Source organism: Cervus canadensis, chromosome 1, assembly GCF_019320065.1.
Source record: "Cervus canadensis isolate Bull #8, Minnesota chromosome 1, ASM1932006v1, whole genome shotgun sequence".
Taxonomy (NCBI): domain Eukaryota; kingdom Metazoa; phylum Chordata; class Mammalia; order Artiodactyla; family Cervidae; genus Cervus; species Cervus canadensis.
In genome coordinates this window covers 2,728,748-3,305,463 of record NC_057386.1, presented here as the reverse complement: position 1 = coordinate 3,305,463, position 576,716 = coordinate 2,728,748, and the positions used below count along the sequence as shown (strand labels likewise).

Genomic DNA, 576,716 nt, shown 5'->3' with positions numbered 1-576,716 from the left:
TAACAAGTTCTCCTTTCTTATCCCTATTCAATAATATACTTGGACATTAGTTAATGTGTGAGTAGCTGAGAGCCAATACAAAATTGTGGTTCTCCAAAGGATAACTGAAGCTTCACCGCTTACATGACCAAACTCAAACAGACATTATGATTTTAATTCACTTTTCTGTTGTCCCAGGCTTGAGGTTTCACATATGCTAAGGTTTCTATAATAAGGCTTCCATTACGTAAGAACTGAAATATGCTTGGTGCTCTTTTTTTCATTCCCTTTGTCAACCACAGTCAGATTTTCCTATCAATTCCTAAAGCATCTGAATTCAGATAAAGTGCAATTCGTTTCCTTAAAAGGAGCTTCCGCTTTATTAAGCTATGATGCAGTCCTAGTGTTGTCTTCCAGACTAATGAGAAATTTAGAGATTCTATTAACTCATTGGAAAGACACATGCATTTAACTTTTTTTTTTTTCTTCAAACAAGAGAGTGTTGCATGAATGCTCAGTTACTAAGTTGTGTCTGACTCTTTGTGACCCCATGGACTGTAGCCCACCAGGCTCCTCCGTGCATGAGGTTTCCCAGGCAAGAACACTGGAGTGGGTTGCTATTTCTTCCTCCAGGGGACCGTCCCGACGCAGGGATCAAACCCTGCCTGCCACTCTTATTTGGCAGGCAGATTCTTTACCACTTGAGCCACCTGGGAAGCCCAAAGGGAATTGAAGCTGTACAACATTTTTAAGATACTCTTTGTAGCATACCCAGGAAAAAGACAGTAATAACCAGATGTGGTCATGCATGGGAAGCACCTGCAGAGTTAATGACATTTGGGCAGGGCTCGATAAACTAAATCTGTTATGATAAATCGTAACTGGGCTTGATCCTCTTCTTGGATTCTGAAACCTCAGGTGGAGCATATATATATATAGGTGACCCCTTTCTCTTCCTCAGATCACACTGAAATTCTTTGAGGATTTAAAGATATACAGGAAAGGTCCTATGCGGACAAATCTGTCATTAACCACTTTGAATTTCTTGTCACAAAATGTAGCTTTGGAGGCAAATTAAGTGAAAAAAAAAAAAAAATAGACAGTCATGTGAAACCTTCCAACATGGCTTTTAGCCATAGATTATCTTGTAGAATGGAAACCTGTGGTAAAGTAACATACATTTTGCTGGAGACGTAAGAGATTCAGGTTCAATCCCTGGGTCAGGATGATCCCCTGGAGGAGGGCATGGCAACCCACTCCAGTGTTCTTGCTTGGAGAATCCCATGAACAGAGGAACCTGGCGGGCTGCAGTCCACAGGGTCACAGAGAGTCAGACTCGACTGAAGCAACTTAGCAGGCAGGCATGCAACATACTTTTACCATACTAGCCATTTTAAAATGTACCGCGCGGTGGCACGAAGTTCATTCACGATGTTCAACCATCACCACCGTCTATCCGCGGATCTCTGGTCATCTTGCAAAACTGAAACCTGGTTCCCACCGGACGCTAACTCCCCGCCTCCTTCGCTCCATCTCCTCACAACACCACTCTTACTCTCTTTCTCTATGAATTTGACTATTCTAAGTACATCGTATAAGTGGGGAAATATAAGAGTCATCCTGTTGTGGACTGATTTATCAATTTCACTTAGCATAATGTCCTCCAGGTTTATTTATGTTGTATGTAATGTGCCTGAATTCACTTCCTCTTTAAGGCTGAATGGTACTCCACGGTATGCATAGACCAGATTTTGTCCCTACCTTTATTCATTGATGGAGATGAGTTGTTTTCATCTTTCAGCTATTGTCAATAATGCTGCTAAAGAAAACGGGTGTACAAATAGCTAGTCGAGATCCTGCTTTCAATTTTAATTCTTCTGTGTATACGCCCAGAAGTAGAATTGCTGGATCATAGGGTGATTCTGTTGTAATTTGCAGGTGAATTTCCAATACTAGTTTCTATAGCAGCTGCACTACACACACACACAGATACACACACACACACACAGCTCATGCATACTATGTATACCATATATTTTTTGATCGTACACTTAAGTCTTTGATTCATTTTGACTTTTATACGTGGTTTAAGGTCAGAACTTTTAAATCATGAATTTAAATTGACATCTGAAATCACTTAATTCACCATTGGATTTAAGTATCATTTGGTGTAATATTTGAACTAATCATTAAATTCCTTTTAAAATAATCATAGAATATTTTTTCAGGCTGGCCTATCTGCCACGTTTCCTTCAAAATTCCACTGAAGTGTTCCACTCTGGAAGAATTCCAAGACGCCTTCCTCCTCAACATATACTTATCTCAAGTGGTCTTAAATGACTCATTTCTGAGCTTTTCTTCTGTAGTCCCCATAATTGATGATACTTTTTATTCACTTTGCCTCCAAGAAACTGTTAATCCTTCAAGCACAAACTGTGTCCTGGTATTCCCACATTCCTAGGCTTTCCTGATGGCTCAGTTGATAAAGACTCCGCCTGCAATGCAGGAGACCCAAGTTCCATCCCTGGGTCAGGAAGACCCCCTGGGGAAGGAAATGGCAACCCACTCCAGGACTCTTGCCTGGGAAATGCCATAGACAGAGGGCCTGTAGCCTGGTGGGCTACAGTCCATGGAGTTGCAAATAGACACAACTGAGCAACTAAGAATAAGAATACTGGAGTGAGTTGCCCTGCCCTTCTCCAGGGGATCTTCCCAACCCAGGGACTGAACCCATGTATCTTTTGTCTTCTGCGTTGGCAGGCGGGTTCAAAGGGCAGGGCCACCCACTCCAGTATTCTTGCCTGGAGAATCCCCATGGATGAAGCAGCCTGGTGGGCTGCAGTTCATTAGGCTGCGAAGAGTCAGACAGGATGGAGCGACTACGCACAGCACAGGACAGGGCCACCTGGGAAGCCCCGCCAGAGTCACAATCACCCTTTTCATTCAAAGATGAATTTGTATATTGAAAACTTGGGGGTTGGGGCAGTGAGAAGTCATTTCCTTTGGAGTTTTTGATGAAAGAAATAGAGGAACACACGTAACATTCCCCCAAAATCACACAAACTATTTGGAATCACAACTTTGGGAAATTATCCCTGAATCAGGATCATGAGAAACTATACATGGAAGACACATACACAGTTATTCTAAGTTTGAAAATATATCCAATTAATATTTTGCAGTTTGCAAAATTTTCTCTATACACAAAAGTGAAAGTGTTAGTCATTCAGTTGTGTCCAACTCTTTGTGACCCTATGGACTGTAGTCTGCCAGTCCTCTGTCCATGGGATTCTCCAGGCAAAAATACTGGAGTGGGTGGCCATTTCCTTCTTCAGGGGGTCTTCCTGACCCAGGGATCAAACCCAGGCCTCTTGCATTGCAGGTGAGCTCTTTACCACCTGAGCCCCAGGGAAGCCCTCTCTACAGAGAGCAGTTCCTCGTCTTGTCCATCTTCTCTCAAGCCAGTCACCTTCTGTATACATGCAAGCTTCTTTAGAACCATCTGTCGCTCTTTCTAAGGAGCCAGCTCATTTGCTTAATACAAACTGATAAGATTTTTGAAAACACAGATACGGAGTCTCCCTAGCCTTCTAGACTGTTGAAAGCTAAAGTGTATCATAATATCCCAGTCTTCATTTTGCATTTTCTCTCTTTTAGTAGTCTTCCTTTGTGTGTATATGTATGTGTGTGTATTTTCCTGCCTCTGTCTTTTGCTTTTTGTAAATAAGATGTACAAGTTAAAAAACCCCAATTGGACTGAATCCAGCACTCATATTTCATCCAGAGTTTCGTATCCGACTACTTTAAGAGAAAAAAAATGTCAACAAGCTCTAAGCTCGCAATGACAAATGTGGACTTCATCTCGAATTCATGTATGGGTGACATTTGCATGCGGATTTCTTCGCTACCCTAATGGTTAGATTTCAAAGCACATCTTTCCTTTTATCTTCAGCTGAATGAGACATCAAAATAAGGGCCAGATAAAGGCGGAAGTCCTTTGTCTGAAACTGCCCAGGCCTGGCCAGCTGTGATGAAAACTGTCTGAAGTTTCACAGGCTTCTTGTCTGGCCTGAAAGCTGGCGTTTGCCTCTTTTATTTTGGAGGTTTTAAAGGAATAGTGCATCTTAGCACACAATGTCCTACGGGACAATGGGAGGCCTGTTCCTGGCGGCATCTGAACACAGAAGTTAGATTAAATCATTTATTAGATAATAAACCACCGATTACACAGGGAATACGTGCTGTCTTTCATTGTAATCGTGTTGATTTCTAAGGTCAGCCTGGCGTTTGGTGAAATCATGAGGGGAAGACTCAATGAGACTGTTTGCCCTCTCATTGGGGAATCTAACCCTTTATGTGTATTTGGTTTCCTAATGTCCCAGTTGAAGTGAGGCAATCAAGCGTTTTGTTCTAGTTTGTTTATTTTTAAATACATACCCTGTCTGTAGAAGCAGGCACACAGAGGATCATATCTGATGATAAGAGTGAGGGGCAAACAGACTAAACACAGTGCATTAAATTACATTTGGTCAATTTCGATTAGGAAATCAGGGTGCTTCACTCTGAGCAGCAAGTAGATTTTGCCGTTGCTGTTGTTTAGTTCCTCAGTCGTGCCCGGCTCTTTGCAAACCCATGCGCTGTAGCCCACCAGGCTCCTCTGTCCATGAGATTTCCCAGGCAAGAATGCTGAAGCAGGTTGCGATTTCCTCCTCCACGGGATCTTCCTGACCCAGGGATCCAACCCAGGGCGTCTCCTGCATTGGCAGGTGGATTCTTTAACACTGAGCCATCAGGGAAGCCCAATTCAATTAAAGAAAAATCAGACAGTTATGTCAGAGAATTGTATTGATAGCATTAAGATCACAAAGCATTCCCTTAGTTTTTCTATTCTTTTCACTTCAGGTAAAGAGCTCCTTAATTTGGGAGAGAGAATAAATATGCACAAATGTAAAAAAGTCCTCTAGTTCTCTGAGCCTATAGCATTATTTATATTGTTTAGTTATGGCCAACCTAGACAGCATATTAAAAAGCAGAGACATTACTTTGCCAACAAAGGTCCATCTAGTCAAAGCTATGGTTTTTCCAGTAGTCATGTATGGATTTGAGAGTTGGACTATAAAGAAAGCTGAGCACCAAAGAATTGATGGTTTTGAACTGTGGCATTGGCGAAGACTCTTGAGAGCCTGTTGGACTGCAAGGAGATCCAACCAGTCCATCCTAAAGGAAATCAGTCCTTTATATTCATTGAAAGGACTGACTCGGAAGCTGAAACTCCAATACTTTGGCCACCTGATTCGAAGAACTGACTCATTGGAAAAGACCCTGATGCTGGGAAAGATTGAAAATGGGAGGAGAAGGGGACGACAGAGGATGATATGGTTGGATGGCATCACCAACTCAATGGACATGAGTTTGGACAGGGAAGCTTGGCATGCTGCAGTCCACGGGGTCACAAAGAGTTGGACATGAATGAGTGACCAAACAGAACTGAACAGAAGTGTTCTCTTAGAGAAAAACAAAGGCTTTTTCCAGAATATCTTGTTTTACGAAATGGTATAAGCAGAGTACATATAACATTAAAAAGTTTCTTGAATCCAAAAACCGTCAGGGAAACTTGATAATTATACATACAAGCTTCAGAACTCTTGGGGATTCTAGCCCCTTAAGGGTTGTTGATAAAATCAGGTTGACTCAACTCCTCGGGCTCTTCTAACTTTTGCTTCATGCCTGGAAGTCTGATCTGCTGGCCTGGCCTCCAGGCCTGGGTCCTGCTCCTTGGGGTCTGCCCCCGCTCCTGCCCGTCACGCACCTCTCACACTCGGCCGCGCACCCTGCCAAGAGCCTCCTCTGTGCTTTTTCTCCTCCGCGCCGTCACCAGGACGGGCCGCAGCTGCAGCGTTCTTCAGATCCCCCTTCTGTCTGCGGCCAACCCGACCGTTCTCCAGTCCAGCTCAGTCGCCTGGTCTTCTGTCAAGTTTTCCACAATGCCCCTGTCCTCTCCGTTACGTTATCATAGACTTGAGTGTGGTTCTTCCACAGCAGTGACTTTCTGCTGCCCTCCGGGTAGATCTGGATTGTACGTGTCTTAACTATGAAAATGAACGTGCTTGTCACTCAGTCGTGTCCCACTCTTTGCCCTTCTGTCCCTGGGATTCTCCAGGCAGGAATAGTGGAATGGGTAGCCGTTCCCTTCTCCAAGGGATTTTCCCGACACGGATGGAAACTGCGTCTCCTGCATCAGCAGGCAGATTCTTCACCACTGCACCACCTGGAAAGCCCTTAACGCCTTATACCACTGCGGAAAATATCCACGCAAAGAATATTAGGAAATAACATGAATTCCATCTTCATCTCCATTCTGTGGTTCCCTGTGTGACGACTTTAACTCTATTGGAGAGGAAGACATCCCTGGGTTGAAACGGTAGTTTCATCTCTTACCACGGTATGCGTGCGTGTGTGCTAAGTCACTTCGGTCGTGTCCAACTCTTTGTGACTCTGTGGACTGTAGCCCTCCAGGCTCCTCTGTCCATGGGATTTCCCAGGCAGGAATACTGCAGTGGGTTGCCATTTCCTTCTCTAGGGGATCTTCCCCACGCTGGGATCAAACCTGTCTCTCCTGCCTTGGCAGACAGGTTCTTTACCACTGAGCCACCGGGAAGCCTACCACTGAATAACTTTGGGCAAATTAACTTCAGCCAGAAGTCTGCCTCGGTTGTCTCATCAGAGAAATGGGGATAAACATTTAAACCACCTTCTAGGGATTTTTGAGGATTAAATGATTAAAATTTTCTAAGTGCCGTGTTTAGCAACCGCTGTTGTGACTAGCATTATGGTTCCTTTTCTTAATCATCCAGCGATCAAGAATGTATCCAGATGCGATGTTCAGAGTGCAGAGTTCAATGGTCAGATACAAGACCTTTCACTCCTCGTTTGCTGGGCAAAACTTGTCTTCAGTTCTGCAGCCAAAGCACTGGGGGATGGACAGAGCTCCTAGCATGTTTTTATGGACAATTACAGTCCACCGTGGGCTGTGTTTTATTTATGGTTCTATGTGCCAAGCACTCAGCGTTGCACCTCCAGCCCCTGCTCCTCTTCTGCTCTCTCTTATTATGCATCTGGTTTTGGAGCTTCAGTTTCCAGAAGAACATGCAGAATGAATGGGCTGAGGAGGGAGTGAAGAGAGAAAGCCAGAGCCATCGGCTTCTCCTCCTGAGGCTGGGGGAGGGGGTGTGGATCCCGTTTGCGTTTTCCCATCACCTCTCCTTCTGTCCCACGCTCTGCTCAGATGACACAACTGGCCGATGCACTTGGGTCTGTCTGACTCCCACTTATTGAAAATTCCTTCCAGCTCAGGCCTCAGGTTGCCTGTCAGTCTTAGTTTATGAGGTCAGGCATTTAAATCTTTCCTGTCTTTACACCGTTCATTTTAGTGGGGGGTTGGGAGAAGCTTCGTCCAGGCCTTCTAGACAGAGGCCATTTTTAAACCAGAGACTTTGTTCACTGAATTGCCAACTTTGTTTGGCTCCTGCTTTCATTCAACCTAAAAATTTGGATGTGAACATTCTCCAGGAATAACTCCTCCTTAAGTAAATATGGTGTGTTATTGCATAAGAAGCCCATAGAATTTTAAACTAAGAATTCTAAGGTTTCCAGAACCTGGGTTACCCTCTCATGGAGTTTTCTTTTTTGGGGGGTAAGTTGTGACCACCCCCCAAATGAAAACAAACTCTAAGATGTCAAAGGTGATAGTTGGGTATTATTTTTGTTTAAGAATTTTGAATGTTATAGCTAGATGATTCTTGTAACACAAGGAATATTATTAAATATTTGCACATCTATGATTATATATTTTTTCTTTCCTTTTTTTTTCTTTTTTTTTGAGGAAGGGAGTGGGTCTATAGAGACAGAAAGATATATCTCCCTGACTGAAACATCAAAACTCCAAAATAGATATTCTGAACTTGTACAGTTTTTAGTTTCTGAATCTGTCATGAGTCAGGGACTCATTTTTGTGTGTGGCTGGCTGTTGTTTATGAAGAAGTTATATTTTGTGACATTTTGACTTTGCTGAGTGTTATTTGACAGTTTTCTTTGGAATGCTGTTTATATTGACCCTCTACTTATCAAGCTACCCAGGCAGCTTATAGAGAAAAAAAGCACACATTTGTGAAAAACACTCGTAAGTCAGTTAACCCTTAAAGAAAAGCAGACCCCCAGACAATTCCAATGTGCATGCTTGCTAAGTTGCTTCAGCTGTGTCTGACTCTTTGCAACCCTATGGACTGAAACCCAGCAGTCTCCTTTTTTCCATGGTTTCTCCAGGCAAGAATACTGGAGTGCGTGGCCATGCCCACCTCCAGGGGATCTTCTCGACCCAGCAGTCGAACCCGAGTCTTCTGTCTCCTGCATTGGCAGGCGGGTTCTTTACCACTAGTGCTGCCTGGGAAGCCCAATAATTCCAACACCTGCCATTGAAATAAATGGTAGCATATAGATTCCAGTCTCTAGAGCAGACTACTCGGTGGTTCTGGCTGCCAGTATTTCCCCAGCTGCAGACTGATAAAACCTGAGAAAATAGATTTGCTATTTGTTAAATCTGATGCTCGGAACCTCAGCCATTTTCAGGCAGACAAACAAATGCTGGTGGATCTGTGAGTCCAGCCAAATTCAGAGAGTAATTTAGAAGCATATATGAAAAACAACTGGGGATTTCCTCACAGCAGTGGCTGGGGCTCCATGCTTTCACTGTCGAGGGCCTGGGTTCATTCCTGCGTCCAGGAAGTATGATCCTACAAGCCACTTGGCGAGGCCCAAAAAGAAAGAAACAAACAAACAAACACGTATAAAGTTGACTGGAACCATCATCACTGGGCTTCCCTGGAGGCTCAGACAGTGAAGAACCCGCCTACAGTGCGGGAGACTTGGGATCAGCCCCTGGTCGGGAAGATCCCCTGGAGGAGGGAATGACAACCCACTCCAGTCTTCTTGCCTGGAGAATCCCATGGACAGAGGAGCCTGGCGGGCTACAATCTGTGGGATCTCAAACAGTTGGACACAACTCAGCACACACACACAAGTGCCTTGACTAAATTATTTAAATTCTTATTCCTTGATGTTATCATATCTTCTTAGACTTATTCTAATTTCCATGAGATAAGGCACAGCTTTGTAAATGTTTTTAGATGATATTTTGGCCTGCAAACTTTTTTTTGGGGGGTGGGGGAGGATGATGGTCATATTTTCCAAACTTAAAAAAAAAAAAAAAAGGCATATACAGTTTACATATTTGTCAACTGTATTTTTGGGAACAATAGGAAGGATTCCAAAACTGGAATTTGTTGGGAAGTCTATATAATGTACTCACCATAATTACAGGGTTGATCAAAGAGACCAGAGACCAGAACAATTAAATGACCAGCAGACTCATTAACTATCATATTATTTGCATTGGTTTCTGCTTAGAATCTGGCGATCAAAGTTATAGCTCCTGGAAAAAGTACTGTTTAAGGTGGATTCAATGTTAGAACAAAAATTAATTTTTTAAACAATTTTTGAGCTGTAGAAATACCTAAAACTCTTGCTCTTTCTTTTTTAAAATAATACATCTGATGAGACAGTTATCATGTCTCTACCATGTTTTACGTAATTAGCTAAGTACTAGAAGTTTGGTGATGGATAAAACAGACACCACTCTTTACCTAAAGAAGGCAGATCAAAATTCAGAATTCAAAATATGGTTTCTACTGAATGCGTGTTGCTTTACCATCATTATAATGTCAGAAAATTGTAAGTCAAGTCACTGTAAGTTGGGGGCCATCTATACATAATAACACAATGGAACAGTGTTTTTTTCCTATCTTGATCCAAAAAGCGAAACCGTTTCTCTTGTAAAATGGTGGGGGGAGGGGAATGGAAATTTTATGTGGCCCATAATAGTCTAGCAATGTCAATGTTATTCTATAGGAAACCAATACTAGCTAGATAAATTAGTACAGCAATTACATTTGAGTCTCTCACTGTTTCCATTTGTGTTTCTAGGATCGAGATGGCTCCATCTGGTATTTTTGTCATGGGGGTTGGGGGTTAATTTGTTTTTGTTTTTTTTCCCCCATGTGCCTCTTCTATAAGCCTGGGGAGGAGAATATTTCACCTAAGTGAGGACTAAAGTTCAAGTAGAGCAAAGTATAAGTCACAAACTATGCAGTGACTTAACTGATGAGTGAGGTAGTCTTTTCTAGTTCTACGCCAGAATAAGCTCAGAGTATTAAATCCTATGTAACAATGTTTTAACAGCTCCATCTCATAATAATAAAGCCAGGCCAAGAATGATGATGTGAGAGAATGTTCATCTCATATTTTATCATGAATATTTTAATTTCTATTAGAGCTCATCATGCAGAGTGCATAGTCAACTGAAAAGTGCAGATTATCAATGGAGCTCATTGAAGTTAATGATTTTCATTTACTTTCTGCGATGCTTGAATCAAAGTTGTTAATTATGAGTTAAGTTGGCCAAATTGTTTCCCCTCTTTTTTTTCCCCCATTTTCTGCTCTCTAGAATAAAAATAATCATGAATTAGGCAACAGATCAAGAAGGAAAATAGAGAAAGGACTTGGATATTTCAGAAAATATTGTTTAAGATGTTGAATAGCAAACAAATTATCATTGTAATTCTTTTTTTTTCGTCTTCTTAATTCTTGAGTGAATAGTAAATGTATCATAAACAGAAGCCCTCTTAAAATAGTGACAGTAAAATCAGAGATTAAAGTCAATAGAGCTTAGCTGTAATTTTTCAGGAGTTTATTTCCATCACTTTTTATGTTCCTGGTCTATGCCATATCAGATGCTTTCATTTTAGGTTAAATACATTTTTGTAATTTCCCACATAACCTGTTCCAAATAGTTATAGTGTATAGGTCTGGGTATCTCACTGCTTTCCTTAATTCCCTTTCAACTTTTCAAACAGTGTTTATAATTCATCACATTTTTTTTTCTGTTCCTTGTTTCTCCACTCCTTGGCTTTTAATGCCCCTTCCTTAGATGTCTCAGCCAAGAACTGCATCTTATTGACAGGGACGTAACTCTCATGAATCTAAGCTGGTTTTCCAGCCCATTAGTACCCTCCGCCAGGCAAGTGTTGGAGCGCTGGAAATGAGGAAGCAGAGCTTTGGTTTACATATGCTGACGTGAACAACTCAGTTGCACCCGTTATGAGAGCAACCACTCGGCTCCTGATGAGTGAACAGGCCATCCGGGAAGAAACAGAAACACAGAGAAATGGGCTCTCCGTGGGAGCAGGGCAGCAAGGTGCCGACAGCTTAATGAATGACTTGTCTGTTATGACAGGAGGACACCTTCCAATGCCAAGAGCAAATATTTGAGAGAATATGCAATGCAGGAAATGTACGTATGCTCTGTATATCAGACACTTAGGTTGCCTGTATCACTAACATATGGGCAGAGCTTGAGAAGTCTTGTTTTATGATGTGCAGCATCACCCTTGTCAGATACACTTTGAGATCCAGGGATTAATGGAACCTGACACTCAGGGTAAAATGGCAATTCTACTGGATGTACTGCAGGCGTGAGGACCTCGGGGAGAGGAGTTCAACCTGGAATGTTACCCCTATTTTTTACAGTTCTAACTCTGAGCTTATTTCTAATTTAATCACATATAGCTCCAGGCCTCATGTCAGATGCAACAGGTAACTAGATAATTTTGTGAAATGCCTTCAGGTTAAAATTAAGTAGAGAAACCATGACCGAGGAGCCAAACAATCAGACCAACAAGAGGTTTACCTCCTCTTTCTGAACTGAGAAACCGTCTACAGCATCACTGAAGGCAATGAAATGGATGAGCTATGTTAAAAAAAAAATAAGATGTGTATGGACTTACTTCAGAGTTATAACTCAGATAACTAAAACAAATATTTGTTTATCATTCATCAGTCAGCTACCTTGGTTGTGTTGGGTCTCAGTTTCAGCATGTGGACCTTTTGTTGTGGTGTGTGGGCTTCTCTCTAGTTGCGACACACGGGATCAGTAGTTGCAGCTCCTGGGCTTAGCTGACCCAAGGCATGTAGGATCTTAGCTTCCCAATCAGGGATCAAACTTGCATCCCGTGCAGTCCAAAGCAGACTCTTAAGCACTGGACTTCCAGGTAAGTCCCTCAGATAATTTTTAAATAAATCATCATAGATAGACGACTGTTTGATGCATAGGTTTTCAAATAGATTCTGACACACTCATTCACTGTAGCACTCTTGCTGGTGGATAGGTTTGTTCCCACAAAACACAGATATGGACACAAAGAATTATACTCTTCAACTGCAGAGACCACTCCAGGATTCTGGCCTGGAGAATTCCATGGACCACAGTCCGTGGGGTCGCAAAGAGTCGGACACGACTGAGTGACTTTCACTTTCACTTTTTTTTCGCTTTCACTGCAGAGACTGATGGCCATTTGAGAATCTAATATGTTGGAAGTGTATACACAGGGGGTTAGATCTTGTGATGTGTGTGTGTGTTTAATCACTCAGTCCTGTCTGACTCTTTGTGACCCTGTGGACTGCATAGCCTACCAGGCTCCTCTGTCCATGGGATTCTCCAGGCAAGAGTACTGGAGTGGGCTGCCATTCCGTCCTCCAGGGGATCTTCTCAACCTAGGGATTGAACCCAGGTCTTCTGCATTGCAGACGGATTCTTTACCCACTGAACCATCAGGGAAGCCCCAGCCTCTGTGACATTTTCTATTAAAATAGTGAATTAGGGGCTGGGCAACCTGTACGCCCACAAAACCTCGAGGTTTCCATCCTGGAAATTTCACGAATGCTGACTCGTTGGCCAGATCACAGCATGCAGACGTCTCCCTCTCGTCTCCTCACGTGTTCATTCCCACTGGCTACTCCCTGGATTCCCGGGTCAAGCCTCAGCACTGTGTGACCTCCTGCATGTGCTTGCTCATGGCCTACTTACTACCTTCTGAAACGCTCTGGCCCAAATCCTAAAAGGCAGAGAGAGTCTCCAGACTGCTGTTCTTGCGTTTCCATTCCTTCTCTGGCAACCCTCCCAACAACGTGGGCTACGCAGAGCCTTGCTGAGCCACAGAACAATTCTGCAGAAATAAAGGGTCCAAGCCGGTGACAACGCCCAGAAGTTGGCCGCACAGAGGGCTCCCCCATCGCTGTCCTGCTGGGTCTCCACATCTGATGCAGACGACTGGGCCAAGGGGCCAGCCGGGATCTGGCTCTCAGGTCATCAGAGCAGCATCACTCAGCCTCCCGAACTGATCCAATGAGCTCAGGGTTCGAAACGCTATGGAAACACGGCTGCTCTGACTTGTGGCAGAATAATGCGTCCCTGTAGTTCTGGCCAAGTGGTCTCCTAAAAGGTTTATTTTCCTTAGTCAGTGTTTTAATATGTGACTTAAGGAACGTGTGTGTAAAAGTGAGCACGTAAGTAAGCATAAAGGGGATTTTATGTGAGGCATCTGCTCCCGCCTTTCTCACGGTGACCCTCGTCTTTCTCCAAGACAGAGCCCTGCCATGCAGTACGTAGCACCGCCAGGCCGGCGCCCCGGGGACGCCGCCACGCTCTGTTCCCCGTGCTTCACCTGCACCTGAACACGGACAGTGGTTTATAAACTGTTGTTGTTTAGTCATGTCGTGGACCGTAGCCTGCTAGGCTCTTCTGTCCTCCACCGTCTCCCGGAGTTTTCTCAGACTCATGCCTATTGAGTTGATGGTGTTCTCTAACCATCTTATCCTCTGCCACCCTCTTCTCCTTTTGCCCGTTTATAAATACTGTGCCCTTAAATGAATTCCTTCCTTTCCACTCCCTCTGCTTTCATCCCAGGTCACATTTTCAGGATCAGCGATGTGTTCCACATTGTATACGGTGCTTCACCTAACTGTACTTAGAAACCCTGCCTGGAGAAAAATGTGCCGACAGTCTCTGTTCTTCTGCAGTTAAGTTGGATGAGGACTTAAGCAACACATACGTGTATATGCTCATATATATATGTGTGTGTGTGTGTGTGTGTACACACAGATCCTATGTCAGATGAGTGTGTAAGAGGATGGATCTCGCATGACTGAAATGTGCTGGCTTTAAAAATATGGCATCAGCTTGGACTTAGAATGGACTTGTAACGTGAGACACCCTGAAGCTGATCCCCTACAGTGCTCCCATCTGGGAAAAGCTGTAAGTTACTCTCTATGTTGTGCCTGCTTTGGTTTGTCTTTGAACATTCTGGAAAGACTTGTTAAAAAGAATATTTATGTTTGTGTGCCTGCTAAGTCACTTCGGTCATGTCCAGCTCATCAGGCCCCTCTGTCCATGGGGTTCTCCAGGCAAGAACACTGGAGTGGGCTATCATGCCCTCCTCGAGGGGATCTTCCCCACTCAGGGACTGAATCCGCATCTCTGTGTCTCCTGCACTGGCAGCTGGGTTCTTTACTGCTGGGGCCACCTGAGAAGCCACATTTAATCATGTGTGTGTGTGTGTGTGTGTGTATTTAATTGATAGAAACTTAAGCCAGAGGAGACGATTTGTTTTCCTGGTGGGAGTTTCTGAGCTTGATATATTCTGCCTCATCTTTGAAAACCCCGATGGTAAAAAGGTAAGACAGGCTTTGTTTTTTTTATTTTTGTATTGATTTTGATTTTTTTCCCCTTCCCACTAGCTTTTTTCCTTTTCAGAAAGACTATTTGGCCATTGATCAGTTTCCCCTGTTCTATCAGTTTCTGCTTTGATGCAGTGAGCCTTATACTATGGTTTCATTATAAAAAGGGGGCAAATAGATTTGTGAAAAGAGGGGGGCCGCCACCCACACACATCTCTGCCCATCACGGGGGTTCACACCCCAGATGGCTAGCAGGAGTAGAACACGGACTCCTACCCGGTATAAAACCACAGGTGACTTGGCAGGGCGCACTCTCTCAACTGTGGAACCTGATGTTCTACCACAGAAAGCAGCGAGGCCTCCTCTCTGCTTCCACTTCCTTCCGTTTCAAAGCTGGTTTGTGCCAAACGCACGCGGCAGAATCTCCAGCGCATCCCATGTTCAGCAGGTGACTTGAATGGCTTCTGTCATGAGTCATGAGCCTTCCTTTACCTCTGCCCTCCTTTACTCATGTCCCTATTGTGATACACGTGATTCCGCCTGTCGCATCAGGTTCCTTTTAACGCCACCACTCACCACCTCACATCCTACCCCTGCACTGCACAGCTAGGAACCCCTGGCCTGTCAGCCCCCTTCTCCCTGGATCTTGAAGCTCTTGGAGAAACAGACTCTTACTTTACTAACAGAAGCCAGACAATAGCGCCTCTCTCTTAGGCTCACTGTTCTTTCTGGCCTTGCAGGCCGTGGGGCTGAGAAGCTCTGTGCCCAGTGTCCTAGTCCTCGCTGGTCACCAGGCTGCCTGTGTGCCTGCCGTCACCCCTGCGTCCCAAATCCCCTAAACCCTCCCATCTTCCACAAGCCGGCTCTCTCCCCATGTCTCACTAGGTGTCCTGCCACTGGCTCGGGAACTTCAGCTTCCTGCCCTGACGCCCACAGAGTGAACAGCATCCGTGTCCCTTCTCTGAGCCCTTGCAGGGGGAGCCCTCCTGCCGCATCAGACAGGTGCGCGCATCCTTACTCTTCAGCCCCCTTCCTCCCGAGTTACAGACCTCAGGGGCCCGGCTCCATCCACAGAATGCCCGGTTCCCCCAACAGTCTCTCCTCTCCCTTGGCCCTTCGGCCTCTCTTGGCTTCTAAATAAATCAAACAACAAAGCACATAGTGAAACAAAATTTCTCTCACTCTCCGATCTGCAATAATTTGATCCAGAAACCTAGCATTCTGACTCCATTCCTCTGTTCTTTTAATCCATACCTTCAATTAATTATCCAGTTGTACAGACCAGTACTTCTCAAAGTGGTTACGACCCAACAGGGGACTATGCTCAGAAGCAGAAACCATTCTGTGGTTGGAGGTGTGGGCAGCCTGTCTGCCCTTCTAAGGGGCCCCCAGGGCCGCTGACACTGCTGCGCGTGGACCACCCTTCCTGCGGCAGGACTACAGGGGTCTCCAAAGTCCTTTGTGAGATCTCAAAGGCAAATTAAAAAAAAAAAAAAATGATTGTTTATCATTCAGTTCAGCTGCTCAGTCATGTCTAATTCTTCGCAATCCTATGGAATGCAGCACACCAGGCCTCCCTGTCTATCACCAACTCCCGGGTTTACTCAAATTCATGTCCATTGAGTTGGTGATGCCATCCAACCATCTCATCCTCTGTCGTCCCCTCTCCTTCTGCCTTCAATCTTTCCCAGCATCAGGGTCTTTTCAGAGGAAGTTCTCCACATCAGGTGGCCGAAGTATTGGAATTTCAGCTTCAGCATTAGTCCTTCCAACGAATATTCAGGACTGATTTCCTTTAGGATGGACTGGTTGGATCACCTTTATGTTCAAGGGACTCTTAAGAGTCTTCTCCAACACCACAGTTCAAAAGCATCAATTCTTCAGCGCTCAGCCTTCTTTATGGTTGAACTCTCACATCCATACATGACTCCTGGAAGAACCATAGCCTTAACTACATGGATCTTTGTTGGCAAAGTAATGTCTCTGCTTTTTAATATGCTGTCTACATTGGTCATAACTTTTCTTCCAAGGAGCAACTGTCTTTTAATTTCATGGGTGCAATCACCATCTGCAGTGATTTTGGAGCCCCTCAAAATAAAGTCTGTCACTGTTTCCTCTGTTTCCCCATCTATTTGCCATGAAGTGATGGGACAGGATGCCAAGATCTTAGTTTTCTGAATATTGAGTTTTAAGCCAACTTTTTGAGTCTCCTCTTTCACCTTCATCAAGAGGCTCTTTAGTTCTTCATAGTTTATATCCAATCAATTTGTTTGTTTACCATAGTTTATAGCCGATCAATCTCATCTGATTTGAGAGGACAATCTAATACTACCATTGATAATTCAGTCACTGTCTTGTATTGATCACGAGCAAGCTCTGTATTAGACTTATCTACTTATCTTATGACAGCCTTGCCTGGTGGCTCAGATGGTAAAAAATCTGCCTGCAAAAAAAAAAAAAAAAAAAAAATCTGCCTGCAATGCAGGAGGCCAGGATTCGATCCCTGGATCGAGATGATCCCCTGGAGCAGGAGATGACAGCACTTCCCGTATCCTCTCCTGGGAAATCCCTGGACAGAGGAACCTGGCAGGCTGCAGTCCACGGGGTCACAAAGAGCAGGATATAACTGAGCAGCTAACACTTTCACTTTTTCACTTCACCTACCTCACAGCATTGATCCTTACAATTCTTAAAAAAGTAGAGATGAGCAAACTTGAGTTTACAAAGATTAAAATAATAAAATAAAGGGGTTAAATAACTTGCTGTGGGCCAAACTGACAAAAATGAAAAAATGATTTTGAACATAATTATTGTAATAACAGTCTCTGCTTCTCAACATATTTTAAAATTTATTCTCCAACTCTCAGTTTTTTTTCTATACTGTTTTATGTGACAAAATAACTCTGTTGTCATTATACACAGAAAAATATTTTTAATTTCTTGACAGAATAGGAATGAGGAAACAGCATTTAATTAAGTAAGTGTGCTTATAAATGAAAATAAAATTTGGTTCTGAGGTCAGACTGGTTAGATTTGAATCATGGCTTTGCCTTCTAACATGTAACCGAGTTTCTTAATCTTTCAATTTTCTCATAAAAGACAGGGAAATAGTAAAATTTTTCTCTTTTGTAGCAAAGATAAAAAGAGATAAAACTTCTAAAATGCCTATAAAATAAACTAACACATGGCAAGTGATTAATGCAAGTCAGTGGTTATTATTATTATTATTTTGGGGAAAAAAAAAATTGTTCCTGGAATAGTGACTTTGATTACCCTACTGAGGCTGAAATACATGATTCAGCCAAATGATGTATCAATTTGGTTTGTTATTTCTGTCCACAGACCAAGTTTGCAAAATCCCCTGGTACTTGAAATTCTACAGACCAACTTCTCCCCCATCTCTAATCCTTTCCAAGAAGATAGAGCAGCTAATGAATTAGCTTGATCTATCTCCTTAAGCTTTACTGTCATCAGCAAATTACCCCTAAGAATATTATAAATGGACTTTACAAATTAGAAATCATGTCCTTAAATTACTTCCTTCCTTTCTCTATTCTCCTATTTCAGAAACTAGCAAATCTACAATCAATCAACTTAGCTCTGTCAGAGAAAATTTAATCCGGCATTTCTTATCCAGAACTGTGTACCAAAAACTCCTTCAGTGAGACGTGTAGTTTTGTAGTTTTGTTCGCTAGGATTAGCCAATGGCCATAACTATAATAGTTATTTAAAGAAAAGTAAAACTTGGTCATTCTACCATCAGAGGATTTGCAAGGTTAGGATTAGTGGGATTTTAAATTCCTGCGGTACTTGTTGATTTCATTTGGAGACCTGCCTGAACTGATGTAACTGACTAACATTTCTTTTTCTACCTCATTATATGAAGAAGATATGTATATGCACAACAACATTTTTAAATACTTAGACATGAAACTTGATAATAATTCTATCAACCAAAGCAAAAGGATGATTTCTTTATACTGACACATTGAAATAAACTCGTATTTTCTTTTGACAAACGACAGATTTGCAAAGCTGGGGTTGTCCCTGAAGATATGAAATAAGAAAGCTTAATCATTTTCATTGTGTCTCCCCCACTATTATGGAGGGGCAGTTGGTGCAGAAGCAGTAAACCTGTGTTTCTTTATAGGAACACCACTTCTGAATGAATGCCAGAATTTAGTTTTACTTCATTTTAGCTATCATCTACAATTTGGGATAAAAATCAACATAGCAAAGGAATGTATAATTACCATTGTCATTTTATTATAATGAAAATGTGGTTTGCATTACCATTTTGGCAGCGTACGTTTTGTTTATAGATTTCTTACTTCACTTAAGGCTGCCTACAGCAATATCTGCATAAGAAACATAGCTCTTAAGGCTATGCCATGGCCCCTGTCTGCTCCCTGGTTCAGATTTCAAATGTTTCTGCCCCTGTAAGTTTCCTCTGCATGAATACCATTACAAGTGGAGGCTAAATCTGCTTAAATACGGAGAGAAGAACACATACATATACTATATTCCTTTCCAAAAGCCCCTATAAAATAATTTAAGGGAATAGAGGAGAAAAAAACCCAAATCTCACAAAAATATGCAGAATGTGTCCTGAGAAAACAGTGTTACAATATCAGGGTATAAAAATAAGATAGGGTAGTAATAACTGACTGAGCAAGATCAAAAAAGCTGAATTCTAATTAGATATTGGAAAATCTATGAAGCAACCTCATGTATAGTACAGAAATCCCTCTGCCAGACCTGGAACCAGAGCAAAAGGAGTTCTTCTGATGAGAGTATGAAGTCATGAAGTGGTGTCTGAATCTCTTGTGACCTCATGGACTGTGCCAGGCTCCTCTGTCTATGGGATTCTCCAGGCAATACTGAAGCAGGCTGCCATTTCCTACTCCAGGGCAGCATCTTCCTGACCCAGGGATCAAACCCATATCTCTTGCCCTGGCAGGCGGGTGGGCTCTTTACCACTGTGACTCTTGGGAAGCCCCCCGGAAAACATGCTTTGGGCCAGATATGGTCCAGCCTTGGGCCTAGAGTGCCAGCTGATGGTATGGAAGGTCACAAATGACGTTTGCCTGCCACGACAACCAGTTCTTTAAGAATAAAAACAGCAGATGTCGTCTGCCTAAAAACTATATAGAGAGAAACTACAGGCACCTATCTGAAAATGCATAGAATCATAAAGAAACAGTCTCAAGGAGCGCTTGCATCCTAGGTGAGAGAGAGAGAGAAGTTGCTCAGTCGTGTCCAACTCTTTGCAACCCCATGGACTGTAGCCTACCAGGCTCCTCCGTCCATGGGATTTTCCAGGCAAGAGTACTGGAGTGGGGTGCCATTTCCTCCCACATCCTAGGTGAGCAGTTATCAAAAGTTGCTCCCTTCCTAGGGCCGCTGTCCATGACTAGGTAGAGGACTGTGCCTGCCAAAGGCAGAGGTCCCTTCTAGAGTGAGGAGAAACCAAAAGCCATTTTAGCAGTCAGGCAGGCTAGCTCGGAAGAAAGTTCACGGTAAGGTTTCCCCATTGATCGCGAACCCCACGAGGCAATTCATCTTCCTATTTACATACTGAATGAAGAGAGCCAAGCAAACATGTTGACCATTTTGTATTCAGATTCACCTCATGCATCTCAAACATCCAGGCTATTTAGGTAACCCTGCGTGGAGTCAACCTTTATCACAGCACAAGACACGTGTAAACCTGGCTTCCATCTGGACAGTGTTTTAAGTAATCACAAACTGCCATTCCCGGCATGGGTGGCTTTGAGACACCTGAATGTTGTCCATTCTGTAAAATCTCCAGATCTCTGCGTATCCCTGCTGGGAGGAGCAGCTCAATGAGAGACAGCAGAGGGAGGGGCCAGGAGTGAGGCCCCGGTACTTTTGAACTCCAGAGGCAACTCGGGAGAACGGTTGCTAGAGTCGCTTCTTATTGCACTCCGGTGGCTTTTCTGGGAGGAGACGGTGCAGCGGTCTCCTGCAGGAGACGGCGGACGTCTGGACGTGATCTTTCCCCGTTCAGGAAAGACCAGCTATCAGCAGTTGGCCGGCACTCGTGAGGGTGTAACGGAGGATGCGCTTCACCTCTCAAGTCTGCGGAGAGATTGTATACACACACGTATGTTCATATCCACATATATACACACATACACACATACAAACATATATATGTATATATATAGTCGCTCAATCGTGTCTAACTCTTTGCAGTCCAGTGGACACTAGCCCATCAGGCTCCTCTCTCCATGGGATTTTCCAGGCAAGAAAACTGGAGTGAGTTGCCATTCCATTCTCCAGGGGATCTTCCCAACCCAGGGATCCAACCCACATCTCCTGCATTGCAGGCAGATTCTTTATCATCTGAGCCACCAGGGAAGCCTATATAGAGGTCTAGATAGAAATACAGATAGGCTTTTTATTAAATATATATTTCTTTAGCTTGGTAAGTAGAAAAAGCTATTTAGTCATAGAGACAAACTGAGAACAAATCCATACTTACGTGCTGACAGCCATAAGCAATATTGAGATGGTCTCTTACTGTGTCTTCGTCCCACAGAGATTACAACAGTGATTGAAATTGCCCCTTGCTAGGACAAAACTGCAGGCTTCCCAGGTGGCTCAACAGTACAGAATCCTCCTGCCAATGCAGGAGACACAGGTTCGATCCCTGGGTCGGGGAGATTCCCCTGGAGGAGGAAGTGGCAGCCCACTCCAGCATTCTTGCCTGGAGAATCCCATGGACAGAGGAGCCTGGTGGGCTCCAGTCCATGGGGTCACAAAGAGTCTAACAGGACTTAGCAACTAAACAACAACAACAAGGAAAAACTGAGTGTTAGGCTTCTTCTCTTTTAATTAAAAAAAAATTTTTTTATAGTAGATCCTTATTTGTTATTAGTGTTAAATATGGCGGTGCATATATGTCAATCCCAAGGTCTCAATATATGCTTTTCCCCCTCTCCCTTCCCTGAAAATGTTTCTCCCTGATGAGAGCTTGTTGACTCTTAGATGCATTGGATGGTGTTTGCTACAGTTTGTAGGAATGGAATATGGTTTCTAAGGTATTGCGGGCCAGAAGCTGTTCCCTACTCGTTTATGAAAGAGCAGCTAGTTTTGACCTAGATATTGCTTCCCAAGGATGCCCACACCTGCTCCCCAAGGGAGAAGGCTGCTCTATCCGGGTGATGCTCAGCCGAGAGCTGGTCTTATCTTCACACCCACCATCCAGACCCTGCAAGACGAGGACCATCGACAGCGCTGGGCACTGGGAAAGCCAGCTTCCCCTTCCCGCTGATAACAGGGAGATGCATGAATCGGCCTTTTCAACCACCCGCATGGTGTCCAGCCAGGGCTTATCTTCAGCCTTAAGGAAGGAAAAGCTGGAGTTGGCTGAAAGCGCCACTTTCTTCTCTCCCCCCTTGATATCCTACAAGTCACCAGGGGAGCCGAATATTGTGAAATCCTGTCATGAAACTGCAGGCTGATAAACTGAAAAATAAAAACAGATGTGGCACCGGGAAGGCTTTAGGGCATTTGTTTCTTGCTTTGGACTGGTTCAAGGGCTGGGACTCTAACCCTACTCCCACTCGGAAGAATCTAATATATCCTCTGCTTCTGACAATCACAATCCTTGGATAACTCACATCTTTGGATAATCACTTCTCCCACACTAAAGTCGAAATAAAGTGATGGGAAAATTCAAAATAAAAACAATAAGTGACATTTATTGCATGTGTCTGTGCCAAGCACTCTGCAGGCAATATTTCATTTAAACAGAGAAGGGGCAGAAACCAAACACCGCAGAGCCAGGAGACTGGGGTCGGTCAGAGCCTCGCTCTCACTTGCTGGCTGAGAAGACTGAAGCAGGTTCCCTCACTCAGCTCTTTCTGTGCCTTCATCTATGCAGTGGGGGTGATATGTGTACGTCCCTCTTTAGGAGTTAGCGTTCACAAACCTCTTGGAATAGTGTCTGCACCAGCCTCCATAAATGTAAACTCTTAATCTTAACACTTTGCAGACAAAGGTCTGTATAGTTAAAGCTATGGTTTCTCCAGTAGTCTTGTACTGATGTGAGAGCTGGATCATCAAAAAGGCTGAGTGTCCAAGAATTGAAGCTTTTGAATTGTGGTGCTATAGAAGACTCTTGAAAGTCCCTTAAACAGGAAGGAGACCAAACCATTCAATCCTAAAGGAAATAAACCCTGAATTTTCATTGGAAGGATTGATGCTGAAACTGAAGCTCCAATTCTTTGGTCACCTGATGTGAAGAGCCAGCTCATTTGAAAATACCCTGATGCTGGGAAAGATTGAGGGCAGAAGTGGGTGACAGAGGATGAGATGGTTGGATGGTGTCACCTTATCAAGGGACATGAATTTGAGCAAACTCTGGGAGACAGTGAAGGACAAGGAAGTCTGGCGTACTGCAGCCCAAGCGGTCAGAAAGAGTTGGACACAACTTAGCAACTTTAACAAAAACAATCTTATTATAATGCAACAAAATAGGTAGTCTCATTAATCAATCCTCATGTTTCACAAGAAGAGCTGAATCTTGGTGACATTAAGCCATATATGTAGAACTCCAGTTACTGAGCATGACACCGTATAGAACTTTCAGGGCAAAACCAAAGGGAGACCCCGCCAACCCAGGAACATCACAGTGATTTCTATGTATGTGTGGATGAAGTAGATAAGCCAGACCCCGATCTCTGAATTTGCAGACCTAGACCTGATTCTACAGATTTCTCTCAACTTTCTACTGGCTCCACGAAGGCTCAACTGCTGTTATCATCTCATGATTTGAGGAAGGAAATGGGCTGACTTTGCTGCTCTCGGTACCCTGAGAGTAAAAGAAAAGCTCATCTCATGGACAGACTAACTCTGAGTCACCAGAGATTTATCACACAGGAGTCTCCTGGCTACAAGTTACTGAAGACCCAACTCACAGTGGATGAGCTATAAAGGGCTTGGTATCTCATGTGAGAAGAATTCCCAAGAGAGGATGTGTCCTCTGGCTGGGCGGCTCAGTAACTCAAGGACTTCCACGCTTTTACTCTACTACTCTTAGCATGCTGCTGCTGTTTACTCATGAAGTCATGTCCGACTCTTCACGATGGACTGTACCCACCCGTGTCCCCGTGTACCCACCTGTGTACCCTGTGTACCCTGTGTACCCACCTGTGTACCCGTCCTGTGTCCATGACGTCTCAGGCAAGAATACTGGAGTGGGTTGCTATTTCCTCCTCCAGGGGAGCCTTCTGACCTGGGATCAAAGCCACGTCTCCTGCACTGGCAGGCAGATTCTCTACCACTGAGGCCTGGGAAGTCCTCTCTGAGCATATTTGCCTTTAATCCTGGCCTTGTCTCCTTCATGTTATGATCGCGGGAACATCAGACTGATTTTTTTTTAATTGGGGTATAACTGCTTTAGAATGCTGTGTTAGCTTCTGCTGCACCATGAGATGAATCAGCCGTAAGTGTACATACATCCCTTCCCTCGCAGGCCTCCCTCCGACCTCCACTCCGACCCCCAGCCCACCGCTCGGTCATCACAGAGCGCCCAGTTGAGTTGAGCTCACTGTGCTATTCAGCATCTTCCCACTATCTGCTTCACACATGGTAATGCGTGCCTGTCCATCACGACCTCCCTCACAGACGGCTTAGACTTGCGACTCAGAAGACAGAGACCTAGGCAGCTTTCAGAGGGGACCTCTCTTTCTGTTTTCCTCCATCTTTGCACTCGTTAGGGATGGCAGAGTGGAAATTTGGGAGCAGCCTGGGTCCCATATGCAAGGGTATACCATTTTGACACTAAATTGCTCACTATTACGTAAAAGAAAATGAGATTTTTTTTTTAATCTCATTTACGCAACTACTCCTTTCCTTCTCTTCTACTTGCGTTGAAGTCGATACTGTGATGACCAGCTCCCTGCCAGTTTCCCCGGTAACTGACATTGGACACCGCAGCTGGGGTGATGGATCGAGGCTCACCAGCGTGTTCCCCTGACAAGGCGGTCACAGCTTTCATCACACTGACGCAGCTTCTAGCCCCTGCCTACCTTCCATCCGCGTCACATTCTGCTGTCCTGTACTGACCGCATCCCAGAAATCCCAGCCCTCTTTCTGTTTCCTGAAGGGACAAACAAAGGCACCATCAAAATCCTGTCCTCACTCTAGGACCGGAAGCTCCCTATTCTTTTGCACAGTCACCTTCCGGGACCCTCAGCTCACGCATGTGCTCAGAAGCTCAGTCGTCCTCTTTGCAACCCCATGGACTGCAGCCTGCCATGCTCCTCTGTCCATGGGATTCTCCAGGAAAGAATACTGGAGTGGGGCGCCAGGCCCCCCTCCAGGGGATCTTCCCGGCCCTGATGGAACCCACGTCTCTCATGTCTCTTGCATCAGGAGGAAGATTCTTTACCACTAGCGCCACCTGGGAAGTCCCAGGACCTTCAGCTCCCAGCTCCCAAGTGAGGCCTTTCCTGACCTTCCTTGCTAAAGAACACCTCATCACTTCTCATTGCCTTATTTTATTGGCTCAAGGCTCTTAATGGTATCTGAAATTTTGTCCCGTTATTTGATTACTTATTTATTTTATGCTTTCCATCATTAGAATGGAAGCGCCAGAAAAGTCAAGACCTTAAACACTTAGACGAGGTTTGTGAAAGCACAGCTTGATGTAGTTTGTATATTCTCCAGCTTTTAGCTTCATTTTCTGGATCTATTTTCATGCTATTCCATAAGCATTCAGATTGCTTGAGGCTGCGTGTTCATTGGAATCTTATTACATAAATGATTTTGTGTTCCTCTTTTAAGCGTTTGAAGGTTTCCAATAGACCATGCTTAAGTCACTGTAGTAATCAGAAAAGGGAATTTTAAAATAAAATCATAAAGAAACTTAGAAGGATTGGGGGGAAAGCAGCTAATTGGGAGAATAAACATCCAAAATGATGTCTAATTTGGTTGAAAATAACCAGGATCTACTGCCTGACGCTGGTAAAAGATTACTGAAGTTCTCGACTCCCGGCTTAATTTTGCAGTCTGACCTGAGGGAGACTGTTAAAGTTCTCGTAAGTTGGGGGGACACTTTCTAATAAACGCCTTGCGAATCTTAAGGTACCACAGTTTCAAGTCTCCAGCGCTGGAGAACTCTTCAGAATGTTTTCAGTTACCGTTCAAAATTAAAAACAGCTCCGCCTGTCATGCACTTGTTTTGTTTGAGTGCGAAAGCAGTCTCAATGAGAGCTCGCATGAAAGGCAAAATAATAATTTGGGACGTGCAAATGAAAAACCGGTTTTGTGTTTATCTGCATAATGATACTCTGTCCACTGTGCTGAGTTTTTTAATCTGTCTTTTCAAATGTCTTTAAAATGCCGTTTTAAGCATGCTTCCTTTCTGCGTTCACTCACTTGACAACTGCTTTGAGTCAACATGCTGTGTGGTTGGCAACACAGAAGTTAAAGCTTCAATATTTGGATGATGAGCGGATAAAGGGATGTTCAAAATAGAACCAGAAAAGTAGTTCCTTGGAAATTTTACATGCCCGCATTAAGTCATATGACTCTATAGATGTTTTCTGCCAGCTTTCTAGTGTTTCAAGCCTGTTTTCACTCTTATTATTTTTCCTCTAAGCAGATTTAACCTTGGAGACCAAATAATGATATCCTTCCTAAAAGGAAAAAAAAAAAAGTTTCCTCAAATTACTTCAGCGGACTTCCGCTGATGTTTTATTTTCAATAAACCTGGGGGCAAATAGCCACTTCTGAACTCTGCACTTTGCCCTGTGAGTTTCACAACCTGGCGGAAGGTCAGCACTAGAGTCAGTGTTAGCAAAAATGAAAATGATATGCACAAATTGTTATTTATACAAGTCCCTGATTTTGTTTACTGAGTTTAACATAAACTTTGTCTTTTGATTAAAAGCAAATGTTCAAGTTCTCTGTAGGGACCTGGTGTTCTAGGTGATTAAATTCTAAAAAAAAAAAAAAAAACTGCAAAGGGCAAGAATTAACTGAGAAAGGCAGATCCCTTGCAGGAATTCCTTTGGTATTCATGGTTTGGTATTAAATAGCAGAAGATAATGACTAGGCTCTGAATATGTGGAACAGAAAAGACAAGAGATCACCAAAGACGTGCTTTACTAATTAAGTTCTTCAGAAAAAGATATCATTCAAAGCAATTGGTATAGTATAGCCAAATTAATAAAAATGATCATCCTTTTGAGTTATTCTACTTCTTGAAATTTACCAAAATGAAATAATCAAAAAAGTAAATACAGATAATGCCTTTTCTGATTATGACACTGTATTCCTTACTGAAATAGCAGTATTAAAAGTAAAAAAAAAATTATAATAGGAAACTAAATGAATAATGATCATATTAATTTATTATAGAAAATAAACCCACTTAAAGTATTTTATAGAGTATTTCATTAACTGAGAAAATTGCCAATAAATTTCATGTATGTGAACAGAGCAAGCTGCCGAAACTATATATCCAATGTGACTGACCATTTATAAAATCTACAAATTACATGTAAATGAATATACATGAATTAATTGGCCTATTTATCTGGTGTTGCTTGTACAGATAATTTTCATTTTTCTTGCTCTGTGTTTTTATTTTAATTTTTTCTCAAAGAATATATGTTGCTTTTATAATGAAGCAATGATTGTTAAAACTGGAGCTTAGCTGTTTATATTTTTTTCTAGACACAAAAGGAAAACCTGTTGAATTTATCAAGATCTTACGTATTTTATTACGTCTAAAGAAGCATACAACAATGGATTCCACACTCTTTTGTTTCTTCCTGTTTGGAATTTCTCACTACTGAGAGAGAAAACTTTAACGACTAAATTAAAAAACTATTAATAAATACCTATGATATATTCAGCTTGACTGTAGATATGGCCAGGAAATTTTAGAAGTTAATAATTCTTGTCCTCGAGGAGTTTACTATCTTGCTGGGGAAAATAGACTTAACTATTTGAAGTATTTACAGAATAATTAATGGACAATTTGTGTGGTCCCAATCAACTGTGTGGTCAATTTCCTGAATTTTTCCTCTTCTCAGTTGAAGTTAAAGCTTAAGAGAGTGGCAGGGATCTTGTGGAATTAATAACAAGAACAAATACAGTGAAGCCACAATTAAGTTTATTACTTTGTATTGAGTGCAGCTCAAATTAAGTTCTTTAAAACACGGACATGAAATCTGTGCATCCTCTATTTGGTTTTAAATGTTAGGGAATTAAAAACATCTGATTACATCATTTAACACAAATTTAGGAATTCCAAAGAAAATAAAATACTAAATTAAATAAGAATCCAATCTCATACTAGAGCCAATTTAAGCACAACCCACTGTCAAATGTTTTGCGATTTATTTGTGTTCATGTTAGGAATATGGGGAATATTGACTCAGTGCAAAGAATGTCCTTTCTTAGTGATTCTTCTGTATTATGCCCTCGGTTCCTATGATTATATATTGTCTTCATGCAAGTTCTAACTTAAAAATGCAATGAGACAAAAATAAAAACAAAAAAACTGAATAATGGAAAACATAGACAAAATAAAAATCAGTGACAAAAGGCTCAATATCTGTAAGTAATTAAATATCACGTTGTTTCCTTGGAATTTAGCAGGCAAGAGATCATGTTTCACTCCATTAACTTGTTCTTTTTACTGCCCACTATTGGAAACAAAGAATGGAAACCAGTTCCCAGATTCACGTCTTGATAAACTCATGGGATCCTTACCAGTAAGATATTCTAACATCATCAATTTTTTTTTTTTATCAAAGATTGCATCATCTCTGGTAATAGTGGGGAAAGAATGTTTCAAAAATACAATGATGATAAAATGTAACTTGCACTTGACATAGAAATAAGGGTGGGTTGACCAGTCCTACTACTGGAATATAATAGAGAGTGATTGTCTTATGACAATTTCAGGATGAGCCATCACATTGTTATTTTGCATCAGATTTCAAAGGGAATGATAGTGCTCATACTTAGCCATCCGCTGTAAGTAGATAAGTGTCTTTATTACCTTAGTTGTCAGATTTTGCTATCAGTTTACATTTATGTAGTGAAGTTTCACTACCCCAATCTTAATGACAAGAAGAAAAGGGAAAGGTTTGGTTTTATGTTTCTATTTTTCTGTGCAATTAAAACCCTGCACTGGAGGCATCGACACTCCTCATGACCTTTACATCACCTCTGCTTACACAGAAGTCACTTCCTAGACAAAACCGTAAGTCAGTTGCAATATTAAAATTCATTTCATTTGCTTCAAATGAAATAGGCAACTAGATATACCCTCAAGTGACCTTAACGAGTCAATTAAGCATTAGGTGGCCGGGCTGTCCAGAGAAAAACTTTTCGTCTTCCTTTCTGAATGCCTCATTTTTATAACTCAGAATCCAACATGCCTTGCCTTCTAGAAACTGGCCCAAAAGATCTCCCATTGTCTAAAGAAGCTTCCATATTTTATTTTTATTCCACTTATCATTTCTCCAATGCCAGAATGAATTTTAGGGTAAGACATAAAAGAAAGAAAGAAAACAGAGCACTGGAAACAAACCTCATACAAGCAAGCTCCAAGGGAGTGCCGGGGAATGTGTACATATCACAAGGCCCCAACAAGTACTGTTTCCCAGCGTCGCCTGCCTCTCCATTACCAGTAAAGAGAGTTGCTTATAAAATAAACCACACACACAGACGGAACTCACAATTGTAACATTTAAATGATTATTTGCTTCTCTTTCTACCAGCTTGTAAAACATTATTTTCTTATTCTTCCTTAAATGGCCTGTGCTAATTACACACGGTGACCTCTGCCCTCCAAGTGCCTTCATTTACGGCCGCACATTCCTTTCCAGGGCAGCTCAGGGCCTGGTTTACAGGACGCGGCTACCAGGCCCTCCCCTCTCGGCTTCTGCTCCCCCAGGTCAGGAGCCCGACTCACCAACACAGCCCGGCCAAAGCATGTGTTTTTCAAAAGAGATACGTAATTCACTGGAATCCCAAGGAATAAATACAAAATTATATAACTGACACCTCCCTCTGAAATATCAAGCATATTAAGAAATACGTTCATGATGTGTTTCTTTCCTGAAACAGACTGAGGAGAAAGTAGCATTTTAACCTAGGAATAAACAGCTAAATTACCATTGTGGAGTCATTTCTTGAGGGCTCATGTACGTGACTTTGAGTTGACTTTTCTAAGCAGCTGGAAGTTGGAAGTTTACAAACTGTTTTGAAACGTCCAGCCTCAGTCTCTCGTGATTAGGAACTGGCAAGGAGATCAGAAGATAGATGTGAGATCCCCTATCAATCTAAATTCACCCGAGGAAAAGTTTTTAAGATGAGGTTGTACTTGCCCTGCATTTTATTCAGGTCTAATACAAAGCTGGAACTCAGTTATCATGCACTTGGCCAATCATTGAACTCATCACCACCTGATTTATAGTAAGTATCTGAATAGTAGGATCGATTTACACAAATTGACCTAACAAGTAAAAATCACTGGGGGCTTCCCAGGTGGCGCTAGGGGTAAAAATCCAGGAGAAACATCCAGTTCAGGAGATGCAAGAGAGGCATGCTAGACCCCTGTGTCGGGAAGATCCCCTGAAGAAGGAAATGGTAGCCCACTGAAATATTCTTGCCTGGGAAATCCCATGGACAGAGGAGCCTGGCAGACTACAGTCCACGGGGTCACAAAGAGTCAGGCATGACTGAGCACCCATTAAAACAGAGCTAACTCTACAACCGAATCATTTAGGAGCAAACTCAACATTTCCATGCACAGAGACATATACTTTAAACGATTATTATTGTTACTGAAAGTTCTGGTAGATGTACTCCAATTCTTTACTTACCGTGAGTGAAAGTATTTAAGGAAGTTGAACTTGTTAGTTAATTACTTATGACTTTTAATCCACTTCTAGTAGCTGGATATGTCTATAGTGACCATAAGTAAAAATTTCAGTTAGTTGCTAAATGATTAACATTTTTCTTTTCCACTGCAAACATGCCCGAGAAAGAAGCAAATTTAAAAGAAGGAAGAGGGATCCTTTTGTTCTCGTGTGTGGTGGGGGTGGAAGAGGTTCATCTCAGTCGTGTCTGACTCTTTGTGACCCCATGGACTGTAGCCCACCAGGCTCCTCTGTCCATAGGATTTCTCGGGCAAGAATACTGGAGTGGTTATCCATTCGCTTCTCCAGGGATCTTCCTGACCCAGGGATCAAACCTGGGTATCTTGGATTACAGACAGATGTTAACATGTAAAACTATGTAATGTCTGTCATTTTAATAAAATCTCTATTACATCCAATACCTCTGTTAAGAACACTAGAATGCAATAACTTACTTGAAGTCAAATTTGATTAATCAAACTGCTTTTTAGAAGAAAGAATACAATTCAAATTAAATCATTTTCAATTAAGAATGTCAATATCTAGATTTACACAAATGATAAAATAGAACTAAATAATCCATGTATAAAAGGGCCACTGGTTATTTCATTAAATCATAAATACTTAATATATTTAAGTATATATGTATACATGTGTGTGTTCATAGAAATAACTTATAAGAATTTGATTTACAAGTAATTCTTCCACAGAGAGCATTATAAACTTATCTAATATCTTCCCTGTGGTATTTGCCTTTGTGTTCAATGTTTTTTGTTTTTGTTTTTTTTCCGGCTGCACTGCACAGCTTCTGGGGTTTTAGTTTCCCGACTATCAATTCCCAAGGGATTGAACTTGGGCCCTTGGGAGTGAAAAACACCACGTCCTAACCACTGGACCACCAGGGAATTCCCAAATTAAGTGCTTTTTCCGAAGATAACATTTCAACATATGATGACTTCTCTCTACAGATGGAGGAATCTTTATTCCTCATCCCCTTGCATATGGTAAGGATGACAGGCGTTAAAATTCTGGGGTACTGTTCTTGGGATTGCTTGGGCTCTTTCTTCCCACCCGTGGACCAGCAATATGGACTCTCGGAAAAGAGGCCATTTACTTGCCCAGTTGTCAGCGCATCTGGAAGCCTTGTCAAAACAATATAATTTTACTTTGTAACTTTTTGACATTGGTATTTATTGCACCTGTCTGTGGGCATGATTTATGACCTGTCTGGTGAATACTTCTCCTCCAGTTGGAGTTTACAATATGAGATAAGTGAAGCATTTAAAGGTCCGTGTGTGCCTCGGGATGGGAAAGGGACACTCTGTATGCCTCGCTCCCTAACTCTCTGCTTCCCCCGATGTCACCATCACCCCCAAAACGGCCACCGTGCTACCCCGTCCACTCAGGCCTTCAGAGAAAGAAAGAGGAGACGGATGGCATGAGACTACATTTTCCACGACGCCTTTTGCTGGGGACTAGCGGCAAGAAAACTCACAGTCCGATGGAAAACATGTGCTTGCTGAAAAGGAGGGCCCGGTTATCTCGTGTCTTTGTCTTGGGGTCCTGGCTGGGACTCATCAGGGTTTCTATCGGTCACCAGAAAACACACTTCCCACTGGCAAAATTGCACTTCTTTTAAGAGCAGCCATTCTAATTAAGTAGCCCGCAATCAAGAAACATTTCTTGAGTGCCCCCTCTGGGTCTTGGTATTAGTTTATGATTGTTTAGCAATTCCCCTCAATCTCATAAAGTACGCCCTCCAGACATGTTTTTGTTCTATGGTTTCATAATAGAACGTAAGCCCTTCAATCTCTACTCCCCAAAGTTCATATGAATGTGATTTATTTGGGGAAAATGCTATAATTACTAATAAAATTTAACATTTTTTCCCCAAACATTTGAAATGGGTGGATAGAATCTATTTCTTTGTCTGCTCAGACCTGCAGCTTCTTTCTCTTCCCTGGATTCTAGGGGAAAGCGACATTATCTTAAAATAACGTTATATATAATTTATGTAATTGTACAAGTGTGAACTTTTTGCATTTAAAAATTAAGGGAAAATTGAAATTAAAAATATTTACATGATGCTTTAAAAGAAAATATACAATGCCGTAGGTAATTCTAAGTTAGTAATGCTTTGTGCAGGCTTCACAGGTGGTAAAGAATCTGCCTGGCACTGAAGGAGATGCAAGACAGGAGGGTTTGATCCCTGGGTTGGGAAGATCCCCTGGAGAAGGAAATGGCAACCGACTTCAGTATTCTTTGCCTGGAGAATCCCATGGGCAGAGGAGCCTGGCGGGCTACAGTCCATGGGGCCGCCTAGGGTTAGACACAACTGCGCACACACACACAATGCTTTTGTGCACTTCTGAGATTTACCTAAGGACTCACAATTGAGTGCAGATGAATGATTACAAGCTCATTCAGTTTGATTCCCAGGTTTTCTTCTGGAAACTTGCACAAAGACTACTTACCCTCTTCTTTTCGTGTAGTTGTATTTAATTCCCACGAAAATTTAGGCAACATCTTCCTTTTTAGAAGATCAGAGACTTTGTTTCTTGACAAATGCATATAAGACAGGGACACAATCACAAACTCTAAAACTTATGTCACCAAGATGGAGTTTATTCTAGTCATTCCACTGGCAGCTCTTGCAATTTCTTGCTCGTCCAGCCCCAATGCAGAGAACACTGAGAAGTCCCTTCCCCTTCCGTGGTACAGTTTCCTCCTTGAGCCTACTCACCCCTACCAAACTGGAGTCTGCCAGCGTGTTACCAAGTCAGTGACGTCAGAACTGGCAGGACATGAAATCGAGATTAGTAATGGCCCCATGACATCACCCTCTTGTTCCTATCAAACAGCTGGTTTCTGTATATTGTGCAATTTTAGATCATTATTCATGGCTTGGGTCAGGATAATTCAGGAAGCCAAAAAACTGCCAAGAAAAATTGACCTGGAACCAGTTCAAAGACTCAAAATTATTTTATTGATTAGATACCCGAGTTTACATCTTCCAGAAGGACACCGTGGACCATCAATACATGCTAATACCTGAGTCATTTTAGCATGCCCGATGTTTTGAACTTCAAAACAAGATCGTCTTTGAAGGGTTAACGGTAAAGGCGTGTGATCATAAGATGTCTCAGGAACTCGGTTGGGTACAGCTGAACAGGGGCCAGCAACTATGGACCAAGCAAGTGGTTTGTTTGAACTGGATGGTTATTTATTTTCACCTTATACTTGTTGACTTCATATCCGCCCTTCAGCTCAGCTCAGAGACAGTGAAGAGGTATGTTTTAAACAAGCCAGACAGGAAGTTATTTTGAGAGGCCTGGTCCAAGCATTATACCAGAACAAGAAGATAAAGCACAGATTTGGCTGGCTGGCTGAGAACACTGGGAAGAAAGTCATGTTTTAAACAAAATCAAATCTAAATGTGTTCAGAGAAAGAGACCACAAACTCATATATTCTTTCTCTAAGAAACTGGAGGAGTTTTATCCTCAAGTCTCAGCTATTTTTGGGAGATAAACCCCGTTACATTATCATGGCCACAGAGCAAATCTCTTGCACGGGTCATTGCAACTTTGTTCCTATAAAAAAAAAGAAAAATTAGTGCTATCCCCAAACTACTATAGACTCGTGCCAACCATGCTTCCTGTCTGTGTACTGTGCCAGTCTCTGATCGTGTTACTATCAGGCTCAAAGTTATCGACGCTTGTTGCCACCCACAGGAGTACACATTTTATAGTAAGAAAACACGATCTTGTTGTATTTTAAATCTCATTTCCGGGTCCTATTAGATGAAGACTGTGGTGGTATTAGAAACACGTGGGAGAAAAGCATGCAATTTCCTGCAGCAACGATGAAAATATACCTCCTATACTTGTGTGAAGGAAGCCCCAATCACAGATAATAATGGGTTCAGAAATGCCCAATTTTTACTGCCACACGCCACATCACCTTGTATAACTCTAACGGACTCCAGCCATAACATGCTGCCACCTGCTTTTGTCAAATAATCAAGCAGTTTAATCCCCTTGGTAGCTCATCACCTATACACCTGTGTGCCCCACACACCCAGGCACACACACAGCTATGTAAGCAATAGCACTGTCACACTGAACTGACTTCAGTTCCACAATGAAGTCTGAAAGAGAAGCACATTTTTTACACAGTGGTGGTGACTGCGGAGGGAGATATGTGTAGGCATTCTAGCAGCTTCTTCTGGTGCTTTTTCTTTTCAAAGGCTGACCCAGCTTCCAGGGGAATCGAGCATATGGTTAGGATTCAGTGTTCTTTTTTTCCCCCTTTTTTTTTCATTTACGGAAGAAAGGACACACTCTGAGCTGGTTTCATCCTCAGCAGGGCCTCTCTCCAAAACACGACTATCTCATTTACCGCTAGAAGCAACCCCAAGGCGTGTGTTTCCTGGGATGTTCTGTTCATCACTCTGGAGCATAGGTTTTGCATGTTTGTAACTGCCCTTCTTACATTTTAAAACAGCATTTTCTGGAAGGGGAAGCTTGTTCCTTCTGCGTGATTCCAAACGGACTGGGCCTTTGCCGTGCATGTCTGCTCTGCAGTGATTTGTAAACTCATGCAGCTGATGGCTCAGTAGTAAAGAACTGACCTGCCAACGCGGAGACAGAGGAGACGCGGATTTGATCCCTGGGTCAGGCAGATCCCCTGGAGAAGGAAATGGCTACCCACTCCAGTGTTCTTGCCTGGGAAATCCCATGGACAGAGAAGCCTGGCGGGCTACAGCCCGTGGGGTCACAAAACATTTGGACACAGCTGAGCACGCACGAGCTCACAGTGTGATTAATGCTGTTTTCTAATGTCCTTATTTCCCACTCACAGCAATACCATTTTCGGCCTCAAAACACAGTGAGTCCTGCATGGATCCTGATCTTTCTCCTTCGCTCCCGCAGAAATTACATCATGCAGGGTGCTGGAGACGCACTGGAGAGATGAAACATGCACTTTAAGTGGTGCCTTGGTTCGACAAATAAACAGACAAGAAAGAAAGAGAAGTGCACCAAAGAAATCTGTGTGGGAATGACTTCTTCAGGATCCCTTGCTTAAGATGCTCTGAAAAGGTAAAATTCTATGCCTTTGAGCGAACAGATAGCTGTGTTTACGTATAATGTTCACCAAGTACCAACTGATAAAGTCTTCTAGTGCCTGCTTGCTTCCTCATTTCGAAGCTTAAAAAAGAAAAGGCTAAATGGAGGCGTGTTTTATGTCACTGAATAAATAAATACAAACTGTATACTTTCCTTCCAGGAGCCGAAGAAAACGCCTTGCGTTTTGAAAAAAGCCTTGTTAGAAGCACTCATTCAAATGATCAAAGTTGACAAAAATTTTATTACAGAAGGAGTTTTCTCAGAGATATCCCACTTTTTCTTAGCATTTGAGCCAGCTTAACGTTATAAAGAGATCAGGAAACAAAAAAACCCCACAACCTAAACACCCGCAAAAGCCACCCCCCGCCCCGCCCCCACGACTACCAAATGCAGCCCAAACACTTCTGCAGCCCCCAGGAGCCTCCATACAATCAGGGTTCCTGAGATGTGCCAGACCCTCTCCCTCCTTTCCAGATGGTGGAGTCTGCTACCCTCACATTTGGCTTTTAGTGGACAAGCAAGGAAGCCTGCAAATAAAGCCTTGGAGCAAGCTAGGAAAACAAACAAAAGCCATCACGCCCTGGACGTGGAGGCCAGTGACAGGTATGATTGATCAGGTGTCAGCTGGAGGCTGTCATCACGAGGTTGAGGGGAACAGGCAGAGCCTGGCAGGTTTCACGGGCCTAAGATTATCACGGGGTATTAGGCAGGCAGTGTTCTCAGCAAACGGAGACAGGGAGGGACCGGGCTTGGCTTTGCCTTGCAGGGGAGCCTACCACGAGACTCTCCTCCCGCACTTGAAACTGGGCATGTTCTGTTTCTTCTTGGAAAGTTTTGCGGGAGGACTGTACTGCCGGCCACCCTGGCCTGTTGTCTACGTGCTCTTCTCCTAAGACAGACTGAATACGTTTCTGTCGCTAAAAGAAGTGTACGTGTTGGCATATGATAACTTCAGCAGCAAAACTGTCCGCGGGGAGGTAAACGCTAACAGATTCTAATTATGGAGTGGTTTCCTTGTTGTTTAGATGAGAATAGAGACCCTGTCAACGCTCCACGGGCTTCCTTGGTGCATTGTTGTCAGAATCAGCTGAGGACTTCCCTGGCGGCCCGTGGCTGAGAATCCGCCCGCCAGTGCAGGGGACGTGGGTTCGATCCCTGGTGCGGGAAGACCCCATGCACCAAGGAGCGACTCAGCCATGTGCCACAGCTACTGAACCGTGTTTAGAGTCTGTGCTCAACCGCGAGTGAGCCCCGCAAGGAGAGAAGCACGTGCCCTGCAGCAAAGCGCAGGCCCCACCCACCACCGCTGGAGAATGCCCACGCGCAGCAACAAAGACCCAGCGCAGACAACAGTAAAATAAAGTTTAAAATTTGGGGAAAAAAAGGCGAACTGAAATCATACCCTACTTACGTGTGTGTGTTAGTCACTCAGTCACGTTGGACTCTTTGTGACCCCATGGACTGTGGCCCACCAGGCTCCTCTGTCCATGGGATTCTCCAGGCAAGAATACTGGAGTGGGTTGCCATTTCCTTCTCCAGGAGATCTTCCTGACCCAGGGATCAAACCCGGGTCTCCTGCATTGCAGGCACATTCTTTACCATTTGGGCACCAGGGAAGTCCCTCATACCCTACTGACTTGACTTCAGCATGCCATGGATTATAATAAGATGTGTAGAAAGCTTTTGAATAAAGAGCATCCTTTTGCACACTAAGTAAGCATACTGATTTTGAGATTAATCCTATTATTTGAGAAATATTAAAATGTGGACGAAATTGCAGTCAAAGAAGTAGTGTAGATATGAAAACATTTTATAAACCACCAAGTGCTAGAAACATGCACTAAGCTGAATTCTAATTAAAATGTGTTAATGATACGGAGTTCATGATCCGAGCTGCAGTCAGCTCCCGGGCTTGTTTTTGCTGACTGTATACAGCTTCTCCATCTTTGGCTGCAAAGAATATAACCAATTTGATTTCGGTGTTTACCATCTGGTGATGTCCATGTGCAGAGTCTTCTCTTGAGTTGATGGAAGAGGGTGTTTGCTATGACCAGTGCGTTCTCTTGGCAAAACTCTCTTAGCCTTTGCCCTGCTTCATTCCGTACTCCAAGGCCAAATTTGCCTGTTACTCCAGGTGTTTCTTGACTTCCTACTTTTGCATTCCAGTCCCCTATAAGGAAAAGGACATCTTTTTTGGGTGTTAGTTTTAAAACGTCTTGTAGGTCTTCATACAACTGTTCAACTTCAGCTTCTTCAGCGTTACTGGTTGGGGCATAGGCTTGGATTACCGTGATGTTGAATGGTTTGCCTAGGAAATGAACAGAGATCATTCTGTCATTTTTGAGATTGCATCCAAGTACTGCATTTCGGACTCTTCTGTTGACCGTGATGGCTACTCCATTTCTTCTAAGGGGTTCCTGCCCACAGTAGCAGATATAAAGGTCATCTGAGATAGATTCACCCATTCCAGTCCATTTTAGTTTGCTGATTCCTAGAATGTCGATGTTCACTCTTGCCATCTCCTGTTTGACCACTTCCAGTTTGCCTTGATTCATAGACCTAACATTCCAGGTTCCTATGCAATATTGGTCTTTATACCATTGGACCTTGCTTCTATCACCAGTCACATCCACAACTGGGTACTGTTTTTGCTTTGGTTCCATCTCTTCATTCTTTCTGGAGTTATTTCTCCACTGATCTCCAGTAGCATATTGGGTGCTACTGACCTGGGGAGTTCCTCTTTCAGTATCCTATCTTTTTGTCTTTTCATACTGCCCATGAGTTCTCAAGGCAAAAATACTGAAGTGGTTTGCTATTCCCTTCTCCAGTGGACCACATTCTGTCAGACCTCTCCACCATGACCCGTCCGTCTTGGGTGGCCCCACACGCATGGCTTAGTTTCATTGAATTAGACAAGACTGTGGTCCGTGTGATAAGATTGGCTAGTTTTCTGTGATTATGGTTTTAGTGTGTCTGCCCTCTGATGCCCTCTCGCAACACCTACTGTCTTACTTGGGTTTCTCTTACCTCGGATGTGGGGTATCTCTTCACGGCTGCTCCAGCAAAGCACAACCTCTGCTTTGCTGGGAGAAATATCAATAACCTCAGATATGCAGATGACACCACCCTTATGGCAGAAAGTGAAGAGGAACTAAAAAGCCTCTTGATGAAAGTGAAAGAGGAGAGTGAAAAAGTTGGCTTAAAGCTCAACATTCAGAAAACTAAGATCATAGCATCTGGTCCCATCACTTCATGGGAAATAGATGGGGAAACAGTGGAAACAGTGTCAGACTTTATTTTTTTTGTTCTCCAAAATCACTGCAGATGGTGATTGAAGCCATGAAATTAAAAGACGCTTACTCCTTGGAAGGACAGTTATGACCAACCTAGATAGCATATTAAAAAGCAGAGACATTACTTTGCCAACAAAGTTCCGGCTAGTCAAGGCTATGGTTTTTCCAGTGGTCATGTATGGATGTGAGAGTTGGACTGTGAAGAAAGCTGAGCACCGAAGAATTGATGCTTTTGAACTGTGGTGTTGGAGAAGACTCTTCAGAGTCCCTTGGGCTGCAAGGAGATCCAACCAGTCCATCCTGAAGGAGATCAGTCCTGGGTGTTCATTGGAAGGACTGATGCTGAAGTTGAAACTCCAATATTTTGGCCACCTCATGGGAAGAGTTGACTCATTGGAAAAGACGCTGATGCTGGGAGGGATTGGGGGCAGGAGGAGAAGGGGACGACAGAGGATGAGATGGCTGGATGGCATCACCGACTCAATGGACACGGGTTTGGGTAAACTCCTAGAGTTGGTGATGGACAGGGAGGCCTGGCATGCTGCGATTCATGGGGCTGCAAAGAGTCGGACACGACTGAGTGACTGAACTGAAAGGGACTGAATGATATGGAATTAATATCCTGCTTGTTATAAAGGCAATAACTTTGAATTAACATAAAGCCTTCAACTACCCAGATAGAACTTGAATTCACATATACTAAAAATTAAATTAATGGAATAGAAATCTCTGCCAAATTGTATTTCATTTGAACACAAGAAAACATCAGTTTAACAAATAAATCCTGAAAACTTCAATCTGGTTCCATTTCACTCCAATAAACACATATTTTGTGAATAAGTTATAGAATTTGTGCTGTAATATTTGATCCTTGATACTGGTAATCACCCAATTTATATTTACAAATACAGCATTTGTTTCCAAATATTAAAAATCAAGAGGAGATATCAAATGACACAGCATGATTGGCAGAAATGTTGATTTTTATTTTGAAAAAATTGTAGCATTTTACAGGTTAACTGTATATGTAGACTCGGGGTATGAGATGAATTATTACAGACAAAAGAGGAGGATTTTTGAAAGCTGGAAGATCCCCTGGAGGAGGTCATGGCAACCCCCTCCAATATTCTTGCCTAGAGAATGCCATGGACAGAGGAGCCTGGCCGGCTACAGTCTACTCTGTCACAAAGAGTCAGACACAACTGAAGCGAATAAGTATGCATGCATATGCAAATGGAAAGAAAACAAGGGTAAAAGCAAAGGGTTCTTGGGTCACGTAGTTCAGAACCTGGGGCCTACATTTTTACTACTTGTTTTTATTAATTTTTGTTGCTATATCCATCATCATCTCTGATACCACATGTAGATAACCAAAGGCTGTGACATGACAATAATATATTAATAATATTATATGTCACATGTAATATAATAATATATGTCACATATAATAGTATATATTAGAGTCTAAAGATCCAGTTTGGAAGTCTTCATCAGAGGTTACATTCACATCAACTCTCTGCCTCTGAGCGATGAAGCGCAAGGACCACAGCTGTGCTCTGGAGCCCGGAGAGGCAGGTGCCGACCCGCGAGCGGCAGCTATCGAAGCCCGCGGGCCCTGGAGCCCGCAATCTGCAACAGGAGAGGCCAGGGCCCCGCAGCTCGAGGGCAGCCCCCGCCCAGCGCAACTAGAGGAAGTCCACGCAGAAGTGAAGACCCTGCACAGTCAAGAATAAACAAATAAAAAGTATTGAAAATATATCAGCTCTCTTCTTTAAAACCAGAGTCCTCAGGGATCAAATCTAACGACTAGCAAGGCCCAGGGGTCCTCAGACTTGGTGACCACTGACCATGACCATGTGCGGCTAAGAGAGAATAAAACAGAAGCTTTCCCGGAGATAATTTGTTGGAGCAGTCACATGTCATTTTCAATTTCACGTTGAATTGCAACTCTGCAACATACGCCCAGACGATGATGCATTTTTGGAAACGCCAGAAGACATTCCACAAGGAATGATTTCATACTTGATTGTCTTCAGGAAGCTAGAGTTAATGGTTGTTTAATAAGGATTATTTAAATGATGCCACTGACCCCCTTCTACTATTGCTAATTTCCTTCCTTTCCCCTCCCCCAACCCTCAGTGAATACTACTGCATTTTTAACCATTTAATTGTACTTGGAAAATAAGTTCAAAACATAATTTTCAAGCTTTCAATTCATACACTGTGAACTGGATTTTAGGTTCTAAAAACGATAAACTAGTTTATTGAAAACCTAATCCTTCTGGAGTGAAGAATAATAAAGGCTTTCACGCTTTTACTGACCAGGAACCAGGACTGAGAGGTTCTTTAAGGGGAAGGGGTGTTGCTGAAATGGACTGTGCCCCTGAATCCTGTCATCCACACACTCTACTGGAAGACCAATGCTGGTATTAGGCAGTACATGAGTGAACAAGATCCTTGTTTTTAAGACAAGGCATGGAGCAAAATATTGTCAAAATAGGCTTTTCCAAGGTGTATTTATTTTTATTTTTAATGGAACAAAATTATTCCCAGCTGTGCAACATTCTCACCGTGCCCATTACTTTTTAATGAATCTTACAATAAGATGACTAATTCTGCACACTTGGAGGCTCTGGGCTGATGTTGTTGATTAAGCAATTATATTAATCCACTTCTGCTTATTTTTTTGGAAGCCCGACGGTGAAGGTAATTTTTCCCCCTTTGGAATAATCTCTCTATAATTATTAGGCACGTGTGAAAGGAGTTTTACACATGTTTCTAAGGACTGCCCTTGTTATTAATAACCAAAGTTAAGCTGCAAACAACAATCAATCTGTCTTATTCCAACTGATAAAGTTCATGATATCTCTTGGTTTCTCTTCTCAGCTTCGCCTTTGACATCATTGCATTGGCATGAAGACATGATCACAATGTTTTCTATGGTATAGATTAAATAAAAACACTGTAGAAAGCAAGCCACTATTTGGCTTAGATAGCCAAGCATGCACAGCTCCTGTTAAAATGATGAAAAGGAAGAAATAAGAAAAATAAAGGTTCCAGAGTGTGCAGTGGAAAATGTTACAAGGAGTATGAGTTAGAGCAGGGAGGTCTGTGTAGGTTGCTGGTGATGAATGTGGGTCTCAGGACCATCAATTGATTGGATTTCTTTTTTAATATATATATTTAATTTTTATTTTGTATTGAAATATGACTGTTTCAGGCTCCTTAGTGCTCAGATAGTAAAGAACCCGCCTGCCAATGCAGGAAACATGAGATGTGGCTTCAGTCCCTGGGTTGGGAAGATCCCTTGGAGAAGGGAATGGCAACCCGCTCCAGTGTTCTTGCCCGCAGAAGCCCATGGACAGAGGAGCCTGGCGGGCTACAGTCCACGGGGTCATGAAGAGTCAGACACGACTGAGCGACTTACACTTTCACTTTCTTAGTTGTTTTACAGTATTGTGTTAGTTTTGGGTGTATAGCAAAGTGATTCATACATGTGTATTCTTTTTCAGATTCTTTTCCCATACAGGTTATTATAGAATGTTGAGCAAGGTTTTGATGAGATTTATTGATTAGGACAAGCAACAAAAGTGGCCTCAACCTCATGTGGAGAGTCTCTGGGTCCTGAGAAATTATCTCACAGTGGAGACGAACAGTGTCAGCATCTCACACTGCACAAGCAAATGGTGAGAATTATAGACCAATGGACTGAGACAATTGAATGATATGATGGTGATTTTAGCCCATGTTTTTCTTTTCTTTTTGTAGATGAGTTTTTGACTAAAAAATGGCAATCTGCTTGGTTTGAAATAATAAGTATACCAAGTAAGTCTGTAACATGAGTTTATTTCTTCTTACTTGATTCTTTTGGTGGTTCTCAGTTAATGTTATAGGATAAAATATGTTAATGTTTTAAAAAAGAATTGGCATATAGTTGCTTTGCAATGTTGTGTTAATTTCTGCTCTACAACTAAGTGAATGAGCCGTATGCACACATACACCCCCTCCCTCGGGGACCTCCCCCCCTCATCCCACCCCTCTGGGCCATCACGAAGCCCCGAGCCAAGCTCCCTGTGTCCTATAGCAGCTTCCCGATAGCCGTCTGTCTTACACGTGGTGGTGAATACATGTTGGTACATTCACTGCTCCTTCCATCCTCCCAACCTCTCCTGCCCACTTCACGTCCACGAGTCCATTCTCTACACCTGCATCTCTCTTCTGACCCTGCGAATAGGTTCATCTGTACCACTTCTCTATATTCGACACACACGCTTTAATACACGTTCTTTTTCTCTTTATGACATCCTTCTCTCTGTATGACAGTCTCCAGGTTCACCAGGGTCCCTGAGTGGATTCTTACCCTTTCTGAGGACAGAGCACACACTCCTGAACCACTCTTTGCTCTAGAGAAGATTCAGGACTCCTTTGGAGGGAAGTGTGGGGGAAGACGAAAACAGAGAGCCCTGCAGGTGTGGTGGCTGGAGGTCCCATTTCAGTGGAAAACGGAATGACAGCTATACCGGGAAAGGGAAGTGTGTTATTGAAGCAAAAGTACATTTGATGGTAGGTCATTTTTCCGAGGATTATCTGTTCATTTCATTCCCTTAAAAACCAGTGGTGAAGGATTTGAATTTTACTAGCTTCAAAGAACACACTTATCAAATTTGAAGTGAATTAAACTGCATAGGCATGAAATTATTAGCTCCTGTCTCTCTTGTATAATTTTTAATAATGTAAAATCAAATGTTACCTTGTATTATTTATATTACACACGTATGTCACTGCATGAATTAAACATTCAACAATACGTATTACAACATAGGACTTAAAACTCAAAATCATGCATGGTCCTAATTATTGGTGATTTACAGGTTGTTATGTAAAATTTATATATTTTGAAATTGCTTTTGGTGGCTTGGACTGAGCCCTCGTGACACAGCTTTGAGACCAAGCTCCATGGAGCACACATGGCTTTACAAGCTTTCTATTTTCCTTACAAGAAAATGTTGAGCTTATTTAGTCATTATGCTCCTTACATAAATACCTTCTTAACCGTCCTATAGCTATGAGGGCTTTAAAATCTGTCTTGTATAAATCTGGCCCATATTGGAAAATTTCTTATGTAGCCAGACTGATTTCTTTTGATATTATTGGTGTGTCTTTTCCTTATTCTTCAATACATTTTTCAAATTTGCATTTATCTGTTGACTGATTTATTTTTACTTATGAAATTATGATGCTGTGTTTGTATGCAATAATGGCATGCCTGTATACAAAAAAGAAAATGACGCTAATTTTAACTTGAAACTTCATAGACTAAACAGTGACTCTAAAACCAGGCGCAGGCCATGAAGCTTCTGTACCTTTGGCTGATTCTGTTAAAAACAGACTATTATTATATTCAAACGTTTTTTACACACTTGTGCAGCCAAACCCAAAGTAAAACATCTACGAATTCAAATCTGTCTTATGTTGCCTCATCCATAGATCATACAAGGGTGTGAGTGTGTGTGTGTGTGTGATGTAAATAAAAATACAAGAAAAATTACCCTTCTTAAAGACTTTGGATTTTATATTTTACATCTAACACTCAAGCTTGTTTGGCAGCTGAAAGCGTAATAGTTTTCTTTTTAAAAATAATTGTTAGGCATTTATTTATCTTTGGCTGTGTTGGGTCTTAGTTGCTCCGGGCTCTTCTCTCGTTGCAGGACGGAAGGGTGCTCTCCAGCTGGGATGCGCGGGCTTCCTGGGGCTGAGGCTTCTATTGCTGCGGAGCATGCGCTCTAGACTCACAGGCTTAGCTGCATGTGGGGTCTTAGCTCGCCGATCCGGGATCAGAACCCGCGTCCCCTGTATTGGCAAGCGGATCCTTAACCCCTGGACCATAAGCGAAGCCCCATCAGCGTGTTTCCTTTCCTCTCCCGCCGCAGTTCGCTTCGGACTCCCGATAGCTGGTTTTCCACACCCTACCGGTTCCGCAGCACCGGCCGGGGGTCCTGCGGTTGGACTCAGTTCCGATGCTCTCTCCCTGGCCTTGGTGTGAGAACCCGTAAGCTAAGCCTTGGGTCCTCCAAGCCACTTCAGACTGCTGTCAGAATCCGAATCATTTTCACCTATTATTTTTCGTTTCCTCCACGTTTCCGAGGTTGTTCAGCAAATGCTTTTCACTCTGGACTGGCTGATGACCTGCTGGCCTACTTCTGTTTTATGGCTACGAAATCAGACTTCGAAAATATTGGCATTTTAACTCCATGAAGATTATTTTATTGAATTCACTAGAAGCAGTATTTTGGCTTTTTTTTTTTTTTCCCCCGGTCTGTATTTTCAGGAAGGAAAGGTGAATTCCTAGGAGAATTAGGAAGCGAATTGTATTCCCTTCCTGAATGCAATTCAAAGAGCTTGTGAATCATTGCAGTCCTGTTAGAACCTGTGAAACCCCCACCAACCATGGGAAGGTGTTGAAGGGCTCGGAAAGGGGTGATGGACTTGAAAGGGTCCTCCCCATCTGGCAATTCCCCCAATGACCAACCTAAAAGCAGGCGGGGAAGGGCAGAAGGCTCGGGTGATACTTGGCCAGTAGGATTTTCCACCCACGTTCAGGAAATCAGGGAGACAGAAGGCAGGGAGCGGCAGCTGCTCGGCCAGGAGACTGGAAAACACTCTGCTTCCTCCGTTACTGCCTCACAATATCCGAGCACATCTCTTACTTTGTTTTTGTAAGGAAATAATTAAAGATACAGACTTTTTAAAGCATCGACCTGTCTCTTTTTACACATTAAAACAAACAAACAAAAAAACTCTCTTATGATACAATTATTTCAATTATTTCTTCTATTGCATTAGATAAAAATATCAATGTGGACAATAATGTGGAAATTGGTGTACCTTCCCACAGGGGGAATATTGATTGAAGTTTCTGCCAGCCTCATGGTGTGATTAGGAGATTTTTATTCATGTGGTTAAGAGGTCCAAGGCTACTTTACACCAGACTACACTTCTGAGGCCAATCTTAAGCTACATATACACATGGGAAAAAACATGAATTCTATAGTTTCCTTATCTCTGATCACTCCCCCCCCCTTCTTCTGTGTTTACTTTCAACACAGAAAATGCTGAGAATATTGAAAGGCCATATAATCTGTATCATAAATTTTTTATTAGGCATTTTGTTCTTTCTGGTGTTTGGTCAATCTCTATGAACGTAACTGCTTGTTGATTAGCAACTATTATGAGATACAACCATATAGCAAAGTGTTCCTCCTCAATATAGTCTCCAATTTTGACATAAACGGTGGGCACTGACAGTGTCAGACTAGTACACATAATGCCGGTCCATGCAGCTTTAGAGGAGAAAAATAAAAGTCTACAGATTTCACATAGAGATTAAATTTTACCTTAATTAGGAAAAAAAAACAGAAGTTTCACATTTTCTATGTTCATTTCCTTATAACCACTGATCTCAAAGAATACTAAAAATATGATGCTTTGGTTATATTTCCTTTCACAGAGGGGAGTTTTGCTTGCTTTGTTTTTCCTAAAGTATACTTTCAGTATAATATTATATATCAACCCATTATCTTAGGAAACAAGAATAAAATACATTTTCCCTAGTTTTATTTTTCTGGTGAGAAATCTACCGTCTTTCAAATGGTTATTTCTCTAAATGTAATTTTTCTTTTCATTTTCCCCTCCTCTGGCTTCTGTCACAATTTTTAGTAATTTTTATCAGTTTGATTATGATGTGTCTGTGTCAGGGTGTGGACTTTTTTTTTTTTTTAGCTAATTCTGTTTGAGATTTCCTGAGCCTCTGATTCTGAAAACTTACATCTTTCCCCAAATTTTCAGAGTATTCAGTCATTGGTTCTTCATTTGTCTGTGCCACATTCTTTCTAGAATGCTGAGGTCATGACTCAGACTTTGGGAATTATCCCCCAGATATCTGAGGCTCTGTTCATTTTTTTTTTCCAATATTTTTCTCTATTGTTCAGAATGGATAATTTCTATTGATACATATTCACATGTTCTTTCCACTGTTGTTTCCATTTTGCTATAGATTTTTAAATTTTTTTAATTTTTAATAACTTTACTTTTACATTCTAATTTTTTATGTGGTTCTTTTTAATATCTTCTGTATCCCTGCTTTTCATTCATTTCAAGAGCATTTTAATCTTACTTCCTAGAGCCTTTATTATGCTAGTTGTTATGAATTGTCTGATAATTCCAACATTAGCATCATCTGTTTATTCCCCTGCAAGTCATTGATATCTTCCTGGTTCTTCATGATAATATGAATGTGGATTGCATCTTTAACTTCTTAAATATTACAGTATGAACTTCTGGAACTTCTAGAAACCCTATGGATTGTTTTCACAGACAATCAGTTCAGTTAAGTTCATAACATAAGCAATGACTTATCTTTCAATAACCATTCAGTTTTTTAAGCCATATAGTACTATTCTGAAGTTTTCCATAAGTGTACTCACCAAAGAGAGATGAATATTTCTGATATTGTCCTAGATGTACCTTGTTGTATAGTTGTTCAGTTGCTAAGTCAACTTTACGACCCCAGGGACTATAGCCCGCCAGGCTCCTCTGTCCATGGGATTTTCCAGGCAAGAACGTTGGAGCGGGTTGCCATTTCCTCCTGCAGTGGATCTTTCTGTCCCCCAGATCGAACCTGTGTCTCCTTCATTAGCAGGCGGTTTCTTTACCACTGAGCCACCAGGGAAGCCCCCTAGAGGTCCCTAAGCCTCTATTAATGCCTTTCTTAGTTGATAATTTTTCTCTTTTTTCATGTTAAATAATAATTATTAATTGATCTTGGCTCATTTACTCTTTACTCTGTTATCCCCATCCTGCCATTGAGCCCATATACTGAATATTTTATTTTGATTATGTTGATTTTATGTGTAGCATCAATCATTTAGATGCAGAGCCCTGCTCCTGACTAGCCCACCGCTCATCCTCATCCCCAAGACAGAGCAAAAAGTGGAAGCAGTAACAGTGAGTACTGTCAGTCACAGACCCTCAGGGACAACGTGGCTATAAAAGGGCCTGTGTAGAGGTTTCCCTGGTGTTCCGGTGGTTACGAATCCGCCTGCCCAGGCTGGGGACAGGCGTTCGATCCCTGGCCCAGGAAGATGCCACGTGTCAGGGGCAACTAGGCCCCCAGCACCACAACGACTGAGCCACAGTGTGGCAAGTGCTGAAGGCCACGCACCATGAGCCCGCACCCCACAACAAGAGAGGCACCGCGCCAAGGAGCCTGCCCGCCCAGCTGGAGAGCGCCTCCCGCTCCCTGCAGCCGGAGAAAGCCCCACAGCCGTGAAGCCCCAGCGCAGCCGAGAGCAAACACACACGTGTCTGGGAAGAGTGAGAATCAGTGACGCTTTGTATCTAACAGATAGCTTTGCCAAGCGAAGACACCCACCTCCCACTGTAAAGTATGCTGTGCTGAATTTCACTGCCAGGAAGTGTCCCAAGTCCCTCCTGTGAGTCCAGCTTTATTTTGTGGGTATAGAGGTGAACAGCACAACAAGCAAGACCCTCATGGGGAAGACAACAGCAGACAAGCGTCACATGGTTGGAGTTGTTTCCTAAAGTCAGAAATGAAACCAAGAACCTAAGATGATGATAAAATCAGAAGTTAGTGAAAGAAGTCAAGTGAAGAGATTCAGAGAGATCCTTTTGAGAAAGTGACTACTGAGCAGAAATGCAAAGCGTGAAGACAAGCTATATTCTGTATCTTTCCATAAAACTGTCAAACTGATTGTTCGTACTAAATCTCGATCTATGAGTTCTTCTGGGATGAGGCATCAGAAAGAATCAGAGTGATCATTAAATCTCTATCTTTCTAAGAAACTCATGGGTTAAAAAAAGTAGGTGATTAATTTGCTCAGATCTTAACTACTAACTATTGTGGGTGTCTGTGTTCGCAGTGGTGGGGGGCAGGGAAGTTGTGGGACTAAAAGTCTATTAGTAAATAGTCATGTAAATAGGGCTTCCCTGGTGCCTCAGACAGTAAAGAATCCACCTGCAATGCAGGAGACCTGGGTTCCATCCCTGGGTCGGGAGGAGGGCATGGCTACCCACTCTAGTATTCTTGCCTGGAGAATCTCACGGACAGAGGAGTCTGGCAAGGTCCATGGGATCGCAAAGTGTCAGACATGATTGAATGACTAACACTTTCACAGTAAATAGCAGCTCACACCCCAAGGCTGTTCTTTCTTTTTCTCCTTCTGCTGCTCTGAAATCTGAAAACAAATGAACTATTTCTCACTGTTTGGAAAGGATTTATTTGTTGGCGTTTTATTTGCAGTAATCTGTATATTCTTATGAAACAGTATATTGTATATTTATTCATGTGATGTGTATGTAAGAATTCATGTTGTAACTCTCCTCTAGGAAAAAAAAAGCATGGACTGTACTAAAATATTTACACATAATTATACACACACAGAGACATACCTATTATTGCTAAGATCGAGTCAGTCCTTAGGTAAATCTATATTTAACTTTTCCAACAGGCCTCCACTATAATAAAATCGTCAAGCCATTTTTCCTTAACAATGACTGACTACAGCTATAAATCCCTAAACTGGTCAATAACCTATAACCCAGCACCTCTCGAAATGGAATGTAGGATGTTTTATGCTCCCCCTGAGAACAGCTTGCATATAACGTCCCCAGGAGCGTGCACGCCAGCCAGGACGCCTTTCTGGAGCAATCCCAGGGCACAATGGTGCAGGCTTCTTCCTTCTGTCCCCGCCTCCCCCACCTGCAATATCAGAGACGGCGCTCCTTGGAAGGCTTGAATCACACCCAACTTAACATATTAGGTGCTAGCTTAGCACACGCGGCACTAAACCACACCACAGCTCATTAACCTTTAGACTATAAAAAAGCAAAAAAAAAAAAAAAAAACCTTGCAAAAATGTCAGCTTAACTTTCCATTTCAAGAACAGGGTCCAGGGTTAACAAAGAAGAAAAATACATAGCATGCGATCCTGTGGTCATTATGAAGAATCATTTACTTCATAATTATTTGTTTAAAGTCTTAAGGTAAAACACTCTAAAAAATTAGCTTCTAATTGTATATTCCATTTCAAATGCATTAGACTGTGTTTTTCATAAATATTCTAGATTGACATATTCAGTGTAAAGTTAAATAAAAGATTTTTTTTACAATATACTGAAATCTTTCCCCAAAGAAAAGAAGGGCTGGAAACACCGTTTTTCCGCTCTTGCTCTGGTTTAGTTGCTCGGTCATGTTCGACTTTTGTGACCCCATGGACTGCAGCCCTCCAGGCTGCTCTGTCCATGGGATTTTCCAGGCAGGAATACTGGAGCGGGTTGCCATGCCCTCCTCCCGGGGATCTTCCAGACCCAAGTCTTCCTGTGTCTGCTGCACTGCAGGCGGACACTTCACTGGCTGAGCCATGGGGGAAGCCCAGCCCCTCGAAAATGAAAAAAGAAGCTTTGTATGTGAACAGCCACAGCATATACGTATACTGTCCCGGAAACGCAAAGATCGACGGGTAAGGTTCAAGCATCCGGGGGCTTGTTCCTTATCACTCGTGGCCTGTGCCAGCCGATGTGCAGACCGCAGACGGGAGGAGAAGGTCCCCCAGCAGAATGAAGTGCAGGTCGCAGGCTTTGACCAGCGGTGCCCTGAATGCCTTGACCACGAGCAGAAAGCCGAAACCTCAGGACAGGATGGCTCTGGGGGCTCTGATTTGCCAGGGATTTTCAGACATCTGGAAATATGAAAGCCGCCAGAAAGTCAGGGCTAATCACACTGGCTTAGACTATCTGTGTGTGTAGTATATATGTGATAATGTAATGATACATTATATTGTATTGTTAACACATTATATACAAGGTATACAATGTAATAATGGAACAAACATCATATTTTGTTAATACATTATATATAATTATATATTGTCATTATATAATTATATATTGTCATTATATTTTGTCATTAATATATGATATATAATGTAATAATATGTTATATTTTATTATAATGTAATATAATAATGTAATAATACATTATATTTTATTATTAATGCATTACATATAATGTAATAATGGACTCCCCACTAGCGATAAAGAATTGACCTACCAATGCAGGAGATGCAGGTTCAATCCCTGGGTGGGGAGGATCCCCCGGAGTAGGAAACAGCAACCCACTTCAGTATTCTTGTCTGGAAAATTTCGTGGGCATAGGAGCCAGGCAGACTAGAGTCCATGGGGTTGCAGAGTTGGACAGGACTGAGTGAGCACTCAATGTAATAATACATTATATTTTATTAGTAATGCATGATATATAATGTAATAATATAATTTATTACAGAGAGGGTGATCGACAGATACTACCACTACATCAGGCATGATGTTTATTCTTAAGGTTACAAAGAAAAAAATTTGCCACCAAAGGAAAAAGTTTGCCTCAAGTAATCATCAATATAGTTGGGAAAGTGATCATTAGAAGGATAGGCATGTATTATTATGACAGACTTAGATGCATGGTTAGGTAAGAGAAGTCTCAGAAAATAAAGCACCTGGAGAGAATCTTTTTAAAAGATCCAGTTGGTCAGATTCTTTCCCCCGCTTAGCACCCGCCATGAGGCAGACTCTAGGCTGAATGTGGAGGTTCAGTGATAAGAAGATCCACATAGTCCCTGCTCAGAGGACCCTAGCATCTCCTGAGGATGTGGCATCCTCAGTTACAGAAAACCCTGAACTGTGGACAGAGAGATGAACTCAAGGATGACTTCAGCATAGGGAAGGGCACGCCTGGGAAGGCTGGGCAGACTGCATAGTTTGGGGCTGATGGTAAACCCAAGGCAGGAAATGGAGAGCTACCCTGAATTCTTGAGAATCATTCTGTTACATGTGCATGTAGACCAGACCGAGGGTCAGGAGACCCTGGTTCTGTTTCAGGGGAGGGGTCTTGGGGAAGTCCGTGCAGCCTTAGGAGTTCAGGCATTAAAGGAGGGTATTTAAAGGGATTCATGGCTTTCACATCAAAGGCCTGTGCTTGGAAAGATATCCTCTCTCCAACTCAAGTTCACAGGTCTGGATAATTCTAAGAATTCATGCTAATCGTCATAATATTCCCATTCTCGTTTCACCGCAATGGTTTAGGAGTGGGCACATGGCCAAGGAGATGTCAGGTTTTTAGGGAGATTTTTTAGGAGACTTCTGAGATAGGATTTCTTAATTTGAAGGTGACACCTGTAGAGATCTATGTATTCGAGAAGGTATGTAGCCAGACTAGCTGATTGTGACAGACCTCTCAAAAGATGATCACTTGGGACTTCCCAGGTGGCTCAATAGGTAAAGAATCGGCCTGCCAATGCAGGAGATACAGGTTCAGTTCCTGAGTTGGGAAGATCCCACACGCTCTGGAGCAGCTAAGCTGTGCACCACAGCTCCTGGGCCTGTGCTCTGGAGCCCAGGAGCTGCAACTAATGAAGCCCGCACGCCCTAGACCTCACGGGCCGCAAGAGAAACCACTGCGATGAGAAACTCACGCATCAGAGTAAGTATCTCCATTCACTGCAGCGAGAGAAAAGCTCGCTTAGCAACAAAGACCCAGCACAATAAAAAATACACATTAAAAAAGAAAATACCGTCCTTGGGGCAACTGAATTGTGGACAGATTTTTATATAAAAGTATAAAAATCTGACCACTGTTGTTGAATTACTATTATAGAAGTAATCCAGCTCATTAAAAAAAAAAATGAAACCAGGAAATCAAATCGGTCCCTTGTTACTGCCTTCAATAACTTTGAGGTCTAGAAATAGAGTAAAATGCTTTCTCTTGCAAGAAGCAAAAGCTGCGCTGGCTTCCTTAAGCACAGAGGCATCAGGTACAAGATTAGAGGTTGAGCAATTGATGGGAAGTTAGAGAAACAGGCTTGGAAAACAGACTGGAAGGAAGCTACATCAGATGTTCAAGAAGCAGGAAGCTGTCCAAAGATCTTTTAGGAGAGACATTCTGGCAGGAATGCTGTGGCTACAGGGCACCAACCCCGATACTTCTGCACGTGAATTTTAACCTTGTCCTCCACTTTGTCTTCTTTGCTCAAGATTCAGATCCTGGACAAGAGAGTCGGACTGATTAAACCTTGAGATCCGGGGTTCACATGCTGCTCCCAGGGAGGCGGAAGCAGAGGGAGGCTCTGGTCCCTGCTGACACTGTAAAATGTGGAAGACGATGCCTGGTGTGCAGAAAAGTCAGTGTGTGTGTTTACTGCTCGGTTCAGTAAAGAAATATCTATAGATGGTACAGAACCTACTTGCACTGTGGGAGACCAGGGTTCAATCCCTGAGTCAGGAGGATCCCCGGGAAGAGGAAACAGCAACCCACTCCAGTATTCTTGGCTGGCAAATCTCCATGGACAGAGGAGCCTGGCAGGCTGCAGTCCATGGGGTTGCAAAGAGTGGGACATGACTGAGCAACTAACACTTGAAACACACTATAGGTGATATGTGATAATAATGTCCTTTATATATTTGTAAATCAAAAGGCAGTACATGATATAATTGAGACAACAGGAGAAATAGAAGGAACTCTACACCTACTGTGGCCGAAGTCTGCTCCACGTCTTATCATTTAAACTTAAATCTCAAAAATCTTCACGGAAGACACTCTTCTTACCTTTCAGACAACTCACAATTCAGGAGAGTAAGCACAGTCACTCACTTGGAATTAGTAAGGGTGGTGCTTGAAGTCTGTCTTAATGGTCACTAAACTCAGCTACTATGAGAACCCAGGAGGAAGAGATTAAGTGCCCTCATCAGGCCGGCTTAGGGGATGACCTTTCCTTTAGACCTTGAGAGTTGGGTAACTTCTGATCGTCACTATTAGGGATAGAGAATCCCAGAAAGAGGAAAGGGCAGGAGCAGGACTAGAGAGAGGTGTCCAGTTTGGCAGTATTGGGATAGGAAATTGGGAAGGCAGGTGAAATTCAAATCTTGGGACCCTGTGAAGGTCAACCTAAGAAAGAAATCTGGTCTTGAGTCTGACCATACTTGGGACTCATTAGATATTTCTGACCAGGGTGAGGAATAGTGTCAGAACTCTGTGCTTCAGGAGCATTAATTTTATACCATTTTATTAAATTATGTGTCACTATATGCTTTTCTTATTAAATGAACGTGGCTATGCTTTTCATTCTTTATAAAGGACACAAAACAGTGTCCTTCTTTATCTTGGGTATTCAAATAACCCTTGGGTGAAACTATTCCTGTCCATATAGATAGCCACCTTTAAACTTATATTGAGATAAAAACACTACACATCTAGTAATAGTTGCTTTTTTTGAATAGATAATATTTTATTTAAATTCAAATTGGTACTGGAACATATAAAAACTCTCAAAGGGTGCTCTGAGTTCAAGATGCATCCCAGTATTTCATGAAGAGTATCAGAAATGAAACCTAGGAACAACAAATGACTTCAACAATATCAAATTATAAATGTATGTCAAAGCCAATAAAAGTCAAATTTAGCTCTCCAGACTCCCGAGTCCCAACTCAGCCTTCCACATTCCACTGCACAATTGCTGTCTTCCCTCCTGCTGCTGTGGAACAAAAACAGACTCAAAGAAACTTCTGTAAGTGGTGAGCATCCAGTGAGTAAGAAATGCCTGTAATTTAAGAAGAATCCTTCTGATTTATCTGGCATTTTATGCACACAACCTTGGTAAAAGTTGACAAGGCCATACCATCTTATAAACATCCAAGCTGAGCTCTCTCCAAAGGCCAGATCTTGAAGCCTGACTTCTCAAATGTAAAACGGTCAGAAGATCAGTCACTCACCATTTAGAGACCTAATCCCAATGACAGATGAAAATCATGTGAAATTAGATGATTTTAATCTTCCTATATAGAAAGGGCAAGCGAAGATTTATTTTTGAACCATCCAACTTCTCTCTGAAAACACTCAGAATAAGAATAGAAGGCATATTAGGGCTTCTTTTAGAAATTATCTAGAAGATCAGTCACCATTATTTATAACACTTACTCCACTTTGATTTTTCTTTAACAACCAAAGGAGAAATCTAATCTTGCTTATTTTTTCTTCGCTTTAGCTAAATACATCGCATAGCTTTTTGAAAAGGGTTAAATAATTTCCTCCTCTTCTGGACATTTTTTTTTTCTTTTTGTGTGTGAGGTTCCCCACTACCCACAGCTCTGTCCAAAAGGAAATTAAAATGAAATACATCAGGCATGCTGGGACTTCACACTTCAGAGACTTACAAAGCAACATGGCCTGGTTAAATTGATTGTCACTTTAACTGCCCGCAGCTACTCTTCAGGAAGGGGGCTTACGGTTTTACTGTTCTTAACGGGACCATATCCCTTTTCCAACGGCTTAATTTAGGTTGTGCTGAAATTCCTATTAAAATCAAGAGTCATTAATATTTCATTAAAAATACCCATGATGTCAGAAGCGGCCATCGCAGGCCTGCCAAGTTACAAAGAAAACTCTCCTTTCCCCCTGGGGTTGTACTAACATCCTGATACCCAAACCTACATTTACATTTTTCCATCAACCTGAACAAAAAACAAAAATGAGAGAAGAAATATATCGGGTGACTGCCGTCGTCCGGTGCCTCCACTGTTTTGATGTCTTCAGATTGTGCCCTGAACTCCGGATGGTCAGATCATAAAACCTGACATCAAGGATGTAAAATTATCAACAAATCAGCAGGCTGACCATTTAGATATCTTACTTTTCCGCCAAAATTAAAGCATTTGACAAATAGATATGGGGTCTCTGTGTGTCAAAAGCACTGAGAAGATTTTAGTAAGAGTCCTAAAGTCAGAGTGCGTTGGAATCACAGACCTGCTAAAAGAAGGCACCTAGAAAGCTTCAATCACAGCTAAAACTCATTATTATACATCAGTCAATTACTCGTAGCCGACTCGCTGGAAAAGACCCTGATACTGGGAAAGATTGAAGGCAAAAAGAGGAGGTGGCAGGGGATGAGATGGTTAGATAACACCACCAACTCAACGGTCGTGAGTTTGAGCAAACTCCCGGAGATGTGACGGCCAGGGAAGCCTGGCGTGCGGCAGTCTGTGGGGTCACAAAGAGTCAGACACGACTTAGCAAACTGGATAGTCACAACAACCAATAAGTCTGTTTGCAGACTCTATTCTCTTTCATTCATCTCACTTTCCCAGAGCTAGTGGCAAAATAATTGGCTTAATGTAGTTTTATAATACATTGAGTCTGAAATCTATTTTAAAAAATTTATAGTGTTCGTTCTTGCTTCTAAAAAAAAAAAAATAAGCAAGTGATACAGGTTGTAGGAGTAGTATTAGTCCTCAGTCGTGTCCTTAATAGTCTTTGTGACCCCATGGACTCTAGCCCACCGGGTTCCTCTGTCCATGGCGCTCTCCAGGCAAGAATACTGGAGTAAGTTGCCATTTCCTTCTCCAGGGGATCTTCCCGACTCAGGGATAGAACCCAGGTCGACTTCATTGCAGGCAGATTCTTTACCATCTGACCCACCAGGGAAGCCCTCTTCTTTTCTAATAAGAAAATTTTATTTATATTGTTTACTTGATACTTTTGGATTCCTTTCCCATCTTTTAGGGTCAGGTGGTATATATTGGTCTATTTCAATTAATTTTTTCCACTGAATTCCATTTACACATCTTCAGACTCAGGTCTTTCACTCAAGGAGTGTATCTTACTCCCTATTTGATAATTGCTTCTAGATTTCTCTTCCTCTAGGACTCAGACCACCTCTCATTCTGTCTACCCTCTCTCCTATCTACAACGCTTACTTAATACAGCGGATTTAAGCCATTCTTGCACGGATTTTCTGCTGGGGCAGCCAAACCGCGTAGGAATGGAAGGAGTAAATGCACATTGTCAATACCACTTCAGCAACAGAAAGTGTATGACAGGAAAGCGTTTCCAGCAGCGGCGTTTATCTGTGCGCGCTTGGGGAAGCGGCCTCGCTGGGGACAGCTATCAACCGGCCGCGCTCTGCTCTGCTCGCCTTCACCCCCACACAACGTGTCTGCGGCTGATACCCTGCCCGAGCCGCTGCCTGAAATATCACTGACAAGCTCTGCCGGCCGAGGAGCGGCTCCTTTGTGCCCTGGACGCTCCGCCCGCTGTATCTCGTTCAGATTCTCCCGTGTTTCTGGTGTGCATGCAGAAGGAAACCCGGCTTGGAGCACTGGGTATCAATCCCCAGTCTTATCTGGGCCCGAAGTCTCAGATGCAACCTCCCTGCCTTTTGCATGTTAGGACTTTTACCAAGATGTCTCCCATTTAATTTCTCCTAAGCTGCTTTATTAGAAGGAAGCATTAGTGTCCGGCTTTAATCTCATCATGACTTTATTCAAAAAAAGAAAAAACTTGAGAAATTTTTAGCATGTGGACAGGATCTTATTTTCTACCTCTCTCCATAAAACAGGGTTTCTCTGCTTTAAAATCATTATTATAGTAAATAGCAACAATAAAGCAGGTTACTCCTGCTTTAATTGATATTATATATGTAATGTATATATGCATATATATAATATTAATGCATTTTAATGCATTGTGTGTGTGTGTGTGTGTGTATATATATATATATATATATATATATATATAATTTCATTGGATGTTTCAGTCTAGGATTTGAAACTGGCATCATTTAGACACTTTGCTCAAATTACCGACTTACAAAAAACTCTTGACCCTTGAAAGTATGGAGTAATCATTGTTTTTTAAATTAAGATTGTGTCTCAGACAAGAAAGAAGGGTTAGTTGGAAATAAATGTGTTTTTCAAAGGCCTTCCTACTGCATTTTTATTTTTAACTTTTGTACCATTTTAATTTCTAGTTTAGATCTTCAGGTACATGGCTCAGACTCTCCCTCCAGAGTTAAACCTTGGACGGCTCAGTTCTGTTCCAGGCTGCTGACTGACAGCTGAACCCTCCCCACGTGTCGCTCCGGGCGTCTGCTCTCCTGGGTGGGGAGGAGGGGGGTGCGCCCGAGCAACTCAGCCCGCGCCCTAGGGCCTGTGCTCCCAGCAAGAGAAGCCAGCGCGATGGAAGCCTGCCTATCACAGCTGGAGAGGAGGCCCCACTCGACGCAACTAGACAGAAGTCCATGCAGCAGTGAAGACCCAGCACAGCCAACAATAAATAAATAATTGTTTAAAAGAATAGTTAGCACATCTCAAGCAGAGAAGTAAAGAAAACCCAAGAATGACAGCTTTTCATTAGGTGTAGAGGGCGTTGGTGTGGACGAGAGAGAAGGGCGTGAAACGCTGATGGGGGAAGTGTCCAGGGTGTGTGTGATGGGGGCAGGGGGTGTAATAGTACGATGCTGGGATCTGTGCTTGAATGCTAAGAAAAACCAGTGACGGGTATCCAGCAGGTCTTTTGTAACAATGATAAATAGAAATATTAATAGATATGAAGAAATTGAAGCAGAGATAAAATTGTTAACTGTAAAAAATTAAAAATATTATATAAGTACTGAATTATATCTATAACATAATGTAAACACTGATAACAGATTAAACCCCCAAATTGTGATAATATTATATTGATATGATGTGAGAAGGAAAAACATGGGTGATATGCAACAAAGCCAAACTCTCATCTATTGTTACAGGAGCTTGATAATGCCTCAAATTGATAAAATGGCAACCCACTCCAGTGTTCTCGCCTAGAAATTCTTTGGACAGAGGAACCTGGTGGGCTGCAGTTCATGAGGTCACAAAGAGTTGGACACGACTGAGCTACTGAGAATGCATGCAAAATTGACAGATATGTATTAATACCAATTTACATGAATTATAAAATAGTATTACAGACAGAGAGACATTAATAGATAGGTAGGTGAGGGTAAACACCAAAAGAAATAGAAAATATTTGCCTCTTGGGAGCAAGATTCTAGGGGAAGATGCTGATTTTTCTTATAAGCATTTGGTGCTATGTTAGCTCTATGTGATCAATTAGATTCTTGTCATTTCTTCACCGCTTTATCACAATATCATCATATAACTGCAGAGCCTTCTGTTATGAAAGAGGAACTCTCCTTACCCCCTACTGGGGGGCCTGGACATGTGACCCTGTGGCTTGCTTTTGCCAATGGAATGATACCAAACATGAAACGTACACCACGGCTTAAAACACATGTTCATGGTCTGGCTTGCCCGTGTGTCTAAGATCCACCACGAGTAGAACGGGAAACCTGTGGGGTCAACATGAACACATCTGGCCATACAGAGCCAAACCCAGCTGGCTCCCTGTGTATACAGAGCCCACCTATGAGCAAGTCATGACTGGGAGCTGTTATAAGCCACTGAGAGATATGATTAGTGGGGTAAGCCTCTGAGAGCTTTGAAGCTGATTGATTAATCAAACATTAATAAATACTCTACACTTATGAAAGTGTTGGTCACTCAGTCATGTCTAACTCTTTGCAACCCCATGGAATGTAGCCCACCAGGCTCCTCTGTCCATGGGATTCTCCAGGCAAGAATACTGGAGTGGGTTGCCATTCCCTTCTCCCGGGGGTCTTCCCAACCCAGGGATGGATTGCATTGCAGGCAGATTCTTTACCATCTGAGCCACCACGGAAGCCGTTATGGTATGGTATTAATTTACAATGAGTAAATTATAAAAACAGATTCTAAACTAATTAAAATAATAGTAATAACAAAAAAGAACTCCGTGGGAAAGTAAGGATTCCATACACTGCCATCTCTCCCTCTCTACTACCTGCTTACTCTAAGATGGCAAAACCAGCATGAATTTTTCTCTGCCCAGGAGCAGCACAAGTGACTCAGAGTGAGCAGTCTGTTCATCACACCTTCCAAAAGGCTGGAATCAAGTAAAGAATCTACCTGCAATGTGGGAGACACAAGTTCAATCCCTGGATCCAGAAGACCCCCTGGAGAAGGAAATGGCAACTCCACTTGCCTGGAAAATTCCACGGACAGAGGAGCCTGGCTGACTGTAGTCCATGGGATCACAGAGAGCTGGACACAACCAAGCAACTAACACACACAAATCAGCAACCCATGCTTGGCCCCGTCTTCTCCTCCTTTTCAGAAAGCTACTGTTTTTCTGAGCCCTTGACCTTCACCTTCAAGTCTTCCTCAGTCCTTGCACTTGGGTGCGCCTCAGTTTCTCTGTTCCTGAAACACTGTTATCTGCTTTCATCCTGTGTTCCCCCTCCCAGTTCTGCTGTTGAAAGGTAAGTTGACGCGGTGAGCTCAGAGCAGCGTGAGATCACAGGGTTGACGGGGTCAAGGGAAGATTCATGGGCACAAATCAGAGCGGGAATGAGTGGGCTTAGAGGGGAAGATCAGCCTTGGATCCATAAAGCAGAGGACACACGGGGTTTTCTTTCTAGCTTGTGAAATAGAAAATCACTTTTAAGACCCCCAAAGGGAAATCAGTGGCTTCCTCCCCCATGGAGAAACTTTCCTGTCTTAATAGGAACAACATAAATAACACTTCTATTATAAGAAAGGACCAGACTCTTATTAAGACCCATAAATCAACAGTTATTTTATTTTCACAAAGCGACCTCCAGATGTAATGTTAAAGTGAAAGCATATTTTAAATGACCTATGGGTGGATATAATTTATATTTCTGTGTATAAATATGGTCCTCAGATATCTACTTACGTTTGAATAATTATTGGCGGGAATACACTATTTTGCTATGGATAAAAAACCAGCTATAATGGGTAAAATATGGGGCCTTAAATTGCTATCAATTCATGTGAGTATTGTACTTATTGTACTGGCATGTTGAAAAGCATGGGTCAGAGAGACCAGCGTCAAATTCTCCCCTGAAGTTCATGTAAATTGTATAATCATGTTTGTTTACCACTGTAAAATGTGTGTCTCCACAGGTGCCTAGCACATAGCTTGAGGTCACTGTTTGTTTAAAAAAATGAGTCAGTGAGTACTCTGGAGATAAGATCCCTGAAGTCGAGGAGGGAATTGCCTTCCCCAAGTTCAGACAATTTGCGGTACCCGAAGGGAGAGAAACCAGCCTGCCACCTCCCGAGTAAACGTTCTTTTCATCAGACTCAGCCAACAGCATGACTTTGTATGTTGGTGCCCAAGTAGTTGAAACCAAAATCAATGGACCCTGAGATATTCTTTCTTAGGACACTTACACCCTGGGAAAGTATGTCTCAGCAACATCTGAAATCAGGGTTTGTGTGTTTCTTGACCCCTCTTGCTCCCTTAGTTGCCTGCGTTTCTCCTTATGACAGCTTCATCCTTCCACCTGCAGAGGGATTACCTTTCTCCTTTCAGGGGAAATGATCACTTCTATTACCTCATCTGATAGTACTTGTGATCGTGAATTTTATGTGTCAACCTGCCCGAGCTAAGAGATGCTCAGATTTTTTAATTTATTTAATTGAAGCCTTCAGGTGTCTTTTTTTTTTTTTTCAGAATTTCTTTTGTTTTTTCATCTTCCTCCTTCCCTCTTTCTTTCTTTTTTATTGAGGTGTAGTTAATTTATAGGGCTTCCCTGGTGGCTTAGTGGTAACCAGTGTGACTGCCATGCAGGAGACATGGGTTCAATCTCAGGGTCAGGCAGATCCCTTGGAGAAGGAAATGGCAACCCACTCCAGTATTCTTGCCTGGGAAATTCCGTGGACAGAGGAGCCTGTTGGGCTACAGTCCACGGGGTCACAAAGAATCAAACACGAATTATCGACAAGACAGCAATAGCAACTAGTTACTTTAAAAAGTTGCATTAGTTTCAAGTTCAGATATTTGTTTAAACAGCATTTCTGAGTAAGTCTATGAGGAAGGTTCTAGATGAAATTCACATTTGAATAGATAGACTGAATAAAGTAGATAGCCCTCCCCAACATGGATGGTCTCATCCAATCCTTCAAAAGTCTGAACAGAACAAAAAAGGTTGAACAAAGGGAAATTCACTCTCTCTGCTTGACCGTCTTGGGGCGTCAGTCAGCGCGTCTCCAGACTTAGGTTCAGGTTGGAACTTTACCTTCAGCTCCCGTGGGTCTGCATCTTCCTGATTGAAGATCTTAGCACTTCTCAGCCTCCACAATCATGTGAATCAACAGCTCCTTCTAATAATTCTCACTTGATCTGTCTATCCATCTGTCTGTCTATATAACCATCTATGCTAATGGCTCTGCTTTTCTGAAGAGTCAAGATCAGTACAATATCCTGTTCTTTTGGAACTTTGTTCACCTGGAGGATAACTGTCTGATGACTGTTTTCTGCTGACAAAGAAAGCATCCCACTGGCCAGGTTTGGGCGGGGCGACCACCCCAGGACCACCAGCTGCTGCGGAAAGGCATGACCACAGGTTCTCTCCTGGCAGTGCCTGTGAAAGTCATGGGGGGCAGGAAGTGCCCATTTCTAGAAAAGGGGATTAGAAGACTCAGTTCTAAAGGGTTACTATAGTATGATGTTGCTTTTCGATCATCCATATTTTTTGGTGGGTATAGTGGTTCATACTCTCCAGGAGTTAATGCTGTCTATGGAATGCTCCTAGGAAAGATAGTCATTCCTGCTCCAGTTTTACTCAATATTTTAATTTTTTTCAAAATAAAAAGACCTATTTGCTTACCACCCAAAGGGATAAAAATAACATTTATTAACTGTAAAAACAAATCTTCAATTAAATTATGCAAAAGTAGCTGTAGGGCCAGCTTGATATTTCATTAGATAGTTTGTCTGACTTTCTCGTTTTTTTTTTTCTTGTTTATTTCATATCCCTGTTCATCACTAACCTTGCAATTTTCAATTGTAAGGAGAGGTTTTCATTGAAAAATACTCAAAAATCCACTTCAAAATGATTAAACTGTGGCCTTCATATATTCACATTGTATGTGCATGCTCCAGCATATCTGACTCTGCAGCCCCATGCCCTGGGCTCCTCTGCCCATGGAAGTTTCCAAGCAAGACTACTGGGGTGTGTTGCCATTTCCTTCTCCAGGGATCAAACCCTTGTCTTTTGCCTCTCCTGCAATGGCCAGCGGATTCTTTATCACTAGTGCCACCTGGGAATCCCTGAGGCTTCCAGGGCTGCCCTGGGGGCTCAGACAGTAAAGAACCCACCTGCCACTGCAGAAAACCCAGGTTCGATCCCTGGGTCGGGAAGATCCCTGGAGGAGGGCGTGGCTACCCGGGTACTCCAGTACTCTTGCCTGGAAAATCCCATGGACAGAGGAGCCTGGTGGGCTACAGTCCATGGGGTCTCAGACAGTGGGACACGACAGAGCAACTTTCACTTCACATGTCTTCAAATCACTCAAGACCCATGCCTGAACACTTTCTCAGCCTCCACATCATCCCAGGAATTTCCCAGAATGACCATGCCTTAAAAAATGAAAATATCACATCTCTTTAGGGAAGAGAAGAAATGTTAAGCCAGTCATTTGTCATAGTAAAAAGAAGAAACAAAAAGTATTTGTTTAAAGACTATATGTGTTATCTGTTTATGTTTACATGATCTAAAATAATCTAAGTGCAACATTGAGTATCTTCAAAAGAAAATGTCATAGACCTCTTTCCACACAAACAGGATAAGGTACATGCCTTATAACTGCAGATTCAAATGCTTAATTACCACCTAATTCCTGTAGACTAAAATAATGGCAGCATGGCCGGCACAGTTACTGCTGCAAGATTTAGAACATATTTTACTTTATGAATACGGTCGGGAGTTGTAAAACAGCATCCCCATAAATCAGTTTCTTTAGAAAGAAAGACTACATTTTATCCAGGCATTTTTAAGCCTCTGAATGCAAAGTGTTAGGGAAAAGTACATCCATTTATACCTACACTTACACATATTCCAGCAGGAAATATGCAGTGTGTGCGGAGTCAATCCTAGCAAATAAAGTTTATATTGATGTTCTGCCAGTCTGATCTTGTGTGGCAAAGTCAATTGAAGGGGGAAAGCTGAGTCTCCAGGGCTCATTAGCTTCCAGAAAATTCCCCATTCTCTCTTTCTCTGAATTTTCTCTAAGGAGCAGATCTCTCCGTGATCCAGCAAAAAAAATTAGGACATGAAGCGTATTCCGTTCCTCAGATGTGGGGTGAAGTGGTGTCAGACTCTTTTGTGACCCTCTGGATGGTAGCCCGCCAGGCTCCTTTGCTTCTGGGATTTCCCAGGAGAGAATACTGGAGCGGGTTGTCATTTCCTATTCCAGGGCATCTTCCCAACCCAGGGATCGAACCTGCATCTCTTGTGTCTCCTGCATTGGCAGGAAGACTACCACTAGTGCCACCTGGGAAACCCGTAGGAGGTGATTCTTAACCCTAAACTCTGCCTGACGCCACCCTCTTCCTAAAGACTTTACAACTGGATGTTCCAAAGCCGCAACATGTTATCCAAAAAAATTTATTATGCTTTTGCCTTGAACCTTTCTCCTCTTATATCTGTAAAAAGAAGTTGTTCCAGTGTGTTCTTACACGAACTCTAATGACACTAGGATTTTACATCAATATGATAAGAGTGCTCTGCCTCAGATCATTTTCACTGTCTTCTGGAATAACTCAGAAGGTCCATTTACATCTTTCTACACCCATCAAATTCTTAAGTCTCTTAAGTGGTTGCCAGCTGAGCTCAGAGGCCAGGCACACCCCTCCTTGGCTTGGAGCGCAGAGGTTCCATGCTATGGTGACAGCTGACAGAGTATTCATCAGGCTTGGTGGCAGCTCCAAATACTTTTTTACGTGTCTGCAGGACACCCAAACACACTTGCCAATGGAATTTTTAGAAAAAGTCTTCATCGTCCCAGTCAGTATGCAAATTTAACTCAATAACTATGTTAACTAGGCCATATGGATTTGCACAGAGGAAAATTTTCCATAGCAAAATATTTTACCCTGAAGCCCCAGTCTGCCATCTTACAAATATGTAAACAGGTATAAGAAGAAACTTGAGAACGTGTGAAATGTGAACTGAATGAAAAGTCTATCTTTTCCCGAAACCCAAAGGAAAACCACCCTATTATTTATTTACTCCATATTTTCACCAAAATGTATTTGAAACTGCTAATGGTGAGAATTAAGGTAATGAAAGCCATCTTTTATCATAATTGTTTTTTGGGCTATAATAAATCAAATGTGTTCAGAATAAGTGGGCTTTTAGTTTACTCCTAAATAATAACCATCAGACTGGAGATATTTAGTTCATCAAAAGGAAGAATGTTGAGAATGAATAACATCAACAGATACGTAACCAGGAACTGCATTGGAAGTAGAGGTAGAAAGAAGAGGCATAAAATAACTGTGTACACACACACACACACACACACACACGCTCACACATATGTGCACACACACATGTGCGCACACACCCACGCACGCACACACACACAGAGACACACTCATGCACACATGCACACGTGCACACACACATGGACACACATGCACACATGTGTGCACACACATGCACATATGTGCACACATGCACACAAGCACACACAGACACACACATGCACACACACAGACACACACCCATGCGCGCGCACACACACACACACAAAGTGCACACACACATGCACCCACGCGCACACACACACACTCATGCACAAGTGCGCACACACACATGCACACACACAGACGCACACACGTACACACAAACACACACATGCGCACACACATGGACACACACACAAACACACATGCACACATGTGTGCACGCAAACACATGCACGCACACATGCACACACATACACACACATGCGCTTGCACGCACACACACACACACACACACTTCAAAATATATGAAGCAAAAACTGATAGAAGAAAGAGAGAGAGCTATGATTATAACTGGAGACTTAATCATTCCTCTCTCAGGACTTAACAATAAATTAAACAGATCACCTACAAGGACATAGAAGACCTGAACAGCGTTATCATCCAACTTGACCTTAATTGGCATCTGGAGACCATTCTACCTGGTACACAGAATACACATTCAAATGCACAAGGATGATTCACCATGATAGGCTGCAGTTTTCACCAATAAACAAACTCAGCAGTTTGAAAGGGATACACACTACTATACATAAAGTAGATGATTCGCAAGGCCATACCATACAGCACAGGGAATTCTACTCAATACTCTGTAATAACTTACATGAGAGAAGAATCTGAAAAAGAATGGATATATGTATATGCAGATCAGCCCAAGCGGTGAAAGTGGTGAAGAGTTCGCCTGCCAATGCAGTTAGAAGCAAGAGACGTTGGTTTGATCCCATAGTTGGGAAGATCTCCTGGAAGAGAGCACAGCCACCCACTCCGGTATTATTGCCTGGAGAACCCCATGGACAGAGGAGTCTGGAGGGCTACAGTCCATAGTTTTGGAAAAAGTCTCACAGGACTGAGCATGCACACATCACCTCATGTATACGCAAAACTGAATTACTTTGCCTGAAACTAACACAGCATTGTAAATCAACTATATCCTGATATAAAATAAATTTTTTGAAGTGTTGAAATCATACAAAGCATGTTTTCTCCCCCTAACGCAATCCAACTAAAAATCAGTAAGCAGAAAGATATCTGGGAAATCCCAAAACAGGGAGTTAAATAACACACCTAAAGAACAGATAGATCAAAGGAAAATCAAAAGACTGCTGAATCTTTGACTTAGTGAAAATGGAAGGGAACACAGGCCATCCGTGGGAGGCAGTGGTAACAGGGCTGGACCTGCCTCTCTGGTTCCCAGGTTGAGCCTGGCATCACCTTAGCGCGGTGCCCTGTATGTTTTTGCCTTTCTGCCCTTTGATTTTTGTGGCAACTGCTCTGACATTCTCACACAAAAACTTAAAGGTGCAAGGAAGCTGAGACCCCAGAGAGAAACTCGTAAATACTGGAGGCCACAAATAGCAGACTCCGACCCCCAGGAAATAATGCCAAAGCAAATTGTACCCAATTCTTCAGAGGGTACCCCTGCAGGGTTGATACACAGTTGCCTGCAAATGGCGAGATGAGTAACATGTTTCAGAAACAGTGAGTCAGACAGAGACAAATACCATCATATGGTATCACTTATATGTGGGATCTAAAAAATAAAATAATATACAAATTGTTTACAAAACAGAGGCTCAGAGAACGAACTTACGGGTGCCGGCAGGATGGGAGTGGGGATAGATCCGGAACTTGGGATTGACATGCACACACTTCTGTATTTAAAATAAAATGTCTTGGATGAATTGAGAGATGGAGATTGACGTATATACACTATTGATACTATGTGTAAAGTATAAAACTGATGAGACCCTACTGAATAGCACAGGGAACTCAACTCAGTTCTCTGTGGTGATCTAAACTGGAAGGAAATCCAAAAAGAGGGGACGGATGAATAAGTGCGGCTGACTCACTTTGTGTACAGTAGACGCTAACACCATTGTAAAGCAACTAGACTCCAATAAAACTTTTTAAACCATAAAAAAATAGTAAATCTTACGGAGTACAAAAATAAAGTGACTCTCCATTAAAAACATGCACTAATTTTGAGGGAAGATGAAAACAAACCAAGAATTGGTTTTGTCTTGCCCCCCCCAAAAGAAATAATCCGTCTCCTTTTTTTTTTTTTTTTTTAATCATTTCCATGTTTCTAATCCCATTGATTGGGATCAGTTCCACAAATAAATATACAGGCAAGCCATCTCCTCAGGCTGTGTTCTTTGGAAGAACTCAGGATAAGCAAAGATTGTAAATGTTTTCCTTTTGATAATCCTCTCATATATTGTTATTCTTTGCCATTACAAATAATATTGTGGTGGACATCATTGTACATATGTCTTTGCCACACATACATGTATATGGTTGGGTTACTGAAACTAGTGTATGGGGGCTTACACATTTTAAATCTGGATCAATAATGCATATATTCCTTTCAACAGTTGTAACTATACTCTCACCAAAGTTCCAGAGGTTGCTTGTTATTTATTGTGAATGATCTTTCCTTCCAATACTTGTGTATATTCCTGGGCCACAAAGCAAAGTTCACTGTGTCATAACCCCAGGATTAGCTTGGTATCCACTGGAAATACATTCATAAATTCAGTGGCTGTGCAGAAATAAATGCTATTTCTGCAAAGAGAGCAGGAAGGATGCAAAATCCAAGTGTTCTAACCTTTAAGAATCCCATCAGAACAGAGCAGGCTAGTTAGTGAACGTGCACAGTTCAGGTAGTTGGCCAAATTATCTAGAAACTTTTTAAGTTTCCAATATTCATATAATTGGAACACTCATTCAGCAGTTCTGAACATAGCAAGTAATATAGCAAACAAGGAAAAATAGCTATGGAATTCTGTACTTTCTTAAGAGGTAGTCTCATTGTTCATCATCTGAATCTTTTTTTAAGAATTTATATGGGAACGTAGTAATATCGTAGTAGTATTTTCACAATATACTTGATGGGTGGGTAATTCCATAAGAAAAATAAAGGCCATAAATATTGAAATTTATGAAGGCGCAATTGCTTCAAACTTTTCTATTGCAGAAAAGTAGTTAAAACCTTAGTTGCTGACTTTCCCCCGGGATAAAATTTTTACTGGAAAGGTGGTTGGACTATGGAAACATTTCGCAGCTGCAGGTATAATACTCTGTCTGTTGTCAGACTCACCATTTCATTGGTTTATTTCTGGAGGATTATTTAGATGACTGTGGTCTTATATCCAAGCCCCAATGAAGGAAAGAAGAAGAAAAAAAAAGAAAGAAGAAGGAGCCTATGAAGTGTGCCTTCTCACGGCAGAATAGTGATTTGTTATGCATTTGTCTGAGTTAAATATAGCAGCTAGTCATCTTGCACAAGCCTATATTATATTCTGCTTGCTCAAAAAAGAAACATTTGTTTGGATAGTCGAAGTAGTCTCAATAAAAATCACAGCTCCCTTCTCCATGCCGACATTTATTTAAGGTAGATTTGCAGTGGTTTTGATACACATTTCTCTAATTAATCAATAGGAAATGAAAGTTGTTTGACTCTTTAAGGTCATCATCATTTACTCAGATTTGTTACAAGTTAACGATGCTGACTTTGCACATGACATTCCTTCCTGGGTAGCAATTATTTGGAAGGAGAAGGAGGCTGACTGTCCACTCCCCTGGGTTATTCATCAATTGGTGGGCTGAGGGCAAAAATTAATTAGGTATTACAAAAGCCCTCCTTCATTATATTAAACGGCTCACTGAAAGCAAATAACATTACCTGTATTAACTCTGAGAGTTCACAGATTAAATAAATTGAATTGAATTCATTGCAAGTGATTTTCAGGTCCCAAGCTGAGACCGCTATAATGTTCAAGGGCAATCAAGGAAGCCTAGGACTGCAATTTATGTTGCCATTTCTAGTTGCTCCAAACATCTGCTAGATCCCAAGGTCTTTTATGATTTGACTGAAAATAACATGTTGTCATCCATTTGCAACTGCTGTATGTGTGAGATCAAAGTTAAGAGAATCAGGTCATTTTTTTTTTTTTTTCTGAACAGAGAAAAGTTTATTGCTGGGCCAAGCAAGGGGAACAGGTGACTCATGCTAAAAAATACCCTGGGGTCTGTGAGAATCAGATATCAATGTATATTGATTGTTGCAAAATATTTGGTTATTTAAATCTCTGGTGGCAGAATCCAAAAGGCTTATTGAGTTCAGTAATAAGAATTCCGTGCAAGGTCATGTTTTAACCCTGCACTTATTTACTATATGTTTCAGGAGAGAGATAAAGGCTGTCACAGACTGAGCTGTCATACTTCTCCTTAGATACTGCATATTGCTTTTGCCTCACAAATTAAAAACAGCATGGAATGTGTTTATATCTAACACCATATCTGTACTAGTAATAAGAAAAATGATCACTTTTTCTAGTGTAAATTTGTGGAAAATTCAATAAAACTTTTAGTCAGCTACCCCATTTTCTGTTTTTTTTTAAGTAAATGTTTATGCATTTTGTTTATTATTATAGAAATTTATAAAACAGACTATCATCTTCATTATAGAAAATGTGAATTAATGAAGTAAACTTAAACCATTTATGACTCTACCATTTAAAGACCACTGCTGTGTACAAGCCTCTATACACTCACACACACACACATGCAGACTTAGCTTCTGCAAAATTTCATGTTTATTTAAATGTTGATTTCACATGATATAAAAAGATACTGGTTTATTTCTCTTATCAATATGTCATCACTCAAATAGTTTCAAAAATTATTTCATAATTAACTTAATTTCAAAACCTTCCTTTCTACATACTTCTGTTTTTACATTCCTAAAGTCAAATGAGCCTGCTAAGATGATAGATTTTGGTGCTATTCAGATACAAGCAAATGTTTATTTACTCTGTGACCATCTTCAATCTATAAATCTGTTAAGTCTTCTAGCCTCAGTTTTACACTTGCAGAATTGGGATCGCTCCCCCCTAAAAATGCCATCAGGAATCCTATTAATGTTGTACATAAGCATTTGACATTTTATCTGGAATGTGGCAATAAGTAAGCTGTTATTAATTGTATCTGTAATTTGCAACAGAAGTCATCCAAATGATTTGCAAGGTGTCAGCATTCAATGATAACAAGCTTCAAGGTCACAAAAAACTTCCCCTACCCCTTCTTGCAGGTATGAAAATCTACAGGGGAATAGGGACAAATCACAATTGGACTACACTGACAAACACACTTTAATTTTTACGCCTTTATAAACTCCCCCATGCTGAAGGAGGGAATGGCAACCCACTGCAGTATTCTTGCCTGGAGAAGCCCGTGGACAGAGGAGCCTGGTGAGCTACAGTCCTTCGGGTTTTGCACAGAGTCAGAGAAGACTGAAGCAACTTAGCAGGCACGCTTGCAAATCCCCCCCTCCCCGCTCCCATAAATATTTTCCTTTAATAAAAGTTTCATCTGTCTTTAAGCAGCCCACGATTTTTGTTGGTAATTCCTGGATTATCCACCTTTCCCAGTCTGATATATTCACCACTGAGAGCTGTCTCAACCCATAGCAAAATATAGTAGCCCCGGTTCATAGAGATGAAATTACATTATAATGCCATACATTATTTATATTATTTTATTTTATTTTGGAGTCTAGTCGATTTACAATGCTGTGTCTGTTTCCGGTGTTCAGCAAAGTGATTCAGTTATGTGTGTGTGTATATCTATGAACACAGATATATATATATCCATTCTTTTTTAGATTCTTTTCTCATATACGTTATTGCAGATTATTGAGTAGAGTTCCCTGTGCTACCCAGTAGGTCCTTGTGGATTGCCCATTTTACATATAGTAGTGAGTATATGTTAATGCCAAACTTCAAATTTATCTCTCTGCCCCTTTCCCCTTTGATAACCATAAATTTGTTTTCTAAGCCATGCCATACATTTTAAATGATGGCTTCTTAAAGACCTACAATCTAAATATGCTTAATTGCCATCTCTTTAAATAAACTATGACTGTTTTGTTCTATAAGTAATGCGTCTGACTATGAGATTTCTATCTCCAAAGAAGTAATGGGGAAAATTCTTTTAAAACTAATGGGGCAGCCCCAAACATTATATTTCTATTATTACCTGTGCTTGATTTTAAGGCAGAGATGCCACCAATTAGAAAGGTAAGTATTTTAAAAATATTCAGCCATTCTTTGTCCTAGTTATTTTGCTTCCTAGAAATAATCATGAATATGGACAGATAGATATTACCTGCTAGAATGCTCAACATACAAATTTTTATGTAATCAAAGATTTAGGCAACCTACATCTTCAACGTTAGTCATTCAAAAGTGTCCAACTCTTTGTGATCCCATGAACTGTAGCCCGCCAGGCTCCTCTGTCCACGAGTTTCCCCAGGCAAGAATACTGGAGTGGGTCGCCAAGCCCTTCTCCAGGGAATCTTCTGGATCCAGGGATTGAACCCAGGAGTCCTGCATTTCAGGCAGATTTTTTACCATATAAGCCCCCAGGAAAGCCCCACACCTTCAATGATACTGGACAAATTGTGTAATAGTTTATGGTTTTGTGGAATTTAGTAAATTAATGATACTATCAGAAACGATCTCACAAGAAAGGAATGACAATAAAAGTTGCAAAGCACAAAGTGCTTAAAGGCCCGATTTTGTAAAAACAGAAATGAAGATGCAAGTAAGTATCCAAGGAACTCATCTTTTATAATCTCCATTTTTAACATTTATGGTGATATTTAATTACTGGGCATAACTTTTATAATAAGTAACTGTGCTGTGCTAAATTTCTATAGTCATGTCTGATTTGCAATCAAGTGGACTGTAGCCCGCCAGGCTCCTCTGTCCATAGGATTCTCCAGGCAAGAATACTGGAGTGGGTTGCCATTTCCTTCTCCAGGGGATCCTCCTGACCCAGGAATCTGACCTCTTATGTTTTCTGCATTGACAGGTGGGTTCTTTAACACTAGCATCACCTGCATGGGGGTTATTTTCTTTTTCTTTTTTTTTGGGGGGGGGTGGTTATTTTCTTTAATGCACAAGGGTTTGTAAATTCAACTTAAAATTGCCAAATAATCTTTGTTTTCTTCGTAAGCACATTGTATGGACCTTTTCATTGTCAACGGTAATATTTATGGATGCCTTGGAATCTGTCTCTCCCTCATTTGCAAATGTGACAAGAATCGTAGGAGTTCAACACTCTTTTGCTAAGTGGATAAAGGACAGTCTCGTTCCATAGTGAAAACTTCCCTCCTTTGTATGATGAGCAGAACAATGACTCCCCCAAAATGCTTATGTGGAGTCCCAGATCCTGTGGGTATGTACCTGACGTGGCAAAGGGACTTCACGTATGTGATTAAGTTGAAGGCGTTGAGACGAGGAGATTCTTCTGGATTAAGTGGGCAGAGTGTAATCACTGTGGTCCTTACAGATTAAGAGGGAAGCAGGAGAGGGTAAAAGGAGATTTGATTATGGAAACAGAAGTCAGATCAACTGAGAGAGGCCACGATCCCTGGACAGTAAGCGGTATCTAATTGCTTAGAGAATGCAAGGAGCCTTCAGAAGGAGCGCAGCCTCACCAGCTCCTTGAATTTGGAACTTCTGACCTCCAGAACACAGAGAGAATCTATTAGTGTGGTTTTTAAGACACCAAGTTTGTGGCGGTTTGTTTCAGCAGCGAGAAAAAAAAAAAAATACACTCTGGAAGACAGAACATGCTTCTGAATTCCTGGGCCATTCCAGCGTAGAACTGGGTCACACATTCAGAAAGACCTGTCTGATTTCTTTCTCTTTAACTCTCCAGTGATGGTTTCAAGATAGTGCCTGAAACATAGGCATTCATCATCTCAGTGATTTTTTAAAAAGTCAAATATTGAATATTCTAACAAAGAAGCCATAGATATTTCCATCTACAAACCAGACTGAAAGAGACCCTGGGATTTCCCTGGTGGTCCGGTGGTTAAGAATCTGCCTGCCAATGCAGGGGACATGGGTTCCATCCCTGGTCAGGGAGGTAAGACCCTCCACACTGGAGCAGCTGAGCCCTTAGACCACAGAGGCTGAAGCCCTCACGCCCAGAGATTTTACTCCACAAGGAGAGAAGCCACTGCAATGGAAAGCTCAACACCGCAGCTAGAGAAAGGCCATGCGCAGCCACAAGACCCAGCGCAGTCAAAAATAAGTAAATACATTTTATAAAGAGAGGCTCTCGATCCCCAGAAGGAACGTGAGCAAGAAAGTAGCCCCCGACTCTGGGCCCACGGCCTCATCCCTTTCGGCCAGGGGCTCCCCGAGTCTTAGTCAGCTGTGTGCCAGCAGCTAAAAACATCTACCATCAGAGCAGGTGAAAATGTGGTCATAAGCTGTGTGATGACAGTTCCCACACACTGTGAGGAGCGGAGCGCCGCTCACGCATGTCTGCTGCACCCTGGGGGATGTTTGCTTTGTCTCTTGCTTCAGTAGAACTTGGCACAATTTCTAAATGGCACGCGATATGTCCTAGGATACCTCTCGTTTTTCTCTTTAATAACACAGTTCTAATGACCAATGGAAAGCATATTCAACGAAGAAATCTTGGGGAGAAAAACTAAAAGTCTTGTGGCAGAAATAAATAGCCTGTAATACAGTTAAAATTTTGCATTCTTTCTCTGCCTCCTCTGTCTCTCCTTTTCTTTCTTTTTCTCTTTATGCATATGGTTTTTCCAGCACTCATGTACGGATGTGAGAGTATGACCATAAAGAAGGTTGAATGTTGAAGAATTGATGCTTTCAAACTGTGGTGCTGGGGAAGACCCTTGAGAGTCCCTTGGACAGCAAGAAGATCAAACCAGTCAATCCTAAAGGAAGTCAACCCTGAATATGCACTGGAAGGACTGATGCTGAAGCACCAATACACTGGCCACCTGATGTGAAGAGCCGACTCTTTTGAAAAAGACCCTGATGCTGGGAAAGATTGAGGGCAGGAGGAGAAGAGGGTGACAAAGGATGAGATGGTTGATCACATCACTGATTCAGTGGACATGAATCTGAGCAAACTCCAGGAGACAGTGGAGGACAGAGGAGCCTGGAATGTTGCAGTTCATGGAGTCGCAAAGAGTCTGACATGAATAAGTGGCTGAACAACAACCCAAATGTTCACATAAAACAAAAAAATGAAAGGGCATTGTTATCTCTCTGCTCTGGGGGCACACTGTGCTCCATACAATTCTGAGTTCTATGATTATTATTTCATCTCTAAATGTGATCTGCTGAGTCTCTGGTTCTCCAACTCTTCCTTGGGTCAGAATCACCTGAAAACCTTGTTAAAATACACATTGCTGGACTCCAAACCTAAAGTTCCCAATTCAGTAGGTCTGGAAAAGGGCACCTAGAATCTGCACACTAACAAATTCCCAAGCGACGTGGTTATTGTTGATCCAGAGACCACATTTTGAAAATTGTGACTTTCTATAGAAGAATATTAGCTGACATTGGAAGATGTTTTATATGTAGGCTCTGTCTTCCATATCCAATTATTATTTATTTACTTGTTTTGAAATTTTTTCTTCTCAGTACATTTGGTGGAGAAGGCAATGGCAACCCACTCCAGTACTCTTGCCTGGAAAATCGCATGGACAGAGGAGCCTGGTAGGCTGCAGTCCACGGGGTCACTAAGAGTCGGACACGACTGAGCAACTTCACTTTCATGCATTGGAGAAGGAAATGGCAACCCACTCCAGTGTTCTTGCCTGGAGAATCCCAGGGACGGGGGAGCCTGGTGGGCTGCCGTCTGTGGGGTCACACAGAGTCGGACACGACTGAAGTGACTTAGCAGCAGCAGGATTATATACAATGTTTAGTAGGAACGGAAGAATGGTTCTTCTTCCAAAAAATTAAGGACGTACCATTTTTGCCCCAACTTTATAGCTGTTTCTGATATTGGTGACATATAAATAATTGAGATAATTTGGGTCAGAATCCCAATGAACTTTGCCTCTTTAAACTGAAATTCTATATATGGTGGTGATTATTTTTCAAAATTAAAAAAAAATTTGTTTAAAATTTTATTGGATATAGTTGACTTACAATGTTGTACTAGTTTCAGATGTACAGCAAAATGATTCAGTTATATATATTATATATATATATATATATTTCTTCTTTGTATCCTATACACATATTTCTTCTTTTTCAGATTCTTTTCCCATATAAGTTATTCCAAAATATTGAGGAGAGTTCCCTATGCTATACAGTAGGTCCTTCTCAAAATATTCTTTTAAATAAAAATTTTCAATGACATGTGTTTCCCAGGTAGTTCTTCAAACAGTTCTTTTTTGTTGTTGTTGTTAATTGAACATTTTCAAAAAATAGATTAACTGAGAGGACTGGCTGGCAGCCTTGGAACGTAGGAGTCTAAGCTGTGCTGGTTATACCACCCAAGTGTAAACAGGCGTTCTTGTCATGTGTTGGCATAGTGTTTGGGGCACCGACTTATTTCACTTTATTGAAATTTCTCTCATGAAGAATGCATGGGACAGCTTCTCTTCTTCCAGAACCTGACGCACTTATCTCTCTGGGTGCAGTGAAGATTTGTGTGTGAGCATATAGAAAGCCCTCTTACAGCCCACGTCAAGCTCAGAACAAGAATTATCCTCACTGCCCAAAGAAATGTAAGACAGGTATACTTGGCACCAGCATCCAGTTTCATCCTCAGCTGTTCCCACCGCATTCCTGCTCCCCTGTGCTCCCATCTGCTGTGATATGGACCGTTCTGTTGGCTGAAACCCAGACGGGAGAAACAGGAGCTTTTTATAAGGTCCTGGTCCCCGGTGGCTCAGACGGTGAAGAATCTACCTGCAGTGCAGAAGACGCGGGTTCAATCCTGGGTTTGGAAGATTCCCTAGAGAAGGTAACGGCTACCCACTCTAGTATTCTTGCCTGGAGAATCCTATGAATATAGGAGCCTGGCGGGCTATAGTCCATGGCAAACGCAACTCAGCGATTTAACACCAACATCGCCCGTAAATTCATCTATGCATTGTGAGTTTATCAATAGGGTATATCTTAGAATATCAGGAATATTCAATCAAGTCAGGTGAGCTGCTTAAAAATGCTCACCTTTACTGAGTGAAATAATTATGTGAAACTAAATCAAATTCCTGAGATCCACAGCATAGAGAATACTCTGATGGCAGGTGGCACTTCTGAAACTTGGCAACTATAACAAGTTGGTTAAAGGCAGTGAAAATGTGCAGCTACGATTCTAGGGCCTCAGTACAGAGGAAAACACGATATGCCAACCGAAACGCCAAATATATAGATTGTTGCTTAGTTACCAAGTCATGTCCCGCTGCTTTCTGACCCATGAACTATATTCCCCCAGGCCCCTCTGTCCATGGGATTTCCCAGGCAAGGATACGGGAGTGGGTTGCCATCGCCTTCTCCAGGGGATCTTCCCAACCCAGGGATCAAACTCTCATCTCCTGCTTGGCATAAGATTTACCAAGATAATAATAACAGAATTATTACTGCTTGACCTATTTTAGAGCAAACTCTAAATCAAGCATAATATCAGGGATAATATCAGTCAGGAAGATACTAGGTAAATAAAATTCCAGAGAGATGGCTGACTCTACTGTTATGAAACTAGAGAAACCTTAATTTTGAGTGTTCAATGAAAATTTAGATCACCTAATTTCCAGTCAGTTTGGCAAATTGAAGACCCATTAAACTGAGAGGAGGTCCTGGATGTTTTATATATAGTTTCAGTTTCAGTTCAGCTGCTCAGTCGTGTCCGACTCTTTGTGACCCCATGAACCGCAGCACTCCAAGCCTCCCTGTCCATCACCAACTCCCGGAGCTTACTCAAACTCATGTCCATCGAGTCAGTGATGCCATCCAACCATCTCATCCTCTGTCATCCCCTTCTCCTCCTGCCCTCAATCCCTCCCAGCATCAGGGTCTTTTTAAATGAGTCAGCTCTTCGAATCAAGTGGCCAAACTATTGGAGTTTCAGCCTCAACATCAGTCTTTCCAATGAATACCCAGGACTGATCTCCTTTAGGATGGACTGGTTGGATCTCCTTGAAGTCCAAGGGACTCTCAAGAGTCTTCTCCAACACCACAGTTCAAAAGCATCAATTCTTCGGCACTCAGTTTTCTTCACAGTCCAACTCTCACATCCATACATGACCACTGGAGAAACCATAGCCTTGACTAGACGGACCTCTGTTGGCAAAGTAATGTCTCTGCTTTTTAATATGCTGTCTAGGTTGATCATAACTTTCCTTCCAAGGAGTAAATGTCTTTTAATTTCATGGCTGCAATCACCATCTGCAGTGATTTTGGAACCCCAAAAATAAAGTCAGCCACTGTTTCCACTGTTTCCCCATCTATTTGCCATGAAGTGATGGGACCGGATGCCATGATCTTCGTTTTCTGAATGTTGAGCTTTAAGCCAACTTTTTCACTCTCCTCTTTCACTTTCATCAAGAGGCTCTTTAATTCTTCTTAACTTTCTGCCATAAGGGTGGTGCCATCTGCATATCTGAGGTTATTGATATTTCTCTCGGCAATCTTGATTCCAGCTTGTGCTTCTTCCAGCCCAGCGTTTCTCATGATGTACTCCGCATATAAGTTAAATAAGCAGGGTGACAATATACAGCCTTGACGTACTCCTTTTCCTATTTGGAACCAGTCTGTTGTTCCATGTCCAGTCCTAATTGTTGCTTCCTGACCTGCATACAGGTTTCTCAAGAGGCAGGTCAGGTGATCTGGTATTACCATCTCCTTCAGAATTTTCCACAGTTTATTATGACCCACATAGTCAAAGGCTTTCGTGTAGTCAATAAAGCAGAAATAGATGTTTTTCTGGAACTCTCTTGCTTTTTTGATGATCCAATGGATTTTGGCAATTTGATCTTTGGTTCCTCTGCCTTTTCTAAAACCAGCTTGAACATCTGGAAGTTCATGGTTCACGTATTGCTGAAGCCTGGTTTGGAGAATTTTGAGCATTACTTTACTATCATCAATCTGGACTTCTGAAGGATGGAAGATGAGACAATAAATGTTTTAGGAGGCAGAGTTTGTGGTGATCTGTTACAGCAGAAATAGAAAATTGAGTTTGAACAGTGATTTTTCCTTTTCTCTTTTTCTCATGGAAAAGAGATGCTCAGATAAAGGTAGCAACTCTTCCCACCCATCATGTCCACCACTTCCAACCCAAACACTTCTGTGTCCATCTCTAACATTGTCTCTACTCCACCATCACCTCTAAAATCAAAGGCTCTTGCATCATCTCTGATACGCCCTTAATACCTTCATCTCCCATAATTAGATCACCATAACCTCTTCCCTACCGTGTACACCAGCACCACTTCCCCCAGCATCCCCGCCTCTAATTATCTGTGCCAGGACCTCCACCATCCTCCCCCACAGCCTCATCTCCACTGCACCTCCACCACCCATTCCAGCACCAAAGCCATCATTATTTTCATTTCTAATCACGGCAACAACGCCATCTCCACCACCTCCATCACCACCATTTTTCAGCAACGATACTACCAGGAACTGCTGTGGTCTTCAACTCACTTTTACCTCTGCGTGGCTCTGAAAATAATGTCATGGCTTGCAAGTTGCTCTTTTATTATTTGATTGAAAGGAGCCTAATATCGACAAGCTTCTCCTCTCACCCTTTATCTTATGACATAAATATCAGGGAAATTGAGGAGAGGGTATACCCCTGTGAGTCATATTGTGTCATTTCTGAAAATCATGAGTGTGAAGAGTTTGACTTGAAAAATCGGATCCTCCTAACACCCTAATTCAGCCAGACATTAACGGAGAGCATGGAGAACAGACCGTGGACGCAGCAAGGGAAGGGGAGGGTGGGGTGGGTTGAGGCGTATATTCACTCTCACATGTAAAATAGAGAGCTAGTGGGAAGGTGTGTGTGATACAGGGAGCTCATGATGCCCTGGAGTTGGTGGGATCCGGGGCGAGGTGCGGGGGAGGCTCTGGAAGGAGGGGATATACATGTCCTTAAAGCCGATCCACGTTGTTGTATAACCAATCGGTTCCAAACGGCTGAACAGCAGAAACCAATGCAACATTGCAAAGCAAATATCCTCCAATTAAAAAGAAATTTTAGGATGTAGATTATGCAAATATAACCACGCCTACCATGTCAGCAGAGTCTTTTTATCCCACAGCCTTGCGTAGACTTGTACTGAGCGGTTCCTTGCCCAACAGTCCTGGTGACCAAATGTGAGCATTTCTGATGTTGTTGGCAAGGCTGAGTGGTTCAGCTGCTGGTCATGGAAATAAATGATGTTCACTGGACGAGGCTGGGATTAAGTCCACGATCTTATTCTCATAAATACAATGCGCTGACCAACTGTTGCTCATTCAAAGCCTCATCCAGATTCCCTTTGCCCACCACGATGGACTTGGCTGGAGACCTGTTTTCACGCTTGGTTAAGATGGTGAAGGTTGGCCAAGTCAGAGTCTCACCACTGACCTTAGCATCATGGCTTTTCCCTGCCCAAGGCGGTCATCCCCAGTAAAAATATTCAGAGACTCTTTTGTCATTTCACGCTGTTGGTCTACCCCTTATGAGGTAGTGTCTCCAAGGTCAGAATTAAACACATATTAAACTGAAAAGTACATCAGGTGGAATCCACATTGTGAAATCATCCCCTCGGTTAATAAATGTCTCCTGGAAGATTAATTCTGCTTTCTTTAGAGGCAAGACAGAAATAGATACTTTGTCTCTGCCACTGGTCTTTATACCATTTTAAAAAGTATAAACTCCTACTCTGACTCTTTCAGTTATTAAATACTTAATATAAACATATCAAAAGTTACATATGTAAATATAACATATATTTTTCCTTCCACACCAGGCAAAGCTTATAGACTTCCAACCACATGGACTACCAGTCTTTGGTTAAAAAAAAAAATACATTCCTGTGAATGCAAATATTTGGGATGTTAAATGTGAGTTGCAATTAGATTCACTTTGAATGGTTCTACACCCGGGAAGAAGCTTGTACTTGCCAGAAAATAACCTTCAAAAAAAGGTCCATGACTCTCTAAGGGAAATGGGGCCATCTGTCCATAAATACACCTATTATCCCTGTTTAAAAATAAATACCCTAAATACTGCTTTGCCGCAACTCAAATCCTATCATTAGCAAGCAATCCTTGTAAAGAGGCATTTCATTAAATTAATACATGTGAGAAGGCATTAGGTATGTACTATACTTTAGGGAGGAAAAAAATACATAAATAAATGAGTGGGGAGCGATATTTTGCATCACATGTTGTATATCCCAACATTTTTCCCAATGTGAAAATAACTTTTACCACTTGGCTGATGAAAAACTGGACCTAAGTAAACATGGCCAGACCCTAAACACTTGTGCTCAGCACACGGGTGGCAAAACCAAAAACAAAACAAATAGTGACTGCTTGAGTTTTAAAGAAAAGTGGCACATTGACTAAATCAGGAAAATGATTTTAAGCAAGGCAAACATATAAATAATAATTAGGCCTAATTGTGTAAGGAAATAGATAATTGGCTATAAATAGGCTTACCATTTTGAAAAAATAAAATAAAAAATACGATCAGGTATCAATGAACCCTTTACCTTTATTTCCATCTGAAAGTATTTGTCAGTCACATTGACTTTTTATTGTATCTTTCTCCTTATTTTTTGCCTGTCAGTGGATGGTTACTTTCAACACAAAATTTCAAGTTTTGTCATGGTAAACGTTCTTTTTTTTTTTTTTTTTTTTTTTGCTAAAAGATCTTTGATTATTTATTTCCCTAAAATTGCTTTTTCTTTCCTTCCTGAGGCTGTAATTAGCTAGACTGAAGTCCTCATGTACCAACTTTCACATCTTTCCTCTGTGATTACTGATCATTTAAAAAGTTTTCTACTCTCTGACCCATGCCTCTAAGTGATCTTTTCATTTGAATATTTATTTTCAAGAAGTGTGATTCATGTTTATTTGCAAAATCTATTTTTCTCTTTCTTACTTCTTCCATCCTGTTCTTGCATGTGGATTCAATTCATTATATCCCCTTGTAAATGTAACTGTATAAATTGTGTATTTTTAAAGTTTTAATCCAATCCCTGAATTGTATCCTTTTCCACTGAGTTATTCTTCACCTCTTTTTTTTTTTAATCTCTGTGTTTTAGGTGTTTAGGCTTTCTTCCAGTGTCTGATGAAAAGTACGTTTCGTTTCCATTAGAGGATAAAGCATTGAAAGCTGATTGGAAGGTCAGTGTCTGTGACGGGGACTTTATCAGCTGGTGGGTTTCATTCTAAGATGACTGCTGGGTTCTGCTGCATTGCTGTGCTCACTCACTTCAGACGTGTCCGACTCTTGTGACCCCCTGGACTGTAGCCCGCCAGGCTCCTCTGTGCATGGGATTCTCCAGGCTAGAATACTGGAGTGGGTTACCATGCCCTCCTCCCGGGGATCTTCCCAACCCAGGGATCCAACCTAGTCCCCGGTACTGCAAGCAAATCCTTTACAACTGAGCTGCCAGGGAAGCCCCTCTGCTGTTTCCTTGGGGACCTTCGAACAGTGGATTTGCTCCCTTTCTCTCTCTCTCTCCTCTCTCTCCCCTTCTCTTTCTCTCTCTGGCTCTCTCCCTCTCTCTGAGCGTGTGGGTAGGGCGTGCAGTGGGTGGGGAGCAGTTTCCTGGAAAGAACCCCACTTCCCCACCTGTGTTAGCACGTGCATACTCTTTTCTCACATGTGCTGGAGTTATGAGTCAGAAAGCGGCCAACAGTCTGACTGCGTGATGTGTGAACTTTCCCTTGACCTTCTTGTCTCGGGTTCATCACCCTGAACCAACCTTCCACAGTGGCTGTCCCCACAGTCTGCAGGTCTCTCATCTCGGTAGCTGGCTGTTTCTTATACACGTGCATAGGTGCTAAGTCAATTCAGTCGTGTCTGACTCTCTGCCCCTGTGGACTGTGGCCCTTCAGGCTCCCCTGGCCATGGGATTCTCCAGGGAAGAATACTGGAATGGGTTGCCATGCCCTCCTTCAGGGGATCTTCCAGACCCAGGGAAAGAACTGCTGTCTCTTATGTCTTTGGCATTGGCAGCCACCTGGGAAGCCTGTTTGTTACACATACTGCATGTAATTCTCCTTTTTTTTACCCTCTTGCTCTATCTACTTTGATATTTTGTGACTTCAATTTCTGAGTCTTTCTGCAGTGCTCTGACATGAATTAAATTGACCCTGATTCATAACCTGCAAACATCTCTAATTAGCACCTGCATTTCTGTTATTTTCCTTACCTACTGTCTGTGCAAAGCGCTCCTGATTGCTTGCTCATTGTAGATGTATGTATTAGTTATCTATTGCTGTGTAACAAAGGACCTTAAACTCAGCTGATGAAACATCATATCTCACAGGTTCTGAGGCTCAGGAACCTGGGAGAGGCTTCCTTGGGTGGTGCTAGCTTAGGGTCTCCCGTGAGACTGCTGTCAAGCTTTCATCTGGGGCTGCTGTCACCTAAAGACTCAAACAGGTTGAAAATCCATTCCAAGAGCACTCATGTAGCTGGTGGGTACACTCACTATTGGTCAGAAAGTTACAGAAGTCTTTCTGTTGGATTATTGATCAGAATGAGAGAAGAGAGAGAAAGAGCTAGGAGGTGGAGAGGATGGAGAGACAGAGAGGAAAGCAATGTTCTTTTATAACCTAATATCGTAGGTGACCAACCTGGACAGCATATTAACAAGCAGAGACATTACTTTGCCAACAAAGGTCGGTCTAGTCAAAGCTATGGTTTTTCCAGTAGTCATGTATGGATGTGAGAGTTGGACAATAAAGAAAGCTGAGCACTGAAGAATTGATGCTTTTGAACTGTGGTGTTGGAGAAGACTCTTGAGAGTCCCTTAGACTGCATGGAGGTCCAACCAGTCAATGCTAAGGGAAATCAGTCCTGAATATTCATTGGAAGGACTGATGATGAAGCTGAAACTCCAATACTTTGGCCACCTGATGAGAACTGACTCATCGGAAAAAGCCCTGATGCTGGGAAAGATTGAAGCTGGGAGGAGAAGGGGATGACAGAGGATGAGATGGTTGGATGGCATCACTGACTCAATGGACATGAGTTTGAGCAAGCTCTGGTAGTTGGTGATGGACAGGGAAGCCTGGCACGATGCAGTCCATGGGTCACAAAGAGTCAGACATGACTGAGCGACTGAACTGAGCTGGTCACAGGTCGTAGACTTCACTTTTGCCTTAAAGAAGGCTGAACATGGAAGAATTGATGCTTTCAAATTGTGGTGCCGAAGAAGACTCTTGAGAGTTTCTTGGACAGCAAGGAGTTCAGACCAGTCAATCCTAAAGGAAATCAACCCTGAATGTTCATCGGAAAGACAAATGCTGAAGCTCCAATACTTTGGCAACCTGATGCAAAAAGCCCACTCATTGGAAAAGACCCAGATGCTGGGAAGGATTGAAGACAAAAGGAGAAGGGGGCGACAGAGAATGAGATGGTTATATAGCATCACTCACTCAATGGATATGAACCTGAGCAAACTCCAGGAGACAGTGGAGGACAGAGGAGTCGGGCGTGCTGCAGCCCATGGGTCACAAAGAGTCAGACACGACTTAGCAATGGAACAAGAACAACAAACCGGTCACACAGACCATCCTTGGAGCAGCGTGGGGAGACTGCCCATGTTGTGAACACAGGAAGCAGGCGTCATTGCAGGAGACTATGTTGTTGCCTGAACTCCACAACTGATGTCGTTTTTATCCCTTTGCTCTTTTTTGTGCAGTTTTGTGGGTGAGAAATTATAAATGTGTGGTTCAACTGATCACAGGTAACCAAAAATAAACTAGTTTTTCAAAGCGGGAGATATTATGATGATTATGATTGAGGGAGATATGGAGGATGAGTCATTAGTGGGTAAAGCTGCCTCATTGCCTTGTTTTATATTTGGGTCCATCTCTGCAGATGATTGGACACGACTTAGCGACTAAACCTCCATCACCACCACCGCCTCCACAATGGAAAAGAAAAATTTTAAAAACCTTGAAATACCAAGCAGTCAAAAATATAACTGAATTTATTCCATCCCAATTGAATTACTCATAGAAATCTGACAGTTAGCGCTACAGCCTACCTGCTACCCTGAAACCCTGACTAACGGATGAAATTCTACCTGCAATTTCTATTAAAGGAATGCCGGGCATTCAAACCGAATTTTCTGGGACTCGCTGTTTTCTGCATTTTTTACTTTTTATGTTGTTAAGAAGAAAGCTTTGGCCAGAGGCAATGGTCTGGCATGAGAACCTGATCTACAGATGCTTTTCTCAATGGTATGAAGAGAATATGTTCTTAATAATGCAAACATTGCAAATTGATTGGGTAAGTCAGCCTTTTTTAAGGTTGGGACTAAGAATAATCGAAGGTATAATATTTGATGAAACCCATTTGTAACCATTTTGCTTTTAGCAGTGGATGGGTGACTAATGTAATAAATGCAAAATCTATATTTGGTTTTTATACAATCTTACCACAAGACAACTGCTATGCTATCAAACCATCAACCCTTACTCTTCAGTTCTCATGCATCACATTTCCATTGATTTTGAAGAGAAATCACATTCAGTGTGGGTTTCTGAATGGCAGAATATCTACAATGGCATTTTACAGCAAATAGCTTTCACTATTTTATGCTGCAGTTGGAGAGACATTTATAGAGAAAGTAACAGATCAACCTAATTCTTAGTGAAACTGATTTATGTGGTTGTCATGGGAGACTTTGTATTTATTTATAATATTGACATCTATCACTGCATGATTATCCCTGCATGAAAGATAAAAAGACAGATTCATTTGGCCCACTTCCACTCAACTTTATTATTATACTTTGTTGTTATTTAGCCGCTAAGTCATGTCTGACTCTTTTGTGACCCTATGGACTGTAGCCCGCCAGGCTCCTCTGTCCACGGGATTCTCCAGGCAAGAATACTGGAGTGGGCTGCCATGCCCTCCTCCAGGGGATCTTCTCAACCCAGGGATCAAACCCACATATGCTACACTGACAGGCAAATTCTTAACCACTGAGCCACAAGGGAAGCCCCATTATTATTATTATACCACTGTTTTTAATAAAATAGCAATTCATTCCATAGCTATATAATATTTTATAAATAGAAAGCATGCTTTATATACACAGGGATGTTATATCAATATAAATATTGACCTACATGAAATAGATGGGCTTCCCAAGTGGCGGTCGTGGTAAAGAATCTGCCTGCCAATGCAAGAGATGCAGTTTTGATCCCTGGGTCAGGAAGATCCCCTGGAGAAAGAGATGACTACCCACTCCAGTATTCTTACCTGGAGAATCCCATGGACTGAGGAATCTGGTGAACTACAGTCCATGGGTTCGCAGAGTTGGACACAACTGAGTGTCTGAGTACATGTGAAATAGATACAGACAGCTCACTCACTTATCTAGGTATAAAGAAGTTATCTAGATTGATAATGAATGCATTTCTTCCAGGTAATTCCTAATTGTCTGCAGTTGCTCATGACTTGCTAATATGATGACTTAAGTAGTTTTAAGAAAAAGGAAACTAACATAAAGAAAATGGAAACTAACATAAAGAAAGAAAGCCTGACATAAATAAATTGCTTTTCAGCTTTAAATTTCAAAATACAGTTTTAGCAGTGTCAGTCAGCTGAAAATGCTGATGATTTGCAAGAAAATGAATCTTGAAAGAGCAAAGTGTCTTTTAGTTACTCTACACACATCAAGGGCGACAGCTAGTATTGTCCTTGTGGTTATTTTGCTGACTTTCGTGGCCTTTTAAATAGATTTAGTAGAAACTGAGATCAAATCTTTGGCAGAAGACTCCAAAATATACTGAGAAACAGGACCTAGACCCTTGGCCATCCCTAATTAATGCCATAAAAGTAGCCCCACCAGCACCCTGAAGAGCTTCCATTTTAACTAAATTCTGGTAAGAATTAACCTATCACATTTCTTTTTTTTTATTTTTCTATTTTGTATCCAATCTTCACTGATAAATTGTTAAAAGCAAATTAGCTTTGTGGATAATCTGCAGCAGCATATTGTCAGAGGGGCCTCCCTCTTTCAGAGAGGTCCTCTCTTTAAGAGAGGATCTGTGCAAAGGATTTGGAGAGGAAGGGTTATGTCAGGTTACATGGCAGTTCTGTTTTTAAATTTTTTTGAGGATTCTCCCTACTGTTTTCCACAGTGGCTGTGCAACTCTATATTCACGTCCATTGCTCATGAAGGTCCCTTTTCTTCACACCCTTGTCAACATGACCATCTGACCCCAGGATTCCCACTTCTGGGTGCATCCCTGAAAGAAATGACATCAGTGTCTCAGAGAGACCCTGGCGCCCCATCTTATTGCCACGTTATTCACACCAGCCAAGATACAGAAACAATATGTGTTCATCAGTGAATAATGCATAAAGAAAGTAGGCCATATATGCATGATGGGATATTATTCAGTCATTAAAAATAAGGAAATCATGCCACTTCTAAAAACATGGATTACCTTGGAGGACAGACAAAGAAAGACAAAGACAAATACTACATGACATCATTTACATGTAGAATCTAAAAATATCAAAGTTTTTAGATGTTTGGACAGTGAATTGCCAGGGGCTTGGAAGTGGAGTGAAGGAAATAGGGAAAATGTTGGTCAAAAATCCAAACTTTCAGTTATAAAATGCATAAGTTCTGGGACTTTCCTGGTGGTCCAGTCATTAAGACTTCACCTCTCAATGCTGGGGGTATGGGTTCAATCCCTAGTTGGGAAGCTAAGTTCCCACATGCTTCATGGCCAAAACACCAAAACATAAAACAGAAGCAATATTGTAACAAATTCAATAAAGAGTTTTCAAATGGTCCACGTTAAAAAAAATCTTTAAAAAATGTACAAGTTCTAGAGATCCCATATGCACCATGGTGACTTCAGCTATTAATACTGTATTATATACCTGAAATTTGCTAAGAGGATAGCTCTTATGTTTTCACCACACACAAATGGGTAACTATTTGAGATGTTGAATGTGTTAATTACCTCAATCGTGGTAATCATTTCACAACACATACATACGTCAAACCATCATGCTGTACACCTTTGTTGTTATTTAGTCACTGAGTCACGTCCAACTCTTTTGCAACCCCATGGACTGTGGCCCACCAGGCTCCTCTGTCCATGGGATTCTCCAGGCAAGAATACTGGAGTGGGCTGCCATTTCCTTCTCCAGGGGAATTTCCCGACCCAGGGATCGAACCCATGTCTCCTGCACTGGCAGGCGGATTCTTTACCATCTGAGCCATCTGGGAAGCCTGCGGTACACCTTAGGTATATACAATTTTCATTTGTCCAGTATACCCCAATAAAGCTAGATAGAAAAGGGAGCATCTATTTACACAGATGGGGTGGGAAGGGGGACAGGGACCATTGAGGGGTGCTGAAACGTTTATGGATGAGCGACACTATTCAGGGGTTCCCATTTCCAAGCTTGAAAGGGCAAAGCAAGAGCAAGGCATTGCCTGTAACCTGGTGGGCACTGTAGCCCCAGCGGAAGGGCTATCCCTAAGGAGCTATGGCCGAGGTAGGGGACATAGACATGTATCATCAATATGGCAGCCCAGCAGAGAGCAGTCAGAGAAATAAACACACCTGTCTCTCTCTTTACACTCTTCTTCTCCCATCAGTGCTGCCCACTGACCGAACCCCACCCGAAGCTAAAGGTCCAAGGGACTCAGGTAAAGCCACGCTGTGAGATCGCATCCAGGTGCAGAAAGAGAGATAAGGGCAGAGCGTGGAGTCAAGTCGCAGAGAGAATCCCCAGCAGAGCAACTGGATTCTGGGTGTGGAAAATTCCTTCCTATTTTAAGAGTAAGAGCAGCTGAGAATTGCTCATTCACAAAGCCAGAAATAGACGACTCATTGAATAATTTCTAGGGCATGACAGTACCCACTCGGACTGGGATGCATTACTTGGCATTTTGTTTTGTGGCCTTTTAATGGATGGGTGTACCTCAGAAGGCTCGCATAAATTGCCTTTGGTCTGGGTGGTCAATGAAATGTCTAACCAGAGGTTGGCAAAACTCAGCATATTAGTTTCTGGAAAATGGACAGATTTTTAAATTATGCTCATTCAAAGTTTCAAATGTTTTTGCCTAATTTGTCAGTACGTCTTCAAAGACAGAAAAACATTGACAGACGCTCTATACTATCTTTTCCCCTCCAATTATTTAATCAGTATTTACAAATAAAGGGAAGCATCATATTTGAATACAAGCATTTATCAGAATGTGTATTTTTGTTTATTCACCTTTGTGCTTCAGTAGTCTTATATGAGGTAATTTTAATATCATCATAAAATCAAAGAATGCAACCTCATGCTAGTACAAGTTACATTTAAAGAACAAAATTTATGTTTTTGTGTGTCTCACTGATGATTAGGGTAGTTTTATGCCTAAATAGGTGAAGGAAAGATTAATAGTTCAAAAAGACAAACTAAAAGTAATTTAATTTTCTGCTTGGTTTCCTGAATGATAGTAATGTACCCACTATCTTTTACGGCAGTCCTTTTGTTTAAAAAAAAAACAAAAACAGAAACAAAAAATTCAGGGTCCGTCCCCGAGTTACATAAAATAGTGGTTAGATAGTAGAAAGCAATTATAGGTTAAGCATGTCAATCCATTATTTCACAAATATGTTACAGGTTCTGCTTTAACTTCTTTTAGGGACATGCCTTTGTTTTTGCTTGGTCATTCAGTCATATCTGACTCATTCTGCAACCCCATGGACTGTAGCGTGCCAAACTTCTCCATCCGTGGGATTCTCCAGGCAAGAATACTGAAGTGGGTTGTCATTTCCTTCTCCAGGGGATCTTCCAGACCCAGGGACTGAACCAAGGTCTCCTGCATTGCAGGTGGATTCTTTACCACTGAGCCACCTGGGAAGCCCAGAAACATGTCTAGCATCTCACTCATAGACCAAGCCCTGTTATAGCAAATGTTTATATTGCTGATACTTAAAGGCATATGATTTGAGCCATACAAAGTTTTGATATATGTAGTAACAAAATTTGACAAATAATTGTAGACCAGTAATTTTATCAATCCCCAGGAATTTTCCTGAGCTGATTGGTAGCTATGTTATCAGAATGTTGAGTTGTCTCCTGGCATTCAGCAGTAAGAGGCTGTGAAGTTCTGGATCATCCTTGTCATCTTGTTTCAAAGTTCCTCAGCCAATTTTAAGTTCTAGAATGCTGATTTGTATCCACAGCTAAACATAAAGCCTCTCCAATCCTCACATTATTCAACTTTTCTGTGCCACAATTTAAACAGTGAGAGCTGATGCCTACCCTACACACGTCGCATGTATGTGTCTACTAGTGATTTCTCCCTGTGATTTCAATCATTTTAATATCTTTTCTGTGAAAGAGCTAACTCAACACTGATTCTGTACTAAAATATAATACCTATGACAGTTTTGAAAAATATCTGAATGCCACAGAGATTTGTTTAAAATCCTATAAAAATAATTGCCTCTTATTAAAAACATTGAAGGAGTTTGACTGTTTGGGCAGAGATGAAGCAAGGGAGCTGAAATCCTGTAACAGGGTGAGGAGTCAATAAAATGTTATCTCAGACTAACAGAGTCTGGCAACTTCTCTTTTCTTTCTGCAAATTCTGTCTGTGGCGTTACTGCAATTAGGCCAAATAGATGTCCTCTGCAATAACATCACGATGGTACAACGTGACAGATGGCATGCTCCTGGGACCAGTGTCTGGGAAGGAGCATGAAATTTCAACTCTGTCTCCCTGTGTCTACTAAGGCTAAGGGCTCAATAGTCTTTATTCCTTTCTTCTTTCTTTCTTTTCTTTTTTTTTTTTTAAACATATGCCGCAATCACCCAGGTTGGCAAAACTTTTCTGTAAAGCGTCAGACTGTAAATATTTTTGGCTTTGCAGCCAGATGGTCCCTTTGGGGCCAGCACAAAGCAGATGCGTTGCCCTGCTGCTGCAGGGCAAAAGCTGCCATAGACAGTCCATAAATAAATAAGCCTAGAGCACTTTTTCAATAAAACTTTATTAAAAAAAAAACAGGAAAAGGATCAAAATGGCCTGGAGACTGTAGTTTGCCGTTGTTGGTACCTCATCACCCTTCTCCAAAGCGTTGAGAATAGAGAGAACTAGCTTTTTCACGGAGTTAAAAATTGTTCTTAACTGTCTTTGAAAAGTAAAGTAAGTAGAATATGACTATGTGCTTGTGCGAAGTCATTTCAGTCATATCGGACTCGTTGCAACCCCATGGACTGTAGCCTGCCAGGCTCCTCTGAGCATGGGGTTCCCCAGGCAAGAACACTGAAGTGGGCTGCTGTGCCCTCCCCTGTAACAGGGTGAGGAGTCAGTAAAATGTTATCTCAAACTAACAGAGTCTGGCAACTTCTCTTTTCTTTTTGCAAATTCTGTCTTCCCAAAGATCCTTCTCAGAGGACCTTCCCAACCTAGGGGTTGAACCCACCTCTCCTGTGTCTCCTGCATTGGCTGGTGGGTTCTTTACCACCAGCACGAACTGGGAAGCCCCGGATTATGACTGTGCAGGTGCATATAAGCTCGTAGAAAGAGGTCAGCAAAGGTGCTTCACCAGCATCTGCCTAGAGGGAGAAATTTTAGCAAAGCTTTCCAGCTGTATCCATGCGTGCTCCTGCTAAGCTTCACCAACATCCTTGCATGTTTTAAACATCGCCTTAGAGTTTCTGGGTGTCTTACATCTTAATAATCTCCCCTTATATAATTTTTTATCCTGTCCCAAATACTCATCCTGTTTGTATCATAGCAAAATAAGAAGACATTTAATTTAGGAAATCTTTACGGTTTTATACTTGGCCTTCACAATGTGTTTCCAACAATGCATGCTATGGTGTCTTAATATGAGAAATAATTAACTCCTATGCTAGTTTTACTCTTTTCTGATGGGTCTATTTTTCACGTATTTGAAAAGAGACTGGAAATGAAAAATCCCAATTCAACTGACCACAAATGTTATCATCTTGCGCTATCTGCAGAGTGTGTCTGAAATGTGATGCTCTCATGTGTGAGATGGGGATAATAAATTATTTTTCTGAAGTGCAAGTGAATTTTCATGTAAAGAGCTTAGAAAAGTTATTTGCATGCAGTAGGTTAAATAAATTGGGCTTCCCTGGTGATTCAGATGGTAAAGAATCCACCTGCCAATGCAGGAAACAGGGGTTTCCTGGGTCAGGAAGGTTCCCTGGAGAAGGAAATGGCAACCCATTCCAGTATTCTTGCCTGGAAAATCCCATGGACAGAGGAGCCTGGCAGGCTATAGTCCATGGGGTCACAAGAGTCGGAAGTGACTTACCAACTAAACCACCACCACTATCAACATATTGAATTAGCTAAAGAAAGATGGACATATCACCTGATGACATCACCACATGATATCATTTCATTCCGTATTCAGAAAAATATAAAGGAAGAAACATATGGCATCAAGCCCCTAGAGGATCAAATTCAATAGAAGTCATGTCAGGAAGAATCATAAACAAAATTAGGGACACAAATTAGTGGTAAGACTTAATTATGAGCAGGTAGCTGGTCCCTGATAGAACATACTAGTACATACTATGGGGGGTGAATGTTATAAGTCTTCCTTTGACTAACATGTCTATTAACTCAGAAACACCTAAAATGAAGACTTTCCATGTAGCAAATGTTCTCCCAGACCTTCACCGGCTCCTTGGAGCACTCCGCCCCTTCACCATCCTCAGAAACAAACAGAGCAGGTGACTCACGCCTTTCTCCGTGCCACGTGTGAATCACTGCCTTCGGCACTGCGGCCGGCCAGTCACAGCATGTTTGGATGAAAGTTTGGGCAGTGGCCGTCTGCACCACAGAGTGTCCCATTCACAATTTTGACAAGGAATTTCCTCTGGGGTTACTGGATTGTTTTGTCCTAATGCATTGCCGTTTACTTTTTTTTTTTTTTTTTTGGCATTTACGTTTTGTAGGTAATTTTGAGCTGGAGCGTCTTGAAACCATTTGATGGTGGAAGAAAATTGCTTGGAGCACTATGAAAATATCATTGAGACCATGTGGTTTTTTTTAAACTCTTTTGCACTGTACTCTGTTCCCCAATGATTTCCAGCTGTGTCCAGCCACTAAGCGTACCTTCACAGCCTGACTTTTGAGAATAAAAGAGTTGTGAAATGCCATTATTCGTTTATTTGTTCAAGCGAATGACGAATGTCAGATAGAGGTGGATTCAGTTCTACGCAGAGGTATCACCACTCCATCTCAGGCAACTGCATGCCTCCTTGTTTTTCCTGACAATATTTCTGACAAGAGTAGGAAGTAAAGCTAGGAGTAAGTCTTCATTCTTATCCCATTCATGGGCTCTTTGCAAATATAGATGAGAAAAAAAAAGGATGCTTTGTAAAAATGAAAGTCCATAGTTAAATAAGGTATATTAACCCCCTGGGGGTGTCCTTGCTTTTCCAAGCCATTAACACCATCAAGTTGCCAAGGATCTACATAATAAGTGGATTGCCTACCTGACCGACAATGTATATCTGTTCATCAGTCATTTATGTTGTTTGTCATTCCATCTACTTTCTTTTAAAGCATTCTAAAATTAGAGCATCTAGCCTATTTCATAGTGCATTGCACCCTTCTCCCCTCCATACCAGAACTGGCCAAACATAACCTGCATTCAATCAAATTCTGATACAGGGAACTTTGTTCAGGACACAGACGAAATGTACAAGTATCAGGAACACAGAATGGCTACCTGTGCCCAGGATTGGTGTTGAGAGTATTTAAGAACTGGTAGAGTGAGGGCAACAGCCAATCAGAAACAGATGCTCTGTCCAATCAGAATGGGCACCAGCCGCAACCACCGGCCCAACAGGTGCTTCCCAGCTGCCAGGCAGCCTTGCTGGTTCCCACAGGAGGTCTGCAGCTGCTGTCAGCCCGATGAGATTAGCAACGACAGAGAATATGTAATAATGTCCCTTCTCTGGGACTTGTTTTTGTCAACATCTCCTTGTATTTCATTTAGTTGTATTTTACCTAAAGATATGAAGGCATTCCTGTAAAACCAAGACCTTTTAATGTCTTAATTCTAAGAAGAATCTGAGTCATAAATGGATGCTGTGTGATATTCCGAGGGGAAAAGACATTCCCTATGCTCAACATGCAACAGGTTCAGGTATTTAAAGGAAGCATCGGGGGGTGGATCTTTAAAATGATCAGCTTCCCCTGGAATTCGGTCTTCAGAGTAGCTTCATCACTTTGTCTGAAGCTGGTTTCAAAAGCAATGCCTGTGTGCTCCGTCGTTTCGGTTAAGTCCGACTCTTTGGGACTCCATGGTCTGTAGCCCACCAGGCCCCTCTGGCCATGGAATTCTCCAGGCAAGAACGCTGGAGTGGGTTGCCATCTCTTTCTGCAGGGGATCTTCCCGACCCAGGGAACAAATGTGCGTCTCTTGCATTGGCAGGTGAATTCTCTACCACATGAGACACCTGGGAAGCCCCTTCAAATGCAACACAAACCTATAAAATGTAACAGTTAAAACTGCATTCTGAAGAGAGCCATAGATCATTTTAAAATTATCAACACTTCTGCGCAGCTCCAGTAGTGAAAATAATAGAGATCGATCCACATTAAAAAAAAAAAAAAGACCCACATTAAGTACGTGAGTACATGCACGCCGGTATTTATTTTTATCACACGAGTGAAGCCTACACATAATTCTGTATGTTATTTCTCTAAATTTAGTTTCAGTTTTAACAGAAAATTCTATATGATGCAGAAAATAGTATCCATTCCTGATGATAAATTTAGTAACCAGAAGTTGGCAGAATATTAATAGATGCTAGAAGTCCTTGCTCTCTGGCAACCACTAAAAACATGTTCTCCGTTATAAACATTTGAACAAGGTTTAAATTTGGTAGATTATTTATAAAATGAGAGCTTTCCAGACATTCCTCCCTGACAGCCTTGGAGAATGGTCATCTCTTCCATCTTCTGTATCCTTCGAGATGTATGATGTGCTATAAGCATGCCTCTTAGATGCCAGAAATGCTAGGAAAGCATACGCACATCTTCTTTCTGGTCGGGCAAGCCACAAATCATAGCCAAATGACCCCTTCATTTTCCTTTTTGCTTGTGCATCTCACAAATTTTATTCAGCATCTGCACTGAGTCAGAGAGTCTTAATGCTACTTCGATAAAGACAAACTCGACCCGTCTTCTAGAAACATGTACTCTAGTGTGTGTGCATGCTTAGTTGTGTCTGACTTTTGGGGAACCCCTAGACTGTAGCTGGCCAGGCTCCTCTGTTAATGGGATTTTTCCAGGCAGGAGTATTGGAGTGGGTTGCCATTTCCTTGTGAATTTCATGGATTGTGTCTTTGATTCACATGCCTTCGAATAGACCTTCCTAACTTCTCAAATCTGCATCTCTTTGCCACTCTCCTCTTAGTCTTGATTTAAAGATGAAAATTGCATCTATACAATTTTTTTATTTTATATTTAATTCACATAAAAATATACTCCAGGGAAAGTGTTCATGTTTACCATTCCAATATTTTCATGAGGATTTGATGATATGGGGGCATATTTCTAATCCTGGAATTCTAGCTGCTAAGAGCTTGGCTGTTAAGGCAGGAAGTGTGATAAGGAATTGTTATGATAGTTTATACTTGATATGTGTGTGTGTTCTCAGTCATGTCTGACTCTTTGTGACCCCAAGGACTGTAGTCCACCAGGCTTCTCTGTCCATGGGATTCTCCCAGCAAGAATACTGGAGTGGGTTGCCATTTCCTTCTCCAGAGGATCTTCCCCACCCAGGGATCAAGCCCCTGTCCCTTGCCTCTCCTGCACTGGCAGGCAGATTCTTTACCACAATGCCACCTGGAAGCTCTTATATACAATAAGTGTATATGTTTATACTCACACACATAAACTATGCTGTTATATAGTATGTATACATAGTATACATCACACCCATATATATATATGACCGACTATAATACAAAGTTGCTGTTTTAGCATTACAACCCAGAACTTACATCATGCAAAGGGATTTGAAAGCAATCACATTTTCCACATAGAATAAGTCCATTTATTCTATTTTATTTCAGAGCTCCCAACTGTTTAAAATAAAATTAAACACAGCAAAAATTGTGGTCAGATCCTCCATAGAGGCCTCTGATTCTTTTCTTTTGGGTTACGCTGCACAGTTTCAAGAAGCACTTTTCAAAAAATGGACAGAATGGAAACTTTTAACTCGGTGGAAGACAGACACAGAATATCTGAAGCACTCTAATTGTTTTTCTGGGAAATTTAGTAATTACAGAGAAGTTCTGCTTATTTTAGTGGCTTCTTATCACCACATGCAACTCACTTAATGATCACATTTTCTCCAGGGACCTCCATGACATCATCAAGCAGCCCCAGCATTTCCTGATACTTTAAAATTCTGTCCCAGTCCCTTTTCAGTATTGCCGAGGACTGTGGGTTCCTGGGAAAGTCTCACAAAGCTCCCTTATCTACATACATGTAGATACACGTTCTATACACACACAATATACAGCATTAAAAACATGTCATGTGGAGTAGAGCATAAAACATGTGTTTTCTATGTTGTTATTGTTTAGTCGCTCAGTCATGTCTGACTCTTTGTGATCTTGTGGACTGTAATCTGCCAAGCTCCAAAATCCGTGGGATTTTTCCAGGAGAGAATATTGGAGTGGGTAGCCATTTCGTCCTCCAGGGGATCTTCCCAACCCAGGGATCAAACCCACGTCTCCTGCCTTGCAGGTGGATTCTTTACCACTGAGCCACCAGGGAAGCCTGTGTTTTCTATATATATTTATGATTTGCAAAGCAGTAGTGCAGTGGGGTGAATTTTGGTCTTGTGAAATCACTGTAGGGTCTGGAAAGCCTGAGAGACGGCTTCTCCAGGGTGGGTGATGGGAATGGTGAGCATGCCCCCTAAAAATGACATCTAGCCCTCAACACTGCACTGTGCTTGGCAGAAGCCTGGCCTGAAACAAGACGACCATGCTGTGATGAGAAGACACATCACAGAAGCACTATTGACAATATCCACGATGGAGACAACCTAGACGTCCACACAAAGGGATGGGTGAAGAAGACGCGGCACATAAAACACAATGGCGCACTCCCCAGCCATCAAAAGGGATAGAACAAGGCCATCGGCAGCGACATGGATGAACCTAGGGATTATCACACCAAGTGAAGTTAGTCAGACAGAGAAAGACAAATAGGTGATATCACTCACATGGGGAATCTAAAAGAAAATAATACAAATACAAACTTACAAAACAGAAACAGGCTCACAGACTTTCAAAGTAAACTTTAAGGTTACCAATGGTGGGGGCGAAGGGTAAGTGAGGAGTTTGGGATGAACAGCTACACACTATTATATATGTAATAGATAATCAACAAGGACCTACTGCATAGCACGGGGAACTCTACTCAATGATCTGTAATAACCCACGTGGAAAAAGAAAAAGAATGGGTATACGGAAATATATAACCGAATCACCTTGCTGTATGCCTGAAACCAACACAACATTGTAAGTCAGCTCTAATATAAAATTAAAAATTAATGGCAACATAATTCTCCTAAGTGGCCACACAATTCTCCTAAAAGAAAAGGGGCAATGAGAGAGTCAATTCCCAGGCAGGTTGATAAGAGGTCCAGGTCCCCGAGGAGGAGAGAGGGCTCTGGAACTCTCCAGGAGGAGGAAAGGACAAATGTCTTTCTTTTCCCCCCTACATTCCTTAGTGGTAGTCACATAAAATGTTTTTTTCTTTAAGCCCGGAACTGATGATTACACAACAAACAACTCAGTTTAAACTCTGTACTAAGGATTATATCACAACAATGTATCCTACTTGAGGACAGTTTCTCCTTTCTGGAAACATTCTGGCTAACCCTGTTATCGTATCTTTTTTTCTTAGATAAATAAAGCTTATTTATTTCTGAATTCCATTCCATGTATAGCTTTATTTATTTATATTTTTTTCCCATTTATTTTTATTAGTTGGAGGCTAATTACTTTACAATATTGTAGTGGTTTTTGCCATACATTGACATGAATCAGCCATGGATTTACATGTGTTCCCCTTCCCGATCCCCTCTCCTGCCTAACCTTGTTATCTTAAAATGTAAATTATGGGAGTGGGTCTAGTAAGATCTTTACAACCTTGAGACATTCTTTTGATTTATTGTAATAACTAATTTTAAAAGTATATAACTCCCTTGCTTAGACTAGTGAGCGGGGCATTCTCCATCCCCCTTCTGAAGTCTGTGTCAGAAGCTTTCTCTGCCCCTTTTTCACTTTAATAAAACTCCCTAGTGAATGAATGAATGGGGAAGGAAAGACTGAATAAAGTCACTGAATCCATGAATGAATGCCTGTCTGAGTCGATGCAGATTTATCAGATGATCTGAGCAGGGAAGATACCCAGTCTCTGAATCTTAGAAAGTGTCCCTGGTCAGAAGTTTTCTAAATAATGATCTGTCATCTTTCTCTGGAGGCATTTGCACCAGCTAGTTCTGCCATTCAGAGTTTGATTCCAAGAGAATGGTATCTGTTACAATCAACTCTTGGCCCAAGGAGCGATGGATGAAGAGAGGTTTGGAAGCATGGGGAATGGAGAAACATTTTAAATACCTTTAAATCACAGAACATATTTGGGCACTTATTCCTTGACTTTGAAAGAATACCCGTAGATTCCCTTTAAGTAGATGAAAACTAAAAAGCAGGCATCAATTTCCTATCCACCTATCTGGGGATCTCCACTTCCCAGGGGCTCTTCCCAGGCTTTTACCTCCCTACCTGCCTGCCTGCGTGTATTTTCCCTCAAATGATGAGATGATGGACCCAGGACTCCATCCAGAAGCAACCTGGGGTGAGAGGTCCTTTGAGGTGGCAACTGAGGACCTTTGACCCCGGGGCACCATGCACCCCTAAGCCGAGCGTTAGTGATTTTTCTCATTTCCACTGAAAGTGCTGGCTCGCTTGCGCCGGGAATATCAAGTGTTACCACGACTGCCGCAGCTGCGATCCATTATTTCCAGTGGCAGTGGAAATCCATTGCGAGATCTCCCGGGAGATTGTGCAAAATGCGGTGGTGGGTTGGATATTAACCCTTGCCACCGCTGGAGCTAAGACTTCCGGCAAAGACCGAATTTTACTGGTCAGCTGCTGCCAAGTTTGAGAAAAAAAACAGACTTCATCCCAGGCAAGCTCCATTCTGAGATGGAGAGCCAGGGCCTCCTAATGCAAGGCCAGGCCCCTTGGAAGCCCTTTGTCTGCCTTTGACAGTTTCACACCCCACCGTGTCTGTTTCTTAGGAGTCTAGAAAGCTTTCTAGGAGGGGAAACCTCTGATGAGGAATGCAGCACAATTCTGACCAACCAAACGCCTCTTTCTTTTACAGTTCAATATGTACTTTAAAAAAAAAAGCTATATTACATTACCAGGCACACTTACATTTTATTCAATATTTCTACAGCTATTTTCCCCCCTTCCCTTAACTTGAAATGTCTATTATTTTGCTTTATTTATTTTGAGGGAAATTGGTATCCTAGACCCCTATCTACAGTATTCTGTGTGAATGATAAAAGTCTTGAAATGCACACAGAAATAACAAACGCAAAAATGATTCTGCTCAGACTATTTTTGTTCAATCGCTAAGTCATGTCCAACTCTTTGTGGCCCCATGGAGTGTGGCATGCCAGTCTTCCTTGTCCTTCACCATCTCCCAGAGTTTGTTCAAACTCATGTCCATTGAGTCAGTGATGCCATCTAGCCGTCTCATCCTCTGTTGTCCGCTTCTCCTCCTGCCCTCAATCTTTCCCAGCATCAGGGTCTTTTTCATTAAATTGGCTCTTTACATCAGCTTCAGCAACCTTTCTTCCAATGAATATTCAGGGTTGATTTCCTGTAGGACTGTCTGGTTTGATCTCCTTGCTCAGACTGTTCACAACGTTAAATAATTTCAGGCTTGTGATGCTCACATTATAATTCTATGAATTTATATGTCGGGTCATCCTGTTGGTTGAAGTTATATAATTCCATTTTCACATAATTTCTGCACTTTAATTACCAGACATTGCCATATGATCTGAAAAGTGGGCTCAAAGCAAGGGTTCTCAGCTTTGGCACTATGATTGGGGCTGGATAATTCTTTTTTGTTGACTATGAGGGCTACACCATTCCTTCTAAGGGATTCTTGCCCACAGGAGTAGATATAATGGTCATTTGAATTAAATTCACCCATTCTCATCCATTTTAGTTCACTGATTCCTAAGATGTCCATGCTCACTCTTGCCATCTCCTGCTTGACCATGTCCAATTTACCTTGATTCATGGACCTAACATTCCAGGTTCCTATGCAATGTTGTTCTTTACAACATCAGACTTTACTCTCAGCACCAGACACATCCACACCTGAGCAGCAGTTCCACTCTGGACGGCTGCTTCATTCTTTCTGGAGCTAGCAGTAAGTACCCTCCACTCTTCCTCAGTATCATACTGGACACCTTTTGACCTGGTTGACTCATCTTCTGGTGTCATATCTCTTTGCCTTTCCATACTGTTCATGGATTTCTCAAGGCAAGAATACTGGACTGGGTTGCCCTTCCCTCCTCCAGTGGACCTCGTTTTGTCAGAACTCTTCACTGTGACCCATCTGACTTGGGTGGCCCTGCACGGCGTGGCTCACAGCTTCATTGAGTTATGAAAGCCCTTTTGTCATGACAAGTCTGGGGTCCATGAAGAGGGTCATCCTGTTCACTGTAGGAGGCTTTGCAGCATCCTTGGCCTCCATCTACTCAAGGCCTGAGATACCCCTTCCCCCATCTTTGACAATCAAATATGTCTCCAGACATTGCCAACTGCCACTTGGGAGAAAACCATCCCAGGTTGCAAACCGCTGGTTTAGAAGAAATGGTTTGAAGGAAAGAGCATAACATATTTCTTTTAAAAATCTAGAAACAATATCCTTAGAGTCTAAGATATTCTACTCTCAGGATTTATTAAGTGATCACTGATCACAAATCCTAAACTGTTCTGGTTTCTGCCCAGTCTTCACTCTGCCCTTGTTTTCCCCTTTGGTGGACTTCAAAGAGAAAATCCTCAACCCCTTTCTTTGCCTATAGACTATTCAAATCTTCAGGAAAACTAGTGGTCAAGAACCTGCCAGCCAATGCAGGAGACATAAGAGATGTGGGTTCAATCCCTGGGTTGGGAACATCCCCTGGAGGAGGGCATGGCAACCCACTCCAGTATTCTTGCCTGAAGAATCCCATGGACGGAGGAGCCTGGAGGGCTATGATCCAAGCAATTGCAAAAAGTCGGACGCAAGGGAAGCAACTTATCACAGCACATCTCGCTCCATCTCAGGTCCCGGCCAAGGGCTGACTCCGTCTCAGACTCAGGCTTTCTTGCGCTCTGTTGTCCAGGGAAGAGGCACCAGGTGGGAGCAGGCAGAGAAGATGGATTACCCAGGAATCACCCGTAAATTGCCACCCCTTCCTCACGGGATGGAAGCAGAACAAAGCCATCCCAGGCATCTGGTCTACCCCGCAGTCTACAGCAAGAGAGCTGGTCCCTATTCTTGTCCATCAGAAAAGCATTCTCACACACTGACCATTTTTCTTAAAAAACAACATGTTTGCCAACAGTTTTATATATTAAGTATTACGAGAACAAAAATTTCATATTAAATCACAGTTAACTGCTTCTCTGTAAAGTAGTACACATTTCTCCCTTTGGAGAGAGGCTTTCATCTGAGATGCTTAATGCATTTAATGGATTGTAAGATATAAAAATCTCTCTTATCAGATGATACTAAACGGCAACTATTATCTCCTTTTTGATATCTCCTTTTTGAGGAGGGAAGAACAGAGACTGACAATTCCGATTTGAGGGAAAACTCATCTTGGCTCCATCCTACCCTCTGTCTCTACACGTCGCTTGCCCTTCAAGCTGAAGTCACTCTTAGCACCTAGCACCATTTCTACCCAATTTTAGATTTAGCCTGCTCTCAGACTAGAAGCCCTGAAACTGCTTTCTCAAAGATCCTGTATTCCCACAAGAACAGAACATTGTTAAACAGCAATTTCAGCTGAAAGTTAACAAGGTTTTAAGGTAGTTAAAAAACTGTGAAAGCCTGACTCCCAGTGTGAAATACAAAACCTGTGAAATTCAAATATGCAGGAACGCTTTCATTTACTCAGGGCTGTGATTAAGGCTGAAAATGTTTTCTTTGTTTAAAAAAGAAATCCATAGGCCAGAGTGTAAAGAAATGCAAGATTCTGCAAGTTGTTATTTATTCTTCTCAGGCTAATTATGAGATGAAAATAGTCCAGTGTATATATAGTTGGGGGTTTTCATTTGTATACCCTCTCTATATACTCTTTGTATTTCTGTGTGTGTATGTGTGTGTGTGTGTGTATATATATATGCTCATATACATGTGTATATATATGCATGTATATTATACTTATATAGGATATATTTATATATTAAGTATAGTTTAGGTAATCTCTTAGAAACGCACATGAAAAGGCTTCAGTGGGTTAAACACACATCACTTGGTGGTGGAGCGAGCAATGTGTCCATCAGAAAACAGGCTTCAGTCCTCCTCCGGCTGTGGGAACATGGTCTAGTAACTTTATCAATATTGTGATAAATATGTATCAACATGTCAGCCACTTCTAAGTTTTCTCATATATAATGTTAGAATATGAATGCCCTTATAACTTCTACTTTCTGCCCAAATTATAAAAAAAAAAATCCTTTTAAAACTGCAAGGCATGTAAAATACATAGAAATAGATATTTATAGAGATTAACTCTTCCCCTCCAGAAGAAGACTCTTCCTTCACATCAATATTTCATATTCCAGCTAGGTAAAATTTGTGTTGGATGTTGTTTAGTTGCTAACTTGTGTCCAACAATCAAACCCACGTCTCCTGCATGGGCAGGCAGATTCTTTACCACTGCCCCAGCTGGTAAGCCCAAGCTTTGTGTAACTAGCATTTAAAATTAGTTGCTAAAAGTATAATTCTGAATGATCTAATGAAGTATCCATCTGAACCACCAGGGAAGACAGCACACATATGTACTATATACATACTGTTTTTGAAATATATATATTGATATGTGTGAAAGATATATATTGACACATATGAAACGTATATGTAGATCATGTGCACACATATGGAAAAAAACGAGCACTCAGTGTATACCTGGGAGGTAGAATTACGGGTCATTTAAAAATTATTTTATATTGGTATTTATATTTTCTGAATATGGTCTGCAATCAATGGTTATTATTTTACAGTTGGAAAATAAATTGAAGCTTTTAAAAAATGCTATAATCTTCAAAATTATGAAGAAAAATATTTAATTACAACATAAAAATTTTGAGATTTGAGGTGCTAATTCCAGAACAGATTGAAGTATGAAAGTAATATATATATTTCTACCCCCAAGTGTGTTTTGAAGTGTTTAAATGAAAACTCAAGATGAAAATAAAAGGACACACACACAAGCAGGATCCTGGCAAACGCAGGGAATAAAGTGGAAAATGTCTTAAAACGGTTCTTAAGATCAGAAGTCTCAGTATATGATGTTTTCCCAAAGAGTTTAATTTCTTTTATAGATAAGCAAGCCATGGCAAAAATGTTTCATTTGCTACTTTAATAGATACAGTTTATTCAAAAATCCAGAACATTAAGGTATATGGAGACTCACACATGTAAAATTATGATTTCTATATCTATTTAGGGGAGGTAAAATATTTTCATTTTACCCTCACCTCATTGGCAAAAATAAGTAGATCTTTTCAGCTTTCAAAAATTGTGTAAATATTACATAAAAACATACAGCTGTCACTGAATCATATTGATAAAAAGCAATCCAATCATGTTTCTTTGAATTCTAGAGATAATAAACACAAATTGTCTCATTTGAAAGAGTTTTATTTGCTAACTAGCTTTTTGTTTAAGTGTAATTTTTATAGGATTAATGTTTAGGGGCTAAATTGCAGACTCTATGGGAATATTGCCCTTACTGGTCTCTAATTTTTTTTTTTTTTAATCACTAATGAATCCGAAAAGTAGAGGTGGGAGGAGGGGCCACATATGGCGTCAATACACTTTAATTAAGTGCAATAATTCCTCTTTTCCTGAGGTAGCTGTGCTAAGACACATTTCTCTTCGGAGATTTACATTCTGGGGTCTCTAGTTTTCAGGAGCGCCCTCGTGTTGATCTGTGGCATTCCACTGCCCTCTGTCGGATCACTGTGAAAGTTCCGCTGGACTGCCTTCGAAGACCAGAAATTTGGGTTCAGTTTCTTGGTTTTTGGAATTCCCAACTTTCAATATAAATCTTCTCACCATACGATATTTTGAAAAAATGTGGAGTTAAAGACTGATGAATTTCCTAACAGGCAGCTTCACTCAAAACGATATCTTGGAAAGCAGCTTCGATTTTTATCATTTTATGAGTAAATAGTACTTATAAAAGCTTCTGCCTACTGGGAATAAAACACTTTTCAAAAATGTCTTTGAAATAAGGCAAATGGAAAATATAATAATTTAGGAAAACTAATACCACAGTATTTTTAAAAAAAATTTTTAGCAAACATAGAGACTGAATTCTTTGAAAAATTACAATTTATTAAAATCTGCAGTTCATTTTTGAGTAGCTTTCAGTGATAAATTTCCCAACATTGACCCTTATTCCAGGAGGAACTTTGGAGATGAATGCCTTTGATCTGCACAGCAGATGTTGTTCTGCACGCTTCTGGTGCAAATCCTCCACAAATATACAACAAGAAGTGACCTGGAAAAGTCACCTCGGAGAGGAGGGAAGACGTGGCCAGAGGTGGACGCGAAAGGGCGCAGAGCTATCTGGCTGGAAGTATTGTTACTGATTGGATGTCAGTTTTTAATTCGTTGGATGGTGCTTTTCAGCCAAAATCTGAAAATCTCTCCTCCCTTTTCAACATCTGGTTTAGCCATTCCTGGAGAGACAAAACAGCCCTTTCTCTCTCATCCCATCTATTAAAATGTACCTAGGTCCTGAGACAGAAATGAATGACCGTGTCAGTACTGAATAGTTCCACTCCAGTATTCTGCTAGAAATAAGTCTAATGTCCTAAAACCAAAATATTACAGTAGGACACTCTTCGACAGTGCAATTGATGGAAAATTAACTTGGTTTCCTGCTATATCCCATGAAGTCATTTGTCACATCAAAATACATGAAATATTGTAATCAGTTCAATTTATTTATTTAAAGAACAAAATAAAAATTGAAGCCCCATATTTGATCCCATCATGGCTGTTAAATATTTTAATTTATAATAAACTATTTTAACCATTTTTCTGTAAAGTATTTTCAAACAGTACTTATCATATTAAATACATGAGGGGACCTGAGTTTGAATTTATTTATAGTGCTTAAATATTGCAATATAAGTTTAATCACTTATGATGACATGTATTTTAATTATAAAGACTTCTTTAAAAGCTTAGTCATTATATGCCTCTTTGTCTGTGTAAAATTTCCTAAAATATTTAAAACTCTTTCAATAATATGAAATCTTGGTTTGAAAAACTAGTTTCACATCTAGTGAAACTATTTTATTCCCCCATTTAACTGAAATACAACAAAGAAGAAAAGAGTGAGAATATATTTAGCAGAAATGTATTTACCTCTGTAAACTGTTAGTATACTTGAAGCTATACAAGAATAAAACTGACATATCATATACAAGTATTGTCATTGTTATAGGATAAAGATACTGACGTATTTAGTTTTAAAGAAAAGGCTAACTCCTAAGTTGTGAATTATAGTGTAGACTATTCTGTGTTGCTACAAGCATATGCCTTTCTTATATACAGTTAATGAGGTCGATATGTAAATTGAGACATTGTCAATAACATTATACAAGTGTAAAACTGTCTAACCTCATGTGTAATTTTAAATATTTATTATGACATAAAGATTGATAGTTACTACAAAGCTGATAAAACTGATTTAAATACAAAAATATTATTGTTCAAAAATGTGTGAGATCACAATTCATGAATATTCTAAAAATATTTTTACTGAAATTTACCTAAATCACGTTTGCTTAAAAATCCAACTTGCTGTCAAATGAGAAAGCATTTTATTCGGTGTCTGTTATAAAACAGAGTAAGAGAAAATCCACTGATAAAAGGTTTCCAAGATCTCTAATAATTATTAAAGAAAGAAAGAAGATAAATAAATCATATCTTTTTTCTATAACCTAGAAGTTGTCTTTGGGCAAATGTTTTTCTTTTTCTTTTTTCCCCTACATCTAACTTAGTAATCTATGAACTATAATGATATATTCGAACTATACAGTCAAGACTTCACAGCCTGGGGAGAAGCAGAAATGCCGGCATGTCTAACTTTTCACCGCTTGTAGAACGCTGCTTCATGTAACCTTGAATTTCTAAGAAATTTTGATCAAGCTGTGACTCAGAAGAGCTAGGTTAGAATGTAAGAGTTTTTAGTTTCTCCTCCTACTTTGTCATTCTCCTGTTCTAGAGATACATCTAAATATAATCCTAAGCTCCACCCTATGTGCTGAAGGTACTTGATAATAACTCATTGTCTACCATATTGCTGATCCAGTCCTTTTAGGAGCTCTAGGATATAAAAGTAGAGTGCTACCAATTCCTGTAAAAACTGGGGAATTTCTGTGCTGGGCTGTCCCTAAAGCTGATATAGGTCATTGTCTTTCTTGCCCTATTTGTCCATCTTGGTCTTATGGGTGCAGGAATTCTCAGTGTCAAAACTACATTAGTGCTATCTAGGTCCATGCTGTTTCCAATTAAAATTGAACCCAAACAGATCATGAGAAGGGCTTCCCTGGTAGCTCAGCAGTAAAGAATCTGCCTACAAAGCAGGAGACACAGGTTCAAGCCCTGGGTTGGGAAGACCCCTTGAAAAAGGAAATGGCAACCCACTCCAGTATTCTTGCCTGGGAAATCCGATGGACAGAGGAGCCTGGCAGTCTACAGTCTATGGAGTTGCAAGAGTCAGACATGGCTTGGTGACTAAGCCACCACCAGATAATGAGAACATAATACTAAAAATGTTCTTCCTTCATTTCAGTCAAGATAGATGATGATTTTTCTAGAGGAACTTTCTCAAACCAGTTCTTTTCAAGCCCACTGTATTCCAGATACTGCATTTGTCCCTTGATAAACATCATCTCATATGATCTTGTTAATAGTTCAGCAACTCATTATCATCAGTTCCATTTCACGCATGAAGAAACTGAGGTTTCAACGGAGGAGGTGACTTGCCAAGGAAAATACAGCAGTCTTGAGACACAGCCTTTTCCCACCATGACCTCTTCACTGCCTTTATCTTCTTCTATTTCTCCTATTTTCTCATCAAAATCTCTTCTCCCCCTCCCCATCAAAAAGCCTCAATGAATTATTTTACTGAGGAAAGTTTAGACTTTTCAGATAATGCTTATACCCCTTATATAGATACGAAATACAAATTTAGTAGGAAAAGAGTGTATTCTTAGAAGTAGGATCCTAAGAACAAATTTGTTAGGTCAGATTAAACATGGGTGCCTTCAAATTTATGTCCTCATTCAGCCCTATGTATTGACATCAGTGTCTCTGGATTATAAAGAAGTTATCATGAGTCTTGTCATCTTTCTTAACTCATGACATATCTACTGTTTAAAAAAATAAATAAATAAACCTCCTTATGAGCACCATATTCACCTATATTGCTCTGGCATCCTTAGAAATCTTAGCATCACCCTGAATCATTTCTGGATACTGAGGGTAAGTGAGTCGGGTATTTGAGCTACACATAACCACTAGTGAAATCACACATTTTTACCAGCTTCTCTTACAGCCCCAGGTGTGGTGAAGTTGCGGACTTAGAAATCTGATGGGAAGTATTTTCTTTTGAGCTACCCTAATGACTCAGCAGGTGAAGAATATGCCTGCAATGCAGGAGACGTGGGTTCAATCCCTGGGTCAGGAAGATCCCCTGGAGAAGGAAATGGCAACACACTCCAGTACTCTTGCCCAGACGGAGGAGCCCAGTGGGCTATCATCCATGGGGTTGCAACGAGTCGGCCACAGATGAGCACATATTCTTGTACACGGTGATATGGAGTCAGGGCTCTGGCTTCCTGTTTCAGGACAGCATCTTTTGTCCTTGGTGCTCCCTGCTAAGTTTGCGATGACCGGGGTTTACATTTCAGCCCCAAAGATGCCCCTCAGGTCTCTGATAGATTCCCCTGAAGCAGAGATGGAGGGCAATGCTTTCCACCCTCAAAACACATACCATTTATATAGTTAAATCTACATATCATGGCAGACTATCATTATGCCAACTTTAAGTTTTAAATTGGCCATTACTTGAGAGGGCAGGTAATTTTGTTTGTTGGGGAGGGTGGGCAGGGTGTGATGTCAAACAGCAAACTCAAATTTACAGGAGTTGGGTAGAGCTCATCCTAATATTTCACCTCCCTTTCTGCACAGGATATATTGAAGACCATTAACAGAATTTTTTTTAACCTAAAAAGTTTTTTTATTATAAAATATCTTCTTGTTGGTATATGGCAAAAAACCACCACAATATTGTAAAGTAATTATCCTCCAATTAAAATAATTGTAAAAAAAAGATAATCATAGCAGTGTTTTTCTTAAAAAAATAATGTGTGTATATATATATATATGTATATATATATATATGTGTATATATATATATATATATCTTCTTGGGACCTCCCTGGAGGTCCAGTGGTTAAGAATTGTCTTTCAATAGAGAGTGCAAGTTCAATCCCTGGTCAGGGAGCCCCATGTGCCTTGCAGTCAAAAACCAAAACAGGAAACAGAAGCAACGCTGTAACAATTCAATAAAGACTTTAAAAATGGTCAACAACAACAAAAAACCTTTTTAAAAAAATAAAATATCTTCTTACTGGATAATATCTCAAAAGTACTTATAATTTAACAATATGTTAGGCAGTTTATAAAACCATAATTATTTAGGATTCATTTGCTCTGTTTCATTCTTGACAATACCAGGTACTCAAAGTTACCACTTCTAACACGCAGCAGCCCTATTTTATTGTCCTATTGCTTCTAAACTATCTTTCTCTGTAAAGAAACGATAAAATTGAAGTTAAAATATTGTTTTCAGGCTCATAACTGCAAAAAAAAGAAAGCTTAATCTAATTTTACTATCAGTATCAGTGAAACACATGTATTGCTAGTACACTTTTTGGGCAAATATATTTTGTGCCTAATATTCCTTTTTGTCTAATTCCAACGCTGACAGACTCAATCGTTTGCTTGGGAGATTTCTTACGAATTTATATCACTGGTTACAAGTAGGACATAGACAGAAGCACAATGAGCAGAATAATCCGTCATCTTTACAAACAGAAGAGACGATTACTTTCAGAAAAGCTCTCCTGTGGTATTGACAACTTATTTCACATGTTCTACCACTGGTAGCTCAGAGGCAGCATATGTGAACAAGACACAGTAAATTATATTAAAGTCAGAAACTTTGAGATGCTTTTGTGAACCCTCAGGGAGATTAGCAAGACCCTGTCCGCTCCGAGGAGCACTACGCTTCATCAGAACCAGCTAACTTCTTTCCCCAAGATTGCTAAGCACACTTTACTGTTTATAAAGAAAGATTCTCAGACCAGGGAATCTCCTTTTCCAAGTGGTTGCCATGGTTTTATTGTGTTTGTTTTGTGTTTTCCTGGCACATGGGTTAAATTATCAGAGCGAAGAGGAAATGGAGATGGTAACAATCCAATAATGCTCTTCGGTGAAGAGCGTTTAACATTCAGAAACCATCGACATTTAATTTCTGCCTCATTAGAACCAGGAGAGCAGGGAGCTGATTTAGGAATGCTGCAGCTTGTTCTGAAACATCACGGTGTTTTTTTTTTTTTGAAACAGAAGGTAGTAATCAATGAGAAGTATTCAGTGTGGTTCAGTTCCTATAATACTTTCCTGGTGTTAGTCTAACCACTATTGCTTTGCACCTTTTTTTTTTTTTTTTAAACTCTTTAAGGTCACATCTGTTAGGGCACATAATGGTTTTTAATCACACTTTTCTAAATGACTAGAACACAAGTATGTGAGGGGAGCAGCACTTAAATCGAAGCCTGATCCCTGTTGTAGGATATTTGGGTCGTGATTTTCTGGAGGATTGAATGCAAAATGGCAGAGACCTCTGCCGAGCTCATGCCAGTTGATATACAGCTGAACAATCAAATGCAGGCCCACCCCCTCCTCCGAATATGTCTCCTTTCCCAGAGGAGGATCACAGAGAACACACTCTCAATTTGGGGGAAGCAAGGAAGGCTAGAATCATATATTATCTTTACAGACCCTTCTGTTCAATTCCGAACGCCTCTAATGCACCTCAAATCCTCTTCGGATCAGTTTCAACCAAATTATAATACGTGTTCGCAGGATGGTGCTTTTTCCCCTCAAATTTGAATTAGGTGCTAAAAACAAGTTTTTCTTCTTTTTCAACTGATATTTAACTGGAGTCGCTGATGATGTGCTATTGATTTTTGCTGTAAAGCTTGGAGCAAAACCCTACACTATATGGTCCACTTATATCATCGACTGTAGATATATTCAAGGAAACCACCTTTGCTTTCAGCAGTCCCTTATGTTCTAGGCACATGAACAAAGAGAAAGAAGTGATATCTATTTAGAGATCCATTTTATTCAATAAGTAACACCAGGCAGCAAGAAGATAGCAGTTACCATCAATAAGAACCCTATTCTCGTGGAGCTTCTACTCTAAATATTCCAATGGACCAGAAAATAAAAACAAACTAGCTGATCTGGGTGCTGGTAAATGCCGTAGAGTTGGACTATAAAGAAAGCTGAGTGCCGAAGAACTGATGCTTTCCAGCTGTGGTGCTGGGGAAGACTCCTGAGAGTCCCCTTAGCAAGGAGGTCAAGCCAGTCAACCCTAAAGGTGATCAACCCTGAATATTCATTGGAAGGACTGATGCTGAAGCTGAAGCTCAATGCTTTGGCCACCTGATGTGAACAGCCAACTCATTGGAAAAGACCATGATGCTGGGAAAGATTGAGGGCAGGAGGAAAGGGGGACTGCAGAGGATGAGATGATTAGATAGCATCACCGACTCAAGGGACGGGAGCAAACTCCAGGAAGCAGTGAAGGGCAGGGAAGCCTGGTGTGCTGCAGTCCATGGGGTCGCAGAGTCGGACACGACTGAGCACCTGAAGAGCAACAAAATTCATGTTTTAAATTTTGAAAAATTGTCCCAAATAATTGGGTTCTGATTCAATGCTTTGATCATTTATTTATGACCTATTATTTGGAAGACATGTACTATTTTGGGCAACAGTGCTTCTAATATGAAAATCATTCTCAAGAATTTAAAAGGGGAGAGAAAAGTCAGCTATCAGAAGATAGTGTTAGTTGCTCAGTCATGTCCAACTCTTTGCAACCCCATGGACTGTGGTCTGCCAGGCTCCTCTGTCCATGGGATTCTCCAGGCAAGAACACTGGAGTGGGTTGCCATTCCCCATGGACTGTGGTCTGCCAGGCTCCTCTGTCCATGGGATTCTCCAGGCAAGAACACTGGAGTGGGTTGCCATTCCCTTCTCCAAGGGATCTCCCCAACCCATGGATCCAACCTGGGTCTCCAAAGGCAATGTTATAAAGATTCTTAGTAAGGTAAGGGTGTGTGAGTCTCTGTGAAGCAGGTGGGGCTCCTGAAGCGATGAGCACAGAGAAGGCTCTCCTACCAGCCTGAGGGTCAGAAGTGGGATGGATGCAGGAAGGAGTCTCTTTGGAGGGAACTGAGTTGAGTTGGATGGAGAACACAGAGTCACATGGATGGACTTGCTGAAAACAGAGTGAATGGGGAAGTAGAAGGGAAACGCAGGCAGAGGAAGCAGCAGAAGCAAGGACGTAAAGAGGAGATGACAGAGCATTTATGAACACACCGCGCTGGCCAAAAAATTCCTTTGGGTTTTTCCATAGCATCTTAAGGAAAACCCAAAAAGATTCTTCGACCAATCCAATGTATACAGACATAACACGAGGCTTCCTGGTGGCTCAGATGGTAAAGAACCTGCCAGAAATACAGGAGACCCAGGTTCAATCCCTGGATTGGGAAGATCCTCTGGAGAAGGGAATGGCCACCCACTCCAGTATTCTTGGGAGAATCCCATGGACAGAGGAGCCTGGTGGTCTACAGTTCATGGGGTCACAGAGAGTCAGACACGACTGAGCTACTCACACTACTAACAATTTCACTCATATATATACATGCTTATTAAAGAAATAAGTAGAACAATTTGTTTTCATATTCTCTTCAATCTAATGCACATATTCAAAACCAAAAACCATTCTTTAAAATTATGTATTTTTACACTTGGATAAGCTTTCTTCCAAGACTTATGGCTTCAGCCAGACTGTCTTTTCATTATTTATGTCTGTGTCTGTTTGCACACCTAGCGGAGATTAAGCAGGAGAAATAAAGAAAATGGAGCAGATCTTTTTCCTGATTCCTGCTCAACCAATCGACATGGCAGGAATTTTGATCAGTAGTTTAAATCAGATTACAAAGTAACCTGATAGATATTCCAGTCAACTAAAAGACAAAAGATCCTCAGCCTTCCTTAAACAAAAAGTTCTCTCAAGAGTAACTTTGTTCCTAAGAAACAGTAAGTAACCGAGTCAAAAAACACAGTAACTCACATTAACTACCACCAAACAACTCAAGTTTGAAGGCTTCACTCTTTTTCATAATCTTGTGAACATTGGTAAAACCTCATTCCTTGTGAACATTCATAAAACCTCATTCCTAGCTTTAAGACTTCTTTGTCTTAAGGAAAACACCTACTTGTTTTGGTGTTGTAACAATTAAATTGATTGGAAACATGTACACTGATTCTGATCATTTTCTTTAAATCTACTGCAGAATTCCTTGCTTTGGGTAGCATCTTCTGCAGCTGGCAGACACTATACTGGCTTTAATTACCGACCCACGTCTACAATGATGACTCTGCAATCTTTTTTTTTTTTTTAACTTTGAAGATGAAAATCACTAATAACAGGAAGAAATGGATGGAAGCCATCAGCCAGTAAGTGGTTCTGCTTCTTAAAAGTTATGCAGCCTCTTTGACATTACCCTGTCTATCGCTTCATCAAAATAACTCAAAGTTTCAGCCAAAACAAAATAGCCCTGCTTATCATCTGCCACCTGAAAACACCCACAAGCATCTGATTTATAAATACTAACAAACGCAGAAACGGAGTGAATTTATTTAAAAACACGAATTTGTTTTTGAGATGAAGCCACGTTATTTGTATGAAGGAAGCAGACAGAAAAGCTACGGGGCTTCTTTAACAGGAAATTGGGCACAGGTCCATGTGAATGGAGTTTCTTAAAGACAACTGACAGGTTAATGATACTAAGAATTGTGCCGGTAGCTGCATTTAATTCCAGAATCGTATGGGCGCATTTTCAACTGATATCCTTTAAATAACCTGTAATTTTTCAGTGTGAAAATCTCTATTATAACAGGAAAATTGAGGAAGACACTTATTAAAGAGAAGCAGCAGCACATGTGGTATTATTTTTACAGCCTTTCCGTGTGTTGATATAAAGTAATACATTTGAGTCAAACATCATCTGGGTGAGTAGTTAAAGTGAAATCCGATAGGACTTTGCAATGCGGCCGGACGGGCTGTCCAATTAGCAAAATGATTAGCCCGGCTAATATCAACAGAGCCATTGCCGTGTCGATTTGACATTATATCTCTACACAGATTTCAGCCTTTGCTTAGGACTTCTGACCATGATCCCTACAACTTTGGAAGAAGTGCCATCCATTGGGTTTCTGTTGGAGAGAAACAACTATTTCTTCTATAACATAAAAATACTTCAACAGTTTTTCAAAATTTGGAAAATTTTGCTTTAATATGTGTGTGTATATATATTTGTGTGTGTGTGTGTGTGTGTGTGTAACTCTCTATATATTGTTATATTGTCAGGACTTCTCTGGTAGTCCAGTGGTTAAGATTCTACGTTCCCAGTGCAGGGGGCCTGGGTTCAAACCCCTGGTCAGGGAACTAAATTCAGCATGCCACAAGTGATTTTATATATATATACATATATATAATTATATGGAAGAATTGATGCTTTCAAGCTGTGGTGCTGGAGAAGACTCTTGAGAGTTCCTTGGACAGCAAGGAGATCAAATAAGTCAATCCTAAAGGAAATCAAACCTGAATATTTATTGGAAGAACTGATGCTAAAGCTGAAGCTCCAATACTTTGGCCACCTGATGTGAAGAGCTGACTCATTGGAAAAGCCCCTGATGCTGGGAAAGACTGAGGACAGGAGGAGAAGGGGGAAACAGAGGATGAGATGGTTGGATGGCATCACTGAGTCAATGGACATGAGTTTGAGCAAACTCTGGGAGATGGTGAAGGACAGGGAGGCCTGGCATGCTGCAGTCCACGGGGTCACAAAGAGTCAGACGCTACTTAGCCACTGAACAACAGCATCAGTAAGCATGCTACCTAGAGATAAACACTCAAGTGTGTACTGATACACATACATGTATATATACACACATAGTATTACATGCCTATATAAAGATGTGAATGCATAAATTTAGAAAATAAACAAATGTTTAACATACAAATTAATTGCTATATCTAATTTCTGTTAAAAATATGTGTATGTTAGAGTTGCCTTTTATAATTAGTGGGAATTCTTGTAAAGAGTACGGAACTCATTGAGATATTTCAAAATTATATTTTAATATATAGTCCACTCTGAAGATATTTTTAAATAATTATTTTATTAGGAATCTTTACTCAGTTATATTAGCAAAGCTGTTTTTCTGGATTTTAACGTTGTGGAGTGTATACAGTTGAACACAACAATGCTTCAGTATTATTTTTTCTTACAATGGTTCTTCTTTGAGCTTATTAAATTACATAGACTATCTTTAATAGAGATTTGTGCAAAATTATGTATAAAATGTCTTCTAAGAAGAGCTTATATAATAAGAATTTGGCTATGTCAAGGAATTACTTTGGAAATTGACCATGTTAAATGGGACTTCATTATTATGATCTCTCGAGCCTACTTGCAGTGTCCACATGAATATAATAGACTACATATTTTTTCTCCCTAAGATCTTCTCAGGATGGAGATATATTCAACCACTTTGGTAGCTGTACCAAATCCAAATCATTTTGCTTTTATTTCTATAATTGCTTTTATATCCTTGTTTAATATTTATCATTTTTTAACTTAATTGATATCCCATGAGTAGATGCTCTAAAGTATTTTTGCCCTTGCAGTTGAAATATTTCTTTTTCATGTTGCATATGAAGAGCATGTTTTTACAGCTTTTTTCCTGATCCAAACTTAGTTGTTCTCTGCAGTAAATTTGCTCTCAAGTCCAATTAAACTCAACTTAAATAAATAAATTTCACACTTTTTAAGCAACAGAAAGAGTAACGGTTTTTATCTGTATTTATCAAAACCAATGTTGTGCAAATGCCACTTGTATGGGGTATATGAGTTGTTCATTAGCTGAGTTTTTAAAATTAAAGATCTGTTTGAAAATATTTAAACTCACATAAAGCTACATATCTTATAAGTCCTTTTTAAATAGTATTTTCCCAAAAGTAGTTTTCCTTTGGATTGTTACAGCACAGATGACTCCACATGTCATAGTCTGCTAAGACAGGGTTCAAAATGTACTCCTAGACAATGCATAGAAAAGAAAAGCCCTTAATTCATACCCTGGGTCTTATTTAGAAGACTACATGATATATTTTGTTGTTAGGTAACAAAAATCTGTATTGTTTAAAATGTCTGTAATCCGAGTTCTTTTTTTTTTTTTTGTCCCCCCTAAAGTGACATTGACTGAAATCTCTCCATAAAGAGAATTAGCCTGTTGCTTCTAGTTCAAATGCATACCCCCTCCATTTCCTCTAATTTTATACAATGTAAATAAATACTCTGTGCTGTTCAGAGGCTACTGGAAAACGCTGAATGCCTATCATGTGTTCTAAATAAGGCCCTCTTGAATAAAGAATTACCTCTGAGCTAAGAAAAGTCATAGTTGCTAAGCAGAAAGGTCAACAAGAGCAAGTGGGCTTTTTCCTGTATTTGTCTGTGAGAATAAACATATGGAAGAAAATGTCCTTCTATAAAAGAATTCAAACAAAGCAAAAGTCTTCAGAAAATAGATTGCCGTGGAAAGTTTATTTAAACTTAAGACTCCCGCATGGAATTAGCCATGTTAGACGGCATTGAATTGAATGAATAATTCCATTCCAATATGATCCACTTTCCTTTAATTTCTGTGAGTAATGTTTGGAATATTTGTGCCCAGTAGAATACGAGACATTTCAACATCAGCAAATTGAGCATGAGAAATCAGACCCCGAAGAAATGCACCCACAACTTCAGTGCTAATCAGACATGTACAGACTCAGATCAAAGAGAAGGGGAAGGGTAATATCTGAAGTCGAAAAAACAAAAAAGGATTTCAGATGTCCAGCATTCATTAGAATCTCATGAATTCTGTGATTCAAAATTTATATTTCAAAATTTGTTTTTATATAGAACATTTTATGATTTTCATAGTATTTCACAGGCACATGAAAAGCAAAATGAACAGTTAGATTATTAGCTTGAGAATATCTAAATTTGTAACTCTAAGAGATTGCAACCAATTTCTTCCCCAAGAGGACATACCTTATCTTTCTATTGATCTATTCTAAGCAATCTGTTTTACTTTGTTCCTAACATATAATTCTTTGTGGGTTTTGACCAACCTTTGTAATAAACAATGTACCTAAATAAGGCTCTCTGGGTTAACTTTCTCCATGTACCCATAACAAATTAATTATAGTTTAGACATATTGAAAACTTCCAGTAGTACTAAAAAAATTAAACCTGAAAGGTAACATAATGCTAGAATCTAGAATGATACTAATTTGTTTAAAGAGCTGGCTTTGATAAGCTGCTATATAGATACTATAATCTAATAAAGAACATGGAAAAGGAAAAAAATAACTTTCTCTCCTTTTTCTTCAAGGTGCTCCTTTACTTAAGGATCTAGAAGAATCTAGACTAGCTACGAATAGTCAGAAAATAGGGTATCTTGTTTAGGACAGATAGAAATACATCTAAAAGTTATAGCCACCACAGTTAAGAAGGATCTGTCCTAGGAGATATAACAACATATTACTAAACTATTGTTTATATTGTTTTTTTAAGTCTTTATTGAATTTATTACAATTTTTTTTTATGTTTTTGTTTTTTGGCCCCGAGGCATGTGGGATCTTAACTCCCTTACTGGGGATCAAACCTACATCTTGTGCATTGGAAGGTGAAATCTGAACCGCTAGACCACCAGAGAAAGAAGTCCCACTAAACTGTATTATTTTAAAACGTGTGATACTCAAGAGTACATGTATCAGTGAATCATGTAAAAGGGATATCTCACATGTAATCCATGTGGATATCAGAATTTAGTTACTCTGTTAAGGGTGGAGTGACAAAAATCTGTAGAAAAATAAATGACTAGCCAATAATTGTATGGGATTTGGGACATTTTGAACAGCATACTGTCAGAGCATCACACATGTACCATAACTGAAATAAATAGAACTCAAACCTGGGTATGTGCTACTATATTAGAAGACTGAACTATAAAAGTATAGTTAAGGTATAGAGGCAGTCTAGAGGAGAAAGTAAAATAGAATGGGTCAGATTCAAAGTCATAAATCCAGGGATGGCCCAGCTGCCTTACTTCTGAACAATAACTATTTTCAGCCATACCAAGAAGACTGATGATTGGAGGAGGGGAGGGGCTTCCTCCCGGCGGAAGGAAGAGTAGTGAAGGCAGGTAGGTATAAAGGAGCCCTACAAGTTGCATGGTAAGAGATGGTAGGCTCAGCGGTATAGCATCCGCCTGCCAATGCAGGAGACCCTTGTTCGATCCCTGATCTGGGACGATCCCACATGCCGCGGAACAGCTCAGCCTATGAGCCACGACTATTGCGCTTTGTGCTCTAGAGCCCAGGAGCCTCAACTGGTGAGCCCACAAGCCGCAATTGCTCAAGCCCAGACGCCGAGAGCCAGTGCTCTGCAGCAGGAGAAGCCCCTGCATCGCAGCTAGAGAGACCTCCGTTCTCTGCAACCAGAGAAAAGTCCGCAGAGGAGCAAAGACCCCGCACAGCCCAACATTAGGTAAAGAAAGAGAGATGATAGTGCGTCAGAGCGCGGGAAAGGGTAATAGTAGAAGATAAAATTTGAAATCACCCAAGGCACTGTCTTCAGTACTAATGCTCGGGTGGGACTTTCTGCTTCAGCTGCTTTTCGGACCTGTTGAAGAGCTTTCAACTGACCACAGACACGTTCATGTTTCAGTTGGTTAAAGATATTGATGGTGGAAGCGTTCATGAAGCTTTCTTCAGGGGTGCTACTGGAAGCTGGGGTGGCCAACCAGGAGGCAGCTGTCTATGAGAATGCTGTCTACAACCTGAACTAAACATGCAAATGAAGTGAAGGAAGCGCGTCTCTAGAGGACAGGAAGAGATGTGCTTAAGAAATTTGCTGGTCCTTCATTTATATCCGTCATGCGTTTTAGGACTTACATCTCCCTCAAGTGTGATTTTATACTATAAAGCGTTCAAGAAGTTGACCACATCCTTAAGGTATTAAAATGTGTTCCAAGGCTCCTCTTGTTGAATGGAAAAGTCAATATCGTTTAACAACTTGAAAAAAAAAAGAAAGTGAAAATGACATAAGCTTTTATAGAAAACATCTTAGTTTCCATCTATTTTCCTTTGATGGGGAAGGAATTCAGACTGCCATTCCCTAGAAGAAAGGTTTCATCTTCTGAAGCATTTATCGGTTTTCAGTTGTAAATGTGAATACATCCGAAGTATCATTTATCACGGTTGTAACCTTGAAGAGATTTTTGCCCTGCTTCCTCGGGTAGATATAAATCTGCATGTTGGATTATTACTCTTTTCCTACCTTAAGTGGTTTGGCGATTAGTGTAAAGCCAGGCTCGGTATTGGTTTCTTCACATCCTCCCTTAATTTTTTCATTGTGTTGGACATCGTACTGGGAAGATTTCCATTAGTCTGAGATATTTAAGGTTTACCGATATCCCACAGTGAAAATCAGCGTCTTCAATAAATACATCATCTCTCAGTTTGACTGGTATGTCACAGCACTCATCTCTTCAGTGAGAATGAAACACGGAAATAATGTTGGTAACACAGATACGGCCCAAGAGTATTTGTCATTTATCTAAACTAGACAGAATCTGTATGTAGCTGGCAGGGGCTGTGTTAGTAATCGCCATTCTTTCTGTCTTGAAGCCTGGCCCAGGCAGAAGTCGAATGGTTGAAATAGAAAAGAGGTTTAACTTTAGCTGGTTGCTTTTGATAATGAGAAAGGGAGCTTGGATATTCCAAAACATGGTGCCTGTTTCATTAGGTGTGATCTCTATGCTAATTGAATGAGCATGGGGAGTCAGTTTTGATAAAATACAGTTGTCTGACCTTTGGCCCAGAATGAGAAATCAAACAAGATGGATGAGGCCTTCATCTGTAGAGTTCATTGATGCGTTTCTGAGGGTGAGCCTTCCCCCGGACGAATGGAACATTAAGAACTGTGGTTAACTCGGGATGAAAATTTGGAGTGGCTACTGCTTGGAATAAGATGACTTTCTAATGTCGTCATAAAATCGCTTAATGGGCTGTATCCCATGAGGTCATATCAAAGACCCACAAGAGTTAAAACTAAATAGCCAATTGAAGTCTGTCTTTTTATCAAAAACATTATTTCTTAAAGCTCCCTCTGCTCCTCTCTCTCTAGCCTAACTTGTTAGCGTAGGATATTTGGCTCTGGGTTTAAAACCAGAAATGGAAAGTTGTTTTGGTTTTCCTTAATAAAGTCTTCACAAATTTGATTTTAAACTTATGGAAGAGGGTTTCCATGAAACCCCCTTTTTCCGTTTAAGAAGGGCAGCAGAGCTGGCTGCAGAGTCATCTGTAATTAAAAACAAAAATTCTCTAGTTTTTCCACTTCCTCATATATATACATACATATGTATATATATAGGTTATGCTTGATGGTTGCATTTTAAAACTTTTCTTGATGAGCTGCACTTGGTATATTAAGTAAATTTGGGGGTCTTGGCATGAAGGTCTTGGCATGAGGACTTGGTTCCTTTAAAAGTTGAAATTGTAGGGACATTCTATATGATAGGTTTTCCTGGTGGTTCAGACAGTAAAGAATCAGCCTGCAATATGGGAGACCCAGGTTCAATCCCTGGGTCAGGAAGATCCCCTCCAGCATTTTCGCCTGGATAATCCCATGGACAGAGGAGCCTGGTGGGCTACAGTCCATGGGGTCACAGAGAGTCGGACACGACTGAGCAATTAACACTTTCCCTTTTACTTTTCTATGTGATGCCAGGTGGCTGCTGGTGTACATACTTACAAGAGATTTGAAGAGAAACATCACATATTATGTAATCTTTTCCTGTTGTTTTGTTTTGTTTTGTTTTCATTTTCATGGCAGATTTTAATAAGAGCCTGTGATTTAGTAGAAAGCATTAGTGGGTTCAGAAATTAGATGCTGCTGCTTTTGATGCCTTATTTGTATTTATTTGCATTCTTTCCATACAAAGATCTGTATAATCAAAGCTCTGGTTTTTCCAGTAGTCATGTACAAATGTGAGGGCTGGACCATAAAGAAGGCTCAGCGCCAAAGAATTGATGCCTCCGAACTGTGGTGCTAAAGAAGACCCTTGAGAGTCCCCTGGAAGCAAAGAGATCAAACCAGCCCATCTTAAAGAAAATCAGCTCTCAATATTCATTGGAAGGACTGAAGCTGAAGCGCCAATACTTTGGCCACCTGATGTGAAGAACTGACTCATTGGCAAAGACCTTGATGCTGGGAAAGACTGAGGGCAGGAGGAGAAGGGAGCTACAGTCCATGGTTTCACAAAAAAGTCAGACACAATGTAAGGCAGTGATTGTCACTGAACTTCCCAGACAGTCATTGGAGGGACAGTATGTAAAGGTGCAATTTGACCAGAGAATCTGGGAAGTAAAGCATCAGTGTCCTCTCTCAGGACAGGAAAAAAGAAAAAGATCCTCTCCTTTTCACAATATTAGTTGACTTACTGAAGTAAACGGTGTCTTTCAACATACAATGTGGATAGTGTCAAGCTTGAAAAATGTATGAGGAGTCCAGAAATTCAGCCACTCAACACTGTTTCATTCTGAAGAACAAAATTAGAGACTCCCATTAATATACTCTTTGCAAGCTGGAGAATACATAAAAAATACACAGAGTAGAATTTCATAATGAATTTATGATGTTTTCCTTTGCTATCCATTTTGGCTCTCTCTAAAAGTCACAAATGTGAACAGAGGTTATTATGGAGCTTAGAAGATGAAGCAGAAAAAGAAACAGGAGGAGAAGAAGAAAAATGATACCTGCAAAATACTATACCAGTGTAAAGTAGATCATTTTAATGACCATATGGGAAAAACGGAGTCCAGTAATAAACTACTACACGTTTAGAAAATAACTAAGAAAATTGGTGTTCACATAGCAAGAATGAGGACCATTTTAAAGTTTTTATTGAATTTGTTACACCATTGCTTCTATCTTATATTTTGGTTTTTTGACTGTGAGGCATGTGGGATCTTCACTCCCTGACCAGGGGTTGAACCCATATCCCCTGCATTGGAAGGTGAAGCGTTAACTACTGGACCCACCAGGGAAGTCCCAGGAGTAAGTTTTTCTTACTTTTTATATCACATTACTGGAGGAAGGAGGACTCTGTGTGTTCGTGTGTGTGTGTGTGTGTGTGATTTAGTCACTTCAGTCGTGTCTGACTCTCTGTGACCCTGTGAACTTAGCCCACCAGGCTCCTCTGTCAGTGGAATTCTCCAGGCAAGAATCCTGGAGTGGTTTGACATTTCCTTCTCCAGGGGATCTTCCCAACCCAGGGATTTGCAGATGGGTTCTTTACCACTGAGCCACCTCGGAGTCCCCTATACATACGTATGTACATACACACATAAGAGATTGCATCTATCTATAATCCTTATTCATGTTTTAGTTTAGAAAAGAACATCTTTCCAAATAATTGCATGCGGTTCCACTCTATTATTTCTATGTGCTCTTCTGCCTTCATCAGATACTTGGGTTTCTTCCTTTTTGCACTAGGTTTAATATTACTCTCAGGAGTGGGGGATATGACCAGATCTCTCATATCCCTGCCATTATTTGGGTACAAAATATATTACATTCCTTTTTAGGCTTCCCCATTGGCTCAGTGGTAAAGAATCTGCCTGCAGTGCAGGAGATGCAGGTTTGATCCCTGGGTCAGAAAGAGCCCCTGGAGAAGGACATTGCATCCCCTCCAGTATTCCTGCATGGGAAATCCTGGGGCCAGAGGAGCCTGGCGGGCTACAGTCCACACGGTCGCAAAGAATAGGACATGACTGAGCGCACACACACATTCTTCTTTACAAGATTTTCAGTGAATACTTTCTCTGGTATTTTTTTATGTACAGTTTGAAAGTTAACATGGTATGTGAAAATATACATCATTTTACAGCATCCTTTGAAATATAGAGAGGGAACTTTCATCCCCTCTTAGAATTACCTTTTAGTCCGTATTTTATGGAGCGAATCACTGATGAGTGCTTTCAGACTGCTGTGTGGTGGGTATTGAGTCCATATCGGAGCCCAAGGGTTACACTCACCTGCCAAGGGAGACTGTGAATTTAACATATAGATAGGAGAAAGGAAACACGAATTATAGATTGTAAAAGGCTCAAAAATATCACAACCCCCCCAAAATATTTAACATAAATATATGTCTACAATACCTTTCATACTTAGTCAGTCAGTTGTGTCCAACTCTTTTGCATTCTCGTGGACTGTAGCCCACCAGGTTCCTCTGCCCATGGGGTTTTTTCAGGAAAGAATACTAGAGTGGGTTGCCATGCCCTCCTACAGGGGATCTTCCCAACCCTAGGATCGAAGCTGCATCTCCTGAATTTCAGGTAGATTCTTTCCCACTGAGCAACCAGGGAAGCCCTACCTATTTTTGGCTTCTGATTTTTGATAGCTTACTCATAATACATCAAACTTTTTTAAAAAATAGTTTCTGTAAGGGGAATTAAAATATAGTTCATTCATTCCTTTCTTATGGTTGATTTTTTTTCAGATAGGTTATAGAAGTTTCTTTATGCCTCACCACTTATTGTTGACATCCTGTGATTTTTTTTAAAGCTTTTGTTGAAGTATAGTTGATTTACAATGTCACGTTGGTTACAGCTGTATAGCAAAGTGAATCAGTTATATATACAGGTTCCTGCAATTTTTAGCTAATTTGTCAAATTTTAGAAATCATCTATCAGATTTTTTTTCACATAAGGGCCATGAAGTATGAAAGCATTTTCCACATATAGACTCTGCGGAAAGTAGAAGTATTTACCGTCATTACAAGAGATGCAAGAGATCCAGGTTCCATTCCTGAGACTTGGGATCAGTCTCTGGGTTGGGAAAATCCCTTGGAGGAGGAAATGGCAACCCACTCTAGCATTCTTGCCTGGAGAATTCCATGAACAGAGGAGCTTGGCAGGCTACCGTCCATGGGGTCACGAAGAATCAGACATGACTGAGCACACACACACCAATGTTCTCTCATTTCTGGGCACCACAGGTTCATTCATATCTTCATCTGACTGCTAGTCCCATGTCTTTATCGTGATCCCTGATGAGTTACAGTGTTTGGCAGATACTTTGTTGGGGCCATCGCTGTAGCCTGACACCTAGAACCTTGTAAATATACATGTAAGTGGCTGCGCACTCTCCCAATACATCCAATAAGCTAAAATTAAGTGGGCATTCATCCCAGATTTCCCTTCTCCTTAGCCAGATCCACCACATGCCCTTGATCGTTCAGGGCCACTCATCAGGGGAATGGAGTCTGCCATAGGGTGGAAATTGGAGAAAGGAAAGATCAGTGTCATAAGCAAATACAGTTAAAATAATTTATTTCTGAAAACTCTACAAAAGCATATGACCAGGCAAGTCTCTGTGTTAATGAGCGGCCCTGAACCCAAGCTGCTTCAGCTTTGTGATAAAACCACCTCTGGGAAAGAGAGCAGGAAAGAGTAAAGGCATAGGGCTGGAGGGACACTGGGTGAATTCACGGTAAGTCCGTTCCACTGCAGAAAATGAAGACTTTATGCTCAGGACATCAGGCAACAACTGAAAGGTGTTACTCTGAGAGGCAGAGAGACCTGGAAGGACAGTTTATGGACCCAGTTACAGCGAAAAGTTAGTTGCTCAGTAATATCGAACTCTTTGCGACCCCACAGACAGTATAGCCCACTGGGCTGTTTTGTCCATGGAATTCTCCAGGCAACAATACTGGAATGGATGACCACTCCCTTCTTCAGGGGGTGTCTTCCTGACCCAGAGATCAAACCCACGTCTCCTGCACTGCAAGCAGATTCTTTGGCATCTGAGCCACCAGGAGACAGATCAACATAAAAGTTGGAATCCTTCTTTGGGTGGAGAAGACAAGAGATTTGAAAAAAAAAAGATTAGCTTAGTTTTAGAAATGCTATGCTTTGATTCTTCATGGGAACCAAAGACAGATGTTTGATAGACAATTGGAACAGGCAAGTCAAACACAAAGTAGGGTTAGAGATATGAAAGTCATCCTGTAGATGAAATGGAAGAGAAATCCCAGAGAAGACAGTGGTGGGGGGGACAAATGAATGTCAGAATATAGAAGGAAACCAAAATCTGAAAGACGAACAAGAGAGAAACTGAGGCATCATCACAGATGTATATTTCCAGACCTCTCAGATTTAATGTGCATCAGAAAGAGGCATATATACTAAATGAGTGATATATATGAGGCACGTCAGCCGCACTTCAGTCTATTTTCCTTTTTCCCAAATACACACACATGCGCACACACACACAGAGAGGAATTCTTCATATTTAAAAGAAAGTGGGTTATGTGGCTTGAAGCCATCTGTGACTAGAATTATTTCAGTGACATTTTTTAGGCAACCCTAGGAAAGAAGATTACTCCATTTTTATAAAATGGCAGAAAAGGAAACCAACACAGCACTGTAAAACAATTATCCTCAATTAAAAAATAAATTTTAAAAAGTGCTGGGAATTAGGGAGGCATGTTAGGTGTAAAAGGTCCATTTGGAGGTAGGTGGATCTCAAAGACTTGAGTCTCAAGCACCCTGGGGTGTGGATAGACCTGCATAAATGAAAATATGGGCTGATTGGCTTTTAGTTGTTGGATCCTTAGCTGCAAACGTCCACCCTGCTTCCCCAGGGTCTGCGAGTGGAAACCGTTCAGACCTCTCAGGCCCCAGTTCTGTCCTGCCCTCCTTGGCTTCGTGAGCAGCAGCAGCCTCCTCACTTTCCTCTCCCCTCAACGGTCTTTGCTCCCCTTAAACTGATTCTCCATGGAGACATGAAGGTGAACCGACTAAAATGACAGTTTACCACCTAAAATGCATCAGTAGCCTCCCCTCAGATATAGTTTCCATAAAAAGAAAGAAAAACACTGGCTTCTCCCCAGCTCTCTAGTCTCAATCCCCACCAGTCCCCACCTCAGATGTATCCTCCAGAAATGTCTCTCCCTCTTTATACACAGTATGCAATTTCTCATGTCTGTGTTTTGATTTCTTTCCTGACTTTTCTTTCTTTCTTTTTTTTTTTTTTTTTTGCAGGAATGCCTTTGTCCTGTCGCCTGGCTAATTCCTGCACTTTTTTCAAATAGTCCAAGAGACATCTCCCATAAGATCCTCCTGTTGTTTAGATTTTTATCTAACTCCCCTTGTCCTTCCCCTTGGTTTTTCTAATAGTTCATCCACATCTTCACATTTCACTTAACACATTTAGAATAATAATCCTTTTGAATCTTTGTCTTCCTCTGTGCTTTCTGTAAGAGCAAAATGAATGCATTATTCTATGCTTTTTAATTCCACATTGTCTAGTGAAATATATGACGCATGATAAGCACTCCATAAATACTTGTTTTACGAACCAATAAAAAACCTTATCTAGTCAGGAAAAATGTATAATTCACATATTCACATTTATTATCTAATTTTTGAGGGGTCCACATTCACAGAATATCATTAGACATGACACATTTCTTGCTTTCATTTGAAATTGCATGACGGTTCCCAAACAGAAGCATTTTTTTTAAATACTCCAAACTACCTATTGTATTGGCCATTGTCAGTGACTTTAATTGCCTTTATGATTAGGAGGCCAACACTCTCTGCCTGTGTTTTCAAGCATTAAGTGTATCACTGAGCTTTATAAAACTCTGATTTTAATAAGTGTATGCTAACCTCCTGAGAGCCCTCCAGGAGAACTTCCTGCTATTCCATTGCCAATTCTAAGTAGATGAAAAATACATATGGAACATCCTTCAGACCACTGTTGGAAGCAGTCTTATTATAGTGAAGGAAGAAACTCCTCACGTCTGAATAAAGCGGGTTCAGTGGAATGAAAGAGATTCCAAACGCTTCATGCCTGAGCTTCAGGTACCTCCAGCCTTTCCCAGTCAGAATAGAGCAGGAGTGATTTCCTGAAATTCACAAAGCGCCACAGACAGCATTGTCTGGTGGGGGGCATATGTCAGAAAATAAATTCTCAAAAGGATGGTTTCAGGAGAGCCAGCTTCCTTCAAGGAAGGACTCCAAGGAAAGAAACAAAATCAGGTGAAGGCTGTGAAACTGACAGATTTGGGAGTCCACTGGTGGGTTCTACCGCCCACGAACATAAAACGTTAGTAGCTAAATTAGGAGGAAAAAGTGAAGGTTGCAATGTCACTGACTCCAATCACAATATCCGATATTGTGAGGAGGTACATATTCCTCACTAAATATAAGCGGTATTAGGAATTCCATGGTGGCTCAGTTGTAAAGAATTTGCCTGTAGTGCAGGAGACTCAGGTTCAATCCCTGGATCTGGAAGACACCCTGGAGAAGGAAATGGCAACCCACTCCATTTTTGGTTGGCAAGTATTCTTGCCTGGAGAATCCCAAGGACAGAAGAGACTGGTGGGATCAGTCTATGGGATCACAAAGAGTCAGACACAACTTAGTGACTAAACAACAAAAAAATTGGAAATGTTAGAAACTATTGTACCTCTCCCCCAGTAAAATGAAAATGAATATCTGTTGTAGAATTGAAATGAGTTCCTGGAAGGAGGCAGTGACTTGCTTAATGGGAGAGATAGAAAGGCTGGATTTTGAGCAAAGTATTCTCCTAGGATTTAAGTTCCCCCAAAGATATTTCATTAGGTCCTTTTCCAACTTCTTCTTGTAGTTCTGTGTTTTACAGTTTTAAGGAGTACAATAAATTGGAAAACAAATGAAAGAAAGTTAATCCTATATGTTTTCAGGGAACATTCATGTATTAAAATCATGGGATTCTATAACCGAAGCAATACAGGTTACAAAAAATGGCGAAGTTGGCTTGAAAATCAGTTCTGCACATCTCACTTCACATGCCATGCATATTTTAGCAAACATTTATGTAATGATGTTCAAAACTTTATAGTCTCCAGTTTTCCAGATATAATTCAGATGAGGTGTGCATTCACAGAAGAGATTGTGTTCAAGTGATAATTTAGAGAAAGTGAATTTGAAATTCTCAGACTTTCTCAGTTCTCGTAAGACTTTCTAAGACTCTCTCAGAGACTTAGCTCAGCAGGGTATCCTGCATCTTTCAACTACCTAAGGGGTGTGTCTTCAGTGCTCCTCTTATCCTCTATGTATCTTTCCACTGCATTTGTTAAGAGGGCTAATAACTTTGTCCTCCTTTTATATTATTATCATAAAGATCATGTAGTTATGACTACAAGTATTATTATTTCCTACCAAACATTTTCAGCACATTCAGTCCAAGTCAATATAGAAAAGGAACACAAAAGTGCTAAACAGTATAACATTTCAAACACTCATATGCCATTTCAGGAAGACTCTCATGATTCTGAATTCAGGTGATTTTAAATAGCTTTGTGTTAATGTTTCTAAGCTATCATAAAATGTATTCTTTCAACTGTTTAGAGCTTACGGTAGTGTATTTTGGAGTCATTGACAAAAGCGTATCTCTCAGCTGATTCTAGTTTGGTTTCAGAGGTGACCCGTGGCTTCTGAGGCTGCATCAGTGGTAAAGAAACCACCTGGTAATTCAGAGATGCCCGAGGCAAGGGTCACCCCCTGGAGGAGGGCAGGCGACTCACTCCAGCACTGTTTCCTGAAGAATCCATGGACAGAGGAGCCTGGCGGACTGTAGTCCACAGGGTCACAAAGAGTCAGACAAGACTGAAGCCATTTTGTATATATGCTGGAGAAGACTCTTGAGAGTCTCTTGGGCTGCAAGGAGATCCAACCAGTTCATCCTAAAGGAAATCAGAAAAAAAGAAAAAGAAAAAAATCAGAAAAAATAAAAAGAAATCAGCCCTGAATATTCATTGGAAGGACTGATGCTGAAGCTGAAATTCCATTGGAAAAGACCCTGATGCTGGGAAAGATTGAAGGTGGGAAGAGAAGGGGACGACAGAAGATGAGGTGGTTGGATGGCATCACCAACTCAATGGACATGAGTTTGAGTAAACTCTGGGAGTTGGTGATGAACAGGGAAGCCTAGCGTGCTGCAGTCCACGGGGTCACAAAGAGTCGGACACACCTGAGTGACTAAACTGAACTTATATATATATGTGTGTGTGTGTGTGTGTGTGTGTGTATACATATAAATAAATATATACATATATATAAATATATATATATTTATATAGATAAGAGAGATAGCCTTTCAGTATTTTATGAGTTGAGTTTTAAACAGCAGGGAAAAGCTATCAGTTCATGCAAATACAACATAATTGTCATGTGCAGATATTTGGTTTCCAAAATGTTTATCATAAAATCTGGAGAAATTTATGTTAAACTGCATAATAGGTGCACAGATCTTATTTTCCAAGAACACTTGGGATGACAAAAGCAACTAAGGTCTGGACCAAAATTACGCTGTTTTCTAACTTTAACTGTAGGATTCAATTTCTAGTTTCAGATATAATTGGGAAAGTTTAAATCCTAGTCCTTTCTTGACCTGCCAATAAGCTATGAGGCAGAAGCACATGACTCTAACACTAAATTCATTGTATTTTATCACAGATTTTACACACAAATCTGACTGAACTTATCCATTGTTTTTGTTTATTTGCACACACCCATCACTAGTTGCTCTGTAATGTATGCTAGACATTCAGTACTTAGAATGAATAAGGTTTTAAAAAATATTTTCAAATATAACCCAAATTGGTATTTTAGAAACATTTTGCAAAATATTCTGATATGTATTCATGCTAATTTTATGGATTTCATTAAAAATTGAGGGAATATGACAAACAGCTGCTGACCAAATATGCAGTATATTTATATTCCTTTAGTAGAACCCTCTGATTTTCTAAAATGATTGTTTTGGTATTATTGTTTGTGTTTGTGCTTAGTTGCTCAGTCGTGTCTGATGGTTTGCGACCCCGTGGACTGTAGCCCACCAGGCTCCTCTGTCCGTGGGGATTCTCCAGGCAAGAAGACTAGAGTGGGTCGCCATGATCTCCTTCAGGGGATCTTCCCAACCCAAGGATTGAAACCAGGTCTCTTGCATTGCAGGAGGATTCTTTACCATCTGAACCCACCAGGGAAGCCCTTTGGTATTATATTTAGTAAATAAAAATATACATTTCACTATGTATTCTCCACCCACCCATAGGTTCTCAGCTATATTTACAAAACTCAAGGTTGTTTTGTCAAGTGTTACTTCATTTAACATAATTCAGCCTAATTTTAAACAGAAGCACCTTTTTAGATTTAAATTCTAAAGATGGCATCATACTTCATAAAGCTATCCCTGGTCTTGTGTGCACATGAGTTCAGTCACTCAGTTGTGTCCAACTCCTTACAACTTCATGGACTATAGCCCACCAGGTTCCTCTGTCCATGGGATTTTCCAGGATAGAATACAGGAGTGGGTTGCCATTTCCTTCTCCACTCCTAATGTTACCATATCTTAATACCCTCATGTATTTGCCAAACTAAAACACTAACACTGGTACAGAACTATTAACTAAACACCAGACTTTATTTGAATGCCATCACTGTTTCCATTTTTTCTGTTTTTTCTGTTTCAAGATCCAATTCTTGATACCATGCTGCATTTAGTTGCCATGTCTTATACTCTGATAGTTTTTATCTTTTTTTCTTTTTTTTGCTTTCCATGACCTTGACATCTTCGAGAAAGACTGATAATGAATTTTTTAGATTATCCAAGGACTTTGTTGGATAGTAGCTTTTATAATTTGTACCTACACCAGGAAATCTTGCGTTGCCGAACTGTAGATTTTCCATGTCTTGCTTCTGAAGTGCTGAACGCAGACACAAGAGTAAAATGAATGCAGCTGAAAATTGAAAGTGTATGACTTGAGGTTACATTGCTTGCAAAACTTCAGAAGCCTATGCCTGCCAAGAAAAGAACATGAAGCACTGCACTTCCATTTCTAAGGAGAAGTGAGGCCAGTACCTATAAGACACATGTCTTTATTTACTCAAACATAAATCAAATGGTCCAGGAACTTGTGCAAGTAAATCGGATTCCATTTGTATGTTTTTCCTGACACATAAATCTAGCTGCATGCAGAATGGCATGAATAATGCAGGAACTGAGCTCCCAGAGTGAATAATCTTTCATTGAAAACCTGGGGTTGATGGCTTACCTTACAGAAATGGTCTTTGGCACCATGGAGACCATGGTGTGTGTGTATCTGTTTTTCTCCTATTGGATTTCAGTGTTCTGATACACATGAAAGTTGTGTTATGCCAGTGGTTAATTTCCTCACTTAATGCTCTAAGTGATAACAATAATCAGTCTTAGTAATTTCTACTATTATCACTGATTATTCTATGCTGCCTAAGTGACTCATAGCAGTCTAGTGAGATGGACATTATTGTTATCCTGGTAATATGGAGAAGATGAGAGGACTTTTCTAATTTATCCAAGATCGTAAAGCTGGTGATGTGCAGAGTCAAATCGTGTCTGCCTGACGCCCAAGGCATCAATGTGGCTAAACACTGTTCCTGTCTCAAGAAACTCAAGAGTCTCTGATAGCTTATTGTGGTAAGACAAAAGAAGCTAACAAAAGAAAAACAGAAAGAGAGAAAAACAAGTTTTTTTATTTATTTATTTTAAATTTCTTTCTTTATTTATTTTAAATCTTCATTTTTTATTGTTTGGCTATACTGCTTGGCCTATAGGATCTTAGTTCTCTGACCAGGGATCGAACCCATGCCCCTTTGCACAGGATGCGTGGTGTCTTAGCCATTGGACTGCCGGGGAAGTCCATATTAATTTATTTTAGCATTCCTTATTCTTGAATGAAAATCATGTTACGAATTCACAAAAAAGGCTTCAAAGGATGTGGAGATTTCAAAAAAAAAAAAAATTAACATCTACCTCTGTCTCTAGACTGGACATTAATTGAAAATGCATGTTTTGTCTTCTTGATCTGCTTTTTCTGTTGTTTTTTTTTTTAACTGGCATTGTCATTGCCAACCATAATCTGGAGAAATCTCAATACTTGCAGTGCAAAAAGAGACAGAGACGCAGCAGTCAGAAGCGCAGTCACATGGAGACGCTTTTGCATCGTAGCTTTAGGAAAAGTGTGACTCAGCCGAAGTCCCCTGTGTCATCAGTCGCTAGGAAACCCAGAGACAGAAGAGCTCCCACAGTGGGGGGGTCTGGGAATTGGCAACAAGTGTTGGGTTCAAAGGCCACAAGACTTACGACTCTTTCCGAGATTTTCTCCTTATCTTTTAATAACCATTGCCCAGATCGCTGCATGAGTGATGTAATTCTCTGCAAATGGACGTGAATTTGAGCAAACTCCAGGAGATAGTGGAGGACAGAGGAGGCTGACGTGCTGCAGTCCTTGGGGTCGCAAAGAGTCGGACATGACTTAGCAACTGGCTAAGATAGTTAACTTCAGGTAGCTGATAGCTACAAGTTCTGGTTCATTTTCAGAGTTTGGTAAAAGTGTATCCTGACAACGGTTGCCAGTGTTCTTGTAGTTTTTATGAAGGGGGGAGTTTCTGAAGGTGCTCACTCTGTTTTTTGACTGCTGCCTCTCCCAGCTTTAGTTTTGAGATCTTGACCTATTTATCCATTTTAGACTCCTGCATTTAATCTGCCATTAATCTACAATCTGCAACTGTAATCATGTCATCTGCAATGACTTTTGCATCAATCCCTTTCCCTGTCTTATTTATAGCCCTCATTACTTTTGTTATTTATTACTGAGTCCAGGAGTAACCAGGGAATGGTACTCATACCCCAGGGGATGCTCAGAATCGTCTCAGGAGCACAGCAAGAAGCCTCGCTCTAAAATTTATTTCATCTTTATATTTCTACATATATGTGTATTTCACAGTTTACATCATATATTGAAGCAATTATATATATATATGAATTTATGCATGTCTATATCTGCATGTCTATGTATGTCTTAGGGGCTTCCCAGCTGACTCAGTGGTGAAGAATCTACCTGCCAATGAAGGAGATGCAGAAGACCCAGTTTCGATCCCTCAGTCGGGGAGATCCCCTAGAGGAGGAAATGACAACCCACTCCGTTATTCTTGCCTGGAAAGTCCTATGGACGGAAGAGCCTGCGGGCTATAGTCTATGGGGTCGCAAAGAGTCAGACACAACTGAGTGCACACACACATGTATATGTTACATGTGTGCACACACACACACACACACACACACACACATGAGCCACAAGGGAAGTCCAATACAAGAAAGTAGACCTGCGTGGGGGTGTGTGCTCGTGTTTTTAACTCTGGTCGGGTCATGACAGCAAACACGGTTAGGGACAGTAGCTTGGACCATCAGCTCAGCCCCTGATATGGGGACACAATTAGTCTCTCCACTTTCATCTATTCAATATCCCGTATGAATTATGTATTAAAAGCACAGATCTGTGTTGTTTTGAGAGTATCACTCATATTGGAACAGCCAAAATGTTTGTTTGAGGTGTTTGTATTATCTTACGGAAAAACCTAAAGGACAGTTTTGGCCAGCCCAATAGTACGCACTTCCCAAACTGATGGGGAACTCGATCATGCAGCTCTCATTTCTGGCCACTCTGGACCACCCATCACACCAAACCTCTTGCCACCTTTGTGAACCTGCTTTTCCACACCGGGAGTGACTGCATTCCCCATCCAGAGAACCAACATCCCACCACGCTCAAAGCACAAGTCAGAGGCCGTTCTCTCCCACAAGACATTTCAGGCCAGTGCAGCCAGAATAAATGGCCTTACACTTTCTAATCCTATGGTGATAAACTTTTATTTTACAGGAAGTATCCACAGTTTCTCGCTTGATAGTTTTTGAATAATTTAAATATGAGTCTTTTGTATTTACCCTCCATTACCAGCCCAGAGACTAGAAAATATTATTTAAGCGTTTAGTTGAATAATCAACTTTCTCTGTTCACTTTATTTATCTTTCAATCATTATTGAAAAAATCAAACCAGATTTTTATATGTTTAAAGAATCTACTTCAGCAGTTTCTTGTAGTAATATGTGTGTGTGTGTGTTATTTGCTCAGTCATGTCCAACTCTTTGTGACCCCATTGACTGTAGCCCTTCAGGCTCCTCTGTCCATGGAAATCTCCAGGCCAGAATACTGGTGTGGGTTGCCGTTACCTTCTCCAGGGGATCTTCCCAACCCAGCAATCGAACCTGGGTCTCCTGCATTGCAGGAAGATTTTTTACCATCTGAGACACCAGGGAAGCCTATGTATGTATGTGTGTGTGTGTGTGTGTATATGTAAACCAATGAACATGGATTGAACAATTAACTAATAGTAGGAAAAATCTGTGAGAATTCTGCTTTCACATATGGTAGGAATGATGGAAAAAGAAAAAACAAACCTCAAAGTTGACACTCTTAAGTTTGCCATTTTGAAATTGGTCCACCTGAACTTCATTTTCAATCCATACTTAATCTTCAGGGAAAAATAGAGTACCATTTTTGAAATGTGGCGTTGACCATATTGGGCTTTCCTGGTGGCTCAGTGTTAAAAGAATTCACCTGCCAATGAAAGAGACCTGGGTTCCATCCCTGGGTTGGGAAGATCCCCTGAAGAAGGAAATAGCAACCCACTCCAGTATCCTTGCCCAGAGAACTCCATGGACAGAGGAGCCTGGCGGGCCATCGTCCATGGTGTTGCAACAGAGTCGGACGTGGCTGAGCAACACTGACCGTGTTAGACAACAGACATGGGGTCCGTAGAATGACGTGGACGTGTCACTGTAAGACTGCTTTGGCCTCGTGTCAATAACTTTAAAAATGATCTCTCGAATGTCTCTAAAGCACATTTTGCTCCCTCAGAATCTTTGTTATTATGCCAACCAGATGGTTACTTTGGGCATTCTTTGCAACATACCGTAAAATAAAGATGGGATTAATAAATTCAAAACTGTGCAGGAAACTTTCAAGTGTTCCTTGGCTTTAACCTCTTTGTATGAATAGAAATGTACAGAGATAACCCCATTTTAATACTTCAACATCTGGTCGGTTATCCGTGTAAACTAAGATAAATTAGTGCAGCACAGGAATAAAATTAGTGTGATGGGATGATGTCACACTCAACAGCGAATTCTCTTTATAGAGTTTAAAAGGTAATTAAAAGGTTATTTTTTTTTTGAGGTTTAGTCACATTTAATCTGACATGAAGTCAGCGTGCTCCAGGTCACAGGCAGGCCAGGCTCAAGTGAAGTCACAGAAAAAGAAAGTGAAGATGGAGTTGGAGATTAAGTTAATTAGGATTTCTTAAGATAATATTTAATTTCACAAAGGATTTTCAGGCTATGCAAGTGTTTCCTCACAATACAAGCTACATGAAACATGCACATTTTCAGATTCAGTCCCTGCACTTGGGCCAACAGGGTCTTAGGAAATTCATGACCTCCGAAAGACAGAATTAGTACCAGTTCTCCTAAGAGTCTACAGAATATTAGTGGCATGCAAATGGATCTGATTAATAATGAAATGTCAGGTGGTCTTTCTGTAAGCACTCAACCCAATGTTTTTCGAAAGATCCCTTTTCTTAATCTCATTTTGCTTGGAAATTGTGATTTGGTGCAGAACTGCATTTGATAAGAAACTACACCTAAAGAAGAGAAGACAAGACATGTGTGTCTCGGTGTGTGGGCATGTGAGAACTTGAGGAAGAAAAATAAAGATTAGGGAACCAGTCTCCAAAAGGCCACGGGTGCACGTAAAAGTAGGGCTTATTTCTAGCTTTGAAATCCTGAAAAAGAACAAGTCCTTGGAAGTGAGGGATTGGAATGTCAGTAGCTTATGGCTGGTGATATGGGGATTTTCAACTTTGGTGGTTATACATTCTTTGAAAAGCCATGTTATATTTTTAAAGGGCAAGGATGAGTGACAATGATATTTCTAGCAAGAAAAGAACTAGAATTATATGTCAAGAAGTCCTTTTTTTTTTTTTTTCTTTTACATGTCAGGCATTCCTGTAAAACTCTTAGAATTTGTTATTGGTCCATTTTTACAACTGTAAAACCGAGACACAAGCTGGGCTGCCGGTAGCAGAGTGAGGTGTGCCTGGCAGTAATAGAACTCAGGCCCGGTGAATCAGTCTCCAGGCTTAGGCATTGGACTATTTCCCCTCTGTCTTTGAGTCCAGGACTAGAGCCAGTATGGGGAACAGTATGGAGGTTCCTTAAAAAACTGAAAGTAGAACTACCGTATGACCCAGCAATCCACTCCTGGGCATGGACCCTGAGAGAAACCTAATTCAAAAAGACACATGACCCCAGTATCCACTGCAGCACTATTCACAACAGGACAGGGAAGCCGTCTACATGCCCGTCACAGAGGCACAGACAAAGAAGATATGGTACCCACACACGACGGAATGCCCCTCAGCCATAGAAAGGAACGAAGCTGGGTCATTTGCAGAGACGTGGATGGACCTAAAGTCTGTCATACAGAGTGAAGTCAGCCAGAAAAACAAATATCCTATATTAATGCATGCACGTGGAATACAGAAAATGATACGGATGAGCCTGTTTGGAGGGCAGCGATAGACACACAGACAGAGAAAATGGACATATGGACACTGCAGCAGGGGGAAGGGAGTGCGTGATGAGTTGAGAAAGTGGCCCTGACATATACACACTGCTGCTGCTAAGTGGCTTCGGTCGTATTCGACTCTGTGCGACCCCATAGACGTCAGCCCACCAGGCTCCCCCGTCCCTGGGATTCTCCAGGCAAGAGCACTGGAGTGGGCTGCCATTTCCTCCTCCCATATGCACACTTCCATGAGTAAAGTAGATGGCTAGCGGGACGCTGCTGCAGAGATCATGGGGCCCAGCTCGGTGCTCTGTGATGACCCAGAGGCGGGGGTGTTGGCGGGGAGGGTCCTAGAGCAAGGGGCTACATGAGAGAGACAGAGAGAGACGGAAAAGACAGACAGAAAGGAGGGAGAGAGGAAGGAGAAAAGAAAGGAACAATGGAAAAGAAAACAAGAACAGTAACAGCAGCAACTCAGGGACATCGCGTTGCGACATTAAGGCAGTCGCAATGCACTTGCAGAAGACCGGGTACCACCGAAAGACCTATGCGGGGAGGAGCGGAGGGGTGACATCACCACAGTCATGCTTTGGAGCAGTCACCTGGTTGGTGATTTGATGATGGTCTTGAAGATTACATGACTATTTGCAAGGGGTGCATCTGAAATATTTTTACAGTATTTTACAAAAGAGGTAAAGAAAGACAGTCATCAAAGTGATAGAGAGAGGTATACACATTTAAGAAATCATTAAAAGGTAAATCAGTAGGTCTTGGTATGTGATCAGATTTAAGGTCTACAAGTTTGGCATCCTCATAGGAGGCTGTGAAAATTCCCTAATAAGTATAACACTCTTAGAAGTCTCAGATCAAAGGTGAGGTATTTATTTATTCTTTTTATCTTAGCTCTAATTAATAGCATACTTTGCCAATGTTGAAATAGTAGACTTGGAATCTGAAACCTTTCCACAAGAGGAAAAGATATTTTTCTTTCCTTTTTTTGAGAAAGAATATTCTCAACTATTGAGTATGTCCCATGAAGGGCTTTCCAGGCGGCTCAGTGGTAAATAACTCGCATGCCAATGCAGAAGACCTGGGTTTGATCCCTGGGTCGGGAAGATCCCCTAGAGGAGAAAATGATAATGTGCTCTAGTATTCTTGCCTGGAGAATCCCGTGGACAGAGGAGCCTGGCAGGCTACAGTCCATGGCGTCACAAAGAGTCAGGCAGGACTGAGCAAGCATGCATGCGTGTACTGTGGAGAAAGATTCTCCACACTTTAAATCCACAGCAAGTTCAGGAAATTTGTCATCAGTCTCTGCGGGCTTCAAAGAGACCAAGCTGGGTTGACATTTAATAAGCTGACACAGAAAAGTTCTTCCTGAACCATCTAATGCTTGGGTTGGGAGCCGGCGGGACCAAAGGTCTGCAGTGTGGAAATCCTCTGTATTTTATTTTACTCACAAGTGGTAGCAAACGTCTTGAAAACAAATATCTTTCAAAGAAATCTTAAGGAACAAAATGTATTTTGTTTCAGATACATGGAATAAATCTTGTAAATTCTACGTGGTTTCCTGTGTAAGAAGAATATAGAAAATGTCAAAAAAATGGTTTTTGTAGGCATTTCCTTCAAGAGCAGAATTTCAAACACTTGAAAAGATTTTTTTTTGTTTTAATTTTTAAAACTATCACAAATATGTGTTGCAGAATTTTTTTTTTTCCTTAGAACCATTTTAAGGTATAATAAGAATGTATTGTGTTAGCATTGCTGGCTTATTCTGATATCTATCTATATATCTAAAAATCTATAGATATATAATGTAATAATGTATATAATACAGATATATCATCTAATAGAGATACAGTCCCAAGCTGACAAGGTCAATTTAAAACTAGGTGAACTCACAGATTCTACAAGTTAAATTTTACAAATATTTCTTGGACAAGGGTATTTATAATCATATCCTACATTTCCATATGTAATATATTGTAATTTTATTTTTTTAATGTTATATACATCACTATATTTAAAATGGATAACTAGCAAGGACCAACTCTGCTTAGTGTTATGTGGCAGTCTGGATGGGAGGGGAATTTGGGGGAGACCTTTGGGAGATACCTGCATATGTATGGCTGAGTCCCTTCACTTTTCACCTGAAACTATCACATTGTTAATTGACTATGAAGAAAGTGAATGCGTTAGCCACTCAGTCGTATCCGACTCTTTGTGACCCCGTGAACTGCACCAGGCTCCTCTGTCCATGGAATTTTCCAGGATATACTGGAATGGGTAACCACTCTCTTTTCCAGGGGATCTTCCCAATCTAGGGATCAAACCTGGGTCTCCAGCATTGCAGGCATATTCTTTACCATCTGAGCCACCAGTGAAGCCCATTAATCAACTATTTTCTAATACAAAATAAAGTTTAAAAAAAAGGTAAGAAGTATGATATAAGATATGTGAAAGTTAAATAGTATACCTGCAAACCTTTTCTAAGGCAAATAGTCATATAAGTTCAATTGAATGTTATTAAATACACAACATAATTTCACCTGAATGTATCATATGAGCATTGGGAATTCATTTTTGTAATCAGGTATTTGAGGTGAAGAAGTTTGGGATGTTTTTCAGTGTATTCCAGAACTTCTCAACTTCAGCTCTATTCACTTTGGGGACCGGGAAATTCACTATTGTGAGGTCCATGCTGTGCATTGCAGGATGTTTAGCAGCCTCTCTGAATTCTAAATACTACCATCTCTAGGCATTGCCAGGCAGCCCCTCAGAGGCTAAACCATCCTCACATGGGAACCCAGGTAACTGTATTCATTTCTTTCTCCTGTGGCAATCTGCAACAGATATCAAGGTTTTCAACCCAAATCCAAAAAATATCCCATAGCATGAGAATGAGAAGTTTAGGTGTGAGAAGTAACATACATCATTTATTCCACATTCACCTTATACCAGGGGCTCTGCAAACATAGGTTGCATTATTCAATAATTAGACTTTTTCCACCCCACTTTTTTGTTTTCTTTTCTTATTTTTTTAAATTGAGGTATAGCTGATTTACAGTGTTGTTAATTCCTGTTGAACAGCAAAGTGATTTGGTTATCTTTTCCATAATGGTTCATCATAGGATTTTTTTTAATTGGAGTATAAAGTGAAAGTAAAGTGAAGTCACTCAGTCATGTCTGACTCTTGCGACCCCATGGACTGTAGCCCGCTAGGCTCCTCGGTCCATGGAATTTTCCAGGCAAGAATACTGGAGTGGGTTGCCATTTCCTTCTCCAGGGGATCTTCCCTGACTCAGGGATTGAACCCGGGTCTCCCGCACCGTAGGCGGACCCTTTCTGAGCCACCGCTGTTGGAGGACAGTTGCTTTACAATCGTGTCTGAGTGTCTGTGGTACAGCAGAATCAGCCATGTGGCCGCACACACCCCTCCCTCTTGAGCTTCCCTGCTAACCGCCCCGGCCCCCCTCCCAGGTCCTCGCAGAGCCCGTGCTGGGCTCTCTGCACAAAGCAGCGCCCCACCAGCTCCCTGGCTGACCCCTGGGAGGGGACACATGTCAAAACTACTCTCTCAATTTGTCCCACCCCAGACTCCTCCTGCTGTGCCCACACATCCCTTCTCTCTGTCTGCACTTCTATTCCTGCCCTGGATATAGGTTCATCAGTACCATCCACGCCATTTGTCAAGAGTGAAGTCTCTCAGCAAGGCCTGAAAACTAGCTCTGGGTCACACGGCTACTAAACTGATGTTTGAATTTGGTTACTTCTGACTCTGAAATCTATGGTCTTCTAACTCTGCTACCTGGAAGAATGATATTTGTTGGGGTATGGATGCAGCTGTTGTTTTTTTTTTTCCCCTTTACTCCTTTCCAAGTCTGTCAATCTTAGATTAAATTAGATTAGGCTACCTCTTCTGGGTTCTTGAGTCAAAATTGACCAGCTGTATTCCTTACCAAAACTGTCTGAGCAGAGACACACCACTTAGATTAGATGACTTGCAAAGTCCTTATGAAGTCCCTTGAAGGGTCTTCCCAGGTGGCGCTAGTGGTAAAGAACACGCCTGCCAATTCAGGAGATGTAAGAGACACGATGGGGTTTGATCCCTGGACCAGGAAGATTCTCTGGAGGAGGGCCTAGCAACCCACTCCAGTATTCTTGCCTAAAGAATCCCATGAACAGAGGAGCCTGGTGGGCTACAGTCCATAGGGTCACAAAGAGCTGGACACAACTGAAGTGACTTAGTAGGTATGAGATGTATGATCTTAAAAGAAATAAGTCAGAGCCGTTATTTCTGCTACAAAACAAAAGGTTTACGGTGATCCTTGATACATAAGTAAATATGTATTTTGACAATCCAATAGCATAGTTTAGTTTATGGAGAGTAAAAGACACATAAAAAAAATCCACATACATAAACAACATTCAATTCCATAACAAATATGGGTGGGAGATTTAATAACGATCATCAAATTGTTCAAAAGGGCTATCCTTAATTTCATAAAAATATTTGCAGTGTAAATTTTTTGTTAACTCGGGACTATCTGCATTTTCCAAAAGCCAAAATATCATAACCATAGGAATATTTTAAATGTCTATGATAACACATTTTAGTGTCTTAGGAACTAAAAGTTTATAATTAAAAGTTGCATGGAAAGTGGTTCTAATTTTAACAAAAAGATACTAAAGTTGAATAGCATGTGATTTTTCTCCATATATCTACCAACCATCTCTCTGCAAAAAAAAGAAAAAATAGCAAGAAATATAAATTAAAGCTCTTTATAATTTTTATTTCATTCTAATATATTTTCTGTCTTTAAAATAATAACCACGCTATTTAGTTATAGAGGGGCGTGTTGTGGAAGGTGTAATAAAATAATTAATTTAATGTGCTACTTTAATTGATTTGTACAAAGACAAGTCTATGCCATCTTTATTATTCAAGTAATTTGGAAAAGTTATATTATCAGAATTGCCTGACTGAATTAGGACCTCTATTCCCACCTTGCTGGATAATGTTGAAATCTACATATCCAATTTCACCCAAGAATCACAGAGAAGGACCCTCCCTTCCTTGATAATTCTAGCCTGTATCTCATCTAATAATTCATACTACAAATTTGTTATTGACTGAGCATGGATGAAAGACATAGATTTGAGGATAGATCAGGAAACTCAGAATAAAATGAACACACCAGAAAAGTGAGTTTGTTTACAGATAAATGGCACTGATTTGGAATGGGATGTGGACAGCTATGCAACTTTGCTCTAAAAATATTTTACTTATACTTGAAAACATAACCTGTCACCACCATAAAACACCTATTGTAGATCTACTTAAAAGTTAAAAACAAAACACCTGGCAACACATTCATCTATCAACACATTAGGCAGAGGGCAAAAACTTCCTGACTTTTTTGTAATTATCCACATGATTCCATAAGAACTTCAGAATTTGCTTCCCACTCCTCAGAGTCAGTGGGGGATGTAACTTAGCTAGCACCCTTCTGGCTTTGTCGTAAAGGCATTCGTATAAGCCATGGGATGTGTTTGTTAGTTCTGAAAATAAATTAAAAAACACTGGCTTGTTTGAAATTCTGTTTGTATCATCCAACCAGTATTACTTAGAAACATGTTTGTCTTTGAAGGCAAAAACAGAAGAATTGATTATAAAAGATGGGTTTGGGGCCAAATCATCAAGAATATGAGGAGGTCATCCGAGGGCTATATGTAAACCCGTAAACAAAGTGCCTGTGTCCCATCCTATGTCCTTGTGTTTAAATAAAATAATAAACAGATGTTGGTGAAACATTCTGATCTGGGGTTGGCATCCAGTGGGAAGATAAAAGGGGAGAAACAAACAAGAGAAAAAAAGAATCCTAAGAACTGAACAGTGCGCTCTTTAGTCTCACATGAGGCCAGGCTAGAAAGAACTTTGTGCAAACGATTCTAATTTCCCACTAGATACTTAGGAAAACAGTCAAACCGACAACAATAAAAAAAGTAAATGAAAATGCTTATCCTTTAAAATTTAGACAGACAGCAGGACCATTATAAGGATCCATAAGGAATTTCCATGAAATTCAAATTCTGTGTGGCTACATGGAGAATTACAGACCAGTCTAACGAAACAGAGCAAATCTAAGGCTTGAAAGGAGGGAACAGATTCTGTCCTCCACACTCTTCTCCTTTTGATTTGTACTCTGCTGTGCTTATTCACTCAGTCCTGTCTGACTCTTTGCGACCCCACGGGCTGAAGCCCGCCAGGCTTCTCTGTCGCTGGGATTCTCCAGGCAAGAATACTGGAGTGGGGAGCTACCGCCTTGTATGCATATATTTGTTGTTATTGTTATTTGGTTGCTAAGTTGTAACCAACTTTCTTGCAGCTCCATGGACTGTAGCCCACCAGGCTCCTCTGTCCATAGAATTCTCCAGGCAAGAATACTGGAGTGGGTTGCCATCTCCTCCTCCACGAGATCTTCCTGACCAGGGATCAACCCATATATCCTGCATTGGCAGGCGGGTTCTTTACCACTGAGCCACCAGGGAAGCCCCATATACATATATACATGTATGTAAATAAATACAAATATATACATCCCTTTGGTGGCTGGCTGCCAAGAATTTGCTGACTGTTTACAGAAAAATTTATCTAAGTCTACTCAGTAAGGTCCTCATTCTGCCAGCACTAAGAGTGCTTAGTTATTAAGAAAAGATGGTGGATGAAAAACTCAAAACTAATGGCCTATCTATCACCATTGGAGGTAGTGAGTTGGACCACCTCCAATGCCGGCTACAATGTATTAAAAGTTCTGTAGACAAGTTTCAAGACAATCGCATAAAACGTTGTCTCCTATACCTGCCAGGGGAGCAGGAAAAGCGTCACTTGGAGTAAAACGAGAGCCATCAGAGACCACCATTAGAAAGCTGAACACTCCCAACTTCTTCCCCTTTTCCCCCCAAACTCATAATAACAGTAATGTGTACTTGGACTAGGGACTCATCATCCAAATGTTGATGGCATATTGCCACTGCCTTCGGGATGTTCACTCACATGACCTGGCACTACCCTTTCTCTTCTCTCCTCCCATTAATTCAGCCTTTGCTCCAAAAAGAAACAAAACAAAACATCATCTTCAGATAGATCCCTTTGTCCTCCCTGCATGTCTTGGTTCGGTTATCTCTCCATATGTTGTTGTTGTTTAGTCACTAAGTCATGTTTAGTTCTTTGCCATCCTGTGGACTCCAGCACACCAGGCTCCCCTGCCCTTCACCATCTCCTGGAGTTTGCTCAAACTCATGTCCATTGAGTCGGTGATGTTATCTAATCATCTCGTCCTCTGTTGCCCAATTCTCTTTTTGCTTTCAATCTTCCCAGCATCAGGGTCTTTTCCAATGAGTTGGCATTTTGCATCAGGTGGCCAAAGTATTGGAGCTTCAACTTTAGCATCAGTCCTTCCAGTGAATATTCAGGGTTGATTTCGTTTAGGATTGATGTCTCCATAAAATCCCTCTCTTCAGTCCTAAGATATTGAGTGAGGTCCCCCTGGGTGCTAGGTTGTATTCTTGTTTGAGGAGGACTGGGGTCCTGTTCCAGAAGGCTAACATCAACCCTTCTTTTAACTGAAATCCTCTTTGTTTCATTTTTCTTCTTTGGAAGAAGAAAATATTTTTCTTCTTTCTTTGTTTGGAAAGTGGGAGATATTTGCTCACAACTTCAATGCTTACATATTCACAGAGAAAGTGAAAGCATAACCAAGCAAAAAGCATAAACAAAGAGAGTCTATTTCAGCTTCGTTTGTAGACGTCTCAGGATAGATTTATTTTGCTTTGGACTGAATCAAGTGCTCATCGCTGGCCCAAACAACTCTGTGGATTTCTAAGGGCAGGACACATGTTTGCTGCAGCTGTGGAAGTCCCATAAAGTCTAGTAAGTTTGCAGTGGGTGATTATTTGGCAGAAGAACACATGGAAGAATAAATGCATGCATGCATGAATGAATGAATGGTTTCAAGGTACATGTAATCTAATAGGGGAGGAACATAGGAAATTCATCACACTAGGGAGCAATGAAGCGTGAAATTTTTAAATCTTTCATTATTTTTGGAGTTCCATTTACAATAGGAAGTAGTAGTCTGTAAGAGACTATTGCATCCATCAAAACACCAGATTAACTAAAACGTATTCTTTACTTTTGGAGCCTTCCCAAGTGGCACTAGTGGTAAAGAACCCACCTGGCAATGCAGGAGACATGAGATACATGGGTGTGATCCCTGGGTCGGGAAGATCCCCTGGAGGAGGGAGTGGCAACCCACTCCAGTGTTCTTGCTGGAAGAATCCCATGGACAGAGGAGCCTGTAGTCCATGGGCTGTAGTCCATGGCATAGCAAAGAGTTGGACACAACTTAGTGACTGAATAACAGCATAAAAAAAGGTAAAACACAGTGTAGAGAATATAGACATGAACAGTGTGTTATAACCATTAAACTTGCTAAGACACTAGCTCTCTGTTATTCCCACCACATAAAAAAGAAATGATAATCACGTGACTTGAGAGAGGTGATAATTGGCCACAATGACAACTGGATCACAACATAAAAATGCAACAGATAAACACGCTGCACACCTTAAATGTTATATGTCAAACACGGTTAAATTTAAAAATACTATTCATAGTATACTCAGGAGAGTTCCTAGAAGGAAGTTCTTAATCCAAGAGCATGAACAGGTTCAAAGCTTGGTAAACACACTGAGAGTTTGTTTCCCACTTATGTTCCTCCTCCTGCTTTTTGGAATTCCTGGGTTTCCTTTGTGGCAGTTGAGGACAGGAAACTATAGCTTTGCATGAGGGTGGTTTTCTTCACAATTTAATTGTTCCCAGGGTTGTCTGTCTCTTCACTGACATTTCCTCAACACCCTAACCCATCGTTACCCCAACATGATGTGTTTGTGTTTGGTTCTTGTGTGTGTGTGTGTGTGTCTGCAAATCTCAAACAAGTTTCTGTCATTCAGTTAGAATGTTTTACAATTTATAAAAGCATGTCCCGTGAGCCTTACTTAACTCAAGCCTCCTAAGCATGCTGTGCAAGACTTGTTGTTGTTTAGTTGCTCAGTCATGTCTGACTCTTTGCGGCTCCACGGACTGTAGCCAGACAGTCTCCTCTGTCCATGCAATCCCCCCCAGGCAAGAATACTGGAGTGGATTGCCATTTCCTTCTCCAGGGGATCTTCCTAACTCAGGGATCAAACCCATGTCTCCTGAATTGCAGGCATAATCTTTACTGCTGAGCCCACTGGGGAAGCCATACTTTGCAAGATTAGGTTGGTATTATTCTCATTTTCACAAGGAAAAGGAGAGAAATATGTTCAATTTCTTGCATCTGGTTCTGAAACCAACACATCACACAGTCAGAACTTGGATCCCTTCTCTTCCACCTCCCATTCTCAGGCTTTTCCTTCTACTCTGAGACCAAAAGATTAAGCAATCATGAGGAATCTTATTCTTTTTTTTTTTTAGCTTTTTTTTTTCCATTTATTTTTATTAGTTGGAGGCTAATTACTTTACAATATTGTAGTGGGTTTTGCCATACACTGACATGAATCAGCCATGGATTTACATGTGTTCCCATCCTGAACCCCCCTTCCACCTCCCTCCCCATCCCATCCCTCTGGGTCATCCCAGTGCACCAGCCCCGAGCACTTGTCTTATTCTTTATCTTCTGTAATAAAACAGCAATATGGGTGCTCACTTTCAAAAGGAAGAATAATATTACGTCAGATGTTAATTTCAACGTAGTAAAAATCGGTTGGCCTGCAGGACAGTGGGGTTGGGGGGTCACCTTTCTCAGCGTCTTTCTGTTTCTAAAAGCTAAACTACATCAGCTTTTTCTTAGCACTGTGTTTGTGATTCTTGAGGAAAACCTGAAATCAAAACCAATTTTTTCTTCATCGAGTGCTCCTTTCTGGGGAGATTTTCTTTCGAATTATGAAAAGAAAATCTTTCTACCATACGTATAAACAAAACCTGCTTTTGTCAGTAGCACCCTGTAGAAACCAGAGATGAAACATTAAATTACTCTGAGCACATGGCCACTTGCCAGTAATTATTCAATATGAGGTTTAACCAAGTTTATCTAGACTACGAGGACCATGTATACACAGCTAAAGGGAAAGACACGGTTAAAGTAATTATCTGGCATATTCCCACCATGCAGACAGTCAGTCTGGCTCATTTGGACCAAGGAATAATAACCCAGCACATTCTTCTGGCCAAAAGGAGTTATTTGGCAAATCACCTCGATGTGCCCCAACAGATGAATGTTAAATCTACAAGATGCCAAGAGAAAGAAAACACGACTGCCCTTGGGTATCAGAAAGCCAGCAGACAGGAGGGTGTAAGGGGAGGGTTGAGACGAAGGGAACGGGGTGGGTTTCAGGACACTGGCCTTTAATTCTGAGAACCTTTCTGGGGCTTGTGAATTATGATTCTAGAGTCTCTTCCTCTGGTTTCTTTGAGTAACACATTCATCCTTCCCATGAAACATCCTATCTTTTCTTAGACGTGGATTTTTTTCCTTTTCTGAGGTGTGAAGAACAGACTTGCCTTTATCATCCGAGTGCTATGGTTTATCTGGTAGTCAATCCAAAGCATTAGATAATGCCATCTTGAAATTTTCTTTTGTGATGAGTGTAGGGATAGAAAGGAGACATTGATTGAGAAGCCCCAGGCTTGTCTCCTTGTTAAGCACGATGCAGAGCTTAAAGTCCTGTGCAGATAACCACACCCTTCTGTGTTTTCCCCTTTGCCCAATTTTCCCGTGGGGGCTTCTTAAATGAAACAAACTGACCTAGTATCACACAGAGGTTCTCTCTATGGAGAATAGCATTATTCATTCTAAAACTTAGATTTTTCATTTTTAATACCAAAGTAGAAATGATGACATAAACAGGATTTCTGAGCAATTCAATTAGATTTTCCCTTTGTTGTTTATTCTGGCAGAGCAGATTGAGCAAGGCGACAGACCCTGGAGGCAGTTGGCTCAGGTTCAAATTGTGCCTTCACCGCTTGCTACCTAAATGACCTCACTCACCTGTGTTGTCCTAACTTTGCTCATTTTCATGAGTGATTATAACAAAAAGGAACCTTATGAGAAATAGATTGATGTCTATAGAGCCTGTCTTCTCTGGTTGCTCAGATGGTAAAGAATCAACCAGCAATGCAGGAAACTTGGGTTCGATCCCTGGGTTGGGAATATCCGCTGGAGAAGGGAATGTCTACCCACTCCAGTATTCTTGCCTGGAGAATTCCATGGACAGAGGAGTCTGGTGGGCTACAGTCCATCGCTTCGCAAAGAGTCAGACTTGACTGAGCGACTAACATTCTCACTTTTGTCATAGAGAGCTTAGCATGGAAATGTGTCAATATATATTAACTATTAAAGACAGTGGCATCTAATGATCAAATATGTCTGGTATCCTCAGATCCACTGTGGGGTCTTAAGCAAATCTCTTACTTAATTAACCAGGATATAGTACTGACCTAATATGTAGTTAGATGTTTTGCGGATTCAGTGAGTGGATTTGTGTAAACTGTGGTTAGAACATTGTGGCCTGGGACAACATCTCAGTAAAACCAACTCTTACAAATATTATTTATCCATGCGTGATGAGACAATGTTCCAAGATCAATGAAAAGCAAGATGTAAAAAGCATGAAATGCTACATTTAAAGGGGCTTGTCTAATTGTAGATTATTTAGAAAGCAGTGGTACCCTCAAATATATAGTCAAATAAAACATAAATCTAAACATCTCAAGGAAGAAGAAATTGTCAGCAGACGCACTGTCATCTCTGCTCCGGAGTGAAATGTAAATGGTTGCAGATGCTGATCAGCTACAGTCTCCACGGTCAGCTTCCAGGAGCCAATCGTAGGTTGAGGACATAGAACTATACTTAGAAACACGCCAAAGTCCACTTTTCTCATTTTTGTTAGTAGTAAGAAATGTGCCAGCGTGTATCCTGACACACGGACGCTGTGTTTACATCAACCTGGGTTAGGCAGGAGCACCCGAACTGCTTAGCTCAGACCCAAACTAGCGCTCAGTCTGCTCTTCCCCTTCACAGTCATTGTTCTCAGAATTTCCTTAACTGTCTATTCATCTTTGCTTAGTAACCGGAGATGTTGGAGTCAGGAATACATACACTTTTTAAAACTTAAAATTAATTATTGAGACAAACTCAAGTCATAATAAATGTATAGAGCAACATTTGTTCCGTAGTAAACGCTTAATAGATGTTGAATAAAATAATGGGTGTAATTGGGCTTTTGACCATTTCTGGAAAAGTGGGGAAATTTTATGTTTTCCTGAAATTGGGTGAATGGAATTAGTGGGTGGATACACAAAATCTCTCGTTTCTTTTATTGTTACAGACTGAGCCACAGAAGGAATAGTATGTTAGAATTTCAATTTCAAAAACAGCAGAGAAGGGCAAAAACTAGTTTCAGTGTCTGTGTAGAGGAAGAACAGGTAAATTAATCACAGTGGCCACATATTGTTGGGAATGAACGTGTATTGAGAACGGTGTATGCACAGGAAGTAAACATATATAACAGACGCTACTTCTCCAGGAGTCATTTTAATGCATAACCAAAGTATGTGTCTCCTCTTGGGTTCATCATGGAGTTTTTAGTGGGATATTGGCTAAAAAGTATTCCCTCCTTTTAATTCATGTCTTAAGCATAAAATTTATCCTGCAATAGTATGTGTGGGCCAGTAATGTGGGCCAATTATATGACACGTGAAATTAAAAGGCTAGATATACATATTTAAGTCACAATAATGGTAAGAATATAACACTGAATAGTCCTCTCTATGTGAACTGTGGTGCTAGAGAAGACTCAGAGAGCCCCGTGGACTGCAAGATCAAACCAGTCCATCCTAAAGGAAATCAACCTGAATATTCATTGGAAGGCTGATACTGAAACTGAAGCTCCAATACTTTGGCCACCTGATGCGAAGAGCTGACTTGTTGGAAAAGACCCTGATGCTGGGAACGACTGAAGGCAAAAGGGGAAGAGGGCAGCAGGCAATGAGATGGTGGATGGCATCACCAATTCAACGGACACAAATGTAAGCAAATTCCAGGAGATAGTGGAGGACAGAGGAGCCTGGCGCGTTGCAGTCCGTGGGGTCACAAACTGTCAGATATGGCTTAGTGACTACACAATAAAAAGTCCTATCCATGTGCTTTAAGAAACTCCCTTAGTCTTCTCAACAAACTTGAACTCCAGGCTCCAACTATGATGCCCCTCGAATTGGTTCTGTTTTTCCCTGTTTCTGTCTGGCACCTGTCTTTACATCTCAATGACTAATCATTATATTTGACTAAACAAATATAGAATCCCTAAGGCAGAACTCTTTTACGCTTTGAAGGATACAGACCTACACAAATAAACTTGTTTTGTCAACAGGCAATTCACGGAACTGTTTAATTTTGTTTGGTTTGTTGTATTTTCACTGTCTTTACCCACTGGCCATTTGCAAAAGGCATTGTGGACCAACAACTATTGTAGTTTTAAGCAAGAGGAAGGGGAGGAAATTCAAAAAGAAAAGCATGTAGACACTCCCTATCCCTCTATTTCTAAATTTCGCTCCACCGGAGTTTTAAACCAGTTGGTCTAAAGCAAACATCTAAGTGTTAAAAAAATCCTGTAACCATTTTTAATGCAATTTACATTTCTTATTAGCCCCTCTGATTTAAAACCTTTGTAAACTGGCTCCTTAGAACCACCTTGGAACAATCTGAAGGCAACACTCAGCAGTTACCGAATAGAAAAGGAAAGAAAGAGGAATTGTAAAGAAGTGTATTTATAACCTTGGTCATCGGTATCCTAAGAACGTTTCTGTTTTAATAATTAATTCGCTTATCAGTTCAGAAATGTTGAAATGACTTTTGGAATCCCAGGCTCTAAGGCTGTTGGCACCCTGCACATTTCCTGACTGCAGTTTCCTTAACTTTCCATTTAATTTTTTTTTTCTTTTCCCTGAAACTAAAATCATTTAATGAAATCTGACGCGTCAAGGCCACTGACTGATCTTCTGAACAGAAGGTATGCAAAGGTGGCCAATTCCTTTAAATTACAGCCCCTGTCCAGGTTGCAAGACATCATTTCCAGGCAGACAAAGTGCAAACGAGTCAGAAATGCTAAGAGACATAACTAATAACAAGGGAAAAAAAGAAGACTATGAAAAACCTGAAGGAAAAATAAGTTCAACACGCAGAAGAGACCATCAGGAGGTAGGGGGAGGAAAAAGCCCATGTGCAATTTTTTTCCCACTTACTCTGTTTCCTTTATGTTCCCTAGTTCAGGGCCGCTGGTAGGAGATTGATACATTTATTAATTCTCCATGCAGAAAGACAAACAGTGGACTCAGTCCGGTGGGGTTGAAACGTCTGGCCTCAGGTTCCCTACGGAATCTTCCAACCTTGGCTAATGGTCTCTGACCACACAGATCCATTTAAAGAATACCATATCCATTTTCGAAAATCTCATTTAGACTCATACATAAAATAAAATCATCCTGTCATAATGCCTTGGTTTTCTCTGGTTCTTCTTTTTATTTCTTTTGATTAATTTAAAATACAGAGCCAAGCAAAGACAAAGGAAAAAAAAAAGCAATTTAAAGAATGTTCAAGATCGTCTTTGTCATATGATTTTTCTTTTTAAATTGAGAGAACATATCGAAATTAACAGTTTCTTTCTGCATAAAGTGGTATTTATGACCTCACCTTTAGAAACTATGTAGGTAAATATTCGTGGAGAAATATTTTCACCTATTTTACATGTTTATTAATTTAAGATCTGACTGTGAGGAAACTGTAAATTATGGAATGCATTTTATTAGAGTAAATACTGGTGCTTTTTGGGTTTTTTTAAACAGAGTGGAAAGAATCCTTTTTTGTCCCCCTTTGGAGTGGAGCCTTGCCATTTTTCCCTTCTAGAACTCATCTTGGATGCTAAATGCTTAATGAGTCTTAATACATTTCTACATATAAGATGAAGTGTTCATGTAGCATTTGTTTTTTCTATAGTTCCTGTTGTAAGTCTGACCAATAGCAGCAGCTACAGGAAACAAAAAATGATCTGAGGTTATCCTGACTTTAACTTTTGTTTTGAAGGTAGGTAAATTTAGCTCAAATGCTTGAGACTCCTTTATTTAAATTTCTGAAATTTTCTCAGGACAAGATAAGATAAACCATTCCTTTGTATTACAGAACCCCCGGATTTTGTGGGAAAAAAAATGCATTAATATATTATTAGAGATGAAAAATCGCTCTTTGAAAAATCAATTTGCATATGAACCCAAAAAATAAACAAGATTTAAGTTTGCGTTCTGGATAATGAATTGGCAAGGGTGTTATTTTACTAAAGTGTTCGGTTATGTCTGTTTATGTTATTAAGTGGGATGAGATAAAGTGCATATTCAACTCTTCTTTCAAAAGACAGAATATATCATTTTAACTAATTAGGTCCATTTATCTTACCTTTATATTTCTTCAGGTTGGTTCCTGAAATAGACCATGAAACCAACCTATTTATAAAATTTATTTTAAAAAAAATTAAAATTTGTTGGACAGAATATCTAACATAAATTTTCAGTTGGCTACATTAAATGTAAAATTATAAAACTGAAATTTTACATGTAAATTTATTTTATTTTTTTAATATTATAAAAGTTCCTATTTTGCTAAAAAATATTTGCGCAAGGCAAATTAAAATATCTGGAAGACAGGTAAGATTATATTTACATATGTGTACACAAGCCTAATATAAAATATAGCTATGAGTACATATAAACATACATAAATATAATTTTATATATAGTTGTATAAACATATACATTTATATAGTTATTTGTATGATGTGAATACATATTCATAAAAACACTTTGTGATGTTATCCGCCCTAAAATATAAATCTGGGAGAATGCTGTCTTGATTGTGAGCCATTAGACTTTAAAAACAGCTATTTAAAAAGCAAATAAATATAAATTTTTTTAAAGTTTGAATTCCAACATTGCTCTATGTACCAAAGAGTTAAAGGTATATACAAAGATTTTAGTGGAATAAAAAGCAAATAGAGATGGTGTTTTAAAACAAAATCTAACTGGTATGTGTGCATGTGTATAACTGAATCACTTTACTGCACAGCAGATTTTAACATGACATTGTAAATCAAGTATATTCCAATAAAATAAATTTTTTTAAAAAGCATTGAAGTCTTCAGAAAAGGGGGCAAATTCAAGAAGAAAAAGTGAAGCATATAAGCAAGGCAGTAATATAGAAAAAGTTAATTTCAAGGGTTTTGAGAACAGATGGACTTCTGTCCACTCTCAGATCTGCCGGTTATTAGCCCTAACACAATTACATGTACAGAAGTTATTCTGTCTCTGATCTTCATGTAACAATGTCTCAATGTTGTAATGATACTTAACCCACTGGTGTGTAAAGGGGACATAAGGCGGTGAATGAAAGGTACCTTGCTTAGCCTACCTCCAAGTGGTAGGAGTTGAACATATGTTGGTGTCCAACCGTCCCTTGCCTCCAGCTTCTGCTTTGCACTAAACAAGTAGAAAAGTTTTCTAAGTTGCGATATTACAGCGATAGTGGTAAAAAACGAAAGGAACCAACCAGGTAAAATCCCAATTCAGTCAATATAGAGGAACTGTTTGGGGGCATGAATATGAATCTGATGAGATGAAAAGGGCACAGATTCTCAAATCAGGTCGATACAATTATATAGCATAAGTAGTATAGTCTTGGCTTTCGTCAGTCTCATTATCTTAACTTGTAAACAGCCTGCCTCAAAGAGCAGTGATGAATGATAAATACAATCACAGAGCATTGTTATTGAACCATCTAAATCTAAGAAGCACTGTTTCTATCCTCTGTTATTATGCAGGACATGTTATCAGGGGAGCAAGTCGTGGCATGGTTGTAGTCCATAAAGTTGGTGTGGATTGGCTAACAGACCATAAAAATAAAAAATTTTAAATTAAAAAACAAAGAACACATTTCTCAGTCAGGTAAGCAGTCTATAGGTCTACAGTCAATCACAACTTCATCAGGCAAAGGAGGATCAAGATGGATCATGGGCTTATGAAACTGAAGACAAAGATACCAGGTGCTGCCAACTGGGCAGTCTTTCTCCTTAAGGGAAGACTTCTGTCCAGAGCTATTGAGAGAAGGGTAGACCAGATGAGCGTGCATGTCGTGTGGAACTCAGTGTCTTGAAGAACCTTGGCCAGGTATGACAAAACCAGGTTAATTGATTCAATAGCTATTGACTGACACCAGCTGTATAGGAGAGGTGAGTTGGTACATTGGCACTCTTGGCCAAGAGGGAGTGTTGCTACTGAATTACAAGTGGGCACCCTATTGTCCGCTTCCCTTTTTTATATCTAATTCTGAACTGAAATTTTATTTAGAGTCTGGACATTCTCCCATTCTTAGGGAAACCACCAGGGCTGTCTCTCTCTGGCATTTTCTTCAAGCCTCACTGTTCTCTGTTAGGTATAGCCAACCAGCATGGCCCTTCTTGTGCCTCAAAATCTGTACTCAAACTATTATGAGATTCTGGAAAAAAATATTTCCTGCCTTCTTTGCATCTTTGCATATATGGAATTGCTTGAAATGAATGCCATGCATGATTAGTAACCACCACTATATTCAAGGCATCTTTCCATCCACATGGATATAACAGCCTAAGGATCCCTTTGTGCCTTGAGGCCCCTTGCTCACAAGAGCCATCTGTACCACATTCCTTGGTCTGGGAGTCTCATGACCTCTTCTGAGTCAGGGAATGTTGGCGATCTTTCAGGCACAACCCCACCATCATCACTTATCCTGCTATGTCCATTCTGCTGCCCCCCTCACTAGTCCTGGTGCTTGGAAATGATCTTCTCACAGGCTATTCATCCTAGTCTTTCCACAGCCTATTTCCTCTGACCGGACATTGCAGCTAGCCTGCTGAACATTCCTCAAGTCCATGTGGTAAAGTTGAGTTCAGGGCAAGACCTTCATAGCCACCTGGTTGAATATTGCAAACCTGTTCCCTCTTCCTCGTGTGTTCTGCTCACATCAATTACTCTGTGGTAACCTGCTCTGTAGTCTGTATGGTCAAAGCTTTGGTTTTTCTACTAGTCATGTACAGATGTCAGAGCTGGACCATCAAAGAATCTGAGCACCAAAAACTTGATGCTTTTGAACCGTGGTGCTGGAGAAGACTCTTGAGACTCCCTTGGATGGCAAGGAGATCAAACCAGTTGATTGTAAAGGAAATCAACCCTGAATATTCATTGGAAGGACTGATGCTGAAGCTCCAGTCCTTTGGCCACCTGATGTGAAGGGTCAACTCATTGGAAAAGACCCTGATGCTGGGAAAGACTGAGGGCAGGAGGAGAAGGGGACGACAGAGGATGAGATGGTTGGATGGCATCACCAACTCATGTACAGGAGTTTGAGCAAACTCCGGGAGATAGTGAAGGACAGGGAAAGCTGGCATGCTGCAGTCCATGGGGTTGCAAAGAGTCAGACATGACTTAGCATCTGAACACCAAAAATAATAATAATAATAATAATAATCAATCTCATCAATGAAACATTATTCCATTAGATATGCATGTTGGGTCCTATAGCCCTAATATGAGTTGATATAATTTGTGTGTTTTGACAGTAACAATCAAAATTATTACAAATTTCCACTCTGACTCTGTTTCAAGTTTTCAGCATCAGGATAAAATCTACATCTCAAAAGAATAAATAAATCCTGGAGATCAGATTCTCTGAGATTGGTCATTGAAGTATAAGAAATAAAGGTGTAGCAAGACTGCAAAATTTTCTGAATAATAGAAAAACAATTAGAAGAATGCTATCTTGATACCCTCAAATTTGAAGACACAGCAAAGGAATCAAAATATGATCTGGAAAGGTAAAAAATCATGGCCATTTTAACTGTCCAAAAGTGTTGAGAAGCAGAAATCAGTGAGGACTCCAACAACCCTTACCTGCGTGCCATCTCAAGCGTGCTAACCGAACTTGCCAGGGTTTAGAACTTGGCAGGGAAATCCTTATAAAAACAAAAGTGATCCACTTTAAATTCACTGAGACTGGAACCTCTATAAGTTATGTTCTTGTCTGGAGGCCAGATCAGGGTGGCAAGGAAAATATTTGGAGCTGGTCCTGGCACACAACTTTTGACATTTAGGTGAAACTCGCCGAGAAGAGTCATGTTAGTTTATCCTGAATCTGAAGCCTCATTATATTAGAGACATAAGTGCTCATTTTTGCAGCCCTATGTTTGGTCTTTAAGCCAAATGTACATGAGACTGTGGTCCTAAGGCAGAGCATAGGATACTCTGCAGAGGGAATGAGAGACCTTATTCTTAACTGCCGCGCCTAGAATAATGGTCACCTTTCACTCTTCTGAAGCCTTGAGTCAAAAAAAATACATGTGTAAAATGGTTAAAACATACACCATATATATACACACACATATAACATATTATATATTTACATATATAATATATATGTGATCTTTGCATTTCTGAAATGTGTTTCTGAAAATATTTAAATGTTTTCACTACACCTAAGCAATAGTATAAGTGAATAGAAAATCACCGGACTTCTTTCTCTACTCCTTGAACATCTTTAAAATGCACTCCATTAACTACCCTTCTCCCCCCAAAATTTACCTCTGTAAAGAAATCTTCTGATTTATGTCTACTTCCTATTATATACATATATATAATATGTATATTATATTATACATATACTTTATTGACTGCACCAAAGCCTTTGACTGTGTGGATCACAAAAAAAATGTGGAAAGTTCTTAAAGAGATGGGAATACCAGACCACCTTGCCTGCCTCCTGAGAAATCTGTATGCAGGTCAAGAAGCAGCAGTTAGAACTGGACATGGAACAACAGATTGGTTCCAAATCAGGAAAGGAGTACGTCAAGGCTGTATATTGTCACCCTGCTTATTTAACTTATATGCAGAGCACATCATGTGAAATGCCAGGCTGGATGAAGCAGAAGCTGGAATCAAGATTGCTGGGAGAAATATCAATAACCTCAGATATGCAGATGATGCCACCCTTATGGCAGAAAGTGAAGAGGAACTAAAGAGCCTCTTGATGAAAGTGAAAGAGGAGAGTGAAAAAGTTGGCTTAAGACTCAACATTCAAAAGTGAAGATCATGGCATCTGGTCCCATCACTTCACAGCAAATAGATGCAGAAACAAGGGAAACAGTGAGAGACTTTATTTTGGGGGCTCCAAAATCACTGCAGATGGTGACTGCAGGTATGAAATTAAAAAACACTTGCTTCTTGGAAGAAAAGCTATGACCAACCTAGACAGCATATTAAAAAGCAGAGACATTACTTTGCCAACAAAGGTCCATCTAGTCAAAGCTATGGTTTTTCCAGTGGTCATGTATGGATGTGAGAGTTAGACTATAAAGAAAGCTGAGTGCCAAAGAATTGATGCTTTTGAACTGTGGTGTTGGAGAAGACTCTTGAGAGTCCCTTGGCCTGCCAGGAGATCCAACCAGTCCATCCTAAAGGAGATCAGTCCTGAATATTCATTGGAAGGAATGATGCTAAAGCTGAAACTTCAATACTTTGGCCACCTGATGCAAAGAATTGACTCATTTGAAAAGACCCTGATGCTGGGAAAGATTGAAGGCGCGAGGAGAAGGGAATGCCAGAGGATGAAATGGTTGGATGGCATCACCGACTCAATGGACATGAGTTTGAGCAAGCTCTGGGCATTGGTGATGGACAGGGAAGCCTGGTGTGCTGCAGTCCATGGGGTAGCAAAGAGTCTTACATGACTGAGTGACTGAACTGAACTGATATTATATATATACATATGATAATATATATATATATATACTGATAATATATATATACACACACACACACACACATAATTGTGTGTGTTCTCAGTCGCTTCAGTTGTGTCTGACTCTTTGTGACCCCATGGACTGTAGCCCTCCAGGCTCCTCTGTCCATGGGATTTCCCAGGCAAGAATACTGCAGTGGGTTGTCATGTCCTCCTCCAGGAGATCTTCCAGACCCAGGGATTGAACACATGTCTCTTAGGTCTCCTGCTTTGGCAGGTAGATTCTTTACCGCTAGTGCCACCTGGGAAGCCCCTGGTCCTGGGCTTTTCAGATTTCCTACCAGAGTTCCCGTTCACAGTCCACTAAAAAATGGGAGGGTGTCCATTTACACTGTGTCTGTGCCTTTTCCTGGGGTGGACTTTGGTCCTTCCATCCTTTACAAAGTACAGACATCCCAGTCACCAGGAGGTGGGGCCAAGAGAAGGATCTTTGTTTACGCTAAGAAGTGGGCAGAGGTCCTAGGTTTAGAGAGTCGGGTGTTCCACTGAGAATCTTTGCACACGTGGTCACGCTTTCAGGGGCAGTTTCAAGAGAGCGTATTCCCATTGGTACTACAGCGTAATTAAGACCCGTCTGCTGGTCAGGGTGTTAGAATCCCTGATTCCAACCAAGCCAGCAAGTTTCCCAGGTTCTTGTGAAAGCATATAAGTCATCCTTCCAGAGTGTGATATGCCTGCCTCTGCCTGAACCCTGTCCTACAATCTCCCTTCCATTCATGACAGCTGACGAAAAGCCTTGCAATAAATTCCCTGTCCACTTAATCAGAGCTGGATTTTCTTGTTTGAAAGCGAACAGTCAGGTTAGTCCAATAGAGTATGAATGTCTCCTTCTCTGTGCTTCATGAGGATAGAACTGTTTATATTCTGTTATGAAAAAAAATTGTATGAGCTTTAGTAAGCATTAGTTTTCTTTTTCTTCCAGAAAACATCCTGATTTTGCATATTCTTTGATTACTTGTATGCCCTCTTAAAGTGTCATAATGACATTAACATTATATTTTAGTGGCTTCATTTTTCATCATTTCTCTATCATAAATTTCCCATTACTGGATTGTTTCTTTCAAGAAAGGTAATTAGGTATTATATATTCTCTGAGCCTTTGTAATTCTGAAACACATTTCTAAAATATTTCAGTGTTTACATTATACCTGAGCAATATTTAACTGAATAAAAAATTATTGGACTTCTTTCTTTACTTCTTAAGCATCTTTATAATGCATTTCATCATCCCCAAAAATTTAGTTCTGGGAAAAGAAATCTTATTCCAACTAGTTTTTTGTTTTCATTTATTGGTAATCTTTTGTTTTTAATCTCTCATACACCTGTACGCTTGTAGAATGTTTCCCCATCTATATTTCAATTAAAAATATTTATATACATTTATTTCATGTATTTTGTTGCTTTAACTTTTCATTCTCTCTTCTTAGCGTTTGCTTTAACCCTTTAGTGTGAAAAGCCACATTCATCTTCAGCCTGGAGATGTGTTTTCTGTTACTGTTTGTGATTTCTCTTGTGGGGCTGTGTTTGTTTTGCTTTGGTATGCCTCTTGCTTTGCACACTCTGGTTTCTGTCATTGAGGTTCTTAAACGTGTTCTCTTCATGTCTGTCGTGCCCCTTTATTTTCTAGTTCTCGTTTCTTCACCCATTTTTCAAATTCTGAGAGGATACCCTTAGCTTTCTTTGGCTTCATTTCCCTGCAGAATCTCTTTTTTTAAATATATATTTTCACTGAGCTATTTGTTCCTTTTCCAGTATCCAGGAGGCTTTTTCCAGCTCAATGTATCTTTTCAACACCACCATCTCTAGTATAAGAGATACGAAGGGTTTTGTTTGTTTGTTTGTTTCTGGTTTTTTTTTCTTTCTACTGCTGTAAGCCTGAATCTGTGAAAATGTTAGGAATCACGACAGTTTTAGAAATACCAAGGCTGCAACTTTAACGGAAAGTTACTAAGCTGTTAGTCTCTAAACATCAGATTCTATCTATCTCGTTAATTGTGACCTTTTCCCTGTCTCTTATCCTGAAACAAGGAATTAGTGAATTATTTATTTTGCATAGCCCTTGTAATTGCCTTCCATTGGTGTCACTGATCAAAAAATGACTTCCGTAAATAAACATTTGCGTATGTTCTTGCTTTTGAATATACTAAAGAGATGAAAGGAATCCATTTAAAAAAAAAAAACCGGTTCTAAGGTCAGCTACACAATTATTTATTTTACGTTGGAATTCCAAGGCTAGCCTATGAAATAATCTGAAACATTAAGTTGCTTTTAGGTATTACATAACTTGTGTACACTAGTACAGATTACGCCACAAAAAGAATTGGTGTGAAGGGCTTATTATCTTTACGTATCTCAAAATTTTCATAAGTGATTGGTCGTTAATAGAAATAAGGGTATCATTTCAGGAATGCTGAGGATTCTTCTCACTAGTCTGAAGCTCCTTACGGATGAGAGATTTCTGAGTGAAAGGTACTTATTCCCCTGGCGTTCCCTGGAAACTTGAGGTCGTTGTTAGCCATCCTAGAGATCAGATTAGATTCCAAGTGCATCTCCTCCAGATGAATTGATCTTTTTATTATTTTTGTTTTAGTTGGAGTATAATTGCTTTATAATGTGTGCTAGTTTTTGTTGTGCAACAAAGCGAGTCAGCCACAGGTGTGCCCGCATCCCCTCCCGTTTTGTCTTCCCTCCCGCCCTTCAGGTCATCGTGGGGGACCAGGCTAAGCTTCCTGCGCCCTCCAGCACCTTCCCACCAGCTGTTTCACACACATCAGGGCTACTCTCCTGGCTCATTCCACCCCCTCTCCCCCTGTGCACAGGTCCACTTTCTATGCCTGCATCGCTATTCCTGCCCTGAAAAATAGGTTCAACATCACTCGTTATCAGAGAAACGCAGATCAAAACTGCGATGAGGTATCTATCACCTCACACCAGTCAGAACCGCCATTGCCAAAAAAATCTACTAAGGAAGATGAGGCACACACACACAATAGAATATTAGCCATAAAAAGGATGAGAAGGGGTCATTTGTGGAGACGTGGACAGACCAAGAGTCCGTCTGAAATGAGTCAGAAACAGATGAGTCAATCTTAAGACACAAAGTCCAGGAATTAAACTGAAAACACTATTAACTATGAACCAACTCTGGTTTTTAATTGAATCTACCCAAGTTATTTAATTGCTTGATTGGATGCTATTGTTCTGTTAATACTTACTGCCTGATTCTGTCTGAATTACTTGCATAGCCTTCTTGCCATCTGCTCCATCTTCAATATATTGAAATGTTGGATTTTGCCTATGTTGCTTGTCTTTGGCTTTATTAAGTCATACCAATGACATTTATTAAAGAGCCTCCTGGATCACCACCATGTTTTATTTCCCTTCAACCTACGGTCAAAAGAGACCGCTTTCAAATCAGAGCTTACAGGAGAATATCTGTAGAGATGGGCTATAGACGAATGACTAGCCAGTGAACCCAAAAGCAATGGAACCCAGTGTGTGGCTCGCAGGCATCTAAATTCCTCTTAACCTAAGTTACTTGCATGGAAAGTGATGTTTTAGCCAACCCCCAAACCACCAAACCACACGTGTGTAAGTAAGTTATGAATTTCTATTATTTTTGTATCCATATAGATTCTTCAGGATACTAGGAAAACACTAGGAAACACATACGCCGTGTCACCAGCATTTACGTGGGACACTTTCATCTTGGCAACTCTTCTTCTCACTTCCTTCCCCATAGGATATAGAGACATAAATTATGTTACATGGTTTCTGGGAATTCACATGCTAAATATGCTTCCTCCCAGAAGCTCTGAACCACTCTTTTCATGTGAAGCACATATTCATCTTTCTCTGGACTTTCCACCTGTGTACCCATCTGCACTATCCAAATTCTGTGATCATGCAGCCAAGATATTCTCATGATTGTTCTGTCTCCCTATCGCCCCTGGCCTGATTCTAGAAGTTTGCAGAAGGTCTTTTTTTTTTCCCCTTAATATCACTATCTCTCATCGAGAGCCATCAGATCATCACTATTTCGGGGTTCAAATTGGCAATCAGGCTCAGGAGATGTCATAGGCTTCATTCAGTGCCAAATTTATTTAGTTTCTGAGAAGAGAGAGCGTGGTAACAGCCCAACTGTACCATGCTTCCCACAGGCCCGGTCACCCTCTACTGAGGACGGGAAGAAAGCCATAAGCTCCAGGCTTCTCCAGTTCCAGACTGTATAAGTCCTGCTGCTCCCTGGGCCTTGTGGGTGCCTGACTAGTCCTCACCTACAGCTCCATCCCATTGACATCTGTCAGCTGGTACTTGATGAACAACCTTGACGAGGAAGCAGAAGAACTTCCTCTTCAAGGAACACAGGCTCCTCGGCTCCTTGGTCTTAGGAGCTGGAGCCAGCGCAGCAAGGGCGGTTTATCACGGGTCAGATTCTCAGGGAATCAGCAACTAGCCCTTTTCTTCCAGAAGCATCCCTCAACAGTCTCTTGATCCCAAATCTCCTAAAAGCTGAGATCGCTTGCAGATATTCTCCTGTTCTCTCTCTCTCACGTCCTTCTCCTCTTTGTGTCCTTAAGGGCCTTGGTTTACACATTTGCCCCATGGTTCTGTTTCCTGTTAATGGCTTCGATGTCCTCTCTTTCAATCCTTTCTGCCAAGAAGTGTAGCGTTAGTCGCTCAGTCGTGTCTGACTCTTTGAGACCCCATGGACTGTAGCCCACCAGGCCCCTCTGTCCATGGGATTCTCCAGGAAAGAATCCTGGGGTGGGCTGTCATTCTCTGCCTTTGACCCGCTCCCCGATCTTTCCAGACCTGGACTCCCTTCCAGCTTCCTCAGGTCTGTGGTCTCCCTTCTACGGCAGCAGTGGGCCTCCAAGTGTCAATGCCACCCCAACCCCAGCCCAGCCCAGTGGGTAGAAGGCGGCTCCACCTGAAATCCCCCAGAGGCCCGGCTGCCCAGGGGTCTTGCACATAGTGCATGCATCTCCCCAGGTCTTCAGCTGTGTGTGAGCAAGACACTGGCTCCCTGGAAACCCACTCCAGCGCATGGGTCAGGCTGCTGTCCCGCATCCCTGAGAATGCCTCACACTCCCCTGGTTGGCCTGGTGTTTCAGTGGTCCAAGTGTTAGCTGCTCAGTCATGTCCAACTCTTTGAGGCCCCATGGACTGTAGCCCACAGACTCCTCTGTCCATGGGCCATTCTAGGCAAGAATACTGGAGTGGGTTGCCATCTCCTTCTCCAGGGGATCTTCCCGACCCAGGGATCGAACCCTCCTATCCTGTGTGTCCTGCATTGCAGGCAGATTATTTACCTTCTGAGCCGTCAAGGAAGGAGGATCCACGTACATAAATAAGTCCTATTTAAGTGAGGCCATGTGACCCACTGACAATCCTAAGGGTGTTTCTCTCATCTCTGGGGTGGTTAAACCCTCTGGCTGCTTCCTGAAGGCTGTGGTCCCAGGATGGATGGCACCTTCCCCATCAAGCAAACAAAAGAGCAAGTATTCCCAACACAAGGTGAAACTAAAAGCAGAAATGTACAGGCCCCAGGAGAGTAGGGTGAATCGTCCATTGTAGACCTTCCTCATTCCATGAGACATTTGTCTAGACTGGGTGCATCTGGACTCACCATGAGTTGTTAGGTTGTGTGTGGACACTCAATCCCTGTCTCCTTGCCAGCGTCCAGGGGATGTGGGAAGGGACAAGGATCATCGGATAGATTTGGAAGAGGTCAACTTTGCATTTTCAGAGATGCTAACTTGAGAAACAGGAGGCTCTAGGGATCCAGATATCTGGGGAATTTGCAGATTAGCAGCCCTGCCGCTTTCCCTAGAGAGCGAGCTCATGGCTGGGCTGCAGAGAGGGTCATTCAGGTCAACTTGCCATTGCCCTCAGCTTCCTACTGTGGAGGCTGTGATACCCTCTCCAGGCACCTGACCACCATCGCAAACACCATCATCACCAGTCCTGGGCTCTGACAAGTACTGCCTGTGTGCTTCAACCTCTACCTCTGAGAACACGCAGTGGAGAATCCTCAGAAGCTTTCCAGAAACTTTATTAGCTGCTGAGCCACTGAGTACGTTAATGATCGTAGTTTCAGGATGATGGAAATTGGTGACAAAATATTTTTGTATGCAATGAGGATTTAGTCCTCACTCAAGTTATATCTCAAGACAGAAATCTGAAATGTCATCGTAGCAACAGTCACTCAGAAATGCTATTTGCCAGTTGAAATTTGCAGAGTCAGACACGACTGAGCCACTGAACACAGTATGTCTATCTCTGCGCTGATTAATTCATATTCCACAAAACACAGGAAGAGACTTTGGTAATATTTTCCTGCTTGTTCTCAACTCACATGTACTTAATAAGTTAAGTGTGTACTAAGATTTATCAGTCTAATTCCTTTTATATCTAGTCCATTGTAAATTTTTCAAATTGCTTTTATATAAATCTTATTTTTGTATCTTTCCAACTATCCTAAGGACCAACAAGCCAATTATTGCTTCCACTGTGCACATAAGAGAACCAATATTCTGCAGTCACAGATCTGGGAGCTAGGATCAAATAATCGTGTGACAGAATCAAGGCACCACCCCAGATTTTCACATTCTGTATCTTGTGGACCATTTGCACATGGCAGCTGCCTCTTACTAAGAAGAAAACTATGACAGACAAATGGCCATAATTTTGAATTTCTAAAGAGAAACACCAGCGATTTTAAAGAACTCCAGCAAATACACATGGATAGCACAAAAGGCCAGACCTGATTTCAGAAACGGGACGAAAGAGAGGAAATTCTACAGGGCACTCAGGTTTAGTCTGTGCTGCACTTTAGCTCTGCCATTGTTTAATTTTCTTAGTCAAAGCCATTCATCTTCCACGGGGATCAAATGCCCTGGGTGGTAAAACAACGGATGTGCGATTCGTCAGGAGCAAGGGAGCGGCGTCGGGGTAAAGGGGCAGAGTTTGGCAGAGTCAGGCCTGGGACCCTGACTGCCTCAACCTCACCACAGGACTCGAGGGAGAAGACTGCTTTTCATACAAAGTGAAAAAGAGAAATGCAGGCTTCCTCTTAAGCAGCGTGTGTATTCAGGGTTCCAAGAAAGGAAATTCATCTGCTTTTTTACCCCAAGACCCCTATCCATTTGAAAGCCAGATATGTCTCTTCTCCTCCCAAGATAACATAGATGTGAGTTATCAATGCCTCTTTCTAGAAGATTCACAGCCACTCTGGAATAGCCAGTGATGAGAGAAGTTAGGAATAGTTGATTTTAATTTATCTACCCCCACCCTCACCATACACATTCACACATCATTGCATTATATTTTTTAAAGATGTTTTTTAATGTGGATCACTTTTTAAAGTCTTTATTGAATGTGTTACAATATTGCTGGTTTTATGTTTTGGCTTTTTGGCCCTGAAGCATGTGGGCTCTTAACTCCCTGACCAGGGATGGAGCCCACACGCCGTGTGGTGGAAGGCGAAGTCTGAGCCGCTGAACTCCCAGGGACTATCCCGTCTTCTGTCTGTCACTAAAACTACTGGAAAGTTCTGGGATCTACCTAACGCTGATTTCCTGTTTGAAGATGGCCCGCATGCTGGTTGAGTATGAAAAACCTTTGCTTGCTTTGCTTTTCTAAAAGGAGGCAGGGTTTTCAAGTAACTTAGATTAGCTTTTCCAAGCGCTGTACTTCTTCCCCGTCAGAAGGTTACAAAACAGTATTAGGTTTTCTTCCGGTACAATAGTAACAGTGACCTTTCTCGGGTCTCCACAGGTCAATAAACTGATCTCTGGTCCCAGGAAGTACACCCACACACAATTTGAAGACATTGGGAGGCGAAATCTGAAATCTAATTTTCCCTTCCAGAGACAGAAATACCTGGAAAAGACAATTTTAAGCCAGAAGAGGCCAAGATATGATTAATCAGTAAGTTATAATCTATAGATCCTATGTAAGATGAAAGATTTCATGGTCTGACCATCTTGTGGATGCTTTAAACAGCTCTGAGTAACTTTCTGAAAAGAAAAAAAAATGTTTTGCAAACAGGACAGAACAGATGCTAGTTTTAAGGTGGGAAGAATCTTTGAGTAGCAACTAGTAATCAAGTATCAAGAAAAATGTGAATTTACAGCTGAACTTTATGTGTATCATAATCCTTTGTTTCCACACAGAATTGTGGAAATTCTAGTAAAGAGCATTTGGAAATGGAAATGTGCTATGTTGGGCTGGAATAGAAAGCCCTTTTTTCTTTTTTTAACAAGCTTCCACCCAACTAAAATATATAAGTGTCCAAAACCATAGGCCTTGTTCAATTATTATTGATGTTGTTTATTCCACGACTAAAAATGGAAATAGATGAAATTTCTTAAATTAGGATTCATTGGTTTGGATCCCTTGTGCAAGATTTTTTTTCAGTCAATGAGCTAAAAATCTCAGCTACTGCCTGTTACATCTTTACTGCTCATTCCAGTTCTGAGACTGCCATGATGTCAGTGGAAATCCTTGATACAAAATAAAAATATAAAAAAACAATAAGTATAAAAGGACTCTGTATGTTCATGTTTACAGTAGGTTATGGATGTACTACAGGGCTTTTTGCAAATTGGTCTACTTAAATAAAATGTGTGCTTTCATTTGTACAAATAAAGTTGACTTACAAGATGAATTAAGTATGATTAAGAAACTTGTAGTGACTGTAAGGACCTTAAAGTTTCCTTATTTTTTTTTTCCAGAGTGTTTTCTCTACCCATGGAATCATTTTCTTCAGGATGTCATATTTAAATATTTTTTTTATGTCGCCAAAGAATTCCATCTATTGATACAATGAAGTATTTATACCAACACATCTAAACTTAACTGAGATGCCAGAACATTACTCGGTTATCGATATATGATTTTTAGAGGACCTTAAAACAGTTGATGATTTGCTTTTGTCAGGCTGAGGGAAAACTATACATTTTATAAATAAATTATACTTTCATGAATCTGGTTAAATGAATGGATAACGGGAGGGACAGATACAGAATTTTAAACTGGTGGTAAGCGGACACTGGTGAAAATAGAAAACCGCATTTATTGCTAAAGATTCAGGGATATCTCACAAAGTCAAATGTGTTCAAACTTTCTAACAGCTGCTTAAGCTTTTTCTATTATCTTAGTGAACATATGGGGTTTTTTTGTTTCATATTCTTTCTAATAGTAAGTGAAGCCTCTTTTCCTATCTGTGCAATCAGGTCATAAACCAGCATCATTACCCCCATGAGTTCCAGGACAAATTAACTGTGCCTGCTATTATCAAGAGACTCACGACCAAAATCTGTAGCTAGATTAAAAAAAAAAAAGAATTTCACCAGTGGTTGCCGAGGGAGAAAGGGAGTGGAGAAGGGAAGGACTGGAAGCTGGGGATAAGATGCAAACTCCTATGTGCGGGATGGATAAGTGACAAGGTCTACAGGGAACTGTGTTCAACATCTTGAGATAAACCATAATAGAAATGAATAGGAAAAAGGATACATGTATATATATACATATGTGTGTGTATATATATATAAATGAATCATTTTGCTATACAGTAGAAATTAACACAACATTGTAAATCAACTATACTCCAATAATTTTTTTAAAAAGAACTTCGAAAAATTAATTAAATACTTCTTTTTAAAATTAGAAAAAAATTCAAATGGCCCATATATATGCTGACATCTGAAAATTCTCTAACCTAAGCTGTATTGAAATGAAACTACCAGTGTTTGAAAACTTGAATGTAAATGTAAATGTGCTGATATGCCTAAGGTTTTTATTGACACGCAGAGAAATACAATCAGCCTATAGCGAGCAAGCACTCACTGCTGTGTCTCGTCACATTTCCAGGCCTGGGCGTAGAGTGGATTTCCATGTCTCTCTGATAAATAATCTGAACATGTTGATACACCTTCTGGCAACGTAGTTTAAGAATCACTTTGTCTCTATAATCTGAATGTTTCCAGGAAAAGCCATTTTTCTTTATATAAAATGTCCAGATAATTGTCTCCGTTTCCTATTGGTGAAATATACTTGGTTGAAGCAAATGCGAGCGTCTGTTAAGCGGAGTGGAGCTCACGAGAGAAGCTGAGTAGCTAACCTTTTTCACATGTGGTGACCACAATTACATTTCATACTGGAACTTGTTTGCTTTCTTAGCCTGCTCCAAATGGATTCCACGGTAGCTGGGAACTTGCAAAAGTATTGCCAGGTATAACGAGAGGAAAAAATATATTGAGTTTAACTTCATTACAGCACCAGCACTTGTATCAACAGGATCTGGCATAAAATGGGAAAGTTGCCGAAATTCATCAAGCGACTTTAGTGTTTAGAATAAGCGGTGGCGACCCTTGCTGTTCCTGATTCCAGATCGTCTACGGATCCTGCTTCTCTGGTCTTCTGGGTCTGCAAGCTCTCAAGGTGGAGACTGAGGGCTAAGCAGGCGTGGGCCCCAGGCGAGACGACCCCGCAGAGCCCGGCTGCAGCAGGCCCGTCCCAGGACGTGGGAGCTGGCAGGAAGAAATAGTAAGTCCAGGCAGACAGGCACAACTCAGCAAAGAGACTGATAAGCGAGCGCTAGTGAGCAGATCGAATCAGCCTATAATTCAGGAGACCTGGGTCCCAGCCCTGAGTCAGGAAGATCCCCTGTAGGAGGGAGTGGCTACCCACTCCAGTACTCTTGCCTGGAAAATTCCATGGACAGAGGAGCCTGGCGGGCTACAGTCCGTGGGGTCAAGAGTCGGATACACTGAGCAGCTAGCACGTGCATACGCGGAGCAGATCGGAGCACCCATTCAGGTTCAGAACACTGAATTCATTCCTGTCTTTATTCCTCAAACCTTAATTCTATCTTGCAATTTATTTATTATTTGTTGTTAAGTTGTCGCTGTTTATAAGTTGCGTTTGACTCTTTGCAACCCCGTGGACTGCAGCCCACCAGGCTCCTCTGTCCATGGGATTCTCCAGGCAAGAATACTGGAGTGGGTTGCCATTCCCTTTCCAGGGGATCTTCCCCACCCAGGGATCAAATCTGCATCTCCTGCATTGGCAAGCAGAGTCTTTACCACTGAACTATCAGGAGAGCACATTTATTATTTATTCTCTTTTATTATGATTAAAGCACTGAGCTGAGTATTGGTTAAGACTAGAATAGAGCTTCTCAGACTTGGCATTATTGATATTTGGGCTCAGACAGTTCTTCGGGGGTGAGGAAGTGCTATTAGTATTCCACCCTGAGATGTTTAGCAGCTTTCCTGGCCTCTGCATGCTAGAGTCATTAGCAACCTCACTCCTCAAAAGTCTCTGGATGTTTTATGTCCCCAGGGGCAAAAATCTCCCCCACTGAGTCACTGGATTAGAGGATTTGAGAATATTCTCCCGGCATCAGAGTCTTCACAGTCATGAGAACTTGACCCTTGGAACTCTTTCACATTGATGCTTGTTTGTAATTCTGGGCTCACATTATATTCAGAATGTTACCTGAAACATTTGTTTGTGTAAACCTGAAAATTCTTTTCCTCTGGGATCCTCAGTAGTTATTCCAAAAATTTTATCAGATAAGCACATACAGCATTTATAAATTCTCCATCTCTCCAGCTCAACTTGCATTGGGAAATTGCTGAACTGGATGCTCTCAGCATATTGCCTGGCCTGTGAGAGGAAAGTAACACACTTGAAATAAGCAGAGGACATGGAAAGCTGAACTTTTGGGTGTTGAGTCTGTAGGAAGCAGAGCTTCCAGAAAAGTGAGAAATGACTTGAGTCATTCTAAAAGAAGAGTGTAGGAAGAGAATTTGATTCAAGAAGATCCATGTGACCATATACACTTTGATAAGGAGGGAGAACTTGAGAAATACACACATTGGTAGACAAGGAGAAATAGCCACAGAAATAGATGCTTTGTGAATCCCCAGAAAGTGAGCGTGCAAGGTCATCTAAAGACCTTCCCTGCACTTGATCTTGACTCAGAAACTCCCTGAAGGAAACAAAACTCCCCGAAGGGAACATTGCATTCAGGAGGTTGACTGCTTGCATTGAAGTCCACCATGTCAGTAATCTCTAGGCAGAATATGCCAGCAGTTCAGTTCAAACCACCATGATGGCACTCGATCTGAAGTCACGTCCACGGCAGAAGGGAAACCTGAGTTGGACAGTGCTGGCCTCCCGGAACCAGTCACCCGAGAGGCCCCCAGTTCCAGGCTAACAATATCTGACGCGTAAGGTAAATAATTTGCAGTCTGTTTGTTGCACCGGGCAAGGCTGCCAGCTGAGAAGGCCATCCAGGGGCTGGGGCCCTAGGAGCAGAGCGCTCCGTGGTGATGAATGGAAGAGCTGACCCGCAGTGAGCGGGGTGCCGACCCAAAGAACCCAGCGCGGAAAGCTCCGGTAGACCTCCCCGGGGTGGGGAGCGGGCTGCAGGCGAGGTGGGTTCATTTGTTTTTATTTGCTGGTTTCACTCCAGAAGGCAATGTTTGGTTTTGCCTCCAGGACTGCTGCAGGGAGGTGATATGGCCCATGAAGCGCCAGCGGACCTCACCAGGCAGAACCACGAGGAGCCATTTGTCAGAGCTCCAGACGTGGGCGAACACGTCCGCAGATGCCCTGAGTTTGTTGTTATTAAAAGCAGGTTTCAGGCTGATGAAAGCTCCCAGGTCGGTAGCCTCTGAAACCTGGAGCAGAACAGCAGGGAAGATCCAGCAAGGACACACTCCAGTGCAAAGATAGCCCCCGTCCTTCCAGGCGCTGCCTCCAGCAGAGCCAGCATCTCTGCCAATGGGGCGCCGATTGCCTGATTGGCTGATCCTAGGGCAAGAGAAAGGGATTCCAGCCCCGGGACACATTCATGCCAGACCTTTATTCTTATAAAAAGACCACTGCTTGCCCGTTACCCTGAGTGTGTCTAATGAGGAACAAGACACAGAGGAGCCGGCCGGCTCATACCTGGATAAATAAATTAAATGTGAGTCGTGAGTCCAAGTCAACGTGAACGTAAATACAGTGTTTCCAGCGAGACAAACGGGTCCTTCATCACCATCAATGCTGACAGTTTCCAATGGGACTCAAATGATCCAGCTGATTTTTTTCTTACATAATCTTGTTAGCAGCCTGTAGTTCTTTAGAAAGTAGTGATAGATGTCATCTTTTCTCAAAAATGGCTTATTGATAAGTGGTTTTTATTTCCACGGCTTCTGAAAAATACCTTTAGATTCAGACCACAGCAAAGGCTTCATCTGCATGTCTTTACTTCTCTCCAAGGCTTCCGAGGTAGAGAATCTCCTCTTCCCAGTGGTAGAGAATCCACCTGCCAATGCAGGAGATGCCAGAGGCATGGGTTTGAACCCTAGGTCGGGAAGATCTCCTGGAGTAGGAAATGGCAACCCACGCCGGTATTCTTGCCTGGGAAATGCTATGGACAGATGAGCCTGGTGAGCTACAGTCAAAGCGGCTGCAGAGTGGGACATGACTGAGCACGCACACACTCTCTTCTCCAAACTGGAAACTTGAGTCTCAACATCATTTCCTGACTTTTAATGCATCTTCTTTTCAGTATCTTTCTCCTTAAAGTGACTTTCCTTTAGATTTAATTTTCTGTGTAACAATTTGATGTGAGGCTCATATTGCTTGACTTCTGGTGTGACACATGTGCAAGATCTCAAAAATCCTGACTGCTTTTCTAGGAGGCTGTGGTTTATATTGTTTATACGCTTTCTGTCGTGGCTTATTCATTTAAAGATGAATGGTGGATGGCCTCCACAGGAGGGTTGCGTGGGACCTGTATTCTGGAAGCTCCCAAAAAGAGTGAAGATCCGCAGCGCGTTTAACACTCACTCTGTCCTTTCTGTCTGTGCCTTGTCCCGACCTTCTCATGCGCAGACACCCCACTGCCCCAACACACGGACATAAAGCGAAGGGAGTTATAGTTTCTGTTGTTGAAGTTCCTGTTGCCACGTTCCCCTTGCCGTAATGGGACCCGGAGCATGCAGACTATGAGGACAAGGTTTGGTTTGCTGGTCTCAAGACGCACAGAAAGGGGAGAAGCTGTAGAAAAGGTGACACCAGAGGGGAAAATGAAGGAATTAAAGAAGACTGGGACTTCGTGGTGATCCAGTGGCTAAGAGTCCACACTCCCAGTGCAGGGGGCCTGGGTGTGACCCCTGCTCAGGAAACCAGATCTCGCAAGTCCAACTGAGAGTTCACAGGCCGCCAACTGTAGATCCCACTTGCTGCTATGAAGACCAAGGATCCCACGTGACACAACTAAGCCCCAAATAAATAAGTACAAATGTTTAATATAAAGAGGCCACTTTGTAATAATAAGCCAAATAAATAAGTACAAATATTTAAAATAAAGAAGCCACTTTGTAAGTGATGCCTACTTTAGCAATTCCTAGTAATTCGCTTCTTAAAAAAAATACTATCTGTTATATTTCTAGAGAGCTTGTTGTTTTGCTTTTAATCTAAATTTTTGGAAAAACTTGAAGACAGTCCAATATATAGACAAGCGTTTGAATTAGCACAACTCTTAAAAGCTGTGATAAAATATTTCTAGAAGGAGCTTGTTATTTTGCTTTTAATCTAACTTTTTGGAAAACCTTGAATAAAGTCCAATAGGTAGATATATATTTGAGCCAGCACAACTTTTAAACACTGTCTTCTAGAAGCTATGACCAGAGTCCATGCCTTAATGAGAGTGAATTAAATGGGTCTTCCCAATCGCCAGATGAGGTCAGTTGCACCTGGAAGATTGGAATTTTTAACAAGAGAGAAGTAGAGGTCAAGTTTTGAAAGTCAGCTAAGTCTAGATCCGAGGAGAAAGCGCGTCTGTGCGAAAGGGCCCGTGCGTGCCCGCGTGCGGCTCCAGCCTCCTCTGACTCTTTGCTGCGCCGTGGACCATAGCCCACCAGGCTCCGCTTTCCAGGGAATCCTGCAGGCAAGAACACTGGAGTGGGTTGCCAAGCCTTCCTCCAGGGCATCTTCCCGACGCAAGGCTCTACCCCGCATCTCTTGTGGCTCCTGCATTGCAGGCTGGTTCTTCACTTGCTTAGTCGCCAGGCGAGCCCCTGTGCTAAAGGTCTCAGTCATCAGCAAAGCCTTCTGCAGGAGAAAGCACACACTTTGTCTTCTAACTGCCCGGAATCCTTAGCTTCTTACACACTCAGTCTCTTCTGGGCTTTAGTCTTTCAAGCACTGTCAGTGATTCACTCAGCCTGTGAAAGGCCATAGATGGGAAAGGAAATCAGAAAAAAACGGAAACCTCTACTCAGAGAGAAGTTCACTTACTAACCTTAGTGATCAGCTTCAACTACTGATTAAGTAAGGTGGATTTAATGGCCTTGGAAATATTAATTTTCTAACATGTTCGAAATCCTGATAAGCTTAACAAAGGTGAAATGTCAGCCAAGTTGAGCTGCAAAAAGGTTGATACCCAGAGATATTTTTTTCACTTTTATCTAATTCTCAGTGTATTTAAAAGATATCCACACATTCACTTTGTTGAGAAAAGCAAGGTGTTACTTCTAGACATTTATCTGGATGATTCTCAGTATCAGAATATTGGTAGCATTCCATTCTTGCTAACACTGTTCCTATTCATCATAAGTAATCTTAAGAAAGACATGAAAGTTGACTTTTATGTTTTATCTAGATTATTTTACTTGTTCATTTATTTCGTTCATTCAGAGGTAGTTACTGACCACCAACTATGTACTTGTATTACACCATACACTGGAATACAGTAGTAATCAGATATGATGGCCATTTTAAAGGTACTTGCAATCTAATGGGAAGCTTATAATCTCCACTTATCACCTAACGTTTCATTTCCAGAACTCCATGCAGCAGTATTTATAGACATGAACAAATGGTAGTTTTCCTAAGCATGTAAGGTTTTGCAAGTTATTGTTCTGAGTCAAAGAAAATGTAAATGGTGATATACTATTTCTCTTGTCTGCACCACCAGCATCATACTTTGCAAATATTTGTAAAAATACTGCTTTTGTTGGAATATAATGGCCCTACAATATTGTGTTAGTTTCTGCTCTGTAACAGTGTGAATCAGCTCTATGTAGACACATACCCCTTCCCTCTTAAACCTCCCTCCCACCCCTCACCCACCCCCTAGGTCATCACAGAGCACGGCGCTCCCTCCCGGCACCACACCGCAGCTTCCCACCGGCTCTCTATTTACACATGCTAGTATATATGCCAATCAAAAAATATTATTTTGTATGAAAAAGATGTAATTTTTTAAAAGTATACCACCTACCTCGAGCACTTACAACAAGACTAATTTCACAAAATAATATTAACCCAAGAATCCATTGAGTGCTGAATATGTGATTCAAACAAAATGCTATACAGAAATGAAGAAGAAGAAATAAACCGTGGGGGGAAAATCAAGAAGAATCCTGTGAATAATACGGTTCTTAAGGTGGAGCCAGGGGATCTCCCAGGCTGTAGCAAGTAGCAGCGGTGGGGCATGGCAGGGCGGAGGGGACTTGAGCAAGGACAAAGGTGAGTATAGAGGATGGAATGCAGAAGTAGGGAGTCAAAAGATATCTGGAGTAACAGGCAAATTTGGCCTTGAAGTACAGAAAGAAGCAGGTCAAAGGCTAATAGAGTTTTGCAGAGAGAACGCACTGGTCATAGCAAACACCCTCTCCCAACAACACAAGAGAAGACTCCACAAATGGACATCACCAGATGGTCAACACCAAAATCAGATTGATTATATTCTTTGCAGCCAAAGATGGAGAAGCTCTATACAGTCAGCAAAAACAAGACTGGGAGCTGACTGTGACTCAGATCATGAACTCCCTATTGCCAAATTCAGACTTAAATGAAGAAAGTAGGGAAAACCACTAGACCATTTCAGGTATGACTTAAATCCCTTATGATTATGCAGTGGAAGTGAGAAATAGATTCAAGAGATTATATCTGATAGACAGAGTGCCTGAAGAACTATGGACAGAGGTTCGTGACATTGTACAGGAGACAGTGAGCAAGACTATTCCCAAGAAAAAGAAATGAAAAAAGGCAAAATAGTTGTCTGAGGAGGCCTTACAAATAGCTGTGAAGAGAAGCGAAAGGCAGAGGAGGAAAGGAAAGATATACCCACCTGCATGCAGAGTTCCAAAGAATAGCAAGGACAGATAAGAAAGCCTTCCTCAGTGGTCAGTGCAAAGAAATAGAGGAAAACAACAGAATGGGAAGGACTAGAGGCCTCTTCAAGAAAATTAGAGATACCAAGGGAGCTTTTCTTGTAAAGATGGGCTCAATAAAGGACAGAAATGGTATGGACCTAACAGAAGCAGAAGATATTAAGAAGGGCTGGCAAGAATACATGAAAGAACTGTACAAAAAAGATCTTCATGACCCAGATAATCATGATGGTGTGATCACTCACCTAGAGCCAGACATCCTGAAACGTGAAGTCAAGTGGGCCGTAGGAACCATCTCTATGAACAAAGCTAGTGGAGATGATGGAATTCCAGTTGAGCTATTTCAAATCCTAAAAGATGATGCTGTGAAAGCACTGCACTCAATATGCCAGCAAATTTGAAAAACTCAGCAGTGGCCACAGGACTGGAAAAGGTCAGTTTTCATTCCAATCCCAAAGAAAGGCAATGCCAAAGGTACTGCACAATTACTTTCATCTCACACACTAGCAAAGTAATACTCAAAATTCTCCAAGCCAGGCGTCAACAGTACATGAATGGTGAACTTCCAGATGTTCAAGCTCATTTTAGAAAAGGCAGAAGAACCAGAAATCAAATTCCCAACATCCGGTGGATCATTGAAAAATCAAGAGAGTTCCAGAAAAACATCAACTTCTGCTTTATTGACTATGCCAAAGCCTTTGGCTGTGTGGACCACCACAGACTGTGGAAAATTCTGAAAGAGATGGGAATACCAGACCACCTGACCTGCCTCCTGAGAAATCTGTATGCAGGTCAAGAAGCAACAGTCAGAACTGGACATGGAACAGCAGACTGGTTCCAAATCGGGAAAGGAGTATGTCAAGGATATATATTGTCACCTGCTTATTTTAATTATATTTAGAGTACATCATGTGAAATGCTGGACTGGATGAAGCACAAGCTGGAATTAAGATTGCCAGGAGAAATATCAATAACCTCCGATATGCAGATCACACACAGTTATGGCAGAAAGTGAAGAAGAACTAAAGAGACTCTTAACGAAAATGAAAGAGGAGAGTGAAAAAGTTGGCTTAAGACTCAACATTCAAAAAACTAAGATCATGGCAACTAGTCCCATGACTTCATGGCAAATATATGGGGAAACAATGGAAATAGTGAGAGATTTTATTTTGGGGGGCTCCAAAATCACTGCAGATGGTGACTGCAGCCATGAAATTAAAAGACACTTGCTCTGTGGAAGAAAAGTTATGACCAACCTAGACAGCATATTAAAAAGCAAAGACATTACTTCACCAACAAAGGTCCATCTAATCAATGCTATGGTTTTCCCAGTAGTTATGTATGGATGTGAGAGTTGGACTATAAAAAAAACTGAGCACTGGAGAATTGATGCTTTTGAACTGTGGTGTTGGAGAAGACTCTTGAGAGTCCCTTGGCCTGCCAGGAGATCCAACCAGTCCATCCTACAGGAAATCAGTCCTGATTATTCATTGGAAGGATTGATGCTGAAGCTGAAACTCCAATACTTTAGCCACCTGATGCGAAGAGCTGACTCATTGGAAAAGACCCTGATGCTGGGAAAGATTGAAGGCGGGAGGAGAAGGGGATGACAGAGGATGAGATATTGGATGGCATCACTGACTCAGTGGACATGAGTTTGAGCAAGCTCCGGGAGTTGGTGATGGACATGGAGGCCTGGAATGCTGCAGTTCATGGAGTCGCAAAGAGTCGGACACAACTGAGCGACTGAACTGAACTGAAATATGAAAAAATACCACATTAATAGAAGAAAATGAATAGGTAAATTTAACTGAGGTAAGGCTTCTGAGAGAGGGAGATAACCATGATATAGATATAAATAGAGATATATAGATACATGCATTAAGTTCGTGTGGTACTGATGGAGGAGAAGTCTGGCACAGAGGATGATGCCAGCAATGTATAACTTTCATACAGTTTAGAAGCAATATTTCACTCTGCACATGTATGTCCGTACTGGGCAAAGCAATTGTTGGAAGGGAATAAACTGAACACATAAATCTAAAATTGATCACAGTAATTAAAGAAGTCACGAATAGAAATTTTACCTCTTTCATTTAGTTAAATTAAAATTTCAGAGAAACGCATGAGCATTAAATGAAACTTAGAGTTCTCTCAGCTTTTTCTCCTGTTACTTCCTGCAATTAGACTCTATAAAAGGAAAGGAGTTACACACTAGTTAGGGAAATTCCCATTTGATTTATTTATGTTGATGAATGCTTTATTTTTATTTACATGTCTCTGATCTTAACAGTGTGGGTCTCACAGGTCAGTGCTATGATAATAATCTATCAGAAAGATAGAAGTCTCTTGAAGTTTAAACAAATCTGTGTGTGTTACTTTTTTGCTGAGTTTTCTCTTTTGAGTGAATTTCTTGATTCACAAGTATAAGAATATTCAGTTAGCAAGGAAGCGATTAGACAAAGAACCTGTCTTTGCTGTGAAATTTATCAACAAAAGTCAAGGTTGTAAGGATCCCAAAACATGGGTTCTTGTAAAAATATTTAATGACCTTTCAGTGTTATCAGGATGATGGTGATGATTTATGATACTAAGCACACATCTCTAATTCAATAATCCTTAACCAGGATAGCATAAAGTCATCCTTACAATAGAAGAATGCTCACTATAGAGCTGGTATAATTTCATGTGCCCTGAATGTGAAGTAAGAGAAAGGTGTAGAAGGCCTTATTCTACTTCTTATTCTTCTTCTTATTCAAGAAGGCCTTGTCGTTATTCAGCCAACAAACTCTTCTGAGTGAACGGAACTAATTCCTCCTAATGGAATTAAATTCACATTCTAAAAATGCAAAAGCTAAGACCTGCACCGTACCCTAAAGGACCTACACTTCCTTAGGAGGAATAATAAAGTGACCAGAGAGGGAGAAACGCAGTGAGACGGGGTTATTTCGGCCACTGGGTAAAGGAGGAATGAACTCATTTGCACAATATAAACGTGAGGAAAGGGACTGCTGGATCTTGGTGGTCTGGGTGGGCTCCATGTATCTGGTATCCATTAAGACCCAGAATTTACTCGAACCTATGGATTAATTCTCCCGCAGGAACTGAGGAAGCCGAGAGCAGCTGAGAGTTAATCAGGCACTGATCTCGCCCAATCCCTCTAATCAAACCCAGCTGTGATTTCAAACCTTTGCACTGAGGTTCCCCGGGGCACTTCTACTCAAGCCCTGGAGTGAGCACCCTCAACTCTGGAAGGGCAAGGGAGAAGTTAGTAAAATAAAACTTCATGCCTTCAATCAAGGGAACTGAAGGACAGGACTGACCGGGATGGTCCCCTTGATCATTTCTGTATTACTCTTTCCTCTTCCCAGCTGCCTGCCCCAGGAAGGCATAGGTGTTCCTTCCGAAAGTTTGCTGGGAATCTTTCCTTCAAAAGAGGAATGCAACTGGGAACAGTTGGCTCTCTGTCCGTTGGGGAATCTCTACTTTGTCTCATGAAAAGTGGTTAGGTATAGTGCCTAACTACACTTTAAAAAAATTTTGTGGATCTGACAGTGGAATTTGAGTTTTTATAATAAAGATCACCCAGAATAAGGTGAACATTATTAACCTAGGTGTAAAGAAGTCAAAACATATTTGGTGTAAACATACTTGAACCCAGCCAGTTAATAAATTTTAATTAAATACTTTACCAACAAAGCCGTATTTGTAATGATGCTTTCCACAAGGTTAGTGGTTTCACAATTTTAGTTTGTTGATGCTATAAAGGACATGGATTTGAGCACACTTTGGGAGACAGTGGAAGGCAGAGGAGCCTGGCATGCTGGAGTCCATGGGGTGGCAGAAGGAGGTCGGACACGACTTACTGGCTGAACAACAGCCACAAGCAAATGATGGTGTGACATAAACCAGTGTCGTTCCCTAGCGCCCCTTCTCCTTGTCTACCACGTCCACGAGGCCTGGTATCTGTATCTCCTCCTATACCGATTATCTTTCCAATAACTCAGCTCAGAAACTTGTCCCTTCCTCTCTGAAATTACTTGTATATCTCCTTTTCTGAGTGATATAACATTTCTGCACTTCTCTCTCTTTTAGAGTTACCCTTGAGTTGGGAAGATCCCTTGGAGAAGGGAAAGGCTACCCACTCCAGTGTTCTGGCCTGGAGAATTCCATGGACTGTATAGTCCATGGGGTCACAAAGAGTCAGATACCACTGAGCAACTTTAACTTTCACTTTTGTTTTTGGGCATACTTTGGAGTTGGGACTTTGGTGCAGACAGCATAATCTGAACATCACTTACTGTCTCTTGCCTTCAGCAATGAGAAACCATATTTTGCCTACTAGACTAGACTTCATTCTATCATTAAAATATCTTAGAACTCACCAAAACATCATTCAGGCAGACACTGAATCCCTTCACCCTCCACTGCAACTTATGATAAAATTATAAAATGAAGTCATGATGGATAAAGCAATATCTGAGCTGATTATTTAAAAAAAGACAGAATAGAGATCATAGGCTTATTGATCATGTGAACATATCTGAACTTCTCTGTGAGGTGGTGATTTGGCAGAAATGTTTAAGCTCCATATTTAACTCAAGCTACAAGTGTAATAACTAAAGAAAGAGGCAAAGAATTGAGAAGGGGGCATCGGTGTCTAATTTAGAAGGAAGATAAGGCCACCATCCATGTAGAGCAATTTCAAAGAATTACTTGATCATAGAAAAATGATAAAGGATAGATCAGTGAACCCATAATTCACTGCCTGTCAGGCAGCTGATTAAATTGAAATTACGTGAAAGATAGGACTCCAGTGGACCCACATCAAAATCTGCTGTCTCAGAGCTACAGTTTGTGGGGACAAAGGCAGGATGTGGGACCACTGGTCAGCCACAAACTCAGATCCTTGCCAATATGTTGGCAAGTTCTATAGCCAGAGAGAATTGGGAGGGAGGGGAGGACCCCCCAGAACACTGCCTCCTGGTTTTCATTTGATGCCAGCAGAACTAGTAGGTCAAACAAGGGGTTGGCTGCACCTGTTCTTAATCACAGATGCCTGGCCTGACAGATAATGAGGGCTGCCCCCAAGAATCTTTGATCACTGCGACCAAAAAAAAAAAAAAAAAAAACATATAATTCCCCACTACTTTACAAGTAGAGACACATGGGGATGAGCAGAGCATAAAGTAACCAAGTATGTGGGGGAAAAAGCCGTATAAAACACAACTTTTTAAGTCAGGATGACAGACTGAACACATTGTGTTTGTCTAATTTTCTTCCCCAAATCCTACAGAAATGACAATAAAGCTATTTAAAAATGGGGACCCCATGGTCATAGTAAGAACGAAGGACACAGGGGGCCATCAGAGATTTCAGAAAGTGAGGGCTTTCTTCTTTATTAACTGTTATTGGAGCAGAGTAGCTTTTAATGTTGTGTTAGATTCTGCTGTCCAGCAAAATGAACTCACTCTGTGTACACACATATCCCCTCTTCTTTGGATTTTCTCTGCATTTTGGTCCACAGATTGCTGGGTAGAGTTCCTTGTGCTTTACAATAGGTTCTCATTAGTTACCTATTTTATAGATATTGGGGTGGTGAAAAAGTTGGAGTTTTTCCATAAGATGTTACAGAAAAACCCAAAGGAACCTTTTGGTCAACCACATAATGTTAACAGCATGTGTGTGAACGCCGGCCTTCCAACTCTTCCCACCTCCCCTGCCCCTACCAGTCACTGCACGTTCGCTCTCTCTGTCTGTGACTCCACTTCTGCTTTGCCAATAAGTTCATCTCTACCACCTTTCTAGATTCCACACATAAACAATGTTACGTGGTAGTTTGTTTTTCTCTTTCTGACATGGGGTGCAGTTTAGATGCAAAGGCCACATCCAAAGTCGGGTTGATGGGCCTTTCTTCCTGGCACTGGGGAAGCTGGTTGCAAGGTGAGACCTGGGGAAGGCAGGGAACATGAGCGGGCTGCGGAGCAGCAAGAATCCGGGTTATCAGGGAGCCAGCTCCCTGGGCCAACGCCTTCCCGACCTCCAGGAAAGGGCGGCAGGCGGCTGCTGCGCTTCTTCCCGGCGGGAGCCCTGGAAGCTGCTCTCTGGTTAAGCAGAAGACTCCGGGGACACAGCTTCTGGTACAGATTCGGGCCTGGAAGAAGTTCAGGGCAGAGGCTGAGCTAGTCTCTCTCATAGCAGGCCCACAGGAGCGCGTCTCCATCCAGAGGCGAATTACACCGAAGAAGCCAAACGCAGAGCGCGTTAGTGTCCAGTGGCAGCTGAAACAAATCACTACACAGGTCGTGGCTTAAAAGAACACCAGTTCATTATCTTACTGTCCTGCAGGTCAGGTGTCTTCAACAGGACTCATTGGGGTACAGCGGCAGCAGACTGTGTTCTCTTTGGAGTCTCTGCGGGAGGTTCTGTTTCTGGAGGCAGACTGCATGCTTAGGCTCCTGGCCCCCTCTTCCTCCTTCAAAGCCACCAGCAGAGCATCTTCAAGTCTGTCTCTCACGCTGACGTTCCAGCCTATCTCTGGTTTACAAAGACTCTTGTGACTGTATTGAATCCTACCCAAATGACTCAGGGGAATCCACCCATCTCAAAGTCTTTCACTGAATCACATCGTCACAGTCCATTTTGCCATGTTGTTTGTTGCTGTTGAGTCACTAAGTCGCGTCTGATTCTTTGTGACCCCCAGGACTGCAGCGCGCCTGGCTTCCCTGTCCTTTACTATCTCCTGGAGGTTGCTGCCATGTTAGGTCACATATTCACAGCTTCCAAGGACTAGGACCTAGATATCTTTGTCAGGGGAGAGGCATTGTTCTGTGGTCCTTAGTGTGGGGTTTAGAAACCACCTGAGTTCTCTTTATCCATTCAATGGAAATGGAAATCTGTGGATAAGACTCAGGATCTTTGAGATAAACATGATCTACCCAGCTGCAAAAGAAACCCAGCTGAGTGGCCTATGCAGACATAGCTCGTCACTCACATATTATTGGTTAACAATTTCAGAAGAAAGAGTATTAACTATGTGTTGTTAAGTTGTGTGTGATCAGCTGTGTCCGACTCTTTGCAACCCCATGGACTGTAGCCCGCCAGGCTCCTCTGTCCATAGAATTTCCCAGGCAAGAATGCTGGAGTGGGTTGCCATTTCCTCCACCAGGGGATATTCCCAACCCAGGGATCGAACCCACGTCTCCAGTGTCTCCTGTATTGGCAGGCAGATTCTTTACCTCTGTACCACCTGGGAAGCCCTATATATTGTAAGGTTAATAGATGAATGTATTGAAGGCCTATCATAACCAGGAAGAGGGGTAAATTGCAGAAATGTAAGTATCAGGTCTCAGTATCATGTAACTTACATTCTGTTAGGGTAGACAAAAGAAAATGATTTGTTCGTTTGTTCCTTCCGTGAACATTCATTGAGCATCTTCCTTGTGCTTATAACTGCCCTGAATATAACAGGGAATGAGACAGCAAAGTTCCTACCCTCGTAGAATTACATCCTAGTATGGGGAGACAGACATATGCTTTAATGTATAGAACTATATCTAATATAACATATTTTGTATATATATATATGTATGTATAGGCACAATAGCAAACCATTCCATATTCTTGCCTGGGAAATCCCATGGACAGAGGAGCCTGGTGGGCTACAGTAAATGGGGTCACAAAGAGCCAGACACGACTTAGTGACTAAACAACAAATTGGTGATAGGGAGAAAAATGAAGCAGTATAATAGGGATTTTTAACCTTACCATAAAAATTTTAGACCCATCTGGAGAATTTTTACAGCAATGGGAAATATTATTAGACCTGATGTCATGACAAGAATAATCTGGGACTTCCCTGGTGCTCCAGTGGCTAAGACCCCCACCCTCCAATTGCCGAGGGCCTGAGCTCAACTCCTGGTCAGAGAATTAGATCCCACAGGCCACAACTAAGAAGGCTGTGTGCTGCAACAAATCCCTATGAACCACAACCAAGACCCACACAGCAAAATTAAATGTTAAAGAAAAGAGAAAAGTTTACTTACCAAAAAAAAAAAAAAGAAGAAGAAGAACCTGGGATTATCCCAGGCAAAATGGGAAGAAGATTCACTCTAGATGTGTGTGTGTGTGTGTGTGTGTGTGTGTGTGTGTGTGTGTGTAGTAAGACAGCAGTGTGTTTCTAGATATCACAGTTGGAGAAGGTCTCACTGACCCACAAGCTGCTTTTCTACAATAAAACTGAAGGCTGCTTTAAATTCAGGAAAAGCCTTCCCAAAGAGGTGACATTTGTGTTGAATCTGAATGACAGGAAGAAACCAACCATGCACATATCAAGAGAAACACGTCCAAGAGCTTTTACTTCTAGTCATGGCTAATAACGGGGGCTTCCCAGGTGGGCCAGCGGCAACGAACCCGCCTGCCAATGCAGAAAACATGAGAGATGCATTCACTCCCCGGGTCAGGAAGCTTCCCTGGAGGAGGGCATGGCCACCGACTCAGTGTTCTTGCCTGGAGAATCCCACAGACAAGGGAGTCTGGTGGGCTACAGTCCACGGGGCTGCAAAAGAGTCAGGCAATATTGAGCAATCTCGCACACGTGCACACGCAACAAGTAAGCGTCTCGCTAGGACTAACTTCATATAGACAAAGATAAATTCTAGGTGAAATGCAAAAAATAATTACCAGGAGACCCTGAAGAATGACCAAAACATGACAAAGATGAGTGAGGGCTGACAAATAAATGGTATTAAAAGTTGTCCGTATTCATTGCTTCTAGATAAAAGCATGATCTTTCTGGGTCATATTGGGGTTGAGAGTGGATGGCTAAAACTTCCTTAGAAAACCCATAACAATTCTGGTTCGACGATCTGAAGGACAGAGTTGGGGTGGTTTTATAAGAATACAGAATCCAAATGTAAACTAAATGTGCCATGATTTAGAGCAAGAGGTGGAATGCAAAAAATATATAATTAACTTGTTCTGACTCCCTGGAATATTCTTCTTCTCATAGAAGAATAAAAAGTTCTTGGGTGGGCCTAGAGACAGTCGTAGAGAGTGAAGTAAGTCAGAAAGAGAAAACAAATACCGTACATTAACCCATGTACGTGCAATCTAGAAAAAAATCGGTATAGATGATCTTATTTGCAAAGCAGAAATAGACACACGCATATAGAGATCAAATATATGGAGACCAAGAGGGAAAGGGGGCGGTGGGATGAACTGGGAGACAGGTATTAACATACATACACCGTTGGTACTATGTATAATACATAATTAATGAGAACCGACTGCATAGCAGAGAACTCCACTCACGCTCTCTGGTGACATTAATGGGAAGGAAATCCAAAAAGGAGGGGATATGCACGGATAGCTGATTCACTTTGCAGTACAGTAGAAGCTGATACAACATTGTAAAGCAACTATACTTCAATAAAACCTTTTTAAAAATGAATCAGATGAATTAAAAAAAAAAAAAAGAAAAGAAAGTTCTGAGTGCCCAGATAAAGATCACAGTCCCCAGATCCCCTGCAATTATGCGTGGTCATGTTACTTATTTCTGATTAATGGGGTGTAAGTAGGCGCAGCAATGACAATGTCAGAAAGTGTCCTTAAAAAGTAACAGCCATGGACCCCTCCGAACCCTTGTCTCCTTCTTACTGGATGAAAAATTAGTAACACAAGCAGCCACATTTCAGAATGAACTGCTTCACCAACCTCTGGATGTTTTTTCTTTAAGAGAAATATGCTCCTATTTGTTATCACACTATTACTGAGAGATCTTCTGCTGTTCACAAATAAATGTCTGATGCATTCATTTATTCTTAAATTATTTCCATGTGTGCTTTCATTAACTGCATTATAAATGTTGAGGACAATATTAGCATTATTCTTGTGATAATAAGATTCTTCTCCAAAGGACACTGTGGTTATGAAGGTGCTGTGTTCAAGAGAACCGTGACATTTTACAGAAGATGCTTCAATGATTTTACAAACACATGAGTCACCATTTTAAAAATATACGTGATTTACAAGCTAACCACCTTTCACACTGTGTCAAAAACAGGTGTGTGATGTACAAAATGTTTGCTCTTTGAAACATGATTATTTGTGCTGTAGATTGAAGGCATCCTGGTGAAAATCCTCTAATAAAATATCTATTGTGTGATGTTTTCCTGAAACTGCAGAGTAGTGATTTAAATCTGCAACCCTATATTGTCCGGTTTAATAAACCAAGCTGCCCTGAATAGTGTAAAGCCAAATAAAGACACAGGAGTAGCAGCAGGTTGGTATATAAGTAAAATTGCCACTGCCATTTATAAGCCATGAGTTCAGAGATGTCCCTGTTAATCACAGTGACCTCATAACTTCCACTGAATGATTCAATAATAATCACAAGTTATAAACATCAAAATTATTAAATAAATACACTAATAAAAGAATTGGTTCATATATTAAGATTTCAAGTAATTATCTGTAATTTTTTTTCCTGTGAAAAATATATTTTTCCTGTGAAAAATCTGAAAATCATGGCGGCAACACAGGAAAATGTCTTAAGTAAGTGTATTCATTTTCTGCTTGATAAAAAGAATTTTAATGTTGAACAGTAAAGATTAACTTTATTTTTTAAGAGAAAATCTTATCTTCAATGTTATAGTATTCATATGTTTTACGTTATACAATGTTGTAAATCAACTATACTCCTATATAAAAGAAAAATTAAATTTAAAAATGTTTACATGTTAAACATCAAAATTTAACTTCTTTTAAATGTACTTGAAATGAGTAGAAAAGCGGGCGTACATGTGAATGTAAGTATATTAAATCATGTTGATTATGCCAAATCTATAAAATATAGGGTAGTTATATTATATTACTTGTAACACGAATAAAAAGAGTAATTTGGATGATTTAGTTAACCTACTAAACATATAATATCTGTCTGCAAAGTTTTCTAAAAAGTTGCCAAAAGCTAGTTATGTCACTTATGGAATTCTGTAATTATCTTTCAGATCTCCTTTCAAATAGCCTCTGGCTTCATGATTCATGAGGACCGTTTCTATTTTCTACAAATGCTTATTAATAGTAGCCAAGTCATTTTTTCTCTCTACCCATCAACATCTCAAAGAAATCAGAGTTATCAATAGTGGACACTCATCTCATTGAAATTTATGGACTTGCCTCTCAATGGTAACAAAGTCTTTTTTAAATTGTTGGCAACTAGCTACACTTCTAGCTAAAAGGAGTTAAAGCCATTACCCTAAATTACTTCCTCTTGGAAAGGCAGCAGCCTTACATTTTACATCATTTAAATCATGCCATGCAGCTGGAGAAGACTGGAGAGACCCTTGGACAGTAAGAAGATCGAACCAGACAATCCTAAAAGAAATCAACCCTGAATATTCACTGGAAGAACTGATGCTGAAGCTGAAGCTCCAATACTTTGGCCACCTGATGGGAACAGCCAATAAGATTGAGGGCAGGAGAAGTGGGTGACAGAGGATGAGAAGGTTGGATGGCATCACTGACGTAATGGACATGGTTTGAGCAAGCTCCGGCAGATAGTGAAGGACAGAGAAGCCTGGCGTGCTGCAGTTCATGGGGTCGCAAGGAGTCAGACACAAGTTAGCAACTGAATAACAATATTTTTCTAGTTAAACATGGCCAGAGCACTTTGGATCAATAGTTCTGCCTCCAAGAAGATTATCTTCAGTGATCTATGAAGATTTAACCTCCCAATTCTGCTCATCAGAAAAGAAAAAATAATCTGTTTCTGTTCATTTTAGGGCTTTTTCCTACTTGAGTGCTCTTTTAGTATGTTAGAGAGCTACAGAATAACCAAAGTATAGAACCGATAATTAGCTGAAAAGTGTTACATTTAGAAAGTATAAGGTTGCAGGAGCCCACTTGCAATGGAAGTACAATGACCATTTTGAACCACATGTGGTCTAGTCTGAAAATTCCAGTCACTCTCAAGGTTGAATATTCTCAGTTATTCATAAGAAGAAAACTGAGAAAAATCAATTATTGCATCAACATTAAGTCCTAAATGTGTGGGTCTTTGATTAGCAAAGAAGACAAATCCACATTTTATAATAGGACAATTCATAGCTACATGGGTTTATTCAGATCTGCTTTAATAATACTTTAATTGATTTGAGGCACTTTAGAGGAAAAAAAAATTAACAACCACCTTGTTTTTGTTGAAGACATAGAAAATAAAATCCAAAATTTTTAAATGAAAATGTTCAGGTCCTCACGTTTTTTAGGCTAATATATGAATTGGTGTAATGTCGAATGAGTTAACATAGTGTTTTACTGAAATGCGTTGTTGTTCAGTCACTAAGTTGAGTCCGACTCTTTGAGACCCCATGGACCACAGCACACCAGGCTCCCCTGTCCTCCACTATCTCCAGGAGCTTGCTCAAGTTCATGTCCACTGAGTCAGGGATGCCATCCAACCGTCTCATCCTCTGCCGCCCCCTTCTCCGTTTGCCTTCTGTTATACAAGAATGTTTTGTTAGATTTGAATTTTGTATGAATGGTCTTTCTTATCTAAAGGTCATTCATACAAAATTCAAGGGCTTTCCTGGAGGCTCAGTCGGTAAAGAATCTGCCTGCAATGCAGGAGACCTGGGTTTGATCCCTGGGTCGGGAAGATCCCCTGGAGAAGGAAATGGCAACCCACTTCACTATTCTTGCCTAGAGAATCCCATGGTCAGAGGAGCCTGTTGGGCTACAGTCCATCTGGTCACAAACTGTTGGGCAAGACTGAGTGACTAACTTTCAAGTATTCTTGCCTAGAATATCCCATGGACAGAGAAGCATGGTCAGTTACAGTCCACGGGGTTGCAAAGAGTCAAACACGACTAAGTGACTGATACACACAAAATTCAAATCAACTAAAATGTATATGGTTTGATTATTTAAAGGCCATTCATAACAAAATCCAAATCTGACAAAGCACTCTTGTATCTCTAAGGGACACTGGCTAAATAACTATGATCATAATATGAGAAAAACAATTTAAAAGTGGTCCATGTAACTGTAACTGCATTCCATTTAGGCAATATAATGTTATTATTTTAAAGTGTTGGTGAGAAATGGGAAAACCTTGAAGGTAAATGGAAGCTGATTATGACTCTTCATCTTATAAACACATTGTATTTATTAAGTCCCCACGGTTCGCGTAAGCAGACCTAAGCAGGATTAGAGTTATTTTTTTTTCCATGCTACCCAAGTAATTTATTTTCTATACCAGAATGTAGTTACTTTGGGAGATGATCTCCATTTGTGAATTGACGGAGTTCAAAAGCACTTCAGACCTGCCCAGAGGGCTGATAGAAGTAAATCTGTTCTTAAATGAAAGAATCATCCTACTTCTTGTATAAGATGAATGTTTTAAGTGAGTGGTTTTTATTCCAACATTGCAAAATACGCCTTTAATTTGTTTTTTAAATGTTTCCTTGAGAATGAAAAAGTCTGCTTTCATTTATTTCAAACAACTGGAAGATAATGGAGCAGAAAGTAAAGTTTAACTGTAGTGTCTTGGAGAGAATCGTTTTTCACCAAACACCACATGTAGCAGCGAAACATCCTCAAAATGTAAAACATCTTGATTTTTTTTTTAATAACCCCTGGTGGTATGTTTTTACTTTAGCAATAATTGTATTTTCTTTTTTGCACATTTTATTTAACAACATTGCAGTGCCAGATAATCGGTTCCATGTGTTCAGCGCACTAGCAAAGTGCCTAACGGAGAAACAATTAACTTTATTGGGCTCCTGTATTGGCAGACGCAGTCTTGCACCCTCACTGGTTCATGGTTCTGAGCCACAGAGGAACTGCAAAGAATCTGGTGTCCTGAGTAATCACACAGCGACCTGAACTGAGAGCCAAGTTGTCACTAAAAAATGATGATCACACACTGGAAACAGAAGTTCAAGTCCATGAAAAGACGAGGAGATAGAGTTCACTTCAGTTACAAAAAAAAAAAACAAAGTGCAATGATTAGTCTAGGGCATGTAGCCAGTGGTTGATGAGAGTCTGGACTTTTGCAAAAGAGGAACTTGCAGCATGGTTTAAAGCAAAAGGGAGCTCGGTGACTATAGACAAGTCTAGCTCTTTGAGTTACAGGCATTGAGACAACGATGAAATGCAGTTAAGCACAAGGAGTAACAAAGTTAGGTTTTATCAAACATTAACACTTGTACGGGAGAGTCCATAAAATTCTAATTGCCTTCTTCTGCAGCAAGCAGCCCCATGAGGTTCTCTATGTAGAAAGCCGCTCTCATTCCATGAGTGCTATGAGAAAATAACCCTGCTGGCATAGTTGCTGTTGACTGGTCCAGAAAGTGGGGCTCACGGCATGCTCTCAATGGAGAAGTCAGACATATGGTAGGAGAGCCACACGGCAGAGTGGCTCAGCCCAAAACTCTGCCCAGCATTGGACAAACTGACCCGAGCAAGGTCTCCCTTACGAGAAGTGGGACTGGGTGACAATACTCAGGAGGGGACATCCTTGGCCTCAGTTAATGTTCTAAATAAATCTAAACTCCGGGTCTGGTTCTCCATGAAGCACTTGATACATCCCAGGCTTGGAAGTGCTGGACCCAGAGTATGTGATACCCTGACATCTTGGGTACCCATGTCCTAATCTCTCATTCTTGGAGGTACACTGGAGAGGTCTTTTCTTCTGGGTCTACCTAATACAGCAACATCCTCCAGTATTCTTGCCTGGAGAACCCCAGGGAAAGTATGAAAAGGCAAAAAGATATGACCCTGGAAGATGGGCCCCTCAGGTCATAAGGTGTCTAATATTTTACTAGAGAAGAGTAGAGAAATAACTCTAGAAACAATGAACTGGCAGGGCCAAAGTGGAAAGGATGCTGAGTTGTGGATGTGTCTGGGGATGAAAGTAAAGTTTGATGCCATAAGCACAGGAACCTGGAATGTTAGGTAGCTGACTCACTGGAGAAAACCCTGATGCTGGGAAAGACTGAAGGCAAAAGGAGAAGGGGGAGGCAGAGGATGAGATGGTTGGATGGCATCACCAACTCAATGGACATGAGTCTGAGCAAACTCTGGGAGATAGTGGAGGACAGAGGAGCCTGCCGTCCATGGGGCCACAAAGAGTCGGATGTGACTTAGTGACTAACAACAATAAATACACCTTATGATTTCAACACATTCACCTGGGAGGTATGGAAGGAAAAGAGGCTCTTAATAAATGAAATGTAAGAGGGGACTGTAGAATCTGGTAGAGGAAAACATTTTGAGTCATTGGAAGCAGGAGAAAATAGAAAGCAACCCCAGAGAACTGAAGTTGAGTGAAAAAAGTCTAGCATGTGAAAGCAGAATAAAGAGGTGGTGAAGACACATTTCTTTATACTTTTCTTGTGGATTACTCCCTGGAAGAACACAATCAGCCCAGGTACCATAATGTGTATCATTTTTTTAAAATCATGAATTTAATTTTTTAAAGGATACTTGTAACCCATATTGGGCTTCCCCAGGGACTCAATGGTAAAGAAACTGCCTTCCAATTCAGGAGACGCAGGTTTGATCCCTGGGTCAGAAAGATCCCCTAGAGAATGAAATGGCAACTCACTGCAATATTCTTGCATGGGAAATCCATGGACAAAGGAGGCTGGTGGGCTACAGTCCATGGAATTGCAAAGAGTTAAACGTGATTGAGCACGCACACAGGCAACCTATATTAGTATTTATAAAAGTGCGACCCACTGAACTCTAATCTGCTTCAAGATGATCCAAGGGTTCTTGCTACTAAAGCGGAATTAATGTTCTTTTCCCTGTGTTAAGAAAAACAAGCCACCCATGGATGAAATAGTTTCGATGTTTTCAATGTTAGATTTTTTAATGAATAAGTCTTGCATAGTGATGTGCTATTTTATCTCTGTTAGAACTGAACGTGCTGGAACCACATTCTCGGTATGATTATGTGTGTAATTCTTCATCACGTTGACCACATCAATATGCCATAATATTTCACAAAAGAGATCTCTAAGTATGTGGCAAGCAAAGGCGTATAAGGCTCAGATTGTACCTCAAGAGAGAACTTATTCAGAATCATATGGGTGGGGAAAAAAAGCATATAGGTGGCTGGTAGTCTTGTCAACACACCGTGGGGATACAGGTCATGTTCCTTCCAGGTTTATCACAGAAAATGCCTCAGTATAGCCGGATATCAGAGCTCACACATCCCTGTTGAACACAGGACTCTCTTAGAGGTGGCCTTCCTTCTGGAGCGCCCTCCAGCCTGGCTGAGCCATTCTCCAAGATGCAATGCAGCCTGAGGTCTTCATCCCTTCTCTTTTCTTCCATAGATGTCAGGCCTGAGTCTGCTTACTCCTAGTCCTTCTCCATCTTATGCTTCAGAGGTATTTCTTCAGGAAATGTTTTCTTATTAATTCTATCTTGATGTCTGTTTCTTGGAGGACTCAGTTGATACTCTGATGCTCAGGTACTCTGTTTCACAGTTTTAAGAGTTATCCATCTGAATAATGAAGATATGGTATATGTACAATGGAATATTCAGTTCAGTTGCTCAGTTGTGTCAGACTCTTTGCAACCCCATGAACCACAGCACGCCAGGCTTCCCTGTCCATCACCAATTCCCAGAGCTTGCTCAAATTCATGTCCATTGAGTCGGTGATGCCATCCAACCATCTCATCCTCTGTCGTCCCCTTCTCCTCCTGCCCTCAATCTTTCCCAGCATCAGGGTCTTTTCCAATGAGTCAGTTCTTTGCATCAGGTGGCCAATGTATCGGAGCTACAGCTTCAGCATCAGTCCTTCCAATGAATATTCAGGACTGACTTCCTTTAGAATGGACTGGTTGGATCTCCTTCCAGTCCAAGAGACTCTCAAGAGTCTTTTCCAACACCAGAGTTCAAAAGCATCAATTCTTCAGTGCTCAGCTTTCTTTATTGTCCAACTCTCACATCCATACTTGACTACTAGAAAAATCATAGCTTTGACTAGATGGACCTTTAACAGCAAAGTAGTGTTTCTGCTTTTTAGTATGCTGTCTAGGTTGGTCATAGCTTTTCTTCCAAGGAGCAAGCATCTTTTAATTTCAAGCCTGAAGTCACCATCTTCAGTGATTTTGAAACCCTCAAAAATAAAATCTCTCACTGTTCCCATTGTTTCCCCATCTATTTGCCATGAAGTGATTGCAATGGAATATTACTCAGGCATTAAAAAGAATGAAATAATGCCATTTGCAGAAACATGGATGAACTGAGAAATAGTCATAATGAGTGAAGTAAGACAGAGAAGGAGAAATACTGTACGACACTCTTCCATATGGAATCTAAAAAAAAAAAAAAAATTATACAAATGAACTTACAAAATAGAAAGAGACTCATAGACTTAGAGAGTGAACTTATGGGGAGAAGGACGGCAGGGAAGGGGTAGTTAGGGTGTTTGGGGTGGACATGTACACAGAGCTCTGTTTAAAGTGGATAATCGACAAGGACGTCCTGTGCGGCATGATGCTATGTGGCAGCCTCGATGGGGGTGAAGTCTGGGGAGAGTGGACACATGTGTGTGGCCGGGTCACTTTGCCGTGCGCCCGAAACTCCCGCAACACTGTTATCGGCCATGTGCCTGCTTGGTCGCTCAGTTGTGTCCGACTCTTTGCGACCCCATGGACTGCAGCCTGCCATGCTTCTCTGTCCATGGAGATTCTCCAGGCAAGAACACTGGAGTGGGTTGCTATGCCCTCCTCCAGGGGATCTTCCCAACCCAGGGATCAAACCCAGGTCTCCCACACTGTAGGCAGATTGTTTACCATCTGAGCCACCAGGGAAGCCCAAGAATAATGGAGTGGGGAGCCTATCCCTTCTCCAGGAGATCTTCCCAACCCAGGAATCAAACTGAGGTCTCCTCTATTGCAGGCAGATTCTTTATCAGATGAACTATGGCTATACATCAATATAAAATAAAAAGTTAAAAATAAATATGTGTTGACTATATTTAAAGAAACAGAATTATCCATCTGCAGCACAAGTAAAAACAGATGATATTATCTATACTACTGAATAAACTGTCACATAAAAAAACCTGGAAAAAAATATAATGTCACAAGTAAGTACAAAGGATTGGTGCAAGCTAATTTACAACTTGTAAATAAAATTTCTTCTAAGAAATTTTAGTATATGTGCTGCTGAAGCGAGCACTCTTAGAAGAAATATAGAGGAATTTTTATTTGGAGTTGCAGGGTTTGGACACACATTATAAGAACTAGAGTATATAATTGAAGTAAAATGCTCCCTATTATATAGCAAAGTAAGATATAACTTTCAAACCTCAACAGTCTGCTAACAAGGAACTCTTAATTGCCTGGGTCATATATTCTTTTAATGAGAATAATCAGAGTTTTTAATGTCATTTATGTTTTCCAACATCGCCAGGGTTATAGCTACATATATAGTTACATATATAAACATGTATATATACACATGTTTATATATATATATAGTGAATTCATATTCACTTGATGTGATTATGAAGTATAGCCACATATTCAGAGGTAGCATGGTTTATAAACAATTAAATTCAGTTAAATGTGTTTATCACCCATCTCTGCTGTGAATCAGAGTCACTCAAGTCTTACATCACTGTGTTCAGAAATTAAGTGCTTAGAGTTGGTCCTGCATCACAGAATTGGTCCTTTCCTTCAGCCACTAATATAATTTTTTTTGAAAGTGGATCTCATTAAGCACAACCCCTCTCTCAAACTACTTCACCCTATATCTGGAAAAACGATCTTACCCAGACTTCTGTAATCTTCTAAACAGATGAAACGTGCACTAAATCTTTCTGCAAATGAAATGCCTAAACTAATTAAGCTAAAAAATATTATAAAATACTCTTGGTCTTCTCTGGTCCAGCCACCCAGAAGACTTTCAGATTTTCAGCAGCCCTGGGAAAACAAGAATCTTTTCTTATTTTCAGGGTTGTGTGAGAAGGGAAATTGACTTTATATTATATTTTGCACTTCATTGGTTTTGCCTCCCCTGTTGAGAGACCCTGTTAAGACTAAAGAAAAGACATCACTTTTATGAACTGCCTATAATTCTGCGTCTTTGTTGGGTTATGGAAAAGTCTGCCGCTATAGAAAGCTTGTTTTCAGAGTGCTCAGTGAGGCCTGCCCAGCAGAGGCCGGCTCAGTAAATCATATCTGACAGCCTTTTGTTGAAGGACTTTCTCAGCCCCTACTGTGTCCCTCTGTATTGGCCCTGGTACATAACGCCCACGCCACACCCATCACTATTGGACCCTGCACGTGATGATTTTACGGTGCTGGCCAGAACTGACTTAATCTAATCCTGACTACCCTAGCCACAGACTCCACTTTTAAAAACAATTCAGAGAATCTCAGATATCATTTAAAACAAACAAACAAAAAAAATGTGCTCTCAAATGACGATATTATTGTCGTCACTAATTATTTTTAGTGTCTTGCTGATTAGAGCTAAATTCAGGGAGATAAAATTTGAGTGGTACTGCTTTCCAGACACTGTTTCCAGTAACTATTGATGAAAATGAAATGATGCAAAAAACAGCGCACACATTAAACAAAAATTGGAATATAATTGTTTTACAATGTTGTGTAAGTTTTGGCTGTATGACAACATGAATTAGCTATGCGAATGCATGCTAAGTTGCCTCACTGGTGTCCAGCTCTTTGTGAACCTATGGACAGCAATCCACCAGGCTCCTCGGTCCACGGAGTTTCCCAGGCAAGAATACTGGAGTGGGTTGCCGTGCCCTCCTCCAGGGGATCTTTCTGACCCAGGGAGGGCACTATAATTATACATATATCCCGTCCCTCTTGGACACATGGTAATGTGTATATTTCAAGCCTACTCTCACAATCACCCCTCTCCTTCCCCCACTGTGTCCACAAATCCATTCTCTATGTCTATGTGTCTATTCCCGCCCTGCAAATAGGTTCATAGCCTCAGAGGTCCTTAAAAAAAAAAAAAAAAAGTGTTCTGAAGTGACGATATTATTGTAAGCAGTTTTGGTATTTCATTGATTATAGATAAATGAAGGGAGATAAAATTTGGATGGCACTACTTTCCAGGTACTATTTTCATTAACCTTTGAGTGAAATAAAATAATGCACACCCTTTAAGATAAGGAAACCATTTCCTCACTTTTATCAATCTCAATAGATGAGAATATTAGTGACTCAAATTAAGGAACTAACACATAATGGTTTTTTTTTAAATTTATTTTTAATTGGAGAATAGTTGCTTTACACCATTGTGTTAGCTTCTGCAGCACATGAATCAGCCATATGCATGCATACATCCCTTTCCTCTTGAGCCTCTCTCCCACCCGCCACTGATCTTAAATAGGTTGAGAAATGAAAGTCGCTTCCTTGAATAATATGACTGTTTTATGTCCAAGAGGGTAGCGATCTTGCCTTGATATTTATGGAAATACAAGATCTCACCCTTCATTCAGCCGCTCAGATCCCCACCTTATCCTTCATTCAGCCCCAGTGCTCACCTTGGACCTTGGTGTACAGAGGGAAACAGACTATTTCTGTTTCTATCTATTTCTGTATCAGATACTACTGTATCTGATACAATCTGTATCAGATTGCCTTTTCATTTTATGCGTCAGTGATACCATCTCTACAGTGTGAGGAATTGTGTCCCCCAACGGCCTACCTTTTCCCATACAGGTCATCTTCACCTAACTTTAGAGTAATGAAGAGCTTTCATCTTAATATTTACATAGTTTTAGCATCACCAAAGCCTTTATTAATGGACAGCATTCTCAGATTTTATATATACATACAACTGTGAAATAGTTTAACTTGGTTTTCTCTAAAAGAGTCCTTAAAAAAAAAAAAAAAAAAAGAATGGAAATTGTAAACCCTGTGATCTTAGACCAATGTGGTAAAGTTATTCAGACAGTTTCTCTAAAACGTTTTGCCCTTGTTGGAGAAAAACCATCAATACATACGGTTATATTAGATGGTAATATTATAAGGTGATTAGTTCTTAGGCAGTCAAGGGAGCTACAGACATAATCCACAAATATGGTTTCCTTTGTCGATGGCTTGGTGTCTGTATCAAAAATCCTGATGCAGTAGTTCATCTCTTTGTTCAGCTTTTTATTTAACAAAAGTTATAACAGTTAAATTGTACAGAAGCCAAAGCATTCATAACAGATTGCTCTAAAGCCAGCTGGCCAGGAGTGAGTCATTTCAGACTCTTTTTGAAGTTTCAGAGTTTCGAATAAAAGGCTATTAAGGTGTTGTCTGTGAGATGAAGCCACGTGGCTCATGGAGGCAATTACGTCTACAATTCAGGCAAAGAAACTCTGTTATTAACGAAAACATCAGTATTTGACACTTGTTTCTATTTTTTCCTTGCATGATTCATTCTTGCTGCCTCCACTGATTTGATGATACAGAAAATATTTACTTTCTTTTTCACTTCTAACAGTAATTGCAAATCAAGAGCTGAATTAGGGCCACTTCTATGCAATCAAAATATCACAAAAAGTCAGCTCCCCAAACAGCCTGCTGCTCCAGAGAAAAACTTTAGTACCCAAATGGAAACTTGCAAAACTTGATTCCGCGCTTTACATTTCTGATATCGGGTGAGCCACCGAGCCTTTAAAAGCTTTTTAAAATTTCACTTATTTTATTGCTGGCTGTGCTGGGTCTTCCGTGCCGCCTGGGTTTTCCTCTAGTTGCGGAGCGGGGCTCCTCTCTGGCAGTGGCGTGTGGGCTTCTTACTGCGGTGGTTCCTCTTGTTCAGGAGCACAGCCTGCAGGTCGTGTGGACTCAGGGGTTGTGGTCCCCGGGCTCTAGAGCTCAGGTTCAATATTTGTGGCGCGTGGGCTTATTTGCTCCTTGGCCTGTGGGATTATCCCAGATCAGGGATCAAACCCGTGTCTCCTGCATTGGCGGGCAGATTCTTTACCACTGGACCACCAGGGAAGCCCCCTTTTCAAGCTTTATGGACCTTAAGACAGAGACCTGTCATTTCTAAGTTACGGGGTTGTTATGGGACTCAAATGAGATAAATGACACAGAAGCTGTGTGTTACACTCCAAGTAAATATCACTTATTATATCTATATAAAATACACGTTGGGTTGCTCAATATCATAAATAACCCCCCAACTCTTTATAAACCAGATTCACTCTCTATTTCTAGTAATACTTTATAATAGACAGGGAATAAGAACTTAAATTTAAATGGTGCATAAAATGTTAGTTGCTCAGTCGTGTCTGACTCTGCGACCCCCTGGACTGCATCCCACCAGGCTCCTCTGTCCATGGAATTCTCCAGGCAAGAACACGGAGTGGGTTGCCATTCCCTTCTCCAGGGGATCTTCTTGACCCAGGGATCAAACCCCAGTTTCTTGCATTGCAGGCAGATTCTTTACTGTCTGGGCCACCAGGACATACTCTGCTATAAATAAAATGCGTCGAATAATTCTTTAGGGCAGCCCAGGCACCAAATTCTCCCTGCTTCCTGATTTTATCAATAGTTTCATTGGACCAGACCTACGCCTATTCATTTACGTATTGTCCCTGCTTTTACACTCTAAGGGCGGAGTTGAATAGCTGCGACAGAGACCATATGGCTTGCAAAACCAAAAATACTTATTATCTAGCCCTTTACAGAAAACTGTGGCCCACGTGGGAAACAAAGCTCTTTCGTAGGAAGCCCCCTTTGCATCTATTCGATATTTTGGAGATGTGTTTTACAAATCTTGCTTAAGTTCTCAGAACTTCGTAGAGAAGTGTACAATGTTATAGACACACACGCACACAGAATGTGTGTTTGCCTATAAACGTGCACCTTGTCTGACTATACAAATTTGGTTACATTCAAAGGCTTAAGCATTCTGACACACGGCCAGCGTGATTCCATGGTGACACTCAAAGCCGAGCTCGCCTCCCAAGTGAAGCCAATTGCAGCTGTCATCCACTGTCACTTCGACTTAATTATGAAAAGAAAGACAATTGGTTTTGAGGGCACAGAACACTGGAGATTTGAAGATAATTGTGATGAAATGATTCTGCCTAGAAAACTAGTAACAGTACATGATTTTTATTGTGTGCCTGTCAATGCAAAAATCGGACTGTCAAGCCCACTTTAAACATGGATACACATCCTAGGAAGTTTGCTTGTGGCTTCGAACTGGTAAACCAAAACAAAACACACACCTGCAGAGGCGTGGGCAAATAAATAACTTTGACACAAAAGACTGAAAGAAACTTTTTTTTTTTAAGGGAAACGCTTGTGGCAAAAAAAAAAAAAAAAAAAAAAGAGGCAGCTTTTATAGGGGTAGCATTCTGTATAGTTATTTCCACGTTGAGGAATACCATCCTTGGCTTTCTTTTCTCTGCACAGATGTTCATCTGCATCCCATCTTCTCCGAATATTCAGCATCCTTGGCGCTCGCTCTTCATCTCAACTGTGCGCTCTTCCTCTGGGCCAAACTCCAGTGGCACAGATGTGCAAAGATGCAGAAAGGAGAGAGACTGTAAAGGATGGAAAAGCCGGAGCTCCGATTTATCAACAGGTCCTTATGGGGACTGTTTATTTCCCTAAACTCCCACCTGTGCCATTATAAGTCCAATAGCCAGACAGATTTGGCAGCAAATCTCCTCTGTGAAGAAAATTTTAGGAATTAATGCTTTACGGAAACAAGCCTTATAAAAGCTGATCGCAGGATAAACCACCCACAAGCGCTCTATTTATTTACAGGGTTTGTGCGGACAAGGGAAATAGAAATTCAAAATCCCCTTGCCCTGAAGTAAATTGGAAAAACCAATAAAACCAATAGAGTCATACTTTTTATATTAATACCATCTCTTGAATCCAATCCTGGAGGGCATCAACAAACCATTAGCGATTCTCCTGTCCTGGCGGACCTGTAGACTCTGGTCAGTGGCCTTCTCACTAACATTCATACATTTTCACTCTTTCAGTCTCTCAGTTTACCGATGAAAAACTCCACGTAGCTCTTTTATTTTTTTTTAATTAAACCCTGGGTTTCCTCTTTGCATAAACGTGGGACACATTATCTTGCACTTTGCCCACACTTTGTTTTATCATGGTCTCTGCTTTTCATTCTCTGTGATAAGACTAGGCCTTTTTTTTTCTCTCTCTCTCTCTCAAGTGCCAGATAAGATCTCTGTCACAACTCAACTCTGCAATTCTAGCACAAAAGCAGCCACAGACAGTATGCAAATGAATAGGTGAGGCTCTGGTCCAGCAAACTCCACACACAGGCAGCAGGCTGGACCCGGCTCCCAGGCCCCTTTTGATAATTCTCCCGCACCAGACTGCGAGTTTGGGAGCACAGAGCCATTTCCCATGCCATTGTTTGCATCCAGCCATGTTTTTCTTCAGCCTGAAGAAATCCTTTCAACATCCTTAAAATGTTGATGGCAATTAATTCTCTCTGCCTTTGTTGGGATGGAATCGTCTTTATTTCTTCATCAGTTTGGAAGCGGACTTTCACTGGAAATAGAATTCTAGGTCAGCCTTTTTTCCCCCATCATTTTAAAGATGTTATTTCATTGTCCTCCAGCACACTGATGAGAAATCAGTTGACTTCATACAATAAAACCAGATCCCCAAAGGAATTCTCTCTTTTGCTCTGGCAGATTCTAAAATTTCTCTTTGTCTTACCTTTCGAGTACTATGATTTGGATACACTTAAATATAGTCCTTTGTGTATTTTTTTGTACTCAGTATACATTAAACTCCTTGGATATACAATTTTTTTTTTAGCCCCAAAAGGTGGGAAATTTCTTTAAAAACATGTCCTGCCTCCTTCCTGTATTGGACTCCAATTATATGTGTGTTGGAACCACTTTGTGATTTTACACAGGTCCCTGAGGCTCTGTAGCGTTTTGCTCATTAGACTTCCCCTGGTGGCTCAGTTGGTCAAGAATCCGCCTGCAATGCGGGAGACCTGGGCTTGATCCCTGGGTTGGGAAGGTGCCCTGGAGGAGGGCATGGCAACCCACTCCAGGGTTCTTGCCTGGAGCATCTCCATGGGCAGAGGAGCCTGGCGGGGTACAGTCCACGGGGTCGCCAAGAGTCGGACACGACCGAGCGGCTGAGCACACACAGCACAGAGAGGCTCTGTTAACATTCTTTCCATTTCTCCCTGGCTTTTAAAATAGACATTTTCTGTTGATCAATATTTAGACTTACTGGCCCATTTGTACTCAGTCTCCCAACTACTCTTAAGTGACTCAGTGATTTTCTTTCATTGTAGATGTTGGACTTTTTTTTTTATTGTTGCTCAAAATTCCACCATTTTCTTTTTTATTATAGTTTGAATTTCCCTCTTGAGAGTTTTCTTCTGTTCATTCATTAGTATTGCTTTTCCTTTAAGTCCTTGAGCTTAAAAAAGTTCTATCAGTTCATTACTACACCTAGAATACTGTATAATCTATTAATATTGACTATCTTTTAAAAGCCACATTTTCCTGCACTTACTGGTCCAGTAGTTCTTATTACCATGGAAAAGAATATTAAAAAGAATGTGTATATATATATACATTTGAATCACTTTACTGTACAGCAGAAATTAACACATTGTAAATCATCTATACTCCAATAAAATTAAAAAATAAGAATTTCCCTTAAAAAGTCTTCATAGATACCTGCCTTTATCATGTCACACTCTTTAACTGATTTCTGTAATAAAATGACTGGTGGAAGCCATCAATTCTTATTCATTTACTCAACAAGCATCTACTATGTTTATCTGTATTTAATGGGAAGCAAAGAAATAAAAAGAACAGTAGATAAAAATACAATAATATTAACATAAAGAGAACAACAAATTCTAGCAGAAAATTCTTACAAACCTAAAGTGAATAAATATCCTTGAGAATTTGGGATGAAATGAACAGAGGAGGCAATGGATTTACATCAGAGGAGAGGCAAGATTGTTATCTATCAAATTGCAAAAATATCTGATGAGAAAAAAATAGGGGAGATAAATATGCATATTTGCATGTTTTTGTTAGGCTTGTTTGTGATTCTGGAAATCAACAACACAGAAGTCTACCATACAAAATTTTGGTAAGGAATTAGCAGGCCTAATTTTTTCTTTTTTGTGGACAAAAAGACAGAACAATCTTTTGTCACAAGAACAAAGGTGGGCTGGATGTAAGGGACAATTTTATGAAGATCAAATTGCAGCATGTGAGAAAAATGGGCGCATGAATCTTGCGGCCTTATTCTGAAATCTAGTATGAAGTGAGTCTACTTCAGAGGACGTTTTAAAAGACATTTAGAGACTTGCCGGCCGGCAGTCTAGTGGTGGTTAAGACTTGGTGCTTCCAATGCAGGGGGTGTGGGCTCAACCCCTGGTTGGGGAACTAAGATCCCACATGACATGGGGTGCAGCCAAAAGCAATTTTTAAATGAATAAAAAAATGAATGTTTTAAAAAATATGTAAAAGGCATTTAGATGGTTGAAACAAAATAAAGTCAAGGATAGCAAAAACTTTACATAAGCCCTGAGAGAGGAGAGAAAGCATTTAGACAACAGATAGACTGGGCCAAGAATAGACTAAGCCATTTTGTAGTACAGAAAATGTTAGAAAATGATAGACATAAGAGGTTTATAGTTATCTGAGGAAGTAAAAGGCTGATCAAGGTTTGAATCTGTGACCTTGAAATGATTGAACATAAACTTAATAAATGTCAAAGCTGATATCAACACAGGTCAAGGGATGCAGAGCATTAACTGGAGAGACTATTAACAACAGTGTTCCTGGCTAGAGCACATTAATGGTGTTATACTGAAATTTCCAAGGTATTTATCCATGGGCTTTAACCACTTTATTGATGAAAAACAGAAAGACACATTCATCATGAAATGAAAATAACTCACACTTGAAGTACATAAGACCCTTCACATAAAATGTCAGATAGATGCTGGCTTACATTCCTATATGGAATTCCTCAGTTATTCATTTGCATTTGGGGCCGTTACCATTTCATAGCACCACACAATTTACTGACCAGCAGTAAAATGCACTTAGTGTAATATGATAAAAACTATGGAAGATGCAACAGCAATCATGTCTGAAAATATGTCCCAAACCATTTGATGAAAACTTACATTCTTATAATTCACAAGGACAGGGGTTAAAATTTCTAACGACAGAAGATAAGAGGGCAATTGTTATTTGGCCGTTAAGTCATGTCTGACTCTCTTGCAACCCCATGGACTGTAGCCCACCAGGCTCCTCTGTCCACGGGATTCTTCAGGCAGGAATACAGGAGTGGGTTGCCATTTCTATCTCCAGGGCATCTTTCCAACCCAGGGATTGAACCTGGGTCTCTTGCACTGGCAAACACATTCTTTACCACCAAGCCACCAGGGAAGTCTCCATAAGAGCCTGGTGTGCCTTAAAAATATAGACAAACAGAAGAATTGATAAACATGTAAGTATAACTGATTACTTTGTTGTACAGAAGAAACCTACACAACATTGTAAATCAACTATACTTCAATAAAAATTTTTTTAATTACACGGTTTTTAAAAAGAATATCTTTTTAGTACTGAAAAAATAAAAATATCTCAATGTTAGATTTACACATCCAGGGATTCATTCTTACCAGGTCCATGATTTCAGTTAGCAGCATGCGTGTATGTGTGTGTGTGTTAAGTCACTTCAGTCATGTCCAACTCTTTCAACCCCATGAACTGTAGCCCAGCAGGCTCCTCTGTCCATGGGATTCTCCAGGCAAGAATACTGGAGTGGGTTGCCATTTCCTCCTCCAGGGGAGTTTCCCAACCCAGGGGATCAAACTCATGTCTAATATGTCTCCTGCATTGGCAGGCAGTTTCTTTACCACTAGAACCACCTGGGAAGCCCTACACCCTCTTAATAATAATAACTGTGCTAATTATTAGATCTAACTATTATGTAGACTGTATACTTGGTTGGAGTCTGGCATTGAGCTAAGCTTTCCAAATGTGTGTGGTCACTTGCTGTGCATGTCTTTCAACGCGCACAATAATTGAAAGAAGCAAGTCTACTCTTCTGACAGTTTTAAGGGAAAGAAACCCAAAGCAAACACACAATAAACTAGATTTCAAAGGAGGAAATTAGCTGGGCTAAGGTTCAAATCAACTAATACATAAGCCCATGATTTTCATCATAAGTTACATTTCATCCTCACACATTAGGGACTTTATAGGACTGTCCTTAGAAATAGACTCTCCAAGACACAGAGCTGGAGACGGCTCGCCAATACAAAGAATCCCATCATTCAACCTAGCACAGTCTAGTGGGGATGTTACAAGCGCTGTTGAGAAGCAAAATTCAAAGGAAAGAAGACTCTTCTCAGCCCGTGGTTGGTTGCTCAAGGTTCTGTTACGCATCGTGCAAAAGGCCAGTTACCACATCCTTATACCTAGTTAAGCAGTGCATGCACCTCATATGCGTATGCATTTGTGTGTGGGTCGGAACAGGATGAGGGCTTTTTTTTTTTTTCTCCCCTTTCCTTTTCTCTTTATTTTCTGCAGGCAAGAGTTGGATGCCAAGCCTATTTACAGAGTTCAGCTTTGGGGTCGTGAGAATTTTGCCGCCTACAACTGACAGTCTTATGTTCCTGAAACTCACAAAGTTTTATCTGCTTCATTCTGTCTTTAGTGCCGTGTATCTTAACCTCTTCTTCCTGACCTGATCCAAGTACCATTGAGAATCAGAGAGGAGAGTCTGGACACAGACACTTAGAAACTCAGCTTATTACCTGAGCTTTATGGCTGGAACACATTTGACAATATGTTGGTGAAATTTGCTGCAATAGGATCTATTCAGGCAGTTTGATAATAGTCCTTCTTTCTTTCTTTTTCTTTTTTTTTTTTTTTAGCTAGCTAGTTCTCTGGAGATCAATATAATAGGAGTTTTGGAGAGAGAGACAGCTATTCTGAGGTTTTGCTGCAATCCAACAAAAAAAAATCATAAGAATGATAATTTAATAGTCTTAAATATGATTTCCCTGATTTCTCTCAGACATAGTTCAAACCTACATCAGTAAATTTGTGGTTTCAATTGACAACTTTAAAAGTAAATTAATAAATTCCCATAGGGAAAAGAAAAATATGCTATACGGGACAAAGATCTAGAAAACGCCTTTCTTAACTAGAGGTCGAAAACAGTCCAGACCACAGTTTCCAGCATTGGGTTCATTGTATTCTCAGGCCATTAATGACTTCAGGGCAGCAACTAGTTTTCAGTAGTAAAAATGAGAAGAAAAAAAATATATATTTATATATGTGTGTATGTATATATAGATTATCTTCAATGAACAAACAAGCTGTTTTGGATTTGTTTTTATGTCAGCTTTTTGAAACTTGGAAAGTGGTTTTCCCAATGGAAACAATGATATAAATTGTGGTTAGGTTCTTAAGACAGTCAACAAAGCATCTATTTAACTAATAGTATATTTGAAATATAATATTAATAACATTAATCCTAAGTGCAGGTCTTAATGGCAAGGGGCTATGGGGAACCCTGTATGAAGACATATGGAAAAAGCAACTTCTTCCTTTTTAATGATGAAATAGTCAAAGCTATGATTTTTCCAGTAGTCATGTGCAGATGTGAGAGTTGGACCATAAAAAAAGCTGAGCACAAAAGAAGTGATGCTTTGGAAGTGTGGCTGAGGAAGACTCTTGCGAGTCCCTTGGATTGCAAGGAAATCAAACCAGTCAATCCTAAAAGAAATCAACCCTGAATATTCATTGGAAGGACTGATGCTGAAGCTGAAGCTCCAACCCTTTGGCTACTTGATGGAAAGAGCCAGCTCATTGGAAAAGACCCTGACGTTGGGAAAGACTGAGCATAGGAAGAGAAGGGGCAGCAAGGAAGAGGTTGTTGAATGGCATCACTGACTCAATGGACATGAGTTTGAGCAAACTTCAGGAGACAGTGAAGGACAGGGAAGCCTGACGTGCTGCAGTCCATGGGGGTCGCAATGAGTTGGACACAACTTAGTGACCGAACAAGGATGAAATACTGAACCATCCTAGATATTGCAAAATAGCATTTGTTAATGACTTTTAAAGATAGAACAATTTTTGTCTTTTGAAATTTTGAAAAATAAGAAAATTTAGCACCACACACACAGACAAAATAAACCAAAAATAATAATAATAAAATAGTATGTGGGTGAAAAAAATTAAAGAGGTGGTTGCAAACAAAATGCATGGTGCCAACTAGCTATCTATATGTGAGAAACTTTGTAAAAATATACATACATTTTTTATGTGTGTAAGGTATTTTTTGCAAGAATATCTATGATGGTTTTCCTAGGATCAAGGCTTCACACTGCACACACCAAGACAGAATATCTTCTTTTTTAAATTAATTTTCGTTAAAGAATAGCTGCTTTGCAGTGCTACATTAGTTTCCACTGCACGGCAGTGAATCAGCTGTATGCACCCATGTACCCCCTGGTTTTTAAATTTCTGTCCCATTTATGTCACAGCAGAGATCTAGGTAGAGTTCTCTGAGCTGCAGAGGTGGTTCTCGTCAGTATGTACACACAACGGGCTGCTACTCAGGCAGAAAAAGGAATGAAATTGGGTCACAAAGGGCCAAACACAACTGAGTGACTGAGCGCGCACACACACATCTTGAGGAGGGAATGTTTGTTTACGGTATCCTTTACCCAAAATTCAGGGTACACAAACAGGCTTATTCAAAAGAAGAGTTAAAATAATGGACCACTAACTACATGGGGGCTGGAGATGAGGACTTAATGAGAAAAGCGTTAACTGATAGATTTAAAATCGTCTCTTTTTTTAATTAAAATTAAAAAAAAAACTTTTTTTTTTTTAAATCAGAATTGTTTCTTTTGTGGTTGTCAGTCACAAAGTCATATACAACTCTTGTGACCCCATGGACTGTATAGTCCATCTGGCAAGAATAATGGAGTAGGTTGCCATTTCTTTCTCCAGGGGATCTTCTTGACCCAAGGCTTGAACCCACGCCTCCTACTTGGCAGGCAGATTCTTTACTACTGGGCCACCTGGGAAGCTCTTTATTTATGTCTTGACTTAGCCCATTTCTAGGACTTAATCAGAGATGTGATCAAAGATTTAGCCAAAATGGATTCATCCAGGGTTGTATAAAATGTGGAACAAAATTAGACACAAATGCCAAGTATAATAGATTCATGTGAAGTAATAAACACTCTTAACATATCCCATATGAACATCGCTAATGGCATACAGAATAGCGGTTGACACAGTTAAAGGAAGACAAAAGTCAGAAAGCTCACATCCTCCTCAATTTGTTAGAGTCAGCTTCTGAGAGAGATCCACTCATCAAACTGCAAGCACTAATCATTTTGGTACTGACTGTAGATACCAGTTCAAATGTTCTGCTTCCGACTTTGCTTCATAACGAGTTTGCACATCTCTCAGAACCACAATACATTTTGATGACTAGATCTTACAGTCAGAAGGCAATAATAAACTCTGAGCCTGTATGTAGGACTTTTTGTCAGGAGAAAACAAACTGCAGAAAAACAAAAATTCAAACAGCGTCCTTGATCCTGAAAAAAACAACAGTCCTGGTTTTTGCCTCTGCCGTTTCCCCGCCTTCAAGGCGCAGGTGCTCGGTTCTGGTTTTCAGCTTTCTATCACACAGAATAAAAATAAATAAATAAAGACACACAGGCCCCTTGTCATTGCCATGCTCAGCAACAAGCGTTGCAACTGGGGTTTATGAGGTCATAAATTATTGTTCCCTGTCCTGGCAAGTAGCTTTTTTTTTTTTTGAAAGGCCACATCCGGTCTGTGGGGCACCAGCTTTTATTATGCATTTCATATTGAAACAAAGGTCAAATTAATTGACCTTATCTATGTGAAAAACCAGCTGGTTGCCTAGAGAAATAAAACCTTTTACAGAGACTTTGGGACAAGTAAACAACAGGAAAATTCAATCCCATGGCAGCTGGAACTTCCAATTAGAAAGAGAATTAATTTGGAGGAATTGAATTTTTTAAGCATCAGCTGAGAATCGATAACAATTGCATTTTTGCTCAAGGAACAAACAGAGTCAAGGAGATTCCGAAAGTCATCTGCCTCTTCATACATTTTTTTCTCATGTTTCTATACATATTACAGGTATTTTTTTTTTAATATGGACCATTTAAAAAAAGTCTTTATGGAATGTGTTACAACATTGCTTCTGTTTTATGTTTTGGTTTTTGGCCTTGAGGCATGTGGGATCTGAGCTCCCTGACCAGGGATAGAACCCACACCTGCCGCTTTGGAAGGGGAGGCCTTCACCACTGGACCGCCAGGGAAGTCCCCACATAATACACTTTTGAAGGAAGGAGGCAGAGAAGTTACAGGCTGTCCATTTTTAAATGCAAAGGTCAAAGGTGCATGCACGCTCAGTTGTGTCCTACTCTTTGCTACCCTCTGGACTGTATCCCGCCAGGCTCCTCTGTCCATGGGAGTCTCCAGGCAAGAATACTGGAGTGGGTTGCTATTTCTTTCTCCAGGAGATCTTCCTGATCCAGGGATCAAGCCCGTATCTCCTCTATTGCAGGCAGATTCTTTACCACTAGCAATAGCTGTGAAGCCGAAGGTCAAATGTAGTAACCCTTAATCTAACTAAAGCATTAAGAGACTGAAAGAAATCATTTTCAACCTAAAAGAATCATGGTTAAAGTAAGGTTTTATTTTCCCCAAAGAAACACAAAATAGATATTCTATTCCTTTTGAGTTTCCTAGTAGTTTCTATATCAGCAGAAAGACTGAGAAAGACAATGTAGGGACCCGACAGCATAGAAGAGGAGGGTAATTTATTTTCCTAAAACATCGTGCCCCCATTTGCTCATCCAGCGAATGGGATAATAATTCTTCCCCTCATCATGTTTGCGAGAACCAGCTGAGACAAGGGAAATGAATATCTTAGCACTTAGGATCTAGCAATAGGCAATTCACATTTGTTTTGATATTATTTTTAAAAATAGGTGGAATAAGGATTGCAAATCAGAATTACAAGACGCAATTTGCCCTGACCTTTAATAGGCAAAAAATTTAGCTTAGTCTCCAACGTCTTAGTTTGCTCTTCACTCCTTGCCAGCTTATGTCTGCAAGCATCGCCCGTGACTCTGTGCAGTGATTCAGAAAAGTGAAGGTTTGCGCTAATTAAAAGGCATTTTGACACCACTGACTGTTCGTGACTCTCACATGTGAATTTGACTCATGTGAAGGCTGACTCATGGGACAAGACCCTGATGCTGGGAAAGACTGAAGGCAATGGCAGAAGGGGGCGGCAGAGGATGAGATGGTTGGATGGCATTACCCACTTAATAGACATGAATTTGAGCAAACTCTGGGAGATAGTGGAGGACAGAGGAGCCTGGTGCTGCAGTCCATGGGGTGGCAAAGAGTTGGACATGAATGAATGACTGAGCAATGACACAAGGAAGAAATATGGGCTGGAGGAATATGTATACTAAGACTTACTTGAAAGGATATTCCTATAAATACATCATTCCAATCTTGCATGCATGGTAAATCATTCAGTCATGTCCGATTCTTTGCGACCCCATGGACTGTAGCCCACCAGGGTCTGCTGTCCATGGGATTTTCCATGCATGAATACTGGAGTCAGCTGCCATTTCCTTCTCCAGGGGATCTTCCTGACCCAGGAATCGAACCCAGGTCTCCACACTGCAGGAGGGTTCTTGGCCACTGAACCACCAGCAACCTTGCTCTCTCTTATTTTAATCTCTAAGCAAAGTATAAGACTTTCCTGTGGGGGAAAAATTATGCTGAATTATCTCATAGGTAAACAAAATGCGCCAATTGGGTTCCATGGATGAGGTGTTCAGGCAGAAGCAAAGCCCACATCAGCTGGAAGGAAGGCGGTGCAGCCATCCAGGATGGAAGAGATTAAGCCGCACATGTGCTTGGTGGGACGCGGAGAAAGTTAATGGCTGTGAAAAAGGGTTTGAACTTCGAGCGGAGGTCAGAAACAGGGTGATTTAGTGGCTTCAGTCAACAGACTCTCGGTGAGGGAAAACAAAATTTGGTTTCATTTTGACCAGGACATAGAGAACATCAATAAAGTGTTCAGGGCTCAAATGTAAGATCAGGGCCCACTTGGAAAGTGAACTATGTGTAGAAGTCAGTTTGTTTTTATAGTCAGTGATAATTATACTTTTGAATTTCACACAACCCGGGATGTTACTTTTAGAAATGAGGACACAGAGGTGAAGTTATTCAGTCAAATAAAAAAAAAAAAAAAGAAAAGCAAAGGGGGACCTCCCTGGTGATCCAATGAGTAAGACTCCACGCTTCCAATCACCAGGTCACAGGTTTGATCCCTGGTCAGGATCAAACTAGGATCCCACATGCCAAGTGGTTTGAGCAAAATATAAAAATTAAAAAAAAATAATAAAATAAAGTTATTGATTTTAAAGCTGGGTGGAGAAGAGGACAAGATCAAATTAGATGCTTTGGAAAATAAGAATTTGATTTCTATTTCTCTATAGAAGTAATAACAAAAATCCTCTCCACTAAGTAAAAAGAGTTGATGCCATAATCTCTAGAAACTCGTGCACAGATGAGGGCTTAGAAAGGATCTCATGGGAACTGTATGATTGGATCTCAGGCCACAAGGTGGAGCCAGCCATTGACTTATCGGCTTCACTATACTAATTTGAGATTAAATAACAGATGCTGATATGCAGGAGACACAGGTTCGATCCCTGGGTCGGGAAGATCCCCTGGAGGAGGTCATGGCAACCCACTCCAGTATTCTTGCCTGGGAAATCCCATGGACTGAGGAGCCTGGCAGGCTACAGTCCATGGAGTCACAAAAAATTGGACATGAGTGAGCAACTGGACAACAGATGCTGACGTATCAAAGATAACTGCCTTTTCTTATGAGTCTTGGAGAAGAGCGAACCTGGTACCTTTTGTGACTTCCAGAGACCATCTCGGGGACCAGGGCTTCATCAGACTCCTCGGGGCTCCAGTCTCCAAGTTTCCCGGTGAAAAGCAGGAACGTGCGCCAGTCGCTCTGACTCCGAGGACCCCAGGAGCCGTCAGTGACCCGGGACGCCCCCACATCTGGCTCCAGCTCACCCCTGTTTGCGTTCAGTTCTGCACACGGACGACCACCCTGGCTGCCAGCGCGGGGCGGCCCGGGCTTCTGCAGGCCCGGCCGGGGAGGCACGGGTGCGGCAGGCTCACCTGGTCCCGGCCGAGGTCGCTGCCTTTTCAACTGGCCTTTGTTTCTGCCAGTGTGAGCCCTTTGGAGAGAGGTTTCCGTGGCAACGAGCACACATTCATCATCATTTCTCCTCTGCTTACTCCTTCTCCATCAGCTGTAAACTACCTCCCAGCAAAGGAACCTCTGTTCTCCATAGCGAGGCCTCCAAACACACCCCTTTACCGAACAGACACTTCTGGGGTGGATGGCTCCAATAACAATTTACCATGCACAGAACTTGTTTAACTCAATGGCAGTTCAGATGGTTCCTCTTTTAAAAAATTATCTTCTCTCGAGGAGAGAAAATTGGGTCAAGGAGCAAATGCTCAGACAACCTTAGACAATGATTAAATACAATGAGTTGCATTTGAAAATCAGTAGGTGAAGACAAACATACATTATAATGATCAGGGAGTTAATAGTTAAAAATCACTAGCTATGTTAGTTTTTCAGAAACTCATTAATTTGGGGGGGGGGGTTGTTCTTATTCTTCTTCCAGAAATCCATTACTTTTCATTTTTTTTATTAGCATATATATAAAACTGAAAATAAGTCAATCAAGAAATGCACCTTAAAAAAAATAAATCAATGCCATTTCCACCTTATTCCTCTTTCTTCAAAAAAAAGTATGGTTTGGAGGGGTGGGGGTAATTCCAGACCCACAGCAACTAGTAAAAACTAGTAAAACACAAAAGTGCAATTTTAATTTATTGGAGTATTTTGCCCATCTCCAAACTGGTGCATTTCTAAATATAAATGACAGAATGAAATGCTATTTTCCCATATACTTGTTACAACAACCTTGAAGTTGAAAGCAGCTACAATTTTTTTGCTGTGAAAAAAGAAGCAAAACAGAACAGCAGCAAATGCAATCAAGGTTTACGGTTTCTCCCTTTTATCTGTAAAATATGTAAAAGACAACACCTACAGGGTGTTGCTGTCTGACCAAAGACAATCGTCCAACCGCTGGCAAGGGATTTTCTTGTACCAGTGTTTATTGATTAATTATTGTAGGGAAATCCATGAGCTGTGCGTAGTTGCTCAGTTGTGTCTGACTCTTTGCAACCTCATGGACTGTAGCCTGCCAGACCCTGTCCCTGGGATTCTCCAGGCAAGAACACCGGATATGTTGCCATTTCCTCCTGCAAGGGATCTTCCCTACCCAGGGAGGGAATCAAACCCTAACCCGGGGCTCTTGCGTTGCCGGCAGATTCTTTACCCGCTGAGCTATGGGGAAGTGATATTGCTGGTCATTTTTCTATTTAAAAACAGTAAGTATTGAGATTTGCCTGGCGGTGGGGGGGTGGGTCCAGCAGTTAAGACTTCACCTTCTAATGCAGGGAGTGTGAGTTCGATCCCTGTTTGCAGTGCTAAGATCCCAAAAACCTCCTGGCCAAAAAACAGAAACATAAAACAGAAGCAACATTGTAACATATTCAGTAAAGGCTTTAAAAATGGTCCATGTGAAAAAAAGTCTTAGAAAAGAATGATTATTGACTCTATTACTCCTTTCCTGGTCTATGGATTTTCCTTACAACTGAGAGAGGTATTCCTCTCAGCATCTTTAACCTTGAAAAGCAGGTAAAGAAGTGTTTTGCACAGAACACATATCTCAAAGCTTATATAACACAGAAAATGGACCAGAGTGAATCATTATTTGTGTATTTCAGTTCGCCAGCATCTGAGGCAAATAGATATTTATAAATATTTGTTTATAACAAATAAATAAGTCAATATCTGTCAAATGATAGCTGAATCACTATATTATGTCTACATTATATTAAATCACTGTATTATATTTGACTTTGTGTCAGCCAAATACAATCTTTCTGGAAAAATGCTGTATTCCTATTCTCTCTGGATCAATCCTTATTTAGAGATTTTATACAGAGAGCAGAGAACTTGATTGGCATGGTACCCAAAATGTAACAAAGGTCTGATGCTTCAACAAATGAAATTGATGAATTGGAGACCATAAAGCAAGCTGTTTTTTGAAACACAGAAATATATTCTAATTTTTTCTCGGTTTTCTAATTTGCCTTCTTACATATTGTCTTGTCTGATACTAAAAAGTGCTTTTATGTCCTAAGTGACAGAAAGTGTAAAGAAGAAATAAATGCAGTTTAGCCCTTTAAGTGGTCGCTCCTAAGTTCTCCTGCACTTAGCCTGCCGTCCATATGGAAGCATTGACAGCATCATTCTGGCCGTTTGAGCCTTCCACGCCTTGGTGTTTCAGACGCTGCATGCTGCACTGATGTCTGGGGAAAGATAGATGTCTGTTAATTTTCCAGATGTCCTATCTCTCCAACTGCACTTATATCCGTGTCTGGAAATGTTTAAATTAATGGCTGCCTTTTTTCTTCCTACTCCTTTCTGTATATCTCTGAATCCTGGGTTTCTGTCCACAGCCAGTTCATATCTTTCTTGATCTTCATCACAGTACTAGGAATTCTTCCTCCTGCTATATATCATAACATTTTTCAAATGTCATTTATTTTCAAGAGGTAGTTTTTCCCCACGGATGAAGAATGAATTTTAACCAATGTGTCAATAGTTCCACCTAGTGGTCAACATGAAGAATACATTTTTTTCACGTCGAAAACTAAAAATAATAAGTTTGGGGGACAGCAAGGGATGAGATGGTTGGATGGCATCACCAACTCAAGGGATATGAGTTTGAGCAAACTCTGGGAGACAGTGAAGGACAGGGGAGCCTGGCGTGCTGCAGTCCACGGGGTCTAAAAGAATCGGATACGACTTAGCCACTGGACAACAGCAATCATTCAGGGGCTTGGCAAATATTTCTTGAGTACTTTCAATGAGCTACGGTCAGTGAACAACATATCATGAATACAATAGTCTCATTTTAGAAGTATCAGGATTATTCATTGAAAAACCACTCTAATATACTTACTGAAATATTTGGCTATATATTTCATCTTTAAGAAGTATTGTATTTTTGGAACAGTTTCACATTTGCAAAAACTAAGCAAAGTGATACAAGAGTTCATGTATACACCTCACCCAGCTTCCTCTTAGGTGGACATTGACTATTGCTTGGTACATTTGTCAGAACTAAGAGAGTCACTTTGGTATATCACTATTGCTGTTCAGTCACTCATCTTTCACTGAATCACATCGTCAGAGTCCATTTTGCCACGTTGCTTGCTGCTGTTGAGTCACTAAGTCGCGTCCGATTCTTTGTGACCCCCAGGACTGCAGCGCGCCTGGCTTCCCTGTCCTTTACTATCTCCTGGAGGTCGCTGCCATGTTAGGTCACATATTCACAGGTTCCAAGGATCAGGACATCTTTGTCAGGGGAGAGGCATTGTTCTGTGGTCCTAATGTGGGGTTTAGAAACCACCCGAGTTCTCTTCATCCATTCAGTGGAAATGGAAATCTGAGTGTGGATAAGACTCAGGATCTTTGAGATAAACATGATCCACCCAGCTGCAAAAGAAACCCAGCTGAGTGGCCTATGCAGGCATAGCTCGTCACTCACACATTATTGGTTAACAGTTGCAGAAGAAAGAGCATTAACTGTGTGTTGTAAGCTGGTGTGGTGTTGTGTGTGCTCAGCGGTGTCCCACTCTTTGCAACCCCACGGACCGTAGCCCGCCAGGCTCCTCTGTCCATGAGGATTTCCAGGCAAGAATACTGGAGTGGGTTGCCATGCCCTCCTCCAGGGGATTTTTCCTAGCCAGGGATCCATAAAACCCATTACAGGGTACTCTTTACTGTCCGAGCCACCGCGTGGGCATTAAGTCGCAAAACTGATAACCGAGTGGCGAAGCTTGTGCTTCTCCCACCTAAACCCCTCTTAAATGAAGGGATGTCTCTCTTTTTTCAAAGCTACTCTCTACTCTAGGCATCTGTTAGTGACCATTGCAACAACCTCTCTCCAGGTGTTCCTGGGTCCACTTTTGCTTCCATTCAATAGTTCTCAAGAAAACCAGATGTTGTGATCTTTGCTTATGCAAGGGAAAAAAAAAAAAACAAAAAAATCCTTCTGGAACTACAGAAGAGCTCCCTCTTGACCATAAAGAATACAATCCTTATCATCGCGGCCTATCGGGCTTCCCTGATCTATTCACTGACAGCACAACTAGTGTATTTTCTAGAGCAAATGACTTCAAACATAGCGACCCAAAACAGCAAACGTGCATTAGCTTATACTTCTTTAAGTCAGAAGTCCAGCACAGGTCTCAGGGTGCTTAAATCAAGGTGTCCAGAGGGCTCCATGAATACAATGGAATATTAACCATGGAAAGGACCGAAATTGCATCATTTATCCAGACGCGGACAGAGCTAGAGTGGATCTCACAGAGTGGAGTGAGTCCGGGCGAGACAATTACCCGATATTAATGCATGTATGTGGGCTTTAGAGAAGTGGTCCTGAGGAACCTATCTCCAAAACAAAGACGCAGATGCAGAGACAGGATGCGTGGACGTGGGGGTAGGGGTGGGGAGGGAGGGGTGGGAGGATCGGGGAGGGGGCGGGGCTGACCATGCACGTCACCGCGTCTGGAGCAGCTGGGGGCGCTGCCTGCAGCCCGGGAGCTCGGCTCGGCTCGGGGGATGCGGGAAGGGAGCCTCAAGAGGGAGGGGCACGTGTGCACACACGGGTGACTCGCTTTGTTGTGTGATAGGAAGGAACACGACGTGGTGAAGCGACTTTGCGGCGTTTTTTCTTTTTTTAGGGGCTACACTCCGCCCTGCGGGCTCTGTGGAAAACCCACTCCCTTGCCTTTTCTGCTCTCTACGTGCGGCCCGCCTGACCCTCGGCTCAGGGCCTGCATCACCCACCACTTTCTCCGCCTCTCCCCCTTCCTCTGTCCTCTCTCTCCAACGTTCTTCTTCCTCTTCTCCCACGTTTAGGCGTTCACACCGTCAGACTGGGGTCATCTCCTTATTTAAACGTCAGGGGGTCGGCAATCTTCATTTCACCCATACCCGCGTCCTTGATCACCTAAGTTTTCACAGGTTTCCAGGACGAGAATGTGAGCATCTGGGTGAGTAGACATGACTCTACCACCGCCAGCCCGTTCCATCACCAGGGCACTCGTGGTTTGAAAAGGAAAGCGCTCATCGCCCACTCGTGTGTCTGACTCCGCCACCCCATGGACTGTAGCCCGCCAGGCTCCTCTGTCCCCGAGATTCCTCAGGCAAAACGGAGGGTGCCCAGGGGCAATGACAGTGAAAGTCGCCCAGTCACGCCCCACCCTTTGTGACCCCGTGGAGGAATCTCCAGGCCAGAACACTGGAGTGGGAAGCCTTTCCCTTCTCCAGGGAGATCTTCTCAACCCAGGGGCTGAAGCCGGGTCTCCCCGCATGGCAAGCGGATCCTTTATCACCTGAGCCTCCAGGGAAGCCCTGGCCGTAGAATAAAACTCGTTACACTTGAGAAAATAATATTGCTGTCAAATTTCTTGCTGCCACAAGGTGGCAGGGTGGTATTATGCTACCTAAGTATTGGAATTATTTATTTATTATATATAGTTACATAATGATAAGTATATTTATTTTATATAATTAAAATGTTAATGGTAATATTTAATGTAATTAAAGTATTAATTTATAATTATAAATTATATAAAATTCTACATTATAATTATAGAGTATGAAAATATTAATTTAATATAATTAAACTATTTGGTTATATAAATGTCATATATATTTTAAAATATAATAAAGTATTATAATTATATTTATTGTATATATTACATATATATCATATATAGGATCCCAGGTGGTGCTAGTGGTAAAGAACTCGCTTGCCAATGCAGGAGACATAAAAGACAAGGGTTTGAGCCTCGGTCAGGAAGATCCGCTGGAGGAAGGCGTGGCAAACCACTCCAGCATTCTTGCTGGAAGAATCCCTCGGACAGAGGAGCCAGGTGGGCTATAGTCCATAGGGTCACACAGAGTTGGACATGACTGAAATGACTTACCATGCAGTCATCTATACCATATTCCATGTTCTTTCTGAATAATTAACATCTATGATTGTAGAATAAATCAATAATGGGTAGACCCCATTCAAAATATATCATACAAAGAGAAGTTTTGGCTAAACACATATTCCTGTTATATTTGTTTTCCCTCTTAGCACATCGGTAGCTGCAATTTGGTGTATGGCTGCTATGAACAAGGGGAAAGAATGTGGCTTAACTTGCTACTTGGAGAATGTATTATATCACTGTACAGTTCAGGGACTATAAGGACAAATTAAACTGTATTTATTCAAGTACAGTTGATTTACTGAAGAAGTTAATCAACTTCTTCAGTATATTATGCTTCATTATATAATATATAATTCAGTATATAATGCTTCATTATGTAATTCTTCAATACAATGCTGAAGAAGCTGAAGTGGAATGGTTCTATGAAGACGTACAAGACCTTCTAGAACTAACACCCAAAAAAGATGTCCTTTTCATTATAGGGGACTGGAATGCAAAAGTAGAAAGTCAAGAAACACCTGGAGTGACGGGCAAATTTGGCCTTGGAGTACGGAATGAAGCAGGGCAAAGGCTAATAGAGTTTTGCCAAGAGAATGCACTGGTCACAGCAAACACACTCTTCCAACAACACAAGAGAAGACTCTACACATGGACACCACCAGATGGCCAACACCAAAATCAGATTGATTATATTCTTTGCAGCCAAAGATGGAGAAGCTCTATACAGTCAGCTAAAAAAGACCAGGAGCTGACTGTGACTCAGATCATGAACTCCCTATTGCCAAATTCAGACTTATATTGAAGAAAGTAGGGAAAACCACTAGACCATTCAGGTATGACCTAAATCAAATCCCTTATGATTATACAGTGGAAGTCACAAGAAGATTCAAGGTATTAGATCCGATAGAGTGCCTGAGGAACTATGGATGGAGGTTCATGACGTTGTACAGGAGGCAGTGTTCGAGACTATCCCCAAGAAAAAGAAATGCAAAAAGGCAAAATGGCTGTCTGAGGAGGCCTTACAAATAGCTGAGAAAAGAAGAGAAGCTAAAGGCAAAGGAGAAAAGGAAAGATATATCCATTTGAATGCAGGGTTCCAAAGAATAGCAAGGAGAGATAAGAAAGACTTCCTCAGTGATCAGTGCAAAGAAATAGAGGACAACTATAGAATGGGAAAGACTAGATAACTCTTCAAGAAAATTAGAGATGCCAAGGGAACATTTCATGCAAAGATGGGCTCAATAAAGGACAGAAATGGTATGGACCTAACAGAAGCAGAAGATATCAAGAAGAGGTGGCAAGAATACACAGAAGAAGTATATAAAAAAGATCTTCACGACCCAGATAATCATGATGGTGTGATCACTCACTTAGAGCCAGACATCCTGGAATGAGAAGTCAAGTGGGCCTTAGAAAGCATCACTACGAACAAAGCTAGTGGAGATGATGGAATTCCAGTAGAACTATTTCAAATCCTAAAAGATGATGCTGTGAAAGTGCTGCACTCAATAGGCCAGCAAATTTGGAAAACTCAGCAGGACTGAGTTCGGCCACAGAACTGGAAAAGGTCAGTTTTCATTCCAGTCCCTAAGAAAGGCAATCCCAAAGAATGCTCCAACTACCGCACAATTGTACCCATCTCTCATGCTAGTAAAGTAATGCTCAAAATTCTCCAAGCCAGGCTTCACCAGTACATGAGCCGTGAACTTCCAGGTGTTCAAACTGGATTTAGAAAAGGCAGAGGAACCAGAGATCAAATTGCAAACATCTGTTGGATCATCAAAAAAGCACAAGAGTTCCAGAAAAACATCTACTTCTGGTTTATCGACTACTCCAAAGCTTTTGACTGTGTGAATCACAACAAACTGGAAAATTCTTAAAGAGATGGGGATACCAGACCACCTGACCTGCCTCCTGAGAAATCTGTACCAGGCCAGGAAGCAACGGTTAGAACTGGACATGGAACAACAGACTGGTTCCAGATCGGGAAAGGAGTACAACAAGGCTGTATATGGTCACCCTGCTTATTTAACTTATGTGCAGAGTACATCATGAGAAACGCTGGCTGGAAGAAGCACAAGCTGGAATCAAGATTTCTGGGAGAAATATCAATAACCTCAGTTGTGCAGATGATACCATCTTTATGGCAGAAAGTGAAGAAGAACTAAAGAGCCTCTTGATGAAAGTGAAAGAGGAGAGTGAAAAAGTTGGCTTAAAGCTCAGCATTCAGAAAACTAAGACCATGGCATCTGGTCCCATCACTTCATGGAAAAATAGATGGGGAAACAATGGAAATATTGAGAGACTTTGCGGGGGGCGGGGGGGCCTCCAAAACCACTGCAGATGGTGATTGCAGCCATGAAATTAAAAGATGCTTACTCCTTGGAAGGAAAGTTATGACCAACCTAGACAGCATATTAACAAGCAGAGACATTACTTTGTCAATAAAGGTCTGTCTCGTCAAGGCTATGGTTTTTCCAGTAGTCATGTATGGATGTGAGAGTTGGACTATAAAGAAAGCTGAGCACCGAAGAATTGATGCTTTTGATCTGTGGTGTTGGAGAGGCCTCTTGAGAGTCCCTTGGACTGCAAGGAGATCCAACCAGCCCATCCTAAAGGAAATCAGTCCTGAATATTCATTGGAAGGACTGATGCTGAAGTTGAAACTCCGATACTTTGGCCACCTGATGCGAAGAACTGACTCATTGGAAAAGACCCTGATGCTGGGAAAGATTGAAGGCAGGAGGAGAAGGGACGGCAGAGGATGAGATGGTTGGATGGCATCACCGACTCAATGGACATGGGTTTGAATAAACTCTGGGAGTTGGTGATGGACAGGGAAGCCTGTTGTGCTGTAATCCATGGGGTCACAAAGAGTCAGACACGACTGAGCGACTGAACTGAACAGAACTGAGTTGATTTACAGTGTTGTGTTAGTTTCAAGTATACAGCAAACAAGTGATTCAATATACAAGTATATAACAAGCGATTCAGTTATACATGTGTGTGTACGTACATATAGATACACATACATACATTCTTTAGAGTGTTTTCTTAAGCACTGCGTGCATGTTCAGTCAATTCTGACGCTGCAACCCCAGGGACTATATAGCTCACCAGGCTCCTCTGTCCATGGATTTCTCAGGCAAGAATACTGGAGTGGTTTGCCATTTCCTCCTCCAGGGGATCTTCCCGAGCCAGGGATCAAAACTATGTCTTTCATCTCCGGCATTGGCAGGTAGAGTCTTTGCCTCTGCATCACCTGGGAAGCCCACCTTGCTCTAATTAGAGTTAATCTCTTAGTAACCTCACTATGATGAATTCTATAACTTACGTTTTTAAAGCAATGTTCTTAGACACCTATTAACATTTAAAAACACAAGTTTCCTTATTCAGCAAATACATTATCAGTGAAGAGGGAGACACCTCCTCCCTGAAAGTTTATTGAACACCCTCCAAGAACAGAAACTTGTTGACCCAGCACAGCGTGAGAAGTTTCCATGGGTGCAGTGTCCAAAGACACAGGGCAGGGCTTTAAGATGTAGAATCCTCATTTGAAAAAGCACAGCAGTGCTCTGATGCTAATGGTTTTCAAAAGCCAGGCTCCTCTGCCTTTGTTATTCATTTTCCTGACTTCTGTTGAGTTTTGCTGGCTAGGGGGCCTTTTTCCTTACATGAGAACTGTGCTGTATTGATGACTTAGTCAAATGGACAAGGTGAGCATATTTCATCTCCAAGTGGATAAGCTCTGACATCCCTGAGACGCTATATTTCCCATTTGAATTAGAAGCTGTTGTATTTTTTTTTAACTTTTTGTTTTGCATTGGAGTGTAGCTGATTAATGATGTTGTGATAGTTTCGAGTGCAGAGCAAAGGCACTCAGCCGCACCTGTACACGTATCCATCCTCCCTCCCATCCAGGCAGCCACAGGGATGGACCTAGAAATTATCATGCTGAGTGAAGTCCGAGAAAGAGAAATATCACAGGAAGTCATTTATGTGCAGAACCTAAAAAGAAAAGGCCCCATTTCTTTCCTTCGTATGGCTGAGTGATATTCCAGTGTGTATGTGCTGCATCTTCTTTATCCATCCCTCTGTCACTGGATGTCTAGGTTGCTTCCGTGTCCGGGCTATTGTAAACAGTGCTGCCGTGAACACCGCGGTACCATCTTCAATCACGGTCTTCTCACCATAGCTGGCTCACTTTGCGATACAGCAGAGATTAACACAACATTGTAAAGCAGTTATATTGCAACAAAAATAAATGAAAGAATACATCTAAATGTTTAGCATAAATTGTTTCCAATAAATACCAGTATTCACCAAAAAAATGAAAAAATAAAAAGAAATTATACAAATGTACTTATTTACCAAACAGAAACAGACTCAGCTACTTAGAAAAGCTGCTTTTCAAGGCAGAAAGTAGGCAATGACATTTTCGGAAACACACATGACCAAGGAACCTATCATATCCTTTCTTACTAGGGTTACTTCCTTGTATCAGTCAAATATTTGTGATGAAAATGATGACAAAGATTCAAAGAAAGCAATACCCTGCGTTCCCATCCTTTTCGGCTTTTCTTTACTCATGGGTAAGCCCCAGGTAGAAAGTGTTGATAGGATGCATGTGTGTGTCAAGTAGCGAAAAAACAGAATTGGTTGTTTTGGGTAACATTTCCACTGTTCAGACAAGAAGGACACACAGATGTCTGTTTGACCTACAAATTGTACAACTTCAGTGATTCCACATGCCATTGAAATGCTCTTATATTTGTATTTAAAACAGACAATGTACAGTGCAAAGATGAATGGGAAATTTATGCTGGTAATCATATCTTTCAATTTCCTTGCTTAGGACACATGAAACAAATAACACCGAGGAAATAAAAAGCACCACGGCAAGCTAAGAGAGGTCTCAGTAGAAAGGCACAAGATTTTAACTGTTGCTAATTTCAATAACCCTTTTTCCTGCTTCTAAATGAAGGGTTCTCATCTTCCTTCTGTTCTAGGGCCCCACAAATTATGTAGCTGGCCTGGTGGTTATTCCTTTGTCTATAAAATGAAGTATTTCTAGAAGAAGATCTCTTAGGGTACCTCAGTTCTAAAATTCTACTTAGGGATTCTACTAGAAAAATAGGCTGTCTCTCTCTCTCTCTCTTTTTTTTTTTAATTTTAGTGGTGTCTAGCTGATTTACAATGCCGGGTTAGTTACTGTTGTACAGCTAAATGATCAGTTACGCATACATACGCATCCACCTTTCTCAGAGTCTTTTCCCATAGAGGTCACTGCGGAGAACCGAGGAGAGTTCCCTGTGCTGTACGCAGGTCCTTATTGGCTCTGTTTTACATACAGTGCTCTGTATATGTCAGTCCCATCTCCTCCTTTATCCCTGCCCTCTCTTAGCCTCTGATAACCATGCATTTGTTTTCTATGCCTAAACTCGAGACTCTACTGCTGCCTCTATATAGTATACAGTATATAGTGTACAATATACCATATACACTCTACAGTATATAGTATACAGTATACAGTGTACAGTACATAGTATACAGTATACAGTACATAGTATACAGTATACAGTGCACAGTATATAGTATACAGTATACAGTGTACAGTATATAGTATACAGTATATAGTATACAGTATACAGTGTACAGTGTACAGTATATAGTATACAGTACATAGTATACAGTATATAGTACACAGTATATAGTATACAGTATACAGTACATAGTATACAGTATACAGTGTACAGTATATAGTATACAGTATACAGTATATAGTATACAGTATATAGTATACAGTATACAGTGTACAGTATATAGTATACAGTACATAGTATACAGTATATAGTACACAGTATATAGTATACAGTATACAGTATATAGTATACAGCATATAGTATACAGTACATAGTATACAGTATATAGTATACAGTATACAGTATATAGTATACAGCATATAGTATACAGTACATAGTATACAGCATATAGTATACAGTATACAGTGTACAGTATACAGTATACAGTATATAGTATACAGTACATAGTATACAGTATATAGTACACAGTATATAGTATACAGTATACAGTATATAGTATACAGTATATAGTATACAGTATACAGTGTACAGTATATAGTATACAGTATATAGTACACAGTACATAGTATACAGTATATAGTACACAGTATATAGTATACAGTATACAGTATATAGTATACAGTATACAGTACATAGTATACAGTATACAGTATATAGTATATAGTACACAGCATATAGTATACAGTATACAGTATATAGTATACAGCATATAGTATACAATATACAGTGTACAGTATATAGTATACAGTATACAGTACAGAGTATACAGTATACAGTATATAGTACACAGTATATAGTATACAGTATATAGTAAACAGTATACAGTGTACAGTATATAGTATACAGCATATAGTATACAATATACAGTGTACAGTATATAGTATACAGTATACAGTACAGAGTATACAGTATACAGTATACAGTATATAGTATACAGTATATAGTAAACAGTATACAGTGTACAGTATATAGTATACAGTATACAGTATATAGTACACAGTATATAGTATACAGTATATAGTGTACAGTATGCAGTGTATAGTATATAGTATACAGTATATAGTATACAGTGTACAGTATATAGTATACAGTATATAGTACACAGCATATAGTATACAGTATATAGTATACAGTATACAGTATATAGTATACAGTATACAGTGTACAGTATATAGTATACAGTATATAGTATACAGTGTACAGTATATAGTGTAGTATACAGTATACTATGTACACTATATAGTGTACAGTATGTGGTATATAGTATACAGTTTATAGTATACAGTATATAGTATACAGTATACAGTGTACAGTATATAGTATACAGTATATAGTACACAGCATATAGTATACAGTATATAGTATACAGTATACAGTATATAGTATACAGTATACAGTGTACAGTATATAGTATACAGTATATAGTATACAGTGTACAGTATATAGTGTAGTATACAGTATACTATGTACGCTATATAGTGTACAGTATGTGGTATATAGTATACAGTTTATAGTATACAGTATATAGTATACAGTATACAGTGTACAGTATATAGTATACAGTATATAGTACACAGCATATAGTATACAGTATATAGTATACAGTGTACAGTATATAGTATACAGTATACAATATACAGTATACAGTATACAGTATACCATGTATACTATATAGTATACAGTATGTGGTATATAGTATACAGTTTATAGTGTATAGTATATAGTATGCAGTATATAGTATACAGTGTATAGTATACAGTATATAGTATATAGCAGCCCTCTATGTGTCAGCTGCTCAGTTGTGTCTGACTCTTTGAGACCCCATGGATTGTAGCCCGCCAGGCTCCTCTGTCCATGGAATTCTCCAGGCAAGAATACTGGAATGGGTTACCATTGTCTTCTCCAGGGGATCTTCCCGAAGCAGAGATTGAACCTGGGTCTCTCACATTGCAGGCAGATTCTTTACCATCTAAGCCTCTAGGGAAGCCCTCTGTAGGCTTGGCCAAAGCTTGGCACCTTTGTGCTGAGAGAAAGGTACCCATATTTTGGAGAGTATTGGCCTGGATTCTGACTGCATAGTTAGGACCTTTTACTTGAATATTCAGTTCAGTTCAGTCGCTCAGTTGTGTCTGATTCTTTGCAACCCCATGGACTGCAGCACTCCAGGCCTCCCTGTCCATCCCCAACTCCCAGAATTTACTCAAACTCACCTCCACTGAGTTGGTGATGCCATCCAACCATCTCATCCTCTGTCGTCCCCTTCTCCTCTTGCCTTCAATCTTTCCCAGCATCAGGATATTTTCAAATGAGTCAGGTTTTCACATCAGGTGGCCAAAGTATTGGAGGTTCAGCTTCAGCATCAGTCCTTCCAATGAATATTCAGGACTGATTTCCTTGAGGATGGACTGGTTGGATCTCCTTGCAGTCCAAGGGACTCTCAAGAGTCTTCTCCAACACCACAGTTCAAAAGCATCAATTCTTTGGCACTCAGCTTTCTTTATAGTCCACTTTCACACCCATACATGACCACTGGAAAAACCATAGCCTTGACTAGATGGACCTTTGTGGGCCAAGTAATGTCTCTGCTTTTTAATATGCTATCTAGGTTGGCCATAACTTTTTCCCCAAGGAGTAAGACTCTTCTTATTTTAAGGCTGCAGTCACCATCTGCAATTCTTTTGGAGCCCCCCAAAATAAAGTCTGCCACCCACTGCTTCCATTGTTTCTCCATCTATTTGCCATGAAGTGATGGAAACCAGATCTAGTCCCTTAAATCTATTTCTCACTTCCATTGTATAATCGTTAGGGATTTGATTTAAGTCATACCTGAATGGTCTTATGGTTTCCCTACTTCAATTTCAGTCTGAATTTGGCAATAAGGAGTTCGTGATCGGAGCCACAGTCAGCCCCCAGTCTTGTTTTTGCTAACTGTATAGAGCTTCTCCATTTTGGCTACAGAGAATATAATCAGTCTGATTTTGGTATTACCTATCTGGTGATATCCATGTATAGAGTCTTCTCTTGTGTTGCTTGAAGAGGGTTTTGCTATGACCAATGCATTCTCTTGGCAGAACTCTATTAGCCTTTGCCCTGCTTCATTCCGTACTCCAAGGCCAAATTTGCCTGTTTTTCCAGGTGTTTCTTGACTTTCTACTTTTGCATTCCAGTCCCCTATAATGAAAAGGACATCTTTTTGGGGTGTTAGTTCTAGAAGGTCTTGTAGGTCTTCATAGAACTGTTCAACTTCAGCTTCTTCAGGGTTTACTAGTCAGGGCATAGACTTGGATTATAGTTATATTGAATGGTTTGCCTTGAAAACGAACAGAGATCATTCTGTCATTTTTGAGACTGCATCCCAGTACTGCATTTCGGACTCTTTTGCTGACTATGATGGCTACTCCATTTCTTCTAAGGGATTCCTGCCCACAGTAGTAGATATAACGGTCATCTGAGTTAAATTCACCCATTCCAGTCTATTATAGTTCGCTGATTCCTAGAATGTCGACATTCACTCTTGCCATCTCCTGTTTGACCACTTCCAATTTGCCTTGATTCATGGACCCAACATTCCAGGTTCCTATGCGATATTGCTCTTTACAGCATCGGGTGTTGCTTTTGCTTTGGTTCCGTCTCTTCATTCTTTCTGGAGTTATTTTTCCACTGATCTCCAGTAGCATATTAAGCACCTACCAACCTGGGGACTTCCTCTTTCAGTATCCTATCATTTTGCCTTTTCATACTGTTCATAGGGTTCTCAAGGCAGGAATGCTGAAGTGATTTGCCATTCCCTTCTCCAGTGGCCCACATTCTGTCAGAATTTTCCACCATGACCCGTCTGTCTTGCGTGGCCCTACAGAGCATGGCTCATAGTTTCATTGAGTTAGACAAGGCTGTGGACCATGTGATTAGATTGGTTAGTTTTCTGTGACTGTGATGAATTTTAAGCTTCCATTTTCTCCCGTGGCTAGGTGCCTTTTACAGAACAAACGACCCAGCATCACACAGTAGTACTGATCCTGTCCACTCAAATGTCTTCCTCTTACCCATTGAAAGTTTGAGTCTATCTTCTCATTTATGCACCCATAATTATTAATCATAATTCAAATAATGTCTGGTATTGATTTTTTTAAAAAAGACTAGAATGTTGCTTCTTGCATTGATCTCTAGGTGTTGGCAATTCTGAACAAGTGGCGGTGGAGTGAAATATTACAAACTTTTGGGGAAACAGGAGGAATTGTGCAAACACATAACTCAGTTGGCTTTTATTCTTTGCTGTGGCTGTTTATATTGGATTCTTTTGAAATAAATATCATTCAACTTTGCAAATGTTGCTTCTTTGGTAGCATGTTCTGAAGAGATGGAGTCCTTAAATGATAGCATTTAATGTGTATCACTTTTAGCATTTAATATATATCATGTTTAACATTTAACATGGATCATTTTTAACATTTAATGTGTATCATTGTTCTTCATCAAGAATGCGAAACCAAAGACTGGTTCTCTTGATTTCGTTAAAAATGCATTGCCTTGTCCTTCCGAGCAGGTCTGCTGACTAATTAGAGACTGACAGTTCTAAATGATGCTTTCCCGCCCAGCTACCTTATCCTCGACGGGTGGTTTCTTATAAGTGCATTGCTCTTCTCTGCTTTTCCTCCCAGGCTGTTGTGAAGTGTTGCTATGAGGCAGCTGAACAGCCGCTCTGATTTCCCCAGAAGTGGCTGCATTCCAGGAGTGGGCAAAGCAAATTATGTAAATTTCATTTTTTTCAGGGTTTCCTTGGAAACCAGAGATGCTGCTCCTGTTTGAATTGGACCTGCAGGCAAGAGCATGAAGTGGAACTCTGGTGGGGTTGGGGGAGCGTGGGGGATTCTGGAGACGACATTCAAAGTGGTTGGCTTCATTTTTGTATTTCAAATACATGTATTCAGCTTAAAGGAGCTGCAAGAGCGCAAAGAATGAGAACAGCAACACCGCTTGTGGTTCCCAACCCCATCCTCACACCCACAGTGACCTAAATTGACTGAGGCCATTAAAAACGAGGAAGGAGTAAAATTCAGAACGTCTCCCCTTATGAACTTACAAAAGCTAAACTGAGTGGCAGTCCCAACCAGTCTCTGGTTATTTCCATATAAAAAGCCAAATAGGGGTGATTCAGCCCCAATCTTCTTGTAAGGCACTCATTCTGGCCAACGGGTGGAGAGAGACCTTACTTTGTACTCAGTACTGTGTTAGATCTTGAGAAAACAGTGATGAAAATCAGAGTGCTCCTTGCTAGAGCCCACGGGGCAGAGAAGCAGACACTAGACTCTGAAACCTTGCCGTCGTAGAATAAGCGATTGAGGAGCACGTGAGGGCCAACGTGCAATTCTAAGGGATCCCTGATTCCCCTGGATGTTTCTGGAATGTCTGCTATAGCATGGCACTTGCTAAATACTGGAGAACAGTTATTTAGGGCGGGTTCTAAAAATGACTATCCACATGATACCAAACAAAACTTGTCAAATAGCCAGTTGCTTTGCTACATTATGCCAAATAACTCACCATCCAAAATATATTGCAGATAGAATGAACCAGATGCCTTGGACACATGTGAACATGACTAAGAAGACAGTTCTGACCATTGAATTGATCGAAGAATCCGTTTAGAACCTTTGATCTCAAGAAATATCGATTTTAAAAAATGAAGTTCCAAAGATTACGGAAGCACACAAAATTAAATTTTTTCAAAGGTGTGAGAATTTTTGAATTTCTTATTAGTGTATGATATTATATTTGTGCTGTTTCTACTCGTTTTACAGCTTTTATTTTTTAATTTAATTATTATTTTCTATGTATTTTTTCCAAAGTTAGATGATTTTTTTTATTGTTGTTTATACTTTTAATTGCATGTTGCTCTCTGTTTTGGCTTCCCTGGAGGCTCAGATGGTTAAGAATCTGCCTGAAATGCAGGAGACACAGGTTCAATCCCTGGGTTGGGAAGATCCCCTGGAGAAGGGAATGGCAACGCACTCCAGTATTCTTGCCTGAAGAATCCCAAGGACAGAGGTGCCTGGCTAGTTAAGTCCATGGGGTCACAGAGACTGGGACAAGACTGAATGACTAACACACACACGCATAACTGCTTTACAATGCTGTGTTCCTCCTGGTGTCGAACCAGGGTCTCCTGCCTTGCAGGTGGATTCTTTACCAACGGAGCTATTGGGGAAGCCTATACGGTATTCTTATATTTCAGTAATAAAAATATTTTATTTTGTGGACTTCCAATGACTGACAAGTTGCTATCCTCTATAATTTACATGTGTCTTTTCCCCCAATATTTTAGTCATTACAAAATAAGCTTTTAGTTCTAGGTAGATGGGGTTTCCCTGGTGGCTCAGTGGTAAGGAATATGCCTGCCAATGCAGGAGATGCTGGTTCAATCCCTGCGTTGGGAAGATCCCCTGGAGAAGGGAATGGCAACCCACTCCAGCATTCTCGCCTGAAGAATCCCATGGACAGAGCAGCCTGGTGGGCAAAGAGTCAGACATGACCGAGCGGCTAAACATGCACACTAGCTAGATGGGATTTGTTAATTCTCACTTGAAAAATAAAGAAGTAGAAATTTCTTTCTAATGAAACTTGGAATGTAATCTTAGGGTTTGATGGCTTTGACTGATAGATTTAGTAAATGTATAGTTTTTTTTTTTCCTCCCTATAATTCTATGTCTTAGTTTTTAGCCAAAAAAAAAATTAGTTTCCAAGTCTCTCACATGACATTGTTGGGTGACTCATATCTCCTTTGTCATTTCTAAGAATTGGTCAGAGCTGTTTGTTTTTCCTCTCTTTCTTTTCCTCTTCCTGCTTGCAAAGCCCACAGCAATTCATAGGTACTGTCTGTATTCTTTGTGAGAATACAGACACTCTAGCCAGAGATTGGGTAACCTTGTGAGGTCCTAACAAGGGCCTTCACATTTCTCTTCCCTATTATCTGTTTATTCTGGCCAGCACTCGTGGCCCAAATCCAAGGCCTGAAGCCACTGCATTTGGAAGATCAATTCTCATAAGTCATACTCTTTCCAAGCAGGTCAGGAGATCAGGGTGGCTTCTGGTTTGTAAATATGTACCATCATTCCTGCTTGTTTTGAAAAGTGTGAATCTGTTCCAAAGTGACTGGTAGATTAAGGATCCATTTGAGGATAACAAACTTTGCATCTATAAAGAAAGCTGAGTGCAGAAGAATTGATGCTTTTGAACTGTGGTGTTGGAGAAGACTCTTGAGAGTCCCTTGGATCACAAGGAGATCCAACCAGTCCATCCTAAAGGAAATCAGCCCTGAATATTCATTGGAAGGACTGGTGCTGAAGCTGAAACTCCAATACTTTGGCCACCTGATGTGAAGAACTGACTCCCTGGAAAAGACCCTGATTGAGGGCAGGAGGAGAAGGGGACAACAGAGGATGAGGTGGTTGGATGGCATCACTGACTCAATGGACATGAGTCTGAGCAAGCTCTGGGAGTTGGTGATGGACAGGGAGGCTTGGCGTGCTGCAGTCCGTGGGGTCGCAAGGGGTCGGACACGACTGAGCGACTGAACTGAAACCTTGCATGTGCTTGGGTGAATGTGTGGCTAGTATTCCTTTTTTGTGAATAAGGAACACACTAAGTAAACAGAAAACTGCCCTGAGATGAACCGAACCAGCTGGGACCACACCAAGTCCATCAACAAGCACACTTCACGAGGGCCCTGAGCCACGCCCCACCACATCTGCTGTTACAACTTCCCCGTTGCAGAGACACCTTTTTCCCCAACACTCTCCAGTAACTCACAGCTGTTGTAAGCAGCCCACTTCCATGAGCAAATGCCAGGTGCCACATTTGTCAGAGGATTTAAGTATTTCTTAACCATTTAACACGTGCTACCATTTTGGCTGGGTTTTCCTGGTGGCTCAGTGGTAAAGAATCTGCTTGCCACTACAGGAGACGGGGGTTCGACCCTGGGTTGGGAAGATCCCCTGGAGGAGGAAATGGCAACTCACGTCAGTATTTTTGCCTGGAGAATCCCATGGACAGGGGAGTCTGGCAGAGTTGCAAAAGAGTCAGCCTCAACTTTGCTACGAAATGACAACAAGAACCATTTTGGTTAGGTGTCTATGCTTTCTTTAGTAATTTTTTAATGAGCTCTGATTAAATTCAAGAATAGTATGCCCCAAGCTCAGTGGATCCAAAGCATACAGTGGTTTTTGCATACAGTGGTGATTTGGAGGAACACATCCACCAAACTGGGCTTCCCTGGTAGCTCAGTTGATGCAGAAACCGCCTGCAGTGCTGGAGACTCTGATTCGATTCCTGGGTCAGGAAGGTCCCCTGGAGAAGGGACAGGCTATCCACTCCAGTATTCTAGGACTTCCCTTGTGGCTCAGCTGATAAAGATTCCACCTGCAATGCGGGAGACCTGGGTTTGATCCCTGGGTTGGGAAGATCCCTTGGAGAAGGGAAAGGCTACCCACTCCAGTATTCTGACCTGGAGAATTCCATGCACTTGTAGTCCAGGGGGTCACAAACTGTCGGACACAACTGAGCGATTTCATTCACTTTTCATACACCAAATTATAGCAGAATCGACTGTATGTGGAAACCAAAAGAAAAAGAGTAGGGCAGTGTGTGTGCCTCCAATGTGAGAAAGAAAGACACCAATGAACTTATCTACAAAATGGAAACAGACTCACAGGCACAGAGGACAGACTTGCAGTTGCCAGTGTGGAGGTGAGGTGGGATGAACTGGGATTTGGGACTAGCAGATACAAAGTATTAAAGAATGGATCAACAAGGTCCTACTTATAACACAGAGAACTGTATTCAATATTCTATGATAAACCATAATTGAAAATAATATAAAAAAGAATGTATGTAATGCGTATAACCAAATCTCTTCATTATACAGCAGAAACTAACACAACATCATAAGTCAACCATGAAAGTGAAAGCATTAGCCACTCAGTCATGTCTGACTCTCTGAGACCCCCGTGGATCATAGCCCTCCAGGCTCCTCTGTCTATGGAATTCTCCAGGCAAGAATCCTGGATGGGTGGCCATTCCTTTCTCCAGGGGATCTTCCTGACCCAGGGATCGAACCCAGGTCTCCCACATTCTTCAATGTCTGAGCCACCAAGAAAGCCTATACTTCAATTTTTTTAAAAAAGGGATGTCATTAAGACACTCACCTAAAATTTGTTATAAACCGTTAGTAACGCAGGCATTAATTGCAGCCTGTAAGAACATTGCCCTAAGCCTTGTGTATGTATTGCCAAATCAACCCTCATGGCAGACTTAGTAAGGAAGCATTGCTGTGCAGGGAGAATTGCTCACTCTTGACGATTCCATCCCCTTGCAGGACGGGGCGTCAGTGCAAAGCTTCCCCTTCTCATCACCCGGGAGCTGGCCGCCTCCGCTCTGACTCGAGCTCTGAGGAGCTCCTCCAGCTTCCGTTCATCCAGCTCTTTGCAATGCCATGGACTGCATCCCGCCAGGCTCCTCTGTCTGTGGAATTCTCCGGCCAAGAACGGTGGAGCTGGTTGCCACGCCCTCCTCCAGGGGATCTTCCTGACCCAGGGACTGACCCTGGGTCTCCTGCATTGGCAGGCGGATTCTTGACCACTGAGCCACCTGGGAAGCCTCCGTCTCTCTCACCACGTGGGCTACAGATCCCTCATTATGTAGGTTTCTTGGGTACGGGCAGGTCCCCGTGTGCTCTTCTGATCAGCTGCTGAAATCGCAGTACACACTCTCCCAACAGGCCTTTGGGAGGTTTGAGATGAGGTGGACAGGCCGACCTCTCGGGACTAGGAAGGAACAGAATAAGACGGATGGATGCACTACTTTGCAAAAACACAGTCTTGAAAAATGTCCCTCCCTACTCTCTTGGTTCTTTTTATTTTTATTTTTTCAGTTGGAGGATAATGGATTTACAATATTGTGTTGGTCTCTGCCATACATCAACATGAATCAGCCATAGGCATACACATGCCCCCTCCCTTCTGAACCCCCTCCTGTCTCCCGCCCCATCCCACCCCTCTCAGTTGTCACAGAACACTGGGTTAGGCTCCCCGCATCAAACAGCAAATCCCCACCTGCTGTCTATTTTACAGATGGTCATGTATTTTTCCACGCTCTTCTTTCAGTTTGACCCACCCTGTCCTTCTCCCAGGTCACCACAGCACTTTTTACAATAAGTAGGACTTGGAAGCAACCTAGATGCCAATTGACAGATGAATGGATACAGAAATTTGGGGTACATATATACAATGGAATGTTACTCAACTATAAAAAAGAACACACTTGAGTCAGTCCTAATGAGGTGGATGAACACAGAGCCTATTATACAGAGTGAAGTCAGAAAAAGAAAGACAAATACTGTATATTAACATACACATATAAATCTAGAAAGATGGTGCCATGAACCTATTTGCAGGGAAGCAGTGGAGATGGAGACATAGGTTGTTTTTTTTTTATCATAATTTTTATTGAGGTATAGTTGGCTCATCTGGTAAAGAATCTGCCTGTGATGCGGGAGACCTGGGCTCGATCCCTGGGTTGGGAAGATGCCCTGGAGAAGGGAAGGGCTACCCACTCTAGTATTCTGTCCTGGAGAATTACATGGAATGTATCGTCTATGGGGTCACAAAGAGTGAGACATAACTGAGCGACTTTCACTTTTCGTAGTGGATTTACAGTGTTGTCTTAGTTTCAGGTCCACAGCAAAGTGATCGAATGATGCCTACATACCTATCTATGTTTTCACTCTTTTCCCATATAGGTTATTATAAAATACGAAGTAGAATTCCCTGTGCTATACAGGAGGTCCTGGATACTTATCTATTTTGTATATTGTAGTGTGTGTCTGTTAAGCCCAACATCCTAGCTTATCCCTCCCCACACCTGTTTCCCCTTTGGTAATCATGTTTGTTTTCTATGTCTATGAGTCTGTCTCTGTTCAGTATATAGGTTCATTTGTATCTTTTTTTTTTTAAGATTCCACATAAAAGCCATATCACATGATAGTTGTCTTTGTCTTGGTTCTCTTTGTCCTCAAAGGAGGCAAGGTGACTCAACTGTGGTACAACAGGTTTGACGTTTCCATTGAAAATCTGCACGCAGTACGTGGCGACTTTCTAATAGCTCCTGTCTTGCGATCTTTTCAGACCAGGAAACTCAGGGACAATGGGTGGGTGAGTCCCTGGCTTCCTCAAAAACTGGAGCAGGGTTAACGAGAAGAAGGAGGGAGAGAGAGGTAATTACACAGCTGAATGTTCCCACTAAGAGGTATTTGATGTGGCTAAGAAACACGGTTTGGGTCTGTGAGCTTAACGTGTGGGAAGAACTTTCTTAACTGGGTGTTTTGTAAAGACTTATATTAACCCTTGGTGGCAGAGACGGTAAAGCATCTGCCTACAATGCGGGAGACCTGGGTTCAATCCCTGGGTCGTGAAGGTCTCCTGGAGAAGTAAATGGCACCCCACTCCAGTATTCTTGCCTGGAAAATCCCACGGACAGAGGAGCCTGGTAGGCTACAGTTCATGGGGTCACAAAGAGTCAGACACAACTGAGCGACTTCACTCACTCATATTAACCCAGGGCTTCCCAGGTGGTGTTAGTGGTAAAGAAGCTGCCAGCCAATGCAGGAGACACAAGTTCAATCCCTGAGTCCGGAGGATCTCCTGCCAGAGGAAATGGCAACCCACTCCAGTATTCTTGTCTGGGAAACCCCATGGACGGAGGAGCCTGGTAGGCTTCCGTCCGTAGGGTTGCAAAGAGTGGGACATGACTGAGCGACTGAGCGTGCATATTAATCCAAGCAGATTTGTGTCCTCAGGCCTTGGGTTTGTAACTGCCCTGGCAAGGCTGTAGACTTTCTAATCTGCGATGCTAAGTGTGTGGTGCTTCCCGTGGTGGCTCTGTCCGCAGTGAAGTAACTGTTTCCATAGAAACAGGGATGCAGGCACAGATGGCCTCAAAGGAATGGTGCCCAGGTTCTACCTGCCAAATGGGAACAGCCTCCAGCTGTGGTCCTGGCCTTGAGCCATGGACCAAGAGGGTTTCTGAGGACAGCCAGGCCACTAGACCCCAGGCAGAGCGTGCAAGCCACGTGGATGGTGTCAGTAAAGTCACTGCTGCCTCATCAGTGGGCTCGCCAGATGCTGGCCATGCAGGTGGTCTCCAAGCAGAGATGCAGGTGCTGTGTGGGCCTCAGCTGAGTCATCAACATGCCTTTAGCAGGTGCAGGAAGCTTCAGTAGTAAGCTCCATACCTCGGAGTACGTCTTGTCCTCAGCAAAAATCAGCCATAAGGGAAACAATCACACTGTATGCAAGTTTCTTAGCTGTTAGGAGTGCTCGGTCTCTCGGCGGTGCCTGACTCTTTGTGACCCCATAGATTGTAGCCCACCAGGTTCCTCTGCCCATGGGGTTTCCCAGGCAAGAATCCTGGAGTGGGTTGCCACGCCCTCCTCCAGGGGATCTTCCTGACCCAGGGATCGAACCTGTGTCTCTTGCATTTCCTACATGTGCAGGCGGTATGTGCCATCAGGGAAGCCCATGATATTAGGAGGTTGAACCATAATTTTTGTGCCACAGTGAGTTCTGGGTGCAGTAGCAAGACTTAAGTCTTTAAAGTATAAATGCTAGGTCTCAGTAGGCAGTTCTGAATCAGCGCCCCCCCCAAAAAAAGAGAGAGAGAAATCAGCCTTGCAATTCTGTCTCTTTTCCACTGGTTCCATAAAAGCCTCCCAAAATAGGTCCTTAACTGGGGACTGAATTAAGGAAAAAAATTTTCCTACAAGGCAGAAATTGAATCACTAAGTCATGTCGGATTCCTTGTCCGAACCCTACTAGGCTCCTCCGTCCATGGAATTTCCCAGGCAAGAATACTGGAGTGAGTTGCCATTTCCTAACTCCAGGGGATCTTCCCAAACCAGGGACTGAACCTGCATCTCTTGGGTGTTCTTGCATTGGCAAGAGGATTCTTTACCAATAGTGCCAACTGGGAAGCCCAAGGTACCTTGCACCCAAGCAACTCAAAAACAGGAAACAGTGGAAAGACCACTTTGAAACAGAATTGAAAACTCAGGGCTACACCCAGAAGACTGTGGAGGTAGATGCAAACCCAGAGTTGTGGGATCATGAGCCTCAAGGAATAAATGCAAATTAGCAGGCTGTGGATATATGGATACGAAAGAAGAAAAGATGCAAAAAGAGCTGAGAGCAAAGTTTTAATTTGGCAAGAAAGCAGTGATGTCTAAGAGACTAAAGAGTGAGTTTTTCCTCCCGGCGATAGCAGGTGAGTCCTGCCAAAAATAACCATCTGTATTGCAAGGAGCTTACTCTCTGCTGAGCAAGTTTGCACATCACAGATTGTAAACAAGTGCTCTGAACTGAGCGCCGTTCCAATGACGATAAATCCAAGATGTTCTTTGTTTGCTCAGACAAAACTGGGTGTCTACTACAGTTTCTTTGCAATGCTAGGTTCTGAAACCATAATATTTCCTGGGGTTAATCTCTAGTAGCTGAGGACAATCTTGTTTTCTAAATTGGTTGGTGATAAGGATGTGGGGTTATTTCTAGGAGAGTCTTTCAAGAAAGGCCATGGGCATCAGAGTCTTCATGTTGAAAGAATTTCATTTCCAGAATCCCAAAGAAGCTACCCGCATTCCTGAGCAAAACAGCCCAGGCTGCAGCTGCTGAATGAATAGTAACTCTAGATTGGTATCAAGTGCCCTTCAAGTCTAAGTGGAATAAGAAGCCAAATTGGATATTTTAGGATATATGACATTTTTGTTGGATCTTTGGTTGGCAAAAGGAAGAGAACTTGGTGCAGGGTTAATTCTTTTGGATGCTACTATATTGGAGATAAGACACAAACTTGAACTCACAAGGGGTACACTCTTTGAATCAATCCCCTCCCAGGATCCCTAGTTTGGAGAAATTTTGTTACTGAATCATAAGATTGTCACCTAATCTTTTGGCAGCGCCCTGATATGCTCCTTTGGTTCATATGGTTGGACAGTTCGAAATGAGAAATAAAAGGGGGCCTGAATTTCCTTCTTTTATTTTATTTAGCATTTTGTTCTGACCCATTTCAGAGCATCCTGAGAGGAACACATGAACTGCTCACTTGTGGATCTAAGAGGAGACCCAGAGTGGGTGTGGCTGGTATTGAAGAGGCCCACGAAATTGAAGACAAGGCTGTCCTCAAAAATCAAGGCACTGGTTCTTTCCTGATGGGTTTAATGTCTAAGCAACAATGGGTTACGACCTCAGAAACCTGGAGCAATCTTTCTTTCAGCTTCAGAAGTTCCCCCCAATAATATGTGTGATCCCTTCTAACCTTTAGTCACTTCTACCTGAAGAGATGAAGTTGTTTATCAGATCAGCAACTTTGAGGAGCATAATTTGGTCATGCTGACATCAGCTCTTCTTTTCTTTCTTTTTTCCTCTTTCCTTGCCTCTAGGAAGTAAAGTTCCTCCCTGCCCTCAGCCTGACCTTGATGATCTTTGTCTTGCACGTCCAGTCTGGCATGGACATGGGTGCTTGTATGTTCTGTTCAGAGAGTCACTCAATACGTCCATCTGGTTCTGACGCTAAGCTCCATCGTCTTCCTTAAGGTTTATCATTAATCCAGGTGATAATGTGAACTCCACCAGCTGACTTCGCAATATTTTCTCAATTTCCTCAGAACTCGGGTTTGGAAAAGGGGTGCTCTGTACTAAGCCTGTCAACTTCCCTATGACTAACATGGATCTCAATTTGCAGTTAAGATGAATGGATTTTTGTGAGAGAGACAGGCTTAACAAGTTCATGGCATTAATGAAGAAATGAAGCCAATATCTAGGCAAAGTCTGACTGGTTTTATGTGTGCTCAGTTGGTTCTGACTCTTTGAGACCCCATGAACTGTAACCCACCAGGCTCCTCTGTCCATGGGATTCTCCAGGCAAGAATCCTGGAGTGGGTTGCCATTTTCTTCTCCAGGGGATCTTCCCGACCCGGGGACTGAACCCAGATCTCCTGCACTGCAGGCAGATTCTTTACTGTCTGAGCCACTAGGGAAGCATTTACTTGGTGACAAACAGAAATGGGATGAGTTAGGAGTCTCAGAACACTTTGCCCTTTTGAGATAAGACTAGGTGAAAAAGAGGATGAGAAAAGGAGGGTGGAGAAGAGAGAAGAGTGGGAGAAGAAGCTAGGCGTGAGGGGAGAAAATGGGTGGGTGGTCTTATCACTGATGTGGATCCACCCTCCTGACACTCCACAGTGAAGAAGTGATCATGAAAAATATGAGAATTGTGACCCAAAGAATCCCATGGTGGAGGTGGGGAAAATAAGGTGCTTAGCTCAGTATATACATATATCCGTAATTATTATTTATACTTATTTGTATCTATCAATTAAGAAAAAGCCTATGACATCTCTGGTACTGCTCTCCTTTTTAAAGACTTCTTTGTGGTACATATTTGACTTCATACACTGAATGAGCTATGCAAATGTTCAAACTCAGTTCAGTTCAGTTCAGTCACTCAGTCGTGTCCAACTCTTTGCAACCCCATGGACTGCAGCACGCCAGGCCTCCCTATCCATCACCATCTCCTGGAGCTTACTCAAACTCATGTCCATTGAGTCAGTGATGCCTGACTGGTCCGTGATCCAACCATCTCACCCTCTGTCGTCCCCGTCTCCTCCCACCTTCAATCATTCCCAGCATCAGGGTCTTTTCCAATGAGTCAGTTCTTCACATCAGGTGGCCAAAGTGTTGGAGTTTCAGCTTCAGCATCAGTCCTTCCAATGAATATTCAGGACTGATTTCCTTGAGGATGGACTAGTTGGATCTCCTTGCAGTCCAAGGGACTCTCAAGAGTCTTCTCCAACACCACAGTTCAAAAGCATCAATTCTTTGGTCAGCTTTCCTTATAGTCCAACTCTCATATCCATACATGATTATTGGAAAAACCATAGCTTTAATTAAACAGACCTTTGTTGCAAAGTAATGTCTCCATTTTCTAATATGCTGTCTAGTTTAGTCATAACTTTTCCTCCAAGGAGCAAGCGTCTTTTAATTTCATGGCTGCAGTCACCATCTGCAATGATTTTTGGAGTCCCCAAAAAGAGTCTCTTACTGTTTCCATTGTTTCCCCATCTATTTGCCATGAAGTGATGGGACCAGATGCCATGATCTTAGTTTTCTGAATGTTGAGTTTTAAGCCAACTTTTTCATTCTCCTCTTTCACTTTCATCAAGAGGCTCTTTAGTTCTTTGCTTTCTGCCATAAGGGTGATGTCATCTGCATAGCTGAGGTTATTTTTACTTCTTCCAGCAATCTTGATTCCAGCCTGTGCTTCATCTAGCCCAGCGTTTCTCATGATGTGCTCTGCATAGAAGTTAAATAAGCAGGGTGACAACATACAGCCTTGACGTACTCCTTTTCCAATTTGGAACCAGTCTGTTATTCCATGTCCAGTTCTAACTGTTGCTTCCTGACCTGCATACAGATTTCTCAGGAGGCAGGTCAGGTGGTCTGGTATTCCCATCTCTTTCAGAATTTTCCACAGTTTATTGTGATCCATACAGTCAAAGGCTTTAGCATAGTCAATAAAGCAGAAATAGACACTTTTCTGGAACTCTCTTGTTTTTTCAATGATCCAACAGATGCTGTCAATTTGATCTCTGGTTCCTCTACCTTTTTAAAATCCAGCTTGAACATCTAGAAGGTCATGGTTCATGTACTGTTGAAGCCCGACTTGGAGAATTTTGAGCATTACTTTGCTAGCGTGTGAGATGAGCACAATTGTGTGGTAGTTTGATCATTCTCTGGCATTGCCTTTCTTTGGGATTGGAATGAAAACTGACCTCTTCCAGTCCTGGGGCCATTGCTGAGTTTTCCAAATTTGCTGGCATATTGAGTGAAGCACTTTCACAGCATCATCTTTTAGGATTTGAAATAGCTCAACTGGAATTCGATCACCTCCACTAGCTTTGTTCATAGTGATGCTTCCTAAGGCCTGCTTGACTTCACATTGACTTCACAAGATTGACTTAAGTCAAAGAAAAAGAAAAAAAAAAACAAACATTTTCATCCTCATGGAGCTGCGGGAACCAGACACCTCATTAGAAGTCAATTAACTAAAAACCACCAAAAATTAGATAAGGATTTGTCTTACTTTCGACACAGCAGTGATTTAACTGGAGAGAACGCCAAGAACCATCCTTCCAGGGTGATTAGCACAGCCGTTAAGCATTCCTTAGGATTAGGACTGACACGGAAGGAGAGAGAAGAGCCTGGAATTATAGCCCCCATGCAGGCAGTTAGAGAGGAGGTCCTTGGGCGACAGAAAGGATGGAGTGAAATTGTCGGGGAAAGTAGCTAGTTCTTCGGGAACATATTTAGTTTCTAAAATTCTGCATCTCTCTGGTTTAAATATCGGGAGGTTTGGGTTTTTAAGGAACATTAGAGAGAGTACAAGTGGGCTTCAGTGAGGCTCTATTGAAAATTTCTTAACAGTTTTTGAACATCCACAGCCAATTAAGTGATGAGTCAGTTCGAAAGAGCATAATAATCTAAGCAAGTAATAATATCCATCTATTGCTTCTGTCTACAATGCATTTACTGAAAAGTAGAAAGCATGGTGAAAAGTTTCTCAAGAGTTCCTTTGACTAAAATTTTGTAACATGGCTATATCCATCTATATGCTATATATAATCTCTATATAAATCACATATATTATATATAATTATATAAATTATATCTATTATATATCATCTATATATAATATAAATATATGAAACTTTGTATTTCTAAAACAAATATTAAAATGTATAGGTACTAGCGATAGACACTAAAATAAAATCTTTGATATACAGAAAAACAAAAAGGTTATGGATTTCGTTTATTTTTAGTGTCTTTGTCTTAGCTTTTAGAAAATGACCCATCTTCACCACGAGCAAATCTTTGTGTGAAAAAATAATTCTGGTACTAATTATTTATCATTTGAATTATTTAAGCTTCTCCCAGGGAAATGTGTTAAAATATATTTCATATTTGTCTGTTGCTCCAGGAGCCCTTGTGCTATGCTATGCACAGTCCTTTCTGACTCTTTGTGACCCCCTGGACCGTAGCCCGCCAGGCCCCCTCTGTCCACGGGATTCTCCAGGCAAGAACACTGTGCCCTCCTCCCGGGGCTCTTCCCGACCCAGGGATCCAATCCACGTCTCCTGTGCCTCCTTCATTGGCAGGTAGGTTCCTTACCCCTAGTGCCACCTGGGAAGCCCTGATTAAATTGTAAGATTTGACCCCAAGAAAGGGAGCTCTCTGAGAGCAAGCCATTCTCATCCTGCCGTCTCTTCTTATGTTTACAGGGACGTTCCACCAAGGTTTAGAGCAAAAAGAAGTTCCTTAGATAAAAGTATCCCTGTAGCCCTTTTCTCCCTAGCATTACTGATTCAATTGGCATGAGTTTTCACAAACTCTGGGAGATGGTGAAGGACAGAGGAGCCTGGCGTGCTGCGGTCCACGGGGTCTCAAAGAGGCGGACGTGACTTAGCAACTGAACAACAACAGATCCTATTTAGGAAGAAGAGGTTCTTGCTTAATAACACAAACAGTTCTGTAAGAGGATAAGATCTTCCAGGGAACTGGATTTAACCAGACTAGAACAACAGCAGTATTAGAAATAACAAATATAACTTAATTCCTAAATGTGTGGGATCTAATACCAGGCTGACTGGTTTCTAATCTCAGACTGTTTGTCACAGCAGGCAGGCAACTTGGGTTAAGTCCTTTTAACCTGTCAGCGCTTGGGTTCCCCCATTCGAAGATCATAATTACAGCGTTACTTATTCATATGATTCACATGACAATTAAATAAGGAATACGTACAAGGCAATTCAAAAAGAACTTAGACTACATCAACGTGTTCAGTGTTTGCTGCTTTTTGCTAAAAAAAAAAAAAAATATATTAACTTGCAATATTCTCTATACTCTAGAGAAAATAAGCATATGACTTTTTCAATACAATCCAGACTTTGATACTCTGACCCTGGGAATGAATGGAGAAATTTTATTTCTTTGAGTTTTAAAGAAAGAGACAGAGATTTGTTTTAGGTCAGTCTCCCTGTTTTTGTCTAGGCCAAGTGGTATGTAATAGTTCCAAACTTAGTTCTTAGGAAAGCCTGGTTCTTGCCCTGGCATCCAGTGCTAATCAAATCAGCTGACTGGGGCACAAACAAATCCCAGTCACAGAGATAAAATAGATTTTGAAACAGTGTCTCATTGAGGTTCCCATTATCATCCATCTATTCATTACAAAACAGAACGCTTTCTATTCCCTCCCGAACAAAAAGAAACAGTACAATCAAGTATTGTTCTTGGTTGTTGGTTTCTCGTTTTTCTAATGAATTGTGAAAAATATTCGGGCTCTCCTAGCAAAAGATGAGTAAACATCTAAATTTATCATAATATTTTGCAGGCTCAGAAAGATTAAAATATACAATTAGGAAAATGCATAATCTTGCTGACTGTGGGAGTTCATCAAACAAAGAGTCTGAGTTTTGCTTTTTTTGTTGTTGTTACATCTACACTGTTATTACAGAAGGTTAGGTTAACATGTGCATTAATTAACTCATCTCAGATGTACTATAGTATCTTATTATTTGTCATTTTAAACAATTTTGGTCCCATTTCTATGTTAAGCATCCTGCTTTACACTGGGTTTAATTTTCATAAACAATAAGTAACTCTGAACAGTAGGACTCAGCTATGCTACCAATGGTTCCAATAATAACAAACATTTCTTCAAAAGACAGCACAAGGCTCATGAGTGGAAATCAAACGCATTTCAGGTGCTCATTGGGAGGTCTTGTGTCCATGCCTAATCAGGCTCCAACGGAGCTGATTTCATGGAGTACTGGAGGGAGGGAGGTTACAGAAACGGAGAGACAGCCCTTGCGTCCCAGAGGACCTCGTTTCCCTCCTCTGTAAAGAGAACAGAATATTTCAAGTATTTTTTTTTCCTTGGCTGCACTGCTCAGCATTTGAGATCTTAGTTCCCTGTTAGGTTTAGTCACTCAGTCGTGTCCGACTCTTTGCGACCCCATGGACTACAGCACGCCAGGCCTCCCTGTCCATCATCAACTCCCAGAGTTTGCTCAAACTCATGTCCATTGAGTCAGTGACACCATCCAACCATCTCATCCTCTGCCGTCCCCTTCCCCTTCCGCCTTCAATGTTTCCCAGTATCAGGGTCTTTTCAAATGAGTCAGCTCTTCACATCAGGTGGCCAAAGTATTGGAGTTTCAGCTTCAGCATCAGTCCTTCCAATGAATATTCAGGACTGATTTCCTTTAGGATGGACTGGTTGGATCTCCTTGCGGTCCAAGGGACTCTCAAGAGTCTTCTCCAACACCACAGTTCAAAAGCATCTATTCTTCGGCCCTCAGCTTTCTTCATAGTCCAACTCTCACATCCATACATGACTACTGGAAAAACCGTAGCTTTGACTAGACAGACCTTTGTTGGCAAAGGAATGTCTCTGCTTTCTAATATGCTGTCTAGGTTGGTCATAGCTCTTCTTCCAAGGAGTAAGCGTCTTTTAACTTTGTGGCTGCAGTCACAATCTGCAGTGATTTTGGAGCCCCCCAGAATAAAGTCTGTTACTGTTTCCACTGTTTCCCCGTCTATTTGCTATGAAGTGATGGGACCGGATGCCATGATCTTAGTTTTCTGAATGTTGAGCTTAAAGCCAACTTTTTTACCCTCCTTTTTTACCTTCATCAAGAGGCTCTTTAGTTCTTCTTCACTTTCTGCCCTAAGTATGGTGTTATCTGCATATCTGAGGTTATTGATATTTCTCTGGCAATCTTGATTCCAGCTTGTGCTTCATCCAGCCCAGCATTTCTCATGATGTACTCTGCATATTAGTTCCCTGACCAGGGATCAAATACATTTCTTCTGCATTGGAAGCACAGAATCTTAGGCACTGGAATGCCAGGGAAGTTCTTTCAAGGATTCTCTGAAGAACTATAATGCAGAAGATACTAAAGTATACTTACAAATAAGGAGAAATTTGTACCCACTGAGACATAGAGCTTCCCCGGTGACTCAGAAGGTAAAGAGTCTGCCCGTAAGGTGGGAGACTCAGGTTCAATCCCTGCATCAGGAAGATCCCCTAGAGAAGGAAGTGGCCACCCACTGCAGCATCCCTGCCTGGAGAATCACATGGACAGAGGAGCCTGGTGGGTTACAGCCCACAGGGTCGCAAAGAGTTGGACATGACTGAAGAACCTTAGCAGGCAAGACACACGATAGGGTGGAAGACAGCACTGCGATTAGAGAGAGATAAGCTTGAGTTCATGCCCGAGCCAACCACTGATGGAGTGACATATCCAGGCTTTCTGTCCTCTGTGAAATGGAGATGTTGGTGGATTTGGTTGTAAGACACACGGAGGTCCTAACAGAATGCTGATATACATCTGTATTATACGCAGCTCCATAAATATGGTCTTCACCCTCTTCTTCCAGTGTGGCATAAGAGGAAGGATAGAAATGTTACAAAGAAAGATTTGCTTAGTGGTAAAACTTCCAGAAGAGCGGAGGTGTTTTCCCTGATCTTGGAAGAGAGGTGGCAAAGAATTCAAAGATGCAGAAAGACTGGCACGTGAGCCAGGATTTCAAAGACTGGAAAGAAACATCGTGTCATTGCGGTTAGTAGGGAAGCAGTTTTAAAAGCATCTGTCTGCACAGCATCTCCAAATCCTGCATACTGACGGCCACGCAGGAAGGTTAGTCAGATTTAGTGAGAGGTAGCTTTTGTAAATGCTTCTGTAGGTAAATTGGAAAGATTTTTAATTAAGATATTAAATAGTCAAAGAGGGCAGAAAATACAGCGTTCACTGAACTGTCACTCTGTGACTTAAATTTTCTCTATAAACCTTTTTTTCTTCCCCCACAAATATTGCAAAAGTTAATTTCATGTCTTCCTTTTAGCATGTTAGACAATTCAAAAATTAGACTTATTGCACTTAAAGTAAATGCATTTTGTCATATTTAGTTTAAAATCAAGCTTTCTGGCACATGTATAAAAAATGCACTTGACACTTGAAAATTTAAAATCTGTCCTTTTCTACCATTATTTGTCTTTTTTTTTTTCCTGCTATAAGAGATTGTTTTTGCTTTATTTTGGCTTAAGCTGAAAAAGTCAGCAACAGAGCATTTGTGCCTACAGACTATACAAGATAGTTCAAAAAAATGTGTCTACTTTGAAGTTTCTTCTTTCTTATTATAATGAATAGTTAATAGTGTCTTTTCATCTTATTGGGATTTTTTTTGCTTTTCATAGGATAAGAAATAATATTTTCATTTAAAGTATAAAATAAAGATTAAGTTTGGTAAATCTCTATATTAGCACAAATTAATAAATTCTAATTAAAGATTTTCAAAAATGCTAATTTATAAAAGGCAAGAACTTTCCCAAGTGTTTTAATGGTTTCTAAAGGTATTAATAAATGTTTGGTAAGGAAGACAGTCCACGGCCCAATAACTTTGGGAAATAGTTAAGGTGAATAAGTATATTTTTTATGCCACTTGCAGGAATTGATTCTTTGATTAAATAAACTATAGCACCCTGAATTGTCTATTTAGAGCTTCAGGTCCATCCCAGATTTATGCTAATTAAGTTTTGTTTTCTTATATCAAAAACAAGACTCCTACCAAAAAAAAACCACATCACTTGGGGGGAAAAATCTCTGCAAAAAAAAAATAAACAAAAAAACATTTTGCTTTCAAAACTTTTCAAGAAAATTTTAAGGATTTATAAGAAACTCAAATCTGCTAATATACTTTGTGATTTTCTAAGTGTCAGATACAGTATGTGGTGTTTCCCAGACTTTCTTGATCATGGAGGTAGCTTAGACTGAGCAGCCATGGAGTTAGTGGTCTCCAGAAAACACTCAGGAAGAAACTCTCAGCCTCCAATTCAAGCATCATCTAACACATCAAAAATATAACCTCTTCCTTGAGTTTATTATAAAGTATTAGAAACATCACTTGCAATCGTCAGGGAATGATAGATTCAAATTAATCTCAAGACAGTAACATCAGATCTTAAAACTCACTTGCACTGGGCATTCCTCTAAGAAAAAAGAAAAGTCATACCTTATTAGGATCAGAACCATCCAAGGACTCAGAAATTAATCAGAGTTATTTTCCATGTTAAAATATAAAGAAAAATATATAAACATGTGAATAAATGCAGAAAGAGCATTTGATAAAATTCAACACTTACCAAAAAAAAAAAAACCTTTCAGTGAAACAGAAATAGAGGGGAAATTTCATAAATAATTCATATTTGCTTAGTTAGATTAACTCTGAGTGGACCCAAGTTCAGTTCAGTCACTCAGTTGTGTCTGACTCTTTGTGACCCCATGGACTGCAGCACGCCAGGCTTCGCCGTCCATCACCAACTCCCAGAGCTTACTCAAACTCATTTCCATCGAGTTAGTGATGCCATCTAACCGAAGTACCAGTACCTATTATATTATAGGTTAAAATGACTATATAATTTTATCAAATGAGAGAATGAAGCTGGGTATTAAATACATTTTATTTTTCTAAAATAAAATATTTTATAATAGGAATCTCATCATTTATAGTGAAAAATATAAATAAAATAAATATTACAACAAATTCCACCATCTATTTGTTAATATTCTGCTTATATATGCAGAAGGCAATGGCACCCCACTCAGTACTCTTGCCTGGAAAATCCCATGGACAGAGGAGCCTGGTAGGCTGCAGTCGGACACGACTGAGCGACTTCACTTTCACTTATCACTTTCATGCGCTGGAGAAGGAAATGGCAACCCGCTCCAGTGTTCTTGCCTGGAGAATCCCAGGGACGGGGGAGCCTGGTGGGCTACCGTCTATGGGGTCGCACAGAGTCGGACACGACTGAAGTGACTTAGCAGCAGCAGCATCTGATATAGCTATAAGCATATAGAAATTATGTAGAGTGTCCATATACATATATACACATAAGCATGTGTATGTATGTATGTATGCATGCATGTATACACATATACATATATACATACATACACATAGGCATGCTTACATAAAATTATACATGCACACGTGTATATTAATACACATGCACATATTTATACATAATCTTATATCAAAATATTTAAATAATAATGTGTGCACTTACTGTGTTTATTTAGCTTAAAATACATTTTTGAAAGCTGGAGAATATACATGCTTTTTGAAACCGTGTGTTTTTACGGGTTACATAGAGTCTACCTTATAGATGCACTATAGCAATAAGCATTGCTTGACATCTAGTTTGTTTCAAGGTTTTTATTATTACAAAAAATGACAGAATTAAAGAATTAGTCCTTGATACATTTTGCAAATTACCCTCCAGAAACTGGAATATCATATAGTTGCCTCAATAATTTTTTCCTCAAAAACTTGGTTCTGTAATATCTAACTTTAATCTGTAGTTGTGAAAACCTGAAAAATTAAGGAGTATTGTTACCTTCAAGTTGAAGTTGGATTTTTACTGAATTTTTTTTTTTTTTACTAATAGCTGGAAAGGCTTGGCTCTTACTACTTGATAAATGAGTGAGTGAGTGAAAATTGTTCAGTCATGTCTGACTCTTTGTGACCCTATGTGGACTTCTCTAGGCCAGAATCCTGGAGAGGGTAGCCCTTCCCTTCTCCAGGTGGTCTTCCTGACCCAGGAATTGAACTGGGGTCTCCTGAATTGCAGGTGAACTCTTTACCAGCTGAGCTCTCAGGGAATAGCAAGACAGTAACTTAAGCTCATAATAAGAAACCCAAATAAGAGATTTCATTCCACTAGTCAGTAATCCAACTTTTTTTTCCCAAGGATTTAATTCAGGGGGGTAGAAAAAACACTATGCTTAAATCAGCTTTATTTTATAAAAGACAAAAATACTTAAACTGATAGTAAAATAAAATATTTTCATAGTTCAGAATAACTAGAGAAATATAAATGAACAATTGCTGCTGCTTTGTAGTCACAGATTATCTATAGGATGATAATCTTGATGTAGAGAGGATGGGATATACATGAGTTAGTACATATGCATAATAATGTAATATATGTATTTATTTTCCTGGCTCCATCTGCTCAGAGGACCTAGAAATCGCAATAAAACCACAGGAGAAATGAACACAGCTAGCACCAAGATATTGGTTTCTAAATTCCATTCTCTCCCGAAAGGAATCAGGTTCTTTTTAAGACTTCAGGGCTTAGACATGAGAAAGAAAAAAAAAAAAAACAAGAATATGAACAAGTATTTTGTGGAGCTGGAGAGTAAAGAAGTGCTGAGAAAATAATGAGACAATTAAAGCGGCCAGCAGGCAGAAGGAAAAGTCACGTCCTCCAAGAACTTTTCTCCCCTACACCCTAGTCACTTGGAAATGTTTATAGATGAGAAAGAAATGTGGCTTTGACTGGTTTTATTTGTTGTTGCTCTGTTTTCTGATGAAGGGGGGAGTTTTCTAGGAAAAATCATAAGTGCTCTGTTCGTGGAGAAACTTTTAGTAGAAATGTCCCTTTCGGCCAATTTTAACAGTCCTTCTTTCCCAAGCATAATACAAGACAGAACTACAGACAACATACCAGTCAAAGGCTGAGCGGCTGGGTTTCAGTCTAGAGCCCCACCCTCCTGGCTTCCATCCAGGCCTCTGCGGCCAGTGAGCCTGCAGCCTCTCGGCCCAGAAATAGAGCCTGAGACACAGAGGACAAGCGTGTGGACCCGAAGGAGGGGGGTGTGATGAAATGAGAGGCTGGGACTGACACACACACAGTCCACACTGCCCCCCACCCCGGAAGCCCCCCCCCACACACCACCACGCGTGGAATAGACAGATAATAACATACTGTAAGCACAGGGGACGTTACTTAGAGCTCCACGGTGGCCGAAGTGAGACGCAAACCCAAACAAAGGGGACGTACGTGTACACACAGCTGATTCGCTTCGCTGTAAAGCAACTACACTCCAATTAAAAAAAAAAAAATACTCTATGGGAAATAATCTGAGAAAGGATGAATATATGTATATACAGAACTGGATCACTTTGCTGTACATCTGAAATTAGCACATTGTAAGTCAACTATACTCCAATATAAAATGAAAATTAAATGAAAATTTTTATCTTTTTTAATTACTTTACTTTTTAGTTGAAGGATAATTGCTTTGCAGAATTTTGCTGTCTTCTGTCCAAGCTCAGTGTGAATCAGCCATAGGTGTACATACGTCCCCTCCCTCCTGAAACCCCCTCCCATCTCCCTTCCCATCGCACCCCTGCAAGGTGACTAAGAGTCCCTGTTTGAGATTCCTGAGCCAAAGAGAAAATCCCCCATCAGTCAACTGTTTTAAAAAGAGACTCTTCTGCTAGTCACAAGATTGTGGCTAACAAGCTTGGAGAGTCACTTAGGCAAAGTTTTAGAACACGAAAAAGTGAGGAGGGAGCTAAGGAGAGGATTATTGGCTCAGAGAGACCTCCTTTCCTTAATGGAATAATAATATGTGCTCTTTCCCCATGGGGATGATGGGAATGAGCACATTTATGATGATAAAACATCCTGCAGCTTGAGAGCATTTTGTGTGCAAAGTCTTTCTGGCCAAGCGCACAGCTTAAAGCTGAATCCACTGAGATCCTTCATTTCTTCTCAAGGTGTGGGTGGGAGAAAGAGATCAAAGGAGACTTTGCATAGGAGACTTGCAAAAGAGAAAACAGAGAAATTTTAAACAGGGACTCTATTTGCTTAAATGCAAAAGTGCTTATGCTGCTTCGAGGGGACAGAGATTACGCTGGAGAATCACAGCCCGGCCGTGTCACCGTACCCTGGGTGCAGACAGAAAAGAGTGCGGGCTTCGATCAGGATGCAAATGGAATCTGTACGTAAATTAACAGATATAAAAGCACACTTATATCCAAGGCAGATATCTGAAAGGGTAAGGGAGAAACTCATACCCAACCGCAGTAATACAAGACTTGAAAAAGAGAATAAGGATGGGGGGGGCTGGGATTGAGAGAGGAGCATGGAAAACATACGCATCCCCTTATCTGAAATAGACAGCCGGGGGAATGTGCTATATGATGCAGGGAGCTCAGCCCAGAGCTCTGTGACCACCTAGACGGGGGGATGGGGAGGGGAGTGGGAGGGAGGCTCGTGTGCACTGTGGCCGATTCATGTGGAGATACGGCTGAGACCAACACAGTGCTGTGAAGTAGTTATCCTTTAATCAAAACTAAATAGATTTTTTAAAATATGTGAAGATCCTTCCCAAAAAAGCTTTAGGACAAAAAAAAAAAAAAAAGGATTCATTTAGCACTTTTAAAATTACTTTCAGGAATGACAACGGTTACTTCCACATTAGGATCCGTTAATTTTAAATGCATTGTAATTGTATGTTGGAATTTTCTATGTTCATTTGAAAAGTTAGGAAAAGAGCCATTTGGAAAATACAATTGTCTTATTAGAAAGTAAACATAATGGGATAAAAGCAAAATGACTAATGCTAGGGAGAGTAATAAAGTAGAATAAAAAAAAATAGGATGAGCTTAAGAGAATCAGCTTTAAGCTTCAGAAGTTATAAATGAAAAATACCAGAGGGAATGATATGGACTACAAGTTCATCCAAAGACCTAAGGAATGAAGGTGCTTTGATGTTCTGATGGGCATTTACTTCACTTCAGTTCTTTCTGTGGGGATTTTCAATTAACTTCCTGCAAGTTGAAGCTAGTTTTCATGCTAAAGGAAGTGAAATTCCTTGAGAAATATTTCTTTATGCCTTTGCTTGTCAGGGACAATTGTTCTTAAATGCTGCATCAGAGTTCTTTTTTTTTTTTTTGCTCTAGAGTTCTTTATATTGTAGGTATGGGTATTCTAAACTAACTTTAAAAATCAGACGAAATTTTGCTCAGACCTGAATGATCTAAAGATAGAGCAGGCTTCAAGGTTGGATGGATCCAAAGTTTAGCAGGACTTGCATATCTACTTTGCTGTTCTCCCTTTGAAGTCTGACTTCTCTTTTAGCAAGAATTTGCTTAAATCAAGAGAGAAAGAAAGAATGCTTTCATCCAGGGACATTACAAAGTGTCTATGCATACTGTGTGTGTGTGCGCTCAGTTCTGTCCGACTCTTCATGACCCCATGGACTGTGGCCCACCAGGTTCCCCTGTACATGCAGTTTTCCAGGCAAGAATACGGGAGTGGGTTGCCAATTCCTACTCCAGGGGATCTTCCTGACCCAGGGATTGAAACTGTGTCTCTTGCATCTCCTCCACTGCAGGTAGATTCTTTACCACTGAGCCACCAGGGAAGTTCTTGCCCATGCATATGGAGGAGAAGAAATGCCTCCTATTTTTTTTTCTTTTTTTGTTTAGTGTGTTTTTCCAGACAGTGTCAAGGCGTGCTCTCCTTCCTGGCTTATCGTCCATAGCACAGCAAAAACGTCTCCAGCGTTTAACCCGTGAGTGTGTGTGAGTGAGTCACTCAGTTCTGTCCAACTCACCAAAGGAGAAAATAAAAAGACGTTTCCACAAGAAGCAGGATAGATTAGGACATGCATATTCAAGACTGAGAGGCCAGGTTCTCAAGAATTTGCAGATTGTTGAAGGTGATCCAGTTTTACTGATTCACTGGTAAATACACCTTATCAGAAGATCTCGGTAATGCGTGGCACTGAAGTTTTGGATGAGAAATAGAATACCATGATACAGCATGCCCAATTCTATTTTTTTAATTCTGTATTATTTTATAACTAAAGTGGTACATGCAACATATATGTGTTTTAAGATAATAAAATATAAAAACATAATATAGTGAACAAGGCAAATCTACCAGTCAATTGAATAACCAGAACTTTACTGACACCATCAATACCATTGAGTTTCTCCCTGTTGGATCTAATTTCTCTATTTCCATCCAATCTATGACTTGTCTGTCTTTCTCTTACACACACACACTGTAATTGCATAAACAATAATCAATCTACAACTACACCTGATTATTTTTGAACTTCATGACCAAAATGGCAGCAAAATATAGCAAGCTATAAACAAAAGTATACATTCTGTATGTGAAGTGAAAGTGTTAATTAGTTAGTCAGGTCCAACTCTTTGTGACCCCATGGACTGTAGCCTGCCAGGCTCCTCTGTCCACGGAATTCTCCAGTCAAGAATACTGGAGCGGGTAGCCATTCCCTTCTCTAGGGGATCTTCCCGACCCAGAGATCAAACCCCGAACTCTTGCACTGCAGGCAGATTCTTTACTGTCTGCATCACCAGGGAAGCCTGTGTGCTGTGTTTAGCTGCTCAGTCATGTCCAACCCCATGGACTGTAGCCCACCCGGCTCCCCTGTCCATGGATATTCTCCACGCAAGAACACTGGAGTGGTTTGCCCTTCTCCAGGGGATCTTCCCAACCTAGAAATCAAACCCAGGTCTCCTGCATTGCAGGCAGATTCTTTATTAAACTCTCTGAGTCACCGGGGGAGCCCAAACATACTGTATATTATAAAACCCACACATACTGTATATTATATAAAGAAACAATCCCAATCTTTCCCACAAGCCCTATTTGTACAAAGCAGTAACTACTGGGAAGGTCACAGTCTCTGCTGTCACTGAAGACTCCTTTCCTTTCCCACCCCTCCGACCCAGTTGGTCAGCCTCTCTTTCAAAGTATTTCCAGACTGTGACCTCTTCTAACCACCTCAAGGCTCCCACCTGGTCCAGCCATCATGATTTGTTCCCCATCACCCCAAAGTCCCTTTATAGGGCCCCCTCTATCTGCTCAGAAGCCCAATCTATTCTCAGTGATCTCTGCGGTTTTCTCAAAACATGAGCCAGACAACAACCCCCGCTGCATCTTCAAGATGAAAAAGGGTTGGAGTCAATAACTCAAAAGGGAAGTTGTTATTGCTGTTGTTTAATGGCCCTGTCACGTCTGACTCTTTGTGACCCTATGGACCATAGCCTGCTAGGCTTCTCTGTGCATGGGATTCTCTGGGCAAGAAGAGTACGGGCTTCCGTGGGGTCACAATGAGTTGGACACAACTGAGCAGCTTAGAGTGGGTTGTCACGCCCTCCTCCAGTGGATCGTCCTGACCCAGGGTTTGAACCTGTGTCTCCTGCATTGGCAGGCAGGTTCCTTACCACTGAGCCCCTGGAGAAGCCCAAAAAAGGCAGTCTATAAAGCTTAGAGTCGACTTCATGTTGGTTTCCATCCCCCAGAGCTTCCCAGGTGAAACCTGAAACTGGCCCCCAGAAGCAGAGGAAAAGGAGAGACAGAAAAAAGAGGCAGCCACTCCAGTCTAGCAGGTGGTTTGTTTAAGAAGCTGGGAACTTACAGAGGAGGCTTGTCTCAAGCACCACAAGACAGATCTTTGTGTCCTGGTACCAGACCTCATATAGAAGCTTCAATGGGGCTCAGTCTCCTCTTTAGTCCAGCTAATTAACACACTCATCACCTCACATAACTATTTATAATCCCTAGCCAATAATTTTGCCACCAGATGGAAAGAGCTGATTCATTGGGAAAGACCCTGATGATGGGAAAAATTGAGGGCAAGACGAGAAGGGGGGACAGAGAGTGAGACAGTTGGATGGCCTCACCGATTCAATGGACATGAGTTTGCACAAACCCAGGGAGACAGTGAAGGACAGGGAAGGCTGGCGTGCTGCAGCCCATGGGGTCACAAAGAGCCGGACGTGACTTAGTGACTGAACAACAAAATGAGTTAAATTTGGTCTCTAGAACTTACCCATCTGCAAGTGAAGATGTGTACACCTTTTGACAAACATGCCCTCATGTCTCCCACCCTCCAGCCCCAGACAACCACCCATCAACCGTGGATAACAGTTCTCTCCTCTGCTTCTGTGAGTTTAAATTTTTAGATTTCACATATAAGTGAGATAATATGGTATTTCTCTTTCTATGTCTGGTTTGTTTTATATAGTGTAACATTCACCAGGTTCATCCATGTTGTCCCAGATGGAAAAAAAAAAAAATCATTTTTCATGGCCAAATAGTATCTCACAGTATATATCATATTGTCTTTGTTCATTCATCCATCAACAGACATTAAATTGTTTCTATATGGTGGAGATCCTCCTTCCAAATTCTAAGATCATATGGACATACTCTTTTTTTCTTCATTGAACCTGAATTTATCTTGGAGCACCATAATTTTCAAATGATCAATGATCCTCTATTGCAGACTATTAAATATTTTTTCCAATACATACTGGGAATGAGGGCTTTCTTGAATTCTTTTTTTAATCATCACCCGACTTTAAATTAATCACCAAGTTCTGATTATTTTCTATGTATTATTTCTCAGAGCTTTCCCCCCTACTGTTTGCTTCTTAATTTGTGTAATTATATTGTCAAGCAACAAGACTTCTGTTATAACTTTCATGTTTCCCATTATACTGACATTTTGATCTCATCAGAATTATTATGGACTTCTACAGGTATTGAAATTCCTCCTCATGTAGACAGATTTCCTTATGACACAATGTAAATTATTTAATTGCTCTTCAACAGGGAATTATTTATTATGTACAGAATGTTCTGCCTGGATATAATGGTAACTCATATAAGATAATTACAGCCTTGAATTTGGACATAAAAACTAAGACATGCTCCCTTAGCATGTAAATACAGATATCTGATGACTCACTTTGCCACTTAGGACTGGTGTTCACTGTTACAACAATAACGCTTCTGATGGTTCCATAAATGGTTATGATCCAACATTTCATGGGAACAGTTTTAAAAGGCTGTTGCCAGGAATAGCATCAGGAAGAAGCCACAGATTTCTGGAGTTCTCTGGTTAGACAAGTTTTGTCCGGTTATCTCCAAATTCCTCCTTTATAAATAATGTTAATTTTAAGTAGAAAGAAATAGGCTCCTTTATTGCTGTGAACAGCAATTACTTATGCATATATTGTGTGTGTGCATATACATGCATATATATATATATCATATTCCCTCTTCAGTCCCTTATATTAACTGTTAAAAATGAAAATCAAAGGGCTGTGTTTAATAAGTGGACAGTTTCTTTTTTAATACCTTATTTAATACAAGTAAATCTTGATTTTAGAAAGTTAGTCCAAAAGAAATCCACGTGACATCCAGTAGCTCAAACTAGTCTAGGTAACTGTCAATCAGCTCAATAAATCATGAGCTCATATGCAAAATATATTTATTCCAGCTGTGCAAAATTACTATTCTTTAAATAGTATATATATTTATATAGTATATCAAAATATTATAGCAGAAATTTGTTTTCACCCACAGCAAAAGAAGTGAAGTGAAAGTCGCTCCTTCGTGTCCAACTCTTTGCAACCCCATGGGCTGTAGAGTCCATGGAATTCTTCAGGCCAGAATATTGGAGTGGGTAGCCAGCTCCCTTCTCCAGGGGATCTTCCCAACCCAGGGATCGAACCCAGGTCTCCCACATTTTTTTCAGGCAGATTCTTTACCAGCTGAGTCCCATGGGAAGCCCACAGCAAGCATACCAGCAAATCTGGCATTTTGCAAAAATGCTCTTTTAATGTGGAATCCATAAAAAAAATGCTTGTGTACATAGTGACTTTCCTGAATAACAATCAAAATTATTAGTAAGAATTTCGAGAAATTATAAACTCTGGATTCTGGGTTGTTTTAGAAAAAGAGTTAATTTACCAGAATAAGGAACATGTACTGTTATGCCAAGCAATGTTCTAAGTTAGGACAGCAAAGTTTTTCTGTAAAGGTCTAAATGGTAAAGATATTTGGCTTTACGGATTACACTGCCTCAGTTGCAATTATTCAACTATAGCTGCCTTTGTAGTAGGAAACTGCCTTATTTAATATGTAAACAAATGGACATGGCGGTATTCCAGTAAACTGCATTTACCAAAATAGATGGCAGACTGCATTTGTCTCACAGGCTGTACTTACTGTTCCCTGTTCTTAGTGTTTTACTTTATAACTCTGTTTGATTTAATTGCCTCAACACCTGCCTAAGGTGAGAACTATTTACTTATTCACAAATTAAAGTTCTGTAACTGAAAAAGCGACAAATGCTTATGGTAAGATATTTGAGAAACACAGAATGGTATAAACAGGGTGAAATTTAATTAGGTCGATGCTAATTGTTACTCTTAGTTTATACATTAGGAAACTGAGATTCAGAGATTTACCCAAGTTGTATGGCTTGTCAAGGGGTAGAGAGCTAGAATTTGCATTTTCTGACTTTGAAGTGACAGCTGACATCATAATAGCAAATAAAGGCTTGGGAATTGAGACTGTGACTTAACACACAGCCAGCAGGAGACATGAGGTGGGACTTTTAAGAGATGGACAGGATCAGGAAACTTGATAAGAGGGCGCATTTCAAACAGAATAAGAACAAAGCTGGAGATTTTAATAGCCAACGGGTCATTCTGTAATAATGATTCCTTAGCTCCGTTTAGATAAACCAGAACAACCAGGAAACGGATTTCCAGTGTATCCTCTTGCTTATTTGAGTGCCTAACTGCATACTCTACAAAGTAGAAAAGAAAATATTCACTCCCCCTTCCCCCCACTAATTAGGTCATTTGGGTAGGCAGACTCAGTGACAATGGGTCCATAAAAAGAATGAGATGGGAAAATTAAAGAATTATCTGCTCTCAGGCCACTCTGGGCAAGCCTTTTAATCCCTTTTCAGACGTCATAAATGAAGTGAAGGAGCTTGGGCTGAATCATTCTTGAGATCCCATTCAGTTGAAAATTTTTCTGATTACAAATATTTTTTCCCCAGTTTATAAATTTTAAAGGCAGAGAACTCAAATTCACCTCATCTCTAATAGAGCTATCGAGATGTTCCAGATAAGAGACTTTCTTACCTTACTGAACAATGCCCTGACTCCTAACTTCACACTCCTGTTACTGAGCTTTAACAAACAATGTAAAATACTACTACTACTAATATATTTTAGCCTTTTTTTTCCCTCAAACACTACTTATCTCTTCCTTATCTCCCTTATCTCATCCTGAGACTTCAGTTACAAATCAGTAACACATTTTGAACATGTCCTGCACTTCGTGCCTTTGGGCTTTTTCCTTCCACTTTTTCTCTGTGCTTCACGTTGTACATTTTATATTGACTGGCTCTCCCGTTCAGAAATTCTATCATCTTCTCTGCCCAATGCATTGCAAACCCATCAGTTAAGTTCTTAAATTCTTGTGTCCTAATTTTTGTTCTCGAATGTTGCTCTAGTTTCTGTTGAGTTTTTCTATGTTTTCCTCTTTCCTTTCTCTATCCTCTTGAGTAGAGTAACCATTGTTGCTTTTTAGTTGCTAACTGGTGTCTGACTCTCTGTGATGCCAGAACTGTAGCCCACCAGGCTCCTTTCTCCATGGAATTCTCCAGGCCAGAATACTGGAGTGGGTTGCCATTCCCTTCTCCAAGGATCTTCCCAACCCAGGGATCAAACTCAGGTCTCTTGCTTTGCAGACAGATTCTTTACCACCTGAGCCGCCAGGGAGGCCTTTGTTAATTAAAGTACAACATTAAAAGTAAACATGAAATCCATAGTACATGTCTAAATATACAAGTAAGATAAGGGTATGTAATATATGGATTACACAGAAATACTTCTTTCAAATTATTTAAAAATAATAACTCAATGTTTTAGAAAAGGCAAACATACTGAACAGGCACTTCACAAAAAGTGAATAGAACACAAAACAAGATGCCAATAAGCATAAGATGCACATTATTAGTTTTCAGAAAAATAGAAACTAAATAACTAGACCATAATTGTAAAAAGCTGACAAGGTATAATGTTGCCAGGTTGAGGAACAACTATGATTTTCATCTACTTCTACTGGGAATGTCAATTGGTACAGCCACTCAAAGAAAGTCCCTGATGCTGGGAAGGATTGAGGGCAGAAGGAGAAGAGGGCGTCAGAGGATGAGCTGGCTGGATGGCATCACCGATACGACGCAAACGAACTTGGGCAAACTTGGGGAGGTGGTAAGGGACACGGAGGCCTGGCGTGCGGCAGTCCGTGGAGTCACAGAGTCGGACATGACTGGGCAACTGAACAACAACAGTCAATTTGAACAAGTTCGTGCTCTAAAGACCCAGTAATTCCTTTTTTATTTTTATAACACATAAATGTACATAAAAAGATGTCTAAATATATCTGCAGCAACATTATTTATAAGAGCCCCGAACTATAAACACAATATCCATCTATTATAAGACGGATGCATTGCAGTAGTGTTCAGACAACACAAAGATGAGAATTATGAACAAATTCTCCTTCAAAAGTGAGGATTATGGACTATACACAGCAACATTTCAGAGACACACAATGCTGATATAAAGAATCCGGACACAGAAGTGCATGCCATTCATACTCAGTTCAAAAATAGAACAAATGGATACCTAATACAGAAATCAAGATAATGGTTACTTTCCTTTGGTGAGGGAGGGAGTCCCAGGGAATATTTTAAGTTGTCAACAATGAAAATGTACTTTGGGTTTGTTGATAATTAAAATGATATTTTGATTTTAAACAGTTTGATTACTTTGTAAAATTCATCAAGCTGTAATTTAAAATCTGTGCATTCTATTTATGTATGTTATAATTCAATAGCAAAGATTTACTACAAAATGAACCAGAAAGAGGGGGCTTTGTCCATATATCACAAGAGGCAAGGTGTAATGAAATAGAATTCATCGGTTCAGCCCTCATCTTGACATTAGAAGTGACTCAGCTTCACCTGACTAAAATCAACTCAGGAACAGATACACAAAAAAGGTATCACGGGAATCATTATACAAATGCTCCCTGACAGCAAGCAGCTACATGATGACTTTCTTTGAGCTCTTCTCCCGTAACTGTAACCTGGACATGTCAAATAAAAGTGTATTAACTTTTGAGTGCATGAAATTAGTAGTCATTTAATAAATGGAGAGAATTAAGTGGATTAGGTAAAAATCTTAGAAAGGACTGAGTCATTTCTTAAACATGTGAGTGAGTGAGTGTGTGTGAGAGAGAGAGGAAAAGGCAGAGAGGGGCAGCACGCGACATATTTTTTTCAGTGATGCATCCCCTGGAGAAGGGAAAGGCTACCCACTCCAGTATTCTGGCCTGGAGAATACCATGGGCTGTATAGTCCATGGGGTTGGCAGAGAGTCGGATACGACTGAGCGACTTTCACACTATTCACACACACACACACACACTGAACAAAGGTAAGTAAAAATAAGTACACATATGTGAAAATGTGGTTTTGAATTATCTTCAATACAAATCTCGTTATTAAGCACAAGACTAAATATTCTTAAACTAATGCAGAACAAAAATGATGTTATGTGAGATTAGTAGGGTTCCTGATATTCATTGTTTTCCTGCAAAATCAAGCAGCTGTGCAATTTCATCATCATTATATTAACTATATTAATAATTAATGTTCACTAGTTCCCAAATGCCAGTTAGTGATTTTGGCTCCGTTATAATAAAAACGTTTTCTTCTTAGTCAACACAAACATCACAGTTGATTTTACTATACTTCTCAACATCTGAAAATGTTGAGAAAATTAGAAAAAATATATTAGAAAATAATTGGTTTTAAAGCGACAAATGTAACATTCTGGGAGATGAAGATTTTCTGGAACTGCCAGTTTCAAAATTCCATCTTAATTAAATAACAATGGAGTCTCATTCTCCCTTCTCTTTTTGCCTAATTAAAAGCCAAGTAATGGATTTTAAATGAGTCTAAGTAGTTGCAAAGCTTCTGCTGTTCTTGTAACGTCCTTATCCCAATTTAGCTAACATACACGTTTAATAGTTTTCTGTTTATCTGTAGGCAAAAAGTACATTTCTCATCTTCCAAAATGGTGTCTACCCTTCTAGGTTTTCAAATAACATTTATGGCCTCCATGGAGACCCAGTAAGACTCAAAAAGCAAATGTACCAGCCCTGAGCACCGGTTCGCTGGGATGACCCAGAGGGATGGGATGGAGAGGGAGGTGGGAGGGGGGTTCAGGATGGGGAACACATGTAAATCCATGGCTGATTCATGTCAATGTATGGCAAAAACCACTACAATATTGTAAAGTAGTTAGCCTCCAACTAATAAAAATAAATGGAAAAAAAAAAAAAGCAAATGTATTTGTTAACACAGACTCTTCCTCCACGTCATATACCCAATAACTCTTGCTGTGGGTATGCTGTGTGAACTCTGCTCTGTCAGAAACTTACGGGAATTCAGGAAAAACACATGGAAAAGAGCTGCTTACAATTTTCTCGCTACAATAATAAGAGTTAATGTTTACATGCATGCTCAGTCATATTTGACTCTTTGCAGCCGAATAGATTGTAGCCTGCCAGGTTCCTCTGTCCATGGAATTTCCCAGGCAAGAATACTAGAGTGGGTTGCCATTTCCTTCTCCTGGGGACTTCCCCAACCCAGGGCATCTCCTGGATTGCAGGGGGATTCTTTACCTCTAGTACCACCTGGGAAGCCCCAGTTAATGTTTATTTAACCTTTACTTTGTGCTTGGTATGTTCTAAGGAGTCTACATATATTAACAGAGTTATTTCTCACAATAATCACGTAAGGGAAGTACATTTTATAGGTGAAAAAAAATGGAGTCGTAACTACATAATTTGTTTAAGATGATAGAACAAATAAGGGGCAAAGTTTGGAATTTGAAACTATGACTGACTCCAGATAGTATCAGTTATATGAGACCATACAAATGTAATATGCCAAAAAATGTAGCAAGCAATATAAGGACACATGAAAAATCAGTACCTATGCTATTTTTGAGAGTCCTGATAGGATAGAAAGGAAACATAATATCAAATACTCTGTTCCATTCAGCAGCTTAAAGTTTTAGAGTCTTCATTCACATGTCTAATAAAAGCAGAGGACAGTATTTATTAAACATAGAAACCTATAAACATTTTTTCTATGATCTTTGTGGTAATCAGAAGGCAAAAATCTATAGTGGACACACCAACAATGAGAAAAGGGTGAGCGTATCATTACAGAAAATCATCAAATCACAAAAGAAGAACAAGAGAGGAACAAAGAAACTAGCAAACAACCGGGAAACAATAAATGAAATGGCAAAAGTAAGTGCATTTCTACCAAGAATTACTTTACATGTAAATGGACTATATTCTCTAGTCAAAAGACATAGAGTGGCTGAATAGAAAAAACGAACAAATGAACAAAACAAAACCACCTTCTGTGCTAAAAAGTGACTCACTTCAGCTTTAGGGACTCACTCACTTTAGCTTCACATAGACCTTAAGTGCAAGAAAGAAAAAAGATTTCCTTGATAGTTCATGCATGTTGAAAATCCAAAGAGAACAGAAGCAACTATACTTACATCAGACAAAACAGACTTTAAAACAAAGATGATACATATTTTAAAGCTACACATACAGTTATCCTTCTATTAGTTATGTTTCTTCTAAATTTAGAAGTTTAGAAAAAAGTTTCTACTCTCCCATCCCCAGTGTCTGAATCTGGTACTGCCCTCAATGTACTAGAAATCTGCAATTGTTTCATGATGTTGGAGTGTTCACTAACCTTACCTATTAACTGAGGCTTCCTGCCAAACATGCACAAAATCTGGAAGAACTAGTGATTTATGTGTGAGAAAATAAAAATCTTTACACCTTAAAAGTGATATTTATTAACCATTTACATGGTTCAAAATGGTATTTTATAATAATCAGTTTTATGTAAACTTGGAAATGAGAGACAAAATGTATACCTCATATTTTAGAAGTATTATTTCAAAACCAAATATTTACATTTCGGAGTGATACTTGTCACTTTGAGAAATTCTAAATTTTAATCTTTTTGAGATCTCAACATCTTATGCTGATAAAATGAATACTACATAAAATTAAAAAATCATCTAAAATGGAACAGTTGGTACAGGAAACTGGGAAATACTTCCATCCCTAAAATTTATGTCATTTTTCCAATGAAAGAGAAAGCTTGAATGTTACATTCTTCCAAAACCTGTTATCTGATAAAAATTTTTCTGGAATGGAAAACAAAAAGAGTATTCTGTAAGCAGTTGCTAGATCCCTTCTAAGTGTTCAGCATTTTAATCTCGAGACCCACACTTTGATGATTCCCGGAGCTGGTGAATATTCAGAAGAGGACTTGGCTCTGGGGGTTAGCAGCTGTTTATCTATCCATCAACGGTTCCTTGTGTTCATCACCACAGCGCAGGCAACAAATGCCTTCCCCAGATCAGTGTTTGTTTGGAGTGTCATCATGGCAATGCTGAATTCTCACCACAAGGAGCTGAAAGAGAGAGAGAGAGAAATCAGTGGTGGAGAGGAACAAGGGAGAGGAAGAAGGAAGAAAAGGAAAGACAGGATGTGGAAGTTTGGTAAGGTTTATTGATTCTTCTCTGCCTGAATTTTGATTACATTCTTTCAGCCACACGCCAAACGACATTCATGGCCGACCTCACGGTCTCCGGTGAAACTTTAAATTGAATAAATGCTTATTCAATTATTGCTTAGTTTAGAGCAATCACTCAGAGATGTGATTTTTATCTCAGAAATAATCCTCTTTCTCTTTACCATTCCCGAAATAAGAAGACTAACATCTACAGGTTGTGTTGAGCCCCTTGTGAGCGTTGTTATGTCAGGATTCTTGTGTTATGTGTGAGAAAACAGAGGCTTCAGGTCACAAATATGAACAGTGCATATAAGCAGGAGAACCTGGCTTCTCTGCTCCCAAAGTCGTGCTCATTTTACAAGACCAAGTGCCTCCCTAATGTGACCTTTTCATCCTTGGAATCCTCATATACAACCTTGGACTCTCTTTCAGCTTCTATTCATTTACTTTGAGTCATTTGAAATTCATCTTGTTTCTCTTCCTTAGCTGCATATTTTGGAGGAAGGGGCCATATATGACTCATCTTTTCAAATTATTTCTCTGTTCAGCACATTTTCTTATAGTATTTAGGTACTTAACATATACCTATTAAATATTATAAGTAAATAAGCAAAAATTTTAAATAAATACAAATGCCATCACCCTATGCTATACCATCATAGTCAAAAAGGTACAAGTTTTTAAAACTGTCTGTGGGGCTTCCTAGGTAGTGCTAGTGGTGAAAAAAAAAAAAAAAAAACCTGCCAATGCAGGAGACATAAAAGACATGAGTTTGATCCCTGGGTCGATGCCCTAGAAGCAGGCATGGCAACCCACTCCAGTATCCTTGCCTGGAGAAAGCCCATGGACAGGGGGACCTGGTCACCTACAGTCCACAGGGTCGCAAAGAGTCGGACAGCACTGAGGCATCTTAGCACAGCACACTTCACGTTCTTTAAAGAATCACTAATACTGGCTTCTCTGTTTTGAGGCCACGGATTTGTCACGTGCCATGGGCACTTCCGTGGTCAAAGTACCAGAATGCTAAAGAATAAATCCTCCATTTAAATGCATTCAATTCTTTATCTGTTGCTTACATTCTAGATAAGAGAACAATTTTCTCTGGTCAAATTTATCACGGAGGTAATTATTGTCAGGTGTCTGGGGGAGATAATGTGAATTTACATCACGGCTGCTTATTCAAGTCTCAAAGACATAACTTCTCAGTCACTTCACAATTCATTTCGCATAAGAAAGTGCAGTGTTTATACAGTTTCTTACATAAGCCTAGCAACAGAAAATGACTACCCTTGAATCTGTTGAAGGGTCATGTTTACTTCTGATGACGGCTGGTCTCAGCTCAGCACGTGGCTGGGTTTGAAAGCACGGGTCTGGGCACAGCTTAGAGCTGAGACTGGAAACTTCTCCGAGCCCCTCCACTTTGGCTGGCACAGTGCTCAGGAATACAAGGACAGGATGAACGTGGGGACCTAAAGATCCCCCGTTTTGCAGCACTGTGTGAGCATCCCTGCTGGTCTTGCCAGGGGCCGCCCTGCGTGGAACAGCAGAGAGGCGTGACTTTACAGAGATCGCTCTGGAAAGAGATCTCTTTTTTGGCCTTGATTCACTATTCAGAATTGGGAGTGATCTCTTTAAGAGAAAGCTTCAGGGTCCTTAGACAATTTGGGGTTTCAAAAACACCCCGAGGAAAGGATGAGAGAGAAAGAAACACATATGCAGGCATCTACCTATAAACACCGCCATCTAGCCCAGCGGCCCCCAGCCTCCTTGGCCCCGGGGACTGGCTGCATGTTATTATCACTCAGCTCCACCTCAGCTCATCGGGCATTAGATCCTGGAGGTTGGGGACCTCAGATCTAGTCTTTGCAACAGGACAGCTGGAAAGGGGCAAGTTGAAACTTTCTGCCAAAGGGGGAGTTTGATTGAGTGATAAAATAGACGGTAGTAATTGAACTTGAAGTTCGTGATTGAGTTCCTCTCGGTTACCTAAACAATTCCAGAGTGACAATCACTCGGCTGACCTCAGATCTCTACAAGCTCCACAAGGAAATTCATAAATGCAGGCACGGCTCTGTCTTCCCTATACATCTACAATTTGTTTTTAACTCACATTCCCTTCAAGGAAATGTATATGCTAGCTTTTTTACAAGGAAGCCACTGTAAGCAAATACAGTCTCCCCGTGTGTCTTTCCTGATATTTTAAGCTTCAGCAACACAGAATTGCTTGCATTTCTTTGAAAGTCTTTGATGCATCCGGCTGCAATTTCTTGAATCGCCGGTATGCCAAGAGTGCCTGGGGCAGCCTCTCCTTGCCATGAGGCTGGACAGCTCCCAGTACATTCTATGAGGCACTCAGTACAGACCCACTGCTCAGGATCTCCTGAACAGACTGCCCCCTCGCACCACGGCTAGATTTGATGCCTTTGGTTATTCCCAAGTGCATATCTCCACCATGGCTTGGGATCATGTTTTATTCGTTTGCATCACCCCCTGCTGAGACAGCATCTTATACATAGAAAAGTGAAGTCGCTCAGTTGTGTCTGACTCTTTGCGACCCCATGGACTGTAGCGTACCAGGCGTCTCTGTCCATGGGATTTTCCAGGCAAGAATACTGGAGGGGGTTGCCATTTCCTTCTCCAGGGGATCTTCCCAACCCAGGGATCGAACCCAGGTCTCCTGCATTGTAGGCAGATGCTTTCACCATCTGAGCCACCAGGGAAGTCTCAATAGAAAACACTTGTTTAACCTTGGCTGAATGAACACATAACTGAACGACTCCTAGCCTTAGCTTTTCTGCATAAATAATTTCACTGTCTTAACACATGTCACATAGCTTACTTACTGTTCAACTGGAAGAAATAGGCAATTCAAAATATTGCCCATACTGTCTTTTTGAAATATTTCATATGTCATTATCTTTGAATAAGAAAAAAAAGTAAAAACAAGTGAGTTTATGTTTAAACACCTCTCTGCTTAGTTGACTATTAGAATATGTGGGATGAAACCACAGAGCTCATTTATTTGTTTGCTAAAAATATCCACTTTTTAATTCCCATCCATTTTTTACTTTGAGAAATTCTACCTGACCACGACACTCAGTATGTCATTTTTCAAACTCAAGAATTACAGGGCCAGCCACTAATTTGATAAATCCACTGTCATGTAATTGAGGTTGTCTGCAGTTTGGTGATAATGGAAGCTATTAACTTCTCTAAAAATGCCAGAAAGAAAGCAAATGTACCTGCATCATCATTTTGTATTTTTATGATTTTATTTTCTCACTTGTGCAAGCTCATGATAGGAAGAACCAAAATATCACCTGCAACATCAACATGCAAGCAACAGATGTGCAATTCCAAGGTTTAGCAGGTATTAGAGAACTGCTTCTTTAAGGACTTTGAAATATTAGATGAATATGTATAGTTCTCTGGCCAAAGTGACCACAGGAATGGGGTTTTTCTAGAAAATCCTAGATTCAATATACCTGTAACTATCATGGCAAATCTAAGCTTTGTTAAAAAAAAATTATGAGAAAATAAAACGTAGGCAAGCTGAAATCAAGTTTGGGGTATCTATAACTCTGAAAGCAGATTAAATCATAGTCACTTATAATCCTTAGATCTATAATCATCTATAATCTATCTATAATTAACAAGACCATTGTATGGGGTGACTGATCAATATTCTACAACCCTGAAGGAATAAAGCTTGCAAAGTTTGGGTTAGGGAAGGTGGTTTGGAACCAGGAGGCCTTTAAAAAAAGCAGGGGGAGAAGTATTTCTTCATTCTCTGAATTTTTTAAGAGTTAAAATTATGCTCCTGTCAAAGAATATGCCTACTCAAACACTAGACAGCAGTTTCAGAAAAGTTCTTATTGGATTTATCTCAATTAATACAAATATTTATATTTTTGAAGTTTGAAAACTATTTAAAAGGTTTTAAATAATTCTAAAATTATTTCTCAAAACATGAGCCGTGGAACCTCTGGTTCATGGGTTAGATTGGCAGAGTGGATTAAAATGCAGAGTCACAGGACTTGCCCCATATCTCCTGGAGAGAAATTCCATGAACTTGAGATTCAGACTGTGGCCTTTAATAGAGTCATTCTGCAGCATGAAGTTTAAGAAACTCTCTTAGAATAAACGGAGAGAAAGCTTAGTGTCTTAACTGCCTTAGTATCACCCCCAAGGACACAAAAACCCAGATGGTTACACCACACATATCACATGTCATCTACGCTATGTTATGATGATGTTGTTCAAATAATTCATTTTGTAAATAAATCGAAATCTCTGAGTCTGAATCGTGGCTTTGCTGCTGAGCAGCACCATCCGAGGTGATATAACTTGACGCAGTGCAAGAAGAGCTTTGTTGGGGTCAAACAGACAGCAGTTTGCCACATAACGCACGTCACCGTAAATGATGTTTTCCGAAAAAGACCCCTTTTACAGTCAATAAGACCAGGCACAACTGTGATGCGCTCTCAAGACCCACCCCCCACACGACTGACATGCCCCCTCATTGCAGGATCATTCCCTATTATTTAAATAACGTCAAGCTAGCTTTTATTCCAGGAATAGGCCACAGAGTTTCAAGCTCCCCTTCCTCCTAAGACACCTGCCGATGTGATTTGAATTCCCACTGATGTCGGCTGATTCCATCTATACTTCCCACTTTCTGAGGCTCTCCCTAACACTCCTGTCAGTTAGTCACATCCTATCCTTTTTTCAACGAATTTTGCTTTTATGTCTATAATATGACACACTACATTTTAATTGAGGTTGTATTTGCTTCCAGCCTTCAGGAAACTGTGTATTCCTACAAGTCGGGAATAAAATATTCCTAGTATTAGAATAAACACAAATGGCCCTTGAACAGTATGGGTCTGAACTGCGTGGGTCCACTTATGCAAGTTTTTCCAAGAGTAAGTACTATGGAATTACACGAGCCGAAGCTGGTCGAATCTGTGGATGGGGAACTGTGGCTGTGGATGAGCCATATTCTCAAGGGCAGACTTGATCATGCCTGGACCCCACCTGCATGGGGAGTTGACATCATGAACGCTGCCTTACTCAGGGGTGGGCTGTATCTACAAATTCTCACTATTAGAACACATTCTCAGTGGCAAGCTGTTAGGCTTTGATTCAAAATCAATGAACTTGAATTAGAAATCATTTTTACCAGCCAGAATAAATTTCAAGACATTATTTTACAACAAATCTTTGAAAACAGGAGTCGACTGCCCTAGTGAAATCTGTGTAAGACAGTACATTATACTTTCTATACTGTAAATCTAAGAAAACACTGAAATGGTGCTAAAAGAAAATATAGACTTCTTTTACCATTTTGCAAGTCTGAACTTAATTTTTTTTCCTTTGTGTTTTAAGACTCTTAAGAATTTGCCTAAGCAGAAATGCTATCATACAAAATTTGAAGTAGGTCCCAGAGACAGAGGTCTAAATGTCTTCCTATTCACTCACATATAATCTTGCCTGCCAGATACTTTTTAAATTTGTGTCCTAAAAATAAAATATAATCTGTAAGAAAGGAGATATTTAAATAATTCTATATTTGCCAACAATCATGTCCTGAATTAGAAACTTTTTTCTTCAAATTGATTTTTATGATATTCCTCTTAGGCTTCCTAATAATAATGCTTGATTGTAATATAGAAAACCATATTAAGCATATGCTACGTTACATAGACGCTTATATTAAAAGATGCTTGCTCCTCGGAAGAAAAGCTATGACCAACCTAGACAGCATATTAAAAAGCAGAGACATTACTTTACCAACAAAGGTCCATCTAGCCAAAGCTATGGTTTTTCCAGTAGTCATGTATGGATGTGAGAGTTGGACTATAAAGAAAGCTGAGCACCAAAGAATTGATGCTTTTGAACTGTGGTGTTGGAGAAGACTCTTGAGAGTCCCTTGGACTGCAAGGAGATCCAACCAGTCCCTCCTAAAGGAGATCAGTCCTGAATATTCATCGGAAGGACTAATGCTGAAGCTGAAACTCCAATACTTTGGCCACCTGATGCAAAGAACCAACTCATTGGAAAAGACCCTGATGCTGGGGAAGATTGAAGGCGGGAGGAGAAGGGATGACAGAGGATGAAATAGTTGGATGGCATCACCGAGGCAAAGGACATGAGTTTGAGTAGGCTCTGGGAGTTGGTGATTGGCAGGGAAGCCTGGCATGCTGTGGTCCATAGGGTCACAAAGATTCGGACACTACTGAATGACTGAACTGAGCATTACATAGTACTTTGCAATAATAATCATCTGGAAGATGACATTGTTCTTGGCATTTTTTTTTTTTTTTTTGAGGAGAGACACATGTCTGTATAGTAGGAAAAGATGGAAGAAAAAACAAAAATTTGTACACAGAATAATATAACATCAACAATGAACTTGAACAGTAACAGGCTCAATTCCATTCTTCAAAAGCTAAGGATAGTTGTCATGGCAAATACAGATTGAGTATAAGCAAAAAAAAAAACCACAAGGGTGTATGCATGAGCATGTTTCACCAGTGGAAAAACTTCAATTTTGGGAAAAAAAAAAAAACACAGAGAAATATCTTTCTCCAAACAATTGGGTAGGGCATGATTAGTGATATAGATTCAATTTTTTCAAAATATGAAAAGAAATGCCAGGTACCGTTCTCTTCTTAGACATATAGGACAGCAGTCGGATTTTTATTAAGAACCCAGCCTTTTGTAAGTCTCTGTCCAAAAAGACATAAAATTTTTGGACATGTGTTTTCAGGACCAAGGACTACTACAATTTTTTTTAAAAAAACTTGTTTTTCCCAATCATGTCTTCTATTGGACCTTAATATTCCATAATAGGAAGTGAATTGAAAAAGAATAGCAAAGTGTTCTATTTTCCTTCTCCTGTGAATTCAGCCTGACATGTTAATTGTGTTCAGCATCCTCTGAGAAGGGGCCCATGTGGTATTGAAATGGGGCAGGACCCTGTGGTCCTTGACCCCCCATGTCCTCTGCCTACCTTTTGTCTGTTAAAAACCTTTAGTCAAAGAATAATTTTAATCAGAGAAGTGAGAACAGCAGAAACAAAGGAAACTAGTCAAAGGATACCAAACGACAATAATGCAGTCATTAAAGAAAGCAAGGGCTATAGATATATTCTGAGCCGCATCCTCTGATCTGTTGACGGACAGTGAATCCCCCACCGGGTGGGGACATTGCCTGCGTGATGACCAGCTGCAGCCCTCCCATCGGCTGCCACAACCCTGAGAACTGGCCGCAAAGAAACTGGGAACAAACCGACCCTGGAACTGAAGACTAACTCTGCTTAAATGAATCGAGACCACCGGATGACCGATTTCACTGTGACTTCCAGAGCTGACGTGGCTGTCTCTGCATGAGGGCCCCTCCCTTTGCATATGAAACCTCTTGCCCACTGATCACTGGGGGACGGATGGAGCTGGCCTTTGAGCAGGCATCGACCCTCTCCCCCCACCCCAGCTGACAGCGTCCAGGAGAAAGCAGACTTTCCTGTCCACCGACCTTTCCTACTCACTGGCTTTTGAGTGATGAGAACTGGACCCCACTTTCTGCGGCAGCATCAACTTGAGACATGGAAAAGGCACAGTAGTGATTCAAAAACTTGATAAAACTAATCTAACATCAGGATATATGAGTAAATCAGAAAACACACATCCATATCAAATGGGAAAATTAATCTTTCCTTAAAAAATGAGTTCTTACCTTTCATATAAAAATTATCTTGATAATGCAATATAGTAAATGCTATTAATCTGGTAGCATGAGTCTCTGTTTTTCCATGGACTAGACACACCCCCCTATCTATAAATCAGTTTGCTTAAAATTATATTAATTGAAACACCATTTCCCAGAAATTTTGTATTTAGTCAAACAGAAATTCATTTAATTAGATGCACACATAGGTTCAAGGAAAGCCATTCCATTGAAAAGAAAGGTCTGCTATTTCCTATTTTTTCATGAGCTGAGTCCACAGAATACAATATATTCCTGCCCCCCTCCCCGCCCCACTCCTGGTTGAACTACGTGAGCTTGTCTGTTTAAACATAGAAAAGGGATGACTGAAATATAGCACCAGCCCAAGAAATTAATCCACCCTACAATATCCAACCTATCAACAGGGCTTAAGGACAGTTTGTCAACAGCATTATAGAGCCTTTGATTTATGGTGTTTACTGCAAAGTCTGAGTTGCTGCCCTGGAAAATATTTCCTCCATAAAGTATAACTAATAATATATGTCCATCTTTTTCATCTGGACCATTCAGTCTTGTACACTATACGTAGACAAATACTTTTGGTAACAGTGAAATATCTCTGAAAAAAATCTGCATGTGACTTAGCCAGTTTCACTGGCTTTGTGAGTATCTTAACTCATTGACCGGTGCATATTATTAAGCATAGATTATAAAGAAGGGCTTAGGGGTAATTAATGACACAGAAATCACAAATGCTTTTATGGTTTCTTTTCATATTATTCAAAGCCCTTTAAACATGTTTTCTACTTTAATGGATTAACTATCCTACCCATAGTAAGATATATGTACTTTCAAAATTCTTCTGATTCATTAACATGGGGGTATCTCTAGTGGAAAGTTGAAATCAAATAAGTCAGTTACTATAATGTTTTGATACAGCTTGTGTTAGCATTAACACACATACAGACACACTCACAAATAGTCATCCCAACACTAAAAGTAATTTAATTATATTTAAAGAGAGTTCACTAGTCTTTACCACTGAGTTTTTACCTAACACCCAGAACCTGTCTTTCAATGATTGTAAGTCAATTATCTGAAGACATATGAACAGCACACTAATTAGATGATATATTCTTACATCTTTATTTTTGAATGGAAAAAGTGAAACAGAAAACTGAAGTATCTTGTTCTTAGATATTCAATATAATATGGTCTTAAATCGAGATCTCATGAATGTCCCCGCTTATCCAATGCATCTCTCATCAAACAATTTTTAGAATTCCTTTTTAAGAGTAGCCTTTAGAGTCATTTTAGAAGACAAATAAGACCCTAGGTTCATAGCTATCATTATTCCATAGGTTGTTTTGTTTTGCTTTATTGTCATATTGATACTATTTAGTTGGCCAAAAAGTTTGTTTGAGTTTTTAAACTTGAATAACCCTTATGGCCAACCCAATACTTTATCCCCTACTTACTCATCAACCTTGGCTCTACTGTAACTTCCTCAGGGAAAAGTATCATATTGTATCCCCAAAGTATCCAGGATAATATCTGTTCCATGGTTGAACTGGTTATATACTTATTGATAAAATATATGCTTAAGATATGTGCTTTATGTACATAGCCAAATGTAGAATCTAAGACATTCTCAACCAAATTATTTTGAAGTTTGCTCTTGCCAAAACCTTGAAATTAAATCTATATATATTTGACTTCAGGAGACCATGGCTATTACTGTTATTCATGGATCCATTTTGAGACTCTAAAAACAGCCAATGCTAATGGGATGTTAATCCAACCGACTGGACAATTAAAAGTGCTAATGACAGGATTAGAATCATTTTTTTCTATTATTGTTGTTTCATGCCAGAAATATTCAGTGCTTGGTTTTATGTTTCTATAAATGGCATTAAAAGAGTCTTTATAGCAGATCCTAAAATGACTGTGTGGATTTCAAGGAATGTTTTCCAATGGAAAGAAAGTGTAAATCTTTTATGTCATTGAGTGCTAAAACAGCTTATTGATCAATGTCAACAGGTGGGGCCAAGACAAATGGTCCTAATCTGTGCCTTTATAAATACATTAAACACGAGGAGATAATTTTTCCAATGAATCAAGAAAATTAATATGAGTTTTTGTGTTCAACCCTTCAGAGTCCCAGCCTGTAAGCCAGAAAATCTAAGGGGATCTATAGTATATTTCTAAAGTCTAGGTTATATATTTTGCCTGGAATGGCTTATAGAGAGCTACACTTGCCATTTTTAGAAAATAGCTGTGGTTGCTTGGGCCAGTGTCAAGGTAACACTTTCCAAAATACAACGACCAGGAAGATTTGCACTTCTCAAAGATATTTGAAGTAGATGCAGTCTGTGGTCACTTCAGGATCAGCTGCTCTTATTGGGTTAAGTAAGAGCCAGGTTGAAATCTGGGCACATGAATTGTGGATGTTCAGAATACACTTGCTTCCTTCCCAAGATGTTCAATATAGCATCCCATGATGTCTGACCTCTCCCCAGCCCTGTCCTTTTTTCCCCAGAAAGTCACTTGCTTGTTCTTTTAAAACTGTCACCCACAAATGTGTAATTTTCTCTGGATGTTGACCGACAAGCACAAGAAACAGTGACATTACTACTGTCTGTTATTTAACTGACCACATATACAACATATAGAGGTCAATTAAACAGTATAATCAGTACAGTCTATACAATTAGCAAAGACTATGTCAAGCCTTTGCTTAGAGGTCAATAAATGTCAGTCATTTTTATCAACATTATTGGATGCTTCCCATTGCCCTTGCTAGCTACTGAAGCAACCGTATAGACATAAGGGTCTTTGTCAAATAAAACCTCTACTTAGAGCTTCTAGCTTTATTTTTCTTTATTTTGTTGGCTTGTTGGTTGGTTGGTGTAAGGGGAGGATTGTGTCTTCATGAACTACTCTCAGTTCATTATTTTTCTAAAAATCTATATTTCAGCCATTTATTCCGTGGACACAAAAGGCAGCATTCTGATTTATCTTTCCTAACTTGGAAGTATAGACCAATCACCCCAAAGGTTTCAGATCACTTACTATCTTGGTTTTACAGAGTACCACATAAGCTGTGCACCACTGATTCATCAGATCTTCTAAAGGAATAGGTGTTTTGTGTGTGTGTGTTTTCTTAGGGAATCCTCCATAACACTAAGCATAAGTCTAAGTAAGTTACATAGTATGCTTAAGAGCTTTTACGAGCAAGGAAATACTGAGTGGGCTACAGAACGAGGCCTTGAAAAATGAACCAAGAGAGTTCCCTACTGTGAAGTCATTCAGATAAATAATAGATTCTCAGAATCCTGGATAAAATATTCCTGAGCAGAGAACTTACTATATAAGAAATTGAGGTGGCCACATTTTGAAGACAGATTTTTTTTTTTTAAGATGTAGGAAACATTCATTTTTTCAGTTCCATTAAAATCAGAGTGAAAGCATTCAAGACATTGTCCTCTATGATTTCCCTGTATGCCTTCAAATTGTTTTTTTCTTCTTTCCTTTTTCAGAATATACTACTGAAGCCATTCTCTGAAGTAAACTGAAATACCCAGAGATATTTATCCCCCCTTTGTATCATTAGAACAAATAGCAACGCTGATCCTCACAATCAGAAAAATGAACAAAACCCAGGTCACAGAGATCAGGACAACAGGTCTTCTGCTGTCCATCAGAAATCACTCCCAGCTGATAGAAACCAGAAACTGAACAACAGCGGCTTAAACAAATCGGGAGGTTATTTTTCTGCTGTTGGGCAAGCACACTGCTGCTAAAATCGCAGGTTTCTAGTTTCTACTGCATCATCTCTTGACCTTTTCAACTGGCTTTTCAATCCTACAGACAGTAAGAGGAAAGGCGAAAAGTAGAAAGAAATCTTCAGCTAAGTCAGTCCCCTGACAGAGCAGCCCAGAAGCCCTCATTCCAGGGACTTCTCTTATTTCATTGACTGAAGCTTCATCATGCAGATACCTCCACCCACAAGTAAAGCTGGGAAATGTCATTTTTAAGGTACACCAGTATCACCTCCAACAGAATGAGGGAATATTCATAAAAACACCAGGGGGAAATGGGAGAGAAGATGTGTCTCTTACATATTACCTTACCTTTCTTCCCATATTTATATTAATAATATCCTTTCATGTTCCTAGAGACTGCTACAGAGACGACCCTTTTCTTGAGCGTGATAACAATTAAGGAATCTACTTTTCAACCTACTTACCTCTATGTCATCCTGCTGGTTGATCTGCTGCTAGAGGTCGGTCTTCATGCGTTTTCAAACATTCTTTTTTAAAAACGTATCCTCTAAAGCAGGTCCCATTTCACAAACATTTAAGTCACAGAATAAAAGACACTCAGATGCACTCTAAGATTATTCCACAGTATGCAGCTCTTTTTTTGCAATCTCTTTCCTTCCGCTCCTAGTTAGTCACTAACATGTCAGCTCCAAGTGAACGTATCTTGTAATTGATAAGTATTGTAGAAGCCATAAAAACTAATGACCAGAAACCTCAATTAAAATAGAGTTGAGACACGAGAAGAGGGGAACTCTCAGGCCCCAAGATGAAGCAGAAAGACTCCTCTTCTCGCCTCGCAAGAGCTCAACCAATGAGAAACATCCGCAGTCAGTTGACAAAGAGACACTACTTCAAAGTCTTCATTCCTCCAACAAACTCTGTTTACTATAACCCTTCCAACTCCTTTTCCCTTCTTTAAAAGTGCTGTCCCCTCCTGGCTCTTGGCAAGCCAAGGTGCCAGACTCCAAATTACAATTCCTTGCTGATCCAGTATAAATCCCTGCTTTGGCTAGATAAAAACTGGCCGTCTATTTGTTGAAGGTCAACAGAGCAAATTAAGAAACAACTTTCTCGATGACACAGAGATTCTTCTAGCCTTTCATGAACCTGTTTTGTTCACATAACACAAAGGTCCACATTTATACACTTTTAGTACAACGAGCTCCACACTTAAGAATCACAAAGGCCACCTAGTCAAAACTTTCACCCAAAGTACGTATCATTTAGAACAGAGGTCCCCAACCTCTTTGGAACCAAGGATGAATTTTATAGAAGAGCACACAGCAGCATCCTTTAAATAGCATTCTCTATCCGGTTGGCTCCAAGAAGGCTCAAGCCGTAGCGATACATGCAGTAGCAAACAAAGATTCTTATCTAAATGTTCGAGACTTTTCTTCATTCAAGATGACCCAATTTTTCCAGGGACAGTGGCGGGTGGTTTCAGGACAATTCCAGTGCATCACATTTATTATATACTTTATTCCTATTATTATTACATAGCTCCTCCCCAGATCATGAAGCATTAGATCCCAGAGATTGGAGACCCCTGATTTAGAGAATCCAACATCCTTTTTAAAAATATTTCTGCATTTGATTCTTTTGCTACTTGAAGAGGCAGAGGATTCCATTTGAGTTGCTTCATAATCAGACATTCCTCCTCCATTATAAACAATTATTGCTCTATAATTTTAACCACCAGCCTTGCTTCTATTTTTATGCTAGGCTTTTCAATAGATTAAATCCACATATATGCATGATAGGAGATCACATATAGAATTACCTCCTCTTAGTAAGGACTATAGGCTAAATATCTGTACTGTTTATATATATGCTCAAGTTTCAGGGTTGCATACCCTGCACAGTATGTTTTAAGGCATTTTTCTTTCATTTTTAAATAACCATAATTACTAATGGGATTTCAATTGTGCCTTCTGCTGCTTCTCAAAACTTAGAATCACATTGGCTATCAACACCACATCTTCTATTCCAAAACAATTTTCACTCAATAACAATACTTTTTTATTGTAGTAAACTATACATAACATAAAATTACCATCTTAACCATTTTTAAGCATACAGTTTATCAACATTAAATACAGTTGCATTGTTGTATAACCAACACCATCAGCTATCTCCAGATCTTTTTCATCATCCCAAACTGAAATTTTGTGTCCATGAAACAATATTTGCACCCCATTCTGATAAAACATGGTCCACTGGAGAAGGGGATGGCAAACCATTTCAGTATTCTTGCCTTGAGAACCCCATGAACAGTATGAAAAGGCAAAATGATAGGATACTGAAAGAGGGACTCCCCAGGTTGGTAGGTGCCCAATATGCTACTGGAGATCAGTGGAGAAATAATCCAGAAAGAATGAAGGGATGGAGCCAAAGCAAAAACAATTCCCAGTTATGGATGTGACTGGTGATAAAAGCAAGGTCCGATGCTGTAAAGAGCAATATTGAATAGGAACCTGGAATGTTAGGTCCATGAATCAAGGCAAATTGGAAGTGGTCAAACAGGAGATGGCAAGAGTGAATGTCGACATTGTAGGAATCAGTGAACTAAAATGGACTGGAATGGGTGAATTTAACTCAGGTGACCATTATATCTATTACTATGGGCAGGAATCCCTTAGAAGAAATGGAGTAGCCCTCATAGTCAGCAAAAGAGTCTGAAATGCAGTACTTGGATGCAATCTCAAAAATGACAGAATGATCTCTGTTCATTTCCAAGGCAAACCATTCAATGTCATAGTAATCCAAGTCTATGCCCCAAACAGTAATGCTGAAGAAGCTGCCGTTGAATGGTTCTATGAAGACCTACAAGACCTTTTAGAACTAACACCCAAAAAAGATGTCCTTCTCATTATAGGGGACTGGAATGCAAAAGTAGGAAGTCAAGAAACACCTGGAGTGACAGGCAAATTTGGCCTTGGAGTACGGAATGAAGCAGGGCAAAGGCTAATAGAGTTTTGCCAAGAGAACACACTGGTCATAGCAAACACCTTCTTCCAACAACACAAGAGAAGACTCTACACATGGACATCACCAGATGGTCAACACCGAAATCAGATTGATTATATTCTTTGCAGCCAAAGATACAGAAGCTTTATACAGTCGGCAAAAACAAGACCAGGAGCTGACTGTGGCTCAGATCATGAACTCCTTATTGCCAAATTCAGACTTAAATGGAAGAAAGTAGGGAAGACCACTAGACCACTCAAGTATGACCTAAATCAAATCCTTTATGACTATACAGTGGAAGTGAGAAATAGATTTAAAGGGCTAGATCTGATAGACAGAGAGCCTGATGAACTATGGATGGAGGTTCGTGACATTGTACAGGAGACAGGGATCAAGACCATCCCCATGGAAAAGAAATGCAAAAAGGCAAAATGGTTGTTTGAGGAAGCCTTACAAATAGTTGTGAAAAGAAGAGAAGTGAAAAGCAAAGGAGAAAAGGAAAGATATTCCCATTTGAATGCAGAGTTCCAAAGAATAGCAAGGAGAGATAAGAAAGCCTTCCTCAGCAATTAATGCAAAGAAATAGAGGAAAACAACAGAATGGGAAAGACTAGAGATCTCTTCAAGAAAATTAGAGATACCAAGGGAACATTTCATGCAAAAATGCGGGCGATAAAGGACAGAAATGGTATGGACCTAACAGAAGCAGAAGATATTAAGAAGAGGAGGCAAGAATACACAGAACTGTACAGAAAAAGATCTTCATGACCCAGATAATCACAATGGTGTGATCACTCACCTAGAGCCAGACATCCTGGAATATGAAGTCAAGTGGGCCTTAGAAAGCATCACTATGAACAAAGCTGGTAGATGTGATGGAATTCCAGTTGAGCTATTTCAAATCCTAAAAGATGATGCTGTGAAAGTTCTGCATTCGATATGTCAGCAAATTTGGAAAACTCAGCAGTGGCCACAGGACTGGAAAAGGTCAGTTTTCATTCCAATCCCAAAGAAAGGCAACGCACCAAAGAATGTTCAAACTACCGCACAATTGCACCCATCTCACACACTAGTAAAGTAATGCTCAAAATTCTCCAAGCCAGGCTTCAGCAATACCTGAACTGTGAAATTCCAGATGTTTAAGCTGGATTTAGAAAAGGCAGAGGAACCAGAGATCAAATTGCCAACATTCGCTGGATCATTGAAAAAACAAGAGAGTTCCAGAATAATATCTACTTTGGCTTTATTGACTCTGCCAAAGCCTTTGACTGAATGGATCACAATAAACTGTGGAAAATTATGAAAGAGATGGGAATACCAGACCACCTGACCTGCCTCCTGAGAAACCTGTATGCAGGTCAGGAAGCAACCGTTAGAACTGGACATGGAACAACAGACTGGTTCCAAATAGGAAAAGGAGTATGTCAAGGCTGTATATTGTTACCCTGCTTATGTAACTCATATGCAGAGCACATCATGAGAAATGCTGGACCGGATGAAGCACAAGCTGGAATCAAGATTACTTGGAGAACAAACAATAACCTCAGATATGCAGATGACACCATCCTAATAGCAGAAAGTGAAGAAAAACTAAAGAGCCTCTTGATGAAAGTGAAAGAGGAGAATGAAAAAGTTGGCTTAAAACTCAACATTCAGAAAACTAACATCATGGCATCTGGTCCCATCACTTTTGGAGAAATAGTTGAGGAAGCAATGGAAACAGTGAAAGACTTTATTTTTCTGGGCTCCAAAATCACTGCAGATGGTGACTGAAGCCATGAAATTAAAAAATGCTTGCTCCTTGGAAGAAAAGTTACAACCAACCTAGACAGCATATTAAAAAGCAGAGACATTACTTTACCAAAAAAGGTCCATCTAGTCAAAGCTATGGTTTTTCCAGTAGTCATGTATGGATATGAGAGTTGGACTATAAAGAAAGCTGAGAGCTGAAGAATTGATGCTTTTGAACTGTGGTGTTGGAGAAGACTCTTGAGAGTCCCTTGGCCTGCAAGGAGATCTAATGAGTCCATCCCAAAGGAAATCAGTCCTTAATATTCACTGGAAGGACTGATGCTGAAGCTGAAACTCCAATACTTTGGCCACCTGATGCAAAGAACTGACTCATTTGAAAAGGCCCTGATGCTGGGAAAGATTGAAGGCAGGAGGAGAAGGGGATGACAGAGGATGAGATGGTTGGATGGCATCAGCGACTCAGTGGACATGAGTTTGAGTAAGCTCTGGGAGTTGGTGATGGACAGGGAGGCCTGACATGCTGTGGTCCATGAGGTCACCGAGAGTCGGACATGACTGAGCGACTGAACTGAACTGAACTGATTGTCTCTCCCCCAAGTCCACTGTAACCATCATGCTACTGTCTCTATAAACGTGACTAAATTAGGATCTTCATATAAGAGGAATCATATATTTGTCCTTTTGGTGCACAGTTTTACCTTGCCCTTTCTAACCTCAAGTATTCCAGAAGTCTTTGTTCTTATGGGAAAGAGTGTTGAACCATCCTATTTGTAACATCTCAGGCCCAGAAATAGAGTAGAAAGTGAGAATTAAAATCTACATGAGTTTGTTTTCCCTTAATAAACTCTCTTCATCTCTACTCTTCTTGTATTTTCAGGCTTACCTACTTCATGAAATTTATAATGCATAAATTTTCCCCTTTATCTGAACTTTTCAACTTAGGATGTCTACTTAACAATGGAAAATATGTCTCAAGAAAACAGAGAAATCAAACACTTTGGCTTTCATCTACCACCATATCTCATCTGTATCAACAATGTAACACAAGTCATAAATTTGAAGATAAGTGTGTCTCTGTATTACCTATGTATTTAGGAGAAAATCCTATTTTTCCCCACAAATATTCAGCAATACTAATAAAAAAAAAAAAGAAAGTTCTCCAGAGTCTTTGGATTATGTTTTTCTGTGACCCAGTGCCCTGACACAGTCCCTGATAGAACCCACCCACTTCTGCAATGAACTGCAGTCACTGAAGTCATCTGCTTACAGACTGAATTCGTGAACAGATGGCCCGAGAAAATATGAAGTTCAGCTGCCCTTTCTGTAACAAATGTGCTGCTTTAAATGATTAGGAAAATCGTGGCGGCCAGGAAATGTTTATTGTTTTGGAAAGAGGGTGGGTCGGGATGGGATTTCACTTTCACTCTTTCCTAGAGGAAAATATTCATCCAGCAGATTTTATGTGACATATCAGAACCACGGTTTCCACTTGCCAACTGTCAAGACATCCGCTGGTTAAGACAACTGGGAAAGGTAGCAAGAAATTAAACTGACTCCCAGCCAAGCAAATGCCAATTATACTTTAAGTGCGCTGGGAAGGATGGCCAGAGGCCAACAGCAGCGGGGATGGACAGGGGTTGCTTAACGGGCACATAGCAGAGGCTACGGCCTGTGAAATTCCAGAGAGACGTGACTGGCATGGTGACACAGACTGAGGGGCACCCACCATGGCTCAGAGATGACTTCCACTCTGTGCAGCCAAGCTGCTCTTTGATTTGCGGTTCAAAGCCTCTCTGGATAATGGGGATTATGGGACAGAGAGAATGCTTTATTCAAGGTTTTAATGTGATTTTAATCAGGAGCGTCACCATCAACTGACTTTACTTTGTCAATGGGCAATCCAAACCACACATGCAGAAGGCTAGAAAAAAGAAACATTTTCTCCAGTGTGACCAATTTTCTGGATCAGAGTAAAATGAAGTTACGGCTTCCTTTAAATAGCATTCTGTATCTGGTTTCCTCCAAGTAGACTCAAGCAATCTCAATACGTGAAGTAAGAAACAGTCAAAGGTTCTTACCTGAATGATCAAGACTTTTCTTCATCAAAGAGGACATGAGTTTGAGCAAGCTCCGGGAGTTGGAGATGGACAGGGAAGCCTGGCAGGCTGCAGTCCCTGGGGCCGCAAAGAGTCAGACATGACAGAGCGACTGAACCGAAATGAATTGAAGGTATTTGGTTACATAGGGAAAGAAAATATTTTTTCCTCTGCCCTCCTAGTTTCTTCACTGTTATCCTCCCATAATAAAAGATAAAGAGAAAAGCAAGCAAGTGATTAATAACATGTACACCCAGGAAAATTGAGTAGCTCTCAGAAATAGCCCAAGTCATTATCTTAAATATCATCTCCAGCTAGAGACAAAGGAAGGAAGGACTGGAGAAAACTCTTGAGAGTCCCTTGGACTGCAAGCAGATCAAACCAGTCATTTCTAAAGGAAATCAACCCTGAATATTCATTGGAAGGACTGATACTGAAGCTGAAGCTCTAATACTTTGGCCACATGATGCAAAGAGCCAATTCATTGGAAGAGACCCCATTCCTGGGAAAGACTGAAGGCAAAAGACGGGGTGGTAGGGGATGAGATGGTTAAACAGCATCACCAACTCAATGGACATGAATGTGAGCAAAGTCCAGGAGACAGTGGAGGACAGGGGAGCCTGGCGTGCTGCAGTGCGTGGGGTCCCCAAGAGTCAGACATGACTTAGTGACTCAACAACAACTGAAACCATAGGTAGTGCTGTTTTGCAGATTTAAGTTGTTCCCTTCTCTGTTGATAAGAGTTCCTATAGATTTAGCCATTCTCTTTCTGGAACAGAGAGGATGATAGCCTTTCAAATGGAGACTTCCCTTATAAATGTAAATAGCCCCTACAAAAGTATAACTTCATTTTCAGAGCTTCTTTGATTCTGCTGTTCTTTACAAATAATAAGCCAAAGAGCCATATTTGTGGGTGACAAATTGTCTTCTTCTTCAGTTGTTTGTGGTGCTAAGTCACTTCAGTCATGTTTGACTCTTTGTGACCTTACTGTAGCCCACCAGGCTCCGCTGTCCCTGGGACTCTCCAGGCAAGAATACTGGAGTGGGTTGTCCTTTCCTTCCCCAGGGGAGCTTCCTGACCCAGGGATCAAACCTGAGTCTCTTACATCTCCTGCATTGGCTGGCAGGTTCTTTACCACTAGCACCACCTGGGAAGCACGACAAAGTATGTTCTTCTTCAGTTAGCATAGTGAAATTAGATGGTTCAAATGGACTTGTGTATTCATCTAGATGTATTCCATCAAGTGATCATATTTCATTGAAGAATAAAATCCACTTACTTGTGAGGAGGCAGCTGTAATGTGGGTGTGACAGGTAGAGGATATTGTTCTTAGAATTATGAAATAGAAAAATTCTTTAGATTGCTTTTTGGGTAAATTATATGGCCAATGTTAGCAAAACTTCAAACTGAAAGGTTAGCCTTAAAGTAGAAGTCTAATCATGTGTACCGAAATATACTTTACTGAGTTCATATTATTAAGTTAACTCCAATGAAATATGCCAATAAGCTCTCCCAAAAAAAGGGAATTTCACTTTCAGAAATACATGCTTTTCTTAAATTTGAATGTATAATAAATTTTTATAGATTAAGATGCGTGATGTTTCACAAGAGAGACAGTAAAGGCAAATGATGATGACAATGTACTTGAGATTCTGCTTGCTCAAGGTATTTTTGTACAAAGAAAATTAAAAAAAAAAAACAAACCTCTTTAATCCTCTTCAGTATTGTCAGAATGATGTGGATGTCAAGCCAATGGTCAGAGATGCAAGCCATGGGGTTCTCAAGTGTACTAGATAGGGCACAGGATGGACCAGGAGATCCTATCAGCGCCCACTCATCACAACCGCCGGGGAGGTTTAAGGCCTACAGAGATTCTGTCTTAATTAGTCCTAGGTGTGTCATGGGTGAGGTGCTTTTTGAAAGTTCTCCAGGTGATTCTAATGTGCAGTCGCCGATGAGAATCACTGGTCTAGACGGATACAGTGATTCTTAAATGAATCTGATCAGAAGGACCGAGATGCTGGTTACAAGGTGTGTCCAAACTGGAAAACCAGCAAGGACCTTCTTTACAGCACAGGGAACTCTGCTCAGCATTCTGTGGCAGCCTGGATGGGAGGGGAGTTTGGGGGAGATTGGACACATAGATATGTAAGGCTGAATCCCATTGCTATTCATTTGAAACTACCACAACATTGTGAATTGGCTATATCCCAATACAAAATTTAAAAAAATTTTTTTTTTAAATCAAAGGGTGGCTAATTAGCTACCTAAGTGATTTGCAATCAAGTCCTTGGACCACTTTCTGGGGAAAAAAAAGAAAAACTTGTCTTGACTTAGCTTATTTGTTTAAGCCCTGGGCTTGTCACCTAGTGACATCAACTTCAGCTATGTGAGAGTTCACTCAGAGTACATAATTCTTAATTTTGGCACTTCCCAATATTCATGGAAACAAAACCTTTCACAGAAGCTTCTATACAATTGTGCTGCCACATGCAGCGCCAAGGGCGATTTCAAATTCCCATAAGTCAGACAAGTTTCAAGCCAAGGGGAAAAAAAAGGCTAAGTGATGCTGTAGATCACATTCAGAAATACACGAAAGCTCAAGGAATTTGAGAAGAATCTCTTTTTCTGATTTTTTGTTGTTGATGTTGAAACACACAACATTTTATTTTAAATATTCATCAGGCCTGTGATCCAGCAACTGGTATTGATCCTAGAGAAGTAGAAACATGTATCACACAAAAGACTGCACAAAGATGTTTTCACCAGTTGCATTCATAATAACCAAACATCAGAAATAACTGAAACATCTATCAGCAGGTGAATAGGCAAATAAAGTGTGGTACATGAACACAGAGGAAGACTGCTAAGCCAAAAATTAAGATTAAAAATATATATGCAACTGATAGGCAAAACAACATGGAAGAATCTCAAAAACATCATGCTAATGATAGAATTATGAGACAAAAGAGAACATATGCGGATCCATTTATATAAAATTCTGGGATAGATAGAACTAATCTGTGGTGACAGAGGTCAGAGAAATGGTCCTTGGGGAAGGAACCGACCAAAATACACCAAGAGGAAACTGTTCTGTAAAAAACAGGAAAATTCTACCTCCTGACCCCGGTGCTGGTAACACATAGATACAGAGTTGTCATGGAAAAGTACTTAAAGAGCTACAAAGCAATGTTGCCCTTAAAAGTATACATTCACTTTCTGAAGACAGGTCTACTGATGTTTCAAACACTCTATTTTAGCTAATGCAGGAGAGGCAGTAGATGTGGGTTCAATCCCCGGGTCGGGAAATTCCCTGGAGGAGGGCATGGCAACCCACTCCAGTCTTCTTGCCTGCGAAATCCCATGGACAGAGGAGCCTGGCAGGCTACATTCCATGGGGTTCCAAAGAGTCAGACCTGACTGAAGCGACTTAGTACACACACATGAATCAACTAGTCCAGTCCTCTTCCTTTAGAGATGGGGAAACTTAAGCCCACAGTAATTTTCCAAACAGCATCTGGGAAGTAACTGAGGCTGTTCTCTGTATCCAAGTCTCATGACGGTGTATCTACCGCTCCTTCTAGTGGAAAGATCTCATCTGGTTCATACAAATGATTGGGAATATCTAACTAACACCTTACACTTACGCCTTATCAAATCATAAATATTCATGAATAATTTTGGTGTGTCTTTAAAAATATCTCATCGTTTTTCTCCGTTCGAGGATTAGTAGCTAGTTCACAAAGTTAAACTTACACTACAGCTGAGACATAAAGAGAAAGACGATCTCTTTATTGTGCGCCTCACTAATCTTGCCTTTTTCCTTCATCCCATCTTATAGTAAGCAGGAGAAAAATGTATTAATGTACTTGGATCACTCAAAGGAAATCTTAGAATGATTCTTAGTTTCTCTTTTAAAAAAAAAAAAATGCTTGATTTCTCACAAGACCTCATAAGGACAAAAAAGAGAGAAGATAGGAAAAGTTTAAATATCTATATAAAGAATGCTATAAATTTTATGTACACACATGTTGCAGGTCAGAAGACTATGCCAGCCTTTCCGTGTGTATACATTCTATATCTTGATTTCATCACACAAATAGATGTTCTAAGTGAACTAAAATTAAAAACCTTATGAATAGCAAGACCAAAGAGCAAAAAAAAAAAAAAAAAATCCCATTCATAATTTCAAAGCATCTTATCCATGATACAAACTAATTTAACTAGTTCTACAACAAACACACACCCAGAGCCTATTGTTTTCAAAGCATAAGTCTTCACAGTGCAAATAAACAAGGTCCTTTTCCCCAGCCTTTGGGTTCTGGTGGAAGAAACATGAAAGTGGACAAGCATTTACAAAGCAGCGTGGTACCTCTGCACTGAAGGAAATATCTGGTGCCTTGAGAATAGCTAGGAAAAGTCACTAACCCGGGTGGGGAGGGGTCTGACATATGAGCAGGACACAGAGGAGAGAGCTGAGTGAGAAATACGGAACCCGTGGATGTCCTGAGGAATCAGACTCAGCTGAGTGTGCATGAACATAGACAGGTGGGAACGGGTGGGAGGCAGGAGCTAAGAGTGGGGAAGAGACGAGGGCAGAGGAATCAGAGGGGCTTTTCCAGGCGGGTTAGTGATGGTGAGGGTTTACGGGGATGTCATTCGGTTAGAAATGGGAAGCCTTCGCTTTTAGGAGAGAAGGCTGAGATATTGAGTTTTATGAGAATATTTGTGAAAGAGCAGTCCACATGCCATTTAAAAAATATCTCAAAATCAAGAAGTTTCATGAGCATCAAGGAACATTCCTCATGACCCCTAATAGTCATTTCCTTCTCCCCTTTATAGCGAAGAGCAGCTTTGCATGATTTTTGCTTTATATAAGGAGCAACACACAGCATGTACATTCTCGGGCTTGACTTCTTTCACTCAAATTATGTTTTGAGATTCATCTATACTGTTGCATGTGTTTTTAAATCACTCGGTTCCATTCATTCTAGGGTTTGTAAAGACCACAATTAATTCATCTATTCTACTGTTAATGAATATTTTGGTAGTTTTCACCTCATAGTTGATTTTCAACACTATTCATTTAGGTTCTTTTAATTTTAAAAAGATCAACCTTGAATTTCATAATGTGTATAAATCCAAAAGTTCCCTAAATTTTCCATGTTAGATTCAGAACTAGTCAAGTGTATAATCCTGTTCCATTTGAATGAGATAGCACAATATTTCTGGTTCCAATTGAGCCATAAAGCTTAATTAAAATTAATAAATTATCTTGAATATTATTGGCTCTTCATGTACAATAAAAGTGATATTGAAATACGACCCAGTTGCCTAGTAAAACAACCATTGTTAATATTACCATATCAAATAACCCATTCTTCAACATAATTAATGTATGACATGACATGGCATGCGTGCAGGCTCAGTCCTGTCTGACTCTTTGCACCTCCAAGGACTAGAGTCTGCCAAGCTCTGCTGTCCCTGGAATTTTCCAGGCAAGAATACTGCAGTGGTTGGCCATTTCCTACTCCGAGGGATCTTCCCCACCCAGGGTTCAAACACGTGTCTCTGGTGTCTCCTGCACTGGCAGGCAGATTCTTTTCCATTGTGCCCCCTGGGAAGCCCCTGTAATTAATGTGGATGAGATCAATTCTAAATAAATAATGTACATTCTACACAAAATATCTGTAGGTACAGTGAGAGAGAGTAATAGAAAGGGAGATATTGACAATTACTTAAGGAAATGAAACAAGTTGTGAAATTTAAGTGTTTAAGTTTTCAATATTTGACATAGACTTATCCTGATAAGAGATGAGAGCTTGTCAATCAAATTTTGACGCTAAACATACTAAGTCCAGTATATGAGGCTTTTCTATGTTTATTTACTGGGCACATTTGTTTTCTGCACTGGAAGCAGAGCTTAATTCAGAATCATTAGCTTTGAAACTAGTAGATTCAGCATCTCTGCTGGCTCAGTGTATGGAAGTGCGCTGTGAGTGTTTTCTTTTCAACAATAATCTCTGAATCTGTGAGGCCCTTCCTTCCTTCAGTTCTTTACTCTCCTTTCTCCTTTTTCTTTTTTTAACTCGAAAGGAAGATTGTTGCCCCAGTGAAAGCATTTTGGGCTCCTGGGGCAAAGTTGCTAGGAAGACATCATTAGCATTTCTAAACCTAGAGATTCTTTCTTGCCTTGAAACCAAATAGAATGGCCAGCTCCATGAAAGTATAACTTAAACCAAGTGGAAGGAACCCCACAGGGCGCAATGGGTTTTCCTCATAAATGGGGAATCACAAGCAAGCCCCTTCCTACAAGAGAAATGGAAGAATTTCCCAACAACACACAAAATTACACTCGCATGAAAGATGTTCTATCTTAGAATTTGGCTTTAGTATTTCCCAATTTTACACTGAAAAATGGCAGGACACATTTTGCAGACATTTTAGAATATTAGGGCAGTTCTAGAAAAATTCCAATAGCTATTTTGTAGGAGTTTTTTACCTGTACAGTAACCATCAAAATGAATACAACTCTTGAAATTTGCATAACTTTTCTTATTAAAATGTTTTGAAATACCTTTTATAGGTTGCTCTGAATCTGAATGTGGTCTCATCTAACAATATTTAAAAAACCAGGAACCTGGTATAGCTGGTCAGAAGTTCTTGTTTAAAATTTCAGGCACACACTGTAAGATTTTTTTTCAAATTTCTCCTTGAATTCATTCATAAATATGTATTAAACATACATTGCTTATACTGTATGGAAATACATAGCTTTCTATAAAAATGCTCCCAACAAAACATACTCTTGAAACACTGTAGCTGGTTTTCTTGAACAGATCCTATATGCATTAAGGTTCACTATAAGAGTTTTAATATCATTTGCAAGAGAGAAACGAGAAATCGAGGATTCCCTGCCATACCAGTCAATAAGGATGTCACAATCATTAAAGCAATTCCAGCCCTTCAATGTGTGTTCCTGAGCCCAAAGGGCACTGAGGAAGGAGAAGTATACCTCCTGTCTCCCAGCCATCAGACTGCAGCCACTCCCTGCGGTGAGCCCCAAGGAAGCTCAGGACGGGAAGAAACACAGGGTACTTGCCCAGGAGAGCTGAGAGGCATCTGAAAGGGGTGATTTCAGTGAGCCCAAGCTCTTGTATCTTCCACTGCATAAAAAAATTGCAAAATTCCTCAACTTGGGATATCTGGTTTTCTTTAATTAACAATAACATTTTCATGTTCAGACTACCTGTCCTTTGTTGCAAAACTTCTATCTAACCTGGCTCCTCCCCTCACTTCCTCAGAACAGTTCTCTCAAGGTTACTTGACATGCTGCCTCCCCCTGGCTTGAAGTTGGAAAAATTCCCACTGAATAAAATATAGCTCTCCAATTTCAGGTTGTGAATATTTGTTAAGTCAGCGGAAATATATTAACCAATGTTCTTATCTTTTCAATAATGCACCTTTATTGGTTATATATAAATATACATGTGAGGGTTCTGATAAAATTATACATATATATATATATACATACATACATACACACACACACACACACACACACACACATACATGCATCGGGTCGCAAAGAGTCAGACATGACTGAGCAACTTGCACCCACCACCATACATGTACAAATATATATATGGAATTTTCATTCAGTGGAATCTAGGTCCTTAAAGTCTGTCACTAAAAGAACATCTAATCTTCATTAAAGTGTTTATTCCTGGACTCCCTTTCTTTGATTGTGAGCGTTAGTCACAACTATTTGCACTTGACATAATTTAATGACAGTTTGTCATGATAATAGCCAGGCTCTTTTTCTGTCTCCCAAACACACCAAAGAGGGAAGAGACAAGTTGGTTCAATCCTAACGAGGCATCATTCCACGTCTTACTGCGCTATCACAGTTTTATCTTTTAAATTGTTCGCCAGCAATGCTCCAACACAAAATAAAAATGTGCTCACTTCAGATATACAGCAAAGTGATATGCAGTTATGCATGTATCTATTCCTTTTCAAATTATTTTCCAATTTTAAGGTCATTGTGTGGCTTAAAGTATCTTTTAGAGATTTCCTTTCAAGTTCCAAGAGGTCTTTCTATCAAAACAATGAGAAGCAGTGGCGGCCACCTCTTGTGAAGTCAGAATGTAAGGAATCTCTGAAGTGTTCTCATGCTAGAAGTGTAGTGGAAACATTTCTGGGGAGTGGGAGAAAAAAAAATGGGGAGAATATAGACTTCCTGGCAATTGGCAAAAGGATGAAGTGTTTTCCTTTCTCGTCTGAGGGCTAACACTTCAAGGGTCAGAGCATCACGTAGGCCGCTCAGTCAAGCACCTCTTGGGAGCCCAGTTACTCCCGTAGTTGGTCTTGTGTGATTTCTTCATTCCACTTTCTTACTTAAAATTGAAAAATAATAATAATAATAACCACCAGAGGGCGGAAGATATTACATTTCAAAGCACTTAAAGTAAAATTTCAGGCAGGAAGGCCATCTCCCTAAGCAACCTTGCAAGGTGGAAATACATGACTCTGCAACGCAGACTTCTGGTGCCTCTCTGTGTCCTTCTGTGTGGAGCCCAAGCCTTTTATAATACCTCTGAGCCTCCATCAGCTATATCATGTCTGCTGCTTGCCAGATAAGTTCTTTGCCAAATAGATGATACCATTTTTCACCTTCTGCTTCCATCAAATTAAGCTCTTCCTCATCCCTTGGTTTGGGTCACCTAAAGTTCAAAGAAATAGTGCATGATTCTAAAGATCTTTAGGCTGTATCCCTGCACCTTCAGGGCAATCCTCTACTTAAAACGCAGGAGCAAGCATTTGAAAAGACATCTGCACAAGCTCAGAGGTATCAGAATTCCTCCCTGCCTCTGTTTCCTAATTTCTTTATTTATGAACATTCTCATCTCAGTTTCTATGACTTCACTATACTGTTTTGCTTTAATTGGCCCATCATAGTTGTATTAATTTTTTGGACTCAGTGACCTGTGTGTGTGTGTCCTCAGTCATGTCTGACTCCTGCGACCCCATGGACTGTAGCCCGCCAGGCTCCTCTGTCCATGGGATTCTCCAGGCAAGAGTACTGGCATGGGCTTCCATTTCCTCCTCCAGGGGATCTTCCCAACCCAGGGACTGAAGGTGTGTCTCCTGTGTGTCCTGCTTTGGCAAGCAGATTCTTTACCACTATGCTACCTGAAAAGACATCTGCAAAAGCTCAGAGCTACCTGAATTCCTCCATATCTCCATTTCCTGATTTCTTTATTCATGAACATCCTAGTCTCAGTTTCTATGACTTTATTATTATTTTTTGCTTTAATCAGCCCATCATAGTTGTATTCTTTGTTTTAGACTTAGTGACCTAGTTCACGGTTTACCAGCCCACATTGTAACCAGCTCAGAAATCCTTATCTACATTGCCCTGCTGCTCCAAGCTGACTCACTATCCCAAATTCAAGTATCTCCACTAGAATCTCGAACACCTGTGTCTATAGATCCATACCTTATCTAATGCAGAATCCTCCCCTTACTAATTGCTGGGCTCCTTAAAAACTTAAATGTGGCATTATTGTTATTGGTGAAGTTAAAGGGTTAGTCGCTCTGCTGTGCCCAACTCTTTGTAACCCCATGGGCTGTAGTCCTCTGTCCATGGAATTCTCCAGCCAAGAATACTGCAGTGGATGGCCAAAACCCATCTAATTGGAAACCCTTTGGGTCACGTACATATGGCAATTGTGTTCAACCAAATGGCAAGGCTGGGGGACCTGGAAAGCTTTTTCCGGCCTTTTTTGAGGGTACTCACCCTCTCAACTACATTTCTGATCCACGGTCATAGTAGATGACATACTGTCACATAATGACAATATCCAGGTGCTGGTAGACACCGTTCTCTCTGACTCCTGTCATCATCACCAAGGCACACTGCTGGGCTCCCAGATGGTTCAGTGGTTAAGAATCCGCCCACCATGGCAGCCAGCACAAGTTCAGTCCCTGCTCTGGGAAGACCCCACATGCTCTGGGGACAGTTGAGCCTGCTCTCTAGAGCCTGTGCTCCGCAATGACAGAAGCCACTGCAATGAGGAGCCCCCTCACCCCAACTAAGGAACAACCCTTGCAGCTATGAAGACCCAGCACAGTCCAGAATAAACAGACATATAATGAAAACTGCAACACGACTCACCGCTCTCATACTCTGTTTGGAGGTGTGACGGCTTGTGTGTCTCAGGCCTTTTTCTGCTTCCTAGCACATCAGGTCTCTGAAGGAGGGTGGTATACTGGGGGTCTACAGGCTGCTGCATCATGACCCCTTTCAGACACCATGCAGCCACAAAGAGTCACTAGCCTTCTTTAAGCTTCAACTTTCTCTCTTGTAAAATTCAGATATTCCACGTATTTATTCCCTGAGTTGGTAGGGATTATGTAAGTTTAATAAATCGGCTGAACTCAGCAGAATGTAATTAAGAAAGAGCCTTTAACACTACCCAGGGGATCGTCCTTATTCCCTGTTTATATTTATCATCGCATTTATTTCTAAGAAATTCCCATCCAGTGTAAAACAAAAGCAAACCAACAAGTGAACATATAAATACCTGCCTCTCCCTAAACACACACATACATACTAATTCAGGCTGAGTTTGGGATTTGTTGTTGAGCAGATCTGTAACCATGCCAACCCTGTTTAACCCAGAGTTACTCCATTTTTAGCTGTTTTACATTCAAACTCCCAAGAAAAATGTCATTTCCATGAATGTTTCTGCAACTAGAAACATTTAGAATCTAGAGGAATATGTATCATCACCATATAACGCATCATCCAAGACAGGTACTTTTGAGAATGCTAAGTAATAGAAAAATCACAATGAGACATTACCATAAGCCAGAACAGTCCCAAGTAACCTGAGAATGTGGATCTCCCAGGTTAAAAGGGAAGTATCAGAATAATAAATTCAGCTTTGAATATTAAAAAACCCACCCAACAGTGGCCTTAAAAAATAGAAAATTTCATCTGCTTTTCTTTATTAGTTAATTTTTAAATCCCCACCCTGAAATGTTGCTGTCTGTGGCTGATAATGTTGATCTATGATAGTAGGTCCCAGGCTCCTTCCTGGCCCAAAATGGTTGCTTGTGCTCCAGCCATTGGGTTTGTGTTGGAAAGAGTAAAGATTTTTGCCTTCTCCCTTTAGGGACATGTCACAGGAATTACACAAAGCACTTCTGCTAGAACTATTTATAATACCAGATCTAGGTATAAGGAAGGGAATGCTGGGCTGTAAAAGAAAGACAATATCAGTGAAAACTAACATTTTCCACCACTGTGACATTTAGAATTATATATGTAAATGAACCAGATGTTGACTCCACATTCCACAAAAGTGATCAGATAAGAAAGTTTAATTTGATTCTTTTATCACTTCGACATTTGCTCCGACATCTTTTGTGCGTGCTCTTTTCATCTAATTAACACTCAGTAAATGGTAACTACTACTGAGGAAGGGTCCTTTTTTGTTGCAGAAGCTTGAAATGCAATATTTGCAATGACCTGAGGGGTGGGATGGGGAGGTAGGAGAAAGATCCAAGAGAGAAGGGATATATGTATACAGATGGTGCCACGGTAAAGAACTTGCCTGCCAACGCAGGAGCTGCCGGTTCGATCCCTGGGTCGGGAAGATCTTCTGGAGAAGGAAGTGACAACCCACTTCAGTATTCTTGCCTGGGAAATGCCATGGACAGAGGAGCCTGGCGGGCTTTAGTCCACGGGGTCACAAAGAGTCCGACGTGACTGAACGACTGAGCACACACATACACCCAGTTGATTCTCTTCACTGTAAAGCCGAAACACGATACTGTAAAACAAGTGTTAATATATCCCAGTTTAAAAAGAAGTGTACTGGGAGAGACTGAAACAAAAAGGGCAATGTAGAAGCACATTCTCACTCACATTCTCACATTCTCACTCACACACACACACACACACACATAACAAGTACTGCACATATGATGTATCCTAGGCTCCAGGGAAGAAATAACAGTGTATCCAGACAAGGAAGCTATTGGAAAGCCTTGGGCTTTATTTGGCACCTACAGATGGTACATTGATACTTTGGTTACAGGAGAAGGAGGAGGCAGTCGATCCAAATGGGCCAATGACAGGAACAGAGGGAAAAAAATGGGAAAAAATAACCCTCTTGGAGCACAGGGTGCTTGTTAAGGAGGAGTGGAGGTGGAGGTGAAAGAAACGCGTGGAGACAGCAAGACTTTGATCCTCCCACACATACCTGTTGGCAGAGCTTCTGCATACATCTACATAAATCATGCAACCATTTGTGCTCATTCTGGGCCCTGGGATGGAGAGAATTAATTTCTCAGCTGTCTAAATGCCCCCAGAAGAGTCCTCATGTTTTCAACCAACCGAACTCGGTACCTACTATTATACAAGAGACCTTGAGTACAGTCACCTCCTGTAAATTCTTTAAAGAAAACATTTCCATCTCTTGTTTGGGGCGACTTAAAACATCTTCAAAATCTTCCCCGGTGGCCCAGTGGTAAAGAATCTGCCTGCAAAGCAGAAGACTGGGGTTCAGTCCCTGGGTCAGGAAGATCCCCCGGAGAAGGGAATGGCAACCCACTCCAGTACTCTTGCCTGGAGAATCCCACGGACAGAGGAGCCTGGTGGGCTACGGTCTCTGGGGTCACAAAGAGTCAGATGCGACAGAGCAACTAACACAACTGATATCTTCAAAGAGCTCTGAGGTGGAGGGAAAGGATGACAGTGTTTTTGAGATCAAGTTCAGATTCTTCTGTGCCTTTGCCCAGGGGGTTGTCAAATCCCAAGCACATTTTGGAAAGGAGAGTGTCTCAAGATGTGGTTGGAGCTCCTGGCTTTGTAGAGAAGCAAACAGACAAAACTCCCACATTGAATGATAAGAATAGTTACTCCAGTCCTCTCACCCTCTTCTTGATCATCTTGCTAAATCCAGGCAGCTCCAAGAAACAAAAGCATTCAAAAAACACAAATAGCGGCTTCTCTTTTTATTGGTCCTGCTTCTTTACACCTAAAGTGCACTTTCATCGTGTCCTCTACCAAGCAGTTGAAGTTATAAATCGTGAGTAAATCCAGTTTGATATTTCTGGTCACTAACATCAAAAATAGGAGAAATGAACCCAAGTGACTTACAAATTTTGGAGTCATGCTTGTGTCCTCTATGAATACTTGTCTTATCTCTGGTTTGGGTTTTTTCCCGTCCACAGAATTTACCACCAAGAAAGGTGAAAGTGAAATGTCAATCTCAAAGAATCGCTAGTAGGAGATTATAATTCTCTGCTGCGAATCAAGTGAAAATCGGTCATTGAGCTCAGTGCATCCCTCCTGCCATTTTGATCAGCATGAATTATGGCCCATTCCTTTCGCTGGTTTAAGGGGAATTTTATGAAGAAATATTGCAATATTTTCATTCTTAGGTGCTTCTTTGTTATTCAAGAGGCAATGGTAACAGTTTGCTTTCTAAATGCAAAATAGGTAAAGGACGGAATAAGCTTGTGATTGCTCAGTTTCAAATAGAGACATTATTTTGACTCCTCTTTTCAAAGACAATTATTTTGCAAGTAAGGTCTTTAATGAGGAGAGATTTAGTAATAAAAACACTATGCACAGAAAGGCTGTGAACCCTCAGTGCTTCCTTTTATGTGTCCATTCAAGACACCGCACTTCCTCCTATTGAACGGTCCCCTACCCCAGCCAGTCATGGTTGTTGTTTTTTTTCTCTGTTTTAGAAACAGAAAATACATGTGTTTTTATAAATGCATTTGGATTTTGTTTGGGGGACTTCCCTGGTGGCTCAGCTGTAAAGAATCTGCCTGCAATGCAGGAGACCCGGGTTCAATCCCTGGGTCAGGAAGATCCCCCAGAGAAGGGAGCAGCTACCCACTTGACCTGGAGAATCCCGTGGACAGAGGAGCCTGGCAGGTTACAGTCCATGGGGTTGCAAAGAGTGGTGCATGACTAAGCGACTTGACGATTTCACTTTTCATACAAAGTTTTGAGATCTTTGCTTTAAATAACCAAAGTGAAATGAAAATAATGAATGGATATTAGCCTGCTTTCAAATGCAATGTATATGAAATACCACGGTTGAATGACCTTTCTGAAAGACATCAGCAAAATTCTCAAAGTGCCCGGTGACATGGCAGAGTGAAATGGCAAGGCACATTAGGTTTGCATAGTGTTTTAGATTTCCCTACAAACACACAAGACAACTTCCACAATATCCTCTAGGTGAATTGAACCACGCACTATGCATCTGACATTTTCATAGATTTTAAAGGACCTGTATTTAGATCGAGAGATGTAAAAAGTAGAGCATGCAGAAGAAAGAAAAATACACGCCTGAGAAGGAAACAGGAGTGGAGCCTGTGTCTTTGGTCTCTAAAGGGATGTCCTTTACATTCCCTGAGAAATTAGATTTGGAAGCAAGTGCTTTTAACAAAAGGGATGAGGGGGGTCAACGAGAAACATTCTTAAGGATATTAACTAAATATATCTACATCAGTGACTACTACAATGAGGCTATAAATATTCCAGCTTATTCTAGACACCACAATTCTGGCTTCTGTTTGGTATTATCCTCATGTCTTTCTGATTTGACTTGATTGTTGGAAAAATAAGATGATTTGCCCGAACCCGACTGTTAGGGCAATAAAGACCCTGATAAAGACAGAAGTGGAAGAGATTCCTTGGTTTGGTGTCAACAGATAACATTGGCAGCCAGGTCCTTTAAAGAGGAACAGCTAGGCTGGGAGTGGCTTATTAACTTTACATTTTTTCCTTGAGTATAATTCCCAGCACACTTTCTTGACCATGGCAATTTGCCAGTTCAACAGTGATGTTTGCCATCGAGTTTCTTTTGAATTTACCATAATGGGTTCTGTCAGAGTGAATACATAAGGTCACTTTCCCCCATTCTCTTTTATTTCACAGGAAACTACCATCAAATACAAATATACTTGCAGGATATTAAACATCACTTTCACTTAGCCCAAGATTTCAGAGTCTGAGAGAAACACTGAAAGGTTGCCTGACTCACTGAGTCTAGTGGAGTCAGAGAACCCTCTGGTAAAGCCTGACAAACACGATGCCTATTGAGGATTCTGTTTTTATTTTTCCTCTAGCTGAGAATATATCAATCTGCTGAAGCATTTTAAGGATTTGAATTGCTGTGCCAATATTTATTCGGGATGCAACTAGAAGCTACAAAGTTGATTATAAAGCCAGGAAGAGTAGCACAGGAACATATATTGAGCTAAATATGTTGGCAGCAACTCAACCCACAGGAGGCAGATAAAAATAAATGAAAATAAACAATTACTAATGTGTCATTTAGCCCACAACTGCAGTGCACGTTTTCTCAAGCTAAATATGAAACATTCTATATCTGACTATAAACATATCACCTTAGAAATGCAATGCTGTTTTATCTTTATATTTCTTAAAACTTTTTACTTTATATTGGAGTTCAACGGGTTAATAATCTTGTGATAGTTTCAGGTGCCCACCGAAGGGACTCAGCCATAGATATATATGTATCCATTCTCCCCCAGACTACCTTCCCATCCGGGCTGCCACATAACATTGAGGTGAATTCCCTGTGCTGTACAATATCAGTTTTATAAAGCTTAAAATTGTGCACGCTAAATATATCAGCTCAGTTCAGTAGCTCAGTCGTGTCCGACCCCATGGACCGCAGCACACCAGGCCTCCCTGTCCATCACCAAGTCCCGGAGTTTACTCAAACTCATGTCCATTGAGTCGGTGATGTCATCCAACCACCTCATCCTCTGTCGTCCCCTTCTCTTCTGGCCCTCAATCTTTCCCAGCATCAGGATCTTTTCAAATGAGTCAGTTCTTCACAACAGGTAGCCAAAGTATTGGAGTTTCAGCCTCAACATCAGTCCTTCCAATGAACACCCAGGACTGATCTCCTTTAGGATGGACTGGTTGGATCTCCTTGCAGCCCAAGGGACGCTCAAGAGTCTTCTCCAACACCACAGTTCAAAAGTATCAAAAGTAATGTCTCTGCTTTTTAATATGCTATCTAGGTTGGTCATAACTTTCCTTCCAAGGAGTAAGTGTCTTTTAATTTCATGGAGGCAGTCACCATCTGCAGTGATTTTGGAGCCCCCAAAAGTAAAGTCAGCCACTGGTTCCACTGTTTCCCCATCTATTTCCCGTGAAGTGATGGGACTGGATGCCATGATCTTAGTTTTCTGAATGTTGAGCTTTAAGCTAACTTTTTCTCTCTCCTCTTTTACTTTCATCAAAGGTTCTTTAGTTCTTCCTCACTTTCTGCCATAAGGGTGGTGTCATCTGCATATCTGAAGTTATTGATATTTCTCCCGGCAATCTTGATTTCAGCTTGTGCTTCATCCAGCCCAGTGTTTCTCATGATGTACTCTGCATATAAGTTAAAAAAGCAGGGTGACAATATACAGACTTGACGTACTCCTTTTCCAATTTAGAACCAATCTGTTATTCTATGTCTAGTTCCAACTGTTGCTTCCTGATCTGCAAACAGGTTTCTCAAGAGGCAGATCATGTGGTCTGGTATTCCCATCTCTTTAAGAATTTTCCACAGTTTATTGTGATCCACACAGTCAAAGGCTTTGGCATAGTCAATAAAACAGAAATAGATGTTTTTCTGGAACTCTCTTGCTTTTTCTATGATCCAGTGGCTGTTGGCAATTTGATCTCTGATTCCTCTGCCTTTTCTAAAACCAGCTTGAACATCTGGAAGTTCTCGGTTCACGTATTGCTGAAGCCTGGCTTGGAGAATTTTGAGCATTACTTTACTAGCGTGTGAGATGAGTGCAATTGTGCAGTAGTTTGAGCATTCTTTGGGATTGCCTTTTTTGGGGATTGGAATGAAAACTGACCTTTTCCAGTCCTGAGGCCACTGCTGAGTTTTCCAGATTTGCTGGCATATTGAGTGCAGCAGTTTCACAGCATCATCTTTTAGCATTTGATATAGCTCAACTAGAATTCCATCACCTCCACTAGCTTTGTTCGTAGTGATGCTTCCTAAGGCCCACTTGACTTCACATTCCAGGGGTCTGGCTCTAGGTGAGTGATCACACCATCGTGATTATCTGGGTTGTGAAGATCTTTCTTGTACAGTTCTTCTGTGTATTCTTGACACCTCTTCTTAATATCATCTGCTTCTGTTAGGCCCATACCATATCTATCTTTCACTGAGCCCATCTTTGCATGAAATGTTCCCTTGGTATCTCTAATTTTCTTGAAGAGATCTCTAGTCTTTCCCATTCTGTTGTTTTCCTCTATTTCTTTGCATTGATTCCTGAGGAAGGCTTTCTTATCTCTCCTTGCTATTCTTTGGAACTCTGCATTCAGATGGGAATATCTTTCCTCTTCTCCTTTGCTTTTTGCTTCTCTTCTTTTCACAGCTATTTGTAAGGCCTCCGCAGACAGCCATTTTGCTTTTTTTCATTTCTTTTTCCCGGGGATGGTCTTGAGCCCTGTCTCCTGTACAATGTCCCAAACCTCCATTCATTGTTCATCAGGCACTCTGTCTATCAGATCTAGTCCCTTGAATCTATTTCTCACTTCCACTGTATAGTCATAAGGGATTTGATTTAGGTCATACCTGAATGGTCTAGTGGTTTTCCCCACTTTGGCAATAATGACTTCATGATCTGAGCCACAGTCAGCTCCTGGTCTTGTTTTTGCTGACAGTATAGAGCTTCTCCATCTTTGGCTGCAAAGAATACAATTAATCTGATTTTGGTGTTGACCATCTGGTGATGTCCATGTGTAGAGTCTTCTCTTGTGTTGTTGGAAGAGGGTGTTTGCTATGCCAAGAGGTGTGTTCTCTTGGCAAAACTCTATTAGCATTTGCCCTGCTTCATTCTATACTCCGAGGCCAAATTTGCCTGTTACTCCAAGTGTTTCTTGATTTCCTACTTTTGCAGTCCCCTATAATGAAAAGGACCTCTTTTTTGTGTGTTAGTTCTAAAAGGTCTTGTAGGTCTTCATAGAACTATTCAACTTCAGCTTCTTCAGCATTACTGGTCAGAGGATAGACTTAGATTACTGTGATACTGAAATGTTTGCCTTGGAAATGAACAGAGATCATTTTGTTTTTGAGATTGCATCCAAGTACTGCATTTCAGACTCTTTTGCTGACTATGATGGCTACTCCAGTTTTTCTAAGGGATTCCTGCCCACAGTAGTAGATATAATGGTCATCTGAGTTAAATTCACCCATTCCAGTGCTATATTACTATAATACAATATCAATGCAGGATACACAATTTTGATATCTGGATGGGGAAGAACCCTGGAGAAGAAAATGGCAACCCGCTCCAGTATTCTTGCCTGGAGAATTCCATGGAGAGAGGAGCCTGGCGGGCTACAGTCCATGGAGTCACAAAGAGTCAGACATGATTGAGCGACTAACACTCTTCTGGCCTCGAGCCATGTGGGATCTCAGCTCATCGACCAGGGATCAAACCCACGCACCCTGCGTTGGACGGTGAAGTCTTAACCCCTGGACCTCCTGGGAAGTCCATATTATGCCTTTGTAGATACAACACCAGAGATCCAATCCATGAAAGAAGTAATAATAATGATTTTTATTAAAACTTCTGCCCCGCAAAACACACTGTCAGGACAATTAGAAGACATGCCACAAAGAAATAATTTGCAAAAGACACATCTGATAAAGGACTGTTATCCAAATTACACAAAGAACTCTTAAAACTCAACAATAAGGAAACAAACCAAAAAACTTGATTAAAAATATGGGCAATAGATCTGAAGAGACACCTCACCAAAGAAGATATACTACAGAGGGCAAATAAGCATATGAAAACATGCTTCATCATTGGCTGTCCACTAGTGCCTCAAAAGGACTGAAAGAACAGAATGCTCAGTCATCACCCAGAGGACCCTTTGAAAAGCTTCACTGTAGGAATGGTGAATTCCAAGCCCAGTCTCAGTAGAGGCCAGGAATAAAGATGTGTTTACCCAGGAATGATTTGTGGAGAAACCTCTGGTCTAATGAAATGAATGCCCCAGACCCAAATGGGAGATCTACAGGAGTTTTGCAATTTCACATCATTAGAAACACCACAAGCTTGAACTGAAAGGGACAAAGAGAAGTTTAGGAAGATGATATGGGAATTCCTTAAAAGACTAGGAATAAAACCACCATATGACCCAGCAATCCCATTCCTAGACATATACCCTGAGGAAAGCAAAATTGAAAAAGACCCATGTATCCCATTGTTCATTGTAGCACTATTTACAATAGTTAGAACATGGAAGCAACCTAGATGTCCATTGACAGATGAATGGATAAAGAAGTTGTGGTACATATACACAATGGAATATTACTCACCCATAAAAATGAACACATCTGAGTCAGTTCTAAGGAGGCAAATGAACCTAGAGCCTATTATGCAGAGTGAACTCAGAAAGAAGATAAATATCATATACTAGCACATATATAAGGAATCTAGAAAAATGATAATGAAGAATTTATTTGCAGGGCAGCAATGGAGAAATAGACATAGAGAATGGACTTATGAACATGGGGAGAGGGGAGGAGAGGGTGAGATGTGTGGAGAGAGTAACGAGGAAACTTACATTACCATATGGAAAATACATAGCCAACGGGAACTTGCTGTATGTCTCAGGAAACTCAAACAGGGGCTCTGTATCAACCTAGAAGGTGGGATGGGGAGGGGGATGGGAGGGGGGTTCAAAAGGGAGGGGACATTTGTATACCTATGGCTGATTCATGTTGAAGTTTGACAGAAGACAACAAAATGTTGTAAAGCAATTATCCTTCCCTTAAAAAATAAATAAATATATTTTAAAAAGAGAGAAGTTTAAATGAAGAAAGGCTATCTGAGCCCCTAAATTCTAAAAGGCAAGAAACAGTTTGCTGAAGCCACTTGGCCCCAAGCATATTCTATCTTCCAAAACAAAGGAAGGATGATGTTGAGGGCTGGGCCACCGGTCCAGAGGATGGGTGGCCAGCCATCAAGGATGTTTTACAAGACTCAAACCCTAATCAAGTTTGCCCAGCTGGATTTCTGAAATTGCTTGGGACTGGTGACTACATGTCCCTTCGGATCAGGGACATCTTTAACTATGAACTGTTATCTGATGTCTGCCCCACCACTGTATGTTGGGAGCAGATAACTTATTTTTCCAGTTTCACAGGCCCACAGATGGAGAGGGACTTTTCCCCATGATGGCTTATATCCAGAGGCTCAACCATATCTAACTTAGATGATGAAATTTGGGACTTGTGAGTTGATAAGACTCAGATGAGACTTTGGATTTAACTGTATGATGTAATGGGTTGAGCCTTTGGGGGACACTGCAGGGAGATGAATATATTTTGTGTATGAGATGAACACAAATCTTTGGGGGCCAGAGTTCAAACTGTGCAGTAAGCTGGATTATGGCTCCTTGAAGATATTAATACCGCAGTCCCTGGAATCATGGAATAGGTTACCTTTCAAGGTAAAAGGGACTCAGTAGATGGGGTTAAGCTGGGAACTTGAGATGGAGAGGTCATCCTGGATTACCCAGGTGGTCCCAATATAAGAGATAGGTGTGGAGTCAATAAAAGGAGGTGCTGATGACAGAAGCAGAGGCTGGAATGAATATGATTGCAAACCAGAGAATGCAGGTGACCTTGAGGAGCTGGAATAGTTAAGGAAACACATTCTCCCCTGAGGGGCTTCCCACATGGCACTAGTGGTAAAGAACTCACTTGCCAGTGCAGGAGACATAAGAGATGTGGGTTCAGTCCCTGGGTTGGGGAGATCCCCTGGAGGAGGGCATGGAAACCCACTCCAGTATTCTTGCCTGGAGAATCCCATGGACAGAGGAGCCTCGTGGGCTACAGTCCACGGGGTCACAGAGTCAGACAGGACTTAGCAAACGACAACAACAGTTAAAGCATGATAACAGTAACAGTAGACTAACGCGATATCATAATGATGACGGCTATTATTGCACCCTTAATACTTACACTCAGCTATTCTCACTCTTCAATACAGTATTCCTATCATTTTTTTAAGCAGAAAATATTGAGAAGGAGGGGAGCATTTCTTCCTGAAGAAGGGTCCTCATTTTGTTTATTGTCTGATGTATTATGCTACAATAAAGCAAAATATACATGAAATGGCCTCAGATGGACTATTCTAAAGATTTGGTATATGCTACTTATAACAATTTAAAAAATATTTTGATCTACATCAATTCAAAGTTCTAGATAATATCATTTGCCTCCAGCAATCCCCTTTACCATTGTAATTTGCAACTTTTATCTACAGGGATTTGGGTTACTATAGTAGCAGTGTTTGCTTCCAATTTTTCTAAAATGGAAATCAAGTTTTACAAGGAGATTTTTACTTGACCTAAGAAAGTCGATAAAAATGTACTGAAAATGAACTTTTAAAAGAAATTTGTGTATGGCTTTTGGGGTTGGTCTAAATTTTGGAGCCATCTGGCTTAATACTTTGAGCATTCTTTTTAAAACATTTTAGATTGCACATTCTTATCATCACATATTTTAAGCCCAACCTACAGTATGTAAATTTTTGTATTTATACACTTTATATAAACTTACTATATTATGCATATGTCACATTATATACAAAAACAAGAGAAAGAAAAACAAAAATTGAAATGAACATCTTTAATATTTTCTTCTCACACCCCCATAGGTCATTTTCTACACCTGCAGAGATGTGTCCAGCCCATCTGGCAGCTGCTGGTTGTACAACTTGGATGAAAAAGACAAGAAGACCCATTTGGGGACCAATGTCTTCTTTACTAGTCACTGTGATCTCTGACAAACTGGATCAGCTGATTGAGTGAATTAAGTCATGTAAAGTGCATCACTTACTTAGCACTGTTATTGGAAATTAGAAAGAGTTTCACTAACATTAAGGTGATAGTTGTGGTTATAGTAATAACTTGTTTCAGTTGTGTCTGATTCTCTTCAACCCTATGGACTGTAGCCCACCAGGCTCCTCTGTCCATGGGATTCTCCAGGCAAGAATACTGGAGTGGGTTGCCATGCCCTCCTCCAGGGGATTTTCCTGACCCGGGGATCAAACCTGGGTCTCTGTGGTTTCTGCATTGCAGGTAGATTCTTTACCACTGAGTCACCAGGGAAGTCCTATTACTATAATACTTGTCTTAAAAAACATATTAGAGTTCTTGCTTGTGTCTTCTGGGTTTTGGCCACATTTGGGGGAAAAATGACTTATGGGATAGGAGGCATCATTCTTGGGAAATGGATGTATTTTTAATTTTCACAGTATCTCTCTACCTGCTCCATTGATCTGGTGGTTCTGATCCCTCTGACTTGCGCTGTGCTTGTGATTTTCCTGTGAGTTTGCACATGCAGGTTTGGTAATGCATGTTTTGTGCTTGCAAGTGGTTTTCCACGAGGGGCTTGGCGAGAACAGAAAAACATGTTCTATCCAAGCTTGGCCCTGTCCCTTCCATAAGCTCAAACATAAAACGCTTTCTCTTTTTGCCAGGCTTATTTATCTGTGCCTACCCTAGGTCTCCGTGGATGCATGAGGGCTTTTCTCTCGCTGTGCCGAGTAGGGGCTCCTCTCTGTTACGGGGCGCAGGCTTCTACTGCGGTGGCGTCTCTTGTCGCCGGGCATGGGCTCTAGGGCAGAAGTGCTTCAGCAGCTGCGGCCCGCAGGCTTAGTGCCCCATGGCTGGAGCAGTCTTCCTGGACCAGGGATCAAAGCTCTGTCTCCTACAATGGCAGGTGGATTCTTTACCACTGGACCACCAGGGAACTCCCCAAAATGCTTTCTTAGTCAAATTCTCTATTATCAAGAGCATCCCCTAGGATGATAGCACCCTGTTCATTCAGCGAAAGGCACAGCTTCGCACAAGAAACAAGGCTTTGTGTGAAAAAGAAAAAAAAAATGCACTCTCCTGTTTTCATCTCCATCTCTCAAACCTTCTTGGTTCTTCCTACCAAACATAATCGATACAACCTTTATTTCTTTATAAAAGTTATCCCCTTATTTTCATTGAACTCACACTCTCATTAATAGTATGCAGTGAATTGGGCTTCCCTGATAGCTCAGCTGATCAAGAATCTGCCTGTAATGCAGGAGACCTGAGTTCAATCCCTGGGTCGGGAAGACCCCCTGGAGAAGGGAATGGCAACCCACTCTAGTATTCTTGCCTGGAGAATCCCATGGACAGGGGGGCCTGGTGGGCCACAGTCCATGGGGCTGCAAAGAGTCAGACACGACTGAGCGACTAAGTACAGCATAGAAGGCAGTGATTTAAGCGCATCTCCGTTTGTGAAAGCAGTGTAAGTCCTCTTGGTCCGCAGAATGGTTTAGTGGGAAGAGAGCTCACGTTGGCTTCAACTTGAGTCCAGAAGATCTGTATTCCTCTCTGTTTTGAAACTATCGCTTCCTTCTTCAACCTCCCACCCCTCATACACACACACCCACTCAGGGCAGTCAGGTGTAAAATTAGAAGGGAAAAAAGTAATACAAGCATGGAAAATATGAGATAACATTTCTAAAAATAAATTCTGGTGGGAGAGGCAGTCCACTTGGAAACCAATAAGAGGGTGTTAAGTCCTCTCTAGGCTGAATTTCTCAATTATTCTACCTTGGCACTGCCGTTAGTAGCCAATGAGGACCTTACATTTCCCAATAGCTTTTCTGGGTCACTCACCTACGAGCTTATAAGATTGCCCAACGTGAGATGGAAGTTTCTTTTTATATCCCAGAGCAGTACGTGCGCCCGCTACACTTCCTTCATGGCTTACTTCTTCCTCTCACGTCTCTATTTACCTCTGTCCACTAGGCAGGACCAGTCCTTGGTTAAGTTGTGAAATTCACACAATGCTCTTTGGGCTCCTCCAGGTTGAAGCACCTTTCTACAGCAAGATGCCAAGAATCTTGCAAAAGAATTGTGAAGCCCGTTCTCTGCATCTCCTAGTAATTCAAACCAGGACAGGTTGGAGAGAAGATACAGGAGAGGAGAATCTAGGGCAGAATCAGGAAAGCGTGTTCCTAACAAAAGCTGCCCCAAAGTAAGATTGACATGGGGGGAGGGAAGACACAGAAATGTTTCCAGAAGTGATTTATAATAAGGGTGACTGGAGACGGTTTATGCAACACAGGTGAGTTGATACCCAGGAAATTAAGGCATAAATGTAGATATGATTATACTTACTTAAAAAGTAAGGAGAAATAATATATGGACACTAGGCAGAGAAAGGGGGGTGAATCGGGAGATTGGGATTGAGATATATACACTGCTATGTACGAAACAGGTTACTAATGAGAACCTCCTGGACAGCACGGGGTAGAGACGAAGATACAATCAGTAGGACACATAGTAAGTTAACCTTAAAAATGCATCCCAGTATATAGTAGGTATAGGCAATTACTGTTTGATTCCACTTATACAAGGAAGCTAGAATAGTCAAATTCATACAGCCAGAAATAATACTGGTAGATACCAGGGACCAGGGGAAGTGGATGAGAGCAGGGATGGGGACTCCGTAGTAGTCCATTTAGTGGGGACAGAGTTTCAGTTCAGGAAGGTGAAAAATTAGGGAGGTGGATGATGGCAAGTTTCATAACAACATGAATGGACTTAGCGTCACTAAACTGTACAGTTAAATATGGTCAAAACAGTGTGTTTTATATTATGTGACTTTTAATACAAAAAAAATTTAAAAAGAATTATACAAAACAAAATAATGCATTCTCATTGTAATTAGTAAATCAGAGATGGAGAAAGAAGGGAAAAAAAATACACACCAGTTTCCCTTTTCCAGACCCCTGAAATCCCAGTGGAGATAATGTTGGGTGTTCTATCCTATCCTTTTCCTATGTCCTTTTTCTTAGCTCTTTGGGAATAGTTCATATAAATACATCTTATGATTGCAGTTATAGGGAGCATGCTAAATGCAGTTCACCAACCCCGGCGTTTGCGATCTTCCAACGGGTCCCTACTTGACGCAAGTTGCAGCAAAGTCCAGGGACACGCGGGCCACCCCACTCCCTCCTGACCTCACCTCCTTCCTCTCCACTTTCTGCACCATCTTCTTCACACACACAAGGGTCCCTGCAGCCCCGAGGCTCCCAGAGGTGTGTCCTCTCTGCTTGGATTGCTCTTCTCTCTGGTACTCAGGCGACTCACTGTTTCGTCTTCTCCATGTCTTTACTCAGACATAATTTTCTCAATAACTCTTTAGTTTTCCTACCCTGGTGCTTTGCCTGTTTAATGCATAAAGATCCATTGCACATTAGTGAATGTATGGGAGATGCCAAACCTGGACCACTGGTGTAGCGTCTTTCCCAGAAAGCCACTGCCTGTTTGCTTTTAATCCAGCACATGGATGGAAGCTATGCTGGATAACTTACGTCTGCACAGTGTGTTGTGAGTGGCTCAGCCATGCCCGACTCTTTGCTAACCCCGTGACTGCAGCCCACCAAGCTCCTCTGTCCATGGGATTCTTCAGGCAAGAAAACAGGAGCAGGTCGCTGCTTCCTTCTCCAGGGCATCATCCCGCCCCAGGGTTTGAGCCCAGGGCTCCTGTGCTGCAGGCAGAGCAGCGTGCCCTTTTAAAATTCCTCTTTAGCCTTGAGTTTCATCCCCGAATCTTGCACTTGGGGGATCTCTCCATCCTCCCCCGCCATGGCTGGGATTCTCAGGTTGCTGATTTCGCTGCCCAGAAGCCCTTGATGCCTGTCCTCCCGCAGGCTGGCTGTTTCTGGACTGTGTCTTTCTCTGCTCTCTTTATCAAAATTTATTTGCTTTTGTGGGAACTTTTCCAAAAGACAGATTCACTGGAGGTGGGGGGAGCTGAAAAGTCCATCTATTTCCTTCTTAATCCAAAGGATTGTATTTCAAATGGTTAGGATTTAGACCCCAAAGTCAGCATTTTTTTCCTGCTTCCTATAAGATGTTGTCTGTACCTTCGGTCTTAGAGAATATTTCTTCTTTTCCTGCAGTCTAGGGAGACTCCAAAGAACTTGAAATCTATCATGATCCCTCAAATAAGAACGTTATCACTTAAAGAACACGTTGCATCGAGATACAAAATGTCAACAAGAAAGATGAATTTCCAGCCATCCTGAGCTCTTTGGAGCACTTAACTTTTTCATCTATTTCCAGAAGCAAAAATCTGGAGGGTAGAAACATTGTGAGATGCGGAGGTAACTGCAATTTCACAGAAAGAAAAAGAATTGGAAAAAAAAGAAAAAGAATTGGTGTGCTAACTGGACTTCCCTTGAGATCTAATGATGAGGACTCTGAGCTCTAACTGCCGAGGGCCTGGGTTCAGTCTCTGGTCAGGGAACGAAGGTTCCACAAGCCATACAGCCAAAATAATACAATAAGTAAAAGTTAAAAAAACAAAGGAGAATTGGTGCACTGATTGGAATTAAATGAGATAATCTTGATATTGATGTTACCTACTCAGAGTTACATACTGCTAAATTCATTTTCTGTTCTCTCTTACAGGTTTTAATTTAATTACTATTTTTCAGAGGACAGAGAGGATAAAGTTTTCTTTGACTCCTAGTTTCCCTTCCCTGTTCTTCCTGAGAATGTTTATAGCTATGTTCGCCTCCATCACCCAATGACAAATAGAGAAATAAAATAGAAATTTTCAAAATAATCAACTGATATCTGGGGTGTTTTTAGAAGAGGCAGGATTATGCCTGGGTGGCTATAGATTATGGAATATATAGGTTTTTATAAAATTAATAAAAGCATAAAGCTATTCCTCTGATTTCCTAATGTCAACTACCTTTAAAAGAATGTGCCAATTGTCAAATAAGGCTGTCAATTTTTCCTGGTGTGTTTGTTGGAAGTGAATATGCACGTGTTTCATGGTCACAGGTCTCACTAAACCCTCTCTCAATATTTATTTCACTAACATAATACATGCTGACGTCAATAATCTTTCCTGGCTTCCAACTTTGTTCACGCCATGATGGCATCAGATCGTTTCCTGAATGAATGAGAGAGACTCATAAATATTTTATTGTGACCCAATCATTATGTCAAGTGCTTCCTGATCTTCTCTTTGAACTGTTTATTTTTTGTTTTTTAATAGGACATGGTTTGCTCAGAATGTTTGCACATTTTTGGATGTTGACCTTAGCCTTGCTATTTGGAATATTTTACACGTCACTTTAATCATACTTTGTCCTACTTTTATTCCTGTAAGTCTATTATTTCTAATATGTGGCAAATATTTACTTATATCAATAGTGGTGAATTTCATTTCCCCTCTGTATCTACCTTAAGGTCTATTGAGTTGACGATGTATTATTTTGTAAGCACTGTGTGCAAAGTCTTGCACTGCTTCCAGTTGCCTCATTCAGGCAAGGTATCTCATTGAAAGAAATTTCACGTTCAATTTTTGGATAAAAATGTCTCCTGTTCCTTGGAATCTTCTTAATCAATTGTTCAGTGCCATGAAGAATCTAGCTTTACCTTTCTTTAAAAAAAAAAAAACAGTTGGTTTGCAATGATTTATGATAACTCAAAGAGAGACCATTTTACAAGTGAAATATTAAATATTATTCAGCATTTGCCCAAAATCAACACTACCATGAGACTCCAACATAAAAGACCATGCAGCCAAAGTGGATGAGAAATACTTGTAAAATATCCAGCATGATACAAATAGCAAATATCCCAAATACCCCACAACAGCAAAAGTCTCAAATTTGCTTTGAAATGTCACTCTCAGTTTGAAAGTGAATAAGCAAAATTGAGAGCTTTACTTAAAAGGTGATATTTATTTTTCTTTTCTTTTTTTGACCACGTGGCTTGCAGAATCTCAGCTCCCTGATTAGGGATCAAGCCTGTGCCCTCAGCAGTGAAAATGTGGTGTTCTAACCCCTGGCCTGCCAGGGAATTCTCAACACTCTTGAGATTGTAGTGTGATTTCTTTCAGTTACCTTGATTCAAACAATGATAATTGGATGCATGTCCAAGAAGTAAGTTGGACTTCTGCCGATCATCTGGTTTTAACTTTGATATAAAGTTTCAAGTTTGATAATTAAATTAATACAACAGAAACTCCACTTGTTAGGAACTGTCTTTAAACCAGTTGTGGTCTGTTTGCCAGAAAATTGAGCATTTTACTGTTCAAAAGCAAAGCCTACGGACTTGGAGATTAAGCTCCCAGGCAGCCTGAGACATCAGTTCTACAAGACAGCTAAGTCAACGTTCCAAGCTCCAATCCACAAAGCCCCAAGGCCCCACAAAGCCACTTTAAAGGTCCTTTAAAGAACAAGTGTTCAATCCTGCTTTCAGAATATGGCAAGAACTGCAGCTTATGAGAAGTGAGTGGAAACTCTGGGGTGCTGATCCGCCAGCACCGTTCTCTGCTCTTCCAGATCCCTCCTCTGCCCTGTTTTCTACCCAAGGAGCTTAACTACAGCAGCTGCAAAGCCCAGGGTCTCTCCCTTTGGCTCCAGGCTCTGCCGACTCAGAGGTGCCAGCGAAGGACGGTCCTGTAGACTTCTACCACTTTCCCGCTGGGCTGTCACTTCTTAACCGTGGCTTTTGCAGGACGACCCTCTCCAACATCCAAATCTCTCTGAATTCTACATCAGAGCCTTCTCCTCCGCCCTCTTCAGGCTTAGAGGGTTTATGGTGAGCTTCCTACTGTTATGAGCCCCTGGGCACTGGGCCATCGCTTTATGATTCTGTTAATCCTGCCCTTGCATCAGCAAAAACCCCTTCTGTTTGAACTCTCTTCAATTAACCCCTTGAATTAATTCAACATTTTATCTACTCCCTGCCAGAACTCTGCCTGACACCACTAGCTTGGTCTTCCCCATCGCCACCGCCATATAAACTGGTCAGTCTACTCAGAGCCATTCCAGAGTTTTCAGGGCCTTCCCTGGTGGTCTGTGCATACCCTGAAGAGGGTGTGGGTTTGACCCCTGGTCTGCGAACTAAGATCCTGCTTGCCACATGGTGTGACCATTTTTTTTTTTTTTAAAGAGAGTTTTAACCTGAGCATTTTAAAAGATCTAACCAGAATAATCCATTTGTTGGGTGAAAATAGGATATTTTAAGGGGTGCCTTATAATACTCTAGGGGCTTCCCTCATGGCTTCAATGGTAAAGAATTGCCTGCAATGTGGGGAACCCAGTTTTGAACCCTAGGTCAGGAATATCCCCTGAAGAAGGGAATGGCTACCCACTCCAATAAGCTTGCTTGGAGAATTATGTGGACGGAGGAGTCTGGAGGGTTACAGTCCACGGGATCACAAAGAGTCAGACACGACTGAGCGACTAACCCTTTACAATACTCTAATGTAACTTTTAAAATTCATTTTTTTTCTTTCACTTTTTAGTTACTGTCTATTTTTTCCTCCCACTAATGCATTTATTCTCTCCCTTTTCATATTTTCCTCCTTTGAACTTCATCGGATAGTGGTTTCCAGAATCAGGACCGCATTGCCCTTGAACGGTTCACCTGTGACAACTCTTCTGGGGCAGAAGCACCTGGAAGATGCCTACCCAGCCCAGGTGAGTAACACTGTCCCCCATTGTGCTCCCTGCCTTTCATGCTCCCTTCTCTTCTCAGGAAACAATGTTTCTCATTCAATTCTATAAGTCAACAGATTAGAAAGGAGTCAGACAAAAGCAGAACTGTATGATCGTCCGGTTCTAACTAAGCTTTTATGACGAAGCCTTTGTGCTCCTTGGAGAAGACTTGTATTTTGAGCTTGGGGGGAAAAAAAAAGCGCCTGGACAAATACGATTTCTGTCCGATGTAAACAGGCATCATCCCCCTCGCCCAAACAGTACTTCCTTTTAAAATAAATATTATGCGGAGTTAAGGATTTCTTTTTCTACTTTTATTATTAGAACAAAAAACGAAGAGCTGCCTAGGTAGTTAGAGAACAGTGAGGCGTCTATTCATACCAGTTAAACTGTCCCATTAATCCCTTTGAAAGACAAACTCTGATGATGATTTTAAGACATGCTGTCAAATAAAAATACCGGAACGCTTGGAGTCGAGGAAGCGGAGTAAGAATGTAAACCAGAATGGTGGTCATGAGACATCCTCACACTTATCGTCCTGCCTTTTACCCTCTTCTTGCCACAAATATGACGTCCAAGGTGACTTCGGGTGGTTACATAGACGTGCTCCTTTGAATTTAATAGTTGGAGGCTTATTTTCATGAATTTTAGAAAACATTGAAATAACGCATTAAACTTATTTCATCACATCAAAGTTGTGATGGATATCCACACGACAAAGAAGTGCATTTCTCTTAGAGAAAAAGGGTCACTTTAGAGAAAAGGTCAGTACAGAGAGTGTTAATACAGAATAAAAAGCAAACACAAGAATATGTATTTTTAAGCCAAAGAAAACTTACTCGACTAAGTAATCATATTAAGAGCCTCTCCTGGGCTTCCCAGGTGCCTCAGGGGTAAAGAATCCACCTGCCAGGGCAGGAGACACGGTTTAAATCCCCAGACCAGGAAGATCTCACGTGCCTCGGAGCAACTAAGGCCACAGCGCCACAGCTCTGGGGCCTTGCTCCAGAGCCCGGGAACCACAACTATTGAGTCCACACGTCCCAGAGCCCGTGCTCCACGGAGGAACCACCCTAACGAGAAGCCTACACTCCGGAACAGGAGAGCAGCCCCGCTCGCCTCAACTGCAGAAAAGTCAGCGTGGCAAAGACCCAGCACAGCAAAAGTCACAAACATGTAAAGAGTCTCTCTTCCACTTGAAACTGTCACATTGCTAATCGGCTATATTCAATATGAAATTAAAAGTTTTAAAAAAAAGACTGTCGAGGGAACACGGGCCATGAAGTCTCAAATGCATTGTTTTGGTTTGCTGTTCATTTGTGCACACACAGGGATTTGCAAACAAAAAGTGACCTTTTCTAAAACAACATGATGCTTTCTAAAGAAAACAAAAAGCAAAACCAGCAAACAAACCAATGGAAATGAAATCAGTACCTTGAAGGTAAGCCTTCGCTCCTATGTTCATCAGCATTACTGACAATATCCAAAATATGGGAAAAATCCAAGTGTCCATCAACATAAGAACACAGATTTATATAAACATGAAGTGTAGACTTGATAAAGAGGTAATTTTGCCATCTGAGACAACATACAACACAGATGAACCTGGAGAACATTATGCTAAGTGAAATCAGCCAGAAGCAGAAAGACAGATAGATACTGCATAATCTCACTTATAGGTAGAATCAAATAAAGTCAAATACATAGAAGCAGAGAGCTGAACTGTGGTCACAAGGGGCAGGGAGGGGGAGGGATGTGGGTTCAAGAGTACAAAGTAGCAGCGATGTGGGATGAAGAGGTACAGAGATCTAAAACACAGCGTGTTGGCGATAGTTAATAATACAGAGTGTGCTAATTATTAGCTTGACCATAGCAATCATTTCATTAAGCAAATCAAAGCATCATGTTGTACATGAGAAATGGAATGTTTCTTCTGTATCAGTATATAAGGGACGTCACAGCGCTCAGCAATTACAGCCACTGTGGATGGCGAGCTCGTAAGCCCTGAGGCAGCTCGGGACGGGGCAAACACCTGCCGTCCAGCGGCCTTCAGGGAACACCCGCCGCCCAGCGGCCCTCGGGGAGCGCCCGCCGCCCAGCGAGCGGCCTTCAGGGAACACCCGCCGCCCAGCGGCCCTCGGGGAAGGCCCTCCGTCCAGCGGCCCTTGGGGAGCGCCCGCCGCCCAGAGGCCTTTGGGAAACGCCCGCCGTCCGTCCAGCCGCCGTCAGGGAACACCCGCCATCCAGCAGCCTTTGGGGAATGCCCCACCCAGCGGCCCTCGGGGGGCGCCCTCCACCCAGCGGCCCTCGGGGAACACCTGCCATCCAGCGGCCTTCAGAGAATGCCCACCGTCCCGCGGCCTCCGGGGAAAGCCTTCCATTCAGAGGCCCTCGGGGAGCGCCCGCCGCCCAGCGGCTTTCAGACTGCAGCCACTCCCCACGGTGAGCCCCCAGGGAACTCAGGATGTGGAAACGCAGGATACTGGCCCCAGAGAGCTGAGCTATAGGATCAAAGGGATGATTTCAGCGAGCCCGGACTCTTGCGCCTCCCCAAACATGGAACAGCACTGAATTCCTTAACTTAGGACACCTGGTTTTCTTTAACTTTCAGTCAGCTTTTGACACTCAGTGACTCTGCTGCAAAGCTTCTGTATCACTCATCCCCCCCCCCCCCACCAACTTGTCTCCTCAGAGCAGCCTTCTCAGGGCCCTCTGAGATGCTGCCTCCAGGGCTCACGTCCTAAAACGTCCCCCCAAATAAAACATAACTCTCAACTTTCAGATTGTGAATACTTTTCAAGTCGACATACACCTTCAAGATATACATCTTAATTGAAAGTATCAGGGTATAGAAGCATTTAATTATTTTCTTAAAGTCAGTATAGTTTCCTCAGTGGTACAAACATACCACACTGGTGGGCTACCCTGACAATGAGAACAGTTATGTACCACCCCATCCGTCTATGGTGTTCTGAACCTAAAACTGCTCTGGCAAAAAAAAAAAAAAAAACCTTATTTAAAAAGTCCTTGATGGGATACTCTTAATTCTGGTCTTTCCATTATGTGCAAATCATGCTTGACTTTGTGGAAATAGTCTGTGTATATTGCAAAGATCTGACCTGGTTTACTTCAAAGGATCAGGCTTGATTTTGCACACCAAGTTCTGGCCTTTTTTCCTATTCACCAAAGTAACAGATTTCTTTTTTTTTTTTTTCACTTCAATAAAATGAAAATGAATGCAGAGAAAATGCCGACAGAGATCATCTGTAAGTTTTTCTTTCCCCATTCTTTGAAGAAATAAAGACATTCTCTCTTCATGTTTAGGGGTAAAAGGCTGGTGAGATTCCAGGACACCAGGTCACAGGGAATATGAAAGCTTTTTAGATGTTGATAGAATTTTGAGGGACAGAAATCACTGTAGTGTCCCAGGCGGCTTAGTGGTAAAGAATCTGCCTGCCAATGCAGGAGATGTGGGTTTGATCCCTGGGTCGGGAAGCTCCCCCTAGAGAAGGAAATGGCAACCCATTCTAGTATTCTTGCCTGGTGAATCTCATGAACAGAGGAGCCTGGTGGGCTGCAATCCACGGGGCCTCAAAGAGTTGGACATGCCTGAGCACAAGTCCTTGATGAAGAGGGAAAGAAAGGCAGACCCTCTGTATCCTTGTCACAGACATTCCCAGGGCCTCCCCCTTCTCACTCGCCATAGATAAATGGGGAGATGCAGGTTAACAGACTCTCACCTAAGCTTCTCTGAGCTGGAAATCTAGGGTGGACGTTTATGTACATGTTACTTTATGTTATTTCCTGTCTCTTCATTTACTGAAGATGCAAAACACTCAGCTAAACAGTCATTCCCTGAAATCTTACAGCTTGGATCCTTGTCCTGGGTGCAGAAAACATAGACACTGACTAAAGTGAAAAAAGAAAAAAATGTGAAGAAATTGTAAACAAACTTTGATTGCTATGTCCTACCCAGATAATTTCATTTGCGTCCACTACATTCAAACCCCAAAGAATTCTAAAAGATTTTATATTACTTGTTGGCCTGAGGGGGAGTCTATTTTTCTTGCCTGTATTAGATGACATTCAGAACAGCCCTAAGAAATAAAATGTGTTTAAATTTACCTTTAAAATGTACACACACTTCCAGAATTATTTCCAAAATCATCAGGCTTCCTTTATTTTCAATTTGAAAAGACAGATTGATATTTTATACATTTTAATTTGCGGCCTGTTATTTTTCAGAGGCTTTTAAAAGCAAACCCGAGTCATGCCCTAGTTTTTATCAACATATCATTTCAACAATCACTGATTTTTCTAACTTTAAAATTTCCCAACACATCCATAAAGTAGACTCTCTCTGGCAGGAGGCATGTTATTGCTGTGAGTCAGGAAGTTTATTACAGAACCAGCTAAGGACACCCAGCTGAGAAAATGAACTGAGAGGCTAGTTTAAACAACAGGAGTTAGAAAAAGTGGGCGCAATAAATGTGTTTATCATATGTAAACAGTAGTCTCAAAAAACACAGACGGTCAATATTTGAAGAGAGCCATTGTTCCGAGAACTACAAAGATAGGAAGAGAACAAATTTCCGTCCCATCCATCCTTCAGACAATCCTTTTCCTAACTCCTCCAGAAAATTAGATTTTGAGGGCTGAGAGGTGACTGAATGCTTAATAGGAACCTGTCACTCTGCTTTGGGGAAGTGATCTTAGGCTTTCTCTGACACTTTGGTATGTACCTGTCCTGTGCTTTTAATAAAAAGGACATGTGACATTCAGCTATAATACTGAAAACAGAAAGCCCCAGTGGAAGGGTCTCCCCTAGACTCCCCTGCATATCTATCTACCCAACACTCCCATGCCTCATTCTCTGAGACCTTTGCTTTCACTCCAGATATTTTCACACATGTCTCCATTTCCTGAATTCAATATCCAGTCTGAAACTATGAGAGAGACTGATTTTTTTTTTCCGATGTGAACCATTTTGTTTGTTTATTTATTCTTGGCTGATCTGGGTCTTGGTTGTTGCACACCAGCGTTTGTCTAGATGCAGTGTACGGCGTCTTCTCGCTGTGGTGGCATCCCCTGCTGCGGAGCGCAGCCTCGAGGGTGAAGGCTTCAGGATTTGTGCACACGGGCCTCGCTGCTGCATGGCTCGGGGAATCCGCCAGGACCGGGGATCAAGCTCGTGTCCCCTGCATCGGCAGGGGGATTCTCACCCACTGTGCCACCGGGGAAGTTTGATGTAGGCCATGTGTAAACAGACCATGTTGCATTTAGGACCACACTGCTTCTGTTTTCTGTTTTGGTTATTTGGCCATGAGGCATGTGGGATCTTGGTTCCCCGACCAGGGATCGAACCTGCATGCCCCTGCATTGGAAGTTGAAGTCTTAACCACTGGACTGCCAGCAAAGTCCCCAGACAGGGATTTAGCTACTACCTCTGTTGAATAAGCTTCCCAAGGTCCTTAAACTGACAGCTTTTGGGGGGAGCAATGAATAAAAGAGGGGGTCCTATTAACTCCTGGGGCATAGCAGCAGAGTGTGGTTTGATAACCACATGGCCAGAGATTTCTAGCTCAGCACCTGTTTCAAAAGGGTAGGGGTGCTCCTGCGGGTGTCTTTGTAAATGACACCCCAAAGTGTGGGAGGAGCAGACTCTACGCCATCCTGAAGATTTCTGGGAGCTGCAGAGCAGGAGAATCACCTGGTTTTCATTCTAAAAATACAACAAATGACCATGCCAAAAAACAAAAGAATTACTCCATGGATCCGTTAAGGGTTACAGGGATTAAGCAAATATTTGCCTGATTCTAATAACACTTTTCTATTTGTTTCCACGCTCGGTTTACTAGTTTTTGCCGAGTTCTCAACCTCTATTGGAGAAGGAAATAGTAACCCAGCCAAGCATTCTTGCCTGGGAAATCCCACGGACAGAGGAGCCTGGCTGGCTGCAGTCCATGGGGTCACAAGGAGTTGGACGTGACTGAGCAGCTAGCACAACACAGGTGAATGCTGGGGAAGGTGCAGTACTCAAAAAAAAACACCGCAACTAATAACGGACTTTCTCGGTGGTCCAGTGGTTTAGATTTCCTGCTTCTACTGCAGGAGGCAAGAGTTTGATCTCTGATCCGGGAATCGGGGTGCAGCCAAAACAAAACAGCAACAAATAATAAAATGAAGACGAGGATCAATACTGACGATTTTTGTCTTATTCATAATTTTCCCATTGGCCGGTCTCACTATTTTACATCCATTCCTTTGGCTTACATAGGGATGAGACTGAATTTAAAGTTTAGCTAGTTAAAACAGCAATACTAACCAGTCCATCACACCAGTCTCAGCAAATTATTCATATATGACAAGAAATGGAACTAGCAAATGATCAAGTAAGATGGACTCTTCTTTAAAGCACATTTGGCAAATTATGTCCCAGCAGGTAATCCAATGGATTTTACAATGAAAATACTCAGAGACATGTGGTAACTGACCAAGGTCACAGAGCTCCAAGTAGCACAGATAAGAATTCAAACTTTGGTCATGTGATTCCTTCCTTATTTCCTTGACCTATTTAGCTGTGTCACCTCTCCAAGGCCTATCTCTGTGGCACCTGAAATCTCAAGACAGGCACACAGTTCTGGAATTAGAACTGAGTAGATGTGGTGTAAAGAAGTGAAGATAAAACCCTGTCTATGAGTTTGTTCCTCTCTCCAAGATGAAGTCTTAGATCAGAAAGTAGAACTGGAGGGACTCTGGACACCAGCTAATCCCTCCCAGCAGGTTTCAGATGAGGCAAGATAAGGAATCCACAGGAAAACTTCCTCTCCTGAAGGGATGCAGATACTTAACAGATGCAACTGGGTCATTAAACTGTGGCCAAGTAATACACAGTGGAATACACCCACGATTTTCTGTGCTTAGTCACTCCGTCACGTCTGACTCTTTGCGACCCTATGGACTGTAGCCCGCCAGGCTCCTCTGTCCATGGGATTCTCCAGGCAAGAATGCTGGAGTGGGCTGCCATGCCCTCCTCCAGGGGATCTTCTCAACCCAGGGATCAAACCCGGGGTTTCCTGCATTGCAGACAGATTCTTTACTGTCTGAGCAACCAGGGAAGCCCCATGACTTTCTACTGATACGTAATTAAGTGCTCTTCCCACTGGTCACTGTGATAAATGGACAAAAAGGAGGACAGACGTGGCGAGATTTGAATCCCTATTTCAAGGGACATCAAAGTCAAAGCCTTGGGTTCTTATAAAACACTTTTAGATTTTAAAATGCCTCAGCAGCATACTCTGCTTGGGTTAAAAACTATCAGCTGTTTTTAAAGTTTCTTAACGTTCATTTTGTTGTAAGCAACAGACACCACACAGAAAGAACACACACAAAAGACAGACAAACACAAAACCCCAAGTGCATCTGAAAAAAGCTTGACTCTATTTAGATCTTGCAGGCAGGGCTAAGCCTGATTTTCAATGGGGCTCACACTACTGTTGTTTTCTTCTTCTTCCTTTTTTTTTCCTATTTTACCTTTCATCTTTTTTTTTGTTTGTTTTTTTGATGAGGAGGGGGAGTTTTACTAGTCCTCCTTGCAAAAAAGAAAACATGTTTTTCATTCATAAACACATGGAAATTCTTATTTTCACTAACGTCTTTTTTCTTTCCATGGAAGACTCTTCGGAAACGTATCATCTCATTTGAAATGGCAGTAAGTGGTGAAAATCCAATTTTAGCAATTTGCCCATCACTTCTGCAAGGCCAATATTCTACTCTAGAAAGATGGCATCAGCTGTGTCCTCGAAAAACAGTCCCTATTCCTTAAAATAGTTCTAGGTCACCAATCTCAGGTTACTATTTGCTCCTATGAGATGGAAAGGGTTAACGATTTGCCTGTGTTTTCCTTGAGAGTCTTTCCAATTCAATTTCCAGGTGTTCAAATTGGCCCCTCACAAACAAAACACTGCAACAGCTACTGTCTTCCATAACCTTTTTTTTTTTTCTCCTTTTACTCTATTTTGGATTATAAATTCACTCAGAAAAACCTATGGCTAATTTCACTGGAAACAAATGGAAAATGGTCAATCAACACAGTTTTGAGTTCCTTGGTGCAAAAATTAGAACAAGGGTGAATTGATCGGTGTACTCTGACCTTTTCTCCTTAAAACGCATAGTAGAAAAAAACAAGTTTGGATGACAGTCTGTGTTTAAAATATTCTGCATTAACAATTTAGACAACTTCTTTGGTAAAGAAAATGGAAAGTTGGCATGGAGCAGCTACATACATACTGCAAGCCATGGCAAAATGTCCAGAGTCTATTTTACACATTGTCTGCATATGGACATGCAGTATGTTATAGAGACAGCTCTCTGAAATGCCCAACATTAAAGGAGATGTGTGTTTTTTTTACATGACAAGTAATAAGTCATTCTTTGCATATATTACAGAAAAAGTTTTGGAAAGTGGAATGGTGTTTTTGTGGGTTTGTGTGTGTCAAGGCCTGTTTGATCTCTATGGAACTTCAGTAAATATTCAGAAAAATTTTAGTTAAAAAGTCACTTCCAAATGCACGAAGTAAGCCATAGAATTAAAAAATCCACTGGAAAATTCAATTGTGTAGGCAATTGACTCTGCCTCTGAAACATAACATCTTTTCTTTTGAATTATACTGTTTGGACTTGTTAAATAAATGTATGTAGCGTGTGTGTGTGTGTGTGTGTGTGTGTGTGTGTGTGGTTTCACTAATATCTTCATATTTTCAGAAGAGGTAGAGACTTGCATTTGGTTTCAAAAGAATCTGTTAAACAAACAAATAAAATTAGACAACGTATTCTCTTAAATCAATGAGTTATATTTGCAGATGAACCAGTGTGTGTTAATGTGTTTGAAATTTAGTTTGTTGGCTTGTCAAATTCCTTAGTAATATTCACTGTGTTTTAATTTCAGTCCATTTGTTATGAGTCAGATATTTTCTGAATAAGATAGCCATTTTTTGGACTTAATGTTCAGTTGAAGACATGATGAAGCATCTCCTTTTACAGACCAATTGTAGACTCTTGGTATAATGATAACTTTTGCGAGATGGTGTGATAGAGAAAAACAAATAGTTGCAGTATCTCATTCATGTGGGTATATAATTTCATTTTCCAGTGAAGTAATAATAATGTTTTCATTATGTACTTTAATGTGCCTCACTAGTAGACTTGTAGCTATTTCTCCTAGTCTGAAATAAATAGTCTATTACACATCCTTAGGGTTTCCCTGGTGGCTCAGATGGTAAAGAATCTGCCTATAATGCAGGAGGCCTGGGTTCTGGGTCAGGAAGATCCCCTAGAGAAGGGAATGGCAACCAACTCCAGTATTCTTGCCTGAAGAATCCTATGGATAAAGGAGCCTGGTGGGCTACAGTCCATGTGGTCACAAAGGGTTGGACAGGATTGAGCAACTAACATGTGCATGCACACACGCGTGCACGCACATACACACACACACACATCCTTGATGAAGTACAAAGTACAAAAGAAACATGTGGGATAGAAATGGAGATTCAATAGAAACAGTTCCTTTTCTCTATGCTTTGAAGGTTGCATGGCAATAAAAAAAAGAACACAGTACATGTCCCCACTTCTATAAACATTTTTGGCAGAGTAAAAGCATTAATCTCAGAAGTGGCATCCAGTTTATACAGAATTGGAATGGAGGTATAGACTGATTTTTTTTTTTTTTACTTTGTATTACCCTAAACTAAAAAATCTACTAATTTCCAAAAAATTACCATCAATAAATTAGAAAAAAAATCAGGCTATAATTTAAATCTTCAATCTAAACAGTATTTTATTTTCCAAGGTGCTTTCACATACATTAGTTATTTGGGGCCAAACTTCTTAGATAAATATTGTGAGTATTATCAACATCCCAGATGTGAGGTACTATAAGTGGATAAAAGCATAAAATAAACCAATGTAACTTTGGTTGCTGACCCTTCCAACAGCATTTATGGGGGAGGTATTATCTCTTGTGTTCAAAGAACACTGAGGCTGTGGGTGGAATCGGACCATGTGACTGAATGGGACAAAGCTAGGTTTGAGTCGTCTTTGGGCCACTTATTTTCCATTCTCCCAGGGTTTACCCAAATCCCATTCCGTATTTCTCTAAAAGTGCAGCATCTACCTCAACTAAAGGAAAGCAGGCTTCTTCCTCAGGATCTTTGAGATTCCCAATGTGCTTACGAATCTCTGAGAGAAGTACTCTGCCTGAAATGTTTTCAGTTTTTGGATTCCGAAATCTTTCTTTCTTTCCTTTCATATTGTTATTGAAAGTGAAAAAAAAAAAAAAAAAGTGTGTTAGTTACTCAGTGGGCCGCTCTTTATGACCCCATGGCCCGCAGCCCTCCAGGCTCCTCTGTCCATGGGATTTTTCAGGCAAGAATACTGGAGTGAGTCACCACACCCTCCTCCAGGGGATCTTCCCCACCCAGGGACTGAACCCACATCTGTCTGCTCTATTGCAGGCAGACTCTTTACCCTCTGAGCCACCAGGGAAGCCCTATTGTGGTTATCTTACAATTAAAATCTTCTGGGAACACTGTTCAGCAAAGTATGATCTGGAAAATATTGCACTCCACCTTTGTAAGTAAAAATAGAAACTGTTTTTCCTTTGGAGTATTTTGTTAAAGTTTTGGAAAAATAGCACCTGATGTGCTGAAATCAAGGAATGAAGCCTCAAGAGCACAGTTTCCACTCATTTCCTGGGCAGTACTGTTCTGAAAAGTCATGGCAGTCCCTTGGAAATACCTGCAGGCTCCTATGAGACCCAACTCCACAGTCCAGAGCAGCTTCTCTCTTTGTGGAGTTGATGGTAACAGCAATGATGACGATGATGATTTCGTTTCTGTATTAGTTTCCCAGGGAAGTCATAATATAGTACCATAAACATGGTGGCCTAAAACAGGACAAATTTATTCGCTCTTCATTTAGGAGTTTAGAATTCTGAAATCAAGGTGTCCACAGGCCCATGCTTCCTCTGAAGGTTCTAAGAAAAAAAAAAGAAAAAAAAATTCTTGCATCTGCCTTGCTCCTGGCTGCTCTTGGGAAAATAGTTCTTAGTCTAGATAAGAGGTTTTAAATATTGTTGTTGTTGTTTAGGGGCTCACTGATATCCAACTTTTCTACAACCCCATGGACTGCAGCCCGCCAGGTTCCTCTGTCCATGGGATTCTCCAGACAAGAATACTAGAGAGGGTTGCCATTTCCTGCTCCAGGGGATCTTTCCGACCCAGGGATCAAACCTACATCTCCTGCATTAGCAGGCAGATTCTTTATTGCTGAGTCACCAGGGAAGCCCATAGAAGCAATACATATATAGGGTTGGTGGTGGTTTAGTCGCTAAGCAGTGTCCAACTCTTGTGACCCCACGGACTGTAGCCCGCCAGGCTCCTCTGTCCATAGGATTCTCCACACAAGAATACTGGAGTGGGTTGCCATTTCCTTCTCCAGGGGATCTTCCCGACCCAGGGATCAAACCCAGGTCTCCTACATTGCAGGCAGATTCTTTACCGACTGAGCCACAAGGGAAATATATGTGGTTAAAAAACAGTAATTAGAAGTGAGGACTTGTAGCCAGTGAACAAAGCCTTCCTCCTCATCCACCTCCTTGCTAAGCACTGTTTCATTTTCCCATTTTCTCCACAATAGCAACCATCATTTTAGGTTCTTTTCCTGCTTTTTATTTTTTAAATCTCTTGATGGTTAGCCTACAACTTTAGCTGATAGAACTTTATTGTATGGCTTTGTGGAATTTTAATGAGCCAGGGTTGGGTTAATTTACTAATCACTTCTGAATGGCGAGATAAAGAAAACCCAATTCCACTAGAGAAAAGCCGCTAATTTCAAACAAAATAAACTATACATCGCCATTTCAAAGGAGATGAAATTCTCTTTTGAAAGATACTTTTCTAGGGCAGAGAGAAACAAATCAACTCTATTTTTAACCACCCAAGCAGTTAAAAGTGAGGATAAGCTTTGAATTATACATTAAATATCGTTTATAAACTTTCTAGTGGGACTTATGTGTGAGGTTCATATGAAGGAGTGGAAACAGAAACAAGCTTTGTAAAAAATTTGATATAAATGCCAGTCTCAGACTGTTTGGCTTCTAGAACCCAGATAACAATTACTCTGTGGGAGAATACAAGTGCCATCAATCTCAACTCTATTTCAAGTTGAAACTTTCAGCCAAACATGACACTGTATAAACGTAATTGCTTTTTTCCTGCAAGCGTTAAACCTTATCTGGCTGAAATGAAAAAGAGGGGGAAAACGTCTTTAATTTTGTTTTATATAAACCAGGAGGGAAACAGAAATCTTTCATCTGAAAGCATTCTGATATTTGACAATGTATAAAGTGAGGGTCTCCGAATGCAGGACGGGAGTCATTTCCAGTAATCAAGGGTGGACACATGTTGAAATGTCTGTGAGATTCAAGTTTCTATTGGATTTTCCTTGTATTGTGATGACAGAAGCAAAGCTTCCCACTGTGATCAGGGAATTTAGACAACTGAATTACTCAAAATGTCTAGATCTTCCTTTTTTCACTGCAACCCCAGTGGAAGCTGTTCATAGCCATGCCAGACGCTCTATTTGGACCTGCCTGCTGGAGAAACTTTGCATCTTGAGGATGTCTAGTCTGAGTGGAGCTGAAAGACATATATATATATTATACACACGCACACACACGCACGTGCACACTGCCATATTTAGAAAGGATAACCAACAAGTCCCTACTGTATAGCACAGGCAACTCTGTGAACACAGCGTTTCTTTTCTTTCAAGGAAACAGCAGGTCGAAAGAAATTATATTTGGAACCAGGGAAAATCTCCATTTCAAGTCTGCAGAGAAAATGCAAAAGTGCAAGAGTGCCTTCTTCAAGCACAGCTACACTTTAAAACACCATCTATTTTTCTGAGTCTGCCAGGAGATCAGAGCTCTGTGTTAGAGGGGTTACTGAGAGGGAGGGCATGACCGCCTGGTGACCCTGGAGCTGGACCCCGTGATGGAGGCTCCCCTCCCTCCCCAGCCTTGAAACTGACCTGCTGCCCACCTTCCCCGAAGTAGGAGCCAGTGCGGGCCTGAGCAAACGATATGTGACCGCCTTTTGGACGGAAAACACGCCTGGATCCTGTTAAGGTTCCTAAGAAAGCTTTCAGATTCAGGTGGGCAGGTGTGGAGGTCTCCCCGCCTTGCACCCAGGACAAGCCTCGTAGGTAAGTCCCCTGCTTCTTAAACCTGCCACCTCCCAGTCTGGAGGGGCTGTCTCTTTCTTTCCATGTCTCCCTGTCCTCTGGGTTCGCGGCTGGTTTTGGAACCAACACTCTGTCTTCTGTCCGCTTCCCCCTTCTCCCTTCTCTGGGTTCAAGTCTGAGGAACTGGGGCAGAACCACTGAAAACTGAAGACCCAGCATCCTGCATCTGTGATCTGGCTCTCAGAATTCATAGCTGGACTTCCTTAAGAAAGATGTTCAGTGGCTCCTGGCAGCAGGGTCCTCCTTCAGAAAAAGGGATGACAGAGAGGGCATCACGCTTGCACTGTCAGGATGATTTCATTGGCTGGTAAATGTAGGTGCGCTCGGAATAATCAGTACCTGGTGTCCGGAACCAGGCGGTTGGCAGCTGTGACTCAACTCCTCCCGTTGCGGGGAGAGGTCAATTCTGACTCCATGTTGGAACTATTCCTTTGACTTGCTTTCCATTGCTCTTGCTATTTTAATCATACACAATGGCCTGCCTCAGAGAATCCTGCCCCTCTGCCTGACTGCTCAACTAAAGTGCCTTTGTTCAGATCACTGTCCACCTGTAGATCGCAGGAAGAAAGAAATTAACACATCCCCCCTGCCTGAGGTTTGTCACTGGAGGAGCTATTTGCCAGAATTCAATGGTCTTTTTACTTTGTTTCCTCACCTCCCTCTGTCTCTGATCTGTGAAAGAATCTGGCATCCAGGCCTGGACAATATGCTTATTCTGAGACATTAGTCTGCCATCTTCTTGGTCAGCAAGCTTGCTGAATAAAGTTGTATTCCTTGCCTCAAACACCTTGTCTCTTGGATTTATCAGCCTCTCGTGCAGTGAGTGGCCAATGCAGGAGACATAAGGCATGTGGGTTTGATCCCTGGGTCAGGAAGATCCCCTGAAGGAGGGCGTGGCAACCCACTCCAGTATTCTCGCCTGGAGAATCGCATGGACAGAGGAGCCTGGTGGGCTACAGTCCATGGGGTCACAAAGAGTCAGACACATGCACACGCAGTGAGCAGAGTGAGCTTGGACTCTAACACTTCTGTTAATAAGAGCAGAAGGAACGTGTTTTCTGTAAAGTATCTTCTCACAGTAAATCTCTGAATATTTGACTCTAAGCAGTCTTGTCCACCTGCATCAAGACCTCATTCCTGCCTCCAGAATAAACCTTGGGAGGATTTTTCTCCTTATCCTTGGCTCTCCCTGAGCTATGCCTTGTAGCTTTGGTTCATTTCTCACTGGAGTATTTTTTGGCTCCCCAGGTTGTGCTAGGGTGAAGAACCTGCCTGCAATGCAGGATACTAATGAGACACAGGTTCGATCCCTGGGTCAGGAAGATCCCCTGGAGAAGGAGATGACAACCCACTCCAGTGTTCTTGCCTGGAGAATCCCATGGACAGAGGAGCCTGGCGGGCTACAGTCCACAGGGTCGCAGAGTCAGACACGACTGAAGGGACGTAGCGCAGCATGGGAGTTGCTTCACGGTGTTGTGTTAGTTTCCACCACACAGTAGTGAGTCAGCCGCACATACGTATAAATACACATAGACACGTGCATATATGAGTACACGTGCACATATGTAAATACACATGCACATATGCATACATGAGTACATGTGTACATATGTAAATACACATGCACATGCTTATATAAGTGCACATATACATACATAAACACACATACACATGCTTATATAAGTGCACATATACATATAAATACACATAGACACATGCATATATAAGTACACGTGTACATATGTAAATACACATGCACATGCTTATATAAGTGCACACATACATACATAAACACACATACACATGCTTATATAAGTGCACATATACATATATAAATACACATACACACATGTATATATAAGTGCACATATACATATAAATACACATAGACACATGCATATATGAGTACACGTGTACATATGTAAATACACATGCACATGCTTATATAAGTGCACATATACATACATAAATACACATACACATGTATATATAAGTGCACATGTACATATATAAATACATATACACATGCTTGTATAAGTGCACATATACATATATAAATACACATACACATGTATATATAAGCACACATATACATACATAAATACACATACACATGTATATATAAGTGCACATGTACATATATAAATACACATACACATGCTTGTATAAGTGCACATATACATATATAAATACACATACACATGTATATATAAGCACACATATACATACATAAATACACATACACATGTATATATAAGTGCACATGTACATATATAAATACACATACACATGCTTGTATAAGTGCACATATACATATATAAATACACATACACATGTATATATAAGCACACATATACATACATAAATACACATACACATGTATATATAAGTGCACATGTACATATATAAATACACATACACATGCTTGTATAAGTGCACATATACATATATAAATACACATACACATGTATATATAAGCACACATATACATACATAAATACACATACACATGTATATATAAGTGCACATGTACGTATATAAATACATATACACATGCTTGTATAAGTGCACATATACATATATAAATACACATACACATGTATATATAAGCACACATATACATACATAAATACACATACACATGTATATATAAGTGCATATACATATATAAATACACATGCACATATGCATATATAAGTACACATGTACGTATGTAAATACACATGCACATGCTTATATAAGTGCACATGTACATATGTAAATACACATGCACATATGCATATATAAGTACACATATACATATATAAATACACATGCACATATGCATATATAAGTACATGTGTACATATATAAATACACATACACATGTGCATATATAAGTACACATGTGCACATATAAATACACATAGACACATGCATATATAAGTACATGTGTACATATGTAAATACACATGCACATGCTTATATAAGTGCACATGTACATATATAAATACACATACACACATCCATATATAAGCACACATATACATATATGTATATACATGGACATATGCATATATAAGTGCACATATGCATATATAAATACATATACACACATACATATATAAGTACACATATACATAGATAAACACACATGCACATGCTTATATAAGTGCACATATACATATATAAATGCACATACACACATGCATATATAAGTACACATATACATATATAAATGCATGTACACATATGAATATATAAGTACACATATACATATATACATATGCATATGCATATATAAATACACATATATAAATACACATATACACACATATAAATACATATATACATATATGAATACACATATACATATATACACATATGCATCATATACACATATGCATACATATATACACATATACATACATATATATGCACATATACATATATATCACATATACATACACATACACATATAAACACACATACACATATACATATATACATAACATATACATACATATATATACACGTATACCACACACATATAAATACACATACACATATACATATATAAATACACATATACACACACATATAAACACACACACATATATATACACACACACACACATATATAAACACACATACACACATATATATATACACACACATATATAAATGCACATACACATATGCATATATAAACACACATACACACATATATACACACACACACACATAAACGCACATACACATATGCATATATAAACACACATACACACATATACACACACATATAAATGCACATACACATATGCATATATAAACACACATACACACATATATACACACACACACATAAACACACATACACATATGCATATATAAACACACATACACACACACATATACACACACATACACATGTATATGCATACCTCCCCTCTTTTTTGGATCTCCTCCCCACCCAGGTCACCACAGGGCGCCTAGTAGAGTTGCCTGTGCTATACAGTATGTTCTCATTAGTGATCTAGTTTATGTACAGTGTCAGTAGTATTGTATGTACGTGCGTGTGTGTGTGTGTGTGTGTGTACATATATCAACCCCAGTCTCTCAGTTCATCCTGTCCTTCTCCCCCCTTAGTAACCATACATTTGTTGTCTACTCTGTGTCTCTATTTCTGCTTTGTCAATAAGATCGTCTATGAAAATTTTTCTAGATTCCACATATGCACGTTAATATATATTTATTTTTCTCTTTCTGACTTCACTCAGTATGACGGACTCTGGGTTCAGCCCCAACTCAGTGACTCAATTCCTTTCCCTTCTATGACTTAGCAATAGTCCATGCTGCATATGTACCACGTCTTCTCTGCCCATTCCTCTGTCGATGGACACTTAGGTTGCTCCCGTGTCCTGGCCGTTGTAAATGGTTCTGCAATGAACACTGGGGTGCATGCGCCTTTCTGAATTCCGGTTTTCTCTGAGCGCATGCCTAGGAGTGGGGTTGCTGGGTCACAGGGTAGCTCTACTTTTAGGTTTTAAGGAACCTCCACGCTGTTCTCCACACTAGCTGCGTCACTTTAAACTCCCACCAACAGAGCAGAACGGTTCCCTTCTCTCCACACCCTCTCCAACATTTATTGTTTATAGATCTTTTTGATGGTGGCCGTTCTGACTAGGTGAGGTGATAGCTCATCGTAGTTTTGAATTGGCTTCAGTTCTTTAATTTGCATTTAAAGTCATCTTAGTTTCAGGGACTTCCCCGGGGGTCCAGTAGGTAAGACTCCATGCTTCCACTGCAGGGGAAGGCGTTCAATCCCTGGTTGGGGAACTAAGATCTCAGTGTGCTACAGGGCACAGCCAGAAAACAAACAAACAATAAAATCCATGTCATTTCAGTGACTTCCTCTCTCCCAGCTCTGACGTTCACTATTACCTCCTCTGCGACTTCTTTGCTGTTTTCTCTACCCCTTTCACTGTGCTCTCAAAAATCTTCCTACTCTACTGAATCTGGTACATAGCTGCATTAGTATAATTTTTCATTGCAGTCTCAAAAACATTTTATACTGTTCTTCCCCTTGGGTAAGGACTTAGTGTGCTGGTCCTCATGTCTGTCTGGCCTTAGTAAAGTATCCAGCATGTAGTACACACTCAATAATGATTGTAGTAAAGAATGTATAGAAGAAAGAGTTGATACATTAACTCCAAAACCAGTAAGATTTCTACTCTTTACTGCATTTGAAACTCCCACCCTTTCTCTGATGTCGTGTTGGAGTCTCACCTAGTAACTGAAGACCTCCTTGAGCATCTGAGACCTCAGGGATTCTCTTTTCCTAAAACTCACTCTGGGACTAGAATCCAATTTCTTTCCCTTCCCCTCCCCTCCTCCTCCCTCTCTCCCTCCTCCTTTTTCTTTAATAATCATATTATTATTATTATTTGCCTTGACTTAATGATGTCTTGAGGGTAAGGACGTTATCATATGATTTGGCACCATCTTCAATTGCTTACGGGCTTCCCAGGTGGCACAGTGGTAAAGAATACGCCTGCCAATGCACAAGACGCAAGAGATGCAGGTTTGATCCCTTGGTTAGGAAGATCTTCTGGAGGAGAAAACGGCAACCCACTCCAGTATCCTTGCCTGGGAAATCCTATGGACAGAGGAGCCTGGTGGGCTATGGTCCATGGGGTTACAAAGCATTGGACACAACTGAGCACCCACTCAGTTGCTCACATACTATCAGATAAATGTTAGGTACTGAGCAACTTCAAGCTTAGTGAAGGTTGTCACCTGTCACATCAGATCATCAGGGGACAAGAAGCCTTCCTGAAATTCCAGAGGCAAGAATCAGAATCCTCCAAGGAGACTGTGATGAAATTAACCTATCCTGGCTTCAGAGCAGGCAGATGAGTTGCTGATCTTTTCCCTCTGAGTTTCTAAGTTGTGTGCAATGTTAACTATCAGCAACTCAATTCTTAGAAAAGCCAGAGGAAGAAGGAACAGGGAAATGATGCAGAAGTAAGGGAAGTCAGGGCAGTGGGTGCAAATCCAAACAGTCAGGAGACTCAGTGCATCAGAACTCTGCTAGACACATAGGACTTTGCTCAATGTCATGCGGCTGCCTGGATGGGAAGGGGGTTTGGGGGAGAATGGAAACGTGTGTTTATGGCTGAGTCCCTTTGCTGTCCAGCTGAAACTACCACAACACTGTTAATCAGCTAAACCCCAAAATAAAATAAAAGGTTTAAAAAAAGAGAGAGAAAAAGAAATAACACAGATTACCAACAAGCGCCTATTATTTAGCACAGAGAACTCTGCTCAATGTCACATGGCAGCCTGGATGGGAGGGGAGTTTGGGGGAGAATGGATGCATGTAGATGTGCGGCTGGGTCCCTTTGCTGTCCAGCTGAAACCATCACAACACTGTTAATTGGCTAAACCTCAATACAAAATAAAAAGGGAAAGAAAAGAACGCTACTAACAGAGTGAAGGGCAGAAGCAGAGGGGAAGGAAATGTATCAAGTGAAAAAGAGAAAGTCATGCTTTGGCTGTAGAAACATCTATTCTGCAAGAGGGTCATACTTTTGAAGTCGCTGGTTATTATTACTAAACACACTTAAATGGCATAAAAACAATGACACACCAGGATGAAAGCTGTGAAACAGTCTGGCAGTTGTTCCATATTCTGGTTCCTGGGCCTCTTTTCCTTCCTTGGTTTTGATTGTTTTTCTTTCAACCAAGGGATGGAAAAGAATAACAGACAAATTTTCCATTTTTTTGAAAATTGCAGGATACCCCCCTTTACTATTAATTGCAATACACCTTCTGTGTTTCTCTTTTCAAGACAAGTGTTGGATTAGGAAAAGTACAGACTCATCAACCAAAGACAGAATGCTGGCTACCATGTGGACCTCACAGGATATTTTTGGGGAAAAATCCTGGAATGGTGAATGGAAAAAGGACCATCTAAGAGCAAGGCTCACCATTGAAAAGCTGTGTGCAAGCACGTTTGGTTCTGAAATCCCATCTCAGGTCTCTAAACTTGGAAAAAACCCACTTTCTTTTTTTCTTGTACGATGTCAATCATTTGTAAGACATCAGAAATTAATTAGCCTTTTTATTTTCGAGTTTCTCTGAAATTATGAAAGGAGAACTGAATGAAATAACAAGAGTCCTGCTCTCTGGCAGAGGATAAAACACGACTTCAAAAAAACACAAGACCCTTAAAAAATGCCAGCTTTCAAACAATGCTTAGCTTAGGATGGAGCCTCAATTTCTCAGAGATAAACAGTTTCCTAGAGTTGACTGCCCCCCATTCATCATTTTCTTGGGCTGTGCTCACAAAGTGATGATAAATATAAAACGATGTCAACTTAGGCACAAAAATACGATTTTTGAGAAATAAAGATGAAGTCATTCAGTGTTTTGATACTTTTTTTTTTTTTTTGGCATAAATGACACCATGCATGCTTTTGAGTTTTACCCCTTATTTCACATTTCAGTATGTTTATCACTGAGCACTCATTGGTTCTATTTTTATTTAACGGGAGTAGACTTTCAGACACGTTTTCCATCCAACCACTGCAAGATTTCATACGCATCAGTGCCGGTTTCAAAGGCTTTAGTTGTCTGGCATTGGACAGAAATGTAAAGTTTCAACATCATCACCATCATGATCACAAGTACTTTTGTTAACAAGAGCATACTAAAATAAAAAGAATGTTCATGGAATAACTGTGAGAAGGTTGGAGTTATATCCTTTGGGTCCCACTTAGGGCGTTTCTTCCATGAGATGCTGCCTCTGAAGGTGCATTGCTTGGTTACATTATTAATCTGTTTCTCCTGTATCCACACTGATGTATGGGGAGGCTCAGAAGCAGAAACCTCTTCACTCCTTTTTTTATATCAAAAATAATTTGTATTTAGTTTTTCATTGGAGTATAACTGCTTTACAATGTCGCGTTACTTTCTGCTGTACATCCAAGTGAATCGGCTACACATGTAAATATCTATCCCCTCCCTCCCACTTTCCCCAGCACCCTCCTCTAGGTCACCGCAGAGCCCGAGCTGAGGCCCCCGGACAGGGCGCTCTTCCCCCACTCTTAGAAGAGTTCTTTCGGTTGCTTTCAAAGTGAAAAGCAGCAGCAATAATATCATGGGGAAAGGAGTGGCAAGGTGGGGCCCAGATAGACCTGGAAGGAAGCCCAGATCAGTCCCTTAACAACTGTGTAACCTCTCTGACCCCTAGTTTGGTCATCCATGAAACTGAGATATTAAAACCCACTCTGCCTATGATGTTTCCAGGGTTTGAAATAATGTAGGTAGATCTTTAGTAATTACATTGCTGTTGTTTAGTTGTTAAGTCATGTCTGACTCTTTACGACCCCATGGACTGTAGTCCACCAGGCTCCTCTGTCCATGAGATTTTCCAGGCAAGAATACTGGAGTGGATTGCCATTTCCTCCTCCAGGGGATCTTCACCACCCAGGGGTTGAACTCATGTCTCCTTCACTGGCAGGCAGGTTCTTTACCACTAGGGCCACTTGGGAAGCGCTAGGCCACATCAGGTTGAGTTTTATTAGGACTAATGCTTTTATTGTTTGTACAAAATAGAACAAAATGAAAACTCCCACTTTGAACCTGATTCCCTTGTGGTCTTGGATTTAGTGTTAAGACTCTTTGGCTTATCTCCCTTGTTTTAAAATGGAAATGATCAAGCATCTACTAACCCAGGGATTATTCAAAAGGGAAAAAAAAAAAGATACTTTTTAGTTCCCTAGATCACAACCACCACTGAAAAGGCAGCCCCCACCCCATTATGGTTTTGAAAGCTTGCTTTCTTTCATCCATTTTATCTTTTCTTCCTAATGTTAGGATATGCTTCTCATTTTTCCACATGGACATTACTGTTTTTATGATATCAGATTTTTTTTTTCCTCTTCTAAATCCTGTCCCAGATCTCTCATCCTATGAGATACAGATTACAGTTGTTCTCCTTGACTGCTGAGGACATTTTCTTGGAGACATTTATAGATACAAACGCTTCCCTTTAGATTCTTCATATAGATTGCATTCCACGATAATGCATGTTGGGCAATTGAATGGAAAGACCTCATCGATGTGATGTGGAAGGCAGAAAGGAAATTCTCCATGGATAGGAAAGGAAACGAACCACCAGAGATGAGATAAATGTGTACAATAAATATACTGCTATACCCCAAGGGATGACAGAGGCACAGCACCCAATGACTACAGACTATAGGAGAGCCATAAAAATGACAGAAAACGGAAGATTGCACTATTCCCAGCAGGCACCCACCCTAATGCTGCCATAAACCCGGCAGGACCACAGAAACGGATAAACAGACACGTTTCCATGATGGGTGGACCACCAGTGAGGCTCAGAGAGACGCGATTTAACTGTACTTTTCTGGCTTATCTTCTCAAAGCAGTGTGTGTAGGAATGTGATTGTGAACAGTGGAGACACTGATCTCAATTTCCAAAAGCAGCTTAAACTACACTTTCTCTATAAAGTCACGTAAGGGGGTATGTGGCTTCCCAGGTGACGCAGTGGTAAGGAATTCACCTGCCAATGCAGGAGACACAAGACACGCAGGTTTGATCCCTGGGTTGGGAAGATGCCCTGGAGGAGGAAATGGCAACCCACTCCAGTATTCTTGCCCAGAGAATTCCATGGACAGAGGAGCCTGGTGGGCTACAAGTCCATAGGCTCACAAAGAGTCAGACCCGACTTAGCAACTGAGCATACACACAAAGGGGTGTATACACTACCACTCACACCCAAATTGCCTATTATTAAGGAATTATGATGCAATAATTAAGGGACAATAATACACTATTAAGGCTATTATTAAGGAATAATGATCAAATTCATGAGTCAGAGATAACTACCTCTCTTTTTTTTTAGAAATTATATAGTTTCCAAACATAATACATGTATATATATATAATTTTTAAACTTTTAAAATGGTGAAATAAAAAAAGCACACAAAGCGAATAGTTTTCTATCGAGCTGAATGTGTTGTAATAAAAAGAACACATGGGTTGCAACTGAGTCAAGAAATAGAATATTCCTGAATCCCAGAATACTCTTCTCTGTCATAACTGCTCTGTCTCCCCTAATGGAAACCACTTCCCCAATTTCTTAATAGCTTTCTTGAGGCATAACTGACCAAACATATTTAAAGTCTACAATTTGATCCATTTTACCATATTTCAAAGCTAATAAAACCATGATTGTCATCGGGACAGTGAACATACATGTTCATCCCCAAACTGTTCTTGTACGCCGTTGTAATTCCTCTTTCTACATCTTCCATCTCATTCCCATCCAGGTACCCAGTCATCTCCTTTCTGTCTCTATATTTTAGTTTGGGTTTTCTAGGGTCTTCCATCACTGGAATCATATAGTTTTACTCTTTTTTTTTTTTCTCTCCTTTCATTTGAGCCCAATGGTTCTGAGATCCAACCCGGTGGTGCTATCAATAGTCCATCGTTTTACGTGGCTGAGTATTATTCTATTATATAATGGATAAACAGTTTTTTATCCGTTTACCTGTTGATGGACCCTGATGCTGGGAAAGACTGAGGACAAAAGGATAGCAGAGCGACAGAGGATGAGATGGTGGGATGGCATTATGGAGTCAAAGGACATGAACTTGAGCAGATTCTGGGAGACAGTGAGGAACAGGGAGGCCTGGGGTGCTGTAGTCCACGGCGTCATAAAGAGTCAGACAAGACTTAGCAGCAGAATAACAACAACAATCTGTCAATGGACAAATGCATTTTTCACCAGTTTGGGATAGTTGCCCATGTAAACCTGCTGAGAACATTTCTGCACATGTTTTTACATGAACACAGGCTTTCCCTTAGATGAATACTAAGGAGTAGAACAGCTGGGTTACTCTGTAGATTCATTTTAAAGTTTTAAATAACTACCAAAGGATTTTCCCAAGAGGTTGTATTTTTTACATTCCCACCAGCGGTGCATGAGGTTTGCAGCTCCTCCACACCTTTGTCAAAATCTCATATGGTCTGTTTTTGAATTTCAGCAATTCTATTAGCTATGGAGTCATATCCCATTGTGTTTTTAAATTTCATTTTCCAAATGACTAATAATGTTAAGCAAATTTCCATGTGCTTATTTATGTTCTTTGGCAAAGTGTCTATTAAAACTTTTCCCATCTTTTCCAAATTGATCATTTGCTTTTATTTTTGAGTTTTCAACATTCTTATGCAGTATGGCTATAGGCCCTTTATCAAATACATGATTTGAGATTTCTTCTGTCAGTCTATGGTGACTTCATTTCCTGAACAATGTCTTATGGAAGCAGAGATGTTAAATTTTGATGAAGAAGAGCTTACCAATTGTTTTTTAATATTTCATGCTTTTGGTGTTAGAGTCTAATAAATTTTTATACAAAGGAACAAAGATTTTCTCCCAAGAATACTTTAAAAAATGTTATAGTTTTACATTTGACATTTAGGTCTATGATCCATTTTAAATTTTGCATACGGTATAAGCATGGATCACATCTTTTTTTCTCAATTTCCTGGAAAAACTGAGCATTCAGTTGTTCCAACACCTTTATAGAGAATTTCAAATATTCCCTTCTCAATAATTTCTAAAACAAGAAGAGAGGAAAGCAGTAAATGTATAGAAGATATGCAAATAATATATTTTGAACCAAAATAAAACTTTGTAAAGGTGATAGAAAATTGTTGCGGTTTCTAACATTTTCAGAGTGAGAATGAGAATAGGAAATTTTATTCTTTGTTTCCTTTCCAACAGTAGGCCCAGTGGAAATCTGTTTTCCTCCCTGGTGTAACATCTAGGAAATCATTTGGTCCTGATATCCTGCCCAATTGCCTATTATCAGCAGATAAAGATTGTGGGCTCTTGGAAACAGTCAAATGTAATGTCTCATTATGGAACTAATTTCTGGTGGGAGTTTTCCACCAGCTGTTGACAATATTTCTCTTGAATGCACTCACAATATTTGGGAAAAAATATGAAAACTTTCTCCCAATCAATAAACACAAACATTCTCAAAATATTCAGAAAGAATGGCAGGGATAGATTTTTATGACCAGTGTTTTACCTAGGAAACAAAGAAGTTTCAGGCAGAATTCATATTTCTGGGCTATTTATGATGACATAAAATGTCAAATATGAGAGTAGTAAATTTCTTTTGAAAGAAGAGCACCAGTAACAATTTTAAAACAGTACATGTGTCAGGAGCTGGGATTTTATGTTTCAAATAATTTAGAAGGCAGTGAGGTTAAAAGTAAAGCCAGTGCAAGGGACAAGAGAAGTAGAAAGTGAGGTTATAATTAGATCTAAAATGCTCTAACCTTGTTAAACTAGTTATTTTATTCAGTATTTTCCCCAGTTTGAAGATTGCATGCTGCTATGTAATAGTAAACTATAGACTTATATTCACTAATTTAGCTTGGCTGAGAGAGAAAATGGAAGCCAGAATTGTCAAGCATACACACACGCACACATTTAAAAAAATTCATTATAACACAGGCACTTTGAGAAGATAATCCCCTGAGCTATGTCTCATTCAACATGTATAAAAACTGGGAAATGTTTGCAAGACATTCACCTTGAAATTGCTAAGAATGTAAACTATCATCCAGGTGGGATGCTCTTATCCACCTAATATTAGTACTTGTTCCACGTCTTGTTACCATGAAAACTTCACAGCTCATTCACAAGGCAGATCCTTGAGACACCGTGATTTTAAGAGACATTGTTAGCTCTGGGGAAGTACAACCAGTACTTACAGGCCGCCGCTGTTGCTCTGTAACTGAGCTAGACTCGGTTGCTGTTGAGTCGCTAAGTCGTGTCTGAGTCTTTGAGACCCCCTGGATGGTAGCCCACCAGGCTCCTCTGTCCACGGGGTTTCCCAGGTGAGAATACTGGAGTGGGTTGCCATTTCCTCCTCCAGGGGATCTTCCCGACCCAGGGGCTGAACCCGCAGGCGGATTCTTTACTGCCGAGCCGCCAGGGAAGCCTGCTCACGTTTGTACACCTTCTTTAATAAAAACGCTCTAATTCCAGAAAGGGAATGTGAAAGCAAACAGAAGCGCTGCAGACCGGTTCGATGAGCACCGCCTGCAGAAAGTCCCAGAAAGTCCGCCTCTGGCGATCTGAACATCCTCCCACCCCAAATCAGATGACGGATATTGATTGGACTTGAACTTCCATAACTTACACTTATTGATGAACTTGTTCCACAATAAAGTAACCCGCCCCAAAATGAATGCACGTTGGCACTGCGGGGCGGATATGGCTGCCGACAGGTTTAACACGGCCGTGTTCTCTAGTTTCCAGTCTTAAAAGTTACCTGATACGTTGAAGCCTCTTCCCATTCTTTGCCTTGAGTTACTCCAATAGATAATCATGTGGAGGTGTGCATGGAAGTATGTGAATGTGTGTGCAAGGAAATTTTTAAAAATTTTTTTTAAAAATTATGTTTTTATCATTGATTGTGTGACTGACAAGAGTTATCCACGTTTCAGATGAAGATAAATGAAAGAACTCAAAAACGTGATTTGACTAAGTTGACTCTACTCTAAGGAGTTTTCACTCCTTATTTCTGGTTGTCTTAACTAATCTGATGTCTGATAAGAGACAGAGCTACAAAGAACACTGGCTTCTTTTGTAATTAACATAGAGTCATGAAACTGTGGGGCTTCCCCGGTGGCTCTGTAGGAAAGAATTGCCTGCCAATGCAGGAGACAAGGGTTCAGTCCTTGGGTCTGGAAGATCCCCTGGAGGAGGAAAGGGCAGCCCATTCCAGTGTTCTTGCCTGGGGAACCCTGTGGGCAGGGGAGTCTGGTGAGCTATAGTGCACAGGATTACAAAGAGTCAGACACAAATTAGGGAATATAGCAACAACATAGAATCCATACATTATTCTTTGAACACCTCAGTGAAAAAATGGTATCAGATGCTTCCAGCTGATCCTCTTTCTACACCTGTGGCAAAAACTCAAACTGAAACAAGCAACGTTGACTCTCTTCTCTTCTTGGTTAACTTCACAATGTTTTGTTTTGATTTGTTGTAAAGTCACATGATCTCTAAATTCTTATTAACTCTCAAAACATTCTGTAATCTGACCCTTCTCTGAATTTCCAGCTAATGTCTCAATGGCAATGACAATAATTATTAACATTTTTATAGAGAGCTCATACATCTCATGGGCTTTCCTCATAGCTCAGTCGGTAAATCCTCGGGCTATAGTGCAGAAGACCTGGGTTCCATCCATGGGTCTGGGAAGATCCCTTGGAGAAGGGAATGGCAACCCACTCCAGTATTCTCGCCTAGAGAATCCCATGGACAGAGGAGCCTGGCGGGCTGCAGTCCGTGGAGTCGCAAAAGTCAGACACGACTTAGTGATTAGACCACCACCACCAAAGGACATTTAGATGAACTTGAGCAAACTCTGGAAGATAGTGGAGGACAGGGAAGCCAGGCATGCCGCAGTCTATGGGTTCGCTAAGGGTTGGGCATGACTTAGCAGCTGAACGACGGCATTTAGATAACTTAGAAGGCACTTAAAAAAAATTGTTCTTATTCAGCAACTTAGAAACCCTCAAATTATTATTGTATTTTCCGATGGAAGGATATCAGCTTCATCAAGTGTGTGCTAATCTCAGTTTCAGAAAAAAATGCGTATCTTAGCATTTCTTTAATCCATTATATCTTTCAAGGGCAAGTTATTGAAACTAACAGGAAAAAAAAGGATTGCACTCAGGGATTATTTGGAAAAAAGAAAGACCTCAAAAATTTGAACTTAGATTCAGGAAAGGAAATACATCATATATTTTTTTTCCCCTATGGGTGATGACAGGACTTAAAATTCAAAATGCTATGCTTGCCTGGAAAAGCTACCTATTTTTTAAAAAAATGAGACTTTAAATGATCTCCTGGGTACTACTATGTTACTCAGGACTGTCGACACAGAAATGAGGCATTCCAGTTACTGAAATGTTGAGAAATGGCCTAAGCGATGCCAAGTGCACGTCCCCCACCGTGAACATTCCTCCTTCCCCGTACAGAAAGTTACAGAGCGAAAATCACCCCTTTGCCAGATACAGGGAGTCGAGGTGCCAGGCCAGAACTGTCCCCTGACGTCCCACCCACCTCGTACCCATTCAAAAGAACCAGCGTATAATCGGCCATTGTGATAAGATAATCCTTCACTCATTCGTACAAAAGCATCCAAAAACATCTCAGATTTTCCAGCAGCATGTGGAGAGTGATACGCAGTATATGGTTAGTGCCAAACTCAAGGGTACAAAGCCTTATTCTTGGCAGTGACTACAAACGATTTCCATTTTACTACGAAAACGAAAGGAACACACAAAGTTTCAGTCCTCTTCTCTGGAGCGTTTGTGATGGATAAATGCAATGTATTATCCAGGAGCAAACATGTTCTTCCACTGATGTATTTTTTTATATCAGAAGCACAAATAATGTAAAAGGACAATTCAACATATTTTAAAACATGAAATTCTTATAAAAGAGAATATTAAACTATTTATTTTGACTGATCATAGTCATGTCGTGTGGGGAATTTAGAAGGTACAGAAAAATAAATTATAATCGTGAGATGTTACCTGTAATTCTCACATTCAGAATTAGGCAATGTCATCATTTCTGTGCATTTATTTCCACATATGTATGTACGCACACAAATCCTTTGTGTCTTAGATTTGTGTGTTTCTTCACCATACATGTGTGCTCATATTGTATAAATCGATATTTAGGTTTTGACTTACAATGAATATTTTTAAGGTCCATATGTTTAAGGTCAAAATTACGATTTTTCCAGTAGTCATGTGTGGATGTGAGAGCTGTGCCATAAGGAAAGCTGAGCGCTGAAGAACTGAAGTTTTATTTTTTTTCCATTTATTTTTATTAGTTGGAGGCTAATTACTTTACAATATTGTAGTGGTTTTTGCCATGCATTGACATGAATCAGCCATAGATTTACATGTATTCCCCATCCCAATCCCCCCTCCCACCTCCCTCTCCACCCGATCCGTCTGGGTCATCCCAGTGCACCAGGCCCGAGCACTTGTCTCATGCATCCAGCCTGGGCTGGTGATCTGTTTCACCCTAGATAATATACATGTTTCGATGCTGTTCTCTCAAAACATCCCACCCTCACCTTCTCCCATAGAGTCCAAAAGTCTGTCCTGTACATCTGTGTCTCTTTTTCTGTTTTGCATATAGGGTTATCATTACCATCTTTCTAAATTCCATATATATGTGTTAGTATACTGTATTGGTCTTTATCTTTCTGGCTTACTTCACTCTGTATAATGGGCTCCAGTTTCATCCATCTCATTAGAACTAACTCAAATGAAATTACTCAGCCATTAAAAAGAATTGAAGTTTTAGAACTGTGGTGTTGGAGAAGACTCTTGAAGAGTCCCTTGGACTGCAAGGAGATCAAATCAGTTACTCCTAAAGGAAATTAACCCTGAATATTCATTGAAAGGGCTGATGCTGAAGCTAAAGCTCCAATACTCTGGTCACCTGATGCGAAAAGCTGACTCATTGGAAAAGATCCTGATGCTGGGAAAGAATGAGGGCAGGAAGAGAAGGGGGCAATGGTTGGATGGCATCACTGCCTCAAGGACATGAGTTTGAGCAATTCCAGGAGACAGTGAAGGACAGGGAAGCCCTGCGTGCCGCACTGCATGGTGTTGAAAAGAGTTGGACACGACCTAGCAACTGAACAACAACAACAGAAATAAGGTATCCACAATCACGTGTGCAGATTAAGTCTGCAAAATGCTTTGGTCACAGGCAATGATTAAGCATAAGCAGTACTGTTATACAATGACCTATCTCAAATAGCTTAAAAGAAGTTTTTATATCCTAAACAATTTTCTCCAGAGGAAAAAAGTTGATTGAATCTCTAGAAATTTCAGCCTTCATGTATCCAGTTTTGTAAGAAAAATCCAGTAGGTACAGGCTCTTCTATTTTTTATTACCATGTAGTTGCTTTAAACTGGTTTCCATTCTGTGACTTGCCTTGCCTTTTGAAAGAAGCTGGGAACCTATTTTTATTAAATTTTCCTTTGATTCACTGCATATATTTTTTTTGCATCATTTGTGTTCCCTGTTTTGAACTTTGTTACACAGGCTAAGTACTGGGAGTAAAATAGCTCATAATGTCATTTGTTTGTAATTTCCTATTGATTTTAGGGCTTTTGTGGGGGGGAGGGGCATTACAAGGTAATTATTTTTTAAAACCTTGTTGAAGTGTGGTTAATCTGCAGCATTGTACTGTTTCGTGCTGTGTAGCAAAGGGACTCAGTTATGCGTAGCTTGTATTCTTTTCATGTTCTTTCCCATCCTGGTTTATCACAGGAGATTGGACAAGGTTTCCTGCACCACACAGTAGGAAATTGCTTATCCATCCTGTATATAGCAGGTTTGTGTCTGCTAATCCCAAGCTCCCCCGATATATGGAAGACTTCAAAAAATTAATTTTAAGATGGTTAACTAGTCAGGTGTCACCTCAAGTATAGATTTATTTTTCCAAAGTCCGGTCACCAGATTTGCTATGTTAGAAATGTAACCCTATCTGGGCCAGATAGATTCTACTAGTTTCTTCCGATTTATTCCGCCCTTTTCTTCCCTGGGCTCTGTGTCCTGAGAAGCTGGTCCCTGGGGGCTCAGACATTGGGAAGCCTCTCTCAGGAGGGGCTCAAAGGGGGAGGAAGGGGAGACCAGCTTCCTCATCCCGAGGTCCCCTTCTATAGGCTCACTCACTCTGCCTCTTCAGTGCTCTTACGGTTCCTCATCTCTTTACCCACATCACTGCCTTCTGGTCTTCCAGGAATCTCACTCTGTTCCTTCCTTTGGGGGAGGAGGCTTAGCATTGCAAGATAAAACAGAAAAGAGAAAGTGGGGTCGGGGAACATGCTGACACCAAAACTTACATCACTTGTTATTTATCTGAACTGCAGATCTAACTGGGCATCTTATACTTGATCTAGGGGTGACAGAATGGTTCGCTCTCCCCTCCTGGGTTCTTTTTGTGGTTTCCCTACCACACCCACATGTTACCAGTGGATCCTCTGTAAATAAATCCTCCTCAAATTTTCTTTATTTGATGAAGCCATTGCTTTCCTCACTGACACACAGTCCTGTCTCTCTTTTCAGCAACCAACTAAGTTCAAAGCAAATTAACTTGTTTCTTTCTTGGTGTATCTTGATTTATACCTGCATTTAAAAGAAAGCACGCCTGTACTATTTCAATGTAAAAACATACCGTCATCAACTCTTTTAGGCTGTGGAATGCAATATATTGTATCAAGAGTGACAGGCAAAATTATACCTATAGGACCATGTGTTAGATGCCTCAGCTATGTGCCAGTTTAGTCTGGAGAATGTGTGATCCAATGTAATTACTCACAGCACTTTCTTTCTATCCAGGTTAGATCCTGTATTAATAGGGTAACCCTGAGGATCATGGGGGAAAAACTAATAAAAGTTTACATTTTCTTCTTGGTCCCTTCATTGCATAGCTGAGTGTCCTTCAGCAAGGCGGCTGGTCTCCAAAACCTATGACTTAACATATTATAACAATGGGGTAAATGCTTTAGATTTTTTTTTTTTTTTTTAGTTTAGTATACATTGACTAAGAGGATCTTGGGGTCTAGTGTGCTCATCATTAAAATGGAGATAGTAATAGAAAACTAATGAAAACCTACTCTGTGGCACAGGGAACCCTACTCAGGGCTCTGTGGTGACGTAAAAGGGAAGGAAATCCAGAAAAGAGGGGATCTGTGTACGCAGGGAGCTGATTCACTTTGCTGGACAGCAGAAACCAATACAATGTTGTACATGTGCTCCGATAAAAATTAAAACTATCTAAGTAATAAAATAGAGACAGGAATAGTGCCCGTGACAATTTCATGACTTAAGCAGATCACGCTGAGAAAGTATGAGCTGTTAGTAGCTACTGTTCACATAAACTGAAGTATTGCTCTATCACCAAACCTGAGTATGTCTAGTCAAAACTCTGGTTCTTCCAGTGGTCATGTATGGATGTGAGAGCTGGACCATAAAAAAAGCTGAGCACAGAAGAATTGATGCTTTTGAAAACTGTGGTGTTGGAGAAGACTCTTGAGAGTCCCTTGGACTGCAAGGAGATCCAACCAGTCCATCCTAAAGGAGATCAGTCCTGGGTGTTCATTGGAAGGACTGATGCTGAAGCTGAAACTCCAGTACTTTGGCCACCTGATGCAAAGAACTGACTTACTGGAAAAGACCCTGATGCTGGGAGGGATTGAGGGAAGGAGGAGAAGGGGATGACAGAGGATGAGATGATTGGATGGCATAACCAACTTGATGGACATGAGTTTGAGCAAGCTCCAGGAGTTGGTGATAGACAGGGAGGCCTGGTGTGCTGCAGTCCATGGGGTCACATGATGAGTGACTGAACTGTAACTGCAGTTTATATCTGCTAATCCCAAACTCCCGATTTATCCCTCCCCCACCTCCCCCTTCAGTAGTCTGCTTTCTATGTGAGTCTGTTTCTGTTTTGTAAATAAGCTCATCTGTGCCATATTTTAGATTCCACATACAGGTGATATCAAGGAGTATTTGTCTTTCTGATTTACTTCACTTACTATGATAATCTCTAGGTCCATCTATGTGGCTGCAGTGTTTCACTCTTTTTACGGCTGAGCAGTATTCCATTGTGTATACACGCACCGTGTCTTCTTTAGCCACTCCTCTGTCCGCGGACACCTAGGTCGCTTCCAGGGCTCGGCTACTGTAAATAATGCTGCAAAGAGCACTGCGGTGCGTGTGTCTTGTTGGGTAAGAGTTTTCCCTGAGTATACGCCCAGGAGTGGTATTGCTGGATCATATGGCAGCTCCATTTTCAGTTTTTTTAAAGAACTCCAAACTGCTTTCCACAATGCCTGCACAATTTATCAGAGAAAGCACTTTCATATTCAGTACATATATTTCTCATCCAAAAAGTCTCCCTCCCTCCTACATCTCCCCACTCATACCCACACATGCACCCAAAACACTCTAAAATAGAAACAACACCTTCATTATATCAGGGGGAGAAAAGTGCTCGCCTGTTGTTTAGGAGTTTAAACCTTGGCCCTATTACCCTTTGACCTGGTGATTCTTTGATGGGAGCCGGGGGCAGGCATTAGCAGACCTGAGCAAGGCAGGAGGTGAACAGCGTCCCTGACCTCTCTCCACCCACTAGATGTCAGTGCAGCCCCCCTCCATCCATGCTGATAAAAACACTCTCCAGACCTTGCCAAGGTCAGGAGGGCCAAAATCACGTCTTTGGAGATTCTTCTGGACAGGGTGTCACCGTGTAGAGTACTTCTTATTCTCCTGTTAGCGTAGCAGTAAGCCTGAAATTGGTCTATTGGGTTCTTTCACGGCTTAAACCAGTTTTGCATTAGCCATCTTATAGACTGATATGATACATTGACATTCTTTGCCTTAACATGCTCACATATGCTCCTAAATATGATGCCAACGTGCACTGGGAGATGACAGGTAAAGCAAGAATGGTAGATTATTTTATTGATTTATTTATTCTTATTTTTTTAAATTAAGGCAGGATGCAATGGACAGATTTACTACCTGTCTTCGAATTAATTAGGGAAAGTTTCCAAGGGGTGGAAGCTTGTGTTTTTTTTTTTCCTTTGAAGCAATAGCATGCAATAAAACCATCATAGATTGTATTAAACTTTGATTTGTATGTGAACCAGCGAGTTGACTTGAAATGTCAGGGTCATTAAACCACTATGGTGCTGCTTCCTCAGTGGAGGAACCGTCAGACGCAATTTCCCCCGGACGGGCCCAGAGTGCACAAAGGGAACAGACCTCAGAGGAGGAGAGCAAAGCATCTGGAGAAGCAAGCCGCTGACAGAGCCCCCTGAACTCTGGGAGCAGAGGAAGCCCTCTTCCAGATCACGAATGTGCCACGCAGCAGCATATATTTAGCAAATCCTTCAGAACACTGCTTGTGACTTCCTATCAGTCCACATTAGAGATAACCTTTCACTGCAATAAAGAAATGATTAGATTGTCAGTCTCCCTGAAATGCGCGCATGCATCTGGGGGATATTCCCAGCTTCAGTTCCTCTCATTCATTCCTGTTTCTCCTCTGACTCCCTGAATCCAGAAGATTTCACCCCGACAGGAAGCACTTCAGGACCATGCTCACTGCCATGCTTAATGACTGAGGTCTTCTGAGACGCCTCACTGGAAAGCTTCCCTGTGGTTTACTAACTGAATGAGCAGGTGGCAGAGAAAAGGCCTTTACTGTTCTCTTTCGATGGCCTCACACTTTACCCTCAGCCCTTTGTAAAGAAGCATCCATTCATCTCGCAGCCTCTCTGTTGCCACGGTCACCACCTGGATGTAGCTGGAGAGGAGAAGTGCCCACTGTTCCCATCCAGTCTCTAAGTCATGTCAGACTCTCTGCAATCTCATGAACCTCAACACGCCGGGCTCCCCTGTCCTTCACTACCTCCCAGAGTTTGCTCAGATTCACGTCCATTGAGTAGCTGATGCCATCCAACCATCCCATCCTCTGCCAACCCTTCTCTTTTTGCCTTCAATAATTATAAAAGCTTACACGTATCAACCATACAGGAATAACTGATCTGTCCTAATACTTACAAATGCAAAGCATAACTCTATCCTGGTAAATCAAGTGTGGGAAGACATAGCTGTTGGCTTGAATTTTTGAGGACAGTTTTGTGGAGCTTGCACAGGTCTTGAAGGACCATACAGATGGCAAACAGTGGAGCAAAGGTGATAGGAAGTCTTGGAAAGTGGCAGGCAAGAAGAGAATAAAACAGGGAAATTCATAGGGATTCTAGGAAAGCTCTGCTCTATTTAAGAAGATATTAAACTAGAATTGGCTTATGTCATAACCTGTTCATGATAAGGGGAAATCTTTTTAAAATTAAATCCTCTAAGCATAGGCCTTGCAGATGTGGAAAAAATGTAACAGGAAGGTATTTTCAATTCCCTCTTGGCTAAACTTTCATACTTGTAGCCAATATTTAAAAAAAAAAGGCATAAAGAAATCTTGTTTCCTTATGACTTAGGGTAAAAGATTTATCCCAGTGTTCTTTCTTCCAATAAATGGTGACCCAGAAGTATAAACAGGTACCTCCTGGTATAACACATTCTGCAGGACTTTGAAGCCTACACAAAATGAAAAAGGAAGTTTAGCTTAGTGATTAATGTTTGTACCAATCTAAATTTTATGACACCACATGAGTTACTGTTAAAATGACAACAGAACTCTACCTATATAAACATCTTTACCCCAGTCTTCTGGAAGAGAAATTTGCTCCAATTAAATCAACTTAACTTTGTTGTCTGTTAAGACATAGCATCTTTGAATTAGATGTTATCATTAATAACTGAACAGCTGAATTCAAAGTCACATCACTTTTGAAGTAGAAAAAAAGAAACAAGGGACTATATTAGTTCTCACCACGTAGTATCATCTACAAACAGTGGAAAATAGGTTATGGACTTGAATTTAAATTAACTCTTTTTATTTGCAAGTAACTAGTCAAGAGAGACTAATATCAGAGAAGCCAGGGCTTAAAACAAGGGAAATTACTCTTCTGGAAAATTTAACACCTGGAAAATAGATTCTAATAAATAAAAAACATTTTACAGGAGAAATAAAAGCCTAACCAACATTATGGTGATTGCAGTTAGAGACAAAGATTATATGTTGTCTTCCTACAAATTCTGAGAGCAGGAAATTTCAGGGGCTATGGATTGAGAAGAAAAAGATTGCTTTAATGTGAAAGAACTCTTCACATTAAATAGGCATAAACCAGATTAATATTACAATAATATTTCCCCAAAGCAATTTCCAGTTTGACATGCCAGTTAAATTGTAACTTTTTCAAGATATCCTATGCAAATACAGTATTTTAAATTATTACTCTAAAACAGGTTAATATGATTCCGGAATTATCCAGTAATCTCTAACTTGGTATAATTTTAACGCTGTAAAGATCATGCTCTCTTTAGGACTTTCATTCCTCAGAATTGCCATCACATCATTACATTTTCATTTATAAAATCAGATTTAGTTATATTAAGAGAGTTATTATTTTCTGCTACCACCTGTGCTAGGCAGGGATGTGTGGGGATAAGTGTCCATACTGACTTTGCTCATTTAAGAGGAGGAATTTTTTAACAACACAGTAGGGCTAGAACGTGGGCTTCCCTGGTGGGTCAGTGGTAGAGAATCCACCTGCCAATGCCGGAGATGCAGTTCCAACCCCTGGGTTAGGAATATCCCCTGGAGAAGGAAATAGCAGCCCATTTCAGGATTCTTGCTGGAAAACTCCATGGACAGAGTAGCCTGGTAGACTATAGTCTGCAAAGAGTCGAACATAACTGAGTATACTTGCATGCACAATATCCCAGTCTATCAATAGAAGAAACATGCAAGATTATATTGGAACGAAGATTAATGATTGTGCCTGCTTTCCTTTGTCCAAGGGACTGATAATTTAATACTGTACAAATTGGCTTACAATGTCAGAAAGTTTCAGCTTTTCCCATTTTCTCACTTCTGTGTGTGTGTGTGTGTGTGTGTGTGTGCTATAGTTGCAGAGGTGGGATATGGCTTTACTGACAAAGATTTTATCACTGAAATGTTAATCATGGAAGTATTAGCAGGCAACCAGTTAGAGAGTGTTCCTACTGCAGCTATATAATTCAATTTGTTTTAGATTTTAATACAAATGTGTACTCCTATCCTCAGTATGGTATTTTAAAACATAAGTTTGGGTACTACTTTATGTCTTAAAAAAAAAAAAAAAGACAACTCTTTGACAGCACCATTAGAATTTTCAAATCCCGTAGACTTAATCCTGAAGCTCTCTACTGATGACAAAGTTTTCAAAAGGATTTGAGAGTATTTAGTAAATCCTCTATGTTTTCTAAAATGAAGCACAATTTCATATTTCTTGCAGAAGTTCTGATTCTGTGCACGCTGAGGTTTTATGAATGAAACATAAGAATGGAGAATGAGTATAGTTTTAAAATATCCACACTGTAAAAGATAATTGTGAAAACTCCTTCTGTGAATTAGTAAGTGCTTCTGAAATGACATAGCAGACAGGTGATAATTCATCTGGAAAGTCATCCACTCACCCCTAACCCCTCAGGTCACAAGGTATTTAAAATAATTTTGTGGAGAAAGTAGGAAACAGCTGTTGTAAGAATGTGGCTTTTATGTCTTTCACTCTTGAGTGTGTAGCTGCCAAAATGAAATCATTGATAAGAGACCCTATGTGAGGTTACAATGTGCAAACCTGACCTCCTCTTGGGCGTGAGACCTATAACATGCTATTTTTGTTTATAATCATTCCCACAGAACACTGAAGGTGAGTGAGTTAAGGATTCGATTTTTTAGCTCAGCCCATGAAAAATGAAAATAGCTCATTTTCTCTTTGACCATCCTGGTCATCCGATGTATACTGAACACACTCAGGACATTTTCAATATCTTTAGGTAGGAGAGCACAATAATTTAGTGCACCGAGGAGAAATTGTCGTAAAGACAGCAATAGATCTCAAGATGTGCTAGGTTTTTTCTTTTTTCTTTTTTTTTCAATTTATTTTTTGATGTGAACTGTTTTTAAAGATTTTATTGAATTTGTTACAATATTGCTTCTGCTTCATGTTTTGGTTTTTTGGCCCCCAAAAAACATGTGGAATCTTAGTTCCCGACCAGGGATCGAACCCTCACCCTCTGCAATGGAGGATGGAGTCTTAACCGCCGGACTGCCAAGGAAGACCCAAGATGCTCTAGGTTTAAGAACAGGATCAAGACTTCCCTGCTGACTCCGTGGTAAAGAATCTGCCTGGCACTGCAGAGACTAGGGTTTGATCCCTGGTATGGGAGGATCCTACACGCCATGGAGCAGCTAAGTCTGAGAACCTCAGCTATTGAGCCTGTGCTATGGAGTCTGGGGGCCACAGCTACTGATCCTGCACACCCTCGACCCCTGCTCCCCCACTAGAGAGCAGCCCCCACTCACATCAACCAGAGAGACGCCCACACAGCAACGAAGATCCAGCACAGCCAAAAATAAACAAAAAAATCAAGAAAGAACAGAACCAGAGCTAGAGTATATCTATCTTTGCACATGTGTGTGTACATGGAATGGATCATATGTGTGGATATATATGCATATATGTTTCTATCTAGATAGACAGAGAGAAACTGGATCCATAAAGAAGTTCACACCACTCCAAAATGACTACTAATATATGAGACTGTAGAAAAGTGAGGTCCCAGTCTCAATAACTGAGACAAGTTTAACTGCCTGGAAGCTTAAATCATATCTCTGAAAACAATATCCAACATCTAGTGGGACAAATACACCAGACATACTCTTGGTGTAAACAGGCAGATGGCCAATAACAGCACTTAATTTATAAAGTATTTAGACAAGACATGAGAGAAATTCAGACTGATGTAAGCTTACTGCACAGTCATAGCATTTTAGCAGCATTAGAAAATTAGGGATTAAACTACTGCCTTGATGAAAGCAAGGGAACCAAAATTCAGAGCTGATTTACTTAAGAGCCTACAGCTGTTGAAGAGCAAAGCAAAATTTATGTCCTGTTTCTACTCCAATTCCAACGTTGTTTCACAAAAACCAGGAGAATCTTTGATGTCTGGTACTTATAAGTAATCAAGGAGAAACTAAATGGTATGTTTTACTATTAAGATTTAACAGGCAAAGAGAAACCCTGATTCAGTTCTCAAACTTACAAGGTATTTGGGCCCTCAAACAAACAGAGATGTATGTATAAGAAATATATTAGCAACATCCAGGAAACTGAATACCTTTCCTGAGTTACGTTATAACCTTTTAAGCATTATCTTGTTTTGCATTTTGGCCATGATCAGTACTTAGAAAGGGAAATACTAGTACAATAGTATAATAACTAGTTGTGGTCCCGTGAGTTAATTCAAAGTAGAAACGGCAAGAGTGCTGTAATGGTATCAATGCAGATAACTTGACCAAAAGAAAAATGGGGAGGGGGGGGAGGGAGAAGAATTTCTACTAGAATAAGTCGGTTTGGAATTTATCCCACAAAAACTAACATGCATTTTATCCCCTTCATTCTTTCTTCCTTGTTACTTTGAAAATAGTGCAAAAAATATATATACAATAGTTATCTAAAGAAAGACACTGGGAATACAGCCTAAGAAAACTACCAAAAGTACATTTGCAAACATAAATCAGCATAAGGCTTGTAAAAACACAAGAGAGGGCTGCATTCTTGGGCACTAAACCAGAGGGGTGTTGGTTGCTTTAGAAATCATTTCTACATTGTGTCTCTTAAATTACTAAGAACCCCAGATGTGCCCTTTTAAAACACCAGTAGCTAAATGCACATTTTAAAGCAATTTTTAAACACCAAAAATCAAACCAGGCGGTTGCACATCATATTTGCTTACAGAAAGCTGTCATGATGAGAACTAGCATCCAGGAAGCACATAGAACCATCCAGGCATCTAGTCTTCACAAAACCTGTTTATGACTTCTCTCTTAGAGAGGAAGCTCAAGGAGGTCAAGTGTGTTTTGTTTTGTTTTGTTTTCTCAGAGTTCATATAGCAGGAAGTTGTAATGCCAATATCCAAACCCAAGTTCATTTGAGTCCAAAGTACAGGGCTTTTCACTCTGTTGTGTAGTCATAGACTTTTTGGATCCCACATAGCTCAATCAATCAGCCAATCTCTCTCTCTCTCTCATCTTGCCTTGCAGGCTTGGAATGTTGAGGGAATCTGTTGAAAGAGAGCTATTTTATACACTCTAGATACATTTGTAGTTAATAAGATTTCTATCCCAGGATGGTGGGGTTGGGTAGCCAGCTAATCCCCTCTCTGACAAAGTGCAACCAAAACTGTCAATAACAATCCTTTCAGGTTTCTAAACAATCCAGAACTTCACCAATGTTGAACGTCAGCGTGAGCAGGATTTACATGATGCTACTAAACTTTGGGTAAGGGCAGCATGAGTCTGCTCCCGTGACCACACTCTTTCTGTTCAAGATAATTCAACCCAGGAGGGCCAGGCTCTGGACACCAGAGCTTTGTGGTCACTGCCAGAGAGCATACAGGACTTTGAACATCAACCGTTAAGTGGTGATGGTTAATGTTACGTGTCCCCTTGACTAGGTCACAGGTGCCCAGAAAATGGGTTAAACTATATTTTGGAATGTGTCTGTGAAGATGTTTCAGGAAGATATTAGCATTTGAATCTGTATACTGGGGAAAGCTGTCTGCCCTCCCCCCACGCAGCTTCCCTTGTGGATGGTAAAAAAAAAAAAAAAAAAAAAATCTGCCTGCCAACGCAGGAGATGCGGGTTCAAACCCTGGGTCAGGAAGATCCCCTAGAGAAGGAAATGGCAACCCACTCCAGTATTCTCATCTGGGTCCCGTATTCTGGTGTCTGACTCTTTTGCGATTCCATGAACTGTAGCCCGCAAGGCTACACTGTCTCTTCCTCTAGGGGACGGCTACTCACTCCAGGATTCTTGCCTGGAGAATCCCATGGGCAGAGGTGCCCGGCGGGCTACAGTCCATGGGGTCATGAAGAGTCGGACATGGCCGAGTGACCAACAGGCACACAAAAGCGTTCATGTGCAGGTTTTTCTGTACACAGGAGTTTTCAGCTCTTTGGGTAAATGCTAAGGAGTGTGATGGTTTGGTGTGTTGAGTTGGTAATAAACTGCTATATTGTTCCCCAAAGAGGCTGGGCCCTTTTCATCCTCGCCAGCAATGAATGGGAATTGCGGCTTCTCCCTTCTTTGCCAGCATTTGCTGTTGTCAGCGTTCTGGACTGTGGCCATCCGCGGGCAGGGTGGCGGCGCGTGGTTCGAATCTGCATTTCTCCAAGGACACGTGACGCAGAGCACCTTTTCATATGCTTATTTGCCATCTGCACATCTTTTTGAGTGAGGTGTCAGTTCAGATCTTTTGCCCATTTTTAAAAATTGAGTTGTTCATTTCCCTTTTGTTGAGATTTAAGAATTCCTTTTTTAAAATATGTTCTATGTGGACCATTTTTACAGTCTTCCTTGAATTTCTTACAATACTGCTCCTGTTTTATTTTTGGTTTTTTGCCTGCAAGGTGCGTGAGATCTTAGCTCCCGACCAGGGCTCAAACACCCCTTGCACTGGAAGACCACCATCTTAAGCACTGGACCACCAGGGAAGTCCCGAGAATTCTTTATCTATTTTGAAGTGAAATTTTTTGGGGTCATTGCCAAGGGTGTGCCCTGTAGACAAAGGAAAGCAGAAGCATCACTGATGATGATTTTGGTGGCAGGACTTCCCCAATCACATCAGCCGTTCATTCCTTCCACCCTATGGTGCTGCCCTTACAGCAGAAAGCAAAGAGGAGCTAAAGAGCCTCTTGATGAAAGTGCAAGAGGAGAGTGGAAAAGTTGGCTTAAAGCTCAACATTCAGAAAACTAAGATCATGGCATCTGGTCCCATCACTTCATAGCAAATAGATGGGGAAACAGTGGAAACAGTGGCTGACTTTATTTTCTTGGGCTCCAAAATCACTGCAGATGGTGACTGCAGCCATGAAATTAAAAGACCCTTGCTCCTTGGAAGAAGAGCTATGACCAATTTAGGCAGCATATTAAAAAGCAGAGACATTACTTTGCCAGCAAAAGTCCATCTAGTCAAAGCTATGGTTTTTCCAGTAGTCATGTATGGATGTGAGAGTTGGACCATAAAGAAAGCTGAGCATTGAAGAATTAATGCTTTTGAACCGTGGTGTTAGAGAAGACTCTTGCGAATCTCTTGGACTGGAAGGAGATCCAACCAGTCCATCCTAAAGAAAATCAGTCCTGAATATTCATTGGAAGGACTGATGTTGACGCTGAAACTCCAATACTTTGGCCACCTGATCCAAAGAACTGACTCATTTGAAAAGACCCTGATGCTGGAAAAGACTGAAGGCAGGAGGAGAAGGGGATGACAGAGGATGAGATGGCTGGATGGCATCACTGACTCAATGGACATGAGTCTGAGTAAACTCCGGGAACTGGTGATGGACAGGGAGGCCTGGTGTGCTGTAGTCCATGGGGTCACAGAGTTGGACACGACTGAGCGACTGAACTGAACTTCATTCCTTCCATGGGGGAAATCCCCACTGCTACCATAATGACATTTGCTTTTCCAAATGAAATCATTTTGGAGTAAGGTGGGATATGATCCTTGCTTAGGTTTGACCAGATATGAAACACCAAAAATGAATCCTAAAAGCTGCCAAACTCTGCCTCTTTTCTACTTAAAAATATATATATACTTTTTTCTTAGTAGAGTGTATGTTGAATTATAGAATCACCCTGTTCTCACTCCTGGTGCACATATTTACATAGAATGAACAGATGATTGCAGATCAGTAGACACAGCCCTGCACAGGATACATTTCTTTTCCTCTCAGATTCAGAAACCTAGGATATATGGGCTTGGCTATCTGGGGTTTGAAACCAGTTTGCTTTGCATCCCTGGTGAGAGTTAACTGAAAACCTTCCAATTCTAAAATGTTTTACATGAAGAACGGCAGCTTCAATCTGACAGAAACTACTTCCATAAACGGTTTTTAACGATGAACATAAGAACATCTCTGCTGACTTGGTCTGTGGCTCACTAAAGGTCTTAGACTCTTGTTTTCCTGATCATAACTAACTCCTCCATCCTGGAGAAAAGTAACATAAAATCAACACCAATTTCAAACAGAAAGGGAGAATGACATAGCAAAATATGTTCAGTTTTTTTCCCTCCAAAAAATGTATATGCTTGAAAATATACCACAAAGCCATCAGGAAGCACCATTAGGAAAACTGTCCATCCAGGTTACACACACCCATATTTTGATCACTTCCCCCTGAAAGAGCTTGGTCATGTGTTAAGGGTGTCCTTTTATAAGTATCAAAAGAACATGCAAGAACTATGCAAATAGGAATTACTTCTGTTACTAGAATTATATCAGCTATGACTATAATATACACATAGAACAGAATATAGATCTCCTTCTTGCCCTCGAGATGATGTTAATCAACCCCATAGATCATATCCTTGAGGATTACTTCAACATTTCTCACTCCAAAATATACAAAGAATTCTTCAAATTCACCAGCAACAAAAGACAAAACACCTAATTTTGAAATGGGCAAAAGACCTGAACAGACACCTCACTAAAGAAGATATACTAAATTTAGGTGTAAATTTAGTGAAATCAGTGCATATATTTCAGGAATAGTGTAAATTAATCTCAGGAGTAGTGTAAATAAATAAAGTCCCTGAAAAAAGCAATTTAAAAATACATGTGTTTAGCCACAAAAAATAAATATTTGGGTGGGGGGGTGTCCATAACATCATTTTTGTATTCTACCAAAAGTTTCTGATTTGAAAACTAGAGAAAAAGTTAAAATTTGCAAGGTTTTCCTCTAGTTATTGTAGTTTTCACACAATCTGCTGTCTCTTCTGTACTTTTCATAAATGATCTAGGTTAGCAGGGAAGTATACTTCCTGCCAGTGACTTTCCCTGTAAGCCAGATAAGTTATGCTCATTTACTGTTTGGATGATAGTGTTAAATTGAATTAGAAGACAGAGGCTTTCTCTAGGCATAGCTGAGACATTGAAAGAAGCATGTAGCTGCTCAATTACACAGAAATTTTTATTTATGGAACCTTACTCTTGCCTGGAAAATCCCATGGATGGAGGAGCCTGGTAGACTGCAGTCCACGGGGTCGCTAGGAGTCAGACACGACTGAGCGACTTCACTTTCACTTCTCACTTTCCTGCATTGGAGAAGGAAATGGCAACCCACTCCAGTGTTCTTGCCTGGAGAATCCCAGGGACGGGGGAGCCTGGTGGGCTGCCGTCTATGGGGTCGCCCAGAGTCGGACACGACTGAAGCGACTTAGCAGCAGCTGCAGCAGCAAAAGTTAAAAAGAAAAAATATCCTATAGCACAAGATTTTGGCAAGTTTAGAATAATGTCCTAAGACCTGCATGTCTGAGTTGGAAATATTGCTTCCTCAGTCTCTTCCTCGTATTACCTTATTTTCTGCCTTGGATGAGGGGTTCCTAGAGGGTGGAGGAGGTGAGGTAAGTCATTTCACCTAAATTTCGGTTTTGTTTATCATAAAATGGAGAAAATAAAACTCAACCTGCACAAACTTGTTGGGAGGAGCAATAAATTCATAGCTGTGAACTCTGTGCCAATAATGTCCATTCCAAGAAAAAACGCTGTTTTTATGACTCATCACTGCAAATGGAAAATGTGAAAGGGGAGGGAACCCTCTGTGCCTCTCAGCCACATCCCCTGCAGGTTTGCATCGGAAGGGCACCAACCAGTCCTGTGGCCCCCGCACTGGCGGGCGAATTCCTTGCCACTGCGCCGCCAGGGACGCCCCATCCTGTTTTCTCTTTTTTTTAATGTTGAACCCGCTCTGTTGTTTCTTCCATCAGAAGAGGATGATTTCTACTTTCCTTCAAAATGTACTTCTAATTTGCTTTGGATACTATTTGTAAGAACGTCTGCAAAATGTTTTATTTTTCATAATTTCCTGTTAAAAAATATAACCTGACTAGAGGGAGGGGACATGTGTATGCCTATGGCTGATTGATGCTGGTGTATCGCAGAAACCAACACCACATTGCAAAGTAAATATCCTCCAATTAAAAATAAAATTAAAAAAAAAAAACTGTTTCTGGGTAACCATTCAAAGTTAACAGAAAAACAATTTTAAATACACTTAAATGGATATCATCTTTTCAAAGTGTGTAAAAAATATAAAAAAAACATTTCATTTCAATGTCCATAGATAATAAGTATAATTAATCTGATTTTTTGCCCATCTGGTTAGCTGATTTTTCTTCATCAACTATCAACTGCTTTCCTTTTGGGGGTGGGAGAAATAAATGAGTAGTTCTAATTATTTAGTAGTTACCTGGGTTCAGAGTTCAATTTTATGCTACAGGAGGCCAAGCACTCATATATATATATATAATATTGATATTCTTTAAATATTTTTCAAATATGTAGATTGCTCGCATTTGATGGATATTTGATTGATATTTTTATCTATGACAGACCTTCTTGCTCATGGAAAATGCTGGTGACTCTGGCTAAGACAGGAGGGAACCGGCTTGGAGAGTGACCTTGTTTCATCCACTGCATTTGCATCTAAGCCTGGAGAGACTTCCTCGACTTCCTGGACTGTTTAAGAGAATCTTTCCCCAGTTTTATTCTGACAGAGGGTGGTAGCCCTGAAAATGACTAAGGCAGAATTTCACATCCACTACTCAAGGTAAGGTTTAATTTTATTTAGATTCTTCTTTTGATCAAGTGTGATAGTGGTGAATTTCAACTTGGTCTAGATAGGCGTTAAGGAATTGCAAAGCAGCCTTAGATATCATCTCATTCTAAGTCACAAGCTATCAGTGACTGAATTGGAAAAATCATGTGCAGAAATATGCCTGTCTCTTAGAAATCAATCTTGATTTGAGGAATACCAGTAGATGCTGATGAAAGTAAGACTGAAAGAATGATACAAAGTGTTTTGAAATCACGAGACAGATTCGCAGTGGTCTGCACACAGATCAGCAAAAACTAAAGTGAAAGTAAATTTGATAGAAGTTGCTGAAAGGAGGATCTCTTTGATATTCCCATCAACTGTTATTCTATGTACACAGTAATGTACATGCAAAGTACTTCGATCTAAAGGGTGATATGTGTATATATCCACTTACGTAAAGAGCATCACTGGCTCAGTGGATGTGAACTTGAGTAGACCCTGGAGCTAGTGAAGGAAGGGAAGCCTGGCGTGCTGTACAGACCATATGGGGTCGTAAAGAGCTGGACATGACTTAGTGACTGAACGACAACGCATATTTGTACAGACTACTTCTAATATCAACTTTACGGGACTTAGTTAGCATTTGAAGAATATGAATCATAATATACACTGGGTGATATCAGTGATTTTCCAGGAAAATATTTGATATTTTATTTCACTTCCCATAATAATTTTCGTATTTATCTCTAACTCATATATAAAAAGCAAATGCACTCTATTTTCACGTTCTATAACTATATGGTATATTTTAATACATCCACACCAAAAATAGCAAGCATTACATATAATCTATTTCATGTAATCTCTACATGCAACATGATTTTGTTGCCAACTTTTGAACATTTATTTATGTTATCAGGCTTCCCGGGTGACTCAGATGGTAAAGAATCTGCCTGTAATGCAAGAGACCCAGGTTCGATCCCTGGGTTGGGAAGATCCCCTGGAGAAGGGAATGGCAACCCACTCCAGTATTCTTGCCTGGGGAATCCATGGACAGAGGAGCCTGACGGGTTATAGTCCATGGGATCACAAAGAGTCGGACAGGACTGAGTGACTAACACTTTCACTTTAACTGTAGGTTATATCCTTGAACACCTTATATCATACAGTTTTCTCAGAAATACCAAAGAAGTATGTAATGAATTTCTTTACTGGATAATCCAAAATTAATAGTCCCAATAAAAAAGTGCTGAAAAGTGCTAGAACAACTTAAAATGTGTTCATCAAAGATAAGTTGAGTGTTAATTATATAATTATTTGAAATATCTCTTCCTAAGAACCTAAACACCTTGAGAATCTTGGAATTCCAAACCCTTCAGTAGATTTCAAATATGAAGGGTCTGTTGCATGCATGCATGCATACTCAGCTGTGCCTGACTCTTTGCAACCCCATAGACTGTAACCCCCCAGGCTCCTCTGTTCATGGGATTCTCCAGGCAAGAATACTGGAGTGGGTTGCCATTTCCTTCTCCAGGGGACCTTCCCAAACCTAAGGCTCTTACATCTCCTTCACTGGCAAGTGGGTTCTTTACCACTGGAAAGTCCATGAAGAGCCTGTTACATGCACAAAAAAGTCCAGGGTCACAAAGGTTAGTTGGGTGCAAATGAGGGTGATGAGTCAGTGTGTGACATGAAGGTCTCCATGTCCGGGATAATTCCAGAGGCAGAGCCGCTTACCGAGCAGCCTCCAGAACCCGACTGCACCGATTATCCTTTAGAAAGTGAGTATTCTGATAGTTCCTAAGTATGCCAACCTGAGATTTTGAGATTATTCTGTGCTTATAAATAGTGAGGAAAATAGATCTGGACATTGAGTGCTCTGAGACTGCATTCTTGATCATCAAAATTTAGTCTTGGTGAAGAATTCTAAATATAATAGTTTTAAGTCCTTAATTCATCTAGCTGGGATACTGAAAAATAAATTTAGCGGCATGAAGAGGTACTATCAAGACACAAATTCTTTTAAGTGATTTACTGCTTCCTCCTTTTCCGTTCTTCAATCTTTTTGAAAAGCAGTGGACGATCTCAGTCCTTTGCCCAAGAAAACCCTCCTCACCTCTACGGTCCCTCGGACAGTGATGTGGAGGGTCAGCCACGAGGAGTATGATGAGGGTATTTTGTTGTCTGGAGTGACCGTGCTCATTTCTGTGACGTCCTGAAGTAGGTTTGAACAGAGCTCACAGGACATCTCATTCTTTCTGAAAAGATACCAGTTCAGCATCGGGGATGTAAAAGCAATGAGCCAGGTTCCTTCACCATGCGAGATTTCATGGCTGTGAGAAGGGGCTGGTTGTTCACTGGAACTTACTGCTGTGATTGCAAAATTAGAACTTTCAGGGTCCTAAGGATTTATTTAACACAAGGCTGCTCTCATGCATCTGTCTAAAAATGACAATCTCAAACTTTCCAATATTTCCAAGGAGTTGCTGCCCATCATCTTAATAAAGGGAAATGATTAAGTTCAATAAATTCAACAGAGACTCTGAGACACAAGCCTGTCTGCTGTAACATTGAGAGGTAGACAGAACGGATTTTGGAATTAAGTACAGCTGATTTCAATACGGACCCCGCTAGGCTGCCCACCATCCTGGTTTATCAGAGCTTAAGTGTCCCAGGAGAGAACTGGGCAAACCAGGATTTTAGTCACTCTATCTGTATCACTGTTTTGGCAAATTATTTCACCTCTTTGAGTAGCAACTAGTCTCTTATTTATTACATAAAGGTAGAGCATACCGTTTCCCAACCCCCCCCAGGATGATTTTGAAGATTTTATGAGACTGAATATTATTTATGAAGTGCTATGAGTTAGATCCTGTGCTAAATGTTTTATGTATTTGATTTTATTGAATCCTGAGAGCTTAATAAAGTGGCTAAGAGCTCTATTCTCTCTGTCTGAGTTTGAATTCTGACTGTGCTATTCACTGGCTCTATGACCCTGGACATATCTTTAGCCTCTGAAACATTTTCTCAACTGTAAAATGGTAAAGAATTTCAACTCCAAGAGTTGCTGTTAGGACAGTGTCTGGACTAGAGTGAGCGGACAGGGCTTCTACTTTTATGATGCTTGCTTTCTCCTGGGGGGGCTAAACCAAAAATATGAAAGCTACATAGATGATTTTGGAATGGACGAGCACCTTGACGATATCGTCTCACTGGTAGAAGGCTACTTCTAAAGATGAGATTGGGGTCTACTTTATAGAGAAATACACAAAGAACACCTGTCTGAAGAAATCCTGTTTGACCTGACCTTGAAGGATGAGAAAGGAACGAAACCAGGGGAAGGGCAAGATCAGTCCTGCAGAGGAAACGGCAAGTGTGAAAGGCCTGGGAGAAGAGCAAGTTTCCTGGAGCAGAGGAATGGGAAGGAAGTCAGTAAGGTGAGCGTGTTGACCAAAGAGAGGAATACCATGGCAGCTGGAAGGGGTGGGTATGATCTGGCAGCCAACAGAAGCATCACCCTGTAATGATACAAGGCAAGGCATGAACAACACATAGCAACATGTAAGGTCTCCTTATACGCAACACAATACCCATAAGCAACGCAAGGTTTGGTTTCCTCTTGATCTCTCCCAGACGTTAAACCTATGTGGCCACAAGTCAGGAAAATCTACTAGAAAAAGCCCCAGAACTAGCTGGAGAAGTAGAGGTGACTTAGGAAATGTATCCATGCAGCGTCACCCATGCATTTGGGGGGAGAGTGGGTGGAGCTATGAGAATGCCCTCGTCTTCAATCACTTACATGGGCCAACTTTTTCTTTTTTTTAACCAGACAAAATAAGCAGTGATTACTTTTGAGGGAACAAAATAGATTTTTTTCCCATGCCTTCTTAGAAATATTTCTGCTTTCAGAAACTGTAAACGCAATGTTCCAGAATTCACTTTTCCTAAAGAAAATGTCATCCTATTGCTGTTCTCCTTTACTGGTGGGAAAGGTTTTCAGTAAAAAGAGAGCAACAGAAGCTTTTTTTTATTATGTGTGAATGTGTTCCTGAGGTTAATCTCAAGATTAACCCCTCCTCCCAATAATCTACATTAACCAAATATTACGATAACCTATTGTTCTATGATTAACAATTAATTGCCAAATACTGGATTCTCCGTGGAAATGTACATAATCTGATGTGTGTACGTGTGCTCAGTCATGTCTGACTCTTTGCAACCCCATGAACTGTAGCCCTCCAGGCTCCTCTGTCCATGGGTTTCTCCAGGCAAGAAGACTGGAGTGGGTTGCCATTTCTCACTCCAGCGGATCTTCCCAACCCAGGGATTGAACTCACGCCTCCTGTGTCTCCTGCATTGCAGGCAGGTTCTTTACCATTAAGCCACCACGGCAGTCCTAGCATCTTATATAGCATGTTAAAATGATCAAATAAGGAACTAGCATCAATACAGTATTACTAGATCAACCACAGTCTTTATATGAATTTTACCAGTTCTTCATATGTCCTGTTTGTATTCCAACATCTAACTGAGGACCCCAGGTCATATTTAGTTTTTGTGTCTCCTTGCTTGACTGAAATCTGTAACAATGTCTTAGTCCTTATTTTTCAGACTTTGACATTTTGATGACATCAGATCAGTAATTCTGTTGAAAGTCTCTCCACTGGGGTTGTCTGAAGGCTTTTTCTTCGTTCTTGCTTAGAAAGAGGTTATGCATCTTTGGCAAAGACAGCACAGAAGTAAAATTGTGTCCTTCTCAAGCATTCTGTGAAGTTTTGAGTTACTCTTATAATTTCAGCTTGATTTCTAGATTAAGACGGCAACTGCTGCTTATCCACTCTACAATTATTATTTTCCCCTTTGTATCCTGGAGAAGATCATAGCTATCCCAGGGAAGATACTTTGAGTCTACGCTAATATGCTGTTCTCCTCCAAAATATGCTTATTCATTTTAGTGTTCATTGTAGGTCTTGTCAGCAACCATAATTATTGTGGTGTTTGCCCAATGGGGATATTCCATTTCCTTCTTTTTTTTTTTTTTTTTTTCTTCTTTTCTTCAGATGTACTCCCCTATTCAATCCGAGCTGTCACACACACAGACAGACAGAAAGCGCGGGGATGTTGCTTTTGCATCCTAGTGCAAACCAAAGGAACAACTGCCGACTGTTCAAGGTCTATCAGTGGATGCACCATTTCCTTCTTTTTATATGTACTCATAGAGTTCTTCTATAAGAAAGAACTATGCATTCTATGACATTTATCTGTCTATTCAATTTGTATATTTTTCTTACTTTAGGGTGATTCCCTGAAAGGGGTTATTATTTAAGTGCAGTTTGAAATGCATTGACTTTCCTGGTGGATCAGACAGTAAAGTGTCTGCCTACAGTGCGAGAGACCCGGGTTCAATCCCTGGTTTGGGAAGATCCTCTGGAGAAGGAAATGGCAACCCGCTCCAGTACTCTTGCCTGGAAAATCCCATGGATGGAGGAGTGTGGTAGGCTACAGTCCATGGGGTCACAGGAGTCGGACACGACTGAGCAACTTCACTTTTACTTTCAAAATGCTTTTATTAAATAGCTAAATCAATTTACAGTGTTAGCAGAATTAAATAATTTCGACAGCTTTATTATACATTTTTTTAGCATTGATCAGAGGTAACTTTTAAATGTGGTTAAGTTGAAAAGGGAAAATTAATTTTAAAGTCATTTAAATTTAATTTTGAATAGTTTTGATATCTCAAATGCTTATCATATTTATAGATTTTACTTGTAGTTTGAATTACCAACTCTGTCTTTTTATAAATGTTTTATTGTGCTTGGTAAAATTTTGAAAGACTAGCAACTGTGTTCAATTTACCTAATATTTTTATGTTAAAAATCTGATATTTCCCATAGCTATAAAAGCAGTACCTTCATTTAAAACATGTGCTTTGAGATGCATCATTTACTTTATATTTCAAATACATGATTCTAGTTTCATACTGAAATACAGTCTCCATCCGTAGCTCTTATTGATGACAAATGTCCATCCATGTTTTTGGATTACTGCTTTCCAATGCCTACAGGATTTTCTTGGGCTTAAAAATAACCTGGAGAATTTGCTAATGTGAACTATGTCAGTGTCTTGTGAAGCTGGGTTCCTTCCTCAGCTAACTGTCAATGAGAGAGAAACACTGCTCAACCAATTTATCAGACTGAATGAAATTTAAACCACAGCTCCCATGTAAAAACCCTGAATAAATGCTCTTTATTACATACCTGACTACTTAATGTAATCAAGCTCAGTTTTGAAATAACCTATTTCTCCATTTTATTGCGGGGCATATCACACTAAGGGCTTCCGTGGTGGCTCAGACGGTAAAGAATCTCCCTGCAATACAGGAGACCGGGGTTCAATCCCTGGGTCGGGAAGATACTCTAGAGAAGGGAATGGCCACCCACTCCAGTATTCTTGTCTGGACGATTTCACGGGCACAAGAAGCTGGTGGGCTACAGTCCATGGGGTCACAAAGAGTGGGACGCAGCTGAATGACTAACTTCCTTACATCCCACTGACCGTTCGCCACTTTGTCCACTTTTAAGCCAGCGGTTCTCAAATCTATCAACATAAGCTGAATATCTTTAAAAAGAGTTACTGCAGTTTTATCTCTATCTCTGAACTAAACTTTGCCTAAACACTCAAATCAGGAGAAATGGGTTTTTGGAGATCATGGTATTTCTGAACTGAACCGCATGCACATTTTATCCCAAAGGAATGAAAATGTCATCTGAAACTGACATTTTTCAATCAACCACATTGTTCAGTCCAGATTTTTCTGTTGTCCACCCAGATGGGGATAGCGGGTTCTGCTCAGCTGTGTGTATTTGTTGGAACATGTGTAAGTGTGAGTGAGACAGAGAGAGAGGGTGCTCACAGGAAAACATTCTTCAATTCACACGGAAGAAACAATAGTCGGAAACTCTCATATACACAATAACTGGTGTAGTAGCCAACCAATGTCCTTCAAGTGCACTTTTCCCAGGCATTTTACCAGCAAAGGCTGAGAATCCTAAACTCTGCACCAAATACATATGCACAAGTGTCAGAGCTCCTCCCTGGGAACGTGTCCCTGGATTCTACGCACTGTCACTAAGGAGACACCAGATGGTTTATTTGATTAATGTCTCACTGTCCATCTGTATAGGTCATCACAGTATAATAACAAGTTCCACATAATAGGCTTCACTTCATCTTAATAAAACTCCCCAGTCCTTCTATAAACGTGACCATCTATTTCAGGGGAAATTACCTATTCATCCACGCATTTATATATTCATGAAAGCATGTGTCCATTTCATCATGACAAAATTCACGTGCCCCTTCTTTGGTTAGTCCATTTATTTGCTTATATTACTTTGCCTTGTCTATGATTAACATAGCTGGAAATTTGGATTATTTGGACTAACACCACTGAAGCGTTAATGTACATATGAGTAACCTGGGGAGCTTTATTTGTTAAAAGTGTTTTCATGTTTTTTTACTGAATTTGTTACCATGTTGTTTCTGTTTCTTGGTTTGGTTTTCCATCCGTGAGGCATGTGGGATGCCAGCTCCCCGACCAGGGACTGGACCTGCACCCCCTGCATTTGAAGGCAAAGTCTTAACCACTGGGTCACCAGGGAAGTCCCCACCTGGCAGACTGTACCTGAAGATGATGCTCCAATAGTTCCAGATGGGACCCGGATTTGGCATTTCTAACAAGTAGATGCTCCAGGGTAATTGGTCCACGAGCTCACTCTGAGTAGCAAGACCAAGGTGGCCTTCTCTCTACTTGAGGAGGCTTGGTTAAGGAGATTTGACATGTATTGGACTCTGAGTAATCAAGGAGCTTCCCAGACTCATTTATGTCTGAGGTCCTGGACCTGGGGATGGCTTACTACACTTAACAGGGGGCATGCGCCCTTTCTTGCCTAAAGGTGCCACACCTACCCCAACTCATCTCCAGGATGCGCTCTTCTCTTTAGTCCTCAGTCGTGTCCAGCAGTTTGCAACTACATGGGCTACAGCCCACCAGGCTCCTCCATCCATGGGATTCTCCAGGCAAGAATACTGGAGTGGGTTGCCATTTCCTTCTCCAGGGGATCTTCCTGACCCAGGGATCAAACCCGTGTCTCTTGCGCTGGCGGGCAGATTCTATAACACCGAGCCAGCCTCAAATCTAACCTGCCACCTGTTTGTCTAACACAGACACACCTGTTCATGTACGCGTGCTCTGACGCTGCGTTCATACCACAGTGGCAGAGATGAGTTGTTGCTACAGTGATCATATGGTCTGGAAAGCTGAGAATATTTACTCTCCGGCCTCTACAGGAAAAGGCTGCTGCCCAGGTGAAGATGATGGCAAAAATCTAGATGCAACGCCCTCCTTCACAAGAGTCCCTGTGATCAGGTACAATTATTGCCTAGTTTTGTGATCTGTTTATTACTAATGATATATGCACCTGTGCATACATGGAGAGAGATGTACATTCATTCCTAGTGAGTAAGAATCTTACGGATCTTGTTGTATAAACAACAGATTTACTTTCAAGGAATCATCCAACAACCATGAAAGACGGATGTTGGGGGCATAGAGAAGGAAGTCCTTTTATGATGAAAGAGTAAATGAGTTATCATGATAACTGAGAGAATGTGCATGGTTGTTCAGTTGCTAAGTCGCATCTTTGCGACCCCGTGGACTCCCGTGGACCCCGTCAGGCTCCCCTCTCCTTCACTGTCTCCAGGAGTTTGCTCAAACTCATGTCCATCGAGTCAGCGATGCTACCTAGCCATCTCATCCTCTGTCACGTCGGGGTGCAGACATTAAGTACTTGAAGAACAGATGCAGCATATGTAGAGCGTAAGCCTTGGGATAAAATCTAAGTTTAATAAATCTGACAGGAAGTGAGGCAGAACTATTCTGCCTGCTCTCTTACCAACTCTCCCTCCCCTCTCCCACCTTTCCAACACCTAAAAAAAGTAATGTTGACTCATGTTTTTAAGGTGTCTGGGAACAAATACAGGAAGTAATAACCACGAACAGGAGAACAAGAAACATAACCGAGGTGCATTTAACCTGATGGGAATGCGAGCGAGGATTGTGTCCTTTTCTGTTATGTGATTGTTTGTGTCCTTCAGAACATCCTGAAAACAAAACCAGGGAAAACCCATGCCAAAGAAGGCAGGGGATCCCCTGGGCTAAGGAAAAATAAATAAATAAATAAATAACAGCACTGCTTTGCAGAGTTTGAGAAATAAAGCATGACCAAGAAAAGAGGAGCAAAGGTGGATCAAGAATTAAGAACTTCAGGGCTTTCCTGGAGGTTTGATGGCAAAGCGTCCACCTGCCAAGGAGGGAGACGGGTTCTATTCCTGGTCCAGGAAGATCCCCCATGCCTGAGCGACTAACATTTTCACTTCTTAAATCTTGGCCAAAGTGATAAACTCCCTCCATCTGGGGTTCAGCTCTGCGCAATTTCAAAAAATACAAAATACAGTAAAAAATACACACAAAGTCTCAGAAAACAAACGCACAAAAAACCCCACAAAATCTCAGAATACCAGCTGCATAGAATCAGCCTCTCAAGGGACTGAATGAGGCTACTTGGCGTCTACCCTCCCACAGTCCACCTGATTGTGACCAGTCCCTGCAAGCCCACAAGCCTCTGAATCCCAGCTCGCTGGCTGATGCCACGAGATGAATGTTCTCCCTGGTTTTGTTGAAACTGCCTGGATCACCGTAGACTCTAGAGCAGTGCCTCCATCTCACATGTGCCTGCCACTTCCTCCAAGTAGCTGGACTCTTCCTTGTGCTTCTAAATGAAGCATCCCTTCTGCAAACTACACAGTTATCAAGGAGATCTTCACCTCAAGTGATCTTTCTCCTCCAGGTTCCTGGTGCAATTTATTACATCCTAAGTTCACCTCTTTGGCTATGAAGATCAGCCCAGTTCAGTCTTGGTTCTACCATTGTCTCAAAACCCCCATAAATAACCTCTTCTCTCACCTCCATAAAGGGCAACCCTTATCAGATTCTCTTTGCTCCTACTTGGCCAGTGAAACCACCTCGTCATTCTGACAGCTTGTTTTGTGTTCCTAGAATCCCCTAATTTATAAATCAGGTGGCATTACAGATTGAAAGACATGGGAAATTATTATTATTATTATTTTTTTTAGAAATTAAGGCTAAGAATCTTCATTGATGTAGATTCTTGTGGGCTGTCGTTGTCAGTCGCTAGGTCACAAAGGGTCAGACATGACTCAGCATGTGAACAGTAATAACCCAAGATGATATTTATCAGTGAAGATTCTTCATTACAAGCCACAGAATCTGACTATGGCTAACTTAAGAAGAAAGGGGATGGACTATAGGAATACAGGGTATCTCACCACCTGGAAAATCTGGTACATAAACAGTTCATAATCACTATAAGGAAGAAAAATGAGTGTTACTCAGGGTGGAAAGAAGCAGAGGCAAAATGGCCCTGAAAGAGCGCCCTCCTTAGGTGACTCCCAGGGACCACGCTGAGGAGCAGCCCCAGAGCCCAGCTCCAGCGCCCCGAACGCCCCTGGCGCCGCCCCGCTCCCCGCGTCTCCAGCAGTTCTAGCCGCCTCCGCTCACAGGGCCACCGAAACGATGCTTCATGATCCCTGTAAAACTGAAACAGTCCCCTGAGATGCACAGTCTAGGGTCGGTCCATCCAAACTGGACTCTGTTCTAGCTGACACGGATGGGAGACGGTGCTTCCCGGGTGAAAGTCAGGGTCCTGTCTTTTACCCAGATTCAGATAACAGAGCATCACTGACTTGATGGACTTGAGTTTGAGCAAACTCGGGGAGTTGGTGAAGGACAGGGAAGCCTGGCGTGATGCAGTGCATGGGGCTGCAGAGAGGTGGACATGCCTGAGCCACTGAACGGCAATAACAAGATAACGGGGAATTCCTTAAAACAAACAGACAAGAGTGGTTTTTGGATGGGTAACATCACTCACTGTCCCCCCGCCACCACAAATAAATATCATACTTCAAGGTGTGGAAGACAAAGTATGACTCCCAGAGACACCACATCCTGATTCCCGGAATCCATGAGTATATTGACTATGTTACATTACACGGCAAAGGGAAATTAAAGTTGCTAATAGAATGAAGACTGCTAATCAGTTGACCTTAAAATAGGGAGATTATCCTGGATTCTCTGGGTCAGCAGGTCCTGCAATCACAAGGGTCCTTAAAAGTGGAAGAGGGAGGCAGAGGAGAAGGTCAGAATGATGCTATCAGAGAGGGACTTGACCGGTGGGCTTTGAAGATGCAAGAAGGTGCCCCTATGTCAAGCATGCAGGCAGCCTCTAGAAGCTGAAAAAGGCAAAGAAACCAAACCGACAGCTGGAAACACGGCTGCCTGATGCCTTGATTTTAGCCCAGAAGACCCACATCAGACTTCTGACTTACAGAGCTAGGATAATACATTCTGTGTCACTTGAAGCCACTATATTTGTGGTAATTTGTTATGGCAACAACAGAAAACTCATGCAAGAATCTTTGATTTTATGTTCTTTTGGAGCCAATTAAAATCTCTACCCCCAATGACATTTTGCCCCCAAACACCATTAACCTACATTTAATTAACAGGCGAGGACTTTGGCTATTTTGCTGCTGAGGATTTTTTCTTCTCATCATTATGGGAAGAGTTTCCATTTTTAATATCCCCTCAAAAATATGTTCCTTAAAATAACGTTTCATGATTTAATGTATAGAAAGAGCTCAACTCCTTCCGAACACAAAGAAAAAAGATTCAGACAGCAGTGATACTGATTGGCAGTCAAAAGATTATTCCAGGCCTTCCCCGGTGGTTCGGAAGCTAAGACTCTGAGCTCCTAATGCAGGTGGCCAGGGTTTATCCCTGCTCAGGGAGCCAGATCCCAGAAGCTGCCCCTGACGGTTCTGCCGGCCAAACTGAAAGAGCACACACACTGCAAGAAGGATCAGAGGTCCCGCGTGCTGCAAGCAAGACTCTGTGCCGCCAAGCGAACAAATAAGCGTTTTAAAAAAGAGTATCCCAAACACTCATTGCTGATACGCCCGTTCAGTTCTCACGTGGCATGCTTTTAAGAGAGTTGTGCACTGACGTATATGCACCATCTTTGTCAGATGCTAGCGAGTGGGGAGCGTCTGCACACAGGGAGCCCAGGGTTGGCAAGAGGGTGAGGCCCGGAGCTCTGCTGGTGGAAAGGCACGCGTGTGCAGCCCCTCTGGAACGGAGCACAGAGGGTCCTCGAGAAGTTAAAAGCAGAACCCCCTTATGATCCGGCAATTCCACTCCTAGGTATATGTCCAAAGGAAACAAGATCATCATCTTGAAGAGACAGCTGTAGCTCCATGTTAGTTATAGCATTCTTCAAAGTAGCCAAGGTATGGAAAATGGAAAAACCTAACTGTCTCTCCATCAACAGATGAATGGATAAAGAAAATGTCACACACACACACACACACACACACACACACACACTCACTGGTATATTATTTGGCTTTAAAATAGAAGGAAATCCTGTCATTTGCAGCGACATGGATGAACCTGGAGGGCATTATGCTCAGTGAAATAAATCAGGAAGACAAACACAGCATGGTACTACTTATAGTAGAATCTTAAAAAAAAAAAAAAATAGTCACACATAGAAGCAGAGTAGAAAACTTGTTTCCAGGGGCTAAGTGTGGGGGAAATAGGGAGAAATAGGTAAAAGACACGAACTTTCAGTTGCAACATAACTAGGGTCTCATGAGGAGAGCATCTCAAGTATCAGGTGGTGACCATAGCTGATAACACTGCATCATATAATTGAAAGTTGCTGAAAGAGCAGCACTTAAAAGTTCTCACAAAAAAAGTAAATAAGGTAAAAAAGAAAAAATGAAGAAATTTAGTGAGATGGTTTAAGATCAAGAATGGGTTTTTCTTTCCACTAATTTTTCATTACTGTTTCTTCTGAGGAGCAAACATTCTGTTCTTTTATTTATGGAAAAGGATCCTTGGATTTGAAATGTTGAGGCCTGACTTCAAGACCAATTTTGTGTGATGACGAGTTTTCTCTCTAGCTGTTCAGTATCTGTGAAAATGTGAGCAGGCCTCGTCGTTTCCTGACTTTTCACTTCGTTCCTGGGTTTATATGACTGTGTCCACCTCACTTCTGAAGGCGTGAGAGAACTGCCATCAGAGTTTCTGTTGAAAAGCTTCCTTCCTTTTTCTTCTTACCCCCAAGAAAGACAAGATTTGTGTGTAAAAAGTAGCTAGTGCCTGAGGTCCAGGTGAGAAACACAGAGGAACAATTACAGGAGGTTCACAGTTCTCTTCCTTCTAAACTCTGTTGTGACATCGTTTTTCTTCTCTTTCCCATTAACTGAATTCAGAACAATCAAGAGTCACTGCGTCTCTCTTCATGGAGAGAAACAGCCAATACAGATGCTTAACCCCATCCCTGGAACTCCTGAGTTAACTGGTTACAACCTAGACATCAATTTTTAAGGTTTCCCATGTGATTCTAATCTGCATCCAGGGTTGAGAACCCCACCTTGAGAAATGGTTGCTAAGCCTGGATGGACCATCAGAAATATTACCTGGAGAGAAAGATACAGGTACAGAGAGAAAAGACAGATTCTTAGATGCGCTTGTAGTATCTACTGGTTCAGAATTTTTGAGGTTGATGTCAGACATGTTTAAAGGATCTACAAGGAGATGTGATGATGTACTATATTTGAAAACCACTGTTCTAAAGGAGATGAAGGGCTTCCTTGGTGTCTCACTGGTAAAGAATCCACCTGCCTATGCAGGAGACATGCGTTTGATTCCTGGTCTGGGAAGATCCCATATAACTCAGAGCAACTAAACCCATGTACAAGCACTGAGGCTGTGCTCCAGAACTCAGGAGCCACGACTACTGAGCCTACATGCCTCAGAAGCTATGCTCTGCAACAAGAGAGGCCACCGCAATGAAAAGCCCTCACACGGCAACTCGAGGACAGTCCCCGCTGGCCACAACTAGAGAGAGCCCCAAGCAGCAATGAAGAGCCAGCACAGCCAAGAAATAAAATGAGATAAATAAATAAAGGAAATGGAGTCTGTACCATTCTGCTTTGCCCTTTCTATATATCTCGGCATTAAACAATAATTTGTTTCAAGCCTTGGTGGATAAAATTAACACAAGTCAGGGAGGTTGGCTTAAGACTGTTAAAATCTCAAGTTTCTCTTACCTGAGTTTTGAAGGAACATCAGGTGCTTACTCGGGAAGACTAAACTATTTCCATGAAAGCAAAGGACAAGGGTGAACCCATCTTTATTTTGAAGTCACATTCGGGAGGATTATAAGACACTATTGAGGACTACATGTGGGCAGAAAAGAGGATTAGAAGGATTGCCTGGTTCTATCTGCCAGGAGAAGGTTGAAGGCAAAAATTATCTTGCTGTGTAAACTGTCTTAAAACATACTGGTATTTCACTCTATTAGTAACAAACTTGGTATGGTGGCTGCCTCTCATATTGTAAAAAAAAAAAAAAATCAGTCATAGGACTTTATTCCATTTGCAAAATGATATGATAGAAAAAGGAGAAAGCAAGTGACTTTCCATTCATTGTTCTTTGCTTTTCCGCGACTTCCCTGCACTCATACAAACTGTGTAACTATCAAGCAGAGGGCAAAGCAACTTAGAATAAGCACTGCTTTTGCATTTAATACCAAGAACCAGGTCTTACTCATTTGTGAATGCCAAGTATCTAGAAAAGTGCCTGTAACATAGTGGGCATGCTAAAAGATTACTGAATGAATGAATATGGGCTGGAAGAATTCCACGTAAACGACAAGACGCATTTTCGGCATGCCAGAATTCCAGAAGCACTTAGGGACTGTGTCGTGAGTGCTCCTCAGTTCAGAAGGACAGATTTCCAAAGGAGTTTCAGACACGCATTCCTGCGATCTAAAATCAGACCATCTAGATATAGCGAGACAGTCTTCCTTGCTTGTATTCCCTGGAGATCCCATTTAAATAATCTCCATTGTCTCCTCCCTGTATCTTCAGAGAGAAAGATCAACTCAAGACTTAGTGTGAAGAATTTGGCGGAGCAGTTGATGGACTAACGCAGAGTTTTGAAGTCTTTTTTTTTATTAGATTTTCTAAAAGTGGGGAGTTCAAGCTCTCTTCCCCTCAGGCTGGAATAGCAGCTCATCCCTCTCTGGGTCTTGAATGGTAATGAAGAAACTGGCCTACTTTCAGGCTCTCAGTGCCCTGGTTATTTATGGCCATCCATAAACCCATTCCTCTCCCACTTCCCTGGACACCAATCACGAGGCTCAGATGCCAGGCTGGGAAGCGTAATGTATTTTTCCAGGGGCAGCTGGCTTCTTGGCCAGCCCTTCTGGCAGTGGTGTGGTCCCCTTTGAAGTCGTCTGCTGCTCTGACTTGTGTTTTTAAGATGCGTGATGAGCTGCTTGGGCTGCTGGGCTGTGGTACACGCTATTTTCCTTTTGACTCACCTTTTAAATTACAAGGAATTTATATCCACTTAAACCACATGGAAAAGAAGCTACTGAGTACAACTTCCAAAATAAGAAAAAAGCCCATATAAGGAACGTCCACCCGGTTACACCTTCATGCTGGAAGTGACATGGCAACACCCACTCTAATCCCTCCCCAGTGCAGGAGTCCCTTCATCATGAGTCTGAGCAGAAATTGGTCAACATCTGCTTGACAGCTTTGGGTGACAAGGTGATTGCTCGCCTGCCAAGTTGCTTCGCAATCCTATGGACTGTATCCCGCCAGGCTCCTCTGTCCATGGGATTCTCCAGGCAAAAATACTAGAGCGGGTTGCCAAGCCCTTCTCAGACAGGCTGATTAATACTTCTTAAACCAAGCCACTTTATCATTGGATGGCTCTGTTGTTCGAAAGTCCTTCTTAATACCGAGAGAAGATCTGCCTTCCCAGAGATTTTTATCCCAGTCACAGGCCTGCCCCTGGAACAGCAGGGAATTAAGGGGCCAGGAGGGAAAGATGGGCAGGAAGGGACAGTTAGTGAGTTGGGGTCAACATGTATACACTATTATACTTTAAATGGAGAACCATAAACGACCCACTCGACAGCGTGGGGGACTCTGCTGCATGTGGCGTGGCAGCCTGGATGGGAGGGGCGTTTGGGGGAGAATGGATACAGGAGTCTGCATGGCCAGTCCCTTCGCCGTTCACCTGAAACTCCCACCACGTTGTTAATGGGCTATGCTCCAATATAAAATAAAACATTATAAAAAAATAAGGCTGGAGATTTGTATTAGGGCAATAAGGCTAAACTGCAGCCCTCCTCCGCAAACGTGCTGCTGTGAATCTCTGCACCTTCTGCAGCCCTGTCCTCCACGCCCCCGTGCTCCGGGCTGGCCCTGTGCCCTCAGTCCCTGCCTTGATCTTTAACGTTGACCTTCAGTTTTGGCTTTCCTATCTCGCTAAAATAATTTTCCTTCTTTAGAAATTAAACATAAAAGCAATAGCAGAGAGAGCTATAGCTGTATACAACGCTATTTTTTACATATAGGGGCATATGTATACATACAGCTGATTCATTTTGTTGTACAACAAGAGCTAAAACAACACTATACGGCAACTATACCCCAATTAAAAAAAAAAAAAAAACTCCTCCATTTTCGATGTTAATATCTTCAATTGTGTCAACCATTCCAAGCCTCTCATCAGAAAAGTCTGTCAGTCTACATCTTAAAAGAAGTCGTTTTCCTTGGGAATAATCCATGGAGTTCACTACAGCTCATTACTGGAACATGACAATTCTATCAATGTAGACCCTTATCTTATCAATTAGGCTTTTTAAACAGCTTACCACACCGTTAGTTAGTTAGTTAGTTAGTTCAGACACTCAGTCGTGTCCGACTCTTTGTGACCCCATGAATCGCAGCACGCCAGGCCTCCTGTCCATCACCAACACCCGGAGTTTACTCAAACTCATGCCCATCGAGTCGGTGATGCCATCCAGCCATCTCATCCTCTGTCGTCCCTTCTCCTCCTGCCCCCAATCCCTCCCAGCATCAGGGTCTTTTCCAATGAGTCAGCTCTTCAAATGAGGTGGCCAAAGTACTGGAGTTTCACCTTCAGCATCAGTCCTTCCAATGAACACCCAGGACTGATCTCCTTTAGGATGGACTGGTTGGATCTCCTTGCAGCCCAAGGGCCTCTTAAGATTCTTCTCCAACACCACAGTTCAAAAGAATCAATTCTTCGGCGCTCAGCTTTCTTCACAGTCCAACTCTCACATCCACACATGACCACTGGAAAAACTATAGCCTTGACTAGACGGACCTTTGTTGGCAAAGTAATGTCTCTGCTTTTTAGTATGCTATCTAGGTTGGTCATATCTTTCCTTCCAAGGAGTAAGCGTCTTTTAATTGCATGGCTGCAGTCACCATCTGCAGTGATTTTGGGGACCAAAAAAATGAAGTCTGACACTGTTTCCATTGTCTCCCCATCTGTTTCCCATGAAGTGATGGGACCAGATGCCATGATCTTAGTTTTCTGAATGTAAAGCTTTAAGCCAGCTTTTTCACTCTCCTCTTTCACTTTCATCAAGAGGCTTTTCAGTTCCTCTTCACTTTCTGCCATAAGGGTGGTATCATCTGCATATCTGAGATTATTGATATTTCTCCCAGCAATCTTGATTCCAGCTTGTGCTTCCTCCAGCCCAGCGTTTCTCATGATGTACTCTGCATAGAAGTTAAATAAGCAGGGTGACAATATAAACTTTGACGTACTCCTTTTCCTATTTGGAACCAGTCTGTTGTTCCATGTCCAGTTCTAACTGTTGCTTCCTGACCTGCATACAGGTTTCTCAAGAGGCAGGTCAGGTGATCTGGTATTCCCATCTCCTTCAGAATTTTCCACAGTTTATTGTGATTCACACAGTCGAAGGCTTTCGCGTAGTCAATAAAGCAGAAATAGATGTTTTTCTGGAACTCTCTTGCTTTTTCGATGATCCAGTGGATATTAGCAATTTGATCTCTGGTTCCTCAGCCTTTTCTAAAACCAGCTTGAACATCTGGAAGTTCTCGGTTCATGTATTGCTGAAGCCTGGCTTGGAGAATTTTGAGCATTACTTCACTAGCATGTGAGAAGAGTACAATTGTGCGGTAGTTTGAGCATTCTTTGGGATTGCCTTTCTTAGGGATTGGAATGAAAACTGACCTTTTCCAGTCCTGTGGCCATTGCTGAGTTTTCCAAATTTGCTGGCCTACTGAGTGCAGCACATTCACAGCATCATCTTTCAGGATTTGAAATAGCTCAACTGGAATTCCATCGTATCCACTAGCTTTTTTCGTAGTGATGCTTTCTAAGGCCCACTTCTCATTCCAGGATGCCTGGCTCTAGGTGAGTGATCACACCATTGTGATTATCTGGGTTGTGAAGATCTTTTTTGTACAGTTCTGTGTATTCTTGCCACCTCTTCTTAATATCTTCTGCTTCTCTTAGGTCCATACCATTTCAGTCCTTTATCAAACCCATCTTTGCCTGAAATGTTCCCTTGATATCTCTAATTTTCTTGAAGAGATCTCTAGTCTTTCCCATTCTGTTGTTTTCCTCTATTTCTTTGCATTGATCACTGAGGAAGGCTTTCTTATCTCTCCTGGCTATTCTTTGCCAAGAGAACGCACCACACTGTTGGCTCCAAGTTAATCAGGAGGCTTGTTAATCAGTATACATATTCCTGATGTCTTTCAGTGCCCTCAGGACAGGCATTATTATGTGTGTGTATGGCAGAGTTCCCTTTCTGTCCACCTGAGATGATCACACATTGTTAATAAGCCATGCTCCCATACAAAATAAAAAGCTTTTCAAAAATGACCGAAAGGTGGGAAATTCTATTGTCTGCTTCTTGAACTTACAGCTCGATGCTAACTTAGCTCTGACGCTTTCTCCATCATCTTAGATATGCTGTCTGACATCTCAGCACTTTAGTTCGCTTATGGATAAGCTGGGAAAGTATTTGCAAAACTTACATCATGAGTCGCAGTGAGAATTGAATGCACTTAGATTAAAAGCACTTAGGAAAGCACTTAAAACGATGCCAGGCAGATACCAAGCCCAATGTGACTGGTGTTATGACTCTCAGCGTTATTATTTGATGCATAGGAAATTATTTCAATCGAATCTGACCACCCATGACATCCTCCTTTCAAATTCATCTCTGTATCTTCCATTTTCTTCATTTTTTCCTTTGCTAAACGTCCCCAAAATAACATCCAGCTTCTGGTACTCCTGTCTCCCTCTGTCCTATGTGATGTTGGCACCGACTCCTTCCAACAGTGGGCATTTTCCTACTTTGTTCTTATTCTAGTCAATGCATTTAAGGTCCTATTACTCTCCTGAAGAACCTTTTTGGATCTTTTTGAACTTTTCTCTAACTGGATTTCACCTCTACCCTTTTAAACGCCTCGTTTCTCGTGCATGGGATCAGTCTGTGCTTGGCATACTTTCTGAAAAGTTATTTAGCGTTTATCTAGCTGCTGTGATGACTAATCCTTCTGCCCCTAATTCTTTCTCATTGGAATTATTTGTGACTTCAAAATCAGGATTATGTCTTTTTTTTTTTTTTTTAAGAACCTGACATGGGATCGTACTTATTTTTCCTCTATGAATAGTTTGAAATCTGCTTTCCCAAAGCCAAGGTCACATTCAAATCTGCCCAGAAAATAGAATTATAATGATTATAGGAAAAGCAGATGTCTGAGAAAAAAAAATCTTTTAAAGTTTCAGGGACCTACTCATTTGCCCAGTAAGCGGGTAAGGGAGAACTATGCCTCCTGGTTTAATACTTTGGGCATGTAAAAGTGAGAAGATAAGTGTTCATCTATGGACCTAACTGGGCTTCCCAGGTGGCTCAGTGGTAAAGGGTCTGCCTGCCAGTGCAGGAGATGTGGGTTCATTCTCTGGGTTGGGAAGATCCGCTGGAGGAGGAAATGGCGACGCACTCTAGTATTGTAGTTTGGGAAATCCCATGGACAGAGGAGCCTGGTGGGCTATAGCCCATTGGGTCACAAGAGTTGGACATGACTTAGGGACTAAACAGCAACACTGACCTAATTGGCTTCTAAAAGAATCTTGAATGCCTGAGACCCTATTTGTTCTACAAACTCCTTCAGCAACCCTAGTTAGGAGGTCTGCTGCAATAGGAATGCAGGGTTCTCTCTATTCAGCCATGTTCTGCAAAGAATTTTCATTATTTGTTGAGTCCTGATGGTACTAAACCCTTTATATCAATAACGCATTCAACCCACTTTACAGGTGAGACTGGTTTCAAATGCACATGGCGGGTAAGTCTGGAGTTCTGGGATATGAACTCATGACTGCTTAATCCAACATCTGAGCTCTTCACATGCATGTGTCCTATAAAATGCTCACCATAGGCTCCCTTTCAAAATAAAATTATTTCTGGAATTGATGGAAAGGAATTTGCACATCCTATGATGTCAAATTTTCGATTGATGTTTCTGACACCGAGTTTGAATTTTCCAGCATGGCTCAGTGAAATTGTGATCACTGTTTGCAACATTCCCCATGGAATACATTCGTATACACAAAATGCAATCTCTCCAGTCCACCACCACCACTTACAATTTTTAATATTTCCATTCATATCTCTGGATTTCCTGATTTTGGAATCATGTTTGGTTGTTGGTTTTTCCTTGAATATCTTTGGAGTCAACTGATTTTATCTGGGCACATCATTTACTTTATCCTTCTGACTGCAAAGGGAATCATGTAGCTGTTAACATCACAGAATGGCTATCTGTATGTTTTCATTTTCTAAGGGCTACACAACAAGTGCAAAGAACAAGACACGGTGTCATAAAACAAGCCACACACCTTTGAAAAATTGCGTGTGTGTTAGTCACTCAGCCATGTCTGACTCTTTGCGACCCCATGGGCTGCAGCCCGCCAGGCTCCTCTGTCTGTGGGATTCTCCAGGCAAGAACACTGGAGTGGGCTGCCACTCCATTCTCCAGGAGATCTTCCTGACCCAGGGATCAAACCCAGGTCTCCAGCACTGCAGACAGATGACTTTATCTGAGCCACCAGGGAAGTCCCTGTAATTTGAAAAATTACAATAATGAAAATTATTTGAAATATTCTTGCATTTTGGTTGTGGCCTATGTCAGCATATCCTCATGTCCAAGTATATGTAATCATTTTAAATTAATGTAAGGGGAAAAAAACTAGTCTTAACAAACTTTTCAAAACAAACACACACTTCTGTTCATTTTCTACCTTGGCCATTCAGAGCCAGAAAAGTAAATCTCACTAACATTGCTATTACTTGTTCAGTGTTGGATGTCTACTGTGATGTGGAAGTAACAAAGGTGTCCGCATCCTGGCGATAGACTTGCCCTTCTTATATAAAGAACAAAGGTTTGTTTTTCCTGTATCGAGACTTACTGTATTTACCACAGTATAATTGCAGAAACTCAAACCATCACTGTGTAGCAAACTTTACCCTAGCTGGGATATAGACGTACACGTGTGCCAAAGACAGAAAGAAACAGATGGGCCGAAAATGAATATAACACGGCCAGCTTTGACACAGCGACGGTATCCTTTGGACAGAACAAAGATGAATTTTTAACATTTCCATTCATATCTCTTGATTTCCTGACTTTGGAATCATGTTTTGTTTTGTTTTTTTCCCCCTGAGTACCTTCGGACTAAACTGATTTTATCTGGGCATGTTATTTGTTTGGGCTTCCCTGGCGGCTCAGATGGTAAAGAATCCGCCTGCAATGCAGGAGACCTGGGTTGGCTTCCTGGGTCGGGAAGATCCCCTGGAGAAGGAGATGGCAACCCACTCCTATTCTTGCCTGGAGAATCCCATGCACAGAGGAGCCTGGTGGGCTACAAAATCCATGGGATCGCAGAGAGGCGGACACGACCGAGAGACTGAATCTTTCACTTTCCCGCCTGCAAAGGGAAAATCACCAAACTCTCACAGAGTAGTCGTCTGCATGTTTTTACTTTCTTCATGATTTTCATTATCTATAATTCTACACATCCTGCAAACTGCTTTGTTAAAGACATTATCTGTTTGGCCATGTGGGATCTTAGAGGCGGTACCCAGGACTTTCACACAGAACACGCAGCCTCAGTTTCCCTCTGGGATCCTAGTTCCCCAACCAGGGATTGAACCTGCATCTCCTGCATTGGAAGGCTGATTCTCAAACACTGAACCCCCAAGGAAGACCCCTGAAACCTATTTTTAATGGAATGGTGTTCTCTCTGCTAGACAATTTATTCGAGTATTTCTAATTCCGCTTCCTCTGAATACTACAGACACTCACAAATAACTGATAACTTGCCCCATCCTTGGAATGCTCACAGGATTTATCACTTAAAGTGGGACACTTTTGAATATAAAAAGGGGCGCTATTAGTAACTAGATCAGGGCACAGGTTTCAACAGAGAGAGTCTTGGAAAATCAAGCACATTTCAGCTCGCCCTGCTCATTCCACATTTTCTTTTGCTTACAGTGCTTTTGCCAACATACAAGTAAAAGAATATCTCATCTTTTTTCTCATCTTTGCTCATATACATAGGCTGTGGTGTCTGACTGGGGGTGGAATGTCTTTTGATATGTTTATCATGAACCCATGTTATATATCCACAGAATATAAAAATAGATTAATGGCCACATATAAATACAATGCATAGGTAATTTTTTCCGAAACCTTAATTTAGCCAGTGGGCTGGAAAATGTTGGCATGCAGGGGGTTAAAAAAGACAGCTGATGCCTCATGGAAACTTTGTAAAACATTCTATTTATAAACAATTCTATTTGGATAGAGCATTTTCTATAATGCTATTGGCTTGTTTTATTTTTATATCTTAGAAAGTTTCCAGGAAAGGGTTTGGGCTCAGCAATAACTTTAAAAGTTTGTACTTATTTCTGCTTGTTGGGGTATGAACTCAGTTTTATCTAATTTATTTCATTGATCTAAAGCTTGAAGTGTGAAATTTCATAAGGGACTAACAAATTCATAATGAGGAATCCCTATGCTTTTCTTGAATTCACATATGTGTGTCATGGCTTTGACCAAGGTGTCTCACATCAAGAACATTTGAAATCTTTGAAATGTGATATCAGATATGCACCTATGATGGCTTTTAATTACACTTCACATAAGTATTATGTTTCTTAGTCTTTGTGAGAAAGTCAGATGTCAGAACAGAGTAATATGCAATGTGGTCTACAGGTTGGAGAAAGAATGCTGAAGTCTCAGAGACATGCTAAAGCTCTGATTTTCTTTTCAAAGTGGATAAACACTGTGGTCTGTAAGAAACAGATGTTATTAGCATTCCTTAAAAGGGCCTTTTAATGTTCAGCACCCTATGACCTGGGCTTCCCAGGTGGCGCTAGTGGTAAAGAACCCTCCTGTCAATGCAGGAGAAGTAAGAGATGTGGGTTTGATCCCTGGGTCGGGGAGATCCTCTGCAGCAGGAAGTGGCAACCTACTCCAGTGTCCTTTCCTGGAGAATCCCGTGGACAGAGGAGCCTGCCAGGCTACAGTCCACGGGGTCGCAAAGAGTCAGACGTGACTGAAGTGCTTTAGCAGCCTGTGGCTTGAAGGCCACCCCTACAGTATTACTACAATATTATCCAGTTCCTAAACAGACTCTAGATTGTAATTGAGTATAAAGGGAAGCCTGTGTTTTGTTGTTTCGAGGAACTGGGAGGGTAGAATCACCTGGCTTTTAATCAATGGGACCCCTCTTCATTTCTTTCCCTGATAAAGACCACCAGCAGAGTCTATTTTAAGTTTGGATCTGTGATCTTATTTTTCATCACACCTTGTATTTAAGATGTATATGACATGATCTTCATAATCTTGACCCAAACTGTTCTCATCTTGTTTCTCTGCTCTTTATATAACTAAATTCAGGGGTAAAATTGTTATTAATTTTAGCTGCTAAGTCGTGTCCGACTCTTTTGCAACCCTACGGACTGTAGCCCACCAGGCTCCTCTGCCCATGGAATTTTCCAGGCAAGAATACCAGAGTGGGTTGCCATTTTCTTCTCCAGGGGATCTTCCTGACCCAGGGATCAAACTTGCAGGTCCTGTATTGACAGACAAGTTCTTAATCTCTAAGCCACCAGGGAAGGACCATGGGGAATAGATACCAAAGCACTAAAAGAAAAACAAACAAACAAAACCTATATACAGTGACGTGGCTGGGGGGATTTTAAAACTTTTTGCATGTCTGTATTTGGTAATTTTTCACTCCTCCTGGGTTTATTCACAGAGAAAATTAAAAAGCTGCTTCCAGCCTTCTAGGTAATCAGTCAACATTTACTGTGAGATACTTCATCCAAAGTCTGATTTTCCATTCAGCGCTGCTCTTTGTCAAAGCTTCTAAAATTCAAATAAACGGCTCAAGACTGTTTTTTATTGTTTGTGTGTGTCACATGTTTGGAAGGAAATCCTCTGGCCCCACTTCTGACCCCTTTCCTGGAAAGTGTTAGATGTTAACAGGTTTTCTGTGATTCCTTTGACACAGGCTAGTTTATATCCTTCAGAAGAAGTAACACTTTGGCTATAGATTGTGTGCGTGTGCGTGCGTGTGCTCAGTCGTGTCCAACTCTTTGCGACCCCGTGGGCTGTAGTCCGCCAGGCTCCTCTGTCCCCGGAATTCTCCAGGCAAGAATACTGCAATGCGCTGCCATTTCCTCCTCCAGGGGATCTTCCAGACCCAGGGGTCGAATCCACATCTCTAGCACTGGCAGGTGGATTCACTGCTGAGTCCCCATGGTACTAGGTGACTTTTCTTGACACTCTTGTTCTTTATTTTGTATGACTGTGATTTTTCTCCCTTGAGAGTGGCAGTGTTAGAGAAACATTGCTCTTTTGGTGTTAGGTCAACTTCCCTTGGCTGATCCCAAGGGCTTAATTTACGGTTTACAGGAATTGAATGACAATTATTTGCCAGATAAGTAAAATACATAGAAAATGCATGTGTTACTTCTTGTCATTAAACATGGTTGATACCTTCCTCTACTCCTAGAATTTACCTTTATTCCTCAAAGACCATTTACTGTAAACAACTGAATTATGGTCTGAGGTTTTATTTCTGATGCAAGAAACATGATCTAAAAAAAAAAAAAAGAAAGAAAGAAACATGATCTGCCTTTGCCCAAGGCAAGCTGGAAGTTCCCTAAAGCCGCTGATAAGCAGACAATTGGCTGACTATCTCCAGTTCCTGACCTGGAAGGCAGATTTCCTGCGGTTATGGTTGATCAATGATCCCAGCAAGATTGAATCTACCTTCCCAAAATGGGAACAGGCTTAATAACATGGTTGACTGTCTTTTTTCCAGTTCTCTCTCTTCCATCTGTGCTCCTGGGGTTACCCAGCAAATAGAAAACCTTTGTCTTGGAAAGATTCTTGAAAAACTCTAACCTAAGACGCATTGGAGAAGGGAATGGCAAACCACATCAGTATTCTTGCCTTGAGAACCCCATGAACAGTATGAAAAGGCAAGAAGAGAGGACACTGAAAGATGAACTCCCCAATAGAGTAGGTGCCCAATATGCTACTGGAGATGAGTGGAGAAATAACTCCAGAAAGAATGAAGAGATAGAACCAAAGCAAAAACAACACCCAGCTGTGGATGTGACTGGTGATGGAAGCAAGGTCCGATGCTGTAAAGAGCAATATTGCACAGGAACCTGGAATGTTAGTGTTAGAAAACGCCGCGGGAGAAAGAAAAAGCCGCCTCTAAGGACCGGTGGTAAAGGCCTTTTTATTAAGCGTCGCTCTCGCTCTCGGGCAGAACTCCCGGGGGGCTGGTGAGTGAGGAGACAAAGGGAGTCTGCAAGGTATGAGGGGTGGGGAGGGGTTTTATAGTCCGGGCAGGGCGTCCAGGCCAGGTCTTTTCATATAAGGAAGAAAGCGCGGGCTACAGCGGTGGTCAGTGTCCGAGGGCTCTGTGTTGGTACCTGATTGGACCAGGCTGCAGGGGGCCAGCCCCTGAAAGTTTAGCCAGCCTCCGGAATTTGCCTTGTAGCACTTTCCCGGGGGCATGCCCCGACCTTTCAGTTAGGTCCATGAATCAAGGCAAATTGGAAGTGGTCAAACAGGAGATGACAAGAGTGAACATTGACATTCTAGGAATCAGCAAACTAAGATGGACTGGAATGGGTGAATTTGACTCAGATGACCATTATATCCACTACTGTGGGCAGGAATCCCTTAGAAGAAATGGAGTAGCCATCACAGTCAACAAAAGAGTCCGAAATGCAGTACTTGGATGCAATCTCAAAAATGACAGAATGATCTCTGTTTCCAAGGCAAACCATTCAATGTCACGGTAATCTAAGTCTATGCCCTGACCAGTAAACGCTGAAGAAGCTAAAGTTGAACAGTTCTATGAAGACCTACAAGACCTTTTAGAACTAACACCCAAAAAAGATGTCCTTTTCATGATAGAGGACTGGAATGCAAAAGTAGGAGGTCAAGAAACACCTGGAGTAACAGGCAGATTTGGCCTTGGAGTACGGAATGAAGCAGGGCAAAGGCTAATAGAGCTTTGCCAAGAGAACGCACTGGTCATAGCAAACACCCTCTTCCAACAACACAAGAGAAGACTCTACACATGGGCATCACCAGATGGTCAACACCAAAGTCAGATTGATTATATTCTTTGCAGCCAAAGATGGAGAAGCTCTATACAGTCAGCAAAAACAAGACGGGGAATTCACTGCAGCTCAGATCATGAACTCCTTATTGCCAAATTCAGACTTAAATTGAAGAAAGTAGGGAAAACCACTAGACCATTCATGTATGACCTAAACCAAGTCCCTTGCGATTATACAGTGGAAGTGAGAAATAGATTTAAGGAACTAGATCTCATAGACAGAGTGCCTGAAGAACTATGGATGGAAGTTTGTGACATTGTACAGGAGACAGGGATCAAGACCATCCCCAAGAAAAAGAAATGCGAAAAAGAAAAAAATGGCTGCCTGAGGAGGCCTTACAAATAGCTATGAAAAGAAGTGGAAAGCAAAAGAGAAAAGGAAAGATATACCAATTTGAATGCAGAGTTCCAAAGAATAGCAAGGAGAGATAAGAAAGCCATCCTCAGTGATCAGTGCAAAGAAATAGAGGAAAACAATAGAATGGGAAAGACTAAAGATCTCTTCAATAAAATTAGAGATACAAAGGAAACATTTCATGCAAAGATGGTCACAATAAAGGACAGAAATGGTATGGACCTAAAAGAAACAGAAGATATTAAGAAGAGGTGGCAAGAATACACAGAAGAACTATATAGAAAAGATCTTCATAACCCAGATAATCAGGATGGTGTGATCACTCACCTAGAGCCAGACATCCTGGAATGCAAAGTCAAGTGGGCCTTAGGAGGCATGACTAGGAACAAAGCTAGTGGAGGTGATGGAATTCCAGTTGAGCTATTTCAAATCCTGAAACATGATGCTGTGAAAGTGCTGCACTCAGTATGCCAGAAAATTTAGGAAAAGGTCAGTTTTCATTCCAATCCCAAAGAAAGGCAATGCCAAAGAATGCTCCAACTACTGAACAACTGCACTCATCTCACATGCTAGTAAACCTCAAAATTCTCCAAGCCAGGCTTCAACAATACATGAACTGTGAGCTTCCAGATGTTCAAGTTGGATTTAGAAAAGGCAGAGGAACCAGAGATCAAATTGCCAACATTCACTGGATCATCAAAAAAGCAAGAGAGCTCTGGAAAAACATCTATTTCTGCTTTATTGACTATGCCAAAGTCTTTGACTGTGTGAATCCCAACAAACTGTGGAAAATTCTTAAAGAGATGGGAATACCAGACCACCTGACCTGGCTCTTGAGAAACCTGTATGCAGGTCAGGAAGCAACAGTTAGAGCTGGACATGGACCAACAGACTGGTTCCAAATAGGAAAAGGAGTACGTCAAGGCTGTATATTGTCACCCTGCTTATTTAACTTATATACAGAGTACGTCATGAGAAACGCTGGGCTGCATGAAGCATAAACTGGAATCAAGATTGCCAGGAGAAATATCAATAACCTCAGATAAGCAGATGACACCTCCATTATGGCAGAAAGAAAAGAAGAACTAAAGAGCCTCTTGATGAAAGTGAAAGAGAAGAATGAAAAAGTTCGCTTAAAGCTCAACATTCAAAAAACTAAGATTATGGCATCTGGTCCCATCACTTCATGGGAAATAGATGGGGAAACAGTGGAAACAGTGACAGACTTTACTTTTGGGGGCTCCAAAATCACTGCAGATGGTGATTGAAGCCATGAAATTAAAAGACACTTACTCCTTGGAATGGAGAAGGCAATGGCAGCCCACTCCAGTCCTCTTGCCTGGAGAATCCCATGGAGGGAGGAGCCTGGTGGGCTGCAGTCCATGGGGTCGCAAAGAGTCCGACTTGACTGAGTGACTTCACTTTCACTTTTCACTTTCACGCATTGGAGAAGGAAATGGCAACCCAATCCAGTGTTCTTGCCTGGAGAATCCCGGGGATGGGGGAGCCCGGTGGGCTGCCATCTATGGGGTCGCACAGAGTCAGACACGACTGAAGCGACTTAGCAGCAGCAGCAGCACTCCTTGGAAGAAAAGTTATGACCAACCTAGACAGACATATTAAAAAGCAGAGACATTACTTTGCCAACAAAGATCCATCTAGTCAAAGCTATGGTATTTCCAGTGGTCATGTATGGATGTGAGAGCTGGGCCATAAAGAAAGCCGAGTGCCAAAGAATTGATGCTTTTGAACTGTGGTGTTGGAGAAGACTCTTGAGAGTCCCTTGGACTGCAAGGAGTTCCAACCAGTCTATCCTAAAGAAAATCAGTCTTGAATATTCATTGGAAGTATTGATGCTGAAGCTGAAACTCCAATACTTTGGCCACATGATGTGAAGAGCTGACTCATTTGAAAAGACCCTGATGCTGGGAAAGATTGAGGGCAGGAGAAGAAGGGGATGACAGAGGATGAGATGGTTGGATGGCATCACCGACTCAATGGATATGAGTTTGTGTAAACCCCGGGAGTTGTTGATGGACAAAGAGGCCTGGCATGCTGCAGTCCACTGGGTCTCAAAGAGTCAGACGTGACTGAGTGACTGAACTGAACTGAACAGAACTATTTTCATAGTGTTTAATCATGGCACCATGATACCTTGAATACTGACAGTTTCACATTACGGAAAATTTCCTTTTCTCTATGCTTTTCAGTATCATTTCACTTAATCCACATAAATATGTAGGATGAGAACTATGATTATCTCTATTTTATAGATGAGGGGGTTGAGGCTCCAAAATATTAAGTGACTCACCAAAGATCAGAGGGCTGTAATACTGTGTATATGCAATTTTTACCTGTACCTTAAAGAAGTTAATTCACCTAACAGGACATGTAATTTGTAAAATGAAGAATTGCCATTCAAACTTTGGGCTGGGTTTTTAAACTTCAGTTGAGCCCACTTACTGACTATTCACTATAATTTGCTGACAGATTTCTTTTCTAGACTTTTCAACTAGGTTTCAGAATCGGTTTCTTACAGCCACTTTAAAAGTGTTTTCACTTTAAACTACAAGGCTTTACTCAGTCAGGGACTGATTGCAGCCATGAAGTTAAAAGACGCCTACTCCTTGGAAGGAAAGTTATGACCAACCTAGACAGCACATTAAAAAGCAGAGACATTACTTTGCCAACAAAGATCCATGTAGTCAAGGCTATGGTTTTTCCAGTGGTCATGTATGGATGTGAGAGTTGGACTGTGAAGAAAGCTGAGCACCGAAAAATTGATGCTTTTGAACTGCGGTGTTGGAGAAGACTCTTGAGAGTCCCTTGGACTGCAAGGAGATCCAACCAGTCCATCCTAAAGGAGATAAGTCCTGGGTGTTCATTGGAAGGACTGATGCTGAAGCTGAAACTTCAGTACTTTGGCCCCCTGATGTGAAGAGTTGACTCATTGGAAACGACCCTGATGCTGGGAGGGATTGGGGGCAGGAGGAGAAAGGGACGACAGAGGATGAGATGGGTGGATGGCATCACCAACTCGATGGACATGAGTTTGAGTAAACTCTGGGAGTTGGTGATGGACAGGGAGGCCTGGTGTGCTCCGATTCATGGGGTCGCAAAGAGTCGAACACGACTGAGCCACTGAACTGAACTGAGCTGAATAGACAAGCAGCAGGTGTAAGTAAGAATATTTTGCTTAAATTGGTATTTTCCAGGATAAAGAATGGAAAAGAGGGATTAGTCCATTTTATAAAGTGCACCCTATTGTGATGGTGATGATTTAGTTGCTCAGTTGTGTCCGACTCTTGCGACCCCATGGACTGTCGCCCGCCAGACCCCTGTATCCATGGGAATCTCCAGTCTTGCAGGTGATGTTTATGTTACATTCAATGTTACAAGGAAATCTTCTAATGGAAATAGCCACCAGGTCACACATATGGCTTTCTCTTTTTCTGTGTTCTCTTTCACTGACAGCTTCAGTTCATTTAAAATAAGCCTGGGAAAGGTTAGTTGTTGTTGATGTTGTTATTTTTTATACTAAAAAAACTCCTATCAATCATAGTGTTAACCTTAGAGGTTAAAATGGAGTATTTTGAAATGATTTTTTTTCCCTAAGCAGGCAAAGGCCACTGGAGCCAGTAAGGCTCAAGTTTGCAAACAGTATAAATAAAATCCAACATTATCTCAATATCAAGGGTCCGTAAATCCTTCCTAGAGTCATACTAGCACATTTTCTTTATTCTTCCATTTTTTTCCCCCCTGTTTCCTCTTAAAATAATGTCTACAACTTGCCCCTGGTACTGACATAGAATTTTCTTTGTATGGAAAAAAAAAAAAAAAAATCAACGTGTATGTTTTCTCTATGTCTATGAGTTATTTCCTTATCATGCTTTCCCCCTTCTGACGTCTATAAGGACTCTTTAGATTTAAGTCTCACCATCCTTCCTCCTCTGATGGGTCACAGAAAAAGCAGAGAATTCCAGAAAAACATCTGCCTCATCGATTACACTAAAACCTTTGACTGTGTAGATCATAACAATCTGTGGAAAATTCTTTAAGAAATGGGAATGCCAGACCAGATTACCTGCCTCTTGCAAAGCCTTATGCAGGTCTAGAAGCAACAGTTACAACTGGACATGGAACAAAAGGTTCCAAATTGGGAAAGGAGTACAACCAGTCTATATATTGTCTCCCTGCTTATTCAACTTACATGCAGACTACATCATGCGAAATGCCAGGCTGGATGACTCATAAGCCAGAATCAAGATTGCTGGGAAGAATATGAATAACTCCAGATATGCAGATGACACCACACTTATGGCAGAAAGCAAAGAGGAATTAAGGAGCCTTTTGATGAAAGTGAAAGAGGAGAGTGAAAAAGTTGGCTTAAAACTCAACATTCAGAAAACTAAGATCATGTCATCCAGTCCCATCACTTCAAGGCAAATAGATGGGAAAACAATGGAAACAGTGAGAGACTTTATTTTCTTGGGTTCCAAAATCACTGCAGATGGTGACTGCAGCCATGAAATCAAGAGACGCTTACTCCTTGAAAGAAAAGCTATGACAAACCTAGATAGTGTATTAAAAAGCTATATTACTTTGCCTACAAATATCCATATAGTTAAAGTTATGGTTTTCCAGTAGTCATGTATGGATATGAGAGCTGGACCATGAAGAAGGCTGAGCACCAAAAATTGATGCTTTTGAACTGTGGTGCTAGAGAAGACTCCTGAGAGACCCTTGGACTGCAAGGAGATCCAAGCAGTCCATCCTAAAGGAAATCAACCCTGAACATTGATTGGAAGGACTGACGCTGAAGCTGAAGTTCCAAGACTTTGGCCCTGTGATGCAAAGAGCCAACTCACTGGAAAAGACTGATGCTGGGAAAGATTGAAAGGAGGAGAAGGGGACGGCAGAGGATGAGATGGCTGTATGGCATCACTGACTCAATGGACATGAGTCTGAGCAAACTCCAGGAGATCGTGAAGGACAGGGAAGCCTGTCGTGCTGTGGTCCATGGGGTCAGAAAGAGTCAGACACGACTGAACAACAACATCCTTCCTCCATTGTGATCTCATGTGTTACCTCAGACTCACCCAGGAAAGTGGCTAGAGAAAGAACCTGTTCTAGACGTTCAGTGATTTTTCTAAATTTTTTTTTCTTTTTCCATTTGTAAAGTCTTTGTTGAATTTGTTACACTATTGCTTCTTGTTTGTTCGTTTGTTTTCTGGCCTTAAGGCATGACTTAACTCCCTGACTAGGGATCAAACCTGCATCCCTTGTATTGGAAGGTGATGTCTTAACCAATGGACCACCAGGGAAGTCCTCAGACTTTCAGTGTTAACGTCAGTTTCCAAAGCTTTATTCAGACGCTGCCTTAGAAGTTAATGTGCTATTCTACATGGCTATATTTAAAATGGATAATAACAAGGGCCTGCTGTGGAACACAGGGGACTCTGCTCAGGGTTCTGGGCAGCCTGGACGGGAGGGGAGTTTGGGGGAGATGGACACACGTGTGTGTATGGCTGAGTCCCTTCATTGTCCACCTGAAACTACTACAACACTGTTAACCAGCTATTCCCCAATACCAAATAAAAAGTTCAAAATAAATAAAAGGCTCATTTAAAAGAGTTAATGTGATGTACTAAAACTCTAGAAATCTCACTTAGGTTATTTAATCCTTACAGTGTTAAAAACTCTCATCTCTAGGGGTCCAGAGGTATCTACCCAGGGATCAATTCCAGGTCTCTGCATCTCCTGCATTGCAGGTGGATTCTTTACCACTGAGCCACTGGGGAAGCTCATGAAACCAAGTATTTACTTATAAAAATTAGTTGCATTCATGGAGAAAAAATTCACATTTTATAAACTTGACATAAAATGTTACTAGTTATTTACTTGAGAGAAGAAAACCAAACCAAAAAGATCTCATTCTCATAATACCACTCACATAACAAATTATCAGATAGAACTATTAGTAGATAGATAAACACACCACTCAAAATGTTATAGACTTCATGATGCAAAGGTCAGTGGTGAGCAGGTGAATGACTGAGGTGAGCAGACAAGTAAGATTGCCCAAAACAAAAACAGAGAAAAATTTCTCCAGCCCTGCCAGTGGAATGGCACTAGTTTTAATATAGCACAAAGTCCTCCAAATCCTAAAAGATAATCCAAAATAAACAGAAAATAGTATCAGTGAGTCATTTTCATGAATTGGCTCTCTGGATTGTATGCTTTCCAGAAATGCCACGATCTCATTTATACTTTCACTCACCCATCACAGGATGAACAGGGTTTCCAACAAGCCTTTGCTTTAGAGATCCCGAATTTTTTAAATGAAGCTATTTGGGAGTTTAATATACAAGTTTTTTTTTTTTTTTTTTTTTTTACTAATAATACCCTAGAATGGACAGCATCCAAATTCTGATGGTTAGAGAACTGTATCTCAAATAATCATCTTATAACCTTTATATCCAGTTTGGCTCAATTCTAAGGGGAACAGGTCAGATGATATTAAGCAGATTAGATAGTACGTATCTATTCGCCCATCTTTCAATAACGTAGGAAAATGCTGAGAGAAGCTCATCTCTGTGAAGGTAGTAACCGAGTTCTTGTGACCTCTCTCCTTCCCTTGTCACTCCAGGGAACAATCTTCATTATCCCAAATCCTTCATCACCTTTCTCTGGATTCAACACCACCATTAAAACTCTGTTCTGAGCCTCCCAAGTTTTGAGTGGCTGTTTCATCTATAGCTACACAGATGTCTATTCATCTGTAGCGCAGCTGGATTTCCAAAGCACTGACCTTCCTTCTGATCTGCAGTCCTCTATGCCCCCCTATTCCATGCAACATCAGATGTCCTTGCATCTTTTTAAAGCCTATCCACAATCGGAACTCCCTCTTCTTCCTCTGATTTTGTACTGCCTGAGTGTTCTGGCCTTTTGTAAAGATCATTCTGTAAACCTCACCGAATGTCAGGTAATAATCAAGTGCATAGACGAGCAATCAGATTTCGCAGTCAGTACAACACCGTGATCAGAAAATGAGATGGGCATGTTTCATTGAAGGTCTGGATCTGCATCTTCCTAGCTGTGTGACCTCAAGCTACTTCTTCTCTCTAGAATTTAGCTTCTTCACAGTTAAAGCAAGGTTAACGGTAGTGACCATTTTCAAGATTAATGGTGAGAGAGAGAAAACCCATGCAAAGAATTTAGCGTAGTTCAGGCACATAATATACCCTTATTGTTTTTAGTAGTTATGTCGTGTTTAAAAGTCATAGAAATACTGTCACTGTTCAGTCGCTCAGTGATGTCTGATGTCCTTCACTATATCCCAGAGTTTGCTCAAACTCATGTCCATTGAGAAATACTGGGAAATGGTAACTTTATCTTCATCAGCAACTTCAACTTAAAATCTATTAAGCATCTCTATGTACTAATCATGTGTAATGTATAAAGAAAATATGTAGATTTGGCCCATGTGTTTGCAATAGTAGACATTTCCTGCAACTAAAGATAAATAATCCAAGATTCCTTTTCTGTGTCACATGTACCTAAAGCTGCTAAAAGTCAGAGCAATTTTGTTTTTGAATATTCAATCAATTCACTAATAAGATATTCATGAGCTGACCTTCTCAGGGATCGTGGAAATTCAACAAGCACAACTGGGAAAAGAAGAAGTTTGACATCTACAGCGTGTTTATGCTTGCTAATTTTCAGCAATATTTTTGAAGAACATTGTATCTACAGCGTCACTTTCAGTAACCAAATCCAACCTAGAGAGGTGTTTAGGTTTTTTAAATGAGAGGCAAAGCACTGCCAACTTGTAATGTTTGAGTTGGAAAAGGTTTGTTACTATTTGTTCTACGTTGGGTGAAACAGAAAGAATATCCTGCTAAGGAGCCTTGCTGTCCATTATTATGGATACAATTAGTAAGGCAGCATAAATACTATTGATATTTAAATGGCTATTTTAAAGTGTAATCAATAATCATTAATAGTAGTACCGATTCAGGCTTTCCTTTGCATCAGTAGTATATATTCTTGTTAATACTTCCCCAATAAAAACATATTCTCCAAAACGTATCTAGATATGCTATGGCCTAAAAGAAAAAACTAATGATAACATTTCTCCCAGTTAAATCAGAGTTGCTTTAATACTTTAGGTGGCAAACAATGGGAGTTGGCGCTGTTAAACTAGAACTAGTCTGCATTAAGACAAGAACTGACTCATTTGAAAAGACCCTGATGCTGGGAAGGATTGAAGGCAGGACAGAAGGGGATGACAGAGGACGAAATGGTTGGATGGTATCACCGACTCAACGGACATGAGTTTGAGTAAGCTCTGGGAGTTGGTGATGGACAGGGAGGCCTGGCGTGCTGCAGTCCATGGGGTTGGACATGACTGAGTGGCTGAACTGAACTGAACTGAGTCTGTGTTAAACAATGGAAAGAGCTTTCTGTTCTCTAGAATCACCTTGGAATTTCTGTTGTTCATGGAGACATTTATGCACATAAACATTTTCAAAGAACTGTGAAGTGATATTAGTCTATACATGGCCACTGCTTTCTGATCTGTCCTTACATCCAACCCAGCACCCATTCATTCATTCCTGTTGGCTGCCCCAGCCCTCCTTCGTGCCACGTGGACCAGCTGTGGAGGGTGGATTCAGTAGCTGGAGTGTGTGGGCTTAGTCACCTCGCAGCACACGGGATCGTAGTTCCCTGACCAGGGATTGAATCTGCATCCCCCGCATTGGAAGGTGGATTCTTAGCCACTGGACCGCCAGGGAAGTCTCTCTTCATCCTTTTAAAAGGTTCCATGCTTCTATAACTTGTTACCTGGGTCCACATCCATCTTTATGTAATGGGATCTTGGCTCTGCCATTGCATGCCAGTTTCTTATCCAGTTTACTTAAGGTATTTACTGAATTATAAGCCCCAACTATTAGCTGCCCATTTCTCAACACTATTGACATCAGGTTATTAAAATTTCTGGCAAGTGTCTCTATTTGCCAAGTTAATAATATGAAAACAGAATAATGACTGTCATCTTTAAGGTAGAAAAAATATAAGTCATCTCCCTTTGGTCACATATGAACTTCCGATCACCCCAATGTCCTTTCCCAAATATAACCAGTGCCTCCTGCTAATTGAGGGGGCCCTGAGTGATGACTGTGAGGTCACAGCCTGGTTGCTTCCTGTTTGTAAATACACAGATTGGACTCTAATTGGACTCAAGGGGAAATATTGCCCAGGGAGTGTGTTTGGAACCCATGGAGGTGCTTTGGCAATTCAAGGCTACGCAGAGAGAGAGGTTGGCACGGTTGTGTATGTGGTTAGTCTCTCTCTGTTTCCCTCCAAAGCTTTATAAAATAAATGAAACCCCAATAAAGAATACAGATGGCAGGGTGATTTCAATTACATGACTCAGGTATAAATGAGATGAATTACTAGGGCACCTGTTTCATTATGCCTGAGACAAAAACTCCCGAGTGCTATTAGAGTGCATTTGCTTTCATTGTCATCGAGTGAACACGATCGGTTTGGTACTGGCCTTTGTACAAAACTTTCCCCTGGTCTTGCTGCTTAATCATTTTGGTATATCACATTTCAAGGGACATTCGGCTACCATGCTGGAACCCTGACAACGGTCCCTAAGCAAAGATCAGAACATGTTCTCCAAACTCCTTTTTTCACTCTGCTAATTAAAGAGAATTATAATTACCTTCTGCTATCATGCATACAACCCACCAAAGTTGAGAGCATTAAACCTCTCCTGTAATTATATGGACTTCAAAGACCAACGCCTCTCTGGTAATAAGCGGTTTTGTAACTCCAAGATGCAAGCTCCAAAGGACAGAAAAGGAATGAATACATTTTGTTACATATCATGCTTTTAACTTACGGATAAAAAATAGAATGTTGCTGTAAATGGCCATCAAATTTCATTACGTAGATGCAATAAGGAATTCTTTAACAATTCCTGCCTGCCCACCACATACAAAGCATATCGCTTTGTCACATATCACAAATGATGCATAGTGGCACCAAAAACCACTCAAATATTAAAAGTCTCCCTAGAATACATTAAACCTCAATATATATCTGCTTCTCCAGATATCTAATACTGTTGAATTTTATAAGTAATTTGTCTGATGTATTTTGACGTCCCCAAAGCATTAGTAGCAAAATTACAAATTACGTCTCATTTATTTGGATCTTGCTAATTAAGAAATTATGAAAATTCAGAAAGGTGAGGTTAATATTTACCTTTGTACTCTATGTGGAGGGAACATTTTCCTTTTTTATATATATTTATTTATTATTTATTTAGTTTGGGGCTGTGTTGGGTCTCAGTTGTGGCACATGGGCTTGGTTGCTCTGTGGCATGTTGGATCTTAGTCCCCCAAGCAGGGCTGGAACCCACATCTTCCACATTGGAAGGCAAAGTCTTAAGCGCTAGGACACCAAGGAGTTCCAGGGGAACATTTTTCAATGGAAGTTAGGACACAGATGGCAGGGGGATATTTGATTTCTACCAAGAAGACCTCTTAGCTTTTAAAGTCTGTGTTAATAATACCTATTGACATGCCAGAAGGAACATTGTATTAACATTATCAAAGTATGCCTTTACTGTTTGAGCCATCCCTGGGTGGGGAAGCTCCCCTGGAGGAGAGCATGGCAGCCCACCCCAGTGATATTGCCTGGAGAATCCCATGGACAGAGAGGAGCCTGGCGGGTCACAGAGTTGGACATGACTGAGCAGATAAGCCCAGCAAAGTATGCCTAGCAGATAACACTTTCAGCAGTTACTCTCTCTATTTAATGTAGTAAAGTTAGAAATGACTGCATGTTTTTGCAATAACAGTATAAAAACACACAAAATTTAAAACATACCTGTGTCAGCAATTCAAGCAGGAGTTTTATTCCAGCTGTTAAATTAATTAGAAGTATACTTTAATTCTGTGCTTCTGCCTAATCTGTTTATCCAGGAAAATGTAAGGATTAGGAGCAAGGGTTCCAGACAAAATCAGATGGCATGGGTTCAAATTCAAGCTCTGACACTAGCTAGCAATCAAATACCAAGAATGTTACTTTGCCGGGACCTATCCTTCCAATCTGTTGAGATTATAGTACTACCTACTTACAGATGGTGTTACGAGACTCTGTCCTCACAATATATGAACAGCCTCAGAACAATGCCTGAAGCATAGTATATAAAGTGTTGCTACTGTTAATAACTACCAGTAGTAAGTACTAGGTTGGCCAGAGTCCGTTCTAGTTTTGTTTAACATCGTGGAGAGAAGAGAAATTGAGAGAGTAAGAGAAAAGGAAGAAAACAAGGAAGCGGCCTCACTCTGGATCATGATATTAGCAAAAGTCTCAGGGGAACACAGGCACACGTGCTGGTGCCAGCATTGACACATTTTGCTGGAATCAGTCTCCGTTTTCCATTTTATTTTGTTTTTAAAGAATATGTCCAGGTTTCCATAAGGTGTGTTAAATATTCAAGGATGGCAAATTAAAAGGATCGACTGAATTCTATGTTTAAGGGAGTGTGGTGATTAAATCAAAGCAATGGTGCACCACACATGCTAATAGACGGGTTGTAACTCTGATCAGCCATCAGATAATATACCTAACTTAAGGGGAGTGTGTATGTATGTCTCTGTGAATTTAAGGGGAGTGTGTATGTATGTCTCTGTGAATTTAAGGGGAGTGTGTATGTATGTCTCTCTGAATTTAAGGGGAGTGTGTATGGATGTCTCTGTGAATTTAAGGGGAGTGTGTATGGATGTCTCTGTGTGTCTGCTGCTTCATCTACATTCACTTATGCCCCCTAAGGGAAAGAAAGAGCTGCAGCTGAGAGGCACCCAGCAGGGTGAGAGAGCAGAATGTGAGGCAGATATGGGGATTGAACCTGCAACCTTCGCACTTCATGTGTGTTCCCCTATTCCCCTGAGACCGCAATCTGACTTGCTATAATTTACATCTCTGCTATTCAACTACATCAGTAAATGCACCGTTTAACAATAGCTGATCTCAAAATAGGAAGTTGAATCTGTAATAATACCCTGACTTATTATTCATTTTCACAACAGAATTTGGGCCACATAGCCAGCGTGTAGTAAGTAAGGTATTAGTGAAGTGACGGAAGCCGGTGCTTGCTGCCTGGGTAATTTGCGTTCACACAGCTCCCGCTGATCAGCAGCAGGGAGGCGGATGTCTGAAACTCTGAATGGAAAAAGCCCGAACACACCTGTGACTTGCTCATTTTACATAGAGATTATGTGCAGGGGTAGAAGCTTAAATCCTAAAGCCTCCAGATAAAAATGTGCGGAGGCCTTTCTTTAGTCTTAATACATATAAATAAATTTCCAAGGATCTAGGATACTCTTATGGTTCTCTACCAACAGTTTAAACCAGAAAATACTTAAAAGGAAAATTAATAAGGTGGTATATTTTTAAAAAGAAAGAAAGAAAAATAAAGAAAAAATAGTGAATGGAGATTGTCCCTCTTCCTTTATTCAAATGTTTTCTTTCTACCACATTTTATGTATATGTATAAATATATCTCTCTCTATATATTTCAATTATTTACCTCCTATGTGGATAAATGACCCTAAGATACTACAGCATACATAACTCTGTGTACTATCTAGTGGGTAACTCAATTATATTAATATTATGCATCTCATACAAGGCTTTTTCTTATTATCCTTCACCCAAGTATAGGAAACACATGGGCAATTATGCTGAATCTTTGTTGAAACTTCTGAGGCATTCAGCTGTATAAGAAAGAAGAAAAACTGTGATACCCACCAGTGTTTCTTATAACACCATAATGTTCATAATCTATCTAACTTTCATCATGGAAAAACAAGTAGGTTAACAAAACCCCTCAGCCTTACCCCTTCTAGGTTATTTTTATTTTTCTTCTTATTTCTTATTGTTCTTCTCAGTCAGTGTATAGTCACTAAGGATTAATATTTTGGAGCATCAATAAATGGTTTAAAACTCTGCTGCCCAAGAATAGATGCATCTGTGCCTTGAAGTGTGCCTTTAAACTAGGCTTATTTAAGTTTCTTTGGGCTTTTTTCCTCATTAAACTTTTTTTTTTAATGGATCTTAAATTCTATGACAGATTTTTGGTCGTTTCCATTAAAAAGTACTATTTTAAAAATTAATAACTTAAAACTGTCGCAGACAAAACAAAGCATCCACAAAGCATTCTCCTTTCTTTCTAAAGGTTTTACCATGCGTTGGTATCATTAGCCAGTCTTTTCAAGTTAAACGGCCAGTTGAGATAAATAGTTCTGTGCCACGGCTTCCATCACTAGCTAAGACTGGGGTGGCAGGTGTCGGGGATATTCATTTACAGGTTTAGCTAAGTCTAATGATACAAACAGCCCCACAGAGAAAGCAGCAAAGGCAACACTCGATTCTGATTGCAGAGACTTGAAAATTTTACTACCCTTTACCTGGTCTCTGCAAACCTCCATATCTGAGAGAGTTTAATGGGCAAAAAAACAGTCAGTTGGCCAAGAAGTCAAATTATGGTTTCATTAGCATTAAATAATAATCAACTGCATAATATATGATGCCTGAAGAAGCTCCTCAGCTGCATGTGAGATTCATTACAGCCTAAATATTCTGTAAACTTCACAGAACCATAATAGAGCTATGCGGTTATCAATTAGGTCTTAATAACATTTTTCAGCAGGTTCTTTTTCCAAGAATTTTTATTCTTGGAGGAAATAAGAGAGTATAAAAGTTGATCTTAAAAAGAGTGGCATGGAAGTCAAAAAGAGTTTGGACAGCTAGAAAAGAGAAGAAGAATTCTCAGTACCAACAATTCTCAGCCTTCTCGGAAAATACATGGCATGATTGTCAAGGAGCATCAGTGAAACACCCACGCCCCTGGAGAGGGGACATAGGCAGCTGACTTTGGTGCTGTGGGCTGCTGTTAGAACACCCTGGTTTCTTACCACTCCAAATTACCTCTGTGCTGTTATCACCAACTCTCTAAAGAATGAACAACAGCTCTTTATTTAATGCTGTCCCACTGGGGTAATGAAGAGCTTAGCTCCAACCCATGGATCATGCCAGATAATGGTTTTCTTGGATATCAAGCTACATTTTGCATAATTGGGTAACAAGCTACTTCAAGGCATTAAATCAACTCATTCTCTGTTTTCCTTGGAGCCTGAGTCACCATTTGCCCTATTGACTCATCCTCCGCCAAGGGTTCTGCTTTAAGAAATGGCTGGTGTCCAGAAGAATGTATTTCCTGGAAAAGGATGGTATGGGGGTGGTGTGCAAAGGCTTGGGGCAGATCACATGACTCTGGTTTAATCATTCTTGACTTCAGAGCAAAACGCTGGGATTATTTTTTTTCTCCAAAGCAGATTTTTAAAGGATTGGGTTGAATTTTGGATTTTAACCTTTGGGCCCTGAGTAAATAAGAGCACTGTCTTGCAGTTACCCAGGGCTTACCATGAATCAACAAGGCTTCTTGAAGAGGCCACTGCTTAGAGGTTTGTAAGGCTGATATGTCACCCCTGGGAACATCTGACGTAAGCAAATAGATGGTCATGCAAACCATGGAACTAGGGGAAGGAAACCCAGCTAGTGAGGACAGTTTTCTCTGTTTGTGGTAGGGCATTTTAGCTCCTGATTTGAGAACAGGTTGTTGGGGAGTTGTAGTGACTGCAGCAGCTTTTCCATCCAAGTGCTGTGGAATTAATACAATGTTATGCAACCTTGTCGGCACATCATTGCACCTGGAAAACCGAAGGCCTGAGTCCCACCCCCAGAGACGCTGACACAAGTGGTCCATATGCCATATCCAGTGGACATATGGATTTTTAAAACATCCTCCAGGTGATTCTCTGACATAGCCAAAAAAGAGAACTCAAACTAAAGGCAGGTGGGAGTAGATATAACACGGAAAGCAGAGAGAGGATAAGGTTGTAGAACTCATATATTTAAGGGAAAAAAATTGTAACAGCAAAAGCAGAACAACCCAGAAACAAGCCTTACGTCCTCTGACAGTAAGTGAACCAACCACCGTATGACTGCTATAGTCACACAATACCTTGTTATTCAGTGGTGGGAAATGGGCTCCCGCAATACAAGGCAACATCCGCAAGTTTCACAAATGTAACACTGATCGGAAAAAGGCTGCAGGAGAAAATATTTAATAGAGTGTCATTTATATACAATTCAAATATGCAAAACCCCTCTTTTAGGGCCATGCAGATTTATTTTCAAGGCACAAAGAAAAACGACAGACGGATGCACATGAAATTCAGGATAGCAGCCCCCTTTCAGAGAAGGGTGTTTGGGAGCTTCACAGCTCTTAGCAATGTTCCCTTTACTCCTCTGAGTGGTAGGTGCAATCTTTTTTTTAAAGATAGTCACCTAGAAGACACACTGTACTTCCTTGATAATCACTTTTATTTCACTTTACGAGCCTTGTAACTTGCTGAAAGTATGAGTTAACTCAGTGCGAAGGTGTGCTAATAGTCTGAAGGTGTGACGGTAAACAGGAGGAAGAAAGTCAAGATGTAGTAATATGTATGGATAGGAAGCAGACATTTAAAAGCAGTTCTCAGGAATTCTTAGAGCACTTTCCTCTTATATGATCAGGAGGGAGGGAGAGAGACATGAAGGGTGGGAAAGGAGGAGAGAAGGGAGGAAAGATTGACTTTCCCCTCATTCAAGTTTAAATAAAGTAACATATGTCAGCTCTAGAGTGGCAGAATATAGCTGCTGGGCTCTGTAGGTAAGAGTTAGAAAGTAAAGTGGAAGTCGCTCAGTCGTGTCCAACTCTTTGCGACTCCATGGACTATAGTCACTGGGATTCTCCAGGCCAGAATACTGGAGCGCGTAGCCTTTCCCTTCTCCAGGGGATCTTCCCAACCCAGCCTGACTGTAAAGCCATGGAGGATTTTCCATTGCATTCAGAGCAACATTGTATGTAACACTGATAGGAAAAAAGCTGCAGGAGAAAATATTTAATACATAGCATCAACGATGTTAGTGACCTCTGTGCCTTGGCAATCATTCTGCTATGATGGGCATCACCCAAGTCAATCTGACTCAGTCTTTTCTGGTACACAGAACCGGTTCTCTGTTACACAGGGCAGCAACTCCCTTTCAATGTCTATCCTAAGCTACACAGAGACAGTGAAATCAATGCTTTCTGCAAAGTGACTATCTGGTGACCCTCAGCATCACCGGGACCTTTTTAGAAACTAAGGTTCTGGGGTCGGGGGCAGCCGTACTGAATCAGAATGCACATGTGCACTGTGACCGACGCCCATGTGTTGCCTGTGTGTTGGTCCTTTATTGGACCAGAAGGTTCTGGTCATCCAGAGTCGACAATATGGAAGTGAAAGAAGGAAAGAGGCTAATATTCCATGGGTTACGCAGCTGGCTTTCACACTCCAGGGAGTCAGTCAGAAATAGAGAGAGAGAGAGAGAAAGACAGATAGACAGACACGGGGACCTAAGCTCTGATGGAGCAAAGGTGTTTTAATCAACATGGTGTGGGCATATATACTGTCTTACAAGGTAGTTATTCTCAGCAAAGATAAAGATTAACATTCCAGACTTACAAAACATAAGGCGATCCATATTAAAGAGAGTTGTAAACAATCACTTTTACCGTATGGTTCATAAGAAGGAAGAGGGTGCTTATCACCGGATTGATAAACTAACGAAGGACATGCCTGGATTCCTCAGCCCTGGGAAAGGCGTGCCTCTCCTCTTAATTCCTGAATATTCAGGAATTAATAAGGAACAGAGAATTCCTGACAGACCCAAAACAGCACACAGGAAGCGTCCTGCTAAGTGCTTCCTGACACCTGTGCACTGTGAGGTCTGAGAAGCCAGGCTCTGTGTGTGGGATAGGGCGGCCGCATAGACAGAGGATCACTGCTCCCCTTTGAATATTTCTCTGATTTTTTTTTTTGCTTTGTTTTAGTATGCACTTGCAGTCTTGCTCACAGCTCTAGACAGCTTATCAAAACACGATTCCAAACAAATATTTTCCCCAGGAGTTCTGAAAAATTGTTTTCCATCTGATATTTACCATCACCATCCAATAAACCTGCTGTTGACCCTTGAAAGTGAAGTAGTTAGTTGCTCATTCATGTCCGACTCTTGTGACCCCATGGACTGTAGCCCACCAGGCTCCTCTCTCCATGGGATTCTCCAGGCAAGAATACTGGAGCGGGTTGCCATTCCCTCCTCCAGGGGATCTTCCTGACCCAGGGATTGCACCTGCGTCTCCTGCATTGCAGATTCTTTACCATCTGAGCCACCAGGGAAACCCAGTACTGAACAAAGGAAGAACTACTGGTCATTCATTTTTCTTCCGAGTCTTACTCATTTAAACCCAGAGTTATGATCCTAGCAAAGCAAGGAAGACATATCATACATTTAGAAGCAGTCCAGAGGAGTGAGTTTATCTTGTTTTGCTGATTAAAGCGATGGAGCGTCTTGGCTTGACGACCCTAAGTTTGAGCTGTGCCAAGTATAAATATATTAGTGGTAGGGGAAAAATGTGACCGTGGAATTTCTGATATCCCTAGGGTAGAGAATCTTGTTGAGAATCTTGTTTAAGATGATTGTAAGTCAATTCTTATTCAGTTTTTCAAGAAGAAATAATGATTTTGGATATTCTAAGTCAAAGTAGATATCATATTATATCTGATGGCATTATCTCTGATGAAACTTACCCTTTTACTGGTATATCTCCCCATGGTTTTAGCAATAAATATTATGTGTGTCTAACAAAGGCCCAGTAAGGCATTTATCATTGTGTTTCCTCAGATAGTCAGTGAGAAATTTTAAAGTTGATTGAAAATGATCATAACAGCTAGTTCACTTCTCTTTAAAAAAAAGAAAGATATCTACATTTCTCTATGGTACCTAAGTTAATGAGATCTATTTTGCCTTTCATTGATCCTGAAAACTATAGGGTAGCAAATTTTTCTTAGACTTGAATTCTTTACGTATGTTCCTGTTATTTTGTGGCCAGTCTTGGTTTCATGCTGCTGATCAACCCCCTACTGCATCAAGCTTGGAGTGGTTTCTAGATGTGGAATTTTGAAGACAGGTTGTCTTCAGTGACTTTCTCTTTTTGAAGAGACCATCCAACGTGCGGCTCCGTCGCTTTTTATATTAAAAGCAACACTATCCCAAAGCCCCAGCATACTGTCTTCCTCTTGCAAAATGGCTTGGCTCTTTCTTCCTAGTTATATGAGACAGAGGGTTTGTCGGTTGTTTTTTATTTATTTATTCTGAAGCACAGAAGCTGACGGAACGTCTACTGTAGATGTGGCTCTGTGTGTTGCCTGCAAAGGTGAGCTTTGGCACCTTTCCCATCCAGTCCGATGCATCTCGGGCTGATGCTTCTCATGGAGGAGGAGCGAGGGCATGTGTGACTTGAAGATTTTCACCTTGCACTGGAGCTATTTAAGACTCTGGCTGTTATTTTTCCACTGAGCAGCATGGTGATGCGCTGTGGGAGATGAGTGAGTAAGGGGCTGGCTATGTTGGCAGTTCGCAAAGCCCTTGGTATCCTGGGTCTTAACATCTCCTAAAAAAAGTGAGCTTTCAGCTCAAGCCTTATTTAAAAAAAAAAAAAAAAAGTTTCTTCTGCAGATGAAACAAACACCAAATGGAAACTACTCGGCTGAGTCCCTCCAAACAGGCCTGCAGCTGTTACCTCTTCCATAACTTTTTCCAGTGAAATTTTTAGGCTTCACCTGTTAGATGACGGGTTGGGGTTTTTCGTCCCTGCCCCATCTCATTCCCTCCCCAACTTCCCCTTAAAAGGAAAGCACCCTGAACTCTTAGAAAGCACAGCTCAGGGTGACATCCTCATTGTACAGGTTGTGGGTGGGAAGGAAGACCCTGCCCGGGGTGCTTGCAGATTTAAGTTATAGTATTTCTAGCTCCCAGTCCACTGGGCTCGATTCTCAGATGGTCAAGGCGAGTGGCAGAAAGGCAGGACCCTCCCGCCCCTGCCCACTGGGTGTTTCTCTGTATTGTCTTTAACAACTTTTTTCCAGGTAGTTATCAATTTCCCAGGGGGCCAGAGAAGTAGGAATTAATAGGGGCAACCAGGAGATTGACTTTTCCCCCCTAAACCTGTTAAAACACTTGGATTTTATTATTCCATAAAACAGAGTTTACATATAAGAAGTGTTTTGCATCAAAGATAATCTTGGCGAGTTATGCTATGATTTCTGACTGAAAAGTCACTGTATATAATTCAGTATGAGGTAATTATGACTGAAATAAGAATTTAGCAACCAGAAACTGCCTTTTAATCTGCACATATGCTATGAAATAATCAAATAGATAATATTAAACCATATCTTCTCACCTGCCAATGTACTTCACTAAGGGACTTCTGATAATAAATTAATACTGACTTTCAGATTTAAAACTAAAACAAAAAGTCCTGCTTTTCAGAACTTAGCTGACACTTGCCTAGGAGCTGAGTAACAGCCGCTAATTAGGTATAGATGTGGCTCCTCAAGATAAAACCAGAGACACACAAATTAATGAATCGGTTATCAGCTATACAGGGCTGATTCTCTTCAACTGAAACAAACTTTGAGATAGAAAGAAGGGAAAGGGAAAGATTTTTTGCAAAAGCAAAGAATACTTTCTTTCTGCCCTTGACTGATGGCTTTAGAGACTGACATGATCCCCTCTGGGTATGTTGCCTTTTTTCTAAGAAAATTAGTTCTACTGACCCACAGAATTTAATATTCCAGAATGATCTCCTAATAGATCCCCAGTTTCTGCTATCAAATAAACATAAGACAGCATAAAAAGATGAAGAACCGATAGATAATTCATTGAAAACTGGTGATAAAGTTAATTAAAACTCAACCCAATAGTGAGTACAAGTTACGTAACAGTCCACATGCTCTGCATGCAGCCTGCAGTGTTCCAATATTTTCATGATCAATTCCAATTGGGTTTCTCAGGTTGGCTCACTCTTTGGGGCTGAAACGGATGCTTTGTTAAGCTTTGGGATACCTCCCGCTTCTGCCAGCCCTGCCCTCTCTCCTGGGTGGACCATTTCCCCTGTTGCTCCACAGACAGAGCAGAAGCCCCAAGGTGGCAAAGCTCTTGTGTCTCCTCCGTCTGCTACGTGAGTCCACACACACGTGAACTGGCCCCGGGGCTCCCTCACCCCCTTCTCCACTCTGACGAGGAGAAGAGCTGAATTCGCTTTTCTCTGACACCCTCCACTCTCACTTCTCTTGCTGTTTGGTCCCTAAGCTGTGTCCGACTCTGTGTGACCCCATGGACTGTAGCCCGCCAGGTTCCTCTGTCCATGGGATTTCCCAGGCAAGGGTCCTGGAGTGAGTTGCAATTTTCTCCTCCAGGGGACCTTCCTGACTCAGGGCTGGAAACTGTGTCTCTTACATCTCCTGCATCTGCAGGGGATTCTTCACCCCTGAGCCATGAGGGAAGCCCCTCATATTTTTTAGGAACTTTACCAGTTTTCTCTTCTCTCAGTTGTGTGACCAGCCTTCCTCTGCCCACCGAGTCACTTTCGTTTGCTCTTATTCTCATTTTTCTAGTATTAAAAGAAAAACCTTGAACCTAGCATCACCTTGCAGCTAACCACCCTGCTTCCCTTTGGCATTTGGACTCGGGCATCTTAACCAATGTGTATCTCTATAAATACAAATACACATTGTAAAAAAACAAACAAACAGTTTTTGTTTTTTAACAAGAGGCATTCATGTTAAATATTTTGGGCCACTCTCTACTTCTTGAGAGCTCCCCAAGAGAGAAAAAAAAATTGATTTAAAAGAAGAAAACTACCCGGTTTGGCTCATGACTAAATAGAAAAGAATATAAAAAACCACCATGGAGAAAGACTAGCAGGGAGACACGCTTTCAAGGCGCAGAATGTTCAGAAAGGTGAGGACGGCCGGTGTTTTATAATGCACATACCGAACACCGAGCTCTCAAAAGGCTGTCCGATGGGAGCTGCTGCCTCAGTTCAGGGACCCACCTGCGCAGGTTTCTCTAGCCGAACAGACTATGGCGGTGAGAGAAAGCTTTTGCTTCAAGTATGCTTCATGGGCTCAAAGATACACAGAAAACAGGCGTCCTGAATATGGTGAAATGGGTCTAGAAACAATGCCTGCTCCAAGGAAAAAACAAGGGCTGTGTTCCTAGAGAAACAAAGACCACAGCTTCAGCATCAGGAAGGTGGCTTAGAGGCAGAGGGAGAAAGGCAGCCTCAGTTAAAACTGGCCAGAACTGCCAGCCAGCTTCGTAGACTTGGGTGAATATCCGAACCAACCTACCCTGCTGTTTCCATATTCATAAAACAGGGTTGGTAAGAATCGTACCCAGTGATGATTTCAATGGGATGGGACCAAAGGGTGCCCAGATCATGGATAAAACATGATTTCCCAGTGTGTCAGGGAGAGTATTTCCAGAAGAGACGTTGCTACCTATATTCTTCCACTCAGTAAGTGTCTGGAAGATCACTGTGGCTCATAGTTCTAGCTCTGGGGTTAAGTCCTAGTGATACAATAGTGAAAAACACATTTGCAAACACACACACACGCACACACATATATACACACAGAGTCTGCTTTCAAAAAATATGCCAGCATGTGAGCATTGCCAAGTAGTGAATGGACAAACACATTACCACATCGTACGAGCTATTTCAGGAACAGATCCTTTGAAAATGCACTCAATGCAGCACCTCCATACAGTCTGTAATGCTCCGAACACACAGGCACTGTGTGGGCTGCAGAACAGAAGCTTTCAGCAGTGGGCAATAAGACAAAATCAGAAAACAATAACTAACTCAACACAGCGCAAGATTAACTGTGAAGAGTGCTCAGACCCTTTCGATGCAATAGATATTAATAGAAAGGAAAGTCCGCTTATGGGGGAAATTTTAAAGAGGAAGTTGTTTTTAAGAAACTTGGGACTGACCCCGTGGGCCACAGATGAGGGCAGGAAGGCCGATGACTGTGTATCGATTTATGAGGGCTCAGTTTCTGGTCATTGGGACAGGATGAGTTGTTTTTATTTATAATTAGTTCCATTTCCTGCTTTTCAAACTGCAGCCATCACGACTGGCTTGACGAATGTAATGTGAGCTATGGTGTTGGTATCAGTTAATGGACACAGTGTTTGCCATGACAGAATCCCTGTTAAGGTTCTGTCCCCACAAATTATCTGAACTTTATCCCTTGGACTGCAAGGAGATCCAACCACTCCATCCTAAAGGAAGTCAACCCTAAATATTCACTGGAAGAACTGATGCTGAAGCTGAAACTCCAATACTTTGGCCACCTGATCTGGAGAAACAACTCGTTGGAAAAGACCCTGATGCTGAAGATTGAGGGCAGGAGAAGGGGTGACAGAGGATGAGATGATCAGATGGCATCTCTGACTCAATGGATATGACTTTGAGCAAACTCTGGGAGATCATGAAGGACAGGGAATCCTGGCGTGCTGCAGTCCATGGGGTCTCAAAGAGTCGGATACAACTTAGCGACTGAAAAACAGCAACAATAATGTATCCGAACTACCGAGATGGCATGCCATGTGTACATAATAGCCTTAATTTGTTTAGGGAAATATTATTGGATTAAAGACCAGACATTTTTAATTTAATAGAGCTACATAGAAAGAGTCATAAATGACTCACCCAATTGCCTCTTCATGGTTCAGTGTTCATTTGACACCAATAGAAAAATAGTAAAAATATCATACATACATTTTAACCTAAGTGCTGTACAGATGAATACCAGAACCAGTTTTTTTAATATAATATGGGGAGGCATCCACTTAAAGATTATATAAATGCTTTGGAGGAAATCAGCGTAGAACAAGAGAAAGGAATTATGGTTTAAATGCAAGCAATTAAACAGTGCAGTGCCCAATTGGGCATATGGGCTTAAGTATGCTACAGGTTCCTCTCCATCTGGGTTTTAATAAGCTTTGAGTTATTGCCAATAAAAAAAACCAAGGAGGCCTCTTCCGGAATTCAAGAGCAGCTGCCCGCATGGTGCAGACAGACAGCTCATAGACTGGGGTTGTTGATGAGGGCATGATTAAGGAGAAGGCCAGCATTTCAGTGAGCCAAGGTTTCACAGGCTACATTGCTCGGACTCTAAGCTCCACTGACACTATTTGCTCAACTATCAATTTAAGTAATTTTTAAAGAACTATGAGGAGTAGGAAATGGCCACCCCCTCCTGTATGCTTGCCTGGAAAACCCCATGGACAGAGGAGCTACAGTGAGCTGGTGGGCTACAGTCCGTTGGGGTTGCAGAGAGTCAGACACAACTGAGCACACACACAAAGAACCACGAATTCTCAACCATATTTCTAAGTAGACTTGTTGATATGCGTAAATGTTCATCTAAAGTTTTAGCAGCAGTATAGACTGTATTTTCAGTGCATTGTAAATGCCACTGTTTCATCTACAGAATCTAAACTCCAACGGTCTTTGGTCAGCATTGTTATCTACTCAAGAAATATATAAACTGGTGTTTCACTGCCCAGAAATACAATAAGTCTTTTTCTCTTTCTAGTCATATTTCCACTCTTCCACAGGGGAATTTTATCTAAACTTCTCTTTTTTTTTTCATTTTAGACATTCTGGAAGGTATGTGCAGTGGAATCACATGGTGATATTAATTTGGATTTCCATAATGAATCGGTTCCATTATATTTAAAATGTATTTGCTGATTTGTTAATATTTTTTAGTGTTATCTTGACATATTTTACATGTCACAAACATGGTATAGTGATAAAACACTTTTTATGTCAACTCTATTTTTGACAGCCTACTTCAAGACCTTTACCATTTAAGATTTATGTATGATGAACAGTTAACACCAACACAAATTTACAAGTTAGACTGTCAAGCCATCTCCAGTTTCTACTCCATCGATCATTTCTGATATCTAAAAATAACTCCAGGGTGAATATTAGACATGGAATGAAGATACTGATTTCAAACACTATTTGTTAACAGAAGAAAATCTAAATCATATTGTGGGTGACATGGAAAAGATACAAAACTTCAGAAAGTCCCACATCAAATAGCACGTTTTGTCATAATGTGCTTGGAAATCTATGAAAAACAGACATTATGTTGGAATATATAGTATTACATGTAGTTTGCTCTTTTGAATTAAACAATGATTCAAATTCAGTAGGCATTCCTTTTGATTCTGGCCTTGTCAGTGGTGAACTGGTTTGGACTTCAGGTTTGTTCATCTGTAGAGTGAAATGCTGAGGGTGCTGAAATTTCTGATTAGCAATGTCATCAGTTCTGCTCATGATGACCTACCTGCTTATGACCTATCATGAAGCCCAAGGTCACAGGTGCTAAGTTTCGCCTGTGCTGAGACACCTTCTAATTAACATCCAACACTTTTATCAATTAAACCACACCTGGAACACTTTACTAATACGATGCATGTTCCATTGCCTCTTACAAATACAGTACATACGTGTGTGTGCTCAGTCGCTCAGTTGTGTCCAGCTCTTTGCGACCCTGTGGACTGTAGCCCAGCAGGCTCCTCGGTCCGTGGAATTCTCCAGGCAAGAATACTGGAATGGGTTGCCATGTCCTTCTCCAGGGGATCTTCCCAAACCAGGGATGGAACCCGCATCTCTTTAAGTTTCCTGCATTGGCAAAGGATTCTTTACCATTAGCACTAAATCTCCTTTTAATCAACATCCAACACTATTATCAATTAAGCCACACCTGGAATATTTTATTAACATGGTGTATGCTCTATCACATTTTACAAATATAGTATTTATGATAATGCCTCATATTTGCCAAGACGAATTCTTTTTTGGGGGGGGATTCATGTATAATCTTTCTGGAATCAACAATATATATACTAAAATGGTTCTAAAGGAGACCAGTTGGACCAGAAATTACCACACAGAGAAAAATGTAAAAAACTAGCAAGGACTTCAAGAAAAGGTGAAGTAGAAGAGATGTGATCTGCAAATATTTGATGAGTTAACATGTATTGGGTTGGCCAAAAATGTTGATTAAACCCAATACAAGGAGCAGGAAGTGAGCTTCAGGGCAAAAGCTGTTGGGGCCTTCAAAGCCTGTAGTATAAGCGCAACCTAAACATGTTCCACGAAAGACTTAGAATATATAGAGTGCAGTATCTTTAGGAGCAAAGCTGGAACTGCCTCAGAGTCAGTCTTCTGGGCCCAGGTCTGTCCTGGTTTATCCGCACAGCCTATAATAAGTCTATTATCACAGTAGTGACACAGCTCAACCTTCAGTATAAACCCGGGGTCCAATGAGTCCCATCAATACACATTATTGTAGATATGAAGTAAAATAATAACCATGAACATTAGAAAAATAGGGCATAAATGGAACAAGAAGAGGGCTCTATAAAAATAACCAATTTAAAATTATGAAAATAAAAACTGTAGTCATTAAACAAAAGATTCATTGGATGCTATACTCTGAAACAGATATTTTCAAAGAGAAAAGTCAGAGAATTGAAGGATGGCCCAGATAATTTCACCCACAATGCACAACAGGTAAAAAGGATTTTTTTTTTTTTTTAAACAGAAACTGAGTTACCCTATGAACCAGCAATCCAACTCCTGGGCATATACCCAGAGAAAACTATAATTGGAAAAGATACATGCATCCCAGTGTTCATTTAAGCACTATTTACATTCCTATACACCAACAAAGAAAAACCAGGAAGAGAAATTAAGGAAATGAAGAATGCCTAGGAGTAAATATGTAGTAAACCAAGACATGGAAGCAACCTGTCCATTGACAGAGGAATGGGTAAAGATGTGATGAAAAGTGAAAGTCGCTCAGTTATGTCCGACTCTTTGCAACCCCGCGGACTGTAGCCCACCAGCCTCCTCCATCCATGGGATTTTCCAGGCAAGACTATTGGAGTGGGCTGACATTTCCTTCTCCAGGGGATGTTCCCAACCCAGGGATCGAACCCGTGTCTCCTGCATTGCAGACAGACGCTTTACCATCTGAGCCACCAGGGAAATGCAAAAGATGTGGTACATATATATAATGGATAATTACTCCACCATAGAAATGAATGTGGAGGTTATCATACTAAGTGAAGTAAGCCAGAGAAAGACAAGAATCATATGATACCACTTACGTACGGAATCTAAAATATGACACAAGTGAACTTATGCACAAAACAGAAATAGACTCACAGACACAGAAGAACTTATGGTTATCAAAGGGAAAGAGGGGAGATAAATTAGGAGTTTGCAGTTAACATATGTAGATTACCCTGGAGGACCAACAAGGACCAATTGTATAGCACAGGGAAGTTTACTCAATATTTTAGAATAAAATATAAGGGAAATAAATCTGAAAATTTTGTGTGTGTGTATGTGTATATATATATATGTGTGTGTGTGTGTGTATATATATATATAAAATCGCTGCAATCACTTTGCCATGCACCTGAAACTGACACATTTTAAATCAAATATATTTCAATAAATTTTTAAACAGTAAATCAATTAACCTTTAAAGGGGATTAAAATATTACCATTCAAAACATGAAAGAGAATCATAGATATTTCATAAAAATAAAATAGAGGAAAAAACTCATCAATTAAAAAAAGCAAATACTAGAAATAACCAATAAGAATATTATCATAAAATAAGGACTGCAGCACTAAAGGAATTTAAATTCATTTTAAGTTGAATAACAACCAAACAAAATTGGAATACTGGACAAATTTGGCCAGTAGATTTCCAGTTTTCAAAACTTACAGCAAATACCACTTGTGAAGGACTGACATGGAAAAGAAACCATACAAACCCTACCACAAACAGAAAGCCTACCACAATTAGCAGAATGGCAATTCTTAAATTCAAACGTGGTTCATCTGAATGTCAGCGTCTGTTGGAATCACACGTACGCCCAGCTGCTGCTAAGAAGCCTGGTTGGTTAGTGTCAGGTACCACGTGGATCATTCTGGAACCCGACCAGCTGTTTTCACATCAGGCGTCCGTGTCACTAGCAGCAGTGTTCTCTACCTGTTAAATGCCTAGGAGTTAGGACAGCTGATTGTCAGGGAGGAACCCGCAGGAAGACTTCTTTCTCTCCTCTCTCTTCTCTGCCCCACATCCATTACATAATCCAGGGCTGTGAGCAGCTCCTGGTCATGAACTCTGTGCAATAAAACTGCTCTGAGCTTTTGTTCCAGCTGTCTCCATTCGTGAGTGTAATTTATGGCTGTGCCACCGCTAACAAAAAGAGAGAGATTTATAGGTTGCAATTTACATCAGTTTGGTTCTGTTTTCCTTTAGCTTAATTTTTCTCATAAAAGAAGGAGTAGAAGCAGAGAAAGGGGACAGTTTTAATAGGAAATTTGGGTCAACCTCAAATCCCTAAATGACCTTCTAAACCAAACAAACATATATTTTTAACTTCTCAAATGTGGGATTCCAGATTAAGCAAATTCCTCCCCATAGCTAAGGATCTGATTATTTTATGTATACGTAAAATTGTTGTTTAATGGAATATCTTGTATTTTTTTTAAAAGAAGTAATTAGTCTGTGTTCTTATCTGTAGTTGATAGAAAAGATGAAAGGCTATAGTTTTACTTCAAGTTCAGGAAATTACCAATTTTTTTAAAGTGTTGGAGGCTTACTAAAACCAAAGTGTTTGTATTTATAACCTGTAATTTAAAAAAATTGAAATATATAAAGCATCTATTTCTCACAAGTGATTAGACTTCATTTTCTTGTTTTTCATGTTTACCAATTCATGATCCTGGAAATAAGTCACAATGTCATAACAGCTGAATAATTCTAAGAGTTAATAATATATTATATAGGGTGAAACAGATCACCAGCCCAGGTTGGATGCATGAGACAAGTGCTCGGGGCTGGTGCACTGGGAAGACCCAGAGGAATCAGGTGGAGAGGGAGGTGGGAGGGGGGATTGGGATGGGGAATACATGTAAATCCATGGCTGATTCATGTCAATGTATGACAAAACCCACTACAATATTGTAAAGTAATTAGCCTCCAACTAATAAAAATAAATGAAAAAAAAAATAATACCTTTGAACCTCTAAATATCTACATGTCATATGCAGTTATACAATTAGACAGATTATTTACCTTATCAAATAGACATTGAATGCTAAATTCCTAATTAGCATTATAAAACAAATTTAACATGATTAAATTTTTGAAATATAAACTTAAATTTCATCCTTGTTTGAACTATTCTGATTTAAATAGTGATATTTGCCAGTCATATTCTATTTAATTTTAATAGATAATTTTGGGTATTTTAGAAGAAAAATTACTTGGTAATTTTAAGAAAATTAACTTTATTTAAAATATGTTTTGATTATATAAAGTTATCATTACTAAAATGGTTGCTAGTTATATAGATATAATTTTATATACTTTTACTACATCTATATTTACTTTTAAAACTTCAAAGCATATCAGTCAACAGTATACCAATTAGGTGAAAATAATGATTATGTAACAACTGATTCTACTAGAATGAAGACAATAAAAGTAAATGTTACTAAAATGTATAATCGGTTATGAATTGTGTGTATCTTTATTTCATTACTCATTTGAAAGTTAGCAGCATATGAGAACCCCAGGCAGGCACAGTAATAAGTGAATATACTCATTTTTGGTATTTTGCCAACTTTCAATCATATAAAAACTAAACCCTTAAACATACCTTTCAATTTTATAATTATGAAGATATATTTGCCAAGAATAGGACAGATTATATTTAACAGTTTGTTACCTTGATATGAAACTTTAACATTTGACATATCAAATGCAGGTCTCACGTTTCACTTTTGCCCCAGACCTTGCAAACGTCAGAAATGAGTTTAGTATCAAAGACGTTAGTTGTTGTTTAGTCGTTAAGTTGGGTCCTTATCTTTTTGGGACTCCCTGGACTATAGCTGACCAGACTCCTCTGTCCATGTGATTTCCCAGACTAAAATACTAGAGTAGCTTCCTTCTCCAGGGGGTCTCCCTGGACAGGGATCAAACCTGTGTCTCCTGCATTGGCAGGCGGATTCTTTACCACTGAGCCACTCTAGAGCTTATGTGTAAGGACCAATACTTAGAAATATATAAGCCAGTCTTTATATCCCTTGGCCAAGCAATGAAGGGCATAACAGTCTTTAAAGAAATAATTCAATATTAACTATGCTATAAAACTTAGTTTATTCTAATTTAGTTTTGGCTGAAGTAGAAAGATTCTATAGTATTTTAATATACTGGTAGTAGCTGGTTCCACATTTTGGGGAAAAAATTCCAGTAATTCTGTTTTGGACAGACTGTTCCTGTAGATCTATTCTCCACCTCTTTGTCCAACTTTCTGTACTCCCTGGGAGGCCGACCCAGGTGGGCTGCCCACTGCCGTCTGGCTTCTGGGGGGTTTGATGTTGCTGAATGGAAGAGCGGGAGGGGAGTGGGGTCCGTCGCTCTCTGCCTGGCCTGTTCCTACAGGGAGGCTGCATCCACAGCTTCGTTCAGGAGCCTCACTTTGCTCCTCTGGACTCACGTTCTGATTCTCACTCCCTCCTCTGACCCTTTATTGTTGAGCTACTGGAAAGGACCCTGACGCTGGGAAAGACTGAAGGCAGGAGGGGAAGGGGCGGCAGAGGATGAGATGGTTGGATGGCATCACAGACTCAATGCACGTGAATTTGAACAAATACTGGGAGACAGTGAAGGGGAGTGGAGTCTGGCATGCTACAGTGCATGGGATCCCAAACAACCGGATGTGGCACAGGGCCCGAACAGACCCCTGACGCCCTCTGAGGACTTCAGCATCCCTAGCCCCTTCTAAGCTCAACTCACATCTCCTTCTGCTATGGTAAACTCCCCCAGTGACCTCATCTGCGTGTACTAACAGGAGATTGCGGTTCTTGTTATTATTACATACTTTCTACTGTCATTAGTGTGACCTTGACCATTATCATTCAGTTTTTGAGTCTACGACCCCAGGTCCTAAATCACAGCACATAAGGGTTCTGCAGAAACTGTTTGAGAATAGAGAATTGGGACTTCCCTGGTGGTCCAGTGGCTAAGACTCTGCATGCCCAAAGCAGGGAGCCCAGGTTCAATCCCTTGTCAGAGAACTAGATCCCACGTGCAGCAATGAAAGACCGTATGTGCTGCAATTAAGACCCAGCATGGCCAAATAAATATTAACAACAACAACAAAAGAAAACAGAGAATCCACCCTTTATTGGAAGAATTATGTGCAATGGAAAGACTCTTCCAGTTAGTTCTCTTTGGAGGTTACCCATCTCTAGCACTGAAAATAGGATCTGTTCATTATAGACACTTAAGTAGTTATTCAGTGAATGAATGTTGACTCAATACTAAAAGACAAGATGTGACTTTTCAGAGTCAAGGGTAAAAATCCTGCTTTCTTTCCTGAGTTGGTTTCCTTCACGTATCTGAGTTCTGCCGTGTCACCTTCTGTTTCATCTGGGCATGGGTGGTGGTGGCATCTGGGAGGGGAAAAAACTAGTGGACAGAGGTAAAAAATTAGTTGAAAGGGATTTTAGCCATCTATCAAATGTCAACATATCCGTGAAGACCTCTGTCTCTGACAGGTCAGGACTTGAATATTGTCTAATTTCCAAAGCACAGAATTTTTAAATAATATAGAAGCCATACAGTCCCTGGTCTTAATACAACTTCATTATCAGTTCAACCGAGGCTAGTTCCTTCAGAGGAAAATAGACCTGGTATCTGCTGCTCTTCCTTCTGTTGATTTTTTCCCCTGTTGTTTTATTTTCTGTGTTTAATATCATTTCATATTTTTAATGAGACAGTTGTGTCATTTATATAACACGTTTTTCTGGGCATTAACCCTGTGCAACCACATTTTCCAATGAAGTTACTTATTGTTCCTCATGCTTTTTGTGCATTTCACCATCGTCCTTGTTCTTAAAATTTTATAATATTTTTGTACTAAAAGGGGGGGGTGAGGATTTTCTTACCAAGTCCACTTTTTATATTACCTAAACCATGAATTTCTGGTTTTATATTTATGGATTTTTTTCTACACTGCTCACCTTATTATTTTCTTCCTGGTGTTTACATGTTTACAGACAAACGCCTATTGATTTGTTCACTTTGTGATTAATCATAGTCATGGAAGTGACTTAATAATGCTGAGAGTCTGAACCTTGGCTGAAGCCCACGGTGGTCTAACTGCTGCTAATCACTAAATACACCTCAACTGGAGCTTCAATTCTCTCAGTGATCTGAGAGCTGTTTACAAGTACGTTCTCACTTCTAAAACTTGGGGGCAAAGTTGTAACCAGTTCATTCATTTCTAGGTGTTTTACCTTTAGAGAATATGGGTTGCATGTTTAATAGAAGGTATTGACATTTCTTTGGGCCTGTGTTCAATTGATAAAATCTTATGGACATGATATATCATATATATATATGTATATATATATAAAATAGTATATATTAAGGTTTAAAAATATGCTCTGGAGGACTTCCCTAGTGGTCAAGTGGTTAAGACTCCATGCTCCCAATGCAGGGGGCATAGGCTCAATTCCTGGTCAGGAAAGATGCCATGTGGCACAACCAAAAACAATGTATGTTAATAACACTCATATTTTCCTTCTCCCTCCCTAAAACATGCACACATATGCATGCATGTGCATATATATGTATATCATATATATATATATATATGTATACACATACATGTGTGTATATACCGTCTATTTAGCCAATTTGCATGTGCTAATCCTCTCCTATTTGCTAATGGCAGATCATAGACTTCATCTGTTTCTTCTGCTTTTAGGACGAACATTCCATTTTCTTTTTTCAATTTTTTGGAGTATTATTGATCTACAATATGTCGGTTTCTGCTGTACCGCAAAGTGAATCTACCATACATGTGCATGCAGTGGTGGTTTAGTCGCTAAGTCGTGTCTGACTCTTGGACTGTAGCAACCCCATGGACTGGAGCCTGCCAGGCTCCTCTTCCCATGGGATTCATGTGCATACATCCCCTCTTTTTAAGATCCTTTCCTCTGTTAAATGAAATGTGCTCTGCTGTATGCTCTACCAGTGAACGAGCCTTTTCCAAACACAAAGTTCTGAGCCCAGGTGAAACACAGCCAGCTATTTGGAAGTCATCAGCTACTTCCTCCCCAGTAGGTGCAGAGGAGATGGGGGGAGGTGAGAGGCAGCCATCCACCACGTTCACCGTCTCTTATGGTAAACAAGGGGTTAGCATGTGAACAAAAAGAAAGCGGGACCGGCCCCAGATAGCTAGATGGGTAGGGAAGAAATGATTCCAGCTAGCCTGGATGCTTGCATCTTCTCTTACCTAGAAGACCACTAAATCTCTTCATGTGAGAGGTTCAGTTTTCTCTTATCAACAGGAATCTCAGTATTCAGATTTCCTGCCCCTTGCTGCAGGCTTGCATATAGCCTGGCTCCTCCCCGCCTTCTCAGAGTCAGCTCTCCCAGGGTAGCCTGAGACTCTGTCTACCGGGCTCGAGTCCTAATATTCCTATGGGAATATTAGGATAAATCCTAACTCTCCACTTTCAGGTTGCACATACGTTTTTAGTCAACACTCCATATAATCTATCACAGAGTATCCCCTGGGGCAGGGTAGGTGGTGGGGGGAGGGACAAATTGGATCCCGTTTTCTTGATGGCTGTCAACTGAGGACCACTCCCAGATTCTAGAAATGACTGCAGTCCTTCACATATGGACCCTCCCTCCACTGTCAAAACCATCAACATGGTCAAGTTCGAGCAAGTCTAGTCCTTTCCGTGACCCCTCCCTGACCCTTCTTCCATCATCATGTCTCTATGAGAAGGTTCTCCACCTTGAAGACTCTTGGGATGAAACTGGGCTCACCTGGATAAACCTGATAATCTCTTTGTCTAAAGGTTATTAGTGTTAATCACATATGCAAAGTCTCTCTTTTGGGGCGCACACATCTTTGTAGAGCCACAAAGATGGGGAGCCACCCTGTCTCCCACAAGTAGATTGATGTCACTTACATTCTTAGAGTAACGCCTTGAATTATACTGTAACTAATGGATTCATATAAATTATCCAAATGGTCAAAGGAGTCCTTTAGTAGCACAGATAAAATGTATTTGCTGAAACTGTATCGAAATTGGTGAGATTTTTGTCAGACTTGCCAGTAGACAGAAATTGGTCCCAGAACTGTCAGTCAGGCATAAACTTTTTATGCACATAGAGCAATGTTGTTCCCATCTTTATCCTGTTTAAGTCACACTTAGAAAGCTCAGCCCCCAATTTCCTCCCTTCAAAAGGAATTGTTGTTGTTGTTTCAATTTTTAGCTGATTTCCTTTATTTATACTGCTTTTGTCATGCGTCGATAATGTTGACCAACTTCAGATATTTACAGATTCGAAACAGCTGCAAACATATAATTAGATCTTATCACCTTTGGCCATATGTTTGTGAACAAAACTCTCTTCCCCTCTGCCACCAAAGGGCTGAAAACACTTAGGAATTTGGCAAGTTTACAAACTTCCATTTTCTTACTCTTCCGACTAGGATCCTAGATCTTAACGAGCTTCCTTGACCTAGTCTATGTGAACTGCAAGTCTGTAACCTGTCTTTCTAGAACCACTTTACCCAATTAGCTGAAGGTTTACTTGTCCTTCTGGTGGTTTTTCATATATTAAATATTCAGCCTAGGACTACTACTTTCATGACAATGAGTGGCCTAATATTAATTTATAACAAAATCAGCCATAATCACCCATGACTCACTTCATAGGAAAAATGTTCCCTTTTTCTGAAAAACGGAATAACCCCAGATTTTTCCTCTTTAGTCTTTTTAGGCGTTTGAGATTTAACCTTGATTTTCTTCAGTTAGAATATCACTGGGCACTTTCCCTTTAATATTGTGAATGCAGAGAGCATATTTTAGAAGAATGGATTCTATAAGACTCAGCTACTTGATACATTCTATTTTATTAGGGCCATTGCCGTCTTTCTGCCTACACCTCCTACTAGGAGATAACAAGTCTGACTTTAATCAGCTCACTGCCGGGTAAAAGTTGGTACTAACTGGTGTGAGTCACTACCTTGTTGAGCTTTTCTTCCTTTTTTCCCTACTTAATCATTCCTTTAGCAAAACTGAGTCAGTGATGAGCTGCATTTGCAAGCAAGGGAGAGACTTTTGATCCTTGGTTACTCTGTCTAATCAGGAGCAGATGAATGCCAAAGTGGAGACAGGGATGTGAGGAACTGGAAGATATTGCTTCATATACACTATTGATATTATGTACAAAATAGATACGTAATCAGAACCTACTATAATAAAGGAAATAAATGAAACAAATTAAAAAAGAATCGGTAGCTAATGAATCCACAGAGGTGATGGAAATCAAGAGAAAGATGACATTAAAAAGTACAAGGAAGCAATTTCAGAAACAAAGTGTTCAATCTAAATTCGAATTAATCAAAAATGTTCTAGGTCAAAAATCTGCAATGAAATAGCTCAGGCTAAATGCATGGAGCTATTTCATCTGAAATTGCTATTTTCCTTTAAAAAATGGCATGTGACTTTGAACTGTATCATAAAGCTTGCAGGAAGATGACACGTTAAATTTCATGTTTGTTGCAAGGAACTAGAAAAAAAAAAGGAATGGAAGAAAAGCTCAGGGAAGTATCTTAGCAAAGCTAATTTATAGGATACAAAAATAATGTTTGCATCAAATCCTTTGTATGGTAGAGAAATGGCTATTGAGGAGTTTTAATCGGCATTCATGTTTCAATGCAATCATTATTCTTAGTAGTCAGTAAAGATATCAAGGAAGCACACGGATTGCATAGCTCATTTTACTTTTAAGCACGAATAAGTTCATATTGTCTTTCTTTCTTCCTGGGGGTGTGGGTGGGGTGGAGGTTGAGGAGCAGAGGAGACACGGTGTGGAGGCACATTTGAACAAAGCTGAATTTAGCTCAGATTTTAATTCACTTGTGTGGGTGCTCTTTTTTTTTTTCTGTGAAGACAGAATCCAAATGATCTCCAGGGAATATTTCAGCCGTAATGAAAGCAAAGCACCTTCCAGAACCAACCAGAACAATGAAACCCTTGAGCTGCTCATTTCCAAGTCGTATACCCTCTTGTAAAAAGGTTGATCTCGCCCTCCTGTTTTTTATGCACTTTTCTCCTTTCCCGCCTGATCCCTCCATCAGCCCTTCCTGGTTAGATCCTCCACCTCCTTTAGGACTTAACCCAGGCAGTACTTTAAAGAAACCCTCTCTGAAACTTTGATCTGCTTTTTTTTTTTTTTTTTGATGTGTATTTTCCTTACAAATAATATAATGACACTTACTGACGTGCCCTAAGCAGTTTCAGTCCTTGCGACAGAAAGCTATCTTGGCAAACTCAGAAGAGAATATAAATTAAAGAGGCAACACAACACACTTAAAATCTGCAGCAAATGAGGGTCAGTGGCTTTGTTTCCATAAGGCTGTGCGTCCGCAGGTGCCCTTCAGGAGAGGAGGGAGAACAGACCGTGTTTGTCAGGGGTTCTGGTGTTCAGAGACACCCGGCCCCTCCCTCTGCTCTGCATCAAATCCTGCCCAATGGGCTGTAAGGGTGCCAGCAGCCCGTTCCTTCTAGACCGAGGCAGTAAAGCCCATGGGGACGATCTCTTCCCCTGACTGCAGCCCCGGGACTCACGGCTTCCAAATCTCAGACCTGCAAGCTGGAAGCAGCCTGCTCCATGGCCCGCTTGAATGAAAGTGCCCAAGACATCAGTTGGATCCAAAATGGTGTTCTATAACTGAGAAAAATTAACATTGACAAGTGAAGACACTGCTATTTTGAGGTTAGTGCATTATCACTGCATGACCCAACCCCTCGTGACTTATCCAAAACACACATGTAAAGTTATAAAATTTGCAGATTCAGGAATAAAATTAGTAAGCCATGATCCAGTTATGACCTGTTAAAAATAGATGTGCAAATTAAAATCTGACATTTTAATTTATTATTTCACAGCCTTTGGGAAAAAGCCATAATACCCATATGCCATTTGGTATAGGGAAACAGACACTCATGCATGGTAGCTGAAAACTTAATGGAAATGTTTTTGGAAGTTTTCACTAAAGGCATTGATAGTGTTGATCCAGCATGTACACTTACGATCAAGACAAAAAAAAATATCAAAAGCTACAGAGAAAGTGTTATACAAAATTGTTACTTCCATGTTAAGCAGTGCAGTGAGAAAAGAAAACCGTCTTAAATGTGAGGTAATAGAACATTTATATAAACTACAATAAATCACTATAATTGATATTAATCAGCCATCAAAATACATTCACCTTCCCAACTATCCCCCACTTAAGATCTAGTTCCTTAAATATTTCAGCTCCAAATCTAAGGTGATCCCATTTAACCTTTGCATTTAAAAGGTTTATGGTCCACTTATTTTCAAAAGCAATTTTAAATGACTGGCAATAAAACGTATTTAAAGCAGAACACTTAAAGTAACAGTTGATGGTTGAGTTCAGAAACCGTTAACGACTAGGCTGGTATGAAGATCTGTGTGTCTTCCCACGTCTCGCCAGAACTCCTTTTTCTGTTCCGTCCCTTTTTCATAAGAGGCGGCCCTTCCCTGCTGGTTCTTCATGCTGTGAGTTGCCCATAACTGAGAAGACCGTGTGCAACTTCTCAACCCAAACTGAGTCTGTCCATTTCTCTAGGCAGAGAATTTGGAATTGACACAGGAGAGGATGCCCATTTAGCTAGAATTACCATGTAGGTCGGGGAGATCCCCTGGAGAAGGAAACGGCAACCCACTCCAGTATTCTTGCCTGGAGAACCCCATGGACAGAGGAGCCTGGCGGGTTACAGTCCATGGGGTCACAAGACTTAGATCTGGCTAAGCGACTAAATCACCACCACCACCATCACATGGAGAGAACACAAGAAGAGAAAAAAACAAACCTGGAGGGCAGGGGGGAGACGGGGAAAATTGTACAAGAACCTGGAGAGAAACAAAGTTCTCATGTGCTTGCCTAATTGTCAGCCTTTACAGAAGAGAGGGCTTCTGTGATAGCTCAGTTGGTAAAGAATCCTCCTGCAATGCTGTAGACTCCGGTTTGATTCCTGGGTCGGGAAGATCCACTGGAGAAGGGATAGGCTACCCACTCCTATATTCTTGGGCTTCCCTCGTGGCTCAGCTGGTAAAGAATCCGCCTGCAGTGCTGGAGACCAGGGTTGGGAAGATCCCCTGGAGCAGGGAAAGGCTACTGGCCTGGGTCACAAAGAGTTGGACACAACTGAGTGAGTGACTTTCACTTTTTCACCTTCACAAAAGAGAAAAAGAATATACATGAAAGCATTTCTCGCCTTATATGAGGTAACATACAAATTAAATTTAATATAAAACTATAAAGTTATGGTTTGTTATTGTATTTATTAACTAATGTAAAGAAGTTTGCATACATGAAATCCTGGGTTTCAATGATCATTTAAATCTGCACACAACAAAACAAAAATCTCCAATGATATTTGGCATGTATTTTTAGAGCTTATTTCTGTGTTTTAGAGAATTTAAATCTATTGCCTTGCTTATAACAATGAGAATTCAAACTACTTATCTTTTTATACAAATAACATTATATTTATCATACTGAAAAGGAGGTAAAATCATTTGTAAATAACTTTCAAGACAAGGAGGCAGAATTGTTTCTTAATTTTTTGAAACAGAAAGTTTCATTTGTTTGGCAATTCTGGTTGTATCATGTCTTATTCAAAGGCATGGATAGTTCATTGGAATATTTCCTTTTTTGATGGAAAATTGGGTAAAATCTGTTTTACGTTAGATCACTAAAAATAAGAGAAATAAAAGATGATTTAAATCTGAATTGAATCTGGAAATATTGCTATTTCCTTTTAAATTTTCTGTTAGTCTCGTTAGGTAGAGAGATTATGTTTCGGGAGAAGCAGAAAATTTAAAAGAACATTTTTAAAGAGAGCAAGAATGTGAAGACACCACTCAGACAAGATTTTAATCCTGGAATAACTCAGATTTCTTTTTGGAACTTGTGCACTTTGCAAACAATTGTGTCTCAGCTCTGAGCTGGCTTTGCTCCAGAACCACTTGGCACTTGAGTCCACTTTAGTTTTTCATCCTAATGCATTTATGGATTTTCCTATCCAGGCAGGGTGTTGAGTACTCTTCATTTGTCTTATAAATTTAGACTCTTGGTCCTTCTGGTCACCACTTGCTGGCCTTGGTCCCTTAATTTTCTGTCTTGTCTTCAGAGTTATTACCTCCCCCCCAACTATGAGGTCTTCTACCAATCATTGTGGATTGGAAATAAAACTTGGATTTCTCCCTTTGCACCTAGCAATCTGGTTCCCGTTGGGTAGATTATTTAATTTGCTTCTGTTCGTTCAGATGGAAAGTGGTAAAACTAAACAAAATGTGTTTTCATCAGCTGTCCCCAGAGTGAAATGAGGCAACGCATAAGTAGCAATGTTCAGGGAAAGATAATGCATAAATATCAAACTGCGTTTACTCCATCAGTATTAGCTAGTGTCAGAAGTATGCCAGTATAAGGAATCAAACCAGTCCATCCTAAAGGAAGTCAACCCTGAATACTCAGCGGAAGGACTCATGCTGAAGCTCCAATACTTTGGCCACCTGATGCGAAGAGCCTACTTATTGGAAAAGACTCTGATGCTGGGAAAGATTAAGACAGGAGGAGAAGGCAGTAAGAGGATGAGATGGTTTTATTGCATCACTGACTCCATGGACATCAAATTGAGCACACTCTGGGAGATGGTGGAGAAGAGAGGAGGCTGGCCTGCTGCAGTCCGTGGGGTTGCAAAGAATCGGACACGACTGGGCAACTGAACAAGTGTCAGGAATAGCTGATTTTATTAATAGTGTATAAATCATTCAGAGACAAGTCTGAAAACACGAAATGAATGAAAGTTAAAAAAGAAAGAGAGGGGATATTTATGAAAATATATGAGGTTAAGGGAAACCTTCAGGGATGCTGAAGTACCCTGGGACTATGAGATTGTTACCGTCCCAAGATGAGGGACGGTCAAGAAAATCAGAGGGAAATGTGGGGTAAAGCTAACTGGCAAGAGCTGTGACCTTTGGAAGAGAAAGCCAGCTACTCCAGCTTCAGCTCAGCAGGGGGCCAGCCAAAGGAAGCACTGTCCTCATGCTCTCCCACCCTCAGTACCAGCTGATGACCCCATAGGCTGAACCCAACTGGACATTAAAGGACGAAGGAGACTTGTAGATAAAGGCCCCAGAGGTTCAGAGCAAGGTATGCCCCGTAGAAGAAATGAATCTTGGCCACCAAAGGAAGCCATCCAGCCTATCTACCCGATTTCTTCCTCAACATCCACCCTTGTCGTTTTCCCAATGAAAACCATGTGACCACAATAAAAGGAATCTGCAAAATCCTTTCCACAGTCAATGGGTGATGTTCATTTAAGTACCACTTAGATCCCGAACTTCAGTCACCACCAGTCTTATCCCTATAAAAGAAGAAGGAAACAGCAAGCAAACCGGCTCCAATCCTCCCTTCTGCAGCTGGTCCTGGGTACCACGTGATAACCCCGGCACATGTTCTCAACTGCTCTGCTTCCCCAGCTTCAGCCTGTGATCTTCTCATCTCATTCTGCCATTAACATGCATTTTGCAAACAAAACCCCATGGTCATAAACTGATCGTAGTTACTGTGCACCTATTAAACCCTTGGCCTGTATCTATCCATATCTCTTAACTCTGCATAGAAAACATGGTTACTACATCAATGTGAACATTTTTCACAAACGTTCATTTTAGCATGGCATCAGCAGAGAGACACTGCATTAACCCAAAGACGTATTTTTGAGGTGGTGATTTTCAGAGCTGCACAAGTAAGTCCAGAAGCTATTTAAGGACAGAAATTATCTGACGCATCCCAAATTAGACCTCAGGCTGCCAACTGTGCTTTTAGTTTCGGAGGAGCTGCTGAGAAACTCAGATATACCAGGCTCTAATTTTAAATTGGAAAGGTAACATATTTAGTGTTGTCTTTATTTGTTAAATATTTGCCGGCCTATATCCCTGCTGTGAAATGATGAATGCACTGCAGCAAAGTTTTGCAAACTCCTTAAAAACATACATATTTTTCTATTGTGTTAAAAACTCTAACCTCCATCCTTACAGTAGGCCCTCCACACAAGAGGTCCTCCATAAATATTTGTTGAAAAGACAGTCAGGATAAGTAAAACAAAAATGATGAAAGGCAGCACAGTAGGAAGTGACCATGAGGGCATCCAAATGAAGAATGCATATTCTGACTCAAAGTGTTGAAACAGAAATATTTTTATTTCTGAACCAAACAAGAATGCATTGGTGGACCAGATCTGTCATGTACAGAAATGTGGCTGCAGCAGTGGGTCCCGTCTCCCTCATGTGGAATGACCATGGACAAGCTCCTGATATTTAGTGACGTGAGCCTCAATTCTCCCAGCTGTAAAATTAGAAAAAAAAAAAAAATTGCGCCTACATTAAGGTGTTCCTCAGAGATATTGTGGGTTCAGTGCCAGATACCCATAGTGAAGCAGGGCTTCCCAGATGGTGCTATTGGTCATGAGCCTGCCTGCCAATGGGTTGTGAGATGTGGGGAGATGTGGGTTTGATCCCTGGGTCAGGAAGATTCCCCTGGAGGAGTAAATGACAACCTACTCCAGTATTCTTGCCTGGAGAATCCCATGGACAGAGGAGCCTGGCAGGTTACAGTCCATGGGTTTACAAAGAGTAGGACACAACTCAAGTGACTTAACACACACAATAAAGCAAATATTGCAATAAAGCAAGTCACATGAATTTTTCGGCTTCCGAGTGCATATAAAATTTATGTTTATAATATACTGTAGTGAATTCAGTGTGCAGTAGCATTATGTCTTTAAAAACAATTTATGTACTGTCATTTAAAAATACTGTTTCTAAAAATGCTAACCATTATCTGAACATTCAGAGAGTCATCATAGAAACAAGCATTACTGATCGCAGATCACCATGATAATGGAAGTTGGAAACAGAAAGAAACATCAAAAGTGTGACACAGAGTCCAGAAGTGAGCAACTACTGCTGGAGAAACAGAACTGACAGACTTGCTCAACGTGGGGTTGCCACAAACCCTCAATTTGTTAAAAAAAGAAAGAAAGAAAAAGGAGGCAATATGTGCAAAGTGCAATAATGTATAAGGAAATGAGGTCTGCCTGTATAGGATTGTTGAAAGGGTGAAATAAGAGTTATTCAAACTCCTAGCACACAATTGGGTGTTCAATAATAGTAACAGTATATCTACAGTCAGAGGTCCATATCCATGAGTTCTACATTTGAAGTTTCAACCCAGCTGCAGGTAGAAGAAAGTCTTAATTTGGGAAAGTTTCAAAAAGCAAAACTTGAATTTTCTGCATAACACCAGTTGTTTATGTAGCACTGACAATATTCAATTCAGTTCAATCGCTCAGTCGTGTCTGATTCTTTGTGACCCCATGAACTGCAGCATGCCAGGCCTCCCTGTCCATCACTAACTCCCAGAGTTTACTCAAACTCATGTCCATTGAGTCGATGATGCCATTCACCCATCTCATCCTCTGTCGTCCCCTTCTCCTCCTGCCCCCAATCCCTCCCAACATCAGGGTCTTTTCCAATGAGTCAGCTCTTCGCATCAGGTGGCCAAAGTATTGGAGTTCCACCTTCAGCATCAGTCCTTCCACCCAGGACTGATTTCTTTTAGGATGGACTGGTTGGATCTCCTTGCAGTCCAAGGGACTCTCAAGAGTCTTCTCCAACACCACAGTTCAAAAGCATCAATTCTTCAGTGCTCAGCTTTCTTTATAGTCCAACTCTCACATTCATACATGACCACTGGAAAATCCATAGCCTTGACTAGATGGACCTTTGTTGGCAAAGTAATGTCTCTGCTTTTTAATATGCTGTCTAGGTTGGCCATAACTTTCCTTCCAAGGAGAAAGTGTCTTCATTTCATGGCTGCAATCACCATCTGCAGTGATTTTGGAGCTGCAAAAAATAAAGTCAGCCTCTGTTTCCTCATCTATTTGCCATGAAGTTATGGGACCGAGTACCATGATCTTATTTTTCTGAATGTTGAGCTTTAAGCCAACTTTTTCACTCTCCTCTTTCACATTCATCAAGAGGCTCTTTAGTTCTTCTTCACTTTCTGCCATAAAGGTGGTGTCATCTGCATATCTGAGGTTATTGATATTTCTCCCAGCAATTCTGATTCCAGCTTGTGCTTCATCCAGCCCAGCATTCCACATGATATACTCGGCATATAAGTTAAACAAGCAAAGTGACAATATACAGCTTTGACATACGCCTTTCCCAATTCGGAACTAGTCTGTTGTTCCATGTCCAGTTCTAACTGTTGCTTCCTGACCTTCATACAGGTGTCTCAAGAGGCAGGTCAGGTGGTCTGGTTTATTAGGTTCAATAAGTAATCGAGAGGCGAATTAAAGCATGTGGGAGTCTGTGTGTAGTTTGTATGCAAAGGTGTTATGCAAGATGTGCCATATTATAAAAGCAGTTTGAGTTATCTGCAGAGGTTGGCAGCCATGACACCTCAAATTCCCAAAGCCCTGTAGATACCAAGAAACAAGTGCATCAACGTATTTACAATGAACAAGTGTGCTCCCAGGTTAAGAACTTGGACTGCTTAACACTATATTTAATAAACGGAATTGGACTAAACCTCTTCCTCTGACCTTGGTGGCTCAGATGGTAAAGGCTCTGCCTGCGATGCAGGAGACCTGGATTCAATCCCTGGATCAGGAAGATCCCTTGGAGAAGGAACTGACAGCCTACTCCAGTATTCTTGCCTGGAGAATTCCATGGACAGAGGAGCCTGAAGGGCTAAAGTTCATGGGGTCACAAAGAGTCAGATATGACTGACTAACACAAACTTACTTTTCTTTCTCTAAACCATTCTAGCAAAATTCAAATCTCTTATGAGTCTGTCTAGCAGGGGGTATGCAGAAGCTGCTCCTGGATTTTTTCTGAAAATTATTTTGATTTGGAAATATTAATATCTCCAAATATTAATATAATTATATAATTCATTAAATATATTAAATATTTATCATAAATAAATATATTAATACAGTATAATATAATTGATATGATATTAATATAATCAAAATATTTGATTGGAAATATTAGCAATAATATCTAAATTATTTTGATTTAGTAGAGCTTGTCATTTGTGGCAGCAATCTATGGAAATCCATTGACCATCACTGACTTTGTTGACGCTCAGTCATGTCCGACTCTTTGTGACCCCATGGACTGTAGCCCACCAGGCTCCTCTATGCTTGGGATTCTCCAGACAAGAACACTAGAGTGGGTAGCTATTTCCTTCTCCAGAGGATTTTCCCAACCCGGGGATCAAACCCGTGTTTCCTGCTTGACAGGTGGATTCTTTACTACTGAGCCACCTGGGAAGCCCCTTGCTGGCCTTTTAGCTGGTCACAGAAGCTTTAAGTACCAAGAAAAGAAAGAGAAAGGAAAAGTGGGGAGGGGAGTCGGGTCCTGGGATCAGGTAGAGACACCCACGGGGTGACGCAAACTCTGTGATGCTTCCTCGTTTCCCTGGGGTAGCCTGCCAAGGCAGGCCGGTTTCCTCATTCTGGAGCATGTGATGGAGCTGTGAGCCTGAAATTGTGGTTGCTTTTGTTTTTCTGATGAGGACACTGAAGCATTTGGAGAGCTCTGATGTAGGACAGTTAGGAGCCTGGAACACCATTAGCTAGACAAAGGAACAAAGCTGGTTCCTGGCAGAAAGGCAGGCTGTAGAAGATGCTTATGGCCAGCCCTCTGCCTCGGTAATGAGATGCTTCAGGCAGCTTCCCCTTGCAGCTGGGACAGAGTGCACAGGGAGTCCAGTTAGGAGCTTTAGTGGAAGAAACGAGTTGGAATTCTCAGAGGGAGACAGAAGTGGAAGATGCATTATCATCTTCTACAAGGAATTTTCATCATGGTATTAAGATTTTCAAAGCAAAAATGTCAATAAAAGACTGTATCCTAGCTTCAGAAATTTTACAACCTATTTGCGGAAAAAAAATTAATTAAGTAATCCAGCTATCCCCTGGGTAGAAAAATTTCCTTCAATGCATCCAAATTCTTCTTGGAAAAACTACTTTATAGAAACAGTTTGTCATGGAGGTGAATTTTACATTGCCTTTACTTGAAAATCATTGAGAAGTCAGGAACCCTAACTACAAGTTCTAAACCATATGTGATATAATATTACTCAGTTCAGTTCAGTCACTCAGTCATGTCTGACTCTTTGCGACCCAGTAAACTGCAGCAAGCCAGGCTTTCCTGTCCATCACCAACTCCCAGAGCTTACTCAAACTCATGTCCATCAAGTCAGTGATGCCATCCAACCATCTTATCTTCTGTCGTCCCCTTCTCCTCCTGCCTTCAATCTTTCCCAGCATCAGGGTCTTTCCTAGTGAGTCATTTCTTTGCACCAGGTGGCCAAAGTATTGGAATTTTAGCTTCAGCGTCGGTCCTTCCAATGAATATTCAGGACTGATTTCCTTTCAGATGGACTGATTGGATCTCCTTTCAGTCCAAGGGACTCTCAAGAGTCTTCTCCAATACCACAGTTCAAAAGCATCAATTATTTGGCACTTAGCTTTCTTTACAGTCCAACTCTCACATCCATACATGACTACTGGAAATACCATAGCTTTGACTAGACAGACCTTTGTTGGCAAAGTAAGGTCTGTCTCTGCTTTTTAATATGCTGTCTAGGTTGATCATAGCTTTTCTTCCAAGGAGCAAGTGTCTTTTAATTTCATGGCTGCAGTCACCATCTGCAGTGATTTTGGAGCCCAAAAAAATAAAGTCTCTCACTGTTTCCATTGTTTCCCATCTATTTGCCATGAAGTGATGGGACCAGATGCCATGATCTTAGTTTTCTGAATGCTGAGTTTTAAGCCAACTTTTTCACTCTCCTCATCAACTTTCATCAAGAGGCTCTTTAGTTCTTCTTTGCTTTCTGCCATAAGGGTGGTGTCATCTGCATATCTGAGGTTATTGATATTTCTTCTGGCAATTTGGATACCAGCTTGTGCTTCATCCAGCCCGGCATTTCACTTAATGTGCTCTGCATATAAGTTAAATAAGCAAGGTGACAATATATAGCCTTGATGTACTCCTTTCCCAATTTGGAACAAGTCTGTTGTTATATGTCCAGTTCTAACTGTTGCTTTTTGACCTGCATACAAATTTCTCAAGAGGCAGGTCAGGTGGTCTGGTATTCCCATCTCTTTAAGAATTTTCCACAGTTTGTTGTAATCCACACTACCAAAGATTTTGGCGTAGTGGGATAAAGCAGAAGTAGATGTTTTTCTGGAAATCTAATGCTTTTTCAATGATCCAATGGATGTTGCCAATTTGATCTCTGATTCCTCTGCCTTTTCTAGGTCCAGCTTGAACATCTGAAAGTTCATGGTTCATGTACTTTTTCAAGCCTGGCTTGGAGAATTTTGAGCATTACTTTGTTAGTGTGTGAGATGAGTACGATTGTGCAGTAGTTTGAACATTCTTTGGCATTGCCTTTCTTTGGGATTGGAATGAAAACTGACATTTTCAGTCCTGTGGCCACTGCTGAGTTTTCCAGATTTGCTGGCATATTGAGTGCAACACTTTCACAGCATCATCTTTTAGGATTTGAAATAGCTCAACTGGAATTCCATCACCTCCACTAGCTTTGTTCATAGTGATACTTCCAAAGGCCCACTTGACTTCAAATTCCAGGTTGTCTGGCTCTAGGTGAGGGATCACACCATCATAGTTATCTGGATCTTGAAGATCTTTTTTGTACAGTTCTTCTATGTATTCTTGCCACCTCTTCTTAATATCTTCTGCTTCTGTTGGGTCCATACTCTTTCTGTCCTTTATTGTGACCATCTTTGGATGAAATGTTCCCTTGGTATCTCTTGATTTTCTTGAAGAGATCTCTAGTCTTTTCCATTCTATTGTTTCCCTCTATTTCTTTGCACTGATCACTGAGGAAGGCTTTCTTATCTCTCCTTGTTCTTCTTTGGAACTCTGCATTCAATTGGGTATATCTTTCCTTTTCTCCTTTGCCTTTTTCTTCTCTTCTTTTCTCAGCTATTTGTAAGACCTCCTCAGACAACCATTTTGCCTTTTTGAATAATATTACTGGGCTTTTTCCATAATATTACTAGAACCTACCAAAGTAACCTCCTAAAGAAAAGTAACTGAAACCAAGCAGAACCCTCAGGGACCTTCCTGGGAACAAAAGACACTCTGCGTCCCCTATTTCTCATTTGTAGAAAAAAGGTTTCAGTCTCCTAGGCCTTCCCTGAGTTCCAAAGAGCAGGAGTCAAGCTTTTAAAGATCAGGACAAGAGAACTACAGGACCCCTTGTTCCTCCCAAAGGGATGGAGGTAATAATGGCATAGTTTTGAGTAATTCTGCAAAAGCTAAGACCCCCTTTAGGTAAATAAATTCCTAGGTATTTTATTCTTTCTGTTGCAGTGGTGAATGTGATTGTCTCTTTAATTTCTCTTTCCGATTTTTCATTGTTAGTGTATAAGAGTACAAGGGATTTCTGTATATTAATGTTATATCCTGTAACTTTACTATATTCATTGGTTAGCTCTAGTGATTCCACCAAGAGATGAATGGATAAAGAAGTTGCGGTACATATATCCAATGGAATATTACTCAGCTATAAAAAGGAATCACAGTTGAGTCCGTTCTAATGAGGTGGATGAACCTAGAGCCTATTATACAGAGTGAAGTAAGCTAGAAAAACAAACACTGTATCTTAGCACATATATATGGGGTCTAGAAAGATAGTCTTGATGAACCTGTTTGCAGGGCAGCAGTGGAGATGAAGAAGCAGAGAACAGACTTGTAGACACAGTGGTGGGAGGGGAGGGTGGGACAAACTGAGACAGTGGCATTAGACAGGTATGTTACCACGTGTAAAATAGATAGTCAGAGGGAGCTTGCTCTGTGACCCAGGGAGCTGAAATCCGGTGCTGTGACAATCTAGAGGGGTGAGAGGTGGGGAGGGGGGAGGTTCTAGAGGGAGGGGACATGTGTATACCTATGGCTGATTCATGCTGATGTATGACAGAAACCAACACAATATTGCAAAGCAGTTATCCTCCAATTAAAAATAAATTTTAAAAACACCTGAGACCCACCCCCACCTGATGGAGGATGGTGACTGTAAGCTGACTATGAGCTCATAGAGCCCAGACTGGTTGGATTGGACGCAGAAGGGTGGTGATGGAGATTCCTGACGCATTGTGTCATCTTACCACCAGCCAGTCAGAAGAAGGTCCAGGAGCTGACCAGGCATCCTGTGATGCTCTTCCATGACACTGTCTTCTAACACTCTTGCCTAAAAAGCCATGGAGAGTTCAGGGCTTATAAGCATGAGCCACCCATTCCCCTTGCTTGGCACCCTACAAACAAACCCTTAATTGCTGCAAACACTCCTTGTCAGAGCAAGGCTTTCTGAACCTCACACATGAGAAATCTTGTGTAAGCAGATAGGACAGGGGGCCCCTAGAGAAGGAGACACAGGCATGGATTCCTTGACATGAGAACCCATCTTGGCCTAAGCCACTTTGTGACCTAACCTTGACCACTGTGTTTGCTCGTGAACAGTCTCAGTGATCCATGATCGTAAGGGAACCAAGGGATGCAGGAACCAAGAAAGGGCAGTCAGACAATAGTTCATTGATAAAGCACAGTCTTAGTTCCTCCTGAACAGAATCAGGAAATAATGTACCTTTGAGTTCTGCCGGAACTAAGGCCCCCAGCCAGGGGGAGGACAGAACGATGTTGACCCTCAAGATTTCAGTCAACTAGAAATTGGACTCTGTCCACCTTTGCCCCAGTTCTAGCCTGAATTTTCCTCCGCTCAAGCCCTTCATGAATATACATATGCTTTTCGCTGAAAAGCTCCCTAATTTTGCTGTTCTGGAGATACACCTTCGGGAAAGATCCCTGGCGTTCTCTTTACTTGCCATGAGTGATAATAAATCCTTTCCTCTCCTGATCTTTGGCTTGGTTGTGTCCGTTGGTTTGGCAAACTCAGTTTTGGGGTAACACTTGCTCAGTCACGTAACTATTTAGCCTATTAGTTTTTAATAGCTGTGGTCCTCTTTGAAAAGGTGACATTTGAGCGAAAGCAATTGAAGGTCAGAGAGTTAATAGTAAAGGTGTCTGGAGGAAGTGTGTTCCAGGTGAAGACAACTAAGGATTTAAGTTAACAATAAGCTCCCATTGTTTGAGGAACAGCATAGAAGCCAAGGTCTTTGGAGTCAAGAGAGAGAGCCACGGAAGATCCAATCAAGCAGGTCCTAAAGACCTCAAAGGCCATTGTTAGGTAGGAAATCTTATCCTTCTATCCATCTAGGTTCTTTGGCTGGCCTGATAATTGACATAAAACAGGTTAACAAGAGAAAAACAAATTCTTTATGCGTGGAACCTCATAAAAATATGAGACCCAAGGACAAACTGGATCATAAGACTTATACAAGGAATGCAATGGGGCCTGGGACTTCAAAGAGGAGAAGGGTAATTCACAGGGCAATAACAGCAGGTATTTGGTGGTTAGATGTTTGCCCTGCCATGTAGAGAGGTCATTCAGGTAAACGTTATCTTTGGTATCAGCCCTCTGTGCCAGGCTCCAAATCTAAATTCTCTGTGTAGTTAAGGGAGAAAGTTCTTCTCAAGTCTGCTGGGTCTTGCTTGCCCTCAGAAGAATCCACATGCCCAAGTGGCACATTTTGGACTCATGTATTTTGCTCCCCTTTTCAGGGAGAAGACTTCAATTTTACTCTAAGTGAAGTAGAAAGCAATCACAAGGTTCTAGCAAAGGCATGATTTATTTATGGTTTTCAATAATTCCTCTGATTGTTTTGTTGATAATAGACCAGAAGTAGGGAACATGTTGAAAGTAATTTAAGCCAGGGATGATAGGGGTCCAGTGCAAGGTGGTGATACACACACAGAACTGATGCTAGAGAGCCTGGCCTGAAATTCACACTTCGTAAGTATCAGCTCTTAGTTACTACCATGTTAAGGAACTGGGTGATAAAATGAAGTCTCCTCTGGCTGTCTTTCTCAGAAAGGCTGGTACAGCCTGTGAATAATATGGAGACATTTACTAGACCACAAAATTCCTCTTTCCCTCTGAGATTTAGTTCAGTTCAACCCTGAATCTAATCAAAGTAGATGGTGTTTAGATTTTTTTCCCTCTAACAACTTTATGATCACTAGTTTTTATGACTGTCTCATAAATCTGCCAATCTGGGAGTCTGTTTTATATGGTATTTTGGCTCTAGACCACTGAAAATAATGGTTTCACTCCCATCCATATTTTTGGCATCAACTCCATTTTTCTATATCTGTTTACACTAATTTGTTACCATTACCATCCCTTCCTATGCACAATTTGCTTTTTCATCATTCTTTTCTCAGCTACAGGCTCAAACTATTTCAATTCATTCATCATTCAGTATCTTTACTTTAAACTTTTTTTAAAAGGGACAGATGCTGTCTAAAAATTCATTTTAGCCATTACTTTTAGCATAGATAAGGTGAACCACGGAAGTAATTAATACCAGCTAACATAAGCTACAAAGTGACTGTAAGGTGGATTTTAAAAATTGAAATGTGTACACCATTTTTTACTTAATAGACATATGAAGCAAAATTATAATTATTATAACTTCCGTTCTGGGAAAAATTATTTGTGGCAAAGTTTAAAAAGCAAGGGCTTTTTTCTAGGCAGGTTATTATCAATACGAGAGCCCACCAGTCTCCTCTGTCCATGGAATTCTCCAGTCAAGAATACTGGAATGGGTTGCCATTTCCTTCTTCAAGGGCTCTCTCCAGCCCAGGGATCCAACCTGTGTCTCTTGCACTGCAGGTGGAGTCTTTACTCTCTGAGCCCTCAGATGAGTCTAATATCATATACATGTGTCTCCAGATTTCTCAAGGAGAGTATCTGATTGGCCTGGTCTTGACCAAGGGTTGACTACAATCCAGTCAGCCATGGCTAGAGAGAATAAGAAATAGTGCATTATGACTAATAGGGACCCGGGCCCTGTAGGGACAAGGATGGGAGAGAAAGGGACGAGGGATGGATAGACACTCCAACAGGTGACCACATGGGGCAGAGCCTAAAGGCAAGTTTTAAAATGTGTGAAATAAATAACAAGGTCCTACTATACAGCAAAGGGAACTACATTCAATAGCCTGTGATAAACCTTAATGGGAAAAAATATATATAAATATATATATATGAATCACTTTTCTGTATAGTAAAATTAATACAACATTGCAAATCAACTATACTTCCATAAAAAGTTTTTATTTTTAATGTAGGAAATAAAAATGAAGAGCACAGCGTACCCTTAAAATGTGAAGTCTCCAAATTGTTACCAATGTTGCTGGTGAAACGGTTCCAAGAGTGAAGGAGAAAAGGAGGATTTGATTAGAGAGAGAAGCAAAATGAAGAGGCTGCGATTGAGGCATGATGGGAGAAAAACAGGTACACAGAATACAGGACACATCCATGGGCCACTGAGAAGGATAAAGGCGGATGTTGGCACGAATTAAGTTTTGAAAAAAGCTCACTAAAGACATAGCTGATATTTTTATTTCCATAATGGAAAATTACAGCAGATATTAAAAGCCCAATGGAAAACTTAAAATCTTACAAGTTAATAAACAGAACTCACTCTAGGTTTTGAGCTGCCATTAGACAATGGAAATAGAATTAAAAAGAAATAAATCTGGGGGAAAAGAATCCCAACCATAGTGGAGATAGTCCTATAACACTTAGCTGGAGTCCAAGTGGCGCAAAATCTCAATATTGGAAACATCAGGGCATGGAAAAAACGTTGTCGGAAACTATGCATAACACAAGCTTGAAATGAAGGACTGTTCGTTAGGACTGTGATACATTTAAGTGACCATATCATTAAATGGTAAATTGATAACTCTGAGTTTAGACAGAGCTTGTGGAAAAGTAAATGAGGGAACAAGGAGATCACTGAGACTTTCCAAACTTTTTTGTCATTTTTTTTTTCTTAAAAAAAAAAAAGGCAGTACTTTAGTGTAGTATACCTTCCCTAAGCAAAAACATCTTCTAAGATTACCAGGGATTAGGTTGGTGTATAATTATGAGCTAGTTTGTATATAATTAAGAGAACTGGTTTACCAGCTGTTTAGTCCGAATAAGCACAGGTTTCAAGATACCGAAAGTCTTATGTAAATTATCTTCCTTGAGGCTATTTTCTGCTTATTTACTCTTAAACCAAAAATCTTCCATCAAATGTTAAAGAGGAGAGGCTACCTGTAGATTGTTGGTCAACTCTCTTCAGAAGAAGTATGTCCAGGGAAGGGAAAATTCCAACACATACACACTCTTCCTGTATGCTGTGCCTAGTGTTACTATAATATACAATATACATTCTTATGTATACAGTGTTACATAATACACAACATATGGTACCACTGTAATTTACATCCTGTTCTAATAATGTGCAAATCCCTTGCCCGGGACCTTTCTCACAACTCTTTCTGCTTTAAACAATACCTGAGACAACCGTCTCCAAAGAAAATCTCCTGTACAGTTCTCTCCAGTTCAGTTATTTTTTATTGCCCCTCTGATCTCCTGGGAAGAAAAGCTCAGCCCCCAGTCCTATTCCCACTTGTGAATAATTGTTCCCTGGACCCAGTTCAATCAGATTTCTTCTTGTGAATCTATAATTTCTTCAAACATTTGATGATTGGGAAAAGCCAGGCCCCAAGACACATATTCATCTTCCTCCATTGTTTCCACATTTAGCTCCTATTTTCCTTTCATGCCAAGTTCTCTAGTCACCGTCGACATCATCTCTGAGAGTTGTGACCATGAGCTGGACCCAAAACTCGGTTCCTTAACTCAGTCTTAAAACCTCCAGCTCTGAGTGGTCATGAAAGTGAAAGTCGCTCAGTCCTGTCCGACTCTTTGCAACCCCATGGACTATACAGTCCATGGAATCCCCCAGGCCAGAACACTGGAGTGGGTAGCCTTTCTCTTCTCCAGGGCATCTTCCCAACCCAGGGATCAAACCCAGGTCTCCCGCATTGCAGGTGGACTCTTTACCTTCTGAGCCACCAGGGAAGCCCAAGAATACAGGAGTGGGCAGCCTATCCCTTTTCTAGGGGATCTTCCTGACCCAGGAATCAAACTAGGGTCTCCTGCACTGCAGGCGGATTCCTTACTAGCTGAGTTATGCGTGGTCATATAGTATAGTAGTTAACAGGCAGTGGTGCCGGGCTTCCTGGCTTAAAGCCTTGTTTTTTCTTTATACTTAGAGACACACCTGATATCTAATGAGCACGATTTGATGAGTTTTAGACACGTGCAAAAAATCCTGTAATACCATCACTTGTGTTGTGCCCAGTCGCTCAGTTGTGTCTGACTTTGCAGCCCCAGGGACTGTAGCCCACCAGGCTCCCATGCCCAAGGGACTTTCTAGGCAAGAATGGAGTGGGTTGCCATTTCCTACTGGGGGATGGGGATCTTCCCGACCCAGGGCTCAATCCTGCATCTCCTGGGTCTCCTACATTGGCAGCCGGAGTCATTACCACGGCCCCACCTAGGATACCATCACTATGGTCAAGGTAATAGACACACCCAACATCTCCCAGAGTTTCCTTGGGTTACGTCCACGTGTGTCTCTTTGTGTGTGAGAGAGAGGGAAAGAGAGATATGGACACTGAACGTGAGAGCGACTGTGATATTCTGGGGTGCCCGGCACCATATTCTTAACACTAGGGTGCTCTGTTGTGACATGGGGCATGTATTAACCCTCCTCCATGATCCTTTTCCTCATCCATTAAACAGGGATGTTATTATTAGAGAACTCAATGAATTATTTTAGTAGTTTTCAAAGTTTGATTTGCCCACCCCTGGGCATCCCCAAGGCCATTTCATGAAGTCCAAGAAATCAAAATATTTTTGTAATAATACCAAAATGTTATTTGTCTTTCCCTGATGGTGCAAAAACAATGAGGGGTGAAACTGCTGGTGCAAGAGGTGAGGCAGGGGCACTGAACTGTGTCTGGAGTCACTGCAATTTCATGACCACGCAGGCACATGCAGTTAAAGGGGGAAAAGCCAGTTTCGATGCAGTATTGCTCGGCCACCAAAAGGAATGAAATTGTGTCATTTGCAGAGAAGTGGATGGATCTAGAGACTAAGAGGGTGAAGTATGTCAGAAAGAGAAAGACGTATTAATGTGTTTATGTGGAATCTAGAAAAATGGTGTGGATGATCTTTTTTCAAAGCAATAACAGAGACACAGACATAAAGAACAAATGTATGGATACCAAGGGAGAAGAGGGCAGGTGGGATGAACTGGGGCTTGGGATTGACATCCACACACTATGGATAGTACGCATAAAACAGATAACCGCTGAGAACAGGCTGTACGGCGGGGAGCCCTGCTCAGCGCTCTGAGGTGACCTCGCTGGGAAGGAAATTCAGAAAAGAGGGGATATGCGTGTTCACATAGCTGATTCGTTTTGCTGTACCCCAGAGGCTGACCCAGCAGTGTAAAACAACTAGACTCCCAATGTTTAAAAAAGAAAACAAACAGTTTCACTTAGGGCCATCCTTGAGTATAAGCAATATACTTAATTCATTAAATTCCCACCGCTCAGTATATATATTTTTAATTATTGTGTGTAATGGAATTGGAAACATTTCTGAAATACCTCACCTGCCTACTAAACTACAGTGGTTGTCTTTGGCTTATGCAATTCTTTGAGTGACGAGCTGAACTAGCTCCTTTTTTTTTTTGTAAGAAACACTATTTTTACTTGAAAGAACAACTGACAGACAACTATGGTTATTCAGACTTTGGTATTTGGCAGAAATTTTCTTGAAAGTGAAAAAAGTGAGACTGTCAGTTCAAGGAACTAAACTGACAGTATTTGCTGCCAGTGATAAAATTTGAGCTTTTGCTAGAAAACTGGAATTTTGGAAGCCTTAGATTGGCCACTAATCAGCTTAAATTAACAACAGTGAAGACGTGTTGATTTTGACGGCAATCAACAAATTATGGAATGATCATATCTATGTAAAACTAGATCTGTCTACAGTGCTATCTTATTATCCACTGAATGTTTCTATTATTAGCTTGTATGAATTCTATGCATATTGTAAAATATTTCTCTTTGCCCTGTACAAGGCGAGAAAAACAAGGTCCCACTTGTTTACAACCTCAGGTGATCCATCCTTTCTTCTGAGCTTCCCTGGTGGCTCAGTGGTAAAGAATCTGCCTGCCAATGAAGGAGGCATGGGTTTGATGCTTGGGGTAGGAATAGCCCTTGGAGAAGGAAATGGCAACACACTCCAGTATTCTTACCCGGAGAATTCCATGAACAGAGGAGCCTGGTGGGCTCCAGTCCACGGGGTTCCAAAAGAGTCAGACATGACTTAGTGACTAAACAACAAAACAAAATCCTTTAAGTGCAGAAAGTAATCTTTGCCGCAGTAATTGGATAAATAATTATCTTAAAAAGTCTATGACTAAGTTTAGATATCTTATTCTTTATTTCAACTTTATCTTGGTATAGAGTATATTTCCACATATTTTTCAACCTCTCCCAACACTAAATGAATTGTCCTAGAATGCTGTATAAAATAATCCTTTCCTGTTATCTGACGTTTCCTTTATTCATATACACTCTTACCCTGTGACGCTGATTTAAAACAGACACTCGTTCTTGCATACTCGCTTATTTTCTGGTGCTTTCTTGAAGAGTTGAATTTATCTTGGCGCGATTAAAGGCATTGAAAGGCTGCAGTCGACAGTTGGCCATATTTACGGCAGTTGCTGCTAGAACAGTGACATTCTGTAGGGTCTTTAACACCACACCTCACACAGCTTCCCTAGGGCATTATGCCTGCTGAGTTAAACTATTATTCATATTAGTTGCTTAGGATTCACAAATCTTTTAGTAAACATGTGCTTTTCCTGTGGTCTGACAGATGTCAGAGGCATCGCCCTGAGAGTAGGTATACACGGATACAGCAAGATCACTCCTCCTCACTGACCAGAATCTAGAGCAACCACAAAAGCCGCACAATGTTGAACGACACAAACAAAGCCTGGGAAGTGTTCCGGAGGCAGGCAGTGCAGAAGGAACTTGGGGTTCACACACACGGAGGTGAGTCAGACGTTCTCTGGGACGCTTCCATCCGAGGCACATCCTTGAGCAGGGGAGGCTTAGAACTCTCAGAAGGCTTATAACAGGAGCCAAAGGTCAGGGCTACCAAGGCATCATGGACGTGAGGGGCCCAGACTCCAGGAAAAAGGGACACGGCCACCTAAAGCTAACGTTCTGCACTGATGTTCCTTTTTGGCATTTTTGCTTACACCACATACGGCAGGTGGAGAGCCTGAAAAACCAAGCATAAAGCATTAGTTTCAGGCTACATAGCACTGGCATTGGTAGTCATATCACCATGTGAAATAATAATCTGGGTTTAAGCCAGGCTTTCAGTGTGAGCCCATTAAGGTCTACACATCAGGAGAACAGACCCTCTGGAAATAGACAACTCTCATAACCTCTAAAAACTTAGGCAGACATAAGAGAAGTAAATATTTTCTATAGGAGAATGTCTTCCAAAGCTTCAGTAATTGTTCATACACAATAGCTGATATCCAATAAAAAAATAAAATCCAAGAGCCATGCCATAAAACAGGATCATAAAAAGGTTACAGAAAACAGATGATACAGTCACTGGTGTTTCCAAACAGGAATATCATTTTAAATATCTTAAAATGATATCTAGAAAGCTAGATATCAGGCTAGACAATTTCAAAATTAGCTGGAACTAACTTACTTTAAAAATCAAACAGAAGTCCCTGAACTGAAAAAAATGTAATTGAACCCAATAGACTGTGATAAATTAGATAAAAGGGAAGAGAATGATTCAATTTTAAGATAAGTAAAATATCAGACAAACTCAGAAAGAGAAAATACAGAAAAGGACATAAGAGATAAGAGGTGGAAAAGTACAAGAATATATTCCAAGAATAATAGATGAAAGAGAATGAGTCAGAAATGGCATTTGAAGAAATACTGGCTGATAATTTCCCTAAAATGATTAAATACATTAATCCACATATTCAATAGTTTAGCAGCATTATTTTTAATTGTCAAGATATGGAAGCAACCTAGGTATCTATCAGCAGATGAATGGATAAGGAAGAGGTCCATCTACATACAGTGGAACACTACTTAGCCATTTAAAAAGAATGAACTTTTGTCATTTGCAACAGCAGGGATGGACCAGAGGGTATCATGCTAAGTGAAATAAATCAGACAAAAAGACAAACGCTATATGGTATCACTTATACGTGGATACTAAAAAACACAACAAACCAGTGAACATAACAAAAAAGAACACAGACTCATAGACACAGAGAACCAATTAGTGGTTACCAGTGGAGAAGAGGAAAATGGGGGAGAGGCAACTAGGGGTAGGAGATTAAGATGTACAAACAGTTATGTATAAAATAAGCTACCAGGATATATTGTACAACATAGGGAATATTTCATAATAGCTATAAATGGAGTAAAACCTTTAAAAACCATGAATTACTTACACCATACACCTATAACTCATACTATTATACATCAACTGTACTTCGATTAAAAAAAAAAAATTTAACAAACTCCAAACAAGATGAATAGGGGTTCTTGGCAAGAATAGAATCCAAGTTGGAAGCACTAAGCTTAAGAAATAAAGCACAAAAGGAGAGTAATTGTATGGATAAGTGTAAATAAATATTGACTTCAGTAATGGCATGTGGGAGTCAAGATATACTTAAAAACATGTGATGGAATAACACTGAACAAAAAAGAAGAGAAATAATGAACAGGCTCCTGATGTCCTTGCATTGTCCAAAAAGTGAGAAGCACTAATTCTTTGTTATAGATGCAGGTTGTACTCTGAAAATTAACAGAGTGGTAGAATTACGTACAATTAACAAGCTAAGAGAGGAGGAAAACAAAGAAGTATCTGATCGCTAAAAGAAAAGCAAAACATGGCAACTATGTATTGAATAGTGACAGATTTTATCTTCTTGGGCTCCAAAATCACTGTGAATGGTGACTGCAGTGCAGCCATGAAATTAAAAGAAGCTTGCTCCTTGGAAGAAAGGCTATGACAATCCTAGACAGCATATTTAAAAGCAGAGATATCACGTTGCCGACAAAGGCCCATGTAGTCAAGGCTAGGATTTCTCCAGTACCCATGTATGGATGTGAGAGTTGGACCATAAGGAAGGGTGAAAGCCAGGGAAGCGATGCTTTTGAACTGTGGTGCTGGAGAGCCCCTTGGACAGCAAGGGGTCAAACCAGTCCATCCTAAAGGAAAGCAACCCTAAATGTCTATTGGAAGGACTGATGCTGAAGCTAAGCTCTAATACTTTGGCCACCTGACGGGAAGAGCTGACTCATGGGAAAAGACTCTGCTGCGGGGAAAAATTGAAGGCAAAAGGAGAAGAGGGCAATAGAGGATTAGATGGCTGAATGGCATCACCGACTCAATGGACATAAGTTTGCGCAAACTTATGTCCATTGGAGATAATGAAGGACCTTATAGGATAGTGGAGATAATGAAGGGAGATAGTGAAGGACAGGGAAACCTGGCATGCTGCAGGCAATGGGGTGGCGAAGAGTTGGACACAACTTAGCAACTGAACAACAATACCTTAACAGCACCAAAATAAATACATAACGCACCAAACTGGAAATAGAACGTTGAAAACCTGGAAGTAATCCATCAGTGATAATGGATAATCAAATTAGGTATATACATAATATAAATTATATAACAGTGGAAATGAAAATGATAAAGATCAATGTTGAGAAAAGTTGTCTGACTCAGAAGATCCCATTTGTCTAAGATTTTTTTTTAAAGTAAAATTAATATGTGAGCTACAAAGTAAAACAGTGATTATCTTTGTGCAGAAGTAATTACAGAGAGGTCCTTAGAAAATTTCTGAGGCACCAGTATGTTCTATATTTTAATATGAGTCATGGTTTCATGGTCTTATCTTATAAAATTTCATCAAACTTATTTGTGATTTTGTGCAATTGTCTGCAACTACTCTATGCTACAGTTAAAAACAAGAAACTTCCCTGGAAAAGAAATTGGTGGTATATCTCTAAATACCTTACATTCCTTCAAAGTATTGCTCAAAATAGTAAGAATTTCTGTTGTGGATAGCAGCTCTCTGCAGGATAATCTGTTTTTTCCTGCTTGTTTATCTTATCACTCACACAGGTTCTGTTAATACCATTTATTGTCTGGCAGACCAGAACCTCCTTATACCTCTTTAATTTTAAAAACTGTCATCATAAGGGAAAATACATTTACAATCTTTTAAAAGATGGTAATTGTTTGGTTTATCTGACAAGTTAGGATATATTTATTGTTCACAGTGAATGATGATGATCATGAAGATCAGATAGCAACTTGTTAAAAAAATAACTTATCGAGCACTTAGTATATATTGGGCTTCCCTGGTGGCTCAGATGGTAAAGCGTCTGCCTGTAATGTGGGAGACCTAGGTTCAGTCCCTGGGTAGGGAAGATCCCCTGGAGAAGGAAATGGCTACCCACTCCAGTACTCTTGCCTGGAAAATTCCATGGATGGAGGAGCCTGGTAGGCTACAGTCCATGGGGCCGCAAAGAATCAGACACGACTGAGCAACTTCACTGGTTCACTGGTAGTTTATAATACAAGTGTTCAAATCACCTTCATATATTAACTTGTTATCCTTGCAACCATCCAATGACATAAGAACATGCTTGGAAAGATGTCAGTGGTCCTGCTACTTGCTAGTTTTGTTTTTTAATTTGTATTGGACTGGAATTGATTCAGGAGAAGGGGATGACAGAGAATGAGATGGTCGGATGGCATCACCAACTCAATGGACATGAGTTTGAACAGAGTCCAGGCGCTGGTGACGGACAGGGAAGCCTGGCACGCTGCAGCCTGGGATGGATCGCCAAGAGTCGGACACGACTGAGCGACTGAACAGAGGAGACAGTTGATTTACAGTGTGGAGTCAGTTTCAGGGGTACAGCAAGGTGAATCAGCTACACATACACACACATCCACTATTTCTTTTAGACTCTTTTCCCATGAAGGCCATGATCCGTGTGCTGAGCAGGGTTCCCTGTGCCCTAGAGTAGGTCCGTATTACTTACCTCTCTTATACGTAGCAGCGCCTGCATGTCAGTTCCCATCTCTAATTTATCCCTCCTCCCACCCACTTACCCTCTGCTAATCACAAGTTTTCTATATCCATGATTCTGCTTCTGTTTTATAAATAAATTCATTTTTACACCCTTTTTTAAGATTCCATGTATAAATGATATCATACGATATCTGTCTTTCTGTGTCTGACTGACTTCACTCAGGATGACAGTCTCTAGCTCTATCCATGTTGTTGCAAATTACATTATTCTGTTCTTTCTTATGGCTGAGTAATATTCCATTGTGTATATACGCCAGCACGTCTTCTTTATCCATTCATATTTCAATGCATATTTAGGTTACTTCCATGTCCTGGCTACTGTAAATAGTGCTAAAATAGTGCTAAAACCATGCAAGTCTCCTTTTGAATCATGGTTTCCTCCAGGCACATGCCAAGGAGTGGGATTGCTGAGTCATATGGGAGTTCGATTTTTAGGTTTTTAAGGAACCTCCATATCGTTCGCCCTAGTAGAACATTTACATTTACATTCCCACAAACAGTGTAGGAGGATTCCCTTTTCTCCACACCCTCTCTAGCATGTACTGTTTGTAGATTTTTTGATGATAGTCATTCTGGCCCGTGTGAGGTGATAACTCATTATAGATGTGATTTGCATTTCTCTGTTAATTAGTGATGTTGAGCATCTTTTCATGTGCTATTTGGCCATCTGTATGTCTTCTTTGGAGAAATGTCTATTTAGCTTTTCTGCCCATTTTTTGATTTGGTTATTTTTTTACATAGTTTTGTATTGATTTAATGTATTTAGGACATTTGAAAAATATAAAAAAATGATGTATAACACTAAGTAAGAAATGTATTTCTATCACAAAAATGATTTTACCAATGTAAAAGTTGTTTTCTGAAACCCCTTTTAATTTTTTTATTCTACAGTCAATTTAACAATGCTTTCCCCTGAATACAGGAGTTCCTTAATTTGTTTTTCTCTTGCTATCCTCTTTATATCTTCCTGGGTATATCAATTTCTCTTTCGTCTTGTGACAGAGAAAGCATTTATAAATTACAGGGATTTTTCATTTTGTAGCTATAGATTACGATATGGTCATGTTCTAAACCTCATTAAAATTGTCAGCTGTTTCCCCTCCTCCACTCCCCAAGTTCTATTGAGAAAACCTATTGCTTAACAAAGCAAGCCACGGTGTCTCTGTTATATAATAACCTTTGCCCAAGTGAAATGTTTGCTCTCTGAAAGTACAAAGGAATAAACAAGGGCTTTTAATCAAGGCATTAAACTTAGTATAATTAGATGATTGTGGCTCCCTGGCATTGAGGACAGATGGGAGAAAAGCCATTAGTAAGTCCGTGGCCATTATCACTAATCATTACCTCCTCATCTTTCTCTTGCCATCAGTAATGGGAATTCCCCAGTGGTGACCCTTCGTAATTTTACCTGCGCAGTGCCCTTCCGTGTTCTTTTTCTCCTGATCACTTTTTACATTTATTCTTTTTTAACTTACTGCTCACATGCTTACTGGAGTACAGCCAGTTACCAGTGTTGTGACAGCTTCAGGTGGACGGCAGGGACTCAGTCATATGGACATGTGTCCACTCTCCCCCAAACGCCCACCAATCCAGGCTGCCACAACACACTTGGGCAGAGTTCCCTGTTCTATGAGGTAGGACCTTGTTGGAGATCCATTTTCAATAAAGCAGTGTATAAATGTCAGGTCCTGACCATTTTTTAATTACTTTTTTTTCCATTTGCTTTTATTAGTTGGAGGCTAATTACTTTACAATATTGTAGTGGTTTTTGCCATACATTGACATGAATCAGCCATGGATTTACATGTGTTCCCCATCCCGATCCCCCCTCCCGCCTCCTTCTCCACCCGATCCTTCTGGGTCTTCCCAGTGCACCAGGCCCGAGCACTTGTCTCATGCATCCAACCTGGGCTGGTGATCTGTTTCACCCTTGATAATATACATGTTTCAATGCTGTTCTCTCTAAACATCTCACCCTCGCCTTCTCCCACAGAGTCCAAAAGTCTGTTCTGTATATCTGTGTCTCTTTTTCTGTTTTGCATATAGGGTTATCGTTACCATCTTTTTAAATTCCATATATATGCATTAGTATACTGTATCGGTGTTTATCTTTCTGGCTTACTTCACTCTGTATAATAGGCTCCAGTTTCATCCATCTCATTAGAACTGATTCAAATGAATTCTTTTTAATGGCCGAGTAATACTCCATGGTGTATATGTACCACAGCTTCCTTATCCATTCGTCTGCTGATGGGCATCTAGGTTGCTTCCATGTCCTGGCTATTATAAACAGTGCTGCGATGAACATTGGGGTGCACGTGTCTCTTTCAGATCTGGTTTCCTCGGTGTGTATGCCCAGGAGTGGGATTGCTGGGTCATATGGCAGTTCTATTCCCAGTTTTTTAAGAAATCTCCACACTGTTCTCCATAGCGGCTGTACTAGTTTGCATTCCCACCAACAGTGTAAGAGGGTTCCCTTTTCTCCACACCCTCTCCAGCATTTACTGCTTGTAGACTTTTGGATAGCAGCCATTCTGACTGGCATGTAATGGGACCTCATTGAGGTTTTGATTTGCATTTCTCTGATAATGAGTGATGTTGAGCATCTTTTCATGTGTTTGTTAGCCATCTGTATGTCTTCTTTGGAGAAATGTCTGTTTAGACCTTTGGCCCATTTTTTGACTGGGTCATTTATTTTTCTGGAATTGAGCTGCAGGAGTTGCTTGTATATTTTTGAGATTATTCCTTTGTTTGTTTCTTCATTTGCTATTATTTTCTCCCATTCTGAAGGTAAATGCTAATGAGTATGAAATGGGAAATTAACTGATCATTTTTTTTAAATATTCTTGCCAGACTTCTGTCCACTCTTAGTGGTCTCTAATCCTCCCCTGCCCCCTTTTTCATACGTCACTGTGAACTGACTTAAATCATCTGATTATGTGCATGATGAACTGAATTCTGGAAATAGTTTTGCACCTGTTGTCATCTCTTTCCTTAAAGATGTGACTACATTTCATGAATGGAGCACTTAATGGTTGTTAAGGAAACCAGAATTTACTGCCACGTAAAGAAAGACCTATTGCACATCACTGCTTCCTCTAAATTGTTGTCATTTTGCTCTGTTAGAAGATGGTGGGGGAGGCATTGTTGAGCTTGAGAAATATTTAACTATTCCAGGAAAAGCATTCATAGACATGCTGAGACACTGACTCTCCAAAACCCAACTTGCAAAACTGATTCCAAACAATAGAACATTCAAGCACCTGAATCCTTCTGTTTAGCCAATGAGATTTGCGCTGGGACAATACCAATAAACACTCAGACACTATCTACAGGAATCAATATTGGAAAATGAGAAATAAAGAAGAATGTTAATTAGTGAATGCATTAAAGTTCCAAAAATGAGTCTGCCCTGGTAAGAAATTAAGATGGGGATTCTTGCTTTTTTCTGGCCACAGAGCAGAGCATATGGAACTTCCCTGACTGGGGATCAAAACCATGCCCACTGCAGGGGAAGCACAGAATTTTAGCCACTGTACCCCCAGGGAAGTCCCAAAGTACAGGTTCTGAGTTCGATGACATAACTGACAATAATAGCTTGTATTTACCAAGTGCTTATTTGATTGATCGAGTCTATGTGCTGACTCTCTGTGACCCCATGGACTGTAGCCCACCAGACTCCTCTGTCCATGGCATTTCTCAGCCAAGAATACTGGTGTGGGTTGCCATTTCCTACTCTATGGGATCTTCCTGACTTAGAGACCAAATCTGAGTAGGCTAAGCACTTTATATGTTTTATATCATTTATTCCTCACACCTCCAAAAAAATGGTATAAATTCTTATTTTGTTACCATTTTCTTGATAAGGCAACAAAACAACAAGAAGAGGAGATATCTTGCTCCAGGTCACTCAATTAGTAAAAGTCAGAGACAGGTGTAGACTCAGAGATATTCGACTCCAGAAGCCCATCTGGCTACCATTATTTTATTCTGCCTCCTTCTGAGATTTTGAGTATCCTTTTCAACTCTTACCTAATTCCGAGCTGCCAAAACAGAGAACTGCATTACAGTTGTGCTAAAAGCTCCCTTGAGAATTTTTTTTTTAATCATATATTTAAAGCGGAAACAGGTAGCCTGGATCTTTGTTTTTCCAGCCGTGTATGACTTCTTGGGTCCAGGCCCAGAATAGGCATAAATGAGTTTCACCAGGGTTAGAATTTGCAGGGGAGATGTAGGAAGGTTTTGCCTGGGGAGAAAGTTGAAAGAGTTTTGAGATCTGCAAGCTAAGCTGTTTGAGAAGGAGAGTAAGGTGAATGGGCTGATGGAGAAATAGTGATGGGACCAGGGGTTAATGCATGTAAATGGTGAAAATACCGAGAATCTTGCCAGCTATAATCAAGGCTTTGATTATGTGGATCACAATAAACTGTGGAAAATTCTGAAAGTGATGGGAATACCAGACCACCTGACCTGCCTCTTGAGAAACCTGTATGCAGGTCAGGAAGCAACAATTAGAACTGGACACGGAACAACAGACTGGTTCCAAATAGGAAAAGGAATACGTCAGGCTGTATATTGTCACCCCGCTTATTTAACTTATATGCAGAGTACATCATGAGAAACGCTGGGCTGGAGGAAGCACAAGCTAGAATCAAGATTGCCAAGAGAAATATCAATAATCTCAGATACACAGATGATACCACCCTTATGGCAGAAAGTGAAGATGAACTAAAGAGCCTCTTGATGAAAGTGAAAGAGGAGAGTGAAAAAGTTGGCTTAAAGCTCAACATGCAGAAAACTAAGATCATGGCATCCAGTCCCATCACTGCAGGGCAAATAGATGAGGAAACAGTGACTGACTTTATTTTTCTGGGCTCCAAAATCACTGCAGATGGTGACTGCACCCATGAATTTAAAAGACGCTTACTTCTTGGGAGAAAAGTTATGACCAACCTAGGCAGCATATTAAAAAGCAGAGACGTTCCTTTGCCAACAAAGGTCTGTCTAGTCAAAGCTATACTTTTTCCAGTGGTCGGGTATGGATGTGAGAGTTGGACTGTGAAGAAAGCTGAGGCTGAAGAATTGATGCTTTTGAACTGTGGTGTTGGAGAAGACTCTTGAGAGTCCCTTGGACTGCAAGGAGATCCAACCAGTCCATCCTAAAGGAGATCAGTCCTGGGTGTTCATTGGAAGGACTGATGCTGAAGCTGAACCTCCAATACTTTGGCCACCTGATGCGAAGAGCTGACTCATTGGAAAAGACCCTGATGCTGGGAAAGACTGAAGGCAGGAGGAGAAGGGGACGACAGAGAATGAGATGGTTAGATGGCATCACTGACTCGATGGACATGAGTTTGAGTAAACTCCGGGAGTTGGTGATGGACAGGGAAGCCTGGCGTGCTGCGATTCATGGGGTCACAAAGAGTTGGACTGACTGAACTGATGATCAAGTCCAACAAAGAGTTGGACTGACTGAGTGACACTGACTGAACTGATGATCAAGGTGTTGTTGTTCAGCTGCTAAGTTGTCGCCCTGTGGACTATAGCCCTCCAGGCTCCTCCATCCATTGCATTTCCCAGGCAAGAATACTGACGTGGGTTGCCCTTTCCTCCTCCAGGGGATCTTCCTGGACCAGGGATTAAACCCATGTCTCCTGCGCTGGCACAGGCAGATTCTTTGACACTGAGACACCTGAGAAAGTCAGGGCTTCTCTGCACATTTGTCAACTCCTTTGTCCGTCAACAATCACTATTTCCTTCTCTCAAAAGAACTTTATTTAGAGAAATGCCAGATGTTCTTTTCTACACCACCCCTACTGTTTATGAAGTTTTATGACATGTTTCCTCAAGCTCATTGTTACTGACATTTGGGGCCAGATCATTCCATATTAGGGAGGACAGGCCTGTGCATTGCAGGGTGTTTAGCCATATCCATGGCCTGGACCTGCTAGACGTCCATGGTACCAGCCCCTGCCCCAGCTGTGACAAAAGGTCCAAAATGCCCCTAGACACTGATAAACGCTGCCCTCCACACCACAGGCAAAGTCCTTTCCTTGTTCACGGCCCCTTGGATAGATCCAGTAGGTTTTGGAAGGGACATCCATGGACATTCTTCAAGCTGAGGATGCAGCTGACTCATCTATGAGTCAGTCCATCCCTGTCATTTATGCATTTATCAATAGAGTTTGAACTGCAGGCCAGGGAGTTGCAGAGTCAGACACAACTTAGCAACTGAACAACAACAACAGAGTCCAGCCCAGTAACTGTCATACTGTAAATACTAAGTCCTGGCTACATTTTTAATATAGGAATTGTATTAAGTATACATCAGAATGAAGGTGTGGATAAGTTGACATTAAAATGGAAGGAACATATTTATCTACCATACCAAGCTTCCTGATCAAAGGTCAGTTAAAACACAGATTCCTCTGTGCAGGAGAGGCAGACCTCTTAAGTAGCTTTGGTTACCTGTCAGAATTACCCATCCCAGAGCTGTGGGAGGCATACATACAATGTTATTCCCAAACCATCGTACCAGTTCCCATGATTCAGAGAAGAGCAGCTGTCCATCTGAACAGCTGTTAGTGTTTCTGGACAGAATCTGGAGGGGAGGGAGAGAAGTTGGTTTGACTCGTTGCCACATGTGTGTATTCCTATCCTGGAGACTTGAGTTTAAAGCAGGAACTGTGGTAAATGAAACCACAGTTTAGACGGGCTTTACACCCACCTCAGAGCTAACTGGTTGTTTAGCAATTAGTTGATGGGAGATGACCAGAATACACCTTGAAATATCATTACACTTAGTGATTATGCATACCCTTCCCCCACTCCATTCTTGGATTGATTGGCTGAATTATCATGAAAATTGAGCCAAACATTCCTTCCCTCCTGCTCAAGAATTTTGTACAATGTCTCTCTAGTCAGAAAGTGACTGGGTACTTGATCAATGTTCAAGGGACAGGGAGAGGAGGAAGAAAGCCATCAGATTCGTTATCATGAGTCACACTTGATGTGAGCTCTGCTGTTTTTCAGCAGTTAAGAACTTAGAACAGATTTCTTTTTTCTAAAGAAGACAGGCTGAAACGTTTGCAGCTTTTGAAAGGTAATCTAACACTGTCAAGCTTATGACGTGTCAGGATTCAGCACAGGCATTTTGTTTTTATAATACAAAGATCAGAGAGTCAGGCAAGTTTTGGCAAAACAACAACAGGAAGAGTCCCTGTCTCTAGAGAGAGCTGCCAAACTTCAAAGTAATTTACATCAACAGTGTAATCGCCCCCTACGAAAAGCACCCCCCTCTGCAAAGCTAGTTACTAAAGCACTTGCTCAATCATAAAAATGTTGTGAGGAAAGCGGAACTGAATACCTTAGATAAGTGATGATCTGAGATATAGAAACCCATCTGATAGAGTCTTGAGATTTGGTTCTCTTTGAAAACAAATGAAAAAGGCATACTTTCAGTTTCCCAGGGTCTAGTGTGCTGAAAAGTTAACACTATCTCAGTAAAATGTGACTCATCTAGTGTTGAAACTCAAAGAATTACAGAAAGGACTTGTAAAGGACTGTATATTGAACAAGAAAACACCAAACTCCATAGGACTTGCATCTTGAATTTGTTTAGAAACGACACTCTAATGTAGACTCAAACTCCATTCAAACTCTATGTAAATAACCTCCCATTACCTAACTAGTAAAAGTCACTTGCATGCCCAAGTTCTAGTAGGCATGTAGGGAAAGTAAATACTTTTAGATTTTGTTGTTTTAGGATAACATTACTTTGTAGATTCAGAATTTCAAATACATTTAAACCCGAGGTGGCTCATCTTCTTGTTACTGTGCGTCAGTGCTACAGAAAGAAATGGAAACCGGGTTGGAAAACAGCAGCCAGGATGAAAATCATTTCTAGGCAGAGTGCTTTTCCCTTCTGTGCCGTGAATGAATTCCCACACCTCCATCATGAGATATTCACTATCTTTTATGATTTTTCTCTCCTGGCTCCAAGAAACCCGTTCAGTGTGGTTCCTATTCAAGTTCCATAATCAAACCTATTCAAGCTCCCTTTTCCAGAGACATGTTTATATTCTAGATCCATCCTGCCCTCTTTTCTTTCCTCCCCATCCAAATTAAATCCTATTTTACCATCTCCCAGCCTCCCAAGGCAACACTAGATAATTTGATAATTCTAGTGGCTGACTATTTTGGGGAGCTCCAAAATCGCTGCAGATGGTGATTGCAGCCATGAAATTAAAAGACCCTTACTCCCTGGAAGGAAAGTTATGACCAACCTAGACAGCATATTAAAAAGCAGAGATATTATTTTGTCAACAAAGGTCCATCTAGTCAAGGCTATGGTTTTTCCAGTGGTCATGTATGGATGTGAGAGTTGGACTATAAAGAAAGCTTAACACTGAAGAACTGATGCTTTTGAATGTGGTGTTGGAGAAGATTCTTGAGAGTCCCTTGGACTGCAAGGAGATCCAATCAGTCCATCCTAAAGGAGATCAGCCCTGGGTGTTCATTGGAAGGACTGATGTTGAAGCTGAAACTCCAATACTTTGGCCACCTCATGCGAAGGGCTGGCTCATTTGAAAAGACCCTGATGCTGGGAGGGATTGAGAGCAGGAGGAGAAGGGGACGACAGAAGATGAGATGGTTGGATGGCATCACCGACTCAATGGACATGGGTTTGGGTAAACTCTGGGAGTTGGTGATGGACAGGGAGACCTGGTGTGCTGTAGTCCATGGGGTCGCAAAGTGTCGGACACGACTAAGCGACTGAACTGAATCTGTGTATCAATTTCTTAGCATGAAAATAGTTATCAAGCATTTCTTTTGTTCAGCTAATAATATAGTGAGCTGTCTTTTAAATTGGTGTTTACTCTTACTTGAGGACCCTTAGCAACCAGGACCTGAAGTATTAGATATACAATCTAATGAATAAGAGGCTGCTTGGTATGAATCCTGGTTCTGTGGTGTTAACTGCATTACTTTGAGGCATTACTGCATCTCTCTGGATTTCAGTTTCCTCATCAGTGAAATCAGATGGCCATAGAATGCCCATCATAAAGGGCGGCTTCATGGAAATAACTCATGTAAGATATTTATCATAGGAAGTGACCATGCTGCTGCTGCTAAGTCGCTTCAGTCGTGTCCGACTCTGTGCGACCCCATAGACGGCAGCCCACCAGGCTCCGCTGTCCCTGGGATTCTCCAGCAAAAACACTGGAATGGGGTGCCATTTCCTTCTTCAATGCATGAAAGTGAAAAGCAGAAGTGAAGTCCCTCAGTCGTGTCTGACTCTTCGCAACCCCATGGACTGCAGCCTACAAGGCTCCTCCGTCCATGAGATTTTCCAGGCAAGAGTACTGGAGTGGGTTTCCATAAATATACATCATAACAAACATAAAATATACACTAAACAATATACATGGTTAACTAAAATACACTAAATATTAATTAGTCTTTATAATCTGAAGAACTAGGTCATTAATGCTGGTCTCTATTAGTACATCATGTGAAATGCCGGGCTGGATGAAGCAGCTGGAATCAAGATTGCCGGGAGAAATATCAGTAACCTCAGATACACAGACACCACCCTTATGGCAGAAAGTGAAGAGGAACTGAAGAGCCTCTTGATGAAAGTGAAAGAGGAGGGATAAAAAGTTGGCTTAAAAACTCAGCATTCAAAAAACTAAGATCATGGCATCCGGTCCCATTACTTCCTGGCAAATAGATGGGGAAACAATGGAAACAGTGACAGACTTTATTTTTTGGGGCTCCAAAATCACTGCAGATGGTGACTGCAGCCATGAAATTAAAAGACACTCCTTGGAAGACAAGTTATTACCAACCTAGACAGCATATAAAAAGCAGAGACATTATTTTGCCAACAAAGGTCCATTGAGTCAAAGCTATGGTTTTTCCAGGAGTCATGTATGTATGTGAGAGTTGGATTACAAAGAAAGCTGAACGCCAAAGAATTGATGCTTTTGAACTGTGGTGTTGGAACAGACTCTTGAGAGTCCCTAGGACTGCAAGGAGTTCCAACCAGTCAATCCTAAAAGAAATAAGTCCTGCATATTCATTGAAAGGACTGATACTAGAGCTTCATTCAATATTTTGGCCACCTGATGCAAAGATCTGACTCATTAGAAAAGACCCTGATGCTGGGAAAGATTGAAGGTGGGAGGAGAAGGGGACGACAGAGGATGAGATGGTTGGATCACCGACTCAATGCACAGGAGTTTGAGCAAGCTCTGGGAGTTGGTCATGGACAGGGAAGCCTGGCATCCTGCAGTCCATGGGGTCACAAAGACTTGGACACGACTGAGCAACTGAGCTGAGCTGATGACTGACAATTCAGAGACTATTTTTGCAAAGGGGATAGTTCATAGTTTTCTCCATTTCATAAGTTATGATAAATTTCTCAGCTCTGTAGAAGAATGGTCTCAGCTATGATCTCCAGAAATACATAGTAGTAACAAATTGGGATAAACAAGATTATTTGAACAACCAACCAAATCGGGCTTCAGTGCCCATAATTCCAAGAGCAACCATCATATGACATTATACAAATAGAGCTTAAAATCATGGTAAAGACAAATACTTAAAGATATATAGATCTCTTCTGCCTTATATTTTTATGTACAATCATTACAAGGAGAAAGAATTAAACCAAAGCATAGTAAAAATGACTCTCATCAACATCTATGAGCTCAAGTCTTTTTAGTTAAAAAGAAATGAGATGCCAATATACCGTTTATAGCTATAGACTCTGGCCTGGGGCTGAATCAGTCAATCAGTCAACTACTGTCCTTCCCTCCATTGCAACAGGAGAAGAAAATAGTATCCTTTGCTAGAAACCTCTTCAAAACATGTTCCAACACCTTGGTTTGTGAAGTGTAGCGGGAAAAAGTCACTCAAATATTGAAACAGGACTAAGAATCTCCAGCCTGTTTTCCAGTTGTTCAGTTGCCCAATTCATGCAACCCCACAGACTGCAGCTCGCCAGGCTCCTCTGTCCTCCACTCTCTCCAGGAGTTTGCTCAGACTCATGCCCATTGAGTTCTTGATGCCATCTAGCCCTCTCATCCTCTGTTGACCAGAGTAAGCAATGGAGGCCTGAGACTGGTCTGTCTCCTCTGTGGAGCCAGAGTTATGTTTAAATTTCAATTTTGTTTCCTTGTTGCTTATCCTTTTATTTTTGTATTGAGTGTAATGGCTTTACAGTGTCTTGTTAACTTCTGCTGGACAGCAGTATGAATCAACTATACGTACACACACAGCCCGTCTCTTGGAGGCCCCTCCCGTCCCCCATCCCACCGCCTAGGTCATCACTGAGCATCACAGAGCATCACCGAGCATCACAGAGCATCACTGAGCTCCCAGTGCTCCACAGCATCCTCCCACTTGCTGTCTATATCACAGACGGTAGCCAACTCATTGGGAAAGACCCTGTTGCTGGGAAAGATTGAAGGCAAAATGAGAAGACAGCGGCACAGAATGAGATGGTTAGATAGCATCACTGACTCATCGGACATGAATCCGAGCAAACCCCGGAAGATAGTGGAGGACAGGGACGCTTGGCTGCTTGGGGTCACAAAGAGTCGGGCACAGCTTAGCACCTGAAGGCACAGACACACATTTATATCAATGCTCCTCTCCTAACTCCTCCCACCCTCTCCTTCGGATTTTTAAGTATACATTTTCTGGTCAGTTCTCTAGTTCCTCATAGTCTGTGTCAAAGGTTGGGTTCTCCAGAAGGTGATGCCAAGATGGAATTTGGGGTGAATGATGTCTGTTAGGGGTCCACCTCTTTGAAAGAGGCAGAAGGCAGACTTGGGCAGAGGGAGAAGACAGGAGGGATGTGGCTGGGCACAACCTCAGTCAAGCCCCCTGGGAGCTCTGGGTCACTTCAGCCACTGTGGGTCATTGGATGGGCGGCGTTCAGGCGTTGCCCAGCCACGGGCGAGGCAGCTATCTTCAGCTGACACTGCAGGGACCCACGGCTGGAGGACCTGGCTGACCACACTGTCTTCAGCTGGTCAGCAGGTCCTTCCTTGAAGGGCCATCTGGGTGGTACAACACTGTCTGCCATTGGCTCTTACTTATTTGATGCATAAGAATCCTTTCTATTACAAAGATTTAGCAAGTAATTGCTTTTTCTTGTGAGCCTGCAAGGAACAGATCAAGAGTCTTTAAGCAGTAACTTCGTTTAGAAACTGGAGCATTTTGATTAATCTCAACATTTGCTGGTCTCAACAACAGGCCATCATGTTATTCTAACCATTGACAAAAGAAATATTTCTAAAATTAACTTCATCTTCTAAAGCTCCACATCTACCTTTAAAAGTTAACGAAGAGGGTGAAAGTACTCAACTCTTTGACTTGGAAAATGCATGAAGCAATTATTTATTTCTACCCACAGTAATGATGAATTCTGTGAGTAAAGCCAGGTTAGATTCTTAACCCTTTCTGAGTTACCTTTGTTTCTCCTTAGATAATTTAGTTGTGTCAGGACTTACCCAACTTGTTTGATTGTAATTGTCTGTGCTCTAGGGTCTTCATCCATATAAAATTCCAAAATGACATGCTAACTCTTTAGTTCCAGCCAAATAAGATTCCCAGATAAGAGACATATCACTTTGGGTAATAAATACTAATTACAACAGTAATACAAAATAACTCAGTGGAAAGTCCAGCTAGAATTTAGCTACTGGGCTTGAACCAAGGAGTCCAGGCTCTTCTCTTCTGTGGCTGACATTCGTTTTCAGGGTCTCCTTGCAGTCCTTTCCTGGACCTCCCACCTTCAGCCGGGCAACCAGCAAACAGAGAGCAAGTCGAGTGTGGCCACATCCAGCCGCGGTGTGCACCTCTTCTTTCCTAACCTCGGACTTAGTGCGAGAGAGGTTGGAAAGTGCAGTCTTCTGGTGTGTCAGAGAAATGAAATAAAATGAATAAGCGTTTCTCTCTCCAGTCTCCACTGCAGAGGACGATACAGTCATCGTATGTGTGTAAGTGCTGACGTATTCTCTGTCTGTCCTAATACTGTGATTTCAACATGTTATTTGGAAAAGTGTGTCTAGGGGAGGTTAACTGAATCCAAAAGAGAATTTGGTGTCATGAAAACATGAGCGCTTCAGTATGCATCTGGACACTGTCTATTTCTAGTGCAACTAGCTAAAACTGGGTTTGGCGCTTATCCCAGGAGTGAACCTTAGGGTCTCGAATTGATGTTGTTGTCAGTAGGTCGTGCGGCAGCAGTCTCAGCATCTTCCTCTTGGTGGGTGCCAGGTTAAGCAAGATTTGTACTTAATGACAGAAGAGATCCTAATTTTAGTCACCGTATTTTGGACAGGATAGGGCACCTCCACAATCTCCTCTATTACCCCATTTAGGGCTTGCTTCTCCAGGCTGCAAGCTCAAGGGAACTCTCAGTCCTCTCTTTCCCTGGTGACTGCATCCTGAGGCAGCGGTACCCTGGAGTCGGCCTCCTCCTGGCTTGTCAGATTTGTATTCGTCCTTCTTGTCCCAAATCTACGTTCGGGGTGATCATGTCAGCAGCTTGAAGCCAGTCCCAGCGGGAGTATTTGCACCGTCAGTGCTGCCCAGTGTTGCAGACGAAGGCTGCCTCCCCCGCTGGGGATGCTCTGCTGGCAGGATGCTGACAGCTTACGATATATTTGGCAGCAGCCCGACTGTCTCAGGAGAGACTGGGCTGTGGTTACAAGCATCCTCCACGTCTTCGTGTCTTAACAACCAAAGTGTATATTTAGGTCACATGACATGCACCAGGCAGGACGACTTTACTCAATGCGGTCTGTCCAGGCGACCCTTGGGCTGACAGAGGCATCACCTTGACCTGGCCTTTTGTCATCCCTGCCAGTGATGAGAGGCTCCTGAAGTCTCGACCCAGAACTGAGTCAGGTCACTTCCCTTCACTGGGCCAAGCAAGTGATGGGGTCCACCAGCCTCCACCAGGCAGGAAAGTGAAACCCCATCAATTTCTGTAAGCTTTCAAACTGTGGTGCTGGAGAGGACTCTTGAGAGTCCCTTGGACAGCAAGGAGATCAAACTAGTCAATCCTAAAGGAAATCAACCCTGAATACTCACTGAAAAAGCTTAAGCTGAAGCACCAATACTTCGGGCACCTGATGCAAAGAACAGACTTGCTGGAAAACACCCCGATGCTGGGAAAGATTGGGGGCAGGAGGAGAAGGGGACGACAGAGGATGAGATGGCTGGATGGCGTCACTGACTCGATGGACATGAGTTACAGCAAACTCTGGGAGATCGTGGAGGACAGGGGAGCCTGGTGTGCTGCAGTCCACGGGATCGCAAAGAGTCAGACATGACTGAGCAACGGACGTGAACTGAGAGACCTAACAGCAGCAACAAAGGAGGAAGGACGATCAGATAAAGTCATCAAGACGGCCTCACTAGTGGCTGACCTGTGGGCTGGACCCAGGCATTCAGAGGCTCCTCACCACACCCCCATTCTTGGAATGTCCATTCTGCCCACTGTTCCTATAGTGGAAGCTGTTCTAAGGACACAGCCTTGGAATAGTAGGGGTTGTTGAGACCATCTGGATGGTATACACCAGTGGTCCCCAGCTTTTTTGGCACCAGGGACTGCTTTCATGGAAGACAGTTTACCCCCCCTCAGGTGGAAGCGGATGGTTTCTGGGTGATTCAAGGGCATTATGTTTACTGTGCATCTTATTTCTCATGTTATTAGATCAGATCCAACTCAGATCATCAGGTATTAGATCCCAGAGTTTGGGGACCCCTGATATACATGACTGAACCCAGTTAAGGCCTCTATATAAACTTCTACGATTTGGTGGGTAGGTGTGGAGATCTCCCTGTCTTGCAGCAACCAAGACAAACCTTGTATGGAAGGTTCTTTCCTTCTTAAACATGCCATCTACTGATCTGGAGTGCCTGCCTCTCCCCTGGGCCTCTCTCTGCCCTCTCTGTATGGGGCCATTTGCAAATCAACAGTGAACTACTGAATAGGATTACCTGATAGATATGATTAATGATCATTCCAATAAGGTTTGGTAAATAAGAGCATGTGTGTGCTTAGTCACTCAGTCACATCTTTGCAGCCCACTAGGCTCCTCTGTCCATGGGCTTCCCAGGCAAGAATACTGGGTGGGTTGTCATTTCTTCTCCAGGGGATTTTCCTGACCCAGGATTCGAACCCATGTCTCCTATACTCACAGCCAGATTCTTTACCTCTTGAGCCACCAGAGAAGCCCCTTAGAAAAGTTTAAATCCTCTCAAAGGAAACAGTGCATTGTCTTGACTTAGCCCTTAAATTACTTAGAACCTTCTCCCAGCAATCCACAGAAATCAATATGTCAGGGTTTGGTTTTTTTTTAATTTCCACTCATGCATTATGAGGGATTATTTTTTAAGTTGTCCTGAAAGGGAGAAAACAACCCACAAAAAAGTTATTACCAGGATTCTAATTAAAAGAAGGGCCAGATTTATTGGATGGCTATTTTTAACAAAATCCCAGTGGTTTCAATAACCTATAAGCCCAACTACCAGGAAGTGATCTCAGCAGTTGCCCAAGTGAGAATGAAATATGTTTGTTATCCCAAGAGGACTTTTGTATGTTTTCCAGTGCTGTGGGACGTTATTTCTTACTCTTTTCCTCAAGGGAAAAAAAAAAAGAATGAAAAGAACTTTAGTATGATTTTCATGATTAACTTGATTGAAGTAAAGATTAAACCTGTCTCTGAGGCCCATTAGAATAATTGTGAACCTGATTCCCCTTCTCTGCTGTACCTTAGCACAGCCCCTAATCTCAAGGGTAACAGGAAATACAGATTAAACAAAGTCTATCTTCAAAGCTTTTTGCACTGTATCTGCACCATGGGAAAGGAAGCTTTGATAAAGGAATTAGAACAGAAATCTTAATGGATTGGGTGGGAGAAGGAAGTTTCAGTTCTGCCTGGTGACTTCCCAAGGTCACAGTGAACCGGGCAAACTCCATTTCATCTGCAGAACCACCTCGTAGGTGTAGGAATCTCATTTCTCTCCAAAACATGCAGGGGTTTATTCAACTGGATTTACACCGCTTGTAGAACGTCACTCAAATGGACTGACACTTTTTTTCCTGCATTTTTTCCCAGAGCTTCAATTTTACTGGCATATACATTTTTTTAACATCTGATTCCTGAAGCTTGAGCTTTACACACCTCCAGAAATGAGTCAAATACACTGAGATACACACCAATGACATTTACAACAGAATTCAGCCTCAAATAGAGGAGTGGTTTCCCTTGTACAAGAAACTGTCCACTATTAATGTTATGCTTATAATAAGAAGCAACAGAACAATAAAAGATATATAGAAAAATGCCAACTAAAAAGAAAAAAAAAAAAAGAAATAGCCTTTTGGGATGTGGTGGTGGATAAGTCACCAACTTGTGTCCCACTCTTTGCAACTCCATGGACTGGAGCCCACAAGCCTCCTCTGTCCCCGGGATTTCCCAGGCAAGAATACAGGAGTGGGTTACCATACCCTCCTCCAGGGGATCTTCCCGACCCAGGGATTGAACCTGGCTCTGCTGCAGTGTGGGCGGGTTCTTTATCAACTGAGCCACCAGGAAAGCCCCCCTTTTAGGATAGCCATGCGTATATTCAGAATAATCATTCCATGTACAATTTTTAAAACTGCTTCACAGGCTAGGGAGTACTTTTGTATTTCTGTTCAATGGATGCTCCCGCTTCTTATTTGAAAACAGGAGTTGGCTGGAGTATGTGAACGTCCAAGGATTGTGGCCCCAGAGCAGAATGACAGAGAAACATTCATCTCACCTTGAGCTGCACAAACCCTGGGGTCAGTGCCTGGTGAAGACGGATGGGGACACAAACAGGGCCTCATGCAAAGAATAAAGACTCAGCAGAGCAGCAGAAAGAGCTCAGAACCCTGCACTGTCAACCGCTAGTCATGACCAGTGACAAGGCAATTTTTGCAAGGGTTCCTTTGCTTCTTAGCCATAAAATGAACCTGTAATACTTAGCTCATAGTACTTCTGGGAGCATTAACTGGGTCTGTAACACTAAAGCACTTCGTACAGTACCCGACAGAGTGACTAGATCGGGAACTAGGAGGAGTGTGTGGTCGAGTCTGAATTCTGGGAGAATGTGTATCTTCCACGATTATTTATGCCACATGTGTTCACACTGATGCTTCTGCATCTCCCTCCTCCCAGCCTGCCAGGAAACTCCAACTTATCCTCAAAGACACACCTGGAAATCTGCTTCCTCTGACCTATGTCAGGACTTAGGGCTGCATTTTTGGTAGCATCCTCTTCTTTTTCCCCAGAGAGCCATCAGAATTGCAGTGGGTTAGAAATAACTGAATACCTGCATACCTGGCTTACAACCTTGCTTCTTGCTCTGTCATCAGTGCCTGCCTCGTAGGATCTGACACAGAATGTGTGAAAGTGTCAGTCGCTCAGTCATGTCTGACTCTTTTCAACCCCATGGACTACAGCCCACCAGGCTCCTCTGTCCACGGAATTCTCCAGGCCAGAATACTGGAGTGGGTAGCCATTCCCTTCTCCAGGGGAAGTTCCCAACCCAGAGATCGAATCCACACCTCCTGCATTGCAGGCAGATTCTTTACCATCTTAGCCACCAGAAATTCAAATAGGCATTGTATGTTTCACGTGAGGAACATACAATATACATTTGTTATTTTGAAGTAAAATAGAAGTTAGCTGCAGACACTCTGAAGCCTTACTTTCTGGGTTTCCATTCCATTCCCAGCTCTATAATTTTGAGCCGTGATTTCACCAGGTAATTCTGCAAGCAGAACTAAAAGATCTGTTTCTACCTCAGAGCTGCGGATTTTCTCTGTAGGATTCTGACTCTGTAATTTCACTCTAAAGGGCTGGTGAACATGTGAATCCCCTATGAACTGACCCTGTAGATGATGGTCTTTGCCCTACCTTCCCCATTGAGCTCCAGTGACGACGGCTTGAGTCATGTCCCTCCACGTGCTTATAAGTTGGTGAAAACGAAGCCCAGCCGTAGCAGAGTGACCATGTCTGGGAGATCCTGAAGTCACCTCTCATGTCGGTGTTTACTGTTGGTTCAGCTTTAATGACCGTTTCAACTCTGTTGTGTATTAAATAGTCATTCTCAGACTTGGAGGGGAGCTGGTGGAATCAGTAATTGCTTAGTTGTGTATGGATGATAAGGCTTGGTAGTTTCCGGAATAGTGACTATGGTAAAATCACGGAGAAAGAGAAGTCTCCTCTGGATAGGGCTGAGAGCCCAAGGCAGTGACAGCAATCACCCAGTTGCCTGGCCTTAGGGTGCCATGCTGTGATACATCGCACACTGGGAAGAGGCCCTGGTTCGGGGTACACGTAATCTCTGTTTTGGATCAGAAGTTGTTGTTTCTTTGTCATGATCACGAGTCTCCTGGGATGCTCTGTTTATGACAGACAACAATATAAACACACGCTGACCCTAGCTCTGTATACATACGTCATTTGAGTCACTTATCTAAAACAAGGCTGATGACAATGCAGGCAACTCATTATCTTCTCAGCTGTGAACTCCCTGAATGCAGCAGCATCAACGTGGGAAATACTGACCACAGGAAGAAAGAAGCTCTTTATTTGCTATCAGTGATAGCAAACTGATTTTATCTGCAATTCGGACTCACTATTTATTGGAGTATAGTTGACATGCAGTGTTATGTTAGCTTTCTGCTGTACACCAACCTGAATCAGCTCTAGGTGTACATGTATCCCTGCCCTCTGGAGCCTCTCTCCAACCCCCTGTTCATCCTACCCCTCTGGGTCATCCCCGAGCAGACCCTCTACTATACTGCACCCTCCCTCTAGCTGTTTGACACGGGTAGTGTGTGTCAATGCTAATCTCCCAGTTCCCCCCACTTCTCCTTCCCCGGCTGTGTCCACACATTCATTGTCTGTCTGCGTCACTATTCCTGCCCTGCCAACAGGCTCATCAGTACCATTTTCTAGATCCCATATATATGTGCTAATTCTACATCGATTCAAAAACAGCCCCCCAAATGGTAGTGATCAACAATACAGATCTTTGAAGGGAATAAAGAACCACGTAGGCTGGAGAGCCCTAAGTAGCTTTCACTAGGAAATTTATGACGGCTAGCCCAACTGTGAAGAAATTAATACAGTGTAGGTAGAAGTTGTCAAAACAAAGCAACGGAACCGTACACTGACTAGCAGCTACTTCCTAATTCCTCATACAGAAATCCCTTTGGGGCCAGTGAAGCAGGAGAGGGAATAATTGCCCACACATAGTCTCTCTTGAGATTAATGGCCCTTACGTGTTAATTCTTTGCTAGTTGTTGGTGTATTTTTCAAGATGACAGGGAGTCCATACTCTTAGAGACAATAACTTGTACAAATAAAGGAAATATAAGTGACCTAAATGCAGGAGAAAGGTAGAAATATCTAGTTCTCATAGTACCATTACACTGAAAATGACTAAGTCTATCATCACCATTGTACCAGAAGACTGTAGGATCAAAGCTTAGCCAGTCATTGAAATTCATGCCTCAAACAGTCGAGACTATGTTACTTTAGAGATCTTTTCCAAACGCCCTGGCCTGTGGTGTGGTTTGCTCAGCTGAAATTAATCGCTTTGGGCAAGTAATCAGAAAGCTCTGGAAAGATCAGATTCTTCTCTGAGAGTCGAGGAATCCAGCCTTCTTCAAGCTGGCCCATGGGTTTGGATTCAGCCTCCCAGGTCAGGGGATCCACTGTGAGCTTTCCCTAAAAACCTGACCTGTCCGTGCTCTGTAGCTTTCTGGATCATTTCTGCTCGGCCTTCAGAATTCACTATTTTAAACCCACCCATTCACACACAGGTTGCCGTTCAACTTTTGTTTTAGCCAATCATATGATTTTAGGTGCCCTTCCGGGATCTCACTAACTCCTCTGCCGCTCTGGACATTTCAGAATTAACTGCCTTTCAGGTCACTCACGTTCCTGGGTGTGAGTTTCTCCCCCGTTGCTCCATACGTCTTAGCCATAGTCAGCCAATCAAACGTACTCCATTCCCACTCCAGCTCTTGCAACATGAGACAGGGCCACGTTCTCAGCCCACCACTGCTCTAAGGAAGTGATTAGACCCAAGTTACATGGCTACCTTTACTTTTTTTTCTAAACGATGGTATCCACTGGTGATACACGTGAAAGATGGGCAATTTATCTCAAAATTCAGTATAACTAGATGAGAGTGATTCCAAGACTTCAGGCATTGTGTTAGCCAAAAATTCATTTGGGTTTTTCTGAAAACCTCAAATGAACTTTTTAGCCAAGCCAATTCTTGGTCAGAAAGGGAAAACTGGGTGGGACAGAGGTTCAAGGAGGCTAACCTTGGTCTAAAACATGACTCTGCAAAGATAGCAACACCCTCTAAGGTGTAGAGTGTCTAAAGGAGAAACACGGAGGCCTCTGGCCGCATATTGGGTTGGTCTGTGATGCTGCATCTTACTAGTAGGACATGAAAAGTGGAATTCTGGTCTGCAGACCAAGTCAAAACTACTGTATCGCACATCCCAGTCACCAGATGTCCTTGCTAAAGTCCAGAACATGTACCCACCGCTCTATATAAAATGGATAATCAACAAGGACCTACTCACAGCACAGGGAACTCTGCTCAATACTATGTGGCAGCCCGGAAGGGAGAGGAGTTTGGGGGAGAGTGGATCCAGGTATACAAATGGGTACGTCACTTTTCTGCTCACCTGAAACTATCACAACACTGCTGATTGGCTGTACCCCAATACAAAATAAAAAGCTAAAAAAAAGAAAAGTAGCCCAGAAAAGTTCCAGTGTGTATCTGGGTGGGGTATTAAAGAAGAAATCTAGTCCATCCACCAAGTCACTATGTCAGAAAAGGACTTGGTTGTGATTCAGTGGGCAGGGGATATCCACAGCCCACGTCAGGGTGTGCTAACAACAGGGATGCAGTCATGTGATTCTAAACTCTCCAGCTGGAAAGATGAAGCCACTGCTGGGCTCCTCCTCTGACCGACACAGCTTGGTAATTACGGGAGACATAACCTGTGGATAAGGCATCAGTGATTTTGGCTCATCAGAGGCACAGTCAACATGTTTAATTAGGACCTGGAAAACACACAGACAGCGACAATGATCTGAAGCTGAATGACTAATGAATAATCATGGAGGAGTGCTGAAAGGACACTCGGGCCCTGTTTGAAAACATTAACATCTTATACTTTCTTGTACATGGTGGGTCTCTGGTTTGGGGAATTTTGTTACCAGGATTGAGAGCAGTCCAAGAATCAAGGCTGACAATTTCATGCATCTCTGACTAGGATGCAATTGCCCATGAAAGGTTGCACTTTCCTTGGACCTTCCAAAAGAAGCTAAAAGGAAGCCCTAGAGATCCATCCCCAGCATTTTTAGCACCAGGGCCCAGTTTCATGGAAGACAATTTTTCCCAAGGACCAGGGTGAGGGGTGGTTTGGGGATGATTCAAGCACATTACATTTATTGTGCACTTTATTTCTTTTATTATTACATCAGCTCCACCTCAGATCATCAGGCATTAGATCCAGGAGGTTGGGGACCCCTGGGCTAGAATATCATTACCCTTGAGGGAACTATAAAGGCCCAGGGAAAGAGGGGACCAGCTCTTAGGGGATGAGATTCTGAGGGCAATAATTTGTTGATGTTCAGTCACTAAATTGTGTCTGACTCTTTGCGACCCCATGGACTGCAGTATGTCAGGCTTCCCTGTCCTTCACTATCTCCCAGAGTTTGCTCAAATCCACCATCTCACCCTTGTCCTCCTGCCCTCAATCTTTCCCAGCATCAGGGTCTTTTCTAGTAAGTCAGCTCTTTGCATCAGGTGGCCAAAGGATTGGAGCTTCAGCTTCAGTCCTTCCAGTAAATCTCCAGGCTTGACTTCCTTTAGGATTGACAGGTTTGAAAAGGAAGGCAATAATAAATCAACTATAATTAAGAAGACATAAACCTGATTATCTTGCTTGTAACAGGTCGGGTTTCTTTCTCGGAAAGTGTTTCACTGTATATTAGAATGGAAATCAAGAAAGCGGAGGTGGAATGAAGAGGAAGAGGAGGATCTAGGTTTAGACGTTTATGAAAGCCAGAAGCACAGTGAGTCAGGAGAGGTGGCAGGATTGAAACAGAGGGCTCGGGAATCTACCTGGAGGCAAAGGTCAAGAGGCAGAGTCATTAGCGTCAGCACCGACTGCCAGGTTTCTTAGGAAGCGATACCAGACTGCCTGGATCACAAAGCCCTGGGCGTCTGCATTTTGTTCAGCTCTGCAACCCTCTTCCTGTACAGTAGTTTTCGGGTATCTTGGTCTGCTACAAAGGGGGTGGAGAAGTGAATGAAGGCCATGACTTTGGCAAGTAGCAGAGAGCATGGAAATTTGGGAGGAGAGGTAAGATGGGGGCTTTCCTGGTGTCTCAGTTGGTAAAGAATCTGTCTGTCAATGCAAGAGATGCAGGTTCAACCCCTGGGTCGGGACGATGCCCTGGAGAAGGAAAGGGCAACCCACTCCTGTATTCTTGCCTGGGAAATCCCATGGACCGAGGAGCCTGACGGGCTACGGTCAGTGCGGTCAAAAGAGTCCAACAAGACTCAGTGACTAAACAAGAGGTGAGGTAGGGTCATTTTTAAACTTACACTTCCATGAGTGATGTAATGCGTGGCGTAGGGAGAATGAGGTATAGCGAAGCATGTGTTCGTGTGTGGTAGTTGCTGAGTTGTGTCTTTGTGACCCCATGGACTGTAGCCCGCCTGACTCCCCTGTCCATGGAATTCTCCAGGCAAGAATACTGGAGTGGGTAACCATTCCTTTCTCCAGGGGATGTTCCCCACCCAGGGACTGAACCTGGATCTCCCGCATTGCAGGGGGATTCTTTGCCATCTAAGCCACCAGGGAAGCCCATAGTGAAGCACAGGGAATTTCAAGTCAAAGTCCTGGATTCACGGCATTGTTTGCCACTTATTGGCTGCATTGTTTTGGCAAGACACCTGCCACGCATCCAAGACGATTTTAAGGATCAAGTGAACTCATTACACAAAGGTTTCAGTTCAGTTAAATTGCTCAGTCGTGTCTTTGTGACCCCATAGACTGCAGCACACCTGGCCTCCCTGTCCATCACCAACTCCCAGAGTTTACTCAAACTCAAGTCCATTGAGTCAATTATGCCATCCAACCATCTTATTCTCTGCTGTCCCCTTCTCCTCCTGCCTTCAATCTTTCCCAGCATCAGGGTCTTTTCAAATGAGTCAGTTCTTCACATCAGGTGACCAAAGTATTGGAATTTCAGCTTCAGCATCAGTACTTCCAATGAACACCCAGGACTGATCTCCTTTAGGATGGACTGGTTGGATCTCCTTGTAGTCCAAGGGACTCTCAAGAGTCTTCTCCAACACCACAGTTCAAAAGCATCAATTCTTTGGCACTCAGCTTTCTTTATCCATATATGACATCCATACATGACTACTGGAAAAACCATAGCTTTGACTAGATGGGGGTCAAAAATATGTAAAGTGAAAATGATTATTTCCCATGTAATGTCATATTTCTAAATACTTTTTTTAAAACATGGGGTTGGCCAAAAAGTTTGTTTGGGTTTTTCCATGCATGCCTGTGTGCTCAGTCGCTCAGTCATGTCTGACTCTTTGTGACCCAATGGACAGTAGCCCACCAGATTCGCTGTTAATGAGCTTTTTCAAGCAAGAAAACAAGTGGGTTGCCATTCCCTGCTCCAGGGGATCTTCCCGACTCAGGGATCAAACCCACATCCTCCCCTCATTAGCAAGGAAATTCTTTACCACTTTGCCACCAGGGAAGGCCATTACATCTTACCAAAAAGCTAAAATGAACTTTTTGGTCAACCTAGTGGTACAGCAGATCTAGTCCTATAGAAATGCATCTGACCAAAGATCTACATGTGACTTAGCAGAAATCCACACTGTAGGGAACTACAGAATCCACAGTGTGTTCTATGAACCTCTACACAATTGAGGCAAAGGCTAGACCAGAGGATGACTGGAGACTTCAGGGCATCACGTGCTACACATCAATGTCTGATGTAGAACATTCCTCTTAGCAGCTCAGATAGGCAGCCCCAGTGACTTCTGAGTTACCATCCAAGAGCTGATAGGCCATGTGCCCAAGATTCTCTAAATAATTGAGTGCCTGTGGGCCAGCTCCAGAGAGCATGGTTACATTCTCCAGAAGGGCACTGATTTGCCTAGTCTTAGTACACCCTCAAGAGTAACAAGATTTCCTTCATGGAAAGGCAAAGGACATTCTAGTCAATGTTAGTAGATACGTATTCAAATACCATCCGTAACAGGTGTCCTAATTTGGTATTTATGCACTAATGGATTTTTTTAAGTCATTTTAGCTCCATATCTAATATTCCTAATTGTAGACATTTTTCGTGAAGACCTTTCACCCACTGCTGTAGGTCCTGCAGCCCACTGCCTTCCAATAGATTGGGGTTGACTCACTTGGAACTGTGCCAATTTGTTGTTGTTTTTTTCTGACATTAAAAAAATATAAGGAAAAGGGAGAAACTTGTGACTCTACAGGAAAGAAAACAGAATTTAGTAGCTGCCATCAGAGATAACATGTCTTTGGATAAATCATAATAATTATAACATCATTTTGGTTTTACATGCTTAAATGACAGAATCTGTGCTGAGTGATTTATGGACACTTCACTTATATACTTCAGGCTTCCCTGGTGGTTCAGATGGTAAAGAATCAGCCTGCAATGGGGGAGACCTGAGTTCAATCCCCCGGGTTTGAAGACCTGGAGAAGGGAATGGCTACCCACTCCAGTATTCTTGCCTGGAGAGTTCCATGGACAGAAGAGCCTGGTAGGCTCCAGTCCATGGGGTCTCAAGAGTCAGACTTGATGAGCAACTAACACTTCATACACTTCAGCGATTGTCCAAGATTAAAAAAAAAAAAAGAAATAGAAAGGTACAGTAAATGCTGAAAATCCCACAGCAGCAGACAGCCAGAATTTCAGCTCAGAGAGTCTGAGTCCAAAATAAATCTTTAGTCATAGCTATACTGCTTCCTGCTAATTGCTTGTAATGACTTAGAATTTCTCCACAAGCTGACTGCTACTCCTCTGTGTTGGTACAATTTGGCAATTGGACAGCTGGTTCAAGGAGATGATTAGTGTGGTTAATCCAATAATTAAATTGTGGGCTTCCCAGCCTAAGCAGTAATCAGTGGTATGAAACACGGTTTTGTTTTTTTTTTTTGCAAGTGTGTGTGTGAAGCCTTAGTTTGCCTGGCCTGGACTCATGAGAAGCAGAGCAAAGAAAGAATGTTAGTTCTAGGAGCAAACCGCTATTTACAAGGAAAATACTGTTGAAATTATGTTTGCCCAAGGAATACATGCCAAATATAAAAGGAACTGATAGACTGATATAATCTAATTTGATTGCCGGAGGTGTAATTAACCGATTTCATTCAGAGTGGGAGGAGAAAGTACTTAGTCAAGACATGGAGGTACTCTTTTAAGAACTTTTTTCTGATCAATCTGTATTGAAGTATAATTGATTTATATTGTTGTGTTCATTTTGCTGTACACCAAAGTGATCCAGTTTTATATATATATATTTTTTTCCATTATAGTTTATAGAGGATATTGAGTACAGTTCTCTATCCTATACAGTAGGGCCTTGTTTATCCATTTATCCATATATGTAAAAAGGTTCATCTTCTACCCCAGCCTCCCCCCTACCCCTCCGCCAAACTCCCCCGCCCCACCTCCCTGGGCACATTAATCTATTTTCTGGGTCCATGCTTTTGTTTCTGTTCTGCAGATAGGTTCACTTGTGTGGTATCTGAAACCTCACATCTAAGTGATATCCTACGGTATTTGTCTTTTCCTTTCTACTACGCAGCCATAAAAAAGAACTAAATAACAATGACACTCTCTGTAGGAACGTGGACATGACTGGAGGTCACCATGCCAAGTGTAAAGAGGAAGGCCACACTCTCCAGCGTGCAGTTGACAAGAACGCGGCTTTCCAGCCTCTGCGTCTGGGAATGTCCCTTCTCTAACCTTCGGGGAGGAGGCCGTTACCCGGTCAGAGCGCAGTGACAACGGCTGCCCGGTTGCTCAGCGCTCACCTGCATCACCCGCTCCAGCCCCGGGACGGCCTTGCCCGGCTCCGTCACTGGCTGGGAAGTGGGAGAGACGTGAAACCACATGTCCAGCTTTACATTTTGGGTAAGCGGCGGGGCCGCGTCTGAACTTGGGGCCCCCTGATGTGCGCACACTCACCGGGAACGCGGCGATGCCGCCTCGGGCCTCGCAGGCACAGACGGTCACTGGGAGTCAGAGGATGAAGGCTTGGCTCTCAAGGCCACTCGCTGCCGGTCGCCTTCCGCCGGCCACCCCGGAAACCCCCGCACACTACCCGTCTTCCACGTCAAGCTGCCGACAACCACAACTCTGCTTCTTTCACAGTTGGCTTTCCTTGAATGAAAAAGTTGCCTACGTGAAATATCCGATGAGTAGTGGCAGATCCTCAAAAATATTTTCAACTTAAACCAAACTGGATGAATTTTTCAGTCTTCCAACATGATCAGCCTTGAACTGCAGTTTATGGACCATCCTATAGCTTTGATAAATAAAGATGTATAGGGGAAAGGAGGGTAGGATAAACCGGGAGCTTAGAACTGACACAAATACACTATTGATTCTATGTTTAAAAGAGGTCACTAGTGAGAACGTGCTGAGTAGCACAGAAAACTCTAACTCAGGGCTCTGTGGTGACCTAAAGGACAGGGAATCCACAAGAGGGGAGATGTGTGTACATAGGGTTGATTCACTCTGAGGCACAGCAGAAACCACTACAACGCTATAAAGTGATTGTACTCCAATAAAAATAAATGAAAAAAGAATACGCACATATTAATATTTATGATAAAATCCTAAACATTTATTGAAAGTAGCACATGCTTAAAACATGTGGCATTAAATTGACCACACTAGTAAAAATGAAAGACTATCTGTTGGTGTGTTTCTAGATTCTCTACTCTCCTTCATTAATTATTACCACACAATATTAAAATATTTTTTAAAAATTAAAATATAAAAGTTTAGGATACATGCATGCACCTATGTATGCAGACACCTATATGCATGTGTGTATATACAGTCAAATTCCAAAGTGAGAAATTTGAGGAAAAACATCAAATGTCAACTAGACTTTAGTACTTTGACAGCCATTGTTAAAACCATTTTGTTTCTTTTAAAATCTGAACAGGTTTAACGATCGTTAGAACTATCGTCCATGTCCACGTGCATTTATTTTTCCAATAAATAATTTTCCTTTATAGCTATTTTGGCACACTGTTCATTACCATCTAATTTTGCTTCCAGAAACATATTCTCAAGTTCCTGCTGCTACTGCTAAGTCACTTCAGTTGAGTCTGACTCTGTGAGACCCCATAGATGGCAGCCCACCAGGCTCCACCATCACTGGGATTCTCCAGGCAAGAACACTGGAGTGGGTTGCCATTTCCTTCTCCAACGTATGAAAGCAAAAAGTGAAAGTGAAGTCGCTCAGTTGTGTCCGACTCTTCCAGACCCCATGGACTGCAGCCCACCAGGCTCCTCCGTTCGTGGGACTTTCCAGGCAAGAGTACTGGAGTGGGGTGCCATTGCCTTCTCCGCTCAAGTTCCTGGCTACGTAGTAAATATTCTCTATGGATGCTACCCAACTCTTGGTTATGTGCAGAATTGCTGAGTTGTAATGTGCTACCGACTAATATTTCTAATGCCTCCTGGAATCATACCAGCATTAACCATTTATAAAGTACCAACTGCTACTCCACATGTAGAAATGCAATTGCATTTCACTGCTTGCCAAAACAACAGGGCTTTCTGAGATCATTGTTCTTTTTTTGGTTTCTGGGAGAATACAATATTAAGATCCATGGTCACTTGCCAAGTGCAAGCTAGCAGTAGGTGTTTTTTCCCAAATGATTTTATTATAGGGAAGGTTTGCCTTGGAACAGAATGTTCTACAGAAATTAATTAGTAAATAAATACATATTTTTATATGGAGAACTTTCACCTCATTCCACCTGCCTATGTTTAGGTAAAGTTGACTAACTCCTAATGAGGGAACTTAACATGTCATTCAAGGGCTTCCCTGGTGGCTCAGTGGTAAAGAATCGGCTTGCCAACACAGGCTAGATCCCTGATCTGAAGATCCCACATACCACAGAGCAACTAAGCCCCTGCAACCGCAACCGCTAGGCCTGCGCTCTAGAGCCTGGGAGCCGTGAGGAGTGAGCCCACAACTGCAACTGCTGAAGCCCGCACACCCAAGAGAAGTCCCTGCGGTGAGACGTCCAAGCACGAAACCGGAGCATAGCCCCACTCCCATCAAGTAGAGAGAAGCCCTCGCAGCAACGCAGACCCAGCACAGACAAAACTAAACAAAACTTTAAAAAGAAAAGGTCATTAGAAAGTCAAACCATAGATCTGTTTTGCATTGGAAAGATGCAAAATGATATGATACATCCAAGCTACTTTTAAAAAAATTTAAACTAGGATGAAAGGGCACCATGGTTAAACATGGGCGACCACTGGCCACAGAGCGATAAATACTAGTTTGTAATGACTCAGGCCATTTCCATTTTACATAGAAGGTGGGATTCCGTTATAGACACTCAGAGTCACAGATCAGGTGAGCTGAACATTAGAGCTCTTCATTAGTTTTGCGATAAATAGTTTCACTCTGTTTCTTTGACTAGATCTAATATTTATTTGTGCCACAAGAGAATATTTCAGAATAATGATATTAATTGGTCTTCAATAGAAGAAAAATTTCTCTAAAGTTGTCAGTTAGATCCCATAATTGCAAGAATTCTTATAAATATTGAGTAAAAAATCAAAAGCAAATTAATATTAATCATACTGAGGAAAAGCCAACAATTAATTAGCTCAGTTGTGTCCGATTCTTTGTGGCCCCATGGACCATAGCCTGCCAGGCTCCTCTGTCCATGGAATTCTCCAAACAAGTATACTGGAGTGGGTTGCCATTTTCTTCTCCAGGGAATCTTCCCGACCCAGGGATCAAACCCAGGTTTTCTACATTGCAGATGGAGTCTGTTATCAAGGAACCCAGGTTAGGATAACATTCTAAAGCAAAAGTCCAAAGATGTAACCTTGACCCTATATTTGTTCAGGTTTCAATGATAGCTGTTAGTCAACTGATACACACACATTTTGTATTTATGGTGTCAAATATGGCACTCATTTCTAGGAATTCAAAATAACTCTGATGTACTTTCTATTTTTATGTAGGTAAGAAGGGATAAAGGAAGGCTTCCCTCTAGAAAAATTTTAGTGGGGTTTCAACAGACAGTAGCTTTCCTGGTGAGAAATGAGAAGAAATAAAATTCTAGAGGCGGGTGGAAACTTGTGTAAAACCTTGAAAAATCATTCTTAATTGCTTTACACATTTAGGGTCCAGGAGAGTAGGAAGAATTAGGAGGGAGCAGCAGCAGGAAAGGCCAAGAAGGGAGGTTCTAGTATTTTAATAGATTACTCAGGGTGAGATACAGTAATTGCCCCACTTGTAAATTGTGTAAACATGAAAGACATTTAAATATAATTTCCTGGTCAAGAAATGTCTGTCACGCAATGAGAACTCTCCTTTGTGATAGCTGCAATGCATGGGTTTAATATATCTGCCTCAGCAAGCATTTCTCAGCCAGTACACTCAACCTTGACGTTCCGTTTCAAGATCATGACACCTGTCACTTAAGTCAGTGCAAGCACAGTCAAGTTCATGGCACTTGCCTAAAAAAAAAAAAAAAAAAGCTCTGCAGCAGAAGGCACTTCAGATTATTCTCTCAATTATAAAATAATCCTCTAAAAGCTTGACTATTTACAAACTCAAATTAAAAGTCTGAAGATTTACCTGTGTTCACAAAAGCACTAATTACAACAGCCCAGACATGGAAACATCCCACAGGTTCACTGAAAGATGAATGGATAAAATGTAGTGTGCGTGTATACGGCTAAGCGACGAAGCACAGCAGAGACGTATACGGCGGAATATTACCCAGCCACAAAAGAGGGAAATAATGCCATTTGCAGCAACATCGATGGATCTAGTGATGATCATACTGAGTGAATTAAGAAAGCTAAAAGAGTAATACCACATGATATTACTTATATGTGGAGGCTAAAATACTCCACAAGTAAACATGTTCATGAAAAGGAAACAGACTCACAGAGAGAGCAGACGTGTGGTTGCCGGGGGTGGGGGGTGAGGTAGGGGCGGGAAAGGCTGGAAGTTTGGGATTGGCAGAGGCTAACCATGATATATAGCATAGATACACAAGGCCCGCCTGGATGGCACAGGGATCTATACTCAATATCGTGTAACAAACCACAGTGGAAAAGAACATGGGATCTGAGAGTATTCTCTGGGAACTAAGGGTCATCATTTCACAATATATACAAATCAAACCATCATACTATACGTCTTAAACTTATACAGTGTTTGGTCAATTTTTTCTCATTAAAACTGTAGAGGGTTTAAAAAAAAAAAAGAGCATCAACCACAAAAATAAGAGCTAAAGCATATTCAGTGATTACTAGATGCCCTGCTCTGTATTTACTTTATATGCTTTAATCCTTACAAGAAACCTTCTTTAGAAATGAGTCAGGTGTGACTTAGCTTGAATGATCTCGTACCAGGACAAACTAGAGGCAAATCCAGCATTCAAATCCAGCCCCTGAAATCCTAGAACCCAGAGGTCATGAGCCATTTTGTATAGTGTTGCTCATGACAAACAGATATGCAATTTGTTTTTCCTGCCTGGAGAATATTGTGAAAATGTGTATTGTATTAGGCACAACAGAGGTTATGCATGCTCAACTATTCTAAAGATCAAACTGGTAAACAGATTGAGTTACTCAGATGAGATGCCTATAGTGGCCCCAGCATGATTCATCAAAAAATTTTTTCTGTATTAAAGCCCAAAACTCCAGCTGGTTACAGAAAGGATGATGCAGTGATCAAATAGAAGCCTAAACGAAGTTGCATCTGAGTCTAAAAGAATGCCTGGCATTTTATGCTAAGATGGAGCCTGCCTTGCCCACCATTTGACCCAGAGTGAGGAGAGGCTGAGGCTCCTGGAATTTAATAGGTTAGTAGAACTGCTTTTGTGTCTGCTGAAATGCCTTCCTTCACTCCCACAACTCTCCATATATTGTCATGACTTGAGGGCGACTGGACACCTGAAAAGAACCTAATTAACCCTGAGCAAAGCTGAAAAAATGAATGAAGAAGTGAGTGAACAGACATTCAGAGAATCGAGGAGCAGCATGGTGACTTTAGCTAAAGCCATCCAGGAAACCCAGCCGTGCGTTTCTGCCCTGTGCCAGGCAGCCTACGGGGTAGTGCTTTGCTGAAATCCAGCTTATCAAGCTGAACTCTGTAAGTTAGAAGCTTGCATTCTTTGAGTGAGGTTTAATAAAGTAGCATTAGCTTGTAGAATGGTGAATGACAAGGCACTTAAAAAAACTCATCTCTTTTTAAGGGTAAGAAAGTATGACACATGCTAGAAGAATTAAAATGTAATGAATTGATCCCTGGAATTGAATTGTTAATGTCAATTAAGTTGTGAAGAAATGTGGCTAATAATGTGTTATTGATGGTACATAAAAAGTATCCCAGTTGTAATTTCTTATCTACTGGAAAGCCAACATTCTTCTAGGGGAATACATTTCTATGTTGTTGTTATTCTTTGATTATATTTTAAATTGCTTTTGAGAATTGTGATATTGGAGAAGATTCTTAAGAGTATCTTGGATTTACACATGTAAATCCATGGCTCATTCATGTCAATGTATGGCAAAAACCACTACAATATTATAAAGTAATTAGCCTCCAACTAATAAAAATAAATGAAAATAAATAAATAAATAAATAAATAAATAACCATTTAAAAAAAAAAAAAAAAAAAAGAGTATCTTGGACTGCAAGGAGATCCAACCAGTCCATCCTAAAGGAAATCAGTCCTGAATATTCATTGGAAGAACTGATGCTGAAGCTGAACTCTAGTACTTTGGCCACCTGATGCAAAGAACTTACTCCCTGGAAAAGACCCTGATGCTGGGAAAGATTGAAAGCAGGAGGAGAAGGGGACAACAGAGGTTGAGATGGTTGGATGGCATCACTGACTTGATGGACATGAGTCTAAGCAAGCTCCAGGAGTTGGTGATGGACAGGGAAGCCTGAAATGCTACAGTCCATGGGGTCACAAAGAGTTGAAGACAACTGAGCATCTGAACTGAGGCAATATAAATATATATATATATATATATATATATATATATATATAAAATTTCAATATATTAACCCTCTCACCCTCATCCATGTTACTTAATTTTTATTCCTTTGGAGGCAATCAGTTACTTTCAGATGGCTATATAGAGCTGTAGATCTATAAATCTACGTACCTATATACCTAACCAATCACTGGGAGATGATGGATGAAAATACACTTTTCCATAGGTAAATAGACGGAAAACATTTTAAAACAATTTCCTAAAATATTAGATTTTTTAAATGCAGTTTATAATGAAAATAAAGGCAACTGGCAGAGTATGGGTTGCTAGTCTTGTTGGTTGGAAAGGCCAGCTGGATGGTAGTAAAAGCACAGTTTCAGGAAATCGCTTTCAACCATTAGCTGGGTCACCACTCTATCCCTTGGGTGTCTCGTCTGTAAAATGGAGATACAGCCAGTGGCTACCTTGCAGGATTTCTGGGACAAGCCGGGTAACCCGTTTTGCACAGGGCTTAGCACATATTAAGAATTTGAGCTTAGAAGCAGGAACAGAAGCCTGCTGGGGGGAGGAGGAAAGGCAGCGGCTACGGGCCTGAGTGTGCAACTGCGGGACTCAAGCCCAGAGGGCTGCAAAATGGCCTTCGTCTTTGGAAGTGTCTCAGGTGTTTGTTTTCAGAAAACCAGAGTATTTAGTCATTTTTTTAAGCTCAGGAAACAGTTCTGTAGAGTTCATCTACAAATTTGGAACTTGAGACTGAAACTTGATTTAAATATATTTCCCAGCAATGAATTACAGTAATGGATAAAGCCGTGTCAGAGTTTTCAAATCTCAATCCTACTCTAAAGACTTAGAATCTAAGGGATAGGTCAGTAAATTGCTGCTCTTATAATTCCAGCGTTTGCCCTCAGAGATTGCTCAGGCTATTATATGCCGGCTATTGTGAGTCTTTATCCATTACAGTTCCCATGGACATCTTCAGCTTTCAAACTGCTTTGGCATCTGTTATCTATCTTTCTCTGCTCTTTCACACTTGAGAAATACGATTCAGGATATCCTTTTAAAAGACTGAGTCTTCTCCTTCTAAACCACCATGCACCAACATAAAACTTAAAAGGCCAAGAGCGGGCGGGAAAAAACTTGCAACTGCAGCAAGTGGAGACGGAAGTGTGCATCTCTGGCGTATCTGTTGTCATCACTACCGCCAGCTAAGCCTGAACTCCTCGGTATCAGCAGATGCCCTGCAGGAGGGGAGACCTTGGGAAGTGCTGACAAGGAGGTGGGAGAAACTTAACCTGTTGGCAAACAGCAGGCAGACATGAAAATAGAACCAGCGGCTACATCCAGTCCTCCCCCCGCCACCTCTCCTCAAAGGACCTTGCTCAAGTCAATATCACCTTGGCTTCCATGACAACCCCTGACAGGGCTAAATAGATGTGAGATACACATTTGCTCCTAGAGACCTCTTGGCATTGGTAGGGAAGTCAGATGCAAAACTCAGGTTAAGATCCTGCTCGACTACTTCATGCAAAAGCCACAGCATACAGGCTTGCCAGCCCAGGCAGTTAGTCTCGTCTCTGCAGGGTTTTTGGCGTCCTCCAAAACTGCAGGCTGATCATATGAAGAAAAGCTGTTTCTGTGGGCATTTTCACAACCCATGAAACACATGTTCTGTTTATAAGCAAATACAGCGCCATTATTTCAGGATCTTTGGTGGATGCATGGTAATGAAAAGACTTCTGATGATAGAACTATGGTCTCCATGTTTAAAATTTAGTTGAACCTGTAGCAAGGGAATCAAGGCCTTTCTTAGATGAGAAAATTAGACAAGCATGTAGTGACTCTGAGCCACTATGTCATGGCTGGAAAAAGCAGAGCTTGCCCCAGCCAATCTCAAAGTCTAAATTCCCAGGCCCTGTAAAACACAAGTTCAACAATGAATTCCTTCTATTACTCAGCCACAAAAGGGAACAAAACTGGGTCATTTGTGGAGATGTGGATGGACCCAGAGACCATCATACAGAGTGACATCAGAAAAGCAAATATTGTATATTAACACAATGTTTGGAATGAAAATATCTCCTACCATTATTAATAAACAAGAAATGTCACAGCCCTCAGTGGTTTCTGGCCTCCAAATGGGAATGAGGGCTCCCAAAACTGATCTAGCCGTTGCTGCCACCTCCCAACGGTGATTTCTGAGGAACTGGGGGAACGCAAGAAGCGAGGTGAACAAGCAAACAGAACTGGCCCCCAGATAGCTGAGGTGCATCTGAAAAGAATGAATTTAGTGAGCCCAGAGGCTTGCATTAAATTCCTTAACTTGACACCTGATGTTCAGACTGCCTGCTCCCTTTTTTGCAAACTTGTATATAGCCTGACTCCCCTCTCCTGCCTCCTTGGAGCAGTTTTCTCAGAGCTACTGAGATATTGTCTCCTGGGCTCTGAATCCTAAACATTCCCACCAAACAAAGCAACTCTCTAACTATATATTTTTGGTTGACACCACTGAGCCTATATGCCAATAAGAAACAAAAAGTTAGGGGGAAAAATGCAAAAATTGTGATGTTTGTTATGGGTGTACCCTATCAGAATTTTTTCTTCCCCAGTGGCTCTGGTTTTCTGTCTACCTTTGTGGGTTTCTGAGAAGCTGGATCTCAGGCGAGGACCCTTGAAGGTCATCTCGCTCAAACCAGCCTGCTTTTTCTCCTCTCAGCTTCTGTCTGGACTTCCCTCTCCTGCTTTCTTTTCAAACTGAACATGACTGAAATTAAATGAATCCACCTGTTCTGAAAGCCTATTTCCTAGTCCCCAGTGGGTGCTATTTGAATTTTATTGCTTTTTAAAGATTCACCCATGCCTTCGGTAACATGAAAAGTAGATGACCTCAGAGTAGCAGCTTTCAGGTTGAAAAGGCTCAGACTCTGAAGCAGCAACTTTTGTAATCTTTCTCTGCTTGAAAGGCTGCAAAGCCTCACTGGATGTATGTTTCACAAGTTTTATTCTCCTGTGAAAAATGAGGATGTTTATATCTTTGCTGAAATCGTAAAAAAAAAAAAAAAAAAAAAAACAGGTCGAAAAGAATTTTCCATTACAAGTCTCCTTTCCTGGCGTGTCATTGTGGGTAGAACAAATGGCCAGGATCCGATCACAGGCTTGTAAATGGGAAATAACTCCTGAGTGACGGCAAACACGGTCCACCACCCCCACCCCCGCCCTCTTTATCCACAGCACGTCTCACGAGGCCCCTGGAACTCTTCCCGGAGACCATCGGTTTCCCTTCATGACCCCAGGGCTGCTGTGCCGGGAGGCAGCTGCGTGGAACCCAGGCATCCGGACCCTCCGCCGGGCCCTGGGCTGCGCTGTGGGTGGAGGAGGTGATTCAGCCACCGCACGGCTCAGCTGTCAGAGGGGCAGGCCCCGCAGCTGCCGGCCGCCCGGCTGTGCCTCGTAAGGGCTGCTGTCTTGTTTCAGCACCTCGGGGGACAGGAGCAGAGGGCACGCCTAAACCTGCCTTCACAAACCCCGTCTGCGCCTCGCCACCCGGCAGGCTGTTGGGTTTTGTAGCTGGGGACGCAGGCGGTTTTAACTCTCTCCCCTCTCGTTGTGCCTGATGCTCTGCATACACAAGGAGTCCTTCAAAAAATGGGGACCTCACGGAAGCGACCCAGATGCCCATCGGCAGACGAAGGGATGAGGAAGCCGTGGGACACACACACAGTGGAATACTACCTGCTCATAAAAAGGAAAGCCACTGAGTCAGCTGTAGTGACAGACTCTAGGATGAGCCTAGAGTCTGTCATACAGAGTGAAGTAAGTCAGAAGAAAACAACAGATATTGTACATTAACGCTTATACACCGTGAAGTATACACAACATACTAGAAAAATGGTCCTGAGGAACCGATTTGCAGGGCAGGAATAGAGACAAAGGCCTAGAGAACGGACTTGTGGACACAGTGGGGAAGGAGACGGTGGGAGGAACTGAGACAGTGGTGCTGGTATATACACACCACCACGTGTGAAACAGCGAAGGAATGAGAGCCTCCTATGACGGGCAGAGAGCTCAGCCCGCTGCCCTGTGATGACCTAGAGGCTGGGATGGGGGCTAAGGCAAAGGGAACATGTGTGTACGCACAGCTGATCCACATGGCTATGCAGCAGAAACTAACAGCATTGCAAGGCAATTATACTCCAATGAAAATTGTTTAAAAGCGGACTGTGAGCACAAGGCCTGGCTTGGCCAGGGGTTAGCCTTATCGGAAGAAAACCCCCACACCTGCCATCAGCTACCTACAGTACAAGCGGAGTCAAGATCTCCAACGGTGAAGGGACCTCTCTCACAATGCAGCAGAAAGACATCGACCCCGTTTTCTGCTCACTGGAAACAAGGGCTGGTGTATCTGGTTTCAAGATGTTCGGGTCTGTCTTGTGATTATTTGGGTACAACTATATCCCCAAATTTGCATGGACCTGTCTTTTACAAATGACTTTTTTCCATCTTTTCTGTGTTTTGACTAGTCCTGAGGGCTTTCGCAAGGACTTCCTTTGAATTCCTCTAGCAATTTCCCCCAAATTACTAAACAAATATTCCCAGTGCTCTTCTACTTCCTACCATTGATTCATCATCTCTCACTTTCAATTTCTGGTTCCTTACTGAAAAAAAATCCAGGTCACATTAGTCACTTATCACTGCATAACCACACTCCCAAGACTTGGCAGCTGTTTGTTTAATCTCTCACTCGTGTCTTGACGCTTGTGACCCCATGGACTGCAGCCTGCCAGGCTCCTCTGTCCATGGGATTCTCCAGGCAAGAGTATTGGAGTGGGTTGCCATTTCCTTCTCCAGGGGATCTTCCCGAACCAGGGATTGAACCCACGTCTCCTACATCAGCAGGCGGGTTCTTTACCACTGAGTCACTGGGGAAGCCCTCACGCCCACTCCCAAAACTTAGTGGCACTAAAACCAAGACAAAACCATCACTTAAGCTGCTCATGACCCAGTGGGTTGGTTTGCCAGGCTTAGCTGGGAAAGCCTCTCCTTCTTAGGTTGGCAAGTGGGCCTGGTCAGGCGGATGCAGTTGGTCTGGACGAGCCAAGACAGCATCCTGCACAGACCTGGTCCCTCAGCTGAGCCTGCTGAGATGCTCAGGCCACACCGCCCCTTTTATTTTCTAGATCCTTCCTCCTCCTGCGGGCTCTCTTGCTTCAGGACATCATTTGTTCCACCTGGTCCCTCTAGCACGGTGGCCCAACTTACCTCCACGGTAAATCAAGACTCGAAGCCACAAAACGCAGAACCTGCCAATCCTCTTAAGCCCTAGGCCCAGAAAAGGCGTTTATAACCTCTACAACCTTCTATTAATCCCAACCAAAGCAATTCTCAGGCCAGAGAACACTCGAGGGAAGAGGCCAAAGTCTTCATCTCTTGGAGAGAGAGCAACATCCACATACAAGAATGAGAGGAATGACTGGCATTTATCTTTGCAGACAACTGACCACATATATCATAGCAAGAGTCCTGGAAGTGCAAACACAGGGTCCAGGGTGGGGGGTGGGGAGGAATACATGTAGGAATTCAGTACATGTTTAATTGTGTGATCCAAGTCATTGGGGAAACTAGCTAGTAAATGGTGTTGAAGCCATTAGTTAACCATTAAGAAAAAGAAATTCAGCTGGATTATAGAAGGCAATGGGGTAAACAAAAACATACAAAGCCATAAGAAATACTTTTTACCAGAATGTGGAAGAGAGATGAACCAAAAAAAAAGAAACCATAAAAGTAAATTCTGACTGGTCTGACAAACCTTACCATGTACAAACTTTAAACATAGCAGCCAAACCTCTCAGGTTCTTCCTGCACTTAAAATGAAGATGGGAGTGAATGTGGCTCCCACCCTAAGAATGGGGGGCGGGGGTGAGGAAGCCAGATAATTGATAACATCATAACCTTTTCTGAGGTTATCAGAGAGTAAAGGTTTACGTGGCAACTGAATGAGCAGAATTAACAGCAACTGGAAGCAGAGATCAAACAAAACATTTCCCCCTGGGGCAGAGTAAAGGCAACACACCAGCAGCCATGAGAGCTGGTAAGAAAGCAGCCAAAATTTTAGCAAGTTTCTAAAAGCCATTTATCGGCCAGCTGAGAATACCCAGGAGCTGTGGCCCGGAAGGGAGCCCACAGGAGCACCTGCAGCCGCCTTCTCATGGGGCCCGTGGTGCTCGTCAGACGTGGAGACAGGGCTAGAGACCTGAGAGGACCCCACCTGGCTTCAGAGGCCCTGGGCGTGAGACCACTACCACCTTTCTTGGAACTTTCTTTCCTGTGAAATAACCATCCTAAGTTGCTAGGGAAGGGCCTACAACCTTTTTAATCCCAAAGGGTCAAAGATTCATTGCCTTAGAGAGAAAGACAACAAAAGGCGTCCTCTCCTGAAGGCTACAGGACGGACAGAAAGCCCTCCTGCAAAGGGGACCTCAGCATAGAGGCAGGGAGGCCCGTCCCGGGGTCGAGGCCTCACCACCCCCGGCTGGGGGCATTGGCATCCAGCTGCTGGAGAAGGAGAAGCAAAACCCTTCTGAGACAGGAAAATTCCTCCTGCCTGAGAGAAACGCCCTCCCCTGCCTCAGGGACCAGGCAGACTTTGCTTGGCCCAGCAGAGGAGCAAGAATGCTAGCGATGCCCAAACTTGCAGGCCTTCCACGCCTGCCTAAGACCGAGGCTAGAACCGAGGGCCGGGGCGCTGACTCCCAGCCCACCGCAAGTCCTGCACCGGATAACCAGCAACAGCAACGTCTCAGAGAGACGAGTGAGAATGTGAAGAGGACTCTGACCTGTGGACGATAGACAGGGCCCGCAGGGGGCTGAGGCCGGGCCGGCACGCTGAGGAAAAGCCTGAGCCCCGCAGAGGCTGCGCACGCCCCGGGTTACGGCGGCCCAGCTCCAGACGAGTTTAGAGGCTCTGTCCACTGAAGGCAGTTAGCAACAGCCAAGTCCAGTCTGACTGATTAGCAACTAGAGAGGCTCCACCACCCACTGGCACCCTCTGGAAAAAAGACAGGTGTGCTCATTTAAGGGCATACATGCTAGTCGTTCGGGCTTCCCAGGTGGTGCTAAAGAACCCACTGCGCATGCAGGGGACACAGGAGATGCAGTTCCGTCTCTGGGTCGGGAAGACCCCCTGGAGGAGGGCATGGCAACCCACTCCAGTCTTCTTGCCTGGGAAATCCCATGACGGAGGAGCCTGGAGGGCGACAGTCCATGGGGTCGCATACAGTCGGACACGGCTGAGTGACTAAGGGCCTGCCCACGCACCTCAGTCTCTATTGGCATGTGTAATCAACGCCCAGTCCTCAAATAAGAATGATAAAAAGAGGAAGGGGGAGAAGAAAGAAGACTGCTTAAGCCAAGTGAAAAAGACGATGCAGAAGAAGTGGCCAGCAAAGTTCAATGCCTACTCATTATAAAATTTAGTGAAAATTAAATAAATATGAAAATTCTATTTATATTGAAAATATAAAAATTGCATGTTTTAATATAAAAAATTCTCAGCAAACTAAGAATAAACAAACCCCTCAACTTGATAAATATCCATGAAGAACCTACAGGAAGCATTCTATGTAATGCTACATATTGTAACATCCTAAGATGAATAAAAAATCATGTCTATGCTTATAGATTTTATATAACATTGTACTGGTGGTTCTGCCACTTTAATAAAATAAGGAAAATAAATAGAGGTAGAGTGTGTGCTCAGTTGTAACTGACTCTCTGCTACCTAATGGACTGCATCCTGCCAGACTCCTCCATCCATGGGATTCTCCAGGCAGGAATACTGGAGTGGGTTGCCATTTCCTCCTCCAGGGGATCTTCCTGACCCAGGGATCGAACCCAAGTCTCTGCATCTTGTGCATTGGCAGGCAGATTCTTTGCCCCCGAGTCACCTTCTGCCAAAATCAGTCTATACATTGAACACAACCCCAATCAAAATCCTTCTAGGATTTGTGTGTGTGTGTGTAAAATTTCACAAACTGTCTCAAAACTTTATATGAAAAGCAAAAGACCTGAGTTATCAAGCCAAGTTTGAAGACTAAAGATTGTATGATTGTAAGATATAAAGGATATGTTTCTTTGAAGCATATAAAGAGAGGACAGGGTATCCATATGAAGACAAACGATTTCTAGACACCTGAGGGGTGAAAGCACACACTGAATTTTGTAACGGAAGTTAAGGCTGGACTTGGGGATTTGAGAACTATGAACTCAGGGGTGATGGCTAAAGATACCAAAACCTAGTTGAAAGGAAGAACTTAGAGAAAGAGATGAAGAAAGGTGAAGCACTCCAAAACTAGGGCTGCGAAAAGAAAGATGATTCACCAAATGAGATAGGAAATGATAAGTCAATAATGAAGAAAAGAAACATCATATAGTAACGCGTATGTGTGGAATCCAGAAAGATGGTACAGATGAGCCTGTTTGCAGGGGCAGGAACAGAGGCAGACCTTGAGAAGGGGCTTGTGGACCTGGTTGGGGAAGGGCGGGGCAAACTGGGAGTTGAGGCCTGACGCGTATACACTGCCCGGTGTGCCGTATACACCGCCCGGCGTGACGTATGACTGTCCGCTGTGACGTACACACTGCCCGGTGCGGCGTATACACTGCCCGCTGTGACGTACACACCACCCAGCGTGACGTACACACTGCCCGGTGTGAACCGAGCAGCTCGTGGGACACTCGGCGAGGACCTCGAGGGGCGGGAGGGAGCCCCCAGAGAGAGGGGCTGTGTGTGTGCGTACCGCTGATTCTCGCCCTAAGGCAGAAACTAACGCAACTTCGCGAGGCAATTAGACTCGGATCAAAACATAAACGTCAAAAAGAAAAGCTGCTGCAAACCGTGGTATTAGAGGCAGAAGGGAAAAGTTTCAACAGGAAGACTGTGTAGATTCTGTTTCCTTTTCAGAGAGTCAGGGGAAATACGTTTAGAGAAAACTGCAGTCATCGGGGTTCAGCGCAAGGAAAGCTTCCAAAAGCCCCGGGAAGAGCCACAGTTTTTGGAGAGAGTTAATTCACAGGAGGAAGGCAAGTGTGGAAATCTGCTGAGTCACGGCATAAAGCAGGGCTCTGAGGTGAACGGCCCAATCATTAATGAAATGGCAATGAACTTTAAAAATAGCTAACAAAATAGAGGTTGTGTGGTACTCATCTCTATATTCATTGCACTGTTCATACCAAAGGGTCTTAATGTATGTATAGCTATATCTACAAGTATGGATGGGGCTTCCCACGTAGCACTAGAGGTAAAGAATCTGTCTGCCACTGCAAGACACATACATAAGAGACACAGGTTTGATCCCTAGCTCGGAAGGATCCCCTGGAGGCGGGCATGGCAACCCACTCCAGTATTCTTGCCTGGAGAATCCCTGATGGGCTATGATCCATATAGTTGCAAAGAGTCGGACACGACTGAAGCGACTTAGCGCAGGTGTGTATGTGTCTGATGGGCAGCTAAGGTTAAAAAGCATTCCTAGACTCATATTTGGATGTAGAACCTTAAAGCCCTGCGGGGTGATGGAGCCTGATGCCGCTCACCCAGTTTGAGGAAGCCTGACCCTGCCTCCTGTGAGAAAGGTTCATTCATTCCCAGCTGCCTCTGAAGAATGAACTGTGTTCTCTGCTGGAATGAGGGGATGGAATTGTCCTCATTTCTGAGATGCTTAGAGACATGATACCTAACGGAGGAAGATGGCTGTGCGTGACATTCCGTAGGTATTGATGGGTTCCGCCCCCTGACTCACCAGACTGTCTTTGCCAAAGCAAATTCTGGGTGCATGAAAGGCCCAGATAGGAAGAAATACGTCAATTTTCTTTTTTTTTTTTTTTTATTTTTTGATATTCATTTCTTTTTTTTTACTATTTTTTTCCATTTATTTTTATTAGTTGGAGGCTAATTACAATATTGCAGTGGCTTTTGCCATACATTGACATGAATCAACATGGATTTACATGTGTTCCCCATCCTGAACCCCCCTCCCACCTCCCTCCCATCCCATCCCTCTGGGTCACCCCAGTGCACCAGCCCCAAGCACTTGTCTCATGCATCCAACCTGGCCTGGTGATCTGTCAATTCTCTTTTAAAAAGCAAACAACCAAGGTATAAAACCATGGGGAGAATTGTGTGGACGAACGGCTCTCTTAGTTGATAGAAACGTGGCTGCGAAGTTGCACAGAGAAGCTGAGAACAGGCTGAAGTGTCTCCAACGTGTCACATGGCCCTGCCCAGGCCAAGCCAAGGCGGGGAGAGTGGCCCTCACATGACACCGGTGGCCGATAAACCCGAGCAGGTGGGAGCAACGAGAGCAGGCCCGGGGCCACGGGGCCGCGGCCTCTTGTTCTCTCTTGTTTTTAAACTCCCCTGTTGGTTCTGGGTCCTCTGAACATGAGGTTCTGGGTTGCTCCTTTCTCATCAGGAGAAGTGAGCAATTCAGGACTTTCTCCCAAATCTCATGGCAAACTACCTGCCTTTCTTTGTTCTTTGACCCCCTAGAATGTCCCCTTATCTAATATATTTCCGAGTTCTCCCCTCCTTGTGAGATTCTGTCTTTTCCTGAGAGGTCATTTCTCAATGCCGCAAAACTCTGTGACTTGTCATCATCATTTCCTCTTTGGTTATCGGGATTAAAGATGTTTCTTTTAAATTCTCCAGTTACAAGAAAAAAATGGAAATAGTAAAATCTCCTGTGTTTTTGTTTTTATTTTGTTTTTTCTTTAGCTGAAGTAAGTATGTTCCCAGGGAGATGTGTTGATCTGTTGTCTTCTTTATACGTGCTAGAATTTCACAGACACTAATCGAAGGTCAGAAACACGAATATGATCTTGTTTTGCCCTAATGGAGAGATGAAAAGGAGGGAGTAATTGAAGATGTGCATGCCTAAGTTTTTATCACATGGGGTTTGAAAATTGTTTTTGCGCTTCAGTGGGGTTTTATTTGTGGCCCTTGTGCTATGGGATATAGCTTCAAATAAGATACTGAAGATAATTTCTGATCACTTGACCCGTGAGTAGCCACAAAGCTGACTAATCACCTACCCCCATCCCTCTTGAACAAGAAGTAAAGCTTATAACTTGAGACAATCGTCCCCGAGGTCTTTGCTATTGTTGTTCATTCACTGAGTTGTGTCCGACTTCTTGTGACTCTTTTCTCATCCAGGGGCTAGGCTTCCTTATGGTACTAAAATCATAGGATTGTTGTGAGAATAAGATGAAATGACCAGTTTTAGCGATTAATAAGTGATATAGTCAGCACTCAATGGATGATAATTGCCACTAATTTTGATTGATTAATAAAACAGAACCTTGCTAAATTATAGTTGAATCAAGATTGCAATACAACATGTGCCCCAATGTTCACTGCAGCGCTAATTACAGCAGGACATGGAAGCAACCTAGATGTCCACCAACAGATGGATGGATAAAGATGTGGCCCATATATGCAATGGAATATTACTGCACCATAAAAAGAACGAAATTGGGCCATCTGTAGTGATGTGGTCAAACCTAGAGTTTGTCCTACTGAGTAAGTCAGAAAGAGAAAACCAAAGATTGTATATTAATGCATATATATGGAATCTACAAAAATGGCACCGGTGGACTTATTTGCAGGGCTGGAATAGAGATGCAGACGTAGAGGATGGACTGTGGCTGACACAGTGGGGGAAGGGGAGGGGGGTGAGCTGAGGGGGCAGCACTGACGTGTGTATACGCTCACGTGTTAGACAGACAGCCGGTGGGAAGCTGTTGTATGGCACAGGGGGCTCTGCTCTGTGCCCTGTGATGACCTAGGGCAGTGGGCTGGGAGGGGGAGGAGGGAGGCTCAAGAGGGAAGGCACATATGTTTATGTAGAGTTGATTCACTTCATTATACGGCACACGTGAACGCAGCATTATAAATCAATTACACTCTAATAAAAAAAATTACAGTACAAGTATCTCTTAATTCCTGATCATTTTTGGAGAAAAATAAACTTAATTTCCCCTTGCGTTAGTCTACAGTACCCAGATAATTATTGAGAGCAAAAATACAACTTTGAACTTTATGCAAGGACATCGAGCTATCAGGAATCAACAAGAATGGGAGGTACGTTAACAGCCACCCGCCCTGGATTTTGATAGATCAGGCATGTGAAATTACAAAGTATTGATTTAAGCAAAACACACTCAATACAGCCTCTCTTGACAGCTGTGGTCTAAATGACAGTACTTTGTGGTGGATTTACCACTCAGGAAGAAAAACTTCGCTGGAAGCAGCTATTGCTACTTGACGTCTCACTGAAGTGGAGGGATCCGTTTTGTACAAATGGCACCAGGTTCCCGGTGTCCTTCAGTAAAAATCATATCTGTCACTTGGATAGAATCTTACACAAACATTGCCCCACAGCATCACATCACACAGAGGAGAAGATAAAGCCTCCATAAGGCTTGACAGAATCAAAATTCCAAATCTCACCAGACGGGAGTAGTGATATTGAAGAGAACAGATATAAAGTCTAACATTCCAAGTCAAAAGTAGTCCCTGAAAAGATACAAGATGGAAAGAATCTGAAGTCAAATTCTGCAAAGAAAAATCCAGGAAAGACTACATTACCCAAGAGGATGATACATCCCTCCCCCCACCCAAATAGTACATCCTCATGCTCCTTCATCCCTCCTAGTTGCATTCGGGAAGACCTCTGTCTAAATAAATCAGTGCTCTAGGTTCGTCCATCTCTGTTCAACTGACTCAAATTCATTCTTATTCATGGCTGAGTAATAGTCCATTGTGTATACGTACCACAATTTCTTTATCCATTCGTCTGTCAATGGGCATCTAGGTTGTTACTGTGTCTTGGCTATTGTAAATAGTGATGCAATGAACATTGGGGGGCATGTATCTTTTGGAATTATGATTTTCTCAGGAATTGAATACATTTCTTGGAATTACGTCCAGCAGTAGGATTGCTGGGTCCAAACCGTCACTCTGTTGTACAGAGTGAAGTAGGTCAGAAAGAGAAAAATCAAGTATCATAAATTAATGCATCTATGTGGAATCTAGAAAAATGGTACTGAGGAGCCTGTTTGTGGAGCAGGAATAGAGACGCAGACGTAGAGAAAGGTCTTGTGGATACAGCGGGGGAAGGAGAGGGTGGGACAACAGAGAGAAGCACTGAGACATACACATCGCCACGCGTCAGACAGAGCGCTCGCGGGAAGCTGTGCCTAGCGCAGGGCGCTCAGGCCACTGCTCCGTGGTGACCTAGCGCGGCGGGATCGGGGTGTGAGGGCGGCTCAAGGCGGAGTGGATACATGTGTATGCGCAGCGGATTCACACAGTACAGCAGAAACCAACAGAACTCTGCATAGCAGATCATCTTCCGATGACAAATTTAAAAACTAAGTAGATGCATGTTAACGCGTAAATCACTAAGCAGTTGGAGTAACCCCAAACACAGAGTGGGCCAAAAGCAGACATCCTTTCTGACTTCCGCATTCTGTTTCTTTAGTTAATGACGTCAACATTTTTGCACACCTCCATCATCACCAGACTTAGAAACCTTTTGACCCTTTCTCTCTTTCTCTCTCTCTTTTTTTAACTACCTGCTATTGATTTTTTAAATTGATACCTCATACCTCATCCTCCTACAATGTACACAAGATCCTAGCATTTCTCCACTTAAAATTCTTCCATGATACCTATAACCTAGAGAATTAAGGCAAAATGTGTTTACTGAGCGTTGAAGGCTCCTTTCAGACACCTTGCTGCTGATGCTGCTAAGTCACTTCAGTCGTGTCCGACTCTGTGTGACCCCATAGACGGCAGCCCACCAGGCTCCCCTGTCCCTGGGATTCTCCAGGCAAGAACACTGGAGTGGGTTGCCATTTCCTTCTCCAGCGCATGAAAGTGAAAAGTGAAAGTGAAGTCGCTCAGTCGTGTCCGACTCTTAGGGACCCCATGGACTGCAGCCCACCAGGCTCCTCCGTCCATGGGGTTTTCCAGGCAAGAGGACTGGAGTGGGGTGCCATTGCCTTCTCCATTCAGCCACCTCAGCAGCCAGTATCCTTGTGTTCAGTCATGTCATGTTGAACCATCAAGGTACTTCCCTCAATTCTCCAAGCTTTCACAAGTCACTGCCTTTTGCCTAATTCTATCTTTATCAAAATTACCCTCAATTTCCTACTTCTTATTTTTTTTTTCAGGCTTTAAACCTAAAGGCAGAAACAAAGTGTGTACAGGAAAATTGATTTATTCTCTGTTCCCCTTGTGTTGTATGTGTTAATGTTCAAGTGTTAATATATATGCCTCCTCAAACAATAGTGAACGTCTTAAGACTATATCACAAGGGTTCACACAAACTTCTGTAGAGTAACTGACACATTGAAGATACAAGTTCTGAAAAATGAATGCATGAACTGAAGGCATAGGCATGTCAGATAATTAGGATAAAGTGATTCTTCAAGCTTAATTATGAAATTTGAAGGTTGTTATTGATCAGCTAATGTCCACGCTATAATCCTATAGAGTCATATTCCTTTGTTTTGAGTAAATAAAAGGAGACTCACATAATTTGGTAAAGAAAGTATAGGACTAGATCCTTAGTATGCTTTTTCTTGGCATCTGATTTTCCCCCTAAATTCTACAATAAAAAGAATGCCTTTATCTCCCACACTGGTAGGTCCTGACGTAATTTTCAGAAAATCCTGGGAGAATCAGCAGTCATTAACTTTGGGGCTGATGTTTCTGAGAAAGAAATCGATCATTAAGTGTATAAACTGTCACAAAACTACAGACACATGTCCAAGATAAGAATGCAAATGGCTACCACTTAATCCACAACTTATTCCCATTCTAGAGTGAATAATTGCTTTGCTTGTTGCTGTTTAGTCACTAAGTCCTGGCCAACTCTTTGTGACCGTCTGGGCTGTAGCCTGCCAGGCTCCTCTGCCCATGGGATTTCTCAGGCTAGAAAACTGGAGTGAGTTGCCATTTCCTTCTCCAGGGGCTGTTCCCCATTCAGGGATGCAACCTCTGAACCCGCATCTCCTACATTGGCAGGTGGATTCTTCACCATTGAGCCACGAGGGAAGCCCAAATAACTGCTGGGGAAATACTATTTTTAATTGAACAAGTGATTCATGTCTTTAGAGTGGAGAACATGCATTCCACACAGTGCAAATCACCAGCTGGTGATAGTTCAGAAAATGTGCCAGTCAGAATCTCTATCAGGGCTGGGTGTCCCTGTCCTGGGATGACGTGACATGTACTGAGCTGGTTTTAAGAAAGTTTCTAGAAGATTCTCTGAAAGGTACATACATGGATATACTGTTGGGAATAAAATGCCTTCTTTGGGGTCTTATCATTTTAATCCTCTAAATTGCAGTCCCTTCAGCAACACAACCACATCATTGGATTGGTTGGTTTCCAAGGATAGGGAAAGTAGACACATTTTTAAAGTGGAGGTTTTGCTTAAAAAGGAGAGAACGTAATAGAGATGAGGAAGTCATCGATGAATTGGATTCTTCCCGGCAGCCCACATAGAAACTGAGGCTGTGAAATGATAAATGTCCAAAGGTCCCTTCCATTTGAGCTTGAGCCTCAATTTACTGTGTGACCTCTTTGATGATTGTGTCAGGAATTTCCTCTTTGAAAGCCACGATTTTATTTTTTAAACTTTGTATTTCGTGTTGGGGTATAGCCAGTTAACAATGTGTGTGACGGTTTCAGGTGGGCAGTGAAATGACCCACTCACGCACATCCATCTTCCCCAACTCCCCTCCCATCCGGGCTGCCACAGAATGCTGAGCAGGGTTCTCTGTGCGCTACAGGAGGTCCTTGTTGGAAAACCACACTTTTAAAATAGGGTTAACCTGTCAGGGAGGGGGAATTCTTAACTGGAGGGAGACTAAGCTGTGATGAATTACACGGCTACCCATCCCGAGCTGGGTTTTCGCCTACTTGAGCCCTGCCCGGCCACTGATCCTCGCACACAGCTGTCTGAGCCACACTCAGAGGAAAGAAGACTCACAAAAAATAATTGAAGAATAAACTCTCTGCCCAGGCCAATCGGGTAAATTGCTTTTGTGCTTTTCCACGACTTGCCTCTGCCAGATAGAATATTTGGCGCTCAGCACGGTGGCATTGGACCAGATTTTGAAGCAATGGGGTTTTTGAAAATGATTTATTTTTTCCCCTCTGTCACAGACAGTTACTCTGGCGCAGATGGCTTCCCTCAGTGATGAGCCCAGAGTCTTTTCCATCAGATTTTTGCCATTGTGAAAAATCTATCTGCTCTCGTCTCTCTGACTTTTTTTTTTTTTTTTCTGCTCTGTGTATCCAAGAAGTGACGCAAGAAAATTTAGAATGAAGATCAAATTCTGGCCCCAAACATGTGTAAGAAAGTTTAGGATGAAGACCAGATTCTGGCCCCAAACGTGTGCAGTTCCAGACCTTCAGAGATGGCTCTGTGACAGTGATAAGCCAAATGCTTCTTTATTTTTCAATCCTGTCCCTTGTATGAAGTTCTGTCTTTAATAAATAATGCTAATGGGGGGAGAAAACAACTAGAAAGAATGGAAAATTATAGCTGTCTTTCCTTTAATTAACAATCAAGCTTAGATTGGGTTATATGAATGTAAATGCATATAAACGCTTCCTATGTATTGTGAATGTTTCCGGACAGATTAAGACCTAATTAAGAGCACCGTATTAATACAGAAGGAGGAATGACGTGGAGAGAAGCGATACTGTCCGAAGTCAGCCGTGAAGACAATGCAGACAAGATCTCAGAGGGTACCAAGTTTCCTTGGAAAGAAAGCTGCCTTTGGAAAAGAAACGACCTATGTTGAGAAACAATTGTGTGCGCCCAAATGTAAATCTATAAAGCGCTGAAGACTCTGTGGATCCTTAGCCCCATTTTACAGAGAGGTAAACTGAGAATTAGGAAGTTGTAGGAGAGACAGAAGGTTAACTATTAGTTTGATGACCCCAGAGCTCTGCCCTCTAGGACAACATACTCCTTGCATGTAAATCATGTGTGGAATATGGTGATTAATGGTATTCTGGTGGACAGGAAAGTATGTATAACATAACAAAAAGTAAGTATAACAGTGATGTATTCCTTGAGATCATTAACAGGGTAGAAAAGATGGAATGATACACCTGGCATAAGTCAGTCCACAGAGAGCTACACTCGCTAATGGAGAAAATGACAGTGTTGACTGCAGCATGTAACGACCTCACACGAAAATCAGCCAGAACTGGAGCCCATCAAAGCAAAACGAGGCACGGGATATCATCTAATTACATTGACCAGATCTGGCAAGAGTGGACAAGAGTGGGCATGGCGGAAATTAGGATTAGTTACTGTCCTATCCATCACAACTGTGTAAGTAACCAATACGCAACATGGGGTCTTTAAAGGAGTGTGAATGTATTCCTACTTTTCTGTGTTGGTGCATCATGTATTTTGAGTACCTAAAATTAGATTCAGCCAAGACTCTATACAAAATAAATAAATGACTTCACCAGTAGATAGGGAAGTGTGCGCGTTTGTGGGTCTGTGTGTCTGTGTGTGTATTGTCTTGCACCAGCCACACAAAATAAAAACTGCACTGGGGATCACCCTATCACAATTTTTGAGAGTCTTCACACAACTCTGTAATTTTTAATCAGTCATTTTTCACCACTGGTGGTCAGTTTCCTCATAGGCATACTGAAACAATGGCATCTCAGCTGAATTTCCTCATTTGTAAATTGGGAGTACACAGGAGATGATTTTGAAAAATAAATGAGAAATAATATGGCACCATCTCTGTGTCATAATGTCAGATTTGACACTCGTTGCTGTGTTTTCATTATCAGTCTGATGAACTGGTTGAACCAGTGCACCAAGATCCATTCAACCCCCAAAATCTTCAATTTCCATAGCATGGGCCCTTGGTCCATTAAAAAAAAAAAAAAACTCTCTATATTTCTCCTATCTCATTCCCAGGAGAGCCATATATCCTCAGTTCAGTTCAGTCACTCAGTCGTGTCTGACTCTGCGACCCCATGGACTGCAGCACGCCAGGCCTCCCTGTCCATCACCAACTCCCGGAGTTTACTCAAACTCATGCCCATAGAGTCAGTGATGCCATCCAGCCATCTCATCCTCTGTCGTCCCCTTCTCCTCCTGAACCCAACCCCTCCCAGCATCAGGGTCTTTTCTAATGAGTCAACTCTTCGCATCAGGTGGCCAAAGTACTGGAGTTTCAGCTTCAGCATCAGTCCTTCCAATGAACACCCAGGACTGATCTCTTTAAGGATGGACTGGTTGGATCCCCTTGCAGTCCAAGGGACTCTAGAGTCTTCTCCAACACCACAGTTCAAAAGCATCAGTTCTTTGGCACTCAGCCTTCTTGTCATGTCCACTCATGTCTTGTCTTGTCCACTCCACCCATGGAAGGAACAATATATGCTTTTTTGTTCATTTGTTTAACAAGAAGTTTAAAAAATAAATTAAAATTGACATCTTTTAATCAGTGAATCAGAAAAAACAGTAGAGACTAATGAAAAATGAAAGAACAGTAGAGACTGATGAAAATGAAATAGAACAATATCAAGTTCTTGAACAACCATTTGTAAATCTTCAGTTTGAGAACAAACATTATTCCTTTTCAAACCTTTGTTAAATGTATAACCAAATACATACAAAATTTATTCAAATAATATTTATAAAATTGCTTTTTTATTAGAGTACTATTGCTTTATTAATTTAGCTTAAAGTATAGTTCAACAGTAATAAATAAGGCATACCTATGAATTGCAATTATGTTGTTTTAAAATACCAATGAGTTCACAATGAAATACATATTTGAATCGATGTTTAATAAATTGAAAAATCAGAAATTTGTCTTTCAAATCTCTCCCTGTAGTAAATCAAGTCTGGCTATACACGTAAAGCTAAATATTTTACAAGAAAAACTAGAGGAAAATAGAAATGAATATTTGTTAAAGACCTAGAAGAAAAATATTAATAAGTTTCTAAATGGACAAGTAAATGATCAAGTCACAGAAAAAAGAAATCAGCGTTTGCTATATGAAGATCTTAAGTGTACAGGTGTTAAAGGTGTAACAAAACCCAGAATTCAAAAAGCAGGATGGGAAACTGTTCTTACAAAGTAGGATAAAAGGAGCTATAAAACCTTATTTAAAAATATAAGAATATCTGACAAGGAATACAACTCACTGGGAAAAACATGAAAAGGCATTTATGAGAGAAGATATACAAATAGTAAACCAACATGATAGAAAGATTCAGTAAAAACAAGCAAAATAAAACATAAGAAAGGCAAGTTTTTTAGTCTTTTAGATGTCATAACCCACTACTGGTGCTTGAAATTGCTAAGAGCCATTTTAGAGTGAGTAGCAAAATACATCAAAGACATTAGCACCATCACATCTTTTGACAAGATAATTGCACTTCTGTAAATATGCCTTAAGATGATGATTGAAATACAAATACTTTATGTGCAAGATGTTTCTTTTGATAAGAAATGAAAGCAGCTCCACTGCACAATACTGATGACGAAAATGTTACACAGCCTCTAAATAAGATGGTAAATGTATTTGTTTAATGTGTCAGTCACAGTATCTTTTATGTGACACAGTATCTTTTATGATCTATCAGAAAAGGTACATTCAGAATCTTTCCTGGTTACCTCTGCTCAGCTGCAACAATTGCTATACATTCTATTTTTCCCCCATTGAGATGCTCATTTTCTACCACATTATTTTGCGGTTTTAATTCTGATGCTTTGCGGTTCTCCTAACATCATTTGATGCGCTTAGGCTTTTTCCCAATTAGATTAAAAGCCGCATAAGGGCAGTTCAGTACAATTCAATTCAACTAATAGTTATTGAATCTCTGCTTTGTACAAGGAGTCATGCAAAGCGCTGAGCTTGAGAAAAACCAAAAGGTATGATCTTTGCTCTCAGAGAAAAACTGGCACAATTAGCAATGACCGTAGGCAAGCCTTGCACGTCTTCCATCTCACAATAAGTAATAAATAACCCTGCTAAGCAATAAATGATAAAATGAAGTTGAAAACTACTGTGATGGGCTCAAGAGAAGGAGACCAAAGGGACGTAGGAAACACTTGTGCATCAGATGATTGGAACAGAATCTTGAGGAATCGGTAGGAAAAGTGGACACAACGTGGAGACAATGACAACGGTGGTGACCGTGCTATTTATTTTATTTTATTTCATTGGAGTAGAGTGGATTTACAATGTTGTGTTCATTTCAGGTGTAATTGTGATAGTGATTCGGTTATTCATACGTGTGCATCTTTTCTTTTTCAAATTCTTTTTCCCTTTTAGGTTATTACAGAATAGTGAGCAGAGGTTCCTATACAGAGTTTGCTATACAGTAGGTCCTTGACGATTATCTATTTTAAATTTAGCGGTGCAGATATGTTAACCCCAAACTCCTGGTTTACCCCTCCCCCCACACTTCCCCTTTGGTTACCATGACCTTGTTTCTGATATCCATAAGTCTGTTGCTGTTTTGCAAATAAGCTCGTTTGCATCATTTCTAAAACATTAGATTCCCCATATGAGTGGCATATATGGGTCTTTCTCTTTCTGACTGACTTGGTACGATCATCTCTAGGTCCACCGAAGTTGCTGCAAATGGCTTTATTCCATCCCTTCTAACAGCTGAGTGATATTCCACTGGGTATGTCCCACATCGTCTCTATCCATTCCTCTGTTGGTGAACATTTAGGCTGCTTCCATGTCCTGGCTGTTGTAAATAGTGCTGCAATGAACATTGGGGTGTATGTATCTTTTTGAATTATAGTTTTCTCTGGATATATGCCCAGAAGTAGGATTGCTGGGGCCTATGGTGGTTCTATTTTTAGTTTTTTTAAGGAACCTCCATATTATTCTCTGTTAATAGTGGGAAATGGGGTTTAGGTACAGGAAAATGTGTCTGCCCATTGTGACTGAATTATATAAAGTTTATTGAGATTGCAGGCCAAGGAATCACATCCAATCCTGAAGGGCTTGCTGACTTAGGACTTTATTCTATGATTAATGATCACTCCCTAAAAGTTTTAGGAAATGATAGGGAGATAATTTCTCATGAACAAAAGCTCAGGGAATTTTGTGGTTCTTATGATATTCATTGGTTAAAAAAAAAAGTATTTTAAAGGGCACAGCTAAATTTCCATTCCCATCCATCATTTCCAAACACAGGTTATCTTTGTTTGTGACAGATCAGAATATAAAAACACTCAGCTCCCCTACAACTTGCCCCAGGGTCAAGCTTAAGCTGCTCCTAATAAAGATAGAAGTGTGTTATCTTCACTAAAGATGATTTTTATTAAGAGAAAATCTCTCCCTGTCAGCAGGTGGGCAAAGCAAGTGACAGAAAAGGTGATGATTCATCTAATTTTGAACTCAGCCACTGTTTGATGGCAGCGTTTGCAAAAGAGTGAGGCGATTGGAATTGCTAACCCAGACATCTGCAGCATTGACAGCCCTCTATTAAATTCCAAATATAGGACAGTGTGATCTGACAACTCGAAACAGGGGGGAACTGGGCAAAGAGTAATATCTCAGGAACGAGCGGTAGAATGAGTGTGATCACCTAGACGCATGTTTTCCCCGAGGACTGCGTTTCAACCATTCAGACATCCTTTCAACAAACATTTGGTATTTGCTGTACCAGACATGTGTCGTGAGGTACTGTGGCAATCACGATGGGAACCTTACCCCCTGGTATTGAGAGCCTCATCGAAGAAAAATGCCTCTCTCTCTTTCTTATTTTTTTCAGAAAGTAATACACTTCAGTTGGATTGATTCCTGTTAACTTGGTGTTTCGATCTTCAAAGCCTCACTTTGTCCACAAAAGAGTCACCAACACCCTCCCCCCACCCCCCACCAACACAAACTTATTCTCTACTCTAATCTTCCCCTTGGCCCCAGGGAGTGGAAAAATGAATTGACTTTTCCTTCGCGTCTCTGACCAGATCAGGTTGAACTAGGTTGCAGCTGCATTTTCACTGGCGAATGTACAACTGAAAATAAAACACTTTCTGGAGTCCAGCCTCCAACCAACGCTTTGGCAAACTGACCAGCCCTGGCCAAAAATATGGGAGTCATACAGTAATTAGGACACTGATCCTAACTTCCAGAGCATTATCTCAATGTGGGCATTTTGCTGTGATACGTTTTAAATAGATTCCCAGACTCTCTTTAAGCTCATAATCTTCTGGATTCTGCTTTTTCTCGGAAACATTCATTTTCTCTGCATCTGTGTGAGAGGCTTTCACCGATTCGTTTTTTATATAAGCAAATAAAAGGTCAACTATAAAGAACACTTCCTTTCCTTACCTATGTTTAATAAATGCTAGCCTTTGCTTTTTAATTCAACAGATAGGGAGACACTGAATTATAAATATCCAAGTGTCCTGGTGGTCAAATTCACCCCCACCTAGTATTAGGAATGGTGTCTCCAAGGGGACCCATAATTTATGGATGAAAGGACAAAAATTGGAATTCTTCCCTAGGTGTTGAGTGTTACTCCATCAGCTGAGAGTCATCCCCTTCCTCCCCCGCTTCCGCCTCCTTCCTTCCTTTCGTCCTTCCTTCCTTCCTACCTCCTCCATCCCTCCCTACCTCCCTCCTTTCACTTTAGCCTTTCTTACTCTCTCCAGCTATTCCCGCAGGGTTGCCGCCACCGAGGCTGAATCTGCAAACCCAGGTGCAATAGCCTCACAGGGGCTTCTCTGTGTCTGCTTTGGGTGACCGCCCACCCCCCTCACCTCCTGTAATATCCGTCACTCTCAGCTCCGTCTGCTGGTCTCCCCACTAAATGACAGAATGGAGGCAAAGCCCTCCCTCAGACTGGTCCCCCCTCCCCAAAGCTGCTCACTCCAAACGTCTTTCCACCAGGGGTGAGTGGACCCTGAACGAAGGTAGCATCTCTGTCCTTAGAAGACCTCACAGGAGGGTTCTGAGCATCTCATGCTCCTTGTTCACCTGAAGGATTTCAAAGGCTCGCATGACCCGGATGCAGTCATTCCTCAACGTGTGTGCTGCCTGCTTTGGTCAATTTAAACAATCCGTGTTGTTGTTTTTTTTTTAACTTATGCCAAAGAGACTAAATAAAATTTATGTATCGTCCCCCAGTCTCCACCTGCATTAAAATTGAACCAACATTCTGACAAGGACAGTGACAGGCAGAGCTTCTGCTGAAAATAGAGGGAAAAAAACACAAAGTGTGTTTATGCTGCAACTCATGTTTATGCTACAACAGAAATGAATGAACGACCAGGCTGTTCAGAGAGGAGTGCTTCTAGAAATCTCAGAGGGACAGGTTTAAGGGCATTCTGGTCTCACATCTGTTTCTTATTAGTTTAGCAAAAGTACACCGAAAAGAGACAGGCGGAGAAACAGGATGGCGTGAGGACAAGAGAAAATGAATTTGAAGGTCAAGTGACATATCCCAGTTACCCTGCCACTTATTTTAGTAGCTGATTCATGCTCAATCCAGTCGGCTGGTCTCCCACACGGCAGTGAGGAATGAGGCTAGAATAACTCCACGAGCTGCCGGACACAGATGAGGCGGGTTAATAAACAGAAAACTTCAGGAAGCCGGCATAGACCTGTCACTGTGCGCTGGAGATGTTTCTCCTGGAACGATTCCTTTAGTCTTTTTTTTTTTTTTTCCTTTCTTTTTTCTTTTGTAGTTCAAAGTATCACTAGGTGAGATATATGAAAAGACTCAGGATATAAGAAACTCACTCATTTATGCTCATTTTTTAAACATGAATATTAGCAGAAGCGGTCCCTGATATTATACTGTGTTCAATGGGACAAATAGGGAAGATACTTCATTCTGTCTATTCCCATACCCCTGCAAGCTCGGACAGCAAGATAAGCCAATTCAATCGTGCACTTTCCAGCATGACCTCTACCTTGGGCAGAGCACTGTGGGGATCAAGGTGGGAACAGGGTTCGTGGAGGGGAAAAGGTTACTCGCTGCTCTTGGAAGTCTGAGAAACTAGCCTTTTTCAAATGGGAACTGGAGGCAACTTATCGTAAAAGTTCCAAATATTTTAAAATAAAAAAAAAATATTACATTGGAAGGATGGGAGGAAGAGATATTTGGGAAGTCTGGGATGGAGATGTACACACGGCTCTATTTTATTTTATTTATTTTTTAAATTTTTTTCATTTATTTTTATTAGTTGGAGGCTAATTACTTTACAATATTATAGTGGGTTTTGTCATACATTGACATGAATCAGCCATAGATTTACATGTATTCCCCATCCCGATCCCCCCTCCCACCTCCCTCTCCACCCGATTCCTCTGGGTCTTCCCAGTGCACCAGGCCCCAGCACTTGTCTCATGCATCCCACCTGGGCTGGTGATCTGTTTCACCATAGATAATATATATGCTGTTCTCTCAAAACATCCCACCCTCACCTTCTCCCACAGAGTCCAAAAGTCTGTTCTGTATATCGGTGTCTCTTTTTCTGTTTTGCATATAGGGTTATCATTACCATCTTTCTAAATTCCATATATATGCGTTAGTATGCTGTAATGTTCTTTATCTTTCTGGCTTACTTCACCCTGTATAATGAGCTCCAGTTTCATCCATCTCATTAGAACTGATTCAAATGAATTCCTTTTAATGGCTGAGTAATATTCCATGGTGTATATGTACCACAGCTTCCTTATCCATTTGTCTGCTGATGGGCATCTAGGTTGCTTCCATGTCCTGGCTATTATAAACAGTGCTGCAATGAACATTGGGGTGCACGTGTGTCTTTCAGATCTGGTTTCCTTAGACACACTGCTCTATTTTAAATGGATGACCAACAGGGTCCTCCTGTAGGGCGCCGGGAACCTGCTCAGGGCAGGATGGATACATGCGTGTGCACGGCTGAGTCCCTCTGCAGCCCACCTGGAACTATCACAGCATTGTCAGTCGGCTATACTCCAATATAACACTAGATTTTTTTAAATATTAAATGAAGAAAGGATAGAAAACATTTGGGGAATAATAAAATAAAAAAAATAAAGATCTTTGGGTTTTTTGCTTGCTTCTTTTTCCTAGATACTTAGAAAATCATAGAAAATTGAGGTGGCTGGAGACTGGAGATATGATCTTGCTCTAGAAAGGTGAATACATTTTGAATGGATACAAGAATCAAGTCCATTTCATTAAACATTTACTAAGATTTCTGCCATTATTGTTACGAAGGCAGGTGTCTTTGACATCTTTTGCAAAGACTGAAAGACAGGGATGCGTTGACAGAAGGTGGGGAATAGGATCCGCAGAGCGAGACGAGGATTCAGGGTTCTTGCGTCCCAAGCTGAAGATTCTGATGATAGATTTCAGTCAGGTTAGGTCGGAGAATTAGATGATAAATCAGCTGCTTTTAACTCTTTCTTCCCAAAGCTCTTTGCCTCCAGGGCACCTGACCCTATTACTGCCCTCACCCCAGGCTGTTCCTCCACTTCCCACCTTCTACACTGGAGTGTGAGCTACTAGGTATCAGGTAATAGATCAGCTTTCTCCCTGGCTCCCCAGAACCTCACAACTTGCCTGGTTTGCAATGGCCACTCCAGACTCAGTTTCCAAAGTAAGTAAGCCTAGTCGCTCAGTCGTGCCCAGCTCTTTGCGACCCCATAGACTGCAGCTCGCCAGGCTCCTCTGTCCATTAGATTTTCCAGGCAAGAATACTGGAGTGGGTTGCCATTTCCCTTTCCAGGGGATCTTCCTGACCCAGGGATTGAACCCAGGTCTCCTGCCTCGCAGGTGGACTCTTTACTGACTGAGCTACTCGGTTTCAGGGATCAGTCAAATATAGGCTGGGTAACGAGGGCCATCTGCTTCGGAGACAAGCTTAGAAATATCTATCGATGGTAGCATTTGCAAAAATGCAGTGATCACACGATAAGTGGGAGTCAGAAGCAGTATTCCAGTGAGAGCAGTTTGTTTTGGTTTTAGCGGCTCTCAGACACCGGGTGAGGAGGTCTGTGGGGTGCTGACAGGGAACGGCACAGCTGCCTGTGTTAAAGGCCCTCATGCTTTTTTCCCTGCCAGGAGGACCCTTCCCTTATCACAAGGTTATCACATAAACCACTCATCCTGAACTGAGCCACAGTCCATTGTCACAGTTCACAAATGAAAAAATAAGCACTCTGCATCTTCACATAGTCCAGGTATTTCTTAGATGCATTATTTCTTTCTTATTGACGTATAGTCGATTTACAATACTGTGTTAATTCAGGTGTGCAACAAACTGACTCAGTCACACATATACATAAGAACACAGATATATAAATATATACCTATATTCTTTTTCCAATTCTCTTCCATTAGTTTATTGCAAGATATTGAATACAGTTCCCTGTATTGTACGGTCGGACCTTGCTGTTTATCTATTTTGTGTAGTAGCAGTGTGTGTCCATTAACACCATACTCCCAACTTATCCCTTCCCCACCCCTTCCCTTCTGATAAGTATAAGTTAATTTTCTGTGATTGCGAGTCTGTTTCTGTTTTGTAAATAAGTTCAATTTGTACTATTTTTTAGATTCCACATAAAAGAGGTATCATATAATATTTCCTTAGAAATGCTATTTGGAAGTCTTACAGTAACTTCGAGGAAGTTACTCTTACTCCTATTTTACAGATAAGACAACTAAAACTCAGAGAGATTGAAAACCACCCCCGAATTATACACATGGTAAATGGTAAAGCTGGGGTTTGAATCTATGTGTGTGTGTTTTCTTTTTCAGTTTAGCATTGTGTTTATTTTCCATGTTATCACTTATACCTTTTTAACAACTGATGGGATTACATTGTAGAAACAGACAACTACATATTCCCTTGTATATGTGTTTAATACTCTCAGTGTATACCTAGAAAGGATGTGCACGCTTTCAACTTTCTAATGAAATCAGTTTCTACAATCTTGCACCCTCTTTTCAGCTCTGTAATAAGAGTTTCTCTTGTTCTATATTTCCCCCCGGTATTTGGCATTGGTAGCCTTTGCTTTTTTCCCAATCTGGCAGCTGGCTTTTTGAATTTGAAAATCCCTCTGTACTTCTAAATTACATATATACTCTTCTATGCCACCTCCCAAAGAAGAAATGGGACACTGAATCTCTGTGATCTCATGGACTGTAGTCCGCCAGGCTCCTCTTGTCCATGGGATTCTCCAGGCAAGAATACTGGAGTGGATTGCCTTTTCCTTCTCCAGGGAATCTTCCCAACCCTGGGATCAAACTCATGCCTCTCTCCATTGACAGGTGGGTTTTTTTTTTTTACCTCTGAGCCACTGGTGAAGCCCCACCCAGTGGCCAAGCCCTCATCCCAACACCAAGCACCAGAACGCACCGTCCTGCAGCTAACCCCAGCCGAATTCCTGCCTCCCAGTTAGGGAACTGTACGGGCCCCACAGGCCATAACAGACTTTGGACAGAGAACGGGGTGGGGGTGAGTACTATGCTTACTCCCTTCTGTGGGTCAGTGCTTCACTCAGACCCCAACGGGATCCCAGGAAATCTGCTAGAAGATGCTTGCATATTGCTATTAACTCACGTTTCCTGGTCTGAGTTTATGAGAGTTTTCAGGACCACAAAGGTCAGAGTTCCTGTCCACAAAACAGGTGACAGTCTATCAGTGTGAGTGGGCCAATGCCTCTGGTGCCGTCCAGACCAGGCCTTGCTCGTGATCACGGTGCTGGCCTCAGAACGCTGGGGACAGACCGCAGGGCACGTTTTCACAGCTCCTTCTAGAAATGAAATTGCTGGGAAAAAAAATCAGTAAAATCAGAAATTCACCATTTCCCAAATTCAAAAACTGAATGATATTTTTCTTTTCGATTTGGAAGTGTTCCCCATTGAGAAATAAGGTCCCAGGTTCTAAAAAGAGAAATGAATTCTAATAGAGTAAAACCCCAGAACCACATAGAGGAGTAAGGTCTCTTCTGTGGACAAAGAGAAGTGACTGAGATGAATTCCTTAGTTTAACTCTGGATTTTTTTTTTATTCCTTAAAGTACAGGGACTTGATTGTAAAAGCTCATGAGGAAGCTCAGTATTAAACCTTAATCCTCCTAATGTTGATCTGAAAACAGGTTATCGACATGTTTACATGCCCATGCTGAAAGGAAGACGCCATTGATTCAAAAGGCTTGAGCTCATTAGCACTGTTGACTCATTCATTACTCAACAAACTCACTCTGACGATGTTTCTCCCAATCCCGGAAAGAAATAGTTCAGCCTTTTAAAAAAAAGGAGTCAATAACTGCTAATGCCACTGAACCAAAATGCTCCAATTAGCTTTCTGTGTTTAACTTCTCTTATTCTTATCTTGATGTTTCATTTTTCAAGAAATATATTTACCTAGCATTTTTAAAATATAGAAATAAACGCACAAAATTATTTGACTCTATCCTATTCCACTGCCTTCCACAGAGGTTATCACTATCTTCATTTTAGTGTGGTCATTCCAAACTGATTTCTATATATTTATCTAGAAGTATTGTACTTGGCCTGTATTCTGAATATCTTTACCTATGGGACATATTATTCTATAATTTGATTTCATATTCTCAACAACATACCTTAGAAAAACTGGATTATTTTAAATGGTTGTGTGATCATCTCCAGTATAGGTAGAGTCTCGTTCATTTTTTGATCCCCCCCCCCCAGTAATTAATAAACATTTAAATGGTGGCTAATATTTGCTACCACACTAACAAGGCCACAGGAAATATTCTTGTGAGTGCTTTTTCGTGTGTCAGAAATGCCAAGACAATCTGACTATGAAACTTTACCTGTAGAATGTGTGCAGAACACTCAAACTGAAGGGCAGGGGAGAGTGGTAACAGGCAAAACCTACTGCTAACTCTTGTTGAATACTAATTGTTGACCAGGTACTACTTAAGTTCCTTACGTGCATTAACTAAATGACCTTTAAAATGACCCTATAAGGTAGCTACTATGACTAGTCTTATTTTATATATGGGAAAACTAGGGCATAGGGGAATTAACTACATTGCTAAAAGTCATAAGACTGGCAAGTGGAAGAATGGAATGGAACCCATGCAGAGACCCGGCATGTATACCTCTAACCACTACCCTGCACTGCCTCTCAGCAGGGTTCTATAAGGAATCAGTAAAGTACTTAGAGAAAGGTCTTGTGTAACTTCAGTGTCAACAACTGTTTTCGGATGGAGCGGGTGGGGCGGTGTGGGGTTCCCTGGGGGCGTCCCAAGTGTCTGAGAAGCACAAATCAGAAAGGAACAGGAAGGCTTGGTCAGCCTAGATGAGTAAGATTTACAGAGAATCGCTAAGGAAACTAGACTCTTCAAGATATCCAGATGGATTCCAGTAACACAGTTTCATTCTTTGCACATGTGTCCCTGGAAGGTACTTTAACAATGTTACATTTTAAGGATGAGAATCTGGACTGCATCCAGGCAAAAGGAAAAAACTAATCAAGAGGATGGAAGGTCAATCCTAAGAAGAAAAGCCAAAGAGGGTCGTTCAGTGGCAGCTTGTTATAACTAGGTGTGCGATCCTGTTCTTGTACTATGGCGAAAATGAAGATGAAATTCTCTAAACACAGTTCCTCTAAGAATTTGCTTGTTGACTTATGATGGAGATCAGACCTGGGAACCAATCCTTGTGTGTGACACAGGGGTCATACAGACAAAACAAACGAGAGATACGATACATTTATGGGATACCCACTGTGTGCAGACACTGTCCAGGGACTCAGACTTCCTGCTCTGAGCTATGAAATCATGTGCTCAGATACATGGCTAGTAACCTTGATCCAAACACATACGCCTCACACTCCAAATCTCAAAGATTTCTTAGCTCCAGCACCTTGTTTGGAAAAGAGAAGAAAAATGAAAAGCAATGGCTGTTTTCATGTAAGTGAAGAGTTTGGGGGGCCTTCCCTGGTGGCTCAGCAGTAAGAATCCGCCTGCCAATGTAGGACACACGGGTTCAATCCCTGGGTTAGGAAGATCACCTGGAGGAGGAAATGGCAACCCACTGTTGGTTTCTTACCTGGGAAATCCCATGGACAGAGGAGTCTGGCGGGCTCCAGTCCGTGGGGTCACAAAGAGTCAGACGCAACTTAGCAACTAAACAACAGTAACAAAGAGTTTTTTAGATGGGGTCCATATGACGGGGGGTTAATTGATCTAGAGAAATTTCAGATGAACATAGGAAGTTGGTGTTATAGATGAAAAGCACTTTAGGGAGAGAATTCTCATTCTCAGAGAGTGTGCACCCTTAAGGCTAATGTTTAAATGGCTTTCTCCAGAAAACTTGTGTTCCTTGTAGAAATACTGAAATACATCCAGATTGCTTTATATGTAGCTGTTGTCCTGGGTCCCCCAACTGCCTTGACATACCCCAGCTACCCTGGCGGTACCCCTGGCGGTACCCCTGGCTAACCCCCATTATTCAGCAACAAATGGTTATAGCACTTGACTGTTCTGGAATCCTTCTTCAGCAAGATGACCACAGTCCATTCTGATTGGTTGATGTCTAATTATCAACCAATTGTTATCATTTTGGATATAATTCCTGTTCGTAACCATCTGACCTTAGATATTCAGGCCAAGGGCTGTATTGCATTCTCTCTTGAGGTCTCCTTCGTTCCCTTTATCTTCATAAGCATTATCTTCTACCTGGCAGGGATTTGTGTCTGAATTTCTATCAGGTGATGAATTTCAGCTGGAGAAGTTGCTCTTTTAAAAGCCTTAAAAACATTTTTTTTATTAAAGTATAACTGCTTTGCAATATTGTGTTAGGCTCTGCTTCACAGCAAAGCGAATCAGCTACACATATATGTATATTCCCTCTTTTTAGGATTTCCTTCCCTTTTAGGTCACCACAGGCCCTAAGTAGAGTCCGCTGTGCTATACTGTAGGTTCTCTTTAGTTATCCACTTTATCAGTTCAGTTCAGTTCAGTCGCTCAGTCGTGTCCGACTCTTTGCGACCCCATGGACTGCAACACGCCAGGCCTCCCTGCCCATCACCATGGACTGCAACACGCCAGGTCTCCTTGTCCATCACCAACTCCCAGAGTCCACCCAAACTCATGTCCATTGAGTCGGTGATGCCATCGAACCATCTCATCCTCTATCGTCCCCTTCTCCTCCCACCTTCAATCTTTCCCAGCATCAGGGTCTTTTCAAATGAGTCAGACCTTCGCATCAGGTGACCAAAGTATTGGAGTTTCAGCTTTAACATCAGCCCTTCCAGTGAACCCTCAGGACTGATCTACTTTAGGATGGACTGGTTGGATATCAATAGTGTATATATATATCTCCCAATCTCCCAATTATTCCACCCCTCCCTTCCCTTCTCCCCTTGGTGTCCATAGTTTGTTCTCTACAAACAGGGTTTTGCATGATCATTTTGAGCTGCTTTCTGTTTCTATCAGCATGCCTAATGATAGTCCACATTTGGCTCCTAATCTTAGGAGTCTTAAACTTAGGTTAATAGAGTCATATGTCAGAGTGATTGGGCTTCCCTTGTGGCTCAGCTGGTAAAGAATCCACCTGCAATGTGGGAGACCTGGGTTCGATCCCTGGATCAGGAACATCCCTTGGAGAAGGGAAAGGCTACCCACTCCAGTATTCTGCCCTAGAGAATTCCATGGACTGTATAGTCCATGGGGTCTCAAAGAGTTGGACACACCCAAGAGACTGATGAAGCCCAGAAGAAGCAGTCACTTAAGTCTTGAACTATAACAATTGCCCTTTGAAGTATATGATAAATTCTCAAGCTGATGGATAAAGGCAACAGAAGCTGGCCTAGCAAATATGGATGAGCATCTTAGCACCTACCATAGGTACCAAATACCACATAATCAGACTTCTCAATCTTTATTTCTTATCATCTAGAATTAAGTGAAAAGGAAAGAGTAGCAATGATGTCTGGATTTCTTAATAAATATTCAGCTAATGATGGTTTTCCTCATTAAATCACATCCTTTATATAGGGATATGAGGAAGAAAAGAACAGATTAGTCTAAGTAGGCAGCCTGACCAGAAGCAGCCAGTATGATCCCATCGGGGTTAATTTGTTCATCTGTCTTTCCTCTAAGGAAGGGAACCTTTTCTGTAACTCATAAAAGATAAATATTCCCAAAGAGATTGTGGAGGGGAAAGGCACGTTGGCTCAATATTTTTTAACCATCTTGCAGCTAGGACTTCTAGAGACTTCCAGAACATCCATTGCTGTGTGTTTGTGCATTCCTGCAAACTCACAGCCTAGGATCAGGGTCCATGTATGTTTGTTGAGGTTAGGAACAAGCAGTGGAAACAAATGCCTATAAACTGAGATTTTTGGCAAGCTTGCTGTTTCTCACACAGGGAAAAACAACGGTTCCGAATTTTAAGTGCATTCCTATACCCACATCCCTGTTTATTTACAACAATTTTCAGCTATAAATTTCAGCTCTAAATATAATTTATAATGCATGCGTGCTGAGACACTTCAGTCGTGTCCGACTCTGTGTGACCCTATGAACTATAGCCCACCCCAGGCTCCTCTGTCCATGGGATTTTCCAGGCCAGTATACTGGAGTGGGTTGTCATGCCCTCCTCCAGGGGATTTTCCCAAGCCAGGGACTGAACCCGTGTCTCTTAGGTCTCCTGCGTTGGCAGATGGACTCCCTACCACTAGCGCCACCTGGGAAGCCCATGTGGGTTGTGTGTACTGCCCCTCATTCATCAGTCTCCGTCTCGACCCCACCCTCTTTCACAAGAAGAGCGAAAAAGAGGAACGAAAGGACTTTATCAAAGCGAAGGCAGAAGTACATAAAACGGAGATTTGAATGCCTGCTCAGCTCCCACCAGGACACGGCTTGCTTTCTCTGCTTTCACACAGCAGGGAACTTGGTACTTCCAGGTTTGGGTTCTCTGTGTCTCTGCCGGGCCTGGTAGAAACTATCCTTTTTTGAAGCAATTCATGTCTTCTGCTTTCTGAAGCTGGTGGGTCCTTTCTATGACATCAGAGCTAACGCATAATCTCCCAGAACCCTCAGCCACGTTCACACAGAGCTCTTTAATTCTGTCACCCTCCAACCTTCTGCAGACAGCACATGGTCAAGAATTGCTTCAATAGACTATGTTATAGTTCTTGAATTTAACCTTGACTTCAAATTATATACTGTTACTCGGGAGACCGTCCCAAATTATAGGACCTATTTCTTCCTCTGGAGCAGTATGATAGAACTATTTTTGATTGGGAGTCGAGGCAGCTCAGAGGATGCACGCACAATTAATTCATGCGTGCTAAATCGCTTCAGTCGTGTCTGTCTCTTTGTGACCCCATGGACTGTAGCCCGCCAGGCTCCTCTGTCCATGGGATTCTCCAGGCAAGAATCCTGGGGTGGGTTGCCATGCTCTCCTCCAGGGGCTCTTCCCGACCCAGGGACTGAAACCGTGTCTCTTAAGTCTCCTACATTGGCAGGTGGGTTCTTTACCACTGAGTTGCCTGGGAAGCCCACAGATAGAACATGCGGATGCACGCAGATTTTTTATAGTCTGAGCCACCAGGGAAGCCCCAAGAATACTGAAGTGGGTAGCCAATCTGTCCTCCAGGAGATCTTCCCAACCCAGGGATCAAACTCGGGTCTCCTGCATTGCAGGCAGATTCTTTACCACCGAGTCACAAGGGAAGCCCAGTGTTAACTGTATCACTCTCTCTGGTCAATAATGTGCAAGTAACAAAAGACATATTAATAAGTCTGTGGTCAGTGATATGTTAACCAGGCAAATCAAAATCCCGCTTTCTGGGGACCTGTGGGCCTAGAGAAAGATGTCTACCCTCCTTCCCCACTTCCACCCACCTATGCTGTCTACTTAAGGAGGCAAGAAAACAAAATTTCATAACCCTTAAACTAAGAATATATCTCTTTCCTGGATCAATGAAAAAAAGGGAAACAGCATGAATCCTTCCTTTTGTTTCATTCCTACAACAGGAGTCTTTCATGCATGTATCGAGGCCCATTCATGTTTGGTAAAAAACCTGCCTGTGATACAGGAGACCTGGGTTCAATCCCTGGATCAGAAAGATCCCCTGGAGAAGAGAATGACCACACACTCCAATATTCTTGCCTGGAGAATGCTATGGACAGAGGAGCCTGGTGGGCTACAGCCCACGGGGTCACAAAGAGTCGGACATGACTAACCCACCACCACACCACATTTGCTGGTTAAATGTTCTTCAAAATGTGGCAATTACAAATGTTGAATAGAAGGAAACTATTGGTCTATGTTTGAAATCTTTTTTTTTTCCAATTAATGAATTTTATTTGGCGGATAATTACTTTACAATATTGCAATACTTTCGACATCTGAAAAAATAAAATAAAAAAATCCCTACACCAGTCGTGTTTGATCCAATTAGCACGTCCACTAAGTAGCTGAGCAAACTGCTTCAAGTCACCAGGACATTGGAAATTGTTGTTTCCAAGATGAGTGATCCCCAGTTAAACTCTCTCAAGTTCCTTCCAGGTCTATTTAAGAGTCTGTAACTGTATCCTGCTATCCTGCTTGTAAGCCAGGACTTTGAACTCGTAGATGAAGGACAAAAATAATTTCTGCAGAGGGTATGCCATCGGCAACATTCAGCTCCGAAGCACAAAGGTTCTTTCCCTTGGAAGTGAAGCAGCATTGATAAGGTCTCCATGTACATTCCCTGATAAAAATGAGAGTGGGAGGAGTTTAAAATAAACCTTAGGAATGGCTTCCTGGTTCTATTTGTTTCCCAGTGACAGTCTGAGCTTTTTGAAATTCATTCACTATAGTTCAGATATTGTTTTTTTCTTTTTTCTGAGCACAGAATTGGAAATATGAAATAATGGTCTCAAAATTTCTTCCATCTTTGAGGCTTATTTTCTCCAAGATTGCTTTTTCTATTTTTCCCTTTATCGTTAATAAAATAAAATATTGCTACTGATTCACTTCATTGTAATTGCTACAAGACAAACAGGCTCTCAGACACTGTCATTGGAGTCTGACAGCTATTTTTTTTTAATTCATCATTAACTTTTTTTTTAACTGAAATATCATTGCTTTACAATCTTGTGTTAGTCTCTGCTGTACAAAAACTTGAATTTGCTGTGCTCAGTCGCTCGATCGTGTCGGACTCTTTGCAACCCCGTGGACTGCAGCCCACCAGGCTCCTTTGTCCATGGGATTTCCCAGGCAAGGATACTGGAGTGGGTTTCCTTCTCTGGGGATCTTCCCCACCCGGGGATCGAACCCAGGTCTCCTGTGTCTCCCACATTGGCAGACAGATTCTTTATCACTGTGCCACCTGGGAAGTCCCCGTTCTGAAGCCACTATATACCTATACATATCTCTATATATACAGGTATCTCCCCTCCCTCTTACGCCTCCCTCCCCCCACCCCCCATCCCACCCCTCTAGGCCATCACAGAGCACCAAGCGGAGTTCCCCGTGCTATACAGTAGCTTTCCATTAGCTGTCTATTTTACACTAGGTAATGTATATATTTGACAGCTATTTTAAATCATTCACTCTTTGGAAGGGGAATTCAAGAACTGAGCTTCTATTGGGTGGGTGGCAACGGTAGCTAATAAAAGATGATTCTTCAGAAAAAGACAAGGACCCGCCCTATTCATGAACTCTCAGAAAGCTCTAAAGGATCCCTGGGCATGTGAAAAAGGGGAAGAGAGCCCCGAGGCTGAGCTGTCCCAGTAGCGGAAGGGGGGAAGCTGGGTTCTCCAGCTGGAGGGAGCCTCAAGTGCGTGTTCTCCTTCCTCCCCGCACCCTCCCCGTTTCCCTTTTCTTCTGTGAGACAAAGCCGCGAGCTAAAGGAGGGACCCGAGACTCAGAGACTCAGAAAGAGACTTGAAAGCATCACGTCATAAAGGCGATGCCTTCTCCGGAGCTGGCGATCTTTTTCCGAGTGGAACAGGTCTTTTCATGCATTTCAGAGCGAGTTTCCCACTTCTAAGAGGCAGCCGCGACCTTGGAGCCCGTTCAGGGCTGTGCCCACGCTTGTCTGGGTCTGACTGACTGGCCCCCAGGATGGGACACGCTGGGGGCAGAGCGGGGCTGGGAACCCAGATTCCTGAGCAAGAGAAGCACAGCTCCTCCTGGGTGACCGGCTTGTACGTGTGCATCAAAGCCCAGCTTAATCCTTAGGGGAACTCTGTACCTCTGAGAACAAACATCATGAAATGGAAACCCATCAGTCCGTCCCCTGGCAAACCAGCCCCTGTATTCTGCACAGAATCTAATGCTGTGCTGGGCTTAGTCGCTCAGTCGTGTCCGCCTCTTTGCAACCCCTTGGACTGTAGCCCGCCAGGCCCCTCTGTGTACGGGATTCTCCAGGCAAGAACACTGGAGTGGGTTGCCACGCCCGCCTCCAGGGGATCTTCCCGACCCAGGGATCGAACCCATAGAATCTAATGATCCCCTTCGATTTCAAGAAGCACGATGTGAAGTACTAAGCCCATCGCTTTTTGGGGGGCACTGGCCCGTGAGTACCTGCTGGATTCCAGGACCTCAGCTACTGCTCAGATCCCGCACTTCTGCTTGAGACTCTCAGCACCTCTGATTCCTTCCATGTCAATTTTTTTTTTAATACATGTGAATTAAATAAACTGAACTTGGAAGATACGAGGGTCTCTGGAAGTGCCTGTGAGATTTCTACACAGCCAACCTGGAAATGAATGGTCTTGAGCAGGGGTCAGTTCCAGTCCACTCCACCTCTTGTTTTTCTGTGCTTCATAAGCAAGGAATGTGTTTACACTTTTATTTTTTTTATTTAAGAACTTTGGCCGTGTTGTGTTGGTTTCTGCCATACACAGTGGGAACCAGCCGTAATTATACACCTGTCCCTTCCGCCTGAGCCCCCTTCCTCTCCCCACCCGCTGTAGGTCGTCACAGGCACCAGACTGGGCTCCCACCGGGTCCAGCAGCTTCTCACCAGCCCTCCATCTCGCATGCTCTCCCTCCCCCGCTGTGTCCACAAGTCCATTCTCAACACCTGCATCTCCGTTCCTTCCCTGCAAAGAGGTTCAACACCGTTTAAATGATTTTTTAAGATCAAAAGACCAATGTTTCCTCATATGCGCAAATCATATAAAATTCAAATATCAAATGTAAAATTGATTGGAACGCAGTCCTGTTTGTTTGTTGACAGATCACCTAGGACTTCTTTTCTGCAACGACAGAGTTGAGCAGCTGGGATGGAGACCCCCGGGGGCCTACAAAGCCTGAAACACTTACTGGCTTGACGTTTATGGGGGCTTCCCTCCTAGCTCAGTCGGTAAAGAATCCGCCTGCAATGCTGGAGACACAGGTTCGATCCCTGGGTCGGGAAGATCCCCTGGAGAAGGAAATGGCAGCCCGCTCCAGTACTCTAGCCCGGAGAATCCCATGGACAGAGGAGCCTGTTGGGTTACAGTCTACAGGGTTGCAAGAGAGCAAGTTTGCCAGCCACCAGTTTAGACGTAAAAAATGGAGTTGAAAACTGGTAGGATTCATGGAATTTAAAGTCATAACTTAGAGACTTTCCTGGCAGTTCAGTGGCTAAGATTCCATGCTTCCAATACAGGAGTCCTGAGTTTGATCCCTGGTCAAGGAACTAAGATCCCTCATGCCACATGGTGAGGCCAGAAAACCAAAACAAAATTAATTTTAAAATTAATTAAAAAAACAAAATTAATTAATTGATAATAATAAAGAAGCCATAACAGTTTCCATTCACATTCAAGGAGAGAGGAGAGCCTAAGGGTGCAAGTTCAAAGAAAGAGGAGAACTGGAGGTAGTGATCTTAAAAACTATACGCAGCATAAAATTATCTTTTTTTTTTTCTGTTTTTGTGAATTAACTAGGGATATCCTTGATAAGAGCTATGCAAATGTCTGATTTGTAAGAAAAGTTATGAAGAGAACTGTTCATGTTTATTTCTTCTTTGATCAATGAAAATACTTTTAAAAATTTTAATATGTGCTCCATCTCTCAGTCTTGTCCAACTCTTTGCAACCCTTTGGACTGTAGCCCCTCTGCCCATGGGATTCTCCAGGCAAGAATGCTGGAGTGGGTTGCCACTTCCTTCTCCTGGGGATCCTCCTGACCCAGGGATCAAACCCGCGTTTCCGGTGTCTCCAGCATTGCAGGTGGATTCTTTACCTGCTGAGTCATTTGGAAAGCTAGCTTCCCTTCCATGGTTCTCTCATTACACCATCATGCATCCTTCTCTCCTGGCTTTTAGACTCATCGGCCAACTCCTGCTGGCATCCCTGGTTCCCTCGCTAGAGTCTCAGCTCCTCAAGTTCAGAGACTTCACTTCAATTATTGCAAACCTGCCTGACACAAAACAGACATTCACTAAATACCTGCTATGTGTGTAAATGATTGAAAAAATAAATAATTTCCCCCTTTGATCCACCCTAATAATTGCCTAATAGGATGTAAAGATAATTTATTTATATATTTATTTTATGTATTCTTCATGCAATTGCATCTTTAAATCCTAGAGCTTACAGAGGTTGTTCAGGGTCAGAATTTCAAGCCAGTGTTTTTAATTTAAATTCCTTCTTTTTCTGCTCCTAGAGTTTCAACCCAATGTCTGACCTTGTCTTTGAAATGTTGACTGACTGATCTTGATTCCAAGGACCCTGATTCTAAGCCACATGTTCCCCTCTAAAATGTGGTATCAAGAAGTGAGGATCTTAGGGCATCCAGCCAAAGAGTTCTTTGATGCAGGTGGGAGGAGGGAAGATGGGCACATTTGTGTTTTCTTGAGTATAATCCAGAATGTTCTGAAATGTACTAAAAATAGATTTATTTTAGCAGCCCCTCTGCTGGGAATGCTGATTTTTTGAAAGAAGTTGGGAGAGAATGTTTTGGTGAACTTGTATACCGTACCATAAATATTTTTGCTAAAATTATAGAATTGTCTGTTTCCTTTCAAATTGCATCAGAACCCCGGCAAGAACGATGAGTTTTTAATGTGGAAATTTCATGTGCACATTTCAGCTTCTTCCTTTTTCTTCTTCGGCTTTGCCAAGTCTCACTGTATGTTTAGTAAAGATTGATTTATTGGTGCTTTTTTGGCCTATCTGTTGCGTTATGCAATCCCTCACCAAATTCAGAGACATGACCATCCATTTGTAAATTTGTTTAGTTGCAGTCAAAAAGAGGTTTATTAGTATTCAGACTGATTTATTTGCTGTGGAGAATGGTTTTTGCATCGCCTAAAGCCCAGTCCTTCTCTTCATCCATTTCTTCTTTGAAATTAGAAGAAAAGAAAGATATCAATGAGACACAGTGCAACTTGTCCTTCAGTCTCTCTGATCTGCTTCTGTCTGGAAATTGAAAAATGATAGAAATTGTTCCTTGGAAAGGCGTGAGAGAGGGAGGGCTGGAAGCTTGACTTTTTCCCCCAATAAAATGTCAGTAACTAGGCAGAAAAGGGAACCCAACAGGATGATCTGTGAAAGTAAATGTGCTCCTCTTGGGTAACTGTGAAGAGCAGGGCAAGGTGATGAGAGCCCTGTTGGTTTTACGTGGAAGGCGCTGTGACCAGGGTCGCTGGGCCTGGCCTCCGCACTGCGGTTCACCCTCGGACAGACTCCAGCTGTGGTTTCGATCTCACTGCGTGTAATTGACATGAAGGCTCGCTGGGTCAAGGTCCCAATCACTTCTCCAGTATCTCCTTCTCTCTGGGCGTTGCCAAGAATGGAATCCAGCTCAGCACACAGCGAGTGAGCTCCAAGTTCTCATCAAACACAATTCCCACTTGTTTGTAAGCTGATACATTTTGAAAGGGGCATCTCCCGTTCACTCTGGTTTCCTGAGATGACTCTTCAGCCGCACATGTCTTTGCTTTGCATCAGAACAGCTTGAACTGTATTTATCACCCTGCATATTAGATCATGTTCAATAGCACATGTTGAGTGAGTGACTCAGGAGCCTCCTAATGTTGATGGAAGAGGAGTTTAAAGTTACTAACCCATGAGAATTAGGTAAGGTTGCATTATGGATGACTGTTGAGGGCTGAAATCTGCCCCGCTGACTCCCCAAACCCATATACTGAAGTCCTAACCCTCAATACCTCTGAACGTGACTGTCCTTGAATATAGGATCTTTAAAGAAGTAATCTTTGCCAACAAAGATCTGTATAGTCAGAGTTGTGGTTTTCTCAGCAGCCATGAATGGGTGTGGGAGTTGGACCATAAAGAACACTGAGTGCCAAAGAATTGATGCTTTTGAACTGTGGTGCTGGAGAAGATTCTTGAGAGTTCCTTGGACTGCAGGGAGATCAAACCAGTCAATCCTAAAGGAAATCAACTCTAAATATTCATTGGAAGGACTGATGTTGAAGCTGAACTCCAGTACTTTGGCCATCCGACACTTTGGAAAAGACCCTGACACTGGGAAAGACTGAAGTCAAAAGGAGAATGGGGGTGGCAGAGGATGAGATGGTTGGTTAGGATCACAGATTCAATTCAGCAAACTCTGGGAGAGAGTGGAGGACGGGGGAGCCTGGCGTTCTGCAGTCCATGGGATGGCGGAGTCAGACATGAATTAGTGACTCAGTAACAACAACAAGGAAGTAATTGAGGTTCAATAAGATCACTAGGGTGGACCCTGCTCCAATATGACTGGTGTCATTATAAGAAGAAGGGACTAGGGCACAGGAACCACAAACCAAGCGATCTGCAAGCCAAGGAGAGAAACCTCAGAAGAAACCAGCCCTGCTGACACCTTGATCTCAGACCTCTGGCCTCCAGAATTGTGTGACAGCGAATTTCTATCCCTTAAACCACCCAATTCATAGTAATGTGTTATAACATCACTGACAATCTCATACATGAAGTCACCCTTCTAGTGACACCACCCTCTTCAGGCAAAATGGCTCTTTCTGGAACTCAAGTTAGACCCCATGTGCATATGGCTTCATGCTTCCTATTTGTGGTTTATTTGTACAAGGGACTTGTGTTAACCCATACACTCTCCACTGACTTCCTGTTGTTCATCCAGGCATCAGGACTGTATACTATTCTTGCATGAGTGGAAGAAGGCATTCAGAGATCTAGAAGATAATTTTCTTTGAAGAGATTATGTTGATGATAACAAGAATAATTAGGGTGTAAAAGAACCATTGGTCTTCCCAAGGGGCTCAGTGGTAAAAAAAAATCCACCTGCCAATGCGGGAGACTCAGGAGACTCAGGCTCAATCCTTGTTCCAGGAAGATCCCTTCAAGGGGGAAATAGCAACCCACTCCAGTATTCTTTCCTGGAGAATCTCAAGGGCAGAGTAGCCTTGTGTTCTACAGTCCATAGTAGAGACATGACTGAACACACACACACACATAAAAGAACCACTGTTTTGGTCCCTGCATGGATGGAGCTAATCACACGACCTAAGAGTCCTTTAAATATGTCAACTTGATATAGTAGAAAATGCATTCCAGTTTAGAAAGTGGACAGTGACATTCCATAAAGATTTTGAAGTGCTAGACAAACACAGTCTGATCTTCAGGATAACCTTGGAATGTAAGTGGAACTGTAGCATCTTGCCATTTTTTCAGCTAAAGAGACAAAGGCTGAAAGAATTTAAGAGATGTGTAAGCCAAGTTTTTGAACCTCAAACTCAGATCTTCAGATTTGAAAGTCTCTCCACTTTCTGTCCCTCCCACTGACCCTGTAGATTTCTATGCTCAATGAGGAAATTTTTAAAAAGGCATGTAGCCTATGTCTTTTACACTGAAAATGGTCAGCAATGTTAGATGAAACTGATATTGTTATTGTAGGAAAAACCTCAATAATAAAAAGCAAGGTATATGTGAAGGATTTTCAATTTTAGTTCTTTTATCACTTTATGAGGGATCTTAACTCAAATATGTATCTTCTTGTATGTTATTGTTAAAAATCATCAAAAATTATTCTATTTTATTAAAATGTACAACATGATGTGCGTAATTTGTATTCAGTTCAGCCGCTCAGTCATGTCTGACTCTTTGCAACCCCATGGACTGCAGCACACCAGGTTTCCCTGTCCATCACCAACTCCTGGAGCTTACTCAAACTCATGTCCATCGAGTCAGTGATGCCATCCAACCACGTCATCCTCTGTCATCCCCTTCTCCTCCCACCTTCAATCTTTCCCAGCATCAGGGTCTTTTCCAGTGAGTCAGTTCTTCGAATCAGGTGGCCAAATTATAGGAGTTTCAACCTCAGCATCAGTCTTTCCATCATTGCCAAATTCAGACTTAAAGAAAGCAGGGAAAACTACTAGACCATTCAGGTGTGACCTAAATCAAATCCTTTATGATTATACAGTGGAAGTAATTTGTATTAGGTTGGCCAAAAAGTTTGTTTGGGTTTTTCCATGCAACTTTGTGGAAAAAAACAAATGAACTTTTGGCCAACCCAATATTTTCTTTATCAGTTATAATATAGTTTCATTTTAAAATTTTCAGAGTAGGATAGGCCATTACGGAAAATATGAGATGGTTTGACACTATTCTGACCTAGACTTCTAACTGGAATTAGCCACTTGATTTAAGAGAATGAGCAAATACTCTGCAAGCACTTTGTAGTCAATGAAATCTAGGAAGATTAAAATTCTTGTTTAATAGGATGTACTGAGAATCACAGTTGTTCAGTAGTGTTCGACACTTTGCAAGTCTCTGTGCAAGAGGGCCGGTGGTGGAAACGGACTCACAGACTTAGAAAATGAACGCATGGTGGCCAGAGGGAAGGATGGGAGGAAGGGATAGGGAGTTTGGGATGGACATGGGCGCATCAGTTCAGTTCAGTTCAGTCGCTCAGTCGTGTCTGACTCTTTGCAACCCCATGCACGGTGGCACACCAGGCTTCCCTGTCCACCAAGTCCTGGAGCTTGCTTAGTCTCATGCCCATCGAGTCGGTGATGCCATCCAACCATCTCATCCTCTGTCGTCCCCTTCTCCTCCTGCCTTCAATCTTTCCCAGCATCAGGGTCTTTTCAAATGAGTCAGTTCTTCTCATCAGGTGGCCAAAGCATTGGCGTTTCAGCTTCAGCATGAGTCCTTCCAATGAATATTCAGGACTGATTTCCTTTAGGATGGACTGGTTGGATCTCCTTGCAGTCCAAGGGACTCTCGAGAGTCTCCTCTAACACCACAGTTCAAAAGCATCATTTCTTCAGTGCTCAGCTCTCTTTATAGAGAACTTATTTTTTTATTGAGAACCCTATGTCAGGCAACAGAAACTGTATAACAAAAATAACATTTGAGAAAGTAGAATGTGGAGCAGTGAGAAGTATGTATGGGAGGAAGAGATAAGGAGAATTCATTACAAGGCCTTGTGTTGCTCAGGTTTGATTTTAATATGATCATAATAGCAATTTATTGAATGAAGTAATTTTTATAGACAGCATAGAGTTTGGTCATATTTTAAAACTCACTCTGACAATTTCTGTCTTTCAGTTGGCATATTTAGACCTTTATGTGTAATGCAATTGCTCATATCCCTAGAATTAGGTCTACCATTTAAATTTTTTGTTTGTTTTTTCCCTCTATTTCCTTACATGCTATTATTTTCCATTTCTTATTTTCTATTTGGTTATTTGAACCATCTTCTTTTCTTGTATTCCTTTTTAATGTATCTATTGAGATTTTAATTATGCCTTTTTGTAGTTATTTTAGTGGTGATCCTATGAATTAAAATATATATTTAATCTTTGTCAGTCTACTTACAATCAAAATTTTACTACTTCACATTGAAAACAGAAACTTCACTAATATAAAGTTCTTTTTATTCTCTTCTCTTTGTGCTATGTTGTCAGATGTTGGCCCTGCATATTTGAAAATCCTCATCAAATAAAGTTATAATTTGCTTTCAACTATTAAGCCTATTTTAAAGAATTCAAGATAAAAATAGTTCATTATTTTTACCTAAATATTTTCTATTTCTGTTGCTCTTCCTTGGTTCTCTGTTTCAAATTTCTATCGGTATCATTTCTTTTCTATCTAAAAGATGTAATTTAGCAATTATTTTACTGCAAATCTACTGGCAAAAGAAAAAATCTTTTAGTTATCCTTTATCTGAGAATATCTTTATTTCAATTTCATTGTTGAATAATACTTTTACTGACTATAGATTCTGGGTTGGTGATCATTTTCTTTCATCATTTAGAAAAGTGATGTTATTTCTTTCTGATCTTTACAGTGTCTAAGGAGAAATCATTATTCCCTATAAAAGTGAATTTTTTTTTGCTCTGAATTCTGTCAAGATTTTGTTCTTGCCTTTAGTTTTCAGCAGCTGGATTATGGTGGCTCTGGTTATGAGTTCCTTTGAGTTTATTCTTTTGGAGGGTTGCTCAGTTTCTTGGGACCATGGGTTTATTCTTTTGCCAAATTCAGAAATTTTTAGCTACTAAGCCTTCAAATAATGTGTTGATAAGAAAAAAAATTTTAGCATAGGTGCATTAGAAGCAAAATTTTAATTTTGCTTAAGAGAATCCAAGATTTCATTCTCAGTCCACAACAACCTGGTTACAATGCAGCACTGCTTGGTGCAGAGTCTGAGGACTGTTTCATCGTTTGTCCTTGGTCTTGTTTTTCTCTGGGATTTATCTTACTCATTTGAAAATCCAGGGTGTTGGATTCACACAGAATTCCCTAGTGTTTGACTAATGGATTTCTAGAGGATTTATGTGTGGATTTCTGTTAGGGAGATGGTAAAGAATCTGCCTGCCTTGTGGGAGACGCAGGCTGGATCCCTGGGAGGGGAAGATCCCCTGGAGAAGGGAATGGCTACCCACTCCAGTGTTCTTACCTGGGAAATTCCATGGACAGAGGAGCCTGGTGGGCTACAGTCCGTGGGGTCCCAAAGAGTGGACCACAACTGACCAACTAACACTTTCACTCCTTTTCTACTAGAGAGCTGCTGATATTCCTGGGCATGTGTCTGTGACTCCCGGTGGTTGATAACCACGGAAATGACTCAGCACCTTCACATCCATTGCTCTGTGAGTTGATCTAAGATGAGCAATAGACTGTTTCACAAAGTCATCCAAAAACAAGCATTAGGGCAGAATATTATTGATGAAACTGCATTTAAGGAATAAGATTATGGGAATAAGAACAAGCCAAGTGGGATGCAAAGAGGACAAAATCAGGGGATGGTTGTAAAATATCTCCTCCAGAACATTTCCTTTGGATATTATTTATGATGAGTTTGCAGAAAGATCCTGTAACACATGGTTAGTGTATAAGTGACTCAGGCACAGACAAGAGAATATTTCCACAGATATCTAATTTTTTTTTGCTGAGTGAATAGTCAAGTAAAACTGTTTCACTTATGACCACATTTGCTAAATTGTCTAGGTGCAAGCGCAGAAAATAAGAATGAATACAGTTGTAGGAGTCACCAGCAACCCACAAGGAGAGCACAGCTAGTCCACCGGCCCAGGAAGGGAGCAGACATGTCAGGTGCGAATAGACGCAAGGCCATGTGACTGGTCACAGTGGGCAGTGTGAAAATCCATAAAAATGGGATCAGAGACTGATTAATGGATAAAAAAGATGAGGTACAAATATATGCACACTGGAATAATACTCAGCCGTAAGAAAGAATGAAGTAATGCCATTTGCAGAAACATGGATGAACCTGGAGATGATCATACTAAGTGAAGTCAGATAAGAGAAAGACGAATACATGCTATCACTTACACATGGAATCTAAAGTGAAAGTGGTAGTTGCTCAGTCATGTCTGACTCTGCAGTCCCAAAGACTGTATCCCGCCAGGCTCCTCTGTCTATGGAATTCTCCAGGGTTGCCATTCCCTTCTCAAGGGAGTCTTCCTGACTCCGGGATCAAACCCAGGTCTCCTGCTTTGGAGGCGGATTCCTTACCATCTGAGCCTCCAGGAAGCCCGAGGAATCTAAAATACGGCACAAATGAACCTATCATGAAATAGGAACAGCTTCCCAGACACAGAAAGCAGACTCAAGGTTTTCAAAGGGGAAAGGGTGTCGGAGGGAGAGGGAGGGAGGTTGGTGTTGGCAGCTGCAGACTCTTAGGTGCAGATCCGGGCTTCGAGTGCAATGGACCCCGCATTCTTCCCTGGTGTTCGCAGGTCCCCAGCAGGTTTGTGAATGAGGTTCCTGGGGCCAGCGACCCTTCCTCCTTGAATTTTATGCTTTCTCTCAAATCTCCCACATACCTCCCCTATGCTTTACGAAGAACATGATTTTGCCATTCCCTGAAGACACCAAACATGTCCTGACCTTAGGCACATTATTTGTAATGTTTCTATTGCTGGAAATATCTCATCATCACAAAGCATCCATCACCCTGAGACTAGTAATTATCTGCCTCTTAGTCTTCTCTGTGAAGTCAAAATTAAGTTACTTCAGTTTAAAGTTAAAATTAACATGAGTTTCAAAACATAAAATGACATGGGGCCAATGGTATCAGATAAGTGTGCATACAATAAGCAAAATAATTAAATGGGTTTCAGTTTATCAAGATTAAAAAAGGGGGGGGAGGGGGGAGTAGTTTCTCTTTAAGTGCCTTGTTGTTCCAGAACGTGAAAGATAACAGTGAGAGATGAGGCATGGATGGATACAGGAATTTCTTTGCTTTGGTTTATAATATCTGCAAATACATGAACCTAAAAAGACTAATAAAATATGTTAAAACTTTTTCAAAACTGGATCAGTTCAATGGGTTTACTTAAAAGGAAAAAAACAAAAAACTGGTGAATCATTTACTGTCAAATACTATATTAAAGCAAATTTTGAACTGACTCAGTTAAAAAGGTAAGTTATTCTTAAAGCTCTTATGAGAGGTTGTGATAAGTTTTTTGTTTCTTTGTTTGTTTTTTAATTGTCCATGTAATTTGCCCGGATAGTAAAAGTGTCATGTCTTATCATATAATTATCTGTGATTTTTGGTGTTCACTTTGTCACTTCTTTGACTATTTAAAAAAAGAAAGCTTTTCTTATAAAGTTAAATTTCCTTGCAATCATGTTTCCTTACTATGCTAGTTTATTAAGTAAACTATGTTATGTTATATTAAAATAGTTTATGGGTTAAATAGGTAATCAATGTTTATTTCTCAGGTATCATTGAGCCTATTGCAATCAAGTGGCAAAATCACCTGTGTCAACACATTTAATTTTTGTCTTTCCTATTGCTGTTGTTCAGACCTTAAAATTAAGGGATAAAACCAGGATACATTTTCCACCTAAAACTCCCTTTATGATTTCTTAGAGGGCCCCTGGCAACTCACAGTGATTTATTCTTTCATCTTATAAAAAGAAAGATAGCTAGAAACACTTTTGATGGTTTCGTATGTGCCATGCCTCTTAATTAGCTCAGCTTTATTATGAACTCTGCATGAGAAGAACTGTCAGATCAGCCTCTTCTAAATTAAGTCAATATAGATAAAAGCAGGTCACTAAGGCTTTTTTTTTCCAGATATTGTACACTTTATGGGCAAGTCCTAGAGATGGTTCAGTGCTTTCTTTGTTTATAATACATTCCTATCCTCAAAGGAAATAGTGATTTCTTCCTATGAAATGGTATGTACCAAAGTCCAGTAGCATTTTACTCCCACCTTGTAATTTTGGTTACTGTGATAAATTAACCACAGACTCTCGTTCTTCATATCAAACGAGTCTGTTATCCTATGACACTTGCCTACAGGGCAAGTGATAGCAAGCTGACTAGTTTCTACTACAAATGACATTCTGGAATTTGTGTCTTTGACTCTGAAGAGTCTCCGAAGCTGTGAAAAGATGATCTGAACTTCTGATCCATCCACAAACAGGCTGTGGAGACAGGATTCTGAGCTAACGTTGCTTAGACAATTTCAGACTGCTAGGAGGGGCTAAGTCAGGGTCCGAGGACTCTTTGGAGTCCAGAAGCAGATGTACTTCATGAAAGCAATCCACTCACCCTGAGCATCCAGCAGAACGTGAATATATTGCATGGAACATAATGAACTAAGAAGAATTGTCTTGTGATTCCTTGTTTAGAAAGAATGAAGTTGGCACTATTTTTTAATGTCCAGGGATACATGAAGTCCTTTCCCCTCCTTCTTCTAAAAATCAACTTGGTAGGCTAGGCACTTGAGAACCGAAATGAAACATTGTCAACTGTTGCTATAGCTCCCTGTCTCTGAAAATGCAGAAACAAATACTTTGATTGATCTGGATAAGACTCTGTCCCCCTTTGAACCAGGATGTAATTGGACAAGTGAATTCTGCAACCAAGATCTCAGGGGAGTGTCGTGTTTGAGAAAGACTCTCATTTAATCAGGTGTGACAAAACCAGTAGTAAGGAACAAGGATTGCATTTACTTGTGGAGCCAATGCCTATAAAATTCCTCCAAAAACATGAACGTGGGCTTGGCTCATAGGTAGCGATGGAGCCACTTCCTGGAAGATCAGGGACTTTAGAAGCATTTGCAAACTTCAAGAAGAGAGAAATACAGCTAAATTCATAAAAACTGAGAATGAAATCCAGTGGAGCATTTTATGCCTTAGACTTAGCTTTCTAGCTTCAGGATAGAAAAGTAAGTAAGAGAGGCTTTTTTTAAAAGTCCAGTCAGGATTCCTTATGACATTTTTAAAACAGAAGTCAATTCTTTTGCAATATTGTTTACTCAATGCTATATGGTTCCAGTTTTTCAGAGAACATTCAACGAGAGTTATATGATTATTTTACACTCTTGCCACAGATCATATATAACCAGACCAATCTTTATTGGTAAGAAGAACAAGCTTTGAAAATTGTTTATGATCAAAGGAGCTAAGAGGGCAAGAGGAGATGCTAGACAAATGATTCAAATAATCCAAGATAATATAAAACTTCAAAATAGGAAAAAGAGATTACTAGGAGTTCTTTGAGCAAGGTTCTGGGTTTAAATTTCTACCATCTATCTTACAGCTTTGTAAGGTGCAGATTAATTAATTAATAGTGAGTTAAGCAAAATCTTTGATATGTATTTATATCTGGCCCTTGCGTGGTGACTGAAGAATACTTGCATGTTTCTAGAAATAGCTTACTTTTTTTTTTAATAGCTTACTTTTTATTGTATGAGCTTGCCTTTTCATTGTCTGTAGAATGAAAGCTTGGGATTTTCCTGATGGTCCAGAGGTTGAGACTCTGCACTCCCAACACAAGGGGCATGGATTCAATCCCTGGTGGGGGAGCTGAGATCCCACCTGCCTCGTGATGGGGCCAAAAAAAAAAAAACCAGAGGGTAAAGATAGTGTAGATTACAGTCCTAAGAAGCAGGTGAGTGAGGGAAGAACTAGCTCAAGGCACTAATTAGAACTCAATGCAGATTAAATTTTTTTTTAAGAGAAAGAGTGAATATGTTCATTGTCATGTTGGTTGACTAGTTAGAAAGAGCTAGTGAAATTTGAAGACAAGTGTGAGAGAAGGAAAATGTCCAAACATATAGAGACAGGATAGGATAAAAAGATTTGGGATAAGCTTTAAATGAGAGACAAAATTGCACGGAAAAAGTGAACAGGAAAACTGATATACAAGCAAAAGCAATCATGAAGGGTAGTATAAAATGAAATCAGTTTGATGGTAGAGTTTCTCCTGTAGCCCAAATACTGCTCAAACTGAAAAGCAATAAAATGAAACATTGTTTCTTTGCATTGATAAGCTGGACATTTTTATAGGAGCTCATGGGTCCAGAGGTCATACTGAATTTAAAGATCAGATGCACTAAGAATGAGAGAATGCAAAGTTGAAGAGTTGAGAATTGAAATATTAGAGTTTAATGTCTTAAGAAGGCAAATCTAGACGGCATGCAAGGAAGTGAGGAAATTGTTGAAAGAGTAAAGTTAAAAGTCTAAGTTACAGATGTAAGGAAATAGAACACTGGCATGTTGGCTATGACACCAGCATGGACGTCACTTGCTAAGTTAGGTGGTGACTACAACTCACTCTAACGTTAAAGGGAATGACTTTATTACAAAGAAATCGATGTTCATAAAGAAGGGTGGAGAGAAGGATAAACAAATAATTTGACCTATAAAGGAAAAGAGGGGTTTTTGTTTGTTTGTTTGTTTCCAAAAACATAAGAATAGATTGAGAGTTGCACGTTAAGAGAAAACTTACCCTGATGTCGGACCATGACTGTCAAACATTGCATGAACATTTAAAAACCAAGTACTGGACAGGACCCAATAAAAAAAAATGGGGTTCACAGGAGACACCCAGGACTTCATTAGGTTCAGAAAGAGGATAGAGAAGTTTGTAAAGAAGTAGGTATTATGAAGTGGTTTATTTAAAATGAAACAAGGGCTTTAGAGTATAGAAGTCCTACGAATTATATGACTGAGATCCTTTCTCTTCATTTGCCAGCCAGTGAAAATTATTTTATACCTGAGCCTTGTTTATCTATTTAAGAAAAAAAGGAATGCTAATAACATTCACTGCATATTAAATACTTAGCCAGTGCTTGATGTATAATTAGTGCATTGTAATTGTTAGGTAGTATTGATACTGTGCAGAGGAAATTATTAGGGGGTCAACTCACCAGTGAGAAACATAGAGACAAGTTGGGAAGAGAAAATAAAAGGGAATTGATGGCTAAATTTGTCTACATTGTGGGGCATAGGAAGACTTTAAGGTACAGGTATTGTGGGCCAGCCTTGAGCTCTGCCCCTGAGGGTTGACAGCATGGGAGGCTGGATGAGGTGTTTTGGAGGCAGAAGCAATAGGGCCTGGTAAACAGTTGCAGGTGGTTATGTGAGAAAGAAAGGATGAAGGAAGGTGTCCAGGTTATGAGCCTCTGTGGTTAGAATGGTGATGCCATTGAAAAAGGGGCTTCCCAGGTGGCCCAGTGGTAAAGAACCTGCCTTCCAACGCAGGAGAGTCAAGTTCCATCCCTGGGTCAGGAAGATCCCCTGGAGAAGGAAATGGCCACCCACTCCAGTATTTGTGCCTGGGAAATCCCACAGACAGACGAGCCAGATGGGCTACAGTCCATGGGGTCACACAGACTCACACACAACTCAGCGACTAAACCACCACCACCACTGACAAAAGTAAGAAATTGAGGAGGAAGCTCAGCCTTGGAAAGGGGGCTGAGATTCAGGGGTTGTTTCTGTTTACCACAGAGTGAATTGGTAACGCTAGCCAAGCATTCAAGGGAAGAGGTCCTTGAATGTAAAGGGTTGTGGCAGAGACTGGCTGAACGTTCCCAGTCCCATTCCTTTCTCCCATCTACCCAGGGAGATGGCATTTGCCAGCCCTCCATACACCGTACATGAAACAGGAGCAGAAGGGAGGTCCAATGCTCCCCGGACCATCCTCAAAACGTATGTATCCTTTCCTTCTGCTTGTATGACTCAAAGTGAAGTATTGGGTTGGCCAAAACATTTGAGTTTTTCCATAAGATTTTTTTAAATTTTTATTTTTTATTTGACTGTGTTGGGTCTCAGTTGTGGTGTATAGCATCGTTAGTTTTGGTATCTGGGGTCTAGCTTCCGGTCCAGGGATTGAACCCAGGCCCCCTGCATTGGGAGCTCGGAGTCTTAGCCACTGTTCCACCAGGGAAGTCCTTTCCATAAGATCTTATAAAAACCTAACCAAACCTTTTGGTCAACCCAATATTGGCACGGTACAGCTGACCCAGAAAAGAGGGTCATAGTGACTCAGTGGTTAAAAAAAAAAGTTTGCCTGCCAATGTAGGAGATGCGGGTTTGATCCCTGGGTGGGGAAGATACCCTGGAGAAGGGAATGGCCACCTACTGCAGTGTTCTTGCTGGGAAATCCCATGCACTGTAGCCTTTGTGACCCCTGGTGGGCCACAGTCCATGGAGTTGCAAAAGAGTCCGAAACGGCTTAGTGACTAAATAACAATAACATCCTTGAATCACATTCAAAGGCAGAGACACCTTCAGGACTGGACTGTTGGTAAAAGCAAGCGGCTTGTACTGCTTTAAGCCAATGATATTCAGGGTTTATTTCTACCTAGCTTATGATGACTAATAAAATAGTTAAGACTGAAGATCTACATAACCATCTTCTAAGCAACTGCCTTTGTTCCCAAATAGAAATGCCTGAGCTTATATGTGGAATCTAAAAACAAATGATAGAAACGAACTTATTTACAAAGCAGAAACAGATTCACAGACTTAGAGAAGAAACTTGCGGGTACCAAGGGGGAAGGGTGTGGGGAGGGGAGAAGAGGTCGTTAGGGAGCTTGGGGTGGACATGTCTACACTGCTACTTTTAAAATGGACAACTGATAAAGACTTACTGCATAGCTCGGGAAACCCTGCCCATGTTGAATGGCAGCTAGGATAGGAGGGTTTAGGGGAGAACGGATATGTATCCATGTATATGCATGGCTGAGTTCCTTTGCTGTCCATCTGAAACTATCACACCAGTGTCAATCAGCAATGTCCCAATATAAAACAACAAGTCTAAATTTATTTTTTAAAATGTATGAATTTAGCTGCATCTGAATTACCCAGTGGGAGCGCTTTTCTAAAAGTGAATATTCCTGGTCCTGAACTTGACCTGGACGTAGCATTGTTTTCCAGTATTTTGTTCCCCCACAGCTTTTTTTTTTTTTTTTATTTTCACTTATTAAATTAACTGTCAGAGTTGTTTTATGTGAACACTTGTATAGATTTAGCCACATGTTTTATAAACTTCTTTTCTCACCATGCCTTCTTGATAATTAATTCTCTCCATGCGGGTGCAGCAAGTGTTCTTCCTGAGTAGACTTGATACTCAAGATGTAATTGGATCAACAGCATGGGTGTCACTTGGGAGTTTCATAGAAATGTAGAACCTCAAGACCTAGCTATACTGTATCGGAATCTCTACATTAACAAGATCCCTAGGTGATGTATAGGCACGCTGAAGCTTGAGAAGTTCTAATGCGGACCCATGATGCTACCTTTCTGGCACCTTCCAGAAATGATCTTTTCTACTGTACTCCCTCATTAAATGTGTAATCCTTCAAAAATCCTGATTCTGTGTGAGGGCATCAGGTCCAACTTCCACCTTGTATGAATCAAAGACTGTCTTCTCTTCTGGTTTATTCGTTAAACCCAGGTCCTGGGGACACCCAAACAGGGAGTGGCAGCTTCCTCTATGGTTCCAGCCTTCTCTTCATTTTTGGACCTCTTGGCGTGTTTCTTACATTTTATCTAGTATTTCTAGCTGTTTCATATAGGAGTATATTTCAAGTTATCTATGATATAGTGTTATTGGGATGTAAATCTGTTAAACATGTAGAAAGATTCCTAAACAGGATGGTTAGAGCTAAATTTTTATGCCTAATATTAACAGTTTAAAGCCTAAGAATCTGGAAGGTCTCAGTTTTAAAAGACTTCCAATTAGAAGGAATTTTACTTTATTTAGAATTTTGTCAACTAAACTCCAATTATTACTCTGAATTTTTCCCGTTTTAACCATTTGTGTTGGCGTAGTATAGACACAGCCTGAATCATCATGAGGATGGAAATGGGGTTTGAAGCTATAAAAAGCTTTAAAAAATAAGATGTGATGCCATGGAGACTGATGATTTTTTTTTCCCTCTCCTGGAGAAAGATTCATAACCAAAGTGATGAACAAATGTAATTTCAGATGAGTAACCCCAAGTCCAGGTATGTCACCTGGGGGCACTTGCAAATGTGTCCGGCTCTGATAACAAAGACGCTCCCGAAGAGATTATTCTACCAGTGCTGTATTCCAGTGTTCTGACAATGAACTGGCTAAGAAAATAGTAATGTAGGCACTTTATATCTCGATTCTTTCATTCTTTTGGTGGTTCTATAAAAAATAAAATAAAACACGGGGACTTCCCTGGTGGTTTGCGACATCATGGTTGCATGGCCAAATGATCTATAATTTCCAATCCTTGAGTTTTAATGTTGTTCTTACCAATGAACTCCCTTCCTGGGGGATATCATCTATCTTCACTGTCTTTTAATGTATTCATAACCAAAATGGGAATATCACTCTCTCTTCCTTTCTCAAAGAATTCAGTTCAATTCAGTCACTCAGTCGTGTCCAACTCTTCGTGGCCCCGTGGACTGCAGCACGCCAGGCTTCCCTGGCAATCACCAACTCCTGGAGCTTGCTCAAACTCAAGTCCTTTGGTGATGCCTTCCGACCATCTCATCCTCTGTCGTCCCCTTCTCCCCCTGCCCTCAATCTTTCCCAGAATCAGGGTCTTTTCCAATGAGTCAGCTCTTGGCATGAGGTGGCCAAAGTATTGGAGTTTCAGCTTCAGCATCAGTCCTTCCAATGAACACCCAAGAATGATTTCCTTTAGGATGGACTGGTTGGATCTCCTCACAGTCCAAGGGACTCTCAAGAGTCTTCTCCAACACCACAGTTCAAAAGCATCAATTCTTTGGCACTCAGCTTTCTTTGTGTCCAACTCTCACATCCATACATGACCACTGGAAAAACCATAGCCTTGACTAGACAAAACTTTGTTGGCAAAGTAATGTCTCTGCTTTTTAATATGCTGTCTAGGTTGGCCATAGCTTTTCTTCCAAGGAGCAAGTGTCTTTTAATTTCATGGCTGCAATCACCATCTGCAGTGATTTTGGAGTCCAAAAAAATAAAGTCTCTCACTATTTCCACTATTTCCCCATCTATTTGCCATGAAGTGATGGGACCAGATGCCATGATCTTAGTTTTCTGAATGTTGAGTTTTAAGTAATTCTCTAAGAATTACTGTCAGATAAGCTAAAATCACTTGTGTCAACCATACTTACTTACTTCTTTAGTCTATCTGACCACAGAGAAGGAACACACCTTTAATACTTTGTATTCTTTCTATATTTTAAAACTCGCATATTCAGCTTACCTTCTCTAAGGATAAACACAAGTCAGAAACACATAGAGAGAAAAAGTAGACAAGACGCAAGGAAGATGAAGACAAAAAAGTCTGAGGTGTAGGTATGCGCTTAGTCGCTCAGTTGTGTCTGACTCTTTGTGACCCCATGGGCTGTAGCCCATCAGGCTCCTCTGTCCTTGGGATTCTCCAGGCAAGAATATTAGAGTGGGTTGCCATGCCCTCCTCCAAGGGATCTTCCCAACCCAGGGATCGAACCCAGGTCTCCCGCATTTCAGGTGAATTCTTTACCATCTGAGCCACCAGGGGAGGCCTGCACCTAGTGGAAAAAGATAAAATGAAACCAGATGGAGCTTTATACCTTTATTTTTGTTTCGTTGAATGGAGCAGACAGAAAATCAAAAACATTTCCTCAGTGTTAGCTTTCTGATCTCCCCTGTCACCTTCCACCAAAATATTAGGGCAGACAGGGGCTCGGTGTTCCTCATCTTCTTCTGTCATCTTTTGCTTTGGAGAAACATATGCTTTCATGACCAAGCTCTAAAATGATCGCTGAAAGAAGCTGAGTAAATATTTTCAAGATAAGCCTGGAGATCTGTCTCTAAATCAGCAATGGACAAAAAGAGAGAGAGAGAGAGACAGGGAGAGGCAGTTTCCTATTCAAACATGTTGCTTAAGAGCTAATGGGAGTATTATTATGATTGATAGCCCAGAATCTTTGTCTTCAGGAACACTTAATGGGGTAGGAACTGACCAATGTTTACATTGGAGGTGAAGCCACATTTTACTTCATCTGGGGTCAAATATTACCGAATGTGAAATGCATTCTTCACATGGACACTGCCTTCCCTTTCAGCCCAACCTGGGTGTCTAAAAATCCTGCAAAATCCCACAACCAATCTCCATTCAAAATACTCTCAAGCTTCAAAGTTCAGCAATTTAGGAAGACAACGAAGCTGCTTCACTTCTAGGGTGGGGGAATAACAAACTATAGGTGAGAAAATCATGTAATACAAAATCTTATAAACTATATATTTTGTACATGGCCATGAATGTACAAAGCCCACTAAAGTAAATGGTTTTCACATGGATCAAAATAGTGGTCTGAGATGAAGACTTATAGGGATAATAGCAAAATAATAGCAATAAAGGGCTATAGTGTGGCACAGAGAGGAGAATCTCAAACTAAGAAAGTCCAGGGTTGAAGTTTTAAAAACAAAACTTTTGACTGCACCCTGCAGCATATGGGATGTTAGCTCCCTGACCAGAGATTGAACCCACACCCCCTGAATTGGAAGGCGGAGTCCGAACCACTGGACCGCTAGGGAAGTTCCTTGTGTTGACCTTCTGCCCTTCTACCCGAAATCTTTCCTCCCTCAGTGAGTGACAACTCTGCCCTGATTTTATTCTTTGGTGTCTAACCAGCTCTGCAGTTTACCCAGTGGTTTTACTGCCAATGCACTTTGCACTTGTAAAATTTCCCTAAGTTTCTTTACATAACTTCCATTTTGCTGCTGAAACTCTATTTTTTCCCTTATTGTTTTCACATTTACTTTCAATTCCTTTAGCATATTCATAATTGTTCATCTAAAGCCTTTGTTTTCTAACTCCGTTGTCTAGTTTCTGAGTATGCTTATATTTATTGATTTTTCTCTTGGTCAGGGTCGCATTTACCTGCTTCTTCGACGGTCTCTTTATTTTTATGATGATGTCTCTCTTGCTGTGGATTTCTTACTGTTTATTCTGCCTGATGTTTATTGAGATTTTTTGATGTGTTTATATTTTTCAGCGAGTTGGGAAAAAGTTTACCATGAATGTATACAGACGTATGGGTGCCAAAGTCTTCCATTTCCTCATTCTTGAGTTTTGTCCTAGAAGGAGTTAATTAACTTTCATAGTGCTTTGATAATTTTTAAAACTTACTTTTAATTGGGGGAAATTTGCTTTCCCGTGCTGTGTTGATTTCTGCCATAAAACAATGCAGATCAACCAAAATCAAACGTCTATCCCGTCCCTCCCGAGCCTCCCCCGCCTCCCCCAGCCCCACCGTCTAGGTCATCACAGAGCTCCAGCCTGGGCTCCCTGAGTTACAGAGCAACTTCTCTCCAGCTCTCTGTTTTACATACGGTGAGATACACATGTCGATGCTACTTTCTCCGTCCGTCCGGCTCTCTGCTTCCCCCACTGTGCCCACAAGCCATTCTCTATATCTGAGTTTCCATTAGTGACTGAACGGCGACCTTAGTTTTAAGGTGGGTCTTTGGGCTTTGTGGCGGGTGTGTCTGGCTATGCCCTGCTCCTAACATGTGGACTCAAATCAACTCAATGTCCATTATGTTCAACTGGATCTCTTCACTCATTTGTTGTTCAGTTGCTAAGTTGGGTCCCATTCTTTGCAACCGCAGGGACTGCAGCCCTCCAGGCTCCTCTGCCCTCCACGTTCTCCCAGAGTCTGCTCAAATTCATGTCCATTGAGTCGGTGAGTCAGTGATGCCATCCAACCATGTCATTCTCTGTTACCCACTTCTCCTTCCACCCGCAATCTTTCCAAGCGTCAGGGTCTTTTCCAATGAGTCAGCTCTTCACATCAGGTGGCCAAAGGATTGCTTCTTCAGCTTCAGCATCAGTCCTTCTGATGAATATTCAGGATTGATTCCTTTTAGGATGGACTGGTTTGAGCTCCTTGCAGTCCACTCTTCCTCTAGTTGGGAGGAAATTAAAGGTTTCACAGCCCTGCTCAAGCTCTGACCATCACTTAGCTCGTGGCTCCGTGGAAACTTTTCTCTGTCCGTTGGTTGTTCTTTGCCCAGGTTCCTAGAATACCAGCTCACACGTGTACCACTTAGCATCCACCAAATGCTCAGGACCCCTGGGCAGATTTAAGGAGCTCCTTCCCGACACAGTTCTTTCCCACCGCTGTTCTGCCCCTCAAATTCCAGCTGTGCATCAGTGGCCCTGCGCTCTGCTTGGCCAGACCCCCATTCTCTGATGGGGCATCTGCCCCCAGGCTGGGGTGTGGACGAATGGCTCTAGACGGAAAGCTGGAGCAACCAGGGCTCTCCCCTCATCTGCTTCCTCCTCTCAGGCACCCCAGAGCGGCACTGCCTGCTGCAGCCTCTAGAAACGGCCACGTCGCGTGTTTTGCCAGGTTTTCTGGTTGTGTCTAGTGGGAGGATTAATGCACGGCACTCACTCCCTCATGGCCAGGAGTTGGAATCTTTCCTTTGTTTTTTCATTCCCAGTTTCGGTTGTCAGCTTGATCCTTCCACCCTCTTCTTGAATGTTCTCCATGTGTTATCTTTGGCCTTCTCGTTTGATCCGTTCTCTGGGATGACTTCATCTCTTCTGCAGCTCCAGTTATGAGTATGCTAAGGACGCAGGTGACTCTGAGTATGATCTTCCATCGCCTACTGGACCCCACCAATCAGAAGCCCAAAGACAGCTCCAAGTCGGTGTCCAGAACTGGATCCTCATCTCTCTCCACAATGGCCTCTCCCCCTGTTTTCCTTTTTGCAATGAATGGAGACACCTCATCCATCACACACACACTGGAAACCTGGATTTCATCCCAGCCTCCTACTTCTTTCTGATCCCTTATATCTAATCAGTTACCAAGCCTCACACATCCTACTTTTTTAAATATTTCTCAAAACCACGTCCTTCTCTCTATCCTTGCTACACTATCTTAGCCCAGATACTCCTAATTTCCCCTCTATATCACTACAGAATTCTCCTAAGACTCTTCTCAGAGAGCATGAATTGTATGCCAGGCACTGTCCTAAACACTTTTGTCTCCATTAACTCTTTGAATCCTTGTAACAACAGAATGCCGGAATTCTCAGCCCCTCAGTCATAGCCAACTCTTTTGCGACCCCAAAGACTGCAGCCCACCAGGCTCCTCTGTCCGTGGGATTCTCCAGGCAAGAATACCGGAGTGGGTTGCCAGTCCCTTCTCCAGGGGATCTTCCTGACCCAGGAATCGAACCTGAATCTCCTGCATTACAGGCAGATTCTTTACCATCTGATCCTTCAGGGAAGCTGACACATTCCAAGTGTCCATTAAACACTTGAGTAAAAGACTGATGAATGAATAGAAAAATGCATAGCCCCAGCTGCATTCATCCTGACCCAAATTTCTATGAGGACCTGCCATTACCACTGAGCGAAGCGCTAGAAAACAGTCAGCAGAGTTTCCTTCACATGAAAACGATGGCGGGGGCTTCCCCGGCGGCTCAGCGGTAAAGAGGCCACCTGCCAGTGCAGGAGACAGAGGTTCGATCCCCGGTCGGGGAAGATCCCACACACCTCGGAACACCTAAGCCCACGTGTTGCAACTACGGACCCTGAGCTCTAGAGCCCGGGAACCACGCCCACGGAGCCCGTGTGCCCAGGGCACGTGGTCCCCGACAGGAGGAGCCACCGCCGTGAGAAGCCCGCGCGCATCACCTCCGGAGAGCGGCCCTGCTCACCGCGACGCAGCAAAGCCAGCGCAGCGACGGCGGCCCAGCGCGGCCAAAATTAAACAAACACAATTCTTCTTTTTAAAGATGAATCATCCTCTTTTGAATTGCTTCTAGACTTCAAAATGCCAGCCTCTTGGCCTTCTGGGTACTTGAATGGCGTTATAACATTAATTCTTCACAGAACAACATTTATAGAGACAGAATACTTAAGAGTGAACAATTAGGTTTTCTAGTAGCCAATAATCCTTAAAAATGGAGGAAGAAGAGAGGACAGGAGACCCTGGTGAGGTCTTCCCGTTGGCAGAAAGATTTGGGAAGCAACCACTGAAGTGTTTCTAGTAACAGGTATATTATCCATCCGCATCTGTCTGAAACATGTGAAAACCCTGGTGTACAATAATAAGTCACGGTCTAAAATCCAGCCTGAGATAAAATTTACATCAGTAGGGTTTAGTTACATAACTTCCCTGTTCCATGTGACACCCCACCCGTCGTTTTTTCCTGCCACTTCCACCCTGGAAGCACAGCATCTCCATGCCCAGTCCGTATCTAGGTATCTTGAAAAGCTCAGGAATTCATCTGGTGATAGAATTTGTACATTTAAAGTCTTTAATTAAAAAGAGACGTTCCCTGAGGAGATGAAATAGGATTCAAGTCTGTACATTCTAATTAGACATAATGTTCCTGCAAGGGAAATTCAGCCAGTGAGTAACAAAAAAATAAATAAATTTTCCTCTGCTTACCTCTTCTGCCTACCCACATTGCTTTTTTTGTTGTTGTTAAGGGACACAAGAGAATGAATATATCTGGTAGGAAATTGCCTTGATGAAGTCTTTTCTTTTTCACAGTGATATCCATTCCCAACAATTTCCTACCATTTATAGCAGCTGGTTATTAATACTAATTCTGGGATCTCTGGGATCTCTGTGGCACCAACTGTCTAGGGAAGGTACACGGATTTGGTTTCTGAAACCCTGTAGTTCAGTGTGATGAGCTGACAAAGCTGGTTTCTCCTGAAAATCATGATGCTTTCTGCTGTGTCCACTCATTAGACCTAAGGAAATCTTTGCTAACATCTTGTCTCTTGTCGTCTATGCATTGGCTTTTGCCCATTTTTGCCCAAGGTTTGTGGGTGTGGTGAAATACAAAATCAGAGAAAACAAAGGACAACACTCTTGAGAGGCTTCAAACAATTACTTTTTTTTTTTTAAAAAAAAAAAGGTTGGGCAGGTAGCAAGTGAAGGCAAATGGCCCTCGATTCAATCAGATCCAATACAGCATCAGTATCTTTTCATACTTCCTAAAAAGTCAAGTAGGAGGTACAAAGTCATGTCACCATGGTATCATCTATAAGCCTGATTGAATCCAACCTTCCTGATACCTTCGTAGCTCCTCTCTGTCTCTGGGGCTCCCTCTTTCTCATGTACACACGCACGCACACACACACACACACGCACACACATGCGCACACATGTGCACACACACACGGCATTGTCTCCTCTTTCCCCCAATGTTGCCAAGAATTTCACTCTTTGCCAGTGTGCTAGTGTTTCCCAACTTCTTCTCCTCTTCCGAGCATTTGTGTGATAATAAGATGATAAGAGATATGCAACTTTAAATAATCATCATAGACCTTGTCCCAGAAAATTGAACCAAGATCAATACTTTAGGGACTTCCCTGGTGGTCCAGTAGTTAAGACTCCATGCTTCCAATGCAGGGAGCATGGGTTCAGTTCCCAGGAACTAAGATCCTACATGCTGTCTGGCAGGGCCAAAATTAATAAAATGGGAAACTGTGTTGTTGTTTATTTTTTTTAAAGATTGACACTTTACTATCCCTCTGTTTCATGGTTCCATAAGTGAAAGTTGCTCAGTTGTGTCCGACTCTTTACAATCCCATGGACTATACAGTCCATGGAATTCTCCAGGCCAGAATACTGGAGTGAGTAGCCTTTCCCTTCTCCAGGGGATCTTTCCAACCCAGGGATCGAACCCAGGTCTCCCACATTGCAGGTGGATTCTTTATCAGTTGAGCCACAAGGGAAGCCCAAGAATCCTGGAGAGGGTAGCCTATCCCTTCTCCAAGGGATCTTCCTGACCCAGGAATCGAACTGGAGTCTCCTGCACTGCAGGCAGATTCTTTACCATCTGAGCTATCAGGGAAGCCCCTGGCTCCATAAACACAACTTTTATTCTTTTTAAAGACATTATCACTGCCTTTGGAGTGAAAATATATCATGGCCTTTTGGGTTGATAGAGAATGTAAGGAATAAAGACAAGTGTGTAAAATCCTGGGAAGGTAGCTATTCCCCAAGATGAGCAGGTTTGTCTCCTGTGATCATTTGAGTATGATGATTATCTAGGAGCATACACCTGCTAGCTTTAATAAAAGGGCAGTGGTTATAGCAAAGGAATTCCAAACCCTTTATTGTCCTATTAATGGGATCTTCCTGGCAGCTGTGGGAGCTGGGTTCCTATTTAGAAAACCTCCCAGAACGTGCTCTCCTTTTCCAAAGAGAAAGAATTGGCTCTTACCTACTGTGTTTTGGTTTTTTTTTAAAGTGCATTCACATTTTACTTCCAGAGCTACTGTGAACATTCAGAGCTACTTTTGGTCAGCAGGGCTAAAACCAAACAAATGCAAATTCTGTAATCCTTATGTACAATATGGTAAGTAACAGTGTGTGTGTGTGTGTGTGTGTGTGTGTGTGTTTATCAAATGCAGGAGTTTTTGCTCAGGATCAGATATACCCCATGAATATACATGCATGGGGCTGAAATTCAGGAGACCCAAGTTCTGGTGGCAGCACTGTTGTTTTTTTTTGTGGGACTCTGAGAAAATTCCTTGAATTCCATTTAATATAATGTCTTTTCTGTAAAGTGAAGTGGTTAGACTCCCACTTCCCTTTCAGTTCCCAAGTTCTTTTTTACACAGCCCTTCATGATTTGTCAAATGTTTGCATGTGATATGTTTATGGCACAGGAAAGGCCCATATCAAACCAATCCTAAAGGAAATCAATCCTGAATATTCACTGACTCACACTGAAGCTCCAGTCCTTCGGCCACCTGATTGGAAGAGCCGACTCATTGGAAAAGACCCTGATTGGAGACAAAAGGAGAAGGGAACGACAGAGGATGAGATGGTCGGATGGCATCACCAATTCCATGCACATGAATTTGAGCAAACTCTGATAGTGAAGGACAGGGGAGCCTAGCATGCTGAATGAAGTCCATGGGGTCACACAGAATTGGACACAACTTGGCGACTGAACAACAAGGCCTGTATCGTGTAATACAAACATAGACTATGTCTTCACTCATACCCAGCATGTTGTATTAAGTCCTTAAAGCAGAGTTGATCTAAGTTCACCTTCCTCCTCCTATCTGAACCCGTAATTATAGGATTCTAACGCCGTGGAATCAACTTACCCCCAGCCCTCGTTCTGGTCACAAGGTATAATGAAATCCTCTCAAACTGCGGAATACGAAAAATCACACGAAGCCTGAAAAATGCCAAAACAAACACATTTTTCACAGATTCAGGGAAAGCAGAAAGAAAATGGTGTTTTCCCCAGGAAATTGTCTGAGCCATCCAAAGCCAGTCACGGCAGGTTTGTTCTGGGCTGGCCTTTTGACCGTCAAATGGAACCGCTTTGCTCAAAGGAGAATCCTGAAGTGGGGAGCGGGGAGGGGGAGGCCGAGCGGCAGGGAGTGGGGTCTCCTTGGGGAGCTGGGGGCTCACACGGTGCCCCCACACTGAGGTTCCAATTATTTTCCCCTTCAGCCTCTTAAGTGATGTTGCCTCATCCATGGGGCTGATTTACAGTCCGTTGTTTTAACAACCACACCTCTCCTCCCAAGGGTCAAGTGCCTGGTTGGAAGAGAATATCCAGGTGATTTATTCTATCCCCCCGGTTCACTCCTGAGTCAAGCTGGTGAAATAGCTAGAAGTGATGTGGGGCCTGAATAGCCGTGAGTGTGTATATACGAGGACATTATTCACGATGTGGACACACAGCCAGAAGGTCATTCTCCACGCGTTTGGGGGGCATGGAGCGTGTAACTGTCTCCTAGAGGTTTGCAGTGCAGGTTTCTTAGGGGATTTATTGGGGAAATTATTGTGTAAGGAGACACCTTTGAGAAGGACATGTACACACTGCCATGTTTAAAACGGAAAAGCAGCAAGGACCTGTTCGGCACAGGGGGCTCTGCCCAGTGTTTCCTGGCAGCCTGGACGGGAGGGGAGTTTGGGGGAGAAAGGATACATGTGTATGTCTGGCTGACTCCCTTCACTGTCCACCTGAAGCTATCACACCACTGTTCATTGGCTATACCCCGGTACAAAATAAAAAGTTTTTTGTTTTGTTTTGTTTTTAAAGAGGGAGATTTCTTTGAAAAGAAGCATAAGAAAAAACATGATTATTAAAGAAGGTCAGCAGTGAACCCTCAGCCCCAGTGTGCCTTATTTAGTCCGTGAGTAAGTGAGATCACATTGATAAACGCTGCTTTGGCTTCTGTTTGCCTGATCCTGGAGGCTGCTTCCTCCTCCCCTGCCTTCCCCACCCAGCTGCTCCTATTTTAATATACAGCTGGTGTATGCTGAGTGGATGCAAATTCATGGTAGCATGAACATAAGCTGGAAGGTAAAAGGAGTATCCAAAAATATGTGCTCTGCAGGCATAAACAACTTTTGAATTGTCTTCTGTTTGTCATTTTCTCCATCAACTTCCCTCTCCTTTTATGTAGGTAAATAAAAATCCCTGTTGATAAGTGTGTTTGCGTCAATGTGCTCGTTGAGATGGAATACATTGTTCCACAGTTCAATGCTGGGGCCTTCCCTGGTGGCTCAATAGTAGAGTCTGCCTGCCAATGCAGGAGTCACGGGTTTGATTCCTGATCTGGGAAGATGCCACATGCCACGGAGCAGCTAAGACCTGGGGCCACAACTACTGAGCCTGTGCTCTAGAAACCGGGAGCTGCAACTACTGAAGCCCATGCATCCTGGACTGTGTGCTCTGCAACAAGAGAAGCCACCACAACGACAACTCCACAACCAGAAAGTAGCCCCTGCTCTCTGGAACTAGAGAAAGTCCGCTCAGCCAAGAAGGCCCAGCACAGCCAAAATTGATAAATAAAGAGTTCAGCCTGGAAAAGTACACATTTAATACTCAATATTTAAAAGTCTATACTAAGAAGGGACAAGGGAATTTAGTCCTCCAAAGGAGTTTTTCCTCTCCTCCCAACTGTTCCACATAAAAGGAGCCCCAAAGATACTGTTGAATGAATGATTGAATGAGTTCTGAAGCAGCTGATGACTGATCGTGTGGGTGTCAGCATCCAAAGTCTGCCCACCCTATGAGACTTTTGCTGCAGAAACTAGTATCCAGAAGAAAAAGATCCGTGAGTCAGAATTTGTAGGCAAGTTGATTTTGTTCTTGCTGTTTGGGATATGGAAACCAAGCCAAGGGAGCCAGCCTGTGAGGTTTCCTTTTGTTAACTCAAGGGAGGAAGCTGATGAATTGGGAAGCTTTCTTTGAACACATGCAAAAATCTGATTGAAGTGGGAGACTGAAGAACCCAGGCTTTTACTACATACAACATACTTATTTCGATAGCGTTAAGTCTCACTGCAACTCAAATTATTTAAACCACCGGCACGTTGAGCATCGGGTTAGGAGACAAAGGTGTGCACACAGACCAGACTTAACCTCAAGTTCGTGTTTCTTCTGATTCTTCAATATCACTGTCAAGAAATCACTAAGCCCTGAGCTGAGCAACTAAAACCACATAAGAGCCTGCAGCATCTAAGCTCATAATTCTAGAACACTGATGGTGAAATTCTTAGAAAACTGGCAGTATGATTTCGGGACATTATTTTCAGCTCAGCAGCCTGTGGTTCTGTTTCTGTTTTGTTTTTTTCTGCCTGCTCCTCTGCATATCAGCTATATGAATCAATACACGTTGTACTTGCCAGATGGGAAGTTATCAGGGAAGAAGCTGGTCTTCCCATTTGTCGAAGAATGCCCCATTCAGGACCAGTTCCCCTAAGCTGGTTGAGCAGGCTGTCTCCTGGCTGACTTACAGAATCACCAGCCTCTCTTGCCCACCTGGATTCCTTCGGTACCTCCACTCCCAGGAAGGAAATGACCACACTCTTTGCAAAAGATTAAGATGATCATTTTACTATGCAAAATGTGTCCCATGTCACAATCACTGTTGAAACAGAAGTGGGTAATGAGAAGAACTGTGTTTTCTTCACTTCAAAAGTTGATCTCTTGATGTTCTTTGATAAGGAGGGGGGTGGCTTTGCAGAAAAGAAAACTGCTTTCAAGATGCAGCGTGTATATATGCATATGTTCTCAGTCGCTTCAATTGGGTCCAATTCTTTGCGACCTCATGGACTGCAACCCACCAGGCTCCTCTGTCCATGGAATTCTGCAGGCAAGAATACTGGAGTGGGTTGCCACTTCCTACTCCAGGGGATCTTCCCGACCTAGGGACTGAACCCGCGTCTCCTGTGTCTTCTGCACTGCAGGTGGATTTTTTACCACTGAGCCCCCCGTGTAAATATACACTCAATCTACATTACTCAGCCATAAAAAAAAGAATGAAATAATGCCATTTGCAGCAACATGGATGGACCTAGAGATGATCGTACAAAGTGACGAAAGTCAGACAGAGACAAATATCATATGATATCATTTATATGTGAAAACTAAAATGATACCAATGAACGTCTATATAAAATAGAAATAGAACCACAGATATAGAAAACAAACGTTATGGTTACCAGAAGGGAAAAGGAGGGAGGGATAAATTAGGAGTTTGGGATTAACAGATATACATTACTTTATATAAAATAGATTACCAACAAGGGCCTACCACAAAGCAGAGGGAACTATGCTCAATATTGTGTAATAAATACAATAGAAAAGAATTTGAAAAAGAAAATAATATGCTGTTATATATACACAGTTTTATAGAGAGAGAGAACTGAATCGCCTGTTTTGCATAGAATGACGGATAAACAAAGTCCTGCTATAGAGCACAGGGAAGGACATTCAATATCCTGGGCTAAACCCTAATGGAAGGGAGTAGGAGGAAGAATATATATGCATTCCAATCGCTCGGTTTACCCCTCCCTTATACACACCACTCTGTACAAAAGAGACAGTTAATAATATCCTACAGCACAGTGCAGGGAACTCTCCTCAGTACTCCGTCATGACCCGTCTGGGAAAAAACCTAAAAAAGAGTGACTATATGTGTATGTGCAACTGATGCACTCCGCTATGCACCAGAAACCATCACAACACTGTAAATCAACTGCACTCCCTTTTTTTAAAAATGCAAAGGATATGCATAATAATATCAAAAAAGAAGGAGGAGACCAATTTCAGTAGAGGTTACAGTGCGGGGGAGGTGAGCATGTTTGTTTTACTTCAATTCTGTTTCTCTCGTTTTCTTTCTTTCCAATTCTGGTAAGGAAATAAGCACTTGTTGTCAAAAACTGTCAAGATGTCCTCATTCCACTGGTTTCTGATAAACAACTTGTTGCTGAGGTTGGAGTTTGATGGACCACCCTCCCAGAATCAGTTCCATATAAGCCCAGAACTGGTTGAGTAGAGTCCCAGCTTTGAAGTGGGTTCAATCATTTTTTGTCTGAGAATAAACTGCCTTCTTAGTTCTTAAAAAAAAAAAATTACTGATTGAAAGAGACCGATGTCATGTCATCACTCCTCAAGTGCTTAAAATAAATGATTAAAAATCTGGGAGCGTGTTCGAGGTTTGCCTGTGCTGACGTCTTATAAAAGGAGAAGCTGGGTCTAGCTTGTACATTTGTATGAAAATGAGATCAAGGTTTCTCCAGAATCGAACCAAATTGAATTGCCTGCAGCCCAGTTTGGATAACAGAGTAATAGATGATTTCCGTTATTACTCGTGTTGCATACTTAATATTCCTAATATACAGAGGGTGTTTTGGAAGCTCCTTTTGGATCAGGGGGAAGGAGAGCTCTTTATTTCATTTTTCATGCTCAGATTCTTCAACTTCAGAGAGAAAAAGAATGGCACGTCTACGCACAGTGTGTACAAGGTATATGATAGTATGGAAGATGAACTTCAAAAATCATCCACAGGAAATGACTCTAGTTTTCCACAACGATGCATGTTCTGGTGATTATAGAGCAGACCTCCTCAAGTACTGCCTTGCATGTGTGCTCAGATGCTCAGTCGTGTTTGACTCTTTGTAGCCCCATACCTGCCAGGCTCCTCTATCCATGGAATGTTCTAGGGAAGAATACTGGAGCAAGTTGCCATTTCCTCCTTCAGGGGACCTCCCCAACCCAGAGGTCAAACCCATGTCTCCTGCCTCGGCAGGCAGATGCTTTACCGGAAGCGCCACCTGGGAAGCCCTACGTAGTGCCATGGTCAAATGCTAACTTTGTAAATAAGCATGGTGCCACCAATTTCATGGAGAAAGATCCACAAGAAGTGGTCTAATTCCTAATTAAAGATTAACTTTAGGCAATAGAATTCTTGCCCTACAGCCTGGTCTCAACTTTACCCAACAGGACTGTTTTGGAGGAATGTATCATGAGAGATTAAACTTTTAAGCAGTTTGGAACTTTATAAGAAAACAAGTGGGCTTCCCCAGCGGCTCAAAAGTCAAGAATCCCCCTGCATTGCAGGAGATGTAGGAGGCGCATGTCTGATCCCTGGGTCGGGAAGATCCCCTGGAGCAGGGCACAGCAACCCACTCAAATATTCTCATCACAAAAATGCCGTGGACAAAGGAGACTGCCAGGCGATGGTCCCTGGAGTGGCAAAGAGTTGGACACGACTGAAGTGACTAGGCACAACAGGAAAGAGGGACCAAGGGACATCGTGTTAAAGGCTTAAAGTAAATTTTCTTCACATTAAAAAAAAATAGCACTATCTATCAACCTGTCTGAAGTGGCAGGGTTTCATATGAGCAGTGAATAATATAATGATACTATTCCAGACCTTACAGATTTCCTCCCCAGCTGAGACATGTATGCATAAAAATCATTCATTATAATAAGCATATTAAATAAATATAGTTCCGTGATCAGAGAGTTAAAAGAACAGACTGTTTCATTTTCTTTCTGGAAAGTTATGTGCCTTTACCCTTAGTGATTTTAAGAAATCGAAAAAAGAATGTCAAGTTCAGTGTGAGACAGGTGTAAGCACTCATCCAGAACAATCATCTGTGGATTAGTTATCATTGGCTGCTACTTGTTGAAAAAGGCCAACCCTCAAAACCGCTAGCAAGGGAGCATCTCATGTAATCTAATTTAGATTTAGGGAAAAGCAGGAAACCAGTGGGTTTTAGAAATGTAGGAGTGTAACAATTTTACCAAGGCTGAGGTTAAATTATATAAGATTGTCATCAGAGTCAATGTGAAGAGAAACTCAAAAACCACTGATTTACTTCCACGAAACTTTTCTATGGTTGATTAAATGAGACCCAACTAGCGAGTGATGCTGGGCGTCATGTTGACACATGGACCTTGACTTGGCTTTATACGTTGTACTGAGTGCCTGAGTCATCCCTACATTGTTCAGGTGCAGTGCGTTTGGAAACTTCCAGAAGAGAGAGTCAGATAGAGAGACAGAGAGGAAGAAAGTGACCTGTAACAGTCCCGCACACCAAGGATACACAGAGGGCATGGAGTAACCAGTGCTGGTCTAGAAAAGTGTTAATAAATGTGCTCCCCCTTTGGGGAACCACAGAGGAGAACCAGTAGTAACACTGTGATATCAACTACAGCGGCTGCAACAAAGGCGTCTAGACAAATCAGAGAGTGTCCTCCAGTTTGGGGTCTTATCGAATAACCATGATGGGCACCCAAGGATCTACAGGAGACTGCCACACAGCGGCCTGCTGGGTGCTAGGGCAAAAAGGCACGCGGTCTACATTCTAAGCCCACAGGTTTAGGTCCGCCAGGAGAGGACTCACGGAGTAACTAAAGCGTGACTTCTAGAGTCATCCAGATTTAGCCTCGAACAACATCTCCATCAATGTGAAGGAGACTGGCTTTAGCTGAGTCGCCAAAACGTTCCGACCTTCCTTTTCTATATGTGTGCATTGAAGGCAGACACAGGAACCGGCTGGGAGTTTCTGAGACACCAAAGCACTCATGGATTAGAGAGCAAAGTACCGGTCACCAGAGGGGAAGGGGAGGCGGGGGTAAATCAGGAGCCTGGCGTTAACAGATAGACCCTGCTGTGGGTAAAACAGCTAAACAACAAGGACCTCCTGCATAACAGAGGGGAAACATTCAATACCTGATAGTAATCTATAATGGAAAAGAACATGAAAAAGAACATACATATATATATATACACACATATCATATATATAGCAGAACCATTCTGTTAAACTGAAACTAACACAGCATTGTAAATCAACCATACTTCAGTTAAAAAGAAAAAGTTACCATGGGTTGAATGAGATATGATATAAAGCCCTGAGCACTCTGCACCCAATAACGTGCAGTTTTTATGATTCCTGCTCCCAAGATTCTTGGGATGGTATGTGGCTTGTTTTAAAAAAAAAAAAAAAAATGGGAGAGGAAAGGTCTATCCTGGGGAATGGAAAAAAAAAAAAAAAAGATGAAATTTTAGTTGCTCATGACTCACTGACCACCAGGGAGCCATTTACAACTTATCTGTATGTTAGCAATGAGAACTATGTCTGTCCTCTTACGCCAACAAATTGCCATCAGGATAAGCTGATGCAAAACGGGAAAAAAAAACAAAAATCTTTGTCCCTCTGGGTAGCGAGCAAGTCTTTATTTAAGATAAGTCTGAGTAAGCGGATCTATGTAGCAGCCTACTTTACCATTTAAACACCAACTGTAAAATAAAAAATAAACATGCCACCCCAAAGAAAAGTATTTACTGAGTGGGCATCCGCTCCTCACGTTTAATGTCATCCATAGAATGCGCTCAAGATTACCACTGAGTCAGTTACTTGTGAACCCAGGGAAAATTGGACTGACTTAGCTTGAGTTTCTTTGGTGTCCTTATCCACCCTTCATTTATTTATTTTTTGACTCTGCTGGATTAAAAATGTGAGTGCATACGACTAGGAGAAGCCAGTGAGTTTGTGGGAATCGGTATACCCTTGGAATTTCTTGCAAAGCGAGCGCTGAAGCGGCCATCTGATTTCCAAGGGAGGCGCCGAGCTCCCGCGGCCCTGCTGGCGTCAGGAGCGGAGCCTGTAGGCAGCTGTCAGCGCCTCTGGAAGCGCGCCGCGCGTTACTTCTCCCGCACGGCCTTCTCACCCCTGACTCGCAGCGTGACCACGTGGCGCACGCCTTGCTCACGTGATCCTGTCTTCTTTTCTTCCTACACTGCAGTACCATTGCTGCATGAGGCTGTGCTGCCTCCGCGGTGTAAGTGTGACTCGCCACGGGTGGACATGCGCCCCCTCCCTCTGGGGCCTGCCTCCCGTCCCCGAGGGCATCACGGAGCGCTGAGCCCAGCTCCCTGCATGCAGCGGCTTCCCGCCCGCTCTCTGATTGCTCACGGTGGTGTGTACATGTGTCAAGCCTAGTCTCTGAATCCGTCCCAACCTATTCCTGCCCTGCAGATAGCTCCATCTCTACCACTTCTCTAGATGCTGTATATATGCGTTCATATGTGATATCCGTTTTCCTCCTTCTGACTTACTTCACTCTGTATGACGGTCTCTGGGTCCATCCACGTCTCTACACACAACTCCTGAGATGCCTGTGCTAAAGAAAATTGCCTCAGGCAGACTTCTTTATGGGAAGTACAAAGGTTGAGATCAATATGCAATTTTCTGTGAAACTTGAATATTCTTTGTGAATTGACATTTTTTTTTCAGGCCTAGAGCATTTCTGTATCATCCATGTGACTTTAAGAGGGTAAAGAAGAGCTGGAGATGACTTTCTCAGGAACTGTCAAGAGATCACAGAGAAGCACAGCCATAGGACAGGTTCACCTTGAAATAAACAGTCTGACACAGAGAACATCAGTGGGAACATATGGTGTCTGCGCTAAGTCGCTTGTCGTGTCTGACTCTTTGCGACCCATGTGACAAGCCAGGCTCCTCTGTCCATGGGATTCTCTCCAGTCAAGAACACTGGAGTAGGTTGCCATTCCCTTCTCCAAGGGATCTTCCCTACCCAGGGATCGAATCCTCATCTCGTAACCTCACCATCATTGGCAGGCCGCTTCTTTACCTCTAGAGTCACTTGGGAAGACTTAGTGGCTTAGACAGAAAAGAATCTGCCTGTAGTACAGGAGACCTGGGTTCGATTCCTGGGTCATGAAGATCCCCTGAAGTAGGAAGTAGCAGCCCACTCCAGTATTCTTGCCTGGAGAATCCCATGGACAGAGGAGCCTGGTGGGCTACAGTCCATGGGGTCACAAAGAGTCAGACACAACTGAGCGACTAACAGTTTCACTTTCATAAAGCGTGTAAACCTGAACATATTAACATAAAGATGTGGTGCATGCTATGTACATAGCAACTCTGCAGATACCATGAATCGCTCCCTTATCTGGGGTGAAGATGGATCCACACTGGTTTGGTTGTGGCCTCTATGCAGAAATCTGTGCCAAATTCAATAAATCCTTCACAAAATAATTACAGAAGGCTCAGGCAATTTGATTTGTTCTTATCAATTTGGAACTTTGATCTCTGCTGTTATGAAATGCTGTTCAATAACGTATGACCACAATCATCCTTTCTACTCTAGCTGAGAGTGAAATATGTTCTAAATGATATTTTAAAGGCAAGGAGAAAAATCCATGATGGGAAATTGTGAACGGAGACATTTCTGTCACAGAAACACGTGAGTGGAGAGATCAGCCAGCCCTCATCCAAGGTCATACTTCACTTATTTCACTTTTTAACTTTTGTTAGTTAATTTTATTTATTTATTTACCTTTTTGAAAATTGAAGTATAACTGATTTACAATGCTTCAGATGTACATATATTTACTATGCGCATACTCATGTTTATTCTTTTTCAGATTCTTTTTCCATTACAAGTTATTTTAGGCTCATTTGGTAAAAGCAGGAGACACAGTTTCAATCCCTGGGTCAGGAAGATCCCCTGGAGGAGGGCATGGCAACCCACTCCAGTATTCTTGCCTGGAGAATCCCATGGACAGAGGAGCCTGGCGAGCTACCGTCCATGCAAAGAGTCAGACATGACTGAGCGGCTAATACTTTCACACTTTTCACAAGACATTGAACAGCGTTCCCTGTGATATGCAGTCATTCTTCATGGCCTATCTGTTTTATATACAATAGAGTGCATCTGTTAATCCCAAATTCTCTAGAAGACGAGGTTCCGCCCTGGGCTGGATGCCCCTCTCTCTGTGGGCAAGGACTAAGTAAGAGGTTAGCCTCTCAGGGACCGCGCTTCCTTTCTCGACCATGTTCCAAGGCTCCAGGACCACAGAATCTCCAGCCCCAAACAGCCCAGGCCTCCTTCCAGGCCAGTCCCGAGCTGTTCCCAGCTGTGACTCCTAGGCCCCAGGAGCAGACAACGGTAGCTCTGCGGCAGAGCGGGAGGTGTGGGGAACGTGGAAGGCTTACACCGCACAGGTGGGGATCTCCATGCCGCCGGGACGTGCTTCCCGTGGTTCAGGTCGGAATCGGGAGACTGGGTGCGGGGACTGGGGCCTTCTCACCCTCGGATGCCACTGCGGGGCCTTCCCTGGTGGTGCGGGGTGAAGAACCGCGCGCCAGGGCCGGGGACACAGGCTCCAGCTGTGGTCCCAGAAGGTTCCGCGTGCCACCCGGGAATGAAGCCTGGGAACCACAGCTGCGAGCCCGCTCGCCGAGAGCCCTGGAGCCGCAGCGAGAGAGGGCCCGGCGGCGAGGAGCCCGTGCCTGCAGCTAGAGAAAGCCCACAGGAGCGACCAAAAATAAAAGGTAGGTGAATGTTTCAAAGCGCTAGTGAGAAACTCCAAAGGCTGAAAATTCTAAACCCAAAGTTAACTCTTTAAGTCATAAAGCAGCTGTATTTGTTAAGACAGTGGAATACAAATCGCTGTATTGAATTGTTCTTAGCAGTGGCGTATGATTTAAATGGTTAGACATATGGTATGTGGCTCTTGATTTTAACTCTTACCCTGGATTCCACAACTGTTAGGAAAGCACCTTCTGCTGTTTGTATTTGTCTTTGATCCAGGAAGACTTTTTGGTGCATTTGGAGGGATGCTGGACCAACCTGAAGGCTCATAGAGGCTGGGATCAGTCAAACGCCGAGATTTCATGAAGACTCACTGTCCTCATCTGTATCTCTTAAATAAAATACAAGAGAGAGGATCGTTTGGCCTTTGAGAATGCTTCCAGTTACAGGGCAGCAATATTGTCTAGTCCTGTGTCTCCAATGCAGTGTCAATAGATTATAACTATTAACAGTAGGAATTCAAGCTAATTTACAATGCTATTTTTTTTTTTCATTTTGTCCCTGAAAACCAGACATGTATCTTGTGTTAGTACAGCCTTCTTTAATCTAGTGCCAAAATTCACAAGAGCTAGTATAGATCACAGGTGGCTGGAAATGTCTTAACCATTTCAAGGGATGTTTCCCCTGATTTTGAACAGCATTCATAAACATTTCAAAGTTCTAGGCTCTAACATACCTTTCTTTTGTTGTTGTTGTTTAGTTGCCAAGCCATGTCTGACTCTTTGTGACTATAGCCCGCCAGACTCCTCTGTCCATGGAATTTCCCAGGCAAGAACACTGGAGTGGGTTGCCTTATCCTTCTCCAGGAGATCTTCCTAACCCAGGGGTCGAACCTGTGTCTCCTGCCTTGCAGGTGGATTCTTTACTGATGAGCCATGGGGAAAGCCCACCTCTCTTCTGTAAAAGTCTTGAAATATGCAGGTGTGATGATAATTATTCTTTCTCTATTTGACTGCACTGGGTCTTAGTTACGGCACATGGGCTTAGTTGCCCTGAGGCATGTGGGATCTTAGTTCCCAGGCCAGGGGTCGAACCTGTATCCCCTGAATTGGAAAACACTGGATCTCCAGGGTGATCATGAGTTTGAGCAAGCTCCAGGAGTTGGTGATGGACAGGGAAGCCTGGAGTGCTGCCGTCCACAGGGTCGCAAAGAGTTGGACACAACCGAGCAACTGAACTGAACTGTGATCGCCAGGGAAGTCCCCGATATTTATTCTTGATGTCACCTTCTGATACGAGCTGATGGATTCCAGAGATGTGTGACAGCAATACTGACTGATGGTTTTTCCCCTGAGCGCTGCATCTTGTCTTCATGTTTGTTCTGGCAGAGAACGATTTAGCTGGCCAGCTCCAGAGAGATTTTAATTTGCAAGGGGAAGGAGTAGTCTGTGAACCTGCACATCTATTAATATTTTCAAAACGCAGGCCCTTCCTCCTCGCTCTGTATCAGATTGTCAATGCACATATGGTCCGGACTGATGCTGTGGGTGAGATGGACAGCGGGCCCTGCTTTTGTGCAGCCCCTTAGAAAAGCGAGCGTTCATTTTGCAGCAGAAAGAACAGAACCAATACCAGTGCTGGAAACAGTCCCACAGCTTTGCTTGCATTGGGTGGACCAGATAATGTGGTTTGTTTATGAAATCACAAGCCATGTATATCCTGCCTCATCTAGTTCTGAAATCCAGTGACCGAGTGATGCAAGGGATTCTCCAGCAACTGAAATAATAGCATTAATACAAACACCTCAGATTCATTTGTTGCCTCGTGAAACAAAATGCGACTTGCGTGCCTGTCGATGTGTCAAAAATGGGATGATTTCTCAGAAGTGGGATAACTCTGTTCTCCTTTGCCAAAATGAAAAGAAGCTCTTATCTTGAGTCCTCTGTTTCCCCCCCCCAACCCCCAAAGGCAGCCGAGTTTGGATAAAGAGGGTCTGCCAACATTCGGTCCCATCCAAGAGATGAATTGGGAAATTCTTCGAAGTCTTATTAAGGAGCATCATTCAAATACTTCAGGGTTTAAAAAAATAAATAAAAGTGTAGATGAATGTATTCAATTCTTTCTTTCTGTCTCAACGAAACTAAATTTCAGCTCTGGAGGGAAAGTATTTGATTGTCTTCTGTGTCTGAAACTTTTAAATATTTGAATATATCATTTCATTTTCAGCTGAGTCAGTAGAGGCTGATCATCTGTACCAAGTGTCAGCAAGCATTTTTCTTTAAGGGCCAGGTAGTCAGTATCTTAGGTTTTGGGGGCCTCATTGGGTCTCTGTCATAGCAATTCAACTCTGTAATAGTAGCTCAAAGGCAGTCATAGATGATATGAACAAAATAAGTATGGCTATGTGTTCCATAAAAGGTTATTTACAAAAGCAGGTTTTTTGGCAAGAAGAACATGGTTTACAGACCCTTGATCTATTCATACATAAAACTGTTAGGATAAATACTTCGGGGTCCTTGACAACCTCACTCTCACAAATGTGATCAGAAGATTTTTAGATTAGTACCCTGAGATATGTAACATCCTCAACAATGGCCTCTTAAGAAAAATTCTTTTAAGGAAGTAAGCATGTTTTCCAATGGAAAACACGTATTCCAAAATATATAGTCCATAAAGACAACCATCCCCCCTCTCAAAAACAAAAAAATTTTTTTTTCTAGAAAATGTTCATTGTAACGACTATTTACCCAGTTCTAGGTTCTGTGCTAAGAACTTCCCAGGCTTTGTGTGAAAGCCAAATAGAGTGAATTTATCAGTGAGTGCTACTCCATGACAGCAGGGATGAATGCCCCAGTGAATACCTATGACAGGTTTAACTCTTTTACTGTCTCTTTCCGAAAGAGCAGCATCTGAAAAGGACAAAATTTGGTGCAAAGAAGGTGCCTTGTTTTACTGCATTACTGTGTCTATGTATCCCAAGAACGGTCGCCTGTCAGGTTCCTCTGTCCATGGGATTCTCCAGGCAAGGATACTGGAATGAGTATCCATTCTCTTCTGCAGGGGATCTTCCCAAGCCAGGGATTGAACCTGGGTCTCCTGCATCGCAGGCAGATTCTTCACCATCTGAGCCATCAGGGAAGTCCATCTATTTCATAACATAATGCAAAGGAGAAGTTAAAGACAAAGTGAAATTTCCAGTCTGGATATTTATTGTCAGATAAAGAATCTTTTACTCAACTATTCATCAGAAAGACAGGAAGGAAATAAGATTTAAAAACTATCCATAAAATCTATCTTTTTATAAATGTATTTCTCTTTCCTGGGTAGGGTTTTGGGAGATAAAGAGGATTTTAGGGGATGTGAGTTTGGGAGATAAAGGGGGTTTAGATTAGTAGCTATTTTTGCTTAAACCATTTTTTTAAACTTATGTTACAAACAAAAAAGTGAGTGAGGTGTGCTGTGCTGAGGTAGACTACAATTATTTGCATCCAGATACGACTGTGGAACAGTTTTTTCACATATGATATTAATATAATCAATATCTTGTGATTCATGGTAAAGGAGTATTACATAGAACAACCAAAGGATGATACTGGTATGAAAAAGCTATTTTATTTTTCAAAAAATACATATACTGTGCTGTTCTGAAGTAAGGACACGCTGTTCAAAAATACTGAAAAAGTAGGTGAGCACATGTTACTCAAGGGCTAGTGCATCAGAAGAACACCACCAATGGCCGAAAGGTGCCCTTAACAGAAGAGGCGGAGCAGATAGAGAAGTTTCCCCGCGACTCACACGGGTGTTTGGAACAGCCCGTCACCTGAAACGGCGTACGATTCTCCGGGATCGGAGCGGTCTGCGTGTCGGTGTATCATTCCCGGCTACATCTACTTGCTGATCGAACACAAAGGGCTTTTCAAACAGAAATGTGTTTCATCCCTTTTTGGACTTGAAAGGGAGAACGTGGAGAGGAAATGCCATTTCCTTTCCTAGATATTTATGATTGAATGGGCTTCTTCAGCGCTGAATAAAATCGCTTTGCTTGTAAAGAAATCCTCGTTTGAGAATAACGAGGTCATGATGCTGTTGCTTTTGCCCAGTGACTAAGTCCTGTCCGACTCTCTGCGACCCCTCGGACTGCAGCACGCCAGGCTTCCCTGGCCTTCAGTATCTCCGGAGTTGCTTCAAACTCATTTCCGTTGAGTCGATGATGCCACCCAGCCATCTCATCCTCTGTCATCCCCTTCTCTTCTTGCCTTCAGTCTTTCCCAGCATTGGGGGCTTTTCCAGTGAGTCGGCTATTTGCATCAGGTGACCAAAGTATTGGAGCGCAACATACGGGATTGGAGGTCAATGCTGCATGCTTAAGAAATGGAGAAGTTGTGCAATTTCAAAGGAAGTTTGCAGCGAGAAGGTTGGAGGGGTAACCAGTTGGCAATGGCATTGACTTTAAAGCAAAATCATGAATCTGAGTGAATTATGCAGTCTTCTTTTCTGGATCAAAACTTTAGTCTCTGTAATTCAGAACAAAGGTGCTTATCACAACGTACATTCTTTTCAGGTTATTTCTTGTGTCTCTCAGGCTATATACCTATAAGTATATATCTTCCAAGTAAATATCTTCCAAAATAAGAGAGAGAGCCATCTTTACCCCAAGGAACATTTTGATCTAACTCACCATGTCAAACCTCAACATTTCTCATCAACCTGAGAAATGGATCTCAGTTTAAGATTAAAAAAAAAAAAATCAGCCGTTTATACGTTTTGGGAACCCACCTATCATTCTTCATTGATTTATAGATCTTAATATAGCCTCTCTATATAGATTTTAATCTATCTATAAATCTATAGATTTAGAATCTATATAGAGATTTTAATGCATTCTCTAAAGCAAATCTGAATGTCATGCAGGTAAATATTTACAGGTATGTCATTAGTCACCATAATTAGTGAAGTAATTTATGTTTTGTCAAGTCAACAGGAGATTAGGGGGAGCTGACTAAGCTGTTTCACCCTTCTGCAGTGCTTGAGATAATGTGTCGTAAGTGTCTTCTTTAGCCTAGAAGTGCCTACCCAGTGGCCCAATGGGTAAAGAATCTGCCTGCAAGGCAAGAGACACGGGAAATGCAGGTTCCATCCTGGGGTAGTGAAGAGCTCCTAGAGGAGGAAATGGCAACTCACTCCAGGGTCCTCGCCTGAAAAATCCCATGGACAGAGGAGCCTGGCGGGCTACAGTCCATGGGGTCGCAAAGATTCAGGCACAGCTGAGCAACAGAGCTTTGGAGTCAGCCTGGAAAGTGAGGCGTGCAGAGAGGTGTGGAGCGAATGCAGTGGCCGGGCCAGAGCCCTTTACGTTTCCCTCCACTGGACTCTGAGATGCCCACGAAGCGTCCTGTTCCTTTTCTCATCCGAACGTTAAAGGCTGACCTCGCGGGGGTCAGAGAAGAAAGTGGACGGTGTCTGGGTGATGTCCACTTAAAAGGAACATCTCACAATGGGAGGAAACGAAAGAGCTTTCTTACAGGCATTCTATTTTAAAATAATGCCTCACTGCACCATATGATGAAAGCTCTTCAGAGCGCAGAATGTTAGTCACGATGGAAACTCCTTTAATTGAATGGCATGGAAAATGGCCCCAGGGGCTGCTAGGAAGCGCCAGGGTAATCACATGCTATCAGAACCACCTCACTGTCAACTTATCTAAAACCCAGGACTCAGAGGTGACTTTAGTGCTAGTGAACTCCATTGGGAAAAAAAATCACCTTACTGAAATAAAAATGCGCCGCCCATAAAAATAATCAAATGCACTGTCCTTTCAAAGGGGTTTCTTGTTGTGGTTCTTTTAACAGTTGGCTCCTTGAGAAAGGCATGGGAGATTGAAAAGGAATCCATACAAAATGAACACACACAGGTTTATTTTGTAGGAGAGATGCTGATGTAAAATAGTTCTGGCAGAGTGATGGGGTTTTCAGAATTTTAATTTAGCAGTTGTCTGAGATTCAGTAATTTATATGCTTTAAAAAAACTTTTCATGGGTTATTTCTAATTATTCTTCTCATATTTCTGCAGGTTTTGAGAGCCTATTCAGGTAGAACTTTGTTTTATTTAAGCGATGAGTCCCACTCAGAAATTTTAGGCTCCAGTTGAAGAAAGAGAAATATAGGAAATACATCATTTAACAGCAATCCCCAACATTTTTGGCAGCAGGGACCAGTTTCGTGGAAGACAGTTTTTCCAAGGATCAGGGTGGGGATGAGAAGGATGGTTTGGGGATGATTCAAGCGCATTGCATTTTTTGTGCGTTTTACTTCTATTATTATTACATTAGCAGCACCTCAGATCATCAGGCATTAGATTCAGTAGGCTGGGGACCCCTGATCTAACACACACACACACACACACACACACACACACTGTCAAATCCATACACTCTCTAGAACACAAAGAAAATACAGAGTATTCCAATATACGTTTTTGAAGAGAAGTATATTATGCGCACTGAGAAGTTACTACACGCTTGGAAAACCTGCCATTATGTAACGCATTGTATCCATTATTTCAGTAATGAAACGTTGCCACTTGATGACTCACGCGGCTCACACGCTCTTCTGAGAACCTCACTCACCGGGTCCTGAGGATGTTGAAAGCAGAGGCTGGGTCCCCACGGCGGCCGCCCCGCCCTGATCCTCGGAAGCCCTTCTCTCAAGTGAGCCCACGGAGGAGCGTCAGAGAGGCCCAGCTGCCCTTCATCCTCACTGTGACGAGAAAGACTTTCACAAAGGCCGCTCTGCAGACGAGCCCAGGCTTCCTGGGTCAGGTCTGCCTGGAGGAGGGCATCCTCCGAAGTCTGCTGATTATGGCGACCTCCCAGGTGGTCTGGTGGCTAAAACTTCGAGCTCCCAATGTGGGGGGCTGGGAATGGGGGCACTGGTTCAATCCCTGGTGGGGGAACTAAGATTCCTACATGCCTCATGGTGTGACCAAAATAAATAAATTAGTAAACAAAACAGATGTTGTATTTCTAAAGCAAAAAAAAAGTCTATTGGTTATTAAGCTGTGCTCCATGCATCAGGAGTGGGAAGTAGGTCTGAAATGGTGTGTGTCTGTGTGTGTAGGGAAGAGCCATCCTAATTACGAAAATGTTTGAAGAAGGTTTCTTAAGTTGCCAACTCACAAACCGTGACCTTTGTGTTTGATTGGTCATAAAATATGAAACCAATGGGATCTAGTCCAACGAATCATCAGCTGTTTGAATCCCACTGCGTTATTATCACAATGGCTTTGAGTATTTGCTGGAGAGATTGTTAAATATTTATACAGATGAGTCAATGGCCAATTCTGTAATAGATGATTCACTACCATTCACAAAGCAAAGTGCTTAAGAGTTTAGTCTCTGAGGTATGCCTCTGTGATGTAGCTCAGCTCTGCATTCAGGCTGATCACAGGACACATCCAAAAAGCTTTAATGTCATGACTTTCTGATCTGTAAAGTGGCAATAATAAAAATCGTTCATGAGGCTGTTGCCAAGATTCACTGTGATAATGCAGGAAATGCACGTATGATCAATACAGCTTAATTATTATTTTTTGCATTGTTTATAACACCAACATCATCATCCTTACCACCATTCAATGCAAACAACTGATTTTATTCATGTCTGATCACAAGTAACTCTCCTTATATTGCAATCTGGTTCCTTGAGTTGTCTTCTCGTTTATTCTAATGTAGCCCTCATGACAGACAGAAAAAGAGAAAAAATGAAAGGAAGGAAGGAGGAAAGAAAGAGTGAAAGCTCTTTTTTAACCAACCTGCAAACATTCACACAGAGGGAGGAAGAGAGCAGGAGCAGAGGGAGACAGGGGCCTGGTCTGTTTTCTGCTGCCCTGGCGATGAGCCCGTATTCCTCAGATATGTTTCAACTGGTGTGACCTCCTCCCCATGCTGATCACTATCTCCTGATGCTGCTACGTTTTTTCAACATCTCTTTACAGGAAAGCTACCCTGTATGGAAATTTCCAGATGCTCCGAAGTGTTTAAAAAATGATTAGGGAAGATGGCAAAGATCTAATAAAAGAAGAATTCACTGTAAACCCTGGTCATTGTTATCCTAGTCTTAGCAGCGTTTTTCTCCATCTATTTTGTGTGTGTGTGTGTGATTAATTTAAATTATTAAACTTATTTGCCTTGAAAGTTTAATAGGAACTTCTGTGGAAGGTTTTCTTTTTTGTTTTTTTTGATTTGAGGGGAGGGCATGTGGTTTTTGTGCATGTGTTTAAATTAAATGGAGAAGGAAACGGCAACCCACTCCAGTACTCTTGCCTGGAGAATCGCATGGACGGAGGAGCCTGGTAGGCTACAGTCCATGGGGTCGCAAAGAGTCAGACATGACTGAGCGACTTCACTTTCACTTTTAAGTTAAAGGTGAGTAGAAAAGTTCTTGTGTAATTTATTGGTTCAATTTGGCGGTCAATAACATTGCAAAATTAAGGTGGATGAAGTTTAGAGAAACCTTATTTTTTTTTCTTAAGGTGACAATTTTTTTCCACGTCAAATGTTGTTTTATTTATTACAATACAGAACATTTTGGAAGTATGAAACTGGCAATATTTAACTATCAGATTCCCTTATGCAAGAGAAATTATGTGATGGAGTACTTACTGAGTGCTTTTGCAATTATTGCTTAGTTCAAAAGCACAGTTTAAAACAGTATATACAATATAATCTCATTTAAAATTGTTATCAATAATAATATGTTAAATATGTGCAGGCTGTCTCCCAGTCTTGTTCAACTCTTTGTGACCCTATGAACTGTAGCCCACCAGGCTTCTCTGTCCACGGGATTTTCTAGGCAAGAATACTGGAGTAGGTTGCCATTTCCTCCTCCAGGGGATCTTCCTGACCCAGGAATCCAATCGGCATCTCCTGCATTGGCAGGAGGATTCTTCACTGCCCAGGAAGCAATATGATAAACATATGTGTGTAAATTTATTGCATGCATTAAAATGAGAGGAGTATCAAACTGTTGTTACAGTTGTCTTTGAGAAGCTATTTATAGAGGCCTTTATAATCTGCTCTGTTTTCTGTAATGTTTGAATAGTAAGTACATAGTGAATGGGTTCCACTTTTGAAATAATTATGTTTCTAATCAGAAGGAAAACACAGAACTAAAACATAAAGTGCAGGATTAGTCTATATTTGTAAAGTAACAATTCCTCATCTCATTTAGCAAAGCATTCATCCAAGGAATAGTAGCCTAAAGACTCAAATGCATTATTAGCTATAGTCCAAACCTATTAATCTTTAGTCAATAGATACTCACCAAAGGTAACTGACCATGAAGAAGTGCCATCAGGGAAAAAAAAACATACTCCAAAAGATGCAGGTTTACATAGAGCCTACACTTTCTGGATCATGTTGAACCATCTCCATGGTACACCATCCATGCCCAAGCCGTGGACTTTCAACTACTGAGCTCCACCCCCAGGAAATGTCCTGGGCAACCATAGGGTATAGAAACACCTAGTCTCCAAGCAACTGGAGTTCCATTTAGCATGTGGCTTCATAAATCATATGAGACCCGGCCAACTCCTCCACTCGGGGAAATACCAGTTTCCCTTAAGAACACACTGTTCTGGCCGTCACTTTACCTGAATAAAGAGACCCTGTGTGACTCTGATCCAGCCCTGCAGATCAAAGGAAACCCAGCGGCTACATTCTATGGCTGCATGGGCTCATGAACAACAAGGAGACTGATCCCCTTCTGATGGCTTTGAAACGAGTCCATCCGCCTGAAATTCTGCAGTCATACATGCCCTGAGGACTGGCCTTCATCAGAAGGACATGATGTAGTGCTGGAGTGGGCAAGGTCGTGGACTGGGGAATTGGACCACCGAGGTTCAAATCCTGGTCCACGCGTGACCCTGAGCATCTTAAACTCTGTGCGTCTCTGCGTTCTCATCGGGTGAGCGGGGGTAGTAACAGTGCCTATCTCATCAATTGCTAGGTGGATTCAACGAGTTAATGTTTGTAAACACAGTCAGCCTGGACCATAACAAGAATGATTAAGTGCCTGTTAAATTGAAAATTACCCATCATGACTGTTTCAGTGATTTCTCCGGGCCCTTAGAATTGGATTCATTCCTCTGTTTTGAAAGAATACTAGGTTAAAAATTCAGAAACATTTCTATAGGGGTACAAATAAGGGAACAATTGGTTCTGCTGGAGGAAAAAGGGAAAATCATGTCAGCAGAGATAGCGCTGGGGTCCCACCACGAGTAGGAGACCATTTGGTCCAGAAAAGAAAAGGTGAGGCATCCTAGTGAAAACAGCAAACATATAGCAACACCCGTTGTTGTTGTTCAGTGGCTAAGACTTTGAGACCCCTTGGACTGCAACACACCAGGCCTTCCTGTCCTTCATTATCTCCAGGAGTTTGCTCAAACTCATGTCCATTGAGTCAGCGATGCCATCCAATCATCTCATGCTCTGTCTCCCCCTTCTCCTCCTGCCCTCAATTTGTCCCAGCATCAGGGCCGTTTCCACTGAGTCGGCTCTTTGCATCAGGTGGCCAAAGTATTAATTCCTGAGTTATATGTAATTTGTAGGGGGTCTGTGTTTTCATTCACAACAATAGAGCTGATGCTAAGAAAGGGAAAATTCCAGCTCCGACGGGTCACAATAAGGGGCGGTGTCTCGGTTGTGTGCAGGGGACCCCACCCCTCCCAGAGTCAATTCTGAGTGAAAGCCCGTGAAATTCCTGTTCTTCATTACATAGCTCAGTACTAGAATCCTGGGTCTCTGGTTACTAAGAGTCAAAGGGTAGCAACCTTGCTTGGAGCTACAGGGAAACCCAGAAAGGACCTCAGCGTTCTGACTCTTGCCCAGCATGGTGGCAGAGGACCACTGCTGCTGCCTGACGGCTTTGTCACACGGGTCTTCAGGCAGAGACAGCCATCGTCTTCGCAAGCTGGAAACACTTTACACTCAGATGACGGTCAAGAAAAGCTTTCCAACAGATATGCCCTTACAGACCCCTGAAAATCAGGGTTCTTTTTCCATCTCACAAAGATGCTTTGTAAGCAAGAGAAAGGAATAAGCACCCCTGCTTTTTCAAGTTGAATAAGCAAAAGTCTGAATCACAGAACTAGAAAAACAAAATTACAGATGATGCAGGACGCACGTTATGACAAAGTTCCCACTCACAAACTCTGGCACGTCAATCATTGCAAACCCTCCACAGATTATAGGCTACTCGTGTCAATGATAGCATTTGGAAAAAGTCTAAGAAGATTTATTTTGAAGAAGAATTCAAAGATGACGAAAGAACAAACATTAAAGATCAGAGGTAAAACAGAAGAACACTGTCTCTGTAAATGAAATTGAGTTTGTAATTAACACTGGCAGAGGTTGGCTAAATTCATCTCAACAAACCATCTCAATCCTATGCTGCATACTCTCAGATTTTCTATTAAAATAGCAATTTGCTTTCAATATCATATTCATAGTTTCAGGTACCCCTCTTAAAAAAAAAAAAAACAAAACTGTTACTAAACAGTTGTTCCAGATGAATGGAAACTAAAATTTTTGTGGTGAGCACACTGCGTTTAGAAGTAGAAATATCAGTGTTGTACACAGGAAGCTGAGATAATATTAGAAGCCAATGTTATCTTGATGAAAAATAAAAATAAAAATGGATTGTAGATTAACTAACACCAGTTTCACCAGACGAAAACACATTTTGCTCAGTGGCTGCAGCTCTTATCAAGATCTGTCCCATGCTTATATTAATAACTTTCCCTGGCTTTGCCCCATTACCCTGCGCTTTGTCTGTCTTCCTTGTTACAAATCCTCTGTTACTATACGCTTCTGTTGGTGGAATAGCAGTCTACACCTCTGACAAATAATTTGGCATTCTGATTGAGGCAGGAAGCAGATGCCCCCAGCATCCCCACCCCACCCTCCCTCCCCACCGTAAAGCAGTTGGAGATTCATTCCCTATTGCCCGAAACGCCTAGACAAGAATAGCAGGACAATTAAGGGAGGAGGCTGGACCCTACTCAGACCACATATCCGTCTTTCCCAAGGTCAGGAGCCTTCCCAACCACACAAGCGCAGAAAATGCTCCTTGCAGGCCAAAGGGGAGCAATGTCAAGGGATGCTCTACCCAGATGACTTTGCAGTAGGACCCATCTTGGCTAAGAGATGCGTGTGCACACGGGGGAGGACCCCGCAATGCACCAAATATGGACTGTGAACCAGTCAAATCAGGATGATCGGCCAAAGGAAACCAGGAAGAAACGCCCCACGAAAGTAACTCAAGCTACCACGAGGATGCAACTCTGACTCCCTCTCTCCCTGAGCCCACCGTGCATCTATCCACCTGCGCTGTACTCTTTTTTCCCCTTAATAAATACTTTACCTGTTTCGCTCTTTTTGTCTTTGTGGGAATTCTTTCCTGCAAAGCCAAAGGGCCAAGGCCCTTGTCACTAGCCACTGGTATAGTGGCTAGGATCTGGTGACCTGATGCGAAATGCTGACTCATTGGAAAAGGCCCTGACGCTGGGAAAGATTTGAGGACAAGAGGAGAAGAGGGCCACAGAGGATGAGATGCTTTGACGGCATCACCCACTCGATGGACATGAGTTTGAGCAAGCTCCAAGAGATGCTGAAGGACAGGGAAGCCTCGCATGCTGCAGTTCATAGGGTCCCAAAGAGTCAGACCCCACTTTGTGACTGATCAGCAGCAGAAAGAGACTACAAGAGGGCTGGATCAGACACTGAGTTGTAGCTCTGCCCTGTAACTCTTCTTGGAAGCCAGGCCTCATGGCTTTCAACGGTCAAAGAGGTCAAAGGACCAGATAAACTGCTGATACTGACGCTATCTAACCAAGAACAATGACTTGAAAGATGAGGTAGTAGATAAAACTGCTGTATCTATACAACCATGATTTGCAAAGTGACAAAAGCCTTGTTTGTTGTCTTAGCTGCTCAAGACACAGCCTTTCTACTGCATGCGATCCATTGTGGTGGTTGTTTAGTCACTAAGTCCTGTACGGGTGTTTTGCAATCCCATGGATTGTAGCCTGCCAGGCTCCAATGTCCATGGAATTTCCCAGGCAACAATACTGAACTGGGTTGCCATTTCTTTTTCCAGGGAATCTTCCTGACCCAAGGATCAAACCTGCATCTCCTGCATTGGCAGGCAGGTTCTTTTACCACTGAGCCACTTTTTAAATCAGTCAAACCAGTTTTGAATGTGTAGATGCACTGTTCTATTTTATTAATAATAGAAGAACTTAAAACACAGTCAGGATTTTAGTCCTCAGAATTTGAGATGTCCAGAGGATACAAAACACAAAAGTCAAGCCACAAATATTACTGTAATTAGAAGGCAAACATCACCTGCCTGAGTAGGACAACATCTTTTGGAAGTCAAAAAGAAAGTAACAGATTCCTAGATTGAAGAATACTGATACACTGGTCACGTCAGTTCTTAGGATCTCCAGATTGGGTTGAGTAAGAATGTTGAATGTGATGATTCTGTTTTAGATTGAAAATCTTCGACTCCTAGAAAATATCACTTTCTCTTTTATGTAGCATCTTTACAGGCAAAATAAGATGTTAAGAGGTTAATTTTTTATTTCAGTCAATAGATTCAGAGTCCAGGGAGTGTGTGTTTGCTACCAAATTAGAGTGGGACAAGCAAAACAGAACTTCTGAGCCCTGATACAGCATCTTCCAGGGAAGTAGGCAGATGCTTGAGAAAATGCTGATTTTGTGTGATCCCAGGAACTCTAGGGCCTCCCTTGGGGGCTCCTGCAATGCAGGAGACACAGGTTTGATCTCTGGGTCAGGAAGATCCCCTGGAAAAGGGAATCGCAGAGGAGGCTGGTGGGTTACAATCCATGAGGTCTCAAAGAATTGGTTATAACTGAGCACACACAAGAATGCGATATCTGTCTTAAAATACAAGTATTACAATACTGTGATACCCATAAAATATGCACCAAGTCTCAGGTTCTTTGTGTCCCATCACAAAAAGACTTCAGTGAGATAAAGTGATAGGTAAGGGGTGGATTTATTTAGAAATAGATACACTCCACACACAAGATGTGGACAATATCAGAAGGTGAGAGGCCCTGAAATATGGTGTGGTTAACCTTTACGGGCTGGGAATTTCATAGGCTAATGAGTGGGAGGACTATACCACCTGTTTTGTGAAGTGGGTAGAGGTTCCCAGGAGTTGGACCACTGTCCGCTTTTTTATTTTTCTGCTTGGTCTCAGAGCTGGCGTGGTGCCTGTGGTGTGTCGTTTAACTGACATGTTACAGTGAGCATATACCGAGGCCATTCACCCAGCGTCTTGGCCCTATTTGATTCCAATTGGTCTTTGTCTTGTCCTTGGGCTCTGTGACTTTTTCAAAGGTTGTGTCCTGCCCCCTCCCTCCTATTTCAGACGGTAACAGTTGCACCAGTCTGCTGGGAGGTGTTAATAACGGGGGAGGCTTTGCATGCATGGGAAATGTCTGCACCTTCCTAGTTGGTTCTTAGAGTTTGTGTGTGGTCAGTCATGCCCACGTCTTTGCAGCTCCATAGACTGTAGCCCACCAGGCTCTTCGGTCAATGCGATTTCCCAGGCAAGTATACTGGAGTGGGTTGCCATTTCCTCCTCCAGGGGATCTTCCTGAACCAGGGATTAAACCCACAGCGCTTGCATTGCAGGTGGATTCTCTACCACTGTGCTACCTGGGAATTTAACTCTCAATTTTGCTGTAAACTTAAAAATGCTGCAAAAAAAAAAAAAAAAGTAAAAAAATACAACGATGCTTTTAATGGAGTATTTGACTCTGATGATGAAATGTTCATACTAGATAGAAAGAAAGATAGAAAGAAAATTCTTAAGCAATAAAGCATTTAACACAGTAATGCATTCTCGGTTGCTTCAGCCATGTCCGACTCTTTGTGACCCCGTGGACCATAGCCTGCCAGGCTCCTCTGTCCACAGAATTTTCCAAGCAAGAATACTGGAGTGGGTTGTCATTTCCTTCTCCATAATACTGTAGATACAGCTAGAAAAACATACAAGCCTTTTTACTTTCATCTTTCACAGATAAAATAATGCAAGGAAGATGTGTATTGGGTGAAGTATACACACTCTAAGGACAGATTTTTGCCCTCAAATTGGGCAACACATAAGCTCTTCAACTGCTACAACAGCTATTCTGACAGCAAGCAAGAGTTTGCATCACAGTAAAATTTCCCTCTTCCACCTCCCAGTATGTAACTTAAGCTCCCAGGAAAACACTTCTCATAAAACTCTGCTTTCTTCTTTGATGTTGTAACTTTTGGCTGGGAAGAATCAGGAAATGGTCCTAACCCTGCTGGGGAGAATACACCCGTAATAGCCAAACCCTCCTTGCTCAGAGACCCAGCTAAACCATCGAAAAGGGAGCCTGAAAGGACTCCACCTGAAGAGGACAGCTCTCAAGAAAGATATTCTTCAAATGGAGTTTTCACCAGTCTATTGCCATCTTCCATTTCCTTAGGATATAATTTCCTCCAGGTCTGCATGAAGTTAGGAAGGGCAAGTTGCCACCCAAAAATAAGAGCGTGTGTTTCTATAGCATCTGTTTTTGACAGTGTATATAAATAAGCAGCGTCTCCACCCCAGTATAAGGCAAAGATATATATCTTTTTATGAGTTGGCTTTCTGAAAATGCAACTGCAAGAAAGAATGTGGGGGTGGAGCCCAATATAAGCACAACGTCAGAATGAAAAAGAACCACCTACAAAAATCTTTCTTGAAAAAGCATCCGTTCCTGAAGAAGATGCCTCTTGTGTGGGTTCGCACACACAGATTTACTCGCTACCCAGACTGACTTTTTCTCCCAAGGGCTTCTTTAAGAGAGGAACTTTAAACCTGGAGGTTAAAAAAAAAAATTATGATTCTTAGAGATCTGTTGCCATTCTAAATATTTAACAGAAGCTGAATGTGGCGGAGACACGCAGTTCCATCCCCAAGAGCTGCTTCTTAGATCCAATGGTTTGGAGAGTGGTTTGAGACCAACATTCAGAGGCAGAGGAAACAAATCTCTAAGCAGCTCAGCTGTTAAGAAACTCAGTCAGTCATTCTTTCCTTAACTTAGGTCAGCGCTGAGACAGGCTGAGACCCAGCACCCTTCGCTGTAGCACTCCCAGCTGGACAAACATCTTGAGCAACAAAATGTGAAGAAACTATAAGGAACTAAAGACAACTGTGCGCATACTGAATGTGCAATGCTGAATGTGATCGGTCGCTCTGTCGTGTCTGACTCTGCGACCCCATGGACTGGAGCCAGGAGCCTCTGTCCATGGAAATTTCCAGGCAAGAATACTGGAGTGGGTTGCCATTTCCTACTCCCAAATTCTGAATAACGAGATACCAAAAGACCCCAAAAAGCAACTGCCACTTCTCTAGAGCTGGGAACAAAATCAGGGTACTGCACATGCCCCCTGCATGAAATACCACCAACAGGATGGGCAAACCACCCAAGCTGCCCCTCCAGCCAGCTGGACACTCGCTTACCCTCACCCTATATAAGGAGCAAGCTCGCCTCCACCCTTCCTTGGGGAACAAGCAGGGAAACCTGTTCCTTGTCCTCAATCCCTCCTGCTGCAGCAGGGGCCCCAGTAAAGCTTTGCCTGGATTTCTTGTCCAGCCCCTGATTCTATTGATTGGCATAGGCCAAGAACTCTGGTCAGTATCAACATCTTGAGATGGAATCCATGTTTTTCTTCCTAACATGCATAGTTTATTAAATAGACATATATATGTGCCCATGATTATGCATGAATGGCAATATTTTTGAGGCATGAGACTATAAACTGGATGGGGTGCTTTTTCATCTGCAGACTTCTCAGCACACTGCCAGACTGGGGAATCCCGGGGTCTATGGCATTAAATATTAGAATTATCCTCCAGCCACAGTGGTTGGAGGGCATCACCAACTCAATGGACATGAGTTTGAGCAAGTTCTGGGAGATGGAGCAGGACAGGGAAGCCTGGAGCGCTGCAGTCCACGGAGTCTCAAAGAGTCGGACACAACTGAGCGACTGAATGACGACCAGTTGTGGTGAAATCCAGAAACACCCTCACGTGTTCCCAAAAACACCCTAGAGAGAGCTACTGCCCTGGCTGGGAATTAACTTCACGAACAGGCTGATAGGCAATACAAGAATTCTTCCCTGCTCTTGAGGTCTGGGTAACTTGAGACCAGTGTCCTGGGATTCCGCTGGCTCCTTTGCCAAGGGCTTTTTGCAGGAAGCTCCTCCCACCATCCGGGCTGAGCTTGGCAAGGAGACTTCTCCCAACTTCCCCACTTGGAATGTTTGCTTTCAGCAGTACCACCCTCTCTGATACGCTGACATCGGTAAGTGAATGGAAGTAAATACAGGAAGGCAGAGGGGGGAAAATCAACTTTGGATTTCGTTCAAACTATAAAGAACAAACACACACCATACCTTCAGTCTACATAGACGACCCTTCATGCTCAGGTCCTTTCAGGTTTAACGCATTGTTTTGAGCATTTTAGAAGTGTTAGATTTTACTTTCTCTGCTTGATAGTGTTCAAATGCCTTAATGGGGGTTTTTAAAAAAGTGGTTCCAAAGTACTTTGGAAAAGATAGACACAGAAAATATTATTACACTAGGGTCTTGTCTAAAAATGGAGAAATCAGACGCTTACAATGTACCTGACACCATGGTAGGTGTTGTAAATAGTTTTCATTTATATCCTCACACCAAGCATGGTGGATACTGTTACTACCGTTTTATTCATGAGAAAGGGCTTTACTAGGGCTCACTAGTAAAGAATCTGCCTGCGAAGCAGGAGACTTGGGTTTGATCCCAAAGTCTGGAAGATCCCCTGGAGAAGGAAATGGCAACCCACTGCAGTATTCTTGTCTAGAAATTCCCATGGTACTGGTGGGCCCAGTCCATGGAGTCACAGGAGTCAGACATGACTTAGTGACTACCCGAAAACAATAAATATTTGAGAAAATGGAGCAAAGAAAGTTTAAGAAACTCTCATAAGTATTAATAAGACATATGTCACTTTTAAAATGCATGGGTTTAAAAGTTAACTTGTTTCTAATTTTGACACCAATACAAATATTATTTTGACACCAAAAAAAAGTGTAAATACACATTCTTCAATCTCATCTTCGTGGAATCCAAAGATAGCTCCTTGGTTGAAATTAAATATATTTCCGTTATTTTTAATGATTGGCTCAAAGAAGTGTGAAAGAGAATTTATATCTGCTCATTATCCAAGGACTTCTCAGGAGACCTAGACTATTCCTGCATGTCCTGAGGGTTTGAGATCAAACACATTTTACCCTTCTTGCCCAGATGTCAATACACCCAGAATGTCACATGGGCTCTAGACATTTGGTAGAAAACCAGAAAAGAAGCAAAGGCTTCATCTGTATGTGGCAAGGGTGGAACCCTGGAGCCAGGATGGTTAGGCACCTGTCAATCACCTGCTGTCTCCTCCTCTCCCTCCTTCCCTTTATCCTTTCCTTCTTTCCATCTGCTCAGTCGTGTCTGACTCTTCATGACCCCAGGACTGTTGCCCGCTAGGCTCCTCTGTCCGTGAGATTTCCCAGGCAAGAATCCTGGCGTGGGACGCCATTTCCTTCTCCAGGGGATCTTCCCGACGCAGGGGAAGATCCATCTCCTGTACTGGCAGGCAGATTCTTTACCCCTGCACCACCTGCGAAGCCCTTCTTTCCATCAACCAAGGAAGATTTACTAAATGCCTAATAAATGCCAGGTTTTCTGCTGGTGGCAGCTTGCCCCATCTCTCAGAGGCTTCCTCCTTAGAACATTTTGTCACCTAATCTGTCTGCCCTCTGCTTTGGGAATATGTCCTTAATTTTTCTGTTCTTCTTGTTCTGGTCTGACTATCACAGATACTTGTCTCTCCCTAGACATTTCTCTCACTGGGGGATTAAATCTTGGGAAATGGTGGTGACTTCATCTTCCCTCTGTCTCCCCATTGCTCTGTGGCAAGAAATAGGACTCTATTGAACTGGATGTTGGTGTGATTTTTCCCCCCCAGGTCAGTTCTCTATGCCCACATTTTGATTTGCCAAGAAAAGATGGCCTTTGGTTGGATCTTTGTTCTTTGTCACTTTAAGAAAAAAAGATGCTAGCCATACGGGTTATAACCTGAAGATACAGTTTCTCGTGGTGGCCTGCTTCAGAATGATCCAGGTCTCATTGTGCTTTTCAGACTTTCATCAGTGTCTGAGCTGTGGGCCTCATTATACTGGAAAGGGATTTCTTTTCTTTCTCTTCCTCTTTTTTAATTTTGATGTTTTGGGTGTCTTTTGTGAAGGACTGCCAAATGAAAGTGCTTTTACTCAGCCATCTTGTCTAGAAGTCCTGACTTAGGCAGATTAAATGGAATTTATCAAGGCACTTAAATGTCACGGGAGGTAACCGTTGCTCACCCTTGCTTACACATGGGGAAATAAATTCCAAGTTTTTCCCAGTTATTTCTAGATTAATATAGGTAGCTTATGAATTCTTTTAAAGATCAGGGCAAATTGATAACCAATTGCTCAGTCGCTCAGAGGCATCTGACTCTTTGTGACCCCATGGACTACAGCCCACCAGGCTCCTCTGTCCATGGAATTTTCCAGGTAAGAATACTGAAATGGGTTGCCATTTCCTATTCCAGGGTGTCTTCCCAACCCAGGGATAGAGCCCATGTCTCTTGCATCTCCTGCATTGGCAGGAGAATTCTTTACTAGTAGCACCACCTGGGAAGCCCTGATAACTAATTATGGATCCTTAATAATACTAAACAAAGGTTTAGCAGAAACCTTAGGTCACTTCATTTAATCTGTAGACTTGACTCTTCCCAACCCAGGGATTGAACCCACAGCTCCTGTTTCTCCTGCATTGCAGGCAGATCCTTTGCTGAGGCACCAGGGAAGCCTGGGCAGGAGTTGACCTGCCTAGGCTTCCCTGGTGGTTCAGAAGGTAAAGAATCCACCTGCCATGTAGGGGACTCAGGATAGGAGGGTTCGATCCCTGGGTCGGGAAGATCCCTGGAGAAGGAAATGGCAACGTGCTCCAGTGGTCTTGCTTGGGAAATCCCATGGACAGAGGAGCCTTTGGGGCTACAGTCCATGGGGTAACAGAGAGCTATATACAACTAAGTGACTAACACTTTCACTTTGATTGTGAACCCCTGGGAATGTGAATGATGCAGTTTGGGAAGGATGGCCTGGCAGCCAGGCAAACATATCCAGGCAATAGGTTCTCCATCGATGAGGAAGCACTGTAGCCTTGTAAAATATAAGTTTCTCGGGGTCCTGAGTCAGTGAAGGATGGAGGTGCCCGTTGGAGAATCCTCCATGCCGAGCATAGAGGATCAGTGGCACTGACCCATTTGTCTGTCTGGAAACTGTTTCTTTGGTGGCACATGGAAGCTGGTAGACGAGAAAGAGACACCTTCCCCCATCCTTTCCCCTCCTAAGAAGGACTTGCCACCATGTTAATCTTTCAGCAGCTCTCACAATAGATCACCCTGGTGTATCTTCATCTTCTTGGGTGAGTCTGACTTATGCACTTGGAAACCAGTACCTTGGAGACCCTACGGTACCAAATCCAGCCTAGTCAACAAAATTCATGGAACAGGTGTGCATCCGCAACCAGGAGAGCACTTTGACCAATCAGCTAGCAGAAAGCTCATGAGATACAGGTACGTTTCACAACTAACCAGAGTTCGGTTTCCTTAGCAGACTGCGCTTCCTCTTTGCAGCCCAAACTCAAATTACATGGCCAAAATCTGGTTGGAATAAACAACCTATGTGGATTCTAGACTTGCCTGATTCTGTGGAACTGGAAGCAGGGGGAGAGCCTGAGATAGAAGCAAACATGCTTTGCAGAAGTCAGAGGAAGGAAGCTGTCTGCGCTGAGCCTGTGAATGAACCTATCGAGATGCCTGTTTCTGGCTGCTCCTGTGCTGTGGAAAGTGATTAATTCCTGGCCTCCTCTGACTCCCCTCTGCCATCAGGGGTGGAGAGACAGCACCATTGCCCACTGTAAAGTAAGACAGTTTAACAAGGCGAACAGAGCACCCTGGGTCAAGTTGCAGCAGGCGTCATGGCAATACACGGGAATGAGTCAACGCAGGATCAGAACAAAGAGTGTAATTCATGGAACCCTCTCAAGTGTACATGTTGGGATGTGCTGGACTGTCAGCTTGAGTGGGTATGTAGCAGCATGCGAACGTGATTTACATGAATATGAACTCATGCCCAGAGAGCCAATGTGACTTGCAGATTTACAACCCCAAAATCATGGGAGATACACACAGAGGCAGGCACAACCTATAGTAAACAAAACGCACGAGTGCCCTTGACAACTGTTTAGTGAAGTGAGACAGAGTTAGGATGAAACTGGCTCCTTGAACTGCGGAAAGACCAACCCTGAGTTCCTTTCCTATGAGGATGAAAAGATTACATTGTTGCAGTTGAGGGTGGTAACTTGGACTCAACTCAACTGGAAGAGTTTAAGAATGTGGACAGAACTGTTACTTTGAATATATCTGCCTTCCAGGAGCCTACTTCACTGGGCATACCCCTATAAACATCCTGCCCACTCCTCAAAATCCACTGTGTCTTCCTTCCCCTTCCTTCCAGCCCTCTTTTATGTCTCCCCAGTTTCTTCTTCTTCTTTGACATTTTTTTTTTAATTTAAACTTCATCTTCTATTAGGATATAGCCACCTAACAATATCATGATTGTTTCAGGTGAAAGGGGAATGGACCAACCATATGGATACATGTATCCTTTCTCCCCTAAACTCCCCTCCCATCCAGGCTGCCACATAGCATTGAGCAGAGTTCCCTGTGCTTGTATAGTAGGCCTCTGTTGGTTATCCACTTAAAATATTGCAGTGTATACATGCCCATCCCAAACTTTCACATCCGTACATGACTACTGGAAAAACCATAGCTTTGACTAGACGGACTTTTGTCAGCAAAGTGATGCCTCTGCTTTTGAATAAACTGTCTAGGTTTGTCAAGGAACAAATGCACTGGGGGGCCTGGAGTGCTGCAGCCCATGGGGTCCCCATGGGGTCACAAAGAGTCAGACACAACTGAGCGACTGAACTGAACCAAAGGTTTGTCGCGGCTTTTCTTCCAGGGAGCAAGCACCTTTTCATTTCATGGCTGCAGTGACCATCCGCCGTGATCTCTAGACATTGTCAAACGTTCCGGTGTAGCAAAATTCCTGGTGCAGGCAAGATGGGTGCGCTGCTGTTATCAAGCTACACCTTAGGTCTCCAGGATCTAGATGTGGGCTTGCAGAGGGTGCTCTGCGTGCAAATTCCTGCCTACCACCTCTATCCATTCAAATCTTACTCATCATTTCAGCTTTATCTTCAAAGCTCCCTGTGACACCCAAATCCTCTCTGTTCTAACCAGTTTCCCTGAATACAAGTATTTTCCTTCACCTTTGGATCACCATAGCACTTGATGAACCTCATAAATCATTTCCCTTATTTTGACCTTTTTCCTTATATCAGACTACTAAAGAAATCAACAGAAGCTACTTTTGAACCCATTATATAAATATAAAAATATTAATGGCATAACTTATGTAAGTTACTCTCTATTCTGTTTGAATTCTACTTCCTTTATTTTCTTTTTGCCTCTAGCAAATCTATTGTATCTTTTTGTATGAAATTTTTACTGGTGTGTAAATACTAAAAGAAAGAAGTCTTTATATAATTATCTCAAACTCACTGATGAATACGATGTTATGTGCTCTTTTATCAACTGTGATAGAAAACAAACCATAGCCTCTTTGCAGAGAGGGAAAAAAGACAGACTAGAGTCAGCAGGACCTCAGAACCAGCTGATCCTTCCTCTTCCTTTTTTACTTGAGGAAATTGGAATCTGGGAGGAGGAAATGACTTTCCCAAAATGGTAGGTCTGGCTTGTGATTGTCAAGTTTCCAGGGCTCTTATTCAGAACCCTTGTGCTAGACCGATCGTTCCTCGTGTGGGGTCCATGTGTCAGCATCTGGTGTACCAATTGGGAGCTTGGGAGAAATGCAGATTTGGGGGTCTTGTTCCCAAGCCTACTACCTAGGAGGACTGGGGTGAGCTACCACTTTTCTGTGGTTGGTTCGTGTAGGGGATCTCGAACTCTGGTGCATCAAAGTGAATCAGGGTGGTCCTTCCCGCAGGCGGCAGTGGGTGAGTGTAAGCTGATGTGGGTTCGCAAGACCGGACTGTGAAGGTGGCCATGTTCAGCATCAAACTAACAACCTGACCGAGTTCCTGCAGTTGACAACTTAATCCAGATTCCTCTGTTGACATAGTAAATTTTTTCTTCCACTTGAGTCACTGTAGTGTCTGTTTCATCTTAATTTGTGGAACATAATGAATTTACATCACATTTAAAATAAAAACCCACTAAAATTCATTCAGCTCTGACTTTTATCATGTACTGTAGGGGTGCAGAAATGCTGAACACAGGCACATTTGTCTTGGTGAAAAAAAAAGACAAAAATGCAAACAAGTTCTAGGATTTTCAGAATGATTTGTTTAAACACAATTGTTAAATATATAAGGACAACTTCTAAAATTAAAGAACTAGAACATACATGCAAAAGCCAATAGAAGAGAAAGCAAAGACAAACACATTAATTTACTGAAGGATAGAGAAGAAAGGAGAAGCAAGGAAAACAGAAAACATGTGGTTATTCATAATAGTCATAGATATTCTCCCCAAATTTGATGTGAAAACCAGATGTGTAAAAATAATCAGACATAAAAAGATAGAGAATAAAAGGGGGGAAAAGATATTGGGTAAATACCAAAAAAAGAAAAGAAAAAAAAGAAAACCCCAAGCTCTAAAACACCATTACCACATCAATGTCTGACAAAAATAATTCAAGACAAAAAGATTATTATTTTATTTTATAAAGCTACAATTTGCTATGATTTAACAATATGAATAATATATTATTCATAATGATTTAACATATATCAATATATCATGTATCAATGTTACAATAATATACCATAACTTAATAATATATCATTGAGATACATAGGAAGCAAGAACCCTTAACACAAGTAAAAATGAACTATTCCACTATTATGGTAGAGACCTAAACACACTTAGTTAGTAGTCAAGAGATTAAGCAAATAAAAAATATTTAAGGGTATTGAATATTTTAATTATATAATGATATAATTAACAGTTCTATAAATATATAGACATTGTTCCTAACAAAGTATAAATATATTTTTATTTCTGTCATGGTACATTCACAAAAACTGGCCATTATGTTTTAAAGAAAATAATACATTATGTTTTCTGACCACAGTTAAATAAAATTAGATATTAAAAGCACAAAGAATGAGCCTCCTTACACACACACACACACACAAAACCACACGAAACCACACAAAAAATTAACAAAAGTCCAATTGGACGTTTTAAAAGACTTATGTTTGATAAACTTTGGGTTATTACAAAGTACTTAGAAACTTAAATGAGAATGTTATAAATTCAAAAACTAATGGGTTTTGGCAAAAATGGTACTCAGATGATATTTTATAGCCTATTCATTGTCATAAAACAAAGAAAACAAGAGGAGGAAAAATGAACTATAAGTTCATCTCTACAATCTTAATAAGACTTAAAAAAAGGTATATTTTTACAGTAAAAAATGAAAATTATAAATAGATTATAAAGAGATAATCACCCACTATCCCATTGTAATTTTTACTTCCTTGCCTGTAACCACAGCACATATAGTAAGCAAAAATACTTCAGGTCAAATGACTAAAATTATATGATGTTTGTCCAGTTTCTGGGCTGAATTTCCCCCTTGAATCTGACCAATGTCACAAGCGAGACTCCTTAAAAATGATCTCCCTGAGGGGACGCCCCTAGTGGCCCAGTGGCTAAGACTCTGTGCCCCCAGTGCAGGGGGCCCAGGTTCCCTCCTTGGCCAGCAAATTAGATCCCACATGCTGTAACTAAACATTCCCCCATGCCCCATGCAAGACCTGGTTGCAGCCAAATTAATAAATTAAATATGTTTACAAAGAGGGGAAAAAAAAAAGAAAAGAAAGGCCCTGAGCATCATCATGAAGGCAATAGTTTGGTGTGTGTGAGTTATGGTGGAGCATTGGACAAAAGGCACCTCCTCGTAATTCTTCGTCAGGAATTCTGCTTTCTTTTAAAATAAATTATTTCTTTTCTGGTCAAAAAGAAAATAGATGGTTCATTTTAGCAGTTTTCCAGAAATCTTTTGGTGAAATGAAAATTTGGTGAAGATTTAGCCTGCAAAATGAAGTGATGAAGATGGTGAAGAAAAAAAAAAAGATATATATAATATATACATATTATATACATATATACATACAAAAAAGATATATACACACACACACACACACATATATATATATCCGCAAGGAAATGATAAGGAAAGAATCCCTCAGAGTCCAATGAGGGGAAATCAGTTTGGACTCTGAGGTTAACAGAGGAGGTTTCCTTATATAATGAACCCTGATAGAAATACCACCCAGCTGCTGCCAAAGGATAAGGTTGCTTTCGTTTGGCTGGAAGGTCCAAGACCCAACCTTTTGCATGTGGGAGGCAGTTGCGTTTGGGGTCGATAAAACCATTTTGTTCAGCAGCAGGAATCCGGGGCACTGAATGTGTTTCTTGTTCAGGCGTTGACCCTACTAGGAGGTATGCCAGGAGACTGCACTCCTCTCAGAAAGAACCAGAATAAAAAACGACCAGCATGTCCGAACAAGCTGTGAAATCCTATCTCTTTTGCCCCCGAATGGAGTCCAGTGCTCCGAGATAAAGGAAATCCATTCTGTAATCTGATAGGGTTGTTACCGAGCATTTTGCCAAGAACAATGACTTTCTGTCACAGAGCACCAGGGTCCAGGTGCGTGAACTTCACCTGATAAACTCTAGAACAAAAAAACAAAACCCACCTTGGCATTTAAGGACAGCTAATGTGATGGATTTTCTCAGCAAGAGCGAGAACAGAGTGCTTGCATTTCTGGCCCAGACTCTGTGTTGGAGGTCTTTTAGTTTGATAGCCAAGGTCAGAGCACAGATATAGAAATCTAAAATTAGATTACTGTAATTGTTCTCATTCTCTTCAGGCCACTGAAAGCTCTTTGAAAAGAGGACCTTTGACTCTCCAATACTCATCGTGGTTCAAGGCGCTTGCTGCCTTGTCAATATTTCCCAAATGAACTCTCTTTTCTTTCTTGGTTGGACTTAAATGTGAGTTTGGGTTTCCCAAGTGGCTCATTGGTAATGAATCTGCCTGCAGTGCAGGAGAGGTAAGAGATGCGGGTTCAATCCCTGGGTTGGGAAGAGCCCCTGGAGGAGAGAATGGCAACCCACTCCAGGATTCTTGCCTGGGAATCCCGTGGACAGAGGAGCCAGGTGGGCTACAGTCCATGGGGCTGCAAAGAGTCAAACACAACTGAAGTGACTGAACATGCACACACAGCTGATTTTCACAAGCATTTTAACACCATGGTCTGTCTAGTTTTTCAAACAGAACTAGCTGGGCCTGTCACTTTTTTTTTTTTTTTTAACCTGCAGGCTGCCAGCTCTTCCAAAGAGGAAAATCCTTTTATATCTTATTAATATAAAAGATTTACCTCAAAGGAAACCTTCATCTTGGGCCCTCTCTCCTTGTAAAACGATGAAAGGTTAGTCCTTCAAGAGAACAGACAGTGCAGATGTACAGACGACAAATAAGGGTGTACTCTTGCTTACCAGACACACCTTGGACCTTTGCATTTTCCTTTTTAAGTAAATTCTATACTGCACAGAGCTTCATGCAAATCACTGGCAGGAAATAGCAACCTAGAGTCCTTTTTAAATCCTGCCAGCATGCAGGTTCAGGACTGCCTTGTGGATGGATGGTAGGAAGAATCGGTAGCTTGATCCATCCGTCCATTAGAAGGTAGAAAGAACAGGGTCAGGCTCTGAAAGCTTTCTCCCAGGTGAGTATTGCAACAGGAACATTGAGGTATTTGCATTTTGATGCCCCATCTCTTCTTTCTGAGAAGAGCTTGTTTATTGCAAGTAGCAACAGGATTTATTAAAAAAAAAAAAAAAAAAGAATTCTGTTGGCCTTCTCCACTAATTGCTATTTTGGCATTCTCTGTCCACTTCTTTTTTACTATCCTAGAAAATGATGATGAATCTATAGATCGTTTAAGACTGTGCACACTGAAGACAGAGCCATGTCGGCTGGTTCCAGCGAGCTTGAGGTGGCCCGACACGAGCAGATGCTGGAAGTGAACCTGGTTTTAAGAGTCTTTACATTGAGATGTCAGCTAGGAGCCAGGGCAAGGCAGAATTTCCTGAGCGAGGCTCACTGCCTTATCTTAGTAAATCTGTGCTTCGCTTCAATTAAACCTTACACAGAGACTCCTGCTGAAAAAGTTCAAATGTTTCGAAATAGATAGAAGCAAGCTATAGACTGAGGCAAAAATACATACTGTATTTATCATCCAGCACAGCTTTTTATATAATTATATCCTTGTGCACGTTTTATTTTTGGTTCCTGAAGAAAGTCGCTCAGATGAAATTAACGGGTATGCAGGAGAAGGTGTTCCGATGCTTCTTTTGGTTTCTATGGCAACCCTGGGGCATCTTCAGCTGTCTCATTGACTGGGTGTGCCCAAGTGAGGCAGACTGTGACTTTCAGTTGAGCCTGGCAAGGCAGGGAGGAGAACTCGGGCCACAAAAAGAGCTCACTGCAGGCCTGAAGAAAACCCCTGGCGTGTAGGATGGGCTTTCCCTAGTTTTTGTGTGAATGGTTGCCATCTGAGCGTGCTTTTGCCAAATGTTACGAGGGCTGGGTCTACACTTGCCTTTGAAATATCTCTATTGGTAAACGATCTATTTTTACAGGTCTAAGTACCTAATGCCTAATATTTGTATATTTTAAGGGCAACTCCTAAAGATTGAGGGCAGGAGGAGAAGGGAGCGACAGAGGATGAGATGGCTGGACGGCAGCACCAACTCAGTGGACATGAGTTTGAACAAACTCCGGGAGATGGTGACGGACAGGGAAACCTGCCGTGCTGCAGTCCATGGAGTCACGAAGAATCCGACAGGACTGAGCAACTGAGCAAGATGCGTTTTACTGAAATACACTCTGTCTGCAGGATCGAATAAAAAGTTGTTTACCTGGGACTTTAGAAGTAGAAGTGAGTTAGCAAAAAGTTGAAAAACAAAAGCCGAATAAAGCTACACAGTATGAGATTCCGTTCATCTGTTGGTTATATGGGAGTGAATCCAGATACCAGCCCAAAGGCAAAGATCATTTCACAGACCAAATCTAAGCAGAGTCTGGGGTCAGAGTGGTCATTTAGCAGGAAGAAAGTAGCGCTGGTGGTAAACGGTCAGCCTGCCGATACAGGAGACACAAAGGTTGCAGGTTGGATCCCTGGTTGGGAAGATCCCCTGGAGCAGGAAATGGTAACCCACCCCAGTATTCTTGCCTGGAGAATCCCATGGACAGAGGAGCCTGGAAGGCTGCACTCCATGGGATCACAAAGAACTGGACACAACTGAGCAACTAACACAGACACAGATTATTAGACAGAAAGGTTTTATACATAAAACTCAATTTTAATAGAAAGTGTACAACAGCACCACCCATTTTCCTAACTATGACCTCTTGAAGACAAAGTCCATACCGAACACTTCAAGTAACCAGAACCATAACATAATTCCTCAATAAATTTCTGGTCAAATTGAATAGAATTTTCTAGAAGTCAAACCATGTAACAGAGTCGACCCTTCAGAATGCAGTCTCACTGGAAACAAAATTAGTACCATCACCACAAAAACCCTTCGCTCGAGCCTCATCTTTCGTGTGACTCTCAGTCATATGACCTGTAGAATGGATTATCTGATTTCCTCAAAGCAGCAGGGAGAAGCAAGACCCTAAACCACACCAAGGCCAAAGCAGCAGCTGCCTGTTCAATGGACAGACTTCAGCGCACACCCCACCAAGAAGAAGTGCCCTCGCACCCTGAATCACAAAAGAATGTTAAATAATACACACTGCTCTTTGAACGAAGCAGAGAATTGTATAATATTTTAGCACACCATTCCTCCAAAACAATGAAGGCCCTCGAGGCCACAAATGTCAGTTACTCGAGGAGAGCCACTTATGTGTAATTATTCATCATTATTATTCTTACTGTTTGGTAACGCTCGTGAGGAATCTGGCTCATCTTCCTAAACTCCTCCCTTCCACAGGCTTCTTAACTGTCCCTCCCTTTACTTCCCAACTCTGTTTCTCCCCTGGCTTCCAAAGCAGATGACTGACTTTCCAGTTCTAGGACTGCCTGTATTGCATGCTGGGGAAATCCTTCGTGCCAGGCAAACGAGGACAACTGGTCACCCTAGTCCAGAGCTAGGCAATGCGATAGTTCTATTGCACCCGTGACTGCTAGGCTTCACCTTATAATAATGTAAGAAGTTTTGAGTCACTATAGCAAGACTCATATAGTGGCTCAAATCATCAGATCCTTAAGGTCCTTGAACCAAACTATTTTGAAAAAAAAAAAAAAGACTCTGGCTTCTTGAAATATGCTAATCAAGGACTTGGTTCTTCATTTAAAATGCATAAAACTAGGCTTCTTTTCCTTTATTTTCTTTCTTTCCTCCTTTCTTTCTTTGCCTTCCTCCCATCCTTCCTTCTTCCCTTTCTTTCTTCTTTCAATTTAGGAAACCAAATCTGATTGATGCAGTCAGTGTTTCAAGCTTTAAAATGGACATTGCTAGAGAAAAAGATGCTTTCTCCTTTGGGAGGATTACCTGGGGCCTGTTACTTAAAAAGGATGGAGTTGAGAGGTCTTGTTCAGCTGTCACTAAGAAGAAGCCCTAAGGAGAAAAACTCTGAAATTCCACCCTTGCTTTTTCTTTTTGTATATATATATATGTATATATATTTTTGTATATATATATATATGTGTGTGTGAGTATAAATTTTGTATATATATATATATATTTTTTTAAAGCAGTGGTGAGACATATATATATATATTTAAAGTAGACATATATATATCTATATATAAGACATATATGTTTATATATATATATTTGTATATGTGACATATATATTTATAAATATATATATAAAGACATATATATATATAAATATATATATATATATTTAAAGTAGTGGTAAGACCCATAAGACATTGAACTTGTTGCCTGGAATCACCATTTTGCATCTTGTTGAATGGGACCGGCCACCAGGAGGCTCTCCCTAACCTTGGCGGCTCCCGGCTGGAGGAAGAGAGAAGCGTGTGATGTGG

At 41.4% G+C, this 576,716-nt stretch overlaps 1 non-coding gene across 1 annotated transcript; it reads right to left on the bottom strand.

The window, feature by feature from the left end:
- Positions 1 to 359,106: 359,106 nt before the first annotated feature.
- On the bottom strand, positions 359,107 to 359,238 carry LOC122425506. Its single transcript, XR_006264884.1, has one exon. It is a non-coding gene; the product is annotated as a small nucleolar RNA SNORA31 (small nucleolar RNA).
- Between the last annotated feature and the right edge of the window lie 217,478 nt (positions 359,239 to 576,716).